Below are 508,216 nucleotides of genomic sequence, written 5' to 3'. Positions count from 1 at the left end.
CTCAGATGGTCCCTCTAGGCAATGATGGAAATTTACTCCCCAGCTCACAATGCTTCGGTCTCTTCGATTTTCTTCCAAGATCTGCTAAGTGAGAAGTGTCAAACTTCCAGGTTCCTTTCAAAACATTGAACACTACTTGTTTAAAAAAGAAAACAGAAAGCTACCTCAGATTCCTGCCTCTGAGAATCAGCTGTTAGGCCCACCACACAGTGTCGCATGGGGTACACCTCTCCGGGAAAGGGACAGCTGAAGATGACTCCAGATTTGGTTGGGGTGAGTGGACCCCTAAGACATATCTGATTTTTTTCAGTGTCAGGCGGCTTCTGAGCTCATCATGGCGAGGAGTTACTTTCAATTCAGTCTTGGATAAACTTTTTGGAAATTACATTGTCTTGGGCAAATTGTACATGGTAGGCAGTAGTGGGGAGAGGACCTGCTCTCATCTAATAATAATGTTTGTAAAAAATCCTTTGGGGACTTAACAAAAAGATTTCTTATTTTTTTCAAAATTCAGAATAGTAAAGACAGTGAGATCAAACGATGAATGTTCAGTATCTCCTGATTTGCTCTAAGAGTTGCCTCTTTGGTGTTAAATTCATGGATGAATCTAGCATTTCCACTGTAACTCTGAATTCAGTCTGGAGTTAAGCATCACTGATGTTTTGTGTGTGCAGAAGCTGAGCAACTTACCCAAAAATTTCTAAAAGCCAGTTATTCTTTTATTATTATTATTATTTGAAGAATAATTCGAGTAGGGTTGCCAGACTTAGCAAATAAAAACACAGAACTCCTGTATTCTGCGGTTCAAATTTAATCAAGTGTCCTGTATTTTATATGTAAGCCTAAGTTAGAAAAAAAATTTTAAATGAAACAAAAAACTAAGAATCGTAATGATCACTTAAACCTAGGCTGGGCAGGGGCTGGTGTCAGATTCATTGACATTAAGAGATTTTTCAATGAGGCAGGCACAGAGGTACTGGATCCTAATTCTGCAGATAAAAGACACCCAAATAGAACCAAAGAAACTCATTTTAATACAGCTATCTATCTATAGCAGCTGTATATCTATAGCAGCTATCTATAATGAACATGAAGTGCTTAAAATTTTACAAGAAAATACCAGTATTTTCTTGTAATAATACATAATAATAATTATGTATTAGAGACATAATAATATTAGGTATTAGAAAAACTGAAAAGTGTTATGAAACCAAGTTAACCAAGTCCAAATGGCTAAGAAACATGAAATAAATAGGAAAATGCAAAAAAGTAACTGATATATTGTTATTTCCCTCAAGATGACACGGCAAGTGCCCAACTGGAAAAGTGATGGCATTTTACTCCATTTAAAATGGCTTTCAATGGGGTCATGGGGATCTAGACACAGCCTAAGAATGTGTTGAAGGTTATTTGAGAACAGGATCTTCCTGACATATTTTTAACATCCTTTACCTTCAACCTTTGTATCCAATATGCTTAGGCGTGTCTTCTGTAAAACAGCACCTGTCAATATTTGTTTTTAATTGGCATGTTTAGTTTATTTGCTTTATGTAATTACTGACACATATTTCTTTTTACTACCTGTATCTATTTCTGCAGTTTGTCCCTTACTTTTTTGGTGTTTCATCTTAATCAGCTTCCAAACAAGAATTTTAGGGTCATAGCAATCTGTAAAGATGACCAACAGCATCAAATCATTTGATCATCTTTTCTTTAGTGTATCTCTTGCAACACTGTCTCCTGGGTTTATTTTTAAATGCTCCATGCAAAATTCTTCTCAGTGAGGAGTTTTGCATGGCAAAAAAAGATCAAAGCCTTACATGCCTGAGAATATTTATTTCATGTCTTGAGATTTAAATTACAGTTGCTTCAATATAAAATTCATATGTTTTCTAATATTTTTTTTCTTCAATGCTTTTGAGACACTTCTCCACTCTCCATAAAAATCTGGTTTTTGTTCTTCTGTATCCGTCTCTCTCTATGTGTAGGTTTTAGAATTTCCTTTGTCTTGTAGTGACTATAAGATGTGGATGTGTTTTCTTATCTCTTCCCTTTGGTACTCTATGTGTCTTTACAATCTAAGGCTTATTTGGTTTCTTTAAAAAATTAATTCTGCAAATTTTATTTTTTTATAATTTATAAATATAGGGACAAAATGAGAAATGAAAATGTATTTACTTGTATTTCTTCTTTAAATATTTCCTCCTCTCCATTTTAAATTAATTTCTATCTCTTTCTGGGACAACATTTTAATGAGATATTCTTCTATCCTCCATATTATAGAATTTTTAAAAATAATTTTTATTTCTTTGCCCTTTCTTCCCTTTTGGGAGATTTTTCCAAGTCTAGTGTTCCAATTGACTAATTCATTCCTTGGCCATGTCCATTCCATTACTCTTCACACTAATGTATGCTTTATTAAAAGTACATTTAGGGAGATAGCTTGTTTCTCATTGTCCTTTTCTTATTGCTAATAAGTTTCCTGAGCTTATTTTTCACGCTTATGAGGCTATGTTTAAATTATTGGTCCATCCATTCTGGGAGTTCTGCCTCTTATAGAAACTGTAACAGTTTTTCTTTGAAATATTCCTCCATAGTCTTATTACATTGTTGGCTGAGCTCCTGTTGGCCTTGACCCTATAGGGCAGTGTGTCAGACAAGACCCCAGAGAACAGTGACCTCGGTGAGCTCAGAGGAGTGGAGGGGCCCTGGGTGGAGCACCCCAACCACTAACCCACATCCGTCAACCAGCCCTCCTGCCTCAAAACAGCCCCTCAGCTCAGCTTCTTCATTCTCACAGCCCCGCCCACTCCATCCACCCCACCCCAGCCATCCCACCCACTCTGCCCACTCCCAGCGGTGGGGCCTGGGAAGGAAGGTCTCTAAAAGATCCTTCTCCACCAGGTGGTTTGGAGGGACAGAGGCAGGGAAAGAGAGCACTGACCATAGTCAGTCCCTACTTGTTTTTCTCAATTCTTTTTTTAAAAAATTCATTTATTTATTCATTTATTTTTGGCTGTGCTGGGTCTTGGTTGCCTCTCCAAGTTTCTCTAGTTGCAGTGAACAGGAGCGTCTCACTGTGGTGGCTTCTCTCATTGCAGTGTATGGGCTCTAGGGCATGCTTCCGTAGTTGCCAACTCCCTGATCCTAGAGCACAAGCTCAGTAGTTGTGGCGCGCGGGCTCAGTTGCCGCCCTGCAAATTAGAACTTTGTAGAAACTGGAAACTATTCACTCTAGTTACTTAATACATTCAAATGAATGTGTACACATACTTTTGTACACAAGCACAGTGTAACATCCTCCCCTGAGTTGTCTAGGGCCAGCAGAAGAAGGCAGGACAGATTGGGGAGAGAACACCCCCCACCCCCATCCCCACCCCCCAGTCATTCTCAGCCCAGGATTCAGCATGGGAGGGCAATGATACTCTTTCGTTATGAGATTATGAACTTCAAGGAGCTGTTTGAGGTGGAGTGCTGAGAACATGCATTTGAAAATAATGTTTGCCCAGCAACATTTTAGGCACCTGGCATTTTGTTGCGATTTACTGGGTGCACTTCCTTATTTTAGGAGGATATAGAAAAAAACAAAGCAGATTTTTTTCTTTTTAAGTGATTCAGGTGTTCAGAAGGCTTCCCAGGTGGCGCTAGTAGTAAAGAATCTGCTTGCCAAATGCAGGACATATAAGATACACAGGTTTGATCCCTGGGTTGGGAAGATCCCCTGGAGTAGGAAATGCCAAGCCACTGCAGTATTCTTGCCTGGAGAATCCCATGAACAGAGGAGCCTGGTGGATGACAGTCCATGGGAACCCAAAGAGTCGGAACATGACTTGAGCGCACACAGCAGTAGCAGCTGGTGTTCAGAAGGCATTTGGTTCCATGGATCTGCAGCTTTGGGGGTGTTTGGGCCACACTTCAGTTTACCAAGGACAGTGGGAGCCATGGCAACAGATGGAATTCTTGAGAGAAGACACCAGAGTAAGAGGAAGAGAAGATGGAGGCTAGAACAGTGGAGGGGCCCACCATCAAAAAGCAGATGGGGAGGTACATGCTACATGCTAAGTCACTCAGTCGTGCCCAACTCTTTGTGGTCCCATGGACTCTAGCCCGCCAGGCTCCTCTGTCCATGGGTTTCTGGACAAGGCAAGAATACTGAGTGGGTTGCCATTTCCTTCTCTGGGGGATCTTCCCGACCCAGAGATCGAACCCACATAATTGGAGAGCAGCAAGAGGGAACAGGAAACCATGAGCCAGGGGCTTTGTGGAGCCAGGGAAATGAAGGGGTTTACAAAGAACAGCCACAAGCATCTAATACCCTGGTCAGGTCAAGTACAACCAGGGATGAAGTGTCCTTGATTTTTATGAACAAGGAGGTTATGGAATTTAAAATGTTAGAAGCAGAAAGCAAATTTCTGCTGGGAGCCGGTGAGGCATTCCACTCGTGACAAAGGTCATGAGGAAGGAGGCTCGGCATACGCAAAGGCGGGATCAAGCCTCAGGAGTCCCCCGGATATTCTCGAGCATCTACCCCCAAAAAACCAGAGTCTGCCTACTTTACTGCTTTGTGCTCTCACCTCTGACTTTACTGGGGGCTGTCCCCCACCATCATCTCGCTCTCTCTGTCAAAGAGTTAACTTACAGCTCCAATTAATAAAGTTCTTGGGCAACTAGAAGTGTTTAAATCCAAACCCTTCAGATGGCTCTCTAACTCACCTGACAAGTTTACCCGGACTCCTACAGCTATGCATACGATTGTTTACTGTCTCCCAGAGACTAAAAGTTTAGAGCCTCTCAGAGAGTTAGAAACTGTCAGAATAAAACTAGTAAAAGATTTCATTGATGAGCCAATGCTTGTTGCCAAGTTTTCACATCCCCTGAATTGTATCCTTGAATGTGTATTAATTAATATAGTTGGTATGTAGAAAAAATAAGTAGTGGCCTTGGTGTTAGTAACTTTAGACCCTTAAGGTAATAAATTCTTTCCTTTGTTGTAAACCCATTACACATCCGCCCTATAGGAATGCAATTTTATCTTCAGAAGATGGCGCCAAACCTTAAGATAATTACTCTTAGAGAAAATAAGTCTTACGGTTGATAAGTCTTTGTCAAGAGTCATAAAATGTTAATAAGCCTTCTGGCCAGAAGATGATGTAGATCACCTAAACCATTTGTATACGATAAATTTGCAGGAAAGAAACCCTGGTTTTTGATAAGGATCAAAAACTGCTGACTTTGCATCCCCTATTATCCTCTATGTGTAACTTAGGGTATAAAAACCCCTGTTGAAAATAAAGCTACGGGCCTTGCTCACCAACGCTTGGTCTCCCCATGTCATTCTTCCCCTTAACTTCCAGCCGAGTCTCCATCTGGAGCTCGGATATCCTCTGCGACCATTTATTTGCCTGGGCTTCTAAGACCCACTCAAGAAGGTGTCCAAGGTGGGGCACCTTCCGCTATTCGAGAGGGCGCCTGCGGCCTCCGTGGTCAGAGCTAACCTGGTGTCACGGGTTATATTGATTTTCCGCGTAAACCAAGCTACTCAGCTTCTTTTCTCCACTGAATTTTCCTACTGAGCTATCCTCATTCTATTACTCTTTATATCTTTAATAAATAATCGCCGAAGCCGTCTCTCCTTTGAATACCCTGGATCAGCCGGGGCTGGACCCCGGCAAATTTCAACTAGGGGTAACCTGACAGTAAAGGAGACAGCAAGTATGAACAACCGTTCCAAGATATTTGGCTGTAAAGTGGAGGAGATAGGAAGGAAATGAAGGGGTTTTGTACATTAAAGAACTGAGATTGTTCAAATGACTCAGGCAGCAGATCTCAAACATAGCCACCTGGGAAGCTTTAAAACAGACCTGTGAACAGGACATGCTCACAGATATGGTGGCTCAGGTGTTAGTACATTTTTGAAAGCTCCCTTAGGCAAGTCTAATGCAGCCTGATTTGGAGTTCCTGGTCTGAGGGAAGGACCCAGGTGAGAAGGAAAGAGAGAAAATATGAGAGAAAAAAGATAGGATCCCCTGTCGGTCCAGTGGTTAGAACTTGGTGCTTTAACTTTGAGGGCCCAGGTTTAATCCCTGGTTACCTACTCAGTGGGAGAAGGCAATGGCACCCCACTCCAGTACTGTTGCCCGGAAAATCCCATGAATGGAGGAGCCTGGTAGGCTGCAGTCCATGGGGTCACTAAGAGTCAGACACGACTAAGCAACTTCACTTTCACTTTCCACTTTCATGCAATGGAGAAGGAAATGGCAACCTACTCCAGTGTTCTTGCCTGGAGAATGCCATGGACGGAGAAGCCTGGTGGGCTGCAGTCCATGGGGTCGCACAGAGTTGGACACGACTGAAGTGACTTAGTAGTAGTAGTAGTACCTACTCGGTGGGTAAAGAATGGGCCTGCAAAGAAGGAGACACAAGAGACACAGGTTCTTTCCCTGGTATGGGAAGATTCCTTAGAGAAGGAAATGGCAACCCACTCCAGTATTCTTGCCTGGAGAATTCCATAGACAGAAGGATCCTGGCAGGCTATAGTCCACAGGGTCGCAAAGAGTTGGACACAACTGTAGAGACTGAGCACAGCACAGTACACCCTTATATAATATATAAATATACTTATGTACTATAACTATAGCTTGCTTGTACAACATACATTTGAAAACATAAAAGGGAGGAAAAAAGGGGAAAAATGTATATACAGTTTAAAAGGACTAAATGAAAATAAATAAAAATGTTAACAGTGAGATGGTGGTTCATTTTTTCCTTTTATTTTATCAAAAAGTCAAATATTTCTGTAATTATAAAAGGCAGTGAAAGTAAAAGTGAAAGTGAAGTTGCTCAGTCGTGTCCGACTCTTTGCGACCCCGTGGACTGTAGCCCGCCAGGCTGTTCCGTCCATGGGATTGTCCAGGCAAGAACACTGGAGTGGGTTGCCATTTCCTTCTCCAATTTAAAAGAAAATAGTTTCCTCTAAATGAACTTTGCGCCTTCAAGATGGATTAGTCTAGAAGGGAAGTAATATTCTGAACTACAGAACATATTGGCCATGTATCAGTACAAGGCACATAATGCAAACAGCAACTCCAATGAGTCATTTCTTTCTGGCTTGTTTTAAACTGTGAGATAGCTATCAGGCCTAATTATGTGAATTTATAAATATTTACTCTCAAGACAAGTTCCTTATGTTGATAATGTTGACTCAGTAAATGCAAGTTGACATTGATATATTACAAGACTTCCTTTTTGCAAGGGTTAGGTATCATATTGAAAGAGCTTCATGCAAAAGAGCAATAAGAAAGCAAGCAAGAAGAGCTTCTCTGACTACCCAGGTTTAACTTACAACCTCTCCAAACACACACACATTTTCTGTCTCCCCTTCCACCTTATTTCCCTCTATAACACTTGTTGACATAGTATCTGTACCACTGGAATGTGTGAAATCCGATATACACACATATACACAGGTATTCATGTGTCTTTGGTATAGATTAATTCAGAAATTCTGATTTACCTGGTCTGTGGTAGGATGTGGGTGTTGCTATTTTTTGAAGCTCCCAAAATGACTCTTACTGACAGCCAGGCTTCCACATCATCAACTCAGTTAAGCCCAGATGGAATTTTGGGAGCCTTGCCCCTCGTTCCATGAATATTAAGACATTCTCTGGCTGTTGACATTCCTGCCACTGCTGGCCCCAGCCATCCTGAATACCTGATTGTTTAATTTCCTGACACGTCTGTTTTCAGCGTCTGCCTTTTTGTGTCCCTTTGGGGAAATTTAACTGTACTAGCCAAGTGAAATGGAGAAGGCAATGGCACCCCACTCCAGTACTCTTGTCCGGAAAATCCCATGGACGGAGGAGCCTGGTAGGCTGCTGTCCATGGGGTCGCTAAGAGTCGGACACAACTGAGCGGCTTCACTTTCCCTTTTTACTTTCATGCATTGGAGAAGGAAATGGCAACCCACTCCAGCGTTCTTGCCTGGAGAATCCCAGGGACGGCGGAGCCTGGTGGGCTGCCGTCTATGGGGTCGCACAGAGTCAGACACGACTGAAGTGACTTAGCAGCAGCAGCAGCAGCCAAGTGAAAATGAAAAAAATAGGTGCCTATGGTCCTTTGAAAAATAATAAAGGTCAAATCACCTCTCTTAGGTACTTCAAAAAGGGAAAATTAAGGAAAATACCTTTGATGGAAAAGTTACACCTGTAAGAATTTGTCAAGGGCTGCTTGAAAATATTGAATGGTGAGTCCAGGGGTGCAGTTGGCAAGAGCACCATAATGAGGCTGACCAGAAACCCAGGAGCTGCAGCTGGCCGAGTTCATGCAGGGCTGCTGTGGGATTGTTCCTCAGGGATTATGAAGCAGCAGGTAGCAGGGCTACAGGTGAAATAAACCCAGATGACATAAACTTTTCACAAAAAATCACTTTCTCAACCAGCATCATTTTTTGTCAAGTTTTGTTTTTGAAATAATTATAGACTTAAAGGAAACTGCAGAGATAATAGAGAGGGCCCACATATCTTTTATTCGGTTGCCATGGGTGATTGCATCTTGTCTAACTTCAGTCTAATATCAAACCCAGTAAACCCACTGGTACAGTGTGGGCGTCCAGTTCTATGCTGTTTTTCTGTCACCTGTGTAGACTCATGTACCATCACTGCAACTGAGGTGTAGAAATACCCCATCGTTTTCATTTCTCTGGGATAAATGCCCAGGAGTATGATTGCTAGGTCTTCCTGATGGATTGACCTTTCTATCCTTATGGTCCTCTCTGTACCTGGTAATTCTCTTTGCTCTCAAGTAAGCTTTATTGATTTTTTTGGACTAATGTTTGCATGCTTTATCTTTTTCTACTCTTTTACTTGTTATGGTTGAACTAAATGTATTATAGACAGGATATAATTCTCCCATCTTTTGAAACAAAGAAAAATTAATAGATTTATATTTTTAGAGGTTTTATTTTAATAGGAAAATCTTGCAGTGAGTAGAGAATTCCCATATACCCTCTCTCTTCGCATTCTCCCCCTCCCCTGCCCCAATTCTCCTATTATTAACATTTTGCTCTAGTTTGGAACACTTGTTACAATTGATAAACCAATACTGATACATTATTATTAACAAAATTTCATCCCTTACATGAAGGTTCTCTTATGTGTTATACATTCTATGGTTTTGACAAATGCATCATGTTATGTCCCTGCCATTCCAGTGTCATGAAAAATAGTTTCACTGCCTGAAAAATATCCTTTGCTCCACTTCTCATTCCTACCCCACCCCATGCTCATTGATCACTGATCATTTTATTGTCTCTATAGCTGTGTCTTTTTCAGGATGTCCTGTAGTTGGAATCATACAGTATGTAGCCTTTTCAGATTGGCTGTCTCTAATTAACAATATGCATTTACTATTCCTATGTGACTTTTTATGGCTTTGGTAGTTTGTTATTTTAAACATTGAAGAGTTACAATTCCATCATATGGATGTATCACAGTTTGTTTATTCATTCATGTTAAAGGACATCTTGGTTGCTTCCAAGTTTTGGTAATTATGAACAAAACTTCTATACATGTTTGTATGTAGTTTTTCATGTATACATATGTTTTCAACTCATTTAGGTTAGTACCAAGGAAAATTACATCTAGTCCATCCTCCTGGAAGGAGAAATCTGCTGGTCAGCCCTATCTGAGAGGAGGAAGTCAATGTATTGCTAATCTGTAGCTACTAATTTTTTTTTTTTTTACCATGATCATAATTTCTTTCAAGCTACTAAAGTGGGCTTCCCTGGTAGCTCAGTTGGTAAAGAATCTGCCTGCAATGCGGGAGATTCGATCCCTGGGTTGGGAGGATCCCCTGGAGAAGGAAATGGCAACCCACTCCAGTATTCTTACCTGGAGAATTTCACGGACGGAGGATCCTGGCAGGTTACAGTCCATAGGATGGCAGAGTTGGACATGACTGAGTGACTAACACTTAATTTCTTTTAATTATCATATGAATGCATCAACTGTGTTTTCTTTAGCCAAACAATGAAGATGGGGTTAGCCTGGAAAGACAGAGTATCTTTTTCACATTATCAGTCATCCAACATTAACTGAACTATTATAGGATCAAGAGTGATAAGCTAAATTTAGTTTTAAAGCTAAAGATAATCTCTGTACAAGAGATTTAAAACAAGTAAGTAGATCCTATCACTCAACACACATTTCTCCATCACATTGCCACATAACTGCCCTCATATTTTGGTGATAGGAATGAAGAGACTTTTTAAAGTATAACTCGACTCTCTTAAAGAATCATAAACTGTATAACTGTAAAAGAAAATTGAGAAAATTAAATGAAATTAACAGAAAAATGGGCTTCCCAGGTGGCACAGTGGTAAAGAATCTGCCTGCCAATGCAGGAGATGCAAGAGATGCAGGTTAGATTTCTGAGTCAGAAAGATCCCCTGAAGGAGGAAATGGCAAAATTCCGTAGACAGAGATACCTAGTGGCTGCAGTCCATAGTGACTGAGCACATAGACACACAACTGAAAAATAGCTTTCAAATGAGATCAAATTTCAATAAGTAACATAAATATAGCAAATTATTAGTTCTGATTAGATTTTTAAAGTGTAACTCTATTTTAAACTCTTGCATTTGATATAAGCAGTTTTGCCTAAGGTTAGTATTTTTCTTTAGCTGTCAGTAGTCAGTTTGTTAAATTACAGATAGGCAATAGAAATTCCAAATATGAAGACAGAGTATATTCATTGGTTTCTAAGTTGTTAATGTTTATACTAGCTTTATCTCAGGAAAAGGTGACTTTGTTACCTCTTGCATAATTTAAGTCTGTGCCATTTTCGGCGTATTTTGTACAACTGAAAGTAAAATATGTTTTTCATTGCTTAAAGTAAACAATGGCAATATAAATATTGTAGATTCATCATGAAAGTGATCTAAACTTTAATAGAAAGGAAAGTCTTCAGGAATACTAAAAAGTGCTGACTTGTATTAATATAACACAATGCAAAAGTCATTCAGGGAAATATGCAAATTTCACCCATCAGTCTCGACAATCCCAACCTTTTACGTTATTAATAGCATTTGAAGTCTGCTCTGAATCTGCTTTGTGAAAGTGAAGTCAACGTGTTAGTTTCTCAGTCTTGTGTGAGTCTTTTCGAGCCCATGGATGGTAGCCCACTAGGCTCCTCTGTCCATGGAATTCTCCAGGCAAGAATACTGCAGTGGGTTGCCATTCCCTTCTCCAGGGGAATCTCCTGACCCAGGAATCAAATCCGGGTCTCCTGCATTGCAGGTGGATTCTTTACAGTCTGAGCCACCAGGGAACCTGCTTCGTACCCCATTTCAATTCTCCCCACACCTTCCCCTTCTCAGCCATTCACATGAACTGCCCCATCAGGATTAACCCCATGTCCTAGAGGCTAATGCCCTGCATGTCATGTCTTGTACTTCCAAGGGGCAGGACACCCTCCGGTTGACCCAGTACAAGAAATGGGACTGGCATCTCTAGCCGAGCTCACCAGGGTCTTCCACTGATGCTTCCTCCTTTCCAGTGTCTGCTTATTCTAAATAACCAAGAAAGACAGAAAACACATTCCCTAGAGGATCACTTATTTATTCCATAAACATTTGAGTACCTACTATGTGAGGCAAGTAGAGGAACTTCAAGAATCCCCCAAATTTGTAAATACCACCCTAACCTATGGTTTTTCCCTTAAAACACAGTATAGTGGCCTTTTCCTTTTTCTCCCTTGAAGATCTCTCTAAAGTCCTAAGAAAAATTTCTAAGAAAATAAATATTTCTAAGACTGTATTTTTTAATGGAAATTTGTGAGATGCACCCCAGTAAAATTACCTTTCCAAATTTTGAAAATAATAAAGTTGATAGTTAGATATTAAAACAATTCTTATGTTAATTGTAGCTATTTGTCCACTGCCTAAGATAAATTAGTCAAAGTTTAAATGAAATCATTTGTTACATAATCATCAAAAACAGATTGAAAACAGTTATGGCTGAGGTCAGAGAAATCTCTTGAAATGACATCATAAATGTCCTTTTCTTGTTGCTCCATTAGACCACAGAATGTTCCCATCCAGGATGTGAATGTTCTACACAAAAATTTCACCTTGCACTCTAGTTTATACAGAACTTTCCATTTTTAGCTAAGGGTTTTTTTTTTTTTTTTCTTTTTAGGCATTTCACTTCCATCATCAGCATTAGCAGTAATTTTCTTTCTTGGCTACTTTTCAAAATGAAATAGAATTGATTTTGCCTCACGAGTGTTTCTGAATATGGGACAATGACTCAGCGTAAGAAGCTAAGTCATGACAAGATTGCTAAATGAGCTAGGAGCATCGTTCAGGAGCTGAGTAGCTCATTCAGGAATATCAGCCTGCCTGTACCTAAAATATTCAACTGTATGCGTCAGTCAAATCTGAAATTCTTTCAAGTTATAGACCAGGGAGCCTTCAGTTCAGTTCAGTTCAGTTCAGTCTCAGTCATGTCCAACTCTTTGCAACCCCATGGACGGCAGTAGGCCAGGCTTCCCTGTCCATCACCAACTCCCAGAGTTTACTCAAACTCGTGTCCATTGACTTGGTGATGCCATCCAACCATCTCATCCCCTGCCATCCCCTTTTCCTCCCGCCTTCAATCATTCCCAGCATCAGGTCTTTTCAAATGAGTCAGTTCTTCGCATCAGGTGGCCAGAGTATTGGAGTTTCAGCTTCAGCATCAGTTCCTCCAATGAATATTCAGGACTTATTTCCTTCAGGATTCACTGGTTTGATCTCCTTGCTGACCAGGGGACTCTCAAGAGTCTTCTCCAACACCACAGTTCAAAAGCATCAATTCTTTGGTGCTCAGCTTTCTTCATAGTCCAACTCTCACATCCATACATGACTACTGGAAAAACCATAGCTTTGACTAGATGGACCTTTGTTGGCAAAGTAATGTCTCTGCTTTTAAATATGCTGTCTAGGTTGGTCACCACTTTTTTCCCAAGGAGAAAGCGTCTTTTAATTTCATGGCTGCAGTCACCATCTGTAGTGATTTTGGAGTCCAAGAAAATAAAGTCTCAGGGAGCCTTATGAATGGTTAAAACCATGAATTTTAAATCCAAGAATGTATACATTGATCATATCCAATTTCTGCTAATTTGATTTACATCCTTTATGCTCTCCATGAAGTTGTATGATCTAAGACTCCTCCCCCTATGCCCTAGGGTAATACAAAGCTTCCCCTACCTACTTTTGTTTTTAAAGTATTCATTTATTTATGTATTAATTTGGCTGCACTGGGTCTTCGTTGCAGCACTCAGGCTCAGTAGTTGCGGTGCACAGGCTTATTTGCTCCATGTCATGTCATGTCCCCTGCATTGCAAGGTGGATTCTTAACCACTGGTACCACCGGGAAAGGCCCCCTGCCTACTTTTAAGAATTTGTAGATAAAAAAAAAAAAAAAAGAATTTGTAGGACCTTAGTAAAGTTTTAAATGTCTCAAAGAGGACATGTTTGAATAAAAACAGAAAGAACTGGGTTCAAGTCTTGGCCATTTACAAGCTGTGTGACTTCTGGAAAGTTGCTTAGCTTCTCTGAGCATGTATCCCCCTTTCAGTGGGGATGAGGGCACTTCCTTTGTGAGATGTTTGAAAATGACCCAGAGTAAGTGCCTGTGGAGATGGTCATGGAGATGCCCCACACAGACTGCCCTTCAAGAGATGCTGCTAGGAGGAGCTCAGTGTACCAACCACTCTGATGGCCACATATTTGGCTTTGCTGTGGCATTTACATGAAGGTCATTCCTTCCAGCCCAAGACAGAACAAGGCAGGGGTGTTAGAGCTGGGCCGTTTGATGTCTAAAGGTCAAACTCTGCTGGATTTTCATTGGCCTGGCTGAGATTTTTCTCAGAGCTGCTTTAAACAACCTGTGACTATTTCTACCCAATCATCTTTCCTTTTCTCTCTCTATGCACAGCAGTCAGACCTCATCACAGCCTGAAGGGGCTCCCTTCTCCTCAGCTATCTAACCCTTCATCCTGCACACGTGTTTCCCTCAATATACCTCCCACATGTCTGACTGTGGCTTCACATCTGCCTCTCACAGGACTCTGACATGCTGCCTTTAATGAAGACGAATAGGACCTTATACAAGAGTCCTGAGTGGCCTAGTATTTCTTGTCACTAGGACATAGACCACATGGCAGCTTCTCCCTAACTTTACTTGTGAGTAGCTGGTTCAACATTAGCCATGCTTGAAAATTTCTGGTCCATAGCTGCTCTTAGCTTTTGACCTCCAAAGCACATATACAAACTGCCCAGCATGGTTTTGTCTGTCCTCGTCAACATTCTTCACTCCACACTTGTGTCAGGTTCTTTATGACCCTACCACACCCCACCCCATCACTATTTCAGCTCCCGAAACTTTCCAGGCTCCTGGAAATACATGTACAGATGACCTCAGGAACTATAAACTCCCTACACTAGCACTACCAAGGAAACAAGAACTCAGCTGTGCAACTGCCCAGACTGCCTCCAAGTTTGTGTCACAATCACCAGCATAGTGTGGAGGGAAACGCTTGTACTCTAGACTCAGACTGCCAGGTTCAGACCGTGAACCTGCCACTTATGAGACATGTGGTCTTGACTATGAGAGTGTGACTTGGAGTCGCTGGTACCTCAATTCCTTTGTTTTGTAAAAATAAGACAACAGACACTTGGTGTTCATTGCTCATTAATGTTTACTATGATAAGTATAACCATAAAATATTTTTCCAATAAACTAGGATGCTTTTATGAATTTTTGTTTTTAAATATGGATGTGGTTTTAGAGAATAAAGTTAAGGGAGTGTGTTTCCTACATCTGTTCATTTACATAAGTTTCACAGTATTAGTAAAGCCATATCAGAGGGTATACTGTCTGAATATAAGTAATTCAGTAGCAACATATTAACCAACTCATAACAGTTAGATGGAAAAAAAATAAAGAGTTAAAGAAAAAATAGAGAAGAAATGGGAAGAAAGAAAATTAGACAAAATAATATTCAGGACAAGGATAAAGATAAGGTGTTAATATAGAAGGATGTTTATTACTGAATTTGTTATGTAATATAGCAGGAAAAAAACAGTAATCTGGCTATAAGGAAGTGCTTCTCAACATTTTTAAAACAGGTTTATTGAAGTATAACTGACATGTTAAAACCTGTATTTATTTAATATATACAATTTGATGAGTTTGGATTCATATTCATGAAACCACCACAGTGAAGTCAACTTGTTAAAACAATGATGGTCCCCTACTCTGTGAGAAGCCTTTTTAGATATTTCTTTTTCTGTACTCATCCGCCCATCCCATGAAAATGTAATACAACAGATATGTATTTAAGCAGTTTGGCCATTTGGAGATGACTGTTGTGTAGCCATTTGATGTGAAGAGCTGACTCATTGGAAAAGACTCTGATGCTGGGAAAGACTGAAGGCAAAAGAAGAGTGTGGCAGAGGATGAGATGGTTGGATGGCATCATCAATTTAATGGACTTGAGTTTGAGCAAACTCTGGGAGACAGTGAAGGACAGGGAAGCTTTGCATGCTGTAGTCCACAGAGTCACAAAGAGTCAGACAGGACTTAGTGACTGAACAGTAACAACAAATTGTAAGATCTAAATTTTTTTACCCCCCAAAACCAATTTCCTTTCATTGGAGGCAACCTTGCCCTTGCTGAGAAGGCATCTGGTAAGGCACCTTGAGTTCTAGTACTGGGTTAACTGATTAATCAACCTTTGCAAGTCACTCTCGCTCTCTGAGATTTCTCATTTATAAAATGAAGAGGTTGAACAACACACTCTAGAAGACATCAGCAGTTCTGGATTCCTGACTTGTCTGTGGTTCACAAGGACCCCCAGAGACTGACTCATCCTGTCCTCCCCACTTTCTCATCCACCCACCTTTGCAGGCTGAAGAAGAAGGCAACACACTCTGTTACCATTGTTAGTATGGGTGTCAGTCTCCCTCCAAAATGACATGAGCTCCTGGAAGACCAAGTTCACTGCATTTGGTAGAGTAGCTGCCAGGAAAGGGCACTTGGTTGATTCTGTAGAATGGACTACACAGTGCATGTACAGGTGGAAGCAGATGAAGTTGCCAACATTAGCCCTTTTTGACATCAAAATACAGGCTAACTCAGGCACTATGGAATTAAATGACACCTGCCTTGTACTGCAGCTCATGGGCTAGTATCCGGCATTTCAAGAGATCAAGTAACATATAAAGAACGAAGAAAAGTTGACAATAAGAGAGGGGGAAATAAAGATGTCATTCTGTTACCAGTTTTATATTTCTTCAACAGAGCTTAGAGTAGATTGATCTCCCCTAACTCCAGCAAGTTAGTTAATGAGCTTGGCTCAGATTGGGCATATAGGAATATTGCCATTGAAAAATCTTATGCTCTTTATAGTATAAATCTGTCATTAACAAATAAAAAGGAAACAGTTGCTCAGATTTGAAGAGCACTTCCTAATTTCCAAGGGACTTTCTCCTTGAGTATTCCATTGCAGGCTCCAGCAAATTTTCATCTAGTGCCAAAGGCAGTCAAACTAAATCCACTGAAGCAGTAATAGCATCATTCCATTGTCAACCACATTTTTATCTTGTGTAGATATCTTAAGTTTTATCCTCACAGACTAGTTGAGAGTATTCAAAGTTTCCATGGATATAAGATAGCCATAGAACCCATTTGTCATTTCTCATCTTCAGCCACTAACCCTGTGAATAGACTAAGAAAATGTAAGAAACCGGTGCCACTAGCAATGCCCAAGGCTTAATGCAAGAAGTAGAGGGAACTGGATCTCCCTGTGCAGACGTTCTTAACCGTAGGTATGCAAATACCTAAAATTGACTAAAAAACTATGGCTATGATAATGTTTCTCATGCCATTCCGTAGCTTTCATCAGATGATGAAGGCAGACAGGCTTCATGATTATAGCCCACCATTTACATATAGATAATGGAGTCTGGAGAGGCCAAGGGAACGTCTTGGGGTTCCACAGTACTAGTAAAGGCAGAATTGGACTTGTGGCACTTCTAGTTAAATATTCTTTTCCCTTGTCACTCAAATGTCTTCAGGAGGGACTTCTCTGGTGGCTAGGAACTCCCAATGCAGGAGGCCCGGGTTCTATCCCTGGTCAGGGAACTAGATCACACGTGACAGAACTGAATTTGCCTGCTTCCAGGAAAATCCTGCATGCCACGACCAGGACTTGGTGCAGCTAAATAAATAAATACATGTATTTTTTTAAAAAGCCTTCAGGAGCCATACATTTTTTAACTTCAATCAGGGAATAGTCATATCCGTGTGTTTCTGAATTAGAATATGAAAGACTCTTGCATATGCCTGTCTCATATATCCTAAGGTTCTAGTGTTTCATTGCAATGAGTTAGCATTATCTTAATTATACAATCTCAGCAGTGAAGTGCACAGAAAATGAGTCATTTCAGCAGGAGAAAATCTGGTGGGTGCACATTAAAATTTTGAAAAGAATTGTTAATGCTCCATGATTACAGATTAGTATGTACATTCGGTTTCCTAGGAAATGGTTAGGGCAGATGCCATTATTGAAGAATTAAGAAACCAGGAACAAACCTCATTTGTAACCTGAAGAGCCTTAATGCATACAGAAAGCAGCAATGAAGATGCTGGAAAAGCTTATTCAGGTAAATGTCAAGGACAAAATTTTAAAAGGCCAGAATCCCAGAGTTACAAGTAAGAAATAGGAAATGTTAGTAGAATTTGGGAAATAAGATTCCCCTTAGTTTTTGTATGTGGGAATTTGCTCAAATGATCTGAAAAGTACTTTTAAAACAATATATAGTTATCAATATCTTTAAAAGTACTTAATTAGTACCTAAAAATATAGTTATAAAAGACATAGTTATCTTATCAAAACACAAGCAATTAATTGATTGTCTAACTTACATAAGACTAGGGAAACTGGTTTAAAAAAATAGCATTTTACACCTTATCTGTTTTTAACCCTTCATCTTGGTTCCTTCCTCACACAAATCTTCAGATGCCATATCTTTTTCTCACATCAAAATTAGCTTTCAAGGAAAAGGTCACAATACTAAAAGACAAAGCCTTGACAATTTTGTCATGTTTTTATGGCAAACTGCTAAAATCTCAAAGATTACAGGGAAATAAAACTCCTAAAACATAGGTTGTTGTTTAATCACTAAGTCATGCCTGACTCTTTGCAACCCCATGGACTGTAGCCCTCCAGGCTCCTTTGTCCATGGGATTCTCCAGGCAAAAATACTGGAATGGATTTCCATTTCCTTCTCCAGGGGATCTTCCTGACCCAGGGATTGAACCTATGTCTCCTGCATGGCAGGGAGATTCTTTATCTCTGAGCCACCTGGGACGGCCCAAAGCACAGGTTACCCTATTAGCCAATGTCCAAAACAAGTAGGATGTGGATTCAAAGAAAAGGAAGCACCAGCTTCAAAATGGAGGATACAATGAGTGCATTTTCTGGTTACCAGGCAGCTAAGTTTCTCCACGTGTTGTAGGAGGCCCTGCTCCCCAATCTTCCAAAGCCTTCCTGGTCACCCTGGAGGGGACCACACAGAGAGGAAGGCCTTGGATGCCAAGATTGCTCATCTTAGAGAGGGCACTGGCGGATGCTGAGGTTGAGCATGAGCACTGGCCCTTGGACTCCGGTGGCTTGCTCCCTAGAAGAAAAGAAAAGGCCTGATCATGGCTGTGGCCGGAAATCCACAGATGGGAAGACATGGACCTCTGGAAACCTTTTTTGAAAAAACTTTTTGGCCACGCCAGAGGCATGTGGGAATCTTAGTTCCCTGAAGAGGGATTGAACCCGTACCCCCTGCATTTAAAGTGTGAAGTGTTAACCACTGGACCACCAGGGAAGGCTCTGGAAGGAAGCCTTCCTTACAGCTCTTTTAACTCTACTGGGACACTGTGAGTGGGACGAATTGGAGATGAGGAAGTAAGTAGATGGGGGGAGGAAAGGTCAGACACCACATGGGGAAATCATCCCTTAGTCATCATCCCTGGATCGATTCCGCAAAAGTGGGGGAGACACCACTTCCTGCTCTAGGTTCTGACTCCAGCTCTTGGCCGTCTAGGACACAACTGAAGCAAAACAACTGCAGAATTATGGCCTTGGGTACTGGGGAGCCTTTTGGATCTTGGAATCTTAGAAAAGGTATCACAAAATGTTCTATTGGCCACCAGTGACCTGCCTCGCCCGGCCAGCCTACCTTGTGTAGGCTGTGGTTGTGTTGAGATGGGAACAGATCTAATTACAACCTGCTTATAGTTAGGACTGAAAGAAACCCCCTCTAGCAGTTATCCTGCTAGAATAACTGAGAAGAGGGGCACACCAACTGGAGGGAAGGCTTTCTGAATGAGGAGAGTAGTGGGCCCCAGAGGTGGATAGCATCAGTCATGCTTCCCTGGCTCTGTGGAGGGTTGGTAGGACCTTCCCTCCCCCAACTCCCAATAGAACATTTTTGGCCAGTCTCTCTGGCAAGGGGCCTTATTTATTTGCAGAGTTGTTATTCTGCAAGATCTGAGCCAGAGGCAGGCCAGGATTTTTTTTTGCCAGTCATGCTGAATCTGCCCTTCTTCCACCCTTCCACCTTGTATTTTTACTGTGAGTCCCCAAGTGTGGGGCTAGGATGAAGCGGGGCTTTCTATTACTCCATGGAGATTCTTCCTAATAACTCCAGGCCTTTTCACCTCCTTTCTAAGCCTCAGCCATGGAAGGCATTTTATCTCTGTGTTCCATGGAAGGCATTTTATCTCTGAGTTCACAGCATCTCACAGGTTGAAAATCTCTCAGCTGGTTGTATTAATGGGCCGGGGAGAAAAGGCCAAGGGATAAGGGACCAGTAGGCACCCACACTCTGCACACCCCCCTTTTCCTGTGTGCCAACAGGGGCACCTAGATGGAACAGGGTTCCTATCACACCATCATGGACAGCTTTGAAGGGGGAAGGTCACTGGAGATTAACAGAAGGAGTGGGGCATCTTTCTTCGATGCCTTGAGGCAAAGGCTGGTAAGAGACTGGGGGGCCTATGACAGTGCTTGGTGATGGTCACCCCCCTCTACAACTGCCTGCATGCACAGCAGAAATTAGACCGGAAAAAGCATAATTCAGTCTGAGTTGCTGCTTATACGGATCTGCTGCTTCTGAGAATCTGAATTTGAGTCTAATGAGTCCTGTGATAGATCTTTAATACTGGAAGTTGCTCCTTCTCACTTGAAACTTGACTTTCTTTTCTTTTTTTTTTTTTAATTTTTTTTTTTGGAGTACAGTTACTTTATGAAGTTGTATTAGTTTCTGCTGTACAGCTAAGTGACTCAGCTGTATGTTTACCACATATCCCCTCTTTTTTAGATTTCCTTCCCATTTAGGTCACCACAGAGCACTGAGGGTAGGGTTCCCTGTGCTCTAACATTAGGTTCTAATTAGTCATCTATTTTATTCATAGTTTCAATAGTATATGGGCTTCCCAGGTGACACAAGTGTTAAAGAAACCACCTGCCAATGAGGGAGACATAAGAGACACAAGTTTGATCCCTGGGTGGGGAAGATCCCCTGGACGAGGGCATGGCAACCAACTCCAGTATTCTCGCCTGGAGAATCCCATGGACAGAGGAGCCTGGCGGGCTACAGTCCATGGGGTTGCAAAAAGTCGGACACGACTAAAGAAACTTAGCACATACACACGTGTATACTATCAAGCTTTTGACATTTGATTTCAGTTTTCTCAAGTTTAAGAAAATAAAAAAACACTCTTTTGGTCAAAATATCTACACTTAGTCTTTTACACAATTTCTTCTAGGATAACTTTTGATAGCTTCACTCCTAGATTCTTTTGCACTGGAGCTAAAAAATTACATGCAAAGAGGATACCATCGGGGGCTTCCCTGGTGGCTCAGACAGTAAAGAATCTGCCTGCAATGTGGGAGACCCAGTTTTGATCCCTGGGTTGGGAAGATCCCCTGGAGATGGGAATGACAACATACTCCTACTAGTACTCTCGCCTGGTGAATACGATAGACAGAGGAGCCTGGAGAATTAACTACAGTCCATGGGGCCGCAAAGCGTCAGACACAGCTGAGCGGCTGACACACACACAAGGATGCCATCAACAAGCAAAGAAAATAGAATCCCGTAATTTGACACAGCTTCTTGGAAAGGATTTCACTGTTTTACTAGATATATGTGCTTTCTGGTACTGGGAGGAGTAGCTGTAGTGAACATCTAGAATATTGGTGTCTCTGTCTCTAACTCAAAGGGATTTGCCAAGAGAAATGAATTCATCAAGTGATGAAGTCAGCGCTGAAGCTGTTCCATGAAGAATTAAGATGAATCCTTAGCTCTACTAGTGTACAGTCATCATATAATGATAAACAATCACTTTTAAAAGCAATGGATATCATACTTCTTAAAATAAAGAAAAACTGTAGAATTTCAAATATATTACAGTGGGCTTTAGGTGAATAAAATCTTGTTGCATTGGTACAAAGAGACACTCCCTGTTTTCCATGCTAGCACGTTTTTGGCAAAGTCTCTTAGGGTTTAATTTTTGGTACAGGCTCAGTAATGTTTATCATGTGCTTATGAAATTGCAGGATAGGTTCAAGTCAGAATGATGACAGTATAAAGAGGGCTGGGCCAATAACAATTTTATGTAAAATGTGCATGATTTTCCATCAGGTGTCAAGAATTCAGGGCTTCCCTGGTGGCTCAGTGGTAAAGACTCTGCCTGTCAACTCAGGAGATGCAGGTTCGACCTCTGGGTTGAGAGGATCCCCAGAAGGAAAGGGCTACCTACTCCAGTATTCTTGCCTTGGAAATCCCATGGACAGAACAGCCTGGCAGGCTACAGTCCATAGGGTCGCAAAGTCATACACGACTCAGTGACTAAACAACAGCATCAAGAATTTAAGTTGGCTAATTGATTCCAGTTGCATGTCGTAATAACACTATTTATTGTAAGGCAAATACATCTGCTTTATGTATCCAGACTTGATGAAATTGGAGGATCCCAGAAACTAGCTTCAGGATACTTTTCTTTGGATAAGGAACCCATTTCTACGTCCTTATGGCCACTATAGTTTAAGTAAAATTATCTTGAAAATAAACTGAATCTTTGGGACCCTTCCACTCCCTTTTTCTTTTTCTTGATTTCTCTAATACTTTCTAAAGACTCCTAAATCACACAAATATTTCTTTTTATATACCATACAATCACCAGGCCTATAATCAGTAGTTATTCTCTAATTATTTGACTTCTCTCCATGTTTAAGTTCCTTTCTGGTCTTAATTTTTAGATGTAAGTAGAATCAATTAATTCTATTACTTCCTTAGACTAGGAGACTTAAGACCTAGATGATAGATTACTTATAGATGATAGATTACTTATAGAGAATAGATGCTATTTTTTTTATTTTTTAGGAAGAGAATTTGGCACGAAATACCACAAATTCTGATGGAAAATGTAAAGAACTGAAATGAAAAATGAAACTATAGGTTTCTTAGCTAGTATGTTTTCAGATTATTTTTCCATATCACAACGCAGTATTTCCAATTCTGATCTATTTTTGACTAGATTTAAAATGCCTTCTTATAAAATACATTCCATGTATTTATAAGATAGACACTAGCCAGGTTCATTTTTCTATAGTAATATAAAGACAAGCTGTTTGATGAAAATGACAGTACATTTACTTTTTGAGATATAACTCATATGGGAATAATTGCTTTGAGAACACTTTGAGTACAGAATGCCTTAAAAGTGTTCTTGTATTTACAGACATGTCCTTCATTGCAACACATTCTACTAATGCAAAATGAAAACACACAACTGAATCATCATGATACGTTGACATTCATTTTTTTTCACTTGAGCAGAATTTACTATGATAAATAATGATAGAGAAATACTTATTTTTAGTTTGCAATAATAGAATTTTATATTAGCAAGACTGCATGTAAATCAGAGCCACTTTCTAGTAAGCAGGTAAAATGCAACTTTAAAACACTAGGTTTTCATAAGTCCAGAAATATTTAATTTGGAAAGCATTTAACTAGAGACTGTGAAGGGTCAACATGAGGGAAAAACAACTAGGACAAATCTTGCCCTCAAGTTCTCACTTGCAAATCCCAGTGGTGAAACCAATGGGAAGTTTATGAAAATACCTGAAAGGCACATTTGGCCTAGTTCAAAAGCTCTATTAAGTTAGTATTTTAATACATTGTCCTAGTTAAGTCTTGTCTTTATGGTCCTTTTAACATTGCTTCATCCAGGGTTCATTCATTGCTGACTCAGAAATCACAGAAAGGAGAATAGGCTCCTGTTAAGGAGAGCTGCAACCCTTAGTTTCAAAGGTACCTTGACTTCCTAACCTTCTTCACCTCGATGCTGAGAAAAGGATTTCTGTAAAGAAATTCATGGGTCCAAGGTAAGCTTTGTGTTTTTTAATACTCATAATAGGTAAGTATATACAGCTGTAAATATATATAACTGACATTATTTGTATGTGTTTGTGTTTGTTGTTGCTCAGTCATGTCCAATTTTTTGTAGCCTGCCAGACTTTTCTGTCCATGATCTCCCAGGCAAGAATATTGGAGTGGGTTGCCGTTTCTTTCCCCAGGGGATCTTCCCAACCCAGGGATCAAACCCACATCTCCTGGGTCTCCTGCATTGCAGGTGAATTCTTCACCTACTGCACCATCAGGGAATGCCATGAATATTATTATAAGTTTTATTTTATAATAGTGAGCATATAAATATCATTGTAGCTGCTTCTTACATTACATGAAGGAAGTCAGGAAATCTCTAACTTCCCCTGATCTCTGTTTACAAAGCCTCTATTTTGGTCTGGTACTGGCTAAGATAACCAGCTATGTATCTTATCAGTGGTACCAGGTTTCTGGAAATACAGGAAAATGGTTTCACTGTATTCTGAAATATAATGATGGTTTCTGGAAAACATCATTCCATGACATCTTGGAGTCTGTTATCAGAGAAAGTTGATTTCTTCAAAGAAGTGGACCTTGCTAAGTAACCACCATCAAGTTTTTTCAGACCTATCTTTGCAGTTGGGCCAAGGAGGCTTTCAGGAGACATCTGCTAAGAGAAGAAGGAGCCAGTGAGACATTCTCTGCTCAAAACTGAACCTTGTCCTTGGAAGGAGAATTCTGACCATAGACTCTGGAGCCAGATGGAACCAGATCGCATCCCTGCTCCATCACTTACTAGCTCTGTTACCTACTTAATTTAACCTCTCTGGGCCTATTTAACTCACACTCAAGAAACAGACACAAGGATTTTTGTCAGAATTTAAGAGTTCAAGTATCTTCAGCATTGTCTGCTCAGCTCATTTCTCATAATAATTTTATATTAAGCTCTTTCACTTAGATTTGTCTCTTAGTCCAGCTCTCCACCCTCCTCCACCCAATGAAATAACGATTAAGGGATTTGGATGAGAAAGGGATTAAGGGATTTGGTTAACAGATTTGGATGAGAAAAAGGGAGGGTGAAGGCAGAAGGAGATGCCATGAGATAAAAACTGAACAAGCTGCTTCAGTACAAACCCTGTGAGCTCTGCTGCCCTGCTCTGTCTTGATAACTATCTAACATAATTTCACAAAAAGGAGAGAGAAGCCATCTCATTATGCAGTGCGACCCTCCCCTGGGCTTCTGTGAATCCAGAAGAGGCCGGTGAGGCCAAGGACCTGACAGTGCACAGTGGCAGAACTGGAGAAGAAGGATAAAAGCAGGTGCCACTCTGCAACCTTGGCTCTGGTTCCTTGGCGCTCTTAAGACACTCCCAGGCGGTGCTCTGAAACATGGTCAAGAATTGGGGGAGAGTGTTAAGTTATCAGAAATGTATCAAATCACTGAACAGGTCTGGCTTGTCTGTTGCATCAGGCATTGTGTTGGCGACTGGCGACACAAAGATGATGACAGACGATGTGACTGATCTCAAGCTCCTATCTGGCTCGTCTAGGGATCCAGATATTATTAAGACCACGTGTGGTCAGAAGCAGCTGAAGGCCTAGGCTACTTGCCCCTGCACGGGGTGGGTGGGTGGGGGGGGGACCCACGGTGGGGACATCAAGGGAGAGGAATGAAGACGTCAGCGCTGCAGAGAGAGATTGCAGATAGAGGCTGCGGAGCAGGGCAAGGAAACGAACTTTTTGCTTTACATTTGCACCTCTTAACTAAGATCTGAAAACGCTGATGGCACAAAAGAAGTAACGTCCTGCTTTAAAACCAACTGCGTATGGCTTAAGCATTTAGTTAGTTCTAACATTACCATTTCAGAAATGTCGTAATATTAATACTGACAAATACAGTTTTTTCGCAAGAAGGGACGTTGCCTCACTTGGCTTTCTGTGTGCACAGGGAAGTGGGATACGAACAAAATTCCCGGTGAAAAGCCAGGAGAGGGTGAGCTCTAATCCAGACGCTGCACACGTGTCGCCCGCCCCGCCCCATCCCCATTGTACAGGGTCCGCCAAAGCTCGCGAGAGTTCTCTTGCCTTCCACGTCTGCCACGTTCCAAAGGACCAGGACAGACTGGAAAGTCGAAAGCTGCTGGCTCTCACAGGCCGCAGCGTCGCGCCAGAGCAGCCCTAAGCCTGCAGCGGGGCGGGGAAAAGCGGCACGGTTCCGCCCCCTCATAGAGGCCCTTGTGACTGGCTGTATATCCCGTCACTCAGCCTTCTGTGGGCGGGGAGGGGTGGGGCTCGCCGGACGGGGGCGTGGCCTCAGGGTGGGTGAGCGGCGCGCTCTCGCGCCGGGAGGGCAGTCACCAGCTCCGAGCAGGCGAGGACCGAGCGCGCGCCGGAGGCACGCGGGCGAAAAGTCCTCGGAGGCGCTGCGGGCGGTGCCGAGACACCCGTGCAGCTTCAGGAGCTGCGGCCCTCACCCGCTGCAGCGCCCGCGCCCCCCACGCCCGGAGGGAGCCCCCAACCCTTGCCTGCTCCAGCGGTGCGCGCGATGGCCCCGCGCAAGAATGCCAAGGGCGGCGGCGGCAACAGCAGCAGCAGCAGCTCTGGCAGTCCGACCGGCTGCACCAGCGGCGGCAGCAGCAGCCCCGGGGCCCGGAGAGGTCAGAGGCGCTCCAGAGCCGGGGTCCGGGTGGCCCGGAGGATGGGGCTCCGTTGGGGGTGGGGGGCGTGGGCGCTGCGAGTCCACCTCCCCAGATGCCGCCGAGCGCCTCCTCCATCCTCCTCCGGGCACGGGGCGGAGGCCGTGCTCGGTGGGCCTGGCGGGTGGGCTGGAGGGGCCGGGCCGGGCCGAGCAGGGAGCCCCTTCCCGGCCGCTCCCTCACCTGCAGTGCGCAGCCGAGATGGAGGTTGTGTCGATCCACTCCTTCTTGGCTCGCTGTGGAATTGATGATAGGCGTAAGAGAAACAGTTTACCTTGGCCGTGCATGTTTTGGAGAGTTTGGAAATGAGCCAAAGTCAGAAAATAAGTTCTTGCCAAACCAGCAGCTTTTAAGTGCAGCCCAAAGGAGAATAAGGCTGCTGGGATGTGTGTGTGGGGCGGGGGAGAGGGGAGTGATTTGAATATTCTTGAAGATTATTTTAAATATTTTTGCCTTTATGTAGCTTTCTTATCGTGCGTTGTAGTTGCCTTTAAATATAACAGAATACCATAAGTACTGGGCAAGCTTCTCTATTTTTTTCCCTTTGTCTTCTCTCTAAAAAAAAAAAGATATTCACCTTTCTCCTTCTGTGCTTATCCAGCAAAGAGAGAGAGAACAGATGTTGTAAATCTGTTTCATCTCATATTTCAGTGGTTCTCGTTTCTTTTATACCTCCTTTGACTCATATTTAGAATATTAAAACTGCAATCCACATGTGTATTGAATCTGAGCTATAAACTTTCCCTTTTAAAATGATTCTAGATTCTTTGTTTCCTGAGGTCTGCAAGGAATGTTATTTACTTGTATCAAAAAAGTAAATCAGAAGACTCTAGTCATCCTTTAAAGAGCTTTTGTTTAAATAGCACTTACCACTCTCTGAAATTATTTGTTTTCATGTGTATTGCCTTCATGTCTCACACATTCCCTCTGGTTGATTCCTTTTCCCAACTCTTTGAGTCTGGCCATTAATAGATGCTCAATAAAAAATTATTTGATGAGTGAATGAATCTGGCCATTAATAGATGCTCAATAAAAAATTATTTGATGAGTGAATGAATTTAAATAGTTAAATTTAAATGATGAAAATAGTGCAGTTGAAATCATTGAATAAATTTACACTCTGAGAACTAATATTTTGTATTGTAGAGAAAAAAGATAGTTTGAATTCCACAGAAAACATATTAATTCACCTTTGACATAAGTAAACTTTGTATTCCTTTGTCACTTGACCTTAATGCCAGTCAGTTGACTTAAACAGGCAGAAGGGTAGATGAAGGGCGGGCTCTGGCTACACTTTTTAAAATATCTAAATGAGAAGAACTCATGCAACTTCAGCTCCAAGTAGAGAAGCTGATGAATGACACTTTAATGTTGTTTTCAAAAGTTTTTTAGCCATTTACAAGCAAAGCACATCATCTTTGTTCCCCTTTGCCTTTTGCAATTCTGGGTAGAGAGGTTTGACTGTATCTGAAGCAGTTTTATTAAATGCCCTGTTGTTGGTGAGAATTAGCATCGACTTTGCCTTTTGCAATTCTGGGTAGAGAGGTTTGACTATATCTGAAGCAGTTGTTTTATTAAATGCCCTGTTGTTGGTGAGAATTAGCATCGACAGTGTGTATTGATTGTATCCCCATCCCCAGTGGTTCAAGATCTGAATCAGTTTTAACAGGTAGGTGATACATTTAGGAAATGTTAGGACCAAAATGAACACATTCGAACTTTGATATTCCAGCATTTTAGAGCAAGTTCTATCCTATTTGAGGATCTACAGCCTTTTAAGCATTTTACACATTGATCCTGTAATTGTTGTGAAACAGACATAGTATATAAAAGAGAATGTGGAAATGAGAGAGGTACCTGTATTACCAGCAAAATATCCACAGACAGTTGACATTGGAGTCTCGCTTGTTACATAACGAGCATTCTTTTTCCGCAGCTATTTTTTTTTTTTTTTCAGTCAGTGATGAGTTCTGACTGTGTGCCACGTGGAAGGCACAGGAGATGAAAGGAGGTTTCTTTCTGTTGTAAGCAGTTGCATTGCAGTGGAACGTGTGATCCGATACCGGAAAGATGGAGCCACTTCTATTTGTTTGCTGTATCTGTCTGTCATTGATGTGTACACATTGATGCCCAAGTCAATACCACATGCTGGGGAAATCACAGAAACTGGAATCTTGGCTGCGGCCGTACCACGAGGCCTGGAAAGATTGTCTGAATCCTTAAAGGTTATATACTTCTTAGAAACCCAACTGATTATTGGATGATCCAAGACTAAAACCAGGTTTTCTCTTATTCATTTGACCATTGTACTGGATTTTTGTTGTGCTGTGGCTAAGTTGTGTCTGACTCTTTGCGACCCCATGGACTGCAGCACACCAGGCCTTGCTGCCCCTCACCATCTCCTGGATTTTAGGTTCTCTAATTTGTAAGATTTTATGGGAATCTTGGAGTCAAAGTTGATTATCTTTTCTTTCTAGCTCTCTATGGCATATTACACCTGTTTTTTTTTTTTTTAAAGAAAAATATGCTTCCTATGGTATCACCAGTTAACTTTTGACTACAGTTGTATTTGAAACAGCATGTTTGAAAATCTTAGTTTGAGAAGAAGTACATGGGCTCAGCTAATGTTTTTTGAGTTGTTTTACATTGAGATTCTGAAGGACATGATGACACTAGTCACATTAAACGTTATTATTTCTAACATTTGTATGTGAAAGTAGAGTGGAAGAGGACCCAGTCCTTTGAAACATTCATTTTAGGGAAAATGTGATTATCTGGACTTTTGTTGATCTTGGTGGTCATTTTTTTCAAACGTGGTGTTTTGAAACTGAAACTTGGAGGTTTATGTAAAAGTTAGATTTTTAAAGCAGGTGTCTGCTTTTTATTTAAGCCTTCAGCTTAAATTGAAAACTGATAAAATGCTTAGCTTTTTGCAGAGCTCAAGTTTGCCTTTTCCAGTTTTATTCTTTAAAATATGAAAGAAACGAGTAAATTGAACATATTACCTTTGTGTGTGTTTGTGCTCAGTCATGTCTGACTCTTTGCGGCCCTGTAGACCGTGGCCTGGCAGGTTCCTCTGTCCATGGAATTTTCCAGGCAAGAATACTGGAGTGGGTTGCCATTTCCTACTCCAGGGATCTTCCCGAACAAGGGATCAAACCCATGATTCCCCTGAGCCTCCTGCATTGCAGGCAGATTATTTACCACTGCACCTCCTGGGAAGTATTTACCTTTACTGCTAAGTCGCTTCAGTCGTGTCCGACTCTGTGCGACCCCATAGATGGCAGCCCACCAGGCTCCCCGTCCCTGGGATTCTCCAGGCAAGAACACTGGAGTGGGTTGCCATTTCCTTCTCCAGTGCATGAAAGTGAAAAGTGAAAGTGAAGTTGCTCAGTTGTGTCCGACTCTCAGCGACCCCATGGAGTGCAGCCTACCAGGCTCCTCCGTCCATGGGATCTTCCAGGCAAGAGTACTGGAGTGGGGTGCCATTGCCTTCTCCATTTACCTTTAACTCACACATAAGAAAAACTGACTTGCTTGACCAACTGAGGCCAAGGGAAACCTCTTTCAGATTTATTGATTTGAAGATCTTTGATCAACAGGGATCATGATGTGCTTTTATACTTATTTTGTAGTTACAGACTCTGGTATATATAATGCTTTTGTTTAGAGTTTCCCTTTGCAATGTCATTCAGTCTTTCCCTGTAGCTTCTAACTTGCTAGGGGATGTAAACATCTATTTCCTTTGTCTAATAGTGTTGTGCCACCACATCACACTTCACCAGTAGGTGTCACTGTAGAACACTTTTTCCTCTTTCAAGTTTCAGCTGTATCATCTACTTGTTTTTTAAATTTAAGAGCCCTGTACATACTCAGAGGGCTTCTCTGGTGGTTCAGAGGGTAAAGCGTCTGCCTGCAATGCGGGAGACAGGGGTTCGATCCCTGGGTCGGGAAGATCCCCTGGAGAAGGAAATGAACCATTGATGGACAACTAATTTAAAATGCTCAGCCACTGCTATTTAATTCTGTCACAGTCTCTAACAGCAGGTTTTGAAATTTAGTAGTAATAGTCAGGCCCTAGCAGTCTTATTTCAGAAAAGGCAATGGCACCCCACTCCAGTACTCTTGCCTGGAAAATCCCATGGACAGCAGAGCCTGGTAGGCTGCAGTCCATGGGGTCTCTAAGAGTCGGACACAACTGAGCGACTTCCCTTTCACTTTTCACTTTCACGCATTGGAGAAGGAAATGGCAACCCACTCCAGTGTTCTTGCCTGGAGAATCCCAGGGACGGGGGAGTCTGGTGGGTTTCCGTCTATGGGGTCGCACAGAGTCAGACACGACTGGAGTGACTTAGCAGCAGCGGCAGCAGTCTTATTTATTTAGGCTGATTGTATTTAGAATTAAATGCATTGATGAACTATCTGTAAAATTATACATTTGAAGATGTTTGATTTTGATGCATGTTAATCATTTAGAATTTTTTTCTTCCTTATTGCTTTCAATATATCTTAGACTGCTTAGTAATTAACAGACACAATACATTTCTGTTTGCCCTCTGACTCCATTGAACGAGGAGGCCTTGGTGAAATTCCTTTCCTTTAATCATTTTGTGCCAGTTAATCGTTTGTGAGTCAGTCTAGAATGAAAAGATAGGAAGGCCATAATTCTTCCGCCAGAGGAACTGTGTGCTGTTTTGTGTTCATTTGAACAGCAGTTTCAACTGGCCAGATTGTATGAAAAATGAGTGTTAGTCGCTCAGTTGTGTCCGACTCTGAGGCCCCATGGTGGGTCTCCTCTGTCCCTGGAACTCTCCAGGCAAGAACACTGGCGTGGGTAGTCATTCCCTTGTCCAGGGGATCTTCCCAACCCAGGGATCGAACTCTCGGCTCCTATGTTGGCAGGTGGATTCTTTACTGTCTAAGCCACAGGGCAGCTCAGATTGTATGGAACCAAGTGCTAAAAAGTATTGGGAGGGAATTCTTGAACACATAATTATTATTTTTTAACATAGTTACCTTTTTTAAAAAGTCTTTATTGAATTTGTTATAGTATTGTTTCTTTTCTTTCTTGTCTTTTTAAAAAATGTTTTAGTTTTTTGGCCACAAGGCACGTGGGATGTTATCTCCCCGACCAGGGATCAAACCTGCAACCCCTCTACTGGAACGTGAAGTCTTAACCACTGGACCGCTAGGGAAGTCCTTTGCACACAATTTGAAAATGACCAAACATTAACCTGGGTTCGGAAGTAAAAGGAGAGATCTATACTTTAGCTTTACTTTAAAATCATGTGTCTCAGAGAGATTACTAGACAATGAGAGATTCTCATTTTCATCTGATTGGCAACAGAGTAGCTTGGATTAAGAATCATGTGAGCTTTCCACTTTATTTTTAGTTACTATTGAAAATTTAACCTCTGAGTTCTTTGGTCCCAGTAGAATATCTGCCCCGCCCCCCACCCCACCCCTCACCCCCCGCCCATTTTTTTTTTATTCTCCAGAAGGACATTGTAGTTTGGGAAAATCTGATGACCTGGATTCATAGGCATTTAAGAACTGAGTAGCAGGTCACTCAAAATTTTTAAACCTGGTCTCAAATGGAAAGAATTATTCAGGGTTGTGACAGCCCTAAAATCAATTCTATATGCCTTTCTGTTGCTCAGGTTTTTCATCAAAGTACCCGTAATGGTAAAGGTGCCTATGAAACTTTGGAGAATATATAAGGCTGTAGAACTAAGCAGGCTATTGCATGCTTGAAACATTTTTTATGATTTAGGAAATGAATTTTTGTCATACAGGGTAGCATCTGTTTGAGTCAAGTGGATGTCCTAGAAGTCATGTTCATAGCGGGTTCTGAGTACCCTTTGACACATTTCTGGCTGCCTCTGGGGTGCACGTCAGCCTTCAAGTTTAGGATTTACCCTCAGATCCCTTCTGGAGCTGCACTGTTTTCTCTTACTAGAGCTCAGATCTATTTCAGTCTTTTGATGTTACTCCAGCATACTGCTTTAATATTCTGAAAATACACAAGTTAGTTCGTGTCTGGGGGTATTTCTGCATCTCCTGTGTGGTTTCATTTCATTCTGTCCTAAGATAAACAGAACATTTTAAAATTAGCTTCCCTTTAATAAATTCTGTATGTACAGAGAACCCATCTACGGTTTACCCAGATCCCTGGGAAAGCCTCAGCCATCTGTTGGGAGAGGTGGGGGTGCTCAGGCTCCTCCTGTGCTCCAGTATCCACTGCTCAAGCATCTGTGCAGCTCTGAATATAAATCTTGGTGGATACGTGTCTGGTGTTTAGTCCTGCAGATCTGGCCGTTTCTACTAGAGGACCAGAGATTAGGATGTTCATTTCTTCCTTCTCTTCATCTCTACGTGCCACTGTAGGGGCCTTGTTCTGAAGTCCATTGCTTTAGCGGTTTCTTCTGCTAGCGCTAGGAACCAAGGTAGTATTTCCTCATTAGTCATTATTGTTTTTTAATGAGAGTGCTTCAGGCATTTGCTCTGCATTTAACATTTGCTTTTCAAGGGTTTGTCTTGGTTACCTTTGGCTGATGTGGATATCTTTTAAGGGCAGATCACTGAGTCTAACTTAGTTCTGATCAGGTTGATGACGCCTGAGGACAAATTTGCTGTAGATAACCTATTAGAATCAAAGGAAATTTGTTTTAAAAAATAATTTTTTAAAATTTTGTGTTGGGGTATAGTCAATTGGGGTTTCCCAAGTGGCGATAGTGGTTAAGAACCTGCCTGGCAATGCAGGTAGACGTAAGAGATGCGAGTTTGATCCCTGGGTCAGGAAGATCCCCTGGAGGAGGGCGTGGTGACCCACTCCAGTATTCTTGCCTGGAGAACCCCACAGACACTGGAGCCTGGTGGGCCGCAGTTCATAGAGTTGCATAGAGTTGGACACAACTGAAGTGACTTAGCACGCACACATAGCTGATTAACAAACAATATTGTGGTAGTTTTCAGGTGAACAGGAAAGGATTCAGCCCTGCATACGCAGCTATCTTTTCTCCCTCATGCTCCCCTTCCCTCCAGGCCACCACATAACACTGGGCAGAGTTCCCTGTGCTATACAGGAGGTCCTTGTTGGTTATCCATTTTAAATACAGCAGTGTGCACATGTCCATCCCAAACTCCCTAACTATCCCTTCCCCCCATCCTTTCCCCTGGGAACCATAAGTTCCTTTAGACTCAGAGGAAATGTTGAGGCTACTTGGTGAGTAAGTCTTTAGAAAAGATACTTACACAAGATCTTCTGAAGGCTTGGGGCTGGTCTCTGGCCCCCTTGGAAATCCAGGTGTCTCGCCTGGTCGATCTGGCTGTAGCGTGGCCTTCCTCATCTGCCATGGATGCTCTCCATGCTCTTAACGCGGACTGGGCCTGGGGGTGGTGGTGGGGGGTGTTTAGTTAGTGCAGAGTGGAAACGACTGTTGCTGTGCTTGGAAAGACGCCAGCCTTTCTTTCCTGCATGTGTTCCTACAGATTTAACCCCGTGACTCATTCTGCATGGGAGCCAGCAAGCATCAGTCTTAATTTTGAGTGAGAAAATATGACTGGAGAAAATAATGTTGTTCCGTCACCAGTACTATATAACTGTTATTTCTCATAGCTTGTCTAGGTTTGACAGCCTTTGCTGTCATGACCTAGTGCAGACTCAGGGCTGTTTTGTTCTCTCCTGTCTCTCACTTTGGTTCTTGTTTATTATATTGCTATTGTACAGTTTCTCACGCTGTCTTTCACACTCTGTTTTTAATTCAGTTTTCCTGAATTGGTCTACTGGAAAGTCTGTTTGGTCTAGATTCACAGGTAAATTTTATTTAGAAGTTAATTTTTTTCCCCTTACATGAAAATAAAAATCTGTGTTGTGTTTATTGAAAGAATACCTGCATTTAACTTTTCCATTTTTTGAGTCAAATCAATTTGAATAAGATGCTTGTCAGTTACTGAATTTTATATTTACAAATTATTTCACGCATTTTGCTTTTTGATGGAGAGCCATCTCTCTTTTAGAATGTAAATATTTCTATGTGTTGCTCTTTAAAACTATCTATTTGTAATATTATATATTAAGATGTTTACATAGATATAAATAATGCAGTGACTTACATGTAGCCACCATACAGATGAGAAAGTAAAATATTACCAAATTCTTGGTTTCTCCTCTCCTGTGTTATCCCTTTACAATCTTAAACATTTTGTGATAATCATTGTCATACATTGCTTTATAATATATATTATATAATATATAGCTTCCCTCGTGGCTCAGTCAGTGAAGAATCTGCCTGCAATGCAGGAGACCCAGGTTCAGTCCCTGGGTTGGAAAGATTCCCTGGAGAAGGAAATGGCAACCCACTCCAGTATCCTTGCCTGGAAAATCCCATGGACAGAGGAGCCTGGTGGGTTACAGTCCTTGGGGTTGCAGAGTCAGGCAAGACTGAGTGACTACCATATAATATAGATAGTAATATATTAGATAACATAATGTTATGCTGCAAATATGATATATATAGTGTAATAGTCATATATAACTTAATATAATATTCTGTTGCATATTGTATACTATATATCCATTTGTATAAAATATATTATTAAATTTTATATTTATGAAAATTGCTCAGGAAATATATCTATATCCCTATGTATAGAAATATGTGTGTATGTATAGATACATATACGTTTGTTTGTTGTTGCTGTGTTTAGTTACTAAATCGTTTCCAACTGTTTTGTGACCCCATGGACTATAGCCCACCAGGCTTCTCTGTCCATGGGATTTTCCAGACAAGAATATGGATCAGATCAGATCAGATCAGTCGCTCAGTCGTGTCCGACTCTTTGAGACCCCATGAACCGCAGCATGCCAGGCCTCCCTGTCCATCACCAACTCCCGGAGTTCACTCAGACTCAACGTCCATCGAGTCAATGTTGCCATCCAGCCATCTCATCCTCTGTCGTCCCCTTCTCCTCCTGCCCCCAATCCCTCCCAGCATCAGGGTCTTTTCCAATGAGTCAACTCTTCGCATGAGGTGGCCAAAGTACTGGAGTTTCAGCTTTAGCATCATTCCTTCCAAAGAAATCCCAGGGCTGATCTCCTTCAGAATGGACTGGTTGGATCTCCTTGCAGTCCAAGGGACTCTCAAGAGTCTTCTCCAACACCACAGTTCAAAAGCATCAATTCTTCGGCGCTCAGTCTTCTTCACAGTCCAACTCTCACATCCATACATGGCCACAGGAAAAACCATAGCCTTGACTAGACGAACCTTTGTTGGCAAAGTAATGTCTCTGCTTTTGAATATGCTATCTAGGTTGGTCATAACTTTCCTTCCAAGGAGTAAGCGTCTTTTAATTTCATGGCTGCAGTCACCGTCTGTAGTGATTTTGGAGCCCAGAAAAATAAAGTCTGACACTGTTTCCACTGTTTCCCCATCTATTTCCCATGAAGTGATGGGACAGGATGCCATGATCTTTGTTTTCTGAATGTTGAGCTTTAAGCCAACTTTTTCACTCTCCACTTATACTTTCATCAAGAGGCTTTTGAGTTCCTCTTCACTTTCTGCCATAAGGGTAGTGTCATCTGCATAACTGAGGTTACTGATATTTCTCCCGGCAATCTTGATTCCAGCTGTTAGAATATGGAAGTGGGTTGCAATTTTCTCCTCCAGGGGATCTTCCCAACCCAGGGATCGACCCCACATCTTCTGCGTTGCAGGTGGATTCTTTTACCACTGAGCCACCAGGGAAGCCCGTACGTTTGTTTAGTGCATGTCAAAAGTTTTATAAATAGGCTCATACTTGTCAACTATTGGACACTATTTGCTTAAGACTCTACCAAACTGGCTCTATGTTTTCATATATATAGTTCTTCACTATATGAATGTGCTTTTTCTTTAGCCATCCTGGAGTCCAGGACGACTGTGTTTGTTTTCATTGCTTTCTTTCAAACACTGCTCCCTGAACCCTCTTGGAGTTGTCTATTACCTTGTATATGTCTAAGTCCTTTCCTAGAGCATAATTTAGGATTGGAATTGTTGGGTCATAGCAAATACACATATTAAACTTCACCAAGTATCACCTTTTTTTCCCCAACCTCAAAGTGCTTGTATCACTTTACACTCCCACCCACCATGAAAACAGCTACCTGTGTGCAGCAACCACATTACCAACACTTGGTAACCTTTAATATTGCAAGTTTAGTAAGTTTAGTGCATGTGAAGTAGTGTTTGTGTTTTAAACTTGCGTTTTTCTCATCACCAATGAGGTTACTAGTGAGAATAGCTATTCGAGTTTCCTTTCCTGTGAATTTTTTTTTAATATATATACATATATATATATAACCTATTTGTCTAGGTTTTTAAATTCTATATAATTTACATTTTTGATTTGTTGAATTTCTTTATCTTGAACCTTTTGATTGTGTGATAAAGGGCTTCTCCCAGTCTATGATTATTCATGTTGTCATTTTCTGTAGTATAATTTGTTGAATAGAATTTTTAGATTTTTGATCCATTGATAATAGCATTTTTCTATTTTCTTCTTTATGGTTTGTGCTTTATCTAGGACATATTTTCTAACAGAGATCATAAAACATTTTCTTTTTTTCTATAAACTACTGAATTTTGCCTTTTACATTTAGATGTCTAAACGATGGGGTGTGGTTTTTATTGTATATATTGTTGGGTAGGGATCTGATATTTTTAAAGATGAATAATGAAAATGTCCTGCACCATTAGTTGAAGTGTCTTCTTTCTACACTAATCTGCTGTATCACCTATTGTGTCTAGATACCTGTGACTGTTTTGTTCCTGGTATGTGGAATTAGGCAGGTCCTTCTATCCTGTCTTTTTCATCATTGTCCTCACTGTTTGGGGACCTTTCTTTGCCTGTGTCTTTTTAGAATCTGCACATCAAGTTAAGTTTCATGAAGAATATTTCAGGATTTTGACTGGGATTGTATTCAATTTATAGAACAGTTTGGGACAAATGTGTGTGTGTGTGTGTTTAGTCACTAAGTCATGTCTGACTTTTTGCAACCCCATGGACTGCTGCATGCCAGGCTTCCCTGTCTTTCACTATCTCCTGGAGTTTGCACAAATTGGGACAAGAGCACACATATAATAATGAGTATTTCTGTACATAAACATGGTGCAACTTCCTATATATTTGTCTTACAGTGACTTCTTATAATTTTATCCCAAAGTGGTATGCCTCTTTGATTAGATTTAGCCTAAGTGCTTTACTGTTGTTGTTGTTCAGTTGCTCAGTCACACCCAACTCTTTGTGACTCCATAGCCTGTAGCCGGCCAGGCTCCTCTGCTTATGGGATTTTCCAGGCAAGAATACTGGAGTTGTTTGCCATGTCCTCCTTCAGGGGATCTTCCTAACCCAGGGGTCAAACCCGTGTCTCCTGCATTGCAGGTGATCTCTTGCATCACAGGCATATCTATACTTCTGAGCCACTAGGGGAGCCCTTAGATGACTCACCAGTCAGTTCAGTTCAGTTCAGTCGATCAGTCGTGTCTGACTCTTTGCGACCCCATGAATTGCAGCACGCCAGGCTTCCCTGTCCATCACCAACTCCCGGAGTTCACTCAGACTCACGTCCATCCAGTCAATGATGCCATCCAGCCATCTCATCCTCTGTCGTCCCCTTCTCCTCCTGCTCCCAACCCCTCCCAGCATCAGAGTTGTTTCCAATGAGTCAACTCTTCCCATGAGGTGGCCAAAGTACTGGAGTTTCAGCTTTAGCATCATTCCTTCCAAAGAAATCCCAGGGCTGATCTCCTTCAGAATGGACTGGTTGGATCTCCTTGCAGTCCAAGGGACTCTCAAGAGTCTTCTCCAACACCACAGTTCAAAAGCATCAATTCTTCGGTGCTCAGCTTTCTTCACAGTCCAACTCTCACGTCCATACATGACCACTGGAAAAACCATAGCCTTGACTAGATGGACCTTTGTTGGCAAAGTAATGTCTCTGCTTTTGAATATGCTATCTAGGTTGGTCATAACTTTCCTTCTAAGGAGTAATCAGTTAGATGACTCATAACTGGTCCTATTTCATCCTTCAGGCATTGTCATCTTCATAAAGTGTAAGTTCGATCATGTCGCTTATTTGAAAACCTTGTCTGGTCTTCCTGGTCCTCAAGGTGTAGTTTAGATTCCTTAGCACCATCTAGCAGGCTCCTCATGATCTTGCCCCTCTTACTCTCTCTGCTGCTGCTGCTAAGTCACTTCAGTCATGTCCGACTCTGTGCGACCCCATAGACGGAAGCCCACCAAGCCCCACCGTCCCTGGGATTCTCCAGGCAAGAACACTGGAGTGGGTTGCCATTTCCTTCTCAAATGCAGGAAAGGGAAAAGTGAAAGTGAAGTTGCTCAGTCGTGTCCAACTCTTCGAGACCCCATGGACTGCAGCCCACCAGGCTCCTCCATCTATGGGATTTTCCAGGCAAGAGTACAGGAGTGGGGTGCCATTGCCTTCTCCACTTACCCTCTCTAGCCAATCTTAAACTGCTCTCTTTATATTAATTCACCCACGTCAGGTCACTCTCTGAGGTCTCTGCATTTGCGCTTGCTGTTTCTTCTGTGACAGCCCCACACTTGCTCTTTCCCTGTGTGGCTCCTGTGTATCTGTCAAGATGCAGCTACCCCATCAGTTCTTCTACCTTCTGTTGATCATCTTTCCAGTGGGTTTTGCAACCCTCCTCCCCGCTCCCCCAGCATGAGCGTCTGTAGCGCCCTCTGCAGGTACTGTCTTAACATCCTCATTGATCCACAGGTTCCTCTATGCTATGCAATGCTAAGTCACTTCAGTTGTGTCCGACTCTGTGTGACCCCATAGATAGCAGCCCACCAGGCTCCCCGTCCCTGGGATTCTCCAGGCAAGAACACTGGAGTGGGTTGCCATTTCCTTCTCCAATGCATGAAAGTGAAAAGTGAAAGTGAAGTCGCTCAGTCGGGTCCGACTCTTAGCGACCCCATGGATTGCAGCCTACCAGGCTCCTCCATCCATGGGATTTTCCAAGCAAGAGTCCTGGAGTGGGGTGCCATTGCCTTCTAGCAGATGAGAAAAGTGTGAAAACACAGTATTAGACTGCACTGGACCCGAGGACTAGCTCTGCCACTCATTTTTGACCTTTTAGTAAGTCAACAAACCTCTCTCAGCATTTTGAAATATTTCTTCATCTCTCAAATGGAGATAACTCACACTTATACAAACTGATGCATAGTAAGCGTTTCTTAACAACTGCAGTTGTGGTACATGGTGATGGTGATACCCCCTTGAACAGAACAGATGTTTAGTTTTGTACTGTGATCATCTGCTGTCTTTCGTTCTTGCTTGATCATAAAGGCAAAAACTTTATGATCTGTGTTAGGAACAGACACCAGACGCAGACCCCCGTAAACAGTTAGGAATTGATTTCATTAAGAAAGATGTGGTGTGCTCGTACCAGCTGTGGTAGGATCAGTGGTTCAGAAAGTCCTCAGAGCACGTGACTTCTCGGTGTCGGTGTCTGTCATCCTGAGGTTGGCTCCTCTGGGACTCAAGATGGCAGCTGGCAGCCTTGGGGTTTCTTGCTTCCCTGTTCACACTCGACTGGAGAAGGGGGCTTTTTCTCTTTTGCATAGAACAGAACTCCTTGGCTCCACACTGCCTGTCTCTCCACTGCTGGTTGGTAATGGGTTACCCGGATTGTTCTGATCAGAGGTCAGCAATGGTGATCACATGATCTCCCTGGAAACAACTATCATTTTCTTTTTTCCTAATTTTTTAAATTGGAGGATAACTATAGTGTCATGTTGGTTTCTGCTGTACAACAGTGTGAGTCAGTCGCTAACATTTTTTTTATGTTATTACATTTTTCTCTTGATTTCTTTTCAACTGATTTAAAAAGCCAAAACCATTCTTAGGCCCTGGTTCATATAAAAACGGGAGGTGGGTCGAAGCGCACTCACCCTGGTCAAGAGTACTTGCTGGAGCTGGGAGAATTACTCCTAGGGTTTGGTGTAGGTAAACACCATGTTCCATTTTCTTTTCATCTCCAGTACTTAAATGATGGTCTGTGCATAGTAGGCACTCAGTAAATATGGTGTGAACAAATTTACAGGGAAAAGTCTTACTTCCCTCTCACAGATCAAAAGGGCACTGATGGTGTAAGCTGTGTTTTTTGTGTTTCTTCCACACTGCCTTGAATGTAAAAGGTGCTCCAGAATTATGTTATATGCATGGATTTTTTTTTTTTTAACATTTATGTTATGGGCCATAAGACAGACTGAAAAATCCTCTTGATGTTTATGAATGTTGGAGTTAAAGAAATAAAAATTATTAAGATGTGGAGAATTATTTAAAATGAGCAAGTCCTTTCTGGTAGTTTCGACATACAAGTACTTAGGCCAGTAGGAAGCATTCGTATTTCATTCATTCTGATTAGGAGGAACGTTTGGGCAGAAGCAGGCATTTATTTGTTCTGCAGCATTTTGATTTTCCCTCACTTTAGCCTTAAATGTGACTCATTGATAGGCTAAAATTATGTGAATACTGAAATACTGCTAAATTTTTGTTCCCTTTAGTTTTTGGTTTTGGCTTTTAAAATTCATTTGTAAGAGTTATGGAGATTTCCTTCTTAAGACTAAAGTTTGACAATCCTAATTAAAAAATATAGAAAAACTATAAGTGAAAGTGAAAGTTGCTCAGTCGAGTCTGACTCTTGGCGACCCCATGGACTGTACAGTCCATGGAATTCTCCAGGCCAGAATACAGGAGTGGATAGCCTTTTCCTTCTCCAGGGAATCTTCCCAACCTAGGGATTGAACCTAGGTCTGCCACATTGTAGGCGGATTCTTTACTAGCTGAGCCACAAGGGAATCCCAATGCTATTAATAACATTTATAAAGAGGATTGTACTTCAAAGTTCTGTATCTTTAAAATTCAAGAGAATGGTTCTTCCCAAGTGATTGTCTTATGTCCACATTGTCCCGTATACTCCTTTAGCCTAATGTTGTTGTTGTTTAGTCACTGAGTTATATCCAACTCTTTGTGTTCCCAATGGACTAGAGCCCACCCGTCTTCTCTGTCCATAGAATTTCCCAGGCAAGAACACTGGAGTGGGTAGCCATTTCCTCCTCTAGGGGATCTTCTCGACCCTAGGTTTGAACCTGCATCTCCTGCATTGATCATCCATCCTAAATACCCTAATATTAGTACTCACCAAAATGAACTTTTATTTTATTTCTGTTTTACTCCTCCACTGGACTGTAAGCAAAGTGGCCTCTCTGTTCATTGTACAGCAGGGATTTCAAGAGTTATTAGTCAAAGGAATGAATATTCAGGTGCATGGAGAAAATGGTGAAAACCTTTTAAAAAGTTACCATCCTGTGATTTTGATAACTTTGTGTCTTAAAATCTTTATTAGATTATAGAGCTGAAAGCACCTTGTTCTGCTGATCTGAATTATTTGTTGAGCTGAATTTGTTTAATCTGAGTTATTTATTTGAAATGTTCTATTTAGGGCAAGACTTTTATCCAAGATGGTATTACAGACATTTAGCCAGTCCTGGGAAGATACTGTACCCTGTCAGGACAGCACCTGTTAAATATACCTGTGCTTTCTGCCCAAACATTAGCTTCTCAGTAACTGGCATAAAGCTTTGCAACTTCAGCCTTTTCAGCTGGTCAGATTTTGTTGGGTCATACTCCTAGGAACCTTTGGCAGCAGACTAGCTGGCTTTTTCTGGAACACAGCCAAGAGACCAGTGCTTGCGACAGTTTATGCAGTGGAACCTGAGTGCAGGCTGGTGAGCCGGGTGCCTGGTGAATTTTATTCCAGGTGACCTCAGCTGGGTGCGTGGGGGCCAGTCTGTTTGGTGAAGGTGGAGCTGAGGGAGGTGTTGGATATGGAAGTTAGGGCAAAATGAGTCAGTGAGAGTTGAGTTAGGGGACACCTGAGCATGTGGTGACATTGACTGTCACTTTGGTTTTTGAACTGGGGCAGGATAGGGAGGAAAGGGACAGACTTGGAGTATGAGGTTGAGGCAGCTGAGTGGATGAAGCCCGTGGGGTCCTGGCTGGACCTGTCCTGGTCATTCCTGTCCCTCACCCAGAAGCAGCCTGTGGTCTGGTTTTGTTTTCAGAATGCCGCTGCTACTGCTGCTAAGTTGCTTCAGTCATGCCGGACTCTTTGCTACCCAGTAGACTCCAACCTGCCAGACCTCTCTGTCCATGGGATTCTCCAGGCAAGAATACTGGAGTGGGTCGCATGCCCTCCTTTGGGGAATCTTCCTGACCCAGGGATTGAACCTGCATTTCATGTCTCCTGCATTGGCAGACAGGTTCTTTACCACTAGTGCCACCTGGGAGTGTGTTAGATTTGTTTTACCATCTGTTGTTGTTCACTCTCTCAGTCATGTCCGACTCTGTGATCCCATGGATTACAGCACACTATGCTCCCCTGTCCTTCACCGTCTCCTGGAGCTTGCCTAAACTTGTGTCCATTGAGTCAGTGATGCCATCCAACCTGCCTTCTCATCCTCTATCATCCCCTTCTCCTCCTGCCCTTAATCTTTCCCAGCTCAGGGTCTTTTCCAATGAGTCGGCTCTTCATATCAGGTGGCCAAAGTATTGGAGCTTCAGCATCAGTCCTTACAGTAAATATTCAGGGTTGATTTCTTTAAGGATTGACTGGTTTGATCTCCTTGCTGTCCAAGGGACTCTTTAAGAGTCTGTTCCAGCACCACAGTTTGAAAGCATCAGTTCAATTTTTACCATCTAGATGGCATGAAAACATTTATATTTACATTGTTGTGTGTGTGTGTGTGAATCATCCAGTGAAGTTCATGGGGTTTACTCTGTCCAGGTGCTGTGCTCTGCAAGGAGCAGATATAGCAGTCAGAACAGATTTAACATCAGCCCCTGGCAAGGTCACTGTCCTTTGGGCCGCAGAGCAGTAAATACTTGTTAGATGGATGAAGTGTGCGTGTGGTCAGGGAGTAGGGAAAGGAAGACTAAAATACGAACTAGCTGAGGCTTTTCAGGACTCTCAAAACCGCAGTCCCAGCTAACATTTTCTGGGCAGTTATACTCTGGGGAGTCCTGCAAATTAGAAGGGGTGACAGGGAAACTCAAGGGACCAATGGCCTGTTTTTATTAAAGGAAAGAAAAGTAGATTCAGGCCAGCTCTAAACTGATGTCTCATGACAATCCCAGGCAAATTCTAGAATTAAAAATCATTTTTCAGTGGATAGAGAAGAAAGCCGTGGACAGTGGGAGACACTGCAGGTATACAGGTTCAACGTCTCATTGTGCATTTTGATGAGTTTTGTAGACAAGTGGTCAGGATACAATCTCGTTATTTTTCCTGACTCCACCAAGGGTTTAACACCATCTCTGAGAATCACCGTGTGTCTCAGATGGCAAAGCATCGCTCCTGTGATAGAGTGTGGGTCACAACTGGCGACTGCACTGCGTTTGTTTGCACATTACCGATTTCATGGGTCGATGTCAATTTCAAGAACACAGAGGGGAGGGCAGTTAGTCCTGGAAGGGAAAGGGACATCATAGGGACAGCCTGGCTTGGAGGGTGGACAGAGTTGCACACTTTTGCAGAGTCGGCTCATTGTTGAGGATAAGCTGGGACAGGCTTGAAGCAGTAGGTATATTTTCGAGAAGGCCTAATGTTTTGTTTTGTTTGGGTTGGGTTTTTTTAATTGCTTATGGTCTCAGAGGGTGCTGCCTGCTTGATGGGTCTGATTAGGAATCTTCTTGTGTGTTAGTGTAATTGGGGACCAGAGTGAGGGAGGGGACCGTCCCACTCTGCATAGGTTGGGTTGCATCCAGAATTTGAGGGAGTACCTATTCAGTGGGGGAGTGGTGGAGATGACTGGTGGGAGGAAGTGCCTTTCGGGTGAGATCTTGGGGTGAGTGTGGGGTAGGAGCGAGAACCCAGGGGATGCTGGCTCAGATGGAGACGTCCCCCCACCCCCCATCCAGGAGGTGGCAGAGTAGTTAGGCTTATAATCCCAGATGAATCAGAGGTGAAACCCAGGGCATCCAGTGGAAATGGCCAGTGAGCAGGTGGAGATCTGTTGGTAGAACCTGCATGAAGGAGACGTGGAGTGGGGAGCATTCTCCCTTGGGTTTCTCCTAAATCGGAGGCCAGACATGGAATTGGTGTTCTTTCCATTACTGTTGGGTTTAGGACTTGATCCTTGACTTCACTTATTCTTTCATTCATTCCTTCCTTCCATTTATTTTTAAATCAATTCAATTTTGTTTTTATTTTTATATTTATCTAACCTTTTGTTTTGAAACTTTCAAACCTATTTGACAGCAAAAAGTTCAGACCATTGAAAGGCTTGTATGCTCTTCACCTGGACTTGCCAACTGTTGGCGGTTGGCCACGTTTGCTCTCTTTGTGTATTGATCTTCCTTCCCTTCTCATCTCTCTGTCTGTCTGTCTGTCTCTGGGACCTCTTTGAAGGTAACATCATGACAGTTTAATTGGCTTAACTGCTTCCTACCCTGAGCCCTCCTAAGGACATGGTGAAAGTGAAAGTGTTAGTGACTCAGCCGAGTGACCCCATGGACGGTAGCCCACAGGCTCCTCTGTCCATGGGATTCTCCAGGCAAGAATACTGGAGTGGGTAGCCATTCCCTTCTCCAGGAGATCTTCCTGACCCAGGGATCAAACCTGTGTCTCCTGCATTACAGGCAGATTGGCAGGTTCTTTACCGTCTGAGTCATCAGAAAGGCAGCACTGATGCAGTATTACCTAAATGCACTTTCTAATCAGATTTCTTTGAGGGTCTCCAGAAGCATCCTTAAAACTTGAAGTTTTAAAATTTTTCAATTTTTTTTACTTATCCAGAACCCAATCATGAATTAACCTGGGAGGAGACTTTTCACATTCTTAATCCTTATCTGGAATACCTTATCTGGAATATCTGATTCTTCAGGACTAGAAATGGGCCTGGAAATCTGGATTTTCCCAACTTTTTAGTGTGAAAAAATTCAGACCTTCAAGATAGTTAATAAGAAAAGTTTGTTTAGGTTCACTAGTTGTTTTGATGGCTTTGCATTTTCTATAGGTCACTCTAGATACATACACACCATTTTTGCCTTTGAACTGTTTAATTAAATCATGATACGTTATTCCTGAATTTTTCAGCACGTTTCCTCTAAAAACAAGGATATGTGCCTACGTAATCACAATATAATTATCACACTCAGAAAGTTTAACACTACTTACAGCACTGTTAACTGATTTAAGTCTATATTCAAACCTTCCTAGTTTATTGCAATAGTATCCTTCAAACAGCCCACTCCACCTTTGAATTGTTGATGTCTTTTTTATTTAAAAGATTTAAAAGATTAAGATAGATTTTATTCCACAAAGTCTCATGGGTAAACTACATGCCTTTCCCCTAAAATATGTTGCTTTTTGTGATATTCTGTAGCACTTAGGAGGTGGATAAGGTGAAAAATCACAGTAAAGAGAAGCTGATTTCTTCCTTCACAACAGATGGGTAATTTAAATGTGGAGTCATGAGCAGTTTGGGGAAAACACGTAGATAAAAACACAAGTACACTAGTTTTTGAAAGAAGAGGTCAGTCTTGGCAGGGCTGTTGGGTGGTAGAGGAATTAGATTTAATCCATCCCATCAAATTTAAGGGAAAAACAACTAGCTTGGAAACTTTCTGTGACTCATTGGAGCTAATGAAAATATTCCTTAAAATGATCAAAGTGCTCTTGCTTTACCTCTGTGAAGTCTGTGGCTAGCAGACATTTAATTGACATTCCCGGACTTTGATTTCTGGACTGTCCTTCTCACGGGCACGGACTTTGAGCCGGTAACGTGGCTTCTGTGAATGTTTGTGTTACACACACAGTGCTTGTGTAAAAGTGCTGAAATCAGTCACATTTCAGAACGTAAGGCATGGAAACCCTGTCAAGGTTTAAGTAACATTTTCCAATTTCGTAATATATTTAAAATACATAGAAAATTAATTCATTAACTTTATTAATGTATTAACGAGTTAAGACATCAGAATGGGAAACTTTTACCCATTAAAAGATGCTTTAAGATAAGGAATAGGTCAATCACAGCCTGGGAGAAAATTTTGTAACACATGTTGTCTGTTAAAGGGCCATTATCCAGGCAATACAAAGATGTCCTACAGTTCAACTTAGGAAAACATTTTAAAAAATAGGCAAATGTTCAGAAGATTTGAGTAGACAGTTCACAGAAAAGAAATAAATAGCTAGTGAGCACAGGAGAAAAGTGCTGGAACATTGGCCCTCGGGGGAATGCAAATTAAACCAACAGATACCACTGCATACTCATCAGAGTGGCTAAAATTAAAAAGACTGACCACAGCAAATGTTGACAACATCTTAGAACAAAAGAACTGTTACACATTTTTCGTGTGTATATAACATGGTGGAACCACTGGAGTAAAAGATCTGGCAGTTTCTTGCCGTAGTGAGTGTGCCTGAGCCCTGTGACCCAGCAATTCCACTCCTAGGTATTTATTTCCCAGGAGAAGCGCAAGCTTTTATTTCTAATATGGAGGCAACGTTCTTGCACAAGAATATTCCCAGCAGCTCTATTTGTAACACTCAAGGCCTGCCAACAGTTCAGACTTCTACCAGTAGGAGAATACTCTGGTATACTCAGGTGAATTTGTCCAGCGGAATACTTCCCAGCAACAGGGAGCCATGCAGTACCCCTGCCTATAACAGACGTGGCCCCTCAGAATGTAAAGCTCAGGGAGACAGGCCTCACAGCAGCAAGCATATACCAGGTACACCATTTTTAATGACATTTCAAGAACAGGCAACACTAACCTCCAGTGGAAAAAAAAAAGCGAAACGATGGGGCTGTCCCTGGGCTTGGGGTTGCTGTGGAATTTGGCTGGTAAGGGTGTCCGTGTTCTGTGTCTTGATAAGAGATTTGGGTTACATGGTGTATATTTTTGTGAAAACTCAGGGAGTGTACGCTTTAAATTAGGGCATTTCATTTTATGTAAATTGTATGTGAAATGATAAATATTGGACTGTGGTTTATGATGTAGAAGCTGAAATACTTGGGGCAGTGTGCTCGTGTCTACAGGTTTAATTTGAAATGTGTTAGACGTGTAAAATGGATTCATGAATGAATATTGAGGAATGAATAGACATAACGTAAGCAAGATAATAAAATGTTAATCATCGCAACTGAGTGATATGCATATGAATATTCTACGTAAAATTCTTTCAGCTTTGTTGTGTGTTGGGAAATTTTTGTAATAAAATACTTTTCAAATATTCATGTATTGTTTGTTCGAATCCTATGAAATAGCCATTTTTGTGGGCCCCAAATAGTCAAATCCTGGCAGCTTTTTGTGTGTTGGCCTAACATGCAGCCACGTTTATAGCTGCTCTCTTTAGTAGGCTTTGTCTGGCCGGGTGTTACCATGAAGCTTCATTTTCCTCCAGTCACTGTGGTTAGTTGGACTAATCTCTGGGTAGCAGAGGCTCTTGACCATCTCTGGGGTGGATTCCTTAGCACGCCAGTCACTCTGCGTTTCTGGAAGTCTGTCTGCTTTAAGTATGACCTCATTTTCAGTGCAGAATTTCTCCTCTCCTGTTGGCAGGAAGGCAGAAGGGCCTGCAGTGGGAGAAGTGATGTTTGCATTCTCTCCGTGTGGTCCGCTTTGGGGCAGTGTCCTTCTTGTCTCTTCCAGGCTCTAGTTTGTTGGGAGTGCTGGGGATGGGAGACGGAGAGAGGGGAAGAGAGGGAAAGCCATCTTCTATCGTCTCATTGGTCCCTGTCAGTCTCTTGCTGTTTGATAAGACCAACTGTCCATGGTTGACAATAGGTGAAGGTGAAAGTGGCTCAGTCCTGTTTTGACTCGTTGAGACCCCATGGACTATACGGTGACAGGCAGCCAAACACTTCCCCTGTGAGTTCTTTGGAAGGTCTGGTGGGACCTTCCAGCCCTCTGGGACATCCACTCCTGGCAGAGCCCCCTACCCTCTCTTGCTCCTTCGAATCCCTTGCTTGGCAGTCAGCCTTTTTGAGTGAGATGCTGGCATGATGGTATATACCCTGGTTCTCTCTTCCTGCCCTCCTCAGGCGAAGGAAGCTAGGACACCTTGCAGGAAGCGGAAGGAGGCGGGGGTGGTGTGTGGGGTAGGGGAGTGCACACTGCTGGGTAATTGCTGCCTTTTCTCTGTAGCTGCCCTTCCTGCTTTTCTGTGTTTCTGCTCAGGTTGGCTGAGGGTGGGCCAGTCCCCAGGACTGCTGTTACTTCAGACCAGCTGGCCACTAGAAGGCCAGCCTAGGAGGTCCCCACAGCCACTCTCAGGCTTGATAGTTTGTGGGAATAACTCAGAACTGGGTAACTTTCCTCTTTTGTGCTCTGTTCACCATTGCAATTGAATTGCAGTGGAAGGCTGCAGATTAGAACTAGCCAAAGGACGAGACTCAAGGCAAAGTGGGAAGGTTCTGAACACAAAGCTCCCATTTTCCTCAAGGACGTCAGTTTCCAGTATATGTAGAGTATTGCCAATGAGAGGAGCTCATCCGAGCCTTTGGTACCCAGAGTTTTTACTGGGCGTTCATCACTTACTGGGCTTCCCTGGTACTCAGGGGTAAAGAATCCGCCTGCCAACATAGGAGACGTGGGTTCGATCCCTGGGTCAGCAAGATCCCCTGGAGAAGGAAATGGCAACCCATTCCAGTATTCTTGCCTGGAAGATCCCATGGACGGAAGAGCCTGGCAGGCTACAGTTTATAGGATTGCAAAAGTGTTGGACATGGCTGCCCTTAACTGATATATATAGTCATACAGTCTGCAAATCACACTGTTAGACTGTCCACTGGCCAGAGCACCCAAGGAAACCAATCAGTCCTATTGGGTAGGACATGTCAGGGACCTCCAAATAGACAAGGGCAAAAGCCAGACCTCTGTTTGGGTAAAGTTAACTCTTTACTATGCAATTTACAATTACAGGCATTCTTGCTTTAGTTTATTATGTTTTATCAGCTTCATTATTATTAACTTATTTAGTAAAAGGTTGAAGCTTGTCCCCAGAATATATTGTGATACATAATTGCATCAACTGCTTTTTTTCTTGTAATTTTTAAAATGCATATGTTTTGTAATTTATCACGTGAGTTTTCTATATGTGAAGGTGTTAGTCGCTCAGTCATGTCCAGCTCTTTGCAACCTCATGGACTGTAGCCTGCCAGGCTCCTCTGTCCGTGGAATTCTCCAAGTAAGAATACTGGAGTGGGTCACCATTCCCTCCTCCAGGGGATCTTCCTGACCCAGGTGATCGAACCCAGATCTCCTGTATCACGGGCAGATTCTTGACCTTCTCAGCTACCAGGGAAGCCTGAGCTTTCCTTATAGTTTTTGCTAATGATTTTCTTTACTTCCTTCTTGCATCTCTTGGGCACTTTATTGTAAATGCTGAATTCTTTCACCCTAGAAAGTGTGGGCTCTTGGGAAGGATGGCTGCAGATCTTTTGCTGTCTAAATGGATTAAGGTCAAAAAGTCCTCAGGGACACAGCTGTAAATCGGTGGTGGTCACGCATGATGGCTTTGTGACCTAGTCTCATTGCCTCGGATTTAGAGCTACATAAGTAAGTAGGGTTATGCTTTTCTGTCGTTTTTAGTTTTGAAAAACAACAACAACAACAACAACTTTTTTTTGTTATTTTTTTGAAACAACTTCCATCATCTCAGAGTTTCTGAATGGACACCACCACTTTTTTAAAAGTACCTTTTACCACTCTAGATTCAGCAGGAGACCGAATTTCAGTACCATACTAATAGCTGTTACCTACACAAGATAAATGATTGACAAGCTGGGGGTGTTTTTTGTTTCTAAGTCTTCTCTCTTTATTAAATTCTCTGTAGAAAGAACTAATGACACTTTAGGAACTTGCTCATTAGGCCTGGCATGAGCATTTGGGGCTTAGCTCCCATTTGTGTTGTATTTTTAGCTTCTTACTAGTGGAGTTCTGGTCTACCACAGAGTCATTAGGTGGGGTTGATGGGCCTGTGCTCTGATACAGTTGTTCTCTCTGCAGTGAATCAGCAGTAATCCAGACAGAAGTATACGTTGGGGCAGTGGTTCCCAACTTGGGGTTCCAAAGATTAATAAAGTTTCCAAAAATTGTTTGGGAGCTGATTTAGATAGTTATTGCTAATTGTTTCTCTTTTCCTCATTTATCCTGATGCAAATGGAAACGGCTTTCTTCATTTTGTTTTACTGAACTCTAAAACCCATGGCAGCCCCTTGTCACTCCTCCAGTCTTTCATGCCTTTTCCCAGGGTCAGTGGGGAAAGGTGTCGGGGGTGCCTTAGGTGTTAGGTGCTTCGGGCGTCTGGCCAGTGGGCTGACGAATGGACTACACAGGTCCTTCATGCTCAGGTCTTCTTGTGCTCAAGCTGGGTGTCACGAAGCCAGGATTGATCAGTGAGGACTTTGTCTGACATAGAGCAATGAGCTCTTGGTCCTAGACGATTTGGGGTTCCTCACCATTGTTTGGGAACTACTGGACTTTTCCCCTGATTTCTCTCTTTCTTAATAATTTATAGATCTTTTCCACTTATGAATGAATTTTAGGATCATTAAATTCCTGGAGATGAGGAAGCTTGAAGTGACCTGACATTTATCGGAATATTTATTGGGTCCCTTTGCTCCCTTATTTCTGAAGTGTTAGCAGGAAGAAGTTTGATTACTCTGTAACAGCAAGGATTCGAGAAAGAATTTACCTACTTATTTAACAAATAGGTGCAAGGCAGATGTACATTAATGAACAAGACAGATTCAGTCCCTTGTTCCAGACCCGAGCACTAGGGATGCAGTGATTCTCTTTTTCTGTGGTCCCTGGACCACCATCAGATCACCTTGTTATCAATACAAATGCATAATCTTGGGCTCCACTCCAGACCTACAGAACTGAAACTGTGAGGTGGGCCCAGCAATCTGTGTTGATGGGTCCTCCAGGTGACTCTGGTTTGAGCAGCACCACTGTAAGTGATAGCTGATTGGGTAAGCCATCAGGAGGATGGCTTGGAGGAAGTCATCACTCTTGCCCTGTGAGAATCCTGATGGGTTTTCACCTGGTCAGTTTTAGAAGAGGAAGAGCACTGGATTCCATGGACATAGGTCTTCGCTCTTGTGGTCTCCAGTGATGTCAGGCTGACAGTAAAAATCTCAGAGCACACTATAGAAGTTTAATCTTTGCTTGAACCTAGGAGTTTGCTATTAGTTCCAGCAGCTGTTACAAGGAATAGTTAATATTACTTCATTTCTCTTTGCTAGGGTCATAAAGATATGATTTGCTATATGCAGATTTTATTGATTTAAAAGATTTTATAAACTTGAATTATTATTGTAAGAGGTCAAACCAGTCATCCTAAAGAAAACCAACTCCAAATATTCACTGGAAGAACTGATGCCAAAGCTCCAATACTTTGGCCACCTGATGCAAAGAGCCGACTCATTGGAAAAGACCCTGATGCTGGGAAAGATTGAAGACAAAAGGAGAAGGGCAGTAGAGGATGAAATGGTTAGATAGTACCATTGACTCAACGGACATGAATTTGAGCGTACTCTAGGAGATAGTGAAGGACAGAGGAGCCTGGTGTGCTACAGTCTATGGGTTTGCAGAGTTGGACACAACTTAGCAATCAAGCAACAATTATAAGAGATAGTTACTTGGAATTCAGGTTTTCTTTTTCCTTAAGCAATGTTATTTTAGAGAGATTTCATCCTAATGGCCCTATCTAGAGTAACAGGTCTGCCATTATTGTGAAACTGAGGAGGTAAGATATTTTACTGCAATACCTGTAAAATTGTTGGAAGAAACAAGGAGAAGGTTAACTCTAGGGTGTGTAAATATATGTGATAAAGATTTGTGGAGAAGAATTATTTGGAGCTGTATGGAAGGATCCTCGGGGTGAGGTGTACCCATACTCAGTAGCTGTGATTCTTGTCTCGGTTTGACGTTTGGCCCCACACCTGGAATTAGGGCCTTGCCCAGGCCCATAAAGGGAGAGAGGAAGCCCTCGTGGCCTCTGCAGGCTTGTTGGCAGGCCAGGGCCATGAAAAGAGCTGTAAATTGGGGCTGAGCAGACCTGTGCATGAGTCCAGATGGCTCCAATCACAATGTGCCGTATGCATGACTTCAGCAAATATTTGCAGGCCTCCTTCGTGCCAAGACACTTTTCTTCCCCCTAAACTTTAAACTTTTTATTCTGTATTGGGGGATCACCAATTAACAATGTTGTGGTAGTTTCAGGTGAACAACTCAGGGACTCAGCCATGCATATGCATGTATCCATTCTCCCCCAAACCCTGCTCCCATCCAGGCTGCCACATGACATTAAGCAGAGTTCCCTGTGCTATACAGTAGGTCCTTGTTGGTTATCCATTTTAAATACAGCAGTGTGTACATGTCCATTCCGAAGTCTATAACTATCCCTTCTCCCGGCCTCATTAAGTTCATTTATTTGCATCTTCATAGATGGACCTAGAGAGTGTCATACTGAGTGAAGTAAATCAGACTGAGGAGGAGAAATATCATATGACATCTGTTATATGTGGAATCTAGAAAAAGATGATACTAGTGAACTTACAAAACAGAAATTCTCCAAGACACTTTTTATGGGCAAGGAAACGGAGGCCCAGATGTTTGATGACTACCCTCAAATCAAAGGTTTTGAAACTTGAATTGAGGTCTCTTGAGTCTGAAATGGGCTACGCACTTGTAAGTATGATGGCTTGGTTTCCAGTGTTCCCAAGAAGGGCCTCCAGTCACTCTCACTTCCTCTCTGAAAACAACAAAAGAAGCTTCTGAAATATTTGTCTAGGAAATCTGTATGATGGTTGGTGATCTATCTTAAACCCCTATCAACAGATGATTCTTTATCATTCAACATTTTAGTCAGTACTGACTTCAGCAGGACAGATCCTTGAAGGGAGGAATGACTCTTGGTCAGGGCACCTAAGACCCTGGTCAGTTTTGCTTAGGTGTCCCTGCTGCTCTGTTCACTCTGTCCAGGCTCTGGGCCATTGAATATTGGCATCATAGGTGCTGACTCCTTTTCAGGACATTTATCTGTTTCATTTGTGTGTGAAGTATTCAGTTTGACTGAAAAAATTCAAGACTCATAAACAACTTTTAAAGGTTGCTGCCTCGCTCTAGATACAGTGTGTGCTAAATTAATTTAGTGTATTGATCAGAGCTCTGATGAAGTCTGTGAGCTGCTAAACTGGGAAAGATTGAAAGCAGTATGACAAGGGGGTGGCAGAGGATGAGGTGGTTAGATAGCATCACAGACTCAGTGGACATGTGCGTGCTAAGTTGCTTCAGTCGTGTCCAACTCTGAGACCCTGTGGACCATAGTCCGCCTGGCTCCTCTGTCCATGGGGTTCTCCAGGCAAGAATACTGGAGTGGATTGCCATGCCCTTCTCCTGGGGATCTTCCTGACCCAGGAATCGAACCTGCGTCTCTTACATCTCCTGCACTGGCAGATGGGTTCTTTACCACTAGCGCATGGATTTGAGCAAACTCCAGGAGACAGTGGAGAACAGAGAAGGCTGGTGTGCTGCAGTCCATGGGGTCACAGAGTCAGACATGACTTAGCAACTGAAAAACAACAACAAATCTTAAATCAGTGAATAAACTGGGCTGGTTTTATTTCCCAGAAGAGAATATTTGGAGAGGGGGGTAGGGAGAAGATGAAAAAAAATCAGAATACAGTTATGCAATCTCTTTCCAGTTTCCTGAGATGATTTATCTAGTGTTTCCTAGATGATTTTCTTACTGGTGAAGAGTTCCTTCTTTCCCTGTCTACTCCCCTGCCCACCATGTCTTCCTCCCCAGCTCTCTCTCCCTCCTTCTCTAGGAAACAATTTTTTATTGTCACTTTACTTTTGCTGTTGAGGGAATTAGTCTTGGGAAGGTATTGTCTGTGATTCAGAATTCTAGAGCATTGATTCATTTCTTACTTTTTAGGGCTCTGTTTCATTAGGACAAACTAAATAAATAATGGACTTTTCACATAGGCATTGGATTAGATTCCCAAGGGTCAATTCAAGCTGTTGCTGGGCATGGGGCTACATTTTATAGCAAGACTTATTTCAGTTTTGAATGATTTGGTATTTGGCTAAAAGCACTGAAGACTGATTTCAGAAAACCCAAACTGGCAGCACGTTTTTTCCTCTTTTTTATTTTTTAAGCATGCTTGATTTTTTTTTTTTTTTTTTTTTTAGATTTTGGAGTTGGGGAATAGGATCAACTCAGAAAGGGATCCCAGAAGTGGGAGAAAGGCTGTCATACTCTTAGCAGAGCATTTCAGCCCAAGTGATTAGCAGTATTTGGCCCTGAGGAAGAGGCCTCTAAAAATAACTGGTGAGCAGAGTTTGCAATCAGGTCCAATTTCAGCTCTAGAGGCCTTGCCCAAGGAACTGCTGGCCTGTCCACAGCGCCAGTAGGTAGCAAAGGGCCTGTGTCGTGGCTGATACCTGCTCACAGGGCTTTGGGTTTTTCTTCCTTCCATATATATTATTCATGGATTGAAGAAATCAAAATGGCAGAAGGTAAAGTTATATTTTTGTTCTTTGGGTGAAAAGTGGTTTGGAAACAAGACGGCAGTTTTTAGCTTGATTTTCAGTTGTGCGCTGTTCAGATATTTTTGGCTAAGTGCTTTGACTGCATCTTCTATGTTTTCCATTTCAAACTCCTGGAGATCTCAGTGTTTCAAGTAGTTTAATTTTTCATGGACCAATCTGTCTTTAATATTAATGTTAAGTTTTAGAGTCTTAACCTAGAATATCTTTTATTGTATTGTAATATCAGGGACAACATTTTACAAACTTCAGATAAATGAACAAGTGGTTTGTCTTGGTCTTAGAATTTAATTACAGTGATTTTAAAGAATTGTGTGCATTTAGATTTCATATAAAATTTTAGGAAATTTAAGGGCTTTATGATTCCTGTCTTGTATTAATGAACATACTTAGTTGGCTGAAGCAGAGCCTTATATGTGGAAATGGACCTAATTTTTGTGAAGCAGACGACAAATGCAAAGAAAGGACTTAGGGATTTTATTTTGTTTTTTCAAATTGAATCATTAACCTTCAACTGTTCTTTAATGGTGTGTTGATTTACATTTTTGTATGTGTTTGTTTTTGCTTTTCTTTGTGAATTAAGATAGTCTTTTTAATGGAAGGCAAGTTGTATTGGCTCATTATGTCAAAAATGTGTTTAAGAAACATAAAATAGACATGTTGAAACTGCTTCCAGTTCTCAGCTACCTAGGCAGTCACTGGAAGGATTCTATTATTAGTGTGGAGAATATGAGTCTCTCTGCTTTGAACACTGTTTTAAATAAATGGTGAAAATGGATCACTTTACCATCCTGATAAAGAAGAATATGAGATCTGTTTCTGATTTTTAGTTCTTTTTTAAGGCACTTCTCCCCTTCTCCATGGATTGCTTAATCTACAGAGTGAAGCAAAGTCAGCTGTTACTTCTGACCCACTTTTATAACAGTTCTTGGCTCCAAGGGTGTGATATTCTGTAATGCAAAAAAGTAATCAGTTTGATGAATTGCTTTTATGGTTTTTTAAAACTTTAAATGTATATACAGTCTTGGAGTATAAATATGACATCCCTAAAATAATGCTTACCAAAGCTCATTAAATGGTTGATTTGTAATTCACTTATAGTTCGAGTTATGTAATTGACCAGATGCTGGGGTACATCTTCTATTTTGCCTTTCCTTCATCACATAAAATTCTGCTTGTCCCTAGCCCCATCTTCATCTTATCTTAGAAAAGAAGGACAAACTACTAGATGTTTTTCCAGAATATGTTTGGAGCAGAGTACTAGTTTCACATACGCTTGGGGAGTTTTAAACTCTCTAGAAGGGTTTATCTTACTATGGTCTATTTAGTTTGGTTGGACAGAAACCGATCTGCCCTTTGGGACTAAGCACACCATATTTACAAAGTGACGTATGAAGAATGTGTTATTTGGTGTCGGTTTAAAAGTTCCACTAAAAAGATGGTTCAGAAAAGACACCTTTCTGTAATTTATTGTTTTGTTCCTTCATGAATTAGTAAATAATAACAGTAAAAAGATTGATGCTACTGGAGTAATACCTAATTTATTTGACATTATGAAGGGATGGATAAAATAATGCTAATCATTTCATGTTCTAGCTAAGTAACATTTACCCTTTCTTTGACATTTACCTTTTAAGCAATAAATCCATTTAATAAAAAAAAATTTGAATAAAAATCTTTCCAAAATTTTTTATACATTTTTTGCACTGTTAAACAGTTTGAAACAATGGTTTAATGGCAGAATTAACTTGAATGTCATTATTACTTTGTACTAAAAGATTATTTTAATAGTTAAGGACTATAAGTTTTATAGTTAAGGTCTGGTCACCAATAAGCATCAATCATAAATGGCTTCCTGCCATTCTTTTCAAGTTCTTATGTCTACTTTTGCTAGATTCAGATATTTTCTAGGCACTTTCTTCCATCAGCACGTTACTGCTTTAACTCTTTTGGGTTAGGCTGTCTTTAATGTCTATTTAATTTTGTTCAATGAGTTAGGAAACTTTTTTTTTTTTTAATTTTATTGGAGTCTAGTTGATTTGCAGTGTTGTGTTGGTTTCAGGTATACAGCAGAGTGCAATTATGCATATACATATATTCATTCTTTTTTGGTTCTTTTCTCGTACAGTTTATCACAGAATATTGAGTAGAGTCCCCTGTGCTATACAGTAGGTCCTTATTGGTTGTCTATCTTATATATAGTAGTATGTGTGTGTTCATCTCAAGCTCCTGTTTTATCCCCCGCCCTCCAACCCTGTAAGTTAGGAAACTTGATTGAAGTTGTTAGAATCCTCTAAAATGAATATTGGCGAAGGAAATGGCAACCAACTCCAGTATTCTTGCCAGGGAAGTGCCATGGACAGAGGGGCCTGGTGGGCTAGAGTTCATGGGGTTGCAAAGAGTTGGACGGAACTTAGGGACTGAACAACAACATAAAATATATTAAATGTATCAAATGTGATACATGACAGTTCTGGTGAGCAGGACCTTACAAAGGTGTTTCTGCATCGAGACCGATTTGAAAACCTTCCCCTGTGTCTGTGGGTCCCAGTGGATCCTCTGTAGAAGGAGCACTGAACTGCACTGCTTGGCTTCTCTTCTTCCCTGACCTCTATTTCCTATAAATAGTTTCCTTCCTTCTGTGCTCTCTGCCTAAGAATATGGAGCATTTTGAGGAAAGCTTTTTTCTATGGCAGTTAGAGTATTCCAGATTCTACAGAAACTAAATGGAGCAGGAAAAAAGGGTTTGGCTACCTCTGTGGTCTTATTAAGCTGTTGATAGACTCTGAACTTTGAAGGAGGTTCTATTTAGGTTGTTTGGATACAGAACTTGGAACACACATAACAATTTTTATTTTAAAAATAGTCATTAGTAGTTTATTTCTTTCATTACTTCAACATTAGGGTCTTAGGTATGTGGTTTTGTGTCGAACCGTAAGTCTTTTTCATTTTCAGAATCTTTGTGTACCATGATTTAAGAATTTAAACGACAACTAACTTCGAAGTGATTTAGCATTGTAAGCACTATCAAATTCCTGGAGAAATATTTCAGTGAAAAGAGGTTCAATAAAACTTTTTCTTCTTATATAATGACATTTTCCCTCTTTTATTTTTTAACAGAGACGAAACAGGGAGGACTCAAGAATGGGAGGAAAGGAGGACTTTCTGGAAGTTCATTTTTCACATGGTTTATGGTCATTGCACTGCTTGGAGTCTGGACATCAGTAGCTGTGGTCTGGTTTGATCTTGTTGATTATGAAGAAGTGTTAGGTAAGGGTCTTCATGTTGTTTCTTTTTAGTACTGTTAATTTCTGTAGCCTTCCAGTGGTTCTCAGAAGGGAAGGAAGAAAAGGGGACGTTAGCAGGGTTAGCTTGGAGTGATGGCTTCAACTTCTTTCAACTTCTTTGAACATGATCTGTTGAAGTAAAAATAGACTTACATTGTTTGCACAGAAAAATTGTATCAAACAGTACACACTCCCATGACATGGAATAGTCTATCATTTCTATTCCATTTTGTTATATTATGAATTTTTAAAATAGGTCATAAGCCACTGAATTTATTCAAGGACCTGTGAATGGATCATAAACACAACTGGCAAGACCCTGACTTAAAGAAAGCATTTCAAAGCATACCTTCTGTGTCCTCATTGAAATTGTGGGAGGACACGTCTGTGTGTGAGTTCATGTGTAGGTGTGCCCTGTACACTGTTTGGAGGAGGTTGTCGTGTGACTTCTGAGAGTTGTCTTCCTTCCTTCTCTTTTCCCCTTTCTCTCCCCATAATCACTGCAGTTTTTCATGATTTTTTTTTTACTTTGATGATTCTTTGGTTTCACTTGATCAAGTCTTTTTTTTTTTGTAATTGAGGTAAAATTCACCTGACATAAAATTCAACATTGTAAATATGTAAAAACATAGAGGTCACTGTTTTTTAACTTTTTGTGCTGTCATCATTATTAATTTCAGAATATTTAAACGCAAGTAACAATTTTGTGTTTTTACATGCATGCAGCCAAAGCAAAGGACTTCCGTTATAACTTGTCAGAGGTACTTCAAGGTAGGCTCTTGGAGTTGAATTTTAAGTCTACTTGTGTTAGTCTCTAAAACTGCACCCTTAGGCTACTATTTTAGTTATCACTTGCATTAAAGAATGTAAGTGATAGGACCAATTTTCCTTTTTAAATTTCTCAGAAAGTATAGTTTCTGGGTTCTTTTTAATGTTATTTGAACTGTACTATATGTAGCCTAAACTGCAGACCAGTGCTTTTCATTTATATTTTCTTAGATATAGAAATGATAACTTCCTTCTCTCTCTCACTATTATCATTTTCAATATATGTATGCTTTGTAAACCAGACTTCTACATAGCAAGTTAAATATTTTCCTAAGTAGGACATAGCAAGTTAAATGTTTTCTTAAGGGCTCTGGGAGGGTCCAGGTTGGTCATACCTATTCTACTCCCAAAGTTCTTCATGCTGTTATGCAATGTGTTAATTTACTTTTTAATAAGAAATGGCAGCAGTGTTGCCAACTAGTGTTTTAGTACTGATACTGTATTTGTGAATGTGGTTTAAAATATTGTTTAAAAATGTGAAATTAATAAACCTCTTCACATCCATTGTCCAGTGATGAATTATAAATCATGTCGATTTTTGGATGTTTTTAGGAAATTGAATGTATTTGACTCACATTTGAAATGCTGAACATAACAGTGCTGAGATGATAAAACTTTATTATGCCTTAAAATTCATACTTACTGTTTTTGAAGGAGGAACTCTCTGCTTGTATTGGCTTTTCAGCTTGTCCGTTTTAAGTCTTTTTGTTTTTCCTTAGTAGTAGGTGACTGGTGCTAATTATGTTTTTAAGTAAGATAACTGTAAGTGTTCTTTGTAATTTCAAAAGGCCAGTTTTACATACTTTATTTCCAGAACAGTCTTTTTTTAAAGGTTGATTCATGATGGTTGTCATAGTCCTTATTATTAAATATAATCTATCCTTTTATTTTTAGTACTTGTACTTGATGTGAATTACATATAGTCTTTGAGACTCTGTGGGTATTTAGTTTTGAATATTGATAATATGAGGACCTTCTATATTATAGAAACATTAAATTTCATGTAACTATTAGAAGTGGATCCATATTGTTCCTTATATATGTTGAAAATTTTATCTAAAATATTTTTAGCAATAAAATTTAAAAATATTATTCTGAAATGATTAAATATCAGGGTATTGTTAAGCCCTGAAAGAAAATATTATCTCAGTTATTTCTTATATTTGTTAGGTGAATGTTTCCTTAATCTCTAAGTGAACTGTCTTCATTTTTAAGTGAGATTATCATTTGGCACAACTTTTCTTAATGAAAGGAGCAAAGAGTTGCCTTGCTTGGTAGCATTAATAACTAATATGCAGGACTGTAAGGAGTAGTAACACCTTATTAAATTTGGCTTCCCTTTTGTTCCCATATCCTTCTCTGCTTCTCCTCTTGTAGGAAAACTTGGAATCTATGATGCTGATGGTGATGGAGATTTTGATGTGGATGATGCCAAAGTTTTATTAGGCAAGTACACATTTTTTTTTTTAAAGTTAGTGGTGCTGAAATATTGGAAGCAAAATAATATTTAAGTTTTAATAATGTCTGTGTTAATCATTAACATTTTATGGAAGATGTTTTCCCATACTATGTATTCTTGTTAGGATGAAATGAATAGCATAATTATTTTTCCATAAACTCTCACATTTCAAGTTACTTTTGCAAATAAATAAGTATACAGCTCCTGCACAGATGTTCCTAATTGGTAATATCATTTCATGTGTGTTTTTAGATTTAAAGCACTTTGTATTTTGAACGTAGCATTTGGAAATTTAATGTCCTAGTCTGTTTTCAGATATGGTAATTACAGCCATTCTTTAGCATCATTTGACATATTTCATGTCCATTTGAAAGCATGAATTTCTAAAAGCTTACATAAATTCATTTTGAAATAAAGTAGTGGTAGTAAACATCTCAAAATGTCCTATGAATGTTTGGAAGGTAACATTAAAATATAAACTAGTAATCTTTGGCCAGATTTCTTGATTTTTTTTTTTAAGTCTTGACCCTTCTTTTTTATCACCAGAAATGCCTGTCTTAATCATTGAGATGTTTTTTTGTGATAAAGAGGTGATATTTTTTTCATTTATTTTAACATGCTGTTATGCTATAAAAGATGGTGCTGATTTTAATATACAAATTATATAATCTGGCCTGATGAGATATGTATTTCTGCTTGTTAAACAGCATCTTTTCCTTTGTTTAGTATATAGCATAGTGTGTATCAAAATACTTTACACTGAAGTCTTTAGAAAAATAGCAAATATGGTAAGGTATTACATACTAAGCTTAATAGAATAATAGCACAAAGAAATTCTTGCACAATTTTGTATATATTTTATGGATATGAAAAAATGGGAGATACTGCATCTGTAACTAATGAAATATAATAAAAGTTTTTAATTTTGACTTACTGTATGTCATCTTGTTACTGCTCAGTGAGAATTATATTTGCTACTTAACAGTGAAAGCTTTCAATACCCATGGAATTTCTTTTCCTGTCTTAACCATAATAGAATTTTCTATATAATTTTGTCATTACATATCTAAATTTGGGTTTCTATAAATACAGTAAGTCCTCAGAAGACTATAATCTTGGCATGTGAAAGAAAGAAAATCATATAAAACTTAGAACAGTGCTGATTTGCTTGCCTTTAAGTGGTTAATTACTCTATTTTATTACTTTTCTGTAAATGACAAATTCTGAATAGCAGGGCTTTTTATTTTAAAAATAGCTTCATATGGGCCAAGTTTCCTTGTTTTAGAAATAATATTACCTACTACATTTGGTTGTTTTTTTGTTTTTATTTTTTTTAAGGTGCTTAAAATCAGCTATCGTCTATTAGGAAACACCAACTATTAAAAATTAAAATGATATATCTTCTATAGCACATATTATTTCTACTGCAAATTCACATTAATAAGTTGATTTTTAGAATTTTAGATTTCAAAAATTTTTTCCCCTTAGTATTTTTAAGCAGCCATTAAGAGTTTAACTGTAATTTAGAACATTCTCATTTGTGGGTAGCCACGTATGTGGAATGGGCAAATGGTAACCTAATCTTTTTATAAGAACCATATACTGGGAGTAGAACCCAGTTGGTTCTACATGAAGGTTCATTTGGTAATTTGACGATTACATGCAAAAAGGCTATGACACACTATTTTACTGTATTATGTGTACTAATTCACAGTTGGATTGTGGCTTTGGTAAAGATGAAGGACACGAATGTGAACTGTTTGTCCTCTAACCTTATTCTATAGCATTTGAATTCTCTGCGTGAAATACGACCTTGATGGGAATTGAATTTTATGACTAAAGTTCTTTTCTACGTTGTGAGGTTGTTGTCGCTGAGTTGTGCCTCTGTTACTGGAGGGTGATTGCAAGAACCAGGTGAATTTTGGGGGGCTCAGGCGCTGCTGGGCTCTGTATGCTCAGGGAGAGATTATGGGGGAGCAGATTGTGTACCCCAAAAAGAGCTAGACCTTGGGATATGCTCTGCTTGGAGAAGCTGAAGCTCTAGTGTAAAAGCTTTGGATTAAGGCAAAGCGAATGCCCAAGAGGGATGAAAGGAGGAAGTCAGAGCTTAGGTGAGAGCTTGGCAGGGCAGGTGTGATAATATTCCTAGTTATGCTGAACTTCCATAGGTTTGGCATTTATTTCATTAGTATTTCTTCCTGGAGTCTTAAATTTGCATGTATTTAAATTTGACCCATTTCGGGAAATGTATACATTCATATTTAGATTTCTTTCACATTTCAAAGTTTGGCTTTTCTTTTAAAATATAAAGAGAAAATGAAATACGTGAGTATATCAAGATCAATAGCTGTCATTCATTTTATTATTTATTTCTGGCCATGGCCCTTATGGTATACTTTGAAAATGTTCTAAACCTGGTCTTGTTTATATGGCTTCCTAGTTTTGTGGCCACATTTTCTAAAATAAATGTCTTTGATTTAGGTTTGGATGATTGAAAGTTATACTGTCCCAAAATGTATTCTTTGAAAATATGTTTCCCAAATGAAATCAATAGGAAAGAGGAATAAATACTGAGTAACATTTTCTTAGAGTAACATTGCTTCAGGAGTAACATTTTCTTAGAGTAACATGACACATGGTTATCCTTTTGTCCTGCGACTGGTACTCAGCTGGCATCAGGTATGGCTAGAGAACAAAAGGGAAGGTAACTCTTAGAGCCTTGACAAATATTTGTAGATTGACAGGTGCATGAGTGTGCAGAAGGGAAGGCTGGCTGTTGCCCAGTCAGAGGCACTCACACCCTGCTCCTTGGTTCAGGCCTTCTCTTAGAGAGAAAGAATTGTGTACCCAGAACATATTTTCTTTTTAGACTAGTTCTTTTGTCTTAAGAACCACAGAAAGGTGGCATAGTTGAGTAATTAGTTTTTTTCAAATGTTTTTGCCCATTTGTTGCATACTTCAGCCTGTCATATTGAGGGGTAGTAAAGTTTTATATTTTATATTCAATACTTGGAATTACTTATACTGGAAAATGGAGAACAAGAAATATATTTATTCTAAATATGTGATAGTCACTCAGTTGTGTCTGACTCTTTGCGACCCCATGGACTGTAACCTACCAGGCTCCTCCGTCCATGGGATTTTCCAGACAAGAATATTAGAGTGGGTTGCCATTTCCTTGCCCAGGGATTGAACCCAGGTCTCCCGCATTGCAGGCAGACTCTTTCCATTTGAGCCACAGGGGATGCACATTTATTCTAAATACACAACTTCTATGTGTAGGTTCTTTTTGAACAAGAAGAAACAATGTTATTTCCATAGAGTCTTGACTGGGAAGACAGATCTCTGTTCAAAGCTTTTGTTAACTCTTCAATTCAGTGAAGAGACATTCTGGGTTGATCAAAAAGTTATTTAAATATCAACTATAGTTTGTGCCCCCCACCCCACCCCAAATACATGAAGAATGGCACAGTGTAGTTCTTCTGTGGACTAATACAGAGAAAGTTCACTATAACCTTTAATATTAGACTAGTTGTCTTATTATTATCCCTTACCTGCCAATCTCGATTGCCAGTAGTTATGCTTTGTGGACAGATTTTGTATTGCCAAAGCCAGGAATACCGAATTAGGTGGTTCTAACCTGGAAAGCTCTACAGTCATGGGTGTTCACATTTCTTACAGCCAGAACCCTCCAGCCTGATTTTTTTTTTTTTTCCACCCTGTCAAAATTATAGAGATTGACAGTGTTTGTGGACTTTGAGACCCGCTGGAGGCAAGAGACTAGTCATACTCAAAGCCAATTCTTCACAGGAAGACAGCAAATGATAAAAACAATATATATGTTGCTTTCTTTCCATCATGGGGGTCTGATGGGGGCCAAGACTTAAAAATAGCAGGCATCAGGGGTCTTTGCAGTAGAAGCTAACTTCAGGAGCTGATAAGTGGAGAACTCTGGAATGTTCCCCGTGCAGGTGACTGATCACGTTTCATATTGGTAGGCTGAACGAATCATTATTAATTCTGGCTGACTCTTATTATTTGTCAGAATTATAGGACCATGAGTCAAGTAATCACAGCATAATAAAGCTGACATCTTACAGTGTTAAAATTTAAGTTGATTATCTGGTAGAATTGGAGCGCACTGATACCCATTTATTGAAGCTGAACAGTAAGCCTGCTAATCATGTTAATTCCAGAGTTTCCTAAATTAACTCCAGCTCCTAAAGGGAAAAAAATTGATGAAACAAATGTTTCTATTTTCAGTGAATATTTATTGGTGTATGTAAATATTTGTATAATCAACTCTCGATATTATCTGGGTGCTAAATGAGGCGAGGTGGGGCTTGTCAGAAGTGTCTTTTTATCCTCATATTATTTTTACTCACTTTTCCCGTTGAAGTGGGTGAGTCAGTTTTGGCTGATGCAATTTTGTGATTTTCGGGTTCTCGATTCTCTGATGAGAAACCCGGTGAGGGACTGGTAGGAAGGCTGAAGATTGATCCCACCGCCTTTCCTTTAGTCCTTATGATTGAGAGTTGATTGTAAGATGTGCATCTTAACCCATTTCTTTATTTTCCAAAATGTCTTTTCTGTAAATGTCTTTGACCATGATGCACATCCTTTGTTGAGATCACTCTTCCAACGCTTCTTTTTTCCACTTAACTGCTCTCATTTTCTCTTTCTCTCTTCCTTTATCCTTATGTAGGCCTGACCAAAGATGGCAGTAATGAAAATATTGATTCTCTTGAGGAAGTCCTTAATATTTTAGCAGAGGAAAGTTCAGATTGGTTTTATGGTTTCCTCTCATTTCTCTATGATATAATGACTCCTTTTGAAATGCTAGAAGAAGAAGAAGAAGAAAGTGAGACCGCAGATGGCGTTGATGGGACGTCACAGAATGAAGGGGTTCAGGGCAAGACTTGCGTCATCTTGGATTTACATAACCAATAACTTTGATGCAGGGGCTGAAGTCACTGGCTTATGAACCCCCGAAGCAGTCTCCTTTTTCTTTCTTTCCTTCGCTCACCCAGGGCTTAACATGCAGTGGGGCAGCGTGATGGGACAATACAAGGCAACCATGTGGTCTTCCCCCAGTACAGCGCCTAACTAGTCCCTTGCTTGACTTTCCCACTTGAGGAAAGCAGCATTCTCCTCCTAGTGGTTCACAAAGTGCATTGAGAATGATGTTCTTGGTAGTATAATTGGTTTCTGTATCATTTTGTTTCAACTCATGTGCTCACTGAACTAAATTCAGAAACTTAATAGATTGTTTTGTGATTAACCCTTGCTGCCTGTCCTTCTAACATGCTGTTCATTAAGATGATTACAGTGGGATTGATTATAAAAATACTGCTAGCATGATTCATGCTTTCAATGCTTCTCTGTTGATCCTTAACATGATTGATGTGTAAAATGATGGCTCTTTAAAAAGCTATTTTTTATTGTAATTTGTTTAGGTTGATTTGTCAGATGGATTAATAACAGATTTCAGTGTCACATTCTGTATTCATGGTGCTTTGAAAATAACCCCATGTTGTTGCCTTAGGGTAGTTCAATTGCTGTATTCAGATAGTAGTGTGTCTGAATCTTTCTCTCTATGAAAGCAAAATTTATTTTTAATTTCATTTCCAAATATACATCCAGAGAAAGTAATTTGTATTTTTCTTAAAGGAGGCTTATTACACAGGAAGGAAAATGTGAATATGTATCTTAAATAATGTTGTACATATTAAAATTATTCATCCTAAATTACGGTCTTTTTCCATTTTTTCCTATACTACCTTATTAATTGGCCATCAACTTTGGCTTAGGTATAATATGGTTTTTAAAATTAAATTCATTGAAGTGGTAATTCTTTTTTTGAAAATCTATTTTTGTGATTAGAAAACCTTAAAAACACCTTTGAATTAATTCATTTAAAATGAGTTTGCTTCAGTGATAGCAAGAGCAATGGTATTATTAGACATAGGTAACATGCATTTCTTAAAATTAGATTTCATTCATTCCCCACCTCAAATAAAGCTCTTACAGCTTAAGAGCGATAAGACCCAAGACTCCTATTTCTTTTTCCCTTTTTGAGAGTGGTGGTTCATGTTTTTACATCTTTTTGAGCCTCTGTGAAACTTAGCTTAGCTTTGGTTCTTTATAGAGCTTAACATTGGAAAATATTTGTGTTTTTTAACATTTTATTTAACTATAACTTCTACTTTTCAAATATTTATTCTTATTTTTTCCCTTTTAATCAAGTTGCTTTCAGAAAGTGGATTATTCACCATTTTTTTCAGAAGGGAATATGACCAATTTAGTTTCTTTTTTAGAAGTCTCTCTTGCAGGCTGTCAAAACAAGAGCCTTCAAGTAAAAGTTTCAAATCAGAACCCTAGAACCTATCAACTTCCCCTTGACTTAATATTTACATGTGTTGGGGAAAACTGTCTAGTTTGCTAATCTTACTTTTAAAAGCATTATTCATAACTCCTTTTGGAAACAGATACATGTGTTATACATTGGGGCCTTCCCAGGTGGCGCTAGTAGTAAGTAACCCACCTGCCAATTCAGGAGACATAAGAGATGTTTGTTTGATCCCTGAGTTGGAAAGATCCTCTGGAGAAGGAAATGGCAACCCTCTCCAATATTCTTGCCTGGAGAATCCCATGGACAGAGGAACCTGGTAGGCTACAGTCTGTGGGGTTGAAAAGAGTCAGACAGGACTGTGAGACTTACCACACACGTACATTATACATTGGACAATGATCTCCTAACGCTTAAATGATTATTATAACCCTAGTTTGTCTTTTCCTAATTATTCAAGGAATATGCTTCATTCTGTTAATGTTTCTGACAATCAAAAGCTTCTAATTTTGGAATGTTAATATTTTGAAGCAAACGAGTAGGATTTAATAATGTTCTTTCTGAAAGTTTATTCTGTCTTTGTCCATATTTATAATGTTTTTTCACTTTGAATTTGAGTTCTGTGACAGATCAGAGTTTGTTAGGTTTAAGTTCAAAGGGAGTCTTAAGCCTCAGAGAAATTCCTTTAGTCCAGTGTCTGAGATGTATTTTTTAAGGCAGTCTTGTTTCTTAATGCTTCATTGCTACTAACTCTAGAAGATGTTTGATCAGTTTATGAGAAATAATGAAATTTGTGTGTTAAAAATGTTCAGAATCATTAATTTTTCATCAGACTGCTTTTTTGTCACAATACTAATGTACACTTTATGTACAGAAATTAATTATGCTGTATTTTTGTAAATGAAAAATAAGGATGTAGGATCCTTTGCCATTTTTTTGGTACCCCTGCTGATCAGCCCTTTGAAAAGCCTCTGATGATGATAAAATCCAGGTAACTGGTGAACCCCTGACTTCTGTGACAGCCTTCAACTTCTTCCCACAGCTTGCTTTGGTGAGAAAATAAAGGTATTTGCCAAACTGGTGTAAAGTACTTTGAAGCTGATCAAAGTGGTCTCGTTTACATTTTATTTACTATATATGTTATAGTTCTTAATCTTCTAAGGATTTATTGTGTCATTTTCTGTTTGAGCATAGAAATACTTTACTAGCTTGTGTCTTTTAAGCTTAGGAACAAAAAAAAAATGTAATTGTTAGTTTGAGTGTTTATAGTTCTTAAGGAATTTTACATTGTTCTATATTTTTGGTAAAGAACCTGCCTGCCTATGCAGGTGACATAAGAGATGCTGGTTTGATCCCTGGGTTGGGAAGATCCGCTAGAGAAGGGAATGGCAACCCATTCCAGTATTATTACCTGGGGAATCCCATGGACAGAGGATCCTGGCAGGCTAAGGTCCATAGGGTTGCAAAGAGTCATTTGCAACTGAAGCAACCTAGCACTCACGTACTTAACTCTGTGTTTCCAGTTTGGAACAACCGAAAGCACTTCTGAGTTCACATGGCCTTGTCTGTTCCGAGCTGCCCTTCCTCAGATGGAACTGCTGTTTGTCCAATTGAAAAGGCACTGAGTTCTCTGGAATTTGGTGCAAAAGCAAGGAGGTGGCACTCAGAGGACTTCATTTTTGCACTTCAGTTTCTTTCAGCCCTTATTTCCCCTGGGATGTGAGGGGTGCGATGTAAGTCAGTTGGAGAGGCATCTCCTGGGTACTGATGCTTGATGTCCAGCTGCCAGATTGCTGTATGTTGCAGATGACTTGGACATGATGGAATGCTGGGTGATTCCTGCTGTTTCGGGCTTCCCAGGTGCCTCAGGCCATTGCCGGAGACATGGGTTTGATCCCTGGGTTGGGAAGATCCCCTGGAGAAGGAAATGGCAATCCACTCTAGTATTCTTGCCTGGGAAATCCTGCTGGGCTACAGTCCATGGGATTGCAAAAGAGTCAGATACAACTAAGCAACTGAACATCAACAATCCTGCTTTTTCATCTTGCACTTGATTCTTTATTCTAGAAATTACCTCCCTGTTGTATAGAGCTGAATGCAAACATGTAAAAAAAATTGTTTTCTCTGCTTGAATTCTGGTTATTCTCATTTAGCAGCAGATGGAACAAAATGTTTCCTTGTCTGTCCTGATGTTTGTAATTTTGGAGAATTAGCAAAAGCAGATAGAAGTAGAGACAGATATGAATTTGAACACCCACAGTTACACCTTTTGGGGACTGACACTCAGTTCAGTTCAGTTCGGTCGCTTAGTCGTGTCCGACTCTTTGCTACACCATGAATCGCAGCACGCCAGGCCTCCCTGTCCATCACCATCTCTCGGAGTTCACTCAGACTCACATCTATCCAGTCGGTGATGCCATCCAGCCATCTCATCCTCTGTCGTCCCCTTGTCCTCCTGCCCCCAATCCCTCCCAGCGTCAGAGTCTTTTCCTTTGAGTCAACTCTTCACATGAGGTGGCCAAAGTACTGGAGTTTCAGCTTTAGCATCATTCCTTCCAAAGAACACCCAGGGCTGATCTCCTTTAGAATGGACTGGTTGGATCTCCTTGCAGTCCAAGGGACTCTCAAGAGTCTTCTCCAATACCACCGTTCAAAAGCATCAATTCTTCGGCGCTCAGCTTTCTTCACAGTCCAACTCTCACATCCATACATGACCACTGGAAAAACCATAGACCCATCTTAAATCAGATCCTGCTCTATGAAACAAGTCATTTTCTGCATTTTGGGGCTTTGGAAATTTCTCTGATCACCATGGATGTGCACACTTTTTATAAAATTCAGTGATGCAGACTTTATTATCACAAGCTGATTGACTGATGAAACAGTATACTGAGTTCTCTGCCTTGGTTATTTGTTGAGATGACCATGTGACACACAGGAGTAGATATGAACTAAATTTTGAACTCCTTAAAGTTGGGAGCGAGGTTAGCCTGGTTTTGACTCCTCTTCAAAGCTGAGCCCAACACGGTATTTATTAAATATTTGCTGGGGTTGGTCCTGGTGATGAGAACTTTAGGAATTACTCATTGTATAATAAAACACTGATTTAAAAAAAAAAAAAGCTTAAATTAGTGAAAACATTATTGGGTATATATTTTTTTTTCAAGAGAAGTGATTGACACTTTGAAGTTTAAATACAGTGACCTGACCTATGCTAGTAAAGGTCTTCAGGTGATTTTTCTGCTATGTCATTTGTATTTGAGTCTGCATTTTATCTTTGTTCATGCTCTCACTCTCTGGATGTAATTCCTTTGTAGATTTTTAGTCTTTCAATTCTCCGATGTTCTGATCTTCCCTTATCCTTGAGGGGTGTTAGGTTTGTAGCTTCCTTTTTTCGAAAATGTCCATGATAATATTGTTATGCCATCTATTTAAAAATAAAAAGAGAATTGGTGTAGTGTTTTTTGGTTTGTTTTAAACTTTACTGCCATAGTATTACTTATACATTTAAAAATGTATTTCTTTAGTTATGTCTCATTTTTTGTGTGTTTTGCAACTAGATCTTTTATTTTTTTTAATTGGTGTATGGTTGCTTTACAATATTGTGTTAGTTTCTGCTGTTCAGCGATGTGAGTCAGCCTCCCATTGAGGTCACCGCAGAGCACTGAGTGAGTTCCCGGTACTGTAGGCTCTCATCAGGTTTCTGTTTTGGTGTATAAAGTCCTCGCTTGTATTTTACAAAGACTAGACTCATGTTCTAGAGTGACAGGCTAACTCACAGGATCTTCTCTTAGGCATCTGGAGCTCATCGGTAATCGGCGTTGAAATATATCATGATGCTTTGATAGGCAGGAGGAAGATACAAAACAGGCTCGGGGTGACTCACTGGTCTCACCAGGGACAGTGGGAGTGACTGGGATGACCTAAATATGACATGATACCCAGCCAACCGATTCTGTGACCAACTCCCTGAAAGCCTACTTGGGTTTCTGTAATGGAGCCAGTCTTCTAAAATTGTGGTGGAACCGCAGGTCCAACCATTGGCTTCATGATTCAGCATTTTAATTTCATCCGTAGCATTTCACTTGGAAAATGTATCTGATGTAGTGTCTCTGAGGCAGTTGCCACAGTAACATTAATTACTTTTAGGCAACTGTCTCAGGTTCTAAGAGAAAAATAGAAGACCTGCTTTAAAAAAAATTTTTTTCCCCTAATTTTCAGTATAAGAATTCCCAAAGCATCAACTGAGCTATTAATAATAATCATTTTAAAACCATCAAAGTAAATTTACAGGGCAAAAAAGAAGCAAACATGATGATGCTTTTTTTTCCTTTTTTTTTTTTTTGCCATTCTTTTTGCCCATAGCCACAAGGTAATGCTTGTCTGGTCATTGCCTTTAATTAGAACATATTCTATCAATAAAAACGGCTTTCATCCAAATAAAAGAGTACCAAGATGCTTCTGTTTTAGACTCCAATTGATACATCTTTCTCCATGGTATTTAGAAATTATTTTTAAGGAATTATTGTATTATCATGAATTATATTGTTTGATGGAATTGTTATTTTTTTTTTTTTTTGCCCTCCTGCGCATTGGCTATAGTCATAAAGAGAGAAAAGAAGAAAAAGAGGGTACATTGTTGATTTTGCACAGTATTACAGGGAGAGTCCACACTAGCCATTGATATGAATGATAATTTAATTCTGTTGAATTAGGAATATATAAAAGCAAAGTTTTAAATCACATATTTTCTATTCTAATCAACTAATCTGATGTCGATTTAATGTATTGGCTTATTTATGACAAAAATTAACTCTAGCCTTTTCACCAGTTTTGAGTACATCATAATATTGAAGGGGATAGTCGGATTCCCACCACTCTGCTTTGTAAGGGTGTATCTAGGCCTGCCAGTCAAGAATGTGTAGAAATGAATGCAGGGGTGGGGGCCAGTAGCATCGTTAAAAGTGTTTTTTCATGCTTTATATTAATTTTTTTTGCACATTGGGTAGTACTCATGAATTTTAAAGTTGTTATTAAAATAATGAGTTTTATATTTTATCTAAACAAACTTTATTGGGGAGTGGTCCAAGATAGCATTCAGTATTACCAGGTGGTGTGCTGTTCTTGATAGAATTTAGGAAACAGTTGGACTTTGTCTGTGAAAGATAGTAGTCAGACATACACACTGGTTTTGGTTATGTATGTATATCAAATAACCAGACAGATAGAGATAGCCACATGAAACAGTTAATTCACATTTCTGTTTTTAATGTAGTCAGTGGTAAGATATAGTATTACTTTATTTTCTCCAGAATGACAGTGATGATATCTCAACCAAAATAAATGACCATTCTCATATGAACTATCGCATTTGATGGAAACAAATTTCCATGAAGAGAAAGGGGAAGGGATTTAGGAATGGAGGAGGACTCAGAGTATAACAGGAGTAAAAATATCTCATATTTGAAGTGGGAGTGTGGTCATGGTTTTGAGAAACGTAGAGGGGGGTTCCATGGTTTCCAGCAGGAGTGCAGTAAGTCTTCTACATACAGACGTTCAAGTTGAGAACTTTCAAAGATGTAAACATGTGCTCCATCAGTGTCAGGCGTGAGTGACATTGCAGCTTCCATCTCCTATTGCTGACTGCCATTCAGCTCTACAATCTCCCACCTCCTCTCCCTCTTCCAGTCCTTCTTGCCTGTTCACTTAATGCCAGCCCTTGTATATACCAGCTGTTGTACTGTACTACTGTAATTTTCAAGGTACTGTAAGGTTAAAAATGTTTTATCTTTGTGTGTTTGTCTTTTTATGTGTTATTTGTGTGAAAACTATTATAAACCTATTACAGTGCAGTACTATATACCTGATTGTGTTAGTTTGGTACCTAGGCTAACTTTGTTGGACTAATGAACAAATTAGACTTAACGAATGCTCTCTCAGAACGGAACTTGTTCATATGTAGAGGACTTACTGTATGTGTAAAAGGGTGTAGGGGTTTTCTTGGGACAACACTCGAGACCTTCACTATAGAGGACAGGTTGTACATGGTGCTGCGTCCACAAGGGATGAGCAGGAGTCACTAGATTTCCCATCCTGGTGTACCCAGGAAATGGATTGGCAACCTGGAATGCCACTTTGGAAAGTTTGCTGATGCATGAGTGTAAGAAAACATTTATGTGAACAGAAGATAGAACTGGGAGCATCAGCTGGCTGGGAATGAAATTGTAGGGAGGTGGCGTTGACGTTTGTTGTTTTTATTGTTTGGTCGCTAAGTCTTGTTCGAACTCTTCGTGACTCCATCGACTATAACCCGCCAGGCTCCTCATCCTCCACTGTCTCCCGGAGTTTGCTCAGATTCATGTCCACTGAGCTGAGGATGCTGTCTAACCATTTCAGATCTTCTGCTGCCCCCTTTTCCTTTTGCCCTCAATCTTTCCCAGCATCAGGGTCCTTTCCAATGAGTTGGCTCTTTGCATCAGGTGGCCAAAGTGTTGGAGCTTCAGCTTCAGCATCAGTCCTTCCAATGAATATTCAGGGTTGATTTCCTTTAGGATTGACTGGTTTGATTTCCTTGCAGTCTATGGGACCCTTAAGAGTCTTTAGCATTAGTAGCAGCACCACAACTCAAAAGCATCAGTTCTTTGGCACTCAGCTTTCATTATGGTCCAACTCACTGATATTTGTTAGAAGGTTAAAAAATAAATGCATTATCAGAACTTTCATTTGCCTAGAGAGGAAATAGAAAGCCTTTGCAAAGTTTTTAGATGAGTCAGTATATCCCTCTATAACTATATAATTCTTACTTATGTAGTTTTTTATAGAAAAAATTTGAAGCTTTGGGGGTAAAGCCATGATAATTTAGACAATAAAAAGTAAAATTCTATATAAATGTGCTGTCCTGTTTTTGAGAGGCAGTGATGACTGAGTGGGGTCCCCAGGTCCTTTCAACTCTGGTGCCTGTAATTAATCATCTGTGTCTAAGCAGAAGTCCACTGGCATCCGGGAACCAGTGAGAGGGAAATGTCATTCCCAGTAGTAATTAGACATTTCTAAAGCCAACAGTTCTTTCAGATCTAAAGCAGGTTGTGAAGTTAATTAAATCAAAAATAATTTTTTTTAAAAAAAAAAAAACAAAAAACGTAGTTTTTGGTTATAGATAGAGTAAGGTTCTAAAATGACATACAAATGATAGATATTTTTGTATGTTGGAGGAGTGTATTTTTTAAATGGTGAATTAAATCTGTTAGTCAATGCATCTGTTTAACTATTTTATAGACAGTTTTTTAATTATCTATTTTCTGTTTATAACCTATTTTCATCTTGTAAACACCAACAGAAGGACCTGGTGGGTTAGCCAAGAGAAAAACCAAGGCTAAAGGTATTTTCTGTTTTTCAAATTAGCCTTGAGTGAATCAAGTTTAATGCTTGAATATGCATGAAAGTTTATAGATGTGTTTTGTAGACGCAGCTACTAATGCTAAATGTTATTGCTTTTTGGTTTTGGGTGCACCTTTGGTCATAAGTAGTTTTCTCAAGATTTCATTAAAGAAATTTCTGCCTCAGGCTTTTAAGTAATTTCCTTTTCAAATTATCAAAACCTTGTAATAGTCTTTAAATTACACAGACTAAGTTTGCAGTATACACGTCCTACTTTTCTTCTAAAACATGTCTTAGTCTAAATTTTTTAGTTAAGCTGGAAATAGAGATGAATTCATCAGTGATTGATTTCCTTTCTCCAAAAGCTGTTGATGCTGCCTTAGAGCACAATTAAAGCTAGTGTGATCAAACTTGTAATTTTCAGTAAAGTGAAAACTTATAATCTGGAGCACTGCATTATGCCAGCATATAATTTGCTGTATTTGATATTTTAATTCACTGAAAATCATTACACTTGTTAAGCATTCTATATGGTCTAACACTTATTATTGCAGGCTTATTTTATATCCCCATGGTTTTTCTTGTTCACTTGAAACACTTGTAAATATTTCTGTCCTTTAGGGAGAGGGGCATGGGGAAAGTGCATGCTTTTTATACATATATATAAACTTATAGTATTTTTTTGTGTTCAGTGCTTGGCACATTGTAGTTTGATTTTGGTGAAACATTAACAGGTCAGACTTTTACTGTGTGGTTTATAGGGTTTGTGATTTGTGCTTTAATTTTAAGATGAAGAACTTTTAATGTTTTAACTTTAGTATCCCACCTGAATAATTCCTGGGAAGAAAACAGAATTTTTACCATTTTATTCTTATGTAAATAACTATAAATAAATGGCCAATAAAGTATAATTTTGCCCCTTGATCTAGAGAGGCAAATTCAACATTAAAGATTTAATATTTTAAAACTGTGTGCAGAGTAAGACCTGCCAGCTTTGTACTTGCATTCTGCCTTTGCCAGCGACCTTTTCTGTGTTACTCTGGATGGTGCTGAAGGAAAATGAGGACTCTGAGGATGGTTGGTGATTTATGAATTCTATTGTGTATCTTAAGGAGGTTTTAATAAAATTGGGAGGAAGAATTGAGTAACATTTTGTACTGCATAAGTTTTACATGATTCTGATGTGCAGAAACATCCTCCATATTTTATTAAAGAAATCTCTTTTTTGTTTCTGCTTACATGCTACACTATACAGTGAACACCTGGCTTCTCTTATGATTTCTTAATGAGAGAAGCAAGAAGCTGAAAATTCAAAGGTTTTGCAGTCAGGACTGTTAAACTTTATTTAAAGCAAGTTGAAAGCAGCACCTGTTGCCAGATTTGGAATCACCAGTAGATTCCATTCAATTGTTGTCTCTCCTGTGAGCATGGACAGCACAGGTGTTAGCTTGGAGTGGCGCTACATAAAATAGCAGAAAATATACTTAAAGGAATACTGATTCCATGATGTTGAATAAGAATAGAAAAGAAGTTCTCCTTGTCATTTTAGATACTATAGATAACAACCTTAAAATTTCACATTCATGGAAATTGTATTTTTCTAAACTCAGAAAATTAAATGGTATTTAACTTTTCATTGGTGCAATATATTTGTTTCCAAGGAATGCAAATGCAAATACTTTAAGGACATAATTTTTTGTTAGAGCTAAAGATTTTAAAATTATCTTTGTGCAGATACTTGCAAGTTATGGAAAATTTGTTCTTACATTGCCAGTGTTCCTTTAATTATGTTGTTAATAGCTGTGAAATGTGAGTTGTTAACACTTTGAGTAAAGTGCTGCCTTTGTGGATGGGCTCATTTTATTAATCTTGCATGTTAACCTTGTTTTGAGACAAACACACAATATTGCAAGCTAGAAAAATATGAGTCTAGCATTTCTTTTATAGCTGATACCTCATAGAGGTTTGCATCTGTTGTTGTTAGCCAATTTAAAACTAGTGGATGAAAGTCACTTTTTGAATGATCATCTCGTGTATGGGGAGATAGAAAAAAAGGTAATTCTTTTGCACTAAGTTGCTGTCTATGAATTGAGATGCCTTCAATAAACATTCTTTCCTTTAATTGGAAAACCTGGAAGTTAAAGAACTCACTAAAGAAGAGCTCAAGAAGGAAAAAGACAAGCTGGAGTCAAAGAAAGAAAGCAAGCATGAAGAGAGAAAAAGGGGGAAGAGAGAAAAAGAGGATGACCGGAAGGATAAGAAGATTGCAGATTCAGATGCTTCCAAGAAAGAGGCTCCTAGGGGTAAAAAAGACAGAGAAAAGGAGAAAGTGGGACTGGAGAAAGGTACTAAAGCCAAGGAAAACAGGAGGAAATCCACGAATATCAAGGATGTTCCTGGTAAAGTGGCACCCAGAGACAAAGATGAGCGAAGGGAAGAGAGAAGCTCTGCCAAACACGCACACTTAGCCAAGGGAAATAACCAGAAAAGAAAGAGCTAAAGCTGGAGCAGCAGCATCTCAGGAAATGGTAATAATCTTCATCGTGATTTGCTGCTAAAGGGCATAGAAAGCTTAGTATTGCTCTAGTTGGGGAAGATGTGTCATGTAGCCAATGAATATATTTATTGGTGCTCAGCAAATAAATTCTTTGAAATTGAGGTACCTGTCTCATGCTCCTACGTTTAAAAGATGAAGTTTTTAAAAAATACGTAATACAAATGTGATGTAATAAGGTCTGTTTTTATTAATTTATTGATCATATATCCAGATAAATGTATATGTAATCTGAATTGTAATGAATTTATTAAAATAGAATATCTTCATTGGAGTGAAGTAAGAATTTTAAACTTTTAAATAGTATTTATACGCAGAGTGATTTGTAAGTTTTAGGAATGAGAAATAGGGAGTTAGGAAGTTACCTTCTTTTTCTGTTGGCTGTTTTTCTTCCCTCCTCCTCTTTCCTGCGTTCCCTTTCTTCTTCACCTACTCTTTTCTTTCTCCACTCCCTTTCTCGTTCCCCTTTTCCTTCCTGTCTTTCTCTTCCTGCACCGCCCCCCCACCCCCAAGCTCTTCTGAGGGCATCTCCTCAGGATGTCACCTGCATGTCTCACTCCCATGGCCCAGCCAGCTCCCCCAATTCTCTGGGACTGCCCCTTCCTGAGGCTCTTCCCCACTCAGCTCCACCTTCTACATCTCCTTTCATTCTCTCCTGCCTGGCCTTGTACAGTCTGCTTTGCCTCCCTTTTCACCCCTCCTTGCCGCCTCACTCCTCACCCCTCCTCAGTATCTCTCCCTTTCCAACCATCTGTCTCCCACCTTCTCCTGTCCCCCAGTAAACACTGGGTATTCACTGTGTTTTGAGAATTCTAGAACCAGCCTTGGATAAAAGAGAATTTTATGTAGAAGAACAATGTTAGAACACTTGTTTATGATATCTTTACAGACTCAGAATCATTATAGAAGGTTTTAATTATTTCAAATTATAATGTACTTTCATTTTGTATCACGATTTTTCAGTTCTGTTGTTGGAATGGTGCGTATTTTTCATATTTGATTGTATCATAGTTGTTTACCATTTCTAAGGAGTTGCCAATCTGAGATCTAACTAGAGATCAAAATTGAATTCAGAAAACATTTAATAAAATGAAATTTCAGTAAGAAGTACTTTCTGACAAATAGTCTGTGCTGTTCTGCATGAAGTCTTAAGTCTTTAATGGTGACTGCTGGCAAAATTCAGTTACTGAATTTGAGGGGAGCACCCTGGTTTGTTGTAACAAAATTGTAAGTGCTGCCACAAAAATTTTATTTTTTTAAAAAAATAATTCTTCAGCTTTTTCTATGAAGAGCTTTTAAAAGCAGAGATTTTGGCCCAATTAAAGATATTTCAAGTCAGAAATGAGAAAGCATTAAGTGTAAAATTTTCTAGAAGTCTTGTGCATGTTTTATAATATTGTGGCAGCTTTTCCTGCTTAAAACCAAGCACATGCATTCATTTAGTTGACAAGAATTCCAACTGATATAATAAAATTACACAGCATGGGGGCCTAGAGAATATCTGGTCTAATATCTGTAACCCAGTCCTATGATTTTATTGTTTAAAAACTGAGGCCCAAAGAAATTGTCACATGTGTTAATTTGGGGTTTTATGTGCTGATCAGTCTGAATTATGTTGTTCTTATAGATCAATTCTAGGAGCACAGTCAACCACAGAGAATTTTATGGCTCATTTGATTGGTAAATGTAGGGCTTGAAGTGAGTATCAATAGATCTCAAGTACACACCTGTAATCAGAGCTGATTCTTCCTTGCTCTATCCTCAAATCTTAGTTCTATTGATCTATATTTTACTTTATTCTCCATGGAGGTTCTACCACTTGATGAGGGTGGTAGCCTTCCACAGGTCCTGGAAACAATCTTTCTAGTTTAGCCATCCTTGTGCAAAGATGCAGTTTTCTGGGCTGGCTCTGGGAAAGAAGTCGTAGGAGTCCAGCTGCCCTGGTTGGGTCTGGAAGCATCTGTGGCCAATTCTATAGTTGGGGTTGGGTCCGTCTTCCCAGGCAGGCTCCTATACATAAATCTTTGGGGGTGGAGGGTGGTGTCCCTTTCAAACCATGTGACATTTCCTGCAGAACAGAGTTTCTGGGAAAAGAAGAGGGAGGCTCTGATAACTGAACAGAATGAAAAGCAGAACTATATCCAGCAACCATATAAAATTATAACCTTTAAAAAACATATCCTGACGTTTGATCTTGCCAAGATAAATGAATTGAGTTTTTAAATTTATGTACCAAATTTTCGTGTTAATTTCTGTACAGATGACTTTTTTTCCCCTCCCTTGCAGAGGAGGGCAGAGAATTATAATTACCTTTAGTGAGGGCATTCTGGTAATTTTTACCCTGGTTTTTGAAGGACGGTTAATCCTACAGGGCATAATGTACATAAATGCTAAACTTTAAGAAATTGGTGATAAAAATTTAGAAAAATTAATCAGTGTAAGCAAATAAACATGTTTTGTTGTTGTTGTTATTGTTCTGTTGTTTAGTCACCTAGTCATATCTGACTCTAGGACCTCACGAACTAGCCCACCAGGCTCCTCTCTCCATGGGATTTCCCAGGCAAGAATACTGGAGTGTTGCTATTTAGCAAAGCACTTGAAAATATTTTTGTTCTATCATTGAATTTTCCTTTGAATCATAGCTCAAGAATCAAATTGAATTCAAACTTCTCTATTAAACATCAGAAACATTTCAAGAGCTCTTATGAACTGGGAATTGGCTTATATTCTTTCCTTCTATTTTCTTCAGTAAATAAAGCTGTCAACTGAATTTTATTGAAGTTGACATAACACTTTACCCAGCTGCATTGACACTATTCACCTGAAAAACTTAGGGCAAGATACGCATTTGGTCATGATAAATGGGTTAAGATTATGCTTGCTTCCTTAGTTTTACTTGCTTTTTTACTACATACATAATTATTTCTGTATTCTGCTGCTTCATATTGGTTAGTTTAGACTAACTAAAAACCAAAAGGTTACCCTTTGGAAACATCAACTAAAAATAGGGACAAAATTTCATAATTTACAGTAGTTGGGAGTTAGAATAAGTCCTGAAAAGTGAAAGTTAAGTACTAAGAGTATAAAGTATAAGTATATATATCTTATATCACTAACAGACTTCTCAAGTTGCACTAAGAGATGATGCATAGAATTCTAAAAAGTGATATTGTTGGCATAATTTTCCTTAAACTTTGTATGACAATACTTTCCATGTGAGAAGTAGTCATAGTATAGATGGTCAGATTTTCAAAAATATTTGAGAGCCTATCAGTGTTTCCAGGAATCTTTTATCTTTTAGTGTTCAAAATACTTTCTTTGGAAGCACTTTATCATCATTGATTTTTTTCCCCCTTCAGTTGTGATGTGTAACTTCTGTGTTTCATTGGTTAATAGCTTGATGTGTTATTTCTACCATTGCTTGTAATCATTTAAAATCTTATTTTTTTAACAAAATTTTTGGTTTCACTTTATGGATTTGCATTGTGTACAGAGTCCTGCAACATTTCAAAATGAGGGAGAAGCTAGTAAAGAAATTGACGTATATCCATCAGCGTGAAAGTTTGAGTGAATCCCAGGGAATTAATTCTACAAACAGTTGGCTTATAGAGTATTTTGTAGTGTTATGGCCATACAACTTTGTAACTTCAGAGGTCTCATAATGATTAGTTGGGTGATAAGGACTTCCTGTGTATACTTCTATTATAAAACAAAGAAAGGTAATAAACAAGTATGATTTTAAATGTTAATGTTCTAAGTTAATGGTAAATGTCATTTTCCATGAAATGAGTCTGATGATTTAAACTGTGTCCTCTGACTTTAATTCCTTTCTCGTGTATCCACCACTGTTTCTTCTGTTAATGTCCATTGATAACAGTTCTCCAAGTTGATTACTCAGTTAATTCACTATAAAATGTATCTTGGAAATGCTGGTTTTTCCTCTCCTTTCCCTCAAGGTGGTTGTGGGAACAGCTGGCATTACCTGTGTGTGAGTGGCTGGTATGTTGTCAACACTCATGTTTCCCTTTTTTTTGGGCAGAATAGTGGTAATTATTCTACCAAGTTGTTTCAGTTAGTCATTAAAAATTTGGAAGCTTTGGGGCAACGATTCCCTCTCCCCCTTTTTATCAACAGATGGTAGGACACATGCTTAAGTCCTTTATCCTTTGCAACTAATGTATTTTTGTGAAATGGGTGTACTGGGTCCTACTTTACTGAGATCTTTGAGGGGGACATATAAAAGTAATTCTTTTATATTGTTACATGTGTATAAAGCCACAAGAATGCCTAGTTAAAAGATACTGCTTAAACAGAAGATGTGAAATGTCAAGCCTAGAAAAAAGTAATGAAGAAATAAAATGTAGTCTTAAGTATATGGTATAATTGAGAAATTTCATACCTAATCTAATCATGAAAAACTTACTTATAAGTTTGCTTTGTACTCAGAACACATTTTTCCATAGAAGCAATTTTATGGTCTTCAGAGATTTTGTACGCCAGTCCACAAAAACCTATTCAATTCTTAGTTTCCAGTTTTGCAAGTCTCATTGTAACTGCGTTTCTATGGAAAAGGCATTTGTCATTCTTCCTCAGAATATTAGGAACACATTTGGTTTTACTTCTAAGTATATTCCAGAATTCTTTTGATTGCATGTGGGAATCTATTCAAATTGGCTTATGTGGACAAAAAAGCATTGATGCACTCACTTAACTGTAAAGTCCAAGGGTATTTTTAGGTTTTGGCCTATGGTTATGCTAGGTCTGGGGGCTTGGAGAGTGGTCTGGATCTCTCTCTCCGTCTTTGGACTCTCTCAGGAGGTGGTCTTCCTTCTCAGGTAACCTGGAGTCCCCTGTGGCTCATTTTTACTCCTTATCCATACAGAGTGGGGGATGGGATCGCAAAACTATGACTACAAGACCATGGGCCTGTGAGTACCACCCTTAAAACTGTGGGGTGATGGGAAGACCAGTCCCTCAATGCAAATTAGTGTGCTTTTACCAGAAGAATTAGAACTCAGTGCAGGGTAGGCCACACCGTGAATATTTGTACCCGGTACTTCATCTGAACCAAAGGCAGCAGTTCATGGAACTGTTTCCCCCTCTTTCCTCTTCTCTCTGTGCCTCCTGCTGTTGCTGCTGAGTCACGTCAGTCGTGTCTGACTCTCTGCGACCCCATAGACGGCAGCCCACCAGGCTCCCCCGTCCCTGGGATTCTCCAGGCAGGAACGCTGGAGTGGGTTGCCATTTCCTTCTCCAATGCATGAAAGTGAAAAGTGAAAGTGAAGTCGCTCAGTCGTGTCCGACTCTTTGTGACCCCATGGACTGCAGCCTACCAGGCTCCTCCATCCATGGGATTTTCCAGGCAAGAGTACTGGAGTGGGGTGCCATCGCCCTCTCCGTGCCTCCTGCTGCTGTTGCCCAAATAGGAAGGGTTGAATGGGATGAGCCCGAATGGGTATCTCAGAGTTAGAATGGTAGGAATAGAGAGAACTCATCCCAGTTGTTGGTGAGCAGTACCTTTAGGTGATTAGAGGAATGTAAGAGAACTTTGTTATTTGATAAATACAGGTGAATTGGGTTTATTTTGTTGTTAAGCTCTTTACATTTTACCCTGGTTCTATCTAGAGAGAAAGTTTTTGTTCTTAGGGTGAGTATTATGTAGCAGACCAAGACAGCTTATTCTCATGAAAATATTATTTGGAGTACTTGGAAAAAATCCTTAGTAACAATCTTCCATGTCATACCCTGCCTCCTCTACTTGCTTGAGTATAAAAACACATAAATTAGATGTTTATTACCAATTTTGGTTGTCATTTTTACGTAGAAATCAATTCCTGTAAAAACTTCCATTTGTAAGCCCTGCAGAGCAGAAAATCATCTATTTTTCTTTGTTTTCATTTGATTTCACTTTGTATATGTGTTTATTACTCTTTGTTACCATCTATACATCATAGAAGGCTGTCTGTCACTTCTTCCTTGCCTCAGTCATTACTTCTCTTGTATCCTAAGAGGTTAGCAGAAGGTATCTACTTAAAGTTTCTGTGTTGCTTTTGATAATGAATTAAAACCCCACATGCTGTGTCATCTCTCTTTCCCATGTATTGATTCACGGGAGATATAGTCAGTCTCTGCAATGTACTAGGAGCTGTTGTAGGCCCTGGTGAGAATAGTCCCTGCCATGAAATGCTCTGACATAAACGGGATGGAGAGAAAAGTAAACTGGACTGCTGCTTGCAGTGCCCACCTCCCCCTGCCTCCAGTGTGCTCCCACACTTAAATCCACTTGCAGGATCCAGCTGAGTCATGTCTGTACTCCCTTTCTCTGATCCTCCCGGGTGGTCGGACTGTGTACCTTTCAATTATCGTGCTCATCATTTTGCTTCATTCCTGAACTTTGTTATTAGACTATGATTTAAGTCCCATGCCTAAGTAAAGTTACATATCGTAGTAACTGACAGTAACAGGGATGCAGTGTATGTGTATTGAAAGGAGAACCCAGGTCTCCTGCATTGCAGGCAGACTCTACCATCTGAGCCACTGGTGAAGCCCATTGAAAGGTAAACATACAAAATAGATAATTAAAATATATTTTAGGTCTGTATACACTGTTAATAATATTAGAAAGCTGAAAAAAAATTAAAGAAAAACCCAGAAGCTTCAATAATTGTTTTTTTACCACCTTGTCAAAAGGAGGAGGGTCGGGGGTTAAGTTTGTTTCTTTAGAAGAAATAAAGGAAAACAGTAACTGATGGGAAAAAGTGTATATTTGCTGGATTTAAATTATTTCATGTAATTCTTAAAAGCCTTGTAAGGAGGTACTATTTTACCTGCTTTCTGTATTTGTGGAGACCAAAGTTGTAGCAGTGGTTATGCGTCCAAGATGGGATTCAAATGGAATTCAGATGGAATTCTTGGTTCATATTCCTGAGCGCCTACACATGACCTCGTGTTGTGAGATGTTAAACTGAGTCTACTCCATTCCAGTCTTTGTGGAATCCTTTCATTGGTCCTGAAACCAGGCTCTTAAGTGATCTTTGGAGCAGTGTTTAATTCTTCTGACTTGTCATCCTCTTCCTGGAATCTGTCTGTCCATCTTGGGTTGTGTGAAGTTGATTTGAATCTGGAATGGCTCTTACTGTATGTCAAGGGAAGCTCTTAGAGTTCTAGGCAGTAGGACCGCTTTTGGGGTGCCTGCCAAGATTGTATCTGCTGAGTATATAAGCCAGGAACAACAGCGAGGATTAGCATGGCCAATTAGTATGAGTGCCTTTCTGCTGTATCGATTTCCCAGAATGTTTCTCAGATTTCGTGTACCTGTTAGAATTGTTCTTGGGCTGTATTGATTTACGCTGTTAGACTGCTCACATGTGAAGCAGTAGCAGTCCTGAGTACTTCCCACATGAACCACAGCAGCCGGAGTAACCTGGATGGATAAGATCAGTTTTTTTTAATCTGTACACCATTGAATTAGTGAAGATTCATATAAAAGATTGAGGAACTACATTTTTAAAATATCTTTGCTTTTATGTGCTAAGTGTGTGATATCCTATGAAGCATCATATTATGTATAATCCTTATTTCCCCAGATTTTGGTGAGGAAGCAGTTTGTGTGTAATTCTTGTAAAAAGTCGATCCTTCACTCTTAGAGTAAGAGCCGGGTTTTAGGGAGCTTTCTGATGCTCAGGGCTAGGCCTGTGCTGTTCGCCTGTGTTGCCACCTGGTCCTTCCTCACTCCCAGCACCTTCCCTGCTGAAGAATTTTGTACTTGCTGCTCCAAAGCTTTACCTGGAGACTCTTGTCTAGTATAACTCATAAGGCCAGGTCCCTGATGTCCTCCTGTAATCTGTTTCAGTCTTAATCAGTAAGTCCTTTCCTCATCTGTTTGTTGTGAATAGTCCCACCCTCTTTCCCAAAGGGTCTGTCACTTTCCCTATCTCGTATACTCTATAAAGAGTTCATGTTTCTTATCTTTTTACTGTTCCCTTCCTGTGGGTCATAGGGGTTTTGTGTGTTGGTTTTCTATAGAACAGCACTTTGAGTTGAGCTTGTCTTGTTTAGTTGCTAAGTTGTGTCTGACTCTTTTTGTGACGCCATGGACTGTAGACCACCAGGCTCCTCTGTGCACTTGATTTTCCAGACAATAATACTGGGGTGGGTTGCCATTTCCGTCTCCAGGAGATCTTCCCAACCCAGGGATCGAACCTGTATCTCCTTTATTGACAGGTGGATTCTTTACTTCTGAACCACTAGAAAAGCCCACCTTGAGTTAGTAGGTGCTAAATATTTGTTGTATGAATGAATGCAATATGCAATTTAGTAACTTTTAAAATGTTCTGTATTTCTGGAAGGAAAATCCATTTATTCTTTCCCATGGTAGTCTGGTATAGTTGGGTAGTATTGAATAAATTAAGTTGATACTGGACTAGGATAATTGTGTCAGGTAATTAAACTTGCTGTGAACAGTTGATTTAAAGTACTCATTTCATTACTTTTTATAACTTCTTCCATTTTGAATTAAATTGGAGGCAAAATTACACAGTTATTAAATATAAACTTTTTAAAAATTTATTTATTTATTTTAATTGGAGGCTAATTCCTTTACAGTATTGTGGTGGTTTTTGCCATACAGCGACATGACTCAGCCGTGGGTGTACACGTGTTCCCCCGCATCCTGAATCCCCCCTCCCACCTCCGTCCTCACCCCATCCCTCGGGGTTGTCCCGGAGCACCAGCTTTAGGTGCCCTACCTCATGCATCGAACTTGCCCTGGTCATCTATTTTACACATGGTAATATACATGTTTCAGTGCTATTCTCTCATATTGTCCCAGCCTCGCCTTCAGTTTTTTTTTTTTCCTGATTTATCTTATGCACACAAAGACCTAAACACAAGATATGTTTTTAAGAGAATTCGATGATCTTCCAAATCATACAGGAGCTGTTGTGGTTGGCTTGCAACGATCATTCAGCCCTAGGTAATCACCATCAGGCAGTTGTGGTCACTCTGCTGCTCTTGCCAGTGGAGGAATAGAAGTGGGTTCTGGTTTTGACTATTAAAATGGGAAGAATGGTAAGAACTTGCAGGAAAAATTTCTTCAAGCCTAAGAAAGAAGTGGAAGAAGAGGTGGTTCTTTGCTTCTGGACGAAGTCTTGTCTCAAAGAGGACCTTGCTGCCCGGGAGACCTGATTACCACCCTGAGGATGAAGCCAGTGCTGAGAGCCAGCCAACCTGCTGTTAAATAATAAATTTCCTTCTTGTTCAAGCCAGTGTGAGTTGGTGTCTTGTTATTTGCAGCCCCAGCAACGTCAAAACCAATACATTCATTTCATAACCTGACTGAATATTTATTTCAATGCTACATCCTTGCCATGTGTACCTCACAATAAATCCAGTTTGAAAACCTTTCCTTTGCCTTACACGTGTTTATTTTTCTTGTTTAGTTTTTGATTACTTTTTGCCTAAACTCTTGTACAAGACATGGATTTACCACTGTTTTCTGGGGAACACTTATTCATGGATTCATGGGCTAAAATGGACTTGGGTAAGAAAAAAAAAAAAATGGAAACGCCAGAGTAAAAGCTTTCATATGGGTTATCAAATCAATAAGAATTATTCTAGAATGCGTTTTCATTAAATGTTAGCACCTTTATCAGAATCTAGGAAAGGAAAGATGTTAATAAGAACTTCAGCTTCTTTGAAGTTTACAAAATAGTTTATTTTTGCGCTGATTTCACCTCTGGAAAATCACCATGACTAGGTGTCAGTAAATTTACAATTCACCTGCCACTTTGGACAGAAAAGAAAACCGCTCGGTATTTTCTCTCGTTATGGGCTTCCTCCTGTTGTGTTTCATGTTTTACAATTTCAACTTTAGAGACAACTCCCAGCTAGTTATTAGGGTCAGTGTGGGTCTGGATATTGATGTGTAGTAGTAGTTTTCAGGCACTTTTGCCTCAGATTTTTTTTCAAATGAAAGTTTTCTCTAAATCCAATATGAATGGGATTTTCAGGCAGTTTAAATCTTTCTTCTTTGATGGGGACATATTTTACTGCTTATCGAACCCATGGAGCACAGTTTGAAAGCCTGCTACAGACAGGCTTAGTAGAATGACCTTGTAATTTTTCATCCAACCTGAGATACTTTTGAGAGTGAAATAATTATACCAGGACAACAGACAAACTGGAAGTGTTTGGGCAAATTAGGCTTGTGGTACTGAAATGGTGGATGATGCTAGAACTCAGATGGGCATCTCTTTGGTAAATAGTAGCAGGGAAATTGATGAGTCCCCGTTCCCTCCTCTACAGCCCTAAGCCACTCTGGTACAGCTAGAGCCGGGACCCTGTAAAGTCTGCAGCCATTTAAAAAGCAAAGCAGCCCTTCGCTGGGTGCACCCCGTCCTTGGGCACCTGCTATGTACCAGGTGCTTTCTGCAGTGCTGAAAGTGCAAAGATGAATCTCTTGATTCAGAAGATGAAAAGTTTACCCTATTAATTCAGCAAAACTTGGCCATGGAGAGGTCCATACCTGTCCCAGTAACGGTTGAGAGCTCGTAAGCATAGGTTATTTAAGTGGAAAAGTGCATGGGGGAGTTTTCAGCCTTGAATTTGGATCTTGAAATGTGATGTGTTTTACTAAAGGCTTTCATCTCTTACCCCCACCCCCTGAAAGTGAACTATAATTAGGATCTGTGCCTATTTGTGTATGCCCTCTCTGGAATCTATAGTTAGGAGCAGAACACGATTGTATGCGTTGGTGTTTGTTTTCTAATGTTAGATTTTTGCATAAGTAGTGTAAGAAATGAGTTCCTAGAGGAAATATCAGTGATGAGGTGGGGTCCTGTGAACTCTGTTTCAGTCTTTTTTAGGATTTGGGAGATGGGGTAGGAGTATGTTTTTGTTAATGAGAGAAAAATAAAGTGCTATAAAAGAGGGAATAGTCAGGAAAAACACAAAGAACCAGAGCAGGAGAGTAAATGAGGATCTCCCAGATTACAGCAGTATACCTACATTGAGTTAAAGGTGCTTAAAATTAGAAAAGGCCTCTCTGTTCTGTCCTGACCTTTTCACTCCAGCTGTTGACATGCAGGCACATGCCCTTTAATATCTGCTCCTGGTACAAGACTCTCAGTGGGGTAACAGAGAGCCCAGGGTTTGGTAAATGGAATTGTCAGGCTCATGACAGTCTAATTTAGTTTTCAAAATTGTTGTATTTAGGATGCATTTTAATGTGCTACATACAAAATCTCAAAGAATTAGCAATATATAAGATTTTAGAGCAGCATTGACTTTAAAATCATCTTTTGTGTTAATATATCCTGGTGTCTTATTTTCCTTAAGATAAGAAAAGCAAAAGAACTTTTTTTTCCATATTTTTTATGGAATTTTTTATGGAATTGCATGTGTTAACTTTAGAAGGGTGTACATAGTGAGTTATGTTTTTTTTCCTTATATTTAACTATAGTTTTCAAGAAGAGTAATTAATTATATATAAATCAAAGAAAGGCATGCAGGCAATAAGAGTAGAAAGTTCCAGTACCATCTTAGTTGTCTTATTGCTGAATTTGGAGTTCAAAACTTAGAAGTTCCTTATTCACTTATGAACACGAGAGGAGATTGAACCCATACTGAACTTCTTTTGCCAAGTTCAGGCATGACTTGTTATATTTTATTTTACTTATTTTTTTGTGACTTGATCTTTTAGAGATTTGTGAATATTCAAATAATGATTTATTATTTTTTAAATGAAAGGTTAATTTAGGTAAAGAGTTGTTAAAGGCCCGGTGAATTCAAAGAAGGAACTATTTTCCAACTTTATTTTTTTAAAAGTATATCAATATTCTCATGTAATAGAAACTGGAAATCTTTGAATAACTGACAATATTGATGAAGTGTTGGGAAATATTATTTTACTTGGTTTAATGTGTCAAAAAATTTTTAAAAAGAAAAAAAAAAACCTTTAAGTTAATTTTGTGAATAAAAATGCAGGCCTTAAAGAAAAACCTGCTCCAAAGCCAACAGTGCCACCAGAAGAGGCAGACATGTACCCTTGGCTGGAAGATCAGGTTCTGGAGAGCCCAGGTAAGCTTTCCTCTGATTCTGACCAAACATACCTAGTTGCATCCCAGGTACCCAAAGGTAGCAGCTTCCAGAGTCCTGTCTTATCCATGATTTTGTTTTGCAATGATCGCAGAATAATGAAATAACTGGGTTAGCCAAAAAACTCGTTCCATTTTCCCATTAGATGTTACAGAAAAACCTGAACAGACTTTCAGGGGTTTGGTGGGCCAACCCAAACCTTTTTCTTCTTGTCTTCTGAAATTTTATAGTAAACTCTCTTTCTCTCTTTCTTTTTTTTTCTCCTAGAAAAAATCCACACGGGATCATTTTAATTTTTGAGATTAAGAGTCCAGACACAGAAGGCTTCTCCTTGTCTGAGACCATATTTGAAACATCATGAACTAAGTGCTGTGTTTCTTGATTCCAAGTCCAGGATATCTGTGCCATATTATATTGAAAGTAAAATTAGACAGCTCTTGGACATTTAGTTTTGCCCTCTTCTGTCATATCATTTAATGAAGTAGGTCTATTGGGCTCCCAGTCTTTTTAACATGAGTCTCCTGTCTACAACGAAATTCTTCCCGGGACTCCCTGGGATCATCTGTGAGGCCTGTTTATATCTACATAAATTCACACATGAATTCAAGTATTTCCTCAGTCACTCAAGGACCAGTGACCCATATGATAAAAACTCCTGAAATCTCTTAATAAATTGGTAAATGAAGTCTGATTCCATTACTCTCATTCCCTATTGATGCTTTGGTTTTTATTACGAAGTACTATTTCTGCACATTTTCTTTTACTCTAGTTCTCAAAAGATTTGGTTTCATTTTGCCACCTATTGGAAATGTTAGGTATGACACTGCATTTTTACCAGCGATTTAGCCACTGAATCCAGATGGTAGTTGTGTGGATTTTATCACTATATATTGGTAGTTTGGTTTGGTTTACCTTTCTTCCTTTTAGTAAAGATCAAAATGTTGCTGTCAGTTTTTGTTGTTCAAATAATCCCAGGAGAAGTTCCTGTCTCTCACATTCCTGTACAATTGCCGTAATCATGCCTTGACTTTGCAGCAAGAGTGATTATTTTTTTCCTTTTTTTTTTTTTCAGAATTTAAATGCGTATTTGAATTTAGCACCTTAAATTTTACTTTGTACTAATTTAATTTTTAAAAACCTTGTTTTTCAAAGCTGGTACTTACTTTGAAATGTACCATTTGCTTTCCCTCTTCCTTTTTTTATTCTTTGTTAATATTACTCTTTGCATATTACTGATAACCTGTCCCAAACTTCCAAACCCTTCAGTTTGTTATCAGCTCATATCCTTTTCAACTTCTTGGTGATATTTGATTTGGTTTAAATGTTACCTTCCCAACTTTCCTCTTATTTGAGTCTCTACCTTCTGTCTTCTCTAACTACCTAGTCTATAACAGAGGTACATACCTCTCATTAAAAACACAATAAAATAGCTGCCCTCCTTGACCCCTACTCATCAATCGAGGAACCTGGTGGGCTGCAGTTCATGGGGTCGCAAAGGGTTGGACACAACTGAGTGACCAACACTTAACTTAGTTATGTTTTAATTATTTTAGGACGTCAGAATATTGAAGATGAAGTATATGAACAAGTTCAGTCACTTGATGAAACAGTATACTCAGAACCTGGTATGAATTAAAATATGTTTCATGTATTACTAAAATGATGGTTAACTGCATAAAACGACTTGGATATTATTTTAAAATTTAAGTATTAATTGAGCGGGCTTTTAAAAGTTATTAGAGGACAAGTGTTTTTAAAATAACACAGCACTAGTTTTATTTTGCCCCATTTTATTGTTAAGAGAATAAACAAATGGAGACCAATGATAGCGTGACCAATGATACATCAAGAACAAATAACATTAGCAACAGGAGGAGGGAAATAGAAGAGAACCAGGTAAACTATAACAAGCTCTCTGGGAACTGTTTTCAACCCTCAAATTATACTGACTGCTTGTGTGGCCACCAGAGCAAAAAGAAACTTTTAATTACGTAGAGCAGACTCAGACATGCAGTTTACTTAGAGAATGTAAAGCATTTCCCTAGCTCTTACATCTAAAAAGTTTAAGTTCTGTATGGAGAATATTAAATGGTACTCTAGAAACCAATGTTTTCAGATTTGCTAAGACTGTTTCTTGACTCATCCATTGATAAAAACACAGAACCCCCCAAAGGGTTTCCCAGGTGGCTCTAATGGTAAAGAACCCACCTGCCAATGCAGGAGACTTAAGAGCTGCAGGTTTCATCCCTGGGTAGGGAAGACCCCTGGAGGAGTGCATGGCAACCCACTCCAGTATTCTTGCCTGGAGAATCCCACAGACAGAGGAGCCTGGGGGCTACAGTCCATGGGCTCTCAAAGAGTCAGACACGACTGAAGCGACTTTGCACACACGCACCACACCAAAATGTTAACAGGAGGGTTTTGAAGAGAGCAGAACACGTGGTGTCCTGATACTTTTAGTGTGTTGGCGTGAGCTGAAGGTGGCCCTACAGTAAAAAAATTATGTTTCTTAAAAACAAACAATTTCCCATCATTTAAATTGGGCTTTTGAAGGCCGGCTAAAGTATCTTAGTCCATCTTGGGTATTTTGAGGTTAAGTATAAAAGCATCCATCAGGCTCCATCTGTGCTCCACTGGGGAGACCAGCTCTGTCTGAGTTTGAGGGTTTTGCCCTTGGCTAGTAGGGGTCTAGGAGCCTGTGTCCTTTTAGTACCATTTCTTCTCAGCTAGAGAAGCTACTTCACCTGCCCATGTGATCAAACACAGGCTTTCCTTTCCTACATCTTTTTTTTTTAAATTTCAACTTTAACCTAAGCCAAGGATGATACAATCTCAGCACATGGTTGATTTCAATATGATGAGGTAAGTGCTGTGATGGTGAAATACATGATGCTGTGTGGGACTTACTCAGACTTTGGGGTCACCAGGGGCTTCCTGGAGGAAATGACATTTTGATTTAGGAGCTGGAGGATGGTACAATGCTTTGCCAGTCAAAGGTTGTCGGCAAAGTTTTAAGTAGAGGGCATGGCATGTCTGAAAGTCCAGGTACCAAAAAGGCCTGAACGCAGGTGGAGAGATAGGGGAAGGAATGTTTTTACTTGATCCTAAGAGAAGTTGAAAACATTGGAGGGTGTGAAGGAGTGTTGCGTATTTTGTCTGCAGTGGAAAATGAGGTGGAGGAATTGTCAGTAGGAAGATGGGACACGGAGATTGTACTGGGGATCTGAGTGAGTCGAGATGGTTGATCAGAGTAAGTTTCAGCCAAGGTTGGAGGAGAAGGAAGTCGTGGGCATGGTGGACCTCTGGACATGCAGGAAGCCAGACACTGGAGGAAGGAAGCCAGGCTAGCACCTGGATTCCCTGAATCTGTTCTTTGTCAAGACTTTCTCCTCAGGAAACCACAGACCGTGGCTTTAAATACTACTGAATATATATCTGCAGCCCTGATCTCTCATCTAAGCTCCTGGACTTACCTAATTGAATAACTGACTAACTAGAGATAAGATAACTATTCTTATCTCTATATGCATGTTTTATGGATATCTTAGACTCAAAATGTTCCTAAAACTGAATTCTTGATTCCTCTCCATCTCACAGCTCCACCGAAAAAAAAATGTTTTATTCCAGTTTTATATTTTACATAAATGTTTTACATTCTAGTTAGTGGTCTCTTTATCCATTCAGTTGCCGAAGCTAAAATTCTGGGGGTTTTCCTTGATTTCTTTCTCCTCTTCCCCTCTCATGCATCATCCATCAGCAAATCCCTTCAGCTTTGCCTCCGAAATGTATTCTGACTTCTGCAGTGTCAGTACCACCATCCCCTCTTCCATCCCCTTGGGTCTTTGCTTCAGTCTTTGCTCCTCTGCACCCAATGTTTGATGTGGCCAGGCCTACTGTGGGCTGATCTCTCTCCCCTTGATCACTTTTCTCGAGCCTAGTTGGCCTCTCTTTTCTCTGTAATCGCCAGGCCTGTCTCTGCCCTAGGACCTTTGACTTGTTCTGTCTTCTGTTAGTATGTTTGTGTGTGTGTTCCAGTCTTCACATCTTATCAGGTCACACTTGCCTCCTTGACGCTGTCTCTAATGTAGACTCTCTGTCCCCATCCTTCTGTGTTTCACCGTCGCATTCTGGTCCTGCAGTTACTTTTATTAGCTGTGTGGCTTTAACACAGTTCCTCAAGCCCTTCACCCTTCAAAGTTGGATAATTGCTCCCTCATAGTGTTGGGGTGGCAGTTGCAGAGGGCACTGGCCATGCCTCTGATGAGGTCTCGTGAGCTCTCAGGAGACAGTTTTCCTCATGGCGGGCTGTCCCTGGGTCATGGAGACACTCAGACGGTGTGTGGTGCTTCTGCTGAAAACAGGCGCTTCTGTTGAATAGATGGGCGAGAGAGCTCAGCTCTGCCCACGTAAACCCTGTGAAATTACACTGAATAAATAAATAAGGAACATGACTAGAAGAAAAAGAGAGTCGTACAGTTAGTGACAGGAAAAATTGATCGGTGTGCTGAGAAGCAGAAGATCTGAAGTGAGAAACAAGATGGGAGGCTGTGATGAGAAGACCGAAAACAAGCAGCGTCAACGTAAAAGGGCCTAACGGCCCGCTTGCAGCACTGGGCCGCACCAGGTGCCTAAAGTGACTAGGAACTCATCGAGTAAAGTGACCAAGAACACCGTGCTGCACTTCGGGAGGAAAGTTCAGTAGCAGTGGAATTGTATCATTGTTACCACTGTGGTGACGATGATGATAAATACTAACAGCAGCAGCACAGCAACAATAAAATGTACTTATTATAGTGAAAGTGAAAGTTGTTCAGTCATGTCAGACTCTTTTTATATAGTCCATGGAATTCTCCAGGCCAGAATACTGGAGAGAGTAGCCTTTCCCTTCTCCAGGGGATCTTCCCAACCCAGGGATTGAACCCAGGTCTCCTGCATTGCAGGCAGATCTTTACCAGCCGAGCCACCAAGGAAGCCCAAGAATACTGGAGTGGGTAGCCTATCCCTTCTCCAGTGGATCTTCCCAACCCAGGAATTGAACTGGGGTCTCCTGGTTTGTAGGCAGATTCTTTACCAACTGAGCTACCAGGGAAGCCCTTATTTATTATGGGCCAGGCATTTTTCTCGGAGAAGGCAACGGCACCCCACTCCAGTACTTTTGCCTAGAAAATCCCATGGACGGAGGAGCCTGGTAGGCTGCAGTCCATGGGGTTGCGAAGAGTCGGACACGACTGAGCAACTTCACTTTCACTTTTCACTTTCATGCATTGGAGAAGGAAATGGCAACCCACTCCAGTGTTCTTGCCTAGAGAATCCCAGGGGCGGGGAGGCCTGATGGCCTGCCGTCTATCGGGTCGCACAGAGTCGGACACGACTGAAGTGACTTAGCAGTAGCAGCAGGCATTTTTCTAAGCCCTTCAGTCCTCATAACAATGCTATGAGTAGGTACTCTTATTCCTTTTTTTCAGAAGAGAAATCTTAGGCCCAAAGCAGTTAAGTAACTGGCCCAGGGTCACGCACAGCCGGTACAGGTGGACCTAGATGGTCTGATTCCTAGAGTGGTACTGCACTGCACACCGTCGTCGGGCTCACTTGAGTTCTCTGGTTAGAATGATATATGTGGGAAATCCTCTGCATGAGGCCATGTCAAGTTACTACTGGGAGGATGTCTCAGACCACAGTGACCAGCGAACCCACGCTGCAGTGGAGTCACACAGCATGTCCAACATCTACACAAGGCAAGAGAAATGGTTACGTATATCATGCCAGTCTCACAACAGAAAATGAGCATCTTGACATAACTTAAAGGCTAAACACAGAAACCTTTAGAAGCAAAGAGTAATGCATCTGACCTAATGCTGATGACCTCACATGTGGTTTAGCTGGCGGTCGGCTGTTCTTTGCAGTAGAACATTTACATAGAGTTGTCTAAAACTGTTACGTGGAATTTTATGTCAGTTCTCAGTGGAAGATCACAAGGTGATCTTTGATCTACTGATCATTGAAGAGGCAAATGTAGTAAGAATTCTGAATGTATTTATTCACTTAGGAAATATGGATTGAGAACTTCTCATGGCTAATCATAGCCCCAGGTGCTGGGCAGACAGAGCCACTAAAATAAGTGAGGTCCCATCCTTGGTGTTCTAGTGAAAGAAGACCTGTAGCCCCCTCAGGTGAACTAGCCTTTGGCCAGAGAGAGGACAGAGCTTTGGCGTGTGCAGTGGCCCGGAGGAGGGGCAGGGTGTGCCCAGCAGCTGCAGCGGGTACGTGCAGCCTTGCAGACGGGCCGTTGGTGTTTGTGTTGGCTGCTGCCAGGGGCCCTTGGCGTAGACCTGTGTCACTTTGTTCATTATTGTTGTTCAAGGAGAGAACCTGCACCAAGAACCAGGACCAGCAGAAGAGCTGCAACCCGATGACCATGTCTTTGTAGGAAGTGATGCAGATGACAGATACGAACCCATGGGAACTGGAGCCGTTCATGAAGGTAGAACGCTTTTGGTTTTGGTTTCTGAATAAAGCACAATGAGTCATTGGTAATTAGGATTGTTGAAGTTTTTTAAAACCAATATTTAACTTTTATCTAAAGTTTTTTTTCTTTCACTTGAAGCTAAAAACCGATAAAATGAGTCTTTTCCCTAAAATAAATAGATGTCCCAGTTTTTAAATTCAAAGCACAGTAGGAATTCTGAGACTTTATGCATTTTTTATAGGATATAAATGAAATCCTTCAGTACAATTACTGGACTCTCCATCCTGGAATACCATTTGTTATAAGATACTCAAGCAACTGATGAAATACTGACCTTAATAATCTACCAAAGGTCTTGATCTAAAATGAACTCTGTGACTACAGTGGGTAGAATACAATTTGTAACCTAGGCATTGGCAAACCTTTCTTTTTCGTAAATGGCCAGCTGGTCATTATTTTAGGCTTTGCAGACCGTAAAACCTCTATCGCAACTTCTCAGTTCTGTTGCCATGGGGCAGAAGCAGCCCTGGACAATGCCCAGTTGAGTAAGTGTGTCTGTGTTCCAGTAAAATTTTATTTGGAAAATCAGGAGGCAGGCCCCATGTAGTCTACATATGGACCAAACTTCGTGTTGATTGGTTTGCATGTATCAATATTTTAAATTAAATGCTAGCTATGTAAGTATCATTTGAGTCATTTACTTTGTACTGTTTGCATTAGGCCAGTTAGAATGGTAGCTATTCACTACTGACGTATGGAAAACTTTTCATTCATATACTTATTGCTCTGTTCTGTTTTAATATGAGGCTGCCATGGTCATTTAGAACCCTGCTAAATTAAGTCCACATGCTTTGTTCTTTTGGAGTCTGTTCTCTGTACTCTTCTTAAAGTAGTCCTTTGAGACATTAATGAATTCTTAAATGATTTTAAGCCACATGTTTGTACTCTGGTTTTTGTTATTTGAAAATATTCAAATTGTATATCATATTATACTTAAAATGAGTATGAAGGAAACATTGTTTTTTAAGAGAGATGTTTTATCTCTAAAGAGTGATGCAAGAGGGACTTCCTGGTGGTTCAGTGGTTAAGAATCCACCTGCCAATGCTGGAGACACAGGTTCAATCCCTGGATTGGGAAGATCCCACATGCTCCAGAGCAACTAAGCTCATGGGCCACAATTACCGAAGCCTGCGCTCTGGAGCCCGAGAGCTGCAACTGCAGAAGCCCATGTGCCCTAGAGCCTGTGCTCTGCAACCGGAGAAGCCACCGCAATGGGAAGCCCGTGCAGCACAGCTAGAGAGTAGAGCTCATGGGACTTGTCCAGGCCATACAAGAACTGAGTGAATAGGTAGCCTCCAGACAATGCTGTTGGTAAATGGTTGCAGGGACTATTTTAAAGCATAAACCTTACGAGGAATTAAATAGATCTACTTCTCACAATGTTTAACATATTGGGGAACTTACTTGAGAAGCAAACAGCTCCTAATTTATGAATAAATGTATTTCCAAAAGCTTGTGTTCATGCCTTTTGTTGAGCAGATAATACACTTTTCCACAGAAATAATACCGTAAGTGATGATTTGGTTTCCATACCAACCTACAGAATTGTATCAGATGCATAATTTGGGAGGAAAATTTAAGTTCAAAATGCTTTTCAACATGTGTATGATCTCACTTGTGTTGTGCATTGAAAATACACATTTACAGACTAGCTTTTGAGCTTCAGACCTTCTGATATCATAAATATCATGATTTCTATGGGAAAACATTTCTGAGTAGGAATGCTGATGAAATGATTTCATCATTTCCCAGGAATGTCTTGCTCCTTCCCATCTTTGGCCAGAATAACTAAGTAAGATTGACAGTTGATATTCTAGATGATGCTTATACAACAAGTTTGAATCAAGACACTCAAATAATCAGAAACATAAGGAATTTGATATTTTTGAGGTTAGGAGGTATAGATCAAGAGTGGGCAGAAACACTTGTAAAAAATTTATAAATTGAAGAAACTTTATTTTCTGACCTAATTTTTAATTGGGACATAGATTCAGTTTGAACGTAAAAGTTGCTTGTTATGAGTCTTCAGAAATTAAAAATACTTATGTCCATATAGCTGTTAAATTAACAGAGGTCATGTGAGTGGCAGCACTTGGCCATCAGAGGTATGTAGATGAAAGTATCGACACATTGACCTTTCAGCTCCCCAAACATCTATAGTCCCTTGGTTCTGCCTTTGTGTTTCCATATAGAGACTGTACTTTTGCTTCTGAAAATGGCAGGACGTGTCTAGAAAATAGATTGGCCAAGGGGGTTGAGATGTGGACACAGCCTTTGTCACTGTGTTGTGAGAACAGTCGTGTCCAACTCTTTATGGCCCCATGGACTATAGTCCACCAGGCTCCTCTGTCCATGGAATTTTCCAGGCAAGAATACTGGAGTGGATTGCCATTTCCTATTTCAGAGGATCTTCCTGATCCAGAGATTGAACCCTCCATCTCTTGCATCTCCTGCATTGGCAGGCAGATTCTTTACCACGGTCACCACGTGGGAAGCCCGTCTTTACTCTGACTAAATCACCCTCCCTTTTTAGCTCAAGTTACGGTGTTTGTCATCTTTGTGGGGTTGTTAAGTGGATCCTCTAAGAAAAATATGTGAGGCATTTCTAAATGTAGTTCTGGTGAAAGATATTTAGCAGATGTTTATTGATATTTTCATGGTTTGTTTTAGTACCTATTTGCTTTCAAAATAAAATCAATGATAAACATTCATCCAGAATATACATATAAAATACATAAATGTACTATTTATTAAGGTAGTAATCTTTATTTAATGTTATTATTTTCAGAAACTGAAGATAGCTACCATATAGAAGAGACAGGTAAGATTTTAATTTGGTACTATTCTGTTTTAATTAATGTTTTCCTATAAAAGAAAGAGAGATAAAATGATTATTATGTATTAACTATCATACTTTATATCAAATATCACATAATACATAATAAATGATTATTATTATATAATACGTTATACCACAATTATATATATTTGTATGTACACATATATATAGATATATGTACATATCTACATATAGATACATGTATATATGAATATAATTTTGTGCTTTTGAAGTCTGCTTCCTGAAGATAAATTCCCAGGAGTGGAATTATTAAGTCAAAAGGTACTGTGGGAGTTTGGGATTAGCAGATATGAGCTGCTGTGTATAGAATGGATGAACAACAGGTCCTGCTGTATAGCTCACGGGACTATATTTAATACCCTGTGATAAACCATAGTGGGAAATAAATAAACAAGAATATATATTTATATATATATGCATACTGAATCACTTTGCTGTATAGCAGAAATTAACACAACATTATAAACCTACTATACCTCAATAAAAATAAATAGAAAAAAAAATTTTTAAGAAGATAATTGGAAAAAAAGATGCTGTAGAATTACATGTTTTGTAGTCCTAAATTCCTGAGTCAGAACAGTCAGAGTTTTGTCTTGTCTCATATCATGTGTCCCCAGAAAGTATGGCCACACTGGAGACGAACGTACCGTCTTCCAGTAAGCCTGAGTCGGCCAGTTTTTCTCCCAGGGTTGGAATAGACCCCTCTTTCTGTGGGACTACGTCATATTGTTGGCTGGCATTTAGGACGTATGTCGTTTCAACAATAGGTGTCTATAAACATGAGAATTGTGGTGTAGTCGGGGGGTGCTCAGGTGCTGAGTCCAAGTGAGGGGCTAGGAATGTGGGTCCTCACTCAGGCTCTCTTGTGCGGGTGCCTGCTGTGTGCCTGGGAGGAGGGTTCATCTGCACTCCTCTGTGTCTCTGCCTCATTTTTTGTTCTGTGAATGTCATTGAATTTTCATTAAATGAGAATATAGCTCCATGATTTTGTGGTTCAGTTACATTGATGATGGAAACTTTCTTATTCATCTTTGTATTTGGCATTTAGCACAAGTTAGTACCTGTTTGTTTCATGAATGAATGTAAGTTTGAGCATCATTTCGATTTGATTTCTGTCTCCACTAGAAATTGTACTTTTCCTGTTTTAAATATCAAGCATAATCCTTTTCTGAGACATATTTGTCATTTCCTAATTGTTTCCTGATTTATAGCTTCGCCAGCCTACAGTCAAGATATGGAAGACATGATGTATGAGCAGGAAAATCCAGGTCTGTAATGTATGTTTCTGTTTCAGGCAGTGACCAAGGTTGTTTCCACCCAGGGTTAATGATTCACTCTGATTCAAATAGAGATCTCTTTATAATACTTGAGTCATTTTTGGCTGCCCAGGTATTATACAAATATCTGAATATAGTTTAATATTACATGGAGAAATGGGGAAAAAGGAGATTTTTTCAGATCACTGTTGGGATTTTGTAAATATTAATAGAATACTGGCAAGAATGTTTGGGAATGAATGAGGCAATGTGATATAGTGGAGCCAGATTTGGTGAAAATTCTATTCTGCTCCTTCCTATCCTTGTGACTTGAGAGGAAATTATGGCCTGTTATTCAGCTTAAATTTTATTAAATAATGATAATATCTATCTTACACAATTGTTAGAATTAGAGTTAATTTGTAAATAGTTTAGAGTAGTGTCTAGCAATGTGCATGTTTTTTCATGTTTGGCAAAGGTGTATGTTTTTTCTTTCTAGATTCCAGTGAACCAGTAGTAGTAGATGATGCTGAAAGAACATACCAAGAAACAGGTACCTGATGAATGTTTTCATTAGATTTTAAACCTTACTTCCGGCTCTATGGTTGCAATGCTCTGTTAACATGATGATTTTTCTTTTCATGGGTCAAAGATAATTTTAACGCCTAATACAGGATTTTTTGCATAGATTGTTCAAAAAGACTTTCAGGCTTTCATATTTCATCTCATCTACCCCCACCTCATAATAAAACAAGATATTAATTCCTAATGTTCCTTCTGCATGTCTTGCTTTATGCCAATTTGAGAAATTTTTATGAAAATAATTTATCTGTCCTTTCCTATCATTGTTTTTGGGCAGAGGCCTTTCTCACTGATTGTACGGTCATTAAATGTTTAAAGGAACAGAAATCTGTATTGGAGATTTAGTTGTGCTTTTTCACTAAAATGACTAAAAAGTAATGACTCAAGTAATACTTATTTTGGTTTTATTCTCTTTTTTGCAGATGATGTCACCTACCGAGACTATGATGAACAAGGTTTGAAAATGCTTTTTAACATTAAGCTACCTACTTGTTTTTAAAATCTACTCAGAGTTAGACTGTAAAGTATGGAGAGTGATACTTTTAGCTACAAATACCATAACTTAAAGGAGCCAATCAATGGGTAGTTTTCAGAGTTTACTTCGGGAGATGGTTTATCCATTCCAGTGATTCTGCCATTGCTTTAGGAAGCAGTTACAAATTTTTCAGGAAAATTTAATCTCATTGCTTTATAGTTGTGGCTGTTTTTAAATTAAATATAAGTCCTGTGCTTGAAGACTACTTTGAAGTGAAGTGAAAGTTGCTCAGTCGCGTCCAACTCTTTGCAACCACATGGACTGTACCCATGAATTCTCTACATAAGAATACTGGAGTGGGTAGCCTTTCCCTTCTCCAGGGGATCTTCCCAGCCCAGGGATCGAACCCAAGTCTCCTGCATTGCAGATGGTTCTTTACCAGCTGAGCCCAAGAATACTGGAGTGGGTAGCCTATCCCTTCTCCAGAGGATCTTTCTGACCCAGGAATTGAACCAGAGTCTCCTGCATTGCAGGAGGATTGTTTACTAACTGAGCTCTCAGAGAAGTGAAGACTACTTTAGTCAGAGTTTAACTACTCTAGTTGCTTCTGCAAATTAATTTTATTAAATAAAGATGACTGCTGTCCATGGAGAAAGGTATGGAAGAACTCCATTCTGGACTTAAAGCGGCATAGAGAAAATAGTTCTGGCATCAGATTCTGATTTAGGCAATTGCAGCTGCTCTTGTTGCCCCAGCACTTCCCATGCTGTTTTCATTAAACTTCCTGAAGTAGGTTATGTTTTCACTACTCCCCAGATGAAAGAAGTAAGGTTCAAAGAATGTAAGTAATTTTGCATATGTTCATTTGACTAAGAAATGATAGAGCCAACAGTGGATCCTTCTTATTTCAATATCCTCAAAGATGACTCCATAGAAGGAAAGAAGCCATTTGAGAATAACTTTCTGTGAAACAAGAAGGATGAAGAGATGTGTAGGTCTTGAGTCGGACGTGGAGGACTTCCCGTGTGCTGGATGATTTTAGGGCTTGACACTCAAATATGAATAATATGAAGTCTCTACTTTCAAAAAAAACTTGTGGTCTTATGTTAGCTGGTGAATTTCAAGTGAAGAAAATTGGAAGAGCTATGTGTAGATCTAGTATGCTAATTTATTAAACATGTGATTTTAAGATTTGAGCCTACCAAGATCACCATCCACAGGTCCTAATGGGATGTGAAGGATGCCATCAGAAGAATCCTACTAGGGACTAATATTTTTTTTTAATAAATTAAATAACTTGGCCACTATGAATGCATTTAGGTTTTCTTTTTGATTTTGAATTTAAAGGAGAAAAGAGGAATTTGGAATTTAAAAATTGTACGCAGAGGTAGGATTTGAGATAGTGTTCTAATTTCTGCCAGTCATTATTGTGTTTTTCCAAATATGCTCGTAAGAACATGTTCCAAATGCAAGTTGCAGACTAGATATAGAGAATTCTAAAATCAAATTTAAAAGAAGTATAAAATTAGATAAATGCTAAGTTAGATGTTGTGAAAGTAAAGATATATTCATAGGCAGAATATTGTAATAAATATAATTTAAAATGTTAACAAGGTATAAATATGACCACTTTTGTGCTCATGTGCCTGGTGGATGGAGTGCTTTTTTGTAAGACAGATGGACTGGAAAACGGGCTTGGGGCCAAAAGGTCATGAGCAGTCTGCCCATGCGGGTAGTGCCTACCGAGCCATCCAAGGGGAGATATCAGATTAGCCGATGGATGGTATTTGGATCATAGAAGAGAAGTCTATTCCCGACTGAGTCTGAGAATCTTCGGGATATGCATCATGATTGAATCCAAAGACTGAAGTAGTTTAAGAGAGGGGAGAGAGCTAGATGAGAGGAGTCGCTGTGTCTGCACTCTGATGAAAGGCAACCTTTAATGCCTGCTAAGAAAAAGGTGAAATGATGAAGATCGATGAGAAAGGAGAGACTCAAAGGAGAGGATGGTTGCCCTGGAGTTCAAGGATGAGAGCATTTGTTAGGGAAGGAGCTGCCAGGAGATCTGATTCAATAAAGGCAGGAAGTGTCCACTGGGTTAAATGAGGGCTCGTGGGTAGTCTTAGAGGAGTCTTTTCAGGGATGTGGTCAGCACTGGAAGACAGACTGGAGTGGGTTGAGGAGAGGAAGTGAAAAGACAGCATGTGCAAATGACTCTGAAGACATTAGATTGTGAAATGGAGGAGAGAGAGGACAAGGACAATCTTAATGGAAGAGAATAAAAAAAAAAATATATATATATATGTAAAATATATATACACTCACAAACACACATATATATGTATAACTGAATGACTTTGCTATCCAACTGAGCCATTGTAAATCAACTATACTTCAATAAAAAAGAAAAACATACAAAATGAACAAACTAATAAAATAAAAATGACACCAGCAACAAAAAGAAAAGGCTTGTTTGTTTTTCAGTTGATAGAAGAGCATATTAAAATGGGACACAGTTCAGGGTGACAGAGGGAGCAAGTATTCACTGTGTCTTTGTCTTCCACCAGCAGGATAGAAAAGCATTTATTAAAAACTGTCCCTCACTCTACCCAGGCACTGGGAATAATATCTAAAAGATAGTAAATGCTTGATATTTTTCTTTATTAAATGATCAAGGGGAATACATTTGTAACTGTGCTAGGACTATAACACAGTTTGCTCTTAGGGTACGAGGACATTTGAGGCATTTTGGAAGATGGGAAAAGCAGGAATCAGGCTGACTAGGGAAGCTATGGACTAGCCGGACACGAGGGGAGATGGTGGCAGAGACAAGAGCCTAAGCAGTGGAGCAGAGAGAGGTGAGCCCTGGGCTGTGGTTAAGGTAGTGGATTAAGACCTGCCCGCTGAACCCTCATCTCGGGTTGGAGGCAGGGCCGTTTGCCCCAGGTGGAACATCTGAGCATCGCTTACTCTGCGAAGTAGAGAATCTGCCAGGTCTGGGATCCAGAGTGTAGAGCAGACAGAGCTGTGGGTAACTCAGAACCTCCACTACAGTCACAAAGGATAAAAGAGAAATTCAGCACCACCCAGGGGTAAACAAAGTATGGGACCCTGTTAACAAGTGATTGGGGAGGAACTTTAATTTTCCCCATTTGGCAAGAAGGAAGCATATATAATTGTTCCTCTGGCTAGAAGAGGCTACTCTGCAATTTGAATCTAGGCCTGTTTCGCCCCAGAACCAAACTCTTCCCCACTGTACTCTGTAAACTGCCATTTACTAGTAATGAAGTCACAGGGGTTCAAGAATAAACTAGACTTTGAACTGTATGGCTGCTCTTGTGTTCTAATGAGATACTGGGCTACAGGAGTATTTTTTCTGTGTATTTTGTAGTGTACGAGCCATTGCAAAATGAAGGGACAGAAAGTTCAGGTAAGGTATTGAGCTTCCTGCAAGTCAGCTCCCCTTGAATTTGTGAAAACGAGTATAACTTGTGGAACAAAGATGTAGTCAGAAATACAAGACATTCTTAAGTCACTAAGGAATTGGATCATGTTGATATATTTATCCTGTTTATGGTGCAAGGTTTATGTCCGCAGAGATAATGCCAACCTATTTTTAAAATCAATTGACTTTTAAATATTTATTTATGTTTTGACTGCACCAGGTCTTAGTTGCGGCATGTGGGATCTAGTTCCCTGACCAGGGATTGAACCCTGGGCCCCCCTGTGTTGGGAGCGCAGAGCCTTAGACACTGGACCACTAAAGACATCCCAGCCTATTGATGTATTCTTTGACTATAATTTAGAAATTAAAGTTGATATTCTAATGAATCTCTCTATAAGAAACCCCAATCTAAAAAGAGTCAAATTTAGGTCTCCAAATGAATATATTAAAGAACTTGTGAAAGTATGTAAGATGTGCTTAATGTAAGATGTGCTTTAATTTTTTTTTTTTTTTAGATCATGCTGTAGATAATTCAAACACAATTTTAGAAGGTAAGTTAATTTAATAGAAATCTGTTTACTTTTTATAAAAAGTTATATTCATTTCTTCAACAAGCATTTATCACACACTTACTATTTGCTGTCTTGACATTGCTCAGGGGCTCGGAGGATGAGAGTGAATAAGAGAGTTAGAATTCTGTTTTCACTGGGGGCTGGCACTCTAGTGACCAATGAGATGATAAAGTAAAGATTATGAGAAAGGCAGTGATGGAGATGAAATCAGGATTGTATAGTACAAAGTATCATATTAGGGTGAGGAGGGCTGCTCTAAGTAGGAGGAGGTGGTGTCATGAGAACGAGTTATCCATGGGCTGAAGTGGGTTGAAAGTTATGTCCTTTCAGTTGGAGAAAATATGTATGAGGCTTCTTTTTCCTTTTATCTAAAATATTTCCAACTGTTTTGAGCATTCTCACAAGTAGAAGCAAATTAATGCAAGAAGAAAAAGGATTAAAATAGCTGCATAAATATTTTGAGTTTTAGAAAACGCTAATAAAATATTCTCTTTTCGACCAAAGCCTGTTACACAAAATCTTGAACAAAAGGAAAGATAACAATTTTATTTCTTGATAGTGTCTCAGTTAAGGTACTTCCTGCCCACCCACTGTGTTGTTAGGGATGAAGATACTAACATGTGATGTAATTTTATAGAGCCAATCAGATAAATATATCATTATACCATTGGGTCGTGAGGCTTACAGTTTCTTTAGTTGTAAGTGGGTTGATGTCTACAAAAAAAGGCTGGATGTTATAATTCATATCCATATTCTTGGCTAGTTTTAGAATAAGTTACCTTGAGTATTATTTTTCAAAAACGAGCTTATTAAGGATAGTGATACATTTTAAAGATTCTATTTGAATTTAATTTTTTGTATTGTTAACAAGAAACAAGATGCTTTAAATATCTTTCAACAGCTTTCCTATCAAGTCTGGTGCAAAATTGTGGTGAAAACTTGGGCTTTGGTTCATATCTCCTTTGCCAGACAGTAAGTTTTGAGGTTAGTCAGTTAGGCAGATAATGTTCTAAAGCCTGTGGTTCAGGAAAGTTGAGAAATATACAAACTTTTACAAAGTTGTAGCTCATTTTTCTTTATTGTGTTGGTGCGAAAACCTAATGCTTTATGATAAATTGCAATCAAACCCCCAAACAGTCTGTAAAAATAATCATGCCAACTGAAAGATCTGTAGTCTTGAAACGCTGGACAGCAATCTGTAATGGAGTGGTTTTTTATTTATTTTATTATTTATTTATAATTTCAGAACCGCACATGCCCCCTGCAGAGGAACAGCAAGAAGTACCACCAGGTATGGCGTTTCGTTACAAGTATTTCCTTTTTCTTTTTTGTTTAATTTAAAAGATGCTGTATGAAGAAAATTCTATGGAGAGTAGAATTCCTGAGAGAAGAGGATTAATTATACCTATCCTAAATTTAAAAGGAAAATTTTGTGTGTTTAGGTCAGTTGAGCCAAAGTAATGGGGAATACGCATCAGACAGAGTCTAGTACTTATTGGTTGAGCTAGAATTTGAGGAGTGTTCATGATCAAAACACTGTATGATTTTTGCTATCATAGATGGTGATAGTAGTAGAAGTTAGGTTGTGGGGTTTTTCCCTTGTTTTGATTGACAGGCTATCTGATGGAGGATGTGGAGTCAGACTTGCCTTCAGATGAAAATTGAACAGTACATATATTAGTGACATTGGTCCTTCCTACTGACCCACACTGCCCATCTTCCCTAAAAGCATCCTTGCACCCCACATGGTCCAGGCTATCTGGGACTTGTGAGTGAGTGCCCTGGAGTCCTTCCTACCAGCCCACTGTGTTACATCCATCACTCTGCTTTTCCCTCCCTTCCCCAACACATCCCTCTCATCATCATCGAGTTTAAAGAACAGGGACAGCATTTCAATCAAAGCCTATGCTTTCAAATGCCTTTTAGAGAAGACATTAACTATTCCTGTAATCAGAAATTAACATATAAACCTCTTATTCTCTAAGTGGGAAAAAATATTTTATTAAGTGAGGATTCGTCAACATCTCTTTCTCAAATGTATTTTCTCTTGTTTCTGTGTTTTATTTCCTTTTTTTTTGTTTCCGTTTTATTTATTGGTTCAATTTTTACTCATATTTTTCATTTTATGCTTCATGTGAATTTTGTAGCGATGATGTGCACTAGGAGTATTGATTTTGGTAGAAATAATTGTGCCTGCCAAAATTGGTCGAAATACTCAATTTCAAGGGGAAAAAGCCTTTTCTAATCAAGGACTATTTTTAGTTATACCACCGCTCATATTTACTTATTTAATGGTTGGGTAGTTCTAAGTTTTGATAGTTGTTGTACGTTGTACATTTATAGTATGTATGACTCCTGAAGGAACTGCGTTGTTGGCATCATAACGTGAATGAGAAACAAAATCCATGGAGAAACTGACTTTTGACATGATAACTTCTGGGCATATGCGTATATTTTGTGTTTAGGAAAGATGCGGAGTCAGGACAGTTGGTGTCTCTGTCCTGCGTTTGTAGCTTCCTCTGTATTGCCGAGCAGTAGCTTCCTCTGTATTGCCGAGCAGTAGCTTCCTCTGTATTGCCGAGCAGTAGCTTCCTCTGTATTGCTGAGCAGTACATCAGTGTGCCTTGTTTCTCACCTGAGAATGCAGAGCAGGTTACTGAATTTGCATTTTGCTTACTCTGCATTCCTTTAAAGAAAGTTGTTTTATAAGTTTTCCTAAAAATAACGAGTGTCTACAGCACTTCTTCCTAGTTATGGTTGATATTTTTTTAATATCGACCTGACTTTAATGAAGGTATGAAATATAATATTATTTTCTGACCTAAAAGCTCTGTGCTTCTGTTTTGGTGTTTTATAAATGAGCCCCCAAATTTCCTTGGAACATAATTATAAAATACTAAGGAGTGGTTGTAGGGGTGAAGGGACTGGGGGCTGGAATAAGGTGCTGTTTTTTTTGATGAGATATTTAACAGCTGAAGCAAATGAAAATGAAGATTTGATTCATATGCATCCTTTCTGAGGATAGAATGAGATCCCAGTGAATGGTGGCTGTGGCTGTTACTATGTACTAATTAATTAGGTTGATATTGGGGCTTCCCTGGTGGCTTAGCCGGTAAAAAAATCTGCCTGCAATGCAGGAGACCAGGGTTCAATCCCTGGGTTGGAAAGGTCCCCTTGAGAAAGGGAAAGGCTACCCACTCCAGTATTCTAGCCTGGAGAATTCCATGGACTGAATAGCCCATGGGGTCGCAAAGAGTCGGACACAACTGAGCGACTTTCACTTTCACTTTCTTTCACTTTAGGTTGATATTTGAGGTACATCAAGAGAAGCTGAATTCTGACAGACCTGCTCCAGAAGTTGTCACTTGTCATTTGGTGTCATAAAAATTTGAGTGAGGCACTGCACGCTATAAGTTTGTCCTTTACCAAGGAGGATGTGAGGCGGAGAGTTAGCAGTAGTTACTTGTAATGATTGTACTGGGTTTGCTTATTTCCTGATATTTTCTTAGTCTTACTTTATGTTGCATCATTTAATTATTCAATCTTATGAAGGAATAATATTCATGAATTAGTTGCTGTTTTGTACAGTAAGGTGACTGCTTTTGCAGTAGTGTTGAATGACATATATGATGCAGAAACTGTGGCAACAATTGTTGTGGGGCCTGTTACCTTACTACCTTTTAATCTTTAAAATTCTTTAATCCGTGGAAAACTCAGATTGAGGCTCCTTGCACAATGCTGGATATCAGTTCACTTTTTCCTGGCCCTCAGAATCCAATTGATGATTACTATGCTTTCTCTGATCTTTCTAAGACTAGGTTACGCAGTCCTAGAATAGCAAATTAAATTTCAAAACAATATTGATGGGACATAATAATCCCATGGGGCAAAAATTGTCTTGATTTACTATTGTATCCGGCTTCCCCCCAGGGGATAGAGAGTGCTGACTTTGGTTAAGCATCATGTGTGTCATGCACTTCTTGACACACACATGAATTAACTCCCTTAGTATTGTCAGTGGCCCCAGAGGTGAAATGCTCATATCTGCATTTTACAGATGAGAAAACTGAGGCATAGCAAGGCAGAGGAACCTGCCTGAAATCACAGAGCTGATAAATGCTAGAACTGAGTTTGATTCTTGTGTTCTGGCTCCAAGTGTTCACACTCTCAGCTTCTGTGCTCTAGAGGGTTTCATAGAAATGAAGACCCAAGAACAGATGAGTTATAAGAGCTGGTTTGATGTGATAGAGATAGTGTATCCTTAGGCATCTTTCAGAGAAGGCACTGGCACCCCACTCCAGTACTCTTGCCTGGAAAATCCCATGGATGGAGGAGCCTGGTAGGCTGCAGTCCATGGGGTTGCAAAGAGTCAGACACGACTGAGCGACTTCACTTTCACTTTTCACTTTCATGCATTGGAGAAAGAAATGGCAACCCACTCCAGTGTTCTTGCCTGGAAAATCCAATCCCAGGGACAGGGGAGCCTGGTGGGCTGCCATCTGTGGGGTTACACAGAGTCGGACACGACTGACGCGACTTAGCAGTAGGCATGTTTGTCTTAGTATGCATTAGCCTTTCACTTAAGACTCAGAAATGTTGAAGATTAATTATGATTCATTGTGGAAAAGTAAGCTGTCCAATAGCTTAAATTTTTCCATCTTTTGTTTATATTGATAAATCCATAAGTGCTTTGCTGGCATCCTTTTGGAAAGGAAGTAAAAAGTCAATCTGAAAAATTGATCATGCTCATGTTAGAAGTCAATCATTTTTAATATCACATTAAAAAAAATTGATTTTGGAACCTGTGCTCCCTTAGTGGGTTTTCACCTTGTCCTCAAAGTCATATTTTTACTTGATGTCACACAGCCTATTTCTGGCAATCTGAATGCATAACTATACATAGCGTGGGGGCTTCCATGGTGGTCCAGTGCTTAAGACTTCACCTTCCAATGCAGAGGGTGTGGGTTTGATACCTGGTTGGGGAGCCTTTAAGATCTCACATACATCAGAGCCAAAAAACAAGAATATAAAACAAAAACAATATTGTAACAGAATTCAATAAAGACTTTTAAAATGATCCACATAAAGAAAAAAATAAAAAAAAAAACTATACATAGCACAAATTGAATGACTTAAGAACAAATCAGTTAGGAAGTTCACCAGCATAATACTCCCTGCCTTACAATACTTTAAGACCATTTGACTAATTTGTTCCTTTAACAATTTTTCTGTCACGCCATGGAAAAGACCATGATGCTGGAAAAGATGGAGCGCAGAAGGTGAAGGGGGCAACAGGATGAGATGGTTGGTTGGCATCACTGACTCAATGGACATGAGTTTGAGCAAATTCTGGGAGATGGTGAAGGACAGGGAAGCCTGGCGTGCTGCAGTCCATGGGGCCACAATGAGTCAGACACAGCTGCATAACTGAACAAAAACAATGCCGGGAAAAATGTTTATCTTACGTTTTGTGATGATAATTGTGCTATCTGAAAGGAAGATGTGTGAACATCAATGTTTCTGGCTGAATCTGCTGCTCTTTTCTCTCTGAAGATGGACATGACATTTGTAACTCATCCACATTTGAATATTCTCTCAGGGGGGCTGATTTCACTGTTGCCTCTGTCCAGAGCTGTCACTCATGCCCACCTTGTCATCAAGCATTTTCTAATTGGATCAATAAGACCCACAACCAGCTTTAGGCTGGCAGCTCTAAAGGTCTTAGCTTATGGTAATAAGAACCTAATATGCATATTATTGTTAGTGATTTGATCTTTCATTTATTCAAGAAATATATATTAAATAGCTCCTATGGTACAGGCTCAGGCCTTCCAGGTGACTCAGTGGGTAAAGAATCCATCTGCCTGAGACACAGAAGACTTAGGTTCAGTCTCCTGGTTGGGAAGATCCCCTGGAGGAGGGCACAGCAACCCACTCCAGTATTCTTGCCTGGAGAATCCCCATGGACAGCGGAGTCTGGCAGGCTACAGTCCATAGGGTCACAAAAGAGTCGGACATGACTGAAGCACACACACCTGCATGCATGCTACAGCTCTGCCCCAGACACACAGTGAAGAATGCAATCTCTGTCTGGTATCGATTCACAGACCTGTGGATGTGCCGCTGAGGACAGCAGCCAATATAGCATTAACCTCTCAGAGTGATACCCAGGCCAGCACCCAGAGGAGGGGGAACCAACCCAACTGTGGGGGCCAGGGGAGCAGAGCAGGAGGTCATGCTGGAGCTGAGCCTGGAGGAGCTGCTCAAAGTGAAGGAGCCAGCATGTGGAGGGGAGAGGGCACAAGTGCTTGAGACACAAGGACCAAGTCGGTGTGCCATGTACCGACTAAGAAGACACAGTGGACAGGCAGGCAGCATTTCTCAGAGTGTCCCATAAATGATGTTTAAGAATTTGAATGTGGGCTTAGGGCTTCCCTGGTGGCTCAGACAGTAAAGAATCTGCCTGCAATACAGGAGACCCGAGTTCAATCCCTGGGTGGGGAAGATCCCCTGGAGAAGGGAATGACTACCCACTCCAGTATTCTTGCCTGGAGAAGTCCGTGGATAGAGGAGCCTGGCGGGCTACAGTCCGTGGGGTTGCAAAGAGTCGGACATGACTGAGCAACTTTGACTAAAAATGCAAGAAAGTTGCTGAAAAACTTCAAGCTTAGGCGTTGCATGATCCGATCCATTGAACAGAGCAGTCCCACAAGGAGGTGGAGACCAGTCAGGGGACAGATATGTTCATCTAAGCACAAGTGGTGGGATCTGGGAATCGTGGCAGAGGTGCAGAGCAGGATGGATTCAAGGACCTTGGGGGTGCAGGTGATTGGTGGGAGACGGGCTGGTTAACGGGAAAAGTCTAGCTTGATTCCTTTGCTTCTGGCTTGAATGGATGAATGATGGAACTTTAGTGGAGATAAGGAAGGTGGGAGGAATGGAGAGGTGCAGAGACGACTGGCCTCTGGAGGTGCTGGGTTTGCAGCTTGGGCAACTACTACTTCTGGGGGGAAACCTGATTCAGATACTTTGGGGCATAGATTTGAGCCTTTCAAAATCGTGATTAAGCTTTTAGTTTATTTGCCTTTTTATCAGTGCTCATGTACTTTAAACAAGTTCCCATAGTCTCCAGGATTTTTGATTGCACAGGTTATAGAAATGCATATTCCTCACAGTCCAGCTAATGTTTAAACTCTAAGAGAACTCTTTTTTAAACTCTTTCTGGTGCGGTGTAATTTATACACAGGGAAGTACTCACCTGTTGATGATATAGTTTGATGAACTTGTACATGTCATATATTCTTACACCCACAACACAGAGTTCTTCCAGCCCCTGGAAAATCTTTCCCTCTTCTGCCCTCAGTAATGACCCCACCAAAGATGACTACTGTTCTGATTTTGTCATCATAGATGGATTTGTCTGCCTTTGAATTTGATTAAACAGAACCACAAGTCAACACATGCAAATATATATACACTTTTTTGGTGACTGCTTTCCATTGCTCACCATCATGGCTGTTTCATCCACATTGCTATGAAGAGTCATTGGTCTTATTATTATTATTGACTGTAAATGTATTCCATTTAAAAATTCTATCCTACATTGATGGCTGTAGTGAATGTTTCTAGTTTTGGTCTATTATGAAGAAATTTGCCATGAACATTCTTACACATTATACATGTCTTTTGGTGGAAAGATTCATTTCTTTTGGATATATAAAAGTATACCTATAATTTCCAGTTGCTTCTCATTAGCACCAAATAATTCTGCTTATGTAAAAATTTCTGGTTATACATACATGCACATATGTAGATAAATAGATAGGGAAGGAAGGAGGGAGAGAAGGAGGGCCTATAATACAGTTTTAGAAATCACATCAAAATTTGGTTGGGTCTTCATGTGCACAATCTCCTTTCTAACTTTAATTGTAACATAGATCATAACATAACATAGCTATAATAGTAAAATAAATTTGATACTAAAGTTTGGAATAAGAAAATGTTTGTTGAAAGTAGGAATGAATTTTACTTCTTTTAAAATAGTATATACATTTTTATCAACCATTTATATCATCCATAACATGAAAAATTGATATAAGATTATAAGTAATGCATTTTAACTACAGCTTACAGTATCTTGTTGCTCCTTGAAAAATCCTCCCTATATTCGTGTTTCAAATACAATACTAGATTTTTCCCCCTCTGTTGCATTTCTTTTTAATACAGTGAAAACATTAATGGGAGAAAGAAATTGAATGTATTTCTCAAAAGACTGACATTCTTAAATTCAACTGTAATTCTCAGATGCTTGAAAGAACCTCAGGTTTTTATCAGCTTTGCAAGTAACCCTCCCAAGAACTACTCTAAGTAGTGAGTCATTCTTACCCAGTTGCCATTAAAAACAACAATACAAACGAAAATAGAACATTTACTTTCCATTGGTGGTTTTTTATAAGTAGAGTAAAAATGAAGCAGTTTCGCAATCTGTGTCTAGTTGGTCCTTTAATTTAGATTTCCCCTTATTTTTGCAGATACTTAAAGCTTCAGAAAGACTGCCCCTACTACCTACCACAAGAGGACCAGCTTAACCATACGCTCCAAAAGATGGCTGGGATAGATCTTGTGAAGTAATTTCTGAGCAGACCAAGATCTTTGGGAATGAACACTAAAGATGTTTTGAATGAACCATAGTCCACTGGCATTTTAGTGTTTTTCTTTTTTTTTTTTTTAAGAAACAAAAATCACACGTATTGTTACATTCCTGCATGTCCTTTTCTGATAGCCTTAGTGGGTCCACTGGATTTTTCTTTTCCCTTTTGTGATGCAGCTTTTAGTCTTACCTGCATATATGTGTTTTTCAGACAGTAATTAATAACCATTGATGAGATAGCAGCACTTGTCATGGCGGGATTTTAATATATCTTATCAGTAATTAACACTATGTCAGCTGACTTGTGTACACTGCATGAAACATGAATTAAAGCCACTAAGAGTGCCTTGTCTTAGGGCTCTGAAAAACACTGATGGGATCATTATTAGCTGTGAAGATTTGAGTTGTATATATCTGCACTGATACCTTTATTAAAAAAATTGCTATATTCGAGTATTCAGGGTAAAACTCAACATTTGAGATTCCTGCAGCTTTTAGCTTGTTAATTAGAAAAAATTTAATATTTCAGAAAAAGTTTAAATTATCGTGGGTAATTTATTTTTCAGAAAAAAAGGGGGGACATTAAAATACTTGTTAGAATGTAGAGGAAAGGAACAGCCTGTTATATCATGCAAAAACGCTTTTCAGCACATTGGGGTGATTGTAGAATAGCTGTAATCCTCTTGGTATTTGTTTAAATCTTAGAAAATAACAGTTAGTGGTGCCTCATGTAAAAGTTGTTCTTCCTTTTGCTGGTAAAGTAACATGTACAACACTGATTCCTGCTCTGTGTATCAAGGAGACATTGCCTCTGGCTGAATGAAGCAGGGTTTGTGAAAAGTGCTCAGAAACCAGAAGTTCCCTGTGCTTTCACAGCTTTTGAGGCTTTTCCTTTTCACACTGGAGACTTTCTTCTGTTTTTAATGTGGCTAGTGTGTGGCTCAGAAATGGCTGCTGTGATGAAAATGCTCATTTGCTAGGAAAAAGAGGTAGCTACATTCTCATTTTGAAAGGACCATGAGCTATTTAAAAAAAAAAACCTAAGATGTGGTTTTATTTACATGTCAGGGGAGCTCTTGATCACGTTCACATTGTTTTAAGATAAAGCGATTTTTTTTTTCCTGCTTTTAGGGTTAAAATCAAAGAAATTTTATATTTTTATCATTAGAGGTCACTATAGTGTAATAAGGTATGCTGAACCGTAGTGTTAGTGAAGCCCAAAGTAATACATAGTAAAAGAGCAATAATTTTCTGAAGCTGTGATCTGGGTAATACAGAGTTGCTACTCAAAAATCTAATAAAGCTCTTACTTCGTATTGTAAATTATAGAACACTACTTTTTAATAAAGCCATATTTTTTTAGAGAAACAGGAGTGACATAGAACTGATAAATGCATAAGATAAATTTCGCTGGATTTTTGTATATAATCATCTCTAGAACTCTGAACACTGAGAATTCATTATGCTGTGGTCATATTCAGATACTTTCTAATTCCAAATATCTTGATGGATGAGCCTTGTCTTTACAAATATATGCCAAGCTGGGAAACATCAATGGATTTTCTAGAAATAATGTAAACATCTTCTGTTTAATGTTATTTGAGTGCAATAAAATACAGAAGAATTCTTCTCTGTATTGTCATTATTTTAGAGTATATATTTTTTTGTTTTGTTCCGTAACAACATCAGTTCATTTTATACTTTCTAATATTTCAGGGTATTCTAGCACTTTTGGTGACTAAAATCACGAAGGAGTACATTCAACCTCTTTACTTATTTCTAGTAGGTAGTGTTTATTTCGTTTAATATTCACTATGATGCTACAATCTGAGGGGCAGAATTCGGATGAAATAGTCCCTGCATCATGCTGTGTTGGTTTTTGTCCTGCACCTAGAAGTTCTGATAAGTCCCTGGCGAGGTCACTCATTCACCTGCACACTCTGGTCCTCCGTGACTATCACTTGGTGAGGATTAGCCTTCAGCCTGTTTGAGAGAACCTAGGAGTTTGAGTGACTGGAAGGGTAGCAAAAGGTACCGAAGATTCTCTTCTGATCTTCATTCTCTGGGCAGTCAAGGAGAATGAGACACAAAGGGACGAAGCTTCTGGGATTTTAGAAAGTGTTGTTTTTTCCTCCAAGGCCCTCAGAAGAAACAGAAAAATCCTTTATGGTTAAGCAGGCCCGTTTTGCTGCACTGGCGATGCTAAGTGCTGAGTTAGGGAGTCGGGGCTCCAGGCACCTGGGTGTTATTACTGTGCTTACAGATGAAGAGACTGAGGGTCAGAGAGGCTGCAAGGCCTGCCAGTCAAGGTCATTCACAGCCTAGAGTCCAGAGTGTACAGGTGGGCACCTAGTGGAAGGTGAAAACAATTAGGGGGCGACCAAGAGCAAGCAGAGAGAGGGCAGTCAGGTAACGGAGAAGTAAGAATCCAGGTGATGTCGTGATAGGATCTGACTGCGGAAGTGCTAGTGGAGAGAGGACAGGGGCCTTGTGACTTAGACAGGACCTGGTCAGGGAGAGGCAGAGCCCCATGGCTGGGTCTTGGAGCAGGGACAATAGATGCCAGTGTGACTAGGAGCTCAGGACACACAGACCTGGGTGGAGACTAGCTGTGCCCACAAGAATTGGCCGGTAGGCAAATTAGCACAGTAGCTGGAATGATAGGGTTCAAAATAATTGAATATACAAAAATGATTTTTTCTTAATGGTTGTATGACAGTTTTTAAAAGATGAAGATCCTGTTCTCTTTAGTAAGGTTTTCTTTAATAAAATAATGTTGAAAGAGTTAGCACCATTAGAAAACGTGTAGTTTATGTTTCTTTGGGGCTGTGTATTAAGACTTAAATCTGAGTTACTGGTAAGCTTGTACTTCTGTCATTTTCTGGGTTGGACTAAGCGTAGAGTATGGACCACCCACTATTGGAATATGCAAAGTGTGCTATTGTAGAGTGTGGCCTTCTGAATAGTTCTTAACTGTTCTGCAACTCTTGGCAATATTCCGTAGCCTCTCTAAGCCATTTTTCTTATCTATGGAATTAAAACTACTTTTCAGAGTTAAATGGGATAATCTTCATTAAGTGTTGAGAGCAACGCCTGGCATCTAGTTAAGTGTTATCAATCATTTTCCTTTTTGGCACGCTGAGGGCCATTTGAATTTTCCCTGGGAAGCCCCAGGTACAAACTGTTGCTGCTGCTGCTGCTAAGTCACTTCAGTCGTGTCCGACTCTGTGTGACCCCATAGACAGCAGCCCACCAGGCTCCCCGTCCCTGGGATTCTCCAGGCAAGAACACTGGAGTGGGTTGCCATTTCCTTCTCCAATGCATGAAAGTGAAAAGTGAAAGTGAAGTCGCTCGGTCGTGTCCGACCCTCAGTGACCCCATGGACTGCAGCCCACCAGGCTCCTCCATCCATGGGATTTTCCAGGCAAGAGTACTAGAGTGGGGTGCCATTGCCTTCTCCAATGCATGAAAGTGAAAAGGAAAGTGAAGTCGCTCGGTCGTGTCCGACCCTCAGTGACCCCATGGACTGCAGCCCACCAGGCTCCTCCATCCATGGGATTTTCCAGGCAAGAGTACTAGAGTGGGGTGCCATTGCCTTCTCCGGTACAAAGACTAAAGAATAGCAAAGTCATACTGTATTATATTGTGCAGAATGCTAGTGAGGTAAGCTGAAGCTCTTTGAGAACTTTACCTAAGTTAAATTTAAGCACTGAAAACCCCAGAGGTGAAAATCCCCTACTCTGTGTATTTTCCACACCCAAGCTCCTGGCTCAGATCTCAACTTGCTGAAGCAGTGGTATTAGAAGGGGACAGAACCTAGGGCTTTTGCCCCGGGATTGGAACATCTGGGCTAGGCCTTCTTAGTTCGCCTCTTGTCATCCTAGGTAACTGCAGACAGGAGGAAAAAAGATGATGACCCTGGTTCCAGGGCGCACACCTGGCCAGGGGCCTCCCACACCTTTTTAAATGGTGATCAGTTCTGAACTTCCCCAGTGGTCCAGTGGTTAAGACTTTGCCTTCCAATGAAGGGGTATTTGTTCAATATCTGGTCAGGGCGCTGAGGTCCCACATGCTTCTTAGCCAAAAAGCCAAATAAAACAAAAGCAATATTGTAACAATTTCAGTAAAGACTTTAAAAATGGTCCATGTCAAAAAACAAACAAACAAACCTAAAAAAAGATGACCAATTCAATCCACTCTTCCTTCCTTGGTTTCCCTGGGGGCGGGAAGATTTGTGGACAGCTCTAAAATCTTCATGACCAGCACCCACTAGTTTTCTATAGTCAACTGAGAAACTTGCATTTTATGCTTGATTTGTCTAAATTACACTAGCCATATGCCAGGTAACAGATTATTGGAGGGGTGGACACTCCCAGCCTTCCTGCACACATTGCTGGTGCCACAGAAAGAGATATCCTTGGAAATTGAGATTTTTTGATACTTCTCTTCTATCTTGTATCCCTGATACCTACAAGAGTTGTTCAGTCACATCTGACTCTGCAACCCCATGGACTGTAGCGTGTCAAGCTTCCCTGTCCTTCACTATCTCCCGGAGTTTACTCAAACTCAAGAGTACATCCTACTAAATGACGCACTGCCTAACCTTATGATGGTGGTGGTTTTGTCACTAAGTCGTGTCTGACTCTTTCAACCCTATGGGCTGTAGCCCACCAGGCTCCTCTGTCCATGGGATTTCCTGGGCAAGAATACTGGAGTGGGTTGCCATTTCCTTCCCCAGGGGATCTTCCAGACCCTGGTTCTTCCAGACCCCTGATCTTCCAGACCAGGGGATCTGGGCAAGAATACTGGAGTGGGTTGCCATTTCCTTCCCCAGGGGATCTTCCAGACCCAGGGATCAAACCCCGGTCTCCTGCATTGAAGGCAGATTCTTTACTGAGCCACCAGGGAAGCCCTTTATGACAAGGGTACAGTTAATAAGGTCAGAAATTCTAGAATGTTCAACAGAGATTAGCACTGACCAGGAAATGTGTGGCAGCCAACATTTTTTTTAAGATATTTTTGATGTGGACCATTTTTTAAAAGCCTTTATTGAATTTGTTGCAGTATTAATTCTGTTTAGTGTATTTTATGGTTTTTTGGCTGTGAGGCATGTGGGATCTTAGCCTGCCCACCAGGGATCAAACCCGCACTTCCTACACTGGTAGGTGAAGCCTTGACCACTGGATCACTAGCCAACTTTTTAAAACCCTCCCTTTGCAAAGTCAAGACCTGTACTTCTTTTTCCCTTTCAACAAAATTAGAGACTGGCATGGGGAAAAGAATGTCTATTTTGGAGTCAAATACACCACTGACCTTGGTTACTTAGACCCCTACCTTGTCAAGCTTCAGCCTCCTCCTCTGCATGAAGAAGGAGCTCAGAACTACTGCAGAGGGTTGTTTAGTTGCTCAGTCCTATCTGACACTTTTGTGACCCCACAGACTGTAGCCCGCCAGGCTCCTCTGTCCATGGGATTTCCTGGGCAAGAATACTGGAGTGGGTTGCCATTTCTTTGCCCATCTGCAGAGGATGTTAGGAGGCAAAAGATGTGTCTTGTGCTTGGCACCAAGCCTGGCACACTTTGGGTCGGTTTGCTTCCTCTCCTCTGGGGGTCTCAAAGGAGAAACACGTGACTGATACAAAGTCCTCTCCTTGCATCAGGAGCCTCGGATTTACCTCTTGCCTCCAAAAATTGAAATGTTTTCTATGAATGAATATGGGAAACTAGGGATCAAGAAATTGAATGATGTTGCCTGCACCCCTGAACCCAACCTGCATGGTACCCACACTCTCTCACGTCTACTCTGGGGAAATAATGGAATCTAATTTTTTTCATCAGACTACTAAACTCTGCCCCATCCCCACTGCAACTCAACCGTACACATGTGTACCTAGAAATTCTCAAAGACTAGGTAAATACCTACGGGGACTGAAATTGACTGGTCTACCTCTAACTGTGCTGTGTCACACCTGGGCTCAGTGTGGGCACCCCTGTGGGTCACCTGTGGATATAGGAAGTCCTTGAGGAGTCAGGTTAGTGTTCTCAGTAGGATGGCATGCTACAGTTCTTTAAAGCACACAGTCCCTGTTATAAAGCGGTGTAGGCTTTAAGAGACAATAAAGCTATTGAATCAGCTTTGAGTGAGTCTTCTCTGTACTCAGTTTGTACCCACAGAGGCATTTATTATTGGTGGAGATGGCCCCCATCACCCCTTATGTAGACCAGGAACACAGCCTGGCACCCAAAACCTGCTTACTGCTTGGTGATTTTTATAAGTAATTCAAATTCTTAATATTTTATAATAAATTACATACGTAAAGAATTTAAGATTTAGGAAAATTGAATTGTTAGCCCAGAATTTTTTAAATTGAAGTATAATTAATTTATAATATTGCGTTAGTTTCAGTGATGTATCTCTTATCAGTGACTCTATCACTTATCACAAAGTGATAGAGTCATATGTATATACTCAGTCATATATATATAATTCTTTTCTATTGTACATTATTACAAGATACTGAATATAGTTCCCTGTGCTATACAGTAGGTCCTTATTGTTTGTCTATTTTATATATAATAGTGTGTATCTCTTAATCCCAGAAATATTATGAATTGAACTCATTTGAAGATAGTCCTATAATTTGAGACTTTGAATTGTGACTCTCACAATATTTATTTTGTTTTGTCTTTACCTTTCAGAAACAAATAAGAAAGCAGATGAGCCAGGAAAAAAAGGAAAAGGTGAGATTGTTAAAATCAACAGCCTTTCAAATACACATAAGGAGAAGTTATACTATCCGTGAATAATGTGATCTTATTTTCTACACTAGTCAAAATAAATTGCCAGTGTGTTTATTATTTCAGTGGTTTTATCAACAGACATTAACGTTCTACATAAACATTAAGAGCTAAAGCTCTGGAAAGACATTAGCATCTAATGCTAGTTTTGCTGTTCATTCTATATACATCTTGAGAATTACCCAACCTCTGTGCTTCAGTTTCTTCTTCTGTGATATAGGAATCATAAGAACAGTACCAACTTCCAGAAACCATGAGACTGTTGTTCCCACAATAGTAATTAAGTGAAAATATATGTAAAGTGCTTAAAGCAGAGTCTAGCACAGGGAAAGCACAAAGGAAATGTTAATTATTACTGTCACCTTTGTTGACAGCTGTTCTAAGTACAAAGATTATTCGAATATATTCTTTTTTCACGGGACTTTGAACTGTTTGAAAGAAAGTCATGCAAATGTTTACATCTGTAAAGAAAATATCATCTCTGCCTTCCAAGAGCTTATTATAGAGGCACTCTAATAAATTTAAGGAACCAGTAGAATTTTAATTCAAAGTTCACAAAGGTTGCTAAACATAGAGTGAGGAGCTATTTTTTAAAGTTAAATTTATAAACATTATATGGATGGTCACAGAGTAGCAGTTATATTTTTAGTATCATTTGAATGGTAAAATCATCAATGATTAAACATTATTGGAGTTTCAGAAATGGCTTTAACTCTTAGTGATAAAAGCAGTGTTTACATTTAAAAGATACAGTTCACGTAAGAGCCAAGATCTTACTTACTCAGTAGGTAAACAGTACTTGACTGTATGAAGTTGCTGTCTTTTGGCCATTATTTCATAGCCCTTAGGCATTTATTTTGCCTGGATAATCCCAGGGATGGGGGAGCCTGGTGGACTGCTGTCTGTGGAATTGCACAGAGTCGGACACGACTGAAGCGACTTAGCAGCAGCAGCAGCAGCAGCAGCAGGCATTTATTTAGCTCATGCATTTTTTTCTGACTGTTTTTAATTTTTTATTAAAGTAATATACAGATCTAAGTTTTAAATTAAAATATAGTTTATTTACAATGTGTTCATTTCTGCTGCACAGCAAAGTAATTCAATTATACATACATATACCTTGCTTTTTTAAAAAATATTTTTTTCCATTATGGTGTATCATAGGTTATTGAATATAGTTCTTTGTGCTACACAGTTAGTGCCTTATTGTTTATCCATTCTATTTATAAAAACTTACATCTACTAACCACAGCGTCTCACTCCATCCCTTCCCCACCCCACGTCCCCTTGGCAACCGCAAGTCTGTTCTCTGTGGCCATGAGTCTGTTTCTGTTCCATAGATAGTTTCGTTTGTGTCATATTTTAAATTCCACATATGAGTGATATCAAATGTTATTTGATAACAACATTTTCAACAGTAAATTTAAGAAGCCAGTAGCATTTTAATTCAGCGTTCACAAAGGTTGCTAAACGTAGAGTGGGGAGTACAAAGATTATTCAAACATGTTCTTTTTTCACTTTTACATTTCTTTACAGATGTAAATATTTGCATGTCTTTCTTTCTAACAATCCAGAGTCCTGTGAAAAAGGCTGGATAGTACTCAATTGTATACATGCACCACATCTTCTTTATCCATTTATCTGTCAATGGACATTTCCCCCTACGCGTTTCTAAATAATGTCTGAATTCTGCAGTTTTCTCCTCTATGTTGGAAACTGTTGGCTGCCTTTTCTATGTAGATGACTGGGCTTCTATTCACACAAGCTCTCCACACTGCCTTACCTCCCAATCTTGTACTAAGTCCATGACTTACTTACTCTCTCTACTGTTTGCTGTTGCCCAGCCTCCTTAGGTAGTTGCCCCTGTTTCCCTGACCATCCTGCGTTGAAGGTCCTAAAATCAGTCCTCAGAGCGTTTCTCCATCTACACACACTCCCTTGATGATTCCACCTGATCTCACGGCTTTAAATGTCTTTATGCCAAAGGTAACTGCTTTAACTGTAGCCCAGGTCCCTACCTGAACTCTCAACAAGTATGTCCACCTGTCTACCTGATGGAGACCTGATGGCTACCTGATGCCGTTGGTGGATATCTAATAATCGCATCAAACTTAATAAGTGTAAAATGGAACTCCTGACCTTCCCCTGAAAACACACGGCTCCTACAAATCTCTCTTTCCTGCCTCCCTGTCATTCCATCAGCAAACCCTGTCCATTCTCTCTTCCGAGCTTCTTCCTGCCACCTTCTCTCTCTACCACCATCTCTTGCCTGATGACTCCGCTTACTTCCTAACTGATCTTCCTTTGTCTCTATCCTCTTTCTCAATTCAGTAGCCACGGTGACCCTTTTGAACATTCTTTGCATGCTAAGTCACTTCAGTCGTGTCCAACTCTTTGCGACCTTATAGACTGTAGCCTGCCAGGTTCCCCTGTCCATGGGATTCTTCAGTCAAGAATACTGGAGTGAGTTGCCATTCCCTTCTCCCGGAGATCTTCCCAACCCAGGCATGGAAGCCACATCTCTTAAGTCTCCTGCATTGGCTAGAGGGTTCTTTACCACTAGCGCTACCTGGGAAGCCCTTAAACTTTCTTTCAGAATTTTATTTATTTTTTGTTTATTTATTTTTGCCTGCACTGGGTCTTTGTTGCTGTCTTGGGCTTTCTCTAGTTGCAATGAGCAGGGGCTACTCTCCAGTTGTGGTATGTGGGCTTCTCACTGCAGTGGCTTTTCTTGTTCAGAACATAGGCTCTGGGGCTGGGTTCAGTAGTTGCGGCGTGTAGGCTTAGTTGCTCTGAGGCATGTGGAATCTTCTCAGAGCAGGGATTGAACCCCTGTGCCTGCATTGGCAGGTGGATTCTTAACCATTGGACATGAAGGAAGTCCACGGTGACCCTTTTAAAACCTAAGTGGTACCCTGTTGCTCAGATGCCTCCACCATCTTCACATCTTGCTCAGAGTAAAAACAAAGTCGTCTGTGATGGTTTACAGGCCTCGCATATCGGGTTCTCACTCTCAGAAGGTCTCTGGGGTTAGTGACGTGCTCAAGGCAACTGTGGCTAAGTGCACTCTGAATAGCAAACAGTCTGCAAAGGTCCTGAGGCAGCAGGGAAGGACCTGAGAAACCAGAGCCCACGAACAAAGCCAGAGCATGTGCTGTGCAGTTGGAGGGGAAGTCAGGGGCCAGACCATGGCGGAGTCAAGCTGCCTTTGTTCATGCAGTGGGCCTCCACACCCAGCCCATGCAGGTGTCTGTGCAGGTCAGAGACTTTCCAGTTCACACACCGACTGGTTTGCTTCCAGGAGGTACACCCTGGCACTTTCTGACAAAGGTAGAGACGGGAGGGTGAGTGCTGGGTGTGGCTTACTGCAGATATAAACAGGTGCAAGCCCTGCTCCAGATGCTATGCTTAGCGTTTCTCACTCTCCAGGGCTGCATTTCCTTCCTTCTGCACTGTACTTCCCTCTAGTACCCTCTGCACCGCTTTCTCCTCCCGGGATTCTGAGCCCTTAGGCAGCTTTCCAGTGGCGTGGGAGGTGGGCTCCCTGGCTATTTCTTCATAGAACTTGTGGAGAGAATCTGCAACAACTTCACCTGATTGGCTCTTCTACTCTCCATCATGTAGAGCTGGCCTTATATCCACACCAACTGAAGGAGGTTGGCAATTGAAGTCTTTTATTGATTGTGACATACAGGGAGAATCTTAGGATTAAGAGATGTAATGAGTCAGTGTTACCCCAAATTCACTAAAAATCCTGTTTGAGCAAATTGTCAGGTTTGGAAATTCCATCTTTTTTTTTTTTTTTTAACCCACATTCATGAGAAAAAGCAGAAGTATTAGCCGCTCAGTTGTGCCCAACTATTTGTGATGCCACGGACTATAGCCCACCAGGCTACACTCTGTGAAATTCTCCAGGCAAGAATACTGGAGTGGGTTGCCATTCCCTTCTCCAGGGGATCTTCCCAACTCAGGGATCGAACCTTGGTCTCCTGTGTCTCCTGTATTACAGGCAAATTCTTTACCATCTGACCCACCAGGGAAACCCATAGGATGCTGTTAACTGGTATGGCAGAGGGAGAGGGAAATATTCCATTTCTGGGATACACAGTGAAAAAATGGAATGTTTTAATAGCCAGCTTTTAATTTCACAATAATAGAAATGGAGATTTTTAAAAAACAGTAATTGTAAATTTGTCTCAGGATGAATTATTAGGCTAAGTTTCTACTGAGTTATCACTCTCAAATTCTTTATCAGAGATCTACAGATGAGAGGGGGAAGATGTTATTTTTCCTTACAATTAATAGTCACATAATTCTTTTCTTTTAGAGAAGCATGTTTAGTTTATTTTGATAGAGTCATAAGTTTGGACTAGGGCTAATTCTAAAACAGGCCCTCTTTGGAGATACCAGCTTCTTATAGTGAATATTATTTATATCTGTTTAACCTAAAATTGCTGTATCAGTTTTCCCCACTGGATGTCATCTTTTCCCACACATTCTATATTCCACACCCACAGAATAGAACTGTGAGCTGAAATGTAATGCAGTGCAAAAATGCCTGATGAAATGTCCAATTCAAACAATTATTTTTATTCATTCATTTATTCAGTACATATTGAGTACCTACTATGTGCTAGGCCCTGTTTTAGGCACTGGGGCTAAAACATTCAATAAAAACAAAGTCCCAGTTCTCATAGTACTTACAGCATATTTTAGTGTATGTGTGTTGTGGGGAGAGATTTGTCATTTTCAAAAAAATAAAATAAATATGAAAAAGAATATAAAACAGGAAAAAGATATAGAGAATGACAGTGGTCGGGAGTGTTGCTCTGTTGATGGGCCTCTTGGACAGTGATGCTTGGAGATGTAAGATGCAAGGGCATGAGCTATGCAGCCATATGGGAGAAGTGAGTTCCGGGGGTGGAAAAGTATATTCATAGTTCCTCAGGGAGGTGTGATTAGGATGTGGGTAGACATGGTGAGTAGTGCTTAGATTCTGCCTATATTTTATGTAAGGTCTGTAGGATATGCTGATGGTTAGGATACGAGGCATGAGAGAAAGAGAGGAGTCAAAAATAATTCAAAGCTTCTTAAAAAACTGTGTTAACAAATTCATTGAATGAAAAAGTCTGCATCATGTTACTGATTTAATACATATCAAGTGTCAGTTACTAGTTGAGGATTTGTGTGCCTTTAAAGAAATTTGAGGAACAACAGAACACTCATGCCTGCAAAAGGGGAATGTTTGTTTGCTTGTGTATGTATGTATGTGTGTGTGTGTGTGTGTTAGGTAAAACTGCATTTGGATCAGGGTCTTTTCCTGAAATTCTCCTTTGATTTAAACCAACATTTAATACCCAATTATATTATTCATTACAATCAAGGATGTGCTTAAACTGTATTTTGTGAACATCTTTAAGAATGCATTTAAGGATTTCCTGGGTACTATTTGTATTGTTTTAAAGAATAATAGTCAGTGCCCCAGCAAAACACCAGATGGCAGTAGAAAACAAGTCACATTTACACTAACAAATGACATTTTTTTAATGTAACTTAGAGAAAAGCCTGGGATGGCTATATTATTGCTGATAAATCAACTTGATGCAACCAGTACTTCATATCTATACTTCTGAGTTTTCTATGATCATAAAGAAAGTAGAGAACCGACAAGGGCAATAAACAAGTCTAATTAAGACGTTTTCTTGTTTTAAAATACATTTATCTCTACAAAGTTTTTCCTGGGGTTCTTACAACTGTATGTAACATATTTGAGCAAAAATGGAGAGTATCACCCAGGGATTAAACACTAGAGTCCTCAGGACAGCACATAAAGCATCTCGAGATCCAGCTCCTGTTCATGGCTTTCCTCTGTTCCAAATGCTCTTCCTTGCCTCCCTGCTTCACAACTACAAACTCATGTTCCTCAGAACTGAGCTTAGAGATGAGCTCTGCCAGAACCTTCCCTGATTACACCCACATCACCTACCCCGGACCAGAAGATGTACTTCTCCTCTCTTTTCCCAAGAAAACCTGTGTTTCAGATTTTTAGCACATATTTTGAGTTTCCCTCTGAATTTTTAGACAAAACAACTTAAGAGTGGGAACCATGACCTCCCCCACCCTAGTGTTAGTCCAGTTCTTCAGAGAAAGAGAACCAATAGTGTGTGTGTATGTGTGTGTGTGTGTGTGTGTGTGTGTAGAGGGAGAAACAGCCACAGAGATGTATTTTAAGGAATTGGCTCATGACATTATAGAGGCACCAGATCTGAAATCTGCAGGGAAGGCAGGCAAGCTAGAGACTCAGAAGAGAGATGCTGTTGCAACTTAAGATCAAAGACATTCTAGAGGCAAAGTTCTTGTTGGAAGGGCTGGGGTCTTTTTCTTTAGGCCTTCAACTGATTGGATGAGATCCACCTACATTATGGAGAATAATCTTCTTTACTCAAAGTCTACTTATTGAAATGTTAGTCTCATCTGAAAAAAATACCTTCTCACCTGAAAAAATACCTTCACAGCAATATCCAGACATATTTGACCAAATATCAGGGTACCATGCATGTGTTCATGCTAAGTCGCTTCAAGTGTGTCCAACTCTGTGCAACCCTATGGACTGTAGCCCACCAGGCTGCTCTGTCCATGGGATTCTCCAAGCAAGAACACTAGAGTGGGATGCCATTTCCTCCTCCAGGAGATCTTCCCAACCCTGGGATTGAACCCATCTCTCTTAAGTCCTGCATTGGTGGGCGGGTTCTTTACCACTGGCACCACCTGGGAAACTCTCTAGGTATCATAGCCTGGTATATTTTATACCTAAAATTAACTATCACATCCCTCCAGTGGCAGTTAGCCATTACAAAGTAGGAACTGAAAAAATAATTGTAGTATGAAAAAATGTGGTTAATTCCATTTACTTTAAGTGCCTCTTCATCTGATAGTGATAATATGAGATGCAGATAGCCTAAGTGGTGGGCAGGGGGGTTATAAATGGAAAATCCAAGTATGAGTGAACTTTAAATGTCTACAGTGTACTACATTTCAAGTTACTTTCACGCAGGTTCTCAATTTAATCCTCATTTTAAAAAAATCTTGTGAATTAAGTGTTTTATAGCCATTATTTCAAATATTTTTTTCTTCTTTCTCTCTCCACTACTTCTGGTATTCCAATTAATTGTATGTTGGGCTGCATGATACTATCTTACAGGTTTTGAAAGTTGTGTCATTTTTTTTTTCCATTTGGATTGCGTAATTTCTGTTGCTCTACTTTCAAGTTCAGTGATTCTTTTGCCATTTCAAATCTACTGTTGAGTCCATCTAGTAAAAATTTCATTCCAGCTACTATTTTTTTCAGTTTTAAATTTCCAATTGCTTCTTTTTTTTTTTTTTAAGTTTCCATTTCACTGTCAAGGTTTCATATCTGTTCAGTCATTAACACCTTGTTTTTCTGTAATTTTTTGTCATTTATAACCACTGGTTTGAAATGTTTTCTGATAAACCTGATGGTCTGGGCACACACCAAGGCAGTTGCTATTGACTACTTTTTTTTAAATCCTGATTACAAGTCAGGAGAGTCCTTATTCTTTGCTTGTCTAGTAATTTTTGGTCAAAAGCTGGATTGTGTATGTTGCTGTTGTTCAGTCGCTAAGTTGTGTTTGACTTTTTGACCCCATGGACTGCAGCCTGCTAGGCTTCCCTGTCCTTCACTATTTGCCAGAGTTTGCTAAAACTCATGTCCATTGAGTCGGTGATGCCATCCAACCATCTCAGCCTCTGTCACCCACTTCTCCTGCCTTCTCTCTTTCCCAGCATCAAGGTTTTTCCAGTGAGTCAGCTTTTTGCATCAGATGGCCAAAGTATTGGAGCTTCAGCTTCAGCATCAGTTCTTCCAATGAATATTCAAGATTGATTTCCTTTAGGATTGACTGATTGGATCTCCTTGCAGTTCAAGGGACTTTTAAGAGTCTTCTCCAACACCACAATTCAAAAGCATCAGGCAGACTGTGTATCAGTCAGTCAGTTCAGTCGCTCAGTCGTGTCCGACTCTTTGCGACCCCAGAATCGCAGCACGCCAGGCCTCACTGTCCATCACCAACTCCCGGAGTTTACCCAAACTCATGTCCATTAAGTATATGGTATAACTGAGAAATTTCATACCCAGTCTAATCACGAAAAACTTACTTACAGAAAAACTTACAGAACACATTTTTCCATAGAAGCAATTTTATGGTCTTCAGAGGTTTTGTACGCCAGTCCACAAAAACCTATTCAATTCCTAGTTTCCAGTTTTGCAAGTCTCATTGTAACTGTGTTTCTATGGAAAAGGCATTTGTCATTCTTCCTCAGAATATTAGGAACACATTTGGTTTTACTTGTAAGTATTTTCCAGAACCCTTTTGATTACATGTGGGAATCTATACAAATTGGCTTAGACTGTGTATATATTATAGCAATTCTGGAATTGTTTTGCTTTTTCTGAAATTGTTGGTGTCTAATACACAGTACTAGTAAAAAGCCTCTTGATGAAAGTGAAAGAGAAGAGTGAAAAAGCTGGCTTAAAGCTAAACATCCAGAAAATTAAGATCATGGCATCTGGTCCCATCACTTCATGGGAAATAGATGGGGAAACAGTGGAAACAGTGTCAGACTTTATTTTTCTGGGCTCCAAAATCACTGCAGATGGTGATTGCAGCCATGAAATTAAAAGACACTTACTCCCTGAAAGGAATGTTATGACCAACCTAGATAGCATATTCAAAAGCAGAGACATTACTTTGCCAACAAAGGTCCGTCTAGTCAAGGCTATGGTTTTTCCAGTGGTCATGTATGGATGTGAGAGTTGGACTGTGAAGAAAGCTGAGCACCGAAGAATTGATGCTTTTGAACTGTGGTGTTGGAGAAGACTCTTGAGAGTCCCTTGGACTGCAAGGAGATCCAACCACTCCATTCTAAAGGAGATCAGTCCTGGCTATTCATTGGAAGGACTGATGCTAAAGCTGAAACTCCAGTACTTTGGCCACCTCATGTGAAGAGTTGACTCATTGGAAAAGACTCTAATACTGGGAGGGATTGGGGGCAGAAGGAGAAGGGGACAACAGAGGATGAGATGGCTGGATGGCATCACCGACTCAATGGACATGAGTTTGGGTGAACTCCGGGAGTTGGTGATGGATAGGGAGGCCTGGAGTGCTGCGATTCATGGGGTTGCAAAGAATCAGACATGACTGAGCGACTGAACTGAACTGAACTGAACTGAGTACACAGTTAATTTTCCTGGGCTCAACCTGAAAAAAAATCTGCCTCCCTTGCAGCGAGAAGCCATTAGTGCCTCTGCTCAGGCTTTTTGGTTTCTAACTGCTGTTTTTCAGTCTAGCTCTCTGTTGGGTGGGGATAGAGGTGCCCTGTGTGTGCATAATTTACTGGTCTGCTGAAAATTTGGACAGCATTCATACTCAAATTTTGGGGCTTGCTTCTGGGATTTCACTTTGCATCTGGGATTCCCCATTGATGTCTTTGGTTGCTTTGGTAGCTCCATTTTCTCAAGTTATACCTCAAGCCAGTAGGGCATCTATTTTCTGCTACTCAAACTGTGTGTGTATTGAGAAATGCATTCAGGCAAAACACGACAAACTTATAGATTTCACCAGAAGCAGTTCCTTTTTTCTGAAGATTGATTTCTGCAGTCATTGTAGGTAGGTCTTCTGCCTTTAGCTATTAGAGATGCTTTGGTTCAGTTCCTAAAGCCCTGTCTATTTTTCATTATTAATATCAACAGCATGAGGTGGTTAGAGAGCATCACAAACCCAATGGACATGAGTCTGAGCCAACTCCAGGCGACAGTGAAGGACAGGGAAACCTGGCGTTCTGCAGTCCGTGGGGTCACAAAGAGTCAGACGCAACTTAGCGACTGAACAACAGCAACAACAAATCAACAGCACACTCAGAGATAGCATAGACTGGGGTTCGGTTCAGGCCGCATCTCTATGGCTTCGTAACTTTCCCTTAATGGAGAAGAGCAGAGTAGCAATCTTAAACCAACTCAGAGCAGAGCTTTGAAAAAGCAATCTCCCTCCCACCCTTTTTGCTGGGAAAAGAGGTTATGAGATAACTGCTGTTAAAGATTTATTATAGTTATTACATTCAACAGCTACAGTAGTTTTAGTGGTTCCTAAAATACACCAGCAGTTATTGTCTGATTACTTCTCCAGATAAGTTAATTATGGGAGATTTCTGACTCTTATACAAGTCTGATTTAGGGAGAAGTTTAATTACAGCAATTTCAGTGATTTCAATAAGCTCAGCATATATTACCAGTCTCAGCAAATGGAGTAAAGGTTTTTAGCTGTGTTGAAATACACATTTGCTTTGTTTTTATTTTTCATTTCATGATTTTTAACTATTGTAGTCGGGGTGATAATTGAGGCACCTGCTTCCATCAGACTGGCTCTTCAGTCAGATACACCCCAGGACAATAATAGCCAATTCTATGTTATCATTGAAATTACATTCTAATGTTTCCCATTGAGCACTCAATGTTTTACAATACTCATTTCTGTAATGATTATGACAACATGATCAGGGGAGGAAAATAAGTTTCTTAAGGAAATAACTCAGATATTGGTGTATTTTAAAATCATTAGGATCTAAATTTTGTTGTCATTGATGGGAAATGAGAGTCAGTCTTCAAATCAGAATAATCCACTTTTTTTTTGTATTAACGCATTGTCTATTTGTATACCAAAGCAAATTAAAGAGTGACATATAAGCCACATATGCCAAAGCTAGCTTTCAAAAAATGTGCTGTGAAAAGGTAGTGCTATTGTAGTTGAATACATTCATTTATTTAAACAACACTTCAAATTGGCAGGGTACATTCATTTGAAAAATGCATTACTGAAAATTATCTCAGTCTGATTACAGAGCTCTTCCCTATAGCATTTTTCATTCTCCTGATAGAATGGTAGATTGTCCTGACATTTACAGCAGTAATTCTGCCATATGTTTATGTTTTTCATTAAAAAATTGAATATGTGTTGACAATAGAGAATATTAGTAATAGTGAAAATAAATCTTGTTTCAGTTTGGGTGATTTGATTACATTCTGCTTGGGAAGCCAGTCTGTTTATCCCTAACACAATGTCAGTCATGTTTTTCTAGAATGTTGTTTCTACTTTCCCTCTGTCTACTTAGATCCTACAGTCTTTTGCCATTATTGAGGCTGCACAGCAGTGGCTTAGAGCAGCATGGGAGTGGCTGGAGTCTAAGGTCAGGCAGACACTCAGGAAAATTAGGCACAAGCAGCAAGTTGTGACTAGGAGGCCAGATAGTAGGCAACAGGCAAATGTATCTTTGGAGGAGGAAATGGCAACCCACTCCACTGTTCTTGCCTGGGAAATCCCATGAACAGAGGAGCCTGGCGGCCTACAGTCCATAGGGTCTCAAAGAGTCTCACACGACTTAGCAACTGAATGACAACAACTGTTTTGTTTTTAGATTCAAGTAAGTGTCTGAATGTGGTTTTTGGAGGTTGAAGCCCATCGCGACATTACAGGAAATTGGCAGCTATGAGTATTTTTCAGCCTGCTTTGTTGTCCAGTCGCTAAGTCATGTCCAGCTCTTTTGCAACTGCATATACTGTAGCCCTCCAGGCTTCTCTATCCATGGGCTTTTCCAGGCAAGAATAATGGAGTGGGCTGCCATTTCCTTCTCCAGGGGGTCTTTCTGACTCAGGGGTCGAGCCTGCATCTCCTGCATTAGCAGGTGGATTCTTTACCTGGGAAGCCCAATTCAGTCTGCATCTGCCTTTAAAGGAGTTACCATTTTGTTTCTTTCTTACCATGAACATTTCCCTTCTGTGTATTTAAATTTCTCTTACTAGTGTGAAGTCACTTCATCAGAACTAGAAAATTGTTGCACTTCAGCGAAAGGGGTCCTTTTCCAGAAGTTTTAGTCTCAGCTCTATCCATTCTTATTGGCGTTAGATCATGAGCTTCTTATTTGTTCTTTGATCTTGAACAAGTCTCCTAGCTGCTTGGAGCTTTTCTTCCTCCGCATATAAAATACAGAGATAATCCTGCCTGCCCTCCTGCAGTTTGGGATAGGTCAGGTGACCATATTGCTTTGTCTCTGGTCTTGCTGCAGAGACAGGAGCAAGCACTGTCGTTACTTTCCCTCCTATTACTGTTTTGGCTTCCTTAGTGGCTCAGGTGGTAAAAAAATGTGCCTGCAATGCAGGAGACCTGGGTTCAATCCCTGGGTTGGGAAGATTCCTGGAGGAGGGTGTGGCAACCCAATCCAGTATTCTTGCCTGGAGCATCCCATGGACAGAGGGCCTGGTGGGCTGGAATCCATGGGGTCACAAAGAGTCAGACACGACTGAGTGACTAACACTTTCACTATTTTTTTTTTAAAGGTATGCTAGGGACTTCCCTGGCAGTTCAGTGGTCAAGACTTCACCTTCCAATGCAGGAGGTGTGGGTTTGATCCCTGGGCAGTGAGCTAAGATCCCACATGCCTGGCAGTCAAAAAGCCAAAACATAAAAATAAAAACAATATTGTAACCAATTCAGCAAAGATTTTTTTAAAAATGGTACACATAAACCTATTTATAAAACAGAGTTACAGATGTAGAAAACAAACTTACGGTTACCAAGGTGGATTGGAGATAGGGGACTGATAAATTGGGAGATTGGAATTGATGTATACACATTATAATATATAAACAAATAACTAATAAGAAGCTACTGTATAGAACAGGGATCTCTACTTAATACTCTGTAATAACCTATGTGGAAATAGAATTTTAGAAAGAGTGGATATGTGTGTATGCATTGTTGATTAACTATCGTATAGCAGAAATTAACACAATATTGTAAAGCAACTATACTCCAATTAGCTTTGCAATAATTGTTCATGAAAGTAAAAATGGTACCCTTCTTTGCATAGGCATTTATATTTTCAAATTCAATAAATTTACACATGTTGAAGTAAAAAAAATAAATAAAAATGGTCTGTATAATAAAATAGCTTTTAAATATAAATAAATAAATTATTTGGGACCTGCAAATCCAGATGCTATTTGGTGTTGTTTAGTTGCTAAGTCTGGCTTCCCAGATGGCGCTAGTGATAAAGAACCCACCTGCCTGTGCAAGTAGATGTTAAGAGACACAGGTTCAATCCCTGGGTCAGGAAGATCCCCTGGAGGAGGGTCCGGCAATCCACTCCAGTATTCTTGCCTGGAGAATCCCATGGACCGAGGAGCCTGGCGGGCTACAATCCCTAGAGTTGCAAAGAGTCGGACATGACTGAAGCAACTTAGCATGCACACACGGAATTGCTAAGTCACATCCTTCTCATTTGTGACCCCATGGACTGTAGCCTACCAGGCTCCTCTGTCCATGGGTTTTCCCAGATAAGAATACTAGAGTGGGTTTCCATTTCCTGCTCCAGGGGGAATCTTCCTGACCCAGGGATCAAACCCACATCTCCTTCATTGGCAGGTGGATTCTTTGCCACTGAGCCACCTGGGAAGCCCCAAATGCTATTTAATACTGTTTATTTGTATATGTTCCTTTTCTAAGAGGCTCTTGATCAATCGGATAAACTTAATCCTCTCCACCTCCCAGTGTATTTAATGTCTTAAGTGCAATAGGAGAATACTGATTCTTCTGGGATGTTCCTCTAAAAAGCATTTATATGTAGAAAATGAACGTCTCCACACTGATTCAGGTGTGAGAATATTGAAGAGCTAGTTGAAGATTGCTACAGTGGCATCTCATTAAAAAGTAAGCTATGTTTTCCTTCTGCCTCGGGCCTTAAAGCTTTATTAACACTGCTTTGGAAAACAGCTAACTAAAAAAGCTAAATGCTTAGGGGATTTATTATAAACCTCCATCGTGCCATTAATTTCCATGTGTGCTTGAAATTGCTGGGGTAAAATAATGTATTCAGCAAGGCAGCAAGTTCCTGCTTCTCCCATGTGTCCGCTTGATTGTGCTATTGGTAGCTCATTCTTTAATTAAACATGTCCAAAGATAGGATCAGCTAAAGTGTGTACTGTATAAATAGCTTGCATTCCCAGTGTGCAAGTTTAAAACCCTGGTAAAAAGAGTGCCATCTGTTAAAGCCCAAAACAGGGGGCTGTGCCATTGCATGAAAATAAACTTCACGTTATTCATAAAAAGAATCACAACATAGATCCTGTTTTTCATACTGACAGTGATCTGTGATATTTTAGAATGTCACCAGCCTCCTAAGTGACAGCGTGCTGAGTAGTGCATTCTGTTAAAAAGCACAACCATCTAGAAACAGTGAAATTAATAGATGCATTTTTATTCAAGTGAAGATAAATTTATCTGAATGTAAGTTTTACTGGTGAGAAGTTGCAGCTTTTTCTTTGATATTTGCAAATGTAATTATTTCTAAGAGTTTTATTTTCAAATCTTCTTTCCTCCTGAAATGTAACCACTTCATTTAGCCAAGAATTTAACTTTCTCCCTTAGTCCTATGACAGCTTCTACTCTGACTTTTACTATCACTTTCATTTCTCTCTTTTTTAAATCGAAGTATAGTTGATTTACAGTGCTGTTTTAGTTTCAAGATACTCCTATTAGAAGTAAAGCCATGCTGCTTTTTGTTCCCAAAGTATTTTATAATCCTTGCTGCTGCTGCTGCTAAGTCGCTTCAGTCATGTCCAACTCTGTGCGACCCCATAAGCGGCAGCCCACCAGGCTCTCCCGTCCCTGGGATTCTCCAGGCAAGAACACTGGAGTGGGTTGCCATTTCCTTCTCCAACGCATGAAAGTGAAAAGTGAAAGTGAAGTCGCTCAGTCGTGTCTGACTTTTAGCGACCCCATGGACTGCAGTCTACCAGGCTCCTCTGTCCATGGGATTTTCCAGGCAAGAGTACTGGAGTGGGGTGCCATTGCCTTCTCCATTGCCTAATAATTTTCAGCATTCTGTTCTAGTCATTAATTTACTATCCTTTGTTTTTATTTTCTGATGTCCATTATTTGAGGATAGATATTTGTCTTAGTCTTTTCAAGCCGCTGTAACAAAAATACCGTAAACCAGGTGAAAGTGTCTGACTCTTTGTGACCCCATGGGCTATACAGTACATGGAATTCTGTACAGGCCAGAATACTAGAGTGGGTAGCCTCTCCCTTCTCCAGTGGATCTTCCCAACCTAGAAATCTAACCAGGGTCTCCTGCATTGCAGGCAGATTCTTTACCAGTGAGCTAAAACCGGGTAGTTTAACAGAAACTTATTTCTCATGGAGGCTGGGGAGTCTAAAATCAAAGCAGCTACAGATTTAGTATCTGGTAAGAAGTCTGGTTTGTAGATGGCACCTTCTTGCTGTGTCCTTACTAGATAGGGAAAAAACCCTGGAGTCTTTTACGAAGCTCTAACCCTACTCGTGAATGGAGCTTTCACAACCCAGTTAGGAGGCCCCACCTCCTAACACGATTACCTGGGCAATTAGGATTCCAACATATGAGTTTTAGGGGGACAAAAACTTTCAATCTATAGCAGGATTATACCCAGTTCATTTTTGTGTCCCCTACATTAGCCAGCATAATACCTTGTGAGGTACTTCATAAATGTTTGTCAAATGGTTTGAAAATTGATGTACCCACTCCTCTAAAGAAACCAAAATGATCAAATAAATGCAGTCCCTGGTGATACAATGGTTAAGACTTTGCCTTTCAATGTAAGGGGTGCAGATTCAATCCTTGGTCACAGAACTAAGATCCTACATATTTATGCAACCAAAAAGCCAAAACCTAAAATAGAGAAGCAATATTGTAACAAATTTAACAAAGACTTAAAAAAATAATAAAATCAAAATTGAAATAGTTCATAGTTCAGTCGCTCAGTCGTGTCCGACTCTTGGTGACCCCATGAATCGCAGCATGCCAGGCCTCCCTGTCCATCACCAACTCCCGGAGTTCACTCAGACTCAACGTCCATCGAGTCAGTGATGCCATCCAGCCATCTCATCCTCTGTCGTCCCCTTCTCCTCCTGCCCTGAATCCCTCCCAGCATCAGTCTTTTCCAATGAGTCAACTCTTCGCATGAGGTGGCCAAAGTACTGGAGTTAAGAATGCTTAAAATACAGAGGAGAAATTTAGATCAGAGCAGATTTTCAGGTTCAATTACTCCATTAGAATTTGCTGAAAAGATTTTGTTTCAACTGAATTGCCTTTGCACTTCCACTGAAAATGTCCTGATATTTATTGTTCTGTATCTGAACTCTTAGTCTCATTGATCTGTTTATCTGTCTCTATACCACTGTCTTGATTAATCTAGCTTTATAGGAAGTCTTGAAATCATAGAATTTCAAACTTCTTTTTCACAATTGTTTTGATTATAGCAGAAGTTGTTTGTATTTTCATATGAATTTTAAAATTAGTTTGTCAGTCTCTACCAAATAAAAAAGCCTGCTGGAGTTGACATCTCTGATGCCTCAGACAGTAAAGAATCTGCCTGCAATGCAGGAGACCTGGTTTGATCCCTGGGTTGGGAAGATCCCCTGGAGAAGGAAATGGTTACCCACTCCAGTGCTCTTGCCTGGAGAATTCCATGGACACAGGAACCTGGTGGGCTATAGTCCATGGGGTCGCAAAGAATCAGACAAGACTGAGCGACTAACACTTTCACTTTGACATCTTTACTGTGTTGAGTCTTCTGGCCTCTGAATTTGGTATCTCTTTCTATTTAAGATCTTTTAACATTTCTCTCAGCATTGTTTTTATAAGTTTTCTTGTATAGATCTTTGACAACTCTTGTCAGATTTATTCCTAAGAATATTATATTTTTGAATGCAGTTGTAAGTAGTATTAATTTATAATTTGTTTTCTCTTGTTTGTTACTGGTATAAAGGAAGAAAATTGATTTTTTTTTTTTAATAATGAACTTGTATCCGGGAACCTTGTTAGACTGACCTCTATATTCCAGTAGTTTTTTTTTTTTTTCCCTAGTACTTGTCAGATTTCTAGAAAGATCTTTATGTACCTCTAAATAAGGATGGTTTTACTTCTTTGTTTTCAATCAGAATACCTTTTCTTTCTTTATCTTGCCTGATTCAGTGACTAGAACCTCTAGCAGCATTTCAAACTGAAGTTATGAGAGTAGACATCTTTGTCTTGTTCTTGATCTTAGGGGGGAAAAAAATCAGCCTTTCACCATTAACTATGATGTTAGCTGGAAATTTTCCACTGATGCTCTTTATCAGCTTGAGAGAGTTCCCTCTGTTTCTACATTACTGAGAGCTTTGATTTGGACTGGGTTTTAGATTCAAAGACTGTTTCTGTGCCTAAAAAGACAATCATATGGTTTTTAATTTTTAGTGTATTAATATTATAAATTACATTGATTTTCAAATATTAAACCAACTGTGTACACTTCCAAGATAAATCTCATAGTGCACTATCCTTTGTCTATGTTATTGGATTTACTTTGCTAAAAGTTTTAGAAATATTTTACATCTATGTAAAGAAGCAAATTAGTTCGTAGTTTTTTCCTCATGTGATGTCTTTCCTGGTTTGGGTTTCATAGTAAGGTTGACCTTGCAGAATGAGTTGGGTAACAATCCCTCTTCTCTGAGAATTAAGGTATTATGATGTATTAATTCTTCCTTAAATGTTTGGTGGAATTCACCTGTGAAATACTGGGCCTAGAGTTTTCTTTGTGCCAAGGTTTTTAGTTACAAATCCAATCTCTTTAACTGATGTAAGTTATTCAAGTTATTTATTTCTTCTTGAGTTACCCTTAGTAGCTTGTGTCTTTCAAGACTTGTTTCTTTTAATTATTTTTAGTTGAAGGATAATTGTTTTAAGGAGTTGGTTTTATTTCACCTAATTTGTTGAATTCATTGGTGTAACATTATTTGTAATACTCTCTTATTATCCTTTTAATAACTGTAGAATCTGTAGTGATACCACCAGACTGATTCCTGATTTTGGTTATTTCTTCTCTCTTTCCTGATCAATCTGGCTGGGGTTTTTTATCAGTTTACTTATCTTCTGTCAAAACCAACTTTAATTTTATCGATCTTATTATTTTTATTTTTTGCCTTCTGAGCTGTTGATTTTATTGTTTATTGTTTCCTTTCTTCTACTGCTTTAGGTTTAATTTGTTCTATTTTTTAATTTAAGGTAGACGCTTGGAAAATATTCTGTGTGCACTTGCAAAGATATGTATTTTGCTGTTGTTGGGGAAAATGTTGTAGAAATATCAGTTAGGTCAACTTGGTTTATACTGTTTTTCAGATCTTCTTTATTCTTGCTGATGTTCTCTCTACTTTTTTAGTCAATTGTTGAATGAGCAGTATCAAGATCTGTGATGGATTTGGAGACTTTTCTTTTTATAGCTCTGTCAGTTTTTTTAACTTTTTATTTTATTTTATATTTCTTTATTTATTTTTGCAGCACATGGACTTTTTCTAGTTGCTCTGAGCAGGGGCTGCTTTTGTGTGTGTGTGTGTGTGGTGCACAGGCTTCTCATTGTGGTGGCTTCTCTTGTTGCAGAACAGGGGCTCCAGAGCACAGGCTCAGTAGTTGTGGCTCACAGGCATAGTTACTCCGTGGCATGTGGAATCTTCCTAGACCAGGGATCGAACCCACATCCTTGCATTGGCAGGCAGATTTTTATCCACTATACCACCGAGAAAGTCCTAACTTTTTATTTTATGTTTTATTGTAGTATAGCTGATTAACAACGTTGTGATCATTTCAGGTGGACACAAAGGTACCCAGCCATACTATACATGTATCCATTTTCCACAAGCTCCCCTCCCATCTTAATGTCTGAAGCAGCTATTGGTAAGCCCGTGGACCACCTTGACACTGAAAGAATCTCTGATAAGTATAGAACACACATCATTTAGCATCTCTGAAATCTCTAACATATGGGGTCACATCTGTTAAAGGATGATTACTCTAGAAGGGGAGGGATGTATAACTTATTAAAATAACCCTATGGGGAGACAACAGACTCTATTTAATAAGCCAGAATACTTTCTGGAGCCATTGACTGCTCCCAGCTGAATCCCACATTATTTCAATACAAGAGGCAGACTGAAAACAACTGCCCTTTATGTGTTTATGTGTTGTATTAGTGTCTGTCAGCTGAAAAACATTTATGTTAACTGTTTGGTTTGAGCTTTGAATATTGAACTCCTGCTGGCATGTAGTTGATGTTTAATTCTTAGGAGAACAGAAGCCTATAATTTCTTAATCTTGGGCTTCCCTGGTGGTTCAGACAGTAAAGGATCTGCCTGCAATCCGGGAGACCTGGGTTTGATCCCTGGATTGGGAAGATCCTCTGGAGGAGGGCATGACAACTCACTCCAGTATTCTTGCCTGGGAAATCCCATGGATAGAGGAGCCTGGTGGGCTATAGTCCATGGGATAGCAGAGTCGGGGCATGACTGAACGACGAAGCACAGCACATAGGAGGCAAAGGAAGGCTCCACCTTCCTTCTAGGCTAGCAGGTAAGACCCTCTGCCCTGAGCTGCCAAGATTTACATCTTCTCCCTGTACTATGCACCTACAAGGTAGATAGAGCACATTAGAGGAAGTGCGCTCAGATAAGGTTCTTTTTGGATCAAACACAGTAATTTTCCTTTTTCAGAGTGATGATACAAAGACTCCCTTCAGAAACACTTCCACGGCTGTCTGCTGATTGAGTTTCTCAACAGCAAGTAACATGACCCCCTCTTGATATGAAAGCAGATTTATTTCAGACCCCAGTGTGAAGCCTAGCAATAGAATACCTCGCACAATTCCCATTTTTAAGTGAAAGAGAAAAAAACTGAGGGTCCCACCTTCATCCCCTGCAGGTGTCTGGGAGGGACACTGGTAGATATGGGCTTGCGTTCCCTGTACCCAGCAGGAGGAATTTCATCAAAATTCCTCGATTTTTGAATTCTTGATGCTTTGCTGAATTCTTGAGTTCTTGAATGCTTTGCTCTATTGTCTTCTTTTGTGTCATGTGCCTTAATTTATAGATTTCCTCACTGCCAGACAAATTTAGACTAGAGGTTTCTCTTTTTATATGGAAATCCATCATTGACTTTTGAGAGAAAAGCAAAATTAACTCCCAATTATAACATAAGAAGATTAAAATGTGCTATGGAGTCTGTCTTGGTTTAACTAATTAACATGAATAATACTGCAATAAAGCATTACATGATTATTTCAGCTTCGAGCTGCATCTCAGATAAAGAACACATTCTTCTTCAATGTCTTATTTTGAGTTTAGTTCTCCTTCCCGTAAATCATTTTGCATTTTAGATTATTTTTCATTCAATTCTACCTTTGGATACCTATATATTTTATGTAGTCCTACTTGAAAACACATCGTAGACTTTAGGAAGCAAGGCAAGTATTTGTTGTTGTTTAGTTGCTGAGTCATGTCCAACTCTTTGTGGACTGTAGCCCGCCAGGCACCTCTGTCCATTGATTTTCCCAGGCAAGAATACTGGAGTGGGTTGCCATTTCCTCCCCCAGGGAATCTTCCCAACCCAGGGATTGAAGCTGCATCTCCTGCATTGGCAGGTGGATTCTTTACCACAGGGCCACCTGGGAAGCCAAAGAAAGTATAGTTGAGCTGTAATTACTTTGTCCTTTGTTGACCCAGGAAATACACACTTAATTTTTTCAGGCAAAATTATTACTTGCCCAAAATCTCTGACAAGGAAATGTTTGACTGTAGAGCAAATCTTGTATCTTAAAAAAATTAATTCCTCAAACATGTTTCTAATAAGGTAGGTCCTACAAATCTCCCATTTAATTAAAGAGCAGTATTTTAGAGGAAATGAAAAAGGGTATTGTAGATGGGAGCCATGAGGAACATTTATGATATTTTATGTTCCTTTATGGTTGGTACTTTGGCCACCTCATGCGAAGAGTTGACTCATTGGAAAAGACTCTGATGCTGGGAGGGATTGGGGGCAGGAGGAGAAGGGGACAACAGAGGATAAGATGGCTGGATGGCATCACTGACTCGATGGACGTGAGTCTGAGTGAACTCTGGGAGTTGGTGATGGACAGGGAGGCCTGGTGTGCTGCGATTCATGGGGTCACCAAGAGTCGGACACGACTGAGCGACTGAACTGAACTGAACTGAACTGATGGTTGGTAGGTAGGGGAGTCAGATGTTATTCCCATTTCAGGGAATTGAGACCAAGCAAGCTGTCTAAAAAAGGCAGAACTGAGGCTCACACCCTGGCCTCCAGACTCCATTCCCCATGCCCTTCCTGCTTGGCCAGGTGTTCTCTGAGTAATGTGAACATGCTCGGTCTTTGAGACACAAGATGAAGGAAAATCACTGTGATTATTTCACGGCCTTTATCCTCTGAGACAAATAGTACAAAATTCAGCTACTTCCTTACACAACATAATAACTTACACTAGTACTTGATTCCACTCTGTCATCACTCTCCAAGCATGCTGAACACCCTGGTTTCTTAACTTTGGGGTTAGATGCCAGGTTGACAACAAAAGAGTCAAAAGCATAGACAAGTGGAATCAAGACAACCCCAGACTCCAGTCTTGGCTCCTACTGTTGACAGTTTGTACAGCCTGGGTTAGTTGCCCGTGTCTAGCAGAGTAAGTGATCCATGAATCTCAACTACCATTATTAGCAAGTAATTTGACAAGGCATTAAGCAGTGACTCAGAACATAAAAGCAGGCTGCTTAGTGAAGTTTGTATGTTCTACTAAAATCAGCTGAACTTTTCAGTCCAAGAGCTTACTAGTTAGTTGTGTCTAGTACTCTGCCATTATGTTCTAAATTCTAAATATATGGAAAAACTAAAATAAATATTGGTATTCTCTATAAAATCTGCAGTGGGGTTTGTCTTGCACATACATTGTGTCTGTCTCATACCTTCCTTCTGCGTCCCCTCTTTAGCTGTTTTTTGACACTTTTTGAACTCTTTATAAAGCCAGGTACTTTTATTCTGAATTTATTCTCCATCTTGTGTGTTCTAAGTTGCTTCAGTTGTATCCGACTCTTTGTGATCCTATGGACTGGAGCCTGCCAGGCTCCTCTGTCCATGGGATTCTTCAGGCAAGAATACTGGAGTGGGTTGCCATGCCCTCCTCCAGGGCATCTTCCCAACCCAGGGATCTAACCTGCAGCTCCTGCATTGCAGGCAGATTCTTTACCACTGAGCCACCAGGGAAGCCCATTCTCCATGTTGGGTGCTTGGAATTTTCTGATTGGCTTTTAAAAAGCCAATATGAGGCTTCCCCAGTGGCTCAGTGGTAAAGTATCCACCTGCAATGCAGGAAATAGCCAATATGCCCAAGTTACAAATTGACATTATCCTATCCACTTCTGGAATATCCTTTTTTATTGAGCTATATAGTTAACATATAAATTGCATTCAGGTGTGCACCATAGTAATTTGGTATTTTTTATACATGATGAAATGATCACCAAGTCTAGTTACCACCTGTCATCGTACCAAGTTGTTATAATATTATTGATTGTATTCCCTATGTAATATGCCATACCAAGTTGTTACAATACTATTGATGAATACCCTATGTGACATGCCATCCGTGTTACTAATTTATTTCAGAGATGGAAGTTTGGTGTCTTACTCTTCTCTCCCTTTTTCACCAATCTTCCCAACCTTTGCCCCTCTGTCAACCACCAGTTTGTTCTCTGTATCTATGACTCTGTTTCTGTCTTATTTTGTTTGTTCATTTGTTTCATTTTTTAGATTCCACCTATAAGGGAAATCATACAGTATTTATCCTTCTGTGTCTGACTTATTTCACTTAAGGTTATATCCTGTAGGTCCATCTATATTGTCACCAATGGCAAGATTTCATGGACTATCTTGATTTATTCATACGTGTGTGTATTTATATCTGTTCAGAAACGTTTGTTGAAGACTTTTTGTGGGACTGGCCATGTGCTGTGCTGAAAATAAATTATGAGGAAGACACAGTTCTTTCCTTACAGAAATAAACAATCCAGCTGGGTGGGGGTGGTGTGGGGAAGTGAGTGTACATTATACATAACCATATGGCCAACTTAAACACAGCCTGAAACTTTACTATTTACAGAAACAAAGTGTTATATGAGCACAGAAGAGAAAGGGTGTATATGTGTGTGTGTTTTATGAAGATATTTTTAGATGACTTGATAGAGGAAATAGCATTTAAACCAGGTCCCCAAAGTTGAAGCAGAGTATTCTTTGGGAGTAGAAGGAAGGGTTTTCCAGCTCAAACCATCAAAAAACCATGAGAAAAATCTTGGAAGTATCAGAAGTTTATGTGAAATTTGATAGTCTGTGTAAAAGGAATATAATCTGCTTTCCAGGTAGAGAAAGAGGAGGTGAAAACAGAGTGACTAGGAGTCAATGTGTGGCTTCCCTGCTGGCTCAGTGGTAAAGAATCTGCCTGCCAATGCAGGAGACTCAAGTTTGATCCCTAGGTCGGGAAGATCCCCTGGAGAAGGGAATGGCAGTTCACTCCAGTATTCTTGCCTGGAGAATCCCATGGACAAAGGAGCCTTGAGGGCTACAGTCCATTGAGTTGGACAAGACTTAGCAACTAAACCACCACCAGGAGTCAATTTGTGAAAGGCAGTAAAGGTTCTAGGAAACAACGATTATAGAGTTATTTCAGGATGGATGTGTTTTTCTTGACCAAATGCAGCATTTCAGATGGGTCTTGAGTTGGTGGGAGAAGCTCTTACCCTCTCTCTTTTTCAGAGTGACATTAAATCAAGGGCCTTAATCAGCAGGACAATACTGTATCAAAAGCAGATGGCAGCTCCCGGCCGAGCAGACACTTTGGCCATCAGCGTGGGAACCAACCCACATCCCCCATCTGGGTGGAGTGGGGCTACAGCTGTCCGAGTTTTGCCTCACCTGGTTTCCAAAGGCTCATTCTAGCTGTGCACCTCTTAGAGATGGGATGGAATTTTCTCTCTTCAAAACTGAAACACCCCAAACATGCATTTCAGGGCTCTTCTTGCTCTGAAAGCAGGCTCTGTGTCACTAAGGCTACATTTCTGGATTTGGGGGGAAGGCAAGTCCATGTCTGGGGTCCCTGAGGATGATCTCTACTGTCAGGAAATTCTGGAAAAGCCCAGGTTCCCATTATAAGAACATTCATGTATATTGCTGTGTCTCTACTCTACCCCAGTAGAATATTGGGCACCTACTGATCTAGGGGTTCATCTTTCAGTGTCATATCTTTTTACCTTTTCATACTGTTCATGGGATTCTCAAGGCAAGAAATACTGAAGTGGTTTGCCATTCCCTTCTCCAGTGGACCACGTTTTGTTCAAAGAGTCAGACTTAACTTAGCAACTGAACAACATGGATATTGCACCAAACCCTAGCATGCAAGGAGGAGATTTGTAGCCTTTGACTTACAAGAAAAAGAACTAATGGTGAAAATACAACTTCCCAAACTTGTGATCGGTTTACAAAGTAAATACTCTGTCCTCTGCCCTGAATGCTATGTCTACTTGCATATGTACTTTAATTCTCCATTTCTCCAGGAAGCTTTCTGTGCTGGCTCACGGAAAAGTTAGCACCACTCCTAGCTCACCCTTACAAATATCCTCATTCCTCTAAGCATTCATTATCTGTTTACATCTTTCTCCCCAGTAAGACTGTGGTCTCCTCACATACCATAGTAGGCAAACACCAAGTGGAATGGAAAGGGAGTCTGCATTTAATTTTAATCTACATGTGTACTGTTAGTCTTTTTTTGTGCCTTTAATTATATTTTCAATGTTTCTTCTTTTTCATTTCATTTGCTCTTAATGTTTCAACCACAGTAAGGGAAGTCAAGATTTGAAATGCAACTGGTCATTTGTTTTTTCTTCTTTATGGTTTTAGAAAAGGATAAAAGACTTGTAATGGCAGTGACCTCCCCTGCCCCTTATCCCAAGAAAAAGTACGAAGTTTAATAAAACTATAGACAGCTGCTTCCTAAACCATTTTGTGCTGTGCTTAGTCGCTCAGTCATCTCCAACTCTTTGCAACCCATGGACTGGTACCCACCAGGCTCCTCTATCCATGGGATTCTCCAGGCAAGAATACTGGAGTGGGTTGCCATTTCCTCCTCCAGGGGATCTTCCCAACCCAGGGATCGAACCCAGGTCTCCCGCATTGCAGACAGACTCTATACCATCTGAGCTACCAGGAAAGTCACAAACCATTTAAAAATCCAAATTTAGCAAAATGAACAACCCGGCTCAATACTTCTAGGCCTGCTTTGAAAGATAATTGACATGGTTTAAAATCAACTGGAAATTAGAAGTGCAAGATTTGTTCAAAGAGACCTTAAGGACCCAGCCCAAGCCACTCACTTGTCAACAAGAACACCAAGACCCAAAAAGCCTGGGAGAGTCTGCCCTGTCCCATCACAAACCCTGAGAATCCACTGCTGTTTCTGTAGTGAGACCAACGTGCTTCCCAGAACAAGAAGGAACAGATCTGTCTGTGGTTGTTTTGTTTTACAATTGGGAAGATTGTGCGCTTTTTAGGTTTTTTTATACTTACACATATTCATGATAGAAATAAACTCGAATTTCAGAGGGAGGAGCAATATTAGCAGCTACTCAAGAGGAAGATATAGGAAAAGATGGGTCAAAGTGATTTCTCTTGGTAACAAGTGCTTTGAGATTTTTAATGTTCTATTTTTTTGTGATATATTGAAATATTTTGACACAGTATAGTATGGTTATTTAACAAACATTTTAAATTAATTTTTAAATTTATTTTTAATTGAAGGAAAATTGCTTTATAATTTGGTTTGCTTTCTGACATACATCAACATGAATTAGACATAGGTGTACATATGTCCTCTCCCCCTTGAACCTCCCTCCCACCTCCCACCCTTTTCTACCCCTTTAGGTTGTTACAGAGCCCCAGTTTGAGTTCCCCGAGTCACACAGCAAATTTCCATTGGCTATCTATTTTATATACGGTAGCATGTATGCTTATTTTACTGTTAACTATTTTGGCTGTCCTAAGCTGCCAATAGTTTTTCCCCCCCCATAATGAGTAAGCTTCGTGTTAACTTTAACTGTACAACACAGGCGACGTACGTGGAAAAAGTGCTGATGCCTGCAGTTAAACCCTCTGCACACCAGGCTTTCCTGGTCCTGCTGTCATACTGCTGCCAACACTTCTACAAAACCAAAGTGAGCAATTGAGAGACATGGATCACTGGTGGGTGATATGACAATACTCCCACCACTTATAAATCCCCGTCTCAGTCAAGTGTCAGCTCATTTCCCATGTCCTCAATATGAATGCTCACATAGCATGATATGCCATTGAAAGTTCCCATTGGCCACTATTTTACAGTCTCGGCCTTAGACATATTTTTCCACAACAGGGGACCTTGGGGTTTGGGGAGAGGAGAAGAGAAAGGTAGAATAAACAAATTAAAAAGGATAGCAACTTTAAAAAATATAGAAGGAATGATACATGTACCAAATCTTCTATATCCATTCCTCTGTTGATAGACATTAGGGTTGCTTCCATATTTTGACTATTGTAAATTGTGCTGGAATGAACATCAGGGTGCCTGTATCTTTTTGAACTCTGGTTTTCTTTGGGTATATGCCTAGGAGTTATATATAATGGAATATTAAAGTCATGAAAAAGAACAAAATAATGCCATTTGAAACATAGATAGACCTAGAGATTGTCATACTAAATGAAGCAAGTCAGACAGACACAGAAAGACAAATATCTGATATTGCTTATATGTGGAATCTAAAAAAATAGGTACAGGAGAACTTATTTACAAAATAGAAGCAGAGTCACAGATGTAGAAAACAAACTTATGGTTACCAAGAGGAAAAGGGGAGGGATAAACTGGGATACTGGGATTGACATGTGCGCACTAGGTCAATTATTTCTTATTAGTTGTATATAGATAAAATAAATAACTAGTGAGAGCCTACTGTGTAGCACAGGGAACTCTACTCAGTACTCTGCAATGGCTTGTATGGGAAAAGCATCTCAAAAATAGTGGATATATGTATGCGTGTAACTGATTCACTTTGCGGTACACCTGAAACTAATACAACATTGTAAGTCAACTATACTCCAATAGAAATTTAAAATATATATTACAAGGAATGAAGGAATAAGTGATCAAAGTGTCAGCCCTTTATTGACGAGAGCCAAATTGAAGAATGGACTTAAATGAGCAGGAATAACAGGTGTAATCTTGAACCCCAGAACTGGATATATCCACTCACTCCAGGCATTGTGCAGCAGCCCTAGTTCTGCCACGTGTGTCCCCTCCCTGGATCACATGCTACCAGCCCAGCACAATAGAGGTACATGTGCTAGAGGAAGGGAAGGGGTGGGGCTGAGCTACACAAGCTTATCGCTTCCCCCAAGCTCAGTAATCAGATAAGTCACACCACTTTCCCTGTGGGGAGAGGCAGGAGGCTAAGGTTTTTAGGAAACTTCCCTCCTTTTGGAAATCATTCGACTGGGACACACAGATGAGAGAGGGGAGATGTTGGAGAATAGATGGAACAAAAAGTGCCCACTGAACTGAGAAGGCATTTCGAGACCAAAAAATGATGCAGGAGTCTCTGTGTAATCAATGGACCCATTTATTACAGGGTAACTTACTGACAGGGTGGGACTGGGAAGAAAATGATCTGGAAGCATTTGCAGTGGCTATGGCCACTGGGACAATTTGATGGTTAACCTGGAGTGTGGGGTGCTTGGAAATACAGTCCATATTCCCAAGTCAAGATTTATGAGTGAGTAATAGCTTCCAGGGAGAAGGCAATGGCACCCCACTCCAGTACTCTTGCCTGGAAAATCCCATGGATGGAGGAGCCTGGTAGGCTGCAGTCCATGGGGTTGTGAAGAGTCGGACACGACTGAGCAACTTCACTTTCACTTTACACTTTCATGCATTGGAGAGGGAAATGGCAACCCACTCCAGTGTTCTTGCCTGGAGAATCCCAGGGATGGCGAAGCCTGGTGGGCTGCCATCTATGGGGTCACACAGAGTGGGAGAGGACTGAAACAACTTAGCAGCAGCAGCAGCAGCAGCAGCAGCAATAGCTTCCAGATGTTCAAGCTGGTTTTAGAAAAGGCAGAGGAACCAGAGATCAAATTGCCAACATCCACTGGATCACGGAAAAAGCAAGAGAGTTCCAGAAAAACATCTATTTCTGCCTTATTGACTATGCCAAAGCCTTGGACTGTGGGGATCACAATAAACTGTGGAAAATTCTGAAAGAGATGGGAATATCAGACCACCTGACCTGCCTCTTGAGAAACCTCTATGCAGGTCAGGAAGCAACAGTTAGAACTCGACATGGAACAACAGACTGGTTTCAATAAGAAAAGGAGTACATCAAGGCTGTATATTGTCACCCTGCTTATTTAACATATGCAGAGTACATCATGAGAAACGCTGGGCTGGAAGAAGCACAAGCTGGAATCAAGATTGCCGGGAGAAATAGCAATAACCTCAGATATGCAGATGACACCACCCTTATGGCAGAAAGTGAAGAGGAACTAAAAAGCCTCTTGATGAAAGTGAAAGAGGAGAGTGAAAAAGTTGGCTTAAAGCTCGACATTCAGAAAACGAAGATCATGGCATCTGGTCCCACCACTTCATGGGAAATAGATGGAGAAACAGTGGAAACAGCGTCAGACTTTATTTCTGGGGGCTCCAAAATCACTGCAGATGGTGATTGCAGCCATGAAATTAAAAGACGCTTACTCCTTGGAAGAAAAGTTATGACCAACCTAGATAGCATATTCAAAAGCAGAGACATTACTTTGCCAACAAAGGTCCGTCTAGTCAAGGCTATGGTTTTTCCAGTGGTCATGTATGGATGTGAGAGTTGGACTGTGAAGAAAGCTGAGCACCAAAGAACGGATGCTTTTGAACTGTGATGTTGGAGAAGACTCTTGAGAGTCCCTTGGACTGCAAGGAGATCCAACCAGTCTATTCTAAAGGATATCACTCCTGAGTGTTCATTGGAGGGACTGATGCTGAAGCTGAAACTCCAATACTTTGGCCACCTCATGCGAAGAGTTGACTCATTGAAAAAGACCCTGATGCTGGGAGGGATTGGGGGCAGGAGGAGAAGGGGACGACAGAGGATGAGATGACTGGATGGCATCACTGACTCAATGGACATGAGTTTGAGTGAATTCCAGGAGTTGGTGATGAACAGGGAGGCCTGGTGTGCTGCGATTCATGGTGTAGCAAAGAGTCGGACACGACTGAGTGACTGAACTAAACTAAATAGCTTCCCAGGTGGTGCAGTGGTAAAGAATCTACCTGCCAATGCAAGAGATGTGGGTTTGATCCTTGGGTTGAGAAGATCCCCTGGAGGAGGAAATAGCAGCCCACTCCAGTATTCTTGCCTGGAAAATCTCTTGGACAGAGCATCCTGGCAAGCTACAGTTTTATGGTTTAGAAAGAGACCAAGATGTTATTATAATAAAAGCCCCATATAATATGGGGAAGAACCACAAAAAAAGATGTATGCATTGTGCTGCGGACTTCAGTCGTGTAATAGAAAGAGAGAGAGAAAAAAGAATAGAGTGCTTGCATGGGTGATATGTGGAATGAATGTGGTTTTGAGCTGATTATTAAAGGAGGGGTATATTTTTCTTTTTCTTTATTAAAAAAAAATTTATTATTGGCATATAATTACTTTACAATGTTATGTTAGTTTCTACCATACAACAAAGTGAACCAGCTATACATATATACATATATCCTGTCCCTGTACAGCCTCCCTCCCTCACCCCACCCCTCTAGGCCATCACAGAGCACCAGGCTAAGCTCCCTGAACTTTATAGCCGCTTCCCACTAGCTGTCTGTTTTACATGGTAGTGTCTATATGTCAATGCTGTTCTCCCAGTTTGTCCCACCCTCCCCTTCCTTTTCAAAGGAAAAGGAATAAGTCGTTTTACTTGGAGAAATTAGCCTCAGAAGTGACACAAAGCTATTCCGTGGGGTGGTCCCTTCTGGCTAAAGTATGGAATATGCTGGAATTTAGGTCCTGGATGCAACAGAAAGGTCTTGAGTCCTCAACTAAGAAATCCTGCTCACTTGAGTCCTTTTGAGAGGCGTTTCCTACTTTTACCTGATTGGAAACACTATAGATGTTCAAAGATCTTGTAAGTGGTCTTTGGGACTTACCCAAGGAGTTGATTAAAAGAGTTCAGTAGTCATACCTACTGTTTCATTCTGGAAACACTCTCCTGAGAGTTTCAGGATATCAGTATTCACCCAGAATCCCAAGAACACCATGGAGCACATGGGTTAAAGGGCCCAGGCTGTGTCCCTGAGCATGGCATTTACTGGCTGGGTCAACCCGGGGGTGGGGAGAGCCTTGTGGGAAGTTGAATTAGGAACCGCTCCTCCAGTTCCAATTGGCTTGTGACCAATGCTGGATTTCTTACTACTTTTATAAATCACTATTTGCTGTAACTATTTCTAAACAAAAAATATAAAAATTATAAACCTCTTTTTTCTTTCAGTGAAGAAAAAGAAGCCTAAACTATTAAATAAATTTGATAAGACTATTAAAGCTGAGCTTGATGCTGCAGAAAAACTCCGTAAAAGGGTAGGTCGATGGTCTATTTTTCATAGAAACGTGCTATGGTTTCGTTGTTAAATAAACACAGGCATTACCCTTGGTTTGTTTTTGAAAAACACTGTAAGAGAAACAACCTTTGAATAGAGTGGATTTTTCCCCAGGCACATCAGCGTTCCATGTGGAGTGAATCAAATGAAAAGAAAAACTGTAGCTGTAATGGCCAGATAGAAACAGAACTTCATCTTCAGGCTAGCCAGTTGGGGAGTCAGCCCCTTCCATCACCGTTTAGTTGTGTGGCTTTGGGGAAATCACTCGGTCATTCTGAGTCTCCGTTTCCTTGTGTTAAAAAATGAGAATAATATGTACTTACTTCTTGATTTTTTTATAAAGATCCAATGAGATAAGCAAATAGATGAGAAAAAAAGTGGAAGCAGTGACATTTTATTTTCTTGGGCTCCAAAATCATTGTGGATGATGCCTATAGCCACAAAATTAAAAGACACTTTCTCTTTGGGAGAAAAGCTATGACAAACCTAGACAGCATATTACAATGCAGAGACATCACTTTGCTGACAAAAGTCCATCTAGTCAAACCTGTGGTTTTTCCAGTAGTCATATATAGATGTGAGAGTTGGACCATAAGAAGGCTGAGGGCCAAAGAATTGATGCTTTTGAATTGTGGTGCTGGAGAAGACTCTTGAGAGTTTCTTGGACTGCAAGATCAAACCAGTCAATCCTAAAGGAAATTAACCATGACTATTCATTGGAAGGACTGATGCTTTAGCTCCAATACTTTGGCCACCTGATGGGAAGAACTGACTCATTGGGAAAGATCCCAAAGCTGAGAAAGACTGAGGGCAGGAGAAGGGAGTGACAATGGATGAGATGGTTGAGTGGCATCACTGATTCAATGGACATGAGTTTGAGGAAGCTCTGGGAGATGGTGATGGACAGTGAAACCTGGTGTGCTATAGTCCATAGGGGTCACAAAAAAATTGGACACAACTTAGTGACTTAGATACAACTTAGATACAATGAACAATGAGATAAGAGATTTTTTTTTAAAGCATCAGTACTGCCAAGCAGCATACAAGTCAGGGTTTTCATTTTAAAGCACCCTGATGCAAAAAGAAAAAATAAGTTAGTCTAATACTTAGGGTAGTTACTATTAGGTGAAACGATTTTAGATTTAAGATTCTTCTCACTTTGGGTTAAACTCACATAGCTCTAGTTCCCAGGGTGACTGTTTTATGTTTTGCTTTGTTATCAGTTAATTCAAACCTTATTTGCATTTGTTCCTGGATATTATGTTTTTGAAAACAGGGAATTAACACAAGACTAAAGTTATCTGTTCTCCCAACTCAGTCATATTCATCTAATTGCCATGCCCAATATCTATTATACTGTATTTAATGGCATCTTCACTTAATCATCTATAGACATACCTTGTTTTATTGTGCTTCACTTTATTGTTCTTCGTGGATATTGCATTCTTTTTTTCAAATTAAAGGTTTTTGGCAACCCTGTGCCAAACAGGCCTATCAGTGCCATTTTTCCAACCTCATTTGCTCACTTCGTGTCTCTCTGTCACAGTTTGGTAATTCTCAAAATAATTTCAAACTCTCCACCAGCCAAAAGATTATGACTCACTGAAGGCTCAGATGATGATCAACATTTTTTAGCAATAAAGTATTTTTAATTAAGGTATGTGCATTGTGTTTTAGACATTAATGCTATTGCATACTTAATAGACCATGGTATGATGTAAATAACAAGTCACTCAGTCATGTCCAGCTCTTTGTGACCCCATGGACTATAGCCTGCCAGGCTCCTCTGTCCATGGAATTCTCCAGGCCAGAATACTGAAGTAGGTAGCCATTCCCTTCTCCAGGAGATCTTCCCAACCCAGGAATTGAACCCAGGTCTCCCATATTGCAGGCAGATTCTTTACCGTCTGAGCCACTAGGGAAGCCTGGTGTGATATAAACATAACCTTTAAATGTAATGGAAAGCAAGATATTCTTGGGGACTTGGCTTTGTTGCAGTATTTGCTTTATTGTGGTAATCTGGGACCAAACCCGCAAGATCTCCAAGGTTTGCCTCTACTTGTCTCTTGTGAAAATTTCTGTCTTGGTTCTGTACTTAAATTTATACCTTGTGTAATACCATTGGTTTTCCTGTAATGTGGTTTCTAATCAGTAGACATTGAGACATTGACTGCAAAAAAAAAAAAAAAAGTAATAGGGGATTGTCATAGTTAAAAAACAACAATAAAAACATCCACATTAGGCATTGAAGTGGGACAAAAATGTGCTTCCCACACATCTTTTGGAAAAATCCCGAACAAGCATGAAGATGTTTGTAACTAGCAAATGGCAAGGTTCCCAAACCGAAGCCTGGCTCACCCTCATCAGCAGCCGATACAAATGCAGTAATTCCAGAGAATATTACAGCCCAAGTTTTTGTTCACTAAATTAACGTTGGGTGATTTCTGTGTCTATCTCATTTAACTTTGTAAAATGAGGCCCGCTATTCTTTGTTGAAATTTTGCATTTCTTACTAGGAATGAGGCGGGAATCTTCTTTTCCTATCACCCCGTTCGGCATTCTCCACTTTCTCTGTGCTGTATGTCCTTAGTGAAAAATGAGGGGGGGCTACCTATTTCAGGGGTGATTTTAGGGATAAAGAATAAACGAACAGCTTTAGAGAAGGATTTTTTTGTAATGATAATGAATGGTAGAGAAGGGCTCAGTTATCAAGGGGCAGGTAAGTCAGTGAAACATAAAAGTGCTGGAACAATTCATGGGATGTTCTCCTCTGGCCCTTGCTTATTTGCAGAAATTATGATGCTATCCTCAAGAAGCACCATGGATCTGTAACAGGGTAAATAAAAGAGGAAGAAGTGGCTACAGAGGCAATTCTTGCTTCTGAGACAATAGGGAGCCATATTATGAACTGAATCATCAGTGGGATTAAGTTTTGTAGGGTTGTTTTTATAGCTGGTGTTTTCAAATAATGCAAGAGACTCCCCTGGGATCACTGTGGCCCTGAGGCATACTCTGGTCAGAGGAGGCCCAGTCTCAGGTCACACCCTTGTTTCAGATACTATGTGACATGAACATGTGAGGTCACTTTCTATTTCCTCCAAAAATGCATGAATCATATTTCAATCATTGATTTTTAAAAATAACATGTATTGTTTAAAACTCCTCCTTATGCCCCAGAAAAAGGATTGGAAATGATAGACTGAAATATTCATTTGCTGGAATCATAAAAATTAAAAGAAGGGAAAGCTTAATAAAGCTAAAAGTTCAACACATGAAAAGTTCACACTGCAGGCTCTAAACGGGGCTAGGAATGATGTCGCCTGTGGGCTGAGTAAGGCAGGGGCATGGATCACACCGTCAGAGGAATAGTGGTCCTCAGAAGAGCTGCTCTGTGTCAAGTCCAGAGAGAATGTCCTGCTGTAGATATGCATCAAGGACCCAGTGATGGATAGCTCAGCCTCCTACCTAATGTTGCACCCACGGATGCTTTTTGGTATTTAATTTATTTATTTTGATTGAAGTATAGTTGATTTATAATAGTTTTGGTTTTGTGTATACAGCAAAGTGTTTTAGTTATGCATGTGTGCTCAGTCATGTCCCACTCTCTGCAGCCCCATGGACTGCAGCCCGCTAGGCTCCTCTGTCCATGGGATTCTCCAGACAAGAATACTGGGGTGGGTTGCCATTTCCTCCTCCAGGGGATCTTCCCAACCCAGGTATCAAAGCTGTGTCTCCTGCGCCTCCTGCATTAGCAGGCGTATTCTTTACCACTGTGCCATTTGGGAAGCCCGTTTCAGTTGTAAATACTTACATATCTATTTTTTCAGATTCTTTTCCCTTATAATTATTGTAAAATATTGAGCATAGTTCCCTGTGCTGTACAGTAGGGCCTCATCAACTCTTTTCTTTTAGAAGATGCCAGTGAGTCAATGGAGAAGTAAATAAGAGAAATAGAAAATCTCAATGAATCCACCCCAGGGATGAATTCTAAACTTAATGAACAGAATTTAGGGAGAAACAGAATTTTTGTATATCTTCAACATGTATCTTCCAAAATAGTCATTAATTACAAAACAAAAACTAGTAAATTTATAGTACACCCATGGTTCCTAAGTGACCTCCATGGGCTATGTCTTAATATCCTGCAAGGCAGCCCACCGGCCTTATGCCAAAACAGAGGCTGGGGGTGGGGTGACAGGGGCAAGTACCTGTCTCTCCAGTGAATGGTCTTAGTCCTAGGATCATATATAAGCTGTGTTGAAGAACAGGTGATTTTTAAGCGAGTCTTCATGAGCATTCTGTCATGTAGTTGAGTTTATTAAGAATTGTGTAATGGTGTCAGGAGCTTTATTCCCCAGTAAGAACCTGGGGAAGGGAAATTTTTTTCAGACTAACAACAAACACATTTACTTTTCCCAAGAGCTGAGGGGAAGGCAGGGCTGATGGTCCCTTAGGAAAGGCAAGGAGCATCTGTGTGAAGGGATCCAGAGATGCCTAGAACAGAGCCAGTGTGTTCCATTATTTATATAACCTTGATAGCCAGCTGATGTTCAAGCTGGTTTTAGAAAAGGCAGAGGAACCAGAAATCAAATTGCCAACATCCGCTGGATCATAGAAAAAGCAAGAGAGTTCCAGAAAAACATCTATTTCTTCTTTATTGACTATGCCAAAGCCTTTGACTGTGTGGATCACAATCAACTGTGGAAAATTCTCAAAGAGATGGGAATACCAGACTGCCTGATCTGCCTCTTGAGAAATTTGTATGCAGGTCAGGAAGCAACAGTTAGAACTGGACATGGAACAACAGACTGGTTCCAAATAGGAAAAGGAGTACGTCAAGGCTGTATATTGTCACCCTGTTTATTTAACTTATATGCAGAGTACATCATGAGAAATGCTGGACTGGAAGAAACACAAACTGGAATCAAGATTGCCGGGAGAAATATCAATAACCTCAGATATGCAGATGACACCACCTTTATGGCAAAAAGTGAAGAGGAACTCAAAAGCCTCTTGATGAAAGTGAAAGAGGAGAGTGAAAAAATTGGCTTAAAGCTCAACATTCAGAAAACGAAGATCATGGCATCCGGTCCCACCACTTCATGGGAAATAGATGGGGAAACAGTGGAAACAGTGTCAGACTTTATTTTTCTGGGCTCCAAAATCACTACAGATGGTGACTGCAGTCATGAAATTAAAAGACGCTTACTCCTTGGAAGGAAAGTTATGACCAACCTAGATAGCATATTCAAAAGCAGAGACATTACTTTGCCAGCAAAGGTCCATCTAGTCAAGGCTATGGTTTTTCCAGTGGTCATGTATGGATGTGAGAGTTGGACTGTGAAGAAGGCTGAGCACTGAAGAATTGATGCTTTTGAACTGTGGTGTTGGAGAAGACTCTTGAGAGTCCCTTGGACTGCAAGGAGATCCAACCAGTCCATTCTGAAGGAGATCAGCCCTGGGATTTCTTTGAAAGGAATGATGCTAAAGCTGAAACTCCAGTACTTTGGCCACCTCATGTGAAGAGTTGACTCATTGGAAAAGACTCTGATGCTGGGAGGGATTGGGGACAGGAGGAGAAGGGGACGACAGAGGATGAGATGGCTGGATGGCATCACTGACTCGATGGACGTGAGTCTGAATGAACTCCGGGAGTTGGTGATGGACAGGGAGGCTTGGCGTGCTGCGATTCATGGGGTCACAAAGAGTCGGACACGACTGAGTGACTGACCTGATCTTATCTGATAGCCAGCTAAGAGAGTGTTAGCTGGAAAAATACTTAAGCAAACTTGTTATGAATATTGTTAATCCTATGCTTTAAATTTGGAGATGGTGCATTTAGCATGATTTTCACAAAAATAGCTCCCAAATTTGCAATTTAAATTGTGTAGGGCATGTGATAGGCTGAAAATTGTCGCCCCACCCAAAGATATCCATGTCCTAATCCCTTGAACCTGTAAATGTTACTGTGTTTGGAGAAAGCGTCTTTGCAGATAGGATTAAAGGGTCTAAGACAGGGGACTATCCTGGGTTATTTAGTTGGACCCTAAATTCACTCCCATGTTTTCATTAAGAGAGAGGCAGAGGGAAACCTGATATAGACAGAAGGGAAGACAGAGAGAAGACAAAGTGGAGATGGGAGTGGTGTGTCCACCAGTGAAGAAATGCTGTCCCTGATGGCCCAGCAACCAAAGACTCCACACTTGCAATGCAGGGGGCCCGAGTTCCGTCTCTGGTCAGGTCCCCACGCTGCAGCTAAAAATCCCGCATGCCACAGTGAAGATCAAAGAAACCACGTGCACAGCTAAATAGAGAAATACGTATTTTAAAAGAAAGAAAAGAAATGCTGTCAGGAGGCAGGAACAGATCCCCCCCTACAGCCTCTGGACGAAGAATGGCCCTGCCCACATCTGGATGCCAGTCCATTCTCCAGATGGTGAAAGAATGAATTTCTGTTGTTTTAAGCTACCGAGTTTGTGGCCATTTGTTACAGCGGCCACAGAAAACTCATACAAGGTAGTTAGAAGACAGTTACTCAGAAAAAGATATTTATTTTGAATTCTGCATCCCTTAAAATCATTCATGGAAGAAATAAAGTAGTGGTTTTAGAAGTTGTTATCCAAAACACACAGAGCATTCTTAAAATTCAATGATAAACAATAAACAACACGATTTTTAAAACGGGACAAAGACCTTCCAAGACAGTTCACCCAAGAAGATATTCAGATGGCAGATGAGCATATGAGAAGATGCTTCACCTCACATGTTATGCAATGCAATCTAAAACAAGATGATACTACTAGTACACCTTTAGAAAGGCCACTGTCACTGGATCACTGACAACACCACGTGCTGACCCGGTGGAGCCCTGGAAACCCTCGTTCGTTGCTGGTGGGAATGTGAAATAGTACAGCCACCTCGGAAGACAGTTTGATGGTTTTGTACAAAAGTAAGCATACTCTTGGCATACAATCTAGAAATCTCATTCCTTGGTATTTATCCAAAGGAGTTGAAAATTTATGTTCTCCTAAAAACATTCTGAAAGAGATGGGAATACCAGACCACCTGACCTGCCTCATGAGAAGCCTCTATGCAGGTCAGGAAGCAACAGTCAGAACTGGACATGGAACAACAGACTGGTTCCAATAGGAAAAGGAGTACATCAAGGCTGCATATTGTCACCCTGTTTATTTAACTTCTATGCAGAGTACGTCATGAGAAACGCTGGGCTGGAAGAAGCACAAGCTGGAATCAAGATTGCCGGGAGAAATATCAGTAACCTCAGATGTGCAGATGACACCACCCTTATGGCAGAAAGTGAAGAGGAACTAAAAAGCCTCTTAATGAAAGTGAAAGAGGAGAGTGAAAAAGTTGGCTTAAAGCTAAACGTTCAGAAAACGAAGATCATGGCATCTGGTCCCATCACTTCATGGGAAATAGATGGGGAAACAGTGTCAGACTTTATTTTTGGGGGCTCCAAAATCACTGCAGATGGTGATTGCAGCCATGAAATTAAAAGACACTTACTCTTTGGAAGGAAAGTTATGACCAACCTAGATAGCATATTGAAAAGCAGAGACATTACTTGGCCAACAAAGGTTCGTCTAGTCAAGGCTATGGTTTTTCCAGTGGTCATGTATGGATGTGAGAGTTGGACTGTGAAGAAAGCTGAGCGCCGAAGACTTGATGCTTTTGAACTGTGGTGTTGGAGAAGACTCTTGAGAGTCCCTTGGACTGCAAGGAGATCCAACCAGTCCATTCTAAAGGAGATTAGTCCTGGGATTTCTTTGGAAGGACTGATGCTAAAGCTGGAACTCCAGTACTTTGGCCACCTCATGCGAAGAGTTGACTCATTGGAAAAGACTCTGATGCTGGGAGGGATTGGGGGCAAGAGGAGAAGGGGACGACAGAGGATGAGATGGCTGGATGGCATCACTGACTCGATGGACGTGAGTCTGAGTGAACTCCGGGAGTTGGTGATGGACAGGGAGGCCTGGCGTGCTGCGATTCATGGGGTCGCAAACAGTCGGACACGACTGAGCAACTGAACTGAACTGAACTGAAAAACCTGCATGTGGATGTTTATAGCAACCTTCAATAATTGCCAAAACTTTAAAGCAACCGAGATGTCCTTCGGTAAGTGATCAGATAGATAACTGTGATACACCTAGACAATGAAATCTGATTCAGCACTAAAAAGAAATATCTCTCAAGCCACGGAAAGATAATTGTTGTTGTTCAGTTGCTCAGTTGGGTCTGACTCTTTGCGACCCCATGGACTGCAGCATGCCAGGCTTCGCTCTCCATCACCATCTCCCAGAGCTTCCTCAAACTCATGTCCATCAAGTCAGTGATGCCATCCAACCGTCTCATCCTCTGTCATCCCCTTCTCATCCTGCCTTCAATCTTTTCCAGCATCAGGGTCTTTTCCAATGATTCGGCTCTTCACATCAGATGGCCGAAGTATTGGAGCTTCAGCTTGAGCATGAGTCCTTCCAATGAATATTCAGGACTGATTTCCTTTAGGATTGACTGATTTGATCTCCTTGAAAAGATAGGGATGAAAAGATAAGAAGGAAGCTTAAACACATATTACTAAGTGAAAGAAGCTAATCTGAATAGGCTACATACTATTTGATTCAAACTATATGACCTTCTGAAAATGCAAAACTATGGAGATAGTAAAAATGCTGGATACCTGTCATTATACATTTGTCCAAACCCGTAGAATGTACAACACTAAGAGTGAACCCAAATGTTAATTATGGACTTTGGGTGATTTTCATGTGTCATTGAAGGCTCATCAATTGCAACAAATGTCCCTCTGTGCTGAATCAGGATGTGGATTATGGGGGAGTCAGGGCATGAGTAGGTGTAGCGAGTACATGGGAGATCTCTATACTTTCCTCTCAATTTTGCTGCAAACCTAAAACTGTTCTAAAAAATAAAGCTTTTTAAAAAGTCAATATTGTGAGATGTGTGGCATATTTTAGATAGCCATACAATTGTTTCTGACAATTAACTTAGAGAATAAGTTACTGGCTTGATTCATCTCAGCCTTCAAATCCTCATTGTCTTTGCATTAACCTGTCCGTCAGGTGAGAGACTTACCTGGGACACATTTTATTCTGTGCTGGCTCTCATATCCTCCCATACCACAATAGTAGTAGTAATAATAGCTAACAAATTTTCAATAGTTTCCATGGTCTCTGCAGCAGCTCTAAGTACTTTGTGGATGTTGTCAGATTTGACCTTCGCAGCAACCCCCAAGATAGTCAAGTACGTTCATTGTACCCATTTCACAGATGAGGTGTATTAAGGCAAAGTCATAAGTAATTTGCCAGAAGTCCCACGTCTCCTAAGTGGTGGAGCCCAGATTCTAGCTAGACCCTCAGCATCACTGATGGGCATGTGACAGGAAATTTAAAAAAAAAAAAACCCTCCTTCTTCCACAGTTTTAAGGGACTTTAATATAGATGTTGCCTGGTTCTATTCAGCCAAGTTATTGAGAAGTAGATATCAGTAACAATCTAGCAGTACTGTATGGTTTGCTGAGCCCAACCACATTTATTGTTGTTATGAAAACTCGCTCAGTGAAGGTAATGACATACAAAGCACAGTGAGCTCCCATTTATACAAGGAAAGGATGGATTTATGGATAGATGGCTGAAGGGTCTGGTAAACTTCAACTCAGAAACTCTGTCTCCATCTCATGGTTCCAACATCCTGATGTGCTGCCTTCCAGTAGAATATCAGGAGATGTGTATTTCTCACTGTGGATGGACTGAGGCAGCTGAGACCCTCGGCAAGCTTACCTGTTACACATCCTCCGTGTCTGTTTCCACAGTGGTGGTCAGAGACCTAACACAGGTGCTCCAACTGGCTTCTTAAGGACGCACGTGGGCTTTGGGAGGGGTCATATGACCTGGGGGCAGTGAGGCACTTACAGCACCAGCTGAGCATAGTCAGCCCTGATGCTCAGTGGGTGACAGTTTCCAAGGCCAGGTGGCCCCTCTCATCTCATACACTTATTCCTCACTGAGACTGCCCTTCTCATTGCAGACATTCTAACTGCCAGGAATATTCCTCCCCCAGCTTAAGTCCTAAATATCTTTTAAAGATTGCATGTAGGAACTATACATGCAAAGAGAAAATGCCATTTCTTTAACAAAGACTCATAGTACATCATCAGTCAGGTCAGTTCAGTTCAGTTCAGTTCAGTCGCTCAGTCGTGTCCGACTCTTCGAAACCCCATGAATCGCAGCATGTCAGGCCTCCCTGTCCATCACCAACTCCCGGAGTTCACTCAGACTCACGTCCATCGAGTCAGTGATGCCATCCAGCCATCTCATCCTCTGTCGTCCCCTTCTCCTCCTGCCCCCAATCCCTCCCAGCATCAGTCTTTTCCAGTGAGTCAACTCTTCGCATGAGGTGGCCAAAGTACTGGAGTTTCAGCTTTAGCATCATTCCCTCCAAAGAAATCCCAGGGCTGATCTCCTTCAGAATGGACTGGTTGGATCTCCTTGCATCCAAGAGACTCTCAAGAGTCTTCTCCAACACCACAGTTCAAAAGCATCAAGTCTTCGGCGCTCAGCCTTCTTCACAGTCCAACTCTCACATCCATACATGACCACAGGAAAAACCATAGCCTTGACTAGACGGACCTTTGTTGGCAAAGTAATGTCTCTGCTTTTGAATATGCTATCTAGGTTCTGCCTTTTAAAAAATAAAGTCTATTTATGTTCATTTTTAGTTTTATGTTTTCCATCATGCAGTTAATTTATTTAAAATCTTAAGACAGAAGATTGTTAACTGTAAACTCAGAAGGGAGTCTGGAAAATTTTAACAAAATTTACTTGGTGACTATTAAATAACTATATTATGCATTTGAATTTATTCTATGTATGTAATTGCCTCTTCCTAACAGGGAAAAATTGAGGAAGCAGTGAATGCATTTGAAGAACTGGTTCGCAAGTACCCTCAGAGTCCAGGAGCTCGGTATGGGAAAGCACAGGTATGCTGAAGCCCTGATACTTAGGACACTGCTTTGATGTCCTTATGTTCTGTATCATTGGATTTTTTACCACCTGGTATTTGCATTTTGGGCTTCCTTGATGGCTCAGTGGTAAAGAGTCTGCCTACTAATGCAGGAGACACAGTTTCCATCCCTGGGTCGGGAGGATCCCCTGGAGAAGGAAATGGCAACCCACTCTAGTATTCTTGCCTGGAGAGCTCAGTGGACAGAGGGGTCTGGCAGGCTACAGTCCATGGGGCTGCAAAGAGTCGGACACAACTGAGCGACCAACACTACGCTATTTGCATTTCATTTTCCCTTCTGACTTGTATACAGAATCAGCTTCTCATGCATATGCATACATTCAAGCAAGAAACACTGTTTTAAATAAGGCAATTAATTATTCCTATTTTGTACTGGTGAATTTCGTAACGTATTTTTGTTCCCCCTCCATCTAGTTTCTCTCCGATATTGAAAAGAAAATAAACAGTAACACTTTCATCCCTGACTTCCCATCCCCTTCACATTCATTCCATTTGACCCACCACCTAGTTAAATAGAAAGTGGAATGGACTTGGTTCTCTCTGTAGTGTCTGTCAGTGACTCATTTCTTCCTTCCCAGCTCCACCCTCACCTCCCTTTCTCATCAGACTTTCTCCATCTTTCAACTCCTCAATTCATGAAGCTTTTCCATGTCTTGCTGTAGCTGCAGAAACCCTCCATGGGCCACATACTGTTTTAGGCCCTGGGATTATCTCAAAGAACACTCTAGAGGTCTCTGTCCTGTGGAGCTTATATTCCAATGGAAGATATTTTAAGTTTCTTACTCAGAATTTTTGTAGTGAAAGCCCACTCTATGGCAGGCCCTGTTCTAGGCACTGCAGATGCAGCCATCAACAAAACACAGGGCCTTTTCACTGTAATGGAGAAGACAATGCAAGACACAGAGAAGAGAATTTCTTGCTTGCTACTGGATACACTGTCAGGAGACAAAAATAAAGCAGAGCACAGCTATAGGACATGTGAGGGGGGTTAAAATGTTGGATAGGGTGGCCGGAAGATAGCTCATCAAGGCGGTGACATTTGAGCAAAACCCTAAAGGTCTTTATAGATAAATCTATATTTAAAGAATATTAGAAGTGTTAAAAATAAATATATTAGGACATCTTACCTGATACTATATACCATAAAGAAAAGAAGGTCATAGAGTAAAGAACATGTTATTATGATGTTTTGTTCGTAGGTGGTAGGAGGAAAGTGGCACAGCGATACTTAAGATAATCAGGTGATCAGAAAAGGCCTTCCTAGGTGGTGACAAGTGGCTGAAATGTGACAAGGTTTAGGAAGGAGCTGTCCAGGCAGAGGGAACAGGGAATCAGCCTTGACTTTATCCCTGGTGGACTGGAGGAGGGGCGTACTGGGGGAGGTGACGTGGGGTAGATGAAGCCAGGGGCTCATGGGCTGTATTCTTTGTGCACTGGAAGCACTTGGAGGGTTTGTGCATGGATGTGCCCCTCTGGTTGTTTTTGTTTTCTTTTTTTAAATAAAGATGACTTTGGTTGCTGGGTACAGAAGGATTATGGTAGCACAGGTTGGAGCCAGGAAAACAGGAGATATTGCCGGTGTCCTCAAGATGCGCTGGCTTGGACTGGTCCCAGCCGCAGAGGTGGGGCAGTGGACAAGGGCAGGACTGAATCAGACAGTAAAGAATCTGCCTGCAGTGCAGGAGTCCCAGGTTCAATCCCTGGGTCGGGAAGATCCCCTGGAGCAGGGGTAGGCTACCCGCTCCAGTATTCTCGCCTGGGAAACCCCATGGACAGAGGAGCCTAGCAAGCTACACTCCATGGGGCTGCAAAGAGTCAGACACAGCTGAGCAACTTTCAGTTTTAGAGATGAATTTGGTGGTTTTGGTTTGGCAGTCTAAGGAGAGGATGGTGCCAGGTACTGACCAGGAAGACTGGAACAGGTTTGGAGAGGTGCAAAATCAAAGATCCACTTCCGGTTCCTGTGAAGTTTGTGATGCCTGTTACACATTCAAATGCACATGTCAAGTAGACCATAGGCGTTATTCAGTTTGGAACCCTGGGTAAAATCCAGGGCTGGTGTACAGATGTCAGGCAGTAAACCTCCTCCTGCCTGGGGAGGATGAGACTGTCAGCCCTGCTGGGAAATGGCAGATTCTGAGCTGCAGAAATTTTCCAGATTCAGGAGAATCTGACAACACTTGTTCAGAGGGGGCAGTGCCGTCACTTGTGGGTGACACTCTCATGAAAACTAACACATCTAGAGATAAAACAAGTACATCTGGCTCTTAACTAAAGGTGGCAACCACTCGAAATCTAGATGCTTAAATCCTTCCTGGGAGTGTGTACATGCTCAATTATTTCAGTCATGCTTGACTTTTTTTTGACCCTTTGGACTGTAGCCCATCAGGTTCCTCTGTCCATGGGATTTCCCAGGCGAGAATACTGGAGTGGGTTGCCATTTCCTCCTCCAGGGAATCTTTCTGACCCAGGTATCAAACTTACATCTCCTGCATTGGTAGGCGGATTCTTTACCACTGAGCCAACTGGGAAGTCTCAAATTCTCCTTATCTCCTCCTTAAAAACTTATTAAATTTGTATTAATTCAGTTTTAATAAATTAAATTTGTGAAAATTTAATGCAGAGAAGTTCCTCTTATCCATGATGCAGTACGCAATAGCAACTGTATCATTTCTATAAATTAATTGGATCAGCAATTCTCCAAAATTGCTAAATTGTATTGTCGTTAAGCAAGAGAGAATGTGTTTGTTACCTGAAGATGGTGCCTATTTAAATAAATGATGTGCTTTGCCACTAGTTCTGGCACTTGTTTGATTAAGGAAAGCCCGTTAACTCGAGAGAATAATGGGTCAAGTGCTAATTATGGCAAAAATGTTTCATGCTTTAGATTTTTCTTTATATGTGATATTAATTGCAAGTACCAAATGCAGTAGTTTTGCACATGACACTCACTATATATATATATATATATCTCCTTATTTAACAGTAGGAATTTGAGATTTATGCCTCAGCAATATATTTTATCTATAAACTATTATACTACAATGTGTTGCCAATATTAACATTAATGTGAAATTTAAGCATGGTAAATTAATTAAATACATAGGAATTAGTTGTTTGTTTTTTGTTTTTGTGGGGTTTTTTGATGTGGATCATTTTTAAAGTCTTCATGAATTTGTTACAATATTACTTCTGTTTTATGTTGTGGTTTTTTGGCCATGAGGCATGTGGAGTCTTAGCTCCCCGACCAAGGATCAAACCCACACCTCCTGTGTTGGAAGATGAAGTCTTAACCACTGGACTGTGAGGGAAGTCCCATAGGAGTTAAAAAAAAAAAATTCAACAGAAGATAGATTTTGTAAGGAGGAATACCTCATGACTTTTCATGCTTTGTTAGCAGATTAAACAATTCCTTTGGAATATCCCAACCAATTTTATAAATTCAGTGACATTAAGTAACATGGAAGCTACAGTATCTATCATTTCTACAGTGAAGTCAAGTTGCTCTGTCGTGTCAGACTCTTTGCGACCCCATGGACTGTGGCCTACTAGGCTCCTCCGTCCATGGGATTCTCCAGGCAAGAATACTGGAGTGGATTGCCATTTAATGTCTTATTTTTTGGATCTCTGTGAAAATCAATTCTGACCAAGTTCCTTGAACATCTGACACAAAATTATGAGCTCGTTTCACTTTATTGTCTTCCGCAAACCTTTAGTGCCTCTCAGGCAGAAAATGCCATATGTCCTAGGAGGTTGGATTGGGCGGTTAGTTTGAATCAACAAAACGCTTTGTGATGTTAATGTCCTGTAGCAAATGTTCAGTTTCAGGGCAAATCCTTCGTCTACAGATGTTAAACTGATCAATATCAATCAATGTTGATACTCAAAGCAAAGCCTATCAGTTTTATTTAAGAGACTTTAAAGAATTACATCACATTTTAATTCTGACATTAAAATTCCAATGCTGTAAGTTCTGAAATGTTGATACTTCATTAAAATGAAGGACTTTGAAGGATGGAGGAGAGAAAGGAACAAGGCGTGTAGTTGTATCATCTTTCTCTCATTTCAGATTGAGGTTAGTGAAGATATTTATCCCTCTCTAGATAGAGAACAGTGTCTTGATAGGCATTTGTCCTTGAACTAACCGTGAAGAAACCCTCCAGTTCTGGGATCTGTTTGGTAGCTTGAAGAGGTTGGCAAATGAAGAAGGTGAACAAGATGTTCTCAGTAGGACTCTCTCAGCTCTAGGACTCTGGCATTCTGTGACGTCACTTAGGAAGGATCATGTTTTGAGGCATTAACTCACTAGGGCCAAACCCACAAGAAACTTAGGCCTAAACAGAAAAGCCAGCATATGAATATCCAGAAGGTTACTCAGGCAGGATGACTGATATGAGTCATTGACATTGGACTTTCTTTTGTGGTAGATAGGTCTGTTCTAAAGGCCATTTGCAGTTATGAACAGATCATTCTATATTTTGAAGCTTTTTTTCCTGTCAAGCCAAGGTGAATTGCCTTTTTCTAAAGGGTTAATATGTTTTGTTTGTTTGCATCTGTCTTGGCTGCCGTCTATGGGGTCGCACAGAGTCAGACATGACTGAAGTGACTTACATAGCATAGCATAGACAGAGTATAGTTGTTGAATGAATGAATGAGCACAGGAATAAGCTAGTGGAAGTACAGGAACTGTGGACTGGAATTCTGACTATTAATGTTGATATATAGCAGGGTACACGTTCTACCAGCCAAACATATATTCGTCCTGCTTTTACGATAGTCTTTCTCATGTGTAGCTTAGTGGTTAACTTTTCTTCATATTATTAAAATAACATGTTGTGTTGCCTTCCTTTATTTTTTTATCCTTGATGAAGAGAAAATTTTAATTTGTCTTGAATTACTTTTAAAGCAAGTCCCAACATCAACTTTTCATAAATATATTGGGCAAGTACACATGCAGCTTGTCCTGGGACGTTTCTCTCTTCCTCCAGTGTGAAGATGATTTGGCTGAGAAGAGAAGGAGCAATGAGATCCTGCGCAGGGCCATCGAGACCTACCAGGAGGCGGCCAGTCTGCCTGATGCCCCCACAGACTTGGTGAAGCTGAGCCTGAAGCGGAGGTCAGACAGACAGCAGTTTCTAGGTGAGATGGAAAAAGAGTCAGTTCAGTAGCAAGCGGTGTGCTTTTATCTGAAAAAGCCTGAAGTTTGTATGTACTCTTAGAAGAGTTTAATTACATGGAAGGAAACCTGAGTTTTCTACCTAATTTCAGGCAATTTCTCTGATTGGGTCAGCCTGAAAGAGGAATCCTTCATAATTACAAAGATACAGACAGTATTTTTGCTGCCTACCTGCTCCCTACTCATTTTAAAGATGAGACAAATGGAATTCTGAGAGGTTGGGTGAATTACCTAAGGAATCATAACTAATAAATGAATAGTTAAGTGTTAGTCACTTCAGTAGCGTATGACTCTTTGTGACCCAATGGACTGGAGCCTGTCAGGCTCCTCTGTCCATGGGATTTCCCAGGCAAGAATGCTGGAATGGGTTGCCGTTTCCTTCTCCAAGGGATCTTCCCAACCCAGGGATTGAACCCAGCTCTCCTATATTGCAGGCAGATTCTTTACCTTCTGAGCCACCAGGGAAGCCCGATAAACAAATAGGTCTAGAGTCAAAAACTTCTTGTTATGCCAAATTCTTCTTTTCTCTCTTAACTGTAACTGTCTGATCCATAATAGCTGAAATCATCAGTGGAACAGTTTTATAGATATAAGAAATGTCAGGAGTTATAAGCACTCTAAAAATTTCACCTGCACGTTTTGTCTTTTTTAAAGAAACTTATAGAAAAACAATTTTTTTAATCACTGAGTAAATTTTAAACTGCTTTGAAAAAGCACTATGGATTTTTTACATTTGTTTGACTTTTAAAAAGAGTGCATAAAATATCATGCATCTTGATGACTGAATTTTTGGTGGCCTCTTAAACTTTGAACCAAGTGTGTCACTTGCTGTGCCCTAACTTCATTATAATCAGGCCAGTAATGGGTTCTCTCTCACCTAAAATGCCATCAGGGGACTTCCCTGGTGGTCCAGTGGTTAAGACCCTGCCTTTCTATGCAGGGAGTGTGGTTCAATCTCTGGTGGGGAAACTAAGATCCCATTTGCAATGGGACAACTAAGCCCTGTCACAGCCAAATAAATAAATAAAAATAACATTTTAAAAAAATAAGTTAAAATGTCATTGATAAGCCAGGAGCAAAAAATCTAAGCCATGTGTAGCTGCCAAGGTGGGTTCTCTACTGGCTGGATAAGTTACATAGATGTATTATCTTGTTGTCATTAGAGGAGGCTCCTAAACATTCAAAAGTGAACCTTGTATCAGTTTTCCAAGGGTTAGAATTAAGGGTGGTTGTGTTGCTTTGGTAGATGACCAAAATCTGTGACGGGAGTAGAAGCCAAGTGATGACTGGGAACTAGAAGAAATGGTCCCTTAGACGTCTCTTCATAAGGGCCAGTCCCAGAGAGGGAAAATTTACAGCAGCACAAACAGGGTGGGAAAGGCAAGGCTGGAACTCCATGCAAGCGAAAACCGGTATCACTGAGTTGTCTCTCCTCTGGCTCTGAAGTGGACTCACTTAGCCGGTGGATTTTTAACATTAATTTTTATTTTTAAAAAGATGCGTCAGATATCATGTGTCTGGGTGGGACTGAATTTTTGGCACCCTCTTAAACTTTGCACCGAGCACCTCGCTCACTTCACCCTATTCCCAGCCCCAGGGGAAGGACGACCCAGGTAGATCTAACTTTCTTCCGAAGTAAGCCTTCAGTGTTTGAATATAGTCTCTCTTCCAAATTCCCTGGTGGCTCCAACGGTAAAGAATCTGCCTGCAGTACCGGAGACCCAGGTTCAATCCCTGGGTCAGAAAGTTCCCCTGAAGAAGGGAATAGCAACCTACTCTAGTATTCTTGCCTGGAGAATCCTATGGACAGAGGAGCCCACTGGGCTACAGTTCATGGGGTCGCAAAGAGGGGGACACAACTGAGCAACTAACACTTCCACTTTCTTTCTCCTCCAGATGAGAATGAGGTGAGTTCACTAGGGGAGGCACTGAGGGATTCATAGGTCCCTGGAGATGCAGAGTAGGAGGGGCAAGAAGGACATAGGATGGACTCTCACCTGGGCCTTTGGTGTGGCTCCGTAGGGCAAGTGTAGAATCAAAAGAAAACTGTAATCCCAAGCGGGGCAGGTGGCAGAGGAAGAGTACAGAAAGGTGGAGTCAGATTTATCAGTGAAGGAATGGATAGTTGAGCAAACCACCCCAGACTGGCAAGTAGTGAATGGGGAGAGGCTGGTGGAGTCAGTGAGTGGTGGTCTATGCCTAACAGTTAGTAGAGCATCCAGCTACATTAGCTTTTGGATGGTCCTGGCGTATCTTGGCTGATTTTCAGTTTCTGGTCAACAAAGCCGTTTAGGTAATTAATTTTGTCATGTGGACTCTCATTTTGCACATTTTCCCTTATACAGTTTGTCTTTTTTTTCTTCTTAAGATTCATTATTTATTTTGGCTGCTCTGGGTCTTTGTTGCTGCACACGGGCTTTCTCTAGTTGCGGCAAGTGGGGGCGTCTCACTGCGGGGGCTTCTCTTGTTGCCGAGCATGGGCTCTAGGCGCATGGGCTTCCGTAATTGCAGCACGTGGACTCAGTAGTTGTGGCACATGGGCTTAGTTGCTCTAATTGCTCTACGACATGTGGGATCTTCCTGGACCAGGGAAGGAACTGGTGTCCCCTGCATTGCAAGGTGGATTTGTAAGCACTGGACCAGCAGAGGAAACCCCTACAATTTGTCTTTCCAACTGGGGTGAAGAGTGATGACAGTTGACCCCTCTAAATCTTAAACATCCATTGGACAGCCTTTAAAATGAGTTGAAGCTGGGTTTTCATGGTTCGTGTAGTCAGAGCACCCTATTGTCCACCAGAGGGTCCCCTAATACCAGATGATGTCTCCTTGGCTCCAGGACTAGGTCATTACGAAGACCTAGAGAGATGAAGACAAGCAGAGTACCTCAGTGCCTCTTCATGTCTCATCCAGGGTGCTAGACCCTGAAATCTATTAGACTTCTTATTTGCCTGTTCTGTATTCATAATTTTAAAGTTAATGATAATGTCAAAAATACCCCAGTAAAACATTTTTTGAATGAGGATTGAGTAACTAAAACTTTCATAAGAGACAATTTGACATTAAGGGTAAATGTTGATGAATTTAGAAAATAAGAATGTCTTTAACATATTTGTAGTCAGTACTAAATTCAGTACCTACTTATGGGAACCATGTGTGTGTGTATGTGTGTGTGTGTGTGTGTGTGTTCAGTCATGTCTGACTCTTTTTGCGAACCCCTCTGTCCATGGGATTTTCCAGGCAAGAGTACTAGAGTGGGTTGCCATTTCCTTCTCCAGGGGGTCTTCTCAACCCAGGGATTGAACCGGCATCCCTTGTGTCCCCTGCATTGGCAGGCGAATTCTTTACCACTAGCGCCACCTGAAAAACCCACTTATGGGAGTTACTGATGCCCTTAGAGCTGCAGGATAAAATCCTAAGAGGGACTTAGCCATCATTATACAGAGTCAGAGTTAAGCTGATCTCAGGCTTTGTTGAATAGTCTCTTATGATCTGTAGTGCCAAGAAAAGGGTGGACAGAAGCTATTTTTATTTCTGTTGTTTTCTTTCCACCAAATCAGGTCACATGAGAGGATCCTTGCTTACTCTTCAGAAATTAGTTCAACTATTTCCTGATGATACTGCCTTAAAGAATGACCTTGGAGTTGGATACCTCTTGATAGGTGATAATGACAGTGCCAAGAAGGTCTATGAAGAGGTGAGTAGGCAGCAATTTGCTATCAACAATTAATCAAAGTCTTCTGAACGTGGAGTTCTAATGTTATTTCTAAATTGCCTTTAATACTCCTGATCATTCACTCTCTTTATTTTAAATTAAGTCAAATTCAAGTCTTATTATAGTTAACGTATCCTAAATTTTGTTTCATTACCCTTTTTCTGCTTCATCAGAAGATTTTAAATATTAGCTAACGTTTGGTAGGTGCAGTCCATGGGGTCACTAGGAGTCGGAGACGACTGAGCAACTTCACTTTCACTTTTATGCACTGGAGAAGGAAATGACAACCCACTCCAGTGTTCTTGCCTGGAGAATCCCAGGGACGGGGGAGCCTGGTGGGCTGCTGTCTATGGGGTCGCACAGAGTCCGACACGACTGAAGTGACTTAGCAGTAGCAGCAACATTTGGTACATCAAAGCCTTCAACCTATAATTGTGATACTTTCTTAACTCATATATTTATTTCAGTCCACAAACAACCTTTCTAAAGTGTTCTTTATGACAGGAAGAGGAACTCAAAAACTCAAGAACTTAAAAACACATTATCTTGTACTTTTTTCAGTTAAAGTCCAAACTGGAGAGAAACTAGAGAACACAAGCTTTTCGGGTATATGGCATAAATTACTCTCCTTTCAGAGGCACTGGCTGTCTGATCCTTGGGGGGGGGGGGGGTTGGCTGTGTAGAGTGGCACGTGGGATTTTAGTTCCTGGATCAGATATTGAACACTTGCTCCCTGCAATGGAAGCACAGATTCTTAACCACTGAACCACCAAGGAGGTCCCAGCAAAGACTGACTTTAAGGTGGTTGCAGAGACCTTGCTACATCCTTGGCTTTGGAGACTTTACCTCACTTTCCTCCTTGTTAGTAACACCAGCAATTACCTGAGGCACCCTTGGTTCAGCATCTTCCTGCCCCTTGCCTCCCTTCACTCCTCATGCTTATCCATTCATTTAGCACTTATTTATTGAAACCCACAGGCACTGGCTCAGGAAATGGTGGTTAAGGAAACAACACAGATTATGCCATCAAGGGGTTACAATATGGTACCAAGTAACTAATCTCTGTTACTTTTAACATCCTCTGCTGCTGCTAAGTTGCTTCAGTCGTGTCTGACTGTGCAACCCCATAATCAACAGCCCACCAGGCTCCTCCGTCCCTGGGATTCTTCAGGCAAGAATACTGGAGTGGGTTGCCATTTCCTTCTTCAATGCATGAAAGTGGAAAGTGAAAGTGAAGTCACTCAGTCATGTCTGACTCTTTGCAACCCCATGGACTGTAGCCTACTAGGCTCCTCCGTCCATGGGATTTTCCAGGCAAGAGTACTGGAGTGGGTTGCCATTTCCTTCTCCCTTTATCATCTCCAGTATCTTTCAAATCCTCTTATTTATCTCAGGCCCCACTGTCTCTAGTGTAAAATAGGATAGATCCACCCCGCCCAACCTTGTTTTCTTATGATCTTCATCAATACAAAATGCCAATCTGACCCTCATCCTTGGCTTTAGCTCTTCAGTGGTTCCCACTGCCCATAGCAGTAGTCTTCAGACATGTTTGATTGTATCCTCTTTCAGTAAAAAATGTTCAAGCAAAAACCTGTGAATTGTTTTATGTATACCTGTACTAACCTATGGTAGACATTCTAGAAGGTCCACATTCTAAAATAGGTTTTAAGATGAAATATTTCAGATATTTTCAAAATTTCTTTAAGTGTCAATAAAATTTTCACTCTCACTGAAAAATTGATATTTTAATAATATCCACGTGAAACATTATTTATAAGGATATTTTTAGTCCTGTTAGTGTATCCTGCCGAATTTGTGCAGAACTAGAAGTGTCAACCAGTTTGTTGTTGTCTATGCTTTATGTGTGTGTGTATGTGTATGTAAAGAGAGAGAGAATCTCAGTAACATTTTTAGTATTAATCTCAATTTGACTTTTTTAGAAATCTTATAAAGCCATTTGTCATTTTCTGAGAGTTTGCTAATTACAACAGGATAATACAACTTGTGCATCTGTTATGCACTGCATGTAAACTGCAGTAAGTGCAGTAGGTGATCATAAAGAATCGAGCTGGGCAGGCAGCCCTGTGGGTTCCTCTGAGTCCTGGTCACCCACCCCACCCCTGTCATAGTAGCAGGTATGTGAGTGGGATGTGGACCTCATGAAGATGAGAGGAGAGTCCTGGAGCAGCTGTACGCAAAAGTGAAAGTGTTAGTCACTTTCACTTACTCACTTTCGTGTCTGACTCTTTTTGTGACCCCCATGGATGGTAGTCCAATAGGTAGGTTCCTCTGTCCATGTAATTCTCCAGGCAAGATTACTAGAGTGGGTTGCTGTGCCCTCCTCCAGGGGATTTTCCCAACCCAGGGATCGTACCCAGGTCTCCTGCATTGCAAGCGTATTCTTTACCATCTGACCCACCAAAGAAGCCCATAAAACATATATGTAAAGAAATATATGATAACCATTCAGAGTTGACTTTAAATAGAACTAATTTAAAGCAGTCTTTCCCTGATCATTAAAAAAATATTGAAGTCATAAAATTGATAGAGATTTTACTGGTATTGTTAGAGCAATGCTTTAATGGTCATTGCCTTTTCATTCATTTCTTCATTCTTGGAGAACATTTTGCATTGAACATTTTGAGTTGAGGGGAAATGGGGCCATTTAAGCCTAATGTATTGCAATGAGAAAAAAACACTATTGCATTTTAAGCTATAGCATCATAATCCAGTCCAAGCACAGCAAAGTTAATTAAAACATTTGTAGAATTCACAGTCCATTGAATAGCTTTTTTTTTCTTTTTTGAGTTTAGGTTCTGAGCGTGACACCCAATGATGGTTTTGCTAAAGTGCATTATGGCTTTATCCTGAAGGCACAGAACAAGATTGCTGAGAGCATCCCCTATCTGAAGGTAACTCCCTCCCTTCCTCTCTTTCCCTCTTCTGATCCCTTTGAGTCATTTGGACACCCTTGATTATGTATTGTAGATTGACTGGCATGCACTACTGACCCTTTTCAACACCAAAATATACACCTTCAGTCGATGACATTCACAGGCAGCGTGGACCTTCAGCTTAATCGAGGGTGTCAGATTTGAAGTGTTATGAGCAGAAATTATTTGGAAAAGATTTTGAAGAACTTCCTAAAACTGCAGTAGTTATTAATTGATAAAATATTTTAAAATATGGACAATGCATTAACACATTATCAACCAGAAACATATGAATACATCTTTTGTTACCCAAACATTATTGACTGGAGATGTTTCAGTTTTCACTTATATAGCAAATTGCCAGCCAAAGGCATTAGTTTCAGCAAAAAATCCCCAGTCAATAATGAATTAACTGTTCCTTTTGCAATTTAATTATACATTGAAACTACTTTGAACAGGTTTCATGGAAACCTATACAAAATGAGGTAACAAATGCAGACTGAGTAAATCCAATCCCCTAAAGCCTGATAGCCTAAAAGATTCAGAATAAAATGTGTTGTCATTTTTTGTTCACATAAAAACAGAATCCTCGTCAGTTCACCAGGATCACATGTGGTCTGGCTCAGGGCTGACCAACAGAACTTTCTGCCATAAAGGTCTTTATTTGTATCTTCTCATGTGGTAGCCACTAACCACTTGTGACTGTTGAGCATCTAAAATGTGGCTAATATCACTGAGGAACTGAATTTTTTATTTGTAATTTAAATAGTAACACCAGCTGAAAAAGTGAAAGTGAAGGTGTTAGTCGCTCAGTTGTGTCCAACTCTTTGCCACCCCATGGACTGTAGCCTGCCAGGCTCTTCTGTCCTGGAGACCAGGAAAGAATACTGGAGTGAGTAGCCATTCGCTTCTCCCGGAGATCTTCCTGACACTGGGATTGAACCTGGGTCTCCCACATTGCAGGCTGATTGTTCACCATCTGAACCACCGGGGAAGCCTGTAACACTAGCTAGTGCTACCATATCAGCCAGGTAGCTGATTCAATTCAGTTCAGTTCAGTCGCTCAGTCACGTCCAACTCTTTGTGACCCCATGAATCGCAGCACGCCAGGCCTCCCTGTCCATCACCAACTCCCGGAGTTCACTCAGACTCATGTCCATCAAGTCAGTGATGCCATCCAGCCATCTCATCCTCTGTCGTCCCCTTCTCCTCCTGCCTCCAGTCCCTCCCAGCATCAGAGTCTTTTCCAATGAGTCAACTCTTCGCATGAGGTGGCCAAAATACTGGAGTTTCAGCTTCAGCATCATTCCCTCCAAAGAAATCCCAGGGCTGATCTCCTTCAGAATGGACTGGTTGGATCTCCTTGCAGTCCAAGGGACTCTCAAGTCTTCTCCAACACCACAGTTCAAAAGCATCAATTCTTCAGCGCTCAGCTTTCTTCACAGTCCAACTCTCACATCCATACATGACCACTGGAAAACCCATAGCCTTGACTAGACAGACCTTTGTTGGCAAAGTAATGTCTCTGCTTTTCAATATGCTATCTAGGTTGGTCATAACTTTCCTTCCAAGGAGTAAGCGTCTTTTAATTTCATGGCTGCAATCACCATCTGCAGTGATTTTGGAGCCCCAAAAAATGAAGTCTGACACTGTTTCCACTGTTTCCCCATCTATTTCCCATGAAGTGATGGAACCAGATGCCATGATCTTCATTTCCTGAATGTTGAGCTTTAACCAACTTTTTCACTCTCCACTTTCACTTTCATCAAGAGGCTTTTTAGTTCCACTTCACTTTCTGCCATAAAGGTGGTATCATCTGCATATCTGAGGTTATTGATATTTCTCCCGGCAATCTTGATTCCAGCTTGTGTTTCTTCCAGTCCAGTGTTTCTCATGATGTACTCTGCATATAAGTTAAATAAGCAGGGTGACAATATACAGCCTTGACGTACTCCTTTTCCTATTTGGAACCAGTCTGTTGTTCCATGTCCAATTCTAATTGTTACTTCCTGACCTGCATACAGATTTCTCAATAGGCAGGTCATGTGGTCTGGTATTCCCATCTCTTTCAGAATTTTCCACAGTTGATTGTGATCCACACAGTCAAAGGCTTTGGCATAGTCAATAAAGCAGAAATAGATGTTTTTCTGGAACTCTCTTGCTTTTTCCATGATCCAGTGGATGTTGGCAGGTTATATACCTATAAACTTAAAGTAACATCTTTATGATCCACTTTTGTGATCTATTTCCTTCATGTGACTTTGGTCAGAGATCCCAAATAGTGACCCACTGATTACAAGTAGCTTGCATGTTCTATTTGGCCAATATAATTCTCTTAAAAAAAATTTTAACTGCTTGCCTTAGTTGAAAATCTGAAGGATTTTATATAATCAAGCAAATTTCTGATTTCTCTGGAAAGGTCACATGTGACCCACATCTCAGCACAGGAGCTGAGCAGTGGTGCCCCCTTGAAGTGGGCATATACCCCACCCCCCAGCCTGTCTTGACTGTCATGGGACTTCAGCAAGCTGCCCATTCCCTGCCATGATCCTGTGGGCACGTAGTCTTCTCTGATATAAAATATTCCTCTTAAATTTCCTTTGACATCATAACGACCTAACAGTACTCTCCTGGCACAGAGAGGAGGAAGTAGAGGTCAGGGTTGGTTAGTTAACGAACAATGATGTTTACCTGAACATCCGTCAGTCAAGAACCTCGGATCACAACTCTCCCCACCTGAGTGATGCTTCTGTTCTGTGCTGCTATTCTCCACCCTTATGTGCATACAATTTCACCCGAGTAAAAGATAATGGGCTTCTTATGAAGAAGCCTCAAAGATGCAGACTTTTAGACATTGAAATACGTTTTATCTTTGAGCTTCTTTTACTTTTCTAAATTCATTCTCTTGCTTTAATATTCTTTTTTGTTTTTACATAAATTTAAATTTCAGTTCTTTTGTGGACAGTGGGGATAAAAATCAGCTGAGTGTTTTAGGATGAGAATTGTTTAATAAAATTATATTTTCAAAGATTCCAACTGGCTTTAATCCTATCGTGTTCTGTAAATGATTTCATTGAAAAGTGAGGACATGTTTGCCTTGAGTGGAAAAAAATATTATTTGCAGTTGGGTCCCTATCATTTCAAACATCTGTGAGCAACTAAACATTTTGGTTCAGGGGAAAAAAAAGTCTCTAGATGACATGTGGTCAGATCTGGAGAACAAAATAAATGTGATAGAAACTCAGTCAGAGAAATTCTTTGGGATATTGAAATACAATTGTTCCCGCAGAGACACTTCACAAAGCATCCTGGTAACTTAATGCGCTATTCCACTGTTAATTGATGATGAATGCATTGTTACATTGAACTTTATCACCTCCTTTTGCTTCTGCATTGTAAATACTGACCAGTAACCTAACTGCCAAATTGATGCCTTCGAACTGTGTTGCTGGAGAAGACTCCTGAAAGTGTCTTGGACAGCAAGGAGGTCAAACCAGTCAATTTTAAGGGAGGTCAACCTTGAATATTCACTGGAAGGACTGATGCTGAAGCTGAGGCTCTAATACTTTGACCACCTAATGCAAACAGACGACTCATTGGAAAAAGTCCCTGATGCTGGGAAAGAATGAGAGCAGCAGCAGAAGAGGGTGTCAGAGGATGAGATGGCTGGATGGCATCACCAATGCAAAGGACATGAACTTAGGCAAACTCTGGGAGATGATGAGGGACAGGGAAGCCTGAGGTGCTGCAGTCCATGGGGTTGCAAAGAGTCAGAACAACAACAATATTGAGATGATTTTCTGGATCTTAGAAAAGATTTAGTAGGTCAATGGATTAATAAGTCTAATATCTAATCCTTTCACAAATACTAACACTGTCCTTTCTACAGGAAGGAATAGAATCTGGGGATCCTGGTACTGATGATGGGAGATTTTATTTTCACCTGGGGGACGCCATGCAGAGAGTTGGAAACAAAGAGGTAATAGTGCATTCATGAGCTTTTTGTTCTCTTTAACAGAAGATAAGGAGGGGAGGGCAATGATTTCTGTGAGACAGTTACAACTGAAAAAATGTTTTGAGCATAAACTTTTGAACATGGTTTAAACTTTTTGCAACAGCCTAACATTTCCTACTATGAAGAAATTTTGGGGTTTGACTTTTATAATTTCTTTCAATAAGGTATCTGAATAATCTCTAAATTAGTGTGCGTGTGTGTGTGTCTGCATGTATATGTGTGCCTATTTGTACATCTGTGTGTGTATCTATAGAGATGGATATTGCCTTGAAAAAATATTTTTAAATTTATGAAATGAAGAGATGTCCTTGAAATTGTTGAAGTATCTTTTAAGATATTTTTTTGCCTGTGCTGTGCTTAGCTGCTCAATCGTGTCCTACTCTGTGACCCCATGGACTGCTAGGCTCCTTTGTCCATGGGAATCTCCAGGCAAGAATACTGTAGTGAGTTGCCATTTCCTTCTCCAGGGGATCTTCCTAACCTGGGGATTGAACCCAGGTCTCCCAGATTGCAGGTGAAATTCTTACCATCTGAGCCACCAGGGGAAAATACTGGAATGAGTAGCCTATCCCTTCTCCAGGGTATCTTTCCAACCCAGGAATCAAACCAGGATCTCCTGTATTGCAGGATGATTCTTTACCAGCTGAGCTACCAAGGAAGCCTAGATTCATGTTATTTTGGAATTTTAAAAGTAGTTATTTTTAGAATGAAGTCTTTATCCAACTGATTCTTAAGCAGACTGAACCTGGTGGTTAATTGTGTAATTACTTTCTGAAATATTTAATACCAAGTTTAAGATGAACATCTATAGCTATAATAATGACCAGTACTGACACAGAAAATATAGCACCTAAAATAAATCACATGTTTTCTTTTATCATAATTCCTTTTTTCTGAGTTCAGTGTTGGCTTCTTTAGTATAACATTTGGTCATTAATGATGGCATCATATGATGTAAATCCCCAAACTCTCACCATCTGCTGTGGTTCACACAACATTGCTAGGCTATCCTGCACCATGCCATGGCCCTATGCTGGGCTCTCATTAGAGTCAGGGACCCTGGATTTTTGTAACCATGCATTTCATATATATATCAATAATAAGGTGACATCTGAGGGTAACGTAACTTCTGGTTTCTAAAGCTAATAAGAACTTGGTACTATTTGGACAATTGAGGGTTCGTTGGAGCAAAGGGTTTTGTAATGGGGTAATTGCCAGCTAAAGAGACGACCCAATTTGGGGTAACAGAAATTTGGATGACTAACACTGTTTTCTTTATCTATTTCTGTGTATCTGTACCTTTTCCCTCTGACCTACCAATCAATCAACTGGAATAAAGTGAGAAATGAAAGAAGAAGAGAAAGAAGGGGGAAGAAATTGCTGATTAGTCGTCACTTTTGTGTTCCTTCATTCTCTTAAGATGTAAATTCCTGGTACTTCCTTTGAATGAGAAGGATACAAAAGACTTTGCAACAGTATCTAACACAGGATAAATGTTCATATCTGATTACTATAAATGTAATCATCACTAATTAATTTACCTTTGAACATCTTATGGTCCAAGGCAAAGATAGATAAAACAAGTCTGTGATTTAGTCTCACATCTTAGATGAAAACAGCCTTCACTTCAAGGGCAAACAATTCACTACTACACATTGTTAGGAGCTTGCAATTTGAACCTATGGGATTGTGCTTTCAGCTTAATTATCGTTAAAATGCAAGGAATAGCACAGTTCTTGAATTTAAAAAGCCCACAGAGAAGCAAATAGCGTATGAAAGTAAGGTGAAAGTGTTCCTTGCTCAGTCGTGTCTGACTCTTTTTGACCACATAGACTGTGGCCCACCAGGCTCCTCTGTCCATGGAATTCTCCAGGTAAGAATACTGGACTGGGTTGCCATGCCCTCCTCCAGGGGATCTTCCCAACCCAGGGACTGAACCTGAGTCTCTTCATTGGCAGGCAGATTCTTTACCACTGAGCTACCAGGGAACCCTCAGTAATGCATATATAAATATGGAATCTAGAAAAATGGTACTGATGAACCTATTTGCAGGACAGGAATAGAGACACAGAGAACTGACTTGTGAATACAGCGGGGGAAAGGAGAAGGCGGGATGAACTGAAAGAGTACCGTTGATATATATACACCACCATGTATAAAATAGTTGCCTAGTGGGAAGCAGCTGAGGGGGAGCCCAGCTCGGTGCTCTGTGATGACCTAGATGGGTGGTGAATTGGGGTGAGCGCTGGGAGGGAGGCTCAAGAAGGGGATGTCTGTATACGTATAGCTGATTCACATTGTTGTATAGCAGAAACCAACACCACATTGTAAAGCAACTACACTCCAATTAAAAATGAAAAAATTTAAAATCTAGCTAAATTCACTATGTCCCCTCTATAATTGGAGATAATTTTTTTTAATGACTAATATATCATTTCCTAGTTTTGTTTCTCTAAGAGTTAAATGGTGGGGGCTGAGAGAGAGGGCTTCCTTGGTGGTCCAGTGGTTAAGACTCTGCACTTCCACTTCAGGGGGCATTGGTTCAATCCCTGGTTGGGGAACTAAGATCCTCCAAGCTGAGCAGCTAAAAAAAAAATTAAATGGCAGAGGGATATAAGGTCAAGGGCCATGTTTGATGCACTAGTACCAACTTAGAGTGTCAGAAAAGCTCTTACAGATACTTGAACATGCCCTATAAATACAATGTCTTGCCCAGGCACCCAGCATGCTGAGTGTTTAGTCAGGACTGAAATCTAAGACTTCTAACTCCACTAATTTCTTTCTCACTATTCTAACACTATGTCCTTAAAATGAATTTCTGATGATTAAAAAAATTAATAAGAATTTCCAAAAATCATCTGTCGTAATTAATATGGTTGTTCACTTTAACACTGAAAAATTAACTAAATTTAAATTGGACAAAAATAACTAAAATAGTCAATTTAATTTCAAAGGTAAAATGCTATATTTTTAAAATCAGACTACTGTGAGCCATGTTTAAAGAAATTACTTTATGGTTACCACTTACATGTCTTTCAAGGAAAACATATGAGTGATTAGTACATATATTCTTAGTTTGAGATAATATTGAGAAAGATAATTACACAAGAAGATCACTTGTGACAGTTTCTTTTTAGATGACAGAGAGACAGAGAGAGAGTGGAATAAATTGCCAGATGCCCTAGGCGATTGTTCTTCATGTTTAGTCTTCTTCAGTCTCAGTTTGAGCATTTGTAAAATGGAACTATTTGGAGTTACAGAAAAGATCAAATGAAAGTACTTGTGCAAAAGCTAGTCATGAGCTGAAAAGTGTTACTGAAAATAGAGATGGTTCTTGATTTTTCTAACCAATGAAATTTTGGCCTATGAATTTTTACTTTTTTAAGAGTTATTATTTCTTACATCTAAAGTAAGATGGAGTTTGATGAAAATATTCTTGTCTTCTTAATCTGCTTGATATTAACTGCCTGTTTTCATTGATCAAGATGTATATTTGAAATCACTCTTCGAAAGCAATCATTAGATCAGAATTCAGATAATAGAGGGGGGCGACCATTAAGCACAATCCTAGAACTATCTTCCAGTCTAAAGACAGTGGGGTGTGCTGGGCGCAGGGCTGTGTGGGGAGGCCCCAGGACAGCATATGGTTCAGGCATCATTTGAAGGGGATGCATGGAACAGCAGACTGCAGCCAGCCATCCCTGTAAAGACTAGTTCATCTTCTTGGAGTCAAGTTGTATTGTGTTACAGCCTACAGCCGCAAATGTTATCCCTTATGGCAGGGATAAAAATTACTCGGAACAAAATTCCCCTTCTTAAAAAATCTAATGTGGACTATCACTCTATTTATTGCCAACTCAGAATATTATTTTCTTTCGTCTGCTTCTTTAATGGAGGGTTTATACTCCGTTTCCTTGGGGCAGTCTTCTTCATGTGAACAGAGAACACTTCATGTGAAAGAAGATGCTGTCCGGGGCTTGCCTAGCAGTCCAGCAGTTAGGACACCATGCTTCCACTGCAGGGGACACACAGCCTCAGTCCCTGGTCTGGGAACTAAGATCCTGCATGCCACCAGGCGTGGTAGGGGGAAAAAATGCTGTCCTTTTTAGCATCCCAAATCAGTAAAAGCAGGTATCTGTAAAAAAAAAAAAAATGGTGAAAATATACTCCTTTCCTTTCAAAGGAAACATAGAAATAGAATTTAAGAAATGAAAACTAAAATATAAACACAGTCCCCTTTTGTATCTTCAATGATTTATCCACTGAACAAAGTCCTAGACTCTGCTGGACACTCTGAGGAGATCAGACTGAGTGCAGTATGAGTCCTGTGTTCAGAGAGCTTATGGCCTAGGAGTGAAAATAAAATACACACATTTATTTAAAATAATAGGTCCTAATCAAAAACCCAATCAAATAACACTATTTTTGCCAGTGTTTAACAGATTGGGGCACTTGACTAGCAAGCTCTTTATGTATTATCACAAAGTCATACCGTGTTTTAGTGACTTTAGGTTATTTATAGTAAGACTGCCCCACTCCAGTGCTCTTGCCTGAAGAATCCCATGGACGGAGGAGCCTGGTAGACCGCAGTCCATGGGGTCGCTAAGAGTAGGACACAACTGAGTGACTTCACTTTCACTTTTCACTTTCATGCGTTGGAGAAGGAAATGGCAACCCTCTCCAGTGTTCCTGCCTGGAGAATCCCAGGGAAGGTGCAGCCTGGTGGGCTGCTGTCTATGGGGTCGCACAGAGTCGGACACGACTGAAGCGACTTAGCAGCAGCAGCAGCCTCGTTTAGAGTTCAATCTTTCCGATTTTCCAGGCATATCGGTGGTACGAGCTGGGGCACCAGAGGGGCCACTTTGCCTCCGTGTGGCAGCGCTCACTGTACAACGTGCAGGGACTGAAAGCCCAGCCCTGGTGGACCCCCACGGAGACCGGCTACACCGAGTTAGTGAAGGTGGGTGCTAACTTTGCCAAGTCCTTGTCTGTTTCCTCCTCAAAATTCAGAGATGGAATCTCAAGCAAAGGAATGTCCGTCCAGGTGGAGATAGATTTTCTTTCCAGGGGCATATGCAGAAAACAGCGCAAAGCAAATCTGTTCATCCCAGCAGACAAGAGTTCAGGTGAGATGGTGAAGAGAGACATTTGTGGAAGAACAGTTTTCAGAATTTTCAATTTAGGACCCTTTACGCTCTTAAAACTTACAGAGCACCCCAAAGAGTTTTGTGTTGGGTGGCTCACAGAACTCAGAACATTTACTTGTGCTTGAAAGTTTATGATAAAGGATATTATCAAGGAAACAGATGAACAGCAGATGAAGAGATACACAAGGTGAGGTGTGGAAGGGGAAGGATCCAAGTGCAGGAACTTCTGTCCTCGTGGAACTGGGGTACGCCCCCTCCTGGCCTGTGGACAGGCACACCCACCCACAAGTACATCAGATCTTGTGGTTCACCAGTGTTTATGGAGCTTAATCAGCAGCACCCATGTCCCTCCCAGTGATGGGAAGAGCTGAAAGTTCCAACCTAGTCACGTCATCTTCCTGGTGACCAGCCCCTTCCTGTGGCCATCTGGTGCCCCACACTAAGTCACCTCATTAGCATAAATTCAAGTGTGCTCTTTTGAGACTCTTTATGAATGACAGAGTGAGAGAGTGTTAGTCTCTGAGTCATGTCCAACTCTTTGCAATTCCATGGACTGAAGCCCACCAGCCTCCTCTGTCCATGGAATGCTCCAGGCAAAAATACTGGAGTGGGTTGTCATTTCCTTCTCTAGGGGATCTTCCCGACCCAGGGATCAAACTCAGGTCTCCTCATTGCAGGCAGATTCTTTACCATCTGAGCCACCAGGGAATGACAAAGGTCATTCCACTTATTCAAGAAATTTCATGGATTTTGGAAGGGTTTGCCAAGAACTGGAAACAAAGACTAGATAAAGTTCTTATAATATTATCTGAAGCCACCCCCTGAATTTTGACCACAGACCGATCCCTTCTAACAAAAGGGTCTTAACATTTAACAGACACGGCAATTCACTAGACCTCATTGTCACTAATAATAAAGAGTCCAGTCCGTTATCACATCATATGAAAGTGCCTCCCAGGGTGAGACCAACCACGAAGGTTGGCCGACCCCATGAGATCTCGCAGGTTCCAAATGTAGGAGTGATCTGAGCAACAAATGGCTTCACCCTTTCAGACATCTGATGTGACTGAGCTGAGATAATATCTTGCCCCCATGCCCTTGCTGATGGGAATGCAAAGGGGTGCAGCCATTTTGACACTGGTTGGCAGTTCCTCAAAACATTAAACACAGTTACAGCCTAGCAATTCTACTCCTAGGTGTATACACAAGAGAAATGCAAACATATGTTCATATGGAAATGTGCACCTAAGTGTTCAGAGGAGCGTTATTTAGAGTATAAAAAGTAGAAATAACCCAAAGGTGCATCTAAAGGATGAATGAAAGAATAAACAAAGTATGATATATTACACCATGGCGATAAAAAAGGAAGAAGTACCAAGATTCGTGGTACAACATAAATGAACTGTGTATGACATGATGCTACCTATTTGAACTGTGTGTGTGTGTGTGTGACTCAGTCATGTCTGACTCTTTGCAACCCCACAGGTTATAGCCCACCAGGCTCCTCTGTCCATGGGATTTTTCAGGCAAGAATACTGGAGTGGGTTGCCATTTCCTTCTCCAGGGGATCTTCCCAACCCAGTGATTGAACCCATGTTTCCTGTGTCTCCTGCATTGCAGGTATATTTTTACCTGCTGAGCCATCAGGGAAACCCCCATGTGAACTGTCCAGACAGACAAATCAATAAAGGAAGTAGATTGGTGATAGCCAGGAAGAGGGCCTGAGGGTGAGTGATTGCTCATGCATAAGGAGTTATGGAAATGGTCTAAAATTAGACCGTGTTTATGGCTCATGACTCTGAGAATATACTGAAACCCACTGGGTTGTAAAAAGTTAATTGAGCGAATTTTCTGATATGTGAGTTATGTCTCAATAAATATGTTAAGAAATGAGAAGTTGTGATATATACATTGTAGTTCAAATATGTTAAAAAAGTAAAGAGGTTTCTGGGGGTTGATGAATACCTAACTTAATTAACCTACATTAAGGTCAAACAGTAAGGTTAGAGCATCCGCTCCATAGGCATACTGCCTGGTTTTGTTTGTTTTGTTTTCTATTGAAGTATATTTACAATATTATGTTAGCTTCACGTATACAATATAGTGATTCAATATGTTTACTGTACTCCATTAAGATATTACCAGATAACGGCTATAATTCCTTATGCTATACAGTATATCCTTGTTGCCTATTTTATACATAGTGGTTTGTATCTCTTGGTGCCATATTCCCATCTTGCCCCTCGTGCTCCCCTCTCCCCATTAGTTTGTTTTCTGCGTCCGTGAGTCTGTTTCTGTTTTGTTATATTCATTTCTTTATGTTCCACACATACGTGGTAACACAGTGTTTCTCTTTCTCTGTCTGATTTATTTCACTATGTATGATAGTTTCTAGGTCCATACATGTTGCTGCAAATGTCAGAATTTTTATTCTTTTCTGTGGCTGAGTAGTATTCCATTTTTACATACAATAGAATATTATATATATCTAGTCCTCTGTGGATGGCAATACAGTGAAGCGGTTTTGAGCATCTCCTCCATAGCCACACTCCCTGGTTTTGAATTTTTGATCTCATTCCCTACTAGCTCTGTGACAGTGAACAACACTTCTTCATGCTTCACTTTCATTGTGCAAAGTGCCTGTGGAAATAGTGCTTGTTCCATGGCTGTTTATTTAACAAGTAGGAAGTGCTCTATAAACATCAGTTATTGTGATGATTTATAATTTTAATTTATGTATTAACTTGTTTTCGTAGGGAAATATTTTCTAGTTTCTAAGAAATATCAGAGAGCCAATTTTGAAATTTTATATACTATTGAAATAACAACATAACAGCTAACCTATGTGAAATCTTACCTGTAATCCATGTGCTGAGCACTTTTGTATATAATATTTCTAACCTTTACTCTTTAAGATGGGTATTATTGTACCCACTTATATTTGAGTAAATAAGGACTAGAGAAGTTAAGAAATTTGCCCAAGGTCTTATATTTAATAAGTCAGGGCTAGGGGACTTCGTTGGAGGTCCAGTGGCTAAGACTCTATGCTCCCAGTGCAGGGGGCATAAGTTTGATCCCTGGTCAGGGAAGTAGATCCCACATGCTACAACTAAGAGCTTGCATGGCACACGGCGCAGCCAAAAAAATAAGTCAGAGCTGGGACTGGGACTGAGGTCTCCTTTTCCTCGGGTCCCTGCCACTATACCCTCTAAGTCACTGAGGTCTGCTCTTGTGTCTCATGTTCTTCTTTTAGCCAATTAAGTCTTTATTTCAAAAGTCCATTTCTCTGGGTTTGATTTCAGCCCTGCCTGTTTCAAGCTCTGCTTCACTAAGAGGAAAAGAAAAGCCAGTCCTGGGCATTAATCACAGGGTCCGCAGCGGCATAGAATCTCAGTCAGCCTGTGCTTTGTGATTGTAAAGTTAGCTTGACTTTGCAAACTACATTTATTTGCAGAAATGTTAATATTGTACATGTTGCAACTTTAAAAAAAAGAAATAGTTTCAAGTGACCATTTGCCAGTGATGACTATGACAAGGCAGAACCTTCTATGTGAGGGAACCCAGGGGCCAAGACCACTTAGTTGACAAACACTTGCTCATCAAGATTTTCTTCCATTTTCAAATCACAGACGTGACTATTATGGATCATGAATCATCACCCAGGCATTCATACTGTAAGCTGGAAACCTTTTAGATGGGATAGCTGCCGTGTTTGGCCAAGATCCTTTTGGAATAATTACCAAAATTCTCACTCTTAGGTAACAGTTAACTGCCACGCAGTGCACATTTTCATTTAAATTATTCTCATTGTATGTTCCAGTGAGCTGTAGAGTGCAATTTTGTTGAAGGCACAGGACACTGTTCAGCAAAATGTATCATCTGTGTTTTTCCATTGTGTTGAATTGTCATTGTTCGCTTTATTGTGTAGCTGGCAATTTGGCAATTCTGTGCACCAGGGGTGTTAAGAGGCTGTGTAGCTCCATGAAAAAAATTGAGAGAAAAAGAGCCCAGTAGAGTTTTTTCTTTTAGGTATATGTTCATTAAAACTTAGTAATTTTTTGCCCAAATAACAAATATGAAAACCCTAAGTGGCTTGGAGGTATTTAACATAGAAATTGAAACAAAAATGGATTAATGTGTTTCTAGATTATAAATAGAAAAGGGAAAAGAAATCTCTTCCAGTAAGACAAAAGCCACCCTACTTAAGACTTTTGCTCCTTTTTTTTTTAAGATTAACTTTTTGATCCGATTTATTTAATGGAAACATACATGCATTGAAATCACTGTCATAACATGGAGAAAGCAATGAGAGCCAATAGCGACTGAAAACCATAGTTCAGAATAACCCTTTTCTATTTTATTCCCTGCTACCTAACTGTGCGTTCATCACTGGAAAAGGGGAGATTCTTACATCCTTTTTCTGAGATTTTCAAAGCGCCTGCTCTGATGTAAATCCATAGCGTCACAGACAAGTTTCCCTTCTTCACACTGTGGTTTTCTTACGGTTGGAGACGCGCCCGTAAAACCTGCCAGTGCTGTGACACTGCCTAAGAACGACTGATTAAAATGGTACTCTTCCTGGCATTCCCTCAGACTATGGCTTTTATTAATTAAGAAGTCCATTGTGTATGAATAATGCCACCTGGACAAAATTAAAAACTAATACGGGAGTACATTAGTGGTTCAACATTTGTATCTGTGTGATTCAATATTTGAAATATTTTCACTGAACTGCTTTTGAAATAAATTGGATTGAGACAGAAGCAAAAGTGTCAGATTTACAGTGAAATTAAGCTGTAAAGTAAGAGGATTATCAATTTTATAGGAAAGTAAGTATCATAGTAGAAAGAAGTTCTGAAAGCAGTCCCTAAAGATTAATATAATAGTTTAATCCTGTTTTTCTAAATCAGACTTTACACTTTTGAATTCCGAAGGTATTTTCACTGAAAATGACGACAAAATGACCAGGGAGTGCAGAGAATTTACAGAATTTGATGGCTGTGTGATTTAAAGGGAGACTTCAGAAGCAGATTAGCTTTGCTCTCTGCTCTGACTCCTTGGAAAAGTCATTTTGCCCAACTGAGACTCAGTTTCTTTCTCTCCAAATGTGAAATAATTGCCTCAGTTCCTCCTCTCCTACAAGGTGCAAAAGCAAAACACAACAAAACCCCACCATCAAGGATGTTTCCATGTGGGTTTAAACGTGAGCCCTTACTGAGAGCCGACACTCTGCTAAGGTTAGAGAAGGGCATGTGATGCCAGTTATGGCAACATACCAAAAAGATGACATGTTTGAAATTCTTTGAAGGACCTTTCTGGCTGTCCAGTGGTTAAGATTTCACCCTCCAGATGCAGGCTCCTCTGTCCATGGGATTCTCCAGGCAAGAATACTGGAGTGGGTTGCTGTGTCCTCCTCCAGGAGATCTTCCCAACCCAGGGATCACACCCACGTCTCCTACATTGCAGGTGGATTCTTTACCACTAAGCCACCGGGGAAGCCCCCTTTTCAGTTTTTTACAAATGCCTAAAAACTGGCTTTGTCTCTGATCCTCCTTCCAGTACAGTGTTTGACTTACAGTCCAGGACACTCCATTGCAAGCCACATCTGGAGGTTAGTACAACATTTGCAGTTTCAAAATTTTTGATCAAGTACGTCATGATCCATATCTTAACATACATACATACTGATTGATGTGTTAAAGATACATGTGCATGTATACATAATAGATTATGTGCTTATCCATTTATCAGTGGTTTGTTTTATATAAACAGAGCGTCTCTCTGTCTGATTTGCAGCCCCTTGAGATTAGGGACTTTGGGGTTTTTACTCCCTCAGGACACAGCGGGGTGCACTGTTCCTTGTAGGTAGAGCAGAGATGGGACAACAGAACGTTATTTCCCCTCTTACCTTCTCCTGACTGCGGACGTTGGCTGGTGTCCCTGCCAGCCTGGACTAGAGCAGAGGGCTCTCTGAGTCCTTGAAGACCTCAGGCTGGCTGTCTCTCCTGGCAACCTGGACGACCTTTTCTCCTTGCTTCGAGGAGAAGAAACTCTTTCCTCCCACTCTTCAGAAAGAGTGAAGTTCAGTCCTCCAAGACTCTTCTCTTACCCTGTACCCGATACTTTATGTCATCCTTTTCCTTTGGTAAAGATAATGAGAGACTGAATATACAGAAGGGCGATGGCCAAGCCATTTATAGAAATGGAATCAACCCCCCATCTGCAGCAAACTGCCAGGGAAACCAACCCCTTTTCTATAATAAATAGTCCAGGAGGCCAGGCTACTGTGAACCAGATGGCAGCAAGCCAGATTATTATCTCCAGTGACAATCCTGGAAGCCGAACAGTAACTTCTGTTATCATTCTGCCCAAATATCCAGGACTTGATTAATAACTGGCAGCTCTCCTAATTTTTGTCCCCATTTCCAACCTGGCACCAACCAGAGAAAGTCAAATATGCTCCCCTAATCAATCACTTGTGTCTCAGACGGTAAAGAATCTACCTGCAATGCAGGAGACCCAGGTTTGATCCTTGGGTTGGGAAGATCCCCTGGAGAAGGGAATGGCAACCCACCCAGTGTTCTTGCCTGAGAAATTCTATGGACAGAGGAGCTGTGGGGTTGCAAAGAGTCGGACACAACTGAGTGACTAAGACACACACCAATCACTAGGGCTTCCCTGGTGGCTCAGTGGTTAGGAATCCACCTGCCAGGTTTGATCCTGGGTTGGGAAGATTCCCTGAAGAAGGAAATGGCAACCCACTCCAGTGTTCTTGCCTGAGAAATTCTATGGACAGAGGAGCCTAGCGAGCAAAGAATCAGACACGACTTAGAGAATGAACAACAACCAATCACTAGAACAGGCTCAGATGGTAAAGCCTCTGTCTACAATGCGGGAGACTCGGGTTTGATCCTTGGGTCAGGAAGATCCCCTGGAGAAGGAAATGGCAACCCATTCCAGTACTATTGCCTGGAAAATCCCATGGATGGAAGAGCCTGGTAGGCTACAGTCTATGGGGTCGCAAAGAGTCGGACACGACTGAGTGACTTAACTTCTGTTAAGCCTGCCTACAGCTTCCCCAGGCCAACAGCCTCCGATCAGGGCTTCCCTCCATGAAACCTTCCCTTTTTCACTAGAAAGTTTTCCCATGCCCAGACACAGGTGATGGTGGCAGACTCCCTTGCTCCAGCAAGCTCTGAATACACAGACTTTGCTTTTCTCATTTGATTGGTGTTTGTTTATTTCCCAATAGGAAATGTCAGATGTTTTCCTTTATTTTTATATTTGAACTTGAAAAACTGGAGATCTGATTAAAATGCATTAGGAACCAGCACGAGATTGCTTCATCAATGCTACTAATTTCCCAAGATTTTATTAAAATCAGTTTGCTGTGGGAGCATTGCACTTCCTATGGTGTTTGCTTGGATTTCATAACTTCAGCTCAGCACTCAGGGGGCTGTCCCTCTACCCTTCTATATTCTCTCAAAGGCAGAGGACACTGCTACCCATGTCCTTTCATCACGGTATAAAGTATAGGCATGTTTTAGCCAAGATTTAAGTAAGCTGACTTTATCTCTAAAAAATCAGATCTGGAATTCCTAAAATAGTTAACTAACAAACATGTCTTAGACAATTAGGTAAAAAGGGTATACATTTTACTAATGAACCACTGTTATCAATTCATTCTAACTCTGGTTTAATGTGGAAACTTGGCCTGGAATAGTCTTGGATCACTTGCCTTCTCTCAGTTTGGAGTCAGGACTTTTCAAGGTACAAACAACTCTGGGACTTCTGCCAGTGTCTGCGTTTGCCCATAGTTACTTATCTAACCTTGCTTAGGCTTATCTTGTATTGTGTTTTGTCCACATGTTAAACATGTATCTCTTTCTGATTTTTTCCATAACTATGTTTTGTTTTGCTGCAATAGATTTACTGGCATACTGATCCCCTCCCATCTGCTGTTGGCTTTCTCAGCTGGGTCCAGTTTTAACCTGAATCTGCATTAATGTTACCCGTTGAACTGTGTCCCCTCAAACTTATATATTGAATTCCTATTCCCACGAATATGACTATACTAGGAAATAGGACCTTTAAGGAGATAAAGTTAAAATGAGGCCATTAGTGTGAGCCCTAATCTGATATGACTAGTATCTTTATTAGAAAAGGAAATTTGGACACACAGGAATGTCTGAGCACACAGAAGAAAGACCATATAAGAACACAGAAAGTAGCCATCCACAAGCTGGGGAGAGAGGATTCAAAAGAAACCAAACCTGTTGTTGTTCAGTCGCTAAGTTGTAGCCGACTCCTTGTGAGCCTATGGACTGCAGTAGGCCAGGCTTCCCTGTCCTTCACTATCTCCTGGAGTTTGCTCAGATTCATGTCCATTGAGTCCGTGATGCCATCCAATCATCTCATCCTTTGTCACCCCCTTCTCCTGCCCTCAATCTTTTCCAGCATCAGGATATTTTCCAACAAGTCAGCTTTTCACATCAGGTGGCCAAAGTATTGGAGCTTCAGCTTCAGCATCAGTCCTTCCAATGAATGTTCAAAAGCTTATTTCCTTTAGGATTGACTGGTTTGAACTCTTTGCTGTCCAAAAGCTTACCTAGAAATTATTCACTGGCTAGAATCCTGTACATAGTCAAGCCTTCAATCAAGGGTAAGAACAACTTCAGTTCAGTTCAGTTCAGTCGCTCAGTCATGTCCGACTCTGCGACCCCATGAATCGCAGCACGCCAGGCCTCCCTGTCTATCACCAATACCTGGAGTTCACTCAGACTCACATCCATCGAGTCAGTGATGCCATCCAGTCATCTCATCCTCTGTCGTCCCCTTCTCCTCCTGCCCCCAATCCCTCCCAGCATCAGAGTCTTTTCCAATGAGTCAACTCTTCGCATGAGGTGGCCAAAGTACTGGAGTTTCAGCTTCAGCATCAGTCCTTCCAAAGAAATCCCAGGGCTGATCTCCTTCAGAATGGAGTGGTTGGATCTCCTTGCAGTCCAAGGGACTCTCAAGAGTCTTCTCCAACACCACAGTTCAAAAGCATCAATTCTTCGGCGCTCAGTTTTCTTCACAGTCCAACTCTCACATCCATACATGACTACTGGAAAAACCATAGCCTTGACTAGACAGACCTTTGTTAGCAAAGTAATGTCTCTGCTTTTGAATATGCTATCTAGGTTGGTCATAACTTTCCTTCCAAGGATTAAGCATCTTTTAATTTCATGGCTGCAATCACCATCTGCAGTGATTTTGGAGCCCCCCAAAATAAAGTCTGACACTGTTTCCACTGTTTCCCCATCTATTTCCCATGAAGTGATGGGACCGGATGCCATGATCTTCATTTTCTGAATGTTGAGCTTTAAGCCAACTTTTTCACTCTCCACTTTCACTTTCATCAAGAGGCTTTTTAGTTCCTCTTCACTTTCTGCCATAAGGGTGGTGTCATCTGCATATCTGAGGTTATTGATATTTCTACCGGCAATCTTGATTCCAGCTTGTGCTTCTTCCGATTAGTTAAAAAGAGAATGACCAATATCATATGATATCACTTATCTGTGGAATCTAAAAAAATGACACAAATATATCTATGAAACAGAAACAGACACGGACATAGAGAACAAATTTGTGGTTGTTCATGGGGAGGGGGTTTAGGGGAGGGGAAGATTGGGTTGTTGGGATTAGCAGATGAAAACTATTATATATAGGATGGACGAACAGCAAGATCCTACTGTATAACACGGACAACTACATTCAATATCTTGTGATAAACCATAATGGAAAAGAACATATATATATGTGTAACTGAATCACTTTGCTGTACAGAAGAAATTAATGCAACATTGTAAATCAACTGTACTTTCAATGAAATTAAAAAAAAAAGAATAACCAGATATTTATAGAAATTCAGTTTTACCTGCAGTGTGTGTCCTTTCTCAGGAACACACATAATCCTTTATTCAGATTAGAATTGAGTAATTAGGGAGCCTCATACTGGGCAGAAGTCAAGAGAAGTTCTTGATGACAGTGGCCCAGCAAGCCCAGACACCACCCAGTTCAGAGCAGAGCAAAGCAGATGGCTGCTGTAGGGTATCTTCAGAGAAAGAGCTTATATGATGTTTTGGCAAAAGGTAGCATAGTATCAAGAGATTTTACAGCACACTTTCAGGGCCATAAAGAAGAAGCAGTGTTAAGGGCGTTAGAAAATCAAGCCAAAGGAAAGGAGGCAGAATTTATATATGCTGCATGTGAAACGAAGTATATTTGTTACAACTCAATAAAACTCAAATGGGAGTTTACTCAAATGTGTGAAAGGTTTGTGAAATGACCTGAATTGCTAGATGGAGAAGAAGAAAAAGAAGACATCAGATTTGTTCCCTTCCCTGGTAGAAAATGAGTGATAAAGTCTAGAATTAATAAATCAAGAGATAGCAGTATAAATACATTATTTACATGGAAGCAGGTAAAACTGAGAAAAAATATTTAAAGCACTTAGCTGGGGACTGGACTCGAAGAGTGGAGAAAACTTGAGTAAGAGACTGCTGCTTTCATGATAAAACTTGTAGTAATATTTCACTGTTTAAAAATGTGTATTTCTTGATAGAATGAACATAGCAAGTGAAATAGCAAATGAAGCAACTGACAAACAACTAATCTCAAAAATATACAAGCAACTCCTACAGCTCAACTCCAGAAAAGTAAATGACCCAATCAAAAAATGGGCCAAAGAACTAAATAGACATTTCTCCAAAGAAGACGTACAGATGGCTAACAAACACATGAAAAGATGCTCAACATCACTCATTATCAGAGAAATGCAAATCAAAACCACTATGAGGCACCATTTCACGCCAATCAGAATGGCTGCGATCCAAAAGTCTACAGGCAATAAATGCTGGAGAGGGTGTGGAGAGAAGGGAACTCTCTTACACTGTTGGTGGGAATGCAAACTAGTACAGCCACTATGGAGAACAGTGTGGAGATTCCTTAAAAAACTGGAAATAGAACTGCCTTATGATCCAGCAATCCCACTGCTGGGCATACACACTGAGGAAACCAGAAGGGAAAGAGACACGTGTACCCCAATGTTCATCGCAGCACTGTTTATAATAGCCAGGACATGGAAGCAACCTAGATGTCCATCAGCAGATGAATGGATAAGCAAGCTGTGGTACATATACACAATGGAGTATTACTCAGCCATTAAAAAGAATACATTTGAATCAGTTCTAATGAGATGGATGAAACTGGAACCTATTATACAGAGTGAAGTAAGCCAGAAAGAAAAACACCGATACAGTATAATAACGCATATATATGGAATTTAGAAAGATGGTAACAATAACCCTGTGTACGAGACAGCAAACGAGACACTGATGTATAGATCAGTCTTATGGACTCTGTGGGAGAGGGAGAGGGTGGGGAGATTTGGGAGAATGGCATTGAAACATGTATAATATCATGTATGAAACGAGTCGCCAGTCCAGGTTCGATGCACGATACTGGATGCTTGGGGCTGGTGCACTGGGACGACCCAGAGGGAGGGTACGGGGAGGGAGGAGGGAGGAGGGTTCAGGATAGGGGGAACACATGTATACCTGTGGTGGATTCATTTCGATATTTGGCAAAACTAATACAATATTGTAAAGTTTAAAAATAAAATAAAATTTAAAAAATATATTGGAATGAAAAGAAAAAAAAAAAAAAAAGGAATTAGTTTGGCTTTAGTTTGCACTGCTAAAGGCTTTCTGCAAGAAATCAGTGTTAGGAGAAGCCTTTAAAAATAGGACTTCGTCTAATTTGATGTTGAAGAAAAAAGTATGCCATCTAAGTGGAGTGAGCAGAATAACTGCAGAAAGAGGAAACCAGCATGCACAACCATCATGCACTGGAAGGAGGGGGAGGATTAAGGAGAGCTGGCTGCACAGGGTGGGATTAATGAGGCTTGAAACTGGGAAGTCCATTTATAGTTGAGTGGAGTGCCCAATATAGCTGAGGTTTAACTGAAAGGCAAGTGCTGATGACGGGTTTATGAGGCCACGAAGCATTGTGAAAACAAACAGATCTCTGTTTGCTAAAGTCTGTGTAGTCAGAGGAAAAAAATGTGAATCAGAAGCTGCTGTCTTCTGGGCAACCAACCCAAATACCAACACTATGAATCTCTCTTTTCAGTTTTACAAAATGAATGAATGTAGGGTCAAGAAAGTAATATTTCAGAGGAGAATGTAGGCATGGCCTGCTCTGTGCAAGCCTTCAGGTTCCTGTTGGAATTTCCTAAAAAATTGAGTTATATGCCAAGTCAGAAGACTAATGATACTATTACAGAAAAGATACATTTCTCCTCTTTTCTCCCCCTTCCTTCTCCTTTTCCTTGTCCTTCCTCCCTCCCCTGCCTCACTCCCCACCTCTTCCTTTGTTCTCTCTCTCTCTATGTCGCTCGTGCATGCACACAAGAAAAAATTTTATTTGGCCTTTAATTCCTGTAACCATTAAATTTTTACAGTGTGGTACCTTGGTTTGTGCTTGAAAATGCCATTCCCAGGACCCATTCCAGGTTCCCTCCCCCCATGCCCAAAAAAGAGACTCTTTTTGGTGTCTTTCCAAAACAAAAAAACATTCCCAAGTGCATTCATTAAGCATGCTTGCTTAATTGCTCAGTTGTGTCCAACTCTGTGCAACCCCATGGACTGTAGCCCTCCAGGCTCCTCTTGTCCATGGGATTCGCCAGGCAAGAACACTGGAGTGGCTTGCCATTTCCTACTCCAGGGGATCTTCCTGAACCAGGGATCAAACCCGCGTCTCTTGTGTCTCCTGCCTTGGCAGGTGGATTCTTTACCACTGAGCCACCTTCAAGCACAATAATTACTTTGCTAGAAAAAGTGGCTCTGTTGAACACGGAGGGGGTCGTGATGGTTCTGTTCTCTGTGTGTTTCATCAAGTCACCGTGTAGAACTGTGTAGTCTCTGGTTAGCCCAGTTTTCCCCAGCCATCAGATGTGCGCTCCCGTTGAGGTGTGCCCAGTACCCAGTCAGGGAACACCTTGTTCCACCAGTACCTTGCCCAGTGTCTGTCCTCAACATCACAGTGGGGACCCATGGCCACCCTGCTGCCTCAGAGCGGGGCAGGGCCCCGAGCCCTCTGCAGGCTGACCACCTCCTTCCACAGATGCCCCAGAGGTGATGGGCAGGGGGACCACAGTGCCAGTTTCTGGCGCTAGACTGTGAGTCCCTGGACTCAGTCACCGTCCAAGTCCCCTGTCATCCCTCAGGACAGCAGTCTCCACAACACCCACAGTGCACATCCTTCCAGTTGTCAGATTCTGCCTCCAAGTACTGAGCTCTAGAGAGAACATGCCAGTGGCTGTTTCATGATAAATAAATAAAGGGAAAAAGTCAACGTCCATGCAGCATTTGCTCAGCAGATTGAGGAGTCAGTGGTGCCGCCACTGGAGTGTTTCCAGTTGGGGACCAGCTGGGAGACCATGCATCCCTTTGCTCCTTTCAGCCTTGAGTCTCATCCAGCGCCTCTGTGCAAACAAAAAAAATTTAAGTCACTACTGCTCATGGAAAAGTCTCTCAGCCTAGGGGGACCCTGGGGAGAGGAGGCAGGAGGGGGTGGAATGACACTTCACATGTAAAAGACAGCGTGCTCTTAAGGAAATTTTAAAAATTTGTATTTAGTGATGTAATCACTTTAACATTTTCCCTAGGGCTTCATGCCCTATTTTAGGAACAAAAGATCAGCTCTTTCCAAAGATGCCCCTAAAATCAGCTTTCAAAAGAAATGAAAGAAGATTCTAAAATACCAAGAGGGCAGAGAGGAAGAGCCTGACGTATGAGGCACCCACCAATGGCCTCATTTGAAAAGTAATTCCATGTGTTAGAGCAGCAATTCTCCCGTCAGTGTGGCAGTTTAACAAGAATCGACAGATTCATCTCATAGCTTGAACAAGTTACAATAGCTGCAGGGAGTGTTGGCGATTTAGGTGCATTCAGGATGGGATGAGTGTCTTGGATGGGCTTCCCAGGTGATGCTACTGGTAACAAACCTGCCTGCGAATGCAGGTAGACTCAAGAGACATGGGTTCAACCCCTGAGTTGGGAAGATACCCCTGGAGGAGGGCATGGCGACTCACTCCAGTATTCTTACCTGGAGAATCCCACGGACAGAGGAGCCTGGCGGGCTACAGTCCATGGAGTCACAAAGAGTCAGACACAACTTAGCCACTAAACAACAAATCTAGACGAGAGGGAAATTTTCATTACTTATTAATCAGACAAACGAACAAAAAGCTGAATGTCACTCTAAGGTGTATTATCAGGCATATTTTCAGTCCAGAATTTTCTCTCTAGTCCTTAGAAAGAAACTGGAAGTTAATCAGAGATGAAGGCCTTGCAGCGATGGATAGAACCCATGGCCTCTTCCTGCCTGAAGATGAGAACCTGAGGGAAAAGGGTGACTGGAGTCAGTTTACACTGTGGCAGCAAGGTGAGCACCTGACTTCCTGATCATTCTCTGTGACCTGATGGGAAAGGGTGGGGCGGGGCCCTTCTGGGAATACTTCACAGAGCCTGGGAAACCCAGATTATCAAAATCTGTTCATTGTGTCTTAAAATGTATGAACACTCATTTATGTGTGTGTGTGTGCATGCAAATTCATAGTTTTATATATGCATATGTTGTATTTGGATATATAACGTGTTTGGGTTTTCCTGGTCTTTCCTGTTTAATGATATGTTACAAAGAGTAGTCCTACTGTATAGATGTAACTTAAAAGCCCACCATGGGTACCTTACAAAAGAGCTTCCCTGGGCCTCCTTTGCACCTGTCCCATGGAAACGCATCCCAACATGAGAGCTGTTAGGGGTGATGAACACCAGAGGGACAACTCAGTAAAAGCTAGTGTCTGAGCTCCTCAAGAATAGGAACAAGGGACTTCCCTGGTTGCCCAGTGGTTGAGAATCCACCTGCCAATGCAGGGGAGATGGGTTCGATGATCTCTGGTCCAAGAAGATCTCACATGTTGCAGAGCAACTAAGTCCCTTTGCTGCAACTACTGAAGCCCGCTCTCAAGCTTGGGCTCCGCAGCAAGACAAGCCACCGCAACGAGAAGCACGCGCACCGCAACTGGAGAGTAGCCCTCACTCACCACAGCTAGAGAAAAGCCAAGCAGAGCAGTGAAGACACAGTGCAGCCAAAAGGAAATTAAACCAAAAAGAACAGGAAGGGGTTCACAGTCAATGTACCATTCCCTGAGCTGAACCCAGGCCCAGGTACACACCCCACTCTGTGTGTGTCCAATGAGTTAATATCAATCTGTCCTCAAAATGAGAAGCATTGAATTTTATCTTTAAAGCACTCTCCAACTCTCTTGAAAATTCAAATTAACCTGGGTTAACAATAGCTGTACAAAAGTAAACCCATTCTGAAGACTACCCAGCACGTGTCTCACACCTTTAGCTGCAGAAAATAAAGTAGAGGATGGTTTATACTGTGGGACAAATAAGCACCATCCTTTGTGTTAGTATGCTTTCAGCATAATGAAGGTTTACATGTCAGAGAAAGAAGAACAACTTCAATAATATTTTCAGGGAAAAGTCCATAAGAAGAGAGATCACAGGATTTCAAGTGACTCTGTCAGCTTTTTTCCAACAAGACTTTTTTAAGCAGAGCCATAGTAAGGTCAATATGTGAACAGCATGCTAATTTTTGTCTATCGGCATGTCACTAAATGAATCAATTCTGTTGGCTGTAAGCGTTCACCAGTTCATCCGATGCCTCCATTCCATTCACATCTCATGCTTCATAGTACCTACAGAGTTTCCTAGAATAAGGCTTCAGAATCGTGCGCATCCTGGAGGTAATTTTTGGGAACCATACTCTCTGCTAAAGCCATGTGCTTTAATAAATTGAAATACGCAAAGCATTGTAGGGCATATAAGAACATTAAACAAAAGGAAATAAATAATGGAGACAGTTTGGTTGGTGGCAACCAAATTATTTGGTTTGACTTTTAATGTTTGGGTGTATTTTTTTTAAATTTTCAACTGTAGCAAAATACACATAACTTAAAAATTTAGCACCTCATCTGTTTTTAAGTGTACATTCAGTACAGTCAAGTATATTCATGTTTTTGGGCAACCAATCTCTGGAACTATTTTACCTTGCAAAACTCAGCCCTTGGCAACCACCTGTGCACTTTCTGTGTCTATGAATTTGACTACTTTACACAAAAAAATTCATATAAGTGGAACCATACAATATCTATTAACTTACACATTTTCATATATTTTTATTATACCTAATTTTCCATGAATTAGAGTAATTTCTTAAAGTACTCTTTACTTCCTTGTTATCTTTGTTAAATCCTTCTTCCCACTGAATGGAATTTGCATATTCCTTCTTTTTTCTTAAGTTTGACAGAGTAATCTATTATTTCTTTTAAAAAAATTCAAATTACATCTCACCTTATTTTAATTATTTTCTAATTTCTGATTTTATATTTTTATTCCTCCTCTTGTTCTTTTGTTATTTATTTTATTGGTTTTTTGGTAACTTTTCAATTGGAACTTCTTAGAAAATTTATTTTCGTTCTTCTTCATTAATAAAATCATTTAAGACTATGGACTGAAAAAAAAAAAAAAAGACTATGGACTGATCTCTGGCTTTGATTCAAAGCTGATTCAAAGTTTTGACTATTTTCCTTAAGCTATAATGTGTATTTTCAGTTGTATTATTCCCCCCAAAAGACTTCATTTTATCTTGATTTCCATTTTGATCCAAAATAATTTAGAAGTGTATGTGTGTTCTATACATATCCATTTTTCAATCAGTTGCAGTCAATTAATTAGAAATTAATTCTAGTTTTATTTTTTGATCATAAAATAGTTTCTCTTTTAGGAAGTTTTATTAAGGTTCTGTGTAGTCTTTCATTTGTGGTTCCAGTCTTCTGGGAGGAATCCAGTATTTTCTGGAAATAAATGCACAGTTTAAGGACTTTTGATGGCATCCAGTAACATAGCTTGCATAGAAGCCGGATGGTGTCCATGAAGGAAGATCCCCTGTCGGCCTGGAGACAGAGGGGTCAAGAAAATGTGGGGAGGGAGGCGGTAGGGCTGTTGCTTAGCAACACTGAGAGCTCAGGTCTGGACAAGAGGCCCATAGGATCTGACTTAGTAGAGATTTTGAGGTTGTCTAGTCTAGTTAGGAAAGGATGCTACTGGATATTTGAAGGCCTTGAAGCTGTGGCTTCAAGCTTGGTTTCCATCCATATGTAAGTGAGAAACACAAAAGGTCTCTAAGCAGCCCAGTCAGTTCTGAAGTATGTTGTTGTTTTTCACTCACTAAGTTGTGTCCTACTTTTTGCGACCCCGTGGACTGCAGCACACTAGGCTCCTCTGCCCTCCACTATCTCCTGGAGTTTGCTCAAATTCATGCCCATTGAGTTGATGATGCCATCCAACCATCTCATCCTCTGCCGCCTCCTTCTCGTTTTGCCTTCAGTCTTTAGCAGCACAAGGGGTTTTTCCAGTGAGTCAGCTCTTCGTTCACATCAGGTGGCCAGAGTATCAGAGCTTCAGTCTTCCCTTTTAAATGATCAGCTTTTTTGAGTTAGAGAAAAAAAGACAGAATCAACAAATATACATATGAATTTTCCCCCACGGATGCTTTCCAATTGCTATGTGGGTGTCACAGAACATCTGTTTTGTTCATTTATTGCTATGACGATGAACGGTAAACATACAGTTAGCAAATATGCCACGCATGCGCAGTCATTTTGTTTTCCAGAGCCCATGGAAGACAGTGCTACCTGATCCCAAGAGCCTTTCTGGGTGAACTCAAGGTGAACCTCTGAATTCTTCTCAACACACTGATCAGCTGACAGTGGCTACCTGAACAATTCTAGGTAGCCACTGTCAACTGATCAGAGTTGTCATGCAAGACGAACCTATTGTCATCCCAGCAGTAGAGCCTTGAAACTTCAGAGAGCTACAACCCAAGACCTTTAAAAACCTCGGCTGCATGAATTGTTGTTCAGTCTCTCAGTCATGTCTGACTCTTTGCAGATCCATGAACTGTAGCACGCCAGGCTTCCCTGTCCTTCACCATCTCCCCGAGCTTGCTCAAACTCACGTCCATTGAATCATTGATGCCATCCAACCATCTAGTCCTCTGTTATCCCCTTCTCCTCCTGCCTTCAATCTTTCCCAGCATCAGGTTCTTTTCTACTGAGTCAGCTCTTTGCATCAGATGTCCAAAGTATTGGAGTTTCAACTTCATCATCAGTCCTTCCAATGAATATTCAGGATTGATTTCCTTTAGGATTCACTGGTTTGATCTTGCTGTCCAAGGGAATCTCAAGAGTCTTCTCCAACACCACAGTTGAAAAGCATCAGTTCTTCAGTGCTCAGCCTTCTTTATGGTCCAACTCTCACATGTACATGACTACTGGAAAAACCATAGCTTTGACTATGTGGACCTTTGTTGGCAAAGTAAAGTCTCTGATTGGTTGATCATAGCTTTTCTTCCAAGGTGGCTCCATGAATATCCCTCTTAAAATGTATTCTTCACATGTAAATGAAATATTCAATTGAATTGGTTTTCTCAGATTTGCATTGGCATTTAGATCTCTTTCTAAGGCTATTTTTCCCCAAAGAAGCAGAGTTTATCACTTCTTAAAAGTTACTTTAAACTGTGTTGAAAGTTGAAAGTTAAGTCGCTCAGTCGTGTCCGACCCTTTGCAACCCTGTGGACTGTAGCCTACCAGGCTCCTCCGTCCATGGGATTCTCCAGGCAAGAATACTGGAGTGGGTTGCCATTTCCTTCTCCTTAAACTGTGTGGGAAATAATAAAATAACAAAACCACACTGTGTTTGGCTGCTGGGCATTTTCTCCTCAGCTGAATGGTTTGTTCTGCACAGCTATGTTCACATCCAAGATGCAATGAAATGGTAAATCATGCTTTAAAGCATAGCCTCTGGAACCGGAGGATCCTGAGCTGGGGTCCTGGCTGTACCACTTGTTACTGTGTAATGTGGGCCTGTTCCTGAATCTCTGGGCCTCAGATTCCTCAGCTGAAAAATGATGATGAAAATAGTGCCTTAAGTATGGGGTTGTTACTAGGATCAGTGAGTGTTCAAAGGTCTGACAGATAAATGATCGCGATACTAGTTTTTTATTACATAATAATTATACATTATATAACAATAATAGGGGCAGTCTTAGGTCACAGTTAAGAACATGGACTCTGGGAGTTAAAATGTCTCTTTCAAAAAAACATATCGTTTATACCCCTCCATGAGAGCAAATGGCACTGTACATTCCTGAGTACGTCATTCCTAAGAAATGATTTTGTAGATGGTGAAGAAAGTTACATAGTCCAAGGTGCTTCAGACTCTACCTACATCTGTGTTCTTGACAGTCACTCAGAGAAACCCCTGTCTCCTAGAAACGTCCTTCCCTCTTCTTTATCAGCACATAAAAAATGAGATGTACTTTGAAAAATACATTAAATTTCAATGAAAAATGTTTAGCTTATTAGCATATAATCCTGGAAAATGCACTAATCTATTTTGCTTCCTTAGGGTGGGTGGATTGATTTCCTGTGGCCACCTTAACAGATTACCATAAATTTAGTGGCTTAAGATAACCCAGATGTATTATCTTTACAATGTAGAGGTCAGAAGTGGGTCTCACTGAGCTAAAATCAAAGTGTCATCAGGGTGGCTTCTGGTGGCTCTGGCATTTCTTCTGGTAGCTCTGGCTTCTGGAAGTTGCCCACATTCTTTAGCTTGTGGTCCCCTTCCGTCTTCAGAACCAGCAATAGGCGGTCACGTCTTTCTCATTCTGTGTCACTCTGGCCTTGACTCTCTGCTCCTTGTGTATTGAGACCCTGTGATTACACTGGGCCCATCCAGTTCATCCACAATAATCTCCTTTTTTAAAGGTCAGCTGGTTAGTAATCTCATCGTCACATGCAACCTTAATTTCCCTTTGCCATGTTACCGAATATATTTACAAGATACTGGGCTTAGGTTGTGATCCTTTTTGGGAGGGGCCATTATCCTGCCTGCCACAGAGGGGAAATAGGCATGTAACACGTGCCCTGTCCATTAGGCCAATGAGTAGAGTATTCTGCTCCTTACTCTGCCAGTCACTGTCTATTGCAACAGAACATTGTGTCTTCTTGTGTTTATTCAGCCTCTCATTTTTAAAAATTGATTCCTTTGGCTTTTCTTTAATATTAATTTATTTTTTTTTGGCTGTGCTGAGTCATAGTTGCAGCACATGAACTCTTAGTTGCGGCGTGTGGAATCTAGTTCCCTGACCAGGGATTGAACCTGGGGCCTCCTGTACTGGGAGCTCAAAGTCTTGCCACTGGACCACCAGGGAAGTCCTAGCCTTCTCATTCTCACAGTGAGGAGGACAATATAGGTTGTGTATGGTCAAAATGGGATGAGTTAAAGCTTTACTGTGATTTGTTCCTGACAGTGGCTTTATCATTCATTGTTCTAGGAAGAAAAAATGAAAATGCCTGTAAAGGAGCTCCTAAGACCTGTTCTTTACTAGATAAATTCCCTGAGACAACAGGATGCCGAAGAGGACAGGTACCAAGAATGTTTTCGGTTCTGGGGAGGACACAGTCAGTTATCAGGAGAATAAATGGAAATGCTGATGTTTACGAAGAAATGGTCATTTTCTTTGACCCACTGAATGTCTCTTTTTTCACTCGCATTTTAATGAAACAATTTCATGGCCTTGACGGCAGCATTGAGAGTGGAAAATGTTCAGTGTTTATAGCTGTGTGGGAAATGGGAGTCCTTATTTTTAGTTCCTTTACAAAGAAAGATGAGAACATAAATTCTGAGTGCTGTGATGGCTCTAATCAAAATTGACAGTAATTTTGTACTGTTGCTTTAATTTAGTGGTTCTCCCACACCTTGATAAAGGGATGAACAGGGGTTACACTTTCTGTGCAGATCAAATATTCCATCATGCACCCGGGAACCCACGTGTGGCCGCACACAGGACCCACGAACTGTAGGCTCCGAATGCACCTGGGCTTGGTGATTCCCAAGGAAGGCTGCAAGATCCGATGCGCCAACGAGACCAGGTATGCTCCCCCCATCATTTTCTGTCTATTTCATCACCCCTGACAATGGATGCTCGTTACAGCAAAGCTACGTTCAGCAGGATTATTTCCCTTCTTTTGTGACTGAAATAGCCTAGGGTGGGAGGTATTAATCCAACTTCATTAGACTGTGTCGCATCTCTGTGCTTTCTGTTGATCAGAAAGTGAAAGAAAAAAGTGAAAATGTTTGTCGCTCAGTCGTGTTTGACTCTTTGAGACCCTGTGGATCGTAGCCCACCAGGCTCCTCTGTCCATGGGATTCTCCAGGCAAGAATTCTGGAGTGGGTTGCCATGCCCTCCTTCAGGGGATCTTCCCAACCCAGGAATCCAACCCGGGTCTCCCGTATTACAGGCAGATTCTTTACCATCTGAGCCCCAAGGAAGCCCCTTATTGATCAGAGATACTCCCCAGTTCTAGGGCGGCCCTCCTTCATCATTTCTCCCCAGATCACTCTCGTCTGGTTGATGAGCCATCTTGCTTCTTTTTCTAGGTGGACAAACCTACATTCAGAGTCAGCTAACTTGTCAGCTTGTCAGAGTCAGCTAAGCCCCACATGACACATTGTGTTCATGCTATACAGTTTAAACTGTTCATCAATACAAAGAGTCTCCTTCCTGAAGCAAACACCTGGTGATATTTGTGTCTTGCTGTAGAGGACACAGCATGGCACAATGGCTGCCTTTTCAAATCCCAGCTCTGCCAGCTAATCCTGTGTAACCTTGGCCAGTTACTTAATCCCCTGCAGCCTCAGGCTCCTTACTTATCAAATCGGCAGTGATGCTATCTACTCTGCAGGATTGTTGTCCAGATTAGACTAAATCATGCATACAAGACACTTAGCCTGGGGACTATCCTGAGTAGGGAAAGGGTGACTGTTCAGGCAGCTTCCTTTGATCCTATTACTCTGATCTCCTGGAATGCCCATCTTTTCACCCGTCCAAAATAAACATACTACTAAGATCCGATTTCATTCCAGAAAAGGAACCTCTTCTTTGACTTCTTAGAGTAGGTACAGGGTATGTCGTCAGTGATCCTGTTCTTTGTCTCCCATTGCTGTGCTGTGCTTAGTCACTCAGTCATGTCCCACTCTTTGCGACCCCGTGGACTGTAGCCCGTCTGGCTCCTCTGTCCATGGGGATTCTCCAGGCAAGAATACTGGAGTGGATTGCCATGCCTTCCTCCAGGGAATCTTCCCAACCCAGGGATCGAACCCAGGTCTCCTGCATTCCAGGCAGATTCTTTACCATCTGAGCCACCAGGGAATTGCTTTTATTTATTAATTATTGATTGATTGTTAATTATTTATTTATTATAATAATAATTGCTTTTATTAATTAGTACATATTATTAGTCTAATCTCTGGGACTGAGCTGTAAGTGCCTAGAGGGCAGAAACCAAGTTATTATCTTCTTACCCCTTTCTCAGGACCCTTAGTGGAAGTCTGATGGAGAGGTGTTCGGGAGTGTGCAGGTCATTCCTTTGGTTGTTGGCACACACCCACCAGCCCAGACCTGGTGCAGGAGCACCCAGTGCTGAGGGGCATTCCAAGATGACTCAAGTTGGGGTCTTACCCTACCAGGGTGTCCAATCAGGGAGCTAACACAGCTCAAAAGTCAGGAGTCATAAGAGAGGCACAGATAAGAATGCTGCAGGTGGTCAGTGGACAGGCAGCTAGCTTTTTGCCACTGAGACTTGGGAACTTTGACAGAGAAAAGTGAAAGTGTTAGTCACTGAGTCGTGTCCAACTCTGCAACCCCATAGACGATAGCCCACCAGGCTCCTGTGTCCATGGGATTTCCTAAGCAGGTGGTATATTTTACAAATTCATAGTGATATTAAAAAGTGTTTGCTACCCGCTCCTCCCAGCAAACTCTCGTTGGATCTGGAGGCGAATTTTTGGAGGATGGACTATTTCGTCTGTCTTGTCCCTGAGGAGTTTTGAAGCATCAGTGTCCTTCCTCCCTCTCATTGCCGTGGGTCAGCGTCCTTCTCTGTGTCCTTACTGTACTTGTTGTACGTTGCGTTACATTCTCCTCAGGTCAGGCTAAATATTTCATTACAAAAAGAGTGTTTTTTATGACCAAAATGGATTAATTGACATTAAAACACTGCGCAAGGCTGCTAGTGAAAATAGCTAGAGAGCTGAATAGCAGGGTCAGTTTATGAACTCTCAGGACAGAAAGACTGTAATATGAAATCTGGAAGTTTCATGCTGTTATTGTGGTGGTAACATTGGCATGGAAACAGAAGCACACATACCGAGAAATCAGGCTTCCTTGTGCTCAGCAACAGGAAGCAATTTTTCAGAGCTTCTCAACTTTTGAAAGAGTGGCAATTTGTGCGTCGCAGTTCTCAGGTATTAATAATCGCACTGCTGTTTCCTCAGTGTTTTGCAGTTCCTTCTAGTGTGCATCTGTGTTTAAAGGTTCCCTCACTGCAGAACATAGCACTTTTTATCTGGACATAAGCTTGCAGGTATGCAACCTTCTATCATGACAAATAAAATTATCATTTAAGATGAATAATACTTTCCAATGGCAAAACTGGTGCATGCTCCTGCTATGTAATTTGGAAAACACAAAGAAACACAAAAAAGAAAAGAAATTATTTTTGATCTCAGTACTCAGAGATATTGCCCAGATGCCTCTCCATGTCTATGTATACATATTCATATATACATAAGCAGGAAGTGCATAGCGATTATAGACATTGTGCTTTCTACGTGCCAGGCACTCTGCATACACTCACTCATTAACCTTCACAACAATCCTGCGTATCTGGGATGATTAACAACTCTATTTTTCAGCTGAGGAGAAAGTGAAAGTGACGGTGTTAGTTGCTTGGTCGTGTCGAACTCTGCGGCCCCATGGACTGTAGCCCACCAGGCTCCTCTGCTCAGGCAAGAATACTGGAGTGGGTAGCCATTTCCTTTTCCAGGGGATCTTCCCCACCCAGGGATCGAACCCACATCTCCTGCATTGCAGGCAGTCTCGTTACTGACTGAGCCACCAGGAAAGCCCAAAGTCACATGACCGGGGTTCAAATCCTGGCGTTCCGTCTTATGAAGTGTAACTTTAGACAACTCGCATGACCTCACTAAGCCTCACTTTCTTCCTGTAAAATGGGGAGAACAAAAGTATATCTTGGTGTGGTTTTGAGTATTACAGTAATCCATATAAATGCATTCAGAGCTGTATTTACAGAGTGTGATGTGGTAAAATGCACTCAATGTATTTTTGAGCTTCTATTGTGCTCATCTCCAATTGCTGCAGAAATGGGGACTTCTGCCCCTCACATTCCCAGGAGTGAGACCAAGTCTCCTGGAATCATCGGAGGTTGTCCTTATAACCTGCAGCATGCACTCTGATGGGGTGGGGGTGGGGGCCCTGAGGAGCTTGAAGGTGGGGAGGGAGATGAAAGTCAATGGAGGATATGGGGGCCAGGGCTGGTGAAGGGATGGTAAGAAACAGACAGGGTCTGCGGTTTGATAGGCCTGGGGCTGGGAGGGATGCTGGGGTGGGGGGTGCAGCCGGACACCGCAGGTAGCCACTCCCTCTTTTTCTCCTTTTGCTTCCCTGCCCCCTCCCCTCCGATGTGGAAGAAAGGGCAGAGAGGCATCCCAGCTCTGTGGCCTCATGAAGTTTCTCTCCATCTTTCCTTTCTTTCTCCTCCCTTCTTGGCTTTCTTAGCACTCTGCTACCTGGTGACCCAGGACCAAGAGGAGGAAGTCAGAGGCTATATAGAGAGGCTGCACAGGGGCTGATCAGCAGTGCAGAAGCCCCTGGCCACCTGGAGGGGCCCCTGTGGCAGCCTGGCCAAAACTGGGCTCCCCAGGAGGAGGTAGAGAGATACCCTGGGGGTGCGTATATACAGAACCTATTGGGAAAAGAACTTGTCAAGTTCGCCATCTTTTATTGAAATTAATGTTTTGACTTTAAACAAAACAGCAAACACCATACCCATCAGTGTTGTGAAATATATACTATAAAGTGTAATGTGAAGACTAAAGTCCTAGTCAACAGCTTGACTCAGAGAATTAAAAGAATTTCCATGCTGAAAGGAGACTTGAAGGCCATCTGGTCCACCCACATCATTGCACAGATGGGGAAACTGAGGCCCATGGATGACGTGCTTGTCACAGCCACATGGCTAGTTGGCAGGGCCAAAACAAGGACACAGATGTCCTAGCTTTCAGAAAAGTGCTGTCTCCTGTTAGATAGAGATGATCGATAGATTGATGGATGGATGGGTGGATGGGAGGATTGATGGAAAGATAGGTAGGTAGATAGATGACAGGCAAACAAAGAAGGTATGTGTGTATATATTCTGTCTACATGTATCAGGAGGAGAGAAGCAGCCATAATGCAGTTTTACATTTCAATTCCATATGTGCCAAGATTTCCAATGCAGTCAGAACCTGTGGGATTTCCGTGAATCAAGATTAATAAGAGCTGTGTTCAGTTCAGTCGCTCAGTTGTGTCTAACTCTTTGCGACCCCATGAATCGCAGCACGCCAGGCCTCCCTGTCCATCACCAACTCCCAGAGTTCACTCAGACTCATGTTCTTCGAGTCAGTGATGCCATCCAGCCATCTCATCCTCTGTCGTCCCCTTCTCCTCCTGCCCCCAGTCCCTCCTAGCATCAGGGTCTTTTCCAATAAGTCAACTCTTCGCATGAGGTGGCCAAAGTATTGGAGTTTCAGCTTCAGCATCATTCCTTCCAGTGAACACCCAGGACTGATCTCCTTTAGGATGGACTGTTTGGATCTCCTTGAAGTCCAAGGGACTCTCAAGAGTCTTCTCCAACACCACAGTTCAAAAGCATCAATTCTTCGGTGCTCAGCTTTCTTCACAGTCCTCTCACATCCATACGTGACCACTGGAAAAACCATAGCCTTGACTAGACGGACCTTTGTTGGCAAAGTAATGTCTCTGCTTTTTAATATGAGCTGTGTTACAGTAGCCTTATTCCTGAGCTCTTGGACCCTTTTCTGTATTCCACTCAGCTTATTGAAATACCTTGCAGGGAACATTAGCATAACAGCTGTAGGCACTGGGATGTTCCCTAGAACCATGATCTGGGGCTAGAGGTCTGGCTGTAATGAAGCCAACCTAGTGCCTTTCTGCTGCCTCCACAACAGCACAGTGCACTGCAGGCATCTGAACTGGCTTTCGTGTCTATAAACACTCTGCTGGAAAATTAGAACCGTGTCATGTGTGTATCTCAGAACCTTTTGGAAAGATCACTGAGATGTGATCTATACAATTTTTAGATGGAAGACTGTAAGCTCCTCATATCATTATTTAGCATTATTAATGTTGATGGTAATTCTATGACAAAATTATAGTTATTAGGTGTGTGCTGCCACAATTATACCATTATCATTAATTACAATAATTTAAGAAACTGAGGAATTACATAATGTTGGTTTATCTTGTGACCAGATATTTTTCTATCTTTTGACAAACCAGGGAGAGACAGTCTCCTCGTAATGGTGAGTAATTCTAAAAGTAAGCCGAGGCAGGTGTCTGAAGAGTGGGTGCAGTCGCCCCACCTCCCTCCTACCTTCCTGAAACCTCAGAGGAAGGCTAGATGAGTGCTTCCAAGAAGCCTTCTTCCCAAGGCTGCTTGGAAAATCTTTTCCCTAAAGGCCTCTTCCCATGTCACAAATTGAGCATAAATTGTATGTGGTGGCTCAAATGATAAAGAATCTGCCTGCAATGCAGGAGATGCAGGTTCAATCCCTGGATCAGGAAAATCCCCTGGAGAAGGGCATGGCTATGCACTCAGTATTCTTGCCTGGAGAATTCCCTGGACAGAGGAGCCTGGCAGGCTACAATCCGTGGGTTCGCAAAGAGACACGACTGCGTGACTAACATAAATTGTATGTGGTGGAGATTTGCTCTCAAAGCAAGTGGCCTGGAAAAACTCTTTTCTTTTCATTACAATGAGAGCCTTTGTTTTCCATTCAGAAGAGATCTAAAGACCTTTTGACATCTTGGTGTTCTGTTTCTTTTTGTTCTGGAAAACCCTCATCTGTTCCCAGATAGGTGACATACCTTTTGATGAACCTAAGTCACTTCAGTCTGCAGTCACTTGAATGGGATTTTATTGTCCTTTCCAATTAGGGCTGCACTTTTAGTCGTTCTAGCTCTCATAAGTGATTGAATTTTTTTTTAACATATTCAGAAGGAATCTACATTTAAGAATCTACACTAAGTAACTGAGTATCTTTGTTGTTTTCTGGGAAAATATCTGAAAGAAAATGGCAAGGCAAATATAATAAATCTAATAGAATTTTATGACCTTAACCGACTCCAAACCTCTTGGAATACCTCCCAGATTTCTTGTTTAAAAAATTGTTTAATCAATGGTTTACTCTCATCCATATTTAGCCTAAAATATCTGCAAAACCACAAACCAGTGCTAACTTATGTTCCACATTTATAGGTACTGGTTCCATGAATGAACCAGCCAGCACATTCCAACACTAAAAAGCTTTTCCCAGTTTACAAGCAATTTAAGTTAATGAATGGAATGCTTGAAGATTTTTCTCACATTGAGCATGCCTAAGTCTTTGACTTTCTTATACCTATCATAATCTAGAGAAAGTGTCATTTTGTGCAAACTTAGAATGTTCTGTTTAGTTGATTTAATTACATGCAGTACTTTAAGTAGTACTTACCAAAGTAGTACTTAAAGTACTACTATGGCTACTGTGAGCAGCACCTCTGTGAACATGAATGTACTGTTTTTGGTTTTTGCACGCCCTTCCCCGTGTCTTTTGTTATACTTGGATGGGACTCCAGTGGAACTCTGAACCTATTTAAACTCTCTGCTGCTGCTGCTGCTAAGTCGTTTCAGTCGTGTCTGACTCTGTGCGACCCCATAGACGGCAGCCCACCAGGCTCCTGTCCCTGGGATTCTCCAGGCAAGAACACTGGAGTGGGTTGCCATTTCCTTCTCCAGTTCATGAAAGTGAAAAGTGAAAGTGAAGCTGCTCAGTCTTGTCCGACTCTTAGCAACCCCATGGACTGCAGCCGACCAGGCTCCTCAGTCCATGGGATTTTCCAGGCAAGAGTACTGGAGTGGGGTGCCATTGCCTTACCACTCAATAAATGTTGAGAATTGTCATCCCCACAGGAATTGTATCTCGCAGATTCTCTTAGAGCTTTTTATTATCACACCCCCTCTTAAGTTTTCAGTTTTCTCAAATACAGTTAAATTACTCATAGGGAGTGAAGCCAACATAATTCTGAATTTATATGAATTTGACTACTCTAGGTGCCACCTGTAAGCGGAATTATACAATATTTGTCCTTGTGTGAGTGGCTTATTTCACTTAGCATAACAGCCTAGAGGTTCATCCATGTTGTAGCATTGTCAGATTTCCCTTCTCTCTTAAGGCTGAGGAATATCCCATTGTATATAGATAAATGTTTATTTATCCATTCATCTGCCAGTGGTCATGGGGGTTGTTCCCGTCTTTTGGCTACTGTGAGCAGCACCTCTGTGAACATGAAGGTACTGTTTTTGTTTTTTTGCACACCCTTCCCCTGTGTCTTTTGTTATACTTGGATGGGACTCCAGTGAAACTCTTTGAACCTTTAGAGGAATTGAATCAAAGAGCTAAGCAACTCATTTGGTGAGTGCAAGATTTTAGGGTAGGTGTGTGAGACAGCACACGAGGTGTTCTGCACAAGAGGATACCATTGTTATCCAACCTAAAGGGACTTTTATCTTGCAAATAATTATTACTTTATTTTATATTTATAATTTTATTTATGTATTTATTTTCAGTTATGCTGGATCTTCATTGCTTTGCAAGCTTTTCTCTAGTTATGGCGAGTAGGCGCTACTCTCTAGTTACGGGGCATGGGCTGTTCATTGCAATGGCTTCTCTTGTTTCAGAGTGTGGGTTCTAGGGCACTCAGGCACATGGGCTCCAGGGCTTTAGAACTACATGCTCAGTAGTTGAGTCATGTGGGATCTTTCTGTTGCGATACACAGACTCTCTAGTTGTGTCGCGAGGGCTCAGTAGTCATGGCACTCGGATTTAGTTGCTCTGAGGCACATGGAATCTTCCTGGACCAGGGGTTGAACCCAGGTCCCTTGCATTGCAAGGTGGATTTTCTTTTTTTTTTTAGTATAAATTTATTTATTTTAATTGGAGGTTAATTACTTTACAATATTGTATTGGTTTTGTCATGCATCAACATGAATCTGCCATGGGTATACACGTGCTCCCCATCCTGAACCCCCCTCCCACCTCCCTCCCTGTACCATCCCTCTGGGTCATCCCAGTGCACCAGCCCCAAGCAAGGTGGATTCTTGCATGGAGGCATTGACCAAGAGGTCACCTCAGTAGTGAGCTGGTGGGACACATGTTTGAGTGCTTGCCGAAATAAAGAAGCCTTGCCTAGGCTTGTACCAAGAATAAGTTTACTTTTAGCTCCAGTCCCTTGCCCTGTGTACACCTTCAGCGCTGAGCACTGAAACTTGATGTTCACGGGAAGAATCCTGAAGTTCTTTCTTAATCGCCGGTGAAAGAACACATCCTGTGTTCTACTTTTTGTTGTTGCTGTTCAGTCGCTAAGTCGTGTCCAACTCTTTGTGACCCCATGGACTGCAGCACACCCACTATCCTCTGGAGTTTGCTCAAATCCATGTCCGTTGAGTTGGTGATGCTATCTAACCATCTCTTCTTCTGTCACCCCCTTCTCCTCCTGCCCTCAATCTTTCCCAGCATCAGGCATCTTTCCAGTGAGTTGACTGTTCGCATCAGGTGGCTAAAGTATTGGAGCTTCAGCATCAGTCCTTGATTTCCTTTAGGACTGACTGGTTTGATCTCCTCACAGCCCGTGTGTTCCACTTACCTGGTCCTATGGCAGAGGTTATCATGAGAGGCCCTTCCTAAACACAGCCATGGGTTGATCCTCAGGCAACTGAGTCACACACTGACGTGCTTTTCTGTTCCAGGACGTGGGAAGAAGGCAAGGTGCTCATCTTTGACGACTCCTTTGAACACGAGGTGTGGCAGGATGCCGCGTCTTTCCGGCTCATCTTCATTGTGGATGTGTGGCACCCTGAGCTGACACCCCATCAGAGACGCAGCCTTCCTGCAATTTAGCATTCTGTGCGGGCTCAGGACACGCTGGAGAGAGACCACCTTTTTGGTGCAGTCTCCTTGGATGTGGGCATAGACCTTCAAACACCACAGCCCTTAATTCTCTTGATTTGCAGCCTGAAAATTCTAAACCTCCTCCCAGGGATGGAAAACACTAAAGGGAATATCTGCCTCACTGCAATTCTTATAGAAAATACCTGCCGTATTTCATCCATGACAGCCCCCATCTGATGCCTGGATTCCAGGTGAACACATGATAGCTTCTACCTTGCCGGCCAAAGATATTTTTTTCTCTTAGAATAGGGGGAATCAGTATTAATGAGAATACGTGTAGAAACTGTGAATGGATTGCTTTAGTCTGTAATTTTTCTATGCAACTCTATTTTCCTAAGGTAGCTAGATGGTTTATCATCATACACCACTACTTTTTTGTTGAGTTTAATGACAAGCTGCATAAATACTTCTGTTTAATGGTAACTTTCCTGGTGAACTCAGACGTCCCTATTTTAATTATTTTTAGTAAAAGGCACTCATGAAAAAAAATTATATTTTCCTAATACAAAGCCGAAAGACATAATTATGCCAATGTCTTATGAACCATACTGCTCCCCACTTATTGAGTCTCTTTGCTTTTTTGTCTTCACTAAGAGCTGGTGTCTTAATTTTTCTTCTCACTCTGTGAATGGCAGAAATACTGTCAAAAGTGGTATTTCTTTCTAAGAGGAACTTTTTACACTGAAAAAGGATCTGGAGTCATTTTATATTTAGTTATAACAACGACGCATGTAAATTTTTTTAATGACAAATATCAGGCATTGTAGGGAAGAAAACAAAAATTTCTCCAAGTGAGAATTTTCTCTTGGGATCAGCTCAATGTGGGGCTGCTAGGATCTCTGACTTCTGGCCCCTTTGCATTTATGAAACAGGGCTGGAATCCAGAGTGTCTTCCACTGTGGATCCTTGTGAATGAGAAGGTCCTTGAAAGGATTCCTATCACAACTTTGCAAAATTAAGAAGGATGATAGAGTGGAAGGCCAAAAATGCCCGGATGTCTGTTCTGGGTATAGGATGTCAAAACTGTTTCCTCTTCACAGTTGTTCGAAAGACTCTGACATCTCCCTGGCTTGAGAAACTTCTGCCATTTAAACTTCACTTTGAGGTGTTAATTATTATTGATAGTTTGGTTTTAAAATTTGCCATTGCTTAGAAAGAACAGTTGCCTACTTGTTCCAAAGATGACCACATCATTAGTTTAGTGGAATATTAATGCATTAAATTTTGTGTGTTTTAAACCAAAGCTAACTAGAAATGTTAGCTATAAGAATGTAATGATATTCATGCACTGAATTTTAAGCCAATATGAACAAAAACGCTAAAGAAATGACACACAGGTTACTACGCACAGGGAGAAAAATCACTTGTGTTTTCCATTGAAGGACGAAGAAGGTTGCTTTCTTTATATCATCAAAAGGAAAAAAAAACAGTTCTTTAAAATGCTGTTGGACCGCTTTTGCTTGTCTTTAAGGATGTTAGCTTCCCTTTGAAGAGTCTGTAAAATATTTGTCTTGTTTCCTTCTGTTTTGCCAATGCTGAAAAATCTCTCTAAAACAGATGAAGAAGCATTTGAGGAAAAAACATCAGAGTGAACTACCGAAGTCCGGAAGGAAAAGCAAACGCTTGAAAAATAAAAAGGCATGTGTGTCCTTCAGTATTTATTGAACGGAAGAAAGGACTGACAAAGAACAATGCAATCTAGTGCTCACGTGGCAACGTTCATGTCACTTACTGAATTTGGTTCTGTATGTATGTTGCATACACATAAGGAAATTCAAAGTAGCATTGTCACTGTTGAGCCATCATCTTACATTCATTTAATGAAATCATGGAAAAGAGTTAAAAACAAACTCTTAACTTAATAATTATAATATGGTATTTAAAATCAGGTCACTACAGTAGGGTTCTAAATATTGCCAATTGGAAAGCCAGAATTATTATTACTGTTGCAAAATGTTTGGCAATAATTGACTCCAGTAGCATTTTAAACACTTGGATCCCACAGCTGTTTCATAAACTCAAGTAATAAAATGGGTTTTCTAATTTGCTTTAATTCTTCATCTTTCCTCCCTATGTTGTGGTATATAAGAAAAGTCATTGCATTGGTAGAATTATTTCAGTATTACTATCTTGTTATTTGAAGTGTCTACACAAAATGAATTGGTTTTATTTATACTGTGATGCAATTGATTGGGAAATATTTTAAATTCTATTTCAATTTTATTTCAAGAGTGGAATACAAAAATCTCTTCTGTTATCATTTTCTACCAGTAGAAAAAAATTAAAACACTAGATTTATTGAGAAAGAGACGTGATAAATTATTAAAATTAGTAATAATATCTACTGAGGATGATTATGGCCAGTTTGCCTTTGAATTTTTTTAGCCAACAAATTGACCCTCCCAAATACTTAAAGTGTAAAATCATGTTTTACTGCTCATTATCAACTATTAATTATTTTTTCTTTGACATTGAGCACCAACTGGTCATAGTAATGAAGGCCCATGTCATGCAAATGGCTGGGAGAATAAGAGATATAGCTAAAAACATACAACTGGTTTGGGGAGACATGGCACAAGTAAGGATATCATATGCTATGATATCTGTTTATTTTTATCTAGTTTCCTTTGAATGGATAGCTGGGGACTCCATTTCTAAGGAAAATAAACAAAGAAATAAAATGATCTTTGGCATTTCATCCTGCATTCCAAGTCTTCTCTTATTTGCAGGTCTTGTGTATTTAGCCATCCTTAAAGATCTTCCTCCAAGTTTGATACCTACCCCCTTAACAACAGCCAGGTCCATCCTTCGCACCTTTAACTGATTGCAGGAGGGAGGTGGGGGGACGTAGTGCGTGTGTAATGCTTTTGTAGCACTTTTCTTGCCGTAGTGACCTAAGTGGGACAACTTGAAAAGATTCATTAACCACTGACATGTATTTTCAACATAACCCCCTACCCTCTAGAGACATACATTCCTTGTGGGAAGCCACATTACTAAGATGAAATAGTCATATTTCAATTTGTGTGTCTTTGTTTCAAATTAGCTCATGATAATCAGCCGATGGCCTCATCAAAAATGTGACATCAAAATCATTTTTGCAGGATATCAAAATAAACAGACTCTGCAAATAGCCAGACCTATAAGAGCATGCTCTTAGGCTGAACAATTTGAGATTGGATGCTGGTGATGAGGTCAAAGAAAATAACTCAATGTAGGAATGAAGATTACCGGAGATACTATTGTCTTGGGGCTTTGCACTACATTAAACTTGAAAATTGTGTCTGCACAGTTTAAATTCTTATGGATCTACTTGGAAATGCACTTAATTTTAAACTGCAAAAACTGGAGAGCATCTCTTCAAAGCCTTAGAGAAATCTTTGTCCTAATGAGGTGTGTGCCTCAAATTTAGTTTTTCTCTTTTCAACTCATTTAATACCATAAATATGGGGTGGGGGGAGTCTTGTTTCCATGACTACCTTGCTTCATCCTCCAATTCCCTCATTGAAAAACAAAAATGCATCTCTCAAGTCTTTGTTCAACTTTGGCTGCTCAGACCAATGGCTGGTGACAGTCATTACTGGGTGGCAGGAGAGGAGGCCCTGTGTCGAGCCGAACGCATGTGTCGTGTGGTCAGTTTCACATGTGCTTCCTGGTGGCTGATACCACTGAGAGTTGGTGACGTCGGGAGCACGGGGTGGCTCGGGTTTCAGTCCAGAGCCAGGAGTGGCTGGGTGTTCTCATTCTCTCCCTTGTCTTCATGTTTCAGGGTCCCAGCTTCTACCACAGACTGAGATCTAATAATAGGGGAAGGAAAAAGATGTGATTACAGACAATTCATGGTGTGAGCCATTTTGGAATCTTGGAGGGCCTTCAGACTTCATGGATCCCTGATTAAGCAAGACACTCAACTATACAACTTCTCCCCCTTGTGTATCTCTGTTTTCCTTGCTTTTGTGTCTTCTACATCATGTTTTTAGGGAACCAGGCATCTTGGAATTTTCTTTGTAGGGATCTCCTTTTGATAAAACAAACACATGTTCTAGCCACAATTCTGCCCCTTTGTCTAAGCATTCTATGGATCTTGAGATGTATAAAGTCTCATAAATTTGGTTGGATTTTTAATGTTTCAAAATACTTTTGAGAGCCTTTATTTCTCAAGGTCATAGGAAACTATCATATATGATGTTAACAGCACAAGATGTAGAATCAGGCTGTAAATGTATCCTTGACTCCTTAATAACTGAGGAGTCCTGGGGAAGTTCTTAGAACTCTGGACCTTGGTTTTCTCATCTGTAAAACAGAGCTATTACCTGTTACCTATAGGTAGCTATTACCTACCTCCCAGAGTTGTTAAGAAGGACTAAAACTAATATTATACATAAAGCATTCAGCATGTAATTGTAGTCAAAATTTATGGAGCACTCTGTTATTACCAATATTGCAATAATGTCAGTGATCTTTAGTTTCTGATACTGGAATAATAATTTCTTGTGTTTATAACCCAGATTGAAATTATTTTCCAACTTTATAGAGAAGATTATAAGAGCTATGCACACAGTAAACATTCAATCAACATTCATATACTAAAAAGAAAAAGCCACTCAAAACATTAAGAAAATGATTGAAGTGGGTTATTCAAATAAGCAAGGTTTACATGTAAGTGCAGTAAATGGGTAACTCAGTACACCTGAGTTTCCCAAACTCTCCACCTTCTGAGTCTTCAGGACCGTCCCTTGACTAACTAACCCCTAGAGTATCCTGCCTGATAAAGTGTCTTTGTATACTTGAGGCTTTGGGCCATGCTACATGGTTTATTTTAACAATGTGATTAATGATGAATGTCTATTTTTGCATGCCTGGACTTGGGGAGACATCCTTTCAATTTGACCTCCTGTTGGGGGAGGTAGAGGAGCTGAAGACCAAGTAGCTAAGGTCAGTCACACATGCTCTGCTTGCCTGTGTGACAGACAAACCAGGATACCAAGACATGGGTGAGTTTCTCTGGTTGACGACATGTTGCCTGTGTTGTCTGTCACATGTTGCTGAGAAAATTAAGCTCTGTCTGTGACTCCAGTGGGAGGAAAACTGGAAGCTTGCAACTGCTCCAGAGTACCTAGACTCCACCCAATGCACCTTTTCCCTTTGCTGACTTTGATCTGTATTCTTTTGCTGTAGTAAACCATAATTGTGAGTATAACCACATTTCTGTGAGTCCCTCAAGCAGATGATCACATCTGGGGGTGGTCTTGATGACCTCAAGCACGATATATAATGACATTAATGTTTGTCGTCTGTGCACCTCTTATAGTCGTAACCTCTTTACATGTATGAAGTTGCTTCATTTTCATACCCGTAAGGAATGCTGCTATTATTGCTTCCATTCTGGGGTGGGAAATAACTAAGGGATTAAAAAAAGAAAGTAACATAGGAAAGGCAACACAAATAGAGAATGGAGAACAAGACAGGTTTATCACCATCACAGTATTCCTTGGTCTACCTAACACTGCAGCGATATTTAGCCGCTCTAAATGTCAGTCTAGTCCAACTTTAGGTGCCAAGCCTAACCTTTCAAAAGGAAGTGGATTTGATTGCTCCTGGCACAGGGCAGAGAAGCCCCAGGTAGTAGTATATTTCAGCTGTTTTATACACTGCCTACATATTTCTCTCTTTGCTTTAGTTAAAGGCTGTGTATGCAGTGTGTGCATGCACACACACTCCCCCACAAGTGTAGCGGGGTGGGCAGTGGAGGTAATAGATTTATATAGATTTATATAAAAAGCAGAAAAGCTGAAAACCCAGAAGGTTCTCTGAGGGATGGGATGGGGCGGGGGAGTGGGAGGGAAGTTCAGGATGGGGAACACATGTACACCCATGGCTGATTCATGTGAATGTATGGCAGAAACCACCACGATGTTGTAAATTGTAAAAAGCCTCCAATTAAAATAAATAAATAAAAGTAAATAAAAACCTAAAACTGAAAAACAGGAATACAACTGCCCATACAGGCCACCTCCATCCAGCACCTTGGACAGCTGCCTAACCGCTTTGCCCTACAGGCCCTGGTGAAAGTGGAGGGTGTTAATGGCCAGTCCACTTGAAAGACGCTAAACTGCATTTCTCATTCATGCCACTTGGCTTTGTTTTACAACATGGCAAGAGAATCACAGCCACAGAATTAGAAAGGACCTTAGAGACCCACTAGATGAATCCACTAGGAAATATTAAGTAAGATGCCAAGCAGTTTCTTGTTAAATATATATGATTTAAGAAATCTATTCCTCCCTACTCTTGGAGGAGCAACTCTGCTAGAAAGCTTTTTCTTACAATGAACTAAAACCTGTCTTTTTGCAACTTTTATATACCGTTCCTGGTTTTGTCTGCTGGAATCACCAGAATATGTATAATCCATTCGATCCACATAACAGCCCTTAAAATATTTGTCAAGTGCCCTCCAGCCCTCTCTCTGCTCCCACTAAAACTGACCAAATTCCTCTTGAGCCTTCAAGATTTCTAGAACTTAACTACTCTCCTGCATCTCTTCATCAACTGCTTGCCCACAGCATGCCACTTCAAAAAAGAATGAAATTATTGCTTCCCTCTTTTTCTTTTTTGTATGCTTCTCTTGAAGCATAGAAAATGCACCTAAAATTGCCTTAGCCTTTCTGGAACTCAATAAAGCCAAGGGAAATTTTAGCTATATTTACACATGCTGCTGTTAAGTCATTTCTCTCCCATCTTGAAAGTACATGGTTGAATATTTCATCTTTTTTAATTTGGCTCATATTAACACTGTATCTCTATCCTTTTGGATCTAGAAATGTGTTACCCATCCAAATTATTGTCTGTGATTTTCATGAGTAGTGGATTTGTTTTTAAACTTTCCCTTCGCCTGTTTTGGAAGCCACCATGGGGGGAAAAAAATCAACAAATTCTCAAATATTGAACTTTCAAACAAAAATCACTTATTGCCGCTAACTCATGGTAATAAAGGCTTCCCTGGTGGCTCAGCAGTAAAGAATCCACCTGCAAATGCAGGAGACGCAGAGACATGGGTTCAATTCCTGGTCCAGGAAGATCCCCTGAAGGAGGAAACAGCAACCCACTCAAGTATTCTTGCCTGGAAGATCCCATGAACAGAGAAGCCTGGCGGGCTACAGTCCATGGGGTCATAAAGAGTCAGACATGACTGAACGACTGAACAACAAAAATAACACTGCAAAGGAAACAAGGCATAAATGACACAGAGCGGTTATGTGCTCTTTGATATGAGAGTTTTCAGGCCCTTTAGACCAAATAATTAGCATGAAGTAAATAAAGTTACAGAGTTAAATGGCTAAGGATTGTTCAAGTATGATAAATGTTTGTGAATGTCTCCTGCCATAGCCAAGGACTGTGAGAACATGTTCAGAAATACTCATTCTTTAGTGGAAATAATGCTTTAATTACCCAGTCATAGACGATAAGAAATGGAACTTGAAGTGGTCCATTTTCAGGACAAAGTGGCTGGCCTTGGGTGAAGAATTATTAACAAATGGTTTTCCACTCACAGCTAGCTAGTTTCATCTTGGAAAATTACTGGCAAGCTAGTCTTGCCTAACAGCTTACCTATGGACCAGCCCTAAGCTAACAGGATATTTGGGAAGGGATAAACTAAAGTACTTTTGAGAAATATGGACTTAGGATGGGAAGGGAGAAGAAAGAATATGCTATGAGACTTAGGTGATGTCCTAGACGATTGTAGCCCCATAGTACTAAGCCAGTGAGGGACCAGGGAGGGATCTGCTTGCCAGGGAATAAAAGTGCTTGCTGTAACTGTCCCGAGTGTGCCTGCCCACCAGACACCAGATCTTTAAGACTGTCCGTTAAACTATCCCTTTCACTGTGCTTTGTGTCTCTGAGTCCATCCCTTGGTTTTGGGAAGTGAATGCATTTCTCACATAGACCCATAGACAGGTATGGGGTCGCTGTGATCAGCACTCTGAGAACAGGGTATTGGGGTGGGAAGCAGGCATCATCTCTTTTTCATCTCTAAAGAAAAAGAAGAGAGGAAAAGCTATCATTCACAGAGTGACATCACTCACAGGCCTCATTCGGGTGCCCCTTCCCTTCACTTGGCGTCAGATTTGGATCTGTTGACTTAAAAAATATTCACAACTTAGAAGTTAAGAGTTATGTTTTATTCAGCCCGGGAGGCAGCATCTCAAGTAACTCTGAGAGAAGTGCTTCAAGGAGGTGGTGGGGGTGGGGGGTCAGCATGGAGCCAGGTTACATAGAATTTTTGCAACAAAGGGCAGGTAGTCTGAATGTTGAAAGATGATTGTTAACTAAAGAAAACCAGGTATCTCAAGTCAAGGAATTTAGCGCTTGTCTATGTGTGGGAAGATGCAAGAGTCTGGACTCACTGAAGTAATTCTTTTGATATGCACTTCAGATATCTCGGGCGGTTTCCTGGGTTTTCATATCCTGAGTTTCCTCAGGACTCATCATAGGAAGCGGCTGCAGTCTGATGTTTACTAGATGGCAGGTATTCATTCCTTCCTGAGTTCCTTCAGGGCTCACCAGCTCACTGATGATGACTACGATATCCTTTGTTTACTGATATGGCAGAAAACATTCCATTTCTCAAATCTATGTGGAATCTTTTTAATACTTATACTGGCAGTGGGGACTCAGGATGCTGGGTTTCTTATCTCAGCCAATAAACTGTCTTGGCTGAGTGGTGGGTAACAATTGAACAGCCCTGAGGCATTGAGCATGAGGAACTAAACACAGGTTTTTTTTTTTTTTTCTTGTTTGCATTTTCTCTGATTGAGAAGGGGGACCAGAGCATCTTTACTTTCAGTGTGACATAATTCCATTTACCTGGTCACAAAATGAGCCTTTGATATAAGGAACACATTCTATCATGAAATATTTGAAATTCATTGGAAAAACAGAAAGCATATGTTGCCTTTTTCAAAATCTAGCATAAATAAAGCAAAGAGAGATACCCATCTTAAACCTTGCCCTCTGTCCATTTAGCTGAGTCACAGTACTCTCTGGGAAGAATGTTCAACTGTTCACTGATAAAAACATCTCTGCCACTCATAAAAGCGAGTTCAGGAACTGTGCATTAACCATGGAGGAACCACTTGCCTTGTGACTTTTTTGCCCAGATCACGTTAGTGGTAATCTCCCAACTTGTTGGCTTTGCCTTCACCCAAGAAGATGAACACTTCTGCTAAAATAAACATTTCAGTCTTTTCTCATGGGTCCTCTTTCCAACACTGAAAGCCAGCTTAACCTCAAGGGCAAGCCGGGGAGTTTACAGCCGTCATTATCTCAGTGGTGTAGCCACTACCCTAACAATGGCTTTGTTCCTGCCTTGATAGTTGCCACATTTTGTTTTCCTGCTATTATATCCCCCACCCCCAACCTCCATTCACTCTACCTTTCTTCTTTCTACTTTCCCCTTTTCCTCTCCAAAATTTGGAAGTTTCCCCACTGCATGTCATCAAATATCTATAGCCACGCTTTTAATTTTTGCTGCTTCCAAAGGCATTTACCTTTCACATGGGAAATAGATGGGGAAACAGTGGAAACAGTGTCAGACTTTATTTTTAGGGGCTCCAAAATCACAGCAGATGGTGATTGCAGCCATGAAATTAAAAGATGCTTACTCCTTGGAAGGAAAGTTATGACCAACCTAGATAGCATATTAAAAAGCAGAGACATTACTTTGCCAACAAAGGTCCATCTAGTCAAGGGTATGGTTTTTCCAGTGGTCATGTATGGATGCGAGAGTTGGACTGTGAAGAAAGCTGAACACCAAAGAACTGATGCTTTTGAACTGTGGTGTTGGAGAAGACTCTTGAGAGTCCCTTGGACTGCAAGGAGATCCAACCAGTCCATCCTAAAGGAGATCAGTCCTGGGTGTTCATTGGAAGGACTGATGCTGAGGCTGAAACTCCAATACTTTGGCCACCTCATGCGAAGAGTTAACTCATTGGAAAAGACCCTGATGCTGGGAGGGATTGGGGGCAGGAGGAGAAGGGGACAACAGAGGATGAGATGGCTGGATGGCATCACTGACTCGATGGATGTGAGTCTGAGTGAACTCTGGGAGTTGGTGATGGACAGGGAGGCCTGGTGTGCTGCGATTCATGGGGTTGCAAAGAGTCAGACACGACTGAGCGACTGAACTGAACTGAACTGAACTGAATGTTCTAGTACACCTGTATCAGCACTTCTAGCCAGAAAGAGTGAGGTTTTTTTAAAAGATATTTTTAAAGATGTCTCTCAGTAATTCTACTCAACCTCTATTTCTCCCTGTAAGTTCCTGCCTGGACTTGAATGATGGCTCCACCACTGGCTTTGTGGTCTTGGGCAAATTTGACCCCCTCATGTGTAAAATGAAAGTATGATAGTGCCCGCAACATGGGAGGTGGAGGTAAGGAGAACTAGATGAATTACAAATTGAAAGTGTCTAGCCCAGTGTCAGCCTGATACATGTGTACCTTCGTTTTTAGCTACTGCTATTCTTCCCCATTTGCAGATAAGAAAATTAAGGTCTGGACTATTTAGTTCATCTACACTTTGAGTTACAAAGCATGAATTCAACTCCAAGTTCCCAAAAGCCTCATTATTAAATTTACAAGAGAGAACTGTGTATCCTGATGTATCATGTGACCTGAGACTAAATGCAGACTAAGATTTGAGAATGGATAAAGACTAATATTTTAAAAATTCAACATAAGTGATGAGACTGCTCCACATGAAAGCTAACTTTATTATTTTACCTTATAACTTTTAGAAGTAACCCAGAAGTTTCCACCTGATGAACAATTATTTATGTAGCTTTCAGTGCATCTATTTGTAGTTGTTTTCCATGATGTGAAGCAATATGGAGTTTCTTCCTGCTATAATGCCTTCAGTAATATCCTTGATGTAGAGTCTTAAAGAATAATCATAAGACTCATATTCTGTTCAGCTACCAAACTCTTCAATGTTAGAATGATACTTGTCGGCAATATGATACAATTAAAATTCATGAAACCAGATCAATAAATCATAAATCAACAAATCATTTTTTAACAGTTAGCCTAAGTATTTCTCATGTAAAGCAGCAAAGCCTTTCTCTATCGAAGTGAAGAAATAAGAAATAAACCTCCCTTGACTGTGACAATACAATTTGCCATAACTTACTGAAATATAAAGAAATCAATGGAAGAAAAATAAATATTCTATTACTTTTTAAGTGAACTATTTTTAGAGTGAGTCCAATAATTCAGCTTTTGCCTAAATGCATTGTAACTTGAATTCAAGTGTATAATGTATTTGTATTTAACCATGATAGGTACCAATCTTAGAGCAAGGAAGAAAGAGCCAAGAGAAAACACATGCGCCTTCAGAAAGGATGGAAATTGGGCTCACATGTCAATAGGTCTAAAGCAACACCATCCAACACAGAGCCCTCAGCACATGTGCCCACTGAGGACTTGAAACTGGATCGGTCCTAGTTGAGATATTGAGATAGGCTGTAAAGACACTGTATGCATGGGATTTCAAAGACAGCATGAAAAAAAAGAATGTAAAATATCTAATACTTTTTAAATTATATTGAAATCATAATTTTGTATACATGGGGTTGGGTTTCCTTGGTGGCTCAGGGATAAATAATCTACCTGCCAATGCAGGAGACATGGGTTCAATCTCTGGTCCAAGAAGATCCCTTGGAGAAGGAAATGAGTACCCACTCCAGTATTTTTGCCTGGGAAATCCCATCGACAGAGGAGCCTGGCGGTATGTCAAAGAATCAGACACAGCTTCAGGACCAAGCAACAACAATTTCAGTTAAATAAAACTTATTATTGGAATTAATTTCACTTGTTTCTCTCTTTACTTGTAATGTGGCTACAAGATAACTTAAAATTCTATGTGTGGCTCACGTCGTTTTTATCGGACGACTCTAGTCTAAGGCTTCATTCCCTCCGTCAGGCTTGTGGCTGAACCAGAGTGATATACTCGTCCTCATTTAGAATTTCACAGTCATCCCAAACGACCACAGCAGCAACATTATGATCTGTCACCGCCAGTATTCAGTGTGCTGAGTTATTTTTCACATGTTAACTCATTTAATCCTCACAATGATACAGACAAAGCCCTGGGTGACATGAGAACTGTTTTCTAAGTAACACTGTTGTTGCTTGAATGCTAACTAGAAAGAAACTTCATTGGTTTAGATTCCATTAATTAATTGTTTAGATGAGGGTGAACATATCGCATTATTTTCTCTCTAAATGGATAAATAATATCAAAAGACTTCAGGAAGAAATTTAAACTACTTGAAAAGAAAGAAATAAGTTCTTTCTGAACACACAGCAAAATTATTACTAACAGATGGTTTTTGTTGTTTATTATAAAGATCCTTGGAGAAATGAGCTGATGGAAGAGAATTGTCACCATGTCACTAACTTGCTATGGGACTCTATGGAACATCTCATTTGGCTTCTATGATCCCACGTTTTTCAACTGTAAAATGATGATTGCTGGACAAAGTGCTGATTTTGGCCCCAAGAGTTCATGAAATCTACCAGACTGGGATAAATCAACATTAGTTCTTGAAAATAATTAGACTTCATTTTTCAAAGTTCCACAATTCTGACTTTAAGCTAATTTGCTTGAATAGTCTAAGTACTTCTCTATCTCAGCATTTGTTTTTACCTCCTTCTAGAAATGCATAATACAGCAAATAACAAATTTTGACCAGACCTGAAAAGCCTCTTTGAAAATTTGTATCAGCCCAAACATTTAGATTTCATGAGTCCAAAAGATTTACCTTTTAAAAAAAATTTTAGGGACTTCCCTCATGGTTCAGTGGTTAAGAATCCACCTTACAATGTAGGGAACTTGGGTTCAATCCCTGGTCGGGGAACTAAAATCACACGTGCCACAGGGCAGCTACGTTCAAGTGTCACTACTTAGAGGGTCCATGTGTCACAACGAAAGATCACAGGTGCTATGACTAAGACTCAATGCAGCCAAAGAAGTAAATAGATATTTTAAAAGATATTTTTATTTCCACAAGTTTCTAAATACTGAATTTAAAGCTGCCAGGTGCTATTTAATAACTATTTTCAAAGAACTAAAGAGCCTCTTGATAAAAGTGAAAGAGGAGAGTGAAAAAGTTGGCTTAAAACTCAGCATTCAGAAAACTAAGATCATGCATCTGGTCCCATTGCTTCATGGCAAATAGATGGGGAAACAGTGGAAACAGTGACAGACTTTATTTTTGGGGCTCCAGAATCACGGCAGATGGTGACTGCAGCCATGAAATTAAAAGATGCTTACTCCTTGGAAGAAAAGTTATGACCAACCTAGAAAGCTTATTAAAAAGCAGAGACATTACTTTGCCAACAAAAATCTGTCTAGTCAAAACTATGGTTTTTCCAGTATTCATGTATGGATGTGAGATTTGGACTATAAAGAAAGCTGCTGCTGCTGCTGCTAAGTTGCTTTAGTTGCATCCAACTCTGTGCAACCCCATAGGTGGCAGCCCACCAGGCTCCCCTATCCCTGGGAGTCTCCAGGCAAGAACACTGGAGTGGGTTGCCATTTCCTTCTCCAATGCATGAAAGTGAAAAGTGAAAGTGAAATCGCTCAGTCATGTCCGACTCTTCACAACCCCATGGATTACAGCCTACCAGGCTCCTCCGTCCGTGGGATTTTCCAGGCAAGAGTACTGGAGTGGGGTGCCATTGCCTTCTCCAATAAAGAAAGCTGAGTGCCGAAGTGGTGAAGAATTGATGCTTTTGAACTGTGGTGTTGGAGAAGACTCTTGAGAGTCCCTTGGACTTCAAGGTGATTTCCTAAAGGAAATCAGTCCTATTCATTGGAAGGACTGATGCTGAAGCTGAAACTCCAATACTTCGGCCACCTGATGTGAAGATCTGACTGACTGCAAAAGACCCTGATGCTGGGAAAGATTGAAGGTGGGAGGAGAAGGAGACAACAGAGGATGAGATGGTTGGATGGCATCACCAGCTCAATAGACATGAGTTTGAGAAAGCTCCAGGAGTTGGTGATGGACAGGGAAGCCTGGTGTGCTGCAGTCCATGGGATCATAAAGGGTTGGACATGACCGACCAACTAAACTGAACTCAACTGTGTCATCATGAAGTATTCTGGTTTATTTAAAGTAACTGATTGCCAATATGATTGTCCTCAGGCCACAGCTTCCTGCTGTGAGAGTAGCTCCTGAGAGTAGCTTCCTGAGGTGAGAGTAGCTGCCACCTCATCACGAGCAACCAAGGGTGTCCCAGTGTGCAGAAAAATTCCAGCTGGCCCTCAGCAAACCTTGCTCGTCACATCCGAAATCAGTTTCAGAATGTTTTGGAAAAGAAGATTTCAACACACACTTTGATTGGATATTTTTAGAATTGTCACCTATGAGAGAGTTACCCAACCCCAAGGCTGGTTATTATATTTATTGTCATCATTTCATCATCACCGCCAACAATAAAAGACACACCATTTATTGAGTACTGATTTCATGCCAGCTTCTGTGCTAATTCATTAGCCTGCATTATCTTTGTTTAAACCTCACAGTAATTTTCTGAAGTGATACTGGTATTTTCTGAAGTATAGTTGATTCATGACGTTGTCAGCTTTAAGTGTGTGGCACAGTGATTCAGTATATATGCTGTTGTTGCTGTTGTTTAGTCGCTAAGTTGTGTCTGACTCTTGTGACCTATGGACTGTAACCTGCCAGGCTCCTCTATCCATGGCATTACCCAGGGAAGAACAGTGGAGTGGGTTGCCATTTCCTTCTCCAGGGGATCTTCCCAATCCAGGGATCAAACCCAGGTTTCTTGCATTGTAAGATGAATTCTTTACTGCTGAACCACCAGGGAAGTTCTCAGTATATAAATATATATATATTCTTTTTTAGATTCTTTCTCCTTATAGGTTATTAAAAAGTATTGAACATATTTCTTTGTGCTATATAGTAGGTCCTTGGTTATTTTAAATCGGGTAGTGTGTATATGATAATCCCAGGACTCTAATTTATCCTAAGCTCCCGTTATTTCCCCTTTGGTAGCCATAAATTTGTTTTCTAGGTCTGTGAGTCTGTTTCTGTTTTGAAAATAAATTCCTTTTTATCATATTTTAGGTTCCACGTATAAGCGATATCGTATCATTTTATCTCTCTCTGTCTGACTTACTTCACTTAGTCCACTCTCTAGGTCCATATATGTTGTTTATCATTTTACCAACATTTCCCTGAATATGGTCTTCTGAATATGAACAGCTGACACTTGGCCTTTCTGATAAGAGAGGCAGCCCTTGTCTGACCACTTGAAGAAACCAAAGAAAAGACTGCCAACTTAGAAAATAGATATAGAGAATCAGATTATTTAGTTTTAAAAACATTCTTAATTTTACCAAGCTATTTACCAAAGCGCTCTTTTAAGCAGAGTCACTTTAATGCACCTGAGGGATGAGAGTGCTCAAAGTCATAGCTAGATAGTTAGCATGTGTTGTACCCAAACTCCTTGGTAGTACCCTGGGCATCAGAGTGAGGTCTGCAGACATCTTAGGGCCCAGTCTGTAGGTGAACCAGAAAACAGTTCTTGCCATCAGCCCATGTTCACTGTACGTATAGGTTTACAAAGTTTTGAGGAATGGCATGCACTTCAAGGCGGGAGGAGAAGGGGATGACAGAGGATGAGATGGTTGGGTGGCATCACCAACTCGATGGACATGAGTTTGAGTAAGCTCTGGGAGTTGGTGATGGACAGGGAAGCCTGGTGTGCTGCAGTGCATGGGGTTGCAAAGAGTCAGACACAACTGAGTGACTGAACTGAACTGAAGAACTTCAAGGTGGATTCAGGTGTCCTGAGACAGTCAGATGATCTTTCAAATAGTACAGTTTTAACATACAGATGCTTCTGGACAATGTTTTCTACTACCAATTGTATCTAAAAATAGCAACACAGCAAACGGCTACAGGTTCTTGCACCACCTGCTTTGAATGGGCTCATCTTTCATTAGAATTAGAGTGGCACGAAGAGCTGCTAGTCACTTTCAGAGCATCCCCAATTTTTCCTAATTATTCTCCTCCCTGTGAAATGGATGGTGCACACCCTCTGTGAAGTCCCTTTGCTAGAACTGGAATGTGATGTTCTGAAGCAGGTAGAGAAAATGCCAGAAGCTGCCACCAGCTGAGACAATGAGGGTGACTCATTCTATCTGAGTTTGAAAAGGATGGCTAGTGATCTCAATAAAAACTACCTCCTGTAAGTCTATTTTTGAGTCAGATGACTTAAAATGGCAAGATATTAATGCATCTCCTTTGATATTACTATATTAGCCTGATATAAAATTTCTTCCCAAGTAGCTGTAGCTTCTCCCCACAGAATGGGGTTTAGCACAGTACATCAAAGTGTAACAGAGGAAGTTGCTTTTCAATCTTGTCTTAGAGAGAGGATACAATCAGGGCTGGTAGGAATGGGAGCAGACAGCTGCAGGACTTTGAGAAAAGGCAAATACCCCCCAAAAGGGCTCTATAAGTCCCTGTAGAATGAAGGAACAAATGAATGAATGAATGCACACAAGTGTGAGAACAGTTGTGGTAAAAGAGACAGAGCATTGGACTTAGAATGAAGAGAATTGAACTTACAATGTTTTGCTGCCTACCAGCCCTGCCATCTGGGCTAAATCATTTAACCTTAGGGCATTGGGCTTCCCTGGTGGCTTCCCTGGTAGCTCAGTGTTAAAGAATCCACCTGCAATGCAGGATACCCAGGTTCGATCCCTGGGCCAGGATCTTCCTGGGAAGGAAATGGCTACTCACTCCAGTATTCTTGCCTGTAAAATCCCATGGACAGAGGAACCTGGCAGGCTATAGTCCATGGGGACACAAAGAGTCAGACACAACTTAGACACAGCTAAGCATGCCCACATGTGCTCCAGTAACTCTATCTATAACATGGGGATAATAATCTATTTTTATTCATTTAAATCTATTTTTAAAAATTCTCCATTTAAAAAATATCTATTTTTCTTTCAATTCTCAAAACCTAAAAGGCTCGATTTTTCAAGAACTTTCAGAATAAGTCCAAGAACATCTGTATCCTGTCTGGCACATGGGAAGAAGTGGAGACGTGAAGGCATTTCCCATGAGATGCTGAAAACTCGACAATGCTCGTGTATGGCCTTGACATGAAAGCTCAAACACTGTAGTCTGGATGCTTTAAGCTCACATAAGATCTATAGCAAAGTTTGCTTAAAGGCCCTGAAATTCTCTACGTGAGCAGCACAGTTTTTATGAATGATACTTCAATGAGACTTTCATCATGTATCACATCAAATATTTGTTTTCATCCATACAATCACTAAAGCTTATATGAGAGCCCTACTGCTGGCGAGACGTTGGGTATACATGCCATCAGCTTTATCCGCATCAGACAAAATGTTTGCTTACCAACAGCAATGTATTCACAAGAAATAAACCTTCTTTGCTTTTCTTGCCTAGACTACATCTTTCTTTCCAATTAATTGTGCCTGACCATGGGGCTTCAGCAAACAGGAGTCTCTTTCGGAACAGACACTGTGAGTTAGCAAACACTTAGCACTTGAAACTGCAATCAGTCACACCCACACCTGTTCATTTGCTTCTAATTCAACCCCACTTCTTGGCTTTTCCAGGCACTTAGAATTCTTTATCTCATAATTTGTCATGTTGCTCTTTAAAACAGAGGAGAACATGTGCCCACCTCCCACCCCCACACACATTTTATCTGTCCTTGATCATGTTCTTATGGGCTGAATTCATTGTAGATTTTCTTCATTCTAATATTACTTTGGCGAAGGGGAACAGCTACCCAGTCCAGTATTCTGGCCTGGAGAATGCCATGGACAGAGGAGCGTGGTAGGTTACAGTCCATGGGGTCACAAAGAGTTGGACACGACTGGGCGACTTTCACTTTTAATGTTACATGGCTTTATAGGATGTTTGTGTAAGGAGATGCCCTCCCCTCATTCCTGCCACAATAAAGAAAGCTGTATAAAAGCAGGGAATTAGTTTCAGTTGGATGCATGAATATTGAAGAGGATAGGCAGCTATTTATCTTAATCTTTAGAAAATGTTAACAAATTCCTGTCAGCATCCATGCAACCCTCCGGTATCCAATAACTGACATAAAACACTGGGCTTGCATGGGGGTGCCCACAAGGTTTTTGCTTCTAGAAGTGATGACATCTCAGGCATTAGCTGCTTGGCATAGAGGGACACCAGAAAAGTGAGAAGTGTTTGAGCAATAAATCAGTCATAATGCAACTTAGAAGGCAGCAGGGACTGTGAAGCATTCATGAAGAAATGACGCCTCATGTCGTTTTACTGAATGGGACCTCCATATGGAACATCTGTTCCCGGGGCCACACAGTAAAATGAGCCTTTTCTTTTTTTGCCCCAACTGCTTAGAAGACAAGGGTCCTCCTGTTCCCACACTGACACCCCTCATTCTTTTCCTGCAGATTGTATTTCATAATGATATATTACTTCTGCCGGAAATGAGTAGTTATCCAGTAAACGCGTAATTCACTCCATAAAATGAGGACGACATGCTGAAAGACCACCAAGGTCATAGGCAATTCTACTGACAGCTGAAAACAGTTAAACTGACTTTCTTCTTTTTACCACCCAGGCAGGACCCAAAGGGGAACAACATGGCCAAAAATTTCCTTCTGGCTCAGAAATCTGAACTCCATCCAGGCATTCCCTCAGCTTCCTCCACTCCCTCCCATAAAAGTGGCTGGCTCACAGTGTCTTTTGATAGCGTCCCACTTCTTTCCCATGAGATCTAGGAAAGTTTAGGGAACATGTAGATGGAGGCGTCTGGTCAAAGGAATCAAAAGCAATCCTTCCACTATGTATTTGGACAAGACTCCAAAGTGCTTGGGCCCCTCCAAGTGCCCAATATATGGGATAGATGAGGTGGATCATTTCCTGGAAAGTTGGGGCCACTCTACTGGCCTGAGTGGAGGTGCAGCTTGGGTCTTTAAAGCCTCTTTCTCTTTCACAATTTATATGGAAATACAAAAAACCTCGAATAGCCAAAGCGATCTTGAGAAAGAAGAATGGAACTGGAGGAATCAACCTACCTGACTTCAGGCTCTACTACAAAGCCACAGTTATCAAGACAGTATGGTACTGGCACAAAGACAGAAATATAGATCAATGGAATAAAATAGAAAGCCCAGAGATAAATCCACGCACATATGGACACCTTATCTTTGACAAAGGAGGCAAGAATATACAATGGATTAAAGATAATCTCTTTAACAAGTGGTGCTGGGAAATCTGGTCAACCACTTGTAAAAGAATGAAACTAGACCACTTTCTAACACCATACACAAAAATAAACTCAAGATGGATTAAAGATCTAAACGTAAGACCAGAAACTATAAAACTCCTAGAGGAGAACATAGGCAAAACACTCTCTGACATACATCACAGCAGGATCCTCTATGACCCACCTCCCAGAATATTGGAAATAAAATCAAAAATAAACAAATGGGACCTAATTAACCTTAAAAGCTTCTGCACATCAAAGGAAACTATTAGCAAGGTGAAAAGACAGCCTTCAGAATGGGAGAAAATAATAGCAAATGAAGCAACTGACAAACAACTAATCTCAAAAATATACAAGCAACTCCTACAGCTCAACTCCAGAAAAATAAACGACCCAATCAAAAAATGGGCCAAAGAACTAAATAGACATTTCTCCAAAGAAGACATACAGATGGCTAACAAACACATGAAAAGATGCTCAATATCACTCATTATCAGAGAAATGCAAATCAAAACCACTATGAGGTACCATTTCACACCAGTCAGAATGGCTGCGATCCAAAAGTCTACAAATAATAAATGCTGGAGAGGGTGTGGAGAAAAGGGAACCCTCTTACACTGTTGGTGGGAATGCAAACTAGTACAGCCACTATGGAGAACAGTGTGGAGATTCCTTAAAAAACTGGAAATAGAACTGCCTTATGATCCAGCAATCCCACTGCTGGGCATACACACTGAGGAAACCAGAAGGGAAAGAGACACGTGTACCCCAATGTTCATCGCAGCACTGTTTATAATAGCCAGGACATGGAAGCAACCTAGATGCCCATCAGCAGATGAATGGATAAGAAAGCTGTGGTACATATACACAATGGAGTATTACTCAGCCATTAAAAAGAATACATTTGAATCAGTTCTAATGAGGTGGATGAAACTGGAGCCTATTATACAGAGTGAAGTAAGCCAGAAGGAAAAACATAAATACAGTATACTAATGCATATATATGGAATTTAGAAAGATGGTAACAATAACCCGGTGTACGAGACAGCAAAAGAGACACTGATGTATAGAACAGTCTTATGGACTCTGTGGGAGAGGGAGAGGGTGGGAAGATTTGGGAGAATGACATTGAAACATGTAAAATATCATGTAAGAAACGAGTTGCCAGTCCAGGTTCGATGCACGATACTGGATCCGTGGGGCTAGTGCACTGGGACGACCCAGAGGGATGGTATGGGGAGGGAGGAGGGAGGAGGGTTCAGGATGGGGAACACATGTATACCTGTGGCGGATTCATTTTGATATTTGGCAAAACTAATACAATTATGTAAAGTTTAAAAATAAAATAAAATTAAAAAAAAAAATAAAGCTTCTTTCTCTGAAAATAATTCTCTCTTAAGTTTTAAAGGTTTAATAAATAAATGCAGGAGTTATTGCATATATTCACCCAAACTTTATTTATGCTCAGGCTGCACCAAACCCCCCCAAATTACTGGAAATGACACAAATTGACAGTTTGACACTATGAATGGTGCTGTGTACGTGTGTGCTCAGTGGTTCGGTCATTCCTGACTCTTTGCAGCCCCATGGACTGTAGCTTGCCAGGCTCCTCTGTCCATGGGATTTTCCAGGCTAGAATAATGGAGTGGGTTGCCATCTCCTCCTACAGGGGATCTTCCTGACCCAGGGATCGAACTTGTGCCTCTTGCGTCTCTTGCATTGGAAGGCAGATTCTTTACCACTGAGCTACCCAGGAAACCCTATGAATGGTGCTATCTATATCTAAAAAAAAGAGAAAATCCTGGGAACAAACATTTTTACATGTAAGTACACACCTAAGGCAGCAGAATTATCGCCATGTCATGCCAAGTTAGAAAGTCAGTGTAGAATCAATAACCAAAATACTATGTATGGGCTCTTCTACATGGGTGGTACAATATTGTCAGTTTTTGCACTGAGGTTCTTTGTGCAAGATAATGTGTTTCTCTGTATGTCTGTATGGGAGAGCCTTTTTAATGATATCTATACCCCTATGGGGCTTTCCTGGTGACTCAGTGGTAAAGAATCCGCCTGTCAAAACAGGAGACACGGGTTTAATTCTTGGGTCAGGAAGATCCCCTGTAGGGTGGAACTGACAACCCACTCCAGTATCCTTGCCTGGGAAATTCCATGGACAGAGGAGTTTGGTGGGCTACAGTCCATGGGGTCACAAAAGAGTGGGAGACAACTTAGCAACTAACCAACAACATAGCCATTCTAATTACTTTACTAAAGATACAGGCTAGAAGAAGAAAGTAACTAATAAACCAATCCCAACAACTGAGAAAGATGTCACAAAATCAACGGACTGGTTTAAAGACCATGTACTTGCTTCATGAAGCAGAAATTCCAGATCTGCCTTCCCAAGCCTGAAGCAGAGTTGCTGGTTTCCAGTCCAAGCCATCCCCTCCTCTTTCCCAGGCAGAAAAATCTCCTTTGGTTTGGATTCACCCTGTGTGAATCAGGGTGGATTCCTGCCTGAGAATTCTTCCCTTCTGCTGGATGCAGGGGTCAGAACCTGGCTTCCGGGGACAACCACTGAGCCACTGGAATAAACATTCCCACTAGGCCACTAGAATAAACATTCCTGGAGCCACCTTACTTTGTTATTTTATTATGTGAAATAATACATTTTCTTTAGTGTTTAAAGCAATGTGGCTGGAGTTTTGTCATATTCACAAATCAACCCTGAGTATTCATTGGAAGAACCGATGCTGAAGCTGAAGCTCCAATACTTTGGCTACCTGATGCAAAGAGTCGATTCACTGGAAAAGATGTCAGAGGCCGGGAAAGATTGAGGGCAGGAGGGAGCTACAGAGAATAAGATGGTTGGATGTCATCACCAACTCCATGCACATGAGTTTGAGCAAACTCCAGGAGATGGTGAAGGACAGGGGGATACCTGGCATGCTGCAGTACATGGGGTCGCAAAGAGTTAGATACGACGTACCGGCTTAGCAACATATTTGCAGCCAAATACTTATGTAGATCAGATCAGATCAGTCACTCAGTCGTGTCCGACTCCTTGAGACACCATGAATAGCAGCACGCCAGGCCTCCCTGTCCATCACCAACTCCCGGAGTTCACTCAGATTCATGTCCATCGAGTCAGTGATGCCATCCAGCCATCTCATCCTCTGTCGTCCCCTTCTCCTCCTGCCCCCAATCCCTCCCAGCATCAGAGTCTTTTCCAACGAGTCAACTCTTCGCAAGAAGTGGCCAAAGTACTGGAGTTTCAGCTTTAGCATCATTCCTTCCAAAGAAATCCCAGGGCTGATCTCCTTCAGAATGGACTGGTTGGATCTCCTTGCAGTCCAAGGGACTCTCAAGAGTCTTCTCCAACACCACAGTTCAAAAGCATCAATTCTTTGGCACTCAGCCTTCTTCACAGTCCAACTCTGACATCCATACATGACCACAGGAAAAACCATAGCCTTGACTAGAGGAACCTTTGCTGGCAAAGTAATGTCTCTGCTTTTGAATATGCTATCTAGGTTGGTCATAACTTTCCTTCCAAGGAGTAAGCGTCTTTTAATTTCATGGCTGCAATCACCATCTACAGTGATTTTGGAGCCCAGAAAAATAAAGTCTGACACTATTTCCACTGTTTCCCCATCTATTTCCCATGAAGTGGTGGGACCGGATGCCATGATCTTAGTTTTCTGAATGTTGAACTTTAAGCCAACTTTTTCACTCTCCACTTTCACTATCATCAAGAGGCTTTTGAGTTCCTCTTCACTTTCTGCCATAAGGGTGATGTCATCTGCATATCTGAGGTTATTGATATTTCTCCCGACAATCTTGATTCCAGTTTGTGTTTCTTCCAGTCCAGAGTTTCTCATGATGTACTCTGCATATAAGTTAAATAAACAGGGTGACAATATACAGCCTTGACGAACTCCTTTTCCTATTTGGAACCAGTCTATTGTTCCATGTCCAGTTCTAACTGTTGCTGCCTGACCTGCATACAAATTTCTCAAGAGGCAGATCAGGTGGTCTGGTATTCCCATCTCTTGCAGAATTTTCCACAGTTTATTGTGATCCACACAGTCAAAGGCTTTGGCATAGTCAATAAAGCAGAAAGAGATGTTTTGCTGGAACTCTCTTGCTTTTTCAATGATCCAGCGGATGTTGGCAATTTGATCTCTGGTTCCTCTGCCTTTTCTAAAACCAGCTTGAACATCAGGAAGTTCACGGTTCACATATTGCTGAAGCCTGGCTTGGAGAATTTTGAGCATGACTTTACTAGCGTGTGAGATGAGTGCAATTGTGCGGTAGTTTGAGCATTCTTTGGCATTGCCTTTCTTTGGGATTGGAATGAAAACTGACCTTTTCCAGTCCTGGGGCCACTGCTGAGTTTTCCAAATTTGCTGGCATGTTGAGTGCAGCACTTTCACAGCATCATCTTTCAGGATTTGAAATAGCTCAACTGGAATTCCATCACCTCCACTAGCTTTGTTCGTAGTGATGCTTTCTAAGGCCCACTTGACTTCACATTTCAGGATGTCTGGCTCTAGGTCAGTGATCACACCATCGTGATTATCTGGGTCGTGAAGATCTTTTCTGTACAGTTCTTCTGTGTATTCCTGCCATCTCTTCTTAACATCTTCTGCTTTTGTTAGGTCCATACCATTTCTGTCCTTTATCGAGCCCATCTTTGCATGAAATGTTCCTTTGGTATCTCCGATTTTCTTGAAGAGATCCCTAGTCTTTGCAATTCTGTTGTTTTCCTCTATTTCTTTGCATTGATTGCTGAAGAAGGCTTTCTTATCTCTTCTTGCTATTCTTTGGAACTCTGCATTCAGATGTTTATATCTTTCCTTTTCTCCTTTGCTTTTCGCTTCTCTTCTTTTCACAGCTATTTGTAAGGCCTCCCCAGACAGCCATTTTGCTTTTTTGCATTTCTTTTCTATGGGAATGGTCTTGATTCCTGTCTCCTGTACAATGTCACGAACCTCATTCCATAGCTCATCAGGCACTTTATCTATCAGATCTAGGCCCTTAAATCTATTTCTCACTTCCACTGTATAATCATAAGGGATTTGATTTAGGTCATACCTGAATGGTCTAGTGGTTTTCCCTACTTTCTTCAATTTAAGTCTGAATTTGGCAATAAGGAGTTCATGGTCTGAGCCACAGTCAGTTCCTGGTCTTGTTTTTGTTGACTGTATAGAGCTTCTCCATCTTTGGCTGCAAAGAATATAATCAATCTGATTTCGGTGTTGACCATCTGGTGATGTCCATGTATAGAGTCTTCTCTTGTGTTGTTGGAAGAGGGTGTTTGTTATGACCAGTGCATTTTCTTGGCAAAACTCTATTAGTCTTTGCCCTGCTTCATTCCGTATTCCAAGGCCAAATTTGCCTGTTACTCCAGGTGTTTCTTGACTTCCTACTTTTGCATTCCAGTCCCCTATAATGAAAAGGACATCTTTTTTGGGTGTTAGTTCTAAAAGGTCTTGTAGGTCTTCATAGAACCATTCAACTTCAGGTTCTTCAGCGTTACTGGTTGGGGCATAGACTTGGATTACTGTGATATTGAATGGTTTGCCTTGGAAACGAACAATCATTCTGTCGTTTTTGAGATTGCATCAAGTACTGCATTTCGGACTCTTTTGTTGACCATGATGGCCACTCCATTTCTTCTGAGGGATTCCTGCCCGCAGTAGTAGATATAATGGTCATCTGAGTTAAATTCACCCATTCCAGTCCATTTCAGTTTGTTGATTTCTAGAATGTTGACATTCACTCTTGCCATCTCTTGTTTGATCACTTCCAATTTGTCTTGATTCATGGACCTGACATTCCAGGTTCCTATGCAATATTGCTCTTTACAGCATTGGACCTTGCTTCTCTCACCAGTCACATCCACAGCTGGGTATTGTTTTTGCTTTGACTCCATCCCTTCATTCTTTCTGAAGTTATTTCTCCACTGATCTCCAGTAGCATATTGGGCACCTACTGACCTGTGGAGTTTCTCTTTCAGTATCCTATCATTTTGCCTTTTCATACTGTTCATGGGGTTCTCAAGGCAAGAATACTGAAGTGGTTTGCCATTCCCTTCTCCAGTGGACCACATTCTGTCAATACTTATTAGAGCTTAATACAAAGCCTACTCAGGGCTTAGTCACTGTTGTGTCTGATTCTTTGCGACCCCATGGACTGCAGCCCCCCCAGGCTTCTCTGTCTGTGGGATTTCCCAGACAAGAATACTGGAGTGGGTTGCTATTTCCTTCTCAAAATACAAAATTGGACAGAAGTTAAAAGTTTGGCTAAAAAAAAGTTTGGCTACCTACTTTCTGTATGTAAAACATATTCCAGTAATAAATAAATCAGGAGGAAATTAGGTGCTTCAGAGCCACACCATCCCAAAAGCAGAAAGTGACAGCCAATGACCTGAGAACAAGGAAATAGACTATAAAAAATAAAATGAAAAACAAGAAGTTAAAACTCAGCCCACAAAGTCATTATTGTATCAAAGAACAGATTGTTCTAGGAATAATTTATGTAGAGAAAATTTCATTTAAACTAATAATTTTTTTAAAGTTTTTTCTGCTTAAGTGTTGAGCCAAAATTATCTGGGGAAGAAGAGGTGTTAGGACCACTTATTCACTGAGAACCTCATACAAGCTTAAGTTTACACATGTGCCAGAATGCATTGTTCCCAGACGATTGGAACTCAGTGGCCATTTGTGCTCCTAAAGCACATAATGAAAAGTGATCAGGCCCCAAGAACACTCACAAAAGCCCATTGGGTTCCCAAGGGGCCAGAAGACTGTTGGAAACCATGGCAGGGTTAGGATCATGGACGATGTCTACCCACTGGAAGTGACAGCACTGTTCCTGAGGTCAGGCCCAGGTCACCGGGTCATCAGAATATAGAGACATTTCCTTAAGCCCTGGAGCAGGCACGTGCTGCCCCACAAGCTGCCTGCCCATCTCTGGACAGTGCAACTTGGGGCTGCCTGACAGACTGTGCTAGAGGACAGACCACCATATGGAGTGGGGAACTGGAAGAGAGGACCTGTAAAGTCTCCTCCAGTTGTTTCCAGTTTTCCTGTCTCCTCTGGGCTTCCCAGGTGGCTCAGTGGCAAAGAATCTGCCTGTCAGTGCAGGAGACACAGGAGACTCGGGTTTGATCCCTGGGTGGGGAAGATCCCCTTGAGCAGGGAATGGCAACCCACTCCAATATTCTTGCCTGAAAAATCCCATGGACAGAGGAGCCTGGTGGGCTACAGTGATAAAAGAGTTGAACATGACTGAGAGACTGAGCATGCACATGCAAACACTTGGTCCTTAGGGGTCAAAAGATGCTCTGAATGCTGGCTGTTCTGCCCCTGTAATCTTCTAAGCCATCACAGACCTCTGTCTGCAAGGCATCCGACAGCAGGCACAGTCTGACAGCAGGAGCAGCCCCTCTTGCTGGCATCACTAGCACCAGGCTCCTCTCTGTCCATCCTGCTGCTGCCCGAAATCCCCAAGCAAAGCCTCAAGGGTCCACCAAGAACAGTAGGACTGCGGGGGTGATGAGATGTGTGTGCAATTGCCAGCTTCTCCAGCATGGTCTTGAATCTTAACTCTGATATATTCAGGCTTCCTTGGTGGCTCAAACGGTAAAGAATCTTCCCGCAATGCAGAAGACCTGGGTTTAATCTCTGCGTCAGGAAGATCCCTTGGAGGAAGGCATGGCAACCCACTCCAGTATGCTTGCCTGGAGAATTCCAAGGATGGAAGAGCCTGGTATTTTACCATTCTCCAAAACCCGGGTCAGCTCTGCCTATCTCCCCAAAGACTTCCCCCAAGTCTTCCTGGTTGAAATTAATGACAGCTTCCTCAGAGCATTGCAGCAGATTCTTCCCCCTCCTTCATTGCACCTCTCTGCAGTGAAATATAGTTATTTGTGGGCACATCTTGTCTCCCCTAGAAGATCCCAGGAGGCAAGATCCAGGACAGTCTTGGTAAAGCAGGAGAATTACCTCTTTCCATCTGGGAGCTGACACTGGTTAAAGTGACTGGGCAAATGCACCAAGAATGGGTTTGGGAGATGGTAAATTTTACTCAACATTAATTCATCTATATGCATTGAGCAATACTTTGGCCACCTGATGTGAAGAGTTGACCCACTGGGAAAGACCCTGATGCTGCGGAAGACAAAAGGCAAAAGGAGAAGAGGGTGAGAGAGGATGAGATGGTTGGATAGCATCATGGACTCAGTGGACATGAATTTGAGCAAACTCTAGGAGATAGTGGAGGACAGAGGAGCCTGGCATGTTGCAGTCCATGCTAAGTCAGACACGACTTAGCAACTGAGCAACAGAGTGCAGTGGGCATGTAGAGCGTGACTGCTGTGTCTACTGTGTGCTGGATGTTGAGTTGGATTCTTGGGGAGGCAGTGAGATAAATTAAGAGTTAGTTAGACAAAGCCTTTACCCTCCAGAATTCGCTGGCTAATAGTGGAGGGTGTCATCCCCTCTGACTCTCAACATTAACTCAGAAATGGGACTTGGAGCCAGGACATGTCTGGTCACCCAAGAGATGTAACTCAGATCATCTGGGGAAAGAGTGGCAAACTCCTATTTCATGCCCCTTCACCTTGGAAGTTTAGACCTATCTAGGGTGTGATGGTCTTAGGGTAGATCGGGTAGGGACAGGCCACATGAGATTCCTGTCCATGCAGAGATTGGAGAGAGAAGCCTAGCATAAGAGTTGAGGACAGAATGTATAAGGAAAAGCAGGCAGTGTGTCCTATCTTAGAGAGGGCACAAACCCAGAACAGGGAACCAGCGTGCCCAGGTCTGAAACCCAGCTTGGCCATTTACTCACAGTGTGATCTTGGGCATTCTTAACCACTCTATGTTTCAGTTTCCCCATTTGTAAAAATGAGAATAAAGACAACATCTTTTTCTTACAGTTGTGGTAAGGACTTAAAGAATTTAATGAGCTAAGGGCTCGGAACAGTGTCAAAGTGTGAGTTGTCACTACAGCTGTCACTGTGTTGTAGTCCGGACTGAGGGGTGGTCAGGACTCGGGTGCTAAGCTTAGTCCCTTCCCTGTAGAGGCCACAAAATCCACAGTCTCTCAGCCACCATGACCACCACTTGCCAGTGAAGGTAGTAACCTGGGGAGTAAATGATCTCGTCCATCCAAGCAGGGAGGTTTTCCAGACATTTGAGTGTAATCATTATGACCGAGCAGGAAATATACAGCTTCTCCTCCTCCCAGACTTTGTTTACTGTTACCCACTGTTTACCGTTTACCAAAAGAAGACCTCCAACAGAGATGCTCTTCCTCAAACCCAGCAGGACCCCAGGGGACCTTCCCAGGACAGGCCCTCCCCCATATCCTCTGTTCTAGCTCTTCTCTGAAGCACCTAGGTAACAGTATTTGATGCACATTTCCTGAGCTGTTTTGCAGATGTGAAAAACCCTTCCCTCTTCAACAGACGGAAGATGTTAACTGCTGAGCACGTAGCCCCAGACCTCCTGGAACCTAAGGACTGACAATGTGAACCCCTGTGACACCACCCTGTGACCTCACCATCAGTCAATCAGAGAACTGTGCAGGAGCTGCCCAAGTACCCTGCGACACCACCCTTCTCCCCACCTGACTTTTTCTGTTTGTTTTAATTATTTTATCAATTTTAATTGGAGGACAATTACTTTACAATATTGTGGTGGTTTTTGCCGTACATCAACATGAATCAGCCACAGGTGTACATGTGTCCCCCCCATCCTGACCTCCCCTCCACCTCCCTCCCCATCCCTTCCCTCTGGGTTGTACCAGAGCACTGGTTTGGGGTGCCCTGTTTCATGCATCAAACTTGCACAGGTCATCTATTTTACATATGGTAATATACATGTTTCAATGCCCACCTGCCTTTTAAAAACGCTTTGCTGAAAGCCTCTGGGGAGCTCAGGGCCTTTTAGGCGTGAGCCGCCGGTCTCCTTGCAGGACCCTGCAGTAACCCTTTCTCGGCTCCAAACTCCAAGGTTTCCGTTTGTTTGGCCTCACTGTGTCAGGCGCACGAACGTGCGTTAGTACTCCTTCCCCAAACTTCTCCAGAATTTAGCTGTCCTTCTGCAGACTCAGCGTCAGTTCTGGCCTCATCTTCTCACCTGAGCCCCCATACCAGCCTGCTGATGGCTTTTAGTCCCTCTTCTCTGCTAATTCCATGATCCTTACAAAACTCAGAGCATAACTGTGTTTAACTATGTCTGGTGGGAAAATACGAATGAAAACAAAAATAGCATATGGCTGTCCCACCATCAGGCTTATGATTAAAACCGCATCAAAGACAGACAACTCATGGTAAAGGAGATCAGATTTGTGGTCACCAGAGGCAGGGGGTAGGAGGAGGGAAAATTGGATGAGGGTGGTCAAGAGGTACAAACTCTCAGTTACAAGATAAGTAAGGGGACTTCCCTGGTGCTCTGGGGGCTGAGACTCCATGCTCCAGATGCAGGGGGCCTGAGTTCCATCCCTGGTCAGGGAACTAGATCGCACAGGCCACAACCAAGAGTTCTCACGCCACAGCTAAGACCTGGCGCAGGTGAAGAAATAAAATATCTTTTCAAAAAGATAAATTAAGTTCTAGGGATATAATGTACAAAATGATTGATAGAATTAAAACTGCTCATGTTATATGTGAAAGTTGTTAAGAGAGTATGTCTTCAGAGTTCTCATTACACGGAACCAAAGTTTTTCTATTTCTTTAATTTTGTATTTATATGAAATGAGGGATGTTCACTAAATGTATGTGATAATCATTTCATCCTTATGTAAGTCAAATCATTATATTGTACACCTTGTGTGTGCTCAGTCGCTCAGTCATGTCCGATTCTTTGTGACCCCATGGTCTGTAGCCTGCTAGGCTCCTCTTGCCTGGAACTCTCCAGGCAAGAATACTGGAGTGAGTTGCCATGCCCTCCTTCAAGGGATCTTCCCAACCCCGGGATCAAACCCACATCTCCTGCCCCTCCTGCACTGCAGGAGGATTCTTTCCCCACTGAGCCACCTCAGAAGCATTATGTCAATTATAACTCAAGAGAAAAAAAGTGAAGTCTGCTAATATCAAGCACTTTTAATGGGTCTGAGAGGGATATTCTCACACACCCAAAATGGGAGTGAGGTCATTTTGGAGGGTCTCTAGGCAGTGATTGAAACTTAAGTTGCACAGTCCTCTGACCCAGCAGCTACAGGGCCCCACATCTACCCAGAGGAACATTCCCATGAGAACGAAGGAGGCACATCAAAAAGATTCATTGAGCCCTGCTTAAAACAGAGAAAAAAAGCTCAGAAAAAAATCTAGCAGTCCATCAGAAGATAAATGGCTGCACTGTGATATATCCACTTTCTGGAACATGACACAGCACTGAAAACATGAGCTACACCTGCATTACCAACATCAAAGGAGCTTACATAAAGACAGATAAACTATGTCTGTCCCCCTTCAAATTCATATGTTGACATCCTAACCCCCAGTATCTCAGACTGTGACTATATTTGGAGATAGCATCTTTAAGGAGGTTATTAAGATATTGACCAAACAGTCAGTCAGTTAAGTTCAGTCGCTCAGTCGTGTCCGACTATTTGTGACCCCATGAATCGCAGCACGCCAGGCCTCCCTGTCCATCACCAACTCCCGCAGTTCACTCAGACTCACGTCCATCGAGTCAGTGATGCCATCCAGCCATCTCATCCTCTGTCGTCCCCTTCTCCTCCTGCCCCCAATCCCTCCTAGCATCAGAGTCTTTTCCAGTGAGTCAACTCTTCGCATGAGGTGGCCAAAGTACTGGAGTTTCAGCTTTAGCATCATTCCTTCCAAAGAAATCCCAGGGCTGATCTCCTTCAGAATGGACTGGTTGGATCTCCTTGCAGTCCAAGGGACTCTCAAGAGTCTTCTCCAACACCACAGTTCAAGAGCATCAATTCTTCGACACTCAGCCTTCTTCACAGTCCAACTCTCACATTCATACATGACCACTGGAAAAACCATAGCCTTGACCAGACGGATCTTTGTTGGCAAAGTAATGTCTCTGCTTTTCAATATGCTATCTAGGTTTGTTCTAACTTTCCTTCATGGCTGCAGTCACCATCTGCAGTGATTTTGGAGCCCAGAAAAAGGTGGGCCCTAAGCCAATATGACTAGTGTCCTTATAAGAAGAGGAAATTAGGATACAGATAAAGATGCATGAAGGGAAACCCAGTGAAGACACAGAGAGAGGATAGCCATCTACAAGCCGAGGAGAGAGGCCTCAGAAGGCACCAACCTGCAGACACCTTAACCTTGGACTTGTAGCCTCCATACTGTGAGAGAATAACTTTCTATTGTTTAAGGCAGTGGTCCCCAACCTTTTTGGCACCAGGGACCGGTTTCATGGAAGACAGTTTTTCTATGGAACAGGGTGGCAGGAGGAGATGGTTTCAGAATGATTCCAGCACATTACATTTATTTTGCATTTTATTTCTATTATTACATTGTGATATATAGGGTCTTCCCAGGTGTCACTAGTGGTGAAGAACCCACCTGCCTGTGCAAGTAGATGTAAGAGACACAGGTTCAATCCCTGGGTCAGGAAGATGCCCTGGAGGAGGGTCCAGCAACCCACCCCAGTATTCTTGCCTGGAGAATCCCATGGACAAAAGAGCCTGGTGGACTACAGTCGATGAGGCCGCAGAGAGATGGACACAACAGAGCAAGTGAACACGCTACCTTATAATATATATGATGAAATAATTATATAATTCACCATAATACAAAACCAGAGGGAACTCTGAGCTTGTTTTCCTGCAGTTAGATGTTACCATCCGGGGATGATGGAAGAGCAATAGGGAGAAGCTGTAAATGCAGATGAAATTTCACTCTCTTGCCTGGTGCTCACCTCCTGCTGTGTGGCCCGGTTCCCAATAGGCCATGAACCAGTATTTTGGCCTTGGACCAGTACTGGACCAATACTGGGTCAGGGACCCCTGATTTAAGGCACCTGGTCCATTCTAGACTGTGGTACTTTGTCACAGCAGCCCTATCGAACTAGACCACACAATACACAATATTAGATATTTTCTCTGGGTGCGTATAGCTATGTGTAATGTATGGAAAGCCTCTTGATGAAAGTGAAAGAGGAGAGTGAAAAAGTTGGCTTAAAGCTCAACATTCAGAAAACAAAGATCATGGCATCTGGTCCCATCACATCATGGAAAATAGATGGGGAAACAGTGTCAGACTTTATTTTGGGAGGCTCCAAAATCACTGCAGATGGTGACTGCAGCCATGAAATTAAAAGACACTTACTCCTTGGAAGAAAAGTTAGGACAAACCTAGATAGCATGTTGAAAAGCAGAGACATTACTTTGCCAACAAAGGTCCATCTATTCAAGGCTATGGTTTTTCCAGTGGTCATGTATGGATGTGAGAGTTGGACTGTGAAGAAAGCTGAGCGCCCAAGAATTGATGCTCTTGAACTGTGGTGTTGGAGAATACTTTTGAGAGTCCCTTGGACTGCAAGGAGATCCAATCAGTCCATTCTGAAGGAGATCAGCCCTGGGATTTCTTTGGAAGGAATGATGCTAAAGCTGAAACTCCAGTACTTTGGCCACCTCATGTGAAGAGTTGACTCATTAGAAAAGACTCTGATGCTGGGAGGGATTGGGGGCAGGACAAGAAGGGGACGACAGGATGAGATGGCTGGATGGCATCACTGACTCGATGGACATGAGTCTGAGTGAACTGCGGGAGTTGGTGATGGACAGGGAGGCCTGGTGTGCTCCGATTCATGGGGTCGCAAAGAGTCGGACATGACTGAGCAATTGAACTGAACTGAACTGAATGTACAGAAAAGAGAATAGAAAGGCCCACCCCAGTCCAACCCCTCCTGTAGGGAGGCATAGAGATTGAGATTGGGGACTTGAGGTTGAAAAGGTAAAATAAGGCTTTACTGATTATAATAACAAAGTACTTGCACATTATTTGTATATCCATTTAAAAAGCCCTCACTCGTGGTCTTCTATTGACAGCATACACTGTACTTCCCCACCTGCAACCAGCCATCTGTAGAACTTCATTCCCACTCTCACCCCGGAACCTTTCACACCAATTTGCCACACCAGAATATCCCACCCCTCCACAGCCTCCACACCTCTGTCTGTCTTGTTTTTCCCCCTCTGTAAGCCTGGGCTGCTGATTCTCATCCTTCGGAGCCCAGCTCAGCTGTCACTCACAGTAGAAACAGGTTGCTAGAAGTCTTACTTGGCAGATTTCCCCAAGGCCCTGTTCTCTGTCTTTTTCCTTTTATGTCTTTATTCATTTTCATACTCCCAGTGCCCAGTCAGTGCCTGTGGCCAAGTAAATGCTCAATAAATGGTTCCAAATGCATCGATGATAGCAACATTTTCTAGCAGGTTGCTTTTTCCTCCAATGTGTCTCAAAGGTCCCACATTCATTCTGTGTGAATTAACAGACTCCCTCAAGACCAGAACTGTAATCACGACATGACCAAGGGCCAAGCCTTCTACTGCTTCTTTCATACAATGGGGATAACAGTATTTCTGAGCTAGCCAAGCCGCATTTACTTTCAATTTTGGTGAAATCAGCTGAGAATGTATTACAATTTATTTTATTCAAGTTCTGTGCCTATAAAGGTCTTCAATTACTTAACTCACAATGCATGCATGCTCAATCGTGTCTGACTCTTTGCGAGCCCATGGACTGTAGCCCACCAGGCTCCTCTGTCCATGGGATTTTCCAGGCAAAACACTGGGGTGGGTTGACATTCCCTTCTCCTGGGGTTCTTCCTGACCCAAGGATCGAAACTGAGTCTCCTGCACTGCAGGCAGATTCTTTACCATCTGAGCTACCAGGGTTACCCGAAATAGCCCCCATATCAAAAATGCCTCTTGAGCTCTAACTGGAAGGCTCTGCTAACCCAGACCTTACCTCTTCATTGGCTTGGGTGAGCATTCTCTCTCCAGATTGGAGGATGTGTGTTTCACGTGCATTGCATTATAGGAAGTGTGAGTGTAGTCATTTTCGTCGCTGTAGTCAGGACCGAGCAACGTCCGGGCCCACGTCCCCATGTCATAAGGAGGAAGAGTGCCTCCAAATTCAGATGGCAAAAATTCAGGGTGTATTAGCTGGTGGAGGCTGTTTAAGTTGTTTCCGTGCAGGAAAATCTGGAAAGAAAAAATAATAAGCGAGAAAAAATATCCAAAACATATGATCGAGCACTTAGTCTAATACACAGTCTAGCAGTGACAAAGTAGATGTGTTGTTGGTGATCATGAAGTTTAAAGAGGCATTCAATTTTGTGTCTGTGGCTTAGTCTCCATAAAATGTTAATTTATTGCTCAGAAAAGGGGCTGAATTAATAGTCCTTAAAAATGAAGTTCATGAATAAATTGGGTATTTTTTGGCCATGGTCCAAATTTATACATATAGTCATCTCTTAATTATCCCTGCAGATGAAAAGAGTAGGAATCTAGACCCTCCAAATCCCTAATCATGCTTCATGCACACCACATTGCACTGTTCTTTTCCTTAAGCTTCCTCTAGACCCTCCTCAATGTTCTCCATCCTTCCCAGGCCTACATCTAGTGGCAAAGGCTTCCTCAATCTGCCCCAGTGACACCTGCCCACTTGACTCTCCCCGATTCTCCAAATTAACTGTTCATTGTGAGATGACTTCTAAGTTTTTCTGATTTGTTCATTGATGTCTTTCTCCCCCATAGGAGAGGGCTTCTCTGTTGGCTCAATCATGAAGAATCTGCTTGCCAATGCAGGAAACACCAGTTCCATTCCTGGGTCTGGAAGATCCCCTGGAGAAGGAAATGGCAGCTCACTCCAGTAGTCTTGCTGGGGTGATCCCATGGATAGAGGAACCTGGTGGGCTACAGTCTATAGGATGGCAAAATAGCTGGACATGACTAAGCAACTCAATAATGAAACAACCCCCTTAGGAAGAGCAGGATGCTCAGGAAAGGGACCTTTTTTTTTTTTTTTTTAACCCTTTTAATACTCTCCTAGCTCCTAGGGTGGTGTGGGCACAAGGAAAAATCTCAGTCACTTATCTCAGTCACTTCTTAAGCAATGGACTTGGAAACTGACCTGGGAATTTATTGTGAGATGTTTTTGCAACAGTTTTCTATTTCTGTCTGGATTTGCCAATACCCTCAACAAACAAGTTTGCATCTTCGAAGCATATAATGGATGGTAATGTAATTAGTCATAGGGGAGAAAACACCCCCAAATAACATTTTGAAACAAATCCATAAAGTGGATAAGCCACAAGTCGATAATTACCATTGCCTGTAATTTAGGAATTGACTCCTGAAAGTTTATTCAAAGTGCATCTGTATAATGACATCGATTCCCACACTTCTTCATGTTGCAGGCTCAATGCACATTAATTGTTCCTGAGTACAGGGTCATCAATTATACACACACATGCACACACTTAACCATGAAGAAATGTATGAATAAATGTGATTTTTAAAATATGTACATATAGTATAATAATATATGATGTAAGTGTTACATTACACTGTTACTACAGGCATCCCTTGCCTATTGTGCTTTGCTGCACTTAACAGATATTATACTTTTTGTAAGCCAAAAGTTTGTGGCAACCTTATATCAAACAAGTCTATTGGTGCCCTTTTTCTAAAGTGTTAGCAAACCTCGTGTCTCTATGTCACATTTTGATAATTCTCTTAATATTTCAAACTCATTCATTATTATTATATTAGTCATGGTGATCTGTGATCAGTGATCTTTGATATAACTATGATAATTTTTGTTGTTGTTTTGTACTTTTAATTAAAGTATGAACATTTTTTAGACATACTATTGCACACTTAATAGACTACAGTATAGTGTAAATGTAACTTTTTTATACACTGGGAAACAGAAAAAAAAACATACATGTGATTTGCTTTTTCATGATGCTTGCTTTTTTCCTGTGGTCTGGAACGTAACTCACAACATGTCTGAAGGGTGTATATTATTAGTATAATGTACTATATAAGTATATAATAAATATTTGCTTTTTATAAAATAAAATTTAGGCTACACTCTGCAGCATATGAGACCTTAGTTCCCTGATCAGGGATCAAACCTGCGGCCCCTGCATTGGAAGGCAGAGCCTTACTCCCTACCTTGCCCTGTTGTACTGAATTTTAACTTGTGATGTAATGACATCATTTACTATGGTTTTTCCTGTGGTCATGTACGGATGTGAGAGTTGGACTGTGAAGGCTGAGTGCCGAGGAATTGATGCTTTTGAATTGTGGTGTTGGAGAAGACTCTTGAGAGTCCCTTGGACTGCAAGGAGATCCAACCAGTCCATTCTGAAGGAGATCAGCCCTGGGATTTCTTTGGAAGGAATGATGCTAAAGCTGAAACTCCAGTACTTTGGCCACCTCATGTGAAGAGTTGACTCATTGGAAAAGACTCTGATGCTGGGAGGGATTGGGAGCAGGAGGAGAAGGGGACGACAGAGGATGAGATGGGTGGATGGCATCACTGACTCGATGGACGTGAGTCTGAGTGAACTGCGGGAGTTGGTGATGGACAGGGAGGCCTGGCGTGCTGCGATTCATGGGGTCACAAATAGTTGGACACAACTGAGTGACTGAACCGAACCGAACCAAATTGAAAGAGGAAGGAGACAAGAAGCTAAGCACTAAAATTCTTCACAAGAATACTGTAGCACTTCAGGAAACAATGTACATTTTCTGACACTGGATGGTTGAGTATGACTGAATTTTAAAAAGAATTTTTTTTTAAGAGATTCACATATTCTGGCTTTTGCAGAATGTCTCAGTAGAGGAATTATAGTATTTGAAATGTGGAAAAGCTGTAGCTAAACACTGGTCCTGGTAGCCACGTACCCACCCAAAACTTCCAGTTCTCAGAGGAAAAGGCACGTTGTTGAAACTGGCCCTCTCTCTGGGGGTCATGTGAGGTGGACGAACTCATCAGGTAGGAAGCGGAATCCCCATTTGTCAGATTCTGTTCTGCACCCAGAGAACCAGGAAGCCCCTTCCTTCAGTGGCAGAGCACACATGCTGGTTGCCTTGTGGGAGGAAATGCCGTGGCTCCTTCCTGAGTAGAAGATGAGGCCACTGGGAAGCACGATGCCATGTTGGGAACCGTATAAGGCACTTCTCAGCTCTTATCACCATCCTGAGCCCCAGACAGATCTCAGAATGTCCTAGAATGCCTCTGCCTCCTGAGGCTGGCCAATTCTAGTCCCGGGTTCCACACTCATTTGCGGACAGGAGAATTACCCTGCATCCTATACCCTATGGCAATGTTTCCTAATGATCTGGAAACAGCTGAGCTTTAGGAGTTGGGAACCCTGCAGAGTGTGTATATGTGGCAGGGATCCCCCACGTTATCATTCCCCTCTGAGTACTCTGAGCTCTTCCCAGCATAGAGTTCCTGGGACATAGAGGCTTATATCCGAGCTAAGCTGCTTTACTTGTGTCTGAATCTTTGAGACCCTTTGGACCATAGCCTGCCAGGTTCCTTTGTCCACGGGATTCTCCACTCAAGAATACTGGAGTGAGTTGCCATGCCCTCTCTCAGGGGATCATCCTAACCCAGGGATTGAACCCATGTCTCTTGCGTCGCCTGCACTGGCAGACAGATTCTTCATCACTAGCGCCACCTGGGAAGCCCAGCAGCCTATATAAGGTGCTGTAAGACTGACTCTTGTTCCCTTAAGAGGTGGTGCCCCTGAGCTAGGTGATAGCTGAAATCAGAACTCTTATAAGAAAAGAGAGCTAAATAGGAAAGATAAATGAGTGTTCCGGAGTCTCTCCTACAAGAATGACTTTATGCTGTGTGTCCCATAAAATTACCCCAGCCACTCTGTGATGTGGGTGTTAGTTTTTCCATTTTATAAATGAGGAAACAGAGATTCAGAGAGGTTAAAGAATGCTGGGTTTCTCAGCTAATCAGAATGCCAGGGGGGAAAAAATCTGCTGGAGGATGCTGGCTTCCCAAATGTCATCAGCTGATGCAATCAAGATTTTAAAAGCCTTTTTCCTGTGAGCATTATTATTTCTAAAGAAGAATGCATTCCCGGCCTCAAGGGTGATGGAGCTGGCAGCTATGACCCAAGAGTCATGAGGGAAAAGGCAAACCATCAACATTCTTCATAGAGATAACACATTCGCAGGACAAAATGTAAGTTCTTAAAATATTCGGTGAACAGGAAGCTGTTTGACCTGGCATCTCCGACAAGCATTTACTGTAAAAGGGGCATCTGGCATTTGCATGCCTTCAACGCTTCCTTTGGTTTGTCACCGGGACTCTAAACTAACCCAGTGCCACTAAATTATTGATTAAATCCAGGCCATTTGCAAAACTCCAGCTGAGGCTCAAAAGCTCAGGGACTGCAGAAAAGCCAAAAAAACAAAAACAAAAACAAAAACAACCATAGTGAAAAATAAAGACAGAGGGAGACTGAGTGGAGGGGCTCTGCAGTTGTCCCTCTGAACCTCCCCTTGTTGGGTTTTGCTTTCATTACCCGTTTCCTGGTCTTGTCTTTAAGGAATGGCTTGATGAGCGTGTACAGGGCATGAATGTACCAGGGCTGGTTGACAAAATGGACTCCTCCAAAGCGGGCAGGAAAGCTGTCCTGGGTGGAAAGAGAGAAACACACAGTGATCAGCACGCATCACAGGTTAGATGGGCCTAGCAGGACCGCCTCCTAGAGGGCCTGCTGCTTCTCAGGAATTGAAACATCAGCGAATGGTGGAAGAGAGGGGAAACACACCTACCTCCCGTTTGTTAAGGTTCCCTCTGTTCCATCGTGTCTCTGTTCCCCTGCAGCTCCACAACTCTCATGCATCAGGCCTGTCATTTCTGAGTCACAATCATGTGACCACTGACACTGCACTGGGACATTTGCACTGGATGGTGAAGGGGCTGGGATTCTCCGTGACATCAGAGAACCCAGGCTTCAGTTCTCACGAGCCCTACAAGATGGCTCTGTTTACCCTCAATCTCTGCTTTCCAGCTCCAGCCCTCCCCGGTGAGGGATCATGACCATAACTAAACCTTCTGGGTGATGGAGGCTGTGTAGGAAGCAGGTGGAAAAGGATTTCAAAGGCTGTTCAGAGTTGGGGCTCCCTGAAGTCCTTCATGGTCTGACAATGTTCAATATTTGTGGCTTCTTTTTCACCGATTTCAGAACTAGCTCCTTATTTCATCCCGGGACTCACCCTCCCCCAGTAGGTTCCAGGGACAGACACACGCTCACTGATGGGCTAGCAGACTCCTCTAACTGAGGTCCTCTTTTTTTGCAGATGAACACGTGAAGGGTGTATATTATTAGTATAACATACTATGTAAGTATATAATAAATATTTGCTTTTTATAAAATAAAATTTAGTTTTTTTAATATAGGAAACATAAATACTTTTTAAAATGTTTCTAATTTTAGAATCCAGCTCAGGGCATAAGCTTAGAAACTGAGAAGTTGCTCTGGGTGCTAATTAGACCCACAGAACAAAGGACCTTGACCATGAACCCTGAGCTAGTCCCATAGCACCAGGTTCTCTGCTCCTGAGGGAGGGCTTCTGAAGATTGCATTCTCTGTTGTTAATGGAATTAAAAAGAAGAAACATCTAACATGATTTGAATTGCCAAACATTATGGCTGTCAATTTTACAGCAACAAACATCTTTGTAGAATGTTAGCGAGATGGAGTGAAAGCAGAAGTCTCCTTTCTGAACTAACAGTTCAGGCCACTGGCTGCTCCTTGCAGTGTATGAAATGCCCTGTGTGGATCTTTTTTAGTAACAAGGGAAGAGAGTTATTAACTTTTTTCAGAACCCTTTGAGTCTATAGGCTCCCTGGGCATTTTCTACACTGAGACCTAGTTTCCAATGTAACTACATGGAACTGTGCTTAAAGGTTGACCTTTAAAAAAACTTAACAATAATTTTGCCTCTATCTAGACAAACAATAATTTTGCCTCTATTTCTAGACATTTTACGGGCTTCCCAGGTGGCACAAGTGGTAAAGGACCCGCCTGCCAGTGCAGGAGACACAAGAGACGTGGGTTTGATCCCTGGGTCAGGAAGATCCCCTGCAGGAGGGCACGGCAACACACTCCAGTGTTCTTGCCTGGAGAATCTCAAGGACAGAGGAGCCTGGCAGGCTGCAGTCCATTGGGGCGCAAAGATTTAGACATGACTGAAGCAACTTAGCTCGCATATAAGCCTCCAGAGTTGACACGACTGAAGGGACTTAGCATACACTTAGACATTTTACAGAGTACAAAGTAGTATTTTGAAGCTTAAACTAGACAATTTCAATTAAAGGTCTTCGTTCTGCGGGTCTTTGTGTATTTTTTGTTTCATTTATTCTATCTTTTGAAAACTTAATGAAACCACCAAGTAAGGGTGGAAAGATATTTATACCCATTTGTCAAGAGTTCACACTATTTCAAGTGCAAATTCAGAAAGGTGAAAGTTATTAATAAGATTTTCTTTTCTCTTTTAGGTGCAGCTTGGGATCTAAAAATTCACTGGTTTCTTAAAAAGAAAGACCTTTCCCAGAAGTTTTTTCTTTGCAATGAGTGCTAAGCAATAACCTCAGTCTTTTGGGGCCTCTTGAGCTTGTTAATTCAGAACTAAAAATAACTGTAATTCATTGTCTTACATGCTACATGTGGGTTCTGGGGCTGTAGAAGCAGAATGAAAGCAAAGGGTTTATCTGTAAGCCAGGGTTTTAGAATCTTTTCCAGTTGTGAAAGGAAGCAGAATCCTATGGTCCTTGCCCCACCCACCAGGTCCTCTGTCTGCCTTTTGTTTGTGGAAAACTTCAGTAAAAAAATACGTTTAATCAGAGAAGTGAGAAATGTGGAAACAAAGGAAAACAGTGCAAGGAGACTAAGTAATAATAATATGGTCATGAAACATAGTCAAGGACCTTTAGTTCTTTCTCCAGGGCTGTAGATAATATTCTGGGCCACATCCTGTGAGCTGTCTTGTAGATACTCAAACATCAGGTGGAGAAGTTAACTACATGATGACCAGACTGTACCCAGGACATGAGCTGCCACCATTCCGAGAACTGGCCACAAAGAAATGGAACAAATGGACCCTGGAACTGAAGATTAACTCTACCTAAAACAACCAAGATGATGCTGGTCGGACCACCCATGACCAATTGGAAGACGACTGTCAGAGCTGACTGCTATTTCTGCATGTAGCCCCCCTCCTCCTGTCGATAAAAGCTCTTGCCCCACTGGGTGCCACTGGTGGGAGTGGGAGGAGTAGGCTTTTGGACGAATGTCCGTTACCCTCCCCTCCAGTTGTCAGCATCTGAAATAAAGCAAACTTTCCTTTCTACCAACCTGGCCTGTTTATTGGCTTTTGAGCAGTGAGCAGCCAAACTACACACATTCCTTCGGTAAGAATACGGCCAGTAAGAAGGTTTTTATTTCTCTTGAGAATCTATTTATTAAATTTCTAGTTTGGTAAAATGGAAGAAAACCCCTATAAATAATACTGCACAGGCACTAGGTAAAATCTCAAAGAAAATATTAACCTTTAAAAAAAATCTAGAGAGTCTTAATTTTAGTCTATGGAAACTCAGTTCTCAAAGACAGCAACACTGTCTTCAGAAGAGACTGAAAGATAAAACAGAGCTGAGACCTGCCAGTTGTCTGTCTGTGATTCATCCTGGTTTTGAGTCTACTATCTTAAAGGTGTAGGATTTTATTGAGGTTGGCTTCTCATTCAGATTGGCAAAGAAATATGTACAGTAATGCATGTAAAATCCTATGCTTTGATTTTGAGATTTTGACACAGGCTTATTTTTCTTCAGGTCCCTTCTATAAAATTCAAATGAAGGCCCTTCTGTACAATAAGTGTGCTCAGTCACTCAGTCATGTCCGACTCTTTGCGACCCCATGGACTGTCACCCACCAGGCTCCTCTGTTCGTGGGATTGTCCAGGCAAGAATACTGGAGTGGGTTGCCATTTCCTCCTCCAGGGGAGTCTTCCTGACTCAAGGATCAAACCTATTTCTCTTGTGTCTCCTGCATTGGCAGGAGTTCTTTACCTGGAGTGGGTTCTTTGTCACTAGAGCCACCTGGAAAGCCCATTTGTGTAATAAGGTCAATGTGCAAATGTCCCTAGTATCCTTGAGTGAGCCTGACTACATTATTCATAATGGGATGAGTGTGTGTGTGTGTGTGTGTGTGTGTGTGTGTGTTATGCACAGGGAAAGGTGAGGGAAGAAAAAAATTAACAAACACAACCATCTCTTATGCAATGCCCATCATTGTTACTCATTTTGCCTAATCTCACCAGCAAACCACAGATAAAGGAGAAATTGTCTGTCCCACAAATGTCTCCCAGGACCCCAGGGGATCCACCATCCTCACAGAGGTGCATTTTGTAGGGGCTGGAGCAGATTTATCTCAAGACAGTAAACTTTGATACTATGACCATATAACATTTTGTTTTTTGAGTTCTTGGCAACTAAACTCTATGCTCCAAAAACATACTCCAGGTTCAAGAAAATGGTGTCAACCATTAGATTCTTGGGAAAAAGGAGCAGTTTTGGCCCCTTGCTGTTAGGGAACTCATGATTTGTGAATTTTAAAATTTCTTTTGCAGGTGTGCTTGTCGTCATCCACATAGCATGATTTCCTCTATCTCTGGTTACGCATTTTAAGTATCTTGTAACACCATGAGATTTCTGGTCTCAAACACTTCTCAATCTGTGCCTATGTGTTAGGATAACCCAACTGGCACAACAACAACAAAAGAAAATGGCATTAATTTTTGTGCATTTATCATAAAAATATAATATTTCAAATTATAAATATATTCAAATCATAAAACTTATCTTTCCCTCGGTTTATTTTAAATTAATTCATTTCCTTATTACAAAAAATTTACCCATTCTAGAAAAGTATGAAATAGATTTAAAAAGCATTAATGGAAAAATTAGAAAATACCAAAAGAAAGAAGAAACGAAGAAACACCTACCATTCCACTGCAAAAGTCATACTGTTACTGTTTTCTAATATTCAGACAGCCTATGTTATGCTTTAGTAACACACATCCCCTGCTCTTTATCACTGAAAACTGTGAAGCTGTATTTGTCCCTCACAGGAAATGTCCCTGTGGGGTCGGCAGGAGCTGGCTGGATTTGCTCAGCCCAGGACGCAGCCTCCCTGGGTGCGTTAGCACTGCTCACCACACTGTGGGAAACCACGTGGGGATCACACCTTTGCTCTTAAGGCTGGTGGCCAGAAGTGATATGCTTCAGCTGTCACAGGCCAAAAACGTGCCTGCGTCCTAGGGAATCAATAAGTAGAATTCTACCTCTGGCTGGTTAAGACCACAAGCATTGATGAACAGCACTAATGATTACCCAAGCTCTCCTTTCCCTCCCTTCACTTCCTTCATTATTTATTTATTTATTACTTATTTGGCTGCACTGGGTCTCAGTGGCAGCATGTGGGATCTTCAATCTTCATCTACATGCAGAATCTTTAGTTGTGACAAGTGACATCAAGTTCCCTGACCAGGGATCAAACTCGGGCCCCCTGAATTGGGAGTGTGGAATCTTAGCCCCTGGGCCACCAGGGAAGTCCCCTTCTTTCTTTCTAAATGGGATAATATTTTTTTACATTGGACTTAATTGATGGCCTACTTGATGCTTGTGAAATAATATCAGATAATCAGTATCAAATAATAAAAATTAGAGTTTACAAAATAGACGGGAAAAACATAAAATTGCCTTTCTTTAGTGTCTTTAATTTTTCACTCAAAATCAGTTTAGACCTTGCACCTCTTCAATTTAGCACGTACATATGATTGTATGCCTATAGGACAAACACTGGATTGTATTCCTTAAAGCACTTGGTGGAAATCGTCATTGTCATGGCTTTCTAGGATTTTGACTCCTTTTCCCACTTTCTCTGGCTAAGCTCTAGTTACACCCTAAGTTGCTGAGGTCAGGTTTGTGTTCCTTGGTGTCCTTTTTTAATATTTATAGTCATGCCTCTCTAGCATTTTTCTTCAGAATTGTAGTGACACAAGAGGTAGCTTGGCGTGCTAACATCACTATAATCAATCCTTCCTCTAGCCTTTAAGTCACACAAATACATGTTCACACTGGACAAAGTAGCAAGCATTTCTTTCAAACCAGTCCCCAAGGCATTCTAACTCCACATTCAAAGAGTGCTACCTCGAAATCCCTCTTAAATGGAACACTGATTCAATGAATGATGTGAAAATCTGAGGTCAGGATTCCCTCTTTGCTTTTTGAAAACTCAGAGAAGGCTAGTCTCATCCATCTACCTTATTTCCCTTTATCAGATAAATAGCATCACCTCTGAGTGTTATTAAAATAAGTATCTGATACCAGAAAGAGTAGAAAGTAGAGTAACACTGACTTGAAGGAAGCAGGTGCCAGTGACCAAAAAAGTGATGGAGTAATAAGAAATAGGTTTGAACATGTAGGAAAAAAAGTTTTTAAGAATTTGGGAAAGTTAGTTGAGTGGGATAAATTCAACTAGGAAAGAGGAGACAGAGGAGGGTCTACTGTACATTCTATTGTGGATTAAGTATTAGAGATGGGTTTGTTTTTATTGTGGAAAATAAGAGGGTGAATCAGAGTCACAGCAACATGGGCGAGGCATGACTCTTTCAATGAAGTGCCAGGTATGTGGGCCAAGGGAAGATAAGGTAAGTGTTAGTCACTGAGTCATGTCTGACTCTTTGTGACGCTATTGACTGTAGCCTGCCAGGCTCCTCTCTCCATGGAATTCTCCAAGCAAGATTACTGGAGTGGGTTGCTGTGCCCTCCTCCAGGGGATCTTCCTGATCCAGAATGAGGGCCAGGGGAATGACCAGTGAACTCAGGACTGAGGTTAACTAAAGAATCAAGGTCAACTCCCTGGAAGGAATTCCCAGGGAGACAATAACTGATAATGCCCTGTTTGATGGATTAAAGGGTAACAAGAGAGATCCTTGTGGTGATGAAAATGTTCTATCACTGCACTGTGTCCTTGTCAATATACTGGTTGCTCTCTAGCTCTGTCGTTCTGCAAGATGTTGCCAGTGGGGAAAACTAAATAAAGGTTATATGGGATGTCTCTGTATTATCTCTTAGAACTGCATGTAGGTCTACAATTACTTCAAAACAAAAATTTTAAATGTGATTACTGTGAATATTTCAAACTCCCCCAAATAGTAGTCGCCATTTTCTTAAGCATAGTAGAAACATTGCTAAGGCTGATCTTTTCTGCCTTATGTGAAATGTTAAACAAAAAATGTGAGAGTTGGACCATAAAGAAGGAGGAGTGCTGAAGAACTGATGCTTTTGAATTGTGGTGTTGGAGAAGGCTCTTGAGAGTCCCTTGAATTGTAAAGAGATCAGACCAGTCAGTCCTAAAGGAAATCTCAACCTTGACTATTCATTGGAAGGACTGATGCTGAAGCTGAAGCTCCAATACTGTGGTCTCTGATGAGAAGAATAGACTCATCAGGTCTTGAAAAGACCCTGATGCTGGGAAAGATTGAAGGGAAAAAGAGAAGGAGGATGAGATGGTTAGATAGCATCACTGACTCAATGGACACGAGTGAGCAAATTCCAGGAAAGAGTGAAGGACAGAGGAGCCTGGCATGCTGCAGTTGATTGGGTTGCAAAGAATCAGACACGACTGAGCGACTGAGAAAGAACAATACAGAAGCACATTCTGAGAGGCTCTTCTTAATTTTCTTTGGGAGTCTGGGACAGCATTAAGTGATTCTTGCAATCCATCAGAAATACCCTTCATGTTTAAATGGGCACTTTATTTTCACACTGGCACTCTTTAAGCATCACTCAGATGCCTTTTCTCATGTTTGATCAGGATTGAGGAGCAATATCGTAGAGGCAAACTGTTTCCTCTCTATTTATTTGACGTTCAGATACAGATGTTACAGGTGGTAGTTGGCCGAGTTTCCTGCTGGATAATGAAGTACTTGCTCCTGTGACTGGCTAAAATTTGAAATGCCTGCAGGCTAACATACTTTCAACAGGGTTTAAGACATTTGTGACCTCAACATCATGGTGCCCTGAGAGGCTTGGGGAGCTCTGCTCACTCTGTCTGCCCTCTCTCCCATCCTCCTCCTTCTACTGCTCTTACGTGGAAATTGGAATAGGACCACTCAAATTCACAAATACCCTCCCAACATCTATTAAAATTCCTCTGAAACCCAAAGACAAAGAAGAAAAGAGAGATGATGAGTATGTTAGCTGTCTTTTAGAGTGTCTGCCTCTTCCCCTTTGGTAGCTCTGAGCATCTCCTTTCATTCATAAAACTGCACGTATGTGGGTCTGCGAGCACCACAAAGAAACGAGCGTGTAGTTAGGATTTATCTCTTCAGTACGTGCATGTCCTACTAATGATGCCCATTTCCCACATCAAAGCAGACAGATAAAAACATTTTGAGCAGCATAAATGGGCTTCACTGATGCAAGAGAGCCTTCTAAAAATGCTATATTTCATGGCGATGGGTTTCTATTACACCACGTGGTACTCATTAGTGTGAAAGTCACATATCCACCTATTTGCAAGGAAATGGAGAACTTATGCCATAGCAGCTACACACCAAATGCTTTACCTACATCAGTTGCAAGTAGGAGAGAGAACAGAGCATACTTATTGAGTAAACCACTGAGCAATAGCTCCCACTGACTATGAACAATGAATTTTCTTTGAATATATGTTTCTGGAGATGGAAATGGCAATGCACTCCAGTATTCTTGCCTGGAAAATTCCATGGACAGTCCATGGGGATTGCAAAAGAGTCGGACATGACTTAGCGACTAGATAACAGAAACCAAAAATGTTCCTGGAAGGCGTCATTGATTTCTGAGAAGCTGTACCAACTCAGTGTTCTCTTGGCGGTAGGAAGGGCTTGGGCTCTTTATGCAGGTTCAGAGCAGGACATGTGAGAGATTGAAATTCTTTCTCTGCAGATCCTAGAACCATTATAATCTTGTGGCAATTATTCTAAACAGACTAGGCAAAATTGGCCTCTGTCACACCAGCCCAGAGCAGCAGATCAAGCTCAGAAACTTCCCTGGCTACAACCGATGCCATGTTCCTTGCTGTTCTTTTCAATTCAATTCGATCCTGCTCAACAGTTCACCGGCAGATACTGAGCTCCCCTTATGAGTGAAATGCAAGGGTACAGGAGTACAGACCTACTCCTGTCTCTAATTCATCTATCGTCCAGTGGGAGAGACCGGGAAATAGAGACACTTCGTGTGAGAGAAAGACACAGAACTCAGAGGTTAGCTGCTGTGGTTTATGGTAGTTTCCTGTGTCTGTGTGCTCAATCACTCAGTTGTGTCCAGCTCTCCATGGCCTTATGGACTGTGCCCACCAGGCTCCTCTGTCCATGGGATTGGCCAGGCAAGAATACTGGAGTGGGTTGCCGTTTCCTGCCTCAGGGGATCTTCCTAACCCAGGGATTGAACCTGGGTCTGCTGCATTGGCAGGTAGATTCTTTACCACTAGTGCCACCTGGGAAGCCCTATTGTAGTTTCCTGGAACAGAGCTAATAAACAGCATAGAAAGCCAGAGGCGGAGATTAAATAAAGCTTTCTATAAAGAGCTAACCAAAGATTTGGTGATTAATAAATGTATGTGACTATGTTTGAGAGTCTTCAAGGGTTTATCTGCCACCAGGAATCCCTACGTTTTTCCTAGCCCCACTGTTTCCTATGAATGAGCTTGAATAGATAATCTCTATTTCAAGAATTAAAAAAATTATAATAATTTAAAGGAAGGAAAGGAGGGAGGAAGGAAGGAAGGAAATTAGATTAAAAATTATCTATCTTGTGGTATGTGCCTATCAAATTTTTGCCAAGACAACAGAAAATGTGACTAAAATTTAAAGAGTATTCCAAGACAACAAAAATGTGACTAAAATGTAAACAGTGTTCAAGAGGGAGGGGATATATATGTGTCATTGTGGCTGATTCATGTTCTTGTATGGCAGAGCCAAAATAATATTGTAAAGCAATCTTCTTCCAATTAAAAAATAAATTAAAAAAATAACGAGTATGATATGAGATAAGATATATAAAAATTTCCTGATAGATACTAAGTGCTCAATTTTTAGCTCAAGGCTATGGTTTTTCCTGTGGTCATGTATGGATGTGAGAGTTGGACTGTGAAGAAAGCTGAGCGCCGAAGAATTTATGCTTTTGAACTGTGGTGTTGGAGAAGACTCTTGAGAGTCCCTTGGATTGCAAGGAGATCCAACCAGTCCATTCTGAAGGAGATCAGCCCTGGGATTTCTTTGGAAGGAATGATGCTAAAGCTGAAACTCCAGTACTTTGGCCACCTCATGTAAAGAGTTGACTCATTGGAAAAGACTCTGATGCTGGGAGGGATTGGGGGCAGGAGGAGAAGGGGACGACAGAGGATGAGATGGCTGGATGGCATCACTGACTCTATGGACGTGAGTCTGAGTGAACTCCGGGAGTTGGTGATGGACAGGGAGGCCTGGCGTGTTGTGATTCATGGGGTCACAAAGAGTCGGACATGACTGAGCGACTGATCTGATCTGATCTGATCTGAAAGTACCTTTATTGATGTTAATGTTTTCTCTTAAATTACAATATATCTATTAAGACTTTAATATCTTAGTGCACTTACTTATTACAAGAGTAGTTACGACCAAAGATATTTGTGTCATCAAAAGTAGAACATCTGCCAAAAGGTTACCCTAATTTCTACCTTACAGGTGGTAGACAAGTTTTTAGAAAATCAACTATATATTTTTTTACTTCATATTTAATAGAGCTCCAAATAAGAGGACTGCATTCTTCCTGGGTTCTGGCAATCTCATTGCTGGCCAGGCAAGGTGTCCAAGGAGGCGACTGTCCTCAAGGAGGTGACTGTTGGGAGAAGAGAAGGGGCAGACAGCACACCCATCCAGCCTGGCCAGTCTGCATCAGCAGAGCTGAGCTCAACCAAGTTAGCCAGTCAGTTCAGTCACTCAGTCGTGTCCGACTCTTTGGGACCCTATGGATTGCAGCATGCCAGGCTTGCCTGTCCATCACCAACTCCCAGAACTCGCTCAAACTCATGTCCATTGAGTCGGTGATGCCATCCAACCATATCATCCTCTGTCATCCCCTTCTCCTCCCGACTTCAATCTTTCCCAGCATCAGGGTCTTTTCTAATCAGTCAGTTCATCACATCAGGTGGCCAAAGTATTGGAGCTTCAACATCAGCATCAGTGTTTCCAATGAATATTCAGGACTGATTTCCTTTAGGATTGACTCACTGGATCTTCTTGCAGTCCAAGGGACTCTCAAGAGTCTTCTCCAACACAGTTCAAAACATCAATTCTTTGGTGCTCAGCTTTCTTTATAGTCCAACTCTCACATCCATACATGACTACTGGAAAAACTGTAGCTTTGACTGAATGGACCTTTGTCAGTAAAGTCAAGTCTCTGCTCTTTAATATGCTGTTTAGGCTGGCCATAGCTTTTCTTCCAAGTAGTAAGCGTCTTTTAATTTCATGGCTGCAGTTACCATCTGCAGTGATTTTGGAACCCCCCAAAATAAAGTCTGTCACTGACTCCATTGTTTCCCCATCTATTTCCCATGAAGTGATGGGACCAGATTCCATGATCTTGTTTTTTGAATACTGAGTTTTAAGCCAACTTTTTCACTTTCTTCTTTTACTTTCATCAAGAGGCTGTTTAGTTCTTCTTCCCTTTCTGCTATAAGGGTGGTGTCATTTCTCCCATCAGGAAGCTTCCATAAGCCTCTCATCCTTCTCCATCAGAGGGCAGACAGAATGAAAACCACAATCACAGAAAACTAACCAAACTGATCACATGAATCACAGCCTTGTCCAACTCAATGAAACTGAGCCATGTTGGGTAGGGCCACCCAAGACAAAGAGGTCTTGGTGGAGAGTTCTGACAAAGCGTGGTCCCCTGGAGAGGGGAATGGCAAACCACTTCAATATTCTTGCCTTGAGAACCCCATGGACAGTAGGAAAAGGGAAAAAGATATGATACTGAAAAGATGAACTCCCCAGGTCAGTAGTTGCCCAGTATGCTACTGGAGAAGAGTAGAGAAATAGCTCCAGAAAGAATGAAGAGAGCTCAACCAAAGGAAACTTAATTTGCCATAAAAATCACTACTGCTCCTCTAACCACAGTGACCTTTAAAAGGGCTTATATTTGACTATTAAACAGTAAATACATTGTGATAAGAACCCAATACTTCATCTTCATGTTTCCCTTGGGGCCCTTATGTGGTAAATAGATGATACTGACTCATTATTTTAAAGCCAATTCATGAAGAAATCTAGATTGCTTGAATGACTGATTTGTCCAAGAAATCAATGCCAGAGGGTATGATTTTCTTCACCCTTTAGTCCTGAGACTCACAAAACTATGATGTCTCTTAAATAAAGCAGCATGGTGGAAGGAACACAGAGGTCATTCAAAGCAAATCTTTTGGCAAATTTTCAACTTTTAACCACACAAATAAATTTGGTCTGTAACCAAGCTTGTAATATGTGTAACAAGATATTAAAGTCTTAGTAGATAAATTCTAATTTAAGGGAAAACATTAAAATCAACAAAGATAATGATAGCTAAAAATTGAGCACTTAGTATCTGCCAGGAAATTTTATACATGTTATCTCATATTATACTCTTTACAATCTTATGTAAGTATAATATTAATATATGTATCTATATTATCCCAATTTTACAGATGAGGAAGCATAGTCTTATTAGAGTAGTTAAAAACTTGCCCAAGTTGACACATCAAGTAAGAGACTGAATGAATATGAATCCAGGACTGTCAGTTCCTATAGTTGAAGCTTGTATCTCCTACCGTATTTTCACATAAACTATATGTCAGCAAAATTTGGACTGGCGTTAATCTTCATAGGGGTTTTAAAGCTGCATAAGCTTACTAATTGAGATAAAACAAACATTTCAAAGTATAAACTTCAAATCCTAATTAAAATTCCTTAATCTTGCATTAGCTGTGAGCACTTCACATGATCTTTACAAGAGGACGGTTCTCATGGTCTGAAAGCTTTGTCATGTAAAGAGTTACAGTTGTCATTAGAACAAAATGAACAAGCATTTCTAATGAACACTCTGGAAGTTTTAAAGCTAAACCAGACTGGTTCTGCCTTATTAGGGAGCATTGTACTAGCACAGTTATAATTTTAACACAGTCTCATTCTGTAGGAGATGTGAGTCAGCTGGAAATTTTCTTGTGTTTGAACACACTTTATTTTCTAATCACTAAATACACAGCACTTTTCCATATCAAAAACTACCAATAACTCATCTCAGAAATAAACAGTAGGAAGGATTCTATTAAGACAAAACCACAACATTTGTTTGTGGTATGCTCCTTCCTCCTTGTGATGGAGTTGGTGGAGCTCATCAGTACCCTGATCTCCTCCTGGGAGCTTGGCTAAACTACATTTCCCAGCCCTACCTGTTACAAGATGAAGCATATGACTACGTTCTGGAGACTGGAATGTAGGTGGACGTAAGATTCACCACTTTCAGACTCAAATTATATGTGACTCTTCCATGTTCTTTTTCTCTCTTGCATGTGACTGGAAATGAAGGACTCTGACACCCTGGAAGACTGGGGAGCCCCAGAATGCACAAAGCCCCAACCCATGAGCTCCTTGTGCAAGGAGAATCCATGCTCAGGAAAGCTGCCTAACCAGGAACAGCAGGTAAAAACTAAACTTTCATTCTCTTAGTAAAACCAAGTGCACCTATGTTTGTCTGAGGTTAGGAGAGAGCAGAATCTTTTCTTTAAATGGGACCATGTTAAGCCCTGATTTGGTGTCGTCTTAAGAGCAGGGCGCCAGTGATGTCAGAACCCATGGAGATAACTAGTAGATCACTGTGGACTGAATGAGTCAGGTGGCACCTGAACAAAGCCCAGGTCTCATTTCACACACTCAGAGAGGACTGCTTTTTACTGCCTGTATATGAGGGCCACTTTGCTCAGTAAACAAACAAAAAACAAACCTTGAACGTGGAGGGTAAATCATTGATCTGGGGGAATTTTCTTTTCTTTGAAAAACTAGCTCATACACTTCTTTTTTAAGCTCATCTGTCTGCCACGCAGAATGGGCCCTATTTCATCTTGTAGCCACTTACTCCACTATCTGAAGGAAATTCTTGCTAAATCCTACCACAGCTGCAACTACCCAAATGGTGCCGTGAAATTCAGCATTCGATTTAAGCATCTCTAGAGATCATGTATTCACATTTTTATGATTCATAAAGACATCCACAAAAGAGTTTTGGCAGTTATACAGACTTTACAAGAGTTTTATACACTTGTTTATATGTTGCATTAGCCTGAATGCCATTTTAAGAGCACAACTTAAAAATCACAATCAGCTTTCTAGTAAATGTAACCATTATAAAAAATTGAGTGATTTTTACCATGGAGGAAGCAGCTTACAGAGACAGGTTTTTTTTTTTTTTTTTGTCTTAATTGAATTTGTTACAACATTGTATCTGTTCTATGTTTTGGTTTTTTGGCCCTGACCCCAAGGCATGTGGGATCTTAATTCCGTGATCAAGGATTGAACCTTCATCTCCTGCATTGGAAGGCAAAGTCTTAACCACTGGACCACCAGGGAAGTCCCAGGGATAGTTAAAAAAAAAAAAAATGATCCCAGAGAAAATAACATCTCACTAATAGGACCTGTTAGATTTAAAATTCTACAGCTCGTGCTTTTAACTCAACTGTGAGAATCTTCAGGAATTTAAGGGCCAAGTGAGAGAGGATTATTACTGATAAAATTAGATATTTCCTACCTCCATCATTATAAAATACCTTGGGGGAAATGGCTTTCCTGTTTTTTTATTAGTAACACAAATTCTTACAAGGATTTTATAGTTTATACCAGCAAAACCCACTATATTTATTGAAAATTACACCAATAAGATATTCTATTTCAGATTAGAGGCTTCCAGAGGCTCCTATTATCTTCAAGAAAATTCTTTTAATGATATCATACACACATACATACATACACAGCTGCAGGATGATGTCATCAGGGATCATCTGACCTTTATGGAGCGTCTCAGTCAGCCCCAAAGGGATTAAATAGTTGTGCTTTTTGGTTTGTTTTGACCATGCTCCATGGCACTGTGGGATTTTAGCCCCCTGACCAGGGATCAGACCTGCACCCCCTGTATTGGAAGCACAGAGTCTTAACCACGGACTGTCAGAGAAGTCCTAGAATGTGTCTTTTTGTATCAGCACAATTCAAATTTGCTGTCCTCATCACAGGCCCTCCTTGGAGCTCTGACTTAAGAAATGGGAATCCTCTATTTGAGGAAAAAGACTCCAGGGATCTTATTCAGTATGTTATAATGATATCCTTCTTTGTACTTAATTTTATGTTAACATTTTATCCATTAATTCTAGTTCTGTAATTGAATATTAAATCGGGATAAAAGTTCTTATTTTGTTCTCTCTCAACCCTTACACACGCACACACAGGCCACAGACCCCAGTGCGTAATTGATACTCATCTATCTTTTAGCTTTTCTTTTTCTTGCTTATTATTGAGGCCTCCCAAATTTAGGATTAAATGAATTCAGATTCACACCAAAAAAAATCCGAAGTCAGCCTTCTCAGCAGTGAGTCTGCTGTGACTTATGCGGGTGTTAACTCAGCAGTGAGAGTTAATCCCCACTACCTTCTGCGACCGGCAGATCCATCATTAAAGAATCATTCCTCTCCCACAGCACTGATCTCCTGCTGAAATGGAGACGCCACCATCAGGGTAACACTCCAGTTATTTCTTTCCCGTTATTTCCCTGGAGCAGATCTGGAGCTGTTAGAGATGCACATTTCTGCTGGGGCTACAGGTGGAGGTGGGAGTGGGGCTGAGGAGGAGGGAATGAGAGTGTCATTGACAGAGGATAACGGTAGGGCTGAGAAGCCAGTCTGCCCAGGAGGTGAAGAGCATCAGCTTTCCCAGCATCAGCACCAGCTCCAATCCTCTGATGGGGTTGCCGAAAGGGACATATTTCTGTACACCTTTGAGAACACAACACTTCAAACGCAGCATGGTGGATGGAAACGGGGTGGTCAGGGAGCTCTAGTTCTAAAGCTACACAGGGTGTAATTTTGGGCAAGGTACTTAACCTCTCTGGGCCCAGTTGGCTGCTGGTGAAATTCTGCAGGGCTTGTGAGGCTTCACTGGATTCGAGCAGTTCATCCATTGTGTCTGGCACCCAGAATAAGCCCTGAGTGTCCTGGCGGGCTACAATCCATGGTGTCACAAAGAGTGGACATGACTGAAGCCACCTAGCATGCACGCACACCCCTCTTTCGAGTCTTCACTTCTGAGTTCCCCTCTGGTGGCAGAAGGTGGGGGCATGCCCAGGCAGTCAGGCTGCTTCTGTAGCCAGGTCTGTCTTTCCTTCACATCCTGCTTTTCCCAGCTTATTCCGTGATACCTCACGTGTGGATTGTGTGTGTCCTGCTCTGTTTATCTCAGGGTAGATCCATCACCCCGCCCCCATCTCCAGCTAGAGTGCACCAGGGAGATTTGTTTTCAGCCAACAGGAGCTCTGAGGTGGGAGGCGGGGTGGGGGGGCGGCTGGAGAGAAATCAGGGCTTTCCCTTCTCATGGTTCTACCTTGGTGACCACTCCTCCACATTCCCGTTCCCTTAGGACAGGCCTCTGTGGGTTCCATCCCTGGGCCCCAGGATCCCTTTGTCTCTTAGCCTCAGGTAGGTCTCTGCTTCCCCCTCTTGCTAATCTGTAGCTTTCCCCAACATCCATGTTTGGCTGCTCAGATTTTCCACCACCTGTATGGTATCACTATTTCCCTGTGTTAAATTGTTACCTCTGTTCTAAATATTTATTGTGGTTTCTGTTTTCCTGGTTGGATCCTGACTGATACATGGATATTATGTTATGATTTTACTGAATTTTTGCCTCTGAGTTGGAAACTCACACTATATAATTTCAAAGCAGTGGGTCCTTGGATTCCTCAGGTAAATGGGCTTAAAACCAAAAGAGGCCAAGTTAGCCTAAGCAGCCTGGAGAATAGCTCTACCCATCAGCACAGAAGACGTGTGTATGGTCTGTCCAGGTAGGACCTTTGCTTACCTTGGCCACAGACTGAGTGGAAATTGGAAGCCGAAACTCCTGTTGGAAGAACCAGAGGGAATGTCGATGACCAGAGAACCCTTTCCTAAAATGAATGATTTACAGCCTATGCTGGGTGAGGGGGACAGAATGTCCCATCAGGTTTAGGTTAAGTGGTCATAAACAACTTCTGTGTGCTTGCTGCAATTTACATCATAACATCAAGTGGCTAGTCCCCAAATAAAGAGAACAGTTCTTCACCAGTGCTGGTAGATTCCCTCCATTTAATAATCTTATCATAACAGGGACAGAATTATTGTTGGAGTATTCACTGTCTTCACCCACATAAATCCTCTTTCCTGCTTCCTCTAACCCCACCCACTTCTAGAAAGGAAGGAGGCTCTTGCTCAGTGGGTTGGCTCCAGCCTCTTTATTGCAGTGCAGACTTGGGGTGATGAGTCCAAGAGAGAAAGTCAAGGGAGTCAGAAAGGCTGAGTGAGTCTGCCACTGAAAAAAGGCAAGGAGCAGATACGTACAAAGTAGGGGCCTATCGGGTGAGGGGAGAGACTTGGGCATTGAGGGGACAGGCTGCAGAGGAGTAAAGAGTACAAGACGATGGGAAGGCAAAGAAAAGTGATTTTGTGAAGTGCTGCTGTTGAACATAAGTTACATTTCTTTTCAAGCTCTTTAAAGGATGCAGATAAAAATCTGATATAAAAGCACTGATGAAAACATGTCTTACTTAGACTATATGGGTACCCACAATTTATTTTGTTCACACGTTGTCCACTGTGCATAATTAACACTTTCAGTGATGTTGTCCTGCTCTCTCATTGTTTCAGAGGTATGTTGTATTTTCGGCTAGGCAGATAGCTGCTAACAACTGTGTTTTCATTTATTTATTCACATAACAAATATTTGTTTGAGAGCCTGCTGTGTGCCAGGCTCTGGGTAAAACTCCACTCTGCCTGTGAAGAGCTCACAGTCCAGGGAAGGAGACAGAAAACATAAGCACATATTACATTCTTGGGTAAATGCAGTGACGGAAAGGAGGATACAGGGGAACACAGACAGAGGTGGTGTTTTAAACACCTGACACAGAGCCAGGCACACAGCAGGTGCTCAAACACGAGGCACATCCATTAAAGAGGGTGCTGGGCTGCAGGCCAAAGGCAGGGACACGGCCAAACCAGCTGTCAGGGGCCCAACTCTCCATTAAGCTATTGTTTACTATAAAATGGGAGCCAGTAGAAAAAGTGGCTCAACCCACAGCTTTCTACCTGACAGCTAAACCAGTTCCATCATTTGTCCCGTGTTAATGGCACCAGGACACAGTGGTGGTGTGGGGCAGGGACACACTGATCTCTACTCTAAAGGCAACCTCCTTCTCTTGAGGGAGATAAGACAAATACAGAATATAATTAGCAAATATACAGGTGAGCCTTAAAATCATGAGCTAGCAGTGGCTCTGTATTGTGGGAATTGACTGTCAGGTAAGACTTTGCTACATCAAAGAATTCATGCAACAAAAATTAACACCCAGAAGAGTGTTTTGAGGACTTCCAGAGATATATCATTTAGCCGGCAGAGGTCTGCATTGTCAAAGCTATGGTGTTCCCAGTAGTCACATATGAATGTGAGAGTTGGACCATAAAGAAGGCTGAGTGCCAAAGAATTGATGCGTTCTAACCATGGTGCTGGAGAAGACTCTTGAGAGTCCCTTGGACAGCAAGGAGATCAAACCAGTCAATCCTAAAGGAAATCAACCCTGAATATTCACTGGAAGGACTGATGCTGAAGATGAAGCTCCAATACTTTGACCATTTGATGCAAAGAGCCGACTCATTGGAAAAGACACTGATGCTGGGAAAGACTGAGGGCAGGAGAAGAAGGTGGTGACAGAGGATGATATGATTGGATGACATCACTGACTCAATGGAGCAAACTCTGCGGGATGGTGAAGGACAGAGAAGCCAGGTGTGCTGCAGTCCATGGGGTTGCTAAGAGTCAGATATGACTTAGGACTGAACTACAACAACTGGTGGTCCAGTGGTTAAGAATATGCCTGCCAATGCTAGGGACACAGGTTCAATCCCTGGTCTGGGAAGACCCCACATGCCACAGGGCAACTGGGTCTGTGCACCAAACTACTGAGGCCCATGCTCCCTGGAGCCCATGCTCTGCAACAAGAGAAGCTACTGTAATGAGAAGCCCATGAACCACAATTTGAGAGTAACCCCCACTCACCATAACTAGAAAAAGCCTGTCTGCAGCAACAAAGACCCAGTTTAACCAGTAAATAAATAAATGTTTTGAATATGTAAAGGTGACATATGGACCACCAGGAGGAAGGAATGTGTGTCTGGATGATGTGTGTCTAGGAAATGATGGGTTGGTATTCATGGGCTATACCCTGGTTGGGTTTCCACTCAAACAGAGTAGAATTGAGGCAAAGTGTGAGATGGAAGAAAGCAAAAATTCTTCCCTTATATAGTGCAGTCTCCTGTTTGAAGTTAGATTCTAAGTCTAAGTAAACTTGTGAAAAAATGTATTCACATGTGATAGGACCAGAGATATCAAATGATGGTATTTTAGCAGCTTAGACTCCAACTTCATGCAAAATAGAGTTGTATCAGATCTTTCAGCAGTCAAGCACAGAAAAGAGAGCTAGTCTGTGTACTCTGAGCTTATCTCAAAAAGGAACAGCATAAAACACACAGCACTGTCTGCTCTCTTCCATCTTTATACCCCAGAGAGTACTGAGTAAATATTTGTAGAACAAATGAGTAAGAGAATAGCATGGGAGTAGAAACCACTGCACCGAAAAAGTCCACTGTCCCTCCTAATCACAAAAATATTCAATTCGGCCTTTAAGATGATCTTTTCCAATTGAAATGAAGCTACATGAGATATAGGGGCAGGGTGCTGAAGAGTGAGTTCTGTTGGGTACAGAGTGTCTAAGAGGAGTGAGTGCTATTGGGTACAGAGTTTCTATGCAGGTGATGAAAATGTTCTGACATTCAACAGTGGTGATGGTTGGACAGCTCTGTGAATATGCTACAACTCACTGAATTGGGCACTTGCTGCTGCTGCTGCTGCTGCTAAGTCATTTTAGTCGTGTCTGACTCTGTGCTACCCCATAGATGGCAGCCCACCAGGCTCCCCCATCCCTAGGATTCTCCAGGCAAGAACACTGGAGTGGGTTGCCATTTCCTTCTCCAAGGCATGAAAGTGAAAAGTGAAAGTGAAGTCGCTCAGTCGTGTCCTACTCTTCATGACCCCATGGACTGCAGCCTACCAGGGTCCTCCATCCATGGGATTTTCCAGGCAAGAGTACTGGAGTGGGTTGCCATTGGGCACTTAACAGGGGTTAATTTTTTGGTATGTGAATTATATTTCAATGAAGTTGGTCTTTTTAATCATAGTTGAGACTCAGTCTTGATGAAATACATTATAACTCGAGAATCCAAATATAGCTCATTGTGCATAGTGTAATAAATTAGTTTTATCCCTGCAAATAAGGAAATTTATGTTATAATCCAATGAAAATTATGACCTTACAATAGAGAAAAAATTATTCTGATGAAATATGAGAGCACTTTAAACAGAAGACCAGCATGCAAATGAGTAGGAGCTCATTAGCTGAGAGCTACAAATATTTTGTGTATCAGAAACTTGGTAGCTGGGTTATTGGTTCATTCAGTCTTTCATCCAATGAGCATTTATTAAGAAATATGAGCAGCAGTATTTTTCTAGAATCCTGAGGAGCTGTCTCATCCCTGGCTGAATCATTGAGCACTAAAGAGGCTTGAAATTCTCTAAGACAACATGAATATACTATCAGTACATCACAGGCTGTATAATTCCATCTTCTACTCTGGGGCTCTCTCAGATGAAAATCGGGAGTTACATGGCTCTTAACACCATTGAGTTCATCTTGACCACAAACTCTGATGCTTCCACAAGCATCAGAAATGGAAGCTCTTTCCTAGATGTAGTGACTTTCCTCTAACATGTGTGGTCCAGAGCTACAACCGGTTCTCTATCTACCTGCCATCCTCTGTAGCCTTCAACAAACCATAGCTGAAGGGCAGTCAATTCTTAGAACCCTGAACTATCTAGTACGGGTTCTTTAAGCACACGTGGTTATTGAACAGTTGAAATATGTCTTACCCAAACTGGGATGTGCTGTCAGGACAAAATACCCACCAGATTACACTTAGTAAAATCAAAACCATCCCTTTAATATTTAAAAATGTATTCAGTTCAGTCCAGTCACTCAGTCGTGTCTGACTCTTTGCGACCCCATCAATCACAACACGCCAGGCCTCCCTGTCCATCACCAATTCCCGGAGTGCACTCAGACTCACGTCCATCGAGTCAGTGATGCCATCCAGCCATCTCATCCTCTGTCATCCCCTTCTCCTCCTGCCCCCAATCCCTCCCAGCATCAGAGTCTTTTCCAATGAGTCAACTCTTCGCATGAGGTGGCCAAAGTACTGGAGTTTCAGCTTTAGCATCATTCCTTCCAAAGAAATCCCAGGGCTGATCTCCTTCAGAATGGACTGGTTAGATCTCCTTGCAGTCCAAGGGACTCTCAAGAGTCTTCTCCAACACCACAGTTCAAAAGCATCAATTCTTCGGTGCTCAGCCTTCTTCACAGTCCAACTCATACATCCATACATGACCACAGGAAAAACCATAGCCTTGACCAGACGGACCTTTGTTGGCAAAGTGATGTCTCTGCTTTTGAATATGCTATCTAGGTTGGTCATAACTTTCCTTCCAAGGAGTAAGCATCTTTTAATTTCATGGCTGCAGTCACCATCTGCAGTGATTTTGGAGCCCCAAAAAATAAAGTCTGACACTGTTTCCACTGTTTACCCATCTATTTCCCATGAAGTGATGGGACCGGATGCCATGATCTTTGTTTTCTGAATGTTGAGCTTTAAGCCAACTTTTTCACTTATCACACCTCTTTAGATATATTGTGGTGTGTGCATGTTCAGTCATGTCTGACTCCTTACAACCACATGGACTGTGACCCAGCAGGCTCCTCTGTCCATAGAATTCTCCAGGCAAGAAATACTGGGGTGCATTGTAATTTCCCTCTCAAGGGGATTTCCCTCTCTGGGTCAATTCCTGACCCAGGGATCAAACACACTTCTCTCATGTCTCAGAATTGGCAGGCCAGATTATTTACTGGAAAGCCACCTGGAAAGCCCTTAGATATATTTGGTGAAATAAAAATATATTATCCTCTACCAATGTAGCTATCTCTTCCCTGAGGATGAATAGCAAATAACTCAGTTAAAGAAAGGTCAGGCAACAAAGAATATATTGAAGAGAGGTGAAGAGCAAGGCATGGCCAGCCTTTGCTTACTAACTTGTTATAACTGCTGTCATAATTGGGGGAAATTATGAGAACGAGGTCTGAGATGTTAATCTAAACCTGATTTAACTCTTCAGTCCTTCTGAAATGTTAACAGCATTCTATAACCAAGAACTTCTTTCTGGAAGGGGAATCCCACTGACCACAGGCAGACTGTGTAGCTGGATCTTAGGTGCATGCTCAGTCATAGCCAACTCTTTGCAACCCCATGGACTGTAGCACACCATGCTCCTCCATCCATGGGATTTTCCAGGCAAGAATACTGGAGTGGGTTGCCATTTCCTTCTCCAGAGGATCTTTCTGACTCATGGATCAAGGCTAATATAACTGCTGCCGCTATGTACAGGCTCAATTGGATATTTGAGGAGTTGAATCAGCTCCATAGGGAGGATCAGCAACTACTGGAGCCCTTTGCCCAGATATAAGTAGTCAGTTTTAAACTATATTCTTAATATCCAGGAAGATAAAGAACTCATAGCAACTGTGTTTGCACTGCATAAAATGAAGGGACATAATCTTTAGGATACATCCCATGTGCATTTCCTTTATATGAACAGTTCCACTGAAACACATACACACACACAAATCTTCCAGAGTAACTCATATGTGCTTCCAGCTCTTCGTCATCAATTGTCTAACAAGACCCACTGTGTATGTGTGGAGGAATTAGAGATACAGTGATGAAATGACTGAGTAGCCTCCTTTGAGAAAGACACAGTTCCATGGGAGAAAGATCCAAGAAAACAAATAAGCAATTTTAGGGCTTTCCCTGGTGGCTCAGTTGGTAAACAATCAGCCTGAAATGCAGGAAATTTGGGTTTGATCCCTGGGTCAGGAAGATCTTCTGGAGAAGGAAATGGGCAACCCACTCCAGTCTTCTTGCCTAAAGAATCTCATGGACTGAGGGGCCTGGTGGGCTACAGTCCATAAAGTTGCAAAGAGTCGGACACGACTGAAGCAACTGAGCACGCACATGCACAAAGCAATTTTATACATATTGTAGAATAATTGTGAGATTTGACCATTAGCAGATGTAGGAGAACAAGGGCCTTTTCTTAAGTAAAGCCAAGACTCATACTACTTACTGCTTGATTAAGAAGCCTATGCACCACAACTAGAGTAGCCACCACTCACTGCAACTAGAGAAAGCCCATGGGCAGCAATGAAGAACAAGTACAGCCCAAAATAAGTAAGTTTTTAAAAAATTAAAAGTAGAAAGTTTCTACTGCTGCATGAGAACAAATGAATTATGTGCTAATGATGTTACTTTAGCAGTTAGTCCAAGCCACTTTGGTGTCTTTGTGTTTGTGTCTTGCTTATTTGATGCTGGTGATGTAGAACAGACAAATGAGAAGTGAGTCTTTTAGGAGGTTCACTATGCCCAAAGCAGTCACTGCTCAGGGAACTCTCTATGCTTTGCCCACAACCCTTGGTGCCCTGGAGCCTTGGCTCTGTAGTAAAAGTAAAACCTTTGTGAGGTCCCAGTGTTCACTGAGAGGCAGTGGTGTGGATAATAATGGCAGATGATTTGGGAAAACAAATGAATTATTACAGCTGACGACTTTGGGGGAAACACAGGAGTTCATTAATGAATTTGCTAATTCGTCCTCTCCATTGCAATAGAGAATTCAACCGTATGTCTCTGTATAATGCAGAATGATTTTATATGGTGAGTGTGTGTGTGTGTATCTATGTGTCTAAGTGTAGACAGAGATGGGCTGTGATCTGGAGTCTCATGTAATAATCTTATAAATCGTTGATGAATGTTCCCAAGTCTCTGCAGATTACTCTTGATTTATAAATGAGACTCCTTTGCTACATATGGAAAATAAGTGCTGTCATGTTTGGAAATTAACTATTCTAATTCTTTGATATTGCTCAAATTACATTTCCATCTTAGTTCAATCTGCTCTCCTGAGAGAGTCTTGGGTCAAACATGGTTTGCTGTTGGATGGTGGAAAGGGGACACTCCTGGTGATATTTGGAACACGTAGCTCTACAGTTAGCACATGTGCTTGGATGCCTCTATTCAGTTCAGTTCAGTTGCTCAGTCGTGTCCGGCTCTTTGCAACCCCATGGACTGCAGCATGCCAGGCCTCCCTGTCTATCACCAGCTCCTGGAGTTTACTCAAACTCATGTCCATTGAGTCGGTGATGCCATCCAACCACCTCATCCTCTGTCATCCCCTTCTCCTCCCACCTTCAATAGTTCCCAGCATCAGGGTCTTTTCAAATGAGTCAGTTCTTCGCATCAGGTGGCCAAAGTATTGGAGTTTCAGCTTCAACATCCGTCATTCCAATGAACACTCAGAACTGATCCACTTTAGGATGGACTGGTTGGATCTCCTTGCAGTCCAAGGGACTCTCAAGAGTCTTCTCCAACACCACAGTTCAAAAGCATCAATTCTTCAGCGCTCAGCTTTCTTTATGGTCCAACTCTCACATCCATACATGACCACTGGAAAAACCATAGCCTTGACTAGACGGACCTTTGTTAGCAAAGTAATGTCTCTGCTTTTGAATATGCTATCTAGGTTGGTCATAACTTTTCTTCCAAGAAGTAAGCATCTTTTAATTTCATGGGTGCAGTCACCATCTGCCATGATTTTGGAGCCCCCCAAAATAAAGTCACTTTCCATTGTTTCCCCATCTATTTGCCATGAAGTGATGGGACCAGATGCCATGATCTTAGTTTTCTGAATGCCTCTATTAGTTGTTAGCTAATAGTTCTATCAAGAGGCAAGAAGACAAGAGGGCACAGATGAAATTTTCCCAAATAGCATTTTCAGGGAACCCAGATAAGACAAATCGCTCTTTAAAAAAAAAGAAAAAGAAAAAAATTCCATTAACTGAATTAGGCAAAGAAAATGACTGTTACCCATTGTATCATTAATATTAGGTTTTGCTTGTGTGTATATGTTTGGTGGCAAATAAACAGAATTATGGAACACTAAAAAATCTTTATAAAATCCACGGGGACAGTATACACTATGCCCATCTTATTGGATTTGGAGCACAGATATGTTGTCAGTATTTCCCACACAGGTTTGCGTGGTGCGTGTGCTCAGTTGTGTCCACCTCTTTGTGGAATCACACCATGGGAGCTACATCCATGGGGTGTAGCCAGCCAGGCTCCTCTGTCCATAGAATTTAGGCAAGAATACTGGAGTGGGTTGCCATTTCCTACTCCAGGGGTTTTCCCGACCCCTGGATGGGGAAATCAAACCCATCATCTCCAGTGTCTCCAGCATTGGCAGGAGGATTCTTTACCAATAGTGACACCTGGGAAGCTCATACAGGTTTATTATTGTACATTTATTTTTGGACATATCTTTGGTCAGATTTTGGGCTTTCTTGGTGGCTCAGACAGTAGAGAATCTGCCTGCAATTCAGGAGACCGGGGTTCAATCCCTAGGTAGGAAAGATCCACTGCAGAAGGAAATGGCAGCCCACTCCTGCATTCTTGCCTGGAAAATCCCATGGACAGAGGGGCCTGGTGGGCTGCAGTCCATGGGGTCGCAGAGTCGGACACGACTGAGCACATGTACATGGTCAGGTTTAGGGCACATTCCCCTTATTGAAAAACATTTTCAAGCAGAATTATATAACAGCACACAGACCGAATTTTGGAAGATATTTATAATTATGTAAGGTTGGAAAGCCCCTGTTCCTTGCAGGAGAAATCCCTACAGAATATTTTCTGTGCTTGTCCTGCCCTAGAAAAGATGTATAAGTCATGATGAGTTTGACTAAGCTAATGAGTATAGTTTAATGTGTTCTGTGAATTAGACAAATGTTTAAATGGCCTGACTTCAAGAATGTTTTAATTTTTAGTATTACTACATACTAGAGCTCTGTAACTGTGCTGAAGATATGGCGGGTATGACACTCATATGTGTTTTGGGGTGGCACAAGTTAAATGAGTTTTACTCAGCCATAACAATAAACAATGGAAACAGTGGCAGACTTTATTTTCTTGGGCTCCAAAATCACGGCAGATGGTGACTGCAGCCAGGAAATTAAAAGACACTTACTCCTTGGAAGAAAAGTTATGACCAGCCTAGACAGAGACATTACTGAGACAGAGATTAAAAAGCAGAGACATTACTTTGCCAACAAAGGTCCGTCTAGTCAAGGCTATGGTTTTTCCAGTAGTCATGTATGGATGTGAGAGTTGGACCATAAAGAAAGCTGAGCACCGAAGAATTGTTGCTTTTGAACTGTGGTGTTGGAAAAGACTCTTGAGAGTCCCTTGGACAGCAAGGAGATCCAACCAGTCCATCCTAAAGGAGATCAGTCCTGGGTGCTCATTGGAAGGACTGATATTGAAGCTGAAACTCCAGTACTTTGGCCACCTGATGCAAAGAACTGACTCATTTGAAAAGACCCTGATGCTGGGAACTATTGAAGGTGGGAGGAGAAGGGGATGACAGAGGATGAGGTGGTTGGATGGCATTACTGACTCAATGGACATGAGTTTGGGTAAACTCTGGGAGTTGGTGATGGACAGGGAGGCCTGGCGTGCTGTAGTCCATGGGGTTGCAAAGAGTTGGACATGATGGAGAGACTGAACTGAACTGAAAAAGAAACAAAATTGGGTCATTTTTATAGACACGGATGGACCTAGAGTGTTATACAGAGTGAAGTAAGTCAGAAGGAGAAAAACAAATGAGTATAATAATGCACATATGTGGAATCTGAAAAAATTGGTATAGATGATCTTACTTACAAAGCAGAAATAGAGAAACAGAAGTAGAGAATAAATCTGTATCCCAACCAAAACACCCGCCACCTCAAACCAACAAGCAATAACAACCTTTCATGTGATGCTAGATTTAATTTCTCTTTTCCTCAACTCACAGATATTGAGTTGCATATGTTTTGAAGTATGAAATTAAAATAAATTAATGATTAGTAAAAATAATTTCTAAAATAATACCAATAATTTTTTAAGCTTTTCTTTAAACCTGTGTGTGTTTCTTTAAACCTGTGTCTGCCATGTGCCAGACCTTCCTTTTTTTCATATTTATGTCTTTTTGTAATTGGAGGATAATTGCTTGACAATGTTGTGTTGATTTCTGCCATACAACAACTTCACTCAGCCATATGTATGTGTATATACATATCTCCACTTTCTTGGGGCTTTCCAAGTGGCACTAGTGGTAAAGAACCCACCGGCCAATGAAGGAAAAGCAGGAGATCAGGATTCGAGCCATGCATCAGTAAGATCCCCTGAAAAAGGAAACAGCAACCCTCTCCAGTATTCTTACCTGGATAATCCATTGGACAGAGGCGTCTGCTGGGTTACAGCCCATGGGGTCACAAAGAGTTGGACACAACTGAGTGATTAAGCACACAGCACACAAGGTAAACACTGGCTTCCAGGGCGGCTCAGACAGTAAAGAATCTTCCTGCAAAATGCAGGAGACCTGGGTTCAATCTCTGGGTCAGGAAGATCCTCTGGAGAAGCCAATGGGAACCCCCACTTGAGTATTCTTGCCTAGCAGGCTCTAGTCCATGGGGTCGCAAAAGAGTCGGTCATGACTGAGCAACTAACACTTTCATTTTCACTTCTCACGGTAAACAGCAAAGATCAGAGACTAAGGGAGTTATTCTTAGAAACTCTAGAAGTCTGTCTTGGGCTCCTTGGACATTACATCATTAACTGGTGGTTTGCAGATCTGCAGTTAAGATCAACAGGCAAGTCTAGAACATCTAGAATCAGGAAGGTATGCAGAAAAAAACCTATAGAGATGCATAGAATGATAAAGAGGATAACTAAAGCATCAAGCTCTGGGACTCAGCTGCTCCAGGCACACGATTCCCTGTGGAAGTTCCAGAGAATTATGTTGAACTATATTAATATAAGAAGGTAAAAGAAGCCTGCTTTTCAGTTCAGCCTTGGAGTTCCCTTGGCTGCTGAAACAATTACAGGTCCCTGGAGCCCAGCAGTCTTCAGCATGTCAGCAAATTTCTTTTTCCCATTGCTTATTCAGAGGCATACTCAAATCTCTTAGAGAAAATTCCTTCTTTTCCCTCATTATTTTCACCAAAACACTTCTTAAATGGTCCTCATTTGTAGTCTTGTTCGTACCTTCATTTCTTCCTTTTTAAATTCACTGATCTATTCATTAGTTCTTCCTACCTTCTCGTCCTATTGGTCAGTCACCCTGTAGTGTGCCTGATTCTGGGGACAAGGATGTTCAAGGTGCCCCTTGTGCTCCACTTCCCAGCCCTGGGCCCTCATCTTGTTCCCACTGAGGCTGAACAGATAGGATAATGGTGGATTCTATGCATCAAAGTTACCAACTTCACTTGTATTTAGTTGTTGGTTTTGTTCAGTCACTAAGTCGTGTCCAGCTCTTCGCAACACCATGGACTGCAGCACGCCAAGCTTCCCTGTCCTGTATCATCTCCCAGGGTTTGCTCAAACTTATATCCATTGGGTCGGTGATGCCATCCAACCATCTCATCCTCTGTCATCCCCTTCTCCTCCTGCCCTCAATCTTTCCCAGGATCAGGGTCTTTTTTAATGAGTTGGCTCTTCGCATCAGGTGGCCAAAGTCTCCTGCATTGCAGCCAGATTCTTTATCGGCTGAGTCACATGGGAAGCCTTACTTATGCATAAACCGAATGTGTGGATAAAAGCAGTGAAAATAGAAAATAGAAACTTTTCTTCCTATACATCAATGGCTCATCTCATGCACCATCCTAAGGCTGGATCTGTCCCCTTCTTAAGGATAACGTGTGTCCTTCATCACATTGACAATGAAGATAGGTGGCCACTTGCTGGAAATGCTTTGCATTTCTGAAGAGCAAGCAGCATGGACCACATATTGGCAGCCATGGAAGGCACAGTGAGAGCTGATGCTCCTCTGGTCCCTAGAATTCTATAGTTCTGCTTGTAATCCAGTAGCTCTACCTTTCTGTGCACAAGGGTCCAGGCATTCTTGATGAACAGCTGATTATTTTGATGACTCTGAATAAAGGTCTACACCATGGAAGGGCTTAGCCATCACCATGTGAAAGCCAAAAAAGTATCTCCTAGCATCGATTTTTTTCTTGTTATAGATTGTACCCTTTTTCACTAGATAATGTTTCAGCACAAATTTGTGACTATGGAGTAGATTGTCAGACTGAGAGCATGTAGTCCTATACCTAGAGCTTCCAGGGCAGATGCCCCCGCTTCTGGTAGGAGGTCACACTTGGTGACCACCTGGCCACCGATGGAGAGGCCACCTTTTTTGCTCCTTCCCTTAGGAAAATGTCAAAGGCAAAAATGAATAATGTCACAAATGGGCCTGATGTGAAATGACAAAGCCTGGGAGAGCAGAGAAATGCAGAGGGAAGTGGTTTGAGGAAAAAGGCCTTAGAATATAGATGAGGCAAGAGCCAGTGAGGATAATGAAGCCAAAAGCCTTGTGCCTCAGTCCAGGGAAGCATTTCAACCTCCCGTTTTCTTGGGGGTGAAACCTGGTTAACTATTTCTATTTCCCAACCTCCAAATGACACCTAACTTCTGCTACCTTCTGTGGGGTGTAGAGAATAAGTTAAACTTCATGAATTATAAAATATGTTAATAAACTGCCAGATAAGGAGGCGGTAGTCCCTGGCTGGGGGACCCGAAGTACCGACAGGTTCTGAGAGGACTAGCAATAGCTGACACCTCATCAGATTGGCCTGGGGGAAGCTGCGTGCCTCAGAAGGTCAGCCAGGGGTTTTTCCTATACAGACAGGCTCAGTTGGATCATATCAACTCTCGGCATCTTAATGATGGTGTTTCTCTTTCTTTTCCTCTGCAGTACCTTTCCCCACAACTTTTCTCAGTTGATTGCAGGTTGGTAACAGTGACAGTAAAGGTAGGAACTGCTTCCTTGCATCAGTCTGGAAGCTTCTGACCCCATTCACTGCTTCCACCCAAGGAGGAGGCCATTGCTGTATGTCTTGAAAAACAATTCTGAGACCCTGAGGTTCACAGTAGCATCTTTGTGTGTTAAAGATGTTTCATTCTTGAATCTAACACAACACTATAAATCAATAATACTTCAAAAAAAAGGTCTCATTCTATTCTCCATATTGTGTCATAAAAATATCCCAGCCCCAAAATAAGTAGAGAAAAAAATAATGGAAAATATGAAAAATAAGTTTTTTAATCAATTCCAAATGAAGCTTGAGTGCTCTGTTTTTCTCCATTGTCTTTTATTACAACTCTGTGTGTCTGTTCTTAGTCATGTCTGACTCTTTTCAACCCCATCAACTGTAGCCCTCCAGGCTCCTCTGTCCATGGAATTTCCCAGGCAAGAATACTGGAGTGGGGTTGCCATTTCCTTCCCCAGGGGATCTTTCTGACTTGGTTGGAACCCAAGTCTCTTAGGTCTCCTCCATTGCAGGCAGATTCTTTACCACTGAGCCACCAGGAAAGTCCCTTTATAACTATTTTTTGTTTAAAGTCCCCTGCAGATCCCACTTCAGTCATGGGGTCTTTTTTGCCTAATTGCATGAACTCCCAGGTTACTCCCTTTCTTTGTAAGAGCTCTGTAGCATCTTGGGCACATATTCATTTTCATACTTCTCACTTTTCTCTGTATTAGTTTATATATCTATCTTTGTTACATGACAGTGAGCCACTTTGGGACGGGAACACAGATTTATTACTTTTTCTTCCCCACACTCTCGAATTTTATGTTATGCTGCATTATTATTGTTTTCCAGAGGCCTGGCACAGAATGCTCAGTTTTGTTGATTGACTAGATCCCTTCCACCCCAAAGGTTAAGTTACTCATCAGTTATTCAAATAGAAATGAAGTTTCTGGTAAGTTCTATGTTCAGAATGGCAGTTATATTCCTGGAATCATCAATAATTCCTTCCAAGTAAGTATTTGTGATCAAGGAGACATGTATTGGCTATGAGCAGCCAAAAGCAATTCTGTTGCAATATTAATGGGAGTACAGTTTACCCTTGAACAACGCGAGGGTGAGGTGCCTTCACACAGTAGAAAATCTGGTGTAATGTATAGTTCGCCCTCTGTATCCATGGTTCCTCTAGACGGCAGGTCTACATTTGGGAATTCAACCCACCTCCAGTGCTGTTTGTTTTGTTGTTGTTTAGTCACTAAGTAACCCATCGCTTCATGGGAAATAGATGGGGAAACAGTGGAAACAGTATCAGACTTTATTTTGGGGGGGCTCCAAAATCACTGCAGATGGTGATTGCAGCCATGAAATTAAAAGATGCTTACTCCTTGGAAGGAAAGTTATGACCAACCTAGATAGCATATTCAAAAGCAGAGACATTACTTTGCCAACAAAGGTCCGTCTAGTCAAGGCTATGGTTTTTCCAGTGGTCATGTATGGATGTGAGAGTTGGACTGTGAAGAAAGCTGAGCACTGAAAAATTGATGCTTTTGAACTGTGGTGTTGGAGAAAACCCTTGAGAGTCCCTTGGACTGCAAGGAGATCCAACCAGTCCATTCTGAAGGAGATCAGTCCTGGGTGTTCTTTTGGAAGGACTGATGCTAAAGCTGAAACTCCAATACTTTGGCCACCTCACAAGAAGAGTTGGCTCATTGGAAAAGACTCAGATGCTGCAAGGGATTCGGGGCAGGAGGAGAAGGGGACAACAGAGGATGAGATGGCTGGATGGCATCACCAACTTGATGGACATGAGTTTGAGTGAACTCCAGGAGATGGTGATGGACAGGGAGGCCTGGCATGCTGCAATTCATAGGGTTGCAAAGAGTCGGACACAACTGAGCGACTGAACTGAACTGGCTGTCCGACTCTTTCATGACTCCATGGACTGTAACCTTCCAGGCTTCTCTGTCCGTGACATTCGCCAGGCAAGAATACTGGAATGGGTTCCCATTTCCTTCTCCAGGGAATCTTCCCCACCCAGGAATGGAACCGTGTCTTCTGCATTGGCAGGCTGATTGCTTATCACTGAACCACCAGGGGAAAAAAGCTGAGAATAAGTGGTAATTGTAATTCAAACCTGTGCTGTTCAAGGGTTAACTGCAAATCCTTTGCATTTTGTGAATGTTGTTGTAGCATATAATTTGCCTCATAAATAAATCTTTGATGAGGAATTTCAAACAGAACTCAAAAGTATTGAGATGTGGAGCCTGGACTGAGCCAGCCTGTTCACGGGTTAATAGTGCGAGGGGGCGTCCCAGTGGGGCAGAGTGCCTGGAGGGAGGGAGAGCCTGGGGAGGACCATGGGGCACCGCCCTCCCACCCCTACTGCGCCTGTGCCCGCCCTCTTGGCTGCCCGCTTAGCCCCGGGACGTGGGGACGTGGGGGCTGCTCCCTCGTGGCTCCCAGAGAAGGGCTGTACCCGAGGCCCTGGAGCTGCACCACCAGTGAGAACCTCTCTATCTCTGGGGTTCAGGAAGGGCAGAAAGGCTCTGCAAGTCTCAGAGCCCGACCTGAAGGTCACTGGATGGCGCTCAGGGGGCAGGCGGGGCTGCTTTGAGATTCCCAGGACTTCAATAAGCTCTGGGGCCCCGGAATCACTTTGCCCCCCTAATTAATTTTCTTTTCTTTTCTTTCTTTCACCCTCCCATCCCCTCTCTCTTCCTCTCTTTTCCTTTCTGCCTGACCCCTTTTATGCATGTCTATTTCTCCTAAGTATATTCTTGGAAGCCTGCGTTTCTTTCCAGCGCTTAGTCACTCAGTGTGTTGACTCATTGCAACCCCATGGACTGTAGCCCACCAGGCTTCTCTGCCCATGGGATTCTCCAGGCAAGAATACGGCGGTGTGTTGCCATGCCATCTTTCAGAGCATCGTCCCCAGCCAGGGAGCGAACCGCCATCTCCTGTGTCTCCTGCACTGGCAGGTGGGCTTTTACCGGCTGAGCCAACCTTTAATCCATCTATAAAAAGTTATCTATTATCTGCTCCTCAGAGAAACTTTCAGGGTCTGGATCCGACAGACTGGAGCCCAGTTCTAAATCCAACCCACCTGAAAGCTTTAAAAAGCACTACATTTGCCACCTTACAAGTAAAAGCTCAGAGAATGGAGGAGAAAACAGTCCTTCATGCCCGCAGATAGTGACTCTAACTTAAATCTGATGGGGGTGAGGTGGGGCAGGTGTGCAGAGAGTATAGCAGAGTGAAAGAGTTGGTTCTAATGGAGGCCATCTGACTTCTGAACCAGGAAATGATATGGTTGGCTTGGGAGAACCAGCTTTATTTGTTTTGACAGGTGATGCATTTATATTGAGTAGAATTTCTCAAAGGAACTAAGTCCACTAGATATTAAAACTTATTTTTAAGTCTCAATAGTTAAAGCAATATGGTATCTGTGCATGAAGAGACCCCAATAATATGGCATATAGTGAAGATGGCAAATATAATTAGAAGAGTAGAAATAAATGTATTCATAAATTGTGTTGGAACCAGGCAGCCTTCTAGGAGAACAACAGAAACCCACACTGTGCAATAGGATAAGCTATAAAAATCTAAATGCAAAATGAAAAGACGTTGTAAAATTTTAGGAGAAAATCCAGAAATCATACAAAATTGATAAACACTACAATTTTTAAAATTCCTCTTATCTAGCAAAAACAAAACATAGACAAAAATCCTGCAAGTAACATCAAAAGAGAACTGACAGAAACCTAGGAGAAATTGTTGCAATTGAAATGACAAAGAGCTTACCTCCCTAAAGTAAACTGATAAAACTAACAACATAATAGAGAAAACAGTGAAAGGATATGAGCAGAAAATTAACAGAAAAGGAAAGACAAATTCTGGTTAAACGTTTGAAAAGATGCCCCACCTCAGTTACAGAGAAATGCAAATTAATATTTCACTGAGACAACATTTTTCATTCCATGAAAAATGAATGAAATTCATTTTGTCTGTCAGAAATCCAAAAGATTGAAAATGCATTCTGGCCCTAGCAAGGCCTTTGATAAGAGGTGTTCTCATAATGATTGATGGTAGTGGATACTGTCGTGCATTCCCTGTGGAGGGATATTTCTGCATATTTACAAATTACAAGTGGCTAGTTTTTAATTTATACAAAAATCCTACTCCTGAGAATTTATCTTGCAGATGTAATTGCACATGTGCAAAGTATTGCATGTACAAACTTGTTCCCTGCTGCATTGGTGGTCATTACAGCAAGAGATTGGAATCGGACCAAGTATTCATTTATAAAAGACAATGTTTAGCAGGACTTCCCTGGTGGCTCAGATGGTAAAGCATCTGTCTACAATGCAGGGGACCTGGGTTTGATCCTTGGGTTGGGAAGATCCCCTGGAGAAGGAAATGGCAATCCACTCCAGGACTATTGCCTGGAAAATCCCAAGGACAGAGGAGACTGGTAGGCTACAGTCCATGGGGTCGCAAAGAGTCGGACATGACTGAGTGACTTCACTATATACTATATATGTTTAGCAAACTGTGGTACATCCACAAAATAGAATACCCTGCGCGTGTAAAAAAAGAGAGAGAGAGAGAAAATCTTCTTCATGTTATTATAGAAAGATGTGCTTTCTATGAAATTATATGCTGAAATCCTCAAGACATATTGTCTTAATAATAAAACAAGATGGGAAATATTGTATAGAATATATAATATTTGAATAAAAGGGGAAAATATGAATATATATTCCTATTTCTGTTACACATACACAAGAAACTAAGAAAAGAAGTTACCCTTGTGGAAGTGAAGAATAGGAATAAGGCCAAACATTTGATAAATACCCTTTTATATTGTTTGATTTACATGCAATGTAAAGAGATTCCCTATTCAAAACATATATATTACATGTCAGTCATATTGAAATATGTCTTATTTTAGTAGTATCACTGAGAAAGTCCTCTTAATGAAAACCAAAACCAAACTCAAAACTGCTTCTTACAGATTAGTGTTTCCTTTTTTGTTTTCTGTTCCCATTAGGGCTTTTAAGTTTGATGTATTTCTTCCTTTGACTTGGAGAAAAAGATTAATAACTGTGCTGATGAGTGGCCTGAGGATTGGGGGTGTTCTGTCAACAGTACGGAGACCACCGTTTCCCATTAACTCTGGATATCTGTCTCCAAGACGTCAGGTTTTCTTAACACACTGCATGTTTTCCTCTATGGATCACTGTTTTCAACCTGCTCTCGACACCCAAGTAGATCAACAAAGCTGAAGGCAGTCTCTCACTGAGATGAATAGCACCAGGATCTCAGGTATTTGTACTTGAATGCTCAAGCTTAGTTTCCGTGGTTATAAACAGTGGTTTATATATGGTTTGATTCTAGAATCATTCCATGCAAACTATAAAGATTTCTCAGTACATCTGTATATATGAAATGACATCAAGTCTGTGGCCTACTGCAGGTGATGAAACCCTGACAGAGCCCTGCCTGGTGGGTCAGTTTCTAGGTCTAGAGATGAGACATGGGTCAGATTCTACCCTCATGGAGCACACCTAGAGGGGGTGGGTTGCAGGGTGGGAGGAAGGAGGAAGCTTCCACTTCTCTTTCCAAGCTGATTTTTAAAAACTCTCCTAAAGGCCTTTGCACTTGCTGTTTCCTCTGCCTAGAATTCCCTGTTCCAGATCTTTGAATGTCTAGCTTCCGAGTGTCATTTAGATGTAAGCTCAACTTTTATCTCTTGAGATGCACTTCTGTTTCTCCCCGCTCCCCTGATTATTCTATCACGGCCTCTAGTTTAACCTTCTTTACTGCATTTATCACTGTCTGAAATGGCCTTGTTTGCATGTATGTGTGCTAAGTCACTTCAGTCGTGTCCTGACTCTTTGCAACCCCATGGACTGTAGCCCGCCAGCCTCCTCTGTCCATGGGATTTCCCAGGCAAGAATACTGGAGTGGGTTGCCGTGCCCTCCTCCAGGGGATCTTCCTAATCCAGGGATTGTACCTGTGTCTCATGTCTCCTGCATTGGCAGGCGGGTTCCTTACACTAGCACCACCTGGGAAGCTGCCCTGTTTACTTGTTTATCATTTATTATCCCTCTTCTCCCCACCACCCTAGACTGTAGGTAGCAGAAGAGCAGGGACCTGGTCTGTCTTGTCCTCCCACGTATTCTCAGTGCCTGGAACAGGGTCTGACCTGTAATAAGACTCAATAAATATTTGATGAATGAATAAATGAAGGATTAGAGTCCATGTCTAATTGGGTTTTGTGTACCTAAAACCTAGTAAATGGAAAGCATTTAACAAATACTCATTCAGTGAATGAATAAATTCAAGTAACTCTTCTTAGACATGGGCAGTGCCTTTTAAAAACACTCACTTTGGCAAAGAAAAGCCTCTAGGTTGACCCTTACTTGTTCAGTCATCAGTCTTTCTATCATTTTGCTGTTGTTTAGTTGCTAAGTCCTGTCTGACTCTTTTGCGACCCCATGGACTATAACCCACCAGGCTCCTGTGTCCATGGGATTTTCCAGGCAAGAGTACTGGAATGGGTTGCCAGTTCCTCCTCCAGGAGATCTTCCTCATACTTAGGCCTATTATTGATATATTAGAAATTTTGAATTTAAAAAACAGCTTTCTTTCACCATTTTACTGTTGGTTAAGAAGGCCCAAAATACACTAAAAAGCTCATTTAACTGAAAAGACTTTTTTGACTATCACAAGAGTTATTTATTATACATGTAATTTTCTCTTGAGAATCAATGGAACTTGTGCTAAACTAAATTTATTTTTCCTCCAATAACTGATTTAAAAATCAATTGCATAGAATTCTTTGTCATCAGCAGTTCAGTATTTCTTTAGATGCTTTATTCCAATTTCAAATGCCATTTTTATCAGTGTGAAAATAGACTTTTAAATTGTATAAACAACTTGTGCTGGCTTCAGCAGCACATATACTAAATTGTATAAACAACCAGAGTATTGATGTGTTGGTTTACTAAATCCTAACCAGAAAGCTACATTGACAATGTTAATAGTCCTAAAGACAATAACTAGTTACTTTAAAAAATACAAATAATATCTGTGCTTTATTTTTCTTTTTAATTTTTTTATTGAAGGATAATTGCTTTCTAGAATTTTGTTGTTTTCTGTCAAATCTCAACGTGAATCAGCCATAGGTATACATATATCCCCTCCCTTTTGAACTTCCCTCCCATCTCCCTCCCCATCCCACCCCTCTAGGTTGATACAGAGCCCCTGTTTGAGTTTCCTGAGCCATTCAGCAAATTTCTGTTGGCTGTCTATTTTACATACGGTAATGTAAGTTTCCATGTTACTCTTTTCATATGGATCACCCTTTCCTCCCCTCTCCCCATGTCCATAAGTCTATTCTCTATGTCTGTTTCTCCATTGCTGCCCTGTAAATAAGTTCTTCAGTACCATTCTTCTAGATTTCATATATTTGCATTAGAATACTATTTTTATCTTTCTCTTTCTGACTCACTTCACTGTGAGAACTGATGATGAGGTGGATGAACCTCATCATCAAATGTGTTCCTTTTTATGGATGAGTATTGTGTATATGTACCACAACTTCTTTATCCATTCATCTGTTGATGGACATCTAGGTTGCTTCCATGTTCTAGCTATTGTAACTTGTGCTGCAATAAACAATGGGATCAGTTCAGTTCAGTTGCTCAGTTGTGTCTGACTCTTTGCAACCCCATGGACTGTAGCACACCAGGCCTCCCTGCGCATCACCAACTCCCAGAGTTTACTCAGACTTGTGTCCATCGAGTTGGCAATTCCATCCAACCATCTCATCCTCTGTCATCCCATTCTCCTCCCGCCTTTAATCTTTCCCAGCACCAGAGTCTTTTCAAATGAGACAGTTCTTTGCATCAGGTGGCCAAAGTATTGGAGTTTCAGCTTCAACATCAGTCCTTCCAATGAATATTCAGGACTAATTTCCTTTAGGATGGAGTGGTTGGATCTCCTTGCAGTCCAAGGGACTCTGAAGAGTTTTCTCCAACACCACAGTTCAAAAGCATCAATTCTTCGGTGCTCGGCTTTCTTTATAGTCCAACTCTCACATACATACATGACTATTGGAAAAACCATAGCTTTGACTAGATGGACTTTTGTTGGCAAAGTAATGTCTCTGCTTTTGAATATGCTGTCTAGGTTGGTCATAGCTTTTCTTCCAAGGAGTAAGCGTCTTTTAATTTCATGGCTGCAATCACCATCTGCAGTGATTTTGGAGCCCCCCAAAATAAAGTCTCTGTTTCCATTGTTTCCCCATCTATTTACCATGAAGTGATGGGAACAGATGCCATGATCTTAGTTTTCTGACTGTTGAACTTTAAGCCAATTTTTTCACTCTCCTCTTTCAACAAGAGGCTCTTTAGTTCTTCTTCGCTTTCTGCCATAAAGTGGTGTCATCTGCATATCTGAGGTTATTGATATTTCCCCCAGAAATCTTGATTCCAGCTTGTGCTTCATCCAGCCCAGCATTTATCATGAGCTACTCTGCATATAAGTTAAATAAGCAGGGTGACAATATACAGCCTTGACATACTCCTTTCCCGATTTGGAACCAGTCTGTTGTTCCATGTCCAGTTCTAATTGTTGCTTCCTGACCTGAATACAGATTTCTCAAGAGGCGGGTCAGGTGGTCTGGTATTCCCATCTCTTTCAGAATTTGCCACAGTTTGTTGTGGTCCATACAGTCAAAGGCTTTGGCATAGTCAATAAAGCAGAAATAGATGTTTTTCTGAAGCTCTTATGCTTTTTTTGATGATCCAATGGATGTTGGTAATTTGATCTTTGGTTTTTCTGCCTTTTCTAAATCCATCCATGTGCCATCAAGGAGAATTTGTACATCCAAAGAGCTGTCTGGATTGGAGAATAGAGTTGTTCCCTGTGCTCAGAGCTTCTTTGAAAATCTCTTCAATGACAATCTGATATGTTCTATATTCCTGCATCCTGACTGCAAAGGGTCTGATTTGAGTCAATGAAAATGCTTCTTCTCCCATTGCTCCATGCTACATCTCTTTAGACATCTGTTCAATGAGTTCAGCTCCCAATCCAGCCCCATCCACATCTTTCTTGGATTTTTCCTTGCTTTCTGTGAGATGGCTTTCATATTTTACTCCAGAAGGTCCCGAGGTTATGAACCGACACCAGCAGTTCCACTCTTGGGAATGTGGGAGAATTCCAATCTAAAATGAACCCACTTCTGTGTCCTGAGAACCCAGAATGGTGTTTGGCATTCCACAAATGTCTGATTCTTTTCAAGCAACTTGGAGTCAGCAGCATCCAGTTCATATCTGTGCTTTTTAATCAAACCCAGGTCTTCTGCACTGCAGGCAAATTCTTTACCGTCTAAGCCACCAGGGAGGTGCATACCTTACAGGGGAAAATGCAAATTGATGGATCACGTCTAAAGGGCAATTTCTAATATGTATCAGGTACCTTAAAGTATTTAGAACCTTTGACCCAAGAATGTCAAGACACACAAAAGAATTTGTAGACAGCAGTAGTTCTTAACTGTGACCTGTTATCCTGCAGGGATCTTTGAGGCCACAAGGTCAAAATTATTTTTTAGATTATTTGCCTCTTTCACTGTGTTGCTGCTCGCACCAATGGTGAAACAGGAATCAAGGCAGTGGCACCAGACTGTACTCTTTGTCTTCCACAATGGCAGCCCCAGGAGAGAAACCTATGTCAGTTCTACATAAGGGTGTCCTGGGTAAAGTAGAAAAAACCAGAAACTCTATTAAGTCTTGACCCTTGAACACACATTATTTTAATATTGTGTGAGAAATGGGTGGTACAAGTGAAGCATGTGTGCTGGGCACTGAGACACGATGGTCATTTTGAGAAATGCCCTGGTTCCTTGTTTGACTAGGGAGCTGAACTAGCTGCTTTTTACATGCAACACCCTCCTTTTTTTTGTGAAAGAACAACTGAAAGGCAAACCATGGATATTCAGATTTGGGGCTTTCTCAGATGCTGTCTCCAGAATGAACAAAGCAATCCTGTCATTTCACGGAAGATGCATGAGAATATTTTTAAGTCAGAAGAGGCAGGGCTAGAGGCAGGGCTAGGACACTAATTAACACAGACGTGTTTTAAGATGAATCAGTGCATATGCTCCCTGCCGCTGGAGAGTCCTTTGTGACATTCCCGCATATCCAGTTGGCAGCTTAAGTGGCAGCCATCTCCCCTCAGCACATGCTGAGCAGAGCTGCCGTTTGGTCCTGGTGGCCACCCCTGCATCACGGTAACTGGTTGGTTGAAGCCACCCGGGGTAGTCCATCCCACTCATTTTGTCAAGCTGAGGCTTCAACTTGACACTGAATCTTCCCTACAAAGGACAGCTGACATCTCAGGTCTCTTGTGGACAGGCTGAGCCCAGGGCTGTTCTGACCAGGTCTCTGAAGAGAGAAGCATCAGATGCTTAAGTTCTTATTAGCTAAGGTATAGTTAGCACATTAGTTGTTTCATCCTAATAAGGTATGCAAGCAACCTAGACAAATGCCCTTAGTAAATCCACCATTTCCCTCTCTTTAATTAATTCATATCAACCTGACCTGTGCTCTCTGCTTTCACATTTCCAAAGTTGCCTTCTCAACAGCATGAGGCGCACTGAGCTCTTTTGTCACTTGATAGTTGCTGTTTTGAAAAATCCTGTTCTCTGCGATCTTTCTAGTGGGTTACTTGTTACAAGGTAGGCTAATTGTAATGGATCTTTCACCTATTCAGTAAAGACAAGTATTTCTCTTTTAATTAAAATCCGCCAAAGGCATTGAAATGAAAATATGATAAGGAGGTGTGTATGTCAAATGATCAAAACCATTCCCATAGAAAAGAAATGCAAAAAAGAAAAATGGCTGTCTGGGGAGGCCTTACAAATAGCTGTGAAAAGAAGAGAAGTGAAAAGCAAAGGAGAAAAGGAGATATAAACATCTGAATTCAGAGTTCCAAAGAATAGCAAGAAGAGATAAGAAAGCCTTCTTCAGCAATCAATGCAAAAAAATAGAGGAAAACAACAGAATGGGAAACACGAGGGATCTCTTCAAGAAAATCAGAGATACCAAAGGAACATTTCATGCAAAGATGAGCTCGATAAAGGACAGAAATGGTATGGACCTAACAGAAGCAGAAGATATTAAGAAGAGATGGCAAGAATACACAGAAGAACTGTACAAAAAAGATCTTCACGACCCAGATAATCACGATGGTGTGATCACTGACCTAGAGCCAGACATCCTGGAATGGGAAGTCAAGTGGGCCTTAGAAAGCATCACTACGAACAAAGCTAGTGGAGGTGATGGAATTCCAGTTGAGCTATTTCAAATCCTGAAAGATGATGCTGTGAAAGTGCTGCACTCAATATGCCAGCAAATTTGGAAAACTCAGCAGTGGCCCCAGGACTGGAAAAGGTCAGTTTTCATTCCAATCCCAAAGAAAGGCAATGCCAAAGAATGCTCAAACTACCGCACAATTGCACTCATCTCACACGCTAGTAAAGTCATGCTCAAAATTCTCCAAGCCAGGCTTCAGCAATATGTGAACCATGAACTTCCTGATGTTCAAGCTGGTTTTAGAAAAGGCAGAGGAACCAGAGATCAAATTGCCAACATCCGCTGGATCATAGAAAAAGCAAGAGAGTTCCAGAAAAACATCTATTTCTGCTTTATTGACTATGCCAAAGCCTTTGACTGTGTGGATCACAATAAACTGTGGAAAATTCTGAAAGAGATGGGAATACCAGACCACCTGATCTGCCTCTTGAGAAATTTGTATGCAGGTCAGGAAGCAACAGTTAGAACTGGACATGGAACAACAGACTGGTTCCAAGTAGGAAAAGGAGTACGTCAAGGCTGTATATTGTCACCCTGTTTATTTAACTTATATGCAGAGTACATCATGAGAAATGCTGGACTGGAAGAAACACAAACTGGAATCAAGATTGCCGGGAGAAATATCAATAACCTCAGATATACAGATGACACCACTCTTATGGCAGAAAGTGAAGAGGAACTAAAAAGCCTCTTGATGAAAGTGAAAGAGGAGAGTGAAAAAGTTGGCTTAAAGCTCAACATTCAGAAAACAAAGATCATGGCATCTGGTCCCATGGGATATAGATGGGGAAACAGTGGAAACAGTGTCAGACTTTATTTTTCTGGGCTCCAAAATCACTGCAGATGGTGACTGCAGCCATGAAATTAAAAGACACTAACTCCTTGGAAGGAAAGTTATGACCAACCTAGATAGCATATTCAAAAGCAGAGACGTTACTTTGCCAACAAAGGTTCGTCTAGTCAAGGCTATGGTTTTTCCTGTGGTCATGTATGGATGTGAGAGTTGGACTGTGAAGAAAGCTGAGTGCCGAAGAATTTATGCTTTTGAACTGTGGTGTTGGAGAAGACTCTTGAGAGCCCCTTGGACTGCAAGGAGGTCTAACCAGTCCATTCTGAAGGAGATCAGCCCTGGGATTTCTTTGAAAGGAATGATGCTAAAGCTGAAACTCCAGTACTTTGGCCACCTCATGCGAAGAGTTGACTCATTGGAAAAGATTGATGCTGGGAGGGATTGGGGGCAGGAGGAGAAGGGGACGACAGAGGATGAGATGGCTGGATGGCATCACTGACTCGATGGATGTGAGTCTGAGTGAACTCCGGGAGTTGGTGATGGACAGGGAGGCCTGGCATGCTGCGATTCATGGGGTCACAGAGTCGGACACGGCTGAGCAACTGATCTGATCTGATCTGATGTCAAATACGATTTACTCTATGAAAAAACATTTTAAAAAATTCCACCAGTGAATCATTGTGATAGATAAAAATCAATATATAAGGTCTTTGCTTTCAAGAAATTTGCAATCTAGGAAGACGGAGAGAAAAGGAAACAGACTCTTAGGATAAAATGCTGGGATGGAAACGTGAATGCTGACTGGGGAGGGACCCAGGGTTTGATCAGTGGACTCATCTTGATTTTCTAGATGAGGAATCTAGCCGTCAAGGTATCCTAAATTCTTGCCCCAAGTCACTTAATCATTTTTATGCTCCAGTGTTTCCAGTAAGAATGCCTTACCTCAGTAGGACTCAGCTTACTCTCACAAACTCACCATGCTTGTTCCTATTCTAAGGATCTTGCTTAGATGTTTCCTATGTCTTTCTATTCTCTCTTTAGCCAAATTTTGCCTGTTCAATGCCCACTTCACTTCCAGAAGCCTTCTTAATCACAACAGCCTCCTTTCGAGAGGCAGTGTTTGTCATTTACCCAGGAAGTCTCGTATGGGTGCCCTTCCTACATGTTCCCATAGCATCCTCTGATCAGCTCTGCCTTGCTGCTTACATGTCCAGCTGCTGGCATGAATCTCCACTTAGGAGAGTTCAAGCTTCCAGTGTGCACAACTGAGCTCCTGAGCTCCTGACCCTGTCCCAGTCAGATTCACCTGCAGTCTATGCCTGCCTCTCCATCCTTCCCCATCTCCTAGGTTTTAGCCCTCACCAAAACCCTGAATTCATCTTTGAATCATACATGTTGAATCATACATCTTGAAACATACATATGTTTCGAGAGTCATACATCCAGTTCTGGTGGCTCTAACTTAAAATGTACCTACTCCCTCACTGTTTTCACTCATTACAGTTACTAGAATAACCTCAAGCCTCAGTTGTGCCAGGCATCTCCCAGCCTGCTGCCCTGCACAAGCTCTTGTGCCTCCAGTCTGTTCTTCACAGGCAGCCAGAGTTGTGTGTTTAAACTGTCAATTTGATTGCATCACTCTTCTGTTCAAAGACCTCCCAATTGTTCCCCATTTTTCTGAGACGAGCCCTTCCAAGGCCCACAGGGCACCCTACCCTGTCTGACCGCATCTCCTACCACTTGACCTCAGAACTAGAGCTTTTTTTTTGTTTTTTGTATTCTCACCTCAGGGCTCTGGCTTACCTGCCACCTCCACCTAAAGCATCCTTCCCTCTATGGCTGTACAGCTAACAACCTTCCCTCCTTTCAGGTCTTAGCCTCAATGCCACCATCTCAATGAGGCCAATCACAGTGACTCTCCTTCAGATTCCACCCCCTTCACATCTATGCCCCAGCAGTCTCAATTACCCTAACCTGTTTTTTCTTTTCTATAGTATTTTTTAAAAATCATACTACATAATTTATCTATCTGCTTAGTGTCTTCCTCTCTCAACTAGAATGTGTGCTCTGTCTGGACAGAGATTTTGGTCTTTTTAATTCATTGCTATATTATGAGCATCCCTAGGATGGTATCTGTGATAGTATTTGCTGAATGAATAGCTATAACTTATATGTTAACTTGCTTTACTCCCTCACTAGATAAATTCCTTGAACACAAATTGTGAATCATTCCACGTTATATATTCAACATTCAACCCAGTAACTAGCATATCGCTAACACCAATCGATAATTGTGAATGAGTCTCTCTCCACTGAATGGCTGTTGTCTGTTCTACCCATTTTAACATTTAGTATTGACTGTTTTAATGTCTCACTGAATCTTTTGTGTGAGCATTTCAACCATGTGGTGAAACTGGCTTTTACTGCAGTTAAAGGCTGCAACTCTTACTTCTTTTGAACATGAACATGTTTGATTACCTAATAATATATATTCTACCATATTTTTCAGTTGAATGGAATGTGTAATAATAACTGGTGGTGGGTATTGTTGGTGAGGGTATAGGAAGAGTAAAGGATAAAAGTCCCCAGGAAAGTGTTTCCTAGAAACGATTGTTCCTAGTAATTGAGAGAAAATCTGTAAAATGAACACTTTTTATATTTGCTTGACATGTCTTTTTATTTGCCATCCATACTTTCCTACATTTATATTCCATTGACCCTGGAACAACTCCATTTTCCTTGAGGGTCTCTTACTTTTTATGGCTGCTAAGAACTTTAGGATTGTGTGAGTCTTTGTATTCATTTATGTATGCTCCATATTAAAAAGTTACATAAGCCTCAACATCCATCTATCCATCTGTCCATCAAATTACTGAGTGAGTTCCAGGCACTGAGGATGAAAGATGGTTAAAATATATCCCCTGCCTATAAGAAATTTATCCTGCTTGGAGAGGCAGAAACCTAAATTGATAATGCAGAACACTGTGTTAAACTCTAGCATAGTGATATGTGCAGTGTGTTATAAGAATATAGATGGAGGGCACTCAAACCAGATCTAGGTAATTGATATCTTTTTGAAATTAGTAGTCTTGAGCTATTTTGAAGTATAGTCAGGACGTAAAGAGTAGGGATAAAGCAGGAGATAAAAACAGAGACATGGGAGAGGAGGAGCTAAGATGGCAGAGGAATAGGACGGGGAGAACACTTTCTCCCCCACAAAGTCATCAAAAAACATTTAAACGCCAAGTAAATTCCACAAAACAACTTCTGAATGCTGGCAGAGGACATCAGGCACCCAGAAAAGCAACCCATTGTCTTCGAAAGGAGGTAGGAAAAAATATAAAAGACAAAAAAAGAGACAAAAGAGGGAGGGACGGAGCTCCGTCCCGGGAAGGGAGCCTTAAAAAGAGAAAAGTTTCCAAACACCAGGAAACATTCTCACTGCCAAGTCTGTGCCGAGCCTTAGAAGCACAGAGGGCAACATAACAGGGAGGAAAAATAAATAAACAATTAAAACCCACAGATTACTAGCCCTACGGTAACTCCCCCAGGGGAGAAGCAGCGAAGACGCCTGCATCCGCCACTAGCAAGCGGGGGCTGGGCAGGGAGGCACAGCGCGGGCTGCATCGCTTAGAGTAAGGATCTGGCCTGAATACCCCAAGCGCTATCTGAGCGAAATAATTTGGGTTAGCAAACCAGACTGTGGGATATCTACCATGCGAAAAGCCAGCCCTAACCTAAGACACTGCCAGGCCCATGCATGGAACAAAGGACTGAACAGGGATAGCCAGCTGCAGACCATCCCCCTCTGGTGACAGGCAGCCAGAGCCAGAAGGGGGCAATCGCAGCCTCAGAGAGACATTATCTACAAAACTGTAAGCAGGCTTCTTTGCTAACTAAAACTTCTTGGGGTTCTGGACAGTCAACATCCGCCTGAGAAAGTGCCCCTGTTGTACACCCAGATAACCGAGCGGCGGGGAGGCAATAAGTCGCAGCAACTGCGCTCACCAAACACCTCATCACCTGAGCTGCTCGGACCTGGGAAGGGCACAAAACGCAGGCCCAACCGAGTCTGCACCTCTGAGGACTACCTGAGTGCCTGAACCTGAGCGGCTTAGACCTGGGAGGTGCAAGCAGCCCAGGACCGGCCACGGATAGTTCCCAGCGGAGCAACCTAGAGCCTGAGCAGTGTGGGCAGGGAGGCTACACACGCTGTGAGCTGGGGCAGGCCCAGTGTGGCTGAGGCACTGCGAGCACAGCCAGTGTTATTTGTTTGCAGCCTCCCTCCCTCCCCACAGCTCGACTGAACAAGTGAGCCTAAAAAAAAAAAAAGTGTCCACCACCGCCCCCTTTGTATCAGGGCGGAAATCAGACACTGAAGAGACCAGCAAACAGAAGAGGCTATAACAGAGGGAACTGCCTTGGAAGCGACAGTCAATAGATTAAAACCCCATGGTTAGTACCGACTACATAGGAAGGGGCCTATAGATCTTGAGAAATATAAGCTGGAATAAGGAACTAGCCGAAAATGAACTGACCCCACAATAACACCAGAGAAAGTCCTAGATATATTTTTACTATTTTTATGATCATTCTCTCTTTCTTTTTTTTTTTTTTTCAATTTTTAAAAAAATTTTAAGTCCTCTATTACTCCTTTAATTTTTACTTTTGTAACCTGCATTCCAAAAACGAAGCTCATGGCATCTGGTCCCACCACTTCATGGGAAATAGATGGGGAAACAGTGGAAACAGTGTCAGACTTTATTTTTCTGGGCTCCAAAATCACTACAGATGGTGACTGCAGCCATGAAATTAAAAGATGCTTACTCCTTGGAAGGAAAGTTATGACCAACCTAGATAGCATATTCAAAAGCAGAGACATTACTTTGCCAACAAAGGTTCATCTAGTCAAGGCTATGGTTTTTCCTGTGGTCATGTATGGATGTGAGAGTTGGACTGTGAAGAAGGCTGAGCGCTGAAGAATTGATGCTTTTGAACTGTGGTGTTGGAGAGGACTCTTGAGAGTCCCTTGGACTGCAAGGAGATCCAACCAGTCCATTCTGAAGGAGATCAGCCCTGGGATTTCTTTGAAAGGAATGATGCTAAAGCTGAAACTCCAGTACTTTGGCCACCTCATGGGAAGAGTTGACTCATTGGAAAAGACTCTGATGCTGGGAGGGATTGGGAGCAGGAGAAGAAGGGGACGACAGAGGATGAGATGGCTGGATGGCATTACTGACTCGATGGACGTGAGTCTGAGTGAACTCTGGGAGTTGGTGATGGACAGGGAGGCCTGGTGTGCTGCGATTCATGGGGTCGCAAAGAGTCGGGCACGACTGAGTGACTGATCTGATCTGATCTGATTACTTTGCAAAAAAAAAAAGGACCCTTTTTTTAAAAAAAAGCAAACTTCATATATATATTTTTTATAATTTTTGTGACCTTTTTTTTTGTTTTGTTTTTTTCTCTTTCCTTTTTTTTTTCTTCTTTTCTTTAACATTGTATTTTTGAAATTCTAAACTCTGCTCTAGATTTTTAATTTTAGCTTTTTGGTATTTGTTATCAATTTTGTACCTATATTTTCTTTATAATTTTTGTGACTTTGTTTTGTTTCTTCTTTTTCTCTCTTTCTTTTCCTTCTTCTTTTCTTTAACATTGTATTTTTGAAATTCCAAACTCTACTCTAGATTTTTAATTTTTGCTTTTAGGTATTTGTTACCAATTTTGTACCTTTAAGAACCCAATCTTCAGTACCCATTTTTTACTAGGGAGTGAGATTACTGGCTTGACTGATCTCTCCTCCTTTGGACTCTCCTTTTTCTCCACCAGGTCGCCTGTGTCTCCTCCCTAACCCCTATCTACTGTACCCAACTCTGTGAATATCTGTGTGTTCCAGACAGTGGAGAACACTTAGGGAACTGATTATTGGCTGGATCTATCTCTCTCCTTTTCATTCCCCCTTTTATCCTTCTGGCCACCTCTGTCTCCTTCCTCCCTCTTCTCTTCTCTGTATAACTCCGTGAACATCTCTGAGCAGTCCAGTTGTGGAGTACACATAAGGAAATGATTACTGGTTAGCCCACTCTCTCCTCTGTTGATTCCACCTCATCTCTTTCGGGTCATCTCTAACTCCCTCCTCCCTCTTCTCTTCTCCATGTAATGCTGTGAACCTCTCTGGGTGACCCTCACGGTGGAGAAACTTTTCATCTTTAACCTAGATGTTTTATCAATGGTGTTGTATAGAAGGAGAAGTTTTGACCGATAACTGAAAGCAGAAGGATTAAGTCCAAACCCTGACTCCAGGGAACTCCTGACTCCAGGGAACATTAATTGACAGGAGCTCATCAAATGCCTCCATACCTACACTGAAACCAAGCACCACACAAGGGCCAACAAGTTCCAGGGCAAGACATACCAAGCAAATTCTCCAGCAACACAGGAACACAGCCCTGAGCTCCAATATACAGGCTGCCCAAAGTCACCCCAAAACCATAGACATCTCATAACTCATTACTGGACACTTCATTGCACTCCAGAGAGAAAAAATCCAGCTCGACCCACCAGAACACCAACACAAGCTTCCCTAACCAAGAAACCTTGACAAGCCACCTGTGCAAACCCACACACAGCGAGGAAATGCCACAATTAAGAGAACTCCACAAACTGCCAGAATACAGAAAGGACACCCCAAACTCAGCAATTTAAACAAGATGAAGAGACAGAGGAATACCCAGCAGGTAAAGGAACAGGATAAATGCCCACCAAACCAAACAAAAGAGGAAGAGATAGGGAATCTACCTGATAAAGAATTGTGAATAATGATAGTGAAATTGATCCAAAATCTTGAAATCAAAATGGAATCACAGATAAATAGCCTGGAGACAAGGATTGAGAAGATGCAAGAAAGATTTAACAAGGACCTAGAAGAAATAAAAAAGAGTCAACATATAATGAATAATGCAATAAATGATGTCAAAAACACTCTGGAGGCAACAAATAGTAGAATAACAGAGGCAGAAGATAGGATTAGTGAATTAGAAGATAGAATGGTAGAAATAAATGAATCAGAGAGAAAAAAAAAATGAATTAAAAGAAATGAGAAGAAATCAGAGAGAACTCTCAGAGACCTCCAGGACAATATTACATGCTACAACATCCGTCAAATCATAGGAGTCCCAGAAGAAGAAGACAAAAAGAAAGACCATGAGAAAATACTTGAGGAGATAATAGTTGATAAATTCCTTCCCCTAAAATGGGGAAGGAAATAATCACTCAAGTCCAAGAAACTCAGAGAGTCCCAAACAGGATAAACCCAAGGAGAAACACCCCAAGACACATATTAATCAAATTAACAAAGATCAAACACAAATAACAAATATTAAAAGCAGCAAGGGAAAAACAACAAATAACACACAAGGGAATTCCCATAAGGATAACAGCTGATCTTTCAATAGAAACACTTCAAGCCAGGAGGGAATGGCAAGACATACTTAAAGTGATGAAAGAAAATAACCTACAGCCCAGATTATTGTACCCAGCAAGGATCTCATTCAAATATGAAGGAGAAATCAAAAGCTTTTCAGACAAGCAAAAGCTGAGAGAATTCAGCACCATCAAACCAGCTCTCCAACAAATACTAAAGGATATTCTCTAGACAGGAAACACAAAAAGGGTGTATAAATTCGAACCCAAAACAATAAAGTAAATGGCAACAGGATCATACATATCAATAATTACCTTAAATGTAAATGGGTTGAATGCCCCAACCAAAAGACAAAGACTGGCTGAATGGATAGAAAAACAAGACCCCTACATATGTTGTCTACAAGAGACCCACCTCAAAACAGGGGACACATACAGACTGAAAGTGAAGGGCTGGAAAAAGATTTTCCATGCAAATAGGGACCAAAAGAAAGCAGGAGTAGCAATACTCATATCAGATAAAATAGACTTTAAAACAAAGTCTGTGAAAACAGACAAAGAAGGTCACTACATAGTGATCAAAGGATCAATCCAAGAAGAAGATATAACAATTACAAATATATATGCACCCAACATAGAAACACTGCAATATGTAAGACAAATGCTAACAAGTATGAAAGGAGAAATTAACAATAACACAATAATAGTGGGAGACTTTAATACCCCACTCACACCTATGGATAGATCAACTAAACAGAACATTAACAAGGAAACACAAACTTTAAATGATACAATAGACCAGTTAGACCTAATTGATATCTATAGGACATTTTATCCCAAAACAATGAATTTCACCTTTTTCTCAAGCGCACATGGAACCTTCTCCAGGATAGATCACATCCTGGGCCATAAATCTAGCCTTGGTAAATTCAAAAAAATTGAAATCATTCCAAGCATCTTTTCTGACCACAATACAGTAAGATTAGATCTCAATTACAGGAGAGAAGCTATTAAAAATTCCAACATATGGAGGCTGTTGAATAACCAACAAATCACAGAAGAAATAAAAAAAGAAATAAAAATTTGCATAGAAACGAATGAAAATGAAAACACAACAACCCAAAACCTGTGGGACACTGTAAAAGCAGTCCTAAGGGGAAAGTTCATAGCAATACAGGCATACCTCAAGAAACAAGAAAAAAGTCAAATAAATAATCTAACTCTACACCTAAAGCAACTAGAAAAGGAAGAAATGAAGAACCCCAGGGTTAGCAGAAGGAAAGAAATCTTAAAAATTAGGGCAGAAATAAATGCAAAAGAAACAAGAGACCATAGCAAAAATCAACAAAGCCAAAAGCTGGTTCTTTGAAAGGATAAATGAAATTGACAAACCATTAGCCAGACTCATCAAGAAACAAAGGGGAAAAAAATCAAATCAATAAAATTAGAAATGAAAATGGAAAGACCACAACAGACAACACAGAAATACAAAGGATCATAAGAGACTACTATCAGCAATTATATGCCAATAAAATGGACAACGTGGAAGAAATGCACAAATTCTTAGAAAAGTACAACTTTCCAAAACTGGACCAGGAAGAAACAGAAAATCTTAACAGACCCATCACAAGCACGGAAATTGAAACTGTAATCAGAAATCTTCCAGCAAACAAAAGCCCAGGTCCAGATGGCTTCACAGCTGAATACTACCAAAAATTTAGAGAAGAGCTAACACCTATCCTACTCAAACTCTTCCAGAAAATTGCAGAGGAAGGTAAACTTCCAAACTCATTCTATGAGGCCACCATCACCCTAATACCAAAACCTGACAAAGATGCCACAAAAAAAGAAAACTACAGGCCAATATCACTGATGAACATAGATGCAAAAATCCTTAACAAAATTCTAGCAATCAGAATCCAACAACACATTAAAAAGATCATACACCATGGCCAAGTGGGCTTTATCCCAGGGATGCAAGGATTCTTCAATATCCGCAAATCAATCAATGTAATACACCACATTAACAAGTTGAAAAATAAAAACCATATGATTATCTCAATAGATGCAGAGAAAGCCTTTGACAAAATTCAATATCCATTTATGATTAAAAAAAAAAAAAAACTCTCCAGAAAGCAGGAATAGAAGGAACATACCTCAACATAATAAAAGCCATATATGACAAACCCACAGCAAACATTATCCTCAACGGTGAAAAATTTAAAGCATTTCCTTTAAAGTCAGGAACAAAACAAGGGTGCCCGCTTTCACCATTACTATTCAACACAGTTTTGGAAGTTTGGGCCACAGCAATCAGAGCAGAAAAAGAAATAAAAGGAATCCAAATTGGAAAAGAAGAAGTAAAACTCTCACTGTTTGCAGATGACATGATCCTCTACATATAAAACCCTAAAGACTCCACCAGAAATATACTAGAACTAATCAATGAATATAGTAAAGTTGCAGGATATAAAATCAACACACAGAAATCCCTTGCATTCCTATACACTAATAATGAGAAAATAGAAAGAGAAATTAAGGTAACAATTCCATTCACCATTGCAACGAAAAGAATAAAATACTTAGGAATATATCTACCTAAAGAAACTAAAGACTTATATATAGAAAACTATAAAACACTGGTGAAAGAAATCAAAGAGGACACTAATAGATGGAGAAATATACCATGTTCATGGATTGGAAGAATCAATATAGTGAAAACGAGTATACTACCCAAAGCAATTTATAGATTCAATGCAATCCCTATCAAGCTACCAACGGTATTCTTCACAGAGCTAGAACAAATAATCTCACAATTTGTATGGAAATACAAAAAACCTCAATAGCCAAAGCTATCTTGAGAAAGAAGAATGGAACTGGTGGAATCAACCTGCTTGACTTCAGGGTCTACTACAAAGCCAGTCATCAAGACAGGATGGTACTGGCACAAAGACAGAAATATAGATTAATGGAACTAAATAGAAAGCACAGAGATAAATCCACACACATATAGACACCTTATCTTTGACAAAGGAGGCAAGAATATACAATGGATTAAAGACAATCTCTTTAACAAGCGGTGCTGGGAAAACTGGTCAACCACTTGTAAAAGAATGAAACTAGAGCACTTTCTCACACCATACACAAAAATAAACTCAAAATGGATTAAAGATCTAAACATAAGACCAGAAACTATAAAACTCCTAGAGGAGAACATAGGCAAAACACTCTCCGACATACATCACAGCAGGATCCTCTATGACCCACCTCCCAGAATATTGGAAATAAAAGCAAAAATAAACAAATGGGACCTAATTAAACTTAAAAGCTTCTGCACAACAAAGGAAACTATAAGCAAGGCGAAAAGACAGCCTTCAGAATGGGAGAAAATAATAGCAAATGAAGCAACTGACAAACAACTAATCTCAAAAATATACGAGCAACTCCTACAGCTCAATTCCAGAAAAATAAATGACCCAATCAAAAAATGGGTCAAAGAACTAAATAGACATTTCTCCAAAGAAGACATACAGATGGCTAACAAACACATGAAAAGATGCTCAACATCATTCATTATCAGAGAAATGCAAATCAAAACCACTATGAGGTACCATTTCATGCCAGTCAGAACGGCTGCAATCCAAAAGTCTACAAGCAATAAATGCTGGAGAGGGTGTGGAGAAAAGGGAACCCTCTTACACTGTTGGTGGGAATGCAAACTAGTACAGCCACTATGGAGAACTGTGTGGAGATTCCTTAAAAAACTGGAAATAGAACTGCCTTATGATCCAGCAATCCCACTGCTGGGCATACACACTGAGGAAACCAGAATTGAAAGAGACACGTGTACCCTAATGTTCATTGCAGCACTGTTTATAATAGCCAGGACATGGAAGCAACCTAGATGTCCATCATCAGATGAATGGATAAGAAAGCCGTGGTACATATACACAATGGAGTAATACTCAGCCATTAAAAAGAATACATTTGAATCAGTTCTAATGAGGTGGATGAAACTGGAGCCTACTATACAGAGTGAAATAAGCCAGAAAGAAAAACACCAATACAGTATACTAACGCATATATATGGAATTTAGAAAGATGGTAACAATAACCCTGTATCAGATCAGATCAGATCAGATCAGTCACTCAGTCGTGTCCGACTCTGCGACCCCATGAATCGCAGCACGCCAGGCCTCCCTGTCCATCACCAACTCCCGGAGTTCACTCAGACTCACGTCCATCGAGTCAGTGATGCCATCCAGCTATCTCATCCTCTGTCGTCCCCTTCTCGTCCTGCCCTCAATCCCTCCCAGCATCAGAGTCTTTTCCAATGAGTCAACTCTTCCCATGAGGTGGCCAAAGTACTGGAGTTTCAGCTTTAGCATCATTCCTTCCAAAGAAATCCCAGGGCTGATCTCCTTCAGAATGGACTGATTGGATCTCCTTGCAGTCCAAGGGACTCTCAAGAGTCTTCTCCAACACCACAGTTCAAAAGCATCAATTCTTCGGCACTCAGCCTTCTTCACAGTCCAACTTTCACATCCATACATGGCCACAGGAAAAACCATAGCCTTGACTAGACGAACCTTTGTTGGCAAAGTAGTGTCTCTGCTTTTGAATATGCTATCTAGGTTGGTCATAACTTTCCTTCTAAAGGAGTAAGCATCTTTTAATTTCATGGCTGCAGTCACCATCTGTAGTGATTTTGGAGCCCAGAAAAATAAAGTCTGACACTGTTTCCCCATCTATTTCCCATGAAGTGGTGGGACCGGATGCCATGATCTTCATTTTCTGAATGTTGAGTTTTAAGCCAACTTTTTCACTCTCCACTTTCACTTTCATCAAGAGGCTTTTGAGTTCCTCTTCACTTTCTGCCATAAGAGTGGTGTCATCTGCGTATCTGAGGTTATTGATATTTCTCCCGGCAATCTTGATTCCAGTTTGTGTTTCTTCCAGTCCAGCGTTTCTCATGATGTACTCTGCATATAAGTTAAATAAACAGGGTGACAATATACAGCCTTGACGAACTCCTTTTCCTATTTGGAACCAGTGTGTTGTTCCATGTCCAGTTCTAACTGTTGCTTCCTGACCTGCATACAAATTTCTCAAGAGGCAGATCAGGTGGTCTGGTATTCCCATCTCTTTCAGAATTTTCCACAGTTTATTGTGATCCACACAGTCAAAGGCTTTGGCATAGTCAATAAAGCAGAAATAGATGTTTTTCTGGAACTCTCTTGCTTTTTCTATGATCCAGCGGATGTTGGCAATTTGATCTCTGGTTCCTCTGCCTTTTTAAAACCAGCTTGAACATCAGGAAGTTCATGGTTCACATATTGCTGAAGCCTAGCTTGGAGAATTTTGAGCAGTACTTTACTAGCATGTGAAATGAGTGCAATTGTGCGGTAGTTTGAGCATTCTTTGGCATTGCCTTTCTTTGGGATTGGAATGAAAACTGACCTTTTCCAGTCCTGTGGCCACTGCTGAGTTTTCCAAATTTGCTGGCATATTGAGTGCAGCACTTTCACAGCATCATCTTTCAGGATTTGGAATAGCTCAACTGGAATTCCATCACCTCCACTAGCTTTGTTCGTAGTGATGCTTTCTAAGGCCCACTTGACTTCACATTCCAGGATGTCTGGCTCTAGGTCAGTGATCACACCATCGTGATTATCTGGGTCGTGAAGATCTTTTTTGTACAGTTCTTCTGTGTATTCTTGCCATCTCTTCTTAATATCTTCTGCTTCTGTTAGGTCCATACCATTTCTGTCCTTTATCGAGCTCATCTTTGCATGAAATGTTCCTTTGGTATCTCTGATTTTCTTGAAGAGATCCCTAGTCTTTCCTGTTCTATTGTTTTCCTCTGTTTCTTTGCACTGATCGCTGAAGAAGGCTTTCTTATCTCTTCTTGCTATTCGTTGGAACTCTGCATTCAGATGTTTATATCTTTCCTTTTCTCCTTTGTTTTTCGCTTCTCTTCTTTTCACAGCTATTTGTAAGGCCTCCCCAGACAGCCATTTTGCTTTTTTGCATTTCTTTTCCATGGGAATGGTCTTGATTCCTGTCTCCTGTACAGTGTCACGAACCTCATTCCATAGTTCATCAGGCACTCTATCTATCAAATCTAGGCCCTTAAATCTATTTCTTACTTTCACTGTATAATCATAAGGGATTTGATTTAGGTCATACCTGAATGGTCTAGTGGTTTTCCCTACTTTCTTCAATTTAAGTCTGAATTTGGCAATAAGGAGTTCATGGTCTGAGCCACAGTCAGGTCCTGGTCTTGTTTTTGCTGACTGTATAGAGCTTCTCCATCTTTGGCTGCAAAGAATATAATCAAAACAGCAAAAGAGACACTGATGTACAGAACAGTCTTTTGGACTCTGTGGGAGAGGGAGAGGGTGGGATGATTTGGGAGAATGGCATTGAAATATGTATAATATCATATATGAAATGAGTCACCAGTCCAGGTTCGATGCACAATACTGGATGCTTGGGGCTGGTGCACTGGGACGACCCAGAGGGATGGTACAGGGAGGGAGGAGGGAGGAGGGTTCAGGATGGGGAACACATGTATACCTGTGGCAGATTCATTTTGATCTATGGCAAAGTCAATACACTGTTGGTGTAAAGTTAAATAAAATTAAATTAAAAAAAAAAACAAAACAAAACAGAGACATGAAGAACATGGAATGTTAGGACCTGCATGCAGTTTGCAATAGGTAGAGCTCAACATTTTGGAGATGAGGTTGGAAAAGGAGGTGCAGAGGGAGTGTCCAGAGATGAGGCTGGAGAAGTAAGCAGGGAAGTTCTAGGAGGGGCTTCAGTCCTAGGCCATGGAGCCTGAACTTGGTCTGATAAGAAATAGGGATGTACTGAAGGATTTTTAAAGGAGATGGTGACTGACCAAGCTAGGAATAGGAATTTCCTCAACTTGATATAATGCACAAGTGTTAGTCGTTCAGTCATGTCTGACTCTTTACAATCCTGTGGACTATAGCCCACCAGACTCCTCTATCCATGGAATCCTCCAGGAAAGAATACTAGAGTGGGTAGCCATTCTCTTCTCCAGGGGATCTTCCCAACCCAGGGATTGAACCTGGGTCTCCCACACTGCAGGCAGATTCTTTACTGTCTGAGCCACCAGGGAAGCCCCAACCTGATGTAGGGCATTTACAAAATGTACAACTAGCCTCATACCGAGTGGTGAAAGACTGAATGCTTTGCCCTAAGACCAGGAGCAAGACAAGAATGTCTATTCTTACCACCTCTATTCAGTATTGTACTAGAGGTTCTAGCCAAGGCTATTAAGCAAAGAAAAAAATGCATTCAGATGGCAAAAACAGTAAAACTATCTGTTTTCAGTTGACATGGTCTAGTGTGTGTAAAATCCTAAGCAGTCCAGTTTTTAGAACTAATAAATGAGTTCTTCAAGGTTGTTAAGATATAAGATTAATATGCAAAATTAATTATATTTCAGTACACTAGCAATGAAAACTAGTTTGATTTAAAATATTATCAAAAAAATAAAACACCTAGAGATAAGTTTAACAAAAGAAGTACAAGGCTTATACAACAAAAAGTATAAAATATTTTTGCAAGTACATAAATGTCTAAATCAATGGGAAGACATCTCATGTTAATGTATTGGAAGACAATATTATTATGATGGCAGAACTCCCCAAACAGGTCTAGAGATTCAGTGCAGTCCTTATCAAAATCCAAGTCCACTTTTTTTTTTTCAAAAATTGACAAGCAGATCCTGAAATTCATGTGAAAATGAATGGGACCTAGGATAGCCAAAACAATCTAGAAAAAGAAGAATAAAGTTGGACCACTCACATTTCACAATTTAAAACTTATTTCAAAGCTACAATAGTCAAGACAATATTATACTAACATAGTGTAGACATATGGATCAATGGAGTAAAATTGAGGACCCAGGAAGAAATTCATACGTTAATGATCAATTGATTTCAAACAAGGGAAGCAATACCATATAATGGTGAAAGGGTAGTATTTTCAATAAATGATGCCTGAACAAGTGAATATCTTATGCAAAAGATTGAAGTTGGAACCCTACTGGATGCTATACACAAAAATTAACTCAAAATGAATCGTAGACCTAAATGTGAAACTCTTAGAAAAAATTATAGAAGTGAACTTTCACGACCTTGGGTTACACATTTGTGTGTGTGTGTGTGTGTGTGATACCAAAGTACACACAAGAAAAGAGAAATGTTGATAAATTAGACTTCATCAAAATTAAAAACTTTCATGCTTCAAAGGATTCTATCAATAAATTGAAAACCCAGCTTACTGAATAGGAGAAATATTTGCAAATGATATATCAGATAAGGGAATTGTATTCAGAATATATATGTGTATTACAGGTCAATAATAAAAAGACAAATAACTCAAAATTAGAAAAGGATTTGAATAGACAATTCTCCAAAAAGGGGTGTAAGTGGCCACTAAGCACAGGAAAAGATCCTCAGTATCCGGTAGTCATTAGGGAAACGCAAAGCAAAACCTCAATGAGATACTACATCACACCAACAAATATGGATATAACTAAAAAAAAAAAAAGAGAGAGAGACACAACAGCTAGGGTTAACAAGGATGTGGAGAAATTGAGACCTCATACATTCCTGGGAGGAATATAAAATGGTGCAGCCACTTTGGAAAAAAATGTGTACATAAATGTTCATAGCAAAATTCTTCATAATTGTCAAAAATAGGAAGAACTCAATTGGCCAGCAACTAAAAAATGAAAAAAAATTGGGGTAGTCATGCAATGGAATATTATTCAGCCATTAAAAAGGAATGAAGTCGTGATAGCTACAACAGCATGGATAAGCCTTGAAAACATTATGCTAAGTGAAAGAAACCAATAACAAAGGATCACATATTGTTTAATTCCATTCATATAAAACATCCAGAATTGGAAAATCTATTTTGAGCTGTGGTGTTGGAGAAGACTCTTGAGAGTCCCTTGGACTGCAAGGAGATCCAACCAGTCCATTCTGAAGGAGATCAGCCCTCGGATTTCTTTGGAGGGAATGACGCTAAAGCTGAAACTCCAGTACTTTGGCCACCTTATGCGAAGAGTTGACTCATTGGAAATGACTCTGATGCTGGAAGGGATTGGGGGCAAGAGGAGAAGGGGACGACAGAAGATGAGATGGATGGATGGCATCACTGACTCGATGGACGTGAGTCTGAGTGAACTCCGGGAGTTGGTGATGGACAGGGAGGCCTGGCGTGCTGCAATTCACAGGGTCGCAAAGAGCTGGACACGACTGAGTGACTGATCTGATCTGATCTAATCCAAACAGAATGTAGATGAGCAGTTTCTTGTGGCTCTGAAAGGAGTGGAGAAGTGATGAATGAGGAGTGACTGGCAGTGGGTATGGGATTGGGGGGCAGGCATGATAAAAATGTTCTAAAATTAGACTGTGGTGATGATTACATAGCTCTGTAAATATGCTAAAAACCATTAAATGTACACTTTAAATGAGTGAATTATATGGTATGTGAGTTATATTTTGATAAAAGGTGAAAAGGAGAAACAATAAAATATGAATTATGGGCCTGTCTGGACTGAGGAATTAAGGTTAATTTTTATTTTCTTCTTCATTTTTTGAAATTTTCCAATAAGCTCAAGTTTATTTTTTCAGTTTATCATGAAAAAATATTTATTGAACTTAAAAGGAAATGGTGTATATTACAAGATAAATTTTATTTTTAAGAAGATAGTATGGAATCTTTAAAAGAATTTAGAACAAGGCAGAAAGAACAATTTAAAAAACTGTTCTGTCTTTTGAAAAAGAACTGATGAGGTCCCAAACTGAAGTGGCAACTCTGGGGATGCAGAGAAAAAAATGGAAATGTGAAAAATACAGAGATAAAATCATTTGGAATTAATAATCAATTATATAGATACAGATATACACTGTATCTGTATATGTCAATTGTATCAGTGATCAGTGAAAGTCGCTCAGTCGTGTCAACTCTTTGTGACGCAGGCCAGAATCTCCAGGCTAGAATACTCGAGTGGGTAGCCTTTCCCTTCTCCAGGGGATCTTCCTAACCCAAGGATCAAACTCAGGTCTCCTGCATTGCAGGCAGATTCTTTACCAGCTGAGCCACAAGGGAAGCCTGTATCAATTGTATGTACATATCAATTGTATATACATATATAAAAACAAAATTATTAAATGTGGCCAACTTTCTTTTGGATGGTGTTGTAATTAAGACACTCAGTTTTTTGCAAAGTTACAGAAATATATTATAGGAAAAGGAAAACACAAGAACAATCAAGAAATTGAACTTTTTACCAAAGTACTCAACAATACCATGCTCTGACCAGAGAGAAATATTTCAGAATGTGCTCAGGCTTTCTTTTTTTTAACAGAAAATATTAACATCTCTCAAGATGTCTTTTTCGTAGCTTCTGAATGAGGTCCTCTCTTCTCTACATCTCTTTCAGGACTGAATTCCCCCTTCCAAAGTCTGAAAATCCTCTTAAAATTTGCCCTGTCCTTTTGCTTTCCTAAGAATATCTTAATTAAAACCTCATTCAGTTAATGGAACAAGTTATTCATAATTTCTTCCAAATCCTTAATAAGTCTCTGGATTAAGGCATCAAGGATTACTCCTCCCAATTAATGACATTTCAGTTGGCATTAGCTTAATCTTTCAAGTTTTTTCATGATGTTAATAATCTCCATTAAATATCTTTAAATTCCTAAACTCTAATGTTATCAAAGCAGGAGAAATCATTTTTATGACTGTATTGTTAGAATTCGTTAGCAGTGGGAGGTATTTTCCAAAATATTCCATCCAACTTTTGTGCTCAACAAGAATTGCCCTGAGCCTGGCTAGCACTTCACTTTTCCTTTTCTCCCACATGGCACTGAAGAAACACCAGGCTAATGTTTGTCCCGTTCTGGGGACATGACCAGCTGTCCCCTCACCTATGCCTGCTTGGAACCCTGGCGAATGAAAAGTTGAATACATAGTCATTGAAGTGAGACTTCTTTCTCATCCTTTGCAAATTCATATTACTCATACTTATCAAAAATTATCTCAGATTTTAAATAGTATTAAATGAATACTTTGGCCACTTAATGTGAAGAGCCGACTCATTGGAAAAGACCCTAATGCTGCGAAAGACTGAGGGCAGGAGAAGAAGCAGGGAGGCAGAGGATTAGATGGTTGGATGGCATCACTGACTCAATGGACATGAGTTTGAGCAAACTCCAGGAGATAGAGGAGGACAGGGAAGCCTGGTGTGCTGCAGTCCATGGGATTGCAAAGTGACTGAATGACTAAACTGAACTGAATTACTTTCCAGTATCACCAGTATTTTTAAAATATTTTTTTATACTGAACATGTATAATGAACCCCCAGTAGTGGGGTTTGGGAGTGGAAATCAAGTTGAGAAATCTTAACAGATTTCAAATGCTGAAAGTGCTGAAAGCATCTGTTGTTCTCCTATTTAAGAAATATAAACCTTTAAAGAGCTTTGTCTTGGTAATGTAGAAGCTATTTTCACTATAAAAAAAATCTTTAAAACTCAAAAAATTAATAATTTCTAGGATTCCTAAGTTATACTAGTGACTAAGTGTCTCTTAAACTGTAAGATTTTCTATATCACATTATAACTACTATAGAGGAAAATCTCTCTCTACTATTTACACATTTCCATGGTGTCTTCAATATCACTTGTTGAAAGTGATTGAAACTCTTCTGATAGCTCAGGATCACAACTGTGCACCATGATCTGGCTCCACAGTATACGATACTCTTAGCTCTATGTGGCATGGCCACAAGCATGGTGCTTTCTAGTTTTGGTAGTAAAATTTGTAATCTTCTTTGTGTTTCTTCCCTGGCTGACAGCTGTTATTTCTTAATATAGTCTATATGTCAATATGAATTAGCCCCTCCACCAAATTCTTGTTACAGACTTCTAACACATGGTGAGTTTGGAAACCACATGACCAAATTAAGAAAATAAATGGGGTCCAAAGGAAAGTTTGAGAGATTCTTTTAAGAGTAAAATGTATACATTTAATGCAGGTATTTTGTAACACTTATTTGATGCTGCGTATTTTGTATTCAAGACCATCCCCGAGAAAAAGAAATGCAAAAAGGCAAAATGGTTGTCTGAGGAGGCCTTAGAAAGATCTGAGAAAAGAAGAGAAGCTAAAGGCAAAGGAGAAAGGGAAAGATACACCCATTTGAGTGCAGAGTTCCAAAGAATAGCAAGGAGAGATAAGAAAGCCTTCCTATGTGATTAATGCAAAGAAATAGAGGAAAACAATAGAATGGGAAAGACTAGAGATCTCTTCAAGAAAATTGGAGATACCAAGGGAACATTTCTTGCAAAGATGAGCACAATAAAGGACAGAAATGGTATGGACCTAACAGAAGCAGAAGATATTAAGAAGAGGTGGCAAGAATACACAGAACTATACAGAAAAGTTCTTCATGACCCAGATAACCACAATGGCGTGATCACTCATCTAGAGCCAGACATCCTGGAATGTCAAGTGCGCCTTAGGAAGCATCACTACAAACAAAGCTTGTGGAGATCTTAGATACCTTTGGGAGTCAGCTACTGAGTCAGAGGAAGGAGGGACCTCTGAGTAACTGGCAGTATTCTTTTTCTTAATCTGTTTTTGGTTACTTAAATGTTTTCATTTTCTTAAAATTCACTTTGCTGCATGCTTACAATTTGGGTAGTTCTCTGGATGTATATTAACACATCAATAAAGAGTTTATTGTGTAAAAATTAGGCCCTTCTAAGTATAAAAACAAAATACTGCACTTTGAAAAATTATCTTTGGGCTAAAATGAGTTAATGATTCTTATTGGTTTCTTAACAACAAATATTTACCTTTGATGTAAATGGAGACTGCACTTTATCAGCTATTCATTCTCACAAGTTCCACCTTCTCTTGTGAGATGCAACAAAAAGTCTGGGGTCTTTAGTTGGTCTCCAAGGCAACTAAAATCTTATTCAGAACTGATGTTTCACTGATTAATCCAGTCAATCTTTTGTGGGGTTTTGTGTTGTTTTTTTAAGTGATGATATGTTATTCTCCTGCTCTGCTTCTTACCAAGGGCTGTACATGCTAAGTTGCTTTCAGTTGTGTCCAACTTTCTGTGACCCATGGACTGCAGCCCCTCAGGCTCCTCTGTCCATGGGATTCTCCAGGCAAGAATACTGGAGTGGATTGCCATGCCGTCCTCCAGTGGATATTCTCGACCCAGGGCTCGAACCCTCATCTCTTACAACTCCTGCTCTGGCCGGCGGGTTCTTTACCGCTAGTGCCACTTGGGAAAACCAAGGGCTGTTGAGAGGATCAAATTAGGCACTGGGTGACGGTGGTTTAAGTGCCAGACTAACAGTAAGTATCATCATCACCACCACCATCATCATCACCAGGTTTGATTGTGTTTAACCTAGAACAGAGATAATGAGCTTATTCAAGATGCTGTCTCACCCTATGGTTATTATCCTTATTTCTTGTACCATGAACACTAGACTGTCCCCCAATTTAGCTAGAATACCCAGGTCAGGGAGTGTGTGTGTGTACTCAGTCATGTCTGACTCTTTGATACCCCTTGGACTGTAACCCTCCAGGCTTCCTATCCATGGGCTTTCCCAGGCAAGAATGCTGGAGTGGGTTGCCATTTCCTCCTCCAGGGAATCTTCCTGATCCAGGGATTGAAACCATGTCTCCTGTGTCTCCTGCATTGGCAGGCATGTTCTTTACCACTGAGCCACTTGGGAAGCCCAGGATGTGTGGCAGACTTGCTGTTTACGATCTACAGTGAAAGGAACCATCATCAATCAGTGCCAGCATTCTTTTTTTCCTGAGCTGTATTTCAGTTGTTTAGATTTAGTATATGAGGGAAAGCCTGTTTATCCATCCCTGACATAAGCATTAAGGTTATTTCGATGAAGATAAAGTTATAGATTTGCAGCACTGGGTGATAAAAAAAGTGTTGTAAGAATGGTGTAGACCAGTGTTGTCAAGGGCTTATTCTCTCCCACACCTGCCTGCTTCTGTCTTCACCATCTTATTGGTTGGCACCGTCCCTACCCTTCACCCAGGCTGCACACCCAAGCTTCATCATGGACTCCTCCATTTTCATCTTCCATTCTCAAGCATCCAACAACCAATCACTGCCTTACTTGACTTCCTATGTAGTTGTCGAAATCTTTTGGTCACTCCTACTTTAACCTCTTACTTCTTACTTGAATGATCGCAGTTGTCTTTTATTTGGTTCCCCACCTTTGACTCTTCCCTGCTCATACCTGCCAAATTGATCCCATGGGAAGCATCAGTCTGTATTGTCATCCTGCTTCAAGATGGCCCTCAACACCTGCAGAAAGAGACCAAGCTCCTTAGCATGGCACAGGGGCACACAGGCTCCTTGCCTGGTCCTGGTGCATGCCAGGATTAGGAACTTGATTCTGTTTCTTTCTCTCTTATTGACTGAGGTCTTGCCTCTGTGATCTTGCCTCTGGTTGGCTCGGTGGTAAAGAATCCATCTGCCAATGCCAGAGACGCAGGTTTGATACCTCAGTTGGGAAGATCCCCTGGAGGAGGGCATGGCAACCCACTCCAGTATTCTTGCATGGGAAATCCCATGGACAGAGGAGCCTGGAGGGCTACAGTCTATGGGGTCATAAAGAGTTGGACATGACTTAATGACTAAACAACAAAAACAACTTGCCCCTGTATTTTTGCCCATAATACCTTCTTTGCCTGAAATTTCTCCCAGCCTGCTTTCACTTGGCTCTTCCGCACTCACCTGTTAAGAATCAGTCAAGATGCAGCTTTACCCAAGAGGCCATTCCTAACTCCCCCTGCCTGAACTGGGATTGTATTAACCTGGTGTGTGTATCTCCCTTCTTGCACATGCAAATTCGTTTTCATCATTTGTTTATAGAGCTGCCTCTCCTCTGAATGATGGCTTGCTGAGAGTAGGGACAGCATCTGTTTATTTGTGACTGACTCAAAGTCAAGTCTTAGTAACGGTTTCTTGAATGGATGAAACCAGGCATTGGCCAGGTCTATAATGCATGGGAGTCCAGAAAAACCATTTATCAACAACATGCCAGGGATAGACCTGTTTAATTGGAACTGTTTTAAATGGGCCATCCTATCTGCCATCAGCATCACTGGAGTGTCATTACCTCCAATCATCTTCCTGAGTTTAATGGATACTTAACAAGGTAGCATATTACAGGGGACATTTTATTCCTCTAATATTTCTGTAATAACATATTCTACTATTGCAAACTCAGGATTGTAGCTTTGTGGCCTGGGAAGGTAAAGGGTAGTTTGTTTAGAAGAAAATGTTCGTCAGGCATCCCTGGAGTGTTCAGAATGAATTAAGAACCTTCTTGGCAAAATATATACAAAATACCCTCCCTCTGCCATTTATTTGTATCTAATATTCTTTAATATGTGGAAAGTGTAAGAATCGATCAAAGACTGTAAATGTTACTGACAAAAAGAGTCCTGATGAAAAGACATGAAGTTCAACCTCATTAATCACTCAACTATAGAGGCTTTGGGAGCAGACTCTGGTAATGATTCAAGAGATCGCAACACATAAACAGAAAGAAAAGGCACCTCACGTGCCACTGTCTGAACAGGTGACACCAAACTGGACCCAAGTCATTGACTGAGGTGAGAAGGGAGCACCCTTGTTTGGGTCCAGTGAACAGCTACTGCTGCTGCTGCTAAGTCGCTTCAGTCGTGTCCGACTCTGTGTGACCCCATAGACGGCAGCCCACCAGGCTCCCCGTCCCTGGGATTCTCCAGGCAAGAACACTGGAGTGGGTTGCCATTTCCTTAGTGAAAAGTGAAAGTGAAGTCGCTCAGTCGTGTCCGACCCTCAGCGACCCCATGGACTGCAGCCTTCCAAGCTCCTCCATCCATGGGATTTTCCAGGCAAGAGTACTGGAGTGGGGTTCCATTGCCTTCTCTGCCAGTGAACAGCTGGTGAGATCTAATTTCAAACTTTCAAAAGTTGAGGCAACAGAGAAAGAATTTGCCGGCCAATGCATGAGACCCAGGAGATTTGGGTTCAATCCCTGGGTTAGGAAGATCCCCTGGAGAAGGAAATGGCAACCTTCTCCAGTATTCTTGCCTGGGAAATCCCATGGACAGAGGAGCCTGGTGGGCTACAATCTGTGGCCCAGGCACTTTTCATGCACTATTTATAAACCAGTGAGGTAGTTCTGTTTTACCACCACATATTTACAGACAACAAAATCTAGAGCTGATAGAGATAAACCCTAAGGCCTGAGGTATTTGCGTAGCAGAGCCAGGACTAAAGTCCAAATAGTTGGACTCTACTCTCACCTGCATTGTCTGGTTGTACCACCAGCAGCAGCACCTGGGAACGTGTTTGAAGTGTAAGCTTATGGACTCTGCTCCAGACCTATGGAATCAGAGACTGGGAATAGGAACAAGGGATGTGGGTTGTAACAGACCCTCCAGGGGAGTCTGCATTTATGCGTGAAATCCATCAAGTTACACTGCCATACCGGCTAGTCGAGCAGTGCTTCTCCAACGTTCATTTGTATGCAGAACTTGAAATGCAGACTGATTTAGTAAGTTTGGGGGTAGTGCCTGAGGCTCCGCATTTCTGACTAGCTCCTGGTGATGCTGAGACTGGTGGTTTGCAAACTTTGCATGATAGAATGTAAGCTTCAGGAAGCCAGGTTGCTTTGTTCTCCACTATCAACCAGTTTAGGAGAATACCTGACCCACATTTTCTGTTGAACGAATACACCATGAATCAGTGGGCCTGCATGTCTGAGTCATAGATGGTTGATTGGGTGTGAATCTACTACTAACTTGAAATGCATCTTCCCAACCAGCCTTTCCAAAAATATGATCACCTCTTGCCATTCATTTACCCTCAGGAACTGTCATGTTTTCCAGTGACTTTATGAATGATTTACTGTTCTAGTCTTCCAAGTGAATAGGGCACTTTGGATTCCCCAAAGACAAGTGAATGCATTGTGTGTTTTGGAAAAGAGATGGAAAAGTAGGATATGAGAGGAGCAGGATGTGGGAAGGAGGCAAGAGAGGATGGATGAAGGTTGGAAACAGTTTCATGAAAAGGGCTTCCAAGGAGATGAATGGTTCGCAGCTGAGCCTCTGAGCATTGCTCCCAATCCCTTCCCACCTTTGGGTTAAGAGTTGGAAAACCAACGGACTTCCTTTTCCACTCCTTTCCCGGAGTTTGTTCAAACTCATGTCCATTGAGTTGATGATGCCATCCAACCATCTCATCCTCTGTCATCCCCTTCTCCTCTTGCCCTCAGTCTTTCCTAGCATCAAGGTCTTTTCCATTGAGTTGGCTTTTCCCACCAGGTGGCCAAAGTATTGGAGCTTCAGCTTCAACATCAGTCCTTCCAATGAATATTCACAACTGATTTCCTTTAGAATTGACTGGCTTGATCTCCTTGCTGTCCAAGGGACTCTGAAGAGTCTTCTCCAGCACCACAATTTGAAAGTGAAGCATCAGTTCTTTGGCCCTCAGCCTTCTTTATGGTTGAACTCTCACATGGGAGAGTTTAAATAAAAGTTGATGTAAATATTATAAAGCCATTTTTAACAAAACAACAACAAAAGTCATACCACAAACCTTGAACTGGAATGAAGAGTTAATGAGTTGATAAAGTGTTCGATTGGGCAGACAAAAATAACATAAGCACAGAAATGAGAGGAAAAAAAAAAAAAGACTGCTTTCTAAATCTCTGGTGAGTCAGAAGTAAGCTTCTGTAAACCTTTAACAACATCTGGGTCCTTAGGGAACCAAATATTTTGTAAATAGCCTATAACTCTTGCTTAGTAAAACACTTCAGCACAGTCAATTCTTTAAGTATCTGGGTTGGCTGAACATTGATATATGCTGTCTGTTGATTGTAATGGTTGGGCAGCAGTGATTTATAAGAAATGATTCCAAAAATTGATTTTGGAAACATTGCAAAACTCAAGAACAGGACTTCAGCTTGTTGCTCTTTCTGCCAGAATTTCCCTGCAGAATTGAGAATAATGCTCTGCTATATTAAAATGGTGGCACAAATATTACTTTTTGGTTAAAATTTAAACAGGTTGTAATGAATAGATACGATGGCTCTTTTAGACATTACTTACCACATTTAAGAGATGAAACAGCAGAATAAGAGAAAATGACTTCCAGGCATTCTCAAAATTAGTATTTTAACTAAAGTTATTTTGAACTAATATTCACAGACTATGTAGCTGGGACAACTTAATATTCTAAACAATGACATATCCCATTGTTCTAAAAGGAGGAACATATACAATATATATTATTAGAATTTCATGACTGGCTGATCCAGGGTTAATTTGATGTAGAAAATCTGATGATCCCTTAAAGAGTAGTCTTCTACATGACTATTATTATAACTCATTAATTTGGCCTATAAAATGCATAACCAAAGTTCTATGCATATGCCTTTTTCTTTGAATGATTGAGTGTAATTGCACTTTGATTCACTAAAACTTTATTTTCTAGAGCAGTTTTACATTCACAGCAAAATTGACTGGAAGGGACAGAGATTTCCGATATCCTCTGCTCCCACATATGCGTAGCCTCCCTCATTATCGTCAGTCCCCGTTAGAGTTGTACGTTCATTACAACTGATGAACCTACGTTGACACATCATAATCACGCAAAGCCTATCATTTACATTGTGTCTCACTTTTGGTGGACACTCTGCACATTTGGACAAGTGTGTAATCATAAGTATCAATCATTATGGTATCATACATCCTTGTGTTGTGCCTGTTCTTCCCTCCCCACCCCTGCCCACAATCATGTGATTTTATCCTTCATTTTGTTAATGTGGAGTATCACATTGATTAACTTGTGGATATTGAACTATCTTTGCTTCCCTGGAATACATCCCAATGACCATGATGAATTATCATTTAATGTATTGTTGAATTCAATTTGCGAATACTTTTTTGAGGATTTTTGCATCTACATTTATCAGGGATATTGACCTCTAATTTTCTTTCTCTCTTTTTCTTTTAATAATGTCTTTGGTTTTGGTAATGCTGGCCTTGTAGAATGAGTTTGGAGGTGTTCTCTCTTCAGTTTTTTGGAATAGTTTGAGAAGGATAGGTATTAACTCTTCTTTAAATGTTTGGTAGAATTCCTCTGCCTGTCTACAAGACACACAAACCTCTTTGGGCCTTTCTGAAGGTGTAGCAGTAAAAGGAACAACAGCAACCTCTCATCTCTCACTGACTTTTTCTTTCTCCAGTAAAGTTGATGCCTTCACCCATCCCAGAAGTGGTGTGGAATTTATCTTGAATTTTCATGGTTGGCATATGGAGGCCCGTATGGGCTCTTCCTTGTACAATAGCATGACCACAAAGGCATGAATTCTGCTTCCTACCAGTTCGGACATTTTGAAATGCCCAAAGGAATTATTGGTTGCAGTGTGCATGGAAACAACTGCTGCAAAGAAAAAATTTCCCTGGGAGAGCTGGAAGAGAGGTGACCATGGCATCTGAATGTCCACAGAGCCTGAGAGAGGATGGCCTGGAGTAAGAAGTTGCCAGTGGTTGGCCAGAGATGGCCACCAAGTGGGGGGCAGGAACCCAGCCAACACTGTTAGGACAGGAAGCCCATATCCTGGACAGAGCCACGCCCAAGCTCAGCTTCTTCAGGGACCACTGACTTTCTTCTCTTGGAAAAATTGCACCTATCTCAGGTATTTAGGGTCTGGGAAGGCAGAATTTGCAGAAAAAGCTGCATCCCAATCCAGAGCCTGATTGGCATGATGCTGTCCCCCAGTCAAGGGAGTTTACGTTGCTCAGCGACAGAAGGGTCCAGGTCTTTGCTCTGAGAGATGATGGGAGGAAGTACCGGTTCTCCACTCTGACCCTGTCCTTGTGTGTCTCCCCTTCTCCCAGCAGAGGCTCTTCTTTAGCCAGAGCTATGGAACATTGTGGAATGCATCCCTGGTACATGACAAGAGAAGGCCCAGGTAGACTTGCCTCGCCCCACAAAAGGTCATCTAGTATTTCTTGTAAAATACCTTACAAATGTAGGTACGGCTCTATGTTTTAAAACACACTCACATGCATTAACTCAGTAAGACCCACATCAGCCTAGAGAAGTTGGCAGGGGACATGTTATATAATCCACACCATTTCCAGAAAGAAAAATTGGAACACAGGGTTGGAAAAAGTACATTTTCTTCCTGATTTATGAAAAAAATATTATAATTACATAGAACTTGAATCACAGCTATTTACACATGTAATGAATTGTCTCTTTTTAGAAAGATAAAAATGCATGAAGCTTGTACTACCACAGAAAATCCCAAAGATATGGCCAGTGTAATTATAGGGTATGAAATAAACCTTGCAGCTTACTTTAAAACTCCCTTTGATAAAAAGCTTTAGAGAGAGAGAGAGAGATCAGATGTTCAGAGGCTTAGAAGAGAGGACGGTGGAGAAAAAGGGAGCTAAGAGAAAATGATTGGCAGTAAAGGACAGAAAAGTCTGTGATTGAGATTTTTAGGGCAAGGCAGGATACACTGTAATCTAGAAATGCAAAAACAACTTTAAAAATGTGCCGCCAACACACTGCATGATGTAGCTGCCCAGGACCACTTGGCATTCTTGGAACAGTGTGTACTTGCCCCTGTTCTGAAACAGGAAACCCTTTCAACAAAATAAGATCAATTCAATAAACATAAATTCATCAGAAGCCTAACAAGTGCTACGTATTTGCCAGAAGCCTAATGTAAATCAGCCACAGTTTAAAAAGCAGGTGCATCAATTACTCATTACACTGGAGTAGGATAGGGGATTGAAATGGATTTCCTAGTCTTGTATTTTGAAGAGCTCGAGTACTGGCTGCCTGATCTGAGAATTAACAGGTATTTTTGCTGTCTACATAGCTGCATGTAACTGCAGTCTATTGGGAGGGGAGTCACTCCATTGAGTCAATCTTCCTACAGAATGAAGAATGGGTATGAGTTTCTTCTGTGCTGGTTCTGAATCTCCCTGTATGCCTTTTCTTTTGTATTGTAATGTGTTACCACAAAGTTAAGCAGCATTGCCCCTCTGACTTAGTTTTCACACAATCATTGGTCCTTCAAGCAGAAGGGACCCCAGGGATGGACTCCCCTAACCTCTACCCAGTACAAAAGCCCCTTTCCCAAAGTCCTAATGACTGGTCATACAAACAGAAGTAGAGTTCTGCCTGCTTCCTTTATCTGCCCAGGAGTGATAGCCTTTAGTATATACACCTCGGCATATAGCACTTGGGGAAGTAAGGACCCACCAGGCACATTTTCCTGTGCAAAGATGCTCCCAGAAACCCGGAAAAGCTTCCATGCCACAGCACTGTAAGAGCACTCTCATAAAGCAGATGTTTTTTAGCTTTAATTTTTGTGAACTCTCAGATGAATTTGGCTAAACATCCCCAAGCTTTCTTCATAATTGCTACGGTAGGTAATTTGTACCCGTGGAAACCGTAATTTAGAGCTGTTAATGAAAATGGAGTCTAATTTAAAAACAACAACAACATCTAAACTGAGGCTGGGATAAAAATAGAGTTCTCACAGGTGGATTTTATCAAAGTTTTCTTTTACCTTTCTCAAAGACAAATATCACTTTAGTTGCAATAAGAAAAGAGCACATGGTCACATACAGTCTTGGAAGGTATTAGTACATTCAGTGAACTTACCTGCAACCCTTCGATGGCTAGTTTGAGGATTGAAGGTGTCAGCTTGGAGGCTTGTTTGAAGGAGAAATTACTCCAGTCTATAATTAAAATGAAACCATTTATCTGAAGCTCCGGATCTTCAATAAGGACTTCCAGTGACAGCAGGATGGCCCGGAGGATGTCTGTGAAGGAGTTCCTGCAGCCAAAGCAGAAAGAGGCAGAGCGTGAATATCAGCAGATGATAGAACTCGGCCTGTGGAGCCCTGGCCAGCTCACTCTGTTCCTTGAGCCCAGGCTGCAGGGCAACACCGGTGTCCTCTACCCAAAGTGACTGGGAATACAGTGACCAAACATACATACAATGGAATACACTCGGCCGTGAAAAGGAAATTGGGTCATTTGTCGTGATGTGGATGGACCTAGAGCCTGTCATACACAGTGAAGTAAGTCAGAAAAAGAAAAACAAATACTGTATATTAACGCATGAAAATGGTGCATGAAACTGATGAACCTATTTGCAGGGCAGGAATAGACGCAGCCACAGAGAATGGACTGTGGACACGGCTCAGGAAGGGGAGGGTGGGATGAACTGAGAGAGTAGCACTGACATATGTACACTGCTGCTGCTAAGTCACTTCAGTCGTGTCCGACTCTGTGTGACCCCATAGACGGCAGCCCACGAGGCTCCCCCGTCCCTAGGATTCTCCAGGCAAGAACATATGTACACTACCACGTGTAAAACAGATAGCTAGTGGGAAGCTGCTGTAGAGCACAGGAGCTCAGCTCAGCACTCTGTGATGACTCAGAGGGGCGAGGCTCCAGGGGGCAGGGATATATGTATGCATATAGTTGATTCACTTTGTTGTACAGCAGAAACTAATGCAACATTGTAAAGCAATTATTCTCCAATAATAAAATTTAAAAAAGAAGAAAAAATAAAATCTATTCACCACCACCATCCCCCCAGATAAATAAACTTCATAGGAACAAAACACTGAGAATCACAGGATGGAACCTCCTTTTGATCTGACTGCACCTGTAGTCCAAACTTTATGAGGTGTCTCTCTTTTGTGTTTCCACGAATCTCTGTTTTCTGCTTCCAGTGCAATGCTGATTGCATTTCATTGAAATGCGTCTCTTACTTTTCTCTCCATCCTGGGCCATGATTGTAGTTGTGTCCCCAAAACCTACTTACTTAATGAATATTGCTGAGCAAATGAGGTAAGACCTTCATCAGAGGCACTTGTTTTGATTAAACCTCTTATTCCTTTTGTATGTTGAATATCTTGCTCAAAATGTAAAAAAAAAAAAAAACCCCATGTGATCCATGCTATTTTGTAGGCTCAATTCATGGATAGAGAAAAATAAAGCTTGAAGAGTCATTTATTTTCATTGAAGGTTTGCAGTGTGATTCAGGAAGGAGTCTGCTTGGAGTACATTGGTAACTATGACAACAGGGAGACCTGACTACAGACTGGAGTTACAGTTCTCTAGCACTGCGTGTGTTCTTCCACATCATATATTCTCAGTCACCAGTTGATTTTTGTTTTAAATAATTTCCAGATACAAAGAAATGATGGCAGATTTTGCTAATTCGCCAAATTATTTGTGCTAAAAATTCAAGACCTTCAAGGATCTCTAAATTCAGTGGGTTTTAATTTTTTTGAAAAATATAAGCCTGGATGTTAAGTAATAGCAAAATCTATTCCTTCAGTCTATCATTAAAATCAGAAACTGTATCTTTTTGTGGGGCTTTGCACAAAAGTGGTAAAGAATCTACCTGCCAATGCAGGAGACACAGGAGACGTGGATTCAGTCCCTGGGTTAAGAAGATCCTCTAGAATAGGAAACAGCACCCACTCTAGGATTCTTGTTTGGAAATTTCCACAGGCAGAGGCACCTAGTGGCTGCAGTCCACAGGGCTGCAAAGAGTCTGACTCAACTGAGCGACTGAGCACATCCACTGTGAAACCAAGTGAAATGATCAGATTCCTGAACATTTCAATCTGATTCAAATTCTAATCAAATCTAATGATTGCAGATTATTAAATTATTATATTGCAGATTATTAAATCAGAAAATATGTAATCAAATATGGAGTTCAGTTCAGTTCAGTTCAGTCGCTCAGTCGTGTCCGACTCTTTGTGACCCCATGAATCGCAGCACGCCAGGCCTCCCTCTCCATCACCAACTCCCAGAGTCCACTCAAACTCACATCCATCGAGTCAGTGATGCCATCCAGCCATCTCATCCTCTGTCGTCCCCTTCTCCTCCTGCCCCCAATCCCTCCCAGCATCAGAGTCTTTTCCAATGAGTCAACTCTTCGCATGAGGTGGCCAAAGTACTGGAGTTTCAGCTTTAGCATCATTCCTTCCAAAGAAATCCCAGGGCTGATCTCCTTCAGAATGGACTGGTTGGATCTCCTTGCAGTCCAAGGGACTCTCAAGAGTCTTCTCCAACACCACAGTTCAAAAGCACCAATTCTTCGGTGCTCAGCCTTCTTCACAGTCCAACTCTCACATCCATACATGACCACAGGAAAAACCATAGCCTTGACTAGATGGACCTTTGTTGGCAAAATAATATATCTGCTTTTGAATATGCTATCTAGGTGGGTCATAACTTTCCTTCAAAGGAGTAAACATCTTTTAATTTCATGGCTGCAGTCACCATCTGCAGTGATTTTGGAGCCCAAAAAATAAAGTCTGACACTGTTTCCACTGTTTCCCCATCTATTTCCCATGAAGTGGTGGGACCAGATGCCATGATCTTCGTTTTCTGAATGTTGAACTTTAAGCCAACTTTTTCACTCTCCTCTTTCACTTTCATCAAGAGGCTTTTTAGTTCCTCTTCATTTTCTGCCATAAAGGTTGTGTTATCTGCATATCTGAGGTTATTGATATTTCTCCCAGCAATCTTGATTCCAGCTTGTGCTTCTTCCATCCCAGCATTTCTCATGATGTACTCTGCATAGAAGTTAAATAAGCAGGGTGACAATATACAGCCTTGATGTACTCCTTTTCCTATTTGGAACCAGTCTGTTGTTCCATGTCCAGTTCTAACTGTTGCTTCCTGACCTGCATACAAATTTCTCAAGAGGCAGGTCAGATGGTCTGGTATTCCCAGCTCTTTCAGAATTTTCCACAGTTTATTGTGATCCACACAGTCAAAGGCTTTGGCATAGTCAATAAAGCAGAAATAGATGTTTTTCTGGAACTCTCTTGCTTTTTCGATGATCCATGGAATTAATAGATACAAACTACTATACATAAAATAGATTCACATCAAGGATCTTACTGTATAGCACAAAGAATTATACCCATTATCTTGTCATAATCTATAATGGAATATAATCTGCAAAAAAATCCCCAAACCATGTCACTATGTTGTACAACTGAAATTAGCATAATATTGTAAATCATCTATACGTAAATAAAACAAAAACAAACAAAAAACTAGCAAACCAGCAAAAATTTGCTGAATGGCTATTATAAGCTGAGAGCTCTGCTTAATACTTGAAGTTAAGAAATAGTATGTCATATTTCTACTTTCAAAGATCCCTTAATTTAATTGTGGTCGGGTAAGAGATTAGAAACATGAGTTGAAAGAGATCAATAAAATTTGAGTAATCCGGAATTTATAGAGGAATGAAAGCTTGGGATAATCCCTGAAGGGTAAATAGGATTTTGGGTAAGAGGGAAAAGGAACAAGCATTTCAGGAAATAAGAGTGACATGTGAAAAATACAGGTAGCAGCCCATTTTGTGTCTGTACAGTTCTTACTACAAATGTCTTCCTTATATCAAGCAAAACTTTTCCTCCCCCAAATCTGACCACTGAGTGTTCCGCTACCAAAAACAACCCCTCAGGTCCTTCTGTTGTTGTTGTTTAGTCATTAAGTCGTTTCCAACTCTTTGTGACCCCATGGACTGTAGCCCACCAGTCCACCTATGTCCAGCCCACCTCTGTCCATGAGATTTCCCAGGCAAGAACACCGGAGTGGGTTGCCATTTCCTCCTCTAGAGGATCTGCCAGACCCAGGGCTTGAACCCGAGTCTCCTGCATTGGCAGGCAGATTCTTTACCACTGAGCTACCTGGGAAGCCCCAGGTCCTCCTCTACCACACACTAAATTATCTAAACGTGGTGGTTGTAATGTGCCATATAATCTCTGGATTGAAAAAAATTAATAACTTTAACCATTTCTCATAGGAATTGGTGTTTGATACTGTTCTCATCATTATTGTCTTCTTTTAGATATAGTGTCTTCTAAATTTTAGAGATGTCAAATTCCTATTAATGTAGGGTAAGTTTTCATTGGCTTTGATTTTTTTTTTTTTTTTTGCATTCGTATCATATATGATCTAAAGACCCAAGTCTTTAGAGATACTGCCTTGTATTGGAAAGAAACATTGATTTAAGTGGAGCATAGACCAAAGATTGTGACAGGCAGTTCCACAGGAAAATGTGGAGATGCCCAGTGGTAAACTGCAGATGACCATTAGGGAATTCGAGAGTCTGATTCTGGATTAGCTTTTTTAGAAAGAGTGCATGCATGGAGAGAATGAGGAAATTTAGGAAAGCTAAGCCTTTTTGTGAAGCTTACATGCAGTACTGAGGTTGAAGAAAAAGGGTTAAGGGAAAAAAAATGTGAGTGGATCACAATACTAATGTGTTTTTTAAAAGGGGGAGAGGATAGTGTTTCAGGAAGTAAGGATATAATAGGTTGCATTACTGATTCCAATTCTTCACTTATCTGAGCATCCACCCACTAGCTTGTGGTTGACCTCATTGATAATAAAGTGTATTTCTTGCCCTTTGGCCATGTGACTTGCTTTAACTGATTGTATGTGACAGAAATGACTGTGTACCACTTCCAGGCCTAGCTCTTAAAGACCTCAGATGTTATTTGTTCTCTTACTTTTTGCCATTGCCATGGAAAAAAAGATGCCACAGCTAGATTCCTAGACTGACAAGAAGGATGACTCCCTAGCCCCCCAGCACATCTTCAAAAGAAGCAGAGCCACCCAGCTGACCTCAGCCTAGATAAACTTTAGCTGCCCCACAGAAGTGTGAGCAGCAATAAACGATTGCTTTTTTAAGCCGCTAAGTTTGAGAATGGTTTGTTACAAATTAACAGCTACTCAATATCAGACAGTAGGTAGTTAACCAAGTTAAATGCAGCAGAAATATGAAGGAGAATTATTATATTTGACAGGAAGTAGATCTTTGGAGAGTTTTTTAAGGCAGCCCTTCTCATTGAATAGTGAAAATAAATATTATTGATTATGAAGATTTTTAGCCAATCACTTAAGTGCTATCTCATTTTCAGTTCAGTTCGGTTCAGTCACTCAGTCATGTCTGACTCTTTGTGATCCCATGGACTACAGCATGCCAGGCCTCCCTGTCAATCACCAACTCCATGAGTTTACTCATACTCGTGTCCATTGAGTTGGTGATGCCATCCAATCATCTCATCCTATGTCATCCCCTTCTCCTCCTCCCTTAAATTTTTCCTAGCATTGGGGTCTTTTCAAATGAGTCAGTTCTTCATACCAGGTGGACAAAGTATTGGAGTTTCAGCTTCAGCATCAGTCCTTCCAATGAATATTCAAGACTGATTTCCTTTAGGATGGACTGGTTGGATCTCCTTGCAGTCCAAGGGACTCTCAAGAGTCTTCTCCAACACCACAGTTCAAAAGCATCAATTCTTTGGTGCTCAGCTTTCTTCACAGTCCAACTCTCACATCCATACATGACCACTGGAAAAACCATAGCCTTGACTAGACGGACCTTTGTTGGCAAAGTAATGTCTCTACTTTTAAATATGCTACCTAGGTTGGTCATAACTTTCCTTCCAAGGAGTAAACATCTTTTAATTTCATGGCTGCAGTCACCGTCTGCAGTGATTTTGGAGCCCAGAAAAATAAAGTCTGACACTGTTTCCACTGTTTCATCATCTATTTGCTGTGAAGTGATGGGACCAGATGCCATGATCTTAGTTTTCTCATTTTACTCCTCTGTAAATGAGAGCTAGCACCACTTCCATTACATATCCACTTGTATTCATTCCCAAGAAAACACTGAATCATGGAAATCTGAAAACTATTTTATACATTTTCAAGACCAGAACATTTATAATAATGAATGCAGAATTATTATACTTACAGGGTGATCCCAGGAGAGAAGCAAAATAATTTTGGAATTCACTGTACTTTCCAAATGTTTGAATACTTCATTTTTCTAGAGGAACTGGGTGGGCAGCAAAAAGTTGAATGGAATGTGTCTCAGGTCATGAGGCTTTATCCCCGTTGAGGGGTGTGACTCCCCATATCTTCATTGATTATTAGCTTGAATTCCTTACTTCTTTGCTTCTTCATATGGATTTCCTCATCTTTTCCCTGTTTCTTATTCATCTTATTCTCTTTGAGTTGTGAAATCCTCTCAGCTTTTTGTAATTTCAAATGTACTTTATATAGTTACTCCACCCCCAAGGGGGTGGAACATAGCGCCTCATTCCTGAAGTATGGGCTGAGCACAGTGACTTTTATTTCAAAGAGTACAGTGTGGAATGGGAGAAAGAGTGACTTTACAGGAGAACCCAAACACACACTTCCTAAGCCAGGTGGCTGGTATCAACAACAACAGAGATAAATCATATTGATTACCCTTGATATGGTGATGAAAACCACATTCTACCTCTGTGATCTTACTCCCCTGCCCCAGATTAATTAAGAAGAATGTGCATGCTCAGTTGGGCAGTCATGTCTGACTCTTTGTGACCCTGTGGACTGTAGACTGCCAGGCTGCTCTGTCCATGGGATTTTTCAGGCAAGAAGACGAGTGGGTTGTCATTTCCTCATCCTAAGGATCTTCCTGACCCTGGGACTGAACCCATGTCTCCTGTGTCTCCTACATTGCAGTTGGATTCTGTACCTGCTGAACCATCAGTAAAGCCCAAGTTAAGCATGAAGATGAGAGATTGTTTCTTTAGACCAGTCTTGACAGGCTTATCCATCTCAGGATATAGACACAAGAATGCAAAATGTTCAAATCCATTATTAAAAATGACACTGAATCTAAAGTTCTTGAATTCCAATGTGCCAGGGTTCTTTCTTATTAGTGTTTCTGTGGTGAGCAAGTGTATAAATGTTCTATGTGTGTGTATGCATATGTGTGTGTGTGTGTGTGTGTGTGTGTGTGTGTGTCTGGGTGTACACACAATGAATTCATCTTTAGAGTTGCCTCCATTGAAGATTTTTGTTTTAAATGAAAAGATGGTTTGAATAAATAAAACCAATATTTTATTACATTTGGTCCAAGTGCTTCTAAATCCTCTCCAAGAACTGAAGAGAATGAAATTAACATCAGATGCATCTATCTGCTCACTTAAACAGCTAATGAAATTTCGTATCACTCAGTGTTTTATTTTAAAAGTTTTGAAGTACCTAGAACTGGATAAGGAGCCAGGAAGGCATTTATTCAAAGGTATGACAAAATTTCACTTTATGGCAGATGTAAAAGATAAAAGGATATTATTTTTATATTTCAGATAGAAATGGAAACTAAAAGAAGACATTTTAAAAATACATATATGGGAAGCAATGAAGCATAGTCATTAGAAGCATAGGGTTTGGAGTTAGCAGACTTTGATTCAAATCTTGGCTATTCTGTATAAACTTAACAAGTGATTTTGTCTCTCTGAGTTTAGTTTTCTCATCTCTAAAAAGAGCTTGATAGCACCTCCCTCCCTGGTAATGATAACTTGAGATAATGTACACAAAGCCATGGCAGAGCAACTGACTCATTCTAGTCCATAGAATGAGCTGATGATGGTCATGTTGGCATTCATTATTATGTAAATGAATATGATATCAAGTGGAAAGTAATAGGAATTTCAGAGTGCTTCAGCTTTATAAGAAGAGATCACCTGTGGCTGGGACGTTTGGGAACATTTTCCATTGGGCTATAATGGAAGGAAAGTTTGGACTCTGGACATAGAAGGGAAAGGGCAGAAGGGGCCACGTGAATAGTAAGTTCTGGGAGCATAGAGCCTATTGTCTTGGGGGCAACAGCAAGTTTGCCTGTGCCTTTGGGACAAGTGAAAAGGAATGTAGAAATATGGTTAGAGTTGTGATCCGTCTTCATTCTGCTTGCTGGGAGAGCTACTGGCTGTTTATGCAGAAGTTGTAAGTTTGTACTTTAGGAAGATTTGAACTGGTGACAGGGATTATGTGGTTTGCAGCTAGGAGACTAGAGACACAGAGTCCAATTAAAGGGAGCCATGTGCAGCATAGTAAGTGAGAGTGGAATGGAAATGATAGAGAAATGAGAAGAGCCATGAAATTAAAACATGCTTGCTCCTTGGAAGAAAAGCTATGACCAACCTAGACAATGTATTAAAAAAGCAAGACATTACTTGCCAACAAAGGTCCGTCTAGTCAAAGCTATGGTTTTTCCAGTAGTTATATATGGATGTGGGAGAAGGCAATGGCACCCCACTCCAGTACTCTTGCCTAGAAAATCCCATGGATGGAGGAGCCTGGTGGGCTGCAGTCCATGGGGTCGCTACAAGTCAGATATGACTGAGCGACTTCACTTTCATTCTTCACTTTCATACATTGGAGAGGGAAATGGCAACCCACTCCAGAATTCTTGCCTGGAGAATCCCAGGGACAGGGGAGCCTGGTGGGCTGCCGTCTATGGGGTCGCACAGAGCCGGACACGACTGAAGTGACTTAGCAGCAACATACATGGATGTGAGAGTTGGACCATAAAGAAAGCTGAGTGCCTAAGAAATGATGTTTTCAAACCTTTTTGTGTTGGAGAAGACTCTTGAGAGTCCCATGGACAGCAAGGAGATCCAACCAGTCCATCCTAAAGGAAATCAGTCCTGAATATTCACTGAAAGGACTGATGCTGAAGCTGAAGCTCCAACACTTTGGCCACCTGATGCAAAGAACTGACCATTGGAAAAGACCCTGATGGTGGGAAAGATTGAAGGCAGGAGGAGAGGGGGATGACAGAGGATGAGATGGTTGGATGGCATCACTGACTTGATGGACATGAGTTTGAGCAAGCTCCGGGAATTGGTGATGGACAGGGAAGCCTAGCGTGCTGCAGTCAGTGGGGTTGCAAAGAGTCAGACGCAACTGAGCAACAGAACTGAGCTGAACTGATGAGGGACAGTACCCAGAATTTAGTTACAGATTAGATATAGAGGTAAAGAGAGGAAAGGCAGTTATACCAGTACAGGCAAAAGGAGCTCTACTGGGTAGGAAGTGAGTCAGAGCTGCTGTAGCTGTTTCTAGTTCTTACATAGTAAGAACCAGCACCCAAGAAAGCAACACACAGTATTATCATTAGTATTAATATGACTTGACCTTGGGGCTGTCAAGGGGGTGCCTAGAAGTGCATGGTTGTATGGGGTCTGAATTCCTGCCACATGAGTGATGAAATATCACCCGAAGTAGAATCATGTCTGCAAGAAAGAACATTTCCTGTTCTCTTCAAAAGAGGACAGCCTGTGAGCTCCAGCAGGGCTGGAAGTGTGCATTATTTGTTTTTGAACCCCTGTAAATCACTGGTACCTACACATAGTAGATGTTCAGTAATGATTCTTAGTAAAAGAATGAAGGCAAATGTTAAACCAACCCATTCTCTTTCTCTGTCTCTGCTCAGTCACATCCGTCTCTTTGAGACCCCACAGACTGTAGCCTGCTGGGCTCCTCTGTCCTTGGGATTTTCCAGAGAAGAATACTGGATTGGGTTGTCATTTCCTTCTCTAGGGGATCTTCTTGACCTAGGGATCGAATGCAGGTTTCCTATGTCTCCTGCATTTCAGGAGGATTCTTTACCTGCTGAGCCATTGGGGAAGCCCTCAATCAAGCCACTGGAAACTGCAACATGCTGAAAATAGTCAAAACCCGCTCTGGAAGCACCAGTGGGTAAATTTTCTTCCTCTGCAATGCCTCTCATGCTCATTGTTAGAAGTAGTGATGTCACATGTATGTCCTTAAGTCCTTTTTCCATCATGGCTCATATTTTATAAAATAATATGCTACTAAGTACTGTGGGGTACAAGAATGGGAGGGGCTTCCCGGGTGGTCCATTGGTTAAGAATCCACCTCGCAGTGCAGGGGACACCAGTTCAGTCCCTGGTCTGGGAAGATTCCACATGCCATGGGACAGCTAAGCCTGAGCACCACAACTGCTGAAGCCCGTGTGCCCTAGAGCCTCTACTATACAACAAGAGAAACCACTGCAATGGGAAGCTCTCATACCGCTACTAGAGAGTATCCTCTGCTCACTGCAACCACAGAAAACCCTCATGTGGCAGCAAAGATCCAGCGCAGCCAAAAAGAAATAATTAAAATTATTTTTTAAAAAGAATGGAAAAGAAAACTAAGCCTTAAGATTAATTTTGGTTTAAGAGAGGGCCATGACTGCATTCACCTAGTGTGGGCAATAAGTGAATTACAGTCTTGAACAGTTAATAATAAATGCTAGATGGATGCTTACAGATAGGAAGTCTGGTACACCACAAGATTCTTAGTCCATTGGGAAAGAATTGATCCCAAAATACCACTTTAAGACAGCCTGAAATGCAAGCATGGAAGAGGTTTATTTCATTAGCTCTCTAGATGGGGATTGGGCCGGCATCCATAGGGAGCAGCAGCCACAGAAGGAGAAACCACTCTGATGGAAGTGAGCTATGAGCATTCCATCTATTACTAAATGACTATGAAAAATTAATTTCATGCTTGTCTATTCTGGTAACTCCTTTGGCTGAGGAGCTTCAGAAAAGTAAAAGCTAGGAAGAGTCTCCAAAATGCAAAAGAGCACTTAATACTAGACATGGAGCTTTGTCTGTATCAGCTTAAATGCAAGGTCTCCTCTGATGTGGGTGGATGGCTGTGAATGGATACACTTCTCTTACTTACAATGGAATTCAGTTGACATTTATAGATCTCGCATGGAGTTCATGGTAATATACTAGCCACTGCTTGAAATGGAATATTCTTTCCTCTGTCTGGCTCTTAGAGCCATAACATCACTTTCAAGATAAGACATTGGACAATAAGGTGAGGAGGCATTTTAGGAAAATATGCATCCCGTGGTACTACATGGCCTTGAATGATTTTGCCCTCCTGAGGTCCTTCCTTCTGGGTGATATGCTGCAATCACTCTTGCAATCAAGAGATTCCTTTTGGAAATCATAAACTCTGATAATAGTGTGTAAGACAGTTCGAATTAAATAGTGCATTACCAAAACAACTCTATAGATGTTACGTTTCATGGAAGGTACACCTGTGACTTGAGTTGAAAGTATACAGCATCTCATAATTTTAATTAATTCATAAAATTGCCCATCTCTAACAAAAACTCCAAACCTCTGTACTTAATAAAGAGATCAATATATCCTAGCAGGAAAACAAGAGAAGTCCCAAGGCTTAAAACCAAGAGAAGTCCAAAGACTCTAAAATTAGTTGTCTATAACTGGGAGTCTCAGCCCTGAAAAACATGGGTACTTTACATCAGAAGCTTTATTAGAGACTGATTGAATTTAGAGAGGCTGCAATCGCATTGAAGTTTTCAAAGTTGGTTTTTTCCCTTTTGAAAATTCTAGCCTTCTTAATCATACGCTTTTGAAACAACAAGCAATCAAGTGCATGAAAGATTAAAAGGATAGAGCTACAGGAAATCATTATATAATGGAAAGGAAAGGCTTATTTTCATAGATGTTATATTCGGGATAGCTTTATAATCAACTCTGACAGAAATACCACTTGTTGGCTGATTTCCAGATAGATATCTCTCTATCTGGCTATCACACTTCCACTTTTCAACCTTCTCAAGACACCTCAAGGGCATTGGATTCTCAGAGAGAGATAAGGTTCCCATGACCATCACAGCTCTCAGCCTCAGGAAGACCCTTTACCACTATTAACACCATCTCTGAGTTTTGGCTCCAATAAGGTAAATTTCCTAGGAAGAATTTTTGATCTTGATCAACTCCTATAATGTGATGGCTCACAAATTGCAGTAACAATAAGCAGTTTGGTCATCCTTCTGAAGCTGGAATAAACATATTTTGTGTCCAGAGGGGACAAGCCTTTTGCAGACCCCACCTGCTAGTCTTCCAGAACTGAACACGTGCTTCACTTCAGCAGAAAAATCCCATTTTGAAAAGGTTTCAGAAGATAGATGGGACCTGAGTGATTTACCTATGATATTTACTTGACAGGACCAGACATATCAGAATAGAGTTGTGGGGATTCCTAGAGTTCTCCCAGAGAGGGCCCCCCTGCACATTCCCTGGGCCCCAGCCCAGTCCAATTGACGTGGGTCATGGAGCCACCATAGGAGTTTCCCTGGTTCAAATGGTAAAGAAGCTGCTCAAATGGCAAAGAAGCTGCCTGTAATGCAGGAGATGTGGGGTTCGATCCCTGGGTTGGGAAGATTGTCTGGAGAAGGAAATGGCAACCCACTCCAGTATTCTTGCCTGGGAAATCCAATGGACAGAGGAGCTGGCAGGCTGCAGTTCATGGGGTCACAAAGAGTCAGACATGACTTGGTGACTAAACACACACACACTGGAGGCAAAAGAGTGGCAAACCCTCTCCCTGAACTCTCTTCACAAACCAGTGGCTCCTCACTAAGCCTGGTGAAAACGCAGGCTCGTATTTTCATCCTGCTGATTTCTGGGAATCAGAAGCAAAACAAAAGGTAAGTTTTGAAATGTTCAGAGGCTCCACATATTAATAGTTCATTGAACAGCATTAAAACCAACACAGGGCCTGGCTGACTTTTCCTGGCTGAGGGACAGTGTGCTTGGAGGGTTAATTTTACTCTGTAAGGGAACCTTACTCATGGAAGCTCTGACACTTCTCTAGGGAATTATTTTATGGAGGTGGTTAAAGACAACATTGGTTTCTTTTACTTAATTACATCACAGATTATCACTTGGCAATTCTCTAAGCAATTAGAGCCGGTGGTTATTATTTATTGCTGCCACTTAACAGTAGCTACACTGCAGGAGATACTGTAAAACATCAACATACATTTATCTTCAATGTAAGTCCAAAATATCCTGCTCTGAATAGCAGAAGAAAATTTGGAAAATGCAATGCATATGTATGTAGACACATAATTTATGTATTTAAAATACTCACACAAAGAGAAAGTACATTTTAGGACTTGGGATTTTGCTGTAGGAGGATTTCATTGACTATCTTTATCTTAACAAAATATCAGAGATTATAAGGGACTGCTTAGAAATATCAGCAGTTTAATTTCCAGAGTAAAGCATTTAAATGCCCAGGCTCTGGAAAGTTTTATCTCAACATTTCCCTCTTGCTTTGATCCTTGTCTGCTACAAATTAATGAGTTATTACCCATTCCTCTTGTATTAGTCAAGGCACAAGGAGGATATTTCTAGTTCTGGCTCATAAGAACATTCCCAGAGGAAAGAGCTGGAAGTTTCTATCTCCTTTAATCACATTCAGCAGTATGGGGTGGTATTTGCCCACCAGGGCTTCCTTGGTGGCTTCTGCAGGAGACTCAGGTTCGATCCCTGGGTGGGGAAGATCCCCTGAAAGAGTATGGCAACCCACTCCAATATTATTGCCTGGGAAATTCCATGGACAGAGGAGGGTGGTGGGCAAAGATCCATGGGGTACAAAGAGTCGGACATGACTGAAGTGACTTAGCACGTCACAGCGTACTTTACAGTAGTGTATAGAGGACAGTAGTCCAGTATCTTTATTTCAAGCCCAGGATGTCCAGAAGCAAGCCTAAAAGCAGCAGTGATGTAGCTGGTACTACTGTTCTTCTCAAGGCACTGCCATGTGTAAGACTGAAAATATTTTCTTTACTTTTTCTTTGTTTTTTGCAGATCATTTGTGTGAAAAGTGTTATAAACCAATTGCAGTACAATACTATATAGCTGGTTGTGTTAGTTCGGGACTTAGGCTAACTTTGTTGGACTTACAAACAAATTGGACTTAAATGCACTCTCAGAACAGAACTCGTTTATAGTTAGAGGACTTACTGTATTGATGAAACCCCCACCTTGATCAAACCGCTTCTTTCTGGAACAGATGAGAACATGCATTCATTCCCTACCAACCCCTTCATGCAGCCTAAACTTTTCTAGAAATTTCCATCTGCCCACTGTGGCAGCCCACCAGGCAAGCAGTGCTCCATTTCCATTTGGCTGCACAGGCAGACAGACGGGAGAAAGCCTTCACAAAAAATTACAGATGCCCCGTAGCTTTGCTACCGTCACTGCCACGTGGACCAGGAATCTCTCAGCTTCGTTTCCCCTACTCAGCACGGTGATGGCTTTGTTCACTTTTGCTTTACCTTTGATATCAATGCATATAAATAAAAACAATAAGAGGAGGGTAAAGAAGAATATGCATTTTCTAAGCTGTCTGAGGACTGACAATTGTTTGTATGTGTGTGTACTTCTAACAAGACGGCTGATTACACCATTAGCTTATCTTCAGAGCAATAAAAACTACCATTCAGGAACCAAAAGTGTACTAACGGCTTATTGAAGTCGTTCACTCCCGCAATGCATTAGCATCGTACTTTACCATAAGGAGAAAAGCGTGTTCCGATACAACATCAGACACTGCCACATACACAGGCTTGCAGGAGACATAGCTCACTTGGGAAATAGAAGAAGTAAAGAAAACGTATCAAGTGAGGGATGCTAAATGAAGCATGGCCTCCTGATTTCTCTTCCATGGTCAGAAACCCTATGGAGAAGGATTATGGGAAGCCACAGTTTAATGCGATTTTTGTTCATTTACTACCCCACAGACATATTAGTCTATACAGCAGATAAAGTTAAATCTTTCTTAAAACATTTCTTGACTGGCAAAAAGACCAGGTGCCTCAATGATGCAGTTCGGAGATTATCTCCATGCGGCTTAAAAGACACAGGCAGTGTCATACACACCTGTGTTGTGTTTGGAACTTGCTAAAAGGCCAGAAGTGTTTCATTTAACCTCACCAACTGGTGATTCATCCATTGTGAAAGTTTAACTTATGGAGGCTAATTCTTTGTTTTTTTTTAAAGAAATATTATAGAAAAGCCTGTCTATTTTTCACTTGTGTTCTAGGGGAAAACATTTTGCATATATCTGAGGTCTATCTTCACTTTCACTTTTCACTTTCATGCATTGGAGAAGGAAATGGCAACCCACTCCAGTTTTCTTGCCTGGAGAATCCCAGGGACAGCAGAGCCTGGTGGGCTGCCATCTATGGGGTTGCACAGAGTTGGACACTACTGAAGTGACTTAGCAGCAGCAGCAGAAGTCTATCTTAATATTTTTACACCTATGTTTTTTTTTTTAAGAATTTTTTTTAAGTCTTTATTGAATTTGTTACAATATCGCTTCTGTTTTATGTTTTGGTTTTTTGGCCTCGAGGCATGTGGGATCTCAGCTCACTCACCAGGGATGGAACCTGCACCCCCAGCATTGGAAGGCAAAGTGTTACCACTGGATTGCCAGGGAAGTCCCAGCTCTTGCTTTTAGAAGTGCATGTCCCCCACATGCTCTGTGATCTTTCTGAGTGAACTTCGGTCTGTCAGAGCATCTAGTGTGGGGCACTCATGTGAAGTGTCTTGAGCAGTGCAATGTCAGCCTAGTCTTTGCTTTGAGAATAAAAATTAAAATGCAAGTGCAATTTTATCATAATTTTCATAAGGGTTATTGTCAGTAATGGAAAAAATACAATTATAAGAATTATAATAAAAAATGTGGTTGATAAGTGTATGGGGCACATGCATGCATTCTAAGTTGCTTCAGTCATGTCTGACTCTTTGTGACCCCATGGACTGTAGCCCGCCAGGCTCCTCTTTCCAGAGAATTCTCCAAGCAAGAATACTGGAGTGGGTTGCCATGCCCTCCTTCACAGGAATCTCCCTGACCCAGGGATTGAGCCCGTGTCTCTCATGTCTCCTGCATTGGCAGTCTTTACCACTAGCACCACTTGGGAAGCCGGTGGCGCACATAGTCTTGAAAAACAAAGTGGATCTTGCTTCATCCTGGCTCTGGTATGTGACTGTCAGGCGCATTGCTCTTCTGCAGCAATGCACTCTTTAATATAGGTTAATAAAAGGATTTGTTTTTATTCAAAAACCTTCAATATGATCGGGTAGAAAATTACAACTAAAGAGACACTGCACAGGAGCAGATGAGCAATTCTAAGCCAACAAAATACACACCTGCCTTTTGATAACAGTGGGGCACACAGATGCAGATGTAATTTTCCATATTATCCATTTCATATGGTACTCTTTCATTCTTTCTAGGATAGCACTCTTTCTTAAGTAGTTCAGACCCCAAATGATATGCCTTTTGCAAAACTTCAATTTAAGCAGGAGAAAAAAAGATGAGTGCTTATGAAAATATGTCTTGTGGATAAAAAGTCAAGGCAAATATTGGAACCAAGGAACACATTAAAGCTGGTTGTTCAACAAAGGAAGAAGCATCTCAGATCCTATTGGATATTCATTTATTCATTCATTTATGGAGAACCCCCGTGTATGACCTGATGCTTGACTCTAGAACAGCTGAGATAGAAGGCCAGCTGCACATTCTATGGTCTGTACTGCAAGATGCCAGAATTGGGGGGAAGAGAGGAGATTGCTGTGGGGTCAAAGAGGAGGCAGAGGTTTACCAGCAGAGCTAGTTTGCTCCATTTCCTGGAATCAGAGTCTAACCCCACTAGCATATGCTGAGCTCTATGCTCCACCTGGTCCTACTGAATTAAAGAGATTAATCTTTCGCTGTGCCCTGGATGGTCCTTGGGACGTGTGGCCGTAGTGGTTTATGTTGGAAGCTCTGGAGCCCGACAGCAGGGTTGAATGTTGTATCTGAATTTATCATCTTGACTTGGCCAAGCTTGTTGTTTTTTCATTTCTCTGTGACTCGAGTTCCTTATCTGTATCATCAGAAGGAGAATGCCAAATTCCTAGGATTTATGTGAGAGAATTAGCTTTGAAAAGATGCACTAAATATTACCCATTTTTTCAGCAAAGGGTAACTGAATTCTGTGTGCTGTGCATTATACCTGATGCAGGTACAATAGAATTGAAGGTAGTACATCTTTGGCTTGCAAGTTGACCATTCAGGGGACCGAGAAGAAAACCAAACAGTAGGTCTCCCATGGTAAGTGCAGTGGTGAACAGGATGCCAAGCAAGGCGGGCAGGTAGTCCAGGGAGCTTGGTGTAGTGCAGGTGTTGGCAGTACATGCTGACACCAGACTTCAATGGCCAAGTCACAGAGGAGCTAAGACCTCCCCATGTTGAGTCTGAGGCAGAGTCCTCTCCTCTTAGCAGGACTCTGGTCTGCTCTCTTCACTCTCCTCCCACCAGGCGAGTGATGCTATCAGAAGAGCCCTGAGCTCCCTTCTGGTTGGGGAGGAGAGTTCTTTCCCCTCCACAAGGGGCAGAATGGAGTCAGGGTGAGACCTGGGCATGAGGAAGAGGGTGCTAATAAGTGGAGCCCACTGGACATGCCAAGGAGGAAAGACAAGTGCAGTCCAGTTCACCACTGAAGTTAACAGAGTTAATGACCACCTGACACTTTTATTAAAAATACCCCTTAAGAATCTGGGGTTTGGGGAGGTGGGTAACTGAAGGTTGGGGACTTCCCTGGTGGCTCAGCGGTAAAGAATCCAGCTGCAACGTAGGAGCCATAGGAGATGCAAGTTTGATCCCTGGGTTGGGACGATCCCCTGGAAATGGACATGGCAACCCACTCCAGTATCCTTGCCTGGAGAATTCTATGGACAGAGGAGACTGGTGGGCTACAGTCCATGGGGTCACAAAGAGTCTGACATGACTAAAGTGACTTAGCATGCGTGCAACTGAAAGTTAGAAATTCTGTCACTTTCTACTGGAAAGCCAAGTAACACATTTTCATGACTCTTTGAATCTGCCTTTCTTAAGATGCACAGTATTAAAAGCCCTCTGGGATATACAGCTCTGAACTCAGCCCCCATTCAAAGAGAGGAAACAGCAGCTGTTTTCACTAACGGGCCTTCACACTCAAGTCTTCTTAAAATTCCCTTGAAAGCCATCAATTTGATTCTGGTAGCTTTATCAAAACCTGTTGGTACAACCTTGGCTTTGGCCTCCAACCTTAAAAGGTGGAAAATACTGCCAGACTGTCTCCTGTGTATACTATTTTATCTGAAACAAAATTCTAAACCCTAGGGAAAAGTCAGGCTTAGTGACACTTAAATCCGCCTGGATTGTAATTCACAGAGGCGTGCGGTGCTTGGGGAGCTGGCCACCCCAACAATACCAGATGGCGGGTGCAGAGTTGATGAGGGACCCTCCTGAGAGATGCTGGAGGAAATGAGCACGGATGTGGGTTCCCAGCTTGGGAGCCAGGCCTGCGATTTGGCACATGCATATTCACAAAGGCCCCAAAAGAGAACTGCCAGCCAGCTGTGAACACATTGTATGTGTGGAAAACGGCCCATGGAGGACAATGAGCACAGGGCCTCGGACAGAGGACCTTCCACTCACTCACGGGTTTAACACAGGTCTATTATCTTTAACAGCTTCGCGCCTCTGTCCAGTTTTAATCCTGGCAGTCTTTACACCTGGTTCCCTCTAAACAGATAGATGGGCTTAGCAACGAGTGGAATAGAAATCATCGTGATGTGGGCTAGAATGACAAACGCCAAGACCATCAACAAGCCGAAGAGGAAATGTTTTCTATTGTTTACCTTCTGGCCATAACTTATTCTTCTAAGTGCATTTTAAAGGCATGTGTTTGTACCAACAATACTTTTAAGAGAAGGCCATTGCCTTCAGTGCCTGCATCCTGCCTGTGATGTTTGCTCTGAGCTGACAGAATGGACACCTGGTTACAAAACAGAACAAAGCAAAATCCAGGAAATACAAAGTGTCTTCCCAGCCCCCAAATTGCCAACCTGAAAATATTCTGCCTCAGAGTTTAACAAGTATTGAAACAGTTAAAAAAGAGATTATTCAGAAACAAAATTTCCATTTACTTTCAACAATAGGATATTGAAATTCATCCAGATTGAAAATGTACACATCCCTGCTAGAAAAGTAGCCGAGTTCCTTTTCTTTCTTCTTCCCTCTTTTCCTCTCCCCGTCCCTCCCTTCCTTGTCTCCTTCATTATTTATCTCTCTTCCTTCTCCCTTTCTTTCTCTTTCTTTCTTCTAATACTTCATCAGCTTGTCTGTGGTATGCGCTCCTGAACTGCTGTTGCTGATGAGACCCAGGCTAAATATTTGAGTTCTGGGCTCCTTCAGTCAGTGTCCTCTGAGGGACATGTGACCCAGTGACCTTCCTTAGACACAGGTCACAGGTCACAGGTCTGGCTCTGGATGGACTGCCTGAGTGCCTCACCGGGGACTGATAACACCCCACAGGTGATCAGGCACACACCTATTCCTAGTTGCTCCAATGTAAAGACCTCTTGCATCCTTAACAGAGGTCCTAGTACCTTCGAGCTGATGCCTGGATCCTCTGCCTTTCTGCTCCGTCCACCTGACTGACTGTTCACAGGGCTCAGGTTGCTGTGGGGCGAGAGGTGTCACCTTTCCCTGGGTCACCACCATCCCCTTGTGTCCACTAATAAAGGGTAAGGAGAGGATAGAGGCGCCCCGTGACAGCAACTCCTGCTGACCCCTCAAGGGGTGCCCCACTCTCCACCATTCTCTCGTCCCCCATCTCTAAAGCAGCATGACGTGCTCAGTTGCTCAGTCATGTCCGATTCTTTGTGACCCCATGGACTGTGGCCCTCCAGGCTCCTCTGTCCATGGGGACTCTCCAGGCAAGAATACTGGAATGGGTTGCTATGCCCTCCTCCAGGGGATCTTCCCAACCCAGGGATTGAACCCACATCTCTTAGTTCTCCTGCATTCGCAGGCGGGTTCTTTACCACTAGCACCACCTGGGTCAGCCCTTAAAGCAGCCTGCTGCTGCTGCTGCTAAGTCGCTTCAGTCGTGTCCGACTCCATACGACCCCATAGATGGCAGCCCACCAGGCTCCCCTGTCCCTGGGATTCTCCAGGCAAGAACACTGGAGTGGGTTTCCATTTCCTTCTCCAATGCATGAAAGTGAAAAGTGAAAGACTAAGCCCCTCAAAATAAACACACGCACACATACACACACACACACACACACACACACACACACACACACACAACACCCCCCGCCACACACACACACACAGAGCATTTCCTTTTGTCACCAAACCCTGTGACCCAGGAGGGAGAGCAAGGAAGGGTAAGCTGGCTGTGAGGAGACCCTAACTGGATCTAAGTGTTGAGTGTTTCCCACTCTGGATCTCAGCTCAAGAGAACAGCATGTGGCTTCTTCAGCAGGAAGGAAGGCTGCTCCTTGGGAAAACCTGCTGATTATGGTACAGTAGGATATTTGAAAGAGCAAAGATACAGGTTGGGAACCAGAAAGTTCTGTGCTAGGATCCTGTGTCCTTATTTAATTGGGTAATCTTAGGAACTGACCCAACATATCTGAATCACACGTTCCTCTTCTATAAAGTGAAGAGGATCATAGCATCTTCTGGGTTCATTGAGAGGATTAAGATAAATATCAGCCAATATTAGAGGTCCTCAAAGTATGGGGATTTCCTAGAAATGCAAGTTCTGGGACTTCCCTGGTTGTCTGCTGGTCAAGATTTCGCCTTTCAGTGCAGGGGTTGTGGGTTCGATCTCTGGTGGAGAGCTAAGGTCCTACATGTCTCATGGCCAAAAAAAAAACCCAAAGTATAATACAGAAGCAATAGTGTAACACATTCAACAAAGAGTTTAAAAATTATCCATATTCCCCCCCAAAAAAAAGAGTGCAAGTTTTCAGACACCAGTCTAAGCCTACTGAGCTTGAACCTCTGGGAGGGAGGCCCATCAGGGTTTGATTTTCACAGCCCATTACAGGAGATTCAGGTGTATCTTCAAGTTTGAGAACCACTAGTCAATTTAAAGGTGCCTATTACAGTGTCTGGGATGGTAGATGCTTGGCAAATTATAGTCTTTTTCCTCCCTATTTCCCCATTCAGAAATAAAGAAGTATAGAGCCTTAAAATTTTTCCCTAACCCAAAACAATTCAATCCATTGAGATATTTGCAGAAATAGAGGCTCCGTGCCCAGCATTATCAGGATAAAAAGTGAGGTGAGAAAAGATGGGTTGTACTGGGCTTCATGGGTCATGGACTTCTTCCTGAGGAAATGCAGAGATGCTGAAAATGGACGAAATTGCTCCACTTTACAGTGTCAAATCTCAAGGTTCCTGCAGCCGGTTACTTGTCTGGGAGGGAGATCTTTTTAAAATTAGTTCTACCACTGACTACTCGTATGAGCTCAGGAAAACCCATTTTTGCAATCTTTTCTTTCTTTATCATCATTTTTAAAATAGAGTAAATATTAAAATAGAGTAAATAGAGTAAAAACCCTAGAGTAAATATTCTCTAGTAGTCTGTGTGAGGTGGTAGAACAAGTAAGCTCTAAATGTCACACAAACCAGAATATAGAGTCTAGCTTGGCTGCTTGCTTACCTGTATGACCTGGGGTGGGTTATTTAATGATTCTGGCCTTTAGTTCTCTCATGTTGAAAATAAAGACCACAATGGCACACTCTGCACATCTCTTTTGCAGACTAAATGGCTATATGTGAAGACACTTAAGCCAGCTCACATCACAGATAATCTGACCCCATCGGGTCAGATGGGGGCTGATCTGAAAGGCAGGACACAGCAGCAGAAGTCTCTGAAGCACGCCAGGTGCTGTGGTGTCTGGATGTGCAGGGAGCATGGAGGGGGAAGGGCATTTGAAGCAGCCTGTGTGAGTCAGAGGGAGGGGAATGGGAGAGCACCAACTGGAAATGGGCACCACATGCAGAAGGCGATCGTAGGGTGAACAGGAACCAGAAGGATACGGCAAACCCAGTGGGTACCAGACAGGAGCTCATCACAAGAGGAAATTATTGCCTAGCTCACTCCTTGTGGCACAGCATTCTGAAACAAACGTGCCTGGAATGCTCCAGGACAGAAGCAGGGCCCAACCTAGTGCTTCAAAGCATTCATGACTTTGAGACAGGAAAGGTTGGGATAGACAAGGATTGAGCCACCAGTCCTGATCTTGCAGTCAGCTTGATCTTGCAGTCAACATGAGATGTCTGGGTGAGGGGATGGCCTTTGTTAGCCACTATAGTCAAAAATCCAATTCTGAATTACTGACCTTTCTATTTGAGAAACAGAAGCTGAGAAAGATATGTAATTCTTATTCTGGAACCTTGATTTATCCACAAAGGCTCATATGGAATTCATTTTACATTTTCCAAATTACTCTTTTGCTGTACTCTATTCAACTCTGTGTTTTTGGATGCAGGAGATTTGTTTGGTTTTAATTTATTGTTTCCTTTTTGCTACTGTAGAGTATATTCATTCTTTTACTATTCCTGGTTGTTGTTGTTCAGTTGTGTCTGACTGTTTGTGACCCCATGGACTGCAGCACGCCAGGCTTCCCTGTCCTTCACTGTCTCCTGGAGTTTGCTCAAACTCATGTCCATTGAGTCAGGTGATGCCATCCAACCATCTTGTCCTCTGTTACCTCCTTCTCCTCCTGCCTTCAGTCTTTCCCAGCATCAGTATCTTCTCCAGTGAGTCGGCTCTTCGCCTCAGGTGGTCAGAGTATTGAGGCTTCAGCTTCAGCATCAGTCCTTCTAATGAATATTCAGGGTTGATTTCCTTTAGGATTAACTGGTTTGATCTCCTTGCAGTCCAAGGGACTCTCAAGAGTCTTCTCCAACACCGAGTTCCTTAGATGGCTTGTATTTGGCACTAACAACAATGGCACCCCACTCCAGTACTCTTGCCTGGAAAATCCCATGGACGAAAGAGCCTGGTAGGCTGCAGTCCATGGGGTCGCTCGGAGTCGGACACGACTGAGAGACTCCACTTTCACTTTTCACTTGCATGCATTGGAGAAGGACATGGCAACCCACTCCAGTGTTCTTGCCTGGAGAGTCCCAGGGACGGGGAGCCTGGTGGGCTGCCGTCTCAGGGTCGCACAGAGCCGGACACGACTGAGAGACTCCACTTTCACTTTTCACTTGCATGCATTGGAGAAGGAAATGGCAGCCCACTCCAGTGTTCTTGCCTGGAGAGTCCCAGGGACGGGGAGCCTGGTGGGCTGCCGTCTCAGGGTCGCACAGAGCCGGACACAAGTGGAGCGACTTCGCAGCAGCAGCACCTTTGTCAGCTTGACAAACCTCCAGATTCATGAGCTTTTCCCCCCTGCCTGGTTATCTCCCACCTGTTTTTTTTTTTTTTTCTAGGCCAGCAGTCCCCAGTCTTTTTGGCACCAGTGATTGGTTTCCTAGAAGACAATTTTTCCACTGACTGGGGAGGTAGGCGATGGTTTCAGGATGACTCAAGTACGTTGCATTTATTGTGCACTTATTTTTTTTGTTACATCAGCTCCACCTCAGACCATCAGGCATTGATCCCAGAGTTGGAAGACCCCTGTTCCAGGCTACTCTTGATTTTTAAGGACTTGGGTTTCTGTTCTTTATCATTCTGTCAGGTTATTGTTATCACTACATTATTAACTTTTAACTTCCCCCAGTCTCCTCTTTCCACCTTTTCCCCTCCTCCCCTCACACATGTTATCCCACAGAGATCTGGGTGACAGGACAGTGGGAGCTATGCTCACTTCTACTCCTCAGTCAGGAGTGGTAAGGATTCCTCTTGCAAGAAAAGGCATGATGCCAAAAAAAAAACAAAAACAAAAACAAGGAAACGCTTTAAGACTGGCTCCTGCCTCTAAATTTAGGACATGCTATGTTTTACTACCCTCTTATTCCCTGGTGGTTCAGTGGTAAAGAATCCTCCTGCCAATGCAGGAGATGTGGGTTCGATCCCTGGACTGGGCAGATCCCCTGGAGAAGGAAATGGCAGCCCACTCCAGTATTCTTGCCTGGGAAATCCCATGAACAAAGGAGACTTGGCAGGCTACAATCCATGGGGTCACAAAGAGTCAGACGTGACTTAGCAACTAAACAACAACATTTTGAAAAAGCATATTTGTTTCCCTCTTATTACAAGTGGGAAATGCTACAGCATTTTAGAAGTTACAGTGAAAGCTACAAAGATCAAATAATAACAAAACAGAGCCCTATTACTCACAGAGGGAATTATGAGTCTCAAATTGGGTTAAAGCCTGGAATTTCTCCAGGATGAGTGGATGGTGAGGCTTTACACTCTTGCAGGGAAGCTTGAGTGATGTCATAGCAACTGCTGGGAGCACTGCTGGGTCTGCCTATGGGTCCCCACCCCAGGCTGACAGCTCAGAGTGGCAAAGACGGTCCAGCAAGCATGGAGAAGCCCTGCCCCACATTGTTTTCCTCAGTGATCCTACTCCAAGGGGCTGTGCCTCTCCTCTCAGACAGCGTCCATCTGTGCCCTGACCCTGGCCTCTGACCCCTTACCCGCACCGCACCCCCCGCCCCGCACCGCCCCTGCAAAGGGTCCCTTTATCCACCACACTTGGTATGCCTGCTGCTTGAGTTCTGACACAGATTTTCCTTCAGGGAAGGGCATGCCACCCCAGGATGCTTGGATATCTGATCTCCTAAAAACTCTGCTCTGTGTTTGAAGCAAAAGAGAAGAAATCTGCTCTTGTTGCAGCCTGATTCTCACAAGGAGTAAAGCAGAAGTTTGTTACTTTTTAGAATATGAAGTTTGATACTGGGAAACAAAGCCTTAAGCTGTAAAGTAAACTCTATATAAATACAGATGTGTTACCTAGGCTTTCACTACACATTTACGAATAGACTCCTACTCTGAAGAAAACTTACTAACTCAGGGATCGAACCTGTGTCTCTTGCATTGGTAGGCAGATTATTTACCACTGAGCAACCTGGGAAGCCGGGATTGAGGCCCCACAGGCAGACCCAGAGCTGCTCCCAGCAGTTGCTATGACATCACTCAAGCTTCCCCTCGGAGTATAAAGTCTCATCATACCTTTATCCTGGAGCATTTCCAGGCTTTATCCCAATTAGAGACTCACATATTCCTCTGTGAGTGATAAAGTTCTGTTTTGTTATTATTTGATCTCCTAAGGAGGGAAAAAATCTCTCGTCAGCCAGAAAAGACTATTTTCCCTAGCCCACTTGGATATAAGCTTTGCTGCATAAAGTTCACACAGCACATTTGCCTTTGTGATCTTCGCTGATACTTGCTGATTTAGAGCTGGTACCCTTCTCTCCACCTGATAGGTCCTGGTCATCCATTAAGACCCTGTGTAGCCATTGCTGCCTGCCCCAACCCCCACCACGTGAGGTGCCTCGCCTCTGCATTGCCATGGCAACCAGCATATTTATTTCTCACAGACAGCACTTGCTACACTTTATGGAATTACTTTACTCTGTTATCGCCCTCATTAGCCACTTAATTTTTCAGGGGTAGCCATCTTGCTTATTTATGTGGACAGTGTTGAAATTGATCCAGTTTCTGTGATCCTGGAAAACAGCAAAGGTTAAGCAATCTCCCCCTCCTTTGTGTTCCAGCAAAGCAGCCTGGTGGCAAAAAAATAAACCCCTGCCCACATGACGTAGATCAGACACACAGCTGCCCCCTCCCTGGTTGACCTGTGACACAGAGTCTTCAGCTCCCCATTCTTTGCCTCGTAAATAATCAGCTGACCTGCTGGTCCCCACTGATCAAAGGAACAAAATGCTTGTTAACTGAATTAGGTTAAGGTTCTCTCCTTCCCCTGGGCCCTGAAGGTTGGTTCAGTCTCACTTGGTCTTAGGGTAAAACATTCTCTGATCTACTCTCTATCTGGCCATCCTTTCATCTCACCTCCCACCTCCAGATCTTTCTAGCCTTGTTTGCTTCTCCCTAGGAATGAAAACTCTTTCTGCTTAAGCCATGAGACCCTCACAGATCTTATGTTCCGAATGCCCTCCTTATTGGAATCGTCCCCTTCCCCTGCTGTACCAGGGGGACCCAAGGGACCTCGGGATGTTTCCAGGCTGCACGTCATCTGTGAGCTGAAGCTCCTTCTGCAGATTCCTGTTCCCCATCCCAGCTCCTCTCACCACTGTCTCCCACGGCTTCCTGCATACCAGACAGGGTGACTGCGCTGTGTAGATTGTGATTCTTTTTTTTTGTTTGTTTAAACAAATTTGTGTTTTAGAAAAAATAAAAAGCCACTCATTGTGTTCCCTTGCAGTGGGTTGTATTTAAATCTTTTTGGTTTACCTTTAGCATTGTGCAGCTTAAAATAAGTGATTTAAATAACTTAAATATTTAAATCCTGAATTGTAAAAAAAAGAAAAATACTTCCTCCTCTTATTTCCTCCTCTTACAATAATCTTCTTGGATAAAGCCCTTCCTTATTAAGTCCAAATTGGTTTTGTTTTTTGTTTTTTCATTTCTTTTTTGTTTATTTATTCATTTGGCTGTTTCAGGTCTTAGTTGCATCACTCAGGATCTTTCTTTGCCAAATACAGACTTTAGCTATGGCTCTCAGGCTTATTTGTTCCAAGGCATGAGATCTTAAAGGACATCAACCTTGAATATCTATTGGAAGGACTGATGCTGAAGCTGAAGCGCCAATACTTTGGCCACCTGATGTGAAGAGCCTACTCACTGGAAAACACTCTGATGCTGGGAAAGACTGAGGGCAAGAGGAGAAGGGGGCCACAGAGGATGAGATGGTTGGATGACACCACTGACTCAGTGGATATGAATTTGAGCAAGCTCCAGGAGATAGTGAAGGACAGGGAAGCCTGGCGTGCTGCAGTCCATGGGGTCGAAAAGAGTCAGACTTAGCAACTGAACAACAACAAGGGATCAAATCCAAGCACCCTGCATTGCAAGGCGGATTCTTAACCACCGGACCACCAGCGAAGTCCCCAGATTGTTTTTCTATTTGCAATATATTTATTCTCATACAGTAAGCACTTGGTAAACATTTTAAACTGTCATTACTTTTACTAGTTTTGAAACTTAAGGTTTTTGATTGATAATTAATCCCAAAGTTTCCTTTCTATTTTATTTTTCTTGCAAGCTCCAGTTAGTCATACACTGTTAAGTCAGTACCTTCTCTTATCTTTGAGATCTTTACAGGACTCTGTCAAGTGTCACACCTAGATGATTGGGCTTTAATTTCTAAAGGTGTTTTCTGATTATAATTACTTCCTGCTATGATGTTTACCTACTTGTCACTGGATATATACCTTATTAAATGTTCAGATTTTGTCATATCTGTATTCTTGCCCTAATTCAAAGTATATTTCAAATCTTTTTTGCTTTCTAAGCAGTATAGTAAAAAACACAATCAGTAAATGTGTATAAAAATGAATGGACTAAGAAAACTCATAGATATTTTAAGTGCCTACATTGTCAATAATATCCTCACGGGAAAGTACAAACAAAATATGTGAACAAAATGAAAGAAATCTTCAAGAGCCTCCAGTTAAACGTGGCTGATTGAGCATGTTTTACTTCTTCTTCACTTAAGACCTTATTTACATAAGAGTAAAGAAATTTTTAAAAAATGAATAAACCTTGGGAACAAGGAAGACATATGGAGAGATGATGGCAGATGAGAGATATTATCAAATTTTGGAGGTTGGAAAGCAGATGGACCAGTGACTGCTGAAGTAACAGACCAGAAAAAGGAACCCAGAAAGAAGCAACTCCATTTTGTACCACGAACTCCTTGAAATGCTCAGAACATAGTCTCCTCTGAAGGCTGGGGCAGGTGACTCAAACCAGGGGAGTCATGGATATGTTTAAAGCATTTAGATACTAAATTCCTACTCAGAAGGACAGTTTGTTCTTGGAAAGTTGGAACAGAGAGGCCCCAGGACAGTACACCCATCTGAGACCGGGCCGCAGGTCAAGCAGGGGTTCAGTGAAAGGCTGTTTCTGAAACTGTAAAACCAGCTGCCCGTCTTCTCCATACTCAGCTCCCAGAGGACTGGCACCACCCTCACCCCTGGTCAGAAGATCGGGAAGACTTCTCTTTGGGGACGCTGCACTGAGCAAGAAAAAAGACCTGCAGATACTGACAGTTGAGAGTCCTTCATGGAAAAAGACAGCTGGCCACCTCGTCACACCACCATGGAGCTCACAGGTCCCTCCCATGCAGGCTGAACTTTCACATAGGCATTTGGAACTGTTAAGGACTTAAGAAGGACTTAGCCAAGAATCAAGGACACGTGAGGAAAAAAAAAAATTAGCTTAGAAAAGATGAAGAAAATGCGAGAAGTATTAAAACTAATATTACTGGAGAGATAAAATACTGTCACCCTGCTTATTTAACTTATATGCAGAGTACCTCATGAGAAACGCTGGGCTGGATGAAACACAAGCTGGAATCAAGATTGCCGGGAGAAATATCAATAACCTCAGATATGCAGATGACACCATCCTTATGGCAGAAAGTGAAGAAGAACTAAAGAGCCTCTTGATGAAAGTGAAAGAGTTGGCTTAAAGCTCAACATTCATAAAACTAAGATCATGGCATCCAGTCCCATCACTTCATGGGCAAATAGATGGGGAAACAGTGGAAACAATGACAGACTTTATTTTGGGGGGCTCCAAAATCACTGCAGATGGTGACTGCAGCCATGACATGAAAAGATGCTTGCTCCTTGGAAGGAAAGCTATGACCAACCTAGACAGCATATTAAAAAGCAGAGACATTATTTTGCCAACAGAGGTCCTTTTAGTCAAGGCTATGGTTTTTCCAGTAGTCATGTATGGATGTGAGAGTTGGACTGTGAAGAAAGCTGAGCACCGAAGAATTGATGCTTTTGAACTGTGGTGTTGGAGAAGACTCTTGAGAGTCCCTTGGACAGCAAGGAGATCAAACCAGTCCACCCTAAAGGAAATCAGTCTTGAATATTCATTGGAAGGACTGATGCTGAAGCTGAAACTCCAATACTTTGTCCACCTGGTATGAAGAACTGACTCATTTGAAAAGACCCTGATGCTGGGAAAGATTGAAGGTGGGAGGAAAAGAGGATGACCGAGTATGAGATGGTTGGATGGCATCACTGACTCAATGGACATGAGTTTGAGTAAACTCCAGGAGTTGGTGATGGACTGGGAGGTCTGGTATGCTGTAGTCCGTGGTGTCGCAAAGAATCGGACACGACTGAGCGATGGAACTGAACTGATTGAACTGATGGGAAAAAAGAGTAAGCTGTTATTAACACAACACAAGAGCACTCTTAGAAAGGAAATATGTGATATCATGGGTGAAAGATGCAGAGAAGTTTGAGAAGGTCATAACAAGAAAATCTTAAAAACAAAAACAAAAAAGAAACCACAAAAAACAAATTTAGAAAGTGGAAGAAAAGAGTAAAAAAGAAATTAACTCTTGTAACTCAAACATTCAAATGATAGGAGTTACATAAACAATAATTAGAGAAAATGGAGGAGGCCATTTAACAAGAAACAGTAATAATAAAGTAAGAACGTTTCCCTGGATTTAAGCATCTGAATTTACAGATTGAATGGGCTCATGGAATGTTCAGCTGAGTAAATGAAAAGACCCAGACCAGGGCCATCAATATGAAATGACAGAACACCAAGAATGGCTCCTGAGAGAGGCTCCTGAGAGAAGAAATAAACTCCATGTGCAGCACTAAGGATTCAAGTATCACTGGATTTCACAGCAATATTGGAAGCTTAAAGACAACAAAGCAAAACCTCCAAAATTCTACAGGTAAACAGTTTCCAACCTGTTTCAATAGATTTGGTATCAAATCTATCAAAACAGATTTGATACCAAACTTATTGTGAGGATGAAATAAAACCTTTTTCAACTTTCAGTGTATCTCCCATGAACCCTCTCAAAACAAACAAACAAACAAACAAACAAAAAACAATGAAATAAACTGAGAAAGAAGACAACATGGGATCCAGAAGAGAGCAGAGACAAACACAAGGGAGAAATGAAAGAGGTTCTGACCGGTGGGAGAGGTGAGGTGATGGTGGCGCAACACGGCAGGGCTGGCAGGGTGGATGACCGTGAAAGGAAGGGCTTCCCCACCAAGCAAAGCAGAGGCATCCGCAGCTGTGCTTGAAGCAGTGGAGAGGAGATTTAGTCCAGTCATCTCTTGGGGCTACATTGCTGCCAGGCACTCACAGAGGCCAGGGATGGACACCTTCAGTCCCCAGCCCACCCCAACCCCTCCCTCTACCATTAGGTGTGTTTGTGTGTATGTGCCTGTGTGTGTGAGTCACTCAGTCATGTCTGACTGTTTGTGATCCCATGGACTATGGCCCGCCAGGCTCCTCTGTCCATGAAATTCTCCAGGCAAGAATACTGGCCTGGTGTGCCATTCCCTTCTCCAGGGAGTCTTCCCAACCCAGGAGTCAAAGCCGGGCCTGCTGCACTGCAGCCTGATTCTTTACCTGCTTTCAGTCCCCAGCCCACCCCTAGCCCCACCCTTTACCACAAGGGGTCTTGCATAAGCCTGTGGATGCTATACACCTGCTCCTTCATCTGTTCTTGGCCTTGGAGTGTGCACACAGTAAGACCATCAGGACCTGAAAGTGCCTGGGACCATCTGGGCAGGAAATTCTGGAGTCCAGGGTTCAGAAGCCAGGTCTAGGAGGGCAGGGAAGCACAGCATCCTGGTGGGCATGTCCCTGTCCCCTTGGCTCCCTTGGCCAAGGGATCACATGACATAGAGGGGCAAGGATGGAGGAAAGCTAGGGTCTAAGGCTCATTGCCGGGGCAAAGGGCCATGTTAGATACATAGAATATCAAGTAATCTCTTACAAAAGTTATTAGCGCCTTAGCCGATAGCAGAATGTTGTATAAGGAAGGAAATGTCATCACAGTTTTTTACTGTTAAAAACACATTTTAATTATAATTATTTTTTAATGTGGCTTATCTATGAATACTATTTAAATAGTCTTGAATCTATTTACATAACTATATAATACTATTTATATATTAATAGCTAGGAATATTATTTATATAGTTATGAATACTGGAGGCTTCCCTGATAGCTCTATTGGCAAAGAATCCACCTGCAATGCAGGAGAGCCTGGTTGGGAAGATTCCCCTAGAGAAGGGAAAGGCTACCCACTCCAGTAATCTGGCCTAGAGAAAATTAATAGCTAGGATTATTATTTATATAGTTATGAATGCTACTTACTTAGCTCAGTCGTGTCCAACTCTTTGTGAGTCAGACTCACTGTAGACCTCCAGGCCCCTCTCTCTGGGATACAGGAGTGGGTTGCCATTTCCTCCTGGGAGATCTTCCTGACCCTGGGGTTGAACCCAAGTCTCCTGTGTCTCCTGCACTGTAGATGATTTTTTACCCACTAAGCTGTCAGGGAAGCCCATTTATACAGTTATAATACTATAAACACTAGGTATTCATTTAGTCCCTCATTGTGTTTTTTAACTATTTTAAGAGATTGGGAAACAAGAGAAAGAATGTGCAGATTAGGTTAAACTTTCTCAGAAGAATAACAAAGTAGTAACTTACACTAAAATAATAAACAAATAGCAGTGTATGCATGTCAGTTAAAAATATGCAAGTATATACTGGAAGATAGGTTAAAATGATTGAAAACCTTTGCTTCTGTACAAGGGAATTAGATAAGAAGAAGTAGGGAGATGCTGCCTACTGTTCAAGGCTAATTAAAATTTGGCATTTGAAACTGTTTACAGTATTACTTTGATAAAATAAAATAAAGAAGATCATTAGAAGGAAATACTGGGGGAATATGAATGAGGAAAAATGGAGAGAAAATCTAGAAACATCAAAAGGGAGAGAAACTCAACATTTCTTAGAATAAAGTAAAAGAATGCACAGGTTTGACTTGCAGGCATAATAATGAAAATGCCATTTTAGACACACTGTACCATTTTGCAAAACCTTCATGGATCATCTTTCATTTATTTTATTGCCTTAATTTATTCCTTATAACATGCCTCTGAGTTAATGAATGTTCAGGGAGTGAGGGTGAGGAGAGAGGGGAGTTAATAATCAAAGACAAATCTTTGTTTCCTGGAGACTTATCTCCTGCTGAGAGACAACCAACAGAAGTGGGAAAACATGAAAACACAAGTGAGAGACACTGAGCAATTCATCCAAGGCAGATTCAGAGGATTCAGCCCCTCCAGTGTTCTTGTCTGGACAATCCCATGAATAAGGAGCCTGGCGGGGTACAGACCATGGGGTCACAGAGAGTCAGACACGACTGAGAAACTTAATACACACGCGCACACACACGCACACACACACACGCACACACACACACACGATCCTGCAATCCCACTCCTGGGCATACATGCAGAGAAAAACATGGTTCGAAAGGAGACATGCACCCCAATGTTCCTTGCAGTGCTGTTTACAATGGCCAAGACATGGAAGCAACCTGAATGTCCATCAACAGATGAATGGATAAAGAAGATGTGGTACATATATACAGTGGACTATTAGTCATTAAAAATAGAATGAAATAATAGCCATTTGTAGCAATATGGATGGACCTAGAGATTCTCGTATTAAGTGAAATAAGTCAGACAGAGAAAGACAATTATATGGTATCACTTATATGTGGGATCTTAAAAAATGATACAAATGAACTTATTTACAAAACACAGTTTCACAGACTTAAAGAACAAACCTATGGTTACCAGGAGGGAAGAGTAGGAGGGTAGGGGTAGAGATAGCTTGGGAGTTTGGGACTGACATGCATACACCGCTGTATCTAAAACAGATAACCAGCAAGGACCTACTGTATAGCACAGGGAACTCTGCTCAGTATTCGGTGATAACCCAAATAGGATAAAAAAATCTTTGAAAAAGAGTAGATACATGTATAACTGAATCACTTTGCTTACCTGAAACTAGCACAACATTGTTAATCAACTATGCTCCGATATTAAGCATTTTTTTAAAAATAAGGGAGTGAAAAATATCTTCAGAAGTATCTGAAAAACATTTCTTTCCCGTGTGCACATAGAAATAAAATCATACAGAAAAGTTGAAACTTTTAAGTCATTGTTGGCATTGGAATTACAATTTCATTGTGATGTAATTTAGCTTAAATATTGAGGAACAAATAAATGCAGTGCTCTGAGAAAGTGGATAATACATAGTTTTAATTTTAAAGAGATAAAATATTTATATTACAAATAATTCTAAAGGTGATCGGAAATTTTCCATTCACTGTTCTTCCAATGGGCAGAAATGTAAAATAGAGGCTCAGATTTTAAACAGTAAAGCATTATCATGACAACATAAACACTAACTGTGCTGTTAGGACATATTTATGCTCAACTTTTACCATATTTTAAATTGCTGGAATTTAAGCTCATTTTGATTATTTCAAGGTGAAATTTACTGCAATATATAGAAATGATGCTTCTTCGTCTCCCTGTCCCCTGCTTTTTTTTTTTTTAAACTAAAGAGAAAAAAATTGGCTTTCTTCCTTAAAATGTTTTCTTTGGATTTCCTCATGGTCTCTACATCTAATGTTTTCATCCACACAGATGTATATAGTGGGATATATTCATGTGTGTGAATTGTTGCCTCCAGTACAGAAAGATCTCCTTCAGCTCACTTTTTAATGATAGCCTGAATATTGTATTCATGAGAGTTGTCAAATCGAAAATCCTTTAACTGAACTGAACATGTCTTAGGGGTTTCAAGTATTAAAAGATAAAATCAGCATTTTTTCTGGCCACATTTATTATGGGGTGTGAAATCCACCTAAATCATAAGGGAAAAATGCCTTTGAAAGTATCTGAATGCCAAGTCTATTTTAAAAAGAACATCAGATTTGGAATTACTAACCTCAATTATTTTTCCTCCTCCACTTGGACAACTGTCTATCATAGCACTTATTCAGGATAGATGATCAGTTTGGTGCTGCAAGGAATAAAAAGTTAACAGAACCTGGCTTCTGTGGTACATTATTCAGTGGTCACAAAGTCCTCCCATCTCAGGAGACAGCTCCATTCATAATGTGACTGGGCTGCACCCTTTATCCAGAAATGAGAGTCTCTTTCTGTGTGTGCTAAGTCACTTCAGTCATGTCCAAGTCTTTGTGACCCCAAGGACTGTAACCCACCAGGCTCCTCTGTCCATGGGGTTCTCCAGGCAAGAAAGCTGGAGTGGGTTGCCAGGCCCTCCTCCAAGGGATCTTCCTGACCCAGGAACTGAACCCTCATCTCTTGTGTCTCCTGCATTGGCAGTGGGGTTCTTTACCACTCTATAACCTAGGATGCCTACTTAGACCACGGAAGAAAACAAGGACAAAGGCATCTCCCAGGTGTCCTCCTGGCTCAGGTGTCTACGATCTCATGATCCTTGCCAGTGCTCGTGCTCCTGTTGCCATCCCTGGCTGTCTGGGTACCAAAGGGACCAAAGAAATCGAAACTTAAATCCATAAATATAAAAATTATATTTTGGTCATTGTGGTGGAGCCAGGGTCATATGACACGCGAGAAAGGGGTGGAGCTCAGGTGAGGGGACCACTGGGAAACAGATTCAGTGACATGGTTCCTTGGATCCCCATTGCCTCAGAGTAGGTGTTCAAGAAAGACCTTGGATATAGTAAAAGATAAATAGAAAGCTAAGCTGCTCTAACTGTCCCAGGATATTCTGGATGAGAAACAAAATCTTGCATTTAATAGCTTGGAAAATCTAAACATAAAAATATAAAGGATAGTCACCACTTTGGTAAAAAAAGGTTTTCATCCAAGTGTAAATGAAAACATAGGTCCCTTTCTGTTAGACTGGGGCAAATATTATAGAGAAGAAGGACACATAAATCAGAGGAGATGAAGTATATGAATCCAAGGTTGGAGAAACCTTGGAAGAAAACTTCCCAGGTTTTTCCATTTTGCACAGTTCTAAACAGAATCTGCAGTGGAAGGTGCTTCATGCCTGCCTGCTGGTGCATCAGGCAGAACTGTATTTCTGAGCACACAGATGAGATGCTATAAAATTCATGCACTGCTACAGCTCATTTACTTTATTTCTCGGGATTCCCCACAGATCTTCTACCGAGAGCATATAATTCAACCAGCTCCGTTTTCTGGCTTCCTAATCCCCGGGAAATTAGGAGAAAGAGTTTTGCAGCAAGCCCACTAACAGCAGTCAATTAATAGCTAAGAGGAGAAAGAGGTACTAGAAGCAAAACAAACAAAAAAAGATTAGAAAGTGCACGTAGCATGGCACTATGGGCCATGTAGCATGGGAACAAAGACCGTATCCTCCACAAATCCTCAACATAACAGTTATTTCACAGCCCAGGGCACAATAGCTTATGTTCTTTGTAGTCTATATTTGTCATTTAAAAAACTAATACATTATAGTTGACAAGGGTAAGGAGTACATAGGGCTTCCCCACTGGCTCAGTGGTAAAGAATCCACCTGCAGTGCAGGAGCCACAGGAGACACGGGTTTGATCCCTGGATCGGGAATGTATGCTGGAGCAGGGTATGGCAACCCACTCCAGTATTCTTGCCTGGAGAATCCTGTGGACAAGAGGAGCCTGGAGGGCTGTAGTCAATGGGGTTGCAAAGAGTTGGACATGATTGAAGCAACTGAGCACGAACGCGCACAGGGAGTTCATAATGCCTTATAAGATTGTTTTATTTTTTGCTAACAACTGAATAAGATAAAATTTTAAAGTTGGCTTTAAAAAAGCAACCCTCAACTATCTGAAGATTTAACTTCTCTGGGATGGGACCCTCTTCCTTTAAAGTAAATGAGGCATTGCATTGATACTCTGGGGCAGCGAGTGGTTCATAGATCAGATATCACACTGAAATACTCTAGCTGTGGTGGTGTGATAGAATAATCAATATGCATGTTATAAAATTACATGATGGATTAACTCATCAGAAACTCATGAGGAAATGTGTGATCAACATAATCCACGGAATCTGTCAGGATGAAAAGGACCTGGAGTTGAAATAAGAAGCCATTTACCAAGAACAAGGCCAGAATTGGATTTCTGTTCCATAAGCCCTGCAGGGCAGAAAGCAACCTGAACAGTGAAGGTTTCTGTAACTTGAAACCTTTCCTCAACTTGGTTTTAGACACAATGACACACATAGAATACAGAATTTAGAATGGGGAGAAAACAATGGGAACCGTCTTCTCCTACATCATTATTTGCTGTTGTCATTCACTCAGTCATGTCTGACTCTTTGTGACCCCATGGACTACAGCATGCCCCACTTCCCTATCCTTCAATATCTCCCAAAGTTTGCTTACACTTATGTCTATTGAGCAGATGTTGCCATCTAATCATCTGTCAACCCTTCTCCTCCTGCCCTCAATCTTTCCCAGCACTGTGGTCTTTTCCAATAAGTTGGCTGTGTGTTTGCCTCAGGTGGCCAAAGTATTGGAGCTTCAGCTTATGCATCAGTCCTTCCAGTGAATATTCAGGATTGATTTGCTTTAGAATTGACTGGTTTGATCATTGTTAGATGAGGAAACTGGCACCTCAGCTCATCACACAGTGGATGGAGCCCCCAGACCCCAGCATAAGTGACTCCCATTAAGTGCCCTGTTTGTCCTGCTGCTTCTAGGACATTCTCTGCCACTGTTACTGAGAATTACCTGGTAATACTGAGAATTACCAGACAAACTGTAGACAGAGCATCCTTGACTCTTCCTCCTTCATTGTCAAGTTCAACTGCACACAACTCTGGCCCCCTTAACAGGAATATTATCATTAAGGAGAGTCTACAAAGAGCTTCTCCCCTTTGGACTTTCCACTGTTTGAAACTTCTCCCCACCAGTTAGCCAAGAGGATGCTGTTGAGCCCTACTCTGTACCCGTGGATACCAAAGAGAAGAACACCCAGCGTCCTGCCTGCAGGAGCTTCCTGGAACATGACAAAGCATTCGGTAGAGACGATTAGTGTGACAGGCATCCAGGGAAGAAAAGGAAGACATCAGAGCTGCCCCAGCTAGGGGCAAAGCTTCTTAGTGTGGAGTTGTTGTTGTTCAGCTGCTCAGTCATATTCAACTCTTTGTGACCCCATGGATTGCAGCATGCCAGACTTCCCTGTCCTTCACCGTCTCCCGGAATTTGCTCACTCAGGTCCATTGATTCAGTGATGCCATCCAACCATCTCATCCTCTGTCTTCCCCTTCTCCTCCTGCCCTCAATCTTTCCTAGCATCAGGGTCTTTTCCAGTGAGTGGGCTTTTCACATCAGATGGCCAAACTATTGGAGCTTCAGCTTAAGCATCAGTCCTTCCAATGAATATGCAGGCTTGATTTACTTTAGAATTGACTGGTGTGATCTCCATGCTGTCCAAGGGACTCTCAAGAGTCTTCTCTAGCACCACAGTTCTTAGCATGGAGAGGAGCTTTGAAATGGGTGTAGGGTTTGATCTGCTCTCAAGCATGAAGCCCCGATTCCTTGTGGCAGCAAGGCCTTTCACTCCTGGCCTCTGTCTACCTCCCCAGCCTCCTCTATCTCTGTGTGAGCTCTTACATTCTGTGCTTACCGCAACCGACAGAGGTTCTTCCAACATGGCTAGCTCTCTCTTCCCCAGATCCCTGCCCAGGTGCTTTCTTTTTTTCTCAGCCTCCCTCATATTCTTCCCCTCTACCTGCTCAATCTTACTTCTCCTTCAAGTCAGGTAATGCCTCCAGGAAAATTTTTCTGAGGCCCCAGCTTCCAAGTTGGCTTAGATACCTTTTGTCAGTACTCATGAAGGGCCCATGCTCACCTCACTGTGGTAATGAAAACTGAATAGTAGAAACCAGGTAACTAGAGGTGGGAAAGAGGTTTGATGAGTGGGGAGAGGGAAAGACAGAGAGAAGTCTGGCTCTGATGGAAGAGGTCCTTTGAGTAAGGAAAGTCATGCCAAATTCTTAAGGTTTTCTGTGGCAAAATGTGTGGCAAAGAGACTGACATAGGGGCTTCCCTGGTGGTTCAGTGGTAGAGAATCCACCTGCCCTTGCAAGGAGACATGGGTTCAATCTGTAATCTGGGAAGATCCCAAACGCCTCAGAGCAACTAAACTCGTGAGCCACAACTATTGAGCCTGTGCTCTGGAGCCCAGGAGCTGCAACTACTGAGCCCCTTGCCCTAGAGCCCATGCTTTTCAACAAGAGAAACCACAGCAGTGAGAAACCTGTGCACCACAGCTAGAGAGCAGCCCCTGCTCTCTGCAACTAGAGAAAGCCCATGCAGGGACGAAGACCCAGCACAGCCAAAAATAAATAAACAATTTTTTTTTAAGAGAGACTGACACAGCTTTCTAAGGATCCCTTAAGGATTTCTGAGCAGGGAATTTGTGTGCAATCAGAGATTAGGTGACAACAATCCCCAATAGCAGACTCTAGACATAGCCAGGTATTGTAAAGAAGGAGAAAGAGAGATACTCACCAACCAGCCTTGTGATTTCGCCTCGATTAAAAACCCTCTATTTAAAGTGAAGATAATAATTCTCTGCCATAAACTGTTGTGAGGATTAAATTCACAGTGGCACAGGACATGCCCGATGCCTGGAAGCATCACTAATACCAACACACTCTCAACCAGGAAGACACTGGCTGTTGTTTGCAGGAGTGCCATATTTGAAATTAGATTCAGAGACACCCTGCAGAAGTATTAGAGCCAGGGAAGAAATAGAGGCAAAGAGAAGAGAAACAGAGAATGTGCAAAGAAAAAAAAATCACTTTAAAACCCTCACAACAAAATGTACCCTCTCTTTATTTTCCTGTCTGATGCTATATTTTGCAGTATAGTAGCAATAACTTCTACTGCTTATGGTACACTCACAATAAATGGCTTGGGAGCTTGATTTACAGCCTTAGCGAAGTGCAAGCATTTAATCATCTCCAGCAGCTGCTTAAGGTTCGAATATCACCCTTCAGGAGTGATTACCCAGGAACCGTATTTAAAGGGCAGGAGAGCTGGGGGCTGACCCTCTGGTTGAGGTTCAGGGCTCAGGGACTGAGGGGGCTTCTTTCGAAGCTCTACAGTGTACTCTTTGTAAAGTGATCAAAAGATGCTTCGTGGCTGACTGGGAACTGGGGAAAGTAGCTAACAGCCCAGAAGAGCTTCACATCATATAACAGAAGCCGCATAGGTTCTTAGGCACTCATTCAGAAAGTCAGCTACACCCATGAGAAAATCTCACAGTGCAGGCAGCACCGTGATTAAAAACGCCCTCTCCCCATCCCCTCTTGTACTGACTCTGGCCTTCTGAAGAGCAGGACACATGGCCACTGGAGCAAGATTTCAAGTTAAATAATTGAGAGAATCTCTCTCTGGGCTGGCTGCTTCATCCAGGCCATGCTCCGGGAAGGACGAATTTATTCTTAGACCCTTGAATTTCTAGCCATTAGAGAAGACTCTTTTATCTACAAGGTAATGAGTGTCATGTCTTTTGAACTCCTGGGCTTATAAGTGAGAATTCAGGAGGAGCAGGTGGCCTGGAAAGATACACTGTCAATAAAAGCTTGCTCTCCCACTTCTGATGGTTCCTTCCTGCCGCAAATGTGCCTGGCCTGCATCACAAGGTTGCAGGAGCCATGTGACATATGACATCTACTGGAGGAGCCGCCACCTAGTTAGGCAGGGACACGCACTGCCGTGTTAATTCAGAGCAGGGACCCCACTGCTCTGCTGTCCATCCAGTCCATACAGGAGATGCTTCTAACACGCACGCTTTCAAGGGCCTGAGTGCGATCGAAGGGGATGTTGACAGTGGGCAGAAGGCAGCTGAGCCCTGAACTGAGAGGAATTACAGAGTGAGTGCTAAAGCATGTCTGATAAGGAGTTCTTGTGGAAGGAGAGGATTTAAAGGAAATATTTGAAGAACTATTTGACTAACCCATGTGGCGAGCCACACACGCATCCAACAAGTTGAGGAAGACATGTAAACTCTTCTAACTTCATTTCCACATCCATCAGAAGCTTCTTAAAAGCACATAAGAGAGATGTAGTCCATTTTATAAAGACCTTAAACTGAATGAGAAATTGTTATCTTGGGCATTTCACACTCTGCATCAGGTACAAGTGGGAAAACCCCCTGAATTAAGGAAAAAAAGAAAGGGTTCTCTGTGTGTCAGACCCCTTCCTGCCTGGCACCTCCTTTAACTCACACAGCTCTATCAAAGACACACAATTATTACCAGACAGGAAACCAAGGGTCGGAGGAGGTACGTATCTCATCAGGGTCACACCACTGGAACTGCAGAGCTGGGGTTCTTCTCACCAGCTGAACACTGACACATGAACACTCATCTTAGTGGAAGGAACAAGCAGCAAAGATGAACCTTCATCACTCTCTTAAATCAGACTCATATTAGGACCACTTTTCTATGACATGTTCCAAGCAATATCCAGATTCCTCTGTTGGGCTTTGATTTTTTTTTTAAGTTGTTTTTGTTGTCACCGTTACTATGGTTAAATAATTACATTAGAGGTTGGACAGGATCTTCAACATTTGATTGGCCAGATTTTGGTGAGACTGGAGTACAACCTGTTGATTGATGAGGTCCTTTCCAAGTCTTTGGGGCCTGAGTGACTCTGGCAGAGGCTTGCATACTGGTACCTCAATGAGAGCCCCCCAGAATGACTGAATGACCCCCACGTTTGGCAAATGGGGCCTAGTGGTGAGCTGTGCAGAATGGTGTTAGGTCTGAGATCCAGCTTGTTGTAGCCATTTATCAGCTGTGTGGTCTTGGATGGGTTACTTAGCCTCTCTGAGTCTCAGTCACGTCACCTGCAAATTAAGGATGTAAATAGTGACCACCTAAGAGCATCACTTGGAGAAGGCAATGGCATCCCACTCCAGTACTCTTGCCTGGAGAGTCCCATGGACAGAGGAGCCTGGTGGGCTGCAGTCCATGGGGTCGCTAAGAGTTGGACACGACTGAGCGACTTCACTTTCACTTTTCACTTTCATGCATTGGAGAAGGAAATGGCAACCCACTCCAGTGTTCTTGCCTGGAGAATCCCAGGGACGGGGGAACCTGGTGGGCTGCTGTCTATGGGATTGCACAGAGTCAGACACGACTGAAGCGACTTAGCAGCAGCAGCAGCAGCAAGAGCATCACTGCCTGCCACATGGTGGGCCTCAACACGTTTGTTTTTGTGGTTGTCATAACTCTCCTTCTCTTCAGTTCATTTTTGCTCACTCCCAAGGTCACAACAACTGGGAAACCTGTCACCCCCAGAGGGATGCTGGGAATGTTTCCATAGGAAGAGCAGACTGCGAGACATTTTCTGGAACCTCTCTCGACAGGCCTTGAGATTGGAGAGGAGGGCTCTCTCATGGCCCTGATAACAAGCGCCTGGCTCCGCTACACTCCTCCCCTCCGCAGCATTCAGCACTGACATGTTAGAAATCTGGCCCCTTTTGTTCACAAGTTCTTATACTCAGGATGGCGAAGCCCAATGGGGTGCCGACCACCTGCTGCTTGCAAAAAGCTCTCAGATGCTCTTGCAAAAGCTAAAGGCGAACCTCCATCAAGTGGCTTATTTATAGTGTGAAGACTTGTATCCCACCTACTGCCTCGGGGTTTTACTCAGAAGAGAAAACCCCCTTAATGCTCATCTCCCACCACAGCGCTGTCTGGACACGTGCCATGCCAGCCCTTCTGAGGTCACCACAGGTCAGCAGTAACCCGTGACGTTTGAAGGAGCCCAATCACCAGCGTATCCATCAAATCAATTACTGCCTGGTGTGAGGGGACAAGGAGCCGCTGACCACCTCCAGAAAACAGCAGTGAGTGGAAAAGCGCCTGCGCCCTGAGAGCAGATGGACTCCTGGTTGTCTGCTTCATTATAAAGTCAACATGTTAGTGTCCTTGTTTCCAGAACCGTGACAGTAGGAAGGTCAAGTCCCCTAGTAAGATCTATCTTCCCTTCGTTTCGTGCCTGGAGGGACTGGCTGGTGTGAGATGCCGTTCTGGAAACGGCGGCTCCTTAGGACCTTTGGGAATTTGCCCAGAGCCGGACTACTGTAGCCATTCAGCATGTCACTGGAGTGCATGGGAGAGCCAGTGAAGCCTGGATCCATCCCACTAAACAATAGCAAGTCATACAGTAAATAGATGGGCTTCCCAGGTGGCTCAGGGGTTAAGAATCCACCTGCAATGCAGGAGATGCAGGTTCAATATCTGGGTCAGGAAGAACCCCTGGAAAATGAAACAACAACACACTCCAGTATTCTTGCCTGGAGAATCCCTTGGATAGAGGAGCCTGGTGGGCTACAGTCCATGGGGTCACAAAGAGTCAGAGGTGACTGAAGCAACTGAGCAGGCACACATGCATACTAAGTAGCTAATTACAGTAGAAAGTGGTACCAATAACTGTCTCCATATATTGGATGCTAATGATGTGTCAAGGACTGTGCCCAGTGCTTTACCTGTATTATCACTAATTCCCACAGCAATCACGGGGGATGGGTAGGGTTATTGCCAGTTCCCATTTGAGAAAGCTGAAGTCTTAAAGGGGCTTCCCTGGTGGCTCAGATGGTAAAGAATTGGCCTGCAATGCCAGAGACCTGTGTTTGATCCCTGGGATCGGAAGATCCCCTGGAGCAGGGAATGGCAATCCATTCCAGTATTCTTGCCTGGAGAACTCCATGGGCACAGGAGCCTGGCGGGCTAGAGATATAGTATTATGCACTGTAATGTAATTGACTAGGAGCCAACTTAAGGCTCTTCCTGTGAGAAGTCAGACTGACCTGGGCAAAGCCATACGGAGCCAGGCTAGAACCCAAGGGATGGGAAAAATCAATAATTCCTATCCTGCCTACTTTAAAGTTTTGACATATTGTTCATGAAGAATTTTTGTTTGCATGAATTTTGATCCTAAAATATATATTTTTAAATATCATTTACTCTGATTAATGAGTGCTTTGGTGCCCCTTCAATTTTGTGCTCAGGCAAATACCCTAGCCCCTCACCCTGATCCGAGCCCTGGGGCTGAGGTCTTGGCTCAGGCTCCCAGGTCTTCAAGCCAGATGGTTGTGCTTCATCGCAGATGTTTTGTCCCTGGTTCTGTATGTTGGGGAAGGAGAGCCCACAGGATTCACTGCCTACTTATAATAACTCTCTATACTTGAAAGTAGTAATCAAGCTGTTCATCAGCTGCCTTTTCTCTCTACTAAATTACCCTAACGTGGCTCTTCCTTACAATGTGTCAGCCTCCTTAAAGAACCAAATTTTCAACTCATTTTTCAACCTGGCCACTGATTTTTGAGCTTTTAGTTGTAAATAATACAAGGACAAAAGAATGCCCAGTGTAATTTTATGTGTTTGGACTTGCAATGCATTTCTGATTGTTTTTCCTCCCCCCACTAAAGTACTTGGGGGCCAGCTTGTCTACAGAGCACTAATGGGTGCTACCGTAATCTATGAAAATGAAAGTGTTAGTCACTCAGTTGTGTCCAATTCTTTGCAACCCCATGGACTGTAGCCTGCTAGGCTCCTCTGTCCATGTATTTTTCTAGGCAAAAATACTGGAGTGGGTTGCCATTCCCTTCTCCAGGGGATCTTCCCACACAGGGATCAAACCCTGGGTCTTCTGCATTGCAGGCAGACTCTTTACCATCTGAGCCACCAGTGTAGCCAACTGTAGTCTGTGGCAAGGCTTTTATTACCTGAACCACCCTGCTCCCAGTGCTTTTCTGATATCCTGAGACTATAATAATCATAAAAAGCATAATGGACTATAATAAGCATAATAAAAGGACAGGTGACTTCTCAGAGCCTCCCAGCCACAACTGAGCTACTGTGTAGGACTCTGGAGCAGGGTGTCTTGGAGTCTCAGCCTATTGTCTGTACTTTTCAGGTGGAGGGAAGTTAGTCATGGCATCAAATTCTGCCACCCTTAGAACATCCTGTGGGCAGTATCCTACATCTCTACCTGATTTGGGGTTCTTTCTTAAGAAACAACTGCCATTTATTGACTGTGCTTGTGTGCGTACTAAGTCACTTCAGTTATGTCCAACTCTGTATGACCCTATGAACTGTAGCCCACCAGGCTCCATCCATTGGAACTCTCTAGGGAAGAATACTGGAGTGGGTTGCCATGCCCTCCTCCAGGGGATCTTCCCCACCCAAAGATCAAATCCACATCTCCTATGTCTCCTGCATTGGCAGACAGGTTCTTTAGCACCAGACCTGGGGACTCCCACATTGCAGGCAGATTCTTTGCCATCAGAGACACCAGGGAAGCCTATTTATTGACTACCAACTAATGTTAGTCTATGATCATGGTCATCTCAGGTGAGAAACTGAGGTTAATAAGAGTTTAATCAACTTGCTCAGGATCATAGGGCTGGTTGGAAGGGGGCTGGGATTTGAAGCTGGCCATCTGGCTTCCAAGTCTGTGCATTTAATCATTATCTTATTCTGCCTCTTGGACCCTATCAACGGCAGCAATTGGGGTTAATCCTTGCAACAGCTCCTCATGCCAGATAGTATACCCAATTCTGTTCTATGGGACTCCATGGACTGTAGCCTACCAGGCTCCTCTGGCCATGGGATTCTCCAGGCAAGAATACTGGAGTGGATAGCCATTTCCTTCTCCAGAGGATCTTCTTGACCCAGGGATGGAACCCAGGTCTCTTGCATTGCAGGTGGATTCTTTATCATCTGAACCACCAGGGAAGCCCCAAAATAGCTTAGCCAAATTTAACTCTTTTTTTTTTTTAACTGAGCAAAATCCAAAAAAAAAAACCAGACATGGTTCCTCAGTGCTCACATCTTCCTCTCCATGGGAATGGCATTCCTGGGCACATCAGAGTGTGTGGCCCCCATGTAAGTATGCAACTCAGAGAGAAACAAGATGGAGATTTCTTTTTTATCAGCCCTTAAGGGAAAAGCTGTGAATTCTTGCCGATACTGATGGGAGTTTGGGTGAGAAAGATCAAAAGGCTCATTGAGCAAGAGTGGCCCCTGAGACTTCTGTTACACACTGGGCCAGTGAGCTGAAATGTACACTCTGCTGACCGCAGAGGTGCCGGGTTCCTTCCATGAATTAGTAGGCAGTGCAACCTAGTGCGTCATGTCCAACTCTTTGTAACCCCATGGTCTGTAGCCCGCCAGGCTCCTCTGTCCATGGGATTCTCCAGGCAAGAATACTGGAGTGGGTTGCCATTTCCTTCTCCAGGGGATCTTTCTGACCCAGGGATGGAACCCACAACTCTTGTGTCTTTTGGATAGGCAGGCGAAATCTTTACCACTGCTCCACCTGGGAAGCCCAAATGGATAGGTGGGTGCTGATTTAATATGGCTCATTTCCGTTCAGCCTGGCTGCCTCAGAAAAGACCGAAGTCTAGAAGCTCCTGCCAAGACCCCGTTTCTGGAGGAGGCTGGTGGATGCGCTGGGAGCCCAGAGACTCCTGGGCCTCTGTGTGCATACTCGGCTCTGCACATGCCCCTGCTGGACAGCACTCCCCGTCACTCACCAGTCTGTGCTCTCGCTCAGGCTGTCCAGGGTCTAGATGAATGAGATTTACATAGTTTTAATAAATATTAATAACAGTTTTAATCTCAGTAAACCTTTCATATGAGACATTCAAATAGCTTTCCAGTTGTCTCAGGCTCCCCGAGAGAGTCAAGCAATCATTTTGAAAAGCTACACCAACTCTTCAGGCCTCCAGGGCTCTGTTAGGCTACGTCTGTGTGATGGGGAACATGTCTGGGGAGAAAGCTGACAAGTGCTGAAGACAGCAAGGGGCAGATAGATTCATCAGCCCACTTCCATCTTCAAATATCATACTCTTGTCTCTGGTTTCAATTTATTTACCATCTGTGCTATATTATTTTTATTTGATGCTGTTGTTTAGTTGCCAAGTCATGTCCAACTCTTTGCAACCCCATGGACTGCAGCTTCTCTGTCCATGGGATTTCCCAGGCAAACATACTGGAGTGGGTTTCCATTTCCTCCTCCAGGGGATCTTGCTGACCCAGGGATTGAACCTGAGTCTCTTGCATTGGTAGGTGGATTCTTTACCACTGAATACTATAAGCCCATTATAGTATTCATGTTAATACTTTTAGTATCACTGAGTGCTTACCATGTACCATGCAATGAGCTATGTACCTTAAATGCATTATTTCATTCAGTCTTCTCAGCTACATTATTAAATAACCTTGCTTATCATCCCCACCTTCCAGGTGAGAAAACAGAGTCAGAAAACAGAGAGGTTACTTGTCCCGCCCAGGTCATATAACCAGTAAATCGCATGACAGTATCCTTGTTCAGACTGAGGTTTGTTTGCTTCTGATCATCTGTGGCTGTCAGTGGGATAGCCTTAACCTTTCACCTTCTTGTAAAAGCCAAAATGGTTTGGAACAAACAGTATTCTACAATTAAATTAAAAAAAAAAAAAAAACTGCCTCTAGCCTGGATAGGAGGGGAGTGATAATGGATACATGCATATATATGGCTGAGTCCCTTTGCTGTACGCCTGAAACTAGCACAACATTGTTAATCAGCTATACTCCAGTATGAAATAAAAAGTTAAAAATAAAGCTGCTTCAAGTAGACCCAGCCTTTGGTGGAGGAAGAGAGGAGGGGTGGAAGTAAGAGTGAGTATGTGTGTACGTGTATGTGAGAGAGAGAGAGATTACTTCAAAGAACCTCGTGAATCAGAAACCTATAAAGTGAATTTTAAAATCCCTCTCCATCCATAGGATCAGGCTGAATGAGCTTCACATTCATGAACCATTAGAGATGGAAGGTGTTTCAGAGATTACCTAGTTTACGCTCTTCATCTCACACCTGAGGAAACTGAGGAGAAGAGACATGAAGTACCTCGTTCAAGGTTATCAAATCATAAAGATGAGAATGACTCCCTTGGAGACTTGTTTCTTCTTGCTTCTTAACACCACATTTGGAGATACGTATGGACCAAAGACTAACAGAAAACAAGATACTCTATGGTGATGGTCTCTTCATGTGTAAATCATCGCTTACTGGTGTTCTGTGTGTCACGTGTCTTAGCAGACGGAAGTTCTCGAACACGTATGACAACTACGCACCGATGAAGTCAGCACGATCATTCTCCAGAGTCATCAGATTTTACTGTTTCAAAATCCAAAATGTTCGTGTGTCCTTTCCGAGAGGACAGCTGTTCCTGCTAGTAAAACTAGGGCTCCCGTCCTCTGTGGATGGCTTATGTCTCAGAGGGAATTCTCCTGTGGTAGGGGTCAGCCATCCCTATGTTTGCATCATTACCGGACAGTGGGTGCCCAAAGGACTGTTTGCTGGGAGGGACCTTGCCTTTTCGTCATGTCCTCCATGACTTAACCCACACTCCGGCACCAAGTCTACACTCATCAAATGTTTGTCGAGTGAATGATGTCTGAGTGAATGTGAAGACCTGGAAATCTTTAACTGGAAGATAATTGCTTTACAACGTTGTGTCGGTTTCTGACACATGACAACACGGATCAGCCATGAGTGTACATATGTCTGCTCCCTCTTAAGCCTCCCTCCCACCCCCACCTGCCTGCCGCCCCACTGGGTTGTGGCGGACATCCGGCTGGGCTCCCTGTGCTCCACAGCGGCTTCCCGCTAGCTATCATTCCACATGGTGGTGTATACAGGTCAATCCCAACTTCCCAATCTGTCCCATCCTCTCCTTCCTCTGCTGTGCCCCCAAGTCCATTCTCTACATCTTCATTTCTATTCCTGCCCTGCAAATAGGTTCATCAATTTAAAAGAAAAAAGAAAATGGACCAAATTCATTAACAGATCCTTCACAATAAAATATATACAGATGGCAAGTTAGCATATGGGAAAAAAAAAGACCTGGAAATCTTTCTCATCGGTACAGCACTATAAGGAGAGGCTCATCCTTAACACTTACGGGATAACAGAGCAGAGACATAGCAGGGCCTCCTGGGCTGAGGTGCAGATCTGAACAGTCTGTATATAGACTGATAGTATTAAAACATTCCAGTACCTTTTCAGGGTTCGTTGTTGTTTAGTCACTCAGTCGTGTCTGACTCTGCAACCCCATGGACTGCAGAATGCCAGGTTTCCCTGTCCTTCACCATCTAGCTTGCCCTATTCCAATTTTTCAACCAGAAAACAGTCAGTGGGCTTGCTAAGGTGTCCTACGCTAATCATTATCTTTAGGGTGAGGCCTAGTCATATGAGGCACTAAACAGCACCCTAGAAATTTCTTTTAATTACATTTGGATGAGGGACTCTTTGGTATATTTTGAAAGTTAAACCTGTGTTTCCCCAAGTACCATAATTTCAGTATGATACCCCTGTAAGAGCTCAAGTCACAGGAGAAGTTTTGGAGATTAATCCATACATTCTTTCTAATTCAACATTTATTGCCTATTGGACTATGCACCCAAGAGATAAACAGGAAAAAGGTGCAGTCTGCTGCCCTCAAGGAAACTGCAGTTGAGGAGTAAGAAAGAACACACACGTAGGCCTGCAATTATAGTAAAGCCAAGATAAGAGAACTCGCTCTCAAGTCAACCCCCATTCTGTATCTCACTAGTGTGTGACACGGAATGAGTTGCTTAACTTTGCAAAATCCTGCATCATCAAATGTAAAATTGGGATCATAGGAATACCATCATGAAAAGTTCTTGGGTGGATTAAATGAGATTATATGTGTTCAAAAATATCAGCTATAATAACAGTGGTTCTTAAACTGCTGTTGTAAATACTTGAGTGGAAATACATGAGCAGAAGAAGACACCTCACTGAAATAGGGTTGGGATGGACGTTGATGAAGACTACCTTCCAGAAGAACACTAGAGATAGGTATGAGACAGTGGGCAGGTTATGTCCAAGTTGATTGGACTTGGCATATGAAATGTTGATCCCTCCTTTAAGTCCCTGGTGGAGTGAGTCCAGAGGCGGTGACTAATACTAATAGTACAATTATTAGTATATAAGGCAAAGCTTATACTTCCAACTAGCTGGACCAGAGACCATGAAAAAGAGCAGAGGGTGAAGCAGAGCAGGAGGTGAAGAAGATGAATTGTAAAGGGCTTTATTTTACCTTGAAGACTTGCAGGTCATTGAAGAATTTTAATGAGAGGAGTGACATAGTAGAATTTTGGGAGGGTTAATCTGATGATTATAAAGACTAAAATGGCTCAGAAGAGACTGGACCAGAGGCATGGAGCCTGTCAGAAGGCTGTCTGAATGATGCACGTGAGAAACGAGAACTTACACTAGGGCAGTAGCCATGGGAGCCAAGAGAAACAAGAGCCGGTTTTAAAAAGAAAGGAGAAGGACTCAGCAATTAATGAAATGTGAGGAGCAATGGCAGGGAGCCGTCCAGGGAGACACTCAGATTTCTGGCTCAAGAGACTGGATGGATGGATTGGAGAGCGGGAAAAATTATGCACTCAGTTTGGGACGTGTTGAGTTTGTAGTTCTTTATGGGACTTTCAGGAGAAATGCTCAGAGGCATTTGGGTAGAAAGGTCTGGCATGCAGAAAAAATGTCAGATATTAAACTCATAGACAGGGTCCAAGGAATTATTTCATGTGTTGAAAATACTTGATTTAAAGCCATCTACTGAATCCACTTCTGTTGTTGTTACAGATGAGAACATGAAAGACAGACTATATGGATCTTCTAAAAGACCAGATTCCAGTTTTATGAAAATATATGGCCCCCTTTGATGAATAGAATAACTTCTGAGGTCTCTACAATTCTAACTTGTGTTCCTAAACATTGCTGTGGAACTGGAATCACCTTCTGATGTCAGTGAAAGACCCGTGGCCTTGAAATTTTCTTTGTGGATGAAGATAAAGAGTGCATGCGTGCTTGCTAAGTAGCTTCAGTCATGCCTGACTCTGTGCGACTCTATGGACTGTAGCCTGACAGGCTCTGCTGTCTGTGGGATTCTCCAGGCAAGAATACTGGAATGGGTTGCCATGCCCTCTTCCAAGGGATCTTTCTGACCCATGGATTGAACCCACATATGTTAATGTTTCCTGTATCAGCAGTCAGGTTCTTTACCACTGGTACCATCTAAGAAGCTGGATGTAGAGAATATATATGTTTAAATAAAAGCCCATTATCCATAAAGGCTTGTAGCCCCAAACATGCAGTGACAATGCTTATGAAACAGAGGAACCAAATAAAGACACTATCTACATTTACCTACTCTGATCCCAATTGGCTGCGAACAGCAAAAGAATCTTCCTGCCGTAGTGATCACGGTTTTCCAACACTCCAGGGAACCCATCGATGAGAGCCCTCTTAATGCCAGGATCATCGGCCTTGAAGTTTTTGAACATGTCCAGATTTAGCTGGCGGTACTGGAAGTACTGGGCCAGGAGTCTGAAGGCATCTGCTTGGTGAAACTTCCTGGCTCGGAGAAACCTCAGGATGAAGGCATCATCTGTGCGTAAGAATCCAATGTCAGGCCTGGTGATGATCATGTCTCTGACTTGCTGGATATCCTGGTGTAAAACGTCTGGGTTTTCATTCAGTTCCAGGCGTGCTTTCTCTATAGTCTCTGGGCTGAGTCCAGCCTGTAAATGGGTCATCTTGGCCGAATCTCCTTTCAAAGTGCTTAATTTCTGATGTTTGGGAAGAAAAGAGACTGGTCCCATTCACGTGATGGTCTGCTGAAATCGTGGCCCATTCAACAGTCTTTTTACCACCAAGCTGCCACTGAAATAGACAAGCAGAGGCTCTTCTTTCTGTTCCTGGAAAATGGTTGGACATTCAGATTCTATGTGGTGGTGGCCAGACAGAAGAGAAGCCAAACCAAGGCCATTGCTTACTGCAAAACAAATACACACAAGAGAGATAAATAGATGATAGAAAGAAGGTCTGGGCAAATGACCTGGAACTCAGAAAAGCAGTATATTATGCTGTAGAGCTGGTTAGAAGAATAAAGGGTATATATTATTTAAAATAGGGTCTTTGGTATAATTTCGTTATTCACACCTTCAGTATGTAATGGGCTTCCCTGATAGTTCAGTTGGTAAAGAATCTGCCTGCAGTGCAAGAGATCCTGGTTTGATTCCTGGGTCAGGAAGATCTGCAGGAGAAGGAATAGGCTACCCACACCAAGTATTCTTGGGCTTCCCTTATGGCTTAGCTGGTAAAGAACCCTCCTGCAATGTGGGAGACCTGGGTTTAATGCCTGTGTTGGGAGAAGGGAAAGGGTACCACTCCAGTATTCTGGCCTGGAGAATTCCATGGACTGTATAAACCATGGGTTGCAGAGTCAGACACGACTGAGTGACTTTCGCCTTCACTTTTCAGTGTGTAATATGCAAGTCTTTGCAATACTTTTAGGAAGTTTTTAATGATACTGACTAATTAACAGTCTAAAGTCAGACAGCTTGCTTTTTTAATGAGTTACCCAAGAAAAGAGAAAAATCCTCCTCTGTTGCAGCCTGTTTTATGGGGCCGTTCACAGGCATTCAATCAGAGACATTAGGGCCTCCATTAGCTTCTTTTCTCAGTTTCTTTCACAGAAATACCCCCTTTTTTAAAGGCAGCCATTTGCAGCTTAACAGTGAAAAGCGGCTTTTAAAAGTCACCCTATTGTAACCCCATGGTACCTAATTACTCAAACTGAACTAAATGAACTGGAGCAGGGAGGGAAGGACAGGCTTATGGCTGGAAGCTTGACCTTCGATAATCCAATTCAACAGCAATGAGAGAGAGGCTCATGTGAGGACATTTCCCAGCAGTTTCACTCTTCTGCTGAGGACAAAAGGTCTTGGAACTCTTAGTTGTCTTCTTTCCTTGCCCAATATCCATACGGACTTCAAGGTCACTTTTTGGTATAACTTTTCTATTATCCTAAGATATTACTTTACTTATGATAATGATTAAGTTCTTTGTTTCATTTTTCCCTTGGTGAAATGTCTTTATTTTAATTTATTTTTTATTGAAGAATAGTTGAATTGCAATGCTTTGTTAATTACTGTTATACAGCAAAGTGACTCAGTTATTCTTTTTCATATTCTTTTCCATTATGGTTTATCACAGGATATTGAATATAGTTTCCTGTGCTATGCAGTAGGACCTTGCTTTTTTTATTTTTTCCATTCTATATATGCCAGTTTGCATCTGCTAATCCCAAACTCCCAATCCAGCCCTCTCCCACCCTCCTCTCCCTTGGCAACCACCAGTCTGCTCTCTATATGTGATTCTATTTCTGTCTCACAGATAGGTTCATTTGTGTTATATTTTAGATTCCACATCTAAGAGATATCATATGGTATTTGTCTTTCCCTTTCTGACCTGCAATCCCAATCCTAGGCATATAACCAGACAAAACTATAATTCAAAACGATACATGTTCACAGCAGCACTTTTCACAGTAGCCACGACATGGAAACAATCTAAATGCCCATTGACAAATGAATGAATAAAGAAGACGTGGTACCTATACACCATTGACAAATGAATGGAAAAAAGATGTGGTACATACACAAAACTGAGTACTACTCAGTCATAAAAAAGAACCGTGAACTTCCAGATGTTCAAGCTGGATTTCAAAAAGTCAGAAGAACCAGAGATCAATTTGCCAACATCTGCTGGATCATTGAAAAAGCAAGAGAGTTCCAGAAAAACATCTACTTTTGCTTTATTGACTACACCAAAGCCTTTGACTGCCGGGAGCCGGCGTGAGGACCTCCACCCGTGGCAAAGGTCATGAGGAAGGAGGCTCGACATATGCAAAGGCGGGATTGAGCCTCAGGAGTCCCCCTGGAAATTCTTGAGCATCTACTCCCATAACCAGAGCCTGCCTACTTTACTACTTTGTGCTCACCTACACCTCTGACTTTACTGGGGGCTGTCCCCCACCACCTCTTTCAGAGAAGGAGTTAACTTAGAGCTCCAGTTAATAATAATTCCTGGGCGTGATAGGAGTGTTTCAACCTACAAACTCCTCTGAAGGTTCTCTAGCCTGCCTGACAGGCTTGTCTGGCCATATGTGATTGCTCATGGCCTCCCAACCATGAGAGGCACAAGATGCTTTAAACCTTCTAAAAACAGGTTCTTTAGAGAAGTTAGAAAACTATTAGTATAAGTATAGTGGGCTGATTAGAAATTGTATTGGTGAAGGGTTTTTCATTTGTTGAGCCAATGTTTCCTGCGAAGTCTCCACATCCCCTGCCCTTATACACATTAATGAATATATAGAAGAAATAAGTATTAACCTTTGATATTAATCACATTAGACCTTAGGCTAAGCAAATTCTTTCCTTAATTAAAACCCACTACACCCTCACCCTATAGGAATGTAACTTTATCTGGTACCTTCGGAAGGTGGCATCTGTTTTAAGAATAATCACCTCTGGAGAAATAAGTGTTCTGGTTGACTGACCGCTGTCACAAGGAGAGGGTCATAAATTGTCAGCAGGCCCCCTGGCCAGAAGATGATGTAACACCCCTAAGACCTCTGTATACATTTGTGTGAAGCACCTGACTTTAATAAAAGTCAGGACTGCTGACCCCGCGTGACTTTGGTATAACATCTCAGTGTATAAAAACAAACCCTGGAAAATAAAGAATGGGGATCAGTTCCTCGAAAGACTGGTCTCCCCATGTCGTTCTGTCTCTCAAACTCTGGCTGAGTTTCCATCTGGAGCACGGAGCCCGCCAAGCTTACTAATTTTGCCTGGGTTTCTAAGATCCGACCAGGGAGGCCTCAGTGTCTCCTCTCCTTCGGGAGAATGGAAGGACGCCTGCAGCCTACGTAAGTGGTGCAAACTTCTTGTCTTGAAGTTTTATTGGTTTCCTACGTAAACCAAGCTACTCAGCCTCTTTTCTCCACTGAATTTTCCTGCTGAGCTATCCTCATTCTATTACTCTTTATATCTCTAATTAATATCTAATTAAAGCCAGTGTATTTGCCAATGCCGTCTCTCCTTTGAATTTCCCTGGATCCACCGGGACTGGACCCCGGCAAGTGGCGCCTGATTTGACTGTGTGGATCACAACTAACTGTGGAAAATTCTTAAAGAGAAGGGATACCAGACCACCTGACCTGCCTGTTAAGAAATCTGTATGCAGGTCAAGAAGCAAGAGTTAGAACTGGACATGGAACAGCAAACTGGTTCCAAATTGGGAAAGGAGTACGTCAAGGCTATATATTGTCACCCTGCTTATTTAATTTATATGCAGAGTACATCATGTGAAATGCCAGGTTGGATGAAGCACAAGCTGGAATCAATATTGCTGGGAGAAATGTCAATAACCTCAGATATGCAGATGACACCACCCTTATGGCAGAAAGTGAAGAGGAACTAAAGAGCCTCTTGATGAAAGTGAAAGAGGAGAGTGAAAAAGTTGGCTTAAAACTCAACATTTAGAAAACTAAGATCATGGCATCCAATCCCATTACTTTATGAGAAATAGATGGGAAAACAATGGAAACAGTGAGAGACCTTATTTTTTGGGGCTCCAAAATCACTGCAGATGGTGACTGCAGCCGTGAAATTAAAAGAAGCTTGCTCCTTGGAAGAAAGGCTATGACCAACCTAGATACCACATTAAAAAGCAGAGACATTACTTTGGCAACAAAAGTCCATCTAGTCAAAGCTATGGTTTTTCCAGTAGTCATATATAGATGTGAGAGTTGGACTATAAAGAAAGCTGAGTGCCAAAGAATTGATGCTTTTGAACTGTGGTGTTGGAGAAGACTCTTGAGAGTCCCTTGGACAGCAAGAAGATCCAACCAGTCAATCCTAAAGGAAATCAGTCCTGAATATTCATTGGAAGGACTGATGCTAAAGCTGAAACTCCAATACTTTGGCCGCCTGATGCGAAGAACTGACTCATTTGAAAAGACCCCGATGCTGGGAAAGATTGAAGGTGGGAGGATAAGGGATGACAGAGGATGAGATGGTTGGATGGCATCACCGATGCAATAGATATGAGTTTGATTAGGCTCCGGGAGTTGGTGATGGACAGGGAGGCCTGGCGTGCTGCAATCCATGGGGTCGCAAAGAGTCAGACATGACCGAGCAACTGAACTGAACTGATAAGAAAGAATGAAATTAATGCTGTTGGTAGCAACATGGATGCAACTAGAGATTAGCATACTTAATGATTGTTTTAAGCCCCTCGGGCTTTTGTATCTAAATGGTATACAGACAAATGCTCACATTATTTGCATCTTTCTCATTTTAAATGTTTAAGCTCTCTCAGACATCAGTTTGGTCTAACCTAGAAGTACCAAAAATCAGAAGACATTAGGTTTAAAAAAACTTGGAGGCGTGTATTTTTTTCCCCTAGCTTTCCTAGATCAAACAGTATTTGCAATAATAGGCAGAACATTTACTTACAACATAATTATTAACACTTTATCATACAAAATAATTTTAAAGATAAAATGATTCTTTCAACTTAATTTAGGACTAGCTGTAATTTCTATAGGGAGATAATCACTTCACACATTTCTGCTTTATATTGCCTTTGTGATAGATGAAAATGGGTTCAGGTAATTAGTATTCATTTTCAAGAATGAATGTAGAATAGTAAAAGTTTTATTTATAAAACGTTGGCTTTGGAAAGTAATTTGTTAAAGTAACATTTAGCTATGAAAGTGAGAAAATAAGTATAACAACGTCTTTATTCTCACTGATTCCAAAACTGAAGATAGTAAAGGAATATAGTGCTCTATGAACTAGTCCCAGGATTGGAAGAATGTTTAAAATCCATCTAGTTCAATGTCCATCTGATGTTAAAATTCCCTCTTTAACAACCTCACCACACTCTTTTGAAAAGTTCCCTTGTCTGATGTCTCCCTCTTCAAATTCTTCCCTGGACTTCCCTGGTGGCTTAGACGGTAAAATATCTGCCTACAATGCAGGAGACCCAGGTTCAGTCCCTGGGTCAGGAAGATCTCCTGGAGAAGGAAATGGCAACCCACTCCAATATTCTTGCCTGGAAAATCCCATGGATGGAGGAGCCTGGTAGGCTACAGTCTACGGGGTCACAAAGAGTTGGACACAACTGAGCAATTTCACTTCTTCAAATTCACCTCGATACCCACTGTGTGCTTCCTTGGTGGCTCAGACGGTAAAGAATCCACCTGCAATGTGGGAGACCTGGGTTTGATTCCTGGTTTGGGAAGATCCCCTGGAGGAGGAAATGGCAACCCACTACAGTATTCTTTCCTGGAAAATCCCCATGGACAGAGATCCTGGCAGGCTACAGTCCATGGAGTTGCACAGAGTTGGACATGGCCGAGAGACTAAGCACACAGCATACCCATGGCAATCTATCTTGACTCTCACCAACCAGTGGCTGAGATGATCATATAGTTTATTTCCAAATTTAGACACCAAGAGGCACTAATAACAATAATACTGGGACAACAAGCAGAACTGGGGACAGTGCCGAGCAAACCCAGATGATCCCTCTACTAGTGCACGGCCTTTCTGTCGCTCCTGCCAGTGGACAGATTTCAGCACCCACTTATGTATGGGTGACCCCATTAGCATTTGATGTTGATGACTTCTTAAAACTATTTTCCCACTCTTTTCTGTAATTCCATGTACCCTATTTTTCTCCCAACCTCTGTTCATTCCTGCTCCATCTTCTTATGTGCTCATCACTTCTATGTATTGTTTTCCAGGGTCCAACCATGATTTAACCACCTACATGTGGGTGACTTCAGTCCATAGCTCTCTCCTGATGCTCAGGTGTACTCATATATCCAGCTGCTTACTGAACACCCCCACCTAGATGTCCCCTAGGCCCCACACACTCAATATGTTCAAAACTGAATTCATCATAGTTCCTTATCCTGAATCTGCTTTCCACCTCCCCCTCTTACTGACTGACATCATCTGTGTCATTTCCCACGCTGGAAGCCTGGGCGTCAACTATTATTCCATCCCCTCCCTTACTGCCCACATTCAGGCAATCACTTCCATAATATTTCTCAGATCTTCCCAATTCTTTCCATCCATTTTCACGGTCTTTGTTTAGACCACATCACCACTCATCTGTTTAGTCCTGCAATATCCTCTCGATGGTATCCTTGCTGCCAACCTTGACTTTCCCTTGTCCATTCTTTGTATTAAAATTGAAATCTTCTCATGTGACTCCTTTTTTAAAATTAATTTTTACTGAAGTATAGCTGCTTTACAAAGTTGTGTTACTTTTCTACTGTATAGCAAAGTCAATCTGCTCTATGTGTTCATATATCCCCCCTTTTTTGGATTTCCTTCTCATTTAGGTCACTCCAGAGCACTGAGTAGGGTTCCCTGAGCTGTATAGTAGGTTCTCATGAGTTATCTATTTTATACATAGCATCAATAGTGTACATATGTCAATCTCAATCTCCCAATTCATCCCAGCCCCCCACATCACTCCTTGATCAACATCAGTCAATAGCTTCCAGTTGTTCTAGGATGAAATATAAAACCCTGTGACATGGACCTGGTTTCCGAAACTCTGGTCCCCATCTGTGTCCCCAGACTCACCATCCATCCGTGCTGCCACACCAAGACACTTGTGGTCTCTTCTCTAGCCCTTGGGCCTTGGACAAAGATGCTCCCTCTGTCTAGAACAACCACTGACTGACTCCTCTTACCCTTAAGGCGTCATCACTGAAGGAGTCACCACCCAGGAACTCTCTCTCCCCTTCAGAGGTCATGTGTAGTCCCCTCACCCTTACCAAAATGACACTTATCACCAGTTTCCCTTTCCCTCCTTACTCCAAACTCCTCACTCAGAATCTCCCTAATTACCTGATCTTAATCATTTGTGTTTCCCCAGCACAGTCTCTGACACACAGAGGGTTTGTGCCATGCGCAGAGACTCTACCTTGTGTTTACTGCCTAGCCTCAGTGTCTGGGACAGTGCCTGCACTAAGTAGGCGCCGTATGTATACATCCATATAGAACAAATGCATAAAGTAGTCACAATGTTGGTTCACTGAGTGAGTAAGTGGTTTCCCCTTCTGTTTCTGTACCTCAAGGAATGTTTTCCTAAAAGGTGTTGCAGCTGCCTTCATTTCCCTCCTTATATACAAAGTAATTTGTTCCTAGAAGAAGTTAGCCTAGGCACATTGTACTTCAGATCTTTGCCTCTTTGAAGCATTCTGGGTGAGGTTCAGGGTTCCAACCTTGGCACAATGTGCTCAGAGTACAAAGCACAGCAAAGGCTGGTCCCTGACAGAATATTTAAAGCTGCTGGGAGCAACTTCCTTACCTTACAGTTCAGAGAACTCAACAAAGTTTCCAAGATAAATTACAATGGGTTCAGGGGGAGAGTTGAAGCTGCATTTTTCATGGCCCACATCTACACATAGTTATGCCTCCAATCTATAATCTCTGAAATAAATTTGCTCCGCTCTATATCTTTATTCTGTGCTCAGCATACAGTGAGAGTTGCTGGAGAGAGTGCCCAAGCCAGGGTCACCAGTTTTCATGCTTAGGATGAAATAGACATTTTCCATTAAAGTCAAATCCTTCAGTTCAGAAATCTGAATAGACTTCTACTTAAATAATAACTTCCATCAATAATATTTAAGGCACTAAAAATACTGTGCTATACAAGAATGTTCTTCAGATATAGCATTTTTAATTGTGATATTTTTTGTTCACACAAAGGATTTGGTTCTCATTCAATGTTTCTGAACTGGTCAAACAACTATAAAGAATACATTGGACTTGATATCACCTGAAGAAGTCAGAGTGGTTTTTGTCCTGGTGGTATAATAAGAATTGCTTTAATTTGGTATTTATTATCACTGTGTTTGTTATGTCCCAGACACCTGCGTACTCTAATTTTTTACATGGTATATTATTTAATTCTTGTGCTGTGTGCTAAGTCGTTTCTGTTGTGTCCAACTCTTTGCCACCCCATGGACTGTAGCCCATCAGGCTCCTCTGTCCATGCAATTCTCCAGGCAAGAATACTGGGGTGGGTTGTGCTTCCTCCTCCTGTTTGGGGATCGTCCCAACACAAGGATCCACGGAACCCACGTCTCATGTCTCCTGCATTGGCAGGTATGTTCTTTACCACTTGTGCCACCTGGGAATTTACTAGCTCAATTTTATGAGATGAGTATATTATTGTCCCCATTTTTCAGATGAGGAGATAGGCACAGAAGATGGTAAATGACTTTCCCAGAGTTACACAGTTACCAAGAAGCAGAACTGGGTTTAAGCTTATATTTCTAAAGTCCCATATTCCTTACTATGGTGCTCTTCTATCCTTATATATAGCAGAGAGGTTCTAATATTTACTACTTAAGACCTCTGTCACCTTCAGCTAGTTACCGTCACTCTCAGAACCTTGCTCTCATTTCCTGAAATCCCTTCCAGCCTTACTCTTATATAAGCTTAAATATGCCTATGGGGTTAATAGACAGTTTTAGGTAGCCTAGCATCTGACTGTACAAATGTGCGGTTACCATCTTGTCCTCATTTTTCATTGGCAGATGGACTATTTAAAATCTAGCTATCTGTGACTTTTCAAGCCATCATTGATTTTTGCTTTCTTTATGTATGTTCCTAGGACTTGACACTGGGAGTGACAAGTCAGAAGCCTTGACACTCTGTTTGAAGGACTGATACTTTGGCATTCCTAGTAGAGTCCCAAGCATGGCCCAGGTATTGAAATGTGTTTGATAACCCCAAAGGGACACTTTTGGTGGGTTCCTATGAGCCTCAGAAACTCCTCTTCCACTTCTGATTGGGTCCTAAATGATTCTTTTGTTTAGAGATTGTTCCAGATATATGAAGAGTAGCTCAGTACAGTCTCTGAGGAGCCCATGGTAGGAGTTTACTTCCGTCTCTAATCCATGCTTTTTCTAACAAGCTAGAAATTCAGATAGTGGTATTTTTGTATGAGGAGGAGAAAAGAAGAGTCTTCATATGATGATATTTTAAATCATGGCATCCGCAGATTCCAGATTTATACTGCATCTCAAATTTCCATTAGAAAAAAATATATATCTGTATATTTCCTCATATAGAATTCAGTTTAAGAAAGTGTATTTGCCCATAAACACACTTATAAACACATACCATAGTCTTTATGCACCAAGGAATCTAGGTGGAAAATCATTTCAGAAAGTATAATTCAAATAAAATCTATTTCAGTTACTCTATAATCTATTATTCTCACTTATTTCATTATCTTTAGAAACATACATTAAATATAGTGGAAACAATCAGAATAATAATAACCATGTCTTATTTACAAATATGTACATATGCATAAGTATTATTTCAAAGCATTTTACATCACTTATCTTTTTTCATCATTACAATGATCCCACAATAGGTGGAATAAAGATAATTCCTTAGGAGATTCTGAGAACCATGTGAAATGATGTAGGTAAAAGTGCTTTGAAAATGAAAAGCTCTGGTTTACATTTACTGTAATATTCTTGTTGATACCACACTTTTAGCGTGTCCAATAAAATAAAAAGATACTGAGCTTAGAACACCTAATACAAGGTATTAAGTCAGATAATGAGCTAGTGTTAAAACTGAGGGAAAAAACAAACATGTGTTGACTCTTTGTTACATACCTTGGACTTTGATATTATGTGGTCTAATCTCCATACAACCTTTAAACCTGGATTATTACTCATCAGATAAAATGATAAATCTGAGATTTAGGTAGAGTAAGTATAGATGGAAGAACAAAGACTCACCCAAGTCTTCCTGACTTGAAGATCATGTTCTGTTCACTGTCCAACCCTGACTCAGAAAAGGTGCTTTTTCTATACCAGCCTGGGTACTAATGCTCTCGGGTTCATTCTCACAATAGGCACAGACCTACACCCCATCAATCCTCAGGAAGAGTGATTAAGGGGTGTGGCCAAATTGGGAAGAATTGGGGAATTTGACCACAATTGGCCAAATTTGGGAAGAAACAGTATGTTGTTGTCATGACCAGAAAGATGAAATCTATAAATTCTAAATATTATTTGAAATATGAGAACATCAATAACAATGAACAAAACATCAACTATCTATTGCTTCGGGATGTTCTAGGTAATACAAAGAACAATTTTAAGTACACATAGCTTTATATTAATACAAATGTAAGGTTAGAAACTATACCTATATTTGTTTTGTGAGTTTCTCTTCTAAGAAAAAAATGAAGAATGAACCTCAGTGATAAAACTTTTCACTTGAGAGTCTAATTAACTACCTCAGCCATCAATAAATGTGAAAGATATGTTTCAGAATTTTTAGTGTGTATTGAATTAGGTGAACACTTATGGATCTTCACCTTTCTAAATTCTCACTTCTACTTTTTTCATGGAATATGCATTTCCCCCTAGAAATGCTGAAAGGAATTTTTACACTGAATAACATAAAAATAGATCTGGCTGATAGATCAAAACCAAAATCAAAAGTCACAATGAGCAAAAATCTTTTTTTCAAGTACAATTCTATTTGAAATCTTTCCTGAAAGATAACATGCTTCCTTACTGCCAATGGAGCCTATATTTAAATCTCAGAGGTTGGTTGATTACAACATTCGATGGTGCTGACCAAGAAGGAGTCTGATTTCCAAATGATGAATTTCAGATTGACCATTAGGTTTCCCTGGTGGCTCAGATGGTAAAGAATCTGCCTGCAATGCAGGAGACCTCGGTTCTATCCCTGAATTGGGAAGATCCCCTGGAGAAGGGAATGGCAACCCACTCCAGTATTCTTGCTTGGAGAATTCCACGGACAGAGGAGCCTGGCAGACTACAGTCCACAGGGTCACAAAGAGTTGAACATGACTGAGAGACTAACACACACATTAGTGCTTGTAGGACTTGTCTGCATAAGTAATGGCAAAGGAACACAAGCCCTGTGAGTAATAAATTGGACACCAGTCCATTGACTCTCTATCAAACATTCACCAACTTGCAGAAAAGAGCTATCTGTACCGGGGGCAGGCAAGTCATCTGGAAGGACAAAGGGGAGACCTTTAATCATCTGAAAGTGTAGTATGGCTAGAATTTAGCCTCTGGCTTATGGTCAACGTTCTATCACCTTTAGCTCAGTCCTACCCCAGGGCTTACCCTTGCCACATAAATATTCCTTATATAGAATCCCTTGGCTCCCTTTAGAATAGCAACTAAGCACACAGTCATCTGTCCCATTTGGTCTTGCTCTTAAAAAAGAATAAAAGTCAATTGGAATGAGTTCTATCAGAGTAGAGATGCTGAAAAGTGAAAGTGAAAGTTGCTCAGTCGGGTTCGACTCTTTGCGTCCCGAACTTCTACCCACAATAGATGCCGGAGCAGAAATAGAACAGACTGGGACTCAGATGAAGTGAACATGCTTGACAAAAGATGGTGTCCTGTTCTAGGACAATCTATAAAATTGTTATCCTTTTAGTTTGCCTTGGAACAAGTAATACAAGGAGTTAAAGGGAAAGACAACATGTAAGGAAGCAATGAGGTTTTTCAGCCTCTTTATTGTGTTAGATAGAAAAGTTTTTAACTGAAGTAGTGGCAGTTTGTGGTGTGTGCACGTGCTCAGTCATGTCCAACTGTTTGCAACCCCATGGACTATAGTCCACCAGGTGCCTCTATCCATGGGATTTCCCAGGCAAGAACACTGGAATGAGTTGCCATTTCCTTCTCCAGGGGATCTTCCCGACCCAGGGATTGAACTCGTCTCATGCTTTGCAGGTAGATTCTTTACTGCTGAGCTGCCTGGAAAGCCCACACATTAGACAAAATGCCTTTTAATTACAGAGCCTGGGATTGGCATTCCCAACTGCCACAAATTCTCTCTTATTTCCTCCAGAGCTACAAAATAGTGAACACTGTATACACTATGGACTTGACACATACACAGGTATGGAACTTTATATAAGATGTTTGAGCAATAACACAGACTGAATTGACATGATATAATTTTTAGGGAGGGGCTTCCCTGGTGGCTCAGACTGTAAAGAATCCACCTGCAATGTGGGAGACCTGGGTTTGATCCCTGGGTTGGGAAGATCCCCTGGAGGAGGGCATGGCAACTCACTCCAGTGTTCTTGCCTGGAGAATCCTCATGGACAGAGGAGCCTGGCAGGCTGCGTTCCATGGGGTTGCAAAGAGTCGGACATGACTGAGCAACTGAGCACAGCACACAGCACAATCTTAGGGAGAAGAGATGGAGAAAGTTGTATGCACAGTATCTGCAAAGTGGGTATTTAGTTAAAAGAGTCCAGAAGACAAATGTGGATCATCTCAAACACATATGGGGAAATTCCTACTGGTTCAGAAGTCAGGAAGAAGAAAAGCTCATAGAAAACTAGCCTCCCACACAGACATTTTCACATGATAATGGGTCTATAAAGGGGGAGAATAGGGTTACCTGGCCAGAGACAACATAATAAAAGGGCTGTGGAAGTCAGCAGATGTAGTTAAAAATAATAAACTTATTAGCTGAACAAATGAAAGCCTTTTTGTGGAGAGGAGAGTGACCAGTTGATTCCCATATCCATGAAGTTCCAAGCCAGAGAAGATAAACTTCCATTAAGCTAAGAAAAACTTGGATTGAAAATTAAGCAGTTTTCTCTAGAGAAATGTAACACTTGGGGCTGACGTTATAGGCTACAGTTTTAGAGTCATTCATACTGTGGATCTTCTGAAGCTTATTCTTGTAAAACCTGGATAAAATGAATAATAATGGAAAGAATCCAAAATTGGAAGAAAATGTAATGGGGGAGAAAATCTCTATTGGCTTGAGGGGTATTTCTGAGCTGACTGCACGTGACCAGATTTCATACTTTGTAAACACACTCGTCTATGTTACCTCGTTTGGGTCATTGTGTAACAGGAAAGCAGAGAATATCCAAGTGAGCATGGATCCATTTACTAAGGATGGCTCTGCTGGAGAAACATGTAAAATCATTAGTAGACTCCTCAAGGCTACAAAGGTGTCCCTTTGTAAAGCCTGCAGAAATGAGCAGACACCACCCATTCTGAAGAGTTCTAGATCCCCCCTTTTGGAACCGAAGCCCCTTCCAGCTTTATATTCCATGACTCTAATAGGATACACCTCTTTGTGAACATGTCTGCAAATGTATGATGCCACTTTGCTGGAAAATATGTTTTCTGTTCACCTTTAAATCCATCATATAAATGAGAAAGTTGTATTTGTAATTATGAAAAAAAGCAAAGTAGCACTTAATAGAAAAGAAGGGAGAAGCCAGGATAGTGGCACTCCATAAAAATTAATAAACTCGGTATAATATTTAGTCAAAGAAACGCATCACTTCTGAGACAGATGCCTGTAAATCTCACTGAAGCAGCATTGTTTTGCAATTTCCCCAGCCCCAGGAAATTGTATTAGGTACAGGAAGAAGTAGCATTGAAGACAGTCGATTCCTGGCCTGAGTTTCTGGTTCAAAGCAGCTAGAACTGGCTATATGTACACTTTTTAAAATTGCCTGAGTGGAACCATTCTTTGCAGAAATATAAGGGAAGGGAAGGAGTTTTAAGAATCTGGTTGCTTGGGGCCCTGAGGGGTCCAGTTTACAGTGGATATTACCAATCTAAGGACAATACATGGATGACCAGATTTTCTTCTTCCCTAAAATCCATTTCACCAGGTATTTTTGCTAGTTTTATTGATTTGAGTTCAAAAGTGAGCCAATTTTAGGTGCAGATAGAATTAATTAACAGCAGTAGACAGCTTTTGACAAAATACTACTATTCCTCATTTAAGAAGAGTATTTGGTATGATTTTTTCCTCAAAACTTCTTCCAGCAGATAGATACTTGTTTCTGAGGATTTTTTTGTTTGTTTGCTTGTTTTACAATGCCTCTGATGATGAGCAAGCTGATTTAGACACGACTTGCTGCTTTTTCTCTTTAAAGAGACAGAATAAATGTATAGGGGCAATTTTTAATCAACATTTACTGTGCTCTGCTTTAAACTTGGTTGTTACTTGTGACTGACATTATTGCCATATGCAAATATGATCCATCTCTTTTTTAATAAAGATGTTGATTTTATGAAAAACAATTTGCTTTAAAAACCCAACATTTTACTGTTCAGTAATAACTAATTAAATGAGTACCCACCAAAAGATTCTTATTTATGACAGGCTCAGGCACTTATTTTCTGAGATATGTTGGCTCTTATAAAACAGATGAACCCGGTTAAATCAAAGAGGTGCTAGGACTTGGGTTTGGACCTTCAAGATATCCGAAGACCCCAGCTTCCTTTCAGCTGAGAGAGAAAATCTTAGTACTCTAAAAGCAGAACCTGGTAGAACACAGTTAACATAAAATGCCTTTTCAATTTTTTTCAGTCTATTTATTACCCTTTACTATTATACGAAAATTGTGTTATCACCTGATTACTGAGAAAGCACACAAAAATCTCGCCTTCCAAATCTGACTCGGTCCTTGACTAGGATGAACAAAGCCAGACCATCTGCTCTGAATATCATTACCACTTTGGCCATTTGGGCAAAGGATCTATCTTCTCTGCTTCAAAAAGAGGTTTAAGATCAGAAAATTGAAATTAAATAAGTAGACAGGAAGATACATTTGGACAAATAACACTTTCCAACAAAAGCCCTATTTGTTAGGTTATTATCATCATCATCATCATTTTAATTTTCATTCTAGCCACAGAGTTAACCTTTGGGGTCTCCATTTTACAAGACATTTTAGTAAAAAAAAAAAAAAAAACTTAATTCTGGAGTTTCTGCCATAAACGCTTAGGAAGAAAACTGGCATGTGGGTGAATGTGAGTCATCAGTCACCCCCACCCTGCTTCCTGGTGATTCTCCATTGGAAAACCAGAAACTCGGATTGAGTGTATACATCTATTTCACCAGAATAATACTATACCCCAGGCCATGTTAATTTCCTGAACTAAACAGTCCCTAATCTGCTGAAAGGCAGCTGGCTAACTGCTGGTGTCTGGCAAGTACCCCATCTGTCCCCCTGCCTGGGGGCTCTCTCTCCTGTCTTCACTTTCCCTTTCTCTCAAGCAGGCGTCTCTCTTTGTTTTCAGGGCTGTAGTCTACCTGAACTTTGCTTTCCATGCCTGAAAACTTGGGCTCTTTTCCTCTATCCTGCGGACCTCCGGCTTTGTCTAAGTGACAAGACACAGTTGTGTTGACGGTAGTTACGGCGCTGGTGATGATGGAGATCATGACGGTGATGGTGGAGATGGGGGTGCTGATGGTGTAAGGAGCGCAGGCTGAGCGGGCGCCGGGAGGAGGATGGACCACGGAGGCGGTGAGAGTGGGGTGCGAGAGGGATGGTGTGCGGAGGGATTGCAGGTGGGAGCTGTCCACGCACCGAAGTGCTGAAACGCCGCAGCCATGGCATCGCAGGAGCGGGGAAAGGCGGGGAAGCGGTGCAAATACAGAAGGGAGAAAAAAGGCAACAAATACCTTCACACGGCCGCCCAGCCTTGCTTTGGTAATGTGTTTCTGCAGGTGTCCTCGGTGCTGAGCTGAGTGGGTGAGATCCCCTATTCTGGCAGGTTCGGGCTCAGATTTCTCTAGAAAGCTGTGAATGAGAGCCCCGGCTCCAAGGGGCTGTGATTTTTGGTAGGAGGCGTGTGCGCCCGAGACTCTGTCCTTCTATACGGAGCTTGGCTTTCCCCTGGGTCCTAAATGCCTCCACACCCTTGCTCTCCCCCGAGGTTCCGTCAAGACAATACGGAGAATTATTGCAATTTTACAACATGTGGGACAAAAAGTACTTACCATTAATCACCCCCTCCCGCTTCCACACACAAAACCTTAAAAACAGAACCTTTTAAACAAATTAACGCAAACGCTGAAAGAGAATCTGTGTGTGTGTGTGTGTGTGTGTGTGTGTGTGTGTATAAATGTAACAGATGAAAAAGTACCACAAACCTATGGGGAAAAGGATGGATCATTTCATTAAGAAATTGTGGTAAGAAAATGAACGATTTGGAAAAGATTCAAATTAAAGTCCCATCGTACCAAATTAATTCCACCTGGATTAAAGAGCGAAATAAGAAAGTAAAATTTAATAATAAAAAAAAAAAGCTGGAAGAACATGAGAAATATATTTACTGATTTCAAGATAAGGAAGGCTTTCTAAGCACCAGAGGAACAGAAGGAATCATAAAGAAAAAAGGGCAATAAGTTTGAGTGCATAAGAATACTTTTGAATGTTAAAAATATCATAACAAAGTAAATAAAAATGACCACTTGGAAAAAATTGCAACAAATATGTTTCATCCATAAAATAACTCACATATCAAAAGAAATATACTATCAGTCTAAGATTAAAAAGGAGAACAAACATACAACAAGGAATTCACTAAAGAAAGGTAAATGCATTGTAAACCTATTTTTTTCATCAACCTCTCTTATAAACACAGATATGTAATTTAAAATAGTGTAATTTTGATTGAGGGTTTAAGTCTACTCAATATCTCATATTGTTGAGATAATGATGAGGAAGTGCCACCTTTCTATAAATCTATTTCCAAACATACCTTGTGTCATAAAATATATATACATTTAGACCCAATGATTCTACTTTATGCACCTTATCCTGGGGATATAATCAGATATGCATATAAGGATTTATGTACATACATTTATTTTATGATCATAGAAATTGTCAAAAATAATAAAAGCATCACATTTTTGTATATAGCCTATTATGTTTGAAGCTATTAAAAAGGTATTTTGAACACTATTATAGACAAAGAAACATGCTTGCAAAATGGTAAGTTAAAAAGAAGCAATACCAAATACAGTTACCCCATTAAACAGTTTTCATATTTACTAAAAAAAAAGAAAAGAAACATTAAATATCTTAATGCAGTCTTTTTAATCATATATTTCATAGAGATTTAAAATAGTCATAATTCTTCCAACTCTGGGTATAGCATTTATTTACTTCTCTGTTTAATATCTCTCTTTCCAATAGAATATAAGCACCATGTGGTAGAAAATTTGTCTGTCTTGTTCACCAATGCTTCCCAACCACCTAGAAGCATGCCAGAATGTCACATAAGTTCAATAAATATTTGAGGAATAGAAGAATGAATGAATGACATAACCCCTACATACAGATATGCTTTTAAAGTTTATAGAGCTATGAATTTCGTGTAGAAAGTTATCTAGAAAGGTATAGTACAGCAAAATGATCTGAGGTTGTTGCTGAGTTTTGATCACGTATTAGCTCAATCAAAGGGACATCTTCAAAGGTATAGTTAATCATGGACATGACATGCAAACTAGCACCAAATGGAAACTTTTTAGGAGAAAAAGGTTTTCTCTAATTAATTTGCAGTCAAATACTGTTCACTTCTTCTTGATCATGATCTCTTTAAAAGCTTTTTGGACTTTCCTTTCTTCTGTAATGCTAATGTTAACTATCCTTCTTCTCATCTGTTTTATAACCAGTGATGGGAATATAAGCCAAGACCTAAGTATTTAGTTAGCCTATGACATAAGACTTTTTCAAAGTTCCAGATGATTTTGTCTACCTATGCTCATATGGTGTTCTCTTTCAGGTTTTTTATTTTTTTCCCACTATCAATTGTGACTTTTGAATGATATTGGTAATAACCTCGCCAAGTTTTATTTGTATTTGTAGAAACAAAATCATATATGTGAGTTTGTGTGTACTTCCCTTCCTGAGAAATCTTTAGAAGAAAATTCTCCCCACTTATAAGAGGCTGAATCATAAACCCAGAGTACACCTGTTTGATCGAGTAATAGGGCCCACAGAGATGAGGCAAAGTAACCACAAAACCTTATAGTCTTTTATTCTGAAATTTTTTAAAACAGTTTTAAATTTTCCTTGCACTGATCAGAGTGGAAAAAATGTGTGTGTGTGTTTTTTAACTGTTTGTAATTGTTGCTGTTTAGTCACTAAGTCATGTCTGACTCTTTTGTGATAGCATGGACTATAGCCCGCCAGGCTCCTCTGTCCATGGGATTTCCCAGGCAAGAACACTGGAGTGTTGCTGTTTCCTTCTCCAGAGGATCTTTCCTGCCCAGAGGTTGAACCTGCGTTTCCTGCATGGGAGGTGGTCTCCTGCTTTGCAAACAAATTCTTTACTAATGAGCCACCAGGGAAGCCCTTATTTATGATTAGAATAGATAAATTCACTATATTACTAGATTAACTTCTTCCCAAAGTGCCACTGAAAGGGTACCATTTTACTTTATACTTAAGGGTATTATCCTTGTGTTTATGATATGCTTATGATAATACCATTCTACACTTAAAATTTCTTTATAAGAACAACTGCCCTTTCCTAAGTAGATATGTCTTCATTGTGTTGGATCTTTTTGTTTCCAGGATCCAAATTATCTTTGCTCAGAGCTTTCTCTTGATAACTGCTAACCAGAGGCATCTGTGATGGGTTTGTTTTCTTTAGCCACACTTATTGAAATTGTCCTGATACACTGCATGTTCTGCTCATCCTCTCTTTCAGCTTCTCAGATTTCTCAGCTGCCTAAATATTTGTTTGCAGGATACCTCCCTGCCCCCTTGGGTTCAAGTCTAGTTTGCTTATCTGCTCATTAGCATCTCTCATGGTCCTTGACCTCATACCTGACATTGCCAAATCAGTTACTCATTTATGCACTGCCTTAAAGTGAAGTGAAAGTTACTCAGTCATGTCTGACTTCTTGCGACCCCATGAACTGTAGCCTGCCAGGCTTCTCTGTCCATGGAATTCTCCAGGCCAGAATACTGGAGTGGGTAGCCGTTTCCTTCTCCAGGGGCTCTTCCCAACCAGGGATTGAACCCAGGTAGCCCGCATTGCAGGCGCATTCTTTACCATCTGAGCCACCAGCACTGTCTTAAAGGACCCTGTTAATGTTGGATTTGCTGTGGTCTAGGTTTGGTTAAGGGGAAGAGGCTTGCTGTTGGTTGGCTAGTGACAGACGAAAGCTGTATCCATGTGAGAGTGCACTGAAGTCTGAGAGTCCAGGCAGGTGGGATAATACTCAGAGAAACATCACTATGTATAAGAGTGATGTTAAGATGATATTACAATGGTAAAATAGCACATTTATAGGCAATTAGATGTTTAAGGACTGGGTAATGTATACAGATTAAGATCAAATTGCAAAAGTAAAAATATTTTCCTTAGCCATGAGAATAATTTATTCTCCTTATGTGCTCTCCTTATGTATGCTTTGTGCTGTACATCTTAATATATTATCATAAGAGATTGTCACTGTTATTTTTACTATCTAATATGCAGGCCAGTTTTGAAGTTTTTGAGTTTGTCTTAGTCAGGATAGGCTAGGTAATGCAAATTAACTCCGCACTGCCAGTGGCTTCCATGACAGTGTCTCCTTTGTTAACATGGGTTTGGGGGTCAGGGAAGAATGGAGCTCTGTTCTGTGTAGTCACCTAAGGGCCAGGTGAGGAATTGGCACAGCTGGAAAGAACAAGGAGCACACTTCTTTTCTGCTCACAGCCCACTGGCCAGAACAAGTCACCTGTGTCAAAGGGAGCTGGATAATGTGTGTGAGCACAGTGGTATTTGGCGAGCAGTCAATGTTTATGCAACAGTCTACCCTTGTGGTTCCTGAAAGTATCTCAGTTCCCTTCTTACACACAGAATGTACTCAGCCCATCCCCAAAGATTCATTTATTCACTACACCCAGGTCCAAGTTCAGATCTCCAGGTTTTATGGAGTTGTCTGATCCAGAGGTGATCCTCTTGTCTTAAAGATGAATAAAAATGCAAATTATTTGCAACCCCTTCTGCCAACATACCCAGCATATAACAGTAGGAGAGGAACAGGGTAACCACACAAATACTCCCAGTTAGAAAGGGAAGGATCCTGGCAGTCACTGAGCCCAGTAATTCTGAAATCACACTAAGCAGATGTGGCTAAGACCTCCTCCACTGGGAGTTAGAGGGTTTGTTTTTTTTGTTTGTTTGTTTGTTTTTATTAGAGCCTTACTCTGATCTCTGGGGAAACCTTCTTATTCCTTTGTTCTCTGTGACCCCTGGCACCATCTCTGAAAGGTCCCTGTTTTTTCCATTATACATCTCAGCCACAGCCAAAATGGGAATTACAGAATACGCCCTTAGTTGAAATTGAGTTTCCAACTTTAGTTTCAATTTCTATTTCACTTGGGTCATAGCAAACATCCAGTTCTTTAAGGAACAGTATGCACTTGAGAAACCACACAACCACATAGTTAAACATTTATAAATTCCAGCATTAGTTTCCTCAAAAGTCTAAATGAGTAAGCCAGCTAAAAAGGTATACATGGTATACAAACTGTATCTCTGAGTTGATCAGTCCTTCTCTGCCTTGACCACCACCAGATGTGTTCCTCTTCTTGTTGTCATTTTGAGGATTCTTGGAGAGAGTCAGGGAACCAAGATCACAGGTTGCAGCATCACTGCTGTGGCTGACTGGGTGTATCTCCCATTTAGGACCTGGACGATATCAATATACCTCATATTCCACTAATTCGAGGTGACAGCATTCAGAGTTGCATCATTAAGCTGGAGTGTTTATAGATCTGTCCTGGGCAAGGTGACCACATGCCCATCAGAGGATCCCATTTCCTTTGAAGTGACATGGAAAAACTTCAGTTCAGTTCAGTCACTGTCATGCCTGACTCTTTGCAACCCCATGGACTGCAGCATGCCAGGCTTCCCTGTCCTCCATCAACTCCTGGAGCTTACCCAAACTCAGGTCCACTGGTTTGGTGATGCCATACAACCATCTCATCCTCTGTCATCCCTTTTTTCTCCCATCTTCAATCTTTCCCAGCATCGGGGTCTTTTTCAATAAGTCAGCTCTTTGCATCAGGTGGCCAAAGTATTGGAGTTTCAGCTTCAACATCAGTCCTTCCAATGAATATTCAGGACTGATTTCCTTTAGGATGGACTGGTTGGATCTCCTTGCAGTCCAAGGGACTCTCAAGAGTCTTCTCCAACACCAAAAAGTTCAAAAGCATCAACTCTTCAGTGCTTAGCTTTCTTTATAGTCCAACTCTCACATCCATACATGACTACTGGAAAAACCACAGTTTTGACTAGACAGACTTTTGTTGGCAAAATAATGTCTCTGCTTTTTAATATGCTGCCTAGGTTGGCCATAACTTTCCTTCCAAGGAGCAAGCATCTTTTAATTTCATGGGTGCAGTTACCATCTGCAGTGATTTTTGAGCGCCCCCCCCCCCCAGCAAATAAAGTCTCTCAGCCCCTTGAGAAATTTGTATGCAGGTCAGGAAGCAACAGTTAGAACTGGACATGGAACAACACACTGGTTCCAAATAGGAAAAGGAGTTCGTCAAGGCTGTATATTGTCACCCTGTTTATTTAACTTATATGCAGAGTACATCATGAGAAACGCTGGACTGGAAGAAACACAAGCTGGAATCAAGATTGCCAAGAAAAATATCAATAACCTCAGATATGCAGATGACACCACCTTTATGGCAGAAAGTGAAGAGGAACTCAAAAGCCTCTTGATGAAAGTGAAAGTGGAGAGTGAAAAAGTTGGCTTAAAGCTCAACATTCAGAAAATGAAGATCATGGCATCTGGTCCCACCACTTCATGGGAAATAGATGGGGAAACAGTGGAAACAGTGTCAGACTTTATTTTTCTGGGCTCCAAAATCACTGCAGATGGTGACTGCAGCCATGAAATTAAAGGACACTAACTCCTTGGAAGGAAAGTTATGACCAACCTAGATAGCATATTCAAAAGCAGAGACATCACTTTGCCAACAAAGGTTCATCTAGTCAAGGCTATGGTTTTTCCTGTGGTCATGTATGGATGTGAGAGTTGGACTGTGAAGAAGGCTGAGCACCGAAGAATTGATGCTTTTGAACTGTGGTGTTGGAGAAGACTCTTGAGAGTCCCTTGGACTGCAAGGAGATCCAACCAGTCCATTCTGAAGGAGATCAGCCCTGGGATTTCTTGGAAGGAATGATGCTAAAGCTGAAACTCCAGTACTTTGGCCACCTCATGCGAAGAGTTGACTCATTGGAAAAGACTCTGATGCTGGGAGGGATTGGGAGCAGGAGGAGAAGGGGACAACAGAGGATGAGATGGCTGGATGGCATCACTGACTCGATGGACGTGAGTCTGAGTGAACTCCGGGAGTTGGTGATGGACAGAGAGGCCTGGCGTGCTACGATTCATGGGGTTGCAAAGAGTCAGACACGACTGAGTGACCGATCTGATCTGATTGTTTCCATTGTTTCCCCCCAATTTGCCCTGAAGTGATGGGACCAGATGCCGTGATCTTTGTTTTCTGAATGTTGAGTTTTAAGCCAACTTTTTCACTCTCCTCTTTCACTTTCATCAAGAGGCTTTTTAGTTCCTCTTCACTTTCTGCCATGAGGGTGGTGTTACCTGCACATCTGAGGTTATTGGTATTTCTCCCAGCAATCTTGATTCCAGCTTGTGCTTCATCCAGCCCAGCCTTTCTCATGATGTACTCTGCATAGAAGTTAAATAAGCAGGGTGACAATATACAGCCTTGATGCACTCCTTTCTTGATTTGGAACCCTGTTGTTCCATGTCCAGTTCTAACTGTTGCTTCTTGACCTGCATACAGATTTTTCAGGAGGGAGGTCAGGTGGTCTGGTATTCCCATCTCTTTAAGAATTTTCCTCAGTTTGTTGTGATCCACACAGTCAAAGGCTTTGGCATAGTTAATAAAGTAGAAGTAGACATTTTTCTGGAACTCTCATATTTTTTGATGATCCAATGGATGTTGGCAATTTGATCTCTGGAAAAGCTTTAAGTCCAATTAAGTTCACATTTCGAATATAAGACAGATATAAGCAAGTGGTTACAAACAAGATGAAGCACCCAGTACAATAACTGAAAGATATAAACTTCAACTTCTTTTAGAAGTACAATTTTTTATCCCACTACTTTTGCAACTGAATGGGGGTGGGGCAGCACAGTTTTTTCAGTTCTCTAAGACTGAGCGACTAAACTGAACTGAACTGAACTGAAGGCTCGTGGATTTTTTACTCCAGATCATAGTTTTTTTGAAAGTATCATTCTCTGAATACTTTAGAGGTACATTGTCTGGCTCAATCAGTTTCATATTCTAGCATGCAGAGAATTGATGTTATTGAACTGTGGTGCTTGAAAAGACTCTGAAGAGTCCCTTGGACTGCAAAGAGATCAAATCAGTCAATCCTAAAGGAAATCAAGCCTGAATATTCATTGGAAGGACTGATACTGAAGCTGAAGCTTCAACACTTTGGCCACCTGATGTGAATAGCCAACTCATTGGAAAAGACCCTGATGCTGGGAAAGATTGAGGGTGGGAGGAGAAGGGGGTGACAGAGAATGAGATGGTTGGATGATAACACTGACTCAATGGACATGAGTTAGAGCAAACTCCAGGAGATAGTGAAGGACAGGGAAGCCTGGCATGCTGCAGTCCATGGGGTCGCAGAGAATCAGATATGACTGAGCGACTGAACAACAACAAGATAGTAAATAGCTAAAGACAGGAAAGACTGATTTTATGTTGTTCTTGTAAAAAACAATATAAAAGGTAAAATATATATATATATATCGAGGAGGTAAAAGAACAAATAAATACACCAGATCTGGTCTATGTCTCCAAAGAACTTTTAGAATATGAAACTGATTAAGCCAGACAGACTACGTACCTTTAAAGTATTTAGAGAAGATATTTAGGGGAAAAAAAACATTATGATCTGGAATAAAAAGAAATCCATGAGACTTAGAGAACTGAAATAACTGTCTGCCCCCCATTTCCTTATGAAAGTTTGTTGCTGTTCATTTGCTAAGTCATGTTCAACTCTCTGTGACCCAACAGACTGCAGCATGCCAGGCTTGCTTGTCTTTTACCATCTCCCAGAGCTTGCTCAAACTCATGTCCATTTATTCAGTGGTGCAATCCAACCATCTCATCCTCTGTCATCCCCTTTCCCTCCTGCCTTCAGTCTTTCCAAGCATCAGGGTCTTTTCCAGTGGGTCAGCTTTTCTCATCAGGTGGCCAACGTATTGGAGCTTCAGCTTCAGCAGCAGTCCTTCCAATGAACATTCAAGGTTATTTCCTTTAGGATTGACTGGTTTGATCTCCTTGCAGTCCAAGGGACTCTCAAGAGTCTTCTCCAGCACCACAGTTTGAAAGCATCAATTCTTCGGTGCTCAGCCTTCTTTATAGTCCAACTCTCACATCCATACATGACTACTGGAAAAACCATAGCTTTGACTATACGGACCTTTGTTGGCAAAGTGATGCCTCTGCTTTTTAATACGCTAATACACTGTCTATGTTTGTCATAGCTTTACTGTCTTGTAAAATGCAACAAATAACCAAGACACACCACCACTAACACTTTGTCTTTTACTCACTTTCCCCTAGAAATTTTATTTGAATTATTTGAGCATAGAATCTTACTCCTAAGTTATTGCAGGTGGCAGTTTTGCTAAATGTTTCATATTCTAATATGCATGGATTATCTTTCTTACTTTTGATATCAGCCCTCTAATCACATATTGCCAACTATTAGATCAACACTACACAATTTATCTTTTAATATAAACTTTACTTCCAGGAGATGATAGAAATTACTTCAAAACCTCTATTTTTTGAGCTGTTATATTTCAAAAAAAGGAGCTGTGTTACCACCAATGAAGGTCCAGAGAATTTCATCCCTAATGTCCTTAAGAAATACTTTTTAAAGTATTTTTGCTTTAAAATAATGTGATATTTGTTAATTCAGATAGTTAATGATCTTTCTATGTCCATTTAGTTTTGTTTCTATTTCAATATAAAACAACATTTTAATATGAAACATGATAAAAATAACTCTTCAACATCTAATGTCAACAGTATGATTTTTAAAATTGGATTCTGCAGAAATTGTACATCATTTTGAATTCCAAAAGAAAAATTCTAATACAGGGCTAGACTTCAGTGTGTATTTAATTAGGTTCGTTATTTATTTAGCATATCTAAACTATCCATTTAATTTAAAAATTAATCCTTATGCCCCTATGCTTTGAATACTGTGATTAATAATGTGTACAGAAAATATTTAAGTAAGCTGACTTCTTATCCTATTTAAAATAAGATATTTAAAATTCACTTTGTCTTCTGCTCATATAATTTTATGCCTTCATGCCAAATACTATCATGCTCGATGAGGCCTCATTTCTTCTAATAAAAACTAACCAACTTCAAAGTTACTAGTATTATTTCTGAACTATACAGTAATCTTACCACAAATTTTACTGAGACTGTGAACCTGGGTTAAATGTCTACTGGATTCTAAACTCATTATGTTTTACATATATAGTCATAATATTCATAAATAAATAAATAATCAACCAACCAAACATCCAACTTATATGTCCAATTTATCTTATTGAACTGGTATTTCAAATTTATATCCTTGTGATACACTTAAAGTTTATATCCTTCCAGTCCCCCAAGGCTTTAAAGGATATCTTAATAGGAGATCAGAGGAGAATGATGGTTTGGGGAATTAGTGCTACAAATCGACTTTAAATGGATTCCAGCCACTGTGAGTTCCCATTTCTGCACAATTGGAATACATGTGGAATTATTTCTGCAGATCTTTTTAGCAACCACAAGGGTTTGGCTTCTAAATCTGCAATTTGCAAGTCATTCCTTGGGAAGACCTTAAGAAAGAAGAGAACTAGTCCTTGAGAACAGGAAAGAGGTAGAGAAAAGGTAGAGAGGAGGAGAGGTTTTGTATGAAATCTGGGGAGAATTGCATGACGTAAGGCACCTCTGGGCCGAGCGTGGCCTTTCTCCCCTACCCCGCGGAAGCTGGATGCTAAAGAGAAGCTGACTTGGAACAAGAAGTGCTGTGGGCAGAGCTGTGCTGTAAGAAGGAAGGAGACTGAAGTGAGCGAACACAATTCAGGTTTTTTAAGCCCCAATTTTTTTTCATCCCAAATGTAACCTCTATGACCTGCATCTTAAATTCTAAATGTAATAGGGGACTTCCCTGGTGGTCCAGTGACTAAGAATCTGCCTTGCAATGCAGGACGCCAGTTCGATCCCTGGTCCGGAAAAGGCCCACATGCCGCCGGGCAGCTGAGCCCGCGTACCACCACTGCTGAGCGTGCACTCTAGAGTCCGAGAGCTGCAGCCACTGAAGCCTGCTTGCCCTAGAGCCCGTGCTTCACAGCAAGAGAAGCCATCACATTGAGAAGCCCTCGCACCACAAGAGACTAGTCCCTGCATGCAGCAACTAGAGAAAGCCTGAACCCAACCAAGACCCAACACAGCCCAAAAGTGAAATAAATAATAAATTTTTTAAATAAAATAAAAGTAATAAGGTCGCCAGTCTCCTATGTTGCTTAAATATCTCTCCCCAAGCCTTATCAACAGAAGTCCCCACTTCCCCTGCGTTCTCTAAGGACCGCCCACTCCGCTGGCCTTGCCCCCACCCCTACCCCAAGCTAAGGTGCACTTTGATTGGTCCACCCCACCAAAGCCAGTGTTTCTCAGAACCAGTTCCTACACAAACGGTGCGAGTCCTGTCGGGGAGGATGCCTGACCCATCACAGGGGCCTCTGTCCCAAGCAGCGCTATCAGTGCCCCAGTGTCCAGCACCAGCCAGGCCCAGAGGCCCAGGGATTTTGGGATTAGGCAGAAGACATGCACCCTTGTAGTCCAGGGGAAAGACACCCATAGTGATTCCAAGACAATTTCCTTTTCTGAAGGAGACCCTCTAAGTCAGGGGTCCCCAGCTTTGGGGATCTAATGCCTGATGATCTGAGGTGGTATTAGTTGCTCAGTCGTATCCAGCTCTTTGCTGATGTAATAATAATAGAAAGAATGTGCACAATAAATGCATTTGAACCTTCCCCAAACCACCCCCTCTCCAAACCACCCCCACCCCACTCCCGCCGCAAAGAAGCAACATATGTAAAGCGTGTAGCAGGCTCTAACAATAATGGGAACTGAAAGTGGGAATCAATACAAGGAGAGGCTTCCCCGACCTATAGATCACCCACTTTTACATCTGCCCTCAGCTGGTGCTTAGAACACGCTTGCCTGTGTGCTAAGTCGTTTCTGTCATGTTTCCAACTCTGCAACCCCATGGACTGTAGCTCGCCAGGCTCCTCTGTTATGGGATTCTCCTGGCAAAAATACTGGAGGGGGTTGCCATTTCCTCCTCCAAGGGATCTTCCCAACCCAGGGATGGAATCGGAGTCTCTTACATCTTCTGCATTGGCAGGTAGTTCTTTACCATTAGCACCGCCTGGGAAGCTCCTTAGAACACACTTGGTATGTAGTAAATGCTCTATCAACGGGGAGAAGGAGGGAACTAGTTAACAAGAGAAAGAGAAATAGAAAGGCAGAGAGACAAAGAGACTCATGAGCCAGCAAGATCAGACTCCAATCAGATTGGAAAGACTGACAGAAAGTAAAAAGTCTGGGTAAAGAGGACTGTAGTCTGTTAACGTGGGATTTAAAAAGGATTGGCTCAGATGGTAAAGAATCTGCCTGCAATGCAGGAAACCCAAGTTTGATCCTGGTAGGGAAGATCCCCTGGAGAAGGAAATGGCAACCCACTCCAGTATTCTTGCCTGGAGGATCCCATGGACAGAGGAGCCTGGAGGGCTACTGTCCATGGGGGTCGCAAAAAGAGTTGGACATGACTGAGTAACGAACACTTTCACTTTTTCTCTTTCAAGACACAGGATTCAGTATGGCTCCAGGTCACTCGAGCATCAGAGAGGTGGCAAAGGTAAGGAGCAAGACACCAGGGGAAGGAGAGAATGTGATGGGGATAGAAAAAAAAATCAGAAGTCAGTGGGAACCACTCTGCCTGTGGTCTGTGTGGGTCATTGCACTGAAGCCAGCATCCCTTTCCTTGATGGCACCATTGCCTACATAAATTGTCCTCCCCAGTTCTTCCAGCTCAACCATTGTCTCTTTACTATGCTTTTATATATTAACTAAAAACCTGGATTTTTAACAAAGCAGGTCCCTTCAGAGATAGCTATTATCTTGTGTGGTTTTAGTCATTCCTTTCTTTTCTCCCAATAATATCACATTTACTATGTTAAATGCCAGGAATACAAAACTGATTAAGACATAATCCTTTGTCCTTGAGCTGCACAGAGTCAAATGAGGGAGCTAAATGTGAAAGTAAACAATTATAATGCATCTGATTAAGAATTGGATACAAATGTGAAAAAATGCTGCAGAGCACAGGGGTTGTTTAGAAACAGAGTCTAGTTTAATTAAAATCTAAAGCCAAAGAGAATATTGCCAGGAAGACAACGTTTCTGGCGCATAAATCCAAGAGCTTTTCAAGCAATCTTTCTAACTCATATGGATCTCCTGTTGGGACTATTTAGGTTACCCCACAGAAGAGCTGGACCATAAAGAAGGCTAAGTGTTGAAGAATTTATGCTTTCGAGCTGCGGTGCTGGAGAAGACTCTTGAGAGTCCCTTGGACAGCAAGGAGCAAACCAGTCAATCTGAAAGGAAATCAATCCTGAATATTCACTGGAAGAACTAATGCTGAAGCTGAAGCTCCAATACTTTGGCCACCTGATGTGAAGAACCATCTCACTGGAAAAGACCCTGATGCTGGGAAAGATTGAGGACAGGAGGAGAAGGGGGTGGCTTTTGCTAAACATGTTAATAGCAACTTAAGAAGCACAGCTCCCTCTTTCGCCAGCCCCAATGATCTTTTTGAAATGGAGTCATCTTGACATAAGGAAATCTTGCATGGCTAAGAGAAAATAATTTCTGAGCATGCCATAAGATTTTACTTTTCATGTTAACTTAGTGGGTTGTTCTTTTGAAGGATCAATGGCATTTTAAAGGCAAGCACCTTCTACAAATTTGGAAATTTTGACTTTATGCTTACAGAAAGAAATGCCATAATTTAATCACCTTTTACAGGTTGTTCCCTTCATTTTGCAAAATAAGCAATAAACTCTGTGTGTGTATGTGCGTGTGTGTGTGTGTGTGTGTGTGTGTGTGTAGAGGAGAGCATTGAGTAGAAGACACAAAACCCAGCTTTCTCCTTCAACTTGGTTAAATTACTCAACATCCTGAGCTAAGCTTTCTTTTCATACTGCTTCTTCTAAAATACTTTTGTGATTTCATTCAGAGATTTGTATTTGGTTCTGACTTTAATGTCTCAGACAAATGTAACCAAGGCTGAACACAAAGGACTCTAGAAGGACAGTCCAGATGTAGGTGGGGTCACCCACATATAAAACACATTGCTCGTCAGTTACCTTGAACAAATCACTTACCTCCACCGTTCTCTCATGTTTTTACTGTGAAAACTGGACCACAAACTGAAATGCCTTGAGGTGCAAGGCAGGTAATAAAATGCATGAATGGGTTCAGAGGTCGTCACTGTTGATGGCGGAAAGTGTGGTGGACAAATCACCACCTGAAAGCATTCAAAACCAAAGTTAAAGGGGAAAAAAAAAATGGCTAGACAAAGTCGGAGGAGTTCTCCTGTTTGCAATCTCTGAGTTAGATCATCATTCTTTTCCTCTCCAGTTTTCATAATTCCATAGTCTTTGTTGTTTCTTTGGCTTGAAGTCAAGATCTCTCAGCATCTGAGCTCTCCTGGGTTGCACACTGGGCACTTGGGAACTTCATTTATTCTTTGCACCACCCTAGAGCCCTTCCATAAATTGCTTATTCCGTGGCACTCTTTATGTATTACTCAATGATCGCAGTCTTAAAGCTGTCTGACAGCCTTATTTGTACTTGGAGAAATGAACTGTCTATAATATGAATTATGAAGATATAAGCCACTACAAGCATTAATCAATCGAAGAAAGTAGCACCAAATTTTAAGCAACTTTATCTGGAGAGAAAGGATGTATTTCAGGCTAGTTCTGAGTCACCCAAACTTAAAAATAATCAATGATTGTGTTCTCCTTTGCCATGATGTATCTTTAAAATGGAGATAAATTCTTGGACCCTGAAAATCGATAACAGCACATTGAAAGAAGGAGGTAGCAATTTCTCTGCTTTGATGAAAACATTTCGGATTTGCTACATGTTAAAAACACCCAGGAACAAACCGTAATGAGCTCACTAATCAGAATTTGGTTAAGATGAAGGAGGAAAAGAAAGCAGAAAGAGAAAATGTAAAGGAATGTCCTTGGTTAAGTGATTCATTGGGGTAGAGAAATGGCATTATCAATAACTGTCAAGAAGATTTAAACTCAGGGAAATAGAGCTAATTTCAGCTGGAGTAAAGGAGTACATCCATAATACAAGGAAATTAATTTCAGAGAATGTTTAATCCAAGCAAATGGCAACAAAATAAAATAGATTCTTTAAAACAGCATTGAAAGAATAGCTCTTCTGCCATTTTTTAAATCACCCATTGGTTCTTTGTGCAACACAAAGCACAATGAAGTTACTCAATAAACTACCTGATTGCCTGCCATGTGAAACATTTAAAATAAACTGAGTGTTGTTTTTAAATTTTTTTATCCATTATAATTAGCCATTTCTAATTCTTATAAGTTCAGAATGACTGTCCTATCACCAAACATCTGGCATCAGGACTTTTTTATTGTGCTGAGTAACCAGCAAACCTCATCAATGGCACTCTCTTTGCATGATCAATCCGTCATTAAAGAGTTAATTAATGGCCTCTTTCATGCCCGGTCCTGAGATTAAGATTCCTTAATAGCACTGGGCAGAATTTTCTTAAATATATTAACTCAAAATGACAATACAGTTATGTTAAAGCAAAGCATATTTTATGGATCTTGAGACATAATTATACTGACTTGGAAAGCTCATATTTGTTGTTCATGTAAAAAGGCAATAAACCCAAATTAGCTATGTACCTCAGTCATGATTATCATTTAATATATTTGCAATTAAGAAGGATGCTTAGATTCGTCATGAGAAGAGGAAAAACTAAACTGCTGTGGCAAGTTTGTTTTTTTAATCACAGCTGTTTAAACAGTATTTGGGAAATATAGGAGTTGCTCTGGCTTCCCAGGTGGCTCAATGGTAAAGAATCTGCCTGCCAATGCAAGAGACCCAGGTTCGATCCCTGAGTCAGGAAGATTCCCTGGAGGAAGAAATAGCAACCCACTCCAGTATTCTTGTCTGGGAAATCCCATGGACAGAGGAGCCTGGTGGGCTACAGTCCATGCGGTTGCAAAGAGTCAGACACAATTTAGAAACTAAACAGCCATCTGTGTCTTCCAAGGCTGAAGATAATCTTTCCAGTAAAATTATAGTCAGCTATATTATTTGTACCAAAGAGTGAGACTAAGCATGGATGATCTGAAGTACAGAAAACTTTAAAAATAATGGAAGATTGTGTATGTGAGTGTATTGGGAGAGCAGTATTTACAACTTAGTATTTTATTTTTATTTTATTTTATTTCAGTTTTGTTTCTGCTGGTTTTAATTTTTAAATGCAATCAAGAACACAACATGAATTTGATACAAAGTTTATAAGATAATAAATAGGAAAAGTAGGAAGTTTTATTTTTAATACTATCCCTGAATTACATGGATATTTAGGCTCCTGCAGATGCAGATGAATCCCGCAGTTCTCTTATCTTTAGTCAGCATCCCACCCCAGCTGTCCACAATGAAGGTCACGGTGAGGAACGAGGGAGCTGAACTCTTCGGAGGACCAGATCATACGTTTTTTCTGTGAGTGAATAAGAATGAAATGAGTTGATGGGTAAATGGCAATGCCATCTCTACCATCAGCCACCCACACTTGGCCTGCATGCCTTGTCTGTGTGCTTCATAGCGGTGGCGAGTAGGGGGTTAAGCAATGAGTGCTGGATTTGTTGCAGGAAGGGAGACTCCTTCCAGGGCCCGAGAGTGGGCTTTTGTCTAACATTCAGAAATTAATTGTCCAAGGAGATACACGTACTGACAAAGCAAAGACTTTATTGGAAAGGGGAGCCCAGGCGCAGATCAATAGGCTATGGCAACTCGGGAGAACTGCTCTGCAACGTGGCTTGAAGTCTCAGGTTTTATGGAGACAGGGTTAGTTTCTGGGTTGTCTCTGGCCAATACTTGCTTGTTGCCCAAATTTGGTCTGACTTAGGGTCCTTCCTGGTGGTGTGGGCATCCCTCAGCCAAGATGGGTTTCAGTGTGAAGGATTCTGGGAGGTTGCTAGGATATATTATGGGTTGGCATCTCCTCCTTCCTTTCAGTTCAGTTCAGTCACTCAGTCGTGTCCGACTCTTTGCAACCCCATGAATTGCAGCACACCAGACCTCCCTGTCCATTACCAACTCTCAGAGTTCCCCTAAACTCATGTGCATCGAGTCGGTGATGCCATCCAGCCATCCTCTGTTGTCCCCTTCTCCTCCTGCCCCCAATCCCTCCCAGCATCAGGGTCTTTCCCAATGAGTCAACTCTTCTCATGAGGTGGCCAAAGTATTGGAGTTTCAGCCTCAGCATGAGTCCTTCCAATGAACACCCAGGACTGATCTCCTTTAGGATGGACTGGTTGGATCTCCTTGCAGTCCAAAGGACTCACAAGAGTCTTCTCCAGCAGTCCTCCCAAATCCTCCCTGTTTTTAGTGGCAGCACCGTGTTCCTTATCAGGACCTCCTCTTGTGATATCTCAGACAACTGGCCATCATCATGGCCAAGGTGGGTGGTTTAGGTCAACAGTTTCTTAACAGATTTACCATGCATAGAGCTGCCATACAAAAGCTACAGCATTTTAACTAAGATCCCAAATAACACTCTCTTTCATTCCATAATAAATATCCATTAGGCACTTGTCATGGGCCAGACATCTTTTAGACACTGGGAGCTGTCCAATAAAAAAAAAATCCAGATCTATTAAAGAGGGACTTTATTCAGATGGATTATTGCAAAGGAGAAAAGGAATATTTGCAGTAGGAGAAGAGGAATATCACAACAGGCATACAGCTGTGGCCACGAGACCTGTGAGCTCAAGGGCTAAGTAACAGGCGTTTTTCTTTCATAGGAAAGAGTGAAAAGGCTGGAAAGAATCTGGGTGGGAATATGGGGTGAAGGAGTGGTCTGATCAGGCAGTAGATCAATGAATAGTTTATCCTGTGGCCAATGTGTTAATATTTTCACCTATCTGCTGGCTCAGGCTGAGATTGGGCCAAAGTTCAGTGGCCTGGGGAAAGGAGAAAATATTAACCAAAGTTTGCTTAACAAATATTTTGTTCCAATTACTTCGTAGACACAAGCAGTTCTGTTAATCATACATGAGGCAAAGAATAGAAATTTGGAAGGTCTGTTTTGTTTTAGGTAAAAGGTCTAGCTTTGTTTTAGGTAAAAAAGAGACATCCATAAACCTTATTTAAGTCATTTTGGGGAAAGATGGTTCTCTGCAAGCAAACCATTTATCAAATACAAAGGATGGGGAGAGAGTGGATATCTTAGCCTTTTGTGTCCTCCAGGATCACAAGCATCAGATAAAGTTCAACATTGTCAGGACATGGCAACAAAATAGACAAAGTGAGTCCCCACAGTCAAGGTGCTGAGATTCTACAGGAAGAGGTGAACAGCGACCTCTAGGCCTGTCCATTAATAAGGTCACTTCAGATTTTGTTAAGTCTGTGAAGGAGACAGGAGGATATGACAGGAGTGCGCAGTGACCAGTAGAGGAGGCTTCTGATGGTGGAGACAGCAAGAAGGGCTCCTAGAGGAGGTAACTTTTGGACTGAGAAATAAATGATGCCAATGAGACGGCGTGGCAGGTAGACCATCCTGAGTGAGGTAAAGAGCGGCAATGAGACTGGAAAGGAGAGCAGGACCCGAGCAGGTGGGACTCACAGGTAAGGAGCCTGGACTTCAGCTTCTCTGAAGAGGATGGACAATAGCAGAGGCAAAGCTCGGACAGGGAGGCAAGTAGGAAGAGCCCAGGGGTTCAGCAGAGCTAGAATGATGGACTGGACTGGGGCTGTGGTGTTGGAATGGTGAAAAATGATCAAATTCAAAGTGTCAAAAAAAATATTCACAACCTAAAAGTTGAGAGTTATGTTTTATTTGCTGGGAAATTTTAGGACTTCAAGCCCAGGAGGCAGCATCTCAAGTAACCCTGAGAGAACTGCTGTGAGAAGGTGAGGGGAGGATCCAGGTTATGTAGAACTTTTCAAAAGATGATTACTAATTAAAGAAAACCAGATACCCCAAGTTAAGAAATTTAGGTCTTTTCTACGTGTGGGAAGATGCGAGAGTCTGGGCTCACTGAAGTCATTCCTTTGATATGCACCTCAGTTATCTGGGGCCAGTTTTCTGTGTTTTCACATCCTGAGTATTCTCTGGGCTCTTCGTGGGGAGTGGTTGCAGCCAGATGGCTGTTAGATGGCACATATTCTGTCCTTCCTGAGTTCCCTCAGGGCTCATGGCTCACCATTGGTGGTAGGTGCAACTGCTGATGACTGAGACACCCTGTTTAGTGATATGGCAGGAAGTATTCCATTTGTCAAAGGTAGGCTTTGGAAGCTTAGCTGAGGCATAAGGAAATGATAACTAAGCAAACCCTTACATAGAAACTAGGTGCTGTTCTGAGCACTTTACGTACGTGTACTAACACACATTTTGTCTTTACCAGAAAATACAAAAGGTAGGCACTGTTGTTCCCATTTTGGATAAGGAACCTGAATTGCAGAAAGATTAAGTGATTTACCCAAAGTCACAGAGCTAATAAGTGGCAGAGCTGAGATTTAAACCCTGGTGGGCTCAAAGAGTCACACACGACTGAAGTCACTTAGCCCACACGCACATACTGTTAAGGGGCAGAACTGAGACTCAAACCCACACCTTGTGCTACCAGCCCTTTCCCTTTCAAAAGCACGAAGTCTGCTCAGCACACCCAGCGTGCTCTAACATGTGCAGCTCCCATTCATTTTGTCAAAAGACAAAGGTAGACATGCAAACATTTAACTTTATCTCTCCTACTAGCCGAAATGTCTAAAGGCTGATAATACTGAATCCAAGGACATCATGGATTATAGATAAGAGCCCATCAAAGGAGTCAGACAGGAGTTGGGCAGCCTTCCAACATTTGTAGAGGGAGACCTGCCCAGCGGGGCTTCATTACTTTATTAAGCATGAATTTTCCAAGCATGAAGCACACCCATATTCATCTGTAAATACAAAATTCCATGTAAAAGTCAACTAAAAATAATCTGTGAAATTTTTTTTTACCACAATCATGTGTTTGCAATATTACGAATGATTGAGAGTGGATATTCAAAAAAAAAAAGCATGCAGGTGAAAATAACAATGTGTAAAACTCAACTCCTATCCTCTGTGTGCTGGTAAAAGTGGGCAGGAAGTTTTAGCAGAAATCTTGAGTGAAATATAGCAAATACGAGTTGGTTTTTAAACTTGTGCCAGAGATGCTGACTACTTAACACAAGGCTCTTCTGGGTCTTTTTTCAGCTGTCAGGATTCCCAGGGAGGTGTGTCTCTCTCGCTCCTCCTCTTTCAAATGCCAGCTGATTCAGTCACTAGAATGTGCATTTATCTTCCTGCCTTGAGACAGTACAGCACGGCAGGTTTAACTAAATTGTCAATAAGATCATTTTAAATTACTGGCACACACCACCACTCCCCATCCCTTTTATCGCCTCCAGCGGGAGCAGACGTGTGATAGGCTCTCAGAGCAACAAGTGCTCTTTGCTACTGTGGCTCCGAACCCTGTGACAGACACCAGTCAGGAAAAGGGACAAGTCAAGGACAAGGAACCAGAAAGACGAGAGCATCCTGAACACAGGCTCTGGTGGGCAGAGGAAGGCGGCCTGATCTTTGTCTCTCCAGAGGCTGATGTCAAAGTCAAGTTCAGCAGATATGCTTTCATTAAAGTGATGCTGTTGTCTGATCTCAGAACAATCCCTCTGAATTCTCCCCAGATAGGCCCGTGAACTGTACATCTGATGGGTGGGTACTATCTTTCCGGACATCAAGCCACACATCCTCTGAGATGCTTTAAAAACACAGGACAGTGAGAACTGCTGCCACAAGGTGGAAGAAAGAGAGGAAGCAGCGATTGAGCACCAGGGGAGAGCATTCTTTGCCTGAAACAGTGAGCTGTGGGGCCCTCCCTCTCACCCGGCTTTCTGTGTCTCTGGATCTGTGCAATAGATGATGATGTTGTGTGGAGGGGTGCCCAGCACCCATCCTGGTGCCCCAGACTATATCCTTTCTTCTTTTATTTTCTTTATAATCCTCTGAAATGAAGTTTATTATTCAAGGGATAACTAGCCTGTGTGGGGTTCTGAAATAGTATGGCTCAGCCCATGCTTCATAACCTCTTTCTCATTAGCACAATCAGGACAAATGATTATATTTGGAAAGACAGAAAGGGAAATGGAAGAGGCTGGTCAAACGTCATTTCTTGGGATTTCCCTGATGGCACAAGAATGGGAATCCGCCTGCCAAGGCAGGGGACACGGGTTCCATCCCTGGGCTGGGAAGATACCACGTGCCGAAGAGCAACTGAGCCCGCAGGCCACAACTAGTGAGCCTGTGTGCTGCAACTACTGAAGCCTGTGTACCTGGAGCCTGCGCTCTGCAACAGGAGGAGCCACCAAGCCCTGGCACCACAAGGAAGAATAGTCCCCGCTTGCCACAACTAGAGGAAGCCCCGCAAAACAATCAAGACCCAATGCAGCCAAAAATAAATAAATAAAGTAAAAAAATGTTTTAAAGTGTCATCCCTCTGGACAGAGCCACAGGCCATCCCCTGGGAAACAGCCTCTGAGTATGTGTCACGTGGAAGTGCTGTCTTAGACCAGGGAGCCCCAGCCATGGTGACTTGATTCTTTCAGGACAGGAAAACACGCTAGACCAGCTTTTACGATATTATCAGGATGCCAGAATGTAGATTCTGGAGACCAGCACTTCCATCCCAGAGCTTCTGAATCCACAGGCAAGTAGTTAGGGAGGCCTGGGGACCAAAATTTACAGAAATTCCTTGTGTCATCATCATGCATGCTAAGCCAAACCTCTGGGTTTGGCGTCTCCTTCTCATCATCCTTACTCCTTCCCCGGCATCCCTTACTTGGCTCTTTTATTTGGATGGGGAGCTAAAGGGGCATCCCTTACTTGGCTCTTTTATTCGATGGGGAGCTAAAGGGGAGCTGGCATCAGTGCACGAAGATTTGTGGTTCAGTCGCTAAGCCGTGTCTGCACTAGGATAGTAGAAGACAGAAGAAAGAAAAAAGACTCAACAGGTTTAAACATGGGACTTGGATGCTCAGAGGCTGTGGGTACATTTTAGCTGGACAAGGAGGGACCATTCCTCGCTTTATGCACAAGACCCAAGAGCCCTGAAGATCAGACGCCTCCACCCTTCCCCTAGCCCCTGTTAACCGACAGCCTCACCAGAGGAGTAAAGAAAGAAATGACACATCCCTGGCACAGGGAGTTGGGAAGGAGAGGGAGGGATAAAAATACTTCTTCCCACTCAGCTGGTGTGCGGGAAGAGGAAGAGGACAGGAGAACAGCTGTTTGCTGGCATCTAGAGGAAAAGGCTAAAAGGGCTGGGTTCCTTCTTTTGGGCTGTGCATTGGCTTTATCACCTAATAGAATTGTTTATAGGCAAATGGGCATCCAGATGTCCCTGCCCTTTAGATGTTATAGACACAGCCAAGGATGCCACTGTTAACCTAACGGGGAATCCCAAACACTTCCCTAACTCTCTGGCCATTCATGTCCTTATTTATAAAAAGGAAGGATTAGACATGCAAATAAGTAGAATCTAGCATGTGGGCTTTCCTGGTGGCTCAGTGGTAAAGAATTCGCCTGCCAATGCAGGAGACCCAGATTTGATCTCTGGGTCAGGAAGATCCCCTGGAGAAGAGAATGGCAACCCACTCCAGTACTCTTGCCTGGACAGTTCCACGGACAGAGGAGCCTGGTGGGCTACTTCCATGGGGTCGCAAAGAGGCAGACATGACTTAGCGAGTAAACACACAACATAGCACACAAGTTGGTATGGTGGAAACCAAGAAGGGACTGGAACAGAGAATTATGAAAACAAGGATCTGCCACCCTAGTTTCGCTGCGCAAGGGGCAGGGGAAAGGCACCGTTCACAGTGGGAGCAGGAGGAGGAGGAGAAATCAGAACGCGCGTGTGTAGGGGTGCTGCTTGATCGTGCGTTCTTCTCGGAGACCATATTCCTCAAAGGCGGGGGGAGGGGGCTGGCTAGAGTTGCTGCAGCAGCTGTGACTTGGCCACCAGCGAAGACGGAAACACCGGATAGTGCTGCAGCTGGACCAAAGCGCCCATGCATGCAGCGCTGTGCAAACAGCTGCAGCCGGGATGCCCAGGATACCAGTACCACCCTGCTCAGCATGTGTGGCTCATAGTCAACATCTGGGCAGCTGTCCAGGCTGCCCAGTGCTCTTGGAAGCTCCGTGAAGTGTCTGTTCCCAAAGTCTAAGCTAGGAGATGGAGGGATGCATGCATACGTGGGGCTGATTCTTTGTGTTGTATGGTAGAAACTAACACAGCATTGTGAAGCAACTATATTCCAATAAGAATTAATTTTTAAAAAATGATAAGCTAGAAGGTGACTTCGGAGGCATAGGTGATGCCTCGGGAGCCAGGCTATTGCCATCTCTCTCCCTGGGATGGATAGGACCACACGCTGCCTGCAACATCCTCCTCTTCTGTTGTCACATCTCTGGTTTTGCCCTCAACACCTTGGCAGCAGTTACTGTCAGGTTTAACCCCACCCAGGACTGCACAAGATAACTGCCTTCTACCAATTTTCCCAGCAAGGAAGCTAGCAAGAGAGCAGTTCCTACCTGTAGAGAATTATCATGGCATTGAAGGGTTTACTGATCTGCTGTGTTTGGGGGACTTTCAAAACGCCAAGGTCAAGAGCTCCTCTGATGTTGGGATTTGTATACCAGCAAATGTACTTGGGCTTCCCAGGTGGTGTTAGTGGTAAAGTATCTACCTGCTAACACCGGAGACATAAGAGACTCAGGTTTGATCCCTGGGTAGGAAAGATCCCCTAGAGGAAGGCATGGCAACCCACTCCAGTATTCTTGCCTGGAGAATCCCCATGAACAGAGGAGCCTCACAGGCTACAGTCCATAGGGTCACAAAGAGTTGGACACAAATGAAGCGACTTAGCATCCACAAATGTATGATTGCCATAAAATAATCACTGTGTGTTACGGTTGTGGGTGGTAAGGGGGAAGGATGGGGGAAAGGGAGAGTTAAGGAGTTGAGGATGAACACTTACACACTGCAGTCTTCAAAAAAGATAACCAACAAGGACCTACTGTACAGCACAAGGAACTCTGCTCAGTGTTATGTGGCAGCCTGGATGGGAGGGGGCTTGGGGGAGAATGGATGCGTGTATAAGTGTAGCTGAGTTACTCTGCTCTGCACCTTAAACTGTCACTACCTTGTTAATTGATTCTACCCCAAAACGAAATAGTTTTAAAAAACCATCCCTCTGTGGATGATGCTCCCTCACATGTGAGCCCTCACCCAAATGGAAAACCTACCTAGGAAAGACAGTTCGACTTTCCAGGTATTTAAGCAATGGTTATTGCATTTTATTTTTAAAATCGAAAATGAAGTTTTCGTCTTCAATGCACTTCAAAGTTACTTGATAATAATATATTGCAGTTTTCAAGCAGAGATGATGGATTAAATCACTGTAACAGTGATTTTTTTAAACAAAGATTCTGACTAAAGTGCTGTAAATAGTTTGGCTGTAGAATTCTTGCCTACATCTGGCTCAGGATACTTTACTATGGAATTTTTCAGACATTGTGTGTGTGTGTGTGTGTGTGTGTGTATTGTGCTCAGTCATTTCTGATTCTTTGCAACCCTATGGACTGTAACCTGCCAGGCTCCTCTGTCCATGGGATTCTCCAGGCAAGAATACTGGAATGGGTTGTCATTTCCTCCTCCAGGGGATCTTCCCAACCCAGGGTTCAAACTTGTGTCTCCTGATTGGCAGGAAGATTCTTTACCATTGAGCCACCTGGGAAGCCCTCTTCAGACATTGGAAGTTTTTAAATGTTTTAAAACTTAAAAACATAAAAAGTTTAAAGTTTTTGTACCTACTGGGCCCCAGAGTTAGGAATTCTGCATCGCCCTCCTACTCTGGGTTTATGCTATACCTTGGGCACGTGTCAAATGAAAAAAAAAAAAAAAAGTTAGGCATTGCTTTTCCTCAAAACGCAACATGTTGTGTAGAATAAGCTCTTATGGGAACAAGAATATTAATTATGTAATAATTTCACTAGACAAGTAAATAGAAGTTCTAATCTAAGCAATGTCTCCCCTTATACCTCCTTACTGTGACATAAACTCAGTGGGAATTTTAGCTGCACTTACCAAGGATGTTCTCTGTGGTCAAGGCAGAAGCCATTAGCCGATTCGGGCAAGGAGAGCAGTGAGTAACAGCTGTATCTGTGGTGGTGTCCTGGGTTTAATGTCTGGGTCACAGGGGTGAGAATTGATTCTGCTGGCCTTGTGCCTCAGGGGTGCTTCAGTCTTCTGGTCCGCAGTCCTCCCCTGGACTGCCTTTAGTAAGTATTTGACTCAAGCCTGATTCAAAGAGGCCCTCCTGGTGTGTAGGCACTTTCTCAGTAATAGGAGACAACATTTTCTTCTCTTCTTGCCAAGTGCATGACACTGCTTTGTACTTTCCAGGATGTAGGAGAAAACAATCTTGCAAAATATAAAATGGGCTTCCTAGGTGGTACTAGTGGTAAAGAACCCACCTGCCAATGCAAGAGACACAAGAGACGTGGGTTTGATCCCTGGGTGGGGAAGATCCCCTGAAGGAGGGCATGGCAACTCAGTCCAGTATTCTTGCCTGGAGAATCCCATGGACAGAGGAGCCTGGTGGGTTACAGTCCATGGGGTCACAAAGAGTCAAATACGACTGAGCGGCTGAGCACACACACACAAAATACAAAATAATCAATTCTTTGGGAAACTGAGCTGGACTGCTTTCTTCTTAATGTTATTATCTTGACTACTTATATATCAAGAATTTATTTTTTGCACTTGGTTGATTAAAAGTCAGCAAATTTACTTTTCTTTTTCGTAGCTTTACTGGAGTATAATTGACATATAAAATTGTTAAAGAGTACCAAAGCAATAATTTAATATGCACATACGTTGTGAAAAGATTCCCCCCATTAACGTGCACACCCATCGCCTCATACGTTTACCATCCCCCTCCTTTTGGGGGGAGAACGTCTAAGTTCTGCTCTCTCGGCACATTTCAATCACAGTGTCATCAGCTGTGGTCACTACATCATACCCTACATCCTCAGACTGTATTCATCTTATAACTGCAAGATTTACCCTTTCATACCTCTTCCTGTTTCCCCAACCTAAGCCCCTGGCATCCACTTTTCGACTCCTTGTTTCTATAAGTTTGACTCTTTCTTTTTTCGATTTCACATATACCACACACTATTTGTCTTTCTCTGCCTGGCTTATTTCACTCAGCATAATGCCCTCCATTTTCATCTATGTTTTTGCAAATGACAGGATTTCCTTCCTTTTTAAAAGGCTGAATAATCTGCCATTGTATACATATACAACATTTGCTTGATCCATTCATCGGTTGACAGACACAGGTTGTTCTACATCTTGGCTATTGTGAATAACTCTGCAATGTGCAAGGGAGTGCAGCTGTCCCTTCAAGATGATGGTTTCATTTCCTTCAGATCTATATCCAGAAGTGGGACCACTGAAGCATATGGTAGATCTGTTTTTAATTTTTTTGAGGAACCTCTATATTGTTTTCCTTAGTGGCTACACCAGTTTATGTTCCTACCAACACTATTTAAGGGTTCCCTTTCCTCCACAGCCACACCAGCATATCTACTTCTCATTCATTGTTAAAGTCATTGTAAATGAAGACTTTTGCAATTGAAATGACATTTTGTTTCCATTAAAAAAAAAAAAAAGTCCATAGTGTTTACGAAACTGAAATGCGAAACTGAAATGCGGCCAGTGGAAGCAGAGCAGAGGAGCAAGATTGGCTGGGCCCCCTTTAGCTGATTCTGCCCCCTGCTTTTCTTAGTGCTTTTATTTCTTCCCATCTTCCCTTGCCATCCCTGGTAGCTCAGACAGTAAAGAATCTGCCTGAAATGCAAGAGACCTGAGTTTGATCCCTGGATTGGAAGGAGCCCCTGGAGAAGGGAATGGCTACCCACTCCAGGATTCTTGCCTGGGAAATCCCAAGGGCAGAGGAGCCTGGTAAGCCACAGTCCATGCGGTCATAGAGAGTTGGACACGACTGAGTGACTAACACTTTCCCTTTGCCTTGTCTCCTGTCCGTGGCTTTCTCAGTAAAAGTCATCATCATCACCATCATCATCACCATTAACAACCATAAGTGTACATTTAATAAAATAGCAATGCAAAGCGGGTCTCCTCCAATAGAGACACAGAACCCCTGAACAAAATATACACAGTAATTCAGGTTAGTATGAGCCAATAAGGGCTTCCCAGGTGATGCTAGTGGTAAAGAACTCACCTGCCAATGCAGGAGATGCAAGAGATGCAGGTTCGATCCTTCAGTTGAGAAGATCCCCTGGAGGGGGAAATGGCAACCCACTCCAGTATTCTTGCCTGGAGAATCCCATGGACAGAGGAGCCTGACAAGGCTATGGTCCAAGGGGTTGCAAAGAGTCAGACATGGCTGAAGCGATTTAGAGCATATGCAGGAGCCAAGAAGTGGCACACAGGCATGTTTATTTTCCAAACTCCAGTCTCCCAGCCCTTTATGTTGCTGAAAAATACTCAGTAATCACTCTTGGAACAAGGGTACAAACATTACTAGCTTGGTAGCCTGTGAGTTGCACTGGTGCATACAAATCCACTTGCTTCAACTTTGTGAGCAGACGGGAGCCTTTCCAAAGTTAATTTAATTAGAAGACAGAGAACTGAAAGCATCCAAAACGATTTACCCATCCTCTTCAAGTTGGCTTGACTCATACATAATTTAAGCGTTTCTGGTCTGGAGTTAAAACATATTTAAGACACACAATCTTAAAAGTCAAGATTTAAAATGTGTGGCTTTGCTAAACACAGATCAAATTTATAGGCATGGAAGGCCTGCCTGTCATCAATTTAATGGGTGACAAAACAGCTAAAGATGTTTTATCAATATCTGTTTGCTGTGAAGGGAAAATCTGTCTACTCAATTAGCACAGAGACAGAAAATGAAAGTGATGCTGTTAATGCATTTGTTGGAGTGATCCCCACAATCTGGGTTTTGTTTAAATCAAATGGTACAGCTGGAATCGATTTAGTCCGTTTTAAAATGCATATATTAGGATCAATCAAAACCATTTTTAGTGTTATTTCACGAAAGAAAATAATTTTGAACATCAGAGAAGCTTTTTTTATTTGCACTAGAAGCATCATCTCAAGCCCATACAATGTAAGACTGAAAGCTCTTATAAACTTGTATCATCTTCTGGGAGTTCTCTGTGGCCTAGTGGTTAAGATTCTGGGCTTTCTCTGCTGTGGCCCAGGTTTAATACCTGGCTGGGGAATCTTGCAAGTCATAAGACCAAAAGAAAAAAAAGCTTCTATTGCCAATTAGGAAATAAAAAATAACAACATATAATAATAACATAACCACCAGCTTCCCTGGTGGTTCAGTGGTAAAGAATCTGCCTGACAATGCAGCAGTCACAGGTTCAATCCCTGATCAAGGAAGATCCCACAGGCCGTAGAGTAACCGAGCCCATGCACCACAACTATTGAGTCTGTGCTCTAGAGCCTGGGATCCACAACTCTCGAGCCCTTGTGCTGCAGCTACTGAAGCCTGCACGCCCTAGAGCCTGTGCTTCACAAGAGAAGCCACTGCAGTGAGAAGCCTCTGCACCACAACTAGAGAAAAGCCCACACAGCAGTAAAGACCCAGAACAACCAAAAATAAATACAATTGTCTTAAGAAAAACAGTGACATTTAAGTAATTAAGTATCTCTTGGTTATGAAACTTGCCTTTTTAAATTCACTTAGAAGCCCTGTATATCATGAGAATGCTAGTGATTTATTTGGTCAAAATGATCTGAAATCGCCTCCTTCTCTAACACCACCTCACAGATTTAACTAGAAAAATGCCTAAAAATCACAATCAATTACAATGGTCAGAATAGAGTTATTTGTGCTGGTAATTTACTGTTGGATTCCTCTGTTGGGTAGGTCAGGGCTTTTAAAATAATATTTAAAATAGTATATGATTCCACTGACACGAGGTAGTAAACAATTTCGTAGAGACAGAAAGCAGGATGGTGGTTACCGAGGGCTGGGGGCAGGGTAAGTGGAAACGTATTGCTTTATAAGTATAGCTAGCCTGGAGAATCCCAGGGACGGGAGAGCCTGGTGGGCTGCCGTCTATGGGGTCGCACAGAGTCAGACATGACTGAAGCGATTTAGCAGCAGCAGCAGCATTTCATTTGGGGATGGTAAACAGTTCTGGAAATAGATGGTGGTGATAGTTGTATGTGTGCTCAGTATCTAACTCTTTGTGACCCTGTGGACTGGAGCCGGCCAGGCTCCTCTGACCATGGGCTTCTCTGGGCAAGAATACTGGAGTGGGTCACCACTTCCTCCTCCAGGGGGTCTTCCCAACCCAGAGATGAAACCCCTGACTCCTATGTCTCCTACATTGGCAGGCAGATTCTTTACCACTGCACCACCTCGGAAGCTAGTTGTATAGCCACATGAATGTATTTAACACTATAGAGCTGTAAGCTTAAAAATGGTTAAAATCATAAATTTTGTTATGTATGTTTTACCACAGTAAGAAATAAGACTAAAAAATATAACATTTGAGCTACCTTATTCTCAAAGCAATAATAAAAAATTGGTGTGAGAGGAAATTGATGATGTATTCTGTAAGTCAAAGATGTTATTAACACTTAGATTTTCAAAGAATGTATTTCTCTTCTGTTCAATAGGGTCTGTTTTTTATAGCAAGGTCAACTTTCAGAGTTTTTAAAAATGACTACCGTTTCAGTGGCAAGTCTTTCTGTTATTTTGGACAGACAGTCCACAAGGTGCTTCCCTGGAGATGCATTTGACCTCTACTCCTGCTCTGTTGACTTGCTTGAAAAGGAGTGTCTGAAACCAAACATCGTAGCATCCCACGCCTGAGAGAGACAAGTGGAGATCTATCTGCAGGATGGAAATGGTTATCAAGAGAAGCTTATAAGGGAGCTGGAATAACACTGATCAAAACCTGAAATCATACCATATTAATGTGCTTAGTCGCCTCAGTCATCTCCAACTCTGCCATGCTATGGACTCTAACCTGCCAGCCTCCTCTGTCCACGGGGATACTCCAGGCAAGAATACTGGAGTAAGCTGTCATGCCCTCCTCTAGGGGATCTTGCCAACCCAGGGATCAAACCCAGGTCTCCCACACTGCAGGCAGATTCTTTACCAGCTGAGCCACCAGGGAAGCCCATATTGTATTAATGCCTGTGTTTGTTTTCTATAACCTTCACTCCTGCACACACACACAGAGAATTTGACTTCAGTAAGTACTGAGGCGTTCTCTGTAGTCTTCCCTACTCTCAGCACCTTATGTGGTTCCTGGCACAAATTAACTGATTAATAAATATTTGCCGAGAGAATGAATACATGGAGAAACTTGATGAGAAGTCTGGTGATTCGAAGGTACCAGGATTCTGTCAAAAGATCAGATTTCTAGTATTTGCTTTGGCACGTAGTAGTCTCAGGCATGTCCACCAGCTCTCTTAGAGTCTGTATCTTTGCTTATGGAAGGAAATCCAAGTTTCTTCCAGCTGTATTACTCTGTGATCTCATCCTGTGTTCCCTAAGGTCCTAGAAAGGCCAGCATTATATCATTGAAGTGAATTCCCAGAATGGTACAATCCCGCCGTTTAAAAAAAAAAAAAATCTACAAAAACCGCCCACAAAAACTAGTAGCAAATATTTGGGCTCCAAAATCACTGCAGACAGTGCTGCAGCTATGAAATTAAAGGATGTTTGTTCCTTGGAAGAAAAGCTATGACAAACCTAGACAATGTATTAAAAAGCAGAGACATCACTTTGCCAACAAAGGCTCATATAGTCAAAGCTATGGTTTTTCCGGTAGTCATGTATGGATGTGAGAATTGGACCATAAAGAAGACTCAGTGCCAAAGAATTGATGCTTTCAAACTGTGGTGCTGGAGAAGCCTCTTGAGAGTCCCTTGGACTGCAAGCAAATCAAACCAGTCAATCCCAAAAGAAAACACCCCTGAATATTCATTGGAAGGACTGCTGCTGAAACTGAAGCTCCAATACTTTGGCCACCTAATGCAAAGAATTGACACTGGAAAAGACCCTGATGCTGGGAAAGGTTGAAGGCAGGAGGAGAAGGGGACAACAGAGGATGAGACAGTTGGATGGCATCACCGATGGACATGAGTTTGAGCAAACTCCAGGAGATAGTGAAGGACAGGGAAGCCTGGCGTGTTGCAGTCCATGGGGTCACAAAGAGTCAGAAAGGACTTACCAATTGAACAGCAACAAATATATTGGTAGTGTAAAATTCAAGATAAAAGTCTGATCAAAATACCAGTCCTATAAAAGTTAACCGATCATTTCACCATGGTCAGATGCTTACCACGGGAGCATCAGGATGGACGACAGAACCTGAGAACCAAAGAAGATCTGCTGTGAATCCCCTGGACCTCACCAGTCTCTGAGTCCCTCAGCCTTTGGAGAGGGAAGGACGTGGTTCTGCCATTTGTTCCAAGTGGGGATGTCTCTAAGTGTTGAGCTCTTAGGTGTGACTGCAGGTCCTGCTCCCCTGCGGGCCCTCTGGCAGCTTCTCAGTTTTCTGCAGGGTCCAATCAAACCACTTCCCCTGGAAGGGCTGCCCCACGTGGTCTGTCTGAAGGCCCTAGAGTTTTGTCAAAGCTGGAGAGATGAGTTACCTTATCTCTTTAGACCTCAGCACCCTCAGCTCTTAAATTACTAAGTGAACAAGTTTGAAAAAGTGACCCGAGTCCATTTTTGTGTCCAGCTCTGTGACATCAAGATTTTTAGAACAGAGGAGAACTTCTTTTTCCACGGACCACCTTGCTCTTTCATTTCCCCCTTACAGGCATTCCCAAACAACTTCCTAAGAATGGACTTTATCGCTCTGGCCTGGGGATTCCTGCCTAGGTAAGCTCTGCTTCAAACAGGCGTCATTCTCTGATTTGACTTTAATTTGATTGAATTCTCTTAGGTTTGGCACAGAGCCTAGGCTAATTAAAAAATATTCTCTTTTGCCTCACTGATCATTGTCCCATGGATTTATTTCTCTTAGGGACTTCATATAAAGAATTCATTGATCGAAGGCAGGATTTAAGGGTTTCTAGGTCCTCTGGCCACCTTAATAACACTTTCTTATATTGTGTTCATTAATTAATGGTCTTCCAGGCCATCGCCCAGCAGCGCTGGAGAGGCCAGAGTGTGGAGGACGCAAGCGGTGGCTCCACTGACCTCTCCCAGGATGAGTGAGGGCTCATCCATTTGAACCATTCCCCAGCACGAGCTGTGTAACCTTGGGGAAGTAACTCAGCCTCTCTTGGCCACCATTTCCTCATTTGTAAAGTGAGGTCAGTGAACTGGATGATCTCTGCCGTCGTTGCTGTTTAGAAACCTGTAATCCTTCTTGTTTTCGTAAGTGCAGCCCAGCTGGATCCGGGCCCCAGGGAGCTATTAAAGAACAGAGCAGGTGCTGAGCCTCAGGAGGAGAGATGGGATTTCACAAAAAGAAAAGGCCGTCCGCCAAGGACCAATGCCCGGGCTGCATTTGTGAAATTTTACTCTCGGCTCCAGAGCTCTGTGCTGGGTCAGATTTCTGGGTCCCCGGGACAGGGGGATGTCTGAGCAAGTGGCAGACTAGGAGGGGACGTTTCGCCCTCCACCAGCTGCATCTCAGAAGGACTACTGCCGGAAACGAACCTACCTGCTCTCCATCCAGACCCGTAGTGCTCGGTCGGAACACATCCATGCCGAATTGCTTGCTGTCACCGCATCACTGCCTGCTGCTGTGTAAACAGTCCCCACACAGCCCTCCTGGTTCTCTCACCGTTTCTCCAGTTTGAGGACTGTCCTGCCCCCTTCCCATGCCCTTGGCTGACATGCTGTTCTTTCCTTGCCCTTCGCCCAGGCAGCACATGGCCTCACGTCAGCATCAGGTCAGCAGAGCTGAGATGAATGGAAGGGAGGTTGGCTCAGGTGCCGGGGGATTTACGGCACAGCCAACTCATTACCCACTGCTCTTGCTTCCTCACCAACCATGGAAAGCGGTCCAGCAGCCTCACAAAAGATCCTGACATCGACAGCACATCTCAGCAGATTGGACCCCAGCCTCTGACTTCATCCCTCAGAAAGCTGACTGCTGGGGGTGCCGGCCCAGCTGGCCACGTGCCAGGGGGCACATTGCTTTGTAGATGGGGCTGCTGGCTTGGAGGTGGGACTGTAAACAAAGAAGGAAAGTCACAAGGATCTTGGCCTTGACAGTCTTTATTCCCAGCAACAAGAAGTGGCTCGGACATTCCGTTTCAGCTTCAGGACTCAGAATGTGCCAGGAAACAGGGCATCCATATATTAACCTTCAAGTCAGTTCATCTGATATTTGATATTTGTGGTTTCCAATGTCTTTACAAATGCAGGCTGTCTCTGAACACTCTGAATATCAGCCTCAGTAGAGGAACTGTGGTAAAGAATCCAACTGCCAGGGCAGGAGACGCAGGAGACTTGGGTTCGATCCCTGGGTGGGGAAGATCCCCTGGAGAAGGAAATGGCAACTCACTCCAATATTCTTGCCTGGAGAATCCCATGGACAGAGGAGCCTGGTGGGCTACAGTCCATAGGGTCTCAAAGAATCGCACACGACTAAGAGACTGAGCACACACATAGACACACAGAAAACTCTCCTTTCCCCCACCTGCCTCCTCTCTACTCTCTAGAAAATCTTGCCCTCAAGATGTATAATAGCTTCTTTTCACTGAAAGACATGTTCAGAAGCTTTGAGAAAATAAAGTGATAAGTTGGGCTAAATTTGAGTAAAACAAAACAAAAACTACAACATGTATCCACTCAAGCTCCATTTTCTTGAGCTTTAATCATAGTTACTGATAATGACCCAGAACTAGGTAAATGCAACTGTAATCTGAAATTCTTGCCTCCTGAAAACATTAAAAAACAAGGACAGAGGGCATTTCAATGCAGCACCCCGGCCTTGCATTGGAATCTTCTGCTGGTCTGCAGCAGTGGGTCATTTCTCTGTTCATGTCGGGGACACTCACAGATCCACTGGCAACCAGAGCAATTTTTGTGTTCTGCTCACATGCTTGCATTTCGACCTTTGAAACCTTTACTCTACAATCTAAACAGTAATTGCTTGGAGAACAGCCAAGCCACTGAAATGCTCTTTCCACGATTTCTTTCCATACCCCTCTCTAGTTGGCTTCCTAGACTTTCTATTTAACTGGTCACCAGGTCCACCTAAGAGCTGCAATTAGCCTGGTTGTTTTAAAGACAGCATTCACTTTGCTCCATTTAGAGCGACAGTGATCATTCTGAAGTGACCTAGAATTGTGCGTCCCATGCAGAGAAGACAGCCGGCTCCTTAGAGATCTAGGGTGGAAGTGAGCTACAGCAGCTGTTCAGCCAGCTCTGATTTTTTTTTTTTTAAAGATCTAACTATAAAAACTAGCAAAAACTGCACCATTTATGCTGAGGTCTGGGAGCTCCAGGCACCCCTATTTGCCTGCTGAGACCCATGCCTGCCCAGCTGGTAAAGGCTCTGCCAGTGTCACAAGGGTTAATGGTTTATGTTCAGTGTCAGAGAGCAGGCTTGTCCTTGTCTACCTGTGCAATTTGGGGCAAATTATATATACCTCTGGGCCTCCCAGGTGGCGCTAATGGTAAAGACCCTGCCTGCCAATGAAGGAGACAAAAGAGACACGAGTTACATCTGTGGGTCAGGAAGATCCCCCGAAGAAAAAAATGACAACCCACTCCAGTATTCTTACCTGGGACATCCCATGGACAGAGGAGCCTGGTGCACTACAGTTCATGGGGTCACAAAACAGCTGGACATGACTGAGCGGCTGAACACACGAGTGCACACACACACCCCCTAACTCCGATCTGATGTGGTGCTGCTGGGGAGGCAGGCCTTCCCTCCTGCCGAGCAGCTGAATGAGAGCAGACCTCGGATGTGCCTCAGGCCCCTGCCTGTCTGGACGCGGATAAAAGGCCTGAACACGCTCTATCGATGCAGATGGGCCCAGCAGGGATAATTCACCTCTTCCTTTGGACTAATTATCTGCAGTTACTTCTGCACAGATGCGGGGATTCTGAGCCAAGCTGACTCTCCAGCAGGAAGGACAGGACAAAGGATGCTGGCGCTCGACAGACGAGGCCCTGTCCCTCCAGCCAGGATGCCCACACTGGCCTGCCAACCAGAGACAGGGTCCAGCCACCGTCGTTCCCCACTCTCTGGATTGGGCAAGACTTCTGCACGGGGTCGGTGATGCCCAGAGACGTGAGATCCTGGACTGCGGCCACCAGGGGGAGCTAGTGCGGCTCAACTAGGGCTGAGTGGGCTTTTCCTTGTTGCCCCTGATGAACGTCTGAAAGCAAAGTGGTGTGGCCCCCCATTTCAAGCAAGTTATACATAATTACTCGCCAGGCATCCCTCCCTGGCTTACTTAAGAAGCAACCCACCAGCTGTGCTCTTCATCCAACTGCTGCCCCAGCCCCTCTTCTCAAGCCTTCCCAAGTTGGGTATGGAGGGAAGAAAAGAATATCTCTTACCCCCCAGGGGCAAACCGCACCCTTCCAATCATTCGTTTCTCTCTGGGGTCCTTGTTGTTTAGTTGTTAAGTCGTGTCTGACTCTTTGTGACCCCATGGACTGTAGCCCACCAGGCTCCTCTGTCCATGGAATTCTCCAGGCAAGAATACTGGGGTGGGTCGCCATGCCCTCCTCCAGGGGATCTTCCCGACCCAGGGATCAAACCTGCCGCTCCTGCCTTGGCAGGCGCGGATTCACTACCGCTGCGCTAACCGTGAAGCCGCTGTCTTTAGGGGCATCTTCTCAGCAAGAAAGGATGAGAAAGTCTCCAAGAAAACCAAACCATGTGCTGGATATGCAGAAAAGGGGACAGGCATCTCATTCTGGGGGTGGATGTTGCCACGTGTAGCCCTGGGCAGCTCCCCCAGCCCGGCAAATCACAAGAGTGAGGGCCGGCCCAGGATGGAGGGGGGTTGGGCATATTATGTTCCTGAGGTCGAATTGATGCTGTGGATGAAGTCGGCCCGTTTTCAGCCAAGGAGAAGGGCTGCCAGGTGAGGAGACCCCGGTTTTGAGAGACTAGGGATCCTTAGGTGGGTGACAGAGTGCTGCAGGCAGGCTTGGACTAGTTCTGTTTCTGAGGGAAGAGAAGGAGGTCGGAATTAACTCAGAAACCAGTGGGAAGTTTTAGACTAGACTATACCAACCTAGATGTTTAAAATAACTGAAAGTTGTTATAGAAAAAAAAGCAGTGGGGGAGGGGGGGTGGTTACTTCCTGAAACTTCATGAAGGAATGAGAAATGGTTGGTGGAGAATGGCCAACAGCAATGATGAATAAAAATAATAAGTCCATTACATGTTTGTGCCCCACAAAATTTCATACATATAAATGACAGAGATCTAGGAAAGATTGAGGGTAGGAGGAGAAGCGGGTGACAGAGGATGAGATGGTTGGATAACATCACCGACTCAATGGACATGAGTTTGAGCAAACTCCGGGAGATAGTGAAGGACAGGGCAGCCTGACGTGCTAGGGTTCATGGGGTCAAAAAGAGTCGGACACAATTGAGACACTAAACAACAAAACCATCCTGAGTACTTCATGATCCAAATCAATTCAGAATATGCAGAATATGTTGACACTGTAAATTCTCGTTTAGCCTTTAGAAATATAAAATGACCAACTAGCATAATTTATCTGGTAGATACACTAATGTCACCTATTTCCTAGGTTTTTTTCACTTAGTACAAAGAGAGAATATGCATAGTTCCCCCTTAAGTGATTCCCTTACAAAGGTTCAAACATTTAAATGTTCAAATGCCTGCTAAAGAGCTACTTGATTCATTAATATTATTTGATTAATAATTGGTGGTTTGAGGGAAGATATTAGAATAATTACTGTCTTCTTCAGACATGCTAGAAAATAACCACGGTATTTTACCTTCTGTTAAAGTTTTATGTGGTTATATAATTTTTATTATGCTATTTTACCTTACAAAGATTCTAGGAAAACCAAAAATGAAAAAAAAACAATCCCAACCATTAAACAAAGAGCTAAAGAGATGATCAAATGTGGTTTATTATGAATAATGTAATTAATGCTGTCATGCTTTGCTCAAGAGGCCCCACTTATCATAGGGGGGATATAAAAATATTGCCAGATAGTTGCCATAGTAACGGCTATGTTTTTAATGTTGGGTCAGAAAGTCCAGGGCTAAGGATAATTGAAGATTGATTGACTTTGGGGAGGTTCTCACTAAGAAAGGTTCTAGATCTGGGGATATGTCCTCAGTCACTTAGTCATGTCCAACTTTTTGCAGCCCTGTAGACTGTAATCCACTGGGCTTCCCTGTCCTTCACCATCTCCTGGAGTTTGCTCAAACTCATGTCTGTTGAGTCAGTGATGCCATCCAACCATCTCATTCTCTGTCATCCCCTTCTCCTCCTGCCCTCAATCTTTTCCAGCATCAGGGTCTTTTCCAATGAGTCAGGTCTTCCCATCAGGTGGCCAAAGTACTGGAACTTCAGCTTCTGCATCAGTCCTTCCATGAATATCTAGGGTTGATTCCCTTTAGGATTGACTGGTTTGATCTTCTTGAGTCCAAGAGACTCTCAAGAGTCTTCTCCAGCATCACAGTTCAAAAGCATCAATTCTTCAGCACTCAGCCTTCTTTAGGTCCATACATGACTACTGGAAAAACAATAGCTTTGATTATACGGACCTTTGTTGGCAAAGTGATGTCTCTGCTTTTTAAAATGCTGTCTAGATTTGTCATAGCTTTTTTCCCAAAATTTCTCCTAATAACCTCTAAGGAGGACACTGTCTTCCTTGTGATCATTTTCTAGATGAGATTATTGAAGTTCAGAGAGGTTGGTCACAGGCCCAAGGCCACACAGGCAGGGGGTGGAGACTTGGGATCTAGACCTAATTGGTCTTTGTGATCAGCCACTGTGCTCCATGCTGCCCTTCTGCTAATACTGACATTTGGAATACTTAACATTTTCACTCTAAAAAGCAAAGCAGGCTATGTGGTAGTCTCTGTCTGGGGTTAGTAAAAAGTCTTTGAGAACTGACACAACCCCCTAGTTTATTCCTACTAACTGATTTTATAATTGATTGATGCTTTCAAATCAAGGTGCTGGAGAAGACTTTGAGAGTCTCTTGAACTGCAAGATCAAACCAGTCAATCCTAAAGGAAATCAACCCTGAATATTCACTGGAAGGACTGATGCTGCAACTGAAGTTCTAATACTTTGGCCACCTGATGAGACAAGCCAGCTCATTGGAAAAGACCCTGATGCTGGGAAAGATTGAAGGCAGGAGGATAAGGGGGCAGCAGAGGATGAGATGCTTAGACAGCATCACCAACTCAATGAACATGAATCTGAGCAAACTCTGGAAGACAGTTAAGGATGGGGAGCCTGACGTGCTGGGGTGCATGGGGTCACAAATAGTCAGACATGCCTTAGCGACTGAACATCAACAACAAACCAGATCTTAGAGAAGAATGCCCTTTTCAGATGGCTCAGCACTTCCTCCTTGCTGATGTCAACATTAGGTAGGAGGACCTATGTGAAAGCTGTTAGAAATGTGCCTGACACCAGTGGAATGCTTCATCACTTAACTGTCCATTAAATCCAGGATTTTGCTTCAAGGAACAGAATTCTGCCACCCACTGGTAGAGCATGGCATCATGGGGGCTTTAATTTCAGACTCCATCGGCTTAAATCCCAACTTTCTGCCTTTCTTTCTTTCCTTTGTCTCTGAGCCTCTGTTTCTCTACCTAGAAAGTGAACTCACAATGGGATACAGTAATGAGAGTTATTTCAGGGAATAAACAAGAACACGTGGGTGCTCAGCATGAGGAGAGGGCCAGTCTCAGCAGTTGAGTGTAAACCTCACCAGAGAAGGAAGGCCATTCCTTCTCTGATATACAGTTGACCTTGAACAACACAGGCTTGAACCATGCAGGTCATCTTATGTGCAGGGTTTTTTCAATAGTAAATACTATACTATACCATCCTGTTGTTCAGTTGCTAACTCATGTCTGACTCTTTGTGATCCCTTGGACTGCAACACTCTAGGCTTCCCTGTCCTTCACTGTCTCCCAGAGTTAGCTCAAACTCATGTCCATTGAGTCGGTGATGTTATCTAACCATCTCATCCTCTGCCGCCCCCTTCTCCTTTTGCCTTGAATCTTTTCCATCATCAGGATTTTTTCCAATGTGTTGGCTCTTCACACCATCCTAGGTCAGTGGATTTTGAGGATGCAGATCGGTGGTTGCAGGGACTGACTCTGGGACTTAAGCATCCACAGATTTTGGTGTCCATGGTGGGTCCTAGAACCAATCCCCTGCAGATACCAAGGGACATCTGTTTTCCTATTGACAATGTCTTGCCTAGGAAAAAAATAATAAATAATTTTGAATAAATTAGTGAGTGAGTAAATGAAACAAACCACTAACTGTTGGCTTTATCTCACTCACTGAGATTGAGGGAACCTGGAAACAGATGTTTCTCAGAGAAGTCACTTCCATTTGGAACTAAACACAGAATCCACAGACCTTGATTTGTCAGGATCACAGTTTTTTTTTATCTTCCCACCACTTCTGGTATTGTATGTCTATGTGTTTTCTTTCCAAACAGAAAACACCTCTTCTTCAAAGAGGATTTCCCTGTCTTTATCCTTGCTGCCTCCTTCGTCTAGTCACTGTCTTAGCACAGGTTAGACAAGAGTCTTGGTTGGCCCAGTGGTTCACAATTTTAGGACTGATAATCCTGCATTCAGGATAAACTTCTCTTACCCTCCTTGGCACCCAGACATTTGTGAACTGTGAAAGCTTAACATTTGTGTACCATTCACTGCAATAGAAAATATCTCAAAATAATTTACTCCTTTGCACCTGACCTTTGTCAAAGAACAACATACACCTTCTCTTTCAGCGTCTTGTTTTGGATACAAACACAATGGCAAAAAGATAAACGTGGGAATGAATGTATCACATTTGTGGAAAATAAATACTAATTTTTTTGTAACAGCCAAAACAAATATAAAAAGAATGACTCACATCCCCTCAAGATATTTTTCTTTAAGTTGGATTATTTAAACAGAAGGAAATGTGACAAAATGCTTATAAATGAAGCAAAGAGCAGCAAGTTCTCATGAAAATGTAATGGTGTGGTTTCAGCTCAGGGTACATCAAAGGTTTGCTGGAAATGTGATTATAGAGTTTGCCAGAATCAGATATTACAGCTGTGGGCCTGATCAGAAAGATTATAAAATTACTTACATAAAAAGGGAATTGCATTTCTCTTTGAATCCTTGAAGGGCTAGTTACTCTCGTCCAAGTGGACTTCATTGGGGGTTTTTGTTTTGTTTTTTAGCTGCGCCACATGACGTATAGAATCTTAGTTCCCAGACCAGGGATGGAACCCAGATTCCCTGCAGTGGAAGGTCGGGCAGTCACTGGGCCACCAAGGAGGTCCTGGACTTCATTGTTAATGAGAATTCACTCAACGTGGCACTGGTTGTCTATGATAGAGTCTTGTTTTGTGAGGCAGTCTGCCTCGGTATCTGTTCATTAGTGCTCATCTGTCCAGGACAGATGGACATTGTGGGCCTATTGGTGCATGCACGTGTGCATGCTCAGTCACTTCAGTTGTGTCTGACTCTTTGCAGCCCTATGGACTGTAGCCCTCCAGGCTCCTCTGTCCATGGGATTCTCCAGACAAGAATACTGGAGTGGGTTGCCATGCCCTCCTCCAGGGAATCTTTCTGACCCAGGGATAGAACCCTTGTGTCCTACATCTCCTATATGCAGGCAGATTCATTACCACTGAGCCACCCTGGACCTATTGGTAACACTTCCTTTTGTAGTGTCCTTTCAACTATTATCAGAACTTACCTGTTTGAACGAGGTGTTGATTGAATATTGAACTGCTTCTGAAAAACTAAATTTAACATGGAAGCTGAGCAAGGAAAAACAGGTTTTCCCATTATGACAAGTGTTCTTCATACACAGTAGTCCCCAGTTACCCACAGGCAGTATGTTCCAAGACCCTCAGAAGGATGCCTGAAACCATGTATGGTACCAAACCCTGAACATACTATGTTTTTCCCTATAGATAATACCTATGATACAGTTTAGTTTATAAATTGGGCCAAGTAATAGAATATCTGAATTGCCAGCATCACTACTTGTGCACTATAGGGCTAATATTAAGTAAAATAAGGTTTATAAGAACATAAACACTACCAGGCGATATCACTCAATTCTACCGACTACTAAGTGACTAAGGGGCAGGATACGCTGGACAAAGGGATGATTCATGTCCTGAGTGGAAATGAGTAAGATTTCATCACACTACTAAAACAGTGCACAATTTAAAACTTACAAATTATTTATTTCTGAATTTTTCATGCAATATTTTTAGGCCATGGAGGACCTAAAGTGACTGAAACTGAAAAGCAAAACCACAGATAAGGCAGGGGACTCAGTTCAGTTCAGTCACTCAGTCCTGTCCAACTCTTTGAGACCCCATGAACTGCAGCACACCAGGCTTCACTGTCCATCACCAACTCCTGGAGCTTGCTCAAACTCATGTTCATCAAGTCGGTGATGCCATCCAACCATCTCATCCTCTGTCGTCCCCTTCTCCTCCTGCCCTCAATCTTTCCCAGCATCAGGGTCTTTTCCAGTGAGTCAGTTCTTTGCATCTGGTGGCCAAAGTTATTGGAGTTTCAGCTTCAGCATCAGTCCTTCCAATGAATATTCAGGGCTGATTTCTTTCAGGATTGACTCATTGGATCTCTTTGCAGTCCAAGAGATTCTCAAGAGTCTTCTCCAACACCACAGTTCAAAAGCATAAATTCTTTGGCGTTCAGCTTTCTTTATAGTCCAACTCTCACATCCATACATGACTACTGGAAAAACCATAGCATTGATTAGACGAACCTTTGTCGGCAAAGTAATGTCTCTGCTTTTTAATATGCTGTCTAAGTTGGTCATAGCTTTTCTTCCAAGGAGCAATGTCTTTTAATTTCATGGCTGAAGTCACCATCTGAGTGATTTTGGAGCCCAAGAAAATAAAGCCTCTCACTGTTTCCATTGTTTCCCCATCTATTTCCCATGAAGTAATGGGAACAGATGCCATGATCTTAGTTTTCTGAATGTTGAACTTTAAGCCAACTTTTTCACTCTCCTCTTTCACTTTCATCAAGCAGCTCTTTAGTTCTTCTTCATTTTCTGCTATAAGGGTGGTATCATCTGCATATCTGAGGTTACTGATATTTCTCCCAGCGATCTTGATTCCAGCTTGTGCTTCATCCAGCCCAGTGTTTCTCATGATGTACTCTGTATATAAGTTAAATAAGCAGGGTGACAATATACAGCCTTGATGTACTCCTTTCCTGATTTGGAACCAGTCTGTTGTTCCGTGTCCAGTCCTAACTGTTGCTTCTTGACCTGCACACAGATTTCTCAGGAGGCAGGTCAGGTGGTCTGGTATTCCCATCTCTTTAAGAATTGTCCTCAGTTTGTTGTGATCCACACAGTCAAAGGCTTTGGCATAGTCAATAAAGCAGAAATAGATGTTTTTCTGGAACTCTCATGCTTTTTCAATGTTCCATCAGTTCAGTTCAGTCTCTCAGTCATGTCCAACTCTTTGCGACCCCATGAACCGCAGCATACCAGGCCTCCCTGTCCATCACCAACTCCCAGAGTTTACTCAAACTCATGTCCATTGAGTCGGTGATGTCATCCAACCATCTCATCCTCTGTGGTCCCCTTCTCCTCCTGCCCTCAACCTTTCCCAGCATTAGGGTCTTTTCAAATGAGTCAGCTCTTCACATCAGGTGGCCAGAGTACTGGAGTTTCAGCTTCAGCATCATTCCCTCCAAAGAAATCCCAGGGCTGACCTCCTTCAGAATGAACTGGTTGGATCTCCTTGCAGCCAAGGGACTCTCAAGAGTCTTCTCCAACACCACAGTTCAAAAGCATCAATTCTTCAGTGCTCAGCTTTCTTTACAGTCCAACTGTCACATCCATACATGACCACTGGAAAAACCATAGCCTTGACTAGACAGACCTTTGTTGACAAAGTAATGTCTCTGCTTTTCAATATGCTGTCCAGGTTGGTCATAACTTTCCTTCCAAGGAGTATGTGCCTTTTAATTTCATGGCTGCAATCACCATCTGTAGTGATTTTAGAGCCCAGAAAAATAAAGTCCAAGGTAAGAGAAACCCAAGTCCAAGGTAAGAGAAACCACAATCACAGACAACTAGCCAATCTGATCACATGGACCACAGCCTTGTCTAACTCAATGAAACTAAGCCATGCTGTGTGGGGTCACCCAAGACAGACGGGTCATGGTGGAGAGGTCTGACAGAATGTGGTCCACTGGAGAAGGGAAAGGCAAACCACTTCAGTATTCTTGCCTTGAGAACTCCATGAACAATATAAAAAGGCAAAAAGATAGGACACTGAAAGATGAACTCCATCAGATGTTGGCAATTTGCTCTCTGGAAAAGCTTGAAGTCAAATTAAATTCACATCTAGCCAATTTCGAATATAAGGCAGGTATAAGCAAGTGGTTACAAACAAGATGAAGCACCCTTTACATTTGAAATATAAATTTCAACTTCTTTTGGGAGTACAATTTTTAATCCCACTACTTCTGTAGGTGAATGGGGGTGGGGGTCGGGGAGGGGGGCACACAGTTTTTTCATTTCTCTAAGGCTCATGGATTTTTTACTCCAGATCATAGTTTTGTTTTGAAAGTATCATTCTCTGAATACTTTTAGAGGTACATTGTCTGGCTCAATCAGTTTCATATTCTAGCATGTACAGAATTGATGTCTTTGAACTGTGGTGCTGGAGAAGACTCTAAAGAGTCTTCTGAAGATAAGGGGGGAACTACTGTAACTCTAAAAATCCAGATCATTAGGAAGGACTCTTTCTATGGAGAACAGTGTGAAGTTTCCTTAAGAAACTAAAAGTAGAACTACCATTTTCCCCAGCAATCCCAAGCCTAAGCATATACCTAGAGAAAAGCCATAGTTTGAAAGGACACAGGCACCTCAGTGTTCACTGCAGCACCATTTACGATAGCCAGGACATGGAAGCAATCTAAATGTCTGTTAACAGAGAAATAGTGAAAGAAGATCTGGTATATATACACAATGGAATATTACTCAGCCATAAAAGGTAATGAAGTAATGTGATTTGCATTATTCCACATGGGTGGACCTAGAGACTGTTATAGAGAGTGAAGTAAGTCAGAAAGAGAAAAACACATATCATATAATAGGGTTTATATGTGAAATCTAGAAAAATGCTACAGATGCACTTATTTGCAGAACAGAAATAGAGTCACAGGTATAAGCATCAACATTGTAAATCAACTATACTCCAGTAAAATGGGAAGGAAATCTAAATGAGAGAGGATGTATGTATAACTCACTCGCTTATGCTGTACAGCAGAAACTAACTCAACATTGTAAAGCAACCATACTCCACTAAAAATTAATAAAAAGAAGAAAGTAATTCACATTCATTCTAATTATTTTCCAAAGGGAAACTCATTGCCTCGGCTGTGACTTCTTACCTTCAGATGTCCTCCCTGGATGAACATGAATTCTCATTTGCTGACACCAGACTAACTGTCGCAAATAGAACCAGTTACCTGCCCCACACCCATCCAAGATGAGCCTCCTCCTTCCCCAGGCCCAGCATTTATGTATTTATGTATCTTTGGCTGTACTGGGTCTTTGCTATTGCACATGGATTTTCTCTAGTTGCAGCGAGCAGGGGCTGCTCTCCAGTTACAGGGCATGGGCTTCTCACTGTGGTGGCTCCTCTTGTGGTGCACAGGCTCTAGGCATGAGGGCTTCAGTAATTGCAGCATGCCTGCTCAGTAGTTGTGGCAGGTGCCTGGGTTTAGTTGCTCCTCAGCTGGTTGGATCTTCCCAGACCAGGGATGGAACCCGTGTCCCCTGCAATGGCAAGCAGATTCTTATTTACTGCACCACTAGGGAAGTCCCCAGGCCCAGTATTTAAATGAAATGTTTACACCACAGGATGGTCTGCATGGTTGCCAGTGAACAGGTACTGGTTTTGATGCAGAAAGTCCACCTTTAGAATAACCCAAGATTATGCTTCACTCTTAAACTTTATTGATTTTTAAGGACAAATAGAGTTCTGCCTCAAATCCTCTTTCAAGAAGACATCAAGATGTGAAAGTGGAGAATTTGATATTTCTTCACCCATTTACTCTGATCAGGTTAAAGCAACACCAATATGTACAAAAATACAGAGCTGTACGTGAAAAATATCTTCCAGTTTTAAGGGCCAAGGCTCAATTTGAAAAACTTCAATGATCTTAAAGTTCTGGATATTTTGCTTGAATTTTAAAAATAAATCATTTAGAGTGTCTTAGGTGTTCCAAGCTAAGAATGCAGTCACTCCTCAGAAACACAACTTCTACAAATGCTACTGAACAATAAACTGTGGGATGATTTTCTTCTTAAAAGTAACACCTATTCTTTATAATTGATTTAACTATCTTGAAAAGAATCAGTAGGTTTTTAAAAAAGTGACTTGACTAGCTTTTTCTTTTTCATTTCTGGAATGTATCTTACTTCAGTAAGCATCTCTGCTCCACTGCAACACTACTAAAGCCAGAACAAAAGCCTAGAGATTATGTTCGCGTAGACAAAGTAGTTATCACCCATGTATTTCAAATTGGAAATTCAGACTCTTTTTTCCTCCTTATTCAAAAGCTTACAGGAAATGTCTTGAGAACTAAGCAAAGATGGATTTTTAGGGCTAATATTAGAAACCCAATGGTTACACCATCCCTCAGGGTATAATTGGAGATAGTGGACATGACTTTTTCCTGTGCATCACATTTAGTGATTCCTATCCAGTGGGAAGCACCACCAGGACAGATGAATGCATCCTGGGATTAATGATAGCCCAGGGATTACCAAGGCGCTGAGTGGATGACAGAATCCCATTAATTCCAACCAATCATTTTGCCTTAGGATGTGCTGCCCAGCTAAGTGGCTCCAACTATTGTAGCTCGTGCAAATAGCCTGAAATATACACACTGATTTACAAAATACATTCTCTCCAGCCGAAGTAGGATTTTTTTTTTTTTTTCTGCTGCTGGTTTAGGCTTCACCAGGGTTTATTCCCTGTAAAACCGTAAAGGGAACTGTGATATGAATTTAGAAGTATCGCTTCAGAGTTGAAACTGCCTTACCAGGATTTGAGAATCCAGTGGAAAAACCTCACTTTCAAATCCCAACATGTTTGGAGAATTGAGACAAGATGGCCAAAGATTTCACTTAACAATAACAATAGGTGATTTCTTTTTAAACTAGCTCCTCAGGATTTGATAAGTATAAATCATTGTCGATCACAGTTAATAACCACTAGGCATGAAGATTTTATGTTCTTTTTTTTTAAAGCTTCTGTTTTCAAAACTATAAAATTACTCTGGTAAAACATAAACATGTTATGCATTTCTATTGCTCCCAAAGTTATAGCTGAGAATTCATGGTGTGTTTACATAGGATTAGAAAGCAGTGTCCTGCAGATGGGAGCTAAGGACCACCTCCTTAGTTTTGGGCTGTGTGTTCAAATCCTTGTTATGTCTACAATATTTGTCTAAGTTCTTTGGGAAAAAATATTATTTCTAAACCTCCATCTTATAATCTTGCTTTGAGGGATGATAAAATCAATCTGGTTTTCCCCACGTTCATCCCCACAAATCAGACTCTCTTCTGTATTTAAGTACATTAATGTTAGCATGTCTGTGGTCCACCTCCCAGGCTAGCATCTCTGTCTTTGTGGAGAAGCTATAAGATGGATGCTACTAAGTCTGCTAAACCCCTTCCTCCAAACGGACCAGAGGGTAGAGGGGCCAAGCAGATATGTTTAGAGAACAGATGATGGCTTCCACAGCATGTTTTGGCCAGCAAGACAAAAGGTCTTTGGGGGCAGCTCCCAAGCTAGTCTTGAGGATTCCAGAAGCTCAGTCATATTCCCTCAACACACGGTTTTTGCCATGTGACAGTGAGATCCTAATGGGTTTGAAGAGTAGGGAGCCTGTGCTAACATTTAATCTACTGCCCTGTGAGACAAGCCAGTATACCTTCCGGTATATATTGAGAAAAAGAAAGTATTAGTTGCTCAGTTGTGTCCAACTGTTTGCAATCCCATGGACTGTAACCCACCAAGCTCCTCTGTCCATGGAATTCTCCAAGTAAGAATATTGGAGTAGGTTGCCATCCTCTTCTCCAGGGGATCTTCTTGACCCAGAAATCAAAGCCAGATCTCCCACATTGTGGTCAAATTCTTTACCTTCTGAGCCACCAGGGAAGCTGCCCATTAGCAGGACTAAATTCAAGTTGATGGTAAAGGCATGTCAAGTCCCAGGGCAGACCTACAGAAGAAAAGACAAAGGCCAAGAGGTGATTTTTGTGTATCCCAAATCCTCCTGTGTTGGAGGACTGACTCACAAATGAGAACTGAGCATCCACTGCCCAGTTTCCGTGTCTGCACACCTGGGGAAGGATTCAAGTGGAGTGAACAAGGGATGGAGTGGCTCAGGAGCAGGAGGAGAGAGGGATCTATTGACCACCAGGTCAGACGAATCGGTACCCACGTTCGTCTCCCCATTGACACAGCCATAGAAGCCAGTTCCTTCCCCAGGTCAGCCTTGCTCTCCCTTGATAAAGTCATAACTGTCATTCTAAAGGCATGCATGATTTTAAGAATTAGGAGGACACCTGAGCTCTCCATGGTCAGTTAAATTTCTCCTCTCTTAACAGTGACTCAGAGTATGTGAGTATGTCAGTAGGAAGGCACTCAGAAACACACATACACACTTACACTTTCCATTTCAGGGCTGTGTGTTCAACATCCTTGACACTAAGGGGGAGAAAGATGGTGTTTTAATACCTCTTCTGGCTAGGAGGATCCTGTTTGTAGATAAATGAAAAGTCAGATGATTTTTCTTCATAATTAAAAAAATAAAGACCTTGGCTAAACTTTACCTTTGATCATTGGAAACAAGCTAGATCATGAGGCTGGCCCCTTAGAATGAGTTTTAATTCATAGGCTGTCAATTTCAGGTACACAGTGTGACTCTGGTACAATTATCCACCTCTTCAGCTGTTTTTAATGTCTGTTCTCACTGATTTGTGTGCCAGATAGCCTTGCCAAGGCAAAAATTTTGATGCTACTATTTTTATACAGTCGATTTAAAGTGACTGATAAGATATTTCAGTTCAGTTCAGTTCAGTTCAGTAGCTCAGTTGTTTCTGACTTTTTGCAACCCCGTGAATCGCAGCATGCCAGGCCTCCCTGTCTATCACCAACTCCTGGAGTTTACCCAAACTCATGTCCATTGATGCCATCCAGCCATCTCATCCTCTGTTGTCCCCTTCTCCTCCTGCCCCCAATCCCTCCCAGCATCAGAGTCTTTTCCAAGGAGTCAACTCTTCCCATGAGGTGGCCAAAGTATTGAAGTTTCAGCTTCAGCATCAGTCCTTCCAATGAACACCCAGGACTGATCTTTAGGATGGACTGGTTGGATCTCCTTGCAGTCCAAGGGACTCTCAAGAGTCTTCTCCAACACCACAAGTCAAAAGCATCAATTCTTTGGTGCTCAGCCTTCTTCACAGTCCAACACTCACATCCACACATGATCACTGGAAAAACCACAGTTTTGACTAGATGGACCTCTGTTGGCAAAGTAATGTCTCTGCTTTTGAATATACTATCTAGGTTGGTCATAACTTTCCTTCCAAGGACTAAGGGTCTTTTAATTTCATGGCTGCAGTCACTATCTGCAGTGATTTTAGAGCCCCCAAAAATAAAGTCTGACACTGTTTCCCCATCTATTTGCCATGAAGTGATGGGACCAGATGCCATGATCTTAGTTTTCTGAATGTTGAGCTTTAAGCCAACTTTTTCACTCTCCACTTTCACTTTCATCAAGAGGCTTTTGAGTTCCTCTTCACTTTCTGCCATAAGGGTGGTGTCATCTGCGTATCTGAGGTTATTGATATTTCTCCAGGCAATCTTGATTCCAGCTTGTGCTTCTTCCAGCCCAGCATTTCTCATGATGTACTCTGCATATAAGTTAAATAAGCAGGGTGACAATACACAGCCTTGACGTACTCCTTTTCCTATTTGGAACCAGTCTGTTGTTCCATGTCTAGTTCTAACTGTTGCTTCCTGACCTGCATATAGGTTTCTCAAGAGGCAGGTCAGGTGGTCTGGTATTCCCATCTCTTTCAGAATTTTCCACAGTTTATTGTGACCCACACAGTCAAAGGCTTTGGCATAGTCAATAAAGCAGAAATAGATTTTTTTCTGGAATTCTCTTGCTTTTTTGATGATCCAGCAGATGTTGGCAATTTGATCTCTGGTTCCTATGCCTGTTCTAAAACCAGCTTGAACATCTGGAAGTTCACAGTTCATGTATTGCTGAAGCCTGGCTTGGAGAATTTTGAGATTATTTTACTAGTGTGTGAAATGAGTGCAATTGTGTGGTAGTTAGAGCATTCTTTGGCATTGCCGTTCTTTGGGATTGGAATGAAAACTGACCTTTTCCAGTCCTGGGGCCACTGCTGAGTTTTCCAAATTTGCTGGCATATTGAGTGCAGCACTTTCACAGCATCATCTTTCAGGATTTGGAATAGCTCAACTGGAATTCCATCACCTCCACTAGCTTTGTTCATAGTGATGCTTTCTAAGGCCCACTTGACTTCACATTCCAGGATGTCTGGCTCTAGGTCAGTGATCACACCATTGTTATTATCTGGATCATGAAAATTTTTTTGTACAGTTCTTCTGTGTATTCTTGCCACCTCTTCTTAATATCTTCTGCTTCTGTTAGGTCCATACCATTTCTGTCCTTTATCGAGCCCATCTTTGCATGAAATGTTCCCTTGGTATCTCTAATTTTCTTGAAGAAATCTCTAGTTTTTCCCATTCTGTTGTTTTCCTCTATTTCATTGCATTGATTGCTGAGGAAGGCTTTCTTATCTCTCCTTGCTATTCTTTGGAACTCTGCATTCAGATGCTTATATCTTTCCTTTTCTCCTTTGCTTTTTGCTTGTCTTTTCACAGCTATTTGTAAGGCCTCCTCAGATAGCCATTTTGCTTTTTTGCATTTCTTTTCCATTGGAATGGTCTTGATCCCTGTCTCCTGTACAGTGTTGCAAACCTCTGTCCATGGCTCATCAGGCACTCTGTCTATCAGATCTAGTCCCTTAAATTTATTTCTCACTTCCACTGTATAATCATAAGGGATTTGATTTAGGTCATACCTGAATGGTCTAGTGGTTTTCCCTACTTTCTTCAATTTAAGTCTGAATTTGGCAATAAGGAGGATATTTAATGCAGTCTAAAAACAAACCACTAAAAATTATTTTTAAACTATGTCCTTTGAATACCTGACCTTCTGTACCCAAATCTTATCCAGTTTCTTCATCTCAGCTTGGACCACAAAGGAGGTAAAGAATAGGGTCATCTGTGATGCACATATCTTAGGGGGAAAAGCTTGTAATATTTACTTAAGGTCACACAGCAGGAAACATGACCCAAACATTTCTAGTGTGAAAATGGCTCTGTGAGTTCAGCAACTCAATTTTACAGCATACGTGCATATGTGCTCAGTTGCTTCAGTCATGTCTAACTCTTTGAAACCCCATGGGCTGTAGACTGCCAGGCTACTCTGTCCATGGGATTCTCCAGGCAAGAATACTGGAGTGGGTTCCCATACCCTCCTCTAGGGGCTCTTCCTGACATTGGGATCAAACCCACATTTCCTGCATCTCTTGCACTGCAGGTAGATTCTTTACTGCTGAGCCACCAGGGAAGCCCCATTGATTCTACAGCATTCACAAGTAAAAGAAGTCAGTTCCAAGACTGACCCATCATAAACATGCTGGTCAGACTGCTACATTAACCAGTGCATGCAGAAAGCCAGTCACCTAATTCACAGTGGGAAATAAAGCTAATAAGTGGGCCAGAATCCTCATGAGCTCTGGCTAGTGAATTCCTTCCACATAGTAATAGCTGCATGGGAGGTCAGGTTATAACCAGAAAGTTACCCCAGGAATGGGAAATTGGGGTGCAAAGAGCTGGATGGACATATTGGTTTTCTGACTCTCCTAAACACAGTGCCAGAGACTAACTGGCTTCAATAACAGGAATTTATTTTCTCATGGTTCTGGAGGCCAGAAGTCCAAGATCAAGCTGTCAGCTGATTGTTTTCTCCTGAGGTATCTCTCCTTAGGCTGTGGACGGTCGTCTTCTCCCTGTGTCCCCACATGGTCTTCCCTCTGTATGTCTGTGTCCAATCTCCTCTTTTTACAAGGACACGAGTTAGACTGGAGTAGGGTCCACCCTTATGACCTCACTGTACCTTAACTGCTCTTAGAAGACCCTGTCTCCAAACCCAGTTTAATTCTGAGGTCCTGGGAGTGAGGGCTTCACCATGTGAATTCTGGAGAGACACAATTCAGCCCCTAACATGGATGAACTGTAAGGCTAGTTCACCAACAGTTTTATAACTTGGTGGCCCATCCGCATTGCAAGCTGAGCCCACCAAGCTGATGTGCAGCTGTGTGGCCCCTTCAGGGCCGTCTGCCCCACAGCGCTGGAAACACCAGTTCTTAGTCCATGGAATCCCCACTCAAGTTCAGTAATGACAGTCCCACCAGTGTTGCAATTTTCCTTCAGCATATCCTTCAAGAGATTAGATCTAAGCTTCCTGGGTTGTACTTTTATTTCAACCTTGCCTCTCTCAGCTGGCATCTTCCTTGGATTTGGGGTGTCACCTGACTTCTGAGTCCCACATTTCCTCCCTCCCTTATTCTCTTCCACAAATGGCCAAGCCCATCTACACAGTGGGTTTCAATATTTACAGAAGGCAACCACACCTCAAAATTCTTCATTATGTGTTTTGGTTGCCACTAAACCATTGATTCGGAGAAGGCAATGGCACCCCACCCAGTACTCTTGCCTCAAAAATCCCATGGATGGAGGAGCCTGGTAGGCTGCAGTCCATGGGGTCGCAAAGAGTCAGACACGACTGAGTGACTTCACTTTCACTTTTCACTTTCATGCATTGGAGAAGGAAATGGCAACCCACTCCAGTGTTCTTGCCTGGAGAATCCCAGGGATGGGGGAGCCTGGTGGGCTGCCATCTATGGGGTCGCACCGAGTCGGATATGACTGCAGTGACTTAGCAGCAGCAAACCATTGACTAAAGAAACAGGAAATAGAATATAGCCATAAACCCTTCTCATAAAGGTGTTGCTGATTTAACACTGTAAGCTTCCTTCTGTTTTAAACACATCAGTGATCTCACACATACACACACACACACACACACACACCTAATTTGAATAACTTCAGTGCACTTTAAAACAAAAGGAACAATACATAGACCAGAAATGGGCACAGCTATAAATGAGACTCAAATCACACACTCTGGGTCAAAGTGCCCTGAAGACTCCCTTATCCTTCACTATCTCTCAGAGTTTCCTCAGATTCATGTTCATTGAGTCACTGATGTCATCCAACCATCTCATCCTCTGTAGCCCCCTTCTCCTCCTGCCCTCAGTCTTTCCCAGCATCAGGGTCTTTTCCAATGAATCAGCTCTTCACATTAGGTGGCCAAAGTATTGGAGCTTCAGTTCCAGCATCAGTCCTTCCAGTGAATATTCAGGTTTTATTTCCCTTAGGATTGACTGGTTTGATCTCCTTGCAATTCAAGAGACTCTCAAGAGTCTTCTCCAGCACCCCAATAACGATAAAAACTTCCAAAGTTATGAGAGAAAAAAAAAACGAATCCCACAAAGAGACAATCAACAATGGTGGACATCTCCTTGGGGCCAGATGTGCAGGGAGGGTAGGGTGAGATATTTAAATAGGACCATTTACCACCCACAAACTACTCTTTAAAATCTTCAGAGGTTTTGGAATCACCAGAGAGTTTGATGTAACCTGATCATGGAAGTGATAGCCCATTTATTACCTTGGTCACAGAAGCAAGTTATAGGTCACCCCATACACACACATTCCAAAGAAGAAGGTTATTCAAGGTTGTGAGTCATCAAGAGTCCTCTTGGAATTCTGTCCACCACTCTCACCTTCAAATTATCTATCCAGTTGTCTGCTAGATGTCTGTATCTGCAACATCACAAATTATGTCCAAAAGTAAATTGATCATCTCTGCCTCAACTCCTGCCCTTCCTCCTCTTTGACAAAGTTCATTTAATGTTTACCCAGTCATTCAAGTCCAAAAGCATAGCAGTCATCTTTCACTCATTCTTTCTCACCACTCCCACCCAGACAACAGAAATTGAATTAATCCCCTTCTTCCATCTCCACTGCCCCTGCCTTAGGCAGTTGTCCTATTGTGCTTGAAGCCAGTCTTTAAACCTTTAAGAAAGAAAGTGAAGTCACTAAGTCATGTCCGACTCTTTGCAACCCTGTGGACTGTAGCCCGCCAAGGTCCTCTGTCCATGGGATTCTCCAGGCAAGAGTACTGTAGTGGGTTGCCATTTCCTTCTCCAGGGGATCTTCCCAACCCAGGGACAGAACCCAGTATCCTGCATTGCAGGCACCCGGGTGCCTGTGAGCCACCAGGGAAGCTAAACCTTTAAGCAGGTCCTCATACTTACAGGATTGTCCACATAGTCACACAATGTTCTATCATAGTTGAATCTCTCTTGCAGCTTTTTTGAAGACCTATAGAAATGTGATAGTAAGCATTTTCTATGAAGATGGGGTAAAACTTTCTAAACTTGATGAGTTAGGCTGGGCAGTCAAGAGAGCAACCTCCACACCCTGAGAACAAGCTGAACCTCACAGCTGGATGATGGGCTCAGAGGTCAGCCCTGGATAAGGACTGGCCCTTCCAGGCTGATCTTGAAGAAGGCAATGGCAACCCACTCCAGTATTCTTGTCTATGGGGTCACACAGAGTCAGACACAACTGAAGCAAGCAACTTAGCGACTTCCAGGCTGATCTACACACCTGCCGTTCATTCTACTCATTGCGTACCTCCCTTAAAATCACTAGGTTGAAAATATATCAGTGTCTGTAGAAATGGATGCTATTTTTTTAGCAGTGGAGTTTATTAAACTAACCTCCACCTTTACAAGAATTAACCTAAGTTCTTGCACAACCATACCAGCTGGGTAATCTTGCAAGAATCACTCTGCCTTGTCCACCCTGTTTTCAATGGGAGTGACCACACACCCGCCCTTAGTTGTTGCTTAGAAATGGAAGAGGATTTGTGAGAAAATTTCTCCAATCCTTTTAGAAAAAGAGTGTGCAGTCAGTTCACTAAATTAGTTTTCATATCTGGCAGATATGTTCTGATGACTTTTACATTTTGTTGATTTTCCTGTTCAAGCACTACTAAAATACTTCAGTCATTGAAGTGCAAAATTCACCCCAGCTTTGCAATTTCCGTGGGCTAATTTCTGAAACTACTGCAGCTCTTGCCAAGAAAGAGTAAGAATGTAATATTGTTCTGATTTATCTCATATTTTGTCAGAACCCTTTCTTCAGAATTAATGATCTGGATACCTTGCTCCAAAGTATATGAAAGATAGGCTCTTTACAGAATTCTGCCATACAGTTGAAATGAAATCAGCATGTGTATCTGGAAAAAAATCCATTATTTTATAAAGCTAGTAAATATCCTTTCTTAGCAAATGTCCTGGTGATGGATCACAGAGAGAAGTTACTTGATCTATCTACATGCAATAAAGAAAGTCCAACTCTTTGCGAGCCCATGAACTGTAGCCCACCAGGCTCCTCGGTCCATGGGATTCTCCAGGCAAGATTACTGGAATAGATTGCCATTTCCTCCTCCAAGGGATCTTCCTGACCCAGGGATCGAACCCGGGTCTCCTGCACTGCAGGCAGATTCTTTACCATCTGAACCAGCAGAGAAGCTGAAAATATTTTAAGGCATTGCTAACTTCTGGTTTCTCATTTTTAGGTTTGTTGAAGGATCAAGAACCCAGATGAATGGTTACAGGGATGGAGTTGAGTTTCTTGAAGACCTGAGCCCACTGCTCTCCTCTGGCTTCCTTCTACCTGCAATAAGCAGGGGGCATCTGCCCAGCCTACCTGTACTCCCCTAGCTCCCTGAGCAATCTGTCAGCCAGCATCTTTCCAAGGACCCCCAGGGGCAGAAAGCTGGAACTTCAAGACCAGGGTGACAGGCTGCCTAGACAGCCACGGGGTTGAGTGATTTCTCAATCTAGGGCACTACCTGCCTTCTCAGTGAACAAACTGAGTTAGAGCTGAGAAACATAAGCCACCTTTTCTGTCACACATTCTACATGGATAAAAATGGTGTCAAATTATGAGCCAAATACTTGTCCTCCTCACCAAAATCCAATGTACAGATGGGAAGCTGAGGCTGAGAGCCAGCAGGTGAATCACCAGAAGTCACACATCTGGCCAGTGACAGAGCCCAGCTGTGACTCAGGTCTCTCTGTCCTTGTCAGATCAGATCAGATCAGTCACTCAGTCATGTCCGACTCTTTGCAACCCCATGAATCGCAGCACGCCAGGCCTCCTTGTCCATCACCAACTCCCAGAGTTCACCCAGACTCACGCCCATCGAGTCAGAGATGCCATCCAGCCATCTCATCCTCTGTCATCCCCTTCTCCTCCTGCCCCCAATCCCTCCCAGCATCAGAGTCTTTCCAATGAGTCAACTCTTCGCATGAGGTGGCCAAAGTACTGGAGTTTCAGCTTTAGCATCATTCCTTCCAAAGCACACCCAGGGCTGATCTCCTTCAGAATGGACTGGTTGGATCTCCTTGCAGGCCAAGGGACTCTCAAGAGTCTTCTCCAACACCACAGTTCAAAAGCATCAATTCTTCAGTGCTCAGCCTTCTTCACAGTCCAACTCTCACATCCGTACATGACCACAGGAAAAACCATAGTCTTGACTAGACGGACCTTTGTTGGCAAAGTAATGTCTCTGGTTTTGAATATGCTATCTAGGTTGGTCATAACTTTCCTTCCAAGGAATAAGCGTCTTTTAATTTCATGACTGCAGTCACCATCGGCAGTGATTTTGGAGCCCAGAAAAATAAAGTCTGACACTGTTTCCACTGTTTCCCCATCTATTTCCCATGAAGGGATGGGACCGGATGCCATGATCTTCGTTTTCTGAATGTTGAGCTTTAAGCCAACTTTTTCACTCTCCACTTTCACTTTCATCAAGAGGCTTTTGAGTTCCTCCTCACTTTCTGCCATAAGGGTGGTGTCGTCTGCATACCTGAGGTTATTGATATTTCTCCCAGCAATCTTGATTCCAGCTTGTGTTTCTTCTAGTCCAGCATTTCTCATGATGTACTCTGCATATAAGTTAAATAAACAGGGTGACAATATACAGCCTTGACGAACTCCTTTTCCTATTTAGAACCAGTCTGTTGTTCCATGTCCAGTTCTAACTGTTGCTTCCTGACCTGCATACAAATTTCTCAAGAGGCAGATCAGATGGTCTGGTATTCCCATCTCTTTCAGAATTTTCCACAGTTTATTGTGATCCACACAGTCAAAGGCTTTGGCATAGTCAATAAAGCAGAGGTAGATGTTTTTCTGGAACTCTCTTGCTTTTTCGATGATCTAGAGGATGTTGGCAATTTGATCTCTGGTTCCTCTGCCTTTTCTAAAACCAGCTTGAACATCAGGAAGTTCACGGTTCACATATTGCTAAAGCCTGGCTTGGAGAACATTACTTTACTAGCGTGTGAGATGAGTGCAAGTGTGTGGTAGTTAGAGCATTCTTTGGCATTGCCTTTCTTTGGGATTGGAATGAAAACTGACCTTTTCCAGTCCTGGGGCCACTGCTGAGTTTTCCAAATTTGCTGGCATATTGAGTGCAGCACTTTCACAGCATCATCTTTCAGGATTTGGAATAGCTCAACTGGAATTCCATCACCTCCACTAGCTTTGTTCATAGTGATGCTTTCTAAGGCCCACTTGACTTCACATTCCAGGATGTCTGGCTCTAGGTCAGTGATCACACCATCATGGTTACCTGGGTCGTGAACATCTTTTTTGTATGGTTCTTCTGTGTATTCTTGCCATCTCTTCTTAATATCTTCTGCTTCTGTTAGGTACATACCATTTCTGTCCTTTATCGAGCTCATCTTTGCATGAAATGTTCCCTTGGTATCTCTGATTTTCTTGAAGAGATCCCTAGTCTTTCCCATTCTGTTGTTTTCCTCTATTTCTTTGCATTGATCACTGAGGAAGGCTTTCTTATCTCTTCTTGCTATTCTTTGGAACTCTGCATTCAGATGCTTATATCTTTCCTTTTCTCCTTTGCTTTTCACTTCTCTTATTTTCACAGCTATTTGTAAGGCCTCCCCAGATAGCCATTTTGCTTTTTTGCATTTCTTTTCCATGGGGATGGTCTTGATCCCTCTCTCCTGTACAATGTCACGAACCTCAGTCCATAGTTCATCAGGCATTCTATCTATCAGATCTAGGCCCTTAAATCTATTTCTCACTTCCACTGTATAATCATAAGGGATTTGATTTAGGTCATACCTGAATGGTCTAGTGGTTTTCCCTACTTTCTTCAATTTAAGTCTGAATTTGGCAATAAGGAGTTCATGGTCTGAGCCACAGTCAGCTCCTGATCTTGTTTTTGCTGGCTGTATAGAGGTTCTCCATCTTTGGCTGCAAAGAATATAATCAATCTGATTTCGGTGTTGACCATCTGGTGATGTCCATGTATAGAGTCTTCTCTTGTGTTGTTGGAAGAGGGTGTCTGTTATGACCAGTGCATTTTCTTGGCAAAACTCTATTAGTCTTTGCCCTGCTTCATTCCGTATTCCAAGGCCAAATTTGCCGTCAGTAGCTTTCAAAGCTGAGTGTACATGAGAATCCCTGAGGGACATTTGGAGCCTGGTCCCAGAGCCCTGGCAGCCCCATGATATGTTTTAATTGTCTCTCCTGGCAATTGTGATGTGCACACAGCTTGGGGAGGCCAGCTCTGCATCACACCACCTCCCTAGATTATTCAGGAGAGCAAAGCTGGACTCCTCCACCTGCGCTGCCAGCGGTTCTTGGGATTGAGCCTAAGACAGCATGGGTCTCAGAACTCTTAGAAGTTGCTCAACAAATAATATATGAGATATATACATATAACCAAATCACTTTGCTGTACACCTGAAACTAACACAACATTGTAAGTCAACTATACTTCCATTAAAAAACTGAGAGGTAGCTAGAATAACCAAATTCATAGAGGCAGAAAGTAGAATAAAGGTTATGATTATGTACAATGGAATATTACTCAGCCATAAAAAGGAATGAAATTATGTTATGTGCAGCAACATAGATGGACCTAAAGATTGTCACACTGAGTGAAGTCAGTCAGACAGAGAAAAAACCATCATATGATATCATTTATATATGAATCTAAAGAAAGGTACAAGTAGGCCTATTTACAGAGCAAAGGGGGCTTCCCTTGTGGCTCAGCTGGTAAAGAATCTGCCTGCAATGCGGGAGACCTAGGTTTGATCCCTGGGTTGGGAAGATAGATCCCCTGGAGAAGGGAAAGGCTGCCCACTCCAGTCCATGGGGTTGTAAAGACTCACTTTCACTTTTTTTTTTTCCCCCCACAAAACAGAAGAGTCATAGTTGTAAGAAACAAATAGTTAGCAAGGGGGAAAAGGAGGAGGGATTAATTGGGAAATTGAGACTGACTGTATAACGCAAGAAACTCTACTCATTACTCTGTGATGACCTACATGGGAATAGAATCTTAGAAAGAGTGGATATATGTGTTTGTGTGACTGATTCACTTTGCTGTACAGCAGAAGCTAGCACAGAATTGTAAATAAACTCTACTCCAGTAAAAATTATTTTAAAAAATGAACGTTTTGATAACCAGGGGCTGGGAGAGAGGAGAATGCAGAATTATGGCTTAATGAGTAGAGAGTTCCAGTTGGGAATGATGAATTTGGGTAGCGATGACAGTTGCACAATAATGTGTACGTACTTAATGCCACAGAACTGAACACTTAAAAAGAGTTCAAAATGGCAAATTTTATGTTATGTATATTTAATCACAATTTCTAAAGGTTGAAAATTTTTTAAAGCACTATCCTCTAGCTGGTGGGAATTTGCTTTATGAGGCAGGGAACCCAAAGCTGGCGCTCTTTGACGACCTACAGGTGTGGGATGGGAGGGAAGTTTAGGAGAGGGGAGGATGTACATATACCAATGGCTGATTCATGTTGATAAATGGTAGAAACCATAACAATATTGTAATTATTCTCTGATCAAAATAAAAATTTAAAAACATAAAAAGCAGTATCCTCACTGGTGGTTTAGTTGCTAAGTCATGTCCAACTCTTGCAACCCTAGTATCCTCATTAAACTTAAGCAGTTTCCTTGTGATGTATGAATTCATGAAACGTGGCAGATTTTCTAGTTTTTTTCAGCCAAATAAGTCTACCCATCTCCAAAATTTCTTTCCTCACTAGTTATTCTTTATGAATTTCCTCTGGCTTGGCGGATTCTGAAAGAGATACATCTTTAAATTTTAGCTTACAAACTTGACATCCATAAGCCACTGCCTTTTTGCTTTTGTTTGGTTTGGTTTTGGGTGTTTTAATGGTGAAGAATTCAAAAAAAAAAAATAGAATAAGTCCTGTAGGTCATCCAATCATGAAATAACTTGGCCTCAAGGAAGTTTAATGAAGCTGGAGTCCCACGCACAGTGGACATTGCTTTAATAGACAAGCAGCTAAACAAAGTGATACACGGGACTTCCCATTTGTTTTGTTATATAAAATTAATCCTTTCCTTTTTTAATGAAGCGATAATGCACCTAATGTCATCCACAGAATGTTTAGGGAGCCTCGTTATATTCTTCCCACATTTAATATTTTCCTATAGAAACGATCCACTTCTGTAGACAGGCTAAGAAGTCCTCGATGCATTAAGAACTACATTTTTTGTGCTGATAGCCCCTGAAAATTCCACGTGGATGTTTTGCCAGCAAAAGATAATCAAAAATCCATTAGTTTTCTTCCTGAAAACCCATCAATTTTGGCTTCGGTGGAAAGGCAACATCTCTATACTTTCATAGTTTGCTTTTTAAAATCAGTCCTTGCCCAAGAACATAGGCACCATGGGTTTTGGTTAGCAAGACCTGTCAAAATAATGATGCCTTTCTTTTCTCAGGGCCCCTCAATAAGCTTGTCAGTGATGATAGTTCTCTGTGAGAAGCTCTTCCACCCACACCCAGGTTGTGTTGATCAAACCTGGAAGGAGTGTGTCTGTGTAAAAAGCATGAGCTTTGAAGCTGGGAAGCAGGAATTCAAATACAAACCCAACTCACAGAGGAATCCTGAGAAATTATTTAACTCTTCTTGGCTTCAGTTTTCTCCTCAAAAAAAAGGGGGGGGAAAGAAAGAAAGAAACCTCTATCTCCTACCCGGCAAGATGATTTTAAGAATTAAATAAGACAGCTTATGTAGAAATACCTAGATAGTAGCAGTTGCTTAATAAATATTAGTTGAAGCTTCTGTAAAGCTGTCTTAAGGCATCCTTGTTGTTTGGTGGCTAAACCCTGTCTGACTCTTTTGTGACCCCATGGTCTGTTTCCTGCCAGGCTCCTCTGTTCATAAAATTTCCCATGCAAGAATACTGAAATGGGTTGCCATCTCCTTCTCCAAGGAATCTCCCTGACCCAGGGATCGAACCCACAACTCCTATATTGCAGGCAGATTGTTTATCATTGAGCCACCGGGGAAGCCCCATTTAACCCTTAGATCAACCAATTTGCATAAATGATAAACTATTATGTGAATGGTTTTGTACTGAGATTAAACTTTTAATCTAGTGAAGCTAACACCTTATTATAATAGGTAAATAAGGATAATATCCACAGATGCTAAGAAAGAAAGAGAAGATGCAAGGTGATCAATGCTGTGTTGGGTGGGACAGGCTCTGAAGGCTGAAGCAGTTTTTCTCTGCTCTTGCCTGCCTGGGAGGCTTCTTGGAGAAAGAGGTGGCGGCAGCCTTCCAGGATGACAAGAATCTGGATTGTTAGAGAAAGAAATATAGGGCACTAAATGTAGCAGCCAAAGCACCGAACCCTTAAAAACAATCTCTGTCCCACCACAGCAATGCCATAAACATAACTTTTCTCATTATGACCAAGTCAGCCTTTTATATTGTATGCTTTTGCTTTGGGGGTGGGAGGGTTTGTTTGGGGGTTTTGCTGGTTTCTTGGGGGTTTTGTTTGCTTTTTTGGCAGCGCCACGTGGCCTGTGAGACCTTAGTTCCTTGACCATGGATTGAACCTGGGTCCCTGCAGTGGGAGTGCAGAATCCTAACCACTGGAGGGCCGGGGCATTTCCCAGCCTTTTATTTTTTGCTAGAAAGAAAGATTTAAGCACTTCCTGCCACCTCTATCAAGCATAGCCATCCTACAAGAGAGATAGTCATTCCCACACTCTCCTCTTTGCTTTTTAGATTTTCTTTTCTTTTGTTTTTGCCTTTTTTTTTTTTTTATGGTGAGGGCACTGGATTTGTAGTCAGATCTGAATTTGAGTCCCAACACTGCTGTTCCTCTGGGGCTGTGGGAAGTATATCTACCCTCCTCACACTAACTTTCCTTATTTGCCACTGCACAGGTCCTGGTGGGAGCCTGCCCAGTCGCTTCAGTCCTGTCTGACCCTGTGACCCCATGGACTGGAGCCCACCAGACTCTTCTGTCCATGAGATTCTCCAAGCAAGAATACTGGAATGGGTTGTCCTGGAGCTACTATTTGGGGCTGATCTGTTTGGGGCTCCTGAGCCCCCCATTCTGCAGGCGAGCTACCTCATTCCCTAATGACAATAGGCCCCCTTATCTTTGGGGCCAATATTTTGAGAAAATATGGCCTCATTACAAACCCAAAGGAGGAGGTTTGATTTATCAAAATCAAAATTTAATTTATCAAAATTTCATTCTGCTGGTGTATTTTTTTTTTCTTTGTGAGGTACAGAGGCAAATAATTGAAAACGAAGTCAAGGAAAAATTGCAATCTAGTACATTTCACCATGATTGGTTGTGGCTAATACTTTCTCAAAAACATTTCCAGATTCCAAAACCTTATTGTGCACTGCCAAATGCTAAATTACAATTCTGCCCCAATAAAAGATAAACATGTAATTCCCAAAATCAGACCTACAGTGGTCAATAATGATAAAAAAAAAAAAATCAACCTCACTAATGATTAAATAAATGAAACAATAAGTTTGCCCACTGAATTGACAAACTTAAAAAGAATGACAGTAACTAGTATAGACACAGTTACAGGGTCAGTAATATCTTATACATTATTAATGAAAGACCAATCATCAAACCCTTCCTAAAGGGCATTAAGGCAACATTTTCATTAATTGTATACCTTTGGACTCAGCAGTATTATTTCATGGAACTTGTTCTAAATAAATAATTTGAAAAGTAATCAAAGACATATGTGCAGGGATGTTTATAGTAAAGCTTTTCCCATTAATGAAAAATGGTGAAACAAATTAAATATTCAAAAATAGGAAATAGAATACATATATGGATAACATCTATACATGGAGTGTTGCACCATCTCGCCATTTAAAATGACAATCTGAGGGCTTCCCTGGTGGAGAGTGGTGGAGAGTCCGCCTGCCAATGCAGGAGACAGGAGTTTGATTCCTGGTGGATCCCACATGTCTCGGAGCAGCTAAGCATGTGCGCCGTAACTATTGAGCCTGTGCTCTAGAGCCCAGGAACTGCAACTCCTGAGCCCACACACCGCAGCTACTGAAACCTTCACACCCTAGAGCCCGCACTCTGCAACAAGAGAAGCCATCGAAATGAGAAGCACAGGCACTGCAACTAGAGAGTAACCCCCAGTCCCTGCAGTAGAGAAGAACCCGCACAGCAACGAAGCCCCAAGCACAGCCTAAATCAAGAAATAAAATTATTTTTAAAGTGACTATATGAGTGTGCATTTATTATTTGTCTTGGAAAACTTCCACATTAATGCTGCAGTGATAATTTTATTAACTCCCAAACACTCACATTTTCTCCTTTATGATCTGTCATCCCCACTCACTAAAGAAAAGGTTGATCTTGCTGGCTCAGCTCCTCCCTCCTTCAGCAGACTTTCTCAGCAAGGAAGGTCCCTTACCTTTGCTAATGCAGACTCTGGAGAGCGGAAAATTGACAAGGGGACCAGACTGCTGGGACAGAGCATGAGGGGCAGGCTGGACTGAACTGAGAAAACAAGTTGCTCCACATAAGAAGGTGCAAAGAGGTAGGGAGCATTGTTCTGGGAATGGAAGAGACCTGGAGGTGTCTGGCATGGAAGATGCCTTAAGTAGCACTGGGTGCAAAGAAAATAAACCAAAATAACTTGAGGAAAAGAGGAATCGGCTTCCAAGAGTACAACTGTGGGTTGTGTGTTAGAGCTCCCTTAATATCTGCAAGAAACACAAGGACAGGATGCGACTGCACTTGGGGTTCAAGATTCTGCATCTTTGTTGTTATTCAGTCACTAAGTCATGTCCGATTCTTTGTGATCCCATGAACTGCAGCACGCCAGGCTTCCCTGTCCTTCACTAACTCTCTGAGTTTGCTCACACCCATATCCATTGAGTCATTGATGCCATCCAACCATCTCATCCTCTGTTGCCCCTTTCTCCTCTTGCCCTCAGTCTTTTCCAGCTTCAGGGTCTTTTCCAAAGAGTTGGCTCCTCATGTCAGGTGGCCAAAGTTGAGGCACCTCTAAACAGGCAGCAAGGAACTCTTGAATATACTAGAATACCTTAGAGTTAAGGGCTTCCCAGGTGGTGCTAGTGGTAAAGAATCAGCCTGCCATACAAGAGACTCAGGTTCGATCCCTGCCTATGCTGGGAAGATTCCCTGGAGAAGGAAATGACAACCTGCTCCAGTATCTTGCTTGAAAAATGTCATGGAGAGTGGAGCCTGGTGGGCTGCAGGCTCCTTTGTCCATGGAGATTCTCCAGGCAAGAATAATGGAGTGGGTTGCCATGCCCTCTTCCAGGGGATCTTCCCAACCCAGAGATTGAACCCAGATCTCCTTCATTGCAGGCAGATTCTTTACGATCTGAGCAATCAGAGAAGCAGTTATATTATTTGAGAGGGAGTCCAGAAAGCAGGTTCAAAACAGTACATTATTTTTATACATTCCTTTGTTTGTGTTTGCATTAAGTAAATTTCTAAAAGACCATCAAGTTAAAATTTTATACAGTGGTCATTTTTTTTCTGTTGTTTAAGTTTTCCCTTTTTTTCTATAATGAACACTTTTTTAATGAAACAGAAAGGAAGAGGAAAATAAAAGACAATTCAGCCTGGAAGCTCAGGCACAAACACTCTGTGCTATACTGTACTTGGATTTTATTCCAATCTCTCCCTAAAAACAGTTGCTTAAAGAAAATTTTTGCTTCCCCTAGCCCACATGTGTGTCCCACGCCATTGTTTGCTTCTCTTGTGTGAGGCTGCCAGCTCCCCTCATGCACTTAGAATTCAAGGCAGCTCCATGTCTGGTGTCTCTGGGCAGACTCCACCTTCTGCATAAAAACTAGACTGAGTTACAGACTTCCCACAGCACAGGTGCTGGAGCCACCAGCGTGAGTCTCCAGAGGAGCACGGGACTCGAGCATGAGATCAATGAGGCGCAGCAAGAAAACCACTGAACCAAATGTATTGTTCACCATGCGAAGAGCTATTCAAGACACGGTAATTTACATCAGAGTTAAGGGAGAGGAAAACCTAAGACACTCAAAAATCACATCAGAATCTTTAACTCAAACTGTAGGAAAAAAAATTGAGAAAAACAGTGTCATATTACAGCTGTGTTGCGCGTGTGTGCTCAGTCATGTGATCCCATGGACTGTAATCTGCCAGGCTCCTCTGGCCATGGGATTCTCCAGACAAGAATACTGGAGTGGGTTGCAATTTCCTTATCCAGAGACTCTTCCCAGGGATCGAACATTTGTCTCCTGCATTGCAGGCAGATTCTTTACCACTAGCAATATTACATATATAATGTATCTATCTATATATGAGTTCATTTTTATACATGCAAACTGCCATCTAAGGGGAGATGAAGAAAATGAGAGTTCATATCTTTGCATGCTGCTGCTGCTGTTAAGTTGCTTCAGTCATGTCCGACTCTGTGCGACCCCATAGATGGCAGCCCACCAGGCTCCCCCATCCCTGGGATTCTCCAGGCAAGAAACTGGAGTGGGTTGCCATTTCCTTCTCCAATCTTTGCATGAGTTCATCTGGAATGTATCAGTTCAGTTCAGTTCAGTTCAGTCGCTCAGTCGTCTCCAACTGCAACCTCATGGACTTCAGCACGCCAGACCTCCCTGTCCATCATCAATTTCCAGAGTTTACTCAAACTCTTGTCCATGGAGTCAGTGATGCTCTCCAGCCATCTCATCCTCTGTCATCCCCCTTTCCTCCCACCTTCTATCTTTCCCAGCATCAGGGTCTTTTCAAATGAGTCAGTTCTTTGCATCAGGTGGCCAAAGTATTGGAGTTTCAGCTTCAGCACCAGTCCTTCCAAAGAATATTCAGGACTGATTTCCTTTAGGATGGACTATTTGTATATCCTTGCAGTCCAAAGGACTCTCAAGAGTATTCTCCAACACAACAGTTCAAAAGCATCAATTCTTCTGCGCTTAGCTTTCTTTATAGTCCAACTCTCACATCCATATATGACTACTGGAAAAACCATAGCTTTGACTAGACAAACATTTGTTGGTAAAGTAATGTTTTTGCTTTTTAATATGCTGTCTAGGTTGGTCATAACTTTCCTTCCAAGAAGTAAGTCTCTTTTAATTTTATGGCTGCATTCACCATCTGCAGTGATTTTGGAGCCCAAAAAAATAGTCTGCCACTGTTTCCCCCATCTATTTGCCATGAAGTGATGGAACCAGATGCCATGGTCTTAATTTTCTGAATGTTGAGCTTTAAGCCAACTTTTTTACTTTCATCAAGAGGCTTTTGAGTTCCTCTTCACTTTCTGCCATAAGGGTGGTGTCATCTGCATATCTGAGGTTATTGGTATTTCTCCCAGTAATCTTCCTTCCAACTTGTGCTTCATCCAGCCCAGCATTTCTTATGATGTAATCTGCATATAAGTTAAATAAGCAGGGTGACAATGTACAGCCTTGACGTACTCCTTTCCCAATTTGGAACAAGTCTGTTGTTTCATGTCCAGTTCTAACTGTTGCTTCCTGATTTGCATACAGGTTTCTCAAGAGGCAGGTCAGGTGGTCTGGCATTCCCATCTCTTTCAGAATTTTCCAAAGTTTGTTATCATCCACACAGTCAAAGGCTTTGGCATAGTCAATAAAGCAGAAATAGATGTTTTTCTGGAACTCTCTTGCTTTTTTGATAATCCAACAGATGTTGGCAATTTTATCTCTGGTTCCTCTGCCTTTTCTAAAACCAGCTTGAACATCTGAAAGTTCATGGTTCATGTACTGTTGAAGCCTGGCTTGGAGAATTTTGAGCATTATTTTACTAGCGTGTGAGATGAGTGCAATTGTGTGGTAGTTTGAGCATTCTTTGGCATTGCCTTTCTTTGGGATTGGAATGAAAACTGACCTTTTCCAGTTCTGTGGCCACTGCTGGGTTTTCCAAATTTGCTGGCATATTGAGTGCAGCACTTTCACAGCATCATCTTTTAGGATTTGAAATGTATCAGATCAGATCAGATCAGTCGCTCAGTCATGTCCGACTCTTTGCAACCCCATGAATCGCAGCACGCCAGGCCTCCCTGTCCATCACCAACTCCCGGAGTTCACTCAGACTCATGTGCATCGAGTCAGTGATGCCATCCAGCCATCTCATCCTCTGTTGTCCCCTTCTCCTCTTGCCCCCAATCCCTCCCAGCATCAGAGTCTTTTCCAATGAGTCAACTCTTCACATGAGGTGGCCAAAGTACTGGAGTTTCAGCTTTAGTATCATTCCTTCCAAAGAAATCCCACGGCTGATCTCCTTCAGAATGGACTGGTTGGATCTCATTGCAGTCCAAGGGACTCTCAAGAGTCTTCTCCAACACCACAGTTCAAAAGCATCAATTCTTCGGTGCTCAGCCTTCCTCACAGTCCAACTCTCACATCCATACATGACCATAGGAAAAACCATAGCCTTGACTAGATGAACCTTTGTTGGCAAAGTAATGTCTCTGGTTTTGAATATGCTATCTAGGTTGGTCATAACTTTCCTTCCAAGGAATAAGCGTCTTTTAATTTCATGACTGCAGTCACCATCGGCAGTGATTTTGGAGCCCAGAAAAATAAAGTCTGCCACTGTTGCCACTGTTTCCCCATCTATTTCCCATGAAGGGATGGGACCGGATGCCATGATCTTCGTTTTCTGAATGTTGAGCTTTAAGCCAACTTTTTCACTCTCCACTTTCACTTTCATCAAGAGGCTTTTGAGTTCCTCCTCACTTTCTGCCATAAGGGTGGTGTCGTCTGCATACCTGAGGTTATTGATATTTCTCCCAGCAATCTTGATTCCAGCTTGTGCTTCTTCCAGTCCAGCATTTCTCATGATGTACTCTGCATATAAGTTAAATAAGCAGGGTGACAATATACAGCCTTGATGTACTCCTTTTCCTATTTGGAACCAGTCTGTTGTTCCACGTCCAGTTCTAACTGTTGCTTCCTGACCTGCATACAAATTTCTCAAGAGGCAGATCAGGCGGTCTGGTATTCCCATCTCTTTCAGAATTTTCCACAGTTTATTGTGATCCACACAGTCAAAGGCTTTGGCATAGTCAATAAAGCAGAGGTAGATGTTTTTCCGGAACTCTTTTGCTTTTTCCATGATCCAGCGGATGTTGGCAATTTGATCTCTGGTTACACAATCATATTATCTTCATTGACTAAAAAGGAATGTTTATATTTAATGAAAAATTCATGATCAATTGAAAAAAGAATCTAATATGCTCCATGACTCCTGACCTGTAAAGATAATGCTCAGGGAAAATATGATGACTGTTATTCCAATTATAGAATTTTGAAATTGGCAAAACTAGCATTTTTAGCTCTGCAACTTGGTGAATGCTTGTAGCAAGTATTATTTTGCCTGTCAAGCATCACACACCAGACTGCTGCACTCCCAGTCAACGTTTCTCACCAAGAGCTCATCTCAGCCCTAGTTCCAGAGTTTAGCATTTATTAGCTAAGCTTCTGAAATGATGAAGCCCAAGCATGCTATAGTCAGGTGACAAAGCCTAGAACTGGCAGGAGATCCCAGACAGACAGGCTCTCTGATCCACAAGCTGATCCAAGCACTCAGATTGTTGTCACTTTGCTCAATCCTTACAGCCTTTCTCAATTCTCCCCAGTACGATATACAACGAGTACCTTTCCAGATGTTCAGGAGAGACCTCAACACATCGTATACAATATACACACTCGGGTTACGATGTCTTCAAAGGAGCGGTCCATTTCTGATTCACCATTACACTAAGAGTACAGTCCTGTGAAGTCCCAGCTGTTTGGGAAGGGTCTCCTATTAGACTCCATACTTACACAGATTTGATTTAACTCTCTGTCCCCATGCCTCATAAAGCCATCAAAACACAAGTCAAGATTTGTCCCTCTCAACAAATTATCTCAGGACAAAATGACTTCCCTCATGATTATGCTGTTTTCCTTTTATTTGGTGTTCTCTTGCAATGTTGTTCTATTTTCTTAGCAATCCAATATGTTTTAAAAGGTATATTTTTATTAATACATAATATATATACTACATATAAAAGCATATTATATATTATACTATATAATAGTATTATATATTATCCTATATAGTAATATATTATATATAACTATTATATTAACTATATAGTATATATATAACTATATACTACAATTATAATATATATTACATAAAAATATATCTCTCTTCAAAAAAGTATTGAATTGCCAAGAAAATAGACCAATATTGAAAGAGAACACCAAAATTATAGAGCTTCCCCAATGGCTCAGTGGGTAAAGAATCTGCCTGCAATGCAGGAGACTCAGATTCATTCCCTGGGTCAGGAAGATCCTCTGGAGAAGAAAATGGCACTCCACTCCAGTACTCCTGCCTGGGAAATCCCATGGACAGAGGAGCCTGGTGGGCTACAGTCCAAAGAGTTGGACACGATTGAGTACATGCACACACACACACGCACAGAATATATATATTACATGCACTAATTTTAGCTGTTTTCCATAAGATGGTTGGTCCAACCAGCCTAGGCTGATGTTAGTGAAAATAGAACATATCCAGAAAAGTGTAAAGGAAGAGGCAGGAGCCAGATTCAAAATCCTGGCTCTTTGGCAAAAATATCAAACCTGTCTGAGCTTCAGTGGCTAAATAAGTTTGCTGTGAAGATTGAATAAGTTGGGTACCATATATTGATGCATTACCATTCCTAGCACAAAAGAGTTGCCTTTCTTCTTCTATTATTACATGACATGATTCAATGTGAAGGCTTTTTCACAAGGGAAGTCGAGCATACGTTGGGTGATGGCAAATGTTGGAGGGAAGAAAGGTAGTCTCAAGTAGGGGCTATGTAATAAACAAAGCAGTGAGAAAATGAGGTTTCTGGGACTTCGCTGGTGGTCCAGTGATCAAGACTCTGAGCTTCCACTTAGGGATACAGGGGGTGTGGGTTTAATCCCTGGTCGGGGAACTAAGATACCATGAGGCATGAAGCCAAATAAATAAATAGAAAAAAGAAACTTAAAAATTAGTAATGTTTTTAAATGAAGTTTCTGAGAACAGATCTTCTGTTACTCTGAGCTGGAATGAAGATGGCATTATATGAATTGTTTATATAAATGGTCATTTTGCTCTCTTTTGTCTGCCTGTATAATTAATTTCTATCTTTTATGACCCATTTCAAATGTCACCTCAGAGTTAAACTCTTTAATGAATGAATGAATGGAACTGGTTATCAGTCAGATTTCCATGGGAAAACAATTTTAATGCCTTGGGGAATGTTAGGAAACATCACAATGCAGTTATTCTCAGTTTTATACTCTAGGCCTTTCATTTCAAACTGCCCATTACATAGGAAAGTGGTTCAGCTGTGTAGCCCAGAATGGCGGGATCTGAATAAACCCACCATGATGCTCAACTTGACACATCCATTCTCAGCATTCTAGCGAACTCTATCTTTAAAGATCTCAGAGAAGATGCTACAATTTTTCTCAGCTCAACAGCCCTTTCTGTCCAAACTCCTTCCTCACACCTCAGTTAAATCCCTTCTGAAACTACAGAGCTAGTTGAAACATGTTTGGGATTTTACATTTTGTAAAGTCCAATTGCCAGCATCGCACACTTCTTTTGGGCTTCCCTGATAACTCAGTTGGTAAGGAATCTGCCTGCAATACAGGAGACCCTGGTTCAGTTCCTGGGTCAGGAAGATGCCCTGGAAAAGGGATAGGCTACCCACTCCAGTATTCTTGGGCTTCCCTTGTGGCTCAGCTGGTAAAGAATCCACCTGCAATGCGGGAGACCTGGGTTCGATCCCTGGGTTGGGAAGATTCCCTGGAGAAGGAAAAGGCTCCCCACTCCAGTATTCTGGCCTGGAAAATTCCATGGACTGTATCATCCATGGGGTAGCAAAGAGTCGGACACGACTGAGCAACTTGCACTTCACTTCACTTCACCTTCTTTGAAGGCATCTGTTGTAACCGCCTTCAGTGACTCCCTCCTTCTCCTCCCTCCCTTCCTCCTTTCCCTCTTCCTCCCTCCCTCTCTTCCTCCCTTCCCCCTGCCTGTCTTTCTCTCTTTCCACGGTTGTTGTTCCCGTCCTCCAGTGCTCTGGTGAATACTCCCCACCCAGCAAAGCCCCAAGGGCGGCACATCTGACTAACACTGCTTGGACTGACCAACTTCATGAAGGCGATCTGTCTCCTTCCCTTCCCGATCCCTCCAGCTCTGCCTGTCCCCCCAGCGCAGCCTCAGATGCTGGTCCTCATTGCCTTCCTCTCAGTGTTTACAGCTCTTCAACTATGCCGAGAAGGAACAGACACTGCATCTTGGGGGAGTTTGTGTTTGCATCTCATTTTCATTTCATTATGTGTCCTGCAGATCTACAGAGATGGGATATCAATTCATGCAGCTGAATGTTTTAGTCTTACAGAAGGTCAATGACAGCTGCAGACTTGCCCGCCTACCATTCACCCCTACTTGGTTCTCTTGTCCAAGTCCAAGCATATTTACGGTGATGAGGTAGCCTGGCCCTGCACTTCTCTGTGACCCTTTTCCTCCCAGGCCGTGCAGTGTTGGCGTGAGATGTCAGAGAGGCATATATGCCCATTAGGGAGATTTCAGCGAAAGGCACAGCGACTCTTCCCCCATTCCATCAGCTCTGCACAACAGCTTCACTCACACAGTCCTTAGCCGTAGGGCTGACCCCACACGGGAACAGGTCATGGCCATCATATTTCAGGTGACAACCAGGGAGAAGATAAGACTTGGAATCACGGCTGTCATACTAACAACTACCATCTGTACAGCTTCCAAACCTTGCCAAGGTCTTCCATATTAGCTTCTGTGTGTGCTAAGTTGCTTCAGTCATGTCTGACCCTTTGAAACACCATGCACTGTGTAGCCCGCCAGGCTTCTCTGTCCATGGGATTCTCCAGGCATGAATACTGGAGTGGGTTGCCATTTCCTTCTCCAGTGGATCTTCCCCACCCAGGGATCAAACCCACATCTCTTATGTCTCCTGCATTGGCAAGCCGTGTTCTTTTACCACTAGCAGCACCTGGGAAAGCCCAATTAGCTTCCATATCAGCCACTAAATCATCACAGCCTTTCTCAAAGCTATATGTTTACATTAATATTCCCATTCTACTAATAAAGAACTTGAGCCCTGGAAAGACAATGTAAATAGTCTAAGATTACACTGCCACTCAGTTACTGAATCTAGTAGCCCAATCCAGGGCTTCTGATTCCAGAACCCACATTCTCAGTATTTACCTAACCAAACCACTGAAGAATTGACAGTCATGGTTTCAACTATTGTCAAGCAACCCTGAAAATCCATGTTACACAGTAATTATAATGGTCAGGAAATCATTTTGAATCCCAGCAAGAAGCCTGGTTATGGAATGAATCACTCAGCTACAGTCCTCCCAGCTCATCATACAGTGTATTTTTCACTTCACACATTACAGTTTGATCCTAGATATCGAGTTTGGGTCTTTTTTTGGTTTTCATGTCTCTCTAAATAAATTTCAACATATAGAATATAGTTAAAGCTGTTTTAGGCTAATTCTAACATCTAACATTCTAATGTTTAGATCATTTTTTAATGATTTGACCTTATTACAGCTTGTATTTTCCTGTTTTTGTGTATGCCTGGGAATTTTGTTTTCACTGGATGCTAGACATTGTGAATTTTGTCTTGCTTCATGCTAGAAATTTTTGTTTTCCACTAAACATTTCTGAACTTTGTTCTGAGATGGAATTAAGTTCTTGAAAGCCATTCCATAGTTTTAGATCTTGTTTTTAATATTTGTCAGACAGGACTAGAGCTGAGGCGTCTGAACAGAAGTGGTCCGTGTCTCTTTCAGGCCTGCTGCAGATAAATATCTCATGGAGAATTCTCCATGCTCTTTATTCTTCTGTCAGCTGATGTAGACAAGCATGGACTCCTTAGAAGACACACACTGAAGGTGGTGGAAGCACAAGATGAAAGGTGCCAGGGCCCCTGAATCACCCATGGAGGAAATGCCCACTAATTTGGAGCACTGTTCTGTACTTTATATGAGCAGGGAACAAATTTTTACTGTGTTTGAGCTGATGGAGAGGAAATACTTTTATCCTTCTTGGTTCTTTGGCTGGTCTAATAATCAAATTAACATGGGATAGGTTAACAGGAGAAAAACAAATTTAATTATGTAAGTACAGGCATCCCCTAAGAAAATGAGACCCAAGGGCAAGTCAGGAAGTTGAGGCCTATCTGCCATCCTGGGCTAAGAAATGGGATGAGGTCAGGACTTCAAGGGGGAGGAGGGTAATTCAATAAGAAGAGCAGATGTTTGTTGCAATAATGAGATGCTTGCCCTGCTATACAGATAGGTCATTCAGATAGAGGTTCTTTCTGATAATAGCTCTCTCTTGGATCCAGGCCCCCTATCTAAATTCTTTTAGATAGAGAAAGTGAGTTTTTCTTCAATCTGCTGGGTCTTGCTTGCCTTCAGCTCATAATAGTCCACATGTCAAAGCAGCATATTTCAAAGTCATGTATTCTCCTCCCCTTTGGAACCATTACACTTTTTGCAGACTTTTGTTGCAGGAGTTGAAGACATCTTCTGTAATGAAGTCTCAGAATGTGGTGCTTTGCTGTTTACATTTCTATAAACTAATTAGATCAAGGTAAAATATAATCTCACAATGAATATTACTAATTTTTAAAACTCTTTAATTTTTCATGTTTTATTATCTTATGGCTTTTTCCACTTTTAAAGCAATGCCTGCTCATTATGTATTTTGTAAAAATTTGCTGCTCTTGCCAATAGAGAGAAATATGAAAAAGAGATAATAGCTGTCCTCTGTAATAAAGGTAACTAAAGATAACTCCAGTTAACTCTACCCACTGTCTCAAAGCCAATTCAAACTCAGTTTACTCAGCACTGAACTCAGGATCTTCCACCCAAGTAATGTCTTCTTCCAATGTTCCCTCCTTCACTGAAGAGCAACACCAGACCTCCAAATGCATGAGCCAAAAACCAGAGTCATTCTTAACACCCACCTCTTTATATGCCCTTTCTGACACCTGCAAGATACAGCTAATATAGACAAAAGACACAACGACTGATGAAACCTAAGACCAGACTGATATGTTAGAGTGATGGATGAAATGTGTTAATCCTATTCCGAGACAGCTGTGGGTTGGGAGGCGTTGTGGTACAGGTTGACTGGGCAGAGAAAACGATGGATCAGCGTGACTTTGAATGTGAAGGGGGCTTTCCATCCTCTTACTATTTGGATCTCATTTTTCCTGTTGAAATACGACCCTCGATCCAGCTTGAAATCTACCTCTTGCATACAGCTTTTCTTGACTCCCACCCCATCATAACCCGGCTCGAGCTCAGAGTGCTTTCTTCCTTACAGAAGGTTTCATATCCATTCCATTTATCCAGTGCAGTATATGTGTGTTCAGTTGTGTCCAGCTCTTTGCGACCCCATGGACTGTGGCCTGCCAGGCTCCTCTGTCTATGGAATTTTCCAGGCAAGAAATACTGGAGTGGATTGCCATTTCTTCCTCCAGGGAATCTTTCTGACCCAGGGATCAAACCTGCGTCTCCTGCATCTCCTGCACTGGCAGGGGGATTCTTTACCATCTGCGCCACCTGGGAAGGCATTCCATTCTTATGGTGCTTATTTTTGGCCATACACTATTATTTATTTTTTAGAGTGGGTAAACTTAGTTATTCCAGCTAAAATTAAAATCATAGATCTTGATGGATAAGGACTGTGGCTTTATTCCTTTGTACATTCAGACTCTAGTATGCTGCCTGCTCCCCTAACATGCTTATTTTAAAAAGAATAATGAACAAGTGCCTGCTGACTTATTTCAGTCTCATGTTACCCTGGGCTTGAGTGTCAACGAGCCACATGAGGAGCAAGGGGTGAATGAAGCTTAGCTTTGTTAGCCATCCCATCTCTGTACTGAACAGAAGGCAAAGGACCAATTTTCAGAAGCAAGCAACTTGCACCCTGACCTCTGCCTGAAGCACATCTAGAAGACTGAGATTTCCGAGATGAGGTTTCAGTAACATCAAAAAAGAGATGAATGGCCCTGGCTTAGATTATTCTCATTTGCTAATATTAAAAAAATCCATTTAAATTGGCCCTCCTCCACCACACTTTTTATACTGATTAATTTCTCTCCTGTCTTGACCTGCTGATCTCTTCAACATTCAAACTCACTATTTATTTCAATAATAATTGATTAACTTGATTTTTGTATTGACCACAAGACCCAGAAAATGTTTTTCAAATTCCTTACTGATCTGTTCAACGATGATTGTTTTTATGTGCTGAAATGGAGCCCTGGCATTTAAACCCAGTGAAATGGGGGCTAATAGGAGCTTGTGAAACTCACTCTTGGCCTGACAGCCAGCTAGTTAGATGGAGATGTCTTTTTTCATTTTTTTTTAACTATTGTCTAAGATAGTCATATCTTTTGCTCAAGAGGCTTTTAGTAAAAGTAAACTTATAAAGAAGGGAATTAAGCAGATGTTGACCATTTCTGATTTTCTCTAGCCTTTTTTGACAACATAGTATTTCTGGTGTTCCATGAAGTACTCAGTGAATTTTGGAAAATTGACATGTGCTCTTTTATGTAATCTATCTCCCTGTGTATGAACAACTGTAGTTTTTTTTTTTTTAATTGGAGGATCATTGCTTTACAAAGCTGTCTTGTCTTCTGCTGTACACCAGTGTGAATCAGCCATAAGTATGCATACGCCCCCTTCCTCTTCAGCCTCCCTCCTACCACTCCCGTCATCCCACCCCTCTAGGTCATCACAGAGCACCGAGCTGAGTTCCCTGTGCTATGCAGCAGCTTCCCACTAGCCATCTATTTTACATGGCAGTGCATATATGTCAGTGCTATTGTCTCTATGCATCCAGCCTCTCTTTCCCCCACTGTGTCCACAAGTCTTCTCTGTGTCTGCATATCTATTCCTGCCCTCCAAACGGGCCCATTTGTACCAGTTTTCTAGATTCCATATATATGCATTAAAAACAATTGTAGTCTTAAAAGAGAAAAATCATTGCTTAAAATTTGAGGATATGTGCCTTTTTACCAACTTGTTAGGATGCTTTTCATCATCACAGTGACCTCTGGGGAGAATTTGCTGTTATTAAGCTCTGTGCTATGCAATTCTGCCATGAGATTTTCACACCACCTCTGAGACGGGCATCACGATTCTCCTTTTGCCTTTGGTAGGCTGGGGCTCAACAAGGTTGCTAAAATCATCCAGGACAGCTCAGTAATGTGGAGGCTGGAGTCCAAAGCCAGGTCAACCTGATTGCAAAGCCGAGAGCTTAAGAGTCACATTGCCTGAAATATGGCACCATATTTAAAGAGCTTGTTGGAATGACTTGTCATCGGTGTTAGTTGTCATTGTCATTGCTGCTTACCACTGCTGTTGGTTTAGCATGACACTGTTGAGCCTCTAAATATAGAGCTATTAACAAATAGTGGGTGATCAGTAATACCTGAGAGAGACAGACAGACAGAAAGACAGAGACAGAAAGAGAGAGAAACAGAGGGCTGGGGAGAAGGGAAGAGAGACACGTGCTAGTGTTGTGGGAAGAGTCATGGTTCTGAAATCCTGCAGACAAGGCTTCTGTCTCCCCACCCAGCTGCTGTGCAACCTTATACAAATGAAATCAATTGTCTCATCTGTAAAATGGTGTGAATGATAAGAGCTCCTTTGGGGGGAATGGTGTTCTCATTACCTTGATTGTGGGAATGACTTCACAGGTGTATACATAAGTCAACATTTACAAACTGTACACTTATATGTGTGTGGTTTATTGTATGTTAAATTAAACCTCAATAAAGCTATTAAAGCAATAATAATAATAGCTCCTGTATGGGCTTCCCAGGCAGCTCAAATGGTAAAGAATCTGCCTGCAAAGCAGGAAACCTAGGTTAGATCCCTGTGTCAGGAAGATCCCCTGGAGAAGGCAATGGCAACCCACTCCAGCATTCTTGCCTGGAGAATCCCATGGACAGAGGAGCCTGGCGGGCTACACAGTCCATGGGGTCGCAAAGAGTCGGACATGACTGAGCAACTAAAACTTTGCCTTTTTCAGTCAAAGCCAGCTGCTACAGCAACATACTTCTCTATAATTCCCACCCTCATCTTCCAGCATTTCAGAACCCATTTCAGACAGGCAAATGAGGCCTTTCTCTTGATCTTCTTTCTTTCCTATCCTTGCCCACCCTCTGATCTCAACTCACATTGCTGCTGCCCCTTTAGGTTAATCTAGTGAAGGGGACTCTGTCCTGTAGATCAAGTCATCCAGCCCCTCATTACGTGCTGTTCGGTCCTCTGCAGGGAGCACTTGACAAAGAAAGCTCTTTTTTGCAACCCATGATCCATTGGCTGTGGCTTTAATTTTTTTAGTTCTATTGAAATAAAGTTGACAGACATCACTGTATAGATTTAAGGCATACAGTGTAACGGTTTGACTTACATATATTGCAAAACGTTTAGCACAAGAAATTTAGTTTGCCTCTATCATCTCATAGAGATACAATGAAAAGAAAAAGAAAAATAAGAAAAAAAAAGTCTTTCTTCATTGTGATGAGAACTCATAGGATCTAGTCTTTTATCGACTTTCCTATGTTATCACCCAGCAGAGTTAACTGACAGCCATCACGTCGTACAGTACGTCCCTCGTGCTTATGTATCTTCTTACTGAATGTTTGGGCCTTTGGACCACCTTGCCCTGATAACTTCTGTTTTTAAACTGAGGGTTAATCCATGCACAGTGAAATGGCCAGATTTTGAGTTTATTGTCACTCGGTCTTAATGAACATGCATCAAAACACAAAACAATGATGCTGCTGCTGCTAAGCCGCTTCAGTCGTGTCCAACTCTGTGCAACCCCACAGATGGCAGCCCGCCAGGCTCTGCCATCCCTGGGATTCTCCAGGCAAGAACACTGGAGCGGGTTACCATTTCCTTCTCCAATGCATGAAAGTGAAAGGTGAAAGTGAAGTCGCTCAGTCGTGTCCGACTCTTAGCGACCCAATGGACTGCAGCCTTCCAGGCTCCTCCGCCCATGGAATTTTCCAGGCAAGAGTACTGGAGTGGGGTGCCATTGCCTTCTCCACAGAACAATAATAATACCCAAAAAAAAACCTGCCTTCCCCTCCCCAGTCAATTCTTGCTCCCCAAGAGTAATCACTGATCAGATTTCTATCACCACAACACAGTTTGCTTTACCCAGAATGTTATATAAGTAGGAACATGCAAGGCAGGTTTTGGCTTATGGAGAGATCTGGCTTCTTTCACTAGCAAAGTGTTTTTGAGATGCACCTATCTTGCTGCATATATTATTAGTTTGTTCCTTTTGCATTGCTGAGTAATATTTCACTGTAGAGACGTATCACACAGTCTGCTGATCCCCTCTGTTGAGGAGCATGCAGGATGCTTCCAGTTGCGGGGTATTATACAAAAAGCTACTCCAAACATGCTTGCTCATGTTGTTTCCATTGCTCTTAGATAAATACTTAAGTCATAGGGTAGGTGTAAGTTTAATTTTAAAAACACTACCACACAGGATGTGCCACTTTACGTTCCTGCTAGCAATGTATGAGAGTTCCAATCACCCCACATTATTGATCATTTTTTCTGTTATAGTGGGTGTGCAGCAGTAGCTCATTTTAATTTTCATTTGCATTTCCTGAAGGACGCTGTGTGCTTTTTCATGTGCTCGCTGCCGTTTCATTATCATCTTTTGTTTAGTGCTTAAGTCTTTTGTCCATTTTTTATTTGGTTGTCTCTTTTATTATTGAGTTGCTGGAGTTCTTGATATACTAGATACAAGTCATTTGTCATATGTATGTGTTGTGAATTATTTTTCCCAGTCTGCAAATGCCCTATCAATTTTCTTGATGGTGTTTTCTTTAATACACAGGAGTTTTTAATTTTGATAGTCTAATTTATTAATGTTTATTCTTTTATGGTCTGTGGTTTTTATGCCCTCTCTAGGATATATATACCCCCCTCATGGTTGTAAAGATATCTCTATGTTTTATGCCAGAAGTTTTATCATTTTTGCTTTCTTGCTTAGGTCTGTGATCCATCTTCAGCTGATTTGTGTGTGTGTGTGTGTGTTGTGAGATAGAACACGATTCTTTATTTTTCCAAACAGAGATACTATTATCCCAGCACTGCCAGCTGAATAGATTTCTTTTTCCTCCATTAAATGACTTTGGTGCCCAGGCTAAAATTTTGAATGCTGATGTGGGGACTTAACATGAATTTGATATGTTTACATGAAAAAGAGCCTCTTCCCACCAGGAGGAAAGGAAAGAGAAATCAATTCTCATACATACGAGGACTGCACTGGGGCTGCTGTGTGTCCAGAGAAGCAGCAACTGACCTGCCCTCAAGCAGACGAAACCAGGGACCTCCTTGGTGGTCCAGCAGTTGCAACTCCGAGCTTCCATTGCAAGGGGTACAGGTTCGATCCCTGATAGGGGACCTAAGATCCCACATGCTGCATGGCAGAGCAAGGAAAAAAGAAAGAAAGAAATCAACAGCGAAAGAAGCCCAAGAGCATTCAAGCTTGGGAGAGGAGCGGCATAAACCAGGGGGCGTTTCTCCCTGAGGTCTAATTCTCACTTTAGTTTCTCAAGCTCTCTGGTAAGAGAGAGGAAGTTAAAGCGAGTAAGTTTTAAAAGCTGCTGGCATTTTCGAAGCACATAGTCCTAGTCTGTTGTCGTCCATCCCCACTGAAAGAAAAATAGTCCCGGGCTTTTCCTGAAACCCTGAGGCCACTTGATCCAGAACACAGGCCTTTATTCTCATTTCTAGAGGACTGCATAGACGCCTCTTCAGTGCTAGGGCACTGAGCAGGTATATTTTAAGTTTTATGGCTGCTCTAAATCAGAATTAAGGAGTAAATAGCCTGACCGATTTTCAATTTCCTATTTCTCCTTCATAAATTCTAAAGTGATTTTTATCATAGGGAAGCTGACATTTTAAGAATAGTATTTTTTTTTTTTAATCCGTGGCAGATAGGTCTCTTTGAAGTCTTGGTGGAAAATCTTCCTTGCAGTTATCATTGTCAAAATCATCATGTAGGGGCCTTATGAATATATTGAGTGCTTGGAAAACCACAGAGAGGGAATTTGCTGGGCCTTAACTCTGTGCTAAGACCCTCACGGTCAGCATCCCTTTGAATGTTCACAACCGCAGTATGAGAGAGGTTTCATCTTTATTATCTTCTAGATTAAAGAAGCAGAGACCCAGATAGATTCAACCAGATGCTCATGGACACAGAGCTAACTAATCCTGAATTTGAACAGAGGGCTATCTGCAGGCTTCTTGCCCTGTTCCTAACCATGATATAGCCTAGATTCCTCGGTATTACTTTGGGTTTATTTGTTTGGGTTTTTTTTTTTTTTTTGCAAGATCAAACCATGTGTTAAAACAATCCCCTCTCTCCTGTCAAAGGATATAGCACCTCATACACTTAGGCAGCTTTAGTTTTTAAGGCTGGAATGATGACACAGTTGTTTCTGATTTTTGAGTTGGAATGCTTGGCAGAAAAAAGATACTTCTTGCATTGAATTTGATGGTGCTATTGAATACAGCCTCTTTCATTTCAGCTTCATTCAGAGTAAACAGAAATCAATTTCTGCTTACCTAAAAAATAAAGTAACATGCTCCACCAGGGGAAAAAAAAAAAGATCTCAGGTTCCTTGTTAATATTGTGAATAATGGTAAACACTCAAGGGGAAGAAAGACCAGACACTGAAAAAGAAGCAATAAAGGCAGGGATGGTACTGAGACTTTTGTTATTGCTCTTTGAGGTTTCCCTTTTGGCTTTCTTTTCTTTGTGGAGAAGGAAAATATTCATTTCTGATTTGTAGATTGCTTTTTCCAGTTCCCCAGATAGTCATTCTTAAAAATCTTGGGATCTAGCTTAAAATGGCTTATAAAGCATCTTGAAAGGACTAGTTGCTTTTTGTGTGTATTTTGTTTCTGTACGTTTGAACTCCATCTAACTCCATCTGTGCAGTTTTACCTGGAAATTCCATCAGGACTCTAGGTTCAGAAGCCCACCAGGTAGCAGAAATTCATCCTTTCCCTCAGAATCCTGGAGACAACTGGAAACCCAGGACAAGCACTGACCCCCAGTGATGCAGGACAGCTGCATGCAGACATGAGGCAGCGGTCCCACTGGCAGCCCTAGCCCCTTCCCTCAACCCCGAGACCACCACCTTCCTCCTGGGGAGACTCGGAGCCTGAATCAAGGACCAGTTCGGGTCCCTGCCGCTCCTCCCCCTCCCCCAGGCTCCCCATCAGAGGCACCAGCCGACTCTCCTGTTTCTTTATTCTCACTACTGGAGGACTCTATTTTTCTGTCTGCCTTGACAGCTGCCGAAAGCAAACCACAACAGCACTTCCAATGGTCTCCTCACCTTCTGCCGCTGGAGCAACCCCCTCCTGCAGCTGCCAGCTGGGAGCGCCCGCCTTTCATCCACATGTAAACGTTTCCAACAGCTTCGGAAGCAGCCACTTGGCTCGGCCTTGTGACTGCTTTCCGCCAACACTGCGATTTTGGATTTTAATTACATCCCCTTGATTAGGCCTCAAAAATCCATATGTGAGCATTTGAAATGGCATTTCTAAAAGGCAAATCTGCCCATTTCAAGTGCTTCCTCGGGGTGGTCCGAGTACTGATTACACTTTTGCTGATTTGGAAAACACTCTGGTGGGTAGCACTAGTTACTCTTTGCTTTAGTAGTCACCTTTTCCAGAGATCTACAGAGAATCTCAGCCCTGTACTAACCAAGAAGAAAAAATAGGAAAAAAAAAAAACAAAAGACAGTGTTCAGTTCAGTTCAGTCGCTCAATCGTGTTCGACCCTTTGTGACCCCATGAATCGCAGCACGCCAGGCCTCTCTGTCCATCACCAACTCCCGGAGTTCACTCAGACTCACGTCCATCGAGTCAGTGATGCCATCCAGCCATCTCATCCTCTGTTGTCCCCTTCTCCTCCTGCGCCTAATCCCTCCCAGCATCAGAGTCTTTTCCAATGACTCAACTCTTCGCATGAGGTGGCCAAAGTACTGGAATTTCAGCTTAGGGGGCAGTATTTTCCTCCCCCCACCATATGGGCCCGCAAGGCAGAGTGAGGGGCAGAAGGTGGGCATCTGAAACCTCCCCCTCCTCTGCAAGCACCTGCCCTCATCCCTCCAACCTGAATAAATCGGGACTTTAAGGATTTCAGATCTGAAAACGTACAAGGAAAGAGTCAAGTGGATCCCCTTCCTGAGGGGAAAAGCACCAGAATTGGGAGCTCCTCCTTCCAGGAGATACTTGGGAACCACTTGCTACATGCACAGCCCTGTGACAGGTCATGTGACAGGACCCCCTTATGCTGCTCCCCGCCACCCACCCTTCACACTTTCCATAGGAACCACAGCTCTCCTTGAGGTCAAAATCTCTCACTTTAAGAAGTCCTCTGAGTCCTTGAAAGGGCAACAACTTCAAAATCAGGCTGATCTCCACTGCAGTAAAAGTTCTGCCTCCATAGCTGCGGATACTTAAGAGAGTCACAACTCCACTAAACCTCACTTTTCTCATCAGTAAAATGGGGAGCGTATCTACTTCATAGGGCTTCCCTGGTGGCTCAGTGGTAAAGAATCCACCTGTCAATGCTGGAGACACAGGTTTGATCCCTGAGTCGGGAAGATCCCCTGGAGAAGGAAACGGCAACTCACTCCAGTATTCTTGCCTGGAGAATCCCATGGATAGAGGGGCCTGGCAGGCTACAGTCCATAGGGGTGGCAAAGAATCACATACAACTGAGTGAGCACACATTCACACATACACATCTACTTCATAAGATTGTCCTGAGGATTAACAAGATAATATAGTAAAGAATATAGGCTAGGGTTCAAAGCCAGTAAATGTTCAAGAAATATTAGTTTCATCATTCTGGCCTCTTTCCCTGTTCTGGTTTATTCCAGCATCCTCTGACCAGCACCAGACTTGAGAACTGGCCCTCCCCATTCACCTGGATTGCAGCACTAACAAGTCAGAACACCAGCAGTTGCTTCTCTCCACCTTGACATTGACTTCCCGTTACGTGCACATAAGTACAACAGTCTGTGATCCTCTAACCCTGGAAGCCAGTGCAGTAGTCTGGACTTTATTCATTGCAAGAAACAGAAATCTGATTTGCTCAAACATGGTCTGGAATTGCATGGATTCCCACCACCCAGAAGTTACTTCCTGGTGTATCCAGGGCTCTGTAACATCACCCAGCTCTCTCTCTGGCTCCACTTCACATTCTGCTGTCCTTGGTGGGTCAGCCCTTTCTCCAGCTGCAGGAGGCTTGTCACTCATGGCCAGGAAAGATGACTTTCAGCTGCCCCAGAATTTCACCCTCCCAGTGTGCTGTGCTAAGTAACCTCAGTAACCGACTCTTGTGTGACCCCATGCCAACCTCCTCTGTCCATGGGATTCTCCAGGCAAGAATACTGAAATGGATTGCCATGCCCTAACCCAGAGATCTTTCTAACCCAGGGATCGAATCTACTTCTCCTATGTGTCCTGCAGTGGCAGGCGAATTCTTTACCACTAGCACCACCTGGGAAGCTCCTAAAGTATCGATCTCCATAAAAAGAGGAAGCATCACTCTCGGCGTCTACACGGCAGCTCCAGGGTCTGGCCCCAGCTGGCCCTGGGAGAGCCACATCTCTGTAGGACTGAGGGGACAGGCAGATCACAGTGGTTGGGGATTCTGGTGGGACCTCAGGGCAAGAAAGGGTGATCATGACATCCCAGAGGGCAGAAACTGCATAACCCAGCACAGCACATGTCCCCTCCAGCCAGGGGTCCTGGCCCAGCCACCTAGGACCTCATCACTGCAGCATTAGAGGAAGCCCCTCAACAGGGGTCTGTAATGGGAGGGAGGGCAGGCTCCCTGGCTGATTCTTCCTGGGGGCTGGAATAGAATCCTAACTGGGCTTCCCAGTAACCCAGAGAAGTTTGAGAATCACAGAATAGGAAAAGGCAGGTTTCCCCAGCATCTGGCCTCAGAAGACCAAGCTTAGAAAAGTGTGGAAAGGAACAGCAGGAAGCACCATGACCTTGACCCTGTATACCACTCAGGTCTTGCTGGACCAGAAATAAATAAGAGTGAAACTGGAGCGTGGCAGCTAAGCCAAGTCTTTCAGGGGATCCCATCACAATGATAAAGCTCTTCTGGCCTTCCCCTCATCTGTTCCAAGGACACACACACACACACACACGGTCAGGTGCTGCAGTGAGGATGGTCACAGGGAAGTGTCTGCAGAGAGAACAAGAAGGTTGTTTAGGCTTTACTCAGTGTCTTTTATCTGGGGATCACAGGAATACTTTTGAAATATTTAATTAGACCACAACATGTCAGTAAAGAAGGTATCATTATTCACCTTCCTCAACTGAAACAAAAGTTAAGAGTGACTTTCCTCGGGCTCCTAGGGATGGGGATTTCAAGCAGTGTGACGGTCACAGATTCTGAGCGCGGCCACAGTCTCACCTCTTTGCTTCTCCCGTGGCAGCCAGAGGTTTAAATCCACGTGGTTTAAGCTGATAAGTCTGGTCAGCGTCACAGAATGCTGGGTTCCTAAAGAGGAAGAGAAATTTTAAATAGAAAAAGTATTTTTTGCTTAATCTCAAGGTCAGAATAAATTGTAGAAGTCATTGAATCCATTTCTCACTCTAGTCCTGGCCTGCAGGGTTCTCTTTGAATACATTGAGGCACAGGGAGCCGTCCCAGAAAACACTGGCTCCAACCCCAGACACCGCCAACTGCTAGATCATCCCATGTCCCATTAAGTTAGAATTAGTCTCTGCCGAACTCTACGCACTGCTTCTGCTTTTGCCTGTTGGAATTCATTCATGTTTTCTGCCTTGCTTGCTTTCTTCTGGCTATTAGTGATTAGGAACCTACTCTGTGCTGTGTATTGGCTTGGGCCCTGCAACCAAGCACTGAACAAGAGAGAAAGGAGCTAGCGGGGGCCAGGGGAAGGGCTGCTTTCTACGGGGCTTACAAAAGTCTCCTGTGAGCCCCTGAGAAGGCGGTATTCAAGCTGCAACAGGAATGTTCCTGTAACCACACAGCATGTTTCCAGCCCTCTTTCCTCAGCTTCCGCTCATATTCTAAGCCGGATACCATGATGCTCACGCGTGCCTGTGTAGGCCTGTGTGGGCATGTAGACACAGCTGGCTTCTATCCTCTTGGTTAAACATCTCTATTCCTCTATCATTTCAAATATACACATCTTTTCATCAGTGTATCTTAAAATATAGTGTTCATCTTAAAATATAGTGTTCAAAACTGGATTGTTGTTGTTGTTACTAAGTCTTGTCCGACTCTTTGAGACCCCATGGACTGTAGCCCGCCAGGCTCCTCTTTCCATGAGATTTCCCAGGCAAGAATACTGGAGCAGGTCTAAATTCAGTCTGACCGATACAGGTTCGTGTACTCACTCTCTAGTTCTGGATTCCACCCTTCTGCTAACTAGATTTCTGTGCTTCCAGACACGGGAGTGCCAAAGTCACTATCAGTCTTGAAAACCTGTATCTCATTAGTTCTCCCAGGAAGCGCTCAGCCAACTAAGTGTATTTAGTAAGTGTGTCACGTGTGCTGTTGCTAAGTGTGATCACTAGTGTCCTGTAACTTTGTCATTTTGAGTGGAGAGGGGTAGGCAAGTGGAAAACCTAGGTAGATTTCACCTCTTTTCTGTTAAAGCCATCTTGCCACCTGCTTAAAATTCTCTTTCTTTCTTTCTTTCTTTCTTAGTGCAGATTTTGTCCTTAGGATTTAACTGGCCTTCTACATTTCACTCTTAGATTTGATGAGCATGACACCAATAATCAGATCTGACTCGTGATAAAAATATCTCCCAAGAGGAGACAGAAAAGGACTATGGACAGGCAGTTATCAATCCATTTAAAATATAGTGAGCCAGTCCACGTAAAAGAGAAATATGCAAGACACTTGCTGAAATCCACATACATCTACACATTCATTCAAGACTCGATGAACAGGCTTCCCTCGTGGCTCAATGGTGAAGAATCCACCGGCCAATGCAGGAGACAGGGGTTCCATCCCTGGTCCAGGAGGATCCACGTGCCGCTGAGCAACTAAGCCCACAAGCCACAGCAACTGAGGCCCACTCGCCCTAGAGCCCATCCTCTGCAACAAGACAAGCCACCACGATGAGGAGCCCACACACCTTCTGTAGAAGTGTCACCCTGCTCACCACAGCTAGAGAAAAACCTGCGTAGCAACAAAGACCCAGTACAGCTCAAAAAATAAATAAGTGAATAAATAAAAATTTTAAAAAACTCAGCACAAATCTGTGCAAAAGTGAAGCCATGGTTATAATAAATAAATAAATTCATCTGGCTATTTAATACAAAAAAGACCCAGTGAACAAAGAAAGAAGGTCTTTGTGGCATTAAACGGGTGCTGACTCATGAATTTGAATAAAAGCTCCCCTTTTGAAACTCTGTTCTAAATATGTGTTCTAGAATTTTTCCTATTCTATACATAGGCTCACCCGTTTAGGGAACATATATTTTTATTTTCCCCTTAAAAATTCCAACTTTAATCCCTGGATCATGTTCCAGGATCCCGCAGAGGTTGCTGACAGTACTGCTGCAGTTGAAAATGGAAGTTTTTTCTCAGTGGCCTAAGACACAATCCATTTGGGACCAGAGGTTTAGAAAGTTATAAACCATAACAGCCTTACTTTTACGATCACTGATCTAATGTTGAGTCCCTTTTATGGTCATCAGTCTGCCATTTGCAGTACAATTCTCATCCCTGAAAAAAAAAAAAAAAAAAGGTAGAAAAGAGGAATTGAGCACTTCTCCATTTATTGCTTTTTGTATATCCTTCTTGTTGCCCATACCTTTTATTTGAGGGTGTAGCGAAGTTCCCCAAGGGTAAAGCAGTAAGTGATAGAAAGGAAACCTGTATAAGAAATAAATGAAAGACAAATACAATGTCACTCACATGTGGAATATAAAAAAAAGTGGACAAACCAAACCAAACAAACACACACACACAGACCCAAAGAGCAGAGTAGTGGTGACCAGAGGGGAGGGGCGGGGGTGGGCGAAAGGGTAAAGGGGGCGATACGGTGATGGATGGAAACGAAACTTTTGGTGATAAGCTCTGGGGTACACAGAAACAGATATATAATGTTGTACACGTGAAACTTATATCATGTTATAAGCCAATGCTACTTTAATTAAAAAAAATTTTAATGAGATTTTACACAGATCTTTTTAAGATATTTTGAAAATTAAATTTCTAAATTTAGATGTGCTTTATCTAACCACTATGCTGAGGAATTTCTTTAAGCCTCAAATGACATTCTCTTTCACACCCAAGGTTTTTATAATCACAAAGCACTCCCTCTTTGATCTGGAATAATTCCACAGTAGCAATAACCATTGTTGCTTCTTTTAACTTCCTAGAAATAGAACTGTCACTGAAAACAAGAGGAAAAAACCTTTCTGCAACTCTGTTTTCACTGAATGAGGCATCCAGCAAGGTGTCAGTATCCCCTGCCCTCACTTGTGACTCACTCCCTCCTCAAGGCAGCCTTGGGGTTTGTGTGGGAAACATGTGCCTCTCACCCTCCCTGGGGCCAAGGAATTCCTCATGGATAGACAACACCCCTCTGTTTCTCTCTCATAACCTTGACCAAGAGACTGTCCATCTTGTAAAGGCTGCTGCTGCTGCTAAGTCGCTTCAGTCGTAAAGGAGGCATTCTCAAAAGAAGAAAGTCCTGTTTCAGTCACCCTTTTGCAAGGGTTTCTGCTGACCTGTTGATCAATCTGGTCAACAGGAAAAGAATTCAAATGTGGGTTGCACCTAACTAATTAGGTATGTTCCCAAAACAATACGTAAAGTATGCTTTTAACCCAGTGCTTTATAAAGGCTCCACAGTCATGTTAATGATATACATACTGGTCAAAATACTGGTTTAGTGTGTCAATATTCAACATATAAATACAGAAATATAAAAATATATACTACATATGCTATTTTCTGAATGCTGTGGTTCTTAAGTGAGTTGATATACAACTGAGGTCATAGAGTGAAGCTGCTCTTGTCTCCATGTTTATCTATGCTCTTTTGAATGAGGTAACCTGAAAAAAAGAAGGAGAGGGAAAAGAAGAAACGAAGGAGGAAGGGGAGGGCTGACGTCACAAAGGATCTGCCACGCTGCGGGTGTTTCATATGCCTAGTTGTGCATACACGATGAAACAACTGTTATTATTACCCCAACTTACATCTGAGAAAACAGGAGCTCAGAGGAGCTCAAGAAAGTGAAATAATTAGCAAAAGGCAGAGGTAGGTTCCTAACCCATTTTCTTCTGATCCCAAATCTCCGCTCTTTCTGCCACCCCCATTCTCTTAGGAACACGGACAGAGGAGCCTGACTTCCTGGACATCGCACTATTCTCATGACTCATCACTAAACACACTTTCAAATGACTTCAAGATATTTAACTCAAAGAGAAAAAAAATGACATGCATATTCCAAGCCATGCTTTGGCTTTTCTTTGGCCAGTTACAAACATTTCCCTTACCTGTTCCAGGTAGGCATTTGATTCAACCAGCCAAATATATCAATCACTTCTACAAGAGCAGAAGAAACACTTCACTCCACAGCCAGATGACTCAGCAGTAGAGTTTTTATGGTCTTCATGATTATCAAACTAGAGAGCTTTCATTTATGCCAAAGCCAGGAATGTGGGTAAAACACAGGATTTGAGAGTAATCATCTGAAGGAAAGAATCAATACTATCTATAAAGAAATACAAAGATGCGAGGAACAGAAAAGATTCCAATTTTTTTTGTGGCAGCAAGGAAAGTTTACCGAATGAAATCATTATTATTTAATGATAATTTAATCAGGATAGGAGAGAGGACTTCTCTGTGTTTCTAACTGGTTCAACTGCCCTTACTCTTCTCCTCTTTGTCTCTATAAATGTGCCCTTTTAAGTTGATTTAACTTTTAAAAAATTTTTATTAGCCTCTAGGTGCTTTTCAATGTTGTGTTAGTTTCTGCAGTACAGCAAAGTGAGTCAGCTATATAGATGCTCAGTTGTGTCTGGCTCTTTGCAACCCTTTGGACTGTCGCCCACTAGGTTCCTCTGTTCATGGGATTTTTCAGGCAAGAATACTGGAGTAGGTTGCCATTTCCTCCTCCAGGGGATCCTCCCAAGTGGGGAATCGAAACCATGTCTCCTCCATTGGCTGTGGATTCTTTACCGCTGACCCATCGGGAAAGCCACCTATACATATATCCTCTCCCTTTTGGGTTTCCTTCCCATTTAGGTCACCACAGAGCGCTGAGTAGAGTTCCCTGTGCTCTACAGTGGGTTCTCATCAGTTATCTATTCTACACACAGTAGTGTTAGATGCCAACCTCCATGTCTCAATTCATCCCATCCCTCCCTTTCCCCTGGTGGTGTCCAGACATTTGTTTTTTATTTCTGTGTCTCTGTTTCTGCTTTGCAAATAGATTCATCTGTACCATTTTTCCCCTAGATTCCACATATATGCATTAATATACAATATTTATTTTTCTTTTCCTGACTTAATTTGGACAGCCTGTGGACCATGGTGGAGACATCTCAGCACGCTGTCTGCAAGAGCTGTACTGAGTACTAGCTCAGGGTCTGGAACACTGATTCAGCATCTACAGAATGGAAACACAGAAAATGCAGACAGTCTCGCCCTTCTGGCCAAACAGGGAAGGATTCAAGGTCACTTGCAGCCTCCAGGGTGTGCCCAGGAGTCTGCTGCAGTGCAACGGGGATGCGAGGTGAGGAATGGCAGGTCAATGGAGATGATGAAGGACAAAGAAAATGCTTAACATTTCTCCCTGCTCATCAACAGAATCAATATGGAAGGAGACACCTGTCGCCAACGGGAAGAGCAAGGCGCCTGCCTCCCCTCACTCTGCTGTCTCAGCTTCCCTCATCAGGCTGTGATGCTCTGCCGCCTTGTAGATCACAACCTCGCTGAAAACGTGCCTGCATCCTTAGCATCCTCAATGCCTCCTCCTGCCTTCCCTCCCTCCTGCCCAGGTCCCAGGTCGGCAGCCCTTTGTCCCTACTGGCTTCAGCCTTCATCTCTCCCGTGCCTGCTCCCGCTGCTGGCGGCGTCCCCACAGAAGGTTCTCGGTGCTGGGGAGGGAGGGGGGCGGTGGGGACACCAGGCCCCCGCGTTCACCGGCTCCTGCACCATCTTTAAGCGGGAAGAAGGTGTCATCAACTGATAAAATGCTAAATGACAACTCATTTGCATTCTGCACAACAGAAATTGTTAAATATTTCATTCCTATCACCTGCTCCTTTTCGGGGCAACCACCACACGGCAGGAAGGGCTCCCCCGAGAAATGCTTGAAAGGTCGGCGCCCACAGAGTGCACGGGTACCGAAGCTCTGCATCCAGGCTGGGCCCCAAGGCCTCCCGCTCCGTCGTCGATGTCTCAATGCTGCCCTCTGCTGGGCTGTGGCGGCGCTGGCAACGCCCCGAACGGAGAGGCGCGGTCGCCCTGCGATTAACCGAGAGGGTTCACCTCTGTTAACCGGACGCGGAGATCACAGATGACCCCTCATTGGAGATCAAACCAGCCCATCCTAAAGGAAATCAATCCTAAATATTCGCTGGAAGGACTGATGCTGAAGCTGAAGCTCCAGTACTTTGGCCGCCTGATGTGTAGAGCCGACTCATTGGAAAAGACCCTGATGCTGGGGAAGATTGAAGGCAGGAGAAGGAGGTGACAGAGGAAGAAATGGTTGGGTAGCATCACTGACTCGAGGGACATGAGTTTGAGCAAGCTCAGGGAGATGGTGAAGCCTGGCGTGCTGCAGTCCGTGGGGTTGCAAAGAGTGGGACACGACTGAGTGACTGAACACCACCACCTGTGCAGGAGGGGACACGGTGCCAAGGAGCATATGGTTGTATAAAAGGGGCAGAGCAGAAATTCACCGCCTTCGAGGGCATCCTATCTCACCCTATGGACGCTCAGCTGCTCTCTTTGCAGCACGGCCCCTGCTACCTGTCATTGCACAGATGAAGAAAGCCATTGTGGCCAGGACTTTCCTCCCTGAAAGAGATCTGCTTGTGGAACAAAGGCATGTGTGTGCTGTGGGGGTGGAGGGAGGTCCCTACTAGAAAAGAGTGAAACATTCAGATTTGGGGTCCAGGGATAAACCACATATTCACTCCAGTTGGGGACCACCATCCCCCCACAGAGCACTCCCAGAGGGACCAAGCCCCACCTGCCTAGCCATGCCCCACCTCAGACTGGGATTCAGGCACTACTCTCCCAGCAGTCACCCCAACTTGTCCCTCTCCCCTTCCACAACCCATCTATTGGGCTTCTGACCAGTCTTTCCACACCAGCCCTCCTTCCCAAGTCCATCCTTCACTCCACCCAAGGAAAGCTACATCACATGATGCAATTAATGTAAAGCTCTTCATACAATGCTTGGTACAGGGGTAAGTACTCAAAAATTTTTAGCTAGAAATGTAGTTACATCTGACCATCCACACCCTGCCCAGTAAATGCTTTTAGGGTATCTCCTGCTGCTGCTGCTGCTAAGTCGCTTCAGTCATGTCCGACTCTGTGCAATCCCATAGACGGCAGCCCACCAGCCTCCCCCGTTCCTGGGATTCTCCAGGCAAGAATACTGGAGTGGGTTGCTATTTCCTTCTCCAGTGCATGAAAGTGAAAAGTGAAAGTGAAGTCACTTAGTTGTGTTGGACTCCTAGCGACCCCATGGGCTGCAGCCTACCAGGCTCCTCTGTCTATGGGATTTGCCAGGCAAGAGTACTGGAGTGGGTTGCCATTGCCTTCTCTGAGGGTATCTCCTACACCTCAGATAAAAATCCATGGGCATCTGCCTGACTCTCCACTTCCTCTTCAAACATTTTCTGAAGCTTTATAGACCAGCCATGGATCCCCTGGGCTCCCTATGCACACCATGGGTCTGATATCTGCCAGTGGTAACACTAATCCCTTCATCTGATAGACCCTCTCCCGGACTATTCATCTGTTTGTTTATCCAAGACTCAAGCCTTCCTGAAGGCCTCATCTCCTTCAAGAGTTTCCTGAGTGTCTGTTAGTTTCCTTAGTCTTTGTTTCTGAGCTTCTTGAATTCCAGGACTGTCTGAGTCATCTTTCTATCCCCTACCTAGCACAGTTTCAGAATCACACATGTTCACTGCATGAGTGAATGAGTCAAGGCAGGAAAGAATGCATGCACCAGAGGAGTCCCAGAGGCACCTACCTGCCCCAGTCATCTCCTTGTACTTCCAACTCAGTCTCATCACTTAATCTGCTCCCGTGAGGGCTAGAAAGGACCGAGCATCACCATCCACAAGGTTTTGTCCAGACAAGTTCACCTGGACCTTCAACTCCTTTGCTTTGATGATGATGGCAACATCAAGCTGCCTTGGCAAAGGGAAGTGATTATTGGAGCAGGAGAGGAGAGAGAGGTTCTGAAGACTTGAACTTGGCAGAAATCGGTCTGGTGGGAGCACAAGGCTTTGAGACCCAGGAGAGAGCTATTCAGACACCAGGCACACAAGGAAAGGAGAGAGTGTGGGAGCTTCGCAGGGGAACTTAGAGGAGAGAAAAATGGGCTGAGTCCCGTGTGTGTGCCAAATACTCCTCAAACTCCTTCTGAACCTCACGCCAACCATGGAAGGTTGTGGTCCTCATTTTCTCAACAGGAAATTCAGGCTCAAATGGATTTGGTTGCAGACCTGAGGTCACACACAGCTAAGTGACAGCCCTAAGATTCAAACCCAGGCTCCCTGACTTCTAAGCCCATATTTTCCCATTACATTAACATTTGCTCTGCTCTGAGAAGAAAGGCAGAAGTAAGATGGAGCAGGAGCCTCTGTCCTTGGCCCCTCACCCCCAACGGTGTCCTCTGCCTGCCTTTTGTCTGTGGACACCTTTAGTCAAAGAATAAGTTGAATCAGAGAAGTAAGAAATGCAAAAAAGAAAGGGAAAACAGTCAAAAGAGACCAAATAATAATAATGTAGTCATTAAGCATAGTCAAGGACCTTTAGTTCTTTCTCAAGGGTTATGGATAATATTCTGAGCCATAGCCTGTGAGCTGTCTTGTAGATACAAAAGCACCAGGTGGAGAAGTTGACCAGATGGCCTGATGACCAGACTATACTCAGGACATGAACTGCCACAATTTTAAGAATTGGTTGCAAAGAAATGGAAACAAATGGACCCAGGAACTGAAGATTAACTGAACCTAAAACAACCAAGATGAAACTGGCCAGACCACTGATGACAGTTTGAAAATGACTGTTAGAGATGACTATGCTGTTCCTGCATGTAGCACCCCGACTCTGTCTATAAAGCTCGCCCCCTCCTAGTTGCCAGCATCTGAAATAAAGCCAACTTTCCCTTCCACCAACTGGCCTGTTTATTGGCTTTTGAGCGGCGAGCAGCCAGACCCCATACAAACTCTCTGTAAAAAATCACCTAGCACAAGCAGGAACTAACCTCCCGCCTCTGAGTAACGTGGGCTAGCCCCTCTAAAGACCATCATCCTCTGCATCGTGGAAGTCTGCTGGATTTCTCCATCTCTCCATTTCTCCATTGAATACTAAGGGTCTCCTGTGATTCAGACCCCTTCCTAGCTGCCAGCCTGCACATGTCCTAGGTACGACGAGGATCGATAATTGAAGAGTCTCATTTCCCATCTTACAGAGATGACATCCACTTTCATATACCCGTTCACGAGGAGATGTGGAATGCTGCCTCATCCATCACTTTCCGTCCCTCACTCATGCTTCATTAGGCATCAGTAGAATTAAATGGCAGTAACTAAAGAGATCTAATCGACTATTACAATCTTCAGGGAAGAAATCTGAACTTACAGATTGGTGTTCAGGAAAACCCAGACTTGTGTCTGAACTTAGATCATGAAATGGTGTTGCCATGAACCAGGTGAGAGCTAAGAACCTGAGTGTGCCGTGTCACTGGGGGCCTCCAAGTGCAAGTCCTCCTCACCATCAAGAGCCACTGAGTTCCATGTGAGGTTCATATGACCCTCTGGGCAACAGTCAGAAACAGCAGCCTGAGAACAGCTTTTTGGTGTCCATCGCCATCACCGGGAGAGTTATGAAAATACAGCGCCTCACAATTCCTATAGTTTCTGATTCAGTGGGCCTGGGGAAATTCAAGAATTTTGGTTTCCTAAATTGGAAACCAAACCAAATTCCACTTCCTAAACTGCAATCATGAAACTAGAAGATGCTTGCTTCTTGGAAGAAAAGCTATAACAAACCTAGACAGTGTATTAAAAAGAAGACACATCACTTTGCTGACAAAGGTCCTTATAGTCAAAGCTATGGGTTTTCCAATAGTCATGTACGGATGCGAGAGTTGGACCATAAAGAAGGCTGAGTGCCAAAGAATTGATGCTTTGAACGTGGTGCTAGAGAAGTCTCTTGAGAGTCCTTTGGACAACAAGGAAATCAAACCTGTCAGTCCTAAAGGAAATCAACCCTGAATATTCATTTTAAGGACTGATGCTGAAGCTGAAGCTCCAATACTTTGGCCACCTGAGGCAAACAGCTGACCCTTTGGAAAAAACCCTGATGCTGGGAAATATTGAAGGCAAAAGGAGAAGAGGGCGGTAGGGGATGAGATGGTTGGATGGTATCACCGACTCAACAGACATGAGTTTGAGCAAATTCTGGGAGATAATGAGGGACAGGGAAGCCTGGCATGCTGCAGTCCATGGGGTTGCAGAGTCAGACACAACTTAGTGACTGAACAATAACAGTGATTCCCCAGTGATACTGATGCTATTGGTCTGGGGCTCATTCTTGGAGCACTGCAGCCCCAGATCAGTTGTAGCCAGAGTGAGGGGAAGAGCCCAGGAGAGGGAGCACAGGCTTGGAATGCTCCTTGAGCATCCCCAGTGGCTTCATCCTTAACTCACAGTGGTCACCAAGGCATGTCTACTAGAGTTACTTTCCTGTTGCTAAGCGCATTTTTAGCACAAGCTAGGATCCACTGGGAGAAGGCAATGGCACCCCACTCCAGTACTGTTGCCCGGAAAACCCCATGGATGGAGGAGCCTGGTAGGCTGCAGTCCATGGGGTCGCTAAGAGTCAGACACGACTGAGCGACTTCACTTTCACTTTCCACTTTCATGCACTGGAGAAGGAAATGGCAACCCACTCCAATATTCTTGCCTGGAGAATCCCATGGATGGAGAAGCCTGGTAGGCTGCAGTCCATGGGATCGCACAGAGTCGGACACGACTGAAGCAACTTAGCAGCAGTAGCAGCAGGATCCACTGAGAGCTTCCCAGGTGATTCAGTGGTAAAGAATCTGCCTGCCAGTGTAGGAGACGTAGGTTGGATCCCTTGGTCATGAAGATCCTCTGGAAAAAGAAATTACAACCCACTCCAACATTCTTGCCTGGAGAATCCCATGGACAGAGGAGCCTGATGGGCTACAGTCCATGGGGTCTCAAAGAATCGGACTCGACTAAGCAACTGAGAATGTATACAAGCTCCACTGAACTCATTATCTCTACCCTTTTTTCTCCCCATCCCCCAACACTCACCCACCTCAACCAGAAATAGACAACTTCTAGACAGCTTTCCCTGCTTGTTAGCACCACAATGCACCTGGTCACCCAATTCAGACCTCCAGAGCATGATTCTCCCCTTCTCTCCCTCATTTTCTGCAACCGGCTGTGAGACCCTGTGTTGTCCACCACTTGAGTACACCACAGCTGTGCCCTTGAACTATCCGCCTAGCCAATAGGACTAGCCTTCATCCCTAGGACTCCCCGTTGCAAAGGTTCCCTAAAACTGACCTAGCAAACTCCAATCTTGCCCCTTCCAATCCTTCCAACATATTTCAGCAGAGTAACCTCCAAACTCTTTGGTAGGGTCACTCCATGACTCCTGGACCCAAAGCCCTACAAGAAGTTGTTTCATGGTGGGGTGACATCCAGTCTCCTGAGGTTGCAAGAAAGGTCTGCAAGACCTGGCCCCTGCCTGCCTGTCCACGTGCTGATCCCACCTCGTCCTCATTACCTGTCACCAGAAACTACTTGCAACGTCAAAAAGCATGCAGTTCTGTGCAGTCACACCTTTGCACACACCAGGTTCTTCCTGAAACCTGCGCCCCTGTGTCCTGCCCTGGGCCCACGTGGCTGATCTAGACTCAGTTTGTAAGTCCCTACTCAGCTCTCACATCTACGGGGGAGACTTCCTTGGTGCCGCCTCCTGGGCAGAGCTGATGAGTCCTCCTTTATTCCACCTCTGCATCTTTCTACATCTGTCTCTCTTGGCATGTATTTCACTCCATCAAAATTGTTTGCTTTCCTGTCTGCCTTCCCTGTAGGCAGCGACGTCCTTGAGGGTGACCTCTCTTGGTGCCCCTGGGACCAAGCACATCTTCTTCTTTTCTTAAATTTATTTATTTCGGGCCGTGCTAGGTCCTCGTTCCTGCATGCAGGCTTTCTCTAGTTGCAGAGAGCAGGGGCCACTTTGTGTCACGGTGCGTGGGTTTCTCATTGTAGTGGCTTCTCCTGTTGCAGAGCCCCGGCTCTAGGCATGCGGGCTTCAGCAGTTGTGGTGCACGGGCCTAACTGCTCCGCAGCATGTGGAATCTTCCCAAACCAGGGGCAGGTGGATTCTTAACCACAGGACCACCGCGGAGGTCCTAAGCACAGCTTCTGGCCCCTGGTAGATGCTTTATATGCATAAAAACGCTAACGACTAAGCTGACACAAGGCCTTCACAGTGCAGCTGAAGGATGCTGGTTCTTGCAGGACTCAGATGTTGGCAGTTATTACTCTTCCAATTCAGAATCTCACAGATTTTCATGAAAAGAGCAATGCGGCTCAGGGTTTTCCATAAGGGAAGCCTGTCCTGAGTGAGGCCCACCCCACAAAAGCTGCCTCTCAGCCCTGGGTAAAGGGCAGCAGGAGGATCGTGCATCACCCCTGCGTCTGCAGACTCATCTCTGATCGCTGTGTCTCAGCTGCATTATGAACCAGTGCCCTAAGCCATGCGTGACCCACTTGACACCTGGATTATTGCAGCCACCTCCTCGCGGGGATTGCTGTCACTCGTCTCCTCCCTGTCTGGCATCACTCTCCCTTCTGCTACCAGAGGCAATGTCTTAAAATACAAACATGCTCAGGTCAAAAAGCTCTGGTGTGTAATGGTGTATGCACGATTATGACGATATTTCAGCCCAGGGTCACAGACGGAAGTGACCTCCCCAGGGAACAACACTGGCCCATCAGAGAGGGAATGTGGGGTTGAGGGTGGTTATTGTGGGGTCTCCGGCCCAGGATTCAAGCACAGACCCTTGTGTAGAATGATCCCTGGGAATGCTCACCTGATAATCTGGAAGTAAAAAGGGTTTGCTTAGGACATTCAGGCTTGAAATGGGCCCTGAGCCAAAACTCCTTCTAACCTGATGAATAGTGCAATTATTATGATTTGATTCATCTGGAATTTTGGATATGCTTTAGACCCCTGCCCTGGCAGCAATTTGCAGACAAAGGAAGAGAGGCCAAGGGTGACCACCAAGGAGCCCCATGGTAACCACCTTCCAGAATTCTGAGAGAATTCCAATGATTCCTCCAACAGCAGTGATGAGTGTGGGGGAGCCTGTGGTCTGGACATTTCAAACACTTGACCTAGAGCCTCTTGAAGCTCTTCAGGGACTTCCCTGGTGGCCCAGTGGCTAAGACTCCATGTTCCTAATGCAGCCGGCCTGGGTTCAATCCCTGGTGGGGGAACTAGATCCCACATGCTGCAACTAAGACCTGATGCAGGCCAATTTTAAATAAAATAAAATATGAAAAACAGTTTTTCAGAAACTGTTCTCTCCTTTGCCTTCCTTCAGCCCATCAGACAGTCCTGTGAATATACGTAACTGTCTTTTAACAAAATTACAGGTACAGACAAAACAAAGCAGAACCAGTGCTATATTAATTATATTTTAGAAACTTATTTCCTCGCCCAAGATGCTAAATTATTATTCATTCTGTTGGCTTCTAATCTATTTGGCTTAAGAGCTTTTTTGATTGATGGCAGATATGTGAACTAATTCATTATCTATTCATCCATTCACTCTGGTAGTCTTTATTCACTGTCCACAGGATGCTCGTCATGAATTGGGGCGATCTGATGCACACAAAGGCCCCACGTTGTTCCTGATATTTTATGGAATATACTGTTCTACAGTGGAACTTTGCAATACATATGTGCTTTTTAACTCTTTAAATCAACTGCTCAGTAAGGATCATTTAAAAAGGAAAAAGCATGTATTTAGATTCAAACCAAAGGATATGTTAACATTGTGTTAGAGAGGTGTGGTGCTTTGAAAATATGTCTGCAAATTGTTAAGTCCTTCCATGGAGAGGTAGCAGTGTGTATACCTTGCCTTTGAACTTGGCCCAACCTCAGTGACTAGCTGACCCACTGAATTCAGCAGAAATGGTGGTACAAGACTTCTGAGATTGTGTCAAAAAAGCAGGGTGGTTTTTACCTGGTTCTCTGGAACAGTCAGGACCCCCCAGGTGGCTCAGTGGTAAAGAAACCACCTGTAATGCAGGAGACGTGGATTCATCCCTGGGTTGGGAAAATCCCCTGGAGAAGGGAATGACAACCCGCTCCAGTATTCTTGCCTAGGAAATCCCGTGGACAGAGGAGCCTTGCGGGCTATAGCCCATGGGGTCCCAAGAGTCGGACACGACTTAGCAACTAAACAACAATAGGTGAAACAGTCAAAGTGAAGCTCCAAGTCTCTGCGTAGTCTCTGCATAGGAAGAGAGGTCCTACCACCGAGAGGCTGCCACTCTGTGAGGAAGCCCAAGTTAGCCTGCATGGGAAGACCACATGAGAGGCCCTGAGACAACAAGGACAGAGAGAGAAAGGGAGGGTGTGCATACATGCCTGCAGAGCCCCATCCTCCAGCCCCACACTGCTCCAGCTCCAGTTACTGGCTAACGAAACCATTCAGTAGACACTATGGCATGTCAACCCTGAGAAGTCTTCCTGACCCTCAGAAACAGTGATTAATTATAAAATGATTATTGTTAATAGACACCATTAAGTTTGGGACTGGCTTATTACACAGCAATAGACCAGTGATGTGGAAGGAAATGCAAGATTTTCAATATTCATTTCTACTGCTCTCATGAGGAATAGTCCAGCCGACTTCCCTGGTGGCTCAGTGGTAAAGAATCTAGTTGACAAAGCAGAGGATGACAAGGGGTTTGATCCCTGGTTCTGGAAGATTCCACATGCTGAAGAACAACTAAGTCTGTTTGCCACAACTACTGAGCCTGTGCATTGGAGTCTTACTCCACAAGAGAAGCCACTGCAATGAGAAGCCTGTGTACCCCAAGTAGACAGCAGCCCCTACTTGTAGCAACCAAGAGATCCAAGAGATAGCCTGTGTGTAACAAAGACCCAGGGCAGCCAAAATAAATGAATAGAATTTTTTAATTTAAAAAAATGTCCAGGAGGTATTTGTTAACTGCAACGTAACAAACCACCTTTTTCCTCTTACATTTGACCAATTGTTTCTCTGAACAGTTAATGTTTTGTGTGCCCTTAAGTAATATAGGGCTTCTCTATCATGCTTGACTCTCGGAGGATCATTCATAAGTAGAGACTCCAACTTGCTTACAGTTAAAAAGCATACATTTGAATCAGTTCTAATGAGGTGGATGAAACTGGAGCCTAGTATACAGAGTGAAGTAAGCCAGAAAGAAAAACACCAATACAGTATACAAACGCATATATATGGAATTTAGAAAGATGGTAACGATAACCCTGTATGCGAGACAGCAAAAGAGACACAGATGTATAGAACAGTCTTTTGGACTCTGTGGGAGAGGGCGAGGGTAGGATGATTTGGGAGAATGGCATTGAAACATGTATATTATCATATGTGAAATGAATCACCAGTCCAGGTTCGATGCACGATACAGGGTGCTGGGGGCTGGTGCACTGGGATGACCCAGAGGGATAGTATGGGGAGGGAGGTGGGAGGGGGTTCAGGATGGAGAACGCCTGTACACCAGTGGTGGATTCATGTCAATGTATGGCAAAACCAATATAATATTGTAAAGTAATTAGCCTCCAGTTAAAATAAATTTATATTTTAAAAAAAAGATCTGAAAGGAAACCTTAATGGGTCCTTTCAAGGATGCATAATTTTCCAAACAAAAAAAAAAAAAAGTAAAATAAAATAAAAGGAATCAGAGTTGAAGAAGCAGTAACCACAGGTTTAGCCAACGTGTAAACATCAGAATCCCTTTTGCTTATTTTTTAAAAAATAAATCATCAAAGAAACTGTAGGATGCTGAGCTTATTATCTATTCCTCCAGCAAATTTGGACCAGGTCAACCCTTGATGGTAAGAAAACAGTTTTCCTAAGCGGGTTAATATGGCAGGTAACATTCAGCAACATGCTCTGCAGGGGTTTGGGCTGGAGAGTGAGAAGGAAGGTACAGACAGCAAAGAAAAAAAAAGCAAATTCTATTCATGTATCAGTGAAGCTGTTGAAAGTCAAGACTGATGGAAACACTGGGACAGGTTGAGAAGCTCCAGGGTATAGACGGAAGAGCACAGATGGAGACCACACTTGGTGGCTTGGTGCCCTGGCACGGACCCTCTGCCTCTTTCTCCTCTACATCCTGGATTTCATACCGTGTTACATAACTCACCAAATCAGAGCTTTGTATTGCAGGAGCCTGCGATAGTTAAGAAGATACAGCAATTGTTAGAGAAAAAGAATATGGAGAAAGGAGCCCTACATAGGGAGGAAAAGATTCCAGAAAAAAGGCATAGATGGTAAAGACAATCAAACAGACCCAACTCTGTGGCTAGTTCCGACTATACAGGACTATGCAGGAATTCCCTGAAATACTTCTTGATGGAAATGTGGCATAAAATGGAAAGTGAAGTGATCTAGCAATATGGAATGTAGAGTTTCATAAGAAAGTAAAATTTGTGTATAGAATAATAGCTGCAGATATTCAAACAATAAAGTCTGTGAGTAAAGGGGGAAAAGCATGTAAAGGATCATAGAGAGTACAATCGAACCCACATGCCTGTGGAGTAACTCAGGCTTACCCCTCAATGACTAAATGACATCCAAGAAGAAGTTAAGTCACAGTAATTCTTTCAGGACTGCATGTATCTATGCAAGTATCACTTCTAGGAAATAGCTTTGGACCTGGGTGATCATATTCAGCACGAACACAAAACAATCAGATGTTTGGTTGTGTTGCTGTTGTTTAGTCGCTGAGTCGTGTCCAACTCTTTTGCAGCCCCATGGACTGTAGTCCACCAGGTTTCTCTGTCCTTGGGATTTTCCAGGCATGAATACTGGAGTGGGTTGCCACTTCCTTCTTCAGGGGATCATTAGTCGAACCCATGTCTTCTGCGTCTCCTGCATTGGCAGGTGGATTCTTCACCACTGAGCCACCTAGGAAGCCCCATATTTGGTTATACTGATCCCAAAAATCTTCTTAAAAAAACAGAATAAAATTAATCAACACCCCAGAGCAGCTGGTTAATGAGCTTTCAAAATAACTAATTTTTTTCCCACTCTTGTTGCGTCCTAGATCTTCCGTGTGTATTTAAACGTGTGTGTGTATAAACCCAGCCTTTTGGGCACCAGGGACAGGTTTTGTGGAAGACAACTTTTCCCTGGGTCAGGGGTGGGGGCGATGGTTTAGGGATGATTCAAGCTACATTTCTTGTGCACTTTATTTCTATTATTATTGCATCAGCTCCACCTCAGAGCATCAGGCATCCGATCCTGGAGGTTGGGGACCCCTGAAATAAAGGGAAAGAGAGACGCGAGACCATGACACAGAGCTGGTCATGACACAGACACAACACTAGCCTGGCAGGGCAGACCTCCACAAAGTTCACGGTGGGGCTCTGAGGAAGCTTCCAGAACTTAGTGATCTCTGTGTCTTTGTACACTTATCATTCATTTCCAAACCATTCACCATAAACTATATTAACTTTGGAATCAGACCAGGGGGGAAAAAAATGTCCTTGAAAAAAACTCTGCTCCATTTATCAAACCAGCAAGGCTATTTCTCATTAATTGTTGTTTTAATATTAATTAAGAACATTTATATAACTTTGAAAAATCAAACTAAAATATATTATCTGTCATAGTATTTCACTGCCTGTGTCTCAGAGGTGTGTCTTCCTATTAATCTCCCCAGTGTATTTGCATATCTCTGTTTTAAATTCTCTCATAGAAAACCTTCCTGTGTACTAAGTAGGACATTGTCCTGACCCTGAAAAAAATTTAAAAAAATGAACCCTTTAGATTCAAAAATCCCTTTGGACAGAATTTAAACAATAGCTGAAAGTTTGTTGCCTGTTTGTTTTAACTCTCCCAAGAATAAGTCCTTGTGCCTCGGTCAAATGACCCAGTGTTCTTTTAATCATGTGTTTTAAAGGGGAAAAAAAAAAAAATCACTCATGTCTTTTTCAGTCAGTTTGAACTAAGTGAGAAAAGAAATATGATCTGGAAGAGACAAACCGAAATGAGGAACTGAATATACGTCTTTTTTTTTTTTTTTTTAGTTTTAGTTTTGAGTAACTCCTTATGGGTAAAACCTGACTTGTATAGGCTGGCTGTGCTGTGGTGTAAACTGTCTGCCACCCAGCCCTTACCCCTTCCCTGGGCACTGTCGAACCCGTGGGCATAGCTGCCAGCATGGGGGGCGGGGGGATCAGAGGCACACCCATGTGGAGTAGGAAAGAGCTCCAGGGTTAGTAAAAGCGAAGTCTCCGGTTCATTGCTGGGGAGAATCTTCACTTTGTCCTTCTGCGTGCATGACCTTGGGCAGGTTGCTAATCTCTGTGGTCCGTCATTTCCTCTTTACAGATAATAATAGTAACCACTGCAGAGGTGTGTGGAGAGAGATGAAAACTACCTCCAACGCCCAGCCCAGGACCAGCACGCAGTAAGTGCTACGTGATCCTTTGCTGTTACTATTAGCCAAGGACTTTCCAAACAGTTCCTCTCCTCTGTTCTCTGACGTCTTCTGCTCCTCTTGTCCCCAGGGAGAACCTGTCATCCACATCCAACTCTCTCCTGGTGTAGGAGACACTTCCAAAAAGCTTAGGGCACACACAACATGGACATGTGTGGCTCTCCACCGCAGCGTAACTCACGAGGGTTAATACTAGCAAGGCTGTGTCTTATTTGTCCTTACGCCCAACTTCTAGTGGCCACTCTCTACATTTTCAAGGAATGACTGGAGGAATTCTAACGTGAAGAATTTGAGGCTCAGCCACCCTAAGCGCCTGCCTCACAATCGCAGGCCAGCGAGTGCCAGGCTGGGGTTTTCGTGAAAGGGTCTGCAAGGAACCACAGTGACACGCTGCGGTTTCAAGTCCTAGAAAAACAGACAAGCTTGACTAGAAAGGGAGTGAGATAAAGGGGCTGTTACAAATAACGAATTTGGATCAAACATACAAGAGCATACCACCTTTATAAGAAAGGAAGGCCTTGTCCAGACACGCACACACCAGCTTTAAAATAAAATGACTCACTCTGGTCCCATCAAACAATGACTTTGGGAGCAATTCATCTCTTTCCAGGGATCAGTTACTAGCCGTGGAATCTCCTATGAAGTGCTTTGCCTGTTTTGTTTTGTTTTAAGACCTCCTAAATCTTGTCATTTGGGTGTTTTCGTTTGCTGCTCTCATTCACATCGTTTTAAAACGCACTCAGTGCTGGTGAATTTTGGACGGCTGCTCCTGTGCAAAGATTTGAACCTGAAAAGGATAACCACCGATGAACAGCGATCCTCCAAAACACATGGTTATTTTACTAAATTGACTTTTTGAACAACTGATTCTCATCCATTTCTTTTTTTTTTTTAGCAAGGAGAAGTTTGTGTTTTGAAAGTAAGACATGTTTTGTCTCTGAGCCTTGGTTGTGCAGAAACAAAACATTTTTAAACCCCTCTTTGAGACTCAAAGTCCATTTTTTTGTTTGTTTGTTTTTTGGGGTTTTTTAGGGTTTTCTTTTCTTATTTTGTATGTGCTTGGAGCTAAAGAAAGGAGAAGCAGTCACCTCTTCCTCTGGTATGCCTGTGCTAGCTCTCTTTTTGTCTAGGTTGATGATTAGTCTGTTTCAGAGTGAATCCAGAGCTGCAATGTAAACAAGGCCCACTTAAATGTAAATCAAGGGCCTCTCGAAGTCTGCGGGGGACCAGCTGTGGTCACTCACCCCCAGTTGAGGTCCTGCCTTCATGGGGTTTAGTCCATGGACACTGGCGGGCCTGAAATTTATAAAACTCCAAGCAAATGACCCAAATCAGCACAGCCTGCTCTTCCCCAATTTTGGAAAACCAAGTTTATTGTTAAACTACTAATGAAGAAAAGAATAAATATTTCCAGTGATTTTGAAACCATTAGAAATGTTTAATATTTAAAAGTTAATATTTAAAAATATTTAATATTAGTTTTTTTCTCTAAAACATTCCTGGTGAAAAATGGAAATTTGGGGGTACAGTTTGTAATCTATTTACTACATATACTTTTTAGGTTAATAGCACAAAGGGGCATTTGTTGTAACTTTTCATTTTGGCCATAAAAAATTCATGATTTTTACTCTGCATCAGGAAAGAAGGCAGCTTCTAAGGGGCTTTCCTTGTAGCTCAGCTGGTAAACAATCTGCCTACAATGCAGGAGACCTGGGTTCAATTCCTGGGTCAGGAAGATCCCCTGGAGAAGGAAATGGCAACCCCCTCCAGTATTCTTGCCTGGAGAATCCTATAGACAGAGGAGCCGGGCAGGCTACAGTCCATGGAGTTGCAAAAGTTGGACACAACTGAGCAACTAAACCTCCTTCTCCTAGTAATTCTAAAGGTACTAGTTGAATTTATTTTCAAAGATTTTAATGTTTTCAGGAAAGGGTGGTTACAAACTATGAAACTCTTTAAAGCACTGGGTATCTCTTTTGAGCAGTTTATGAAAAGCAAGCAAAAACCAAGGAAACCAGAAACACTAGTGTTGAACACAGAAAGTGACTGTTTTTAAAAATATTTATTTATTTCTTTGGCTGCACCGCATCTTAGTCGCCACACATGGAATCTATTATAGTTCCCTGACCAGGGGTGGAAACCGAGCCCCCTGCATTGAAATGCAGAGTCTTAGCTGCTGGACTACCAAGGAAGTCCCAGAAAGTGACATTTTCCATGCTTAAAGCCACTACAGAGTCAAGCATCCTTTTTCAGCAAAGGAGCCAGGAACTGAAGCTGGTCCAAAGCATCTTTGGTCTTGGGAAGTGTGTTTCAGTCTTTATCCCTTTCACTGCCTTCTGAATCTTCAAGAGACCAGCCTCACACTTTTATGTCTCCTTTCACTTCTTGGCTTATTGTTTGCTGGGTTTTCTTAATATAGGCCATTGGCTTTTGCATGTTGGAGGAAATGGATCAATAGGATTCTGTAAGAAGTAAAGAGAGCCAAAAGCCAAAGTTTGCAAAGGCCAGCCACTAGGTTGCCAGAAAAAATGTGTTTGACAACTCCTTAACAATCATATTCATGGCCTGAGAACCTGGGAAAACTCTGGATTTTGCATCAGTGGCGAGCATCTTGTGTGTGGTTCTTTCCCTGCTCCCATGCAATGACGAGGTGGTGATGGTGTCATCCACTGCATGGTCCAAGAGGTTTGTAGTGAGAAAGCTCTCAACAAGACCCTACCCATATCTTTAGCAGCATTAGTCTTCTCCTTACTTTGCTGTAGACTTTCGTGGTGGCTCAGACAGTAAAGAATCTGCCTGCAATGCAGGAAACATGGGTTCAATCCCTGAGTCAGGAAGATCCCCTGGAGGAGGAAATGGCAACTCCAGTATTCTCGCCTGGAGAATCCCATGGACTGCAGGCAAGCTATAGTCCATGGGGTCACAAAGAGTGGGACATGACTGAGTGACTAACACTTTACTTTGCTGTGAAGCTCCAATACTTTGGCCACCTGATGCGAAGAACTGACTCATTGGAACAGACCCAGGTGCTGGGAAAGATTAAAGGCAGGAGGAAAGGGGGACAACAGAAAATGAAATGGTTGGATGGCATCACCAGATGGTGATGGACATGAGTTTGAGCAAGCTCTGGGAGAGTAGACAGGGAAGCCTGGTGTGCTGCAGTCCATGGGGTTGCAAAGAATCGGATGCAACTAAGTGACTGAACTGAACTGAAAACAGAAAGAGCTTTAGAGGAAACAGATCAGCTCATTTTACCTGAGTTCTTTCTCTAAGTCAGGCCTACCAGCAACAGACTGAAACAGACACAGGTATTGTTGAAGACAGTGGCTTTAGATACTTCAGGAAGTTTTATAGTTAAACTCAGAAGAGATTTTTACCAAATTTAGTGTTTTTTTTTTTTTTTATGAGACTATAATGCCTTGATTCATTCTGATTCTTACCTTCCACCATGCCAAGTCTTACTACAGTAAGTCCCCTGTATACAAATAAGTTCTATTCCCAGAATGCATTCATAGTCCAATATTGTTCCTAAGTCCAACAAAGTTAGCCTAGGTATCCAACTAACACAGGTGTCTATATGATACTGTACTGTGATAGGTTTACAATACTTTTCACACAAATAATAACCACACAAAAAACAAACAAAAAAAAACATTTTTAATCTTACAATACAGTACAGTACAGTGATCCCCTGGAGGAGGTCATGGCAACCCACTGCAGTACTCTTGCATGGAGAACCCCGTGGACAGAGGAACCTCACAGGCTATAGGGTTGCACAGAGTCGGACATGACTGATAGGCAGCATGCGCACCTTGAAAAGTAGAGTGGTACAACAGCTGACATACAGGGGCGGGCACGCCTGTTCACATCTTTGAAAGCTCTCAACTTAGAAGTTCATACGTAGAAGACTTGCTGTATTGTGTCTCAGCGTCTTTATTTCCCTGGCATGCTTTTCTTTGGGAAGGCAGCACTTCCATATGGACAGATTGCACGTATTCATGCATCCTTTTTTTTTTCCCCTCTAGGCTCTTTCAAGAGTTTCTGTTTTGTGCTGCTTTAAGCAAGTGTAAACCTTAGAACATACATCCAACTGCTCTAACGCCTGCGTGTGGGTGGGCATGTTTCCGTTCTGAGCGGCCCTGCTGTTGTTGAGGAAGTTGTGCTTTGACAGTCAGCTGAGAAATGTACTTGAAATGCTCAGCATCTCTGTGATTTCACAGGATCTAGTCACTCAAGGTTTGATTCTTCTGCAAAGGCCCGATGGACTGAGACGTCCTTTCAAAATCTATTCGATGGTTTTATTTCCTAGAACATGTCTGATCAGTCTGTAAGGGCCACAAGACACACGTGTCAGTGATTCTTCCTGGAATATATTCCAACACACACACACACACACACACACAACCACACAGTAAATCTCATAGTTGTAATAACACAAACTGCCATTTTTCTAACCCTTACCATGTGCCAACCGTTGTACTAAATGCTTTGTGCACAATATCTCCTTTTGCTTCACAATAATGGTGAAAGATCACTGTTATCAGCCCCGTTTTCCTAACGGTTCAGAGTAATTTGTCCCAAGTCACACACGGTTAAGCATCAGATGCATTGTGAGCCTAGGGCTCCATCCTGCCAAAGCCTGTGCCTTGAAACCCTGTGTTTTAATGTCTTCTCTACAAAAGGCTGCTTCCAAAAATGTCTGCAGAAAACATCTTACAATCATTTCAGTTGTTACAGAGTCCAGCTTGCAAGTAACGTCAATGGCTAAAAATGACAAGCCAGAAAACTGCAAGGAATTTTGAAGAGCACAGAGATTTTTGGTACCTTCTGAGGCTATTTTTCACACTCACATGAAAGCACTGGCAACTTTCTGGTTTTATTTTTATTTGTTGCTTTTCAATAGAGTGACTTGAGAATGTCACTTAGAAAGCGAGAAACAAAAGACGAATGTAGAGCTTTGAGAAGGCTGGAATAGAGATAATTTCATTCACTGTCTTTTAAAATGTGCAAGATATTTCCTATAGCCAAAATTATTTTGGCCAGTCTAGAACTCTGGTGAATACATGCCTCATGTGAAACCATTTTTTTAAAACCTCAGAATAATGTATTAGGTGTTAGTTTCAACATCTTGCTCAAAGTGGAAGAAATTTGTTGTGCTGTAGCTTGCGGATAAATACTAAGTTTATCAGGGCAAAAAAATAACTTGGTCATTGCATTTTTTTTTCTTTTGATCCATTAAGTGCCAGGGTGGTTTTATTTAAGAATTTGGTCTCTTTTGTTTGTTTGTTTTTAAATATCATTTCTGTGAAAGACATTCCCTCAGAGTGTGAAGAAGGCCCAGTTGATTCAAAATTCAGAGAGTTTTCTGGGCAATTTGCTACGGATGATACTTTACTGAATACACATCAAGCTCTTCCTGCTATTTAATTTTGTTTCTCTGGGTGGTGTTGGCCCTATCAAAGGACTGTACCCTGGTTCATAAGGCAAGTGAGTCTTTCCTGTGGGTAAAGGCAGGGTCTGCCACCTGCTATCTAGGGCTTGCAACCTAAAAATGCTTTGTTATTTTCAAACAATTGAAAAGAAACATAAGAAGAAAATTTCATGACATGTGAAAATTATATGAAATCCAAATTTTATTATCCATAAATAAAGTTTTACTGGAGCACGTCATGGTCATTCATTTAGTTGTCACCTATGACTGCTTTCAACACACAATTACTCTGGGGAAGAATGGACACATGTGTATGTATGGCTGAATCCCCTTGCTGTTCACCTGAAACTGTCACTACATTGTTAATCACTGTACCCCACTACAAAATAAAAAGTTCAAATAAAAACAAAACCCAAGGACAGAGTTGAGTAGTGGCTGCAGGCCCCTAAAGCCCAAAATACTTACTAACTGGCCTCTTATAGAAAAGTTAGCATAAGATAAATGCAGTCGTTGAAGCTTCTTTTAGACACTAGAGCCCTTTAGTGTTTCAGTTGGTTTCTTTTTATTTTTCTTTACTTGGCAGTTTTTGAAATGTAGAGTTTGGGATGGTTTAGCTTTCTCTTTGGATAAGAGTTCCAAATGCTAGCTCTGGGTAGAGACCATACCATCATGATTATCCAGCTCATTAAGGTCTTTTTTGTACAGTTCTGTGTATTCTTTCCATCTGTTCTTCGTCTCTTCTGCTTCTATTAGGTCTTTACCATTTCTCTCCTTTATTATGTCCGTCTTTGGATGAAATATTCTTTTGATATCTCCAACTCTCTTGAAGAGATCTCTAGTCTTTCCCCTTCTGTTGTTTTCCTCTATTTCTTTGCACTAATCATGAAGAAAGCCTTCTTGTCTCTTCTTGCTATTCTGTGGAACTCTCTGAAGCTTATAAGAATCATTTATAGACTTCTTTGGTAGAATGAATATTGAACAGCCAATAGTTTTTAAAAAGACAACAGAAAAGAAGAAAGACTCATTTTTCCATATGCTACAACATGTTCTAAAGCCACAGTAATTAAAAAGTAAAAAGTCTAATAACAGCAAAGAACAAGGCAGAAAGGTTTGCAGAAGAAAGTAGAAGACCAGAAATGGAACCATATATAAACAAATAGATTATAATAGCAGCATTCAAATCAACATAGAAATAATCAACAAATACAGCTAGAATTTGATAACTAAAAATTAATTGAATTAAAGTTAAAATGTGAAAGATAAAGCCACAAATGGACCCTACCTGTATTTCTTTCCCACTCCCAATCTTTTCATGCTAAATTCATAGGATAACACATATCTGACACATCTATCTTTACCAAAAGTAAATTCCAAGACAACAAAAAAAAAATGCTGAGTCATTTTCTCTTGGGGAAAGTGACAATGCCTTTTGGAAGGAGAGGAGCATCTGGCTTCTGTGATGAGCCGTCATTACATAGAGAATTTTAATAATCTAACAAATATTATGATCTTTATGTTCACAAATTTTCTAGTTTTTCGCACAGCAAAAGCTGAATATTCATATCTGACAATGTTCTCTTAAACATCATTGCATTTTCTTCAGGAAAAGAATCCTGCTTATTTTTACAAATCTTCACAATTTTTTTTTAATTACGGGAAGGAGAAAATAAGATCATATTCATGGATTGCTGTCTTAGATGTGTCTCCCATCTAAGACAGGGATTCTTGTGACATTGAGAAACCGGCCTCTGAAGGGGAGGGAGGGATGTTGGAGGGAGCAGATTTTCAGGACAGGTCTCCCCCTGGAGCCTGGCTGCTGCCTGGCCCGTTGGAGCAACACTCCTGCAGGGCCTGCACTGAGGGTCCCTCCCTGAGAAAGCGGGGCTGTCTCTTGTGCACCGCACCCCCTCACCCCCCGCCCCGCCAGTCAGTCAGAGCTGCAGACTGCCTCTGTTTGGGAGAGAGGGAGCAGAGCAGAGGAACCTTAATTTCCCAGGTAAGGAGGCTGTGTTCAGGGGCAACTAGGGTCCTTCAGCTACCATCTGAAATTCCACCCAGACTGGGCTTCCTGCTTGTAGTTGCTTAATTTGGCAACCCTAGGTGGGGTCACTGGAGAAGGCAATGGCACCCCACTCCAGTACTCTTGCCTGGAAAATCCCAGGGACAAGGGAGCCTGGTGGTCTGCTGTCTATGGGGTCGCACAGAGTCGAACATGACTGAAGAGACTTAGCAGCAGCAGCAGCAGCAGGTGGGGTCACTACAACACACACACCCCCGCCCTCCCCAGTAGCCTACAGGAACCAGGCTCTTTTATGGAAATTACTTCCTTTAAACTTAACTGTGTGTGTGCCCAGTCGTGTTCGACTCTTTGCAACACTATGGACGGTAGCCCACCAGGTTCCTCTGTCCACGGGATTCTCCAGGCAAGAACACTGCAGTGGGTTGGCATGCCCTTCTCCAGGGGATCTTCCCAACTCAGGGATCAAATCCGTGTCTTTTGTGTCTCTTGTATTTGCAGACGGATTCTTTACCACTGTGCTACCTGGGAAGCCTTTAGACGTTAAGGGTAATAGTATTTTCTTTAAATTACGAATGAGGAAAATTGCAAAACTCACTGGAAGCAGAAAGTGGACCCAGTACAACCCCCCACTAGCCTGAGGACAAACAGCATCACCATTGACTCAGTGGGACCCCTCTGGTCACTCTCCCCCATCACACCAGGACCGGCCAGGGCTTTGCCAGAGCAGGTGAGAAATCCCCAAAGAGAAAACTGCTTAAAGTCCCCAAAGAGATGAAAGAATGCCTGCTCACCCTTTTCCCTCCGATCAGGCATCTTGCTGAGGAAAATTCTCCCTGATCTTGCAGGAAAGGCTGTTTTCCTGCTCCAGGCAACGTGGCTCAGAACCAAGAGAAATGAGCAAGCTGGAATACAGGGCTGAACAGGAAAGCCCACGGGCCCTTGACTCAGCAGAGCTGCCTGACCCCTTGAAGAAAGAAGAGCCTTCTAAACAGCGAGCCCCAGACTCTGAGCTGAGCTTTGTAACAACAGAGAGATAGGACACAGCCACCCAAGAGGGTTGTAAGTAGAAAGGAACAACAAAGTCAGGAGAAAATACACCCCCTAGATTAGGACTCGTATTTAGTTTGGCTGGGTCTCAGAAAATTTCTTGGACGTTCTAATGATCTTAGCTAGGTTCACACACGTTAAGTATAATAATAGATGTCCCTTTCATCGTTTCTTCCAAATGTTGTTAGAGATACATGTATCATCTGAGTGTGAGTATATACAGAGAAAGATACATGTGCACACACACACACATACACAGAGACAGAGACAGAAAGAGTGACAAATTGGAATAGACTGAAGCAAAGATCCATGGAGCCATTTAGAGCTTTGAATGCCAGAATTAAAGGTTCACTAAGTAGTCAACAATGAAATGAATGGCACACAAAAGTACCAAGCAAGAGTCACTCTTTTTGATACAAAGGAGAAATGTAGCCATTAGTGTACATTTGCAGCTAATAGTGTAGATTGTCATTACCCGGAATGGAAGACCCAAAAGAACAGAAATTCCTGTCTTCTTTGTCCCCTAATGAATCCCAAGTGTGGAGCAAGCACTCAGTAAACATTTATTGAATGAATCACTTTTCAACTTACAATCAACCAGGGATCATAAAGATACATCGGTTCACAATTCCACCCCGACTTGAAGGAGAAAGCAGTCACTTGAGTTCTGGAAACTTCAAAGAGTGGAGGAACCATTTCCAAAGCAGCTCCTATGACATTCAGTTCAATCCAGCAAACACGTGTTTGTGCTAATTGGTGCCACACTGTGCCACCGGAGATGCAGAAGGTGCTGCAGTGCTCATGCTTGTCTTCACAGGGGACTCTCTGCGGATCCAGGTTGGTCAGCACAGACCCAGAATCTCAGTACATCCAGAATCTCAGTACATTGGGTTCCACAGCGCAGAGGAGGGCTTTTGTCCTGAATTCTGCCTGATTTTTAGACAATTTCTCACTCTCTTCGATGTGAAGACCAACCCTTGGGGGTGTGTATGTGTGTGTGTGCACACGTGCACTTGTGTTTGTGTGCACATGTGTGTGTGCGTGCACTCACTTGTGGTGGACTCTTTGCAACCCAGAGAACTGTAGCCCATGAGGCTTCTGTGTCCATGGAATTTTCCAGGCAAGAAAACTGGAGTGGGTTGCCATTTCCACCTCCAGGGGATCTTCCCAACCCAGGGGTCGAACGCATGTCTCCTGCATTGGCAGGCAGATTCTTTACCACTGAGCCACCTGGAGGCCTGCAGACCAACCCTTATGGTTTCAGATTGTCTCCTAGCTTGTATCTGTTCTGCTTCCTCAGTCTGGCTAACAGGGATTAGCTGATCAAAGTGTCTAAAATTCCTTCGGACAATCATATGGGAGGAGAGAGGGAGTAGTATTCAGCCAGTTTCCATGCACCCCCTGAGATGGCTTTCTCAACGATTCAGGACCGTCACTGCCTCGGGCCCCCGCCAGGCGTGCCATCACATGAAACCAGGCCACTGTACTCATTTTCTCACGCATTCATTCATTCCATCAACACTGAGTACCTGGCCCTCTGCTTGCCTCTAGGCATCCTGAGATAAGGAGCCTGGATTTTTCTTCTCTACTTCACTGGTAAGTCCCTTAAAGCTGAGTCAGGCTGATTCTTACCTATAAACTTCATAGGACCTGGGAGTTTACCCAGGAAGATTTCTATAGCTGTGTCTCCTCTGTGTGAAGGGAGCAAAATCAGGGGTCTCCATATTGCCAAATGCCTCAGTGCAGCCTACCAGGGCTGGCAGCCTGCACCTGGGCTGCTTGTCAACTTGCCCGGGTCTGTGGCGCCCCTGCACCCTCCACCGTGCACTGAGAGATGCCAGAAACGCCTTGATCTCGGGGTCTGGAGCAGCCTGGGCACTCCTTTTCCAAATCTCTAATCCTCACCATCACTATGTGCCTCCCCCGTGCCCAGCCTGGCTCTCAGAACCTGTTTCCAGGATTGTTTTGCTGTTTGGCTCCCAAAACCTCTTTAGCCTTCACTCTAAATCCTTTCTGAATGTCAAGCTTGCTTTCCTGTGTGCCATCTCTTCAACCCTTGGGAAGATCTTCTATCTGGCTGTTAAACTGACAGCTGGCCACCTGTCTATAGCGGGTGTGTGTCTGTGCCCCGTTTTGTTTTTTGTTTGTTTTTGGAGAGTTCCATTGACAGCATTCCTGCCATGTTTGAATCTGCACAGTGACTTCGGATTTAATTTCGTTCAATTAAACAAACCTTAACCAAGAGCCTACAAAAGAGCCCTGCTCTGCTGGGGAAGGGGTGAAGGAGGGATTCATCAAGGCAGGTGTGACAGAGTGGATGGGCAGCGGTAGATAGGCAAAATGGTGGTAGGATATGAAAAACACCCCAGCATCCAGGGATAAGTAAGTGCTGGAATGGAGCAGCAAAGGAAGGCAAAAACCCCGCGGTGAGAGGACTTCCCTGGTGGCCCAGTGGGTTAAGACTCCGAGTGTCCACTGCAGGGGACGTGTGTTCGATTCCTGGTGGGGGATCTAAGATTCAGCATGTCACGTGGAGTGACCAAAAACTCCGCTGGGGGAATTATAACCAGCCTCCGGAACAGTCCTGGGGGTAAACAGAGAATATCAAGGTGGGGCTGAGAAGTAGAAAGAGGCTCCTCAAGTCTGTGGCTCAAGTTGGTGAGACGTGTCACGTGTATCGGTGGCAACACATTCTTACTTTGTCCTTTAGCTGCTGACTCCTACGTATTTGGAGTATGCGTGCTAAATTGCTTCAGTCATGTCTGACTCTTTGTGATCCTGTGAATTGTATGTAGCCCGCCAGACTCCATCCATGGAATTTTATACTGGAGAAGGTTGCAATTTCCTCCTCCAGGGGATCTTCCCAACCCAGGGATCAAACCCAAGTCTCTTACATCTGCATCGCCTGGTAGGTTCTTTACCACTAGCGCCACCTAGAAAGCCTTTCTGAGTACGAAGTTCCCTTTTTAAAGCACACACACACACACACACAATTCAGGGATCTCCTGCATGAAAATGGCTATATTTTTAATAACCTATGACTAAGAAAACACATGTAAAAAATACAGTAACACATACCTTGAAATTAACTTACTTATTTTACAAATTACAGTCTCCAAGCATCTGTGAGACCTTATTCAGAGCATGGATGGTGCTTGGTGTGAGAATTGGGCTCCGGTGTCCCAGGCCATGCCCTGCTAACCTGTACCTATCCTCCACTCACATGCCTGCAGATAGGTGCCCGGGTCTTGGGAGTGGGGAGCTGTGTCTATTCCCCTCACTGGAGTTTGAGGTCAGGCAGGCATCAGACACATTCTCTGTTCTAAGAAGTTCTCTCTGGTAGGTATGAGAAATGCACCGAGTGAGGAAGAACCTGGGGTCAGAGAAATCAGTCAAGAAGCTATTAGATTTCAATGACAGAAGCTTTATGCAAAACTGTGTGTGTGTGTGTGTCTAAACTATGCACAAAAACTCTGAATGTACATCTCATTGATTCAAGTTTTCTAATTCCTTTTGTTCTTTTTCTTCTTCCTATAAATATTGATGAAATCTATCTTAAGAAAATCTGTATTTTAAAAATATCTCTTAAAATAAACTTTCAAACTCTGATCCAATCTTAGGTTTTCTTCCAAAAAAAAAAAAAGACTCATATGCATTTGATTTGACCAAAAAAAAAAACTGTACTGCATAGAATAAGCCAAGTTTCCAAATGATGACTCAAATGTGTTTCAGGATTCTTAAAGATCCTTACAGCCAATAACATTAAGACATAACAATAGATCTCTCTTGTACCCTGGGTGAGTCTTTTTCTGCTCCATCAAAATCACTGGCATCCAGGACTGCATGGCTTTATCTTGGATTTTCTGTCACTGCTGACCACAACAAGGGACATCCACACCATCTATATATCCGTCACTGCCGACCACGACAAGGGACATCCACACCATCCATATATCTTTCAAGCACATTAATTTTAATCTGTTGAAACCACTGTTTTACCTCCCATTCAGCTCAAGAGCTTTGAAGTTGACCAAATGATGAATCCAGTCTGACTACTGGCTTACATGGACCAAGTTTCTTCCTTCTGCTGCCTGTAGCTCAAGTTTTCATTACCCATATTAAGAAGTTTTTAGAAAAGCAGAAATTTCGCAAGGTTGATTTGTTCTTCAAAGAAAGAGCAGTGGGCTTAAATTTGCTTATTTTCATGCCTGCTGAAATCCCAGTGTCCAGTAGATTGTTAATCGCTTTCTGAATACATGAAACATGCAAAAAAAAAAAAAAAAAAACCCAGGTTAATGATCTATGTTGGTTATCTACTGTATTGCGCCCCTGAATACCAAAAGGGAAAAGACTTTGTAGTGGTGTTTTGTTACGCTTCTAGAGGAGGGGTCCAGTGGAGGGATGATATAATAGGATCTATTCTCCACTTATAAATCCCCACCCATCCAGGAGGGAATAGAATCCTATCATTTGCATTCTTTTAAGCCAGCCCTTGCCTAAAGTTCACCCCTTCCTGAAATTCAACTCAACTGTTCAGCACATGTCGACCCTGCAGTAATGAATTGGCACAAGCCTAATTCTTATGATGATTAATGGAGCGACTCGGATGCAGCCTATTATTTCATCCAAAGTTAAAACACTGATTCATCATTAATCACTATAAGGAATGGGCTCAGTGATTCATAATTCTAGGCCAGCCCATTTCCTCAAGGATCCCGTTTGCCTTTTGTTGTTCCAGAAGTGGCACAGTTCACTGCCCTGTGCTACCCACATTCGGACGTGCACACTTTCTGATTAATTCTCTTATGAAAAGTCACGTACTCCAAGCGTTTTACTTATAACCCCAAAGCCTCTGAAAAATCATACTTCTTTCAGATACCAATCTTTTTCTGGATCCAGCTGCCCTCAGATTACCCAAGTTCAAACAAGTCAATAATTAGATTGAATGAATTAATCACAAGTCAATAATCCTCAGGCTATCTTTGGTCCTCAGCAAAGAGCCGCATTTGGGGTGGGGCATTTGGATGGAAACGCACTCCCCGCAGTTACTTCTTCATTGCTACTGTTCACCTGCAACCAGATAGATGGTCTTTAGTGGCCAAGGAAGAGCAGCAACACAAACCAGGCTTCCCCTTCTGGTCCTGGCCCAAAGTCACTGACAAGGACCGCATCACTGCTTTCTACACGGAAACCTGCATTGCACTGTTTACCATCCTGATACTATTTTCTCTAAAGCTGCCCGTCCTGCATAAGGACTCGATGCTTTTCTGCTTTACACGAATAAAATGAAAACCTTTACTATCCTAGAGCACCATCTCTTGCCTTTCCTGGGGGTGCTCAGGCCATGCACAAAAACCAACAGTTTCACGGACTTCCCTGGCAGTCCAGTCGTTAAGACTTTGCCTTCCAATGCAGTGCCAGTTTGATCCTAAGATCCTACATGCTGCAGAGTATGGCCAAAATGTAAATAAATACAGCGTTGTAAATCGACTGAAAAAAATTTAAAAACAACAACTTCACTGCTGGCATGACTGCATACACAGTGCTCAGAGAGGCTTTAGTTTCAGAACCAACTCTTAGCTTTTCCATTCTTTCCCTTCTTCTCCTCCTTCACCTACCTCCTTCCTATTCTCTCCCTTTACTCCTCTTTCTTTTCCCTCTCAATTTCCCCTTTTCCCCATTTTTCCTAAGATGAGGAACCTAGTAGTAAACCCCAGATGACCACTTACTCCAGTAATGGCATTTGGGAATAAAGAGCTTGGGAGAGGCATGGAGCTTGTCACTATGATCCATGATATCCTCTGAAGAAGTTATAATGTATAACCACGTCAATTAGGCAAGAATCTTAAATAACCAGCATCCGATTGGAAAGGTGGAAGGAAACCACCTCTATTTGCAGGTAACACAACCTAATGTATAGAATATCCTAAGGAATACACTAAACAACTATTAGAACTGGTAAACAAGTTCAGTGAGGTTGTAGTATGCGAGAAAAATGTACAAAAGCCTATTGTATTTCTATACAGTGGCAATGAGAAAAATACAAAAGAAATTAAGAAAACTGTTCTGTTTACAATAGCATCAACAAAAATAAAAATACTTAGAAGTACATTTAACAAAATAGTATAAAATGTATACCCTGAAATCTATAAGACATTGTTGACAGAAGTTAAAGAAGAACTAAATAAATGGAAAGGCATCTCACGTTCATGGATTGGAAGAGTTAAGGCTATTGTTAAGTTGATAATACTCCCCAAATTGATCCATAGATGTGATGTGATCACTATCAAAACCCTAGATGGTTTCTTTACAGAAATTGACAAGAATGGGGTGAAAAAATAGAACCCACAGAATGGGATAAAATTTTTTGTAAATAACATATTTGGTAAAGGATATGTATTGAAAAAAATATACATAAAGAATTATTACAACTCATTAATGAGAAGGCAACCCATTTTTTTAAAGAGGACAAAGGAGCTACATAGACATTTTTCCAAAGAAGATATACAAATGAATAATAAGCTCATGAAGAGATGCTCAACATCAGTAGCAGGGAAATACACCGAGGTATCACTTTACCCCACTAGGAAGATGTGTTGGTGAAGTGTTGGTGAAGATGTGTAGAAGTTGGAAACCTCATACTTTACTGGGTGGAATGGAAAATGGTACAACCACATTGGAAGGCAATCTGACCGTTCCTCAAATGTTTAAACCTACGGTCACATTACCATAAGACCCAGCAGTTACATCCCTTCAGTATACATTGAAGAGAAAGATAAACACATGTGCACACAAATGTTTGTTTGCAAATGTTCATAGAGGCATCATTCATAATAGCCAAAACATATAAACAACCTACATGTTTATCAACTGATGAATGGATAAATAAAATGTGGCTTATACAAGCAAAAAATATTACATACACACACACACACACACACACAAATGAAGTACAGATACAAGCTACAACATGGATTAACCTTGAAAACATTACCGTAAGTCAAAGAACGCACTCAAAAGGTCCATATGTCTATATCAAATGTTCACAATTGGCAAATCCATAGAGTTTAGTTTGCTAGTTCCCCAGGGCTGGAGGAGGGGGTAGCTTATGGGAGTTTGGGATTGATGGCTAAGGAACACAAGGTTTCTCCTGGGAGTGATGAAAATGTTCTGAAATTGATTGTGGTAATGGATGTACAACTCTGTGAATGCACTAAAACACCATTGATTATACACTTAAATGGGTGAATTCTCTACTATATGAACTATATCTCAAGTGGATTTTGAAAAAAAAAAAAAAAGAAGAAATAAAAAGAAACAATTTAAAAGAAGTAAGTCATAGCTTGAAAATCAAAGCTTTGTGGAAAAGACAAAGCAAATTCTCCAGAATACCAAAAATTTTAGGCCACTAATTTTAAGTTCTGGTATAATTTTTAATGCTGGGATTTATCCCAAGTTTAG

At 41.8% G+C, this 508,216-nt stretch overlaps 2 protein-coding genes across 16 annotated transcripts; one reads left to right on the top strand and one right to left on the bottom strand.

Moving 5' to 3' along the window:
• The first annotated feature begins 25,800 nt into the window (after positions 1-25,800).
• ASPH (aspartate beta-hydroxylase) lies at positions 25,801-215,625 on the top strand. 15 transcript variants are annotated; one of them, XR_009740822.1, is made up of 27 exons: positions 46,649-46,993; positions 57,947-58,096; positions 58,840-58,884; positions 60,319-60,387; positions 88,666-88,758; positions 90,330-90,401; positions 95,138-95,257; positions 98,092-98,124; positions 99,375-99,431; positions 99,919-99,972; positions 100,424-100,456; positions 103,868-103,906; positions 104,437-104,472; positions 105,740-105,784; positions 119,842-119,883; positions 150,466-150,551; positions 161,499-161,585; positions 166,618-166,768; positions 170,363-170,499; positions 173,331-173,429; positions 177,340-177,429; positions 182,288-182,425; positions 196,967-197,102; positions 203,130-203,221; positions 203,594-203,727; positions 212,726-213,118; positions 214,485-215,625. XR_009740822.1 is itself a non-coding variant. In XM_061438821.1 (26 exons), exons 1-26 carry the CDS (start codon positions 26,040-26,042, stop codon positions 212,874-212,876), a joined length of 2,301 nt encoding a protein of 766 aa, XP_061294805.1. In that variant the 5' UTR covers positions 25,801-26,039; the 3' UTR covers positions 212,877-215,625. The 15 variants fall into 15 exon arrangements, 14 of the variants coding, with proteins under 14 accessions (XP_061294805.1, XP_061294807.1, XP_061294806.1 ...); XM_061438821.1 differs by lacking the exon at positions 46,649-46,993 and adding an exon at positions 25,801-26,151 and having other exon boundaries at positions 212,726-215,625; XM_061438818.1 differs by having other exon boundaries at positions 212,726-215,625.
• CLVS1 (clavesin 1) lies at positions 215,215-389,682 on the bottom strand. Its single transcript, XM_061438833.1, has 6 exons — positions 389,438-389,682; positions 373,236-373,863; positions 323,090-323,264; positions 251,830-251,940; positions 247,233-247,468; positions 215,215-216,724 (listed from the first exon to the last, which is right to left on the bottom strand). The coding sequence occupies exons 2-6, from the start codon at positions 373,688-373,690 to the stop codon at positions 216,637-216,639; spliced, it is 1,065 nt and encodes a 354-aa protein (XP_061294817.1). The 5' UTR covers positions 373,691-373,863; positions 389,438-389,682; the 3' UTR covers positions 215,215-216,636.
• Positions 389,683-508,216: the final 118,534 nt, after the last annotated feature.

Source organism: Bos javanicus, chromosome 14 (assembly GCF_032452875.1).
Source record: "Bos javanicus breed banteng chromosome 14, ARS-OSU_banteng_1.0, whole genome shotgun sequence".
NCBI classification, from domain to species: domain Eukaryota; kingdom Metazoa; phylum Chordata; class Mammalia; order Artiodactyla; family Bovidae; genus Bos; species Bos javanicus.
Note: the sequence above shows the minus strand (reverse complement) of the source record. Positions and strands in the feature narration are given on the sequence as shown.

Coding starts and splice junctions, on each gene's coding strand:
- ASPH (XM_061438818.1), top strand. CDS start 46,756: ATGGAGGCAACGTTCTTGCACAAGAATATTCCCAGCAGCTCTATTTGT. Junction 177,430..182,287: donor AGAGAGTTGGAAACAAAGAG/GTAATAGTGCAT, acceptor CCGATTTTCCAG/GCATATCGGTGGTACGAGCT. Junction 197,103..203,129: donor GTTTACACTGTGGCAGCAAG/GTGAGCACCTGA, acceptor TCATTGTTCTAG/GAAGAAAAAATGAAAATGCC.
- CLVS1 (XM_061438833.1), bottom strand. CDS start 373,690: ATGGGACCAGTCTCTTTTCTTCCCAAACATCAGAAATTAAGCACTTTG. Junction 323,265..373,235: donor GCCAATTGGGATCAGAGTAG/GTAAATGTAGAT, acceptor CTTTGGCTGCAG/GAACTCCTTCACAGACATCC. Junction 247,469..251,829: donor AAGACAAGACCAGGAAACGG/GTAATGAAAGCA, acceptor TTTTCTTTCCAG/ATTTTCCTGCACGGAAACAA.